Source organism: Melanerpes formicivorus, unplaced genomic scaffold (assembly GCF_026170545.1).
Source record: "Melanerpes formicivorus ecotype bairdi unplaced genomic scaffold, bMelFor1.0.p_v2 SCAF_16, whole genome shotgun sequence".
NCBI lineage: Eukaryota > Metazoa > Chordata > Aves > Piciformes > Picidae > Melanerpes > Melanerpes formicivorus.
The window spans coordinates 8029916-8546501 of record NW_027142368.1 but is presented as its reverse complement, the minus strand read 5'-3'; the positions used below and the strand labels follow the sequence as shown (position 1 = coordinate 8546501).

General features: G+C 39.1%; 10 protein-coding genes and 2 long non-coding RNA genes across 42 annotated transcripts; 5 read left to right on the top strand and 7 right to left on the bottom strand.

The window, feature by feature from the left end:
- The first annotated feature begins 6512 nt into the window (after window positions 1–6512).
- WEE1 (WEE1 G2 checkpoint kinase) lies at window positions 6513–23998 on the top strand. Of its 3 annotated transcripts, XR_010988518.1 has the most exons (13): window positions 6513–7075; window positions 9561–9769; window positions 10256–10322; window positions 10407–10579; window positions 11479–11600; window positions 12226–12372; window positions 12777–12872; window positions 13235–13320; window positions 13558–13728; window positions 13820–13965; window positions 16367–16496; window positions 18077–18167; window positions 19526–23998. XR_010988518.1 is itself a non-coding variant. In XM_068148013.1 (12 exons), the coding sequence occupies exons 1-12, from the start codon at window positions 6518–6520 to the stop codon at window positions 18104–18106; spliced, it is 1935 nt and encodes a 644-aa protein (XP_068004114.1). In that variant the 5' UTR covers window positions 6513–6517; the 3' UTR covers window positions 18107–19509. The 3 variants fall into 3 exon arrangements, 2 of the variants coding, with proteins under 2 accessions (XP_068004114.1, XP_068004115.1); XM_068148013.1 differs by lacking the exon at window positions 19526–23998 and having other exon boundaries at window positions 18077–19509; XM_068148014.1 differs by lacking the exons at window positions 18077–18167; window positions 19526–23998 and having other exon boundaries at window positions 16367–17948.
- Window positions 23999–25314: 1316 nt separating this feature from the next.
- On the top strand, window positions 25315–64456 carry SWAP70 (switching B cell complex subunit SWAP70). The gene is made up of 12 exons (XM_068148016.1): window positions 25315–25486; window positions 34809–34949; window positions 39630–39803; window positions 49393–49620; window positions 51651–51797; window positions 52039–52147; window positions 53452–53633; window positions 57061–57168; window positions 58633–58799; window positions 59885–60083; window positions 61614–61710; window positions 62427–64456. The coding sequence occupies exons 1-12, from the start codon at window positions 25388–25390 to the stop codon at window positions 62537–62539; spliced, it is 1764 nt and encodes a 587-aa protein (XP_068004117.1). The 5' UTR covers window positions 25315–25387; the 3' UTR covers window positions 62540–64456.
- On the bottom strand, window positions 57162–76504 carry LOC137445880 (uncharacterized). Of its 3 annotated transcripts, none has more exons than XR_010988521.1 (9): window positions 76453–76504; window positions 75798–75993; window positions 72501–72651; window positions 67922–68084; window positions 66360–66589; window positions 65395–65513; window positions 62984–63128; window positions 62340–62505; window positions 57162–58052 (listed from the first exon to the last, which is right to left on the bottom strand). It is a non-coding gene; the product is annotated as an uncharacterized lncRNA (long non-coding RNA). The 3 variants fall into 3 exon arrangements; XR_010988523.1 differs by having other exon boundaries at window positions 65395–65501; XR_010988522.1 differs by having other exon boundaries at window positions 65395–65498.
- Window positions 76505–119818: 43314 nt separating this feature from the next.
- LOC137445877 (uncharacterized) lies at window positions 119819–122072 on the bottom strand. The gene has a single exon (XM_068148012.1). It carries the CDS (start codon window positions 121268–121270, stop codon window positions 119819–119821), a length of 1452 nt encoding a protein of 483 aa, XP_068004113.1. The 5' UTR covers window positions 121271–122072.
- A 56-nt stretch (window positions 122073–122128) lies between these two features.
- Window positions 122129–321143, bottom strand: SBF2 (SET binding factor 2). 6 transcript variants are annotated; one of them, XM_068148006.1, is made up of 42 exons: window positions 320967–321143; window positions 286898–286986; window positions 239964–240101; window positions 230054–230167; window positions 228363–228473; window positions 226176–226281; window positions 208248–208380; window positions 206069–206177; window positions 205230–205343; window positions 204348–204425; window positions 202175–202288; window positions 201588–201716; window positions 200865–200963; window positions 200073–200277; window positions 198384–198493; window positions 196784–196933; window positions 181716–181784; window positions 169049–169219; window positions 167489–167751; window positions 166067–166239; window positions 165744–165817; window positions 165147–165342; window positions 163815–163942; window positions 160746–160921; window positions 159591–159736; window positions 155390–155588; window positions 153899–154095; window positions 152604–152741; window positions 152131–152226; window positions 148612–148683; window positions 145585–145769; window positions 144762–144938; window positions 142136–142237; window positions 140450–140635; window positions 137299–137425; window positions 135800–135927; window positions 134418–134651; window positions 129941–130045; window positions 128361–128554; window positions 127854–127941; window positions 127156–127287; window positions 122129–126863 (listed from the first exon to the last, which is right to left on the bottom strand). In XM_068148006.1, exons 1-42 carry the CDS (start codon window positions 321019–321021, stop codon window positions 126765–126767), a joined length of 5709 nt encoding a protein of 1902 aa, XP_068004107.1. In that variant the 5' UTR covers window positions 321022–321143; the 3' UTR covers window positions 122129–126764. The 6 variants fall into 6 exon arrangements, with proteins under 6 accessions (XP_068004107.1, XP_068004108.1, XP_068004109.1 ...); XM_068148007.1 differs by having other exon boundaries at window positions 286898–286983; XM_068148008.1 differs by lacking the exon at window positions 148612–148683.
- A 3732-nt stretch (window positions 321144–324875) lies between these two features.
- On the bottom strand, window positions 324876–372168 carry LOC137445874 (uncharacterized). Of its 4 annotated transcripts, none has more exons than XR_010988517.1 (3): window positions 371172–372168; window positions 359841–359915; window positions 324876–326040 (listed from the first exon to the last, which is right to left on the bottom strand). It is a non-coding gene; the product is annotated as an uncharacterized lncRNA (long non-coding RNA). The 4 variants fall into 4 exon arrangements; XR_010988516.1 differs by lacking the exon at window positions 371172–372168 and adding an exon at window positions 362135–362223; XR_010988515.1 differs by lacking the exon at window positions 371172–372168 and adding an exon at window positions 361813–361938.
- Window positions 326948–330002, top strand: ADM (adrenomedullin). 2 transcript variants are annotated; one of them, XM_068148002.1, is made up of 4 exons: window positions 326948–327067; window positions 327627–327752; window positions 328043–328183; window positions 328687–330002. In XM_068148002.1, exons 2-4 carry the CDS (start codon window positions 327640–327642, stop codon window positions 328991–328993), a joined length of 561 nt encoding a protein of 186 aa, XP_068004103.1. In that variant the 5' UTR covers window positions 326948–327067; window positions 327627–327639; the 3' UTR covers window positions 328994–330002. The 2 variants fall into 2 exon arrangements, with proteins under 2 accessions (XP_068004103.1, XP_068004102.1); XM_068148001.1 differs by having other exon boundaries at window positions 328684–330002.
- On the top strand, window positions 361074–387432 carry AMPD3 (adenosine monophosphate deaminase 3). Of its 4 annotated transcripts, none has more exons than XM_068147998.1 (15): window positions 361074–361152; window positions 364483–364708; window positions 366503–366698; window positions 367190–367355; window positions 369735–369954; window positions 372143–372272; window positions 374413–374607; window positions 374853–374984; window positions 375818–375981; window positions 377160–377286; window positions 378112–378275; window positions 380212–380332; window positions 381524–381697; window positions 382810–382920; window positions 383777–387432. In XM_068147998.1, exons 2-15 carry the CDS (start codon window positions 364488–364490, stop codon window positions 383951–383953), a joined length of 2298 nt encoding a protein of 765 aa, XP_068004099.1. In that variant the 5' UTR covers window positions 361074–361152; window positions 364483–364487; the 3' UTR covers window positions 383954–387432. The 4 variants fall into 4 exon arrangements, with proteins under 4 accessions (XP_068004099.1, XP_068004098.1, XP_068004100.1 ...); XM_068147997.1 differs by lacking the exon at window positions 361074–361152 and adding an exon at window positions 361384–361681; XM_068147999.1 differs by lacking the exon at window positions 361074–361152 and adding an exon at window positions 361855–362040.
- Window positions 387433–388099: 667 nt separating this feature from the next.
- RNF141 (ring finger protein 141) lies at window positions 388100–400427 on the bottom strand. Of its 2 annotated transcripts, none has more exons than XM_068148004.1 (6): window positions 400226–400427; window positions 398321–398523; window positions 396749–396857; window positions 396052–396233; window positions 394742–394849; window positions 388100–392687 (listed from the first exon to the last, which is right to left on the bottom strand). In XM_068148004.1, the coding sequence occupies exons 2-6, from the start codon at window positions 398503–398505 to the stop codon at window positions 392537–392539; spliced, it is 735 nt and encodes a 244-aa protein (XP_068004105.1). In that variant the 5' UTR covers window positions 398506–398523; window positions 400226–400427; the 3' UTR covers window positions 388100–392536. The 2 variants fall into 2 exon arrangements, with proteins under 2 accessions (XP_068004105.1, XP_068004106.1); XM_068148005.1 differs by having other exon boundaries at window positions 398321–398520.
- A 2404-nt stretch (window positions 400428–402831) lies between these two features.
- On the bottom strand, window positions 402832–413225 carry LYVE1 (lymphatic vessel endothelial hyaluronan receptor 1). 2 transcript variants are annotated; one of them, XM_068147995.1, is made up of 7 exons: window positions 411638–413225; window positions 410981–411071; window positions 407647–407806; window positions 407401–407540; window positions 405581–405880; window positions 404750–404828; window positions 402832–403838 (listed from the first exon to the last, which is right to left on the bottom strand). In XM_068147995.1, exons 2-7 carry the CDS (start codon window positions 411060–411062, stop codon window positions 403652–403654), a joined length of 948 nt encoding a protein of 315 aa, XP_068004096.1. In that variant the 5' UTR covers window positions 411063–411071; window positions 411638–413225; the 3' UTR covers window positions 402832–403651. The 2 variants fall into 2 exon arrangements, with proteins under 2 accessions (XP_068004096.1, XP_068004097.1); XM_068147996.1 differs by having other exon boundaries at window positions 412945–413225.
- A 68-nt stretch (window positions 413226–413293) lies between these two features.
- IRAG1 (inositol 1,4,5-triphosphate receptor associated 1) lies at window positions 413294–491061 on the bottom strand. 13 transcript variants are annotated; one of them, XM_068147984.1, is made up of 26 exons: window positions 490892–491061; window positions 489578–489695; window positions 486534–486629; window positions 458106–458222; window positions 443505–443561; window positions 440696–440750; window positions 439809–439997; window positions 435292–435392; window positions 434458–434528; window positions 433651–433824; window positions 432998–433075; window positions 432555–432604; window positions 431932–431973; window positions 430201–430794; window positions 429103–429181; window positions 426509–426629; window positions 424714–424744; window positions 423643–423783; window positions 421220–421351; window positions 420341–420482; window positions 419696–419745; window positions 418349–418456; window positions 417871–417938; window positions 417597–417716; window positions 417298–417429; window positions 413294–416678 (listed from the first exon to the last, which is right to left on the bottom strand). In XM_068147984.1, exons 7-26 carry the CDS (start codon window positions 439875–439877, stop codon window positions 416438–416440), a joined length of 2544 nt encoding a protein of 847 aa, XP_068004085.1. In that variant the 5' UTR covers window positions 439878–439997; window positions 440696–440750; window positions 443505–443561; window positions 458106–458222; window positions 486534–486629; window positions 489578–489695; window positions 490892–491061; the 3' UTR covers window positions 413294–416437. The 13 variants fall into 13 exon arrangements, with proteins under 13 accessions (XP_068004085.1, XP_068004086.1, XP_068004087.1 ...); XM_068147985.1 differs by having other exon boundaries at window positions 486566–486629; XM_068147986.1 differs by having other exon boundaries at window positions 458106–458218; window positions 486566–486629.
- A 142-nt stretch (window positions 491062–491203) lies between these two features.
- On the top strand, window positions 491204–509966 carry CTR9 (CTR9 homolog, Paf1/RNA polymerase II complex component). The gene is made up of 25 exons (XM_068147980.1): window positions 491204–491330; window positions 493031–493129; window positions 493696–493935; window positions 494340–494457; window positions 495032–495121; window positions 496138–496286; window positions 496939–497046; window positions 497265–497372; window positions 497485–497721; window positions 498507–498596; window positions 498700–498828; window positions 498925–499108; window positions 500073–500161; window positions 500390–500575; window positions 500773–500860; window positions 501113–501261; window positions 503207–503323; window positions 503457–503602; window positions 505418–505489; window positions 506471–506606; window positions 507082–507228; window positions 507681–507838; window positions 508113–508209; window positions 508512–508624; window positions 508874–509966. Exons 1-25 carry the CDS (start codon window positions 491286–491288, stop codon window positions 509280–509282), a joined length of 3504 nt encoding a protein of 1167 aa, XP_068004081.1. The 5' UTR covers window positions 491204–491285; the 3' UTR covers window positions 509283–509966.
- The last annotated feature ends 6620 nt before the right edge of the window (window positions 509967–516586 follow it).

Genomic DNA, 516586 nt, shown 5'->3' with positions numbered 1-516586 from the left:
CTTCCCTTCAAACCAGAGGGGGAGGAGCTGTTTCGGTAAACTGGTTAGACGGGCTGAAATCGGGTTAGATAGGAATACTGGTCAAAAAGGATTTCAGGAGGAGGAAAACAGAATATGGCATTTGGCAATAGAAATATCCACAAGTTTCCCATAGATTTTGCTTCTCTTTTTGAAAGTTCTGTCTCAAAGAGAATGTTTTGGTACACTAGAAGGAAATAATTTGTAAAAGAGGCTTCCTATAAAGTAAAATAACTCAGTGTATTGCTTCCTCTTAAAAATTGGCTCCCACATTTCCATCGCTCCCAGTCATAAGTCTTCTATCAGATTTTAATTCTAGGTCTATGCCAACACCTCCCTTAAACAAATAAAAACAAAGCCTCTGCAGTCAACTTCTTATTTTTAAAGGTTTCTACAGTTTTTCACCACCGAGGGCTTTTCTTTACTGTAGATCATTGCCTCCCCGATAGTAAAACGAGAGGCAATTATTTTCAGTGCTCCAGGCTGATGGCCTACTGTGCCAGACACACTACGCATAACAATGGGGCAGATTTTACCTTAAAGAGCTAATGCCAAAGCACACATAAATAGGCTGGGAGCGTGTGTTTTTACAAGAGTAAATCCTGAAGCCTGACAACGAAGCTGTAAACAGCCGTAATCCCGGATGGTATAATTAATCTCAGCAACCGATCATCTGACCGATACCAGAGATCCTCAGGCAGAATGTGGGAGAAAAGGCATGTGGTGTCTGCTGGGCACACAGCAGGAGACAGAGCTGATAGTGCAGATAAACAAAATGTCTGCGCTTAGACGGCAGCTCTTCCTAAACTTTACTCTAGTTCCTAACTCCATAACCTTTCAAATACTGACGGAGTCATTTGTTCGACTGGATACTCTGGTTTCTGTGATCATCATGCTGTACTAGAAAAGAACTGCTCTGCGTGCTTCAGAGTGCAGAGTCGAGCAGGCAGGAAGCTATTTAATCGGAGTTTAGCCGCTAGAAAAAGAGGGTATGGAGTAAAGACGTGCTCGTCAGTCTGAATCTGACAACTGCAGTAGTACAGCTGTTGACGTTAGCTAGATTGTACTCCTTTGGCTGACTGTAGTTTCTACTTATGAAGAAGTTAGCTGTAACAAATCTATTCCTGTGACTCAGTTTGCCAATGAATGAAAATATTTAAATGCTCTGTAAAATTGTGTAATTTTTAAATACAGCACAGATGAATTTTCACTAGTAGTTGTGTGCCAAGCAGACTGCCTTTCTTAAGCAGTAAGGCATTAAGAGACTGGACATGAAGGGTAACTTGTGTCCTGTTCAGCTATGGCTTTACCATTGCGTAGAAGTTTGAAAATGTATTTATTCAGCCTGCATTGTTTTTGTCTTGAAAAAGGAAAAATAACACATGCCTTGTCTTTGCATAAATCCAAACTCCAGATGGTTGTTGATAATAAGGTACTCCTATTTTTTGCAGTAGCTATTTGAATACCAGATAAAAAAAAAACAAACTTTTTTTTCTCCCAGTGAAGCAAAAAACTAAAAAGCTTGGACCATTGTGACAAGATACTAGAAAATCAAGAGTCACTTTCAGTTCTTGTGTCATAAATAGTAAACTACACTTTAAATGAGGCATAAAAACAAGCATTTCCCCCTGTTGTTTTATGTGTATTTTAAAATGTAGCTTAAGTGTTGCCAGCAGTTTGACACCCATTGATGTTTTTCTTTCATTCTGCTAGTGAAGTTCACTTGGCCAAAGGAAGCTAACAATCTAATTAGACCATCACCATTAGCAGTAACATTGCATCACCATTGACACCTAACCCTACCAGGAATGTGATACCAGACGTTTTCAGATGACGTTTATGTTCAAAACAGACTTTAATTATCCCAATAAACACGCAAGCTTATACCAACAAGCAACCATTATTCCTACACAGTCTGCGTATTTATCTCTAATGGAAATGTGACTCCCTTAAATCCCATCTATCTCAGGTTCAGAAGCAGTAAGGGATTTTATTTGGATTATTTTTGTTCTGTTTAGATTATCTGAAGCATTTTACCCAAAGGAATGGAAAAACATTTACACTTTCAGGGCATGAGTGATTTTTGTGGAAATTTTTTTCTAACAAAAGTGGCTTGTGATACTGTCAACCCCCTAGCATTTTTAGCCTTTCCACTATTTATAATCACTCACCAGCCTTTAGGGTGACTAGTTGCTGTCTTTTACTTATTTTTGGGGGGAGGTTCAGACTCTCCATCATGTTACTGCTTGATTTTGTAGTATTTGGCTGTGACACTTCTGAGCAAGTGAGGCAAGATATGGAAAAAAGGATGACTTTCTAACATCTGGCGGATCTGATGGCATAACAGAAAGTACCATGTGGCTGCAGAAAGCTCCTGGAGAAATGACAATGTTTACAAGCTACATCTCCAGTGATCTTTTTGCTTTGGTGTAGAGTTAATTCATATTTGAATATAGGTTGTGGTGGTAACTGAAGTCTGTGGGACAGACAGGATTAGCTGCTTTTTGTTTTTAAACCAACATATTCAAGACACTCAGACAGATTTTTGAAAGTATGGAGGTTCTTGAGGATGATGTTACTGGGGAAAAAGGTGGCTGAGCTTCTTGAAATTCTCAGTAGGCTTTTATCTTTTCATCTGCATCTCAAAAATGTTTGCAGGATGTCTCACAGTAACTTACATGCATAAGAGTATTAAAACTGATAATACTGAGTACCTCTTACAGTTTTGCATGTCCCCCAAAGGAGAAAAATAAAGGTCAGTGATACTGATCTCACTTCTATTCTGATAATTTTACCTTCACTTCAGCACAGGAATGGGGCATTCTAATTGTAGCTGTCTGCAGTCATGGCAATGTTTCTGTCTCTTCAACTCTTAGGATGTTTTGGAGGAATTTTTTAATCTGAATACAACTCTTAGGAAGAGATTATTTTGCCATTTTCTTTGGAAGCAGAGATTTCAAGGCAGGCAAAAAGGGAGTCACTAAAAACTGTTAAGTGTGTTCTCTCAGAGAGAAACATTGACTTGTACATGACTACTTGACAAAACCTGTCCTTTTAAAATATACCTGTAAAGTATAACTTCTGTTTTCAGATCTTAAATTAATTTTCCAGATATTAGGCCTAGAAGCTGCTCCTTACTTTGGGAGGCATCTTAGGTGCTGTCAAATTCTCCATTCTATTCTCCACCTTATTCTCTTGCTTTTATTATTTATATCCTTGAGAAATGCTTTTATCTGCATGCAGGCTAAAAAGAGTAAAAGGACTGCATCATCAACTACAAGCAGAGAATCAGTTCTAGACCTTGTAATGAAAAACATGAGGTTGACAGCTAATAGCAGCTGTTACCATTGCAGCCCCAGATAAAATCTTTTAAGTGTTCACCTTGAAACTGTCAGTGGCCCAGGGACAATATCTCTCAGTTGGCACACTACCATTGATGCCTGTTGGCCCTGTATATGCTGAGCTTTTTGTGAGCACTGGAGCAGGTGACATGCACATCAGCCCCTAGTTACCTGCTGGAAACCCCCAACAGCTGGGAATAGCACAGGTCTGTTCCCCCTCTCTGTTCACCAGCAACAGCTTTGGTGCAGGTAGCAGGAGTGTTTCTGGTTTGCATATAAGCAACTTGACCTTCTTCCTCTTCTGCTTGTTCGCTGCATTTACCATTCTCATAATATGGTATATACATGACATTTTCACACCTGTGCGGGCTGATGTAGAATGGGCTTCATCTAGTTTATAGCAGAACTCTTCTAATTTGATCAAAGTGGTTTTGGGGGACTGCAGATGATCATTTTAAGTGCAGGAAATCCTGACAAGATGGCAGTGTAGCCACTTGTGTGGCAGTTTCCTCTGAGAAATAGACAAATTTGCCATTCTTCCATTTCATTCCCATTCATCATTATTTGGGATCCCCTGCTACCCACAGTAGAAGGAAAAATGGTGTCTCTTGAGCCTGAGCTTGAAAACTCCTAGTTACAACTCCTAGCAGTATGTGTGTTGCCCCAGATAAGTGTTTCTGGTAGCAAAATCTTCAGTGAACCAGACTGATATTTTTAAATTTAAAAGCAAATATTTAAACAAATAACAAAACTCCATCAGAGTTGCAAATATATCCTGAGAACCTGTAAGCCACACAAATCTGTAGGAATATCAGTCAGGCACTGCCTGAACATCAGGTTATGTGCTGTTCAAAGGATCAGGTCTTTAGTTTGCAAGATCTAAAGAGGCTCAAATGTGCAAGTTAATTAGGTTCAGAGAATTTGGGATAAATTTGGCTTGCCATGTATTGTGCAATGGAAGTCAGCAGAGACCTTCCCTGCTCACCCACCTTCTGTGATGATGCCCGTTGCTTATGTGCTCTCTAGGGTAATTGTATCTGCAATGCTTTTTAGCTAGGCTGTTTAGAGGCCTCCTCATGCTAGTTACAGTGGTGTCATGGTGGATAGCATAGCAGCGTTGCCACATTCAGTCTATGGAAAAAATCATCTTTTTAACGCAACCATTTATAGTCCTGTCAAACTACAGCAAAAGAAGAACTGATGCAAATTCAGCACAGCACATGTGTAAAGCTGACGAACACAGCCTTTATATAGCAACTATGCATTTTGTTATAGTTACATTTTTATTCAGTATTTCCATTTCTTTCTTGGTCTCTGTGTGAGAAATACTCAGAGATGTGATATTTAAGCAGAGCTGTTGCTGTGTAGGCCTTGTAAAAGAAAAGGGTAGCAACCCACACATCTTGAGGCGATGAAGCTCCCAGCAAAGCTGTTTCACAGCACATGCATGAGGAGTTTGTGAGAGTAAAGTTAGCCTAATTAAAAATGCTCTTAGGTTCATTAAATGCTGCTGGCAGAGGCGGTTGCCTCTTCATCTGCTGCAGGTTTAATACTCGCAGGGTACTAGTGAGAGATGTATGGGGTGGTTGTGCCACCCTGTGTGGTACCTTTTCACAAAGAAATGGGTATTTTCAGGCAGAAGAGGTTAAAAAAGGAGGAATCATTAACATAAGTGGAGTAGGGGATACTAGCATCTCTGGTGATGTTTCTTACATCCCAAAAGTATGCAGACTTAGTGGAAGCTGTATGAATAGCACTAGTGTGAAAAGGGAAGAAAAAAGTATTCCAGTGTTTTTCATTTGCACCTCAATAGAAAATCTGTTTAAAAATAACTACCTGTTACAGTTACAGGTGTCTCGTTTCAGCAGGCAGCTCAGCCCTACTGTTGGAACATCTACACCCCAACTGTGGCTACAGGTGCTGGAACTGTGAAGGTGCTTTTGAGGCTTCTACCCACGGACATAAGGGCCCAGCAGCAGGATAGCAGCAAACACCAGAAACACGGTTAAGTACAAAGTTCTGTTTTCTAATGACTGGGCCTTAGGTGTTTTAAGAGAAGTGGTAGGCTTTTGGGAAGGGGACATGGGCTCTGCTGCAGTCTGACCACCTATCCACCTGCCCACAGTTACCACAGAAGCAAATCCCGGGCATTGCCTGCACACCCAGGGGATGGTGCCTACCTGGGGAAGCACACAAGAATACACACCTGGCTTTCTTTGCATTTGGAGACCCTGCAGCCAGGGAATAATGCATTTTGTTACCCAAGGGCTTAGTTTTAAAGTGATTTGTGACAGGAGCGGGAAGGGCAGGTTTATTTCTCTGGTTACCAAGGAGGCACAAGATGTAAAATTAAGCCACGCAGCAAAATTGGGGCATCTATAGAGAGATGGTCTGTCTAGTAAACGCTATCTGCTGTGTATCACCTTTGCCATGCTGAGACTTTGATTCGTGTTCTTTCTAATACCATGTGGTGAGGTATTTGAAAACATTTATTCATAGCACATTGAATAGTTATTTAGTAAGTATTTATTTTTTGGTTTAGCTAAAAAGCCGCCTTTAACTGCTTTAAAAGGAGTTGTTACTACTCTCTGGGCCTACGAAACGAGGATTTGTGCCCACTTCTCTATCTACCAAGCGGGAACAGAACCACCTTGTGAGGCTGGCAGCTGCGTCCTGGGCACGGCAGTCCGCTGTCTCCGCCTGTCCCACGCCCGCACCCCGGGCGGTACCAGCCCAGCCCCGCCGACCCGCGGGCTGCGCTGGGCGTGGCTGAGCCCCGGGCTAAGATGGCGCCTGGCCCGCGCCTGACCGGGCAGCTGCGTACGTGTGGTCGCCGGGGGGCGAGCCAAGCCCCACCCCCTCCGCATGCATCGCTCGCGGCGTTCGCGCCAAAGCGCCCCGTGACGCGCTCGTGTGTAGGCCCGCCCCCGCCCTCCGTGTTTTCAAACCGAGTGGGTGGGCGTGATTGGCTGGCGTGCGCGCCACGTGACTAACGGTCGCGGGAAAGCCGCGGAGTCCGAACAGCGCGAGGCGAGCCGTGGTCAGGAGCAGCGCCGACCGGAGCCGTGGTCGCAGCCAGAAAAGTATCATAGCGAGAGGACGCGAGGGCAGCGCAGCAGCAGTGGTTCGGCCGTGAGCGGGGCTCGCTACGAGCCGCTATGAGCTTCCTCAGCTTGCAGCAGACGGCGCCGCCACGGCGGGTTTCGGCCCGGAGGGCGGCCGCCCCGATCCGGCAGAAGCTGCTGTTTCTGGGCGGCCACAGTGACTGCGAAGAGGAGGAGGAGGACGAGGAGGAGGAAGGTGGCAGCAGCGGCAACAGCACCGGTGAAGACTCAGCCTTCCAGGAGGCAGACTCGCCGCTCTCATCGACTCGGACTCCGGCGCGGGGCGACCCGCCCCTACTGGAGGAGGAGGAGGAGGAGATGGAGCCCATGGCGGCGACGGCGCTGCCGGACGAGGGAGACTCTTGGGAGGAGGAGGGATTCGGCTCCTCACCGGTGAAGTCGCCTGGAACTTACTTTATGGCCGGCTCGCCCTCGCCGCTGCCCCCTCACAAAGGTCGCCGCTACTGCGGGCACTCTCCACCACACCCGGCAGGTAGCGGTTACCGAGCACGGAGCGAGGAGCCAAGTTCGCCGCTCCCCGACTACCCTGGCACCCCGCCTCACAAGACTTTCCGCAAGCTGCGCCTCTTCGACACGCCGCATACCCCCAAGGTGAGGCATCCGCCCCACGCCGGAGCGCTCCGCGGATCGGCCTCTCCGGCCTGAAGGCGGAGTGGGGGGGGCTGGGCCGGGCGGGGCGGGGTCGGTAGAGCCGCTGGAGGCGCTGCGCTGGCGGTTGAAACTCGGGGTCAGGGGATGGTAGGGGCCCGGTGCCGGCGGGGCAGCCCCCTGCCCCACCCCACTAGTGCATAACGGAAAGTTGTTGGCTCGTGCCCGGAGACCTGCCCACGGTCTGTCCGTTACGGTTATGTAACCCGCGGCGGGCGACGCTCCGCCCGCGCCGCTGCCGGCTGGGCCCCGCGCGCCGGTCGGCCTGGCGGGGGAAAAGGGGCGGGCGGTGGCGGGTGCCGCCTCCGGGTGACTGCCGGAGCCGACCGCGGGGCCGAGGTGGGCGCCGTTGGGTTTATCCCGGCAGCCCTGGGTGCTGCGCTGTCTGATGTCGGTCCGGGAGGACGGGGAAGGGAAAGTAGTATCGCGCTCCCCGAACCGTGCTTTGTCCCGTACTGGGGACTGTAAGTGTGGGCGTGGAATAGCCCCGCCTTAAACCTGTACAATGGGTATTTGGAAAGTGTTTTTCTTCTTTTGCATTTCTATAAACATATTTATATATACAAATACTCCACTTTCACTGTATTTTGTGGGAAATGTTTTTTAAAAGGCGAAAGTAGAATATTAAACTCATAAAATAAATACTTTAGTGTTGTGTGGGCATTTGTACCTTTGTTAACCAGAAAGTTACAGCGTGACTTGGAATTCGCTCCTGTGTCTGTCAGTCGGTGTGACTGAGTACTGCGTGTGCTGGTGCGAGTTCCATATTTGCGCTATTTTGCATCCAGTGCCAAAGGCTCTTTTGAATAGCCCATACTGTTATCCGATGGATTTGGAATCTCAAAGGAGTAGGTAGCTCTTAACTCTGACAATGGCAGACTTCTGGAAGGCCTTTAAACTTTTGAACTCGACACTCACGTAAAACACTGCCTAGTGAATTTAAACCTAATGATAGTGGGTTTGCTTTCTTTGTTGCTTTCCGTATGGCACTTCAGAAGTAATCCAAGGATAATCCCTGGGGGTAATCTCCCAGTGGTCTGTAGATTGAGAACAACTCATTTAAGGTGTGAGGAAGGCAAACTTTTTAATTGGTTTTCTACAGATTTCATTTCAAATGAGGTTTCACTGGTAGAAATTAGTGGAACATGTTTGGAAATAGTAAAACTGGTGTTGATATACCCCGTCCTTGGAAACGTTCCAGATCAGGCTGGATAGGGCACTGAGATATCTTATCTGGTTGAAGATGGCCCTGCTCACTGCTGGGGAGTTGGACTAGATGACCGTTAAAGGTCCCTTCAAACCCAAACAATTGTATGGCCTTGTACCCAGTTACAAGCAGATGCTTTAGAGATGCAAGAATATTCTGGATTGTGACACTAAACCCAAAGTCTTAACACTGTAGTTCAGTGGCATTTTTAGGTGAGGTGCCCAAATTCTGTGTGGGTTATCTTGGAAAGCTTATCTTTGAAATCTGTTGGCAAAGATGTCCATGTGTTGAGATGCACGGTGACTTAAAGGTCTTCGTCTACTACAAATTTGGGGAGAGCAATTTTGATTCTCGAGTACAGAGCCGCCTTCCCTACAGTGGTTTAAGCTTAAGTTATGTTAGGTCTTTATTTTGGAGAGTATTTCAAGGATAAGGCAATGCTCCTCTTTGTGATCCAAATAGATCTGTCGTTGGCATCCTCAGCAGGATGTAGGAGACTCAGGTGCAACCTTCCTTACCCAGCTGGGAGAAGTTTCATTGTGTGCTTGGCAGACACCTGGGTTGATAAGTTACTGGCCAAAAGATCTGTTTTGGTTGTTGAAATGATGTTGCAAGAGTGCTGTCAATTCTTGAGCAATTTTTGATAGGCTCATGAAGAGGCATCTGTGCATCAGTATTAAATCTTCCTTGTTACATATTTTAGTTTGCCATCTAAATTTGTGGTCACTGAAGATAATTTCCTGTGTCTGATACAATTTCCATATCTGATATGTGAAAACCGTAATGATAAAGCACAGGATGGTCCATAAGTTTCATCTGTTCATTTCATGGCTAAAGAATTGTCCCAGAAGTATGCGTTATATGATCAAGGACCAAAAGACACAGAGCTCAGTCTTTCCTGTCTTTTGAAAAATATTTTAACATTCAGCGATTTCATTACCTATTTTTGTGTGGAGTATAATGCCTAATAGTTTATTTGGAGTTCTTTTTGATAGAATTGAAGATATTTAACCAATTCATGCTGACTTTGACAATGTTGTAATGGCTTTCAAGCATGACATGTCTGCACGTCTAAAGAAATTCTGAGACTATAATTCTCTTTTGCATGTCTTTTGTGTGTTTCTATTGGTTTTGGTGTGGGTTTTTGTTTTAATGTGTTGTGTTTGTGGTTTTTGTTGTCTTGTTTTTTTTGTGTGTGTGTTGTTTTTTTAATAAATACAGAGTTTGCTTTCTAAAGCACAAGGAATAGGCTCCAGCTCAGTCAAACTTCGAGGGGGCTCTCTGTTTATGAATGTTGGGAAATCGGAGAAGCAAGAAGAAGATATTAGACAAACGCCTCATGTGAACATCAATCCCTTCACTCCTGATTCCATGTTCCTTCACAACTCTGATGGAAAATGTCGTAGGAGGAAGCGAATGCACTGGAATGAGTGAGGAACCTCTCTTATCTGTCTTCCTTTGTTAAGTTTCTCTTTAGAACTACTTTTAGCTGCTAAAGTGTCATTTAAAGTAGTTTTTATGATAGTATTTTTCTTTGCAGACTTATTCATGGCATATAATATAGGTCTTAAAGTATCAGCTTTGAGTTGTATGATGTTTTGAAAAAACTATTTAGCACTCTGTTTTGATTAGTATATCGAGAGGATAGTCTGGGCCATGTCCTCCGCATCTTGCCAAACTAAATAATCTTTCCACACAATCTTTTCTCAAGGAGGGAAAAATATGTTGAAGACTAGTGTGAAACATGAAGAGATGACAAAAATACCGGCATGTGCTTATGAATGTCTAGTGTTTAAGTAAACTAAACTTAGGTAGAATGGGATAAATAGATCTCAGAAATTAACAACTGCTAAACTTCAGTCTTATGCTTACTTAAACCATACTACTTCTGCAAAAGTAACTGGTGTGAATTTCAGCTCTTGTGGTGAGGACATGGAAGCAAGTGATGGAGAGCCTGAGGATGAAACTATCAGACCGGCTAAGGTAATTACTGTTCTTCAGAACTCAATACTAAGTTAGGTAGTTTGTATCTGCATATCTGAGTGTTTTCCTTTTTTATCTTTACAGAGGATAACAATAACAGAAAGTAATATGAAGTCACGGTATGCAACTGAATTTCATGAATTGGAAAAGATTGGATCTGGTGAATTCGGTTCTGTGTTTAAATGTGTGAAGAGGCTTGATGGCTGTATTTACGCAATAAAGCGGTCCAAGAAACCCTTGGCTGGCTCTGTGGATGAGTGAGTATTTGCTTCTTATTAAGAGTGAAGTCACCCTCTTATCTTAGCCCTTTTACTTCCCCTGTCTCTTTGGACTGATGTCTAGAGAAGGCATTTAAGAGAAAAGTATAAACATGTATGGATTAAATGTAAAAAAGGTACGATTTTGAAGTCTTTTTCTGAATATGGTGCAGTTCTGGGGAGGAAAGGTTACTTGGTCTTTCTCCTAGCAGGCATTTATCTAATATTCTGTGTGGAAACAGACTGTTTTCCAAAAAGCAAGAATAATAGTTACTTGAATTAATGGCAGGAGAGACTATGAATAAACGCAGCAATGATCCTTTGAGATAGGAAAGGAAAGCAGTGCTCTGAAGAAGGTTCTTGCCCTTGTCAACTTGTGGTATGCGTATTAGTCAAGTCAGTTTTGGGATATTTTTTGGCATTTGTGAACGAGCCTGCAATTCATGACTTCTTCCCCTCACTGTTTTAACACTTAATATAAAATGCCAGAAGTCTATATTGCTCAAAATTGCATTCCGGACTTGCATACAAGAAGTTAGGAATGTTGAATTCAGTCATGCTCCTGGCTTTTACGGTCATTAGTTTTTCCCTTAAACTTCAGCAATGCTCCTCAAAGCTTGCTGCTGATATGTGATAGAAGTAGCTGCTGCCTCAAGAATTACCTGCAACAGAACATGGGTTTTGGTGTTCCACACACTTAACTCTTTTAATACAGTGTAAATTTTTTTAGCTATTTATATATGAATACAAATTCATGTTAATATGCCACAGAACTGAATGTAAAAATTTTTGTTAGAAACATGAGCTGGCAGAAGAATGTGATACAAACATTTCTATCAAGGTGAAATTGCACTAATTTAATATTCTTGTGTGCTGTTATTTTTTTGTGTCTGTAACAGACAAAATGCTTTAAGGGAGGTCTATGCACATGCAGTGCTAGGACAGCATTCTCACGTAGTAAGATACTACTCTGCATGGGCAGAAGATGATCATATGCTTATACAGAATGAATACTGCAATGGTAAGTAAGGTTTATCACTTGCTTTCAAATTCTTGAAGATACACGGGTATCTCTACAAATCCCTAGTACTGGTTAGGAATCGATTGCCCTGCACATAGCTCATACCGTTGTTGTCTCAAATGTCTGATGTTCCTTTCTATTGGAAAAGGTGTATTAAGTGTGTGAAGTAAAAACCAGGAAATTGTAGAGACCCAATATTATTGAACATTTTGGAAGTACAGTGAGGTATTTATAAACAGCAAAACTGTTCATTCTTCTATATAATAATACAAACTGGAATAGAGAAAATTACCAGCTTCCTTTAAAAAGGGAAGTGGATCTGATGTCTGTGGGGTTTTTCCTGTGGTTGATACTCTGGGAGAGATTTAGAAAGGGGAAAGAAATCTTTTTCCCTTGTGTTGGTTTTGCAGTTAATTTGTACAACTACTGCTGCAGAAAAATATTACATTACATGACTGTAAAGAGGGGAACATAGCACTAGATTTTACACTTCCTGTGTATCTTGGTCATACATTCTCTGTTAATTTGGGGAGCTGGTTGCACCTGATTTTGGAAACAAGTTGTCATTACTGTGTCAACTGTTTGATGTAAAATAATTAGTTGTTTTCTTTTGCTGTTGTCTCAGGTGGCAGTTTAGCAGATGCCATAAGTGAAAATTACAGGAACATGCGTTACTTTACGGAACCAGAACTGAAGGACTTGCTACTTCAGGTAGCTCGAGGCTTAAAGTACATTCATTCAATGTCACTGGTACACATGGATATCAAACCTAGTAAGTTTGTAAACTGCTTTGCTCTGTATTGACAACTTCCTCAGTTAATTTAATCTGATGCAGAAAAACAGTTAGCCACACCTTATTAACTGTAAATTCTTCCCTGAAGTTCTAAACGGCAGTATAAAGATGTCAGTTATAAAGCTGGCTAGCAAACTTAAACTGTAAGTTTATCTTGGGTTCTTTTTGTGTAATTGACTCTACTTGAATAACACTTGGCTCCCCTCCCAGCCCAGAGGCCAGAGAAACTTAAAGTTTCTTGCTCTACATACTGGGTATGTATACAATTAAAACTTCTGTGTGGCTAAAGCAAACTGTAGTGAAACTCAGTGAAGTAGGAATTGGACAGCAAAATTGTGTGTTTTGTGGTGTGGTTTTTTTTTAACAATTATACTCTTTTTCAGGTAATATTTTCATATCTAGGACATCAGTCCCAAGTGCAACATCAGAGGAAGGTGATGATGATGACTGGTCATCTGATAGAGTCATATTTAAAATAGGTGAGAAGCAGAATGCTTGTGTGCAAAAGAATTGTATTGTCTTATTTATCTCAGGTAGTGATAGGACTAGGGGGGATGGAATGAAGCTGGAGGTGGGGAGATTCAGGCTGGATGTGAGGAGGAGGTTCTTCACCATGAGAGTGGTGAGACCCTGGAATGGGTTGTCCAGGGAGGTGGTCGAGGCCCTGTCCCTGGGGGTGTTTAAGAGCAGGCTGGATGAGGCTCTGTCCAGCCTGATCTAGTGTGTGGTGTCCCTGCCCATGGCAGGGGGGTTGGAACTAGATGATCCTTGTGGTCCCTTCCAACCCTGAATGAAACTATGAAACTATCTTCTGAAATGTAACTAACTTTGCTTTTTGCAGGTGACCTTGGTCATGTAACTCGAGTATCTAGTCCCCAAGTGGAAGAAGGTGATAGCCGTTTTCTTGCAAATGAAGTCCTACAAGAGGTAACTGTTCTGTTTGTGGAAAATAGTGGTGTCTGCATGCTGTTCTCTTTGAAGTAACGAGTTGCTATCTGCCCCTTCTTTGCTGGAGAAGGAGAAACTTCCTAAATGATAACCCCTTTTAACAGCAGTGGTATTTAAAGGGGAATGTAATACTGTGGATGTGTTCAGTTGCACCGCCAGATTTCTGCTTGCACTGAGTTGGTGGTATGTGTAATAAGTTTATGTTTGTTTTTCAAGAACTACACTCATTTGCCGAAAGCAGATATTTTTGCTCTTGCTCTGACCGTTGTCTGTGCTGCCGGGGCTGAACCACTTCCAACCAATGGAGACCAATGGCATGAAATTCGACAAGGAAAACTACCCAGAATACCACAAGTGCTTTCTCAAGAATTACTAGATTTACTAAAAGTAAGAACTCTTGTACTAGTGGCTCACAGATTAGTGGAATTTACTGTTTTATTTGCCTTAACTAGAATGACTTTTTTCCTTTTTTTCCAAGGTTATGATTAATCCTGATCCAGAGAAAAGGCCTTCAGCTGTGGCACTAGTCAAGCATTCAGTGCTTCTCTCTGCTGCAAAAAAGAGTGCAGAGCAGCTCCGAATAGAGCTGAATGCTGAAAAATTCAAAAACTCTCTCTTGCAGAAGTAAGTACTTCCTTGGGGTCCTTAAATATAAATTAATGATAGTAAAATACAAACTTATGATAGTCAATTGATGATAAAAGAGGACTAAAACCTCCTTGTTTCCTGCAGGAGGTCCACAAATCTGTATACCTGTACACACCTAAGAGTACAAAGTGGGTTATGTAACTTTGCAAGGAACTTTATCTGTAGAAGGAACATCTTGAGCACTCTGAGGCAGTCTCAACTACACTATTAGTATTGAAGGCATACAGAGACTACCATTCTAAAAACATCTTTCAAGCATAACGCACGCTTTGTAGAGTGCATTATGTGAGTCTGTTTTCCAAGGGCATTTGTATGCTGAAACATGTTGGAAAATGTGACTTGCATGAACTGTTTTGAACTTCAATGAAATGGCACATCAGGAATGCTTCTGAACTAACTTGCCTTGTACATAACAGTATTAGGCTACCAGAGAACTGTTTTTATTAGAAGGTCATCTTGTCCTACCCCTTGCTCAAAGCTTTAGTCCAGAGTTGAGTGTTTGAAGAAGAGGTTCCTTCTAAGAAAGTCTTGATTTCTGCTTAAGTTTCAGAGAGAGTAAGTTATGAATCATAAAATGCTTTGGGTTGGAAGGAACTTCTAAAAGTCATCTAGTCCAACCCCCCTGCAGTGAGCAGGGACAAACATGTGCTACACTTAACAGGCAGGCTTTTATGATTACTTTCTGACTGGCTGGTTTTGAGTGAAGATGTTACATTTGCATTTGTCCATTTCTGTCTGCTTTACTTGCCATTGCTACAGTTTGAGCCTAGCTCAGCCTGCAATTTTATATCATAATCTTATGAATTACACCGTTGGCAGAAAGAATAATTTGGCAGTTTGTGCAGGCTATTCAAGGACAGATTTGGTAAGATCACTTGCTTGTATAAAGACAACATATTGTATGAAAGGGGAAGTTAGCAAAGCTAACATTTTGTGAAGATGACTTCTGGCCTGGCAACAAGTAGTTAACAGTTACAAAATAACTGCAAATGCAATAATTATTTTAAAAAGAACACTTACCCATAGTAATTTGTAATACCTTGTGGGTGGGGTAGTGTTCCATAAAATAGTTAGGTAGCTGTTTTGGTTTGGTTTGCCTTTTTAACGCTTCTGCATTTGACCCATTTAAGGCACCACTTGTGTATTTAAATCGTCATCAGTGAAAGGAATCTTTGTAAAGAAACTCAGCTTTTCTACTGTGTTTTCTTCAGAGCAAGGAAGAATTCAAGATTAGACATCTAGGGAAGAAGGGGAATACATTGTGAAACTTATTTTCTTGGTAATGGTGGGTGGATGTGCACATGTGTATACATTTGTAAGTCAATATTAGAACTTTAGAGATATTAAAACTTTAGAGAACATGACTAAAAAAATGCATTCTCTTTCAGTGAACTGACAGAGTGGGGAGTATTAGATGCAGCATAGATGTTAATGTTTTGGTTTACAAGAATGGGAGTAGCTTATTGAATGGAAACATTTAATTTGCACCTACACCATCATGCAGCCAGTCTGTAAAATTTTCTTTGGCGATCAGCTGTGAAGAGAGATTACAAATACTAGGTCTTACAGTGGAGAAAACTCCTTTGAAGGATAGTTTGGGGTAGGGAAATCCTTGAACTTAGGCATGAGTCAGCATTTGAGGAAAAAAGAGGTGCATGGGGAAGCCCTTGATAAAGATAACTTTGCTCTTTCGTCAGACTATTTTATAGTTTTATTCTGAGTTTTGTTTAACTATGTCCTCAAAATGAGTATTGGTAATTGTCTGAAACAGTAGTTGAGAGAATGCTGCACAGTGACAATGACCTGAGCTACCTTCAGTGACTCAGTTTTGCAGTTTTAGGCTCAAATTTTTATGTAAGGCAGAAAGAGATTTAGGTAGTGATAAGCTTTTGATGTGGGTACGCAAAAAGCTGCTTCCCAACTTACTTCTTGCCAGTTATATTCATCTCAGTGTGTCTGACTGTTTGAACCTTTCACAGAAGTTCAGTTGTGGCTGAATGCTTCATCTGGGCAAACCTCAGTAACCAGTTCTTCAGTGATTACCAGAAAGTAAACAGTGTCCTGCTGTGTTCTAGTAATGCAAGTGTAGAGCTGCTTATATAAGGGTGGATCCCAAGATCAGGGTTGTGTGAATTTGTCATTTCTTTCCCTTATTCTTCAAGAGAAGGAACGTGAACTACTGAACCTCCCACTTCTGTCCAGTTAGTTGTAAACAGATTGATGCAGATGATAATGGTCTTAGTATGAGCTATGTAGGTGGCAGGTCTTAAGTTCTAAACTGCTGTAACTCATTTCAAATGCTCTTGGCTCTGATGTGCCTGTAGTTGTTGCTGATACTGTTGCTTAAGCATGACTCAACTTTCTCAATGTCTTGCAGAGAGCTGAAGAAGGCACAGATGGCAAAGGCTGCAGCTGAGGAGCGAGCACTGTTCACTGACAGAATGGCAACTAGATCTACGACACAAAACAGACCATCTCGACTCATTGGAAAGAAAATGAACCGCTCAGTTAGTCTTACTATATACTAACTATGAAGTCTAAAAGAACTGCTGAGAATGGCTGTAGCATCTTTGCCAGACTGAAGCCTCTAAGGAATTGAAGGAGGCATTCAATTCCTGGTCTCTTGTCCTGTCTTTGATTGGTGTCACTTCTTTTGCAGGCATTGCTTCTGGATTTTTCACTTGTACAATATGGCTGATGAGCTGTTTTAACCATTTGAGTTAATGGACTCAGTTGCTGTCTTGTCTGTAGAGGATCCTGGATGTTGATCCATAAGCCTTTCAGTTACACTGTTAGATGTTACATCATCCCAGGGTTAACCACTATAGTGGTGTGCTGCTTTGTAGTGTTACGGCATTGTAATAAGAAGTCATATCCCTAATGATCTTTAAGAGGGAGGGAGGGGGCCTTGCTTTGATAGTTACTGATTTTCTTCTTTTTCTTTCTTTTTTTCCTTTTTTTCCCCCCTTTTTTTCCCCTTTTTTCTTTTCTTTTTTCCCCTTTTTTTTCTCCTTTTTTTCCCCCCTTTTTTTTTTGTTTTTGGAGCAGAGGGGAATAAATTTTGAAAGACAGGCTTTAAAGCCACCTACACTCAATGTACCTGATACCAGGTAGACTTTTATTGTGAATTTTATTTGTATATTCAACTGGGAGCACTTTGTAGGCATTGCATAAACCACAGCTTAGAAACCTGTGGAATTCGAGTGCCATGTGGAACTGCTGCTATTTTTAGTTTGTTGTCCTTGCTGTAAACTGTAGCATTAAAACAATCATTATTGTGTTAAGAGGCTTCTTGTAAAAATAATTACGTGAAACAGATCTAAGCTGCATTTTAGTGAAGGCAGCATTTTTCTCTCAAAGCTAGTGCATTGTGAAATAATGCACCAATGTATTATTTGGACTCTGTATTAGTGTAGTGCAATTGTTAATGTCTTGGCTATTGATGTTCTGTAATTCTTCCTAATAAGGTTCTCTAAATGTTGGTATTCTCTTCAGTTGTCCATTCTTAAGGCTATTGTATTTTATTTTTTTTTAATGTTGGAGTACTTGTAAATAATTTTAGTGTAAGTGTTTGAGTCATGCTTCATTGTTCATGTACATAAGTTTTGATTGTGCTTATAGTATACTATACTGAAACTGCAGTCTGAGATGTCAACAGACAAAGCTTAACTATTCAGTTTTGAGCTCCAAGATGAACAGAATGTGGCTATTATAACCTGTACTGATGTTGGACCTAGGCTGACAGATGTTGCTAAAAGATAGAACTGTTCTAATTACTGGCTTGTCTCTTCATAAATTTTAGTTTAAACGTTTCCCAGTAGTGCTTTATTTGTTCTTGCTAGTGTTGAGTTTGACCATTAAAGTTAAAAGTTTGTTTAATGCTGTCTAATACTTATTTAACGCTGTAGTTCTGGAAATAAAAAACTGAGTCAGGAATATATGATGGCATGTCCCAATTAGATCTGCTTCCTGCTTCTGTGTGATGCTTGTGGCTCCCTTATGAGACTGACATAACTTGCTGCTGTTTACTTCAGCAGAGAAGCACCACAGTCTGTGTGTAAATATTTACAGCAGTCTGTTCCTACAGGAGTGGTACTGCCTGTTGGAAAGACCCTAGAAGATTTGAAGTGGAGCCCGTAATTGTGAAGATGAAGGACTAGAATAAACCTGGTTCTGAGGTAAGGAGAGAGACTAGTATTGCTGATAATGGGAAGAGAAGTGCTTGTTTAGAAGTTGGGAAGAGCAGGAGAAATTGGAATAACCTAGGGAACCCAATAACAGCATGTTCTGTGGCATGCAAAACATGCTTTAGAAGAGAGGTAGTGAAATGAATAAAGCCTTCACAGTTAGTCTGCTGGGGTGTACTAGAGTTAAAGGTGAGAAGCTCCATGTGAATGGAATGGACTTAATGGCTTTGTAATGAGCAAGTGAAAACTGTGCAGTACCTTTATTTGTGGGAGGAGTTGGAGCTACTCATATATGACAGTGAAATTCAGAGGCTTGGCTTAGATACCTGAATTCTCTTGAGTATGCAGTTCTCATCAGTAAAAGTTCATGGGATGGAACGCACTTAAATTGTGATGTATGATAGTCCTTTGATGTTTGTGAGAGAGCTTAGAATATCTCATGGTTTTGTTGCAGCATGGGTCACAACAACCCCGTGCAGCACCACAGGCTGGGGTCAGAGTGGCTGGAGAGCAGCCAGACAGAAAGGGACCTAGAGGTAGTGATTGACAGCTGGCTGAACATGCGGCAGCAGTGTGCTCAGGTGGCCAAGGCAGCCAATGGCATCCTGGCCTACATCAAGAATAGTGTGGCCAGCAGGAGCAGGGAAGTCATTGTGCCCCTGTATTCTGCATTGGTTAGGCCACACCTTGAGTCCTGTGTCCAGTTCTGGGCCCCTCAGTTTAAGAAGGACATTGAGACTCTTGAACTTGTCCAGAGAAGGGCAATGAGGTATTGAAGAGTACTGAAGTGCTTGAAGGTAGGGAGGCTCTATGGAGGGATCTGGACAGGCTGTATTGATGGCCTGAGCCAAATGGTATGAGGTTCAAGGCACAGTGCCTAGTTGCACTTGTTGAACTGGAGCCTGCCAAAATCTGACCAGCTTGACCTCATCTTCAGTGTGTTTTGTAGTCTCCAGCAACACCTGCTGGACAAAACAGTCTAATGTACACTATTACTTTTTGTCTCTTTGAGTTTTTGTGTGCTAGTATGATACTCAAACCAGAATTGTTAGAAATCCTTACCTTGTGCAGTAGTGATTGAGCATTCTTGCCAGCAGTAGCTCAGGTTAAGCATTGGCATTTTTCTTACCTGCACATGCGTCCTCAGTTTTGTAGGCTTGGAAAAGATTCTTTGTTATGTCACCATATAATTGATTTGGTATCTGATGTATGCACATTTAATAAAGCCCTGCATGTGTGCTACCTATGAATATTGCTGCTATAGCTGTGCTTGAGAACTCGAGCCTAAAGCAGTGGCTGGCAAGAGTCAAAGCAGGGCTGTTCCCTCCCTGAACCTTACCTTCTTTCAGAGAACCACGGAAACATCTGAGAGCTGCGAGCTCCCTTGGTTGGAGACTTCTCTTCTGGACCATAAGTTCTAGTCTGCAGAAACACCGCAGAGAAAGCAGAAAGAAGCAGTGGGCAGGACAGCACAGACAGGAAATTAAGGTCTTGTTTTGTTTAAACAGTTGGAATTGGATGAAGATGCTATCTTCCCTAAGCATAATGGGACTGGGATAGGGGAAAGGGAGGTGCCCCATGGAGTGAATATTGCTGTGCTTAATTAAACAGGAAGCAAATTATTAGTCTTTAACATGTTGCTCAAAGATCTGATATGCACACTTAAAAATTTACTAAGATTCTGGATAGTCTTGAAAAATCTGAAGAACTGGTTTCAAAGATCTTCCTTTTGTTCATTTGACTCTTTTCTAATAATGCAGCATCGATATTTGGTGAGGCATCTGAATAATCATGCTGGTCTAAAATGTTTCTGTGTTTGACTCAACACAAAAGCAGAATAACTGGCCTAATTCTAATTAATGACCTATGCATCCCTAGGGTTACTGCCAGGTAAGTGGGCTAATGGACATGAAAACTGCTGCTGTTCCTGAATTACCATCTATGCACAGGAAAAGATTCTGCATGTTCAGTCTGCATCCTGATGGAGAAGATCATGTTCATCTATCAATGCACCTCTAGTGGAAGTATTTTAGGCAAGGTGTGGTGTAGGGAAGGCATGAGTGGGACAGAAGTACCTCCTGTTCCCAACCTATAATAGTCTGACCAACCAATGTTCTTGGATGATCGTCCTGCTTCTGCAGCTCTTTTCCTCTTGCCTCTTCAGTCTCAGCCACTGAAGTGCTGAGGTGTTTAGGGTGGAATCTCCCCATATATTTGTTCCATGCCTCAGCAAATGGGATTTCAGTCTCCTTTTGGTCTTGTAAACAGTCAGTATTGACTGATAGTCTTCTACACAAATTCTGCTTAAATGGCTTTTTCCACTGACCATTTCTCTATTTTCCATCCCAAAGCATGGTATCAGATGGTTACTGCAGTAAATGCCTAGGATTTAATTTTCTCTTCCTTTCTGCAAGCTATTTGTGGTACAGGGAGTTGTGTAACTTGGTGAGAAAAATGTGTGTTACCAGGGAGGAACTGAAAGGTGACTTAATGCTGTGTTTTGCCTCTTTATTATGTTGTGTCAAGTTTGAATAGAAATCCATGTGTTGTGCATAAAATAGCAGAACACTACAGTAGAGCAGGTGTGCTCTGCTGGAATCACTTAAAAGAGTGCTCTAGAAGTCTTAGATGTGAATGGAAAATAACTTTTTCTGTAGGAGAGACTGAGTTGCCATTCTGATTCAGCATCTAATGCTGCTTCCTATTTCAACTAAAATTGTAGTGTCTAATTTATGCATAGTTTCAATGAGAATGTTTTTGAGGCATGTGTACAAGGCCAGAGATAAAACATTAGAAAGTAATTTAAAATAATAGAAAAACCAAGATCCTCAAGTGGCTTGAGGACAGGATTATGGTATAATGTCAAATACACTTACTGGTTTTCTATGCTGTCCCACAGTGTTTCCTTGAGATGTTTTATGGTGGCACTGATCTGTTCAGAAAATACAAAGCATTGATCATGAACATTAGCATTTGCCTTCCCCCCCCCCCCCTCCCCCCCCCCCACTGAAATGTCGCTGTGAAGTGGCAAATACTGGAAACACTCTTTGCTACAAAGTTGGCTTAATGGTCTTCAATTTCTGTTTGCTTCAATTTGTTTTTTCTGTGGAGAATGAGAATGCCCAGGCCTAGCCACAGTTCAGGAAGATTTGGGGGTGTGGGGGCTAACAAAGCAGAAAACTTGAGTGTCTGAATTCCTTCCTTGATGGTGTTTTAACTGACTTAGAGGCATAAAACAAATTTAGTAACAGTTCAAATGCGTAATCTTTCCTCTGGTTAGGACCTCCCTGACAAACACTTATTATTTGGTTAACAAAGCATAATTAAGCTTCTGTAGGGAGGAGGAAGAGAAAAGTGATTGACTTTGTGAGGCTGAGCCTCTGCAGGGTCTAACTAGAGCGTCTTCCTGAAAGTGAGTCACTCTCTGAGACTGTGAGCCAGTTTTCCCTCCCTGATCTCCTCACCACCCTCTAATCACGTTTTTATCTGTGGGGAGCAAACAAGATCAGAATCAGCACAAATGTAAACTAAACTTGTTGAGATCTTAGACAACTTTCAAACAAAAAAAAAAAGAGAAAAAAGGCAGAAGTATGTTGTGTCAGAACCTGCTTTTGTACTATGCAAGCAATTTAGTGTTTATGTAGTGCTACTAAGGACTTCATGGTTAATTGTGATCATTGTTAGTTAATATTCTGTGGATTGTATGTCAATCTTATCTTCAGAGTTTTAAAATGTAAAGCCTTTGATAAGCAAAGGTCCAGACTAGCGCATTCAAACAGAAGAGTTGCTTAAAATAGCTTACACTTTGGGCGTGGGTGCAGTTAGCCCTGCAATTTTGTTAAAGCTATTTTAGGTGAGTGGGAACAACAACAACAAAAAAAAAGGCACAAAGGTTTTGTTCAACAGCAAATTTATATCTGCATGAGAACTTCAGTTTAACTGGACTTGCTCAGTTAGTTCCATAGTATAAAAAACCTATTTTAAATACATCTGTATAAAATCCTGCACTAGTTTGATGCAGAGCTATGCATAAAAACATCCTTTTCATTAACCTACCAAAAGCTGGAGCAGCTGAGGCTTATGTGAACTATTAATTTTAATGAAACATTTAAGCATGGACTGTTAACCTGTTGACCTGAATGGGAGGTGTTCTTGGTGGAAAACAAATCCTGTTCTGGCAAAGGATTTCAGCATGTCATGTAAATCAGGAGCAACAGAAGCCTGCAAAAAGAATGAAAAGATGGGCACATTTTTTTTCTCCACAATTACTTTGTGGGACACTTTGGTTTAATTTCATTTTCCTGCTCTATTATTTTTATGAAAATAAGCTGCTAAAAATCACTGAACCCTGCTCAAAACAGAAATTAAGCCCCTGCCATGAGGAGATTCGTGTATGAGCAGTATGAACTGCTTTTTCTCAGTGACATTTCACAGACCCTAACTATACTTTTAATGCACTTCAATAGGTATGTTTGGTACTTCCTGGTGGCCTTGTGATTGCTCAGCTACCAAATAAAATTGTTAGGTTATCTTCATATACAAAAGATGTCTCTTTCCTCCTTAAAGTGAAACAGCTGTGGTCAAATTCAAGAATTGCTAATAGATTTCAAGGTGATAGATATTCTGGCTAATATTAAAAGCTATCATGTTAGGAAACCATGTTCATTAGGACATTTATTTCAATTAATCTTTAATCATATAGGTCTCACTATCCATCTTGAGGAAATAGCATAAATAACTGTGTATTCCAAAGTCCTGGATAAATGAAGGAGGAAAGAGATTAAGAAAAATTAGGAGAAAAAAAGTGGCTAGGAAACACCTATGAATAAGGTAAGTTGTCTCTGACTCTGTGCTACTGTCCACAACATCTCTACATTGCTACAGTATTTTTGTTGCTGGCTGTAAGCCAGAGAAGGCATTAAAGAATAAAAATTATTCTTAATGTGTGGATGATTCTAGTCTCAATAAAAATATGTGAATTATTCTAGTCTCAAACTTCCCATAATGGAAAACTAATTTTATGAATTATAGAATTAAAAGTACTTACTGCATTGGACTTGTCTTGCTCATCTGTAGTGATCCTGACCAGACTAGATTAGTGATCTAAGGCCTGTGCTTACTCAGCTTGTGCTGTACTGTGCTGGCCTGTAGTCTGGTCTCCAGATCCATGTGGAACTCTCTGCCCCAGGGCCAGCAGAAAAACTTACCTGGCTGATTGTGCCAGAGAAGCCTGTGGACCACTGTGGCTTGGCACCTGTGATTATACCCCCTGCATGGCCTGCATTTTGTCTGAAAATGCAGCAAAAGGTTGTTCTGCTAACATCCCTTCTGTTTGGGAAAGAAAACTGTGCATAGCATTGTTTCCTTGTTCCTTCATTTTGGCTGAAGTAGACTTAATTTTCATCATAGTAGCTAGTATTGAGCTATGTTTTATGTGGAGTTGAAGCCTTTTCTCCTCCTCCCCTCTCTTAAGCGAGGAGACTGGGGGGGTGCTCAACAATTTGGGAGTGAACACATACCAAATCATAGAATCAATAAGGTTGGAAAAGACCTCAAAGATCATCAAGTCCAACCTGGCACCCAGGACCTCATGGGACAGCTGACCAAAGGGATACTCCATACCACAGCACATCATGCTTAGCATATACAGCTGGGGAGAAGAAGGAAGTGGTGGATGTTTGGAGTGGTGGTGGTTTGCCTTCCCAAGTAACCGCTATATGTGATGCAGCCTGGCTTCTCTGGAGATGGCTGAGAACACATGCCTGACACTGTGAAATAGTGAATTAATTCCTTATTTTCTTTTGCTTGTATGTGTGGTTTTTGCTTTACCTATTAAACTGATTTTATCTTGTCTCAAGTTTTCTCTTTAAAATCTCTTCCCCATCCCACCAGGGGGAAGTGAGTGAATGGCCATATGAGGCTTAGCTACTGTCTGGGGTTAAACTGCACCTTTGGAGGAAAATCCTGTGTGTAACGCCCTCAGGCAGGATCTGCATGATGTACTGCACTTTAATCACAGATTTGGTTGATGCTGTGTAGCTCAGGGATCCCAGCACCTCAAGGAAAGACAAATTTTAGTGTCCATTATAGTGTTAGCTCTAATAAATTGCGCAAGTGCTACTTTGAGTGCCTTTCTTACTGGGATAACAATGAACCAGCAACACCTGGTGCAAAACACTCACCTTGTACCTACCAGAGCTATTGTACGTGCAGAATGCTAATTTTGATGATTGAAAACAGCTGAGTGAAAACAACCTCGAAATGTTTTTGTGAGGCTTTTTTGGTGTTTTTTCTGTTTTTTGGGGGGTGGGGTGGTTTTGTTGGGTTTTTGTTTTCTTTCATGCTTGGTAGATGCCTTAAATTTTAGATCTTAATCATTATCCTTAAAGCCCATGAAAATTAAACCTTGCCTTATGCATGAGCGGTGAATTATCTGAGATGCAGTATTCAAAGCACTGCATGTTGCGGCATTACCTTCCTGCCACTTCTAATCAAGTTAGGAAAGAAACGCCACGGAGGGATCTGCTAGAAGGCAGGAGTATGGAGCCAGCTGAAGCTCTGGCACAGTAGTGGGCGAGTGTGAACCCTTAGCATTTGAGAGGATTGCACAATAACCAAACCAAAACAAAAATTACCTTCAAGAAACTCCCTCCAGCGAAACTTCTTTCTGTTGGTATTTGGTACCACTCTTGCTTTGGAAGTATCGGTGAAGTAGTTTGGAGTTTTGTTTTTAGCCTTACCCCTGTTTTTGATTGAACATACTTCACTCCACCTGTGCACAGCCTTCGTTGCAAGCTGCTTTTCGTAATTCTTGGGGCTGAAATAGCCTACACCGAAAGTAGCTTGTTCAGTGCCGCGGCGTGGCGCCGGCGCTGCTGGGGCGGGGGCCGCACCTGCCCAGCGGGAGCTCGCCAGTGCCTCGCGGGGCACGCGCTCCCCTCAGCCCTCGCCGCCCTCAGCCCTCGCCGCCCTCAGCCCTCGCCGCCCTCAGCCCTCGCCGCCCTCAGCCCTCGCCGCCCTCAGCCCTCGCCGCCCTCAGCCCTCGCCGCCCTCAGCCCTCGCCTCTGAGGCGGGCCGCGCACGGCTCCCGGGGCGGCGCCAGCGGAGCCGGGCAGGGGCGGGCATCCGCCCCCGGGCGGGTGCGGCGGGGCCCGGCGAGGTGAAGAGAGAGCAGCGGCGGTAGTAGGGCAGCGGCAGCCGGCGGGCCGGCCATGGTGGGCCTCAAGGAGGAGCTGCTGAAGTCCATCTGGCACGCCTTCACCGCACTTGATCTCGACCGCAGCGGGAAAGTCTCCAAGTCTCAGCTGAAGGCAAGTGGGGCGGCATGGCCCGGGTACGGGCAGCGAGAAGAGAAATGGCGAGCCCGGAGGACGCAGTGTGGGGCTGGGGCATGAGGAGGGGGTGAGGGGCTGCCGCCAGGGATGTTAGAGGCCGTGACACGGGCCTGGGCTGACCCCACTGGTCGCCTCCTGAGTGGACGTGGGGGTGCCGGGCCTGAAGCTTGTCTGATGTGTTCATATGCAGGGCTGGACGAGGGGCCACAGCTGCCCGCTTTCAAAGCTTGGTTAGGGACCTTGAACTGCGTTTTCACCTTTGAGGGTGTCGTTCATCGTAGGGCATTTCTAGTCGCTGTGACTCGTGGTCATCTCTGGTCTGTGGGAAGCTGGAGAGGGCTTTTCCTCGTGCCTGAGGAGGCTTCTTTGCATTCTGTCTAGGCAAGCATTTTGTTCTCTCTGAGATACCAATACATAAACCCTTGTTGTACTTTTGGTTTCCTTTAAACTGCATGTCCTTGGTACACTTTCTGGCCAAAATCTTTTGTGGGGTAGCCACAAGGTCCCATCTATAGGGGTTGGCTGCATCCAAGTGAAATTCATAGCTTGCCAAGGGGAAAGCAAGGTTCCACAGTGCTCTCTTTTTTTGGATATAAACAGCAGAATTAGTCAAGAGGCTCCAACTGTGCCATTATTTCCATAGCTTATATGCTGAAGTAATGTTTGTGTGCTTAAAAGACCTCTCAGGCAGCTTGCTGAATCCAGTCCCGTCTTGGCCCTGCTTTATGGGACTGTCTTGGCCTGGGAATAATAGCAGAAATCTGGCAAAATAAATATTTTGAATAAGAACGCAACACCTGTTGACATTTGAAACTGTGGGAGCCTTGTAATGTGTTGTCTGCAACAATTAGCTGAATTTTGTGCCCTTTGTGAGATTAGCTTCATGAATGAGAGTGGGTGTGCAGTAAGCATTATTTCCAAGTGTGGTCAGTAGCTGATAGAATTTGTTTTCAATGTTTTGTAAGAGGTTAATGTACAGTAAACAGGTTAACCTGCGTGTCGTGTGTCCCCCGTTCCCCCCTCCCCCAACACAGAAGTTCCTCTTTTCTTTTTCTTCCCTTAGGGTGATCAGGCTGTGAGATATAGCCCAGCTCAGTCAGAAGTGACTGTAGGGCAGGAGTCAGGCAAGAAGTCTGACCTGACTGTGATCTGAAGCTGAAAACGTGTGTAGGTCCCAGATCTTTTACGGGTGGCATCATGAAAGTCAGTACTTGTGTTGCAGGACTGAAGTAGGTTGCAGAGAGGTGGTCTTCATGGATCTGTGAAGTTCTGTCTGTACAGACTGAGGAAAGACTTCTGAGGGAAGTGTTAGCTGTGGGAATTGGGGTTGCAGAAACAAGTCTGAAATGACGTTATTGCCTTATCCTGTGGCCACCAAGAATGAATTTTTAGGAAACATGAGAAAGGGTAGTGACTGTTGTTCTGCAGGCTCTTTGTGGCAAGTGATGAATGAGTTGTCAAACTGATAGTCCTGCTAGGGAGGAAAGGTGCACGTTGTGGCAGTGACTCCCCATGGATGCAGCAGAAGGGGCAGACAGGACAGCAAAACAGAAGTTCTTGTCTGGTTGATTTAGGGCTGTTTCACACTAAGAAAGTATTCCACATTAAAGTATTTCTCATCCATGTTACCATGGGGAAGATACAGCACCCCTATAAAGTGGAGATATGAGGTTTGGAGGTAAACAGGTTAGTAGAGATCTGTGGCATTAGAAAAATACATGTCATATAAAGCTCCTGTTATTAAAAACAAATTTTAAAAAATTGGTAAAAATATATTTGTTTTCTGAGAACAGCATGCACTGTCATAACTTGTGGAATTCTTCCCTCCTCAGTAAAAACTTACTGACGACAGATCTTTGAGTTGTATAATCCAGTATGAAGTATTACCATCGCACTGCACAGAAGGTCTTAAGTATAACGTGTTGGTTGTTAAAGAGATCTAATTCTAGATTCTTGTTCTAGAAGTGGTTTTGGAGTCTTCCATAAAAACAAATAATTTTCATTATGTGTAGTATGTACGGATATAGTATATATACTAAGAGAAAAAATAATGTGTGTTCTGTAGCTAAGGCCCTACTAAGGGTTTACATCACACATTGTTTTAAAATAAATCTAGAGCAAAGGGGTGGAGGTGAGTGAGTTGGGTCTGTTTTGCAGTCTGGAGAAACAGTGAAAGCATGAAGGCAAAATCAGGACTTGCTTGGAATAGTAAGGATTTCATAAGATGTCTTTTATCCATTGGTATCTTTTATCTTTGTTATCTTTGGTCTGAGCTGTTGAGAGAAGAGATAGTCAAGTCAGTCCTCTGTCTAACTTTCAATATTATTGTCTTCCAATATCCACTGACTGTTTTTGTGTGTGTTGGCCTAATTAGTAATGTTCAGAATTTCTACTGTTATGTTTGCTATATATTTTTACCTGTTTTTCTGCATCAGCAGGAATGTTTGTGTATTCTAGTCTTAAATTACACCTTTTAAATATGGATACAACCATGATTTTGTCAGTGTGTTTTAGTAGTTTCAGAGGCTTCTATAACAAGGCTAAAGTGTGAGTTTTGTGTGTGTGGTTATAGCTGCTGCTGTTGTTTGAGCACAAGCAATGTGCACTTGCTTTTGGATATTTAAATCCAAGTTAATTTTTCTGACAAACTACAGTTTTCAAATTGACATGTTTTAAAAGTTTCTGTATTGTACTGACATTCAGTTGGCTTTTCACCCAGATCTTGAAACACTAGTTTTAAATGTAGTTACGCTTAGCAGCCGCAGTGCTTCTTGTAATATGTGTGTTACTGGTTCTTGGAAGTAATATGTACCACTTAGTTTTTACACTCTCTCTGGAATCTCTTCCTACATGGTTTTGTGACTTGTTTTTGCATTGACAGTGGGATATTTGGCTGGTTTTGTTCACTTTTGTGTGCTACCACTGGTACCTGAAGGACATGCATAGTGATCACTTTGTGAAAATATAGTTTCATTCAGGCCCTTAATATGTAGATGACCAAAGTTACTAGTCAAGCTTAGAAAATTTAAACTATTTCTTTATCATATCTAGGATGTTGTAGGATTATTATGCCTCTTCATTTTACCCTTCTACAAAATGGGAAGTCAGTGGCCAGTAGGAAGAGGAAGAATGGTGTAATTGGGGCAAGAAGGGTGATCGGAATGGAGAGGAAGACCTCAAACAATGTGGCAAGGCACTGGAAAGGTTGAGAGCCTGTGACAAGTGGGCAGGATCCTAGCTGGACAATTGACTTTGTACAACATTGAAGGAAATTAGTCATGATGACTCACTATGAGATAGTTGTATTCTGACATTATTAATGGGGCTCAGAATTGATTGGGACAGCCATGAAGAATCATCTTTAAGGTGTGAGAGGAGGGATGCCCCTCTTCCAGAAGAGCTGGGAAACCAAGGCAGCTTGTAGGCTAGAAGTGTGTGTGTGTGGGCATTGGGAAGCAACAGAGCCATGATTCTGTTGTCCCAGTTCTGGGTTCTTTACCTGGTGTGCAGAAACCAATTAGCAGACAGTGTCAAGATACTTGTTTTATTCATGTTATTCACAGAGGAGGGTGCCAGGTGGTTATTCCCCAAAGCTAGTATACTGCTTGGAATTCCCAGCAGATATTTATACGATAAAGTATATTAGCTATGCCTAATGCTAGCGCCCAGTAATTAGCCATTGGGTAGTTTCTTTCTTGAATCATCTTAAAGATACAGCTCCTTTTAAATTCACTATGCATGTTCAGAGGGTTAAGGGGCCTGTGTGGGTAGGGGGCTTTTTATAGCTAGGAGGTGTGGTTTTTCATATTATAATGATATTATAATGAGCTGAAGGCAACTAAAAGTTACATCTGGTTTTATCATCTATCAGTATGTCCGTGATCACTCTTGCATTCTGTTAAAGTTGCTACCCAAATTTCCTAAGAACAATGCCCACAGTTGATGCCAGCAGTGGTTAACTTAGAGACTAATTATAGCACTCAGCTCTCAGGGACTCTGCATCCTGGTTATCTTGGTTTCAAAGCAGACTCTTCATGGCTGCCTGACTTTTTAATTCTGTGATTACCTGGTTTTGATAATTTGAACTTTTTCTCTGCATCAGTGCTGTGCTTGAGAGAAGCAGCTGCCAGAGAATCAGTAATCCCTTCAACATTTGTCCTTGAGGTTTTGTTGACTGGTTTTGCAGCAGATGTAGAGGGGATAAGTACAGTAGATGGAGTGCATTTACTGGGAGCTCTTCCTAGTGACTGAAGGCTGCAGGGCAGAAAGGCAATTCCTTGGGCAACTGGACAGATGCAAGCTGGCAATCAGTATGTGATTGGGGGCTAATAGGAATCTGCTGATAATGAAGTCAAGAGGAAGAGTGAGATGTCAAAAATGATAATAAAGGATTTGTGAGTGCTGAAGGGAGAAAGTGAAGGAGAGGGGAGGTGATGTGAGCAATGGGTGCTAATGTTAGGAACCTGAGCTGGTGGAGGTTGAGCTTGAATATGCTTGTCCACCTGGGAAAGAGGTTGCTTCACTGAACCTGATGTTAAGCAATGAGACTCTGAATGGAGTGTTTGCTACCTGAATAGAGAATGAAGCCGTACCTTGGAGACACAGTGATGCAAGGAACTTTATGCTTAGATGTACCATGGTTGAAAAGGTTTTGTGCCTGTAACAAGGGGCATATACAATGCTGGCTTCCACACTAGTCAAAAAATGAAAAGGAAACGTACTGGTGAGTAGCCTTATTTTGGCTGGCTAGCTGCTGACATGGATGTCAGGGAGGGATGAGCCAAAAATGTCTTGGAATGAATTCACATGAAGCCAGTGAATGGAGCTGTCTGGATGTGCCATGCCAACCTTTTAAAATCTTAAAAAGGGATGGGGGAGGGAGAACACTCTCCTGAAAGGCGGAAAAGAAAGAGAAAAAAGTACTAAAGAAACTGACAATATCCATTGTAGGCTGAGTCTGCCCTGTTAATCCTCCTGCTATCATCTGGCCAAATTTTTGTTGCTGAGCACTGAGTAGTCTAGCAGATCTTCCTTTCTCCTTTAGAAACCCAGATCACTTTTATGGACAAGGTTAAATGGAACTATTCAGATGGTAACAATTCAACATGCTGTGGATGTAGTCTACCTGGACTTCAGCAATGCCTTTAATACTGTCCCCCACAGCAAACTCCTGGTCAAGCTGGCAGCTTGTGGCTTGGACAGCAGCACTCTGTGCTGGGTTAAGAACTGGCTGTAGGGCCGAGCCCAGAGAGGGGTGGTGAATGGTGCCACATCCAGCTGGCAGCCAGTCACTAGTGGTGTTCCCCAGGGATCAGTGCTGGGCCCCATCCTGTTCAATATCTTTATTGATGATCTGGATGAGGGTATTGAGTCCATCATCAGTAAATTTGCAGATGGCAGCAAGCTGGGGGCAGGTGTTGATCTGTTAGAGGATAGGGGAGCTCTGCAGAGGGACCTTGATAGGCTACAGGTGGGCAGAGTCCAATGGCATGAGATTAAGTGCTAGGTTCTACACATTGGCCACAACAACCCCATGCAGTGCTACCGGCTGGGGTCAGAGTGTTGGAGAGCAGCCAGGCGGAAAGGGACCTGGGGGTACTGGTTGATAGTAGGCTGAACATGAGCCAGCAGTGTGCCCAAGAAGGAGCAGGGAAGTCATTGTGCCCCTGTACTCAGCACTGGTTAGGCCACACCTTGAGTCCTGTGTCCAGTTCTGGGCCCCTCAATTTAGGAAAGATGTTGAGTTGCTGGAATGTGTCCAGAGAAGGGCAACAAAGCTGGGGAGGGTTTTGGAGCACAAGCCCTATGAGGAGAGGCTGAGGGAACTGGGGTTGCTTAGCCTAGAGAAGGCTCACGGGAGACCTTATTGCTGTCTACAACTATCTGAAGGGAGGTTGTAGCCAGGTGGATGTTGTTCTCTTCTCCCAGGCAACCAGCAACAGAACAAGAGGACACAGGCTCAAGCTGTGCCAGGGGAGGTTTAGGTTAGATGTTAGGAAGAAGTTCTTCACAGAAAGAGTGATTTGCCATTGGAATGAGCTGCCCATGGAGGTGGTGGAGTTGCCATCACTGGAGGTGCTTAGGAAGAGACTGGATGAGGTGCTTGGTGACAAGGTTTAATGGTTTAGTTGATTAGATGGTGCTGGGTGATGGGTTGGACTTGATGATCCTCAAGGTCTTTTCCAACCTGATTGGTCTTATTCTATTCTTATTCTATTCTTATTCTATTCTTATTCTATTCTTATTCTATTCTTATTCTATTCTATAGGAAGATCAATGTTTTGGAAAATGGGAGCTCAGAGTGGAGCAGCTGTGGCAGGGTAGAACTGGGTAGCATGATGTCAGAGAAGGCAGCATGAGACTGGCCACAAATAAAGTAAATCCAAAGTCCATAATGGCCTTTAATAAAGTTCAGCATGCTAGTTTCACCCAATTATTTATATTTAGAGCAGAACATCTCCAGTATTTCCTGGGCACCTTTCTGACAAGACTTTTCATTGAAAATGAAAAATGCACTGGCTCTGTGGACCCTTTGCAAACTGCTTGCACTGTCTCATGGACTACAGTTTGGTGACCACCACTGTACCTATTGATTGCAGCACAGAGATGAGTCCCTGGGATAGGGTAGGAGTTGGCTCTGGCATGAAGGTAGATTGTTAAACGTGGCATCTAGAGCATAATGAGTGTTGAAAGAAAAAGCTGCCTAGCAACCCTGGGGGCATGGTGGGGAATAATCCTTAGTGGTGCAAAACTTCCTCATGGTTGACATAGCTTCTGCAGGGCAAGGCGATTTTTTGTTCCCCAGTTAGCATAGTACTTGGCTAGATTTTATTTTTTTTTACACTGATCACTAAAACAGAGTATGTCATGGTCCAGCTAATGTGATTTGAGAGAACAAAACAAAACGAGACCTCAGTGTAGAATTTTTCAGGCTTACCCTGCAAGTGAAGAATTCAGCTGGCACTTGGCTGTGTTAGAGAATAGCAGGCTTTGGCAGGCACCAAGGAATTTCCTGAGTTATGAAAAGAGAGCTCTGGCACAGGAGAGATCCCAGATAAGGCAGATCTTATAAAATGATTCAAAGTGGAATTCTTTCCTGGCAAATTGGTTGGTTGATGCAGAAAACCACCTAGGTTTCTGACCAACCAAGCACAGCAAGAAGGCTGAAAAAGGAAAAAGAGAAAGATGTAGAAAGGACATGATGAGAAAGTGTCTGCTGAAACTTTTGTTTTGGTAATAAATGTAGATCAGTTGTGCTTTTAGAATATTTTTATTATCTGAGTATTTTTTTTTAGTTACAGCAGTAACAACTACAGTCTGGTTGGAAAACTGAGGTCATCATCTCTCAAATTGAAGAATCCCTCAGTTTTCTATAAGTAACAACAGAAGCCTTAAATAGAAGGGGAAACACACATGATAGTACAGTGGTTTTTCTCCCATATGTAAATCACATGGACACAAAAATGATGGTTAGAAATAAGGATAGATTGAAGGGAAATGTACTTTTATTAGAGGGTAGTGTGAAATGGGGTCACTACTTACTACTGTTTTGCTACTTTGGGCAATACAGCTTTTGTTGTAGTATGACTGATGCTGCTGGTTTTCTGTTTTTAAAGTTTTGCACCTGGTTAGCTGAATTGGCTTAGTAGTAGCCTATGGTAATGAAAAGGTGTATTTCTCCTGGAAAAGTGTGCTTTTGTAAAAGAAAGTGTCACTTGGAGGTATGTTGTGAAGAACTCTCCTCTGAATTGAACTTGCATCTTGGGCCATCTTTGTAGGATTTGTTGCTAACGAGTGCTTAGGCTCTGCATGTCTTATCATACATAAGCAAAGTAAATGTACATTATTTTTTAGGAGTAGGAGGGAAGCCCAGACATTTTAAGTGTGTGGCAAGGGTTTGATTTCCTAGGCTTCGATGACTTCAGACTTTCACTTCATGTTTTGTAGCTACCCCATCTCAACTTCTTTATGTCTACTTACCTAAATAGACCTGCTTTAAAATTTTCTGCACACTTTTTTACTGCATATTTTTTTTAGAATTCTGCACAGTGAAAAAGTAAAATGTGCCAAAATCCAGTTGCAGTCTGTGCCATTTAGTTGTTGTTTTAATAAAAAAAACCCCAAAATACAGCCACATGCCTTTCCAGAAGATGCAAACTGTTTTAAGTCTGACAAATACTGTTTTACCTGTATTTTTGACATTGGTTCTTGGTTACATTTTTTCACTGCAGACCATTCCTGGGCATGTGAAGTTAAATCCTTAGCCCAGTTTGCGTGGCTGGTCCATGGTCTTCAGAGGCTTAACTCTGCATCATGCCAAGGGTAGAGGCCTCTTGAGTGACAGTGTGTTTAAGACCCAGTGGGCAATGTTTTATGGTACTGACCTGACTTGAGACAGTGTGAACAACAAAAGAGATGGTGCTTAGCCTTTCCTGGGAAAGGGCTGGTGGTACAGGAGTCGCTACTGCCTGGGCTTTGCCTTCCTGTTGTTGAGACCAAGGCCTTGATTTGGGCATGCAAAACTTAACCTAAGATGAAGAGGCTGAGATAAGTTGGCTAGCAGTTATTTTTCAGCAATGTAGTACTTCCTTAAAACTAATGAAGCGTGTAGCCGCCTCTTGAAGGTAATTTCTCATAAATGCTGGTGGGTGTTAAACTGTTGACATAATTCATGCAAATACCATTTTAAAATAAAAATTTAAGAAGCACACCTAAAGCCTTCCCCTTTCTATAACATTAGTTTTCCTTTGCTAACTGAAGCATAAAGTGAATGCTGAAAAGCAACCCAAAAGAAACAAGATGAGGGAAATCGCGCTTTAATTTGAGTGGTCAATTCTTTGTAAACTAGAGGTACATAGTGAGTTGTTTTCTTTGTTCCTAGTTTTCACTAGGTAGTAAGCATTTATAATTTCAAAGGCTAGGTGTTTGTTGTTGCTTTCCATAGCTGTCTAATCTCCCTCTGTAAATATGACTTTGGTGTTTCTGTGGGTCTCTTCTGGTTTTCAAATGCATAAGTCTATGTGTACAAAAGGTAGCCTTTGAAGCTGTGTTTGCGCTTCTGTCAGGATGGACCTGCCTGTGATTGTTGTGTTGCTTCTCTAAACCTGCCGTTGTCTGAAGCTGTTGAATCCTTGGAGTTAACTATTTTAGTTACATTTTGTTTTTTATCAAAAGACCAAAGGACAGAACTTGTGCTGACACAAAGGGGTTAGTTTGTGTAAGTCACAGGTCTGAACTGGAGGGCACACAGCATGGTGAAGGCTGACAGCAATTTCACTGATTTTTCCTCTGTCCTTAGGTCCTTTCTCACAACTTGTGCACAGTATTAAATGTTCCCCACGATCCAGTGGCCTTGGAAGAGCACTTTAGGGATGATGATGAAGGACCAGTTTCCAATCAGGGTTACATGCCTTATCTAAATAAATTCATCTTGGAAAAGGTAAGTTTTGAATTCTCATGTCCATTTTTTCTCTTTATCACGTTTTGTACTAGAGCATCTTTACTTTGATGTGGGAAGCATACTGGTGTGAAGACACTCTGGTTGTGAGTGTGGTTGTGATGGGGTGGGTGCTTTGAAGAGCCTGTGCCTTAACGTGGAAAGGTTGTCTACTTTTTTCTCTCCTTGGTTTCAGATTCCTGTGAAATCTGGTCATCATCTAAGCTGTGTTCATCTTAATAAAGCACCTCAGCTTGAATTTATTTGGAAATGTCTTGAAGCTACAAATTGTCTCACGTTATACAGCAGCTGTAAGAGACTATTGACATAGTCTCCTTTGCAAAGAGGAAGGGCACTTTACATTAGTGCCAAAAGAGAGCATGAATTGGGATGAAATCACTGGTTCATAGTATGTCTCCTTTGTTAAAAACAAACAAACAAAGGCAAACAAGACCCCCCTTCTTTTTTTTTCATTCTTCCAAGGCGTAATCTGTTCTTTGAGATAGGGCAATTGTAGAACAAATGCTATTAATTTATGCAAAGCTACTAAATAAGGATTGGTGCTTTATACCCCCAAATACAGAGCAAGTTCTCTTAATTTCCAGTCATACATCTTCTGGTGAATTAATTGGTTGGAACAAGGGCAGCCTACTTGAGAGGTTTATTTGACCTCAAGATACTTTGCTTGAAAATGGAGGGGAAATAATTAAAGAATGAGTCCTTAGATTTGCTTTAAAACCTATGTAACTGATTTACAATTGTGAGAAGACTTTGTAACCTTTTGAGATGCCTTGCATTGTACTCTTAAATGCAGTAGTAACTTTTTATATTTTTTAGTGCTGCCTTGCCCTGTAATAAAAACTCTATGTATAGAACCAAGAAATCATCAAGAAAGGCACAAGTCAGTAGTTTAATGAGGCAAATAATTTTCTTCATCCAAGCAGGGGATTTGAATAAATAGTTTGAATAATCAGTGTTTCCTGACTGATGCTTTCCAGTGTTGTGCTGCTTGTTACTTGGCAGATAGATGTACTGAGGATTTTCTTGCATCTGAAGCAAAATCTGTTCTTGTTCTGTAAGAATCCCTTTCAGTAGGAAGCTGTTGCTTGCCTCTATTATCTTCATAATTTGTTTTACTTGGTTTCATAACCATATTTCAGCATGTTCCATTATTTACAGTGCATGTCTTCTGAGACCACTTGAAAATGTTTCCTTTACAACGAAGGTAATGGTGGTATTTCACAACATGCCTGATTTGTAGCAGGGAAATGTCATAATACAGGGAGACAAAGGAGGACATTGTTCTGAGCCACAGGTTATCTCATCTTCCGGACAGCTCAGTGAATGCTCGTTACACTGCCAATGCCTGTATTTTTGGAACTGATCTGATCACTAGTGCTCCAGACAAATATTTTCTGCTTCTCCTTAGTTTTAGAGTTATTTGGAAAGGTATTGATGATGGTAGGCTACGCTTAGCACATTAGTAGAAATTACAGATCTAGAAAATTGTATAGGTTTTGCTGCTTTTTTCTTTTTTATTATTTTATGAAAATTCTTAGGAAAAGTAGGTGTCTTTTTATGGATGATGTCTTTATCTCTCTGAGTTTAAGCAGTTTTAAGGTTGGAGGGGTCGATTCGTTTGCCTGTATCATCATTTAGCCAGATTCACAAATAAAAGTGAAGGTTGCTGTAGAGTAAGTGTGGAGTGCTGTAGAAGTTTCCAAATGACATGGTGACTTTGAATAATTTGGACAAATTGTATTTAAAAGCATAGTAGTACACGGGTGAAGTATCTTGTACAAAGATTTGTTCATTAAGTAAGCAACAGAATTGTGTTATATTCACACAGGTTGCAAACAGAATGAGTATTCTGGCTGAAAGGAAATTCTGCTTTCTCAGTCGTGCAATAAATCATTTAGTTTCACATCAAGATGTCATTAGTATCATGTTGGTCTGGTAGAGGGTAGAAGGGCTCTGCAGAGGGACCTCGACCAACTGGACAGATGGTCAGAGTCCAACAAGATGACATGTAACAAATCCAAGTGCCGGGTGCTGCACTTTGGCCACAATAATCCCATGCAGAACTACAGGCTGGGGTTGGAGTGGCTGGAGAGCTGCCAAACAGAAAGGGACTTGGGGGTGCTGATTGACTGCTGGCTGAACATGAACCAGCAGTGTGCCCAGGTGGCCAAGAAGGCCAATGGCATCCTGGCCTGCATCAGGAATAGTGTGGCCAGCAGGAGCAGGGAAATCATTGTGCCCCTGTACTCAGCACTGGTTAGGCCACACCTTGAGTCCTGTGTCCAGTTCTGGGCCCCTCAGTTTAAGCAGGTCATTGAGACACTTGAACTTGTCCAGAGAAGGGCAGCAAAGCTGGTGAGGGGTTTGGAGCACAAGCCCTACGAGGAGAGGCTGAGGGAGGTGGGATTGTGTAGCCTGAAGAAGAGGAGGCTCAGGGCAGACCTTATTGCTATCTACAACTCCCTGAAGGGAGGTTGTAGCCAGGAAGGGCTTGGTCTCTTCTCCCAGGCAACTAGCACCAGAACAAGAGGACACAGTCTCAAGCTGCACCAGGGGAAGTTTAGGCTCGAGGTGAGGAGAAAGTTCTTCACTGAGAGAGTTGTTAGCCTTTGGAATGGGCTGCCCAGGGAGGTAGTGGAGTCACCATCCCTGGAGGTGTTCAAGAGGGGACTGGATGTGGGACTTGGTGCCATGGTTTAGTCATGAGGTCTGTGATTACAGGTTGGACTTGATGATCTTTGAGGTCTCTTCCAACCTTGGTGATTCTGTGATTTATAGTAGAGTCGGGCTGCAAATAAAGGTATTTTGAGTAGTTCTCTTTAAACACCAGGATAGTCTTTGATCTAACCTGCTTTTATAAATATCTAGTTTGTTAGTGTCATGACAAAGCAATGTGTATATGGGTTTGTGACTCTTTGGGCTGCTTTTTTTTTTTTTTGCCATCAATTCTTCCTGTTTGAAAAATTTGTATTTTTACAGTTTCTTAACTGTTGGTACTTTTGCAAATAAGTTTCAAGTATATCTTTAGAAACCATTCAAATATTTTAAAATCTGTCATAAATCCAGAGTAATTATTATGTACAGTGGAGTGCTGCCAGTCAGAGGAAGCCAAAGTAACACAGCTGTGACTTCTGTAGTGTGAAGTTGGTTCTACAGCAGTTTGGGTTTAGTCGTGATATTTTCACCTTCCTTCCCTTCCCACCTCATGCAAATGTACTTGTAGAACATGGGTATCAGGAATTGTTGGCATTGCTATGTGAATTTGATGGAAAAGCTCCAGCAAAAATAGCCCAGGAATAAGGTGCTGGCAAATTGAAGGGAGGAAAAGGAAACCTGGCTTCTTGCAAAGGGTGTTTGCTAGGGTTCCAGTTAAGACACATTTCTTGTGTGATCAACCAGGATTCCAACTGTGGGGCTTTAGCAGCTACAGCTCCTACAGTTTCTACCTTCTTCAAAGGACTGTTGTAGCCTGTAGCTGGTATCTTGCATTGTCACATTGGTGGCCTGCTCTAGAAGTATGCAACATCTATGGCTTGCTTTAATTGTCTCACTTTTAGCACTGGAATTGGTACTGTAAAGTGCTTCCTGGTACAGGGTTGTTTTCCTGTTTACTTCTGTCTTTTTTTATTTTCCCCTCCAACCACATCAGTTCATCCACGTTTTTAGTCTGTCTTTGACTTAATGACTGTCTTTGACTTAATGACTCAGCCTTCCCTGTATTTGGCCAATTACCAGACTGAATAAGAGGAAATAATTCAATGGTTTTCTTTTTGCAATGGTTTTCTTGAAGCATCTTATGTTCATGATTTGGCCTATCATAAGAAAATGTTACAGAACATTACTGCTGTCATTACCACAAGAGGTACAAGAACCTTGTTTCCTAGACATGCTTTCTGAAATCTCAAGGGATTTCCATTACAGTGCAGAGCATGCCTGTGTGGAGAAACAGCATTGCTGAGCTGTAGGGAGAGAAATAGATTTCATCTTCAGCATAAATGAGGGTTTAAAAAGAAAAGAGGAAATGAAAGCTTTTGTATATGTAAATAATTCACAGATGGGTATGTATAGTTCCTAGGTATGATAAAGGATAACAAAAACAAGGATTATTTTTATATGTAAGGTGAAGATTTGCAAGTCTAAGAAAAAGGTTTCAAATGGATTAGTATTTGAGAAAATATTTATGAATATCCTACAAGAATTATGTTTGAGTAACATGAAGTGGAAAAACTATTAGAGGTCTTTCCTAGCTAATGTTCCAATATTGCTTTTAGTATATCCACATGTATATTGGGGTTTATTGGGTTCTACATTTGTTATCTCAAATCTCAGTAACTCAGTCCAGCAGAAGAGCCTGTAGGAACTAAGAGAGTTACGAAGATGGTTTAGAAATGCAGAATGTAGTGTAGCCTCCTTTAGATGAAGTCAGGATATTATTTAACTAGACCACAAATTGAAGGTTTTATGTAGATTTTGCTGGAAGAAATTTTTTAGTTGACCCCATGGAGGAAGTCAGACTTGGTTACTGCAGTGCTCCTTTGGGGCATTTCTTACAAAATAGAATTTTCTCAGTGCTTTTTGTAGGACTTAGCCTGTTAAACTTGCTCTGTCATTCTATGTCATTCATGCATACTCAATTTTTTTGGTTCAATTTCTTCACTTTAGGTTCAAGGAAACTTTGACAAAGTTGAATTCAACAGGATGTGCTGGACTCTCTGTGCTAAAAAGAACCTTTCTAAAAGTCCTTCACTGCTAAGTGATGAAGATGCATTTAAAGTGTGGGTTATTTTTAACTTCTTATCAGAGGACAAATACCCTTTAATCATTGTTCCTGAGGAGGTAAGAAACAAAAACTTAAGCTCTTCAGTACTGTTTTACTTAATGTCCCAAATGAACTATGGTAATGTTTGCTGTTTTCCAGAGGTTTAAGATAAAATAATTGTTTAATATCAAAATTGTACTCCCCTCTTTTAAGGGGAATACAAATAAGGCCTCCAGTGTTTTGTTTTTTCCCCCCCAATGTACATATGCCAGGATTCCAACAAGATACTTTAGATACTGATGGCTATACTTGCCTGTCATTTAAACAGCCTGGACTATACTGGACATACTGCTTGCTCCCCAGTAAACAGTGTATTTTCCTTTTAGGGAGGACTGGTGGTACTAGGAGACTAGCTCCAATACTAGCACTAGGACCTGTTGAGATTCTTGTTTCACTCATGAGTAGTGCATGTATGTGATCTTCAATCACTCTGTCTGCTTATATCTGATGAAAATTGTACCCAGTTAGTACATCAGTGTGATTCTGAAAAAAATAGTCTACTCTTTGCTCTGTTATTGTGACTTGCTAGATGAGTCTTCAGTCCTGTGTCACCCTGCTGGTGAAAAGGAATACAGACCTTTCTGATGATGTGCTTCTGATGAAAAGCAGCCACTACCTGAACACTCTTGCTTAAAATGGCTGAAGGAGTAATCCTAGAGAGATCTCATTATACTTTAAGTTCCTGTACAAGTATAGGCAAGGTTCAAATAGGTATTTTAACTCTATAATAGGATTTTGGTATCTCCACTATTTTCCCCTTGGGGCAGGACAAGGGAAGAAGCAGTAGGAACTGTAGGCATGAATAATCTCTTGCAAAACTGCGTGCAGACATCCCAAGGCTTTGCATTTCAGCACTAGCATAGCAATTAATAAATATCTGAAAATGATTGAACAGTCAGGGACCAAACCAAAATTATTTATGTGCAACTAAAACATAACTGTTGGAATCCAAGCTGCTGTGCCAAACCATAAAGTAGATAACTCCCCTATCAAAAGCAACTGCTTGGATTTTGCCTTACCACTCACTTTTTTTAGCAGGAGACTTTTCACTCTCTGCAACGTTTCTGGTTTTGCCAGATGGGTGATGACAGGGCCCTACCTGTCATGCTGTATTTCCATGAAATATGGCCTTCTTTTTGCCTGCTTTCCTGTTTTTTCAGTCATCTCTGGCAGACAGGGATCATGGTTATAAAAGCTAAGACAGCTCCTTTTTTGGTGCCAGAATTAGCTTTGGTAGAAAGTCAGAGCCGCTAATAAATGTCAAAACTGAGACTCAAATCCATGTCTGTGATTTGTTACCGTGTTCCCCCTGCACAGCCTGCCTTACCTGAGGGTAGATAGTTCACAGCCATGTATTGGCGTGGTTAGCAGCTGCAGGCTTGCCAGCTCTGGGTGTCAGCGTTGCTCAGTTGCTCCCTCTTCACCAAGCATGCCCCCCACATTCATGCTGCCTTCTGTGGCTGATGCCAGGTGATGGCAGTGTGTCTTTCTTGGCAGTTGGCTTTGACCCAAAAAAGTTTTTCTATACTTCATAGCTACTGCTGTTTGCTTTTCCTCCCATCTGTAATGTCCAGGATTAACCAGTATTACTCTTTTACTTGGATTATTGCTAAAATGCTTAGGGTGGATCTGTGTCTGCATCTCTTTGATTACAGAAAGATCTAAATTATGCAATACTGTTTAAAGAAAGCTTATAGAGCCTAGCAAAGAAAGGCTGCTCTGTTCTTATCATATACAATGCCTGTATTCACTCTAACCTTTTGCCTTAGACCACACAGGTAATGAAATCAGCCAGTGGAGGAATGCTGTCTGTTGAGCACACTCCTTTCTGGTTTGCACTGATCCTCCTTGGGTTCTCTGTGCTTCTGGAAAAATCCACATTTACTCATTTACCCTTTTACACAAATTTCATAAGTGATGATGCAAAACCTCAATTTTAGTCAGTTTTTCTTTTTCTCTATGTGATCTTTCATATTTTCCTTCTGTGCTCTTATGTGTTGGGGGGGTTATGTTAAATCAAAACTTCAGATTTGCAAAGCATTTTCTTTGTGGGAATTTGTTGTCTTAGTGCTGAGAATTTCTACCTAAAAATGACTCTTTTCAATAGTATTCAAAATGACCCTGGTGCCTCTTGAGTTCATAACAAAACTTGATTGTGTATTTGGTCTTCACCACATTATGTTACATCCTTTCACTCAATTACAAAATGGCTTGCACGTGTGTATGAAATGAGTGGGCTACTGCCGAGCGAAGAGCAGAAGAGAAGGGTGATGAAAGTATCACTGTTCTGTGGTGTTTGGTTTTGTGAGAACCATGTAAACTTCTCTCGGATGATTGTATCTTCCCAGCCAAGGAACAGACTTCCCTTCCCTCTCTGTCTGGTGCTTTGATTGATGGCTCAGAATATTGCAACACCCAATTTTCTGTCGTTTCTGGCTTGGGGTTCTTTGTGTGGGATCCAGCTGTTTCACCTCCTCCTTCCCTCCAACCTCGCATGCTCTTGGATTTCAGAGACTTTATTTCCCGTTTATAAGTAACAAGGAAATTTGCCTCATACTTTCAGGTTGGAAGGGTGATCCCTTGAAGATTTTGGCATCCCATCTTGTGAATGGGATGATTGTAACAGAACTCCTTAGGTCTCCAGAGATTGTGTCAATATAGCTTCATGTGGCTATGAGGATGCCTTCTTTTCATCCTCTTCGGAAGAGCTGCTTTTTTAGACCTGCTTGGGAGTCTGATTTTTCTTTTAGGTTTTTTTTCACCCCTTTTTTTTCCCTTTGTTTTTTAATTGGTTTCTGGACTCACTTGAACAATTTCACGTGGAAAATTCTGCTTGAGTGCAGTTTCATCTTCTTTGCACTGCACTGACTGAAGGTGGACAGTGCTGTCCCTCCACTCTGGCCCACTTTGAGTACTTCTGCATTAGAAGAACTGTGCTAGGCCTTTCACCTTAGCTAATTCTGGTGGGGCTGCAAAGAGGAAAGTCTTGATTCCATGAGCAGGTGTACAAAAGGTGGCAAATTAGGAGAATCTGCAGCTCAACCTGAGAAAGAAAACAGGCCACTTTGGAAAGATTTCAGAGACATGGGCCAAAGAAAGCTTTAGAAGAGCAAAGTGAGGAAAGCAGTTAGAAATAGGGAATTTAGAAGCAGTGGAGGGGTGTCACAGGCTAAAAATTGTTCATGTAGCAGGGGCCAAACAAAGTCAAAAGCAACATCTGTTCTGTGTTCCTCACCTACTGTGGAAGGAGAGATGGCAGCCTTGCACTTGAGAGAAGTGAGGTTAGTAACATCCAGTATGGAGAAGGACCTGGGTTGGGGTGTGCAGTTTTGGTATGTGGCTTCAAGCTTGATGGGATCCTTCTATGTTATTAGGAGAAGTCAGATAGAGGGAGATAGGAGCTAGTGGTGGCTGCACAGGGCACTGGCCCCAGCTGGTAATGGCCTTGGGTTCCAGTGCTGCTTCTGCTGGCAACTGGTTGGTTGCTGAGAGCAGTTAGGAGAGTTGGAAAGGAACAGAGAGCCATGAATCCTGCTTTTGTAAAGGTGCAAAAGCAGAGGTGCATTTTCCCAGAGGAATGAAAGAGGAGGGAGCTTTCAGATTTGATACCATTTTGCAAGTGAGTTGTTTTGGTATGCACAAGGTAAAACACTTCTATGAACTGGGTAAATGTGTATTTCAAACAGACACCGATAGAGAGTGGAAGGGGGAAAAAAGCTTTATTTTGTTCACTGTAGTTAATATTAGACTTGATGGACAGCTTTCAGAATTAACACAGTTCTTTGCTAACAGCAGAACTGCCCCCTGGCACAGTGGGCAGAGCTTTGCCAAGCAGCTGCACCACTATAATGTGCCTAGAACATGGGGGAATGTGTGGGAGCTCCTTCCCTTTCCTACAGGTGATCTTTTCTACTAGGTTATCTGAGATGGAGACATCTAAGTGTGTGTTTCCTTCAGGTCTTGCAGGCACTACTGCCTTTCCCATGAGGATGAAACAGAGGTAGAGAGAACTGTAGCCTTGAGAGGAGAAATAATTCTAGTCTGTTATGAGCTTTCCTTCAGCTCATCTCAGTCGTTGCAGACTCATCTGGGCGCCTTGGCATTGTTTAACCAGACGTTTTCTGGTTTATAAAAAGGTTTCCAAACACTTCCTCTTTCTTGTTTCTGGACACGTGACTGCAGCCCTGGGAATGCTTTGCTGCCTGAAAGCTGTTGTGTGTGGTTAGCTTTGTTTCTGAGCCATTCTTAATGGTGAAACTTGTAGATAAGTACACTGCAAGCTGCATATTTGTGTGTTGTAATCTAGTGTTCACATACCTTGTTTTTAAAATATGTTTAAATATTTGCTGCCTTTGCTTTTTAAGCCTGGCTTCTTGAGAAAGGAAGATTTGTACAGTTATTTTCAACTGTATTAGTGTGGCATTTTTAATCCTCCTGGTTAGGAAAAGAGACTCCAAACCTTGTATGGCTTTCTGTGCATTTGAAAATGAGGTGATGTTTTTAGACTGAAGTGGTGATTCATCTGGAGGCTGCTGAAAAAGCTTTTTTTATGATCATATTTGCTTCCTTGTTTTGTGTTCTAGTATCAGAAACTGATACAGTGAATGAAATACTGGGAATTGAACCTTGGCCATTCAGAAATAAAGGCAAAATTGATACCACTAGGATGAAAGCTGCTTGTGTGGGCCTTTAATTGACCCATGATCTCTACAAGTTGATACTGATGGTTAGAAAGTTGTGGGGTTTTTTTTGTTTGGTTTGTTTTGGTTTTTATTCAGGATTTGCATTAGTTCTTCCTATTTAATTACTCTCTTCCTTGATTGCTGTAAAAAGCAAAACAGTTTTCAGCTTAATGCAGCAAGTTGCCCTTAGGATAATGCAGCAAGTTGCCCTTAGGATAATGCAGCAAGGTGTCCTTAAGATGTACATGTTTACATTTTACACTGCTTTTCAAGATTCCTTTATTTTGCTACTTAATTTATTTTAATTCTAATTTCATTTATACAAAGAGAAGGTAATGGCTTCCACTGGATAATTAACACAGTTTTGTTGGTGGAAAGGGTGAAACAAATACTTGATTTAAAAGTAAGTGATGTTCTGAAGGGATTAAAGTCTTGATGATGATTGTGAAAGGGGATATGATTGAATTTGCCCAGAAACATACGCGTCTACAGAATTCTGTACAACGTGAATAGACCTTTCACATCTGCTCTGTTAATATCAGAGTCCTTATTTGAATATGAACCAGGATGGCATGTCTGCTGGGCATGAAGCCCTCCTTGACATTATTTTTCAGTTTTCCTCTTCTTTGAAGACTCACTTGTATACCACAAAAATACGTGAAATGTCTTGCCCATGAAGGATAGTACCAGGGCTACTTGGAGAACAAAACAAAAACCAAACTACACCCCCCCACGCTTCCCTCTCTCCCCCCCCCCCCCCCCCAAAAAAAAAATAGTCCACAAAGCCAGCCAACCAACAAATAGGTACTGAACCATGGAAAAGAAAGTGCCCTCTGAAAGAAGATACCAAGCAGGATGCATAGCTCATGTTTAAGAGCTTCTATTCTATTTTATTTTGTTGCTTTGTTTTTTCACTTGGCAAAAGTCGCTGTTGATTTGAGATGGAAACTGTTTTTCACAGTGGTGAGCCAGCTGGTGTGTACTGGCCTATGCAGCAACCCCCTGGTGTTTTTATGTCTGTATCTGAAAGTAAGGTCCAGTCACAACAGCAGCAAACAGTGCTTCGTGTTTGCTTTTTGCCACTCTTTTTGGCTACATGAATAGGTTGTGTTTGAACCAGTAGACTTGATTTGTCAGTTATTTGCTGAGTTGACATGTCTCTTTGTGGAGGAGGGGACATGTGGCTTGCTCTCAGAGGTTCCTCATTTGAGCACATAGTGAATGGTCTCTTATTTGCTTCCAACTGACTTTATACTTACCTCACCCTCTTCCATATTTCAAGTTCCCCCCTCCCTCCCCAACACTCACTGTTGCTGTAGACAGGTTAGATAATTGTTTTCTGGGGACTTTGGTTAGCCAAATACTTTTCTGAATGCACGACACAGCTTGAATTCCTGTGTTTGGTTTAGAAATTAAACTCCAATGGGCACAGGTCCTTTTTCAGTTAGAAGAATGGATTTATAGGATATTTGCTGTCATGCTGTCGACTTGTAGATGGAGGAGCAACAAACTTACATGTTTTAATCTGTTCTAATAAAAAATAGGGCAACATATATACAAGTTAAGGGAAAGTATATGTTGACTGATTATTTTTAATGCATTGCATGATAATGTGTACTAGCTAAGGGTTTTGCATTGCTTCTTTTCTAGACCATTAGTTTGATACACATTTTATTCACAGGACTTGTGCAATCAGTGAAAAAAAGTCTATTCAGTGTGATTTGTGTGTGTGTGTCACTTTGTCTTCAGTTGGGTCCTAGTGCTTTGAGATCATTAACCCAAGGAATGCGAGAGCTGCATGCCTCAAGCAGTGCAGTATGTTGTGAAATCTTGGAACCATACATTTTGAAGTTAATGCTCATTAAGTTTTAATGATTTTTAAAAAATTATTATTTTTCTCATTACTATGTAGCATTTTGGCAGGGATATCAACCTAATCAAGCCTCAGTTATTTTAGCTTTCAGCTAAAGTACAGGACTGTATTTCACAAAAGATGCTGCTCTGAGGACTGAGCTGCGTAGCAGAATGTGTTTTCAAAGTGTATTGATGCCAGAGCTCATTTCAGCTCATGAAAATTTTAGGAGGCTTGTTTTGAAACAGGTTCTCAGTGCTGCTGTTCTTTCCTGCTGTGGAGGGAGTTTTGGGGTTGGTTGGTTTGGTTTTTGTTTTTTCTATAAACTTGACTGGAGTAGGAAGTAAGCTGCTTCCTGCCTTTAACTGAATGCTGAGGATTTATGGCAGCTGATGCTCAGAAGCCTTAGATTATTTTTTAACTTAAGAGTTTTGTAGAGTGAAAATCAGCAAAGCATATTTTAAATATTTTTAAGGGAAATGGTTACTGAATTTCACAGGAATGCTGTAAAAGATACATGCAGCTGGTTGGCTAAAATTCCCTTGCTGTTGTGTGACACTTCACTTCAGCGGTTCAGAGCCATGCATGGAATCACTGCAGAGCACCACTTTTGGACTTGTTCTGGTGAACAGTGGGAGTTGAGCAATGGTGAATACAACACAGCAGAGTCCTGGCACTGCAGCAGCAGGGGCCCATGCTGCCCTCCCCAGCCTGCCCGACACAGCCTGTGCAGCAGGGCGAAGCGGGCGCACAGGTGTGCCTTTCCTGGGGGTGCTTTCCCCACATGGCAGAGCTGAAACTTGTTTTTGCAGATTACCATAAACTTGGTGCCTCTTGTCTACAATTTGAATGCCATTTTTGGCAGAGGCCTCTGTTCAGATCCTCTCTCCAGTAAAAAATGCCTGAGGGGCTAAAAATACTTAAATGCTTTACTCGGTGAAGCTGAGATGAAAAGCAGTTCTGTCTGAAACTTCTGTACCCACCCTGGAGGTGTGTTCTGTACCCGGTTAGCCATCTTCTCCTAATATTTTATGAGGATACGACAGCCACATCTTGGAGAGATAACATGCTTCCTGCTCATTCAGCAGAGTGGGGACTTTGCTCTAAACAGTGTGGCAACTTTCAGTAGCTTCTCCATTTTGCTGTAGCATTAGTCCACGTGCTACTACGGTAGGGGCTGTTAGACCAAGAGCAGTTACTGAGCTGAAATTGCGGGAAAAGCCCACCTATTTATAGTGCAAATTTGGTAATTTACTATTTTGCCATATGAGTGTGTTCTGCTACCCATTTGTATGTTTCTTGATCATAGATAGGAGGGAAAGGAAGGGATTTACTTGTACCAGAAGCAAGAGAGAGAAGCAGCAGCCACAAAATTAGCATATGTGATGCATCAAAACCCTGAGGCCCATGACTCTTTGTAGTGGAGTGTAGGAAAAAACACTCCTTTATTTCTTTATATTCAAATATCTCTTGTAGAGACTTCCTGGGTACTAACAAGATAGGTTGAAAAGTGAGTCTGAGCTGTAGCTGTAAAATTCATTTATTCTGTGGTGAAACATTGCATGGTGAAGCATCCTCTGGCTCCCTCAGCTGGGATTTTTCTTACCTGTAGGAGAAATTGCATTATTCTCAGCAGTGCTGAGCAGCAGAGGCCAACCAGCCCTGGTCATTAGAATAAAGGCCTGGAAATCTTCTGTTTCACCACTTTTAAATGAGAAGTGTTTAGGCTGTACACATTAGTAATGTTTTATAATGGAATTCAGACTCTGGAGTCACTTAGTGTTTCCAAAACTACACCTAAATTAGGTAAACTGAAAGTGGATCAGAATGTCCTGAAGGACTGACCCTCAGAAAAGCAGCACTTAAGGAAATCTGTGTTATTTCCACATCCACATAGAGAACTCCCTTAGCAGGGGTTGATGCTGCTTTGTCCATGACTGCGTGGAGTGGTACTGGATGGTGCTCTCATGTGGGGCTCAGCAACCTCTACCCAAGCTTCCACCTTAGTGAGGACACAGGCAGCCTTCCTGTCTGCTTGGGCCAGCTGTTGAAGCAGTCAGGTTCCCTACAAAGCTGGTAAGGAAACACAGTGAGCCCTTACCCACAGCAGCAGAAGGCTACATTAGCTTGGTCTGTCTTCAGAAGTGGTTTAAATCCTGCAAATGGTGTTCTGCAACTTCAGTCAGAGACACTTAGAAATGGGGCTTTTACTTTGTTGTGTAAGAGGTCTTTGTAGGAAGGCTTTCCCCGTTTTATTATTTAAAGAGTCATTAAAAGCACTTTACGTGTGCTCAAAGGTGTAGATAGGCTGAGTTTAAAATACACTCGGTTAGAGAGTGAGCAGTGAGAGTTTAAAACCAACATGAAAGAAACAGGTAAAAGAAGAAACCTGGCCTTCTTTCCCTTTTGTATTTTTTTCAGTCTTATGTTTATTTTGACTAATGTTATTACCATGTGCATGGTAATGCTTACTGGATGAGGAGAGATTAAAGGAAAAGGAGAGTTTCTTTTGGAAACAATAAAAGCAGACATGAAAAATTGATTCTTTTACTGCTCTACATACATCTCTCAAGAATGTACTCCATTGCTGGAGTACTTGAGAGCTGGAGACAGGGGTCAGGTGAAGACTAAAATATGTGATCATACCTGGGCCAGTTATTCATTCCACTTCTTGTCAAGACTGCCACCTTTTCTTATTTTTTCTAATTTGTTTGCTTTTTGTCTTGCAAGAGTACTTTTTGGAATTTGGTGCTTTCTCACACTTCAGTCATCACACTTTGGAAGCTGTTGCAGGGAAGGTCCCATGCCTTCTGTAGAAATATGAAACATGAAAAGAGACTGTCGGGTTCAATGCTTTGTTTCTTTGTAGCTGCAGGATGGGCTTGGCAGTTCAATTGAAACAGGAGCCTAACATCTCTGCTAGTTAAACCACACCTACATTTAGGGGCCTACAAGTGAACATAGGAATCTAGCTGTAATGATAGTCTCTAGAGAAGCTTAATTTACAGCTCTGAAACACTTGAGTTACATGCCTGCTGAAAGTGATTAATTTCTGTTTGTATTTCTGTACAGATTGAATATTTACTTAAAAAACTCACCGAAGCAATGGGAGCAGGCTGGCAGCAAGAGCAGTTTGACCATTATAAGATTGCTCTTAACACCAGTCGAGAAGGTCTTTCTGCGTGGGAGCTGATTGATCTCATTGGAAGTGGGCAGTTTAGTAAAGGGATGGACCAACAGACTGTGTCCATGGCAATCAATGAAGTTTTCAATGAGCTCATATTAGATGTACTCAAACAGGTAAGAACCACAGAGGACTAGTGTTTTAAAGTAGATAGAACAATTTATTGGATAATGAGAAAATGTTCAATTTCTACCTAATGGCTAATGAGCAGGGCAAATAAGGTAAATGACTTGTAAGGCTTCTTTAATAGGAGCTGGTTTTTATAAAAGCTGTTGGTTACTTGTTACAGTGTTATGAATGAGTTGCTTGTTGGCAGTTTGTTTTTAGAAGGTAGCAGCACGCTCTGACTTTACATACAGCCTCTTTTATACTAGTATCAACAGCTGACAGAGTAAGTTGCATTGAAAATGCTTTTTTCTCGTTGCAGTTTTATTGTAGCTAATGTAAGTTGTGCTAATTAGAACCTTCGTATTCAAACAAGAGGGTCTGAACAAAGCAATTGCTCCAGATGAAAGGCCTCCTTCCAAGCTGCACCACTTCAACAGGGCAAACAGGTGTAGAAGAGCTCCAAACCTCTCTCCTTTCCTGTTCTGTATAGCAGACTGCATGACTGACAACCTACCTGTACTTAAACATATGAAGTCATGCTGGCTTTTATATTCTTGGCAAACTTCTGTCAATTTACATCTTCAGATGTCCAATGACTGGATTATAAGTTTAGGAATGGCTTCTAAGACTGCTTTTCTTCCATGGGAAGTATAAATATCATGGGAACCTGAGAGGTCACAGCAGAGCTTACCTAGAGAGCCATTTAAAATTGACTTTTACCTGACAGAAATGTTTTCATCTTTGATTTCATGGCTTCTTAGGAAATTAAACAAAGACTTTCTTGGCAGGCTTTCCTGAGCTGTTTTGAAGAAATCATCAAAAGGTCTAAGCACAGGAAATTATTTTGGAATATCCACAGAACAATGCAAAATTCTATTTTTGGTGACTGCTGGTTGCAGTTTGAGGTGAGGGCTGGGAAACACACACAGAGTCAGTTGAGAGCAAAATTCAGCTGTTTAATACCATGAAAGTAAGGTAACCAGTGTCAGGTCCGTTTACTTGAAACTTGTGAGGAAATCAGATTTCAATCTCTATCCCTCCACTCTGATTTGGGCCCCTGTCTCTTGGACAGTCTCTGGCCTAATGGAGAGTGGAGTTCCTCATATGACTTACAGACATCACAGTTTGGGCTGCAGCTTATACCATGACACCTTGTTGATTCACACCATTGCCCTCTTTATCGCAGCAAATTATTATCTTAGGGTATAAATTAATGAGATACTGTTTTGTAGCTAAGTCTCATTTCACAGTTACCTGGGTCTTTTATCTTGCACTTGCCAAGTGCAAAGTCTGGCAGCACGGCTGGGGCAAGCCCTGGTATCAAGAGAGTCTGGGGAATGAAGGGATTGAGAGTAGGCCTGTGATGAAATTTGTGACACTTAGCTTTCTGAAATGTGTCCTTCATGCGATAGTTGATGTGCAAAGATCCCCAAGGGCAGTCAGTGAGGTCTTGGAAGATGAGAGCCAACTGATGCCCAGAAAAAATAATTATATCAAGGTTTTGCAGAAATTTGAGGGGAAAGTATCAGCCTGACTGGGCTTTGAAAGCAAATGTAGCATGTCAGGAAGGAACGAAACAACTGATTATGACTGCAACTGCGCAAGGCATGAAAGTGAAGTTTCAGGAGTCCTACACACACCCTTGTGACCACCCAGACCTCAGACTTCAGTACAAAGGCAGCAAACAAAGCTGTTTCTTTGTGCATTCCTGGTGTGGGGTGGGTTAGCACAGGGGAATAGGCACGGCCTTGGTTCTGGCCATGTCCAACTGGCTAGAAAAGCTGAGCACAAATTAGCTGCATGTGTAGGGTGGGTTTTCTTTTAATCTTTTTTTCCCTTCTTTTTTTTTTTTTCTTGTTTTGATTTTTAAACAAAAGAGCTACTCCAACTGTCCTGGATACTTTTTTCCCCCCTTAGACCTGTAGAGAAGTGTGTAGGCGAAGTATTTAGGGTCTTGAGCTAGCTTTTCTGTGGGCCTTTAAGACCAGGAGGTTCAACAGACGCTAGGCCTTTCAGCTGATCTGCTGTTCTTCTACAGGGTTATATGCTGAAAAAAGGTCACAAAAGGAAAAACTGGACAGAACGATGGTTTGTGCTAAAACCCAATATTATTTCCTACTATGTAAGTGAAGATTTAAAGGACAAGAAGGGAGACATCATACTGGATGGCAACTGCTGTGTAGAGGTAAAAAAAGCCCCGCTGCCAAAACCTATTAATCTCTCTACATAGGAATGAATCATTTTCTGCATGCAGATATCTTTTGCTGATGGAGTTATTTTGTTACTTCATATAAAACCAGTTTGTGAACAGTCTTTTTATAAGGGTTCTTAGTATTGGTGTTTGTAGCTCTATAACATACGCAAGGCTTGACAATACAACTTACATTTCAGTGTCTGTAAAGCTGATCTTTTGTTATCCATTCTAGGCCTTGCCTGACAAAGACGGAAAGAAATGCCTCTTTCTCATAAAATGTTTTGATAAAAGCTTTGAGATCAGTGCCTCTGATAAAAAGAAGAAGCAGGAGTGGATTCAAGGTGAGGTTTCAAAGATCTTAGCTATGTGAAAGTTAAAGGTAAGCTGAAGTCTTGCACCTGTGCTTTAGTCACATTTGAAGTTCTTGGTCTTCTGGTTTTTGGGGTGTCTGTTTTGGGCACATAGGATCTTTAAGGATCCCTGTAAGGGAATAGCTTTCTGTCATTTAGGTGCTTCAGTTTAAGTAGCTGTAACAAAATGAAATGGATACCGTTGTTTGCTGTACTTCTAGGGATGGGGAGGAGAATACTTCATGAATTGTTACTTTTGCAGACAAAGGGAAAGGTCGTTCACTTTGGCATCATAAAATACTGGCTTTGCTTTTAGTTTTCCTTGAGGTAGTATAGTGAGACGCAAGGCGGGGAACTGGGGCTTCCTTTTCTCTTCCCACAGTGAAGGTACTCCCTGTGTGGACCTGCCCAGATAGGTGCTGAATGGTAGTTGTATGCATCTTTTGCAGAGTGAGGTAGAAGCCCTTGCAAACCCGCTGTTTGCAGTGCCATTGAAGTATGTGCAGCATTTAAATATTTGGAGATGTGTGCTTTCAGTTGCACTTCCCTCTTTACCTAAAGCATGCCAGTAATCACACTGAAGTCTGAGGTATGATGACCAATTACTTAGTTCATAGGATCACAGGATGTTAAGGGTTAAAAGGGACCTCCAAATGTCATCAAGTCCAACCCCCCTGCCAGGGCAGGACAGGTCACACAGGAACACATCCAGAGGGATCTTGAAACTCTCTAGAGAAGGAGACTCCACAAGGAGATTTCCAAAAGGAAATATTTTTTTGCAGTTGTAGTCAGTGAATAAAAAACCAAAATCATCTGCTACTCCTCAGCTTTGCTGTCTGAATATTTCCTCACTGAACAGAAGTTAATGAGAGCTATTATCTTACTGGGAGAAATTTTTCTCTGGGACTATCAGTAGGAATAAAGGGTTTAAGGTTAGTCTTAGGTATGTGTGTGAGGTGTTGGGTTGGTTAGGGTTTTGCTGCTAGGCATAGGAATGATTTGTATGTCTGTGGCCTGCTAAAAATCAGTATTGGAATTGACATTGAAGCTGCCCAACCTTATCCTTGTGGCACACAGCCAATACTGAAAGCCAAGTCTTTCACTGTGGGTTTGTGTTGACAGCTAGCCTGATGAGAACTGACAACAGCTACTTCTGATTTAAAAATACATTTAAAAAACCCCAACACAACAAACACCACCACAAGTATTCACTCACTAAGGGTATCCAGAAAGTTTAACGTTTCCCTTCACTGGTGTTCTCTTCCTTTCCCCTTGTCTTGTATGCTCCTCTCCAGCCATACAGACCACTGTAAGCCTGCTGAGGGCAGGGAGCCCTCCGCCCCACAAAGCAGCACGGCAGAAACGAAAAGAACTGCGCCAGAAGCTGTTAGCTGAGCAAGAAGAGCTGGAGAGACAGATGAAAGAGCTGCAAACGGCCAACGAGAACAAGCAGAAGGAACTGGAGACTGTGCGAAAGGTGGGAATGAGAGCTGCTGACCTTCAAGCTTTGAGTTCAGTTGTGGAGGCTGAGCTGGGCTTCTTTCAGGCAGCAGTCTCCTATTCAGGTTTTCAGACACATTGAACAAACTCCTCTAGGGAAGGTGAGATTGTGTTGGAGTCAACCACCTAAGCAAGCAGACCTGATGGTTGAGCCTGCAGTAAACCTTCAGCACTGATGGCAGCACCTTCTGGGGACTGCACAGTAGACTTAGGATATATACCCTGTCTCCCTGCTTGTGAGGGTATCATGAAAAAAAGCCAACAAGCCAGCTGTGTGGATGGTGTTTGGGCACTGGCGAGCGCAGAGCTTTCAGTCAGTTGTGGGTGGGGGGTTGTTTTTCTGTTCTCTTAGCTATGTCAAACTTGGGGCTTTTCATTCAGGTTTCTTTTTTTATACACGGTTTTCCAAAGTCACGTTCTGTGAGTTGTGTGTGGGAACTCTTCCCACAAATGTACCTTCCAGAGATAAAAATGAAATTTGCAAAGATTCCTAAGATAGGAAGTGATTTTGTGAGCAAGCGTGAGAATGGCTTTATTATAGAAGTTTGGAGAGATGAGTAGAGCTGAGACACCTAGCGATAACCACTTATAAACAGTTAAAAATCTATGTTCCTTGTAAATGCTGAATTGACTTCTAAAAGCCTGAGAACTGGACTAGAAATTTCTGAGTATTAGCAGACTTGCTGAATTCGAGCTTGTTAGTTGAAATGAAATGCCTGGCAGGAGACACCAGGGCACCTTTGCTGTGGCTGCCCACTCTTAACAGTAGACTGATCATGGTGATGGATCTTTGAAACAACTGGTACCTCTGCAACAGTTCTCCACAGAGCACTGATGTACTTCCTGTCTGCATCATTGCTAGAGGTTTTCATAAATGAAAAAGCACTAATTTCAGCCCTTCAGAAAACACCTTAGTGATCTTTGTGGCAAGAGGTGGGGGTGTGGGAAGCTATAAATAAATCTGAGTCTAGAAAGCAACTGAACCAATCCCAAACACGTCTTTTTAAAAGTCTTGTCATTAAGTCACAATTTGTGGCAAGGAAAAATGTGCCTCCTTTTAAATTAACCTTCCACTGACAGTACTGGTGTGGGTATTATTTTCTTTGCCTTAATGGAGTCTGACAATAGAAAATACATTAATTTAATTTTAGCACCTATTATTTGCTACGTGTTTGAGATTCAGAGTGCAAATTCTGCTTTAAAGGCTAGCCTTTGTTACCTGCAAGTAATATGCCTGTTAACAGAAATCATAAGGCTGGATTTTGGTGTTGAGTTTACTTTCTTGAGAGGCAGATAAGGGGAAGGTAACATGAGAGCATCCCCAGAGGAGCAGTGGGCTGTTGACAGGCTCCAGGGACTTTTTGTAGAAATTTCAACAGGTAAAATAGAGCTGCAGCAAGAAACACCTTTTGGAGTGGGCTGGATTAAAATGACTTCTGGGAGTAGTTTAGTCACTGACATGAACTACTGCACTTTGACTAAGCGGGAGGAACTTTGACTGTGTTGGAGGAACTTAAAAGTTTTTTGATTAGTTAGAAAAACGTTCATCAGGGAAAAGGCTTTGTACAGGATTCAGAAAACTGAATTGTTCTGGACAGTGTAGAGTTCGATTTGCTCTGAGTGGCAGTGAGCCATCACTTACACAGCAGCTGCCAAAGTGCACTCTCAGAATTGTTTCTACTTTGATAGCTCCTGTAGTAGAATATTTCAGAATAATAAAAGCCTTTGTCTAAAATAGATTTTTTTTCCATTTTGAGATGCACACACTGAATAGACTTGAAAGGTAAGTTTTTCTTAGCAAGAGAGCATGCACAAGACTCTGTCGGTTTGAGGTCTTGCATGGAGTTCGGAGACTGCTAACTAACCTCTGCTGGAATGGTGTATTCCTGTGATTTCCCCTCCCTCCCTGCTCCAAACTTTTGGGACTTCTTCCTAAACTGCCAAGATGTTGCCTACCTGCCAGGAAATGATGTTCTCTGAAGTGATTTAAGCAGGAAGTTGCTGATAAAGAGTGGACAAACTCTATTATCTTGTTGAACACTCTAGCAAAAGCTTGCCACCCACCCTTGCCTGTGACTCTGCCTGTTTTCCCTCTCATCTCACTATTGGCAATGGTTGTTTAATTTCAAAAGCAGGGAAGGAAATCAAAAGAAAATGTCACTTAAATAGGCATCTTGGATTTGACTACAATTACATGCTTTTGTATATTCTGGCAGAGGAGGAATGCTACTTCTAAAAGACTGGCATCATTTAAGCTTTTCAAAGGACAGCAATTCTGTACCATCTTCTACAGCCCTAAAACAACCTAGAAGCCTTCTCCTTCCCTTCTTCCCATCTATTTCAGACTAGAGTCTGAAATAAGAGCAAGCACTTAAAGGAATCAAAGTTCTGGCTTGGCAGTTTTAATTGTTTAAGCATCTCATTAGTTCACCTAGGATGTGTGATAGTTTCAAATGGGGTACCCTTCCAAAAATACGTAAGAAATAGATGTCTTGTTCTGACTGCAGGCCTGTGGAAAGACTTTCTCTAGCACAGTGTTGCAAATGATGGGTGCTTGCTTTCTGTTTCCTCTGAAGAATCAGATAAGTTTCCTAGGGAAATGTTGTGAAAAATTTTGTTTTCAATATTGGTAAAGTTTTATCTGGTACTTGTATGTTTCCAACCACATGTGCATTCTGAAAATACATACTATTGAAATCCTGATGAAAGGGAAAACTGCAACTGCTATTTATATGTGGAATCACGATGCAAACCAAGTTTAGTTGCAAAAACATGTGAAGGTAGCAGCAGCTGTTTGCCAGGCTTTAGTTCTGACTAGACTGATTTTCCCCAGAATACCAAGGGATGATTACTAACTAGAATTTTATTTACCTTACATGGCAATTTAGGGGATGTTGAAGGGATGTGATTCACAATAGCACAATTATTATAGTTGAAGCCTGTGGCACTTCTGCTTTCCCATGGCAATTTAGTGCTTCTCAATTTATGTTTCTGTATGAACTCTATGCATGCTGGCATGTTTTCACTGCTGGAACTCCTGTGCAGTCCTGCCTGCCATGTGGTTTTCCAGAATAGCTTTCTGTATTAGATTGAAGTCACTGTCTTTCCTTCTCTACTGGTTGAGCAAAGCAGGACTTAGAGCAAAGTCAGAGGAAGTCTGATAATTGACTTCTCATTGGTAAGGGTAAAATTGTCTTGCAAATGAGACTGGAAATTTTATGTAGAGATTGAGAACAGGCTGAGACATCAAGAAGCTGGCGCTTGTTAATGCTTTAGGTTTCTTCCGTTTTTTTGTAAAAAGCCAGACATTTGTGAATGAAACTTCATTCCCTCCAAGTATCTTAGTTTTGACAAATTATTTCTCCCTTCTTTTCTTACCCCTATCTTGCACCTTTCTTTTCCAGCAACTGGAAGCAGCAGCTGCTCGTGCCGCTGAGGAAGAGAAGAAAAGACTACAGACTCAGGTGGAATTACAAGACCGCTTTAGTTTGGAGCTGGAGAGAGAAAAAATGGTGAGTAGTTCATATGGGGTTTTGCTGCAGTCAGACATAAGAAGCAGCTAGGTCAGCAGCAGTGATTTACCTCAGGTGGTCACAGAAAGGGTTCTGCAGATGTTGCAGGAGTGTTGCATTTGCTAGAGACATAGCATACAATATTTTTCTAGTGAATTCAAATACTGGAACAGCTCAACTGCAATTTGTGTTAAAAACTGGGAAAATTTTCCACTGTTAAAAGAAGAAATGCAGATTGAAATTCTCCTTGCAGTCTTCCAAGATGGAGAACCTGAGGCCAGTATGTACTCTGTGAACATGCAAAAATGAACAGGCATAATCCAAATGCATTTTATTCCTAATACTATTGCTTTTTGAAAAGCTGTGTTTTACATTTACACAAACACAAAAAACAAAATTGTAGCTTTACATCATTGCTACTATAATCCACATTAAGAATTCCAAAAGAACTGATTTTCAGTCTTCAAGGGCTTTGCCAGGCCTAGCAGGCTTTTCTGTTAACTGGAGAAATGGAAATAGTGAGGCTGATGTGATGGAACGCCTGGGAACATAATTGCACACAGTGCTGCTTTCTGGGCCGAGTGTGAATTCCTGAATACCATCACTTTCTGGGTCAGTGGGATTTCAGTTAGCTGAGGGAAAGCAGACTGCAGATCAATGGAGCAGGACATGCCATCCCAGCACACTTGACAGCCAATCTTTCTTGCTGAGCTCAGGAGCTGTGCTTACCTTCTGTGAAGTACACGCTCTGTATTGCTGAACGCTGAGGTTTTGGTGCTTTATCCCAACTCAGTTCAAAGCCAGCTGACTGCTGCTGTCCACAGTACAGTGAGGGGCTGGGTGGGAAAATGGCTCTGCTGCTGCTGTGCCCCTGGTTTTCTACTCTGGTCGGTGGAAAGAGGGGGCAATAAGGATGAGAGACTGAGTGACTGTGAGTATGCAGCATCTGCCCACCTTCCTCTGTCTTTTACCATTGGGTTTTGTATAGTTCCTCTTCTAGCAAAGACAACCACCTTAGCCAATTTCTGCTCCCTTATCCATCCCATGGCAACATCCAGATACAAGTATGTGGAATACATTGTTAAAGGACTTGTGCCTGAGAAAAGGAGTGGAAAAAGTGTAACAAACCCAGCCTGACCTTTGTGTCTGGTCACACTACAAGTTTTCCTGCAGTTTAGCATCTATCTGTAAATTAAGTGACAAGATCAAACAGATTGAAGTTAGGTATGAACCCCTGTAAAATCCTGTGCTGCACAAAGTAGGGCAATGTAAGTAATTATTATTTTAATGCTCTTAGTTACACATCTACAAATTCAGACTCCGCTTTTTTATCACTTTTGCTCTATAGGCAGCAGGAAAAGGTTTGTTGCTGAAAACTATCTGGGAGAAACCTGGCAATTCCTCTAAAATTTGGGAATGCGAGTTGAATGGTAGCTTATAGATGTCCTCAATTTATGTTGATAGGTAAGACAAAAAATGGAAGAACAGGTTGCACAGAAATCATCTGAACTGGAACAGTATTTACAGAGAGTACGTGAACTGGAAGAAATGTACAAACAGCTACAGGAAGCTTTGGAGGATGAGAAGCAGGCACGCCAAGATGAAGAGACTGTAAGGAAACTTCAGGCCAGGTATGCCTTTGACCTAGTAGCGATGTATTTCAACTCCCCACTCCCCCTTAAAATAAGAAATAACTTTGCCGTAATATTAAAGATTGTTTGCATCTTGGACATGCTGCTAGACGTAGACTGGCTTCAAGTCCAAACACAGGATAGATTATTTTTTTTCTTCCTTTAAGCTATGAAAGGTAGAATCATGGAACTGTTTTGGTTGTAAAAGACCTTCAAGGTCCTTGAGTCCAGTTGTTATCTGACTGTACCAAGTCTGGTACTAAACCATATCCCTTAGCACCACATCTCTGCATCTTGTCAACATCTCCAGGGATAGGATTCAACCACGTCCCTGAAGATCCTGGTCCAGAGAGAACCTTTTGAAAAGTGAAGAAATTTCTAATACCCAACCTAAACCTCCCCTGGTGCAACTTGCAGGCATTTCTACTGGTCCTATTGCTTGTTACTAGGGAGATGAGACCAACCCCCACCTTGCTACAACTTCTGAAATTCAGGTACCTGTAGGGAGTAAGAAGGTCTCCTCTCAGTATAGCTGGCATTTGTGATTTTTAGCAGGGGGAGTCTTCAGCAGTCAGAAGAGTTTTCATCAGGTGTTAGACAAGTCAACATTTCAAAACCTGAGGTCACTCTCCACAGAACTTTCAGCTGCGTATTTTGTAAAGCAGCAAATGTAAACATAACTTTCTGTTGTATTTTATCACAGGTTTAATTGCAATTGATAAGAGGTTAAGTTTCTTCTTACTCACATGGGCTTTGTTCAGTGTGGTTTGCTTCTTCACATGCTCAGTTATCCCAAGGCAACAGAGATAGCTTATGCATGCTTATTGCCTCTGTGGTTTTCCGTCTATTTGCATTATTGAGTAAAGTTTCTGAATAGCCCTTTGTAGCAGTCAGACTGCTTGCACTGCTGGCATGATTTTCATCTTTACACTGAAGAAAAGCCAGCAAGCAATAATTATTCCCCTGCTTCCCAAGTATTAAAAAAAAAAAAAGGAGGGGAAAGAAAATAACTCCCTTGGCTTCCTCACACCACACATAATGAATACAGCTTTACAGTGCAGCTAACATTGTGATCCCCACTGCAGATTACTGGAAGAGGAGTCAGCAAAGAGAGCTGAATTGGAAAAATGGCACTTGGAGCAGCAACAGACCATTCAGATGACAGAAGCAGAGAAGCAAGAGCTAGAAAACCAGAGAATGATAAAGGAACAGGCTCTTCAAGTTGCTATGCAGCAACTAGAACAACTTGAACTGGAAAGGAAGGAGGCCCTTGAGCAATATGAGGTCAGTTGCTCTGTTCATCAGTCTCTCATACTTAACCAGGTATTGAGCAGTTCAACTGAATTTGAAGTTCATCAGTGTAATTTTTCTTTAAGGATTAGTATGGCACAAGAAATATAGTAACAGGTAGGACAGCTGTGCTGGGTTTTTTTTGGCCTAACTCTGTAGATTTGAGGGAGAGGACATGTTTCAGACATACCACCTCCTTTATTCTTTTGTCCCAATGTAGCATGCAAACCAGCTCGGTCATACCTGGAAACTACTCTGTATAAATTTGTCTTCTATTGCAGACTAACTTCTTATGCAATCTCATTGTGGTCATAACCAAACACCTTGTGCTTTTGGATTAGTTTCCCTGCAGTGGTTTGATTATGTCATTGGACAAAATTGTTTTCTAGAGATGAAAAGTCAGTGCGCTACTGACTTTGCTCCTCAACAAGGTGTTTGAGCACTAAACTGATGTCAAGGATAGCTAGGAATCGTCTCAAATTGTCAACATATAGCAGCACCTTGTGTCCTGCTCTTGGCTCTGCTGAGTGGTTCCAATGAAGGCCAGTAGTTGTAATTCATGGAAGAAATAAGAATTGTAATCCAACAGGTAAAGTCTGAGGTGCTGCATGCTTTTTAGGGATAGGGAGGAGTTGATCCTGTGTATTTAGGTGAGGGAAAAAAAACAGGACTGGATTCTTGTTTAACTAGGAAGTGTGTTTATGCTGTTGCTGTGCCCTTGAGGTTAGCTCTGTGAAGGATGAGCTAGTGAGCTGTCTCAACTGGCACAGAACACAAATGCTGTGGTGACTGCAAGGAAGGGCCCAGGTGCGACAGTTGTAAACATTTTACAACTAACTGTGTTGGAATTGCATCTCACACTATGACTGGATTGCTTATGGCTAGCACTTGTTTTTGTTTTACATGGCATCTTGGGGTTTTTGTATATGAAACATAATTTATTACTCCAAAGGAACTGCTGAGTACAGTAGCCATAAAACCCCCCCAACAAAACCAACTAAACAAATTCCCCACTACGAACAAATGCTGCAGTAGCTCACTGCCCTGGGTGACTTGTTATTCTAGAAATAAGTAAACTGGTTTAGCCTTATGCACCCCTGTTTCTTCTGTGGGTATAATAGCAGTGGCCCTTTTCCTAGCTTATATTTTGTGATTTCTGATAGTGAGAGATGCCCATTAGCTGGTCTTAGGTTGGAACAGAACATGCATCTTTTTGTTTTGAAGCTACAGTTTATGTAGTTTCTGTCAGTCTTTATGAAGACTGGCCCTGTGGGCTTATGCAACTACAGAATCTTGCAAAACCTGGTTCTTTCTGGATTCAGTTTTGACAGCTTACTTTTTATACAGCTAGTAATGACTAGATTCTTAGGATGGTTAAAAATTAGGTTCTCCTGTCTGCAGTAGATGGGAGCGCTGCCTGAATTAGTGTGGTTCTATCTTTATATAAAAAGAAAAAACACCCTTTCAAATCTTAAAACACAGTTGAGTTGTTCTTGTTTTTAAATGGGCTGTACCTTCTTTTAGGAGGTTAAGAAGAAGTTGGAAATGGCAGCTAATAACACCAAGAGTTGGAAAGATAAAGTAGCTCATCATGAGGGATTAATTCGACTAATAGAGCCAGGTAAGTTATCAATAAAGGGGTTACAAAAAAACCAAGTATTCATTCTGCCTCATTTACTGAGATGATCAATACATCATCTCTGCCTTTTCCTGTAGCATACTGCTTTCCCAGCAGCCTGTAAATGCCTCGTTTGTGAGAACTGCTGATGGTAACTTTCAAGTTTTTACCTCTGTTTGCTCTATTGTAACAATCATTTATTTGAAACAAAGCAAGGATCACCCTACCATTGCATGCTTTGGGTGTTCAGTGCAGTTTGCATAAATGTTAATTGCCTAAAATATGAAGTAAATATAGCTGAATTACTTGATTTTAAGGAAAAGGTCAATTTTTTTTAGCTTAATTAATAGCATGCCAACCCAGAAGAAAGTGGCTTTGTAATGCAGTGTTGGAGAGATCCTTTTCCTTTAAGGACATCTCTAGGGCAAGAAGAGGAGGGGTTTATTAAGATACAGCTAGTTGGGTTGAGAAGGAAGTCAAGAGATGAGGATGTAAAAGATTGCAGCAGCTGACAGCTTCTCTCTCATAAGCACCTTCACTCTATGTGTCCCAGGCATTATTCTCTCCTGGGTTAGGCAGGTCCTTGGGTCACCTTCAAAAAGGTTCCCAGTTAAAGAAGACATGGCACTTACCAAGTTGTGACATGGCCTGTCCCACCAACGAGTGAGTGATGTCTCTGTCAGAAATGCCTGTCTCAAGTACTGTGCTTTGTCTTCCAGGCTCCAAGAATCCTCACTTAATCACAAACTGGGGCCCGGCCTCCTTCACTGAAGCTGAACTTGAGCAAAGACAAAAGAGCTGGAAAGGGGGGAAAAAGGCCGCTTCTGAGTAACAGCAGTAGCTGATGGATCGCTCCTGAGAAGCCCACCTTCATTCACTCTGCTTTGCACAGAGCAGCTTCTTGCTTCTAAAGATTAGTTTGCTCAGCAGGTTGGGCCTTTCCACAAAGCAAATACTGTTTGTCACATAGGAGTGCCTGCTCAGAGCTCAATAATTATAATGTATGGTGTCTGAGAATAATTATTGTCCCTCACATTTCTAGAAATTCTGTTCTTTTATACAAAACTTTTCAACTGAATATTTTTATTTAAATGTATGTAGGGAGAGAGCTGTTTCTGTACTAGCCTGTCACAGTCTCACCACAGCTAACCAATCAAGCAGTGTCACCCTCATTCCAAAAAGGGAAACAATTCTGTCATTTGTGCAGTTAGTGTAATTTAAACCCAGGAGGAAAGCAGTCCTGGAGGTTCTGTCCAACACTGAGACAGAGCATTACCTTTTCTTCCACTGAGTCTCCCTTTTTCTGTTATTTTTTTTCCATCTGTTGTTCTTTGCACAGTGCTTAGCACTCGGATATGTTCTTCCTTAGCGAGGGCAGACTGACATCGCTGGGTCCCTACTGGCTGGGCTGATGTTGGGTCCTGTATGTGGAAATCCAAACAAAAGAACTGGAAATAGGCATGTGCAAAAGCTGTTGAAAAGTGTTTGGAAAAAGGAGTCATGCAAGAGTGTTCCTGTGCTGTTTCATACTTGAGAAGTGAACACCACCCCCCTGCTCCAAGAGTTCTCTGTAGTTTCAAAGATGCACAGTTATCATGTGCAGGTTTCTAGAGCAGCTGAATGGAGGATGATGGCACAAACAGGCCCAATACCAGCTGCAGCAAGGCTGTTTGTGCAAGAAACTTGGCTACAGTATTCCACTGGTTTAGATGCAGCACTCACCTTAATTTGAGCCAGATTAACAAAAGGAAGAAGGAAAGCCAGAGGAAAACTAAAATTGACATTTTAATTGTAGACAAAAACTATCAATGTGTAGCAACAAGGCTTTAGAAGAAAATTGTCAGTAAACTATTTCCAGCATTTCCCATAAAAAGGCTTCCCAAAGACCCTCCTGCTTTGCTTCAAAATTCTCTCCATGGACAAAGGCAAAAGGCACAGGTGTGTGCTATTTCCTTTGCAGATCTCCCACACCAGAGAAGGCAGCAGTAAACCAGTACAGGACAGAACTAAGTCCCCCCTGCTGAAGAGCAGGTGCCTGGTGGAGTGGCTTATTAGTCAGCTTTGACCTTTGCATGCACACTGAACACAGACACCCATCTCTCAGCACCTGCTTTTAAGTTCAGCTAAATGTTAAATTATTTTTAGTAGCTAGCTAGGAAGTGAGTTTTTCAGATGGATGACCAGTGCATTTGTGTACAGCACTGATCCTTGGATCTAAGAGCAGAAGTTGTGTAGACATGATCTTCAGATGTGGAAGTCAATAGCTTTTTTTTGCCTATTAACAAAGACTCACTCAGATACTGAGTCCCCTCAGACATTTATTCTCTGGTTACCTTGTTATACTAACTGAAACCTTTAATGTTTCAGTAAACGGAATACTGATTAGAATGGCAGGAGCATCCAGGACCTTCCTTTTTGGATTTACTGTACAGGAAAGCAAAAGCTGCTTAGGCTTGCTAACAAGGCATTTTTAAAATTGATCATGTTTACAGAAGAAATGTGAAAAAGTCTGTAACAGAAATACTAATGTATGCATGGGGAATCCTCACGAAAGGAAAGGCTGCGGTATTTATAGCTACCAAATATCTTTCATTTGGAGAGCAGAAGGTGTATTGGGGCTAAACTTGTTTAATTTTTCTAACAGTCTTTATTTTGGACAAATGTTTTTTTTAAGAACACCAAATGATGCATGTTTCCATGTTTTGTACTGTTCTTTAGGACTGGCTATTTAATAAAGTAATACAAAATATTTTACAGCTCTTTTCACAGGGCTTTCTTTTGAGTTACTGAGTTCAGAATCCAGTAGCTCTTGTAAGTACTGAAGTATTACTGTGGTGGAAGAAATACACTCTTAAGGGCCTGAGGAGTGGAATCTGGTTTAAAGCAATGATAAAGGCAATAGTCACACACTGTGAAGCCAAATGCCTTAACACTGCTTCCCTTCCAGCTGCTATTCGGTACACCTTGAGACAGTGTGGCAATGCTCAGCTATTACCAACAGCATTGCTCCCTAACAGTATGTTGAGCTGCATTCTGGCCAGTTCCTGAAACAGTTGGGAAATTAATTAATAAAACAGCTGCCACCTGCACAGCAAGGCTTAGGTTGCTGGCCTAGAACAAGGGTAGACCTGCTCTTAAGAGCTAATGAGGGGAAAACATCTGCAACATGAGGGTATTTTGGCACACACGTACACCTGCCTCTGAAGGCAAAATAGCCCTTCATTATGTTGGCATCTGCATCTGTCTGTCTTGAGTTAGTTATTTCTTAGTCACTATTAGAAGAGGAAATGAAACAAGTCCCATTTTTGTGCTCTTGTGCCTGTGTGCTCTGACAAGCTAAGAAAGCTTTGTGTGAGGTGTTGCCCAGTGAGAGAAGGTTGCCTTAAAAATTAACCAATAGCATTTTGAGAAAAAATAGCAATTTAGACTAAGTCCATTAAAACAGCAGTCAAGGAGAGGGGAGAGCTGTCAGCCAGAGTCGCTATAGCCATGAAAGAGCGCAGCATAGAAAACTGCACCTCTGGGGCAGTTTTGGTTCTGGTATACCTCTTACTCCAAGAAACCAACAGGACTGTGAAGGGTGAGGAGATCCTCACTGAAATGTGAAGCCATGGACATTTCTGTTCTGCACCAAGAAGCCTTGCCATAGTACTATGCCTTACATACATGCCAAACTCAGTTACTTACGCAGAGGCTGCTGGAAAAGTTGCATCTCCGCTTCTTGGATGCGCAGTAGGATATACTGGGAGGGTTGTTCTGCTTGTTTTGTCTGACAAGTTCAGGTTGACCTGCTGCTGGTGGAAAGTCTGGCAAATCAATTGCAGAGTATCATGCCTGCTTTCTCCTAACACATAGCTTTTTTGTGTGTCCTGTAACCATTTTACTGAACTAATTTATGAGACAGACTTACATCCTTGTTCATGCATTCCTGATCCTAACAGGCTGGTTTCCAGCAACTCATTACTTCTGTTTTAACACTCCTGCATGAACAGCCACAAAAGCAAAGCCTATAGGGGAAAGCAACATCATTCTAGGACAGTATTGGTATCCCTGGGCAAAGCCCCTAGCAAAGCAACTGTTCAGTCATGCAGGCCTTCTGGCACAGTGACTGCACCATCCAGTTCAGTAAAAGTGAACTGAAAACAACTTTTGATTTTTTTTTTGGTAAATCTCAGATATGTGCAACAGTTAACAATTTTTGAGCAAACTGGTGTGTGGTCAGGAAAAGGGATAGCCAGAAGGTCATTTAGCTGCCACTTAGGAGGGAGGGTCATTATTTGCTGGGCACAGCAAAGAGGAAGTCTAATGTACTATAAAGCTGTGGTGTCTAGTGTCTGCCATGACACTAAGGATTTTATTTCCCTGCTCATCAGCTGGGGAACTCCCAGCTCTGCCTGTGATGTGCTCGTTATTTGCTACTGGTGGCTCTCTTTGGGGGGTTCTATACCTTTTTGAGGCATGGTGGAAACCCTGGCCGCTCCCGCCTGGCTGCACCCACCTAGGCCTTGGACTCTGTGGCTGGGGCGTCAGGCAAGAATAAAAGCGATGCCTTGGGGCCAGTCTCGTCCCTGGGCTCCAGCTGCCATCTGGTGGCGGCTCAGCCCCTAAGCACCCGGCTGCCCCAACTCGGGGGGTTAACAGGATTAACTCACCCTGTGGTCCTGCCCAAGACAACAAAAACCACTGCTCAGCTTCATTCCCCTTCTACAACTGCAGCAGCCGCTTCCAGTGGTTTACGAAGGCTGGAATAATGCAGGCTTCCCTCTGCATTACAGTTACCTCCCAGTTGTTGCGGCATGTTGTTGCTGTTGAGTTCATGAGCCAGCTGCATTCTTCTGTTGTCTCAGCTCAGTGTATCTGATCCCAAAGATGGCCCATGAGCCTATGAAAAAGGATTTCACAACATGAGTGTTACCACTGGCCTTGGATAAATTTACACTCAAGACTTGTAAGGACTCAGGCATATAAAAAAAAAAACAAAACAAACCCAAACACTTCACCATGGAAGGACATGTACAGTGGGATACATCTAGCAAGGCCCCAGCTGCAGCACAAAGCTTGTGCTGCTACATGGCTTGCTTAACAGGGGCAAAGCAGAGCAAGACGACACATGTAAGGGAGGTTGCCCACCTGTAAATAGTGTTTCCCGAGGTGCCTTGTGTACATACCTTGTCCTGCACTCCCATCCTTTATTAGAATAAACCTTTATTAGAATAAACCAAACCAGGTTGGAAGAGACCTTCAAGATCATCGTGTCCAACCCATCAACCAATCCAACCCACCCAAACAACTAACCCATGGCACCAAGCACCCCATCAAGTGTCCTTCTGAACACCTTCAATGACGGCGACTCCACCACCTCCCCGGGCAGCCCATTCCATAGCGCAATCACTCTTTCTGTATAGAACTTCTTCCTAACATCCAACCTGAACCTCCCCTGGCGCAGCCTGAGACTGTGTCCTCTTGTTCTGGTACTGGCTGCCTGGGAGAAGAGACCATCATCCGCCTGTCTACAACCTCCCTTCAGGTAGTTGTAGAGAGTGATAAGGTCACCCCTGAGTCTCCTCTTCTCCAGGCTGAGCAACCCCAGCTCCCTCAGCCTCTCCTCATAGGGCTTGTGTTCCAAACCCCTCACCAACTTTGTTGCTCTTCTCTGGACTCGTTCCAGCAAGTCAACATCCTTCCTAAACTGAGTGGCCCAGAACTGGACACAGTACTCGAGGTGTGGCCTAACCAGCGCAGTGTACAGGGGCAGAATGACCTCCCTGCTCCTGCTGGCCACACTGTTCCTGATGCAGGCCAGGATGCCATTGGCCCTCTTGGCTGCCTGGGCACACTGCAGGCTCATGTTCAGCCTACCATCAACCAGCACCCCCAGGTCCCTCTCTGCCTGGCTGCTCTCCAGCCACTCTGACCCCAGCCTGTAGCACTGCATGGGGTTGTTGTGGCCAATGTGCAGAACCCAGCACTTGGATGTGTTAAATCTCATGCCGTTGGATTCTGCCCATCTGTCCAGCTTGTCGAGGTCCCTCTGCAGAGCCTCTCTACCCTCCAGCAGATCAACTCTTGCCCCCAGCTTGGTGTCGTCAGTCCTCCCTCCTCCTCTTGAGCAGTACTCATTGACTTGCAGGATAAAAAAGTCCCAAGGCTGCAGGAATGAGGCTGAAAGAAAGATGTACAATGTTCCACTTTTGAGAGCAAGACCCAGACTCACCCTTTCAGTGGCAAGGCAGGGCAAGAGGTGAGGCAGGGTGGGGAATCATAATAAAAAAAACCGAAGAGATCAGCCTGTGGTCTGAAACAGCTGGAGCAGGGTGAGCAGCCACACAGACACCATGTCTTGAGGTCTCCTATTACTGCTAGTGTGGCCCTGAGCTCTGAAATAAAACACAAAGTTTATGACACTAGCTGAATTGTGACTTTCGTACACAGTCTCACCATGAACCTCTAACAACTTGGAAATGCCAGGGAGAAATGGTGGAGAAATGCACCGTTTTACAAACTGACTTTATGGGTAAGTCAAAAGTACACATCCTTCAAAAAATGGAAAGGCCAGTGGTTAACAAAGATGGAAAAAAGATTTGGAAAAAGGTAGCTGCTTCTCACCTCCAAAATTAATACTGGGATAGTGTGATGCAAAACAAAAGATAAAAACATCCTGAAAAGCTTTGAGAGGGAGATTTACTGAGTAGGTTTTTAACACCTACAAGCACAACACCAGAAAACCTGCCTGACAAGAACCCCTAATTCCCCCTTCTTTTTTTATTTTAGCCTGATTGACAGAGGTAATGTTGTAAAAGGATAAGAGCAGTTGACCCATGGAAAGCCTATGACAGACTGGGCAGAATCTTGATAAAAAAGAATAATCATAAAGCCCAGCACAACTGCACTCACATTTCCCCAGTGGCAATTATTTTAAATGCCTTACTAAAGAGAAGCTCCCAAAATAACCCCTTCTACATCAGTCAGTGTGCTGATTGCTCATATCACTTGCTCTTTGCCTATGAAAGAAACTCGCTTTAGCACTAATTTTACATGCTGTTATTAATTGCTAATTAATAGAGCTACTTATAATGGCTTCAGCATACAGCTTTTACAGAATCTGAGCCTACATCTTTGTGCAAAGGCTCACCTGTTGTCACCTCTGTCTGAGCACTCAGAGTCATTTGCTCAGGCAATGCAGGTTTCACCACAGAGGCCCTAACAAGGTGTTTGTGAGTATGTTAGAGCATGATTTGTGCAGCTCTGTGCTGGCTTTTCTCACCTACAGTTGCACAAGGCACCCATGTCCTTTCACCTAATTTTACAGACCAAGTCTCATGTGAACACATTTGTATCTTAGATGAGATTAAAAACTCAAGCATTGTCATGAGAGTTTCAAAAGCAGTCTGGGCTTCCTCGATGCTGGCATTTATTAGCTGTTTCAATGCCTACACACAGTGATTTCTCTTCCCACTCCAAAGAGACTTGTATGCTTATCCTCAGCACAGTGCTGGGGAGGCCCAGGCCCTCTGGGCTCTTGGTCCTTCAGTTCTGACTAAAAATGAGAAAAACCCCAACACTTCAAAGTCTACTTAGACCAGACTCTGTTTAGATGCCTTTAGAAAGTCCCACTCACAGCCTGAAGTTGTGTTTTCACAAGTGTTTCCTATGTCACAGATACATTGGATCATTTTGCTCTTTCATGCTGTGAAGTTGACCATTGGCTGCCCGTGATGGAGAAGCACACCCCATTTCTCAGTGAAGCTTTCTCCCTGCCTGGAAGATTGCTAGCACTGGACTGCTTCTTCCCAGAGAAGGTGGGAAATGATGGGGTGGAGTGCAGCCTGCTCACACACAGATCCCCTCACGAAGCTGACAGGTGCTGCAACGGAGCCTAAGCACTCAGCATGGGGCTGCTTTCTGTGGGGATGCAGGTGGCATCTTCTGCATTTGCTGTTTTACTTTAGCCTGTAAGAGCTGCATGATGCCCCAAGGGATCCTGAGGAGATAGCTGTCCACAAAAAAAGAATCCCAAAGCTCGGACTTGCAGCGTAGCCATATGTAGTACCCCTTGCAAAATCAACTTGCCTGCCTGTGCTCCTGCACGCTCACTTTGCTGTCACCATTACAGATGGAAAAGCCAAACCCACAACCCAGGGCAGTGTGCACCAAACCATTGCCCCCAGCCGTGGCACTGCCACTCGCTGTGCTTCCAGCTTTCCGTTCTGCTCTTTTTGATGTCGACTCTCCCGCCTGGCCCGGCTCCCTGCATGCCGGAGCCGAGCGAGCTGTCTGACGCGCTTTTTCCAAGGCCCCCGGCTAGCGCTGGGGCCACAGCACAGGCCTCCTCCGCCGGCTCTGGCCCCAGCAGGCCGGCCGGGCCGCGGCAGCTGCTCCCCCAGAGACGGAGAGAACAATACCAAATACCAGCCCCGCCGCAGGAACGCGGGAGATACCGCTGCGGGGGGCCGGGGCAGTACAGGCAGGGTTTGCTCACGACTTGGACGTGGCCCAGGGGCGGCCACTCGCCCGCCCTGCCGCGGGCCGGGGTGAGGCGGGCCCGCGCCGGCCGGGCCCCGACGGCAGGTGGCAGCCGGACACCGCCACTCGGCCCCAGCAGCGACTGGCGGCAGCGGCACGTCCTTAGTCACGTCTGCCTAGCCCGTTCGGAGCGGCAGCCTCGCACACGTCTGCGGTGAGGCACACGGGTGCTCAGGGCTGAGCTGGTAGGGCGCCCGGCGCCGCCTCATTGCGTACGTGCAGCAATGCACTGCTACTGCAATAGGAAAACCCCGCGCCTCTTGTGAAGGAAAGCACACGCACCACCACGGCGAGACCTCTTCTAGGGCCAGGATCACTCGTCTCACCAAAGAAGAGCAAGGAGGCGGAGGACCAAGCTGATTAAGAAGGTCAAGGCTATCAGCATTCCCAGCCATCGCAGCTTGGTGGGCTCCCATCTAACTGCGGAGGCTCCGAGCAGCAACGCACCTCACCGCCCCCGCCTGGGCTCTGGGCACGCTGATTACCCCGACTGCTTCAGCTGACAGAAACCGGGGTCTGCACCCACAGCTGCAAAGGCCCGACACTAATCAGTTTCTCTGTTGGGTAACATCTTCCCTCAACGACTTACGAACTTTAATCCCGTTTTGAAATGTAAGGGAGACTAAATTCAATTACATTGCATCAGCTACTCATGTCAAACCCTTGAGAAGTGGGACTGAAGGCTTTTTCCTCCAGAAACCTTTTGCTGGCCCACAAAAGACACATTTTTTTCCTCAGCTCAGACACCAAAAGGGGGAGTTTTTAGCTTCCAAAAATAACTCAGACACCATGATGCCTGCAGGGTATTTGTTTCTCCATAGGAACTGAACCTGGTGGCTTAGTTTAAGAGAGACTAAGCTAACTCTCACATTTTCTAAATTCCTCCTCTTCCTGATAGATGAAGATCGACAGGTTTGAACTGTTGTTTTAACGAATATCTACTACTCCTGAGAGGGTTTCCTGTTTTAGAAAGATTGTATTTCAGAGCTACAAAATTCCATATAATTTAAGTTGCTATCACCTTCGTCAGGTCCCTTGACCTCCTTGTGCCTCAGCTGCCCATTGATGAAACCTGAATGATACTTATGTATTTAAAAAAAAAATATATCAAAAGACACAATCTAATCACCATCTGCAAAATACCCATCTGTCCCTAAAAAGCCAGGTCTTAATGTGATACCATAACAAATTAAAGATATGTCACAAGGTGTAAACCAGAGATTTCTACATGAGGACTTAGAAAGGGCCATGTATACTAGGGCTACCCCTGCATGCCTAGAGCCCCTGGCACCATCCCCTGTCAGCCCCTCAAAGGGGCACATCCAGCTCTTCCACCTTTACACACAATCTTTGGTCATCAGAAAACCTTCTGGTTAACCCCAAACCCAAGCAGCCTTTAGCTGTCTAATTAAGTAAAGCTAAAGCACCACATAGCTACCACTACCCCCGAAGTGTCAGGAAAACGAAGGCAGTAGTCATAAAGTCACGCTACACTCCAGCCAAGCCTTCTTTCATCATCTGTAAATTAGGTTGCTGAATCAATCTCAGGTAGATTTTCCCCTCCCTTGTGCATGCAAATAAACATCCTAAGGTAAATCTACACGATTGACCTGGACATTGCATCTCTTGAGAGTTTACAGAGCCTAAGCTCTGCAACTCAGAGCAACAAGTTTTGCAGGTGAGCGCAAATCACTTGTTGAAGGCTCTAGTATTTGTGTTAAACTTGTAAGTACAAGTTTCTGGTCTTGGAAACCAGTCCTCAGCTCATCAGTTTTTTTAATTCTGCAATCCAAAATGTTTTCTTCACTGTACTTTTCTTGTCTAAAAGACAATTAGGATTTTCAACTGTTTTAACAATTCTGAAGCTCTGATTTGTAAGAAACACTTTCTTGCAATGAAAGTTTCTCTGCATTGTAAAATACATTACAAAGAGGAGGGAGCCAGTCCCTTGTACACTGCTTGGGTCACTTTCCTGGCAGAAAATGAGCACTGGCATTGCAAGGCATGGAAAAAAGACTTAGTGCCCAGATCCTTGATACACAGAGCTGACTTAGCTGGGCAAATCAGCACTGATTTCTCAGCACAAGTCCCTGGAGGTGCAGGTCTGCTGATGTGACATTGGCTGTCATTACCACAGGGATCACAGCACTTAAAACCTTTTATCTGCAAGCTCTAATCCAGCCCACTGCACAGAAAGGCTCTTCAAATGCTTCTGATAGGGACAGCTGGTACATGAGAATGTTAAGTGCTCTTGACGCCTTCCCACTCACCTGCTCCAACTGCATACCCAAATGCTTTACGGCTGAAATACGCTCTCCATGCGCTCTCCTGTTTGACTCAGAAGTATTCCTGGAACATTGTTGCTTCCTGTCTGAACTCCTCTTTTAAAGCCAGGTTTTCTTCCTGCTATGCCAAAAGCATCTATAGAAAAGGAAAAGGCAGCAAAGTTCAGGAAAGCAGTTACTGATATGCAGAAGTTCACAGGTGCAACACAGGAATGTACAATGCTCAGGACTACCTGACCATTAGGAAAGTAGGAAAGCTACTACTGACATTCAAAGCTAGACTCTCACTTGCCATTTCTATCTGGCTACTACTTCTAGGAGACTCAAAGATTCCTTTTTCCAGGGAATGCTTCCCAGTAACTTCTTAAAAACCAGCACTGCTTTTATCCCTTTGCATTTCAGGTAGATGAAGCACGTAATAAGAAGTGCTCACTAAGTGCTGCTCAAGGGCAGGAGTAATTACAGGTTTTCTGGGAATGGGGGCAGTTTGAGACAGAGCAACTTGCTGGAAGAGCTGGAGCAGAACCAGCAGTCAAGACAAACCAGCCCTGCAGTGGGGTGTGCTGGTGGTGGGACAGCACATTGCTGCCCTGGAGAGCTGCTGATAAGCTGCTTTGCCTTGCGGTGCTGCATGCGAGTTTATTTTCTGTTTCCCCCTGTTCTGCAATGCAGACATCCCCCAGGGTCCTAGAGTTGTGGGATGAAAAACTCATCCTTCCTTTTGGCCTGGATCCTGCACAGACATGTGCACACGCTTAGTGCTGAGCATGTGAGTAGCAACACTGATCTCCAGGGAGCAATCCACATGCTTGAGCCTTTGCACATTTGGTAGTGGGGAAGACAAGACAGTTGGTTCTTTGGTTGCCTGTTTCACATACCACTAGAGGAGCACCCACCCAAGGGAGAGCTGCACAGCAGGATGGTGCTGAACTGTATAGCTATTTTTATTTCCATCACTTGTGGCCTTTCTGAGACGTGTTACGAGTTATCTGGGATATTACACCCCAGATGAGCCGAAACAACAGGTCTTGCTGCAGACTGTGTTTAGTGGGATGATTTAGTTACTGCTTTCCCCCCACTCCATCTTCTTCATTATTCCCATTAGTGACACGTTGGCTGCAGAGAAAAGTTATTCATGCTCTAGAAATGTAATATTTACTCAAAACAATTTTTATTTGGCTTGGCTTCTTCCCAGTGCCATAAAGTGATAGCCAACCCCAAGTGCTTACATAGACAACATGTGCATCTGAGTCATATTTATGATCCCAGTTATAAAAAGCACACAATCTTGTTGTTTGGTGCAATAGGATGGGACTGAAGGCATGAGCACGTCTTGAGCATGGCCTCTCTCTGGAATCGTCAGAAATTTGCCATGCTCCAAATTTAGAACTTGTGGGTGGAAGCTCAGACAGGAGCCAACTTTTTATACCATTACATCACAGAGACTGAGGGCTTGGTGCCAAAGGATCCAAGGAAATTAATAAAGAACAGGGGCTGGCCAGCTGTTTGAATTTAAAGTCATGGCAGAGAGGTAATTATTAATAAAAGTGGCTTTATTCAGAACATTGTAATCTCATTGCTTAAATTGAACATATCCCCCCTCTTTACTGCAGCTTACTATGCTGTTGGAACTTGTAAAGATAATAGTAAGGAATTAACATCTGTAAGAGAGAGGCCCAGTGAAGCTGAGACTGTTCTCAATAGAGGACATGCTTCAGTGCTAACTTTCCAGCTAAGTAATGCTCAGCAAGCACACATATTGCCAGTGGCATCACTGCTTCCCAGGCCAGAGGAGGTGGCTGGAACGTGCCGTGCATTTTTCCAGCTCAAACACACAAGATCTCAAATGGACAGCTAATATGAAGAGCAATTCAATTTGTTTGACCTCTCTGTGCTGGGGCAGCCAGTGTAAGCTCAAATGTCAGAGCCTCCTGGGAGGCGATGGTAAAGCATCAGAGGCTGTTAGCAAGAGGCACGGGATGACCCAGCTACCCTTCCAGTCTATTTAGGAGGCACTGAGTGTGCCTACAGCCCCAGTGGTGAATAGCCCTGTGTGCAGAGTGTGGATGTGGCTTGGGTAAGGACAGTGCCAATGCTGAGAGGAGACCATTGCTTGTGCTTATTAAGGCTGTGCTCTGATAGACTCTGGATCCCAGGTCAGGTTAGATGCTGCTTTCTGTGCCTCAAAAGCACAGCACACAGGATAGGCACCTTCTTAGCTCCAGCACCCCCACAAGACAGACTTCACGGATCAAATAACCTGTGTCTGCACACAGAAAGGGATCAAGGGTTTTGGTGCTGAGATTCTGCACGCCAAAGGCTGAGCACATGCTTGCCACAAAACGTGGCCAGGAGAACACTGCAATGTCTTTGGAAAAGGATCTCAACTAATGTTAAAACTACAGAAATGGTGGCATGAAGCTTCAGATATATGTAGCTTATATCCTCCTCAAGGGTATGCAAAAGCTATGAATAACTGAAAATTTAGCTCTGGGTTCTCTAGGAAGTACCCTATTCCCATTCTGCAGATAAACAAATCTGAGGTGGGAAATGACTAAAAGCTTCTTCACTGGAGCAGTATCATCAGCAAACCTAACATTAAAGTTCCCAGAAGAGATGTTCCTGCACCCACAGACGTCATGTCATGCTGGCACATGTATTTCTTGCAGCAGCACATACCAAACAGCTTTAAGCATCCATACCTCACCAAGAGCCAACAGAGCAAAGACTGGGAGCTGCAGCTCCCAACATCCCTTGCTTTGGTCTAGGCACCCACACACATAAAATAATCCTTTTCTCCAGGAAGAGATGAAGAAAACTGAAAAAATCAACCCCATGTCCAGAGGGACAGTTTCCACAACAGGAAAAAGACAGCTACTGGTAGGGAAAAGTAAGGGATCAAGAGCAGAAATCAAGTCATTCTCCTTCTCTTACACATGGTGTTTCCACCCACAACACAGGCATGTGCGTGCAGGGCATCTTACAAGACTTGAGGTTGCTCTGGGTTCAACAGCCTCTATTATGAGATAAACTTCTTGTATTTTACCTAACAAGACACAGTGCTAACCGTTCATTCCTGCCAGAGAAGACAGTGAGATCCTGGCCTTGCTGAAGTACACACCACCACCTCAGTGCTATGTAATTTTTTTCCTAGCATGCAGCTGATCATGCTAGACTGTGTATTTTGTTTTTTGTTAATAGCTGTAAACATCTAAAGATTAAACCCCCTCAGGTTCATTAAACTTCCCCTTTATGGTTAAGAGATGCCCTCTTGTGACTCACAGAGGTAAGCCAAGGTGTTGCAGTAGGTGAGGAGAGTCCTTCAGCTGCTGCTTCACACTGTGATGCGAGACAGCTTTCTGTGAACCTGGAGCTGGACTGGCCTGAGATTGGCTTGTTCACGTGGTTGCAAGCTGAAAGCATCTGACATAGCTCTGAAGCATTTCTCCACTTCAGCAAGGAACAGCATGAAGAGGCACTGAGGAGAGACAACAAAAGGTTTACTTTGACTGATAAAAAATACCTCCAATACAGGACTTGAAAGGAGGAACTGACTTCAGTAATTGGATACACTGAAGAGAAAATTATTTAAAAAAAAGATTACTGGGAACAAAGCACCCCAAAACCTATCACTAGATATTTGCTACAGTAAAAATACAAAAGACTCCTTATTTCCTACTTGAGTGCCTCAAGGTAGGTTCAGTTTGAGGATCGAAGTAGCCATTTAACCTGCAGTCGCATACTTCTACTCCACAGGTTTCCAGTGCATGCTCCATCTTGCACTACAGAGAGGCTGTAACTGCATGCCCACTGCCCCATTGTCATGGATAGAAGGTGGAAGGAAAAAAGTCAGCAAAATGAGCAGTCTTAAAGATACCATAATGCACCCCAGAAGCTGGGAATGCCTACTTGTCAGAGCCAGATAGCAGATACTTACTGTCCTCAGTCCTTCCTTTCAGATGTCACAAGACAGTAACCTTACTTCCTGGAGCACTGCACTAGACAAAACATTGTAATAAGCAAGTGATTCTATGGAAATAGATGAAACACTTCAAACTATAACTCCTCAAGTCTCTAACCCATGGCTAATTTCCAACTCTTCCCGCTGAAGTCAGAGGCAATCCCTCCCACCCCCTCTACAGTCATGAGAAATGCAGCAAGCATTTTTAAATGTGGAGACCTTGCCCGTTCTTACAACTGGGCAAGAATCAGGTTTCCAAAATGCTATTTATGCTGCATAGAAACTTCCTACCCAGAAGTCCCTTTGTCTCCAGCACTCATTTCACTACTAATTTAGATGATCTCTTACTTCACTACTAGTTTAGATGCAGCCAACCATCATCCCATTTAATGTCATTCCCTCGGCCATCATCTTCTGACAATGGTAGCAATAAGTATATTTGATCTTATAATTTACCTTCTGCAATCACAAAGCTAGACTAACAACCCATTCTGTCTTCTGGCACGTAGCTTGTAAAACCAACTCAAACTAGTAGCACATAAATTAATATTGATATATAAAATATGCAGAAGGATTTTATGAGAAGGTGAATTTGTGGCATCTTGTTTTGGTATTTTTTTTCAAGCAGACTCTTAGAAGTCTCAAACCAGGAAATTAAGGAACTTTGGTGGTGACTTATTCCTCATCAGTTTCTTAAAAAGCTGAGTCATTCAGAAAGCATGGAAAGTATTAGGGTTATGGCTTTAATGTCATTAACAGAAATTTGGGATGGATTTGAAAGAAATGTGGAAAGTGCTGTTACTTCCTTTTGGAATGGCAGTTTGACATGACTGGTGCTGTTATTCAAGAGTGACCAAATGGCAGTGCAGACACTAACCCAGCAGCAGGCCGAGGAACTCGTCCTCTTAATTGAGTTTATAGCTGGATGCTAACAGGCTCAGCACAGAAACACTCATGCTTATTATAACAGAATGTACCACAGAGCACATGACTCACTTTTCCATAGGACGCCATTGTCTATTCTCTGGGTTTGAATGATGAAATATTGCACCTCTCACTTGCTATTTCTTTCACAAAGTTTTAATGAGTGCATCCCGACGAGCTGTAGCCCTGCCACATAAAAACTGATTCATTTGCCTTGTGAAAATAAGTGTGCCTTTTGACAGGATACCCTGCACTAGGCCCTACTAAATCAGCCCGAGAGGCTAGTCTTGCTCACAGGTGGTTTTAGTCTTGAGTGCTTTTTGAAAATGAAAATATGCAGTCAGCTTCAGCAGCATGTCGGCCCTTTTCCCCTGGGTGACAGGCTGTCCTGCTGCCTCCAAAATACCCCTCCTCCTCCTCCTCCCCCGTACAGAGTCTGTCTTTTAAACTGGGGCTTTAATATCAGTGCTCTCTGCATGAAAAGGGTTTGTTTTAAAGCAGAGTTTGGGAGGAAAAACACATTAAGAAATTATTACATTTTTATTTCAAAACATGCAGTAACAAAAAAAAAAGCTGCCTATTAACTCACAGGAAATTCTGACCAAAGTAGGTGTCCTTACAAAACCCTCCTGCAAGAAATTCAAATGAAGGGAAAGATTTTTAAGTAAACAAGTAAGAAGAGCCAGGGAAAACAACAGCAATGTGCAGAGTCTCAGGTGGCCAACTTGGCGGAGTGGGGCATGAAGGAAGGAAGAGGCTGTGGGACGGTGAAGTAGTTGAGTCATCTCCAGAGTTTGTGACTTAAACCACAAGCTGCTTAACAATACTGCAAGCTCCTTTTCTATCACATCCAGCCCCAGTCATGTGAATAAATCGCTCATTAAGTCAAGAGGCTGGACACAGGTGCAGGGGTGGTGGTGTGGATGATGCTGTTTGAGAGAGGAGGACCAGCAGAGGGGGTGTTTCACTGCCCCTTGAAATTACAACAGTCGTGAGAAGACAACTCCTGACTCAGGTCTCAGTCCTTGAATGGGAGATGATTGGTGAGTAACCAGTTAGGGACTGAGGGACTGTCATGTGGTATAGACAGGACCAGTCGTGCCTAGAAGGACTTTTTTATTCCATCCCCCACCCTGCAGTCTGGCTTTTAAGTGCCAGAAGAGAATGATGAGATGGGGGAAATCATGCCTTTGTCACTTACCAGCGGTGGATACAGGAGAGCAAAGAATCCACTGGCAAAGATGTGGATGTAAGCTATCACTTCAGAAATCATTTTGTTGTTTTGTCTTTCTACCAGGCATAGCAGCAGCTGTGAAACACTTGATTTTTCTTTGTGGTGATTAACCCTGGCTAAGACTCTGAGTTAGAAAAACATTTCAAGTTAAGAAATTAAATATTCCCCAGGTTAATGATTGCTCAGGTTATGTCTTACCTCTATGGGAAATTTTAGTATGGATCTGCAAATGCATTGTTTAAAAGTTATTTGAGTACCCTTTTGCAGTCTGAAACACTAGTTGCAATAATGGAGAAACTAACTGAGTAACAGAAAAGCAAACCCTAAAATAGTTACCATTAACTCTAGGAAGGCTGGGGGTGTCTTATCCTGTGGCTTTCTGCGCTCGGTAGCGATGTGTCATTGTAAAGAGAACATTTAACAGCTGAACAATGCCCTGCATGGTGTCACCTTCCCAAGGGCTAACTGTGCAACAGCTTCTCCAAACTGCTGAATTTCCACTGCTGAAGTAGTTCATTAAAAAAGAATCCTTATACAGCTGGGAATTATAAAACTCTGCAAGAGCCTGTGATGCCAAGGACCTTCATTTGGAGGCACACCTATATTTCTAGTGCACTGGAAGCTGTTCTTTTCCAAAAATCTTTCTATAGATGCTAAAGCAAGGATGAATCTGGCCACAGTCCATTCACCATGAGTGATTGTATCTTAAAGAGACATTCCCTCTCTTGAAAAATTCTAATTCTTCACATGTTTCTGGTTAAAAAAAAACCAACTCAACACACACAAAAGAACCAACCCTTGTGCCTATGTCAGTGTCTTAGGTGTATACATTTAAACATTCCACTGCAAGCTAAGATTATCTTGCCTCTTGCCCACTGAGACATGTGGATTTGGCTTTATAAGACTCCATAATGAGCCTGCTTGAACCATGTCCAGCAAGTTTTCATCTAAATTGATTAGGACTTGGAACATATTTTCTTGGACAAATTGTGTTCTAATGAATAGAACACTCCCTCACAGCTGTCCTGCCAGAAAGCCAAGATTTTTTCTGTCTAGAAATCATCCCAAAGTGACCCTTAGATAAAGTTCAGAATCCATTTTCATTTTTTAATTAAGAAAAGGTTTGCTTAATTCCATTCCATACATTTCAGTGGTAGGCAGCTGACACGATTCCCCCTAAACATTTTAATTTAAAGAATTTGGTTGTGATGTCAGATCTGCCACAGACAATACATTTCTAAACACACTGTTTACACTAAATGCAAAGCATAAAGACAAGCTTCAGCAGGAGCAGTCTCTCTTACCCTAACAACTGTGGCATATAGAGAACTCAAGGTTGGCTCTGTTCTTCAGACAGGACATTTAAACAATGAAGACAAACAGGGGACATGGCTCTAAAGCCTCACCTAGGCGCCAGGGATTTTCAAGATGCCTTTCCCAGGGACATGGTTCTCCAGCAACCCCCTTCCTCCAATCCAGTAGGTAGCTTCATAAGATCACATTCAAGTCCATGAGTGGATTGGCTGGGAAATCTTATCATTACTTAGTATGGCCAAATGAAGTGGGCATTTCCCCTCAATAAGAGGTTTTGGCTACTCCTGAGGTAAGAGTCTTCCCCAGGCAGGACTAACACGCCTTTTCTTTTTAGCATTTTGTTCCATAGTTGCTCATCCAGATGTCTCAGCTTGAAACTTTGGTAAGTACTTGTGTTATGATTAGCCCACCTGGAATTTTTATTCTGTGACGATTCCTGAGGTACTCAAGGAGGATTTCCTTCAGCAAGAGTGTTTCTAGGAACCAGGAGTACAATTTGAGACAAGTTCAGATCCTTTCTAGTTTTGCAAAAGATGGTTCTGACCCATGCACCTATGTGGCACATGGCACTCAGAAATTAAAGATGTTTGTTGGTTTATGGGAACTCAAAAGAACAGGTCCTTCAAAGAACATGGCTTCCCATTCATCATCAGCTGTATCTTTAACAAGACAGGAAAACGAGGCAAAGTCACTTACCATCGTGAATGGAATTTGCTCCCTTCAGCCACTAACTATGCTTATAAGAGAAATGTAAATCAACAAATTTCTCTGCTACAAAAGTAATTAGTGTTATGGTATTACTTGTGGAAAACAGGTCCTAAGAAGACAAGAAGAATGGGAAGCTTCCTCTGCTATCAACAGACTCTGGTTGCTCATACTTGCAGATACACTGAGACGCAGGATTTCACCTGAAATGACACAGAGAAAAGATGCTAGCTGCTGCAGTTATTCTCCGATGCCTTTATTGAAAGCTGGTCCAGCCAAATCAATATGATTAGTCAATCTGCATGATTAGATAAAAAAAGGTCTTGCTTAAGCTTATAATGCTTTGGCAAGACAGATTCAGATGGAAAGATATCACATCTTGGCTAGAGACAATGTCATCAAAACTGGTTACATTTCCAGCCATTGCTTTGACACACCACTGCCACCCCCTTCCCTTTTTTGTTTCTTTTTTTTCCTAAGTGTTCTTAAACCAGCTCATTGGAACCTTAACATAATGACAGGGAACGAACAAGATTTGCTAACATTTTATCACGCTGCGTTCTGCAGCCTGCTATTGTCTGGAAATGTGGTTGTAATAGAGAGATTATACCATATTAAACCCTCCTAAAAGCGTACCCAGAAATTGTGATATAATCATGCTCAGAGCAGTTATCTTTAAACACAAGCATTGGTCTGGCACCCAGTGAAGAGTGGCAAGCAAAGCTATGTGCCCAAGGCAATGCAATGACCAGCTGCCAAGAAACATCCTCATCGGTGTTTGTTAGAGTTCGTATTTTTAAAGTCATTGTGCAGTTTAATTAAGTTGGTGACATGCAAATGAGAAATTGGAAAAAAATGTGAAGACATAGGGAGAAGAAATGCTAAGGCACTGAAAGATGTCACCTCTTCTGTGAAATGCTTACATTGTGAAATGAAGAACGAGTCATTGCAGGATATGTACAGAATGAGAGATAAGACCAGAAGATTACAATCTTCTGGTATTCCTCCACAAAACCCCTTTGCTTGCATTCTACATCATGCTGGCTGATTCTGAGCACACATCAACAGGGCACTAAATGCAGAACAGTCAAAAAGAACTGCAATCTAAGAAATGGGATTTCAGGACATGGTGGCACTTTTGAGACCCTGACAACTTGATCCATGTGTGCCCTGAAGATTCTAAGAACATTTACTCATAAAAGCTAAAGGTCTGATCAAACCTAAGTCATCACAGGGTTATTAACTCAGAGATTGAGGATTTAAGTGGGATAACAAAGCAGAAGAGTGCAGAAATCAAGTCAACCCTTGTGACCACTCTGGTGGTCCCTGTGTGCTACCAAGTTGACCACAGGGTTTAAGTGGTTTTGGATTACAGCTTATTACACACACTCAGCTCCTCTCCCTGTTTATCTGCTTTGCAGTGCTGGGTGAGTGAGTAGTTTTGTGAACTTTTATATAAAGCTTTTAAGCAGACAAAAATGTTTAGATAGAGACAGGCAAACTATTTCTTCAGTTGAAGAAGAGACTTCAGACTAGACCCCAACTAGCACATCCAGGTTAAGATCCCCTTGCACGATTTCAAGAAAAAGAAAGGACTTCATCTTTGGAAGCAGCTGGGAATTTCCATTTCCTGAGGGGGCTCATGTGTGGCATCAGGCCAGACTAAGCCAAATTTGTGCTGTTTGCTCCTCACTGAGAAAGCAGGTGCCCCCTAGCTATCTGGAAACAGGAAGGGATAACCAGTTCAGTGCTGTAGTCCCCTGGGTAGGAGCCCAGCAGACTGGAGTTGTAAAAATCATGAGCATTTCCTGCCTTCACCTCAGCTGACAGCTGCTTTGGTGGATCTCAAATTGCAGGTATTGAAACCAGAGACAGAAGTGAGATACTGCCAGGGGACCTGCCAGAATTCTTGCCCCTCATCTGCAGAAGACAGAGGACTTTGCCCTAGCTTGTGCTCTTTCGCATGTGTGGTTGCCCCTGTCTTGCTGCATGACTCAAAGGCTGGCATGCAAGCAGTCCCTTTGTGCATGGCAGACAGGTTGGAGACTCTGACAGTAAGAACAGACATTACATTAGCTTTAACTCTTACGTGCCCAGTAATTAATCAGCACATTTCACAGAAGTCAGGTGGATTGCCAACATGCTGAAGAGCACCTGGCTCAGCATTCTACTTACTTGCATACTGAATTTCCACTGTGCTTAAATTACAGTTCTGCCTAAGGACTTGGTCTCAAACAAAAGCAGCACCCCCCTCCCCCCAAAAAAACCAAAACAAAACCCAAAACCAAACACCAAAACAAAACCACTGCAAAAAAAAAAAAAAAACACCACAAAACCCACAAACAAACCTGAAAGCTGAGCACCACATACAAGCTCTTGGTAGACAGCACTTTGCAGGATCTATCCTTGTCAAAGAACTGTAGCTTTGTACCCTCTGCCATTAAATAAAAGCACAGAAGGGTTACAGGAAAGGCACATTTGAACTTCTCTATACCCAACATAGAGCATTGCAGGGAATGAGCCAAAATGCCAACGCTTGGGAAGCAAAACAGAACCAAAGAAAGAGGGGAGTGGAGTAGAAAGCTCAGAATTACTGACAAATTGATGAACCAACAGTACTGGAAACGGGAACAAGCTGTCAGAACTTCATCTCTTGCAAGGGACAAAGAAAAAAAAAACCCACCATAATTTCTAATGCTTTTGATGGAAACAGAGTTATGCAAGACTGATATTGTTCACACTGATTTAATCAAGACTCTGTCAGCACTGTCAAGCTTAATTGCCCCGGTATTTAATGTTTATAGAAATCAGTTACAAAAACGTGCTCTGCACTAAAATCAGCATTCTATAAATGGTCCCAGTCCTAGAAGGGTCGTCTTTTTGGTGCAGCAGGCTCTTGAGAGCATCCCACTTATGTGCTAAGATATCTCTAGCTGCAAAGATTACAAGCTCATGCCACATTCCTTGCCCACACAGTCCTCCTCATAGGTTTGGGGAATATGGGGCACGCAGCACCCCATCACAGACCTTATTTCATGATTAATCCCTACTTCTGACACTCCTTGTCATATTACATTCAAATCGCTGCATTTGCTGAGCTGTAATGAGTGTGGGAAGGCAATGGACTTGTGCCACGTGTGAACATTTTGGTTTCTGATCTGATTAGTGACAGAAGCAGTTTTCTGTGCAGAGAAAGAAGCTTGTCTGGATGTCAGCAACAGCCCATGGGTAGAGTATGCCACAAACTTTGGTTACTGTCATGTATAGCCTTATTCATCAGAGCTATAGCACTTCTAGCTCTAACTCCTACAGCTGTGGGATATGCCTTTGTTCTTAACTTAGCAGGCAGCAAGTATACACCATCCTGGAGTCACCAATGAAATCAGTTAGTTCTCTACTGGGTTGCCTCAGGGAGTATTATAGGTAAGATTCAAATAGAGGCAGAAAAATTAATATCAATGAGAACAAACAACCATCACTCCCAAAAAATCCCATGTTCTGTAATTGTTATTGCTTCACTAGAGACAGGAAAGAGCAGTGTTTTAAAATAGAAGTTCACTTAATTGAATTTCCCTTAAGGCACAGAAAATAAGCTTCCATGAAGTGGTATCAATTGTTCAACAATAACATGCTCTCCTGACTGAAAACTGGGTTAGGAATTTGCATTGTATTTTCAGCAAACCTAATTCCTAACCCAGTTTCCTCCTCCTCCATGAGATAACCAGGCAGATTCTCCCTCAATGACTATAGAGTTAGACTTGTGGGGGTTGGTTGGCACACAAAGCCATTTATATGAGTTGGTTGCTTAAGTGCCTTTGTAGATACACATCCTCTGTGCTGGGGCTGAAGGTTCAAAACTCCATCAGCCCAAGAGAGGTCAGCTGTACACAGCTCTCACATCCTTGTCCCATCTGGGTAACAAGGCAGGCAGAAATATAAATCTCAGGGACTGGAAAAAGGGGGGAAAAAAGAACACTCAAGACCCAAAGGACAACAAGGACCCATACTGCTTTCTGTTAATACAGCAAGTGTTAAGAACCAACAGTCACGGATTTTCACGTGAAATATTATCTTTCTGAAAGCTTGTCATAAATGTGGCTCACACCACAGAGAGGGCCACACTTTCCAAGTCTGTGCAGCAAGAAGAGTATGTCCTAGGGAATAAGGTAAAAATATTAGTATTCAACTGAATCAGTATGGGCCAAATTAATGAAGTTACTATTCCATCACAGACTTCCATACGTGAAATTTGAGAAAGCGGTTGTATCAACAGCACATCAATCCATGGCACTGGTCAGAGGAACAAAGTGCCTAACCTTCAGTTTCAAAGCTCCATTCAGCTTTGGCACTGAAAGGTTAACTTGTTTAAATAATGCTTCTGAAGAGATAACGTTAATTAAATGTTTGCATTCAAAGCTTATTACACAGTGCAATAAGTTTGTATAGAAAACAAACACTGCATGTCTGGTACAGAACAGAAAGCTGGGGGGCAGACACTAATGAGTAATAGTTCAATCCCATGGGCTTTTTAAAAACTAGAAGCAACAAGAGGGGAATGTTTGCCATCTCCAGACTCTGTGTGTGTCCGCTTCTAAGCTTCTGCTCATTCTCCAAGGATTTGCAAAATTGTGTGTTTCAATATTAATTTTCCTTCCACTCTAATGCTGCTAAAAACTCATTTTTTCAAGCCCCAAAATGATGCAAATTATATTCAGTAAAAACAGAATCTTGTAGCAGCACTGGGTAAGTCAAATGCCAAGTTAGCCCCGATGTGAAGCAAAGTAGCTAAGTCATCCGTCCTGATGGGAAATGTTGACAGTCCCTTAACTGTAGCAGTTCCAGTTGCAATATAGAGAGGTGTGCAATTTGGCTTTGTTAAGCAGACATCATGGAACTATTTATTCTGTCTGCAAGTCGAACAGGAAGTTTATTAAACTTGGATACTGCTGGACATATCACCTGGCTGCTGTGCTTCATATTGGAATGCAAAATTGGATGGTCCATTTCTGTACTGACGTAATGCACTGCCATGCGCAGGATTTCTCTTCCAGCCTGAGACCTAATTCTCTGACCCCAGGAGCGTGTGGATGTTATGCATCCAATTTGTGACAGGAATGCTTCATTTTGCTCTTGAGCAACCACTTCTGAGCAAGCCAGGAGCAGAGGCCAGCTCTTCTTGGCTGGAAGCATTGGGATGTCCCAAAATGGGGCTTTTTAACAGATGAGTGAAAAAGCAGAGAGCCCAAAGGACCATCCCTCTCCAAAGAAAATCATACAAATCAACAAGGAAAATTTTTTCTTCCTAAGTTAGACTTTCTTTCTGTGATGGTAGAACAGCTGTTGAGCTTAGCTCTCTGCTCCAGCATACCCCTCAATATGCATCTAGCTGTCTCAGCAATACTCCAGGGGACAAAGCGAGGCTTCTGGGTCTGCCTTTGGCAGATGCTGAACCAAGCAGACTTTAAACATGCCCTAGATTTCTTGTGGGAGATGGTCTTGGTCAGACAACTCCTTGGAGATCTTCCTGTCACCCCAGCACACCATCACTCTCTCTCCCTGTGGGCTGGATGCTTCCCTTCCATCGGGCTTGGCTGGCCTGTGGCTTCCCCTCCTGCCAAAGCAGTGAGTTGCTGCCAGCACGGCTGCTGGGAACACGCTTGCTGCTGCCACTAGCTCTGGCAGGCTGGAAAGGTGCAGATGTGGTGCTGCTTCTCATGCAGAAGAGCTCTTACATCTCTCAGGATGGGAGTCCTGGCCTGGAATGTTAGTGAGATGCAGGACGATGGTTGGAAGCAAAGCATTTTATCCACCCGAAGGCCTCAGAGAACAAAACGGGTGTGATGATCAAGCTTTTCAGACTTTACTTGCTGAACCACCAAGCTCTCCTGCAAATGCAGCAGAGCAGACAAGGAAGTTCTGAATAATTTTTGTATTTTCTCTGTGCAGTGAGGTGCTAAGCATGACCATCCCTTACTTACCAATATAACTTACAGGGCAGAATTGATTTTTCCTCAGTTTATTTGCCCTCCAGAAACAATAATTCAGTATCAACCCCAAATAATTTCTCTTCACCCTGATGAAAGTTTACTCTAACAGCAAATAGTGTTGTTTTCAGACTTCTCTTAATACCCCCCAACTTACATGTCAAATGCTGAATTTAGCCAGTGAACATCCTTTCCAAGTGGACAGTTCAAAAGATTGCTTGTTTTCAGCTAAAACAGTACAAACTACACTAGATGTTGTGTCCAAAGAATCTCTCCCAGATTTACAGCAGGCCAACTGGATTCATAAACTGCTCAGAGAGTAATCAAGATATAAAATAGGAAACATTTCCTGCTGTATTCATGCTCTTTTGTTTTTCAAAACCAGACAACAGATACCACATCACCATGATGTATCATTTTACAAATACATAAAGGCCCTTCCCTGACATTATTCTCTTCATAACAGCCTGCAGAAAGTAATTTTAGATGCAGGCATATTTTAAAATATGGACAGACACACACTCATCCAAAGCACACCAATCCTCTTAGCCTTGTTCTAAACAGAAAATTTAACTTCTATAAACATTTTAAGCAGGTTGGGTATCTCTTGAGATGGAAATTACATACATCTTTTCACTTCTACCTTAATACAGTAGGTACAGGCATATGAATCCAAGTGCCATCCCTCCACACCCTTTCCTGACCTAATGCCATTGTAAGGATTCATTCTGTTTCTGCACCTTGCCTGATTGCTGGACTTTGCTTGCTACTGAACCTCAGTGTCACCTCCATAAACAACTGTAAAGCTCCACAAAACAAGGGTTGGCAGGGACCCCTGGATGTTACTCAGCCCAATGTCTTGCACAAAGCAGAGCTATCACTAATGCCAGAGCATATTCACAGGTTCAGCTGCTGTTGCACTCAGAGGGAAATTTCAGCATAAAACCTGTACCAATATTCAAACTACACCCATACTTGAACTGGTGACCATTCCAGGAACCATTTTGAGTCTTTGCAATAGTCAGGGATTACCTCTTGTGAAGACTACAGTGAAGAATGAAGGTCCTCAGCTACACAGGAATTAGTATTGCTTCACCAAGACTGACAACATGATGAATTTTTACAAACTGCAAAAGCTACTAGATTCCAGGCTCTGAGGTGGGGAGAAAAGCTAGCCATAGATTATAATTACATCTTCTTTAGACTTACCTATCTGTGAGAGTGGGGTTGAAAACAGTACAAAGCAGAGAGAAACATAAAGCACTCTCCCTTATTTAAACCAGCTTCCAGCATTCTTGTTCAAACTAAATGCACAACAAATACAAAGTTTTAGTGTAATAGGAATTCTTTGTTGTTTTTCTATAATGCTTTTTAAGTTGCTATACTGTCTATTCCCTTTCCAGAGAATTAACTTTCATCTGCATGTGAATTATGCTTAAAGGACAGGGACTAGTAGGGTAAGACTGCATAGGACACTGCTCCTGAAGTGTTCATCCAGTCTCTGAGATTCCTCATGGAAGAGCAAGCAGAACTGGTATCTGCTGTATTATCACTTCTGACACGGTCCTTGTGCAATCAAAGAGGCCAGACAAAGAGGATGCCCCTGAGCAGCCTTCTGGGCAGGCCAGGTGCTAAGCAACAAACCTTGACTTTATGACATTCTCAATCTGCTCTAAATGTTTTGCCATTAGTCATAAAGCCCTACGCATTCCATTCACTTGCACGGTGACAAGGATTTTACGGCAAAAATTCAGACATTTTCTGCAAGTTTGTCAAAGTTCAGTAAGCTGTTTTTTCTCATTCCTAGGAACACGTCTACTTGAATTGGAAAACTTCCTGGCTAAGTGCAGGTCTAGAAAGGACTCAGTACTTGTCAGACTCAGTGGAAAAGCTTGAAAGCTCCCTTCTCAGCAAGACTTACACCTTCCTCATGACTCCCATGGCTTTGCAGATGCCTGCAACTACACGCCCCAGAACCATACACAGGTTTAAAAAGGCAGAAGATACTTTTTTTCTGAGTTTGAACTTTGACTTTGTTTTGAAACCTTCCCACTTTTTCCTGACTAATGCAGCTCTTGAAGGAACACCTCCCTCAGGCCAAAAGCATGGAAGATGCTTGTGATGATCTGCCAAGATTTTAACAAGGGTGTCCTCAGCACCTTGAAGCTGCACATGAGTGGAATGTGGCCTGTATTGTAATATTTCAACTTCTCTCAACACGCTCAGAGACAGCCTTGATGCCAACCCACAGAGTCCTGAGGGCAGAATGACAGCATCCACACAGGCTATTAACCTGAAAGACAAACGTTTGCATTTTTTGCTAATCCCCTACAGTACTTAGAATATTTTGGAATCTCTTTCCTCATAGTCACACTCACAAGACCATGGAATTACTTATTTTAGTCTGAAAGAAGCCAGTCACATGCTGGCATTAATTATAAGAACTGGCATTTGTTTATTACAATAACACTATTGGTATACAGCAAACATAAAATTTACAAATGAAGAGCTTTGTTCAGGAAATTATTCAGACACATGCAAAACCTCTCTAAGAAAGTATTTTTGGGGGGATGTAGGGGTGAATCATTCAGTGAGGATTCCTATGCACATCCAGGAATTAGCCCAGTAGGTGTGAACTTTGCCACTCCACCTTATCCCTGTTGTAGAGTAAGTCAAGGAGCAGGGAGGACCACTGCAGCACTTCACCCAGTGCTGCAAAGGTATCAGCTGCATAAAAAAGAGGTACTAACATTCAAGCTGCAGTAGTGCAGACATTGCGGAAACTGGGCAAGTCTCACAATCTTTTCTACAAGAGAAACCACTATGAGAGCAAAAGAGATCGAGAGTGTCTTGATTTGGACATATACCTTTGAATTACCCAATCAAAAATAATATTATGAGCAACAGGGATTTAAAACAATCACATAACCAAGCCAGTTTTATACTGGTTTTATCGGAAGATGTCGCAACAAGACACTTTGTGCGTTGTTCATATTGCCAGCATTATGAAACCAGGGGACACAACACAAGACACAAACTCCAGGCTGCTTCATATAGTTTCTACAGGTCAGAAAAATCAAAGTCACTACAAAATCCTAAAACTTCCCCAATCATCTACTCTCAAGAGAGGAGATTCTTAAGTGCTGCTAAAGGACTAACTTTCAACATTACTTCCTAATCTCAGTTTTGCTAAGAGAACACAGTGGTAACCCTCCTTGTGTCTGAAGAAAGCGGACATAGGAAGGTGAAGAAAATACTAGCAATACTAAGAGCAGAAAAATGCAAGTTTAGTATTTCAGACTTGTTGCCAAGTGGAGGCAGATCTTTCCTTGTTGATATGACACAGGCTTTACTCTTAGGATAGGTGTGCTGTACAAGAAAGAGCTGGGATCCCCCCCAGCTGCTCAATTGGTCTTGGTCTGGATAATCTCTACCAGAAACACACTTGCCAACCCTCTCCCTTTTCTGACCATTAGAAGTATCAAGATTAAAGATCAAAATCTGAAAACAAAACATGCTGAAAGACTTGTCTTCTCTGAAAGTGAGAAGAAAGCTTGTCTAACTATTAAGACTGCATGCTTTTCAGTATGGGCATGCTAGATTATCAGAGTTTACATGATAGCTTTCATCAGAGGATCACAAAACATACTGCAAACCAGTTACATATTAACCCTGTAAGGCAGGGATAAATCAAGATTTTATGTATTTAACTGAGCAGAAAACTAAAAATCTAAGACAGGGATTTGTGCAGGGTCACACAGAAGCAGCAGAGTTGTGTAGGGAGCCTCTGACCAAAGCAACAGAGATGAACAGGAAAAAAATCCAAACTCCACGTTTGTCAAATTCTCATGGGATCACAGGCCCCAAGATTTCACCAGGTCAAGTAAGTCATGGTCTGCTCAAAGATATACATTCCTCTTTTATCATGTAACCACTATGTGACCCTGACAAAAAGTTCAAAGGTTTCTTTTCTCCAAGACAGACTCTTAGTGCCTTATTAAGGGGAGGAGGGGAAAGGGGGGGAGGAAAAAAAAAAAAGAAAAAAAAAAAAAAAGAGAGAGCTCCAGGTGAGCATACAACAACAAAACAGTCACTGCTGCCTCACTTCATTTCACTTGCAAACAGTATCAGTAATTTTCTGTTACACATACTTTTCTGGAATAATGATAACCTGTGTCCTGGGCACAGCACAAGCAAGAATGTCTGTCTTATTAGAAGATAATTATCTTGCTACAGCAATGCATTGAAAACTAGTTAGTGCTAGTATTGCACCTAGGAAAAGGAAAGCACACCCGAGTTGAAGACACCATGGGGCAGACCGTCCAGTTACAGAATGACCTTTAGTCACCATTACCATGCACGCCTGTTACCACAGAGCTGTGCATCCCCAAGAACAGCAGCAGCAGCATTACACTTTCTTTTCTAGGCCATAAAGGGAGCGGGGAGGGGGGGATGCATGAGCAGGTCTTGTTGGTTCTAGGAATACAGGAAGATAAAACCCATTTTTGTTCTCCACTGCTACACAGACATAAGCTCAGCGTCCCACAGTCATCCAACATGCCCATTAACACTCCTGGTAAGCGACGGATTCTACCTTTTGCTGCCACCCCATCAGTAAATGTTATTAATTTAGCGATTCAACATTTCAGTGAAGTGTAAACAAATTATAGTCTCTGCAAGGAACAAATGGTCATGAAATCTGAACTCAGAGATACTTTCCATAACTCAGAACTTGACAAGGTGTGCTTACAGATCCATCAGGGAACTTCCATCAAGCTTATGGGAACTCTCATTTGCAGCAGACATACTTCTTGGGAGATTAATTCTTACACAAAAATAATTTTAACCATTTAAAATGTACATTTTCAAAACAAGCAAGAATTCTGACATTGTGTGTGGAAAACTAGATTCTCATTTCCCAGTAGGCTTGAAGATTGCAGCCAAGAGCATACAGATGCCAAAGAGATGCCTCCCACAGTCTTGTAAGAACCCTCATTGCTTTTTTAAACCTAAGAAGACCTTTAGTCCCAAGTTTTGCAGCATGGAGTTCCCAGAAATGTGAACATGTAAAAGAAATAAACTAATCCCTGGAGAGCCAACCTTTTTAATAACCTGCTTCTCCCTATATAGAGTTGGTTCAGATAGATACTCTGACTCTCAGTCCTAGGAAATTATGACTATGAAAGTGTAACACCCAAATAGGTATGGCAAAGATCCCAGTGATTTCACACAGTCAGTTCTCAAGTTACAGAAGTTGGAACTGGATTTAGAAGTGCCATCAACCAAACATTCAAGTCCAAGTACTGAGGTATCTTCAAAGTCTAGACCCAAATCTTACACTTCTGCCATTAACACGTGAATACTTAAAGGATGAAATGTTGCTTTCAGTCCACTTGGGTGACAACATGCACACAGGCTAGAAAGGTCAAGAGACTCAGAGTTCATTCTGTGCTTTTATCAAACCTAGGAGACATGGGTGGACGGAGAACTAACTGCTGCCAATAGAAACATTGTTTCTTATTCATGGGGACATGCAGCAGCAACACCAAAATTACTCCAAACAAATAGTACTGAAATAAGTCAGGTCAAGGACAGTGGAGCCAAGAACACCCAAGAAGGGAGGGACACAGGTACGTTACATCATCTTGACATTTTTAAGGGACGTTTTAGGGTTTCACTCTCCTGGTCTCATGAAGAGAGTCAGAAGTGTGAGAAAAATCTCTCCTTTTTCTCCTCAAACTTCTTGGGACAGTCATCTCTCTGATTACAGAGGGGCTTTTCCTGCTGAGGAGGGCTCCAGAAAATAGCCTTGTGTGCAAGGAGAGCTGCTGAGAGCAGTTGCAAGCGCAACCATTGCACCGACTTAGGAGGTTTCACTCACCCATTAAAGCACTAAAATAATTGGACTTTTCAGTTTTGGGCAGCCATTAAATGTGAGAGCCACGGATGTTGAAGCAAACCACAGCAGACTCTTGAATCTGTCCAGTCATAGCTTTGACTGTTACTGAGAGTGCAGCTGGAACAATGTACATACAGAGCCTGTAGAGGCAGGCAAGAGTGTTTCAAACTACCATCCTCAACAATGACACTCCAGTTTCTGGCCAGGTTTTACAGGCTGCTAGCACAGGTACAGGAGGCAGTGTTACAAACAGGATTAAGTCTCCTACTATGGCAGCAAATAATCTGTCAGATTACACAACCACATCCGAATTCACCTCTGCTAAACCCAGTTATGGAGGAAGTGAGCTACATTATGCCTGGTCAAACACTCTTCTCCCACCATAGCTCCTTGGATCGCCCAGGGCCCTAAGGAACCGTAACAGGGTACCTCTTTGTACCTTCAGCCCACTGCATTTCTTATGCCTTTAAACTGAGGCACTGGCAAATCCATTTCCAGCATGGTACCAGCACAAATAACTTCATGTGACAACAGGTCAGGGAGCAGCTAGCCTCTCTCCAGCACTGGTGGTTTGTACTCAGTGAACATCCAGCTTGGCAAGTGCAGCTACCTGTCTGCTCCTGAGGGTTTCCTGCAAAGCATACACAAAGCCAGCTAGCTCACAATCCCAGATTAGAAAGTGCCACCAGTGAATATCACCTGATGGCATTGTTTAGCTAAGGGTTTTTTGGTTTTGTTTTTTTTTAAAGACATGTTTATAACAGTTGTTTTGATAGAATAATCACAGCACTTAGTGCTGGCTTTCATCTCCCTCATGTGACTCACTTCTTCCATTTTCTAGTGCTCAGCTGTGATTGCTGTAGTGGTTCAGCTATCTGCACTAGTGCTGGAAACAGGTTTGTGCCACCAAGCTCAGACATGGATCAAAAGTGGTAGAAGTCTACGGGAGTTTTTAATCACTCTGCTGCAGGGAGACTGACTCTTATCTTTGCAGCTGGCCCTGCTGTGTGTCTGCTGGCTGAAAAGGGACAAGGGCAATCTGGGCTTTAAGAAGTAGATTTGACTTTAGTTTCATCTCTGAATATGGATGTTTAGAGGTTATCTTTATTTTACAGATACATATACTCTAAACATACATATATTAAGTGGTAACTTGATTCATGGAAAACCACACAAGGTCTTGAAAACTCATTTTGAAAGCTGTCCCTCTCAGTGTGGGGAAAACCTTGTCCTGAAACTACGAAAAACTCTCACAGGAGTCTGAAAGAAGCCCCTCAGCCTTCCCACCCTGAAAGTACTCACAGAGCCATGGAGAAGATATTCCCAGGCACCAGGGACCGGTGGTGCAGCCCAGAAGCAACCACAGCCCTGCCAGCTGCAACACCCCAGGCCTAGCCCTGGCATGAAGAAACCCAGGGGTACTGACAAAGGGGCTGTGCCTCCTGGCCCCAAGACGAGGTGGTTAGCACAGCAGCTGCATTGAGCAGCATAAAGATGGTGGAGGAAATAACTTCAGTTTTCCTGTAGTGTTTCATCATTTTACATATTTTTGCATGAGCCAGTATAAAACCTCCTGGCTTCTGCCAGCAGCTTTAAAAGTATAGCTAAACACAGGGATTTCCAGAAGCACTCCTGGAGTTTGCTTTCTTGTCAGTTTTCAAGAAAAACTGCCCGTAAGTGATTTGCCAATTTCGATGCAATTTTGGCTCAGATAGTTTCACTGCTGAATACAGATCAAATTTATTATCACCATCAGTGGAAAATATTATCTCCATAGATTGCCTTGTATTGTAAGCAGGAATATAATTAATTTATGCTGCAGTTATACAAGTATGTAAATCCATTACAAATACAGCATTGCATGCATTTTCTCAAATTCCTGTGCTGCTTGCAGCTTTGTTTCTGGCAGCGCCAATATCCTTCTGCTGATGATCAGATTGCCCTTCAGCCCTAAAATAGTTTCTGGAATAAAACTATTGATTAATGCTTCTATGACATATTAACTCATATGGCAATAGGGAACTATTTGTACTGCTCAAGGCTATTTGTCCCTTACATGTGCACACGTTTTGATTTCACATTTGATGCATCTCACAAGCTGTCCTACAGTTTGGTGCTATCCATCATCCCACTGCAGCTCCAATATTCCAGCTACAAGAAATTCCATCAAGCACCAGGGGTCAGTCAACTGTATCAGAAACACAATGAAATTTACTAAAATATACATTTAATGAGGCTTCAGAAAGGGAAAGGATCACATGCAAGAATTAGTTTTAGGAATAAGACGTAAACCTAGAGTGCATAAAGTCTAAACTATGATCCATCTGTGACAAATCCTCAGCATAATCCTAGGCCTAAATTCTATCAGCAGACAGCATGATCTACCCTGTATCATCTTCTAGGACTTATCTGTAGCTGTAATTTACCACACATTGATCAGAAAGATTTTCCTCTTAAGCAAAAACAACATAATAAACATAATGAATACTCCAAACTCCCCAAAGCTGCTTGTGACTTCAAATTTTGTTGCTGCCACTTACGAGTTTTTTAGCAGTTGTGTATGAAAAAGATAGGAGTTCAGTTCTCTTCCAGTGAAGCCAGAGGCTGGTCCCACCTCACATCTCCTTGGTTTCCCAGCAGCCTCTGTAGTTCTTGCCAAGTCTGTCACAGTCCTCCCTACTCCAGCCAGCACTCACCTCACAAGATAGTGCTGATGGGCATCTGGGACCTTCATCTGCAGAATCAGTCACAAGGCTCTCCCCAGTGCTATGTGGCATTCTCCGTTGTGTCTGCCAGGGCAAGCATTCAGGGCTCAGTGCAGTGCCTAGGCCTTTGGCTTCCTTGGTTTGGGGAGAGGTGGGCAGCAGCACACACGTGAGCTGCAGCCCCTGTGAGGAACAAACACACAAAAGCAGTTATCCAGATGATAGTGCCAACAGGATGGAAGAGAGCCGAGTGCTTGCAGAAACCCAAATTTTACTGCTTGCTGAAACCAGGATTAGAACTGTCCCCACCTTCTTTTTGAACAAAAGGCAGTATATCTCTCATTCACTCCAAGTAGAGGCAGTGCTGGAAAAAGTACAGGCTCTCTGGATTTCCCTCAGTGACAGATGAGAATGACCACTTTACCTGCTCAGTCCTTGCCATGGAACCATCTGGTTGCTTACACCATCTTCCTTTTAACACTCTCTTCCCCTCCACCCTTCATGGTCACATAAATTAAGGCTTTAGCAGTGCACTAATTAATAGACATACAAGCTCTAAATGTAGTGGCAAGGAAACATCTGAGGATTAATAAAAGCAGCCAGAGATTGCAAAAATACAGATGATTCAAGGCACGACTAAGGTTTTGCATACTTCTTTCTGGACTGTTGGGTCACTTAACTGTTGTGTAACTCATGCTGACTGCAGTTGTTGGGAAAGGTAAGAGAAACAAAAAATAAGAGCAACCTTAAGAAAATGTAATTTAGGGAAGAGCATTGCAGAGCAGTGGAGTTCTCTCAAAGTGACTCATAACAGATGGCACCGTTCAGCCAGTGGTGTCATTCCACTCCAGTGTGACAGCACTGTTTGTCAGACACCATTTGGAAAAGGGATACTTGCTTCAGTAAGGACAGCCAGTACCAGCCTGAAAACAAACACCACCTTGCCTCTGCATGCATTATTGTTTTCCCCGTGCCACAACATGCTCTGTAAGAACAGATGCAGACATTAGCCTCACTTGCACTGAATTTTTCTAAACTCCTCAAGGTAGACTGATGCCCTCCATTCTGCAGAAACAAAATATTTTGAAAATGTCTTGCTGTCTCCAAGACAGGGAAGAACCAGAAAGCTAAAACAAAGGGTGAAGGGGGAGCAACCCAAGCTCTTTGTTCCAGTTGGCATGAAAGCATCATTCTTACAACAGCTCGTTTTCTCCTTCCCCCCAACAGCTGACAACTCATGGCAACTAAGGACAGGGCTGCTATTGTCATTAAGCAAATTCTTGTCCAATCTACGTAGGAAAATGAGCTCCAGAGATGACGACATGTTCCGAATGCTCACTAGGCCATCCCAGGAGGCGAATAAAGAGACAGGGCAATGGAGAAAAGGGTTCCTGAAGTGCAAACAAGGGACAAACTTAGTGGCCTCACAAATGCAGCTGCTGCAGAGGCTGCAAATGCAGCTGCTACAAAGGCTGAAGAATCAGCCTGCTTCACCTGGCTCAGGACTTTAGACTCTAAGAGCCTACCACAGATTGCAGACTGTAGCTAAGGCATCCTCTGCAAGCTTCTGCAGTTGTCTTCTTTGGGGCGGGGGGGCACGCTGCCACCTGGCCTGCAGTTAGGCATTTCTGCATGAAATGATAGCAAAGATAATTCCTGGCATTGGGAGTGCCTTTAACGCTAATTCTTACCAGTAGGACAGTTTATCTCTGGCGTTCAATGACCAGTGTGCACTGAGGACACATACTTATGATCTTTCACAAGTGATTTCTTTAGAAAAAGCCATAAACAACCAAGCAAACAAACAACTCCCCACACGCCCACACAAAATGTGTTTATTATTAGAAATATTCTCTTTCTGTACAACACGTGAACCCTCCTCTATATAAAACATTTCTGCATGTTCCCCACTCCAGCCACACACTTAAGGGGAAGAAAGAAGCTATACATCACAACATTAACATGTGGGATGAGTTCCAAACAAAGCACAACACACATTTTTCTGTGAGCAGTCCTAATCCTCAAACCAGGAGCATGAGTGGTGAGTGGCTATAGTCCAGTCATGGCAGCATTCATTTAGTGCTTTGAATTGCTCTAGAATAAATATGCCTTCAAGGTCTACCAGCCTCCTATCCCCATCCACAGCCTCCTATCCCCATCCACTGCATAAGGCTGCAGCCCTTTTGTTACAGCTCACGCAGTCACCATGAAGCTTGGTGGTGACACACCTGACATGGAGACAACAGGCAACATAGTCTCTGCAATGGCTGTGAAGGACCTTATTGCCTTGGAAACTTTGCAGGCCTTCAGACATGTTTGCAACAGCCTGTTTTTAGATTCATCACCATGAACATGATAGGTAGGTTGCAAAAAATGAGACAGATGTAAGATAAGTCATGAGAATTTAAATTTCACTTCAAGCCTCAAAATTCCATCATCTTGCAGTTGAATGCCACAATACACAGTATGTAAAATCCCAGAATCTTATGCAGCAGAGGCAATGCATCTTGGGAAGCCTGGCTAGAAAGCCCAGCACTTGTTTGGAAACACTGCAACTCTGGCCAGTTGTTGATACATAGCTGAAACTACTTTGGCTGTGGAATGACAGCATTCACTACACAGTGTTTATGGATATACAATCCAACTACATAAAACCACTGTATGTAACTTGTTACTAGCCTCACGCAAACCCTTAAGCAAACCATTTGCTTCACACATTTGGCTCTGCCAGCAATGAAGTTGGGCATATAGCACCCTAAAACAGCACAGCTAGAGAAAACTGCTATTTTGTATGCTGGCCCTTAGCAATGCTTTCACAGAAAGAAAAGAAAACCCAGCTTCTATTCATAGATTCCTTCCCAGAACATTGTGCTTCAGTTCTCTTATCAATTTGAAAACTCTACTGAAGAGTTTTCAGCATCTCAGATTGTGAAATACCTAAGAAGCCACAGAAGACAGGCACTATGCAGATAAACAATCTCAGTACAACAGCAGCTGCAGAAAGGCAGTAAACATGCATTTTGGCTTTCTGCAGCTAAACATTTTAAGACAAAAACAAGAAAGCATCCATGATTAGGGCAATTTATAGCCTAAAATAAACCTGAAGATTGATGAAGAACACAAGACTAAAAGAAACTATTCCTTCCATTTCACCAGTTTTGTAATCACTTTGGAACGAGAAGGGAGAATTTAAGAGATTAGGGGAAAGTCATTCTTCATTCCTCATGAGTCTGATCAAGAGCTTATTGAAGTCAGTGAGATGAATCCCTCTGCAGCTCCACTTGATTTTTTCGATCAGGCCAGAACAGATGATTTCTAAAGTGGCTGTGCAAGAAGGATCAAGTTTGGTTCAGAAAAAATACATTTAATCAGCATTTGTCTTTAAGGTAATCAACAGACCCCCACGAGGCAGCAAAAGCTCAATGCATCTAATCTCAGCACTTAAGGATGATTTGCTATGAATAGCACCAATTTAAGAAAATAACATTTGGTTTCAACATTTCTTTTTCCACCCAGTTGCTGTTAGCATTCCCAGGATGACTTGAGATGATAATAGCAAATAGTGGAGGTGTGCTCCGTCTCACCACCCCGGTGAACTTGTACATTTGATAACACTTTGTGCAGAATCAAGCTTATTGCTTCTTCTGAGTTTTGTGTAACTCTTCAGCAGTAAGAACATTTAAATGTAAAAATCTGATAGCATATTAGAAAAACAGGACAATCCACATGCAGATTTGACTTACACTGCTCTTAATTCATCATTTACATTTGTTTGGCTTGCAAGTCAAGAATGACTCTTTTAGTTGGAGTTTCCTCTGAAATTCTGCCTTTACAAGCAAGTTTTTTCAGGCCTATGTCCAGAAGGAGAAAATTAATGTCTTGTGGAATCATTCTTATCTTTTGGGTCACTTCTTTTCTTTTCTTCCTTCCCCCCCCGCCATGAACTTTCTGAGACAAAGGTTCAGTCAAGAACAGTACTGGTTTCTCAGCTTCCACTGCAGTAACATGGAGTGTTAAGAAAACAAAGCCATGAAAACATAAGCAAAAGAATCCCCCAAAGCCATACCATATGCAGTGAAGCGATGTTCAGTGGTTGCATCAAGGTGTCTTCACTGGGTCATAGTTGTCTGTGCTTTGAAGATCCACTACAGTATTTCTTATCTTTAACCTTTCCAAGGCAAGTTTCCTTTTTGATATTTCTTTCATCAGTATACTTTGCTAATGTACCTAAAAATTTAAGGAAGTCACCCAGCCAAGAGAATGTTTAAAGCTGCTGTTCTCAGCTCTTTACAATACAGTGGAGCAACTGAACAATCACAAAAAATTTGCTAATTATGTTCACTTGGGCAGAGAGGGAAAGCTATGGAGCCGACTTACTTCCAGGGCAATGCCCACAGGAGAACACCATTACACCAGCAACGTGCTGATGCAGGTAAAGCTCTAAGCAGAATTGCAGCCCCTGCAATAGGCAGGTAAGGCCTCTGAAGAGCTACTGCTCTCTCCTTTCTGTGAGCTACTTTTGAAAGTTACCCATTTTATGGTTTTGGACATACCGATATAGAAGTGAAAAATATTTGTGGCCCCTGCCACATAGATGTTTTGGTGAAGTGATAAGGAAGGCTGACCACCACTTTGCTAAGGATTTAGGAGTCTCTTGATTCTCATACTTTGACCTCAAGTTTATGAATGCCCCCAGCAACGCCATAGCAAATTTACAGTGGGTCCAAAGGAACAGTGTATTGCATCCTTGTCTCACCTAGTCACCATTAACCAAGAATGAGGCTATTGTTACTTTTGCCACTATATTTCTGCTGTAAATAAAATTAGTGAGATGCGGTTTTCTGTCTCTTTCTATCTTCTCCCTCTACCACTGAATTGGTTGTCCTCCAGTTGCTTCATTCTTAGTGTGCTTGAGACAAGCTTCAGTCTTGTCAACATCATACTTCACCATGAGTCTATCTACAGATGAATACAAGTTCACATTCATTTCTTTATAACCTAAACTGCTTATAACAAATATGGAACAGGCAACACCTCTCATTTCCATATTCAAAACAGGTCTTAAAAATAGTGATGTTTATGGAAGGAGATCTTTTAGTAAGGCCTATTTCAGCAAAGCATCCTTCAGCAAGTTAAAAACAACCACCCAACTTCTAATTCTAAAGCTAATACTGACTCCTGCTGCTAATGTTGGTCCCATGTTTTATCTCCTCGAGAAAAAAAAAATTAACATAGCTGGTTTCTTGAGGCATGTCATGTACATTCTTACTTCACTATCAGGGAACCTAATCCTCAGCCACACTGCCCCAAAGTTTCTCATCTTCCACACACTAAATGCAGCTCTCCTGACACACTGTTGTTACATCACAGAAAAAGACAGGACAGAAGCTCATAAACATCTAGAATTCAGTGATTCTTAGTGCCCATGTGTCCTCTACTCTGAAGATTGAGTTATGGCATGAAAGTGAGTGCTTAGGTCCCATGTGGATTTGAGTTCCCATCGTATACTGCTGGAAGTCTGGAGGTTTTATCTGAGGGATCACATAGGACTTCAGCCTTATCTGGTAGCAAGAAGGTGCACAGAACATTCTTTTGAAGAAGCTTGTTCACTGTTGTGAAGTTCCCAAGGACTCTGAATGGAAACCATGCAGTGTGTTACAGCTCCTCCATCAACAGCAAGGGAATTGGTTCTGTTTTTGTGGAAGGATGCACTTGCAAAAAGCCCAGACTGTTGGAACATTGACAGTGTTTATTCTTGCTTTTACATAGTGGATTTCTCCCTCTTCCTCCCATCTCCCCTGTCCCACACTTACATAGAAAACCCTGACTATCCTGCAAGGAAGAGGTTCTGAGAAGGTGGTAAGCTTCATCTTCTTCAACTGGCTTTGGCATTACCCATGCTGTTGATGACCTGTTCCACTTACACATACAGCCATCATTACACTAAAAAGTAATAGAACAGGTTTGCTACATTCCCTTTCTTCTTTGATTTAAATGTGAACTCTTAAGATGGAAGCAGCTTCTCTCAAATAGTACAACAAAGGACAGGCAGCAGAACTTTTAGGAGCCCTTAAAGAAGACAAGGGGATCAGAAACATTTCAAGTCAAGGGTCTTGTTATTAATTCCTGGCTTTTCCATTCTATAGGGTGGTGTACATAGCGCTGAAGCAAAAAGGTAAATCTTAGTTTTGCTCACTGTTCATCAAGTCTGGTAACTGGGGGTTACTATTCAGTTCTGCATTTATAATAGACTAGCCTGCATAGTATTTTTTAAACTGTGGCAGGAACCACAAATTATTATGGCTGAAGTAGTTGTTATCCATGAACGATAGGTATTTTGAGTTTGCAAGCCCGTTTCAGTTGTTGTTCAAGATTTCTGGAAGACTTTTCACCAGTTAAATTAATAAGCCAAAATTAAGGGTACATTTATGTGTTCCATGTGTCTGGTTTTTGTCAGTGTATTTGCACACATTTCGTTTTCCAGGACACACTGATTCTGGACAGACAGCAGATATTTGAGAAGGCTGAACTGAAGTGCAAATTGACCAGCAGAAGCTGCAGATGAGCCAAATTCTGACAGAAGAATATGTGAAAAGAAAAAGATGCTTAAAAAAAAAAAGAAGTGATATACCCAGTCTTACAGATTTTGCGTCATTTAAATTTGATCTCAACTATTCTTGAAAAAACACCTCAACTTATTGAGCAGAAGGAATAAGGGAGGAAAAGCAAGAATCCTGGTTTTGAAATAGAGGCTCCATGCAAGGATTATTCTCTAGACATGCCCCTCTACAAGATAACATACAAAAGTGCTGAACTTTCCCTCTCCAGAAGCTGTAGCACTGCCAAACAGGTGATCAAGGGTATTTAGGTTGTAAGTTTTTAGTTGCAGTATTCCTGACAGTGTAGCTCTGTTCCTGGGATTCCACACTACCCTGATCTGGTCTGCCTTGCTCTGATATTTTTATTTGGAAAGCAATTCCTAAATCAGAAACATGGTGAAGAAAGAGGAACATGCCATCAGTCTCCATGGCCTATCTGAACTTTGTACTAGTCTGAACAACACCGACTTGCCAATAGGATTCCAAGAAAGTATGGAGGCTACTTTATTTTTAAATTTGCTTGGGAATATACTTCTCAGCTGCTACACAGGAAACAGCTAGCCCATCCAGTAAAATTGCTTTCCTGAGACCAGATTTCAGGTATTTTATGAAGTCTACCACTAATTATGCAAGATGAGGAACGTATCTGGTTTTCCCTGAGATCCCACAGATGGGCATATAAAGGACAAACAAAGTAAGTGCTGCAAAAGACAAACATAAACATGCCTGCAAACACAATTGTTCACTCTGCCTTGAATTACAAAACAGCATTTTTCACATGGCTAGAGTCTTAGGTCATAACAAGTGTCAGTGGAGAAGAATTCAGAGAGGCGAGGATGCAATATGCTAGCAATACGTCTGGTAGGACCTGGCTTTGGAAGTAACTCTTCTCAGAGAAAAGGCTTTAATAATAAGCAAGTGTATCAGATTTCTGCAAACACACTGTTAAGGTCGGCAGAGCAGCTGGCAGCAAGGAGAGTTCTGTGACCTGCTCCTGAACCCTTCAAACTCATTTCCTGTCAAACATCATACCCAAGAGGACAAGTAAAAAGCTGTTAAGCTCTTTTCTAGAAGAGTCTGAGATTAGAATTCCAGTAATGGCTCACATTCCTTTCCAGTTGTCCTGAACTGGCCACTTCCAGCGCTGAGGATTGCTATGCTGTATGGCAGCTTTGTCCTCCTCTGGGGGAAGGAGGAATGGGGGTGGAAGGAGAAGTGAGGCCATGGAAAATAGGATCCAGCTTTTCAGATGGCAAACAGAAGAGTCAGATGTGCTGTTAATTTAAATACATTAGGGCTACTTCCAGTAGATCAAAACAGTTGGTGAGAATTACTTAGCTTGTCCCAGAGAGCAAAGGTAAGCCTGGGTGCAAGTTGTCTCTGCAGTCCTCTTCTGGAACTATGCATCAGAAGGCCAAGTGAAGGCTGGCCTCTCTGAAAGTCAACAGGCAGGAGCTGGCAACATAGCCAGACAGCCCAGTGCACAGCAAGGGAGAGGAAGAAAGTTAGAGGAAAAGAAGCATCACTGCTCGTTTCAGATGTTTGGAGAAAGCTGCTGCTCATTTCCACACCAGCAACTGTGAAAGCACAGCAGTGGGCAGATCAAACAAGATGTTACAAACTGGGCATTTTTCCAAAGGGAAGCAGCACCCATCAGTCAACATCATTATTCCAGTATAGAAAATATACAACTGCAAAAGTTTTGTGGGAGTAACTAGTAAGATCTTAAGTAGTAACACTTTATATCTTCCTCAGTTTCTGCCCCAAGCTGGATCCAACACTTATATGGGGGGGGGGGGAGGAGGGGGAGGGAAGAAAGAGAGAGAAGAGTAGCAAGGAATATTTATCTGATTGCTTCTGTACAGAGGATTCCCAGTTTTCCTGCAGGAGTTCTGCAAGACAGTCCAAGGAGTCACAACACCAGAACAAACTTCTCAAATCCTCCTTTGGTTTATTTAGCAAGACGACTCTGGAGCCAAACACTTCCATTCTGTACCGTATCTGTGGACAGAGAGGTATAGTACAACAGCAGGAGTGATCTTTCATTCTATTTTAAGAAATCACAACTATTGCTCTCTCCTTTTTAATGTTCCAAGTTCACTCTGCCATCATCAACCTTTCTGTCAGCACCATCATCTCTATGATAAGGAACACAAAATTATCATGAAATGTTGATTTTCTACCTTTCATAATTAAAAGGAAATAGGGATCTGAAAACAAATTTGATGAACTTTAAGTCATTGTATCTCAGTAGCTATCTTCAATTTAATCTTTCTTTCCAATTATATTGTTATATAAAAAAAAATTAATCTAAATATATAGCAGACTAGTTGTATTAAGATGCAAATCCAATAATCAAGAAAAATGTTAAGGAAAACAAGAGAAGTAAACTTGCAGCACATTAATCAAAACATTTGCTTTCAATGTGGATAGAAATATCAGCATGTCATTATGGACAGACACGATTTTGTTTTTGTTTCTCTGTCTATTATTGGCCAGAGGCTTATATTCACCTCTGGAAATGAGCCAGCTTCCGATAAAAAACACTTCTACAGCAGGTGTATAAACTGAACAAATTCTACCGTCAACAAGAAGTTAATATTTGGCAGGAATTTTGGATTTTGGGTCTGTTTCCTCTAGTCAGTTCATTAATATAAAGTTTAACTGCTTTCCTTCCCTAACCCAGAAATAGCAAACAAACTCTCTTCCTTACCCCCAAATCACACAGCTCCTAATCACTGGTTTGTGTCCCAGAGACTCCATTGCTGCACACAAATCACAATGACCACCACATGATCCTCAATGTCAGAAAAGCTGAAGAACGTTTCAGTGGGATTAGATGTATTTTCCAGATACACTGATGGAAATCCTGGGAAGCCTAGGGATGAACGGCAATCTAACATTTTAGTTCAGCTTAGTGACTCTTTGAATTGGCCAGTACAGCTGCTGGCTGAGCAACTATTGACCTGCAGCCAGAACGTAAAAATGCAGGGCTAAACAAAGGACAAATAAATAAGAAATGCCACCCTCAGAGTACAAGGCTTGAGCTCCTCCAGACAAACCACAGTGCAATGAGATCAGCTCCCTTATCAAGGGCACAGTCAAACTGTACTTTCTGTTGACTATGACTTGGGCCTGCTCCTGTGGAAAGCAAGGCATGTGCTAGAACACCTGTAAGTATTAAAAGATAGAAAATCAGGACTGCTTCCCCCCACCCAGCTTTCTTTCCTGAAAGCAATGGTCTCGCAAATCAAGGCAGGATTCATGCATTTTAATACAGTCTGATGAACAACTACAGTGAACTTCAAAAGCCTCTAAGTGGATAGCCCTTCTCCACAGTATTTATTATAGGGCTTACAACTTGTGTCTGCTCTTTCCAAACATCTGAGTCTGAATTAAAGTTTCACAGTCCTGTCTTCTTGAAGCCACAGATGTGTTCAGGAGTGTATTCCTGAACTTCAAAAAAAGCTTGGATGCAACTGAGGCACACTACTAACACTCATTTGAATGAAATAAAAACTAAATGAAGTTGTAGTCTCTCTCTCACATATAAAGTACTCATAAGCAATAATTTTTACCAATCAGGCTAATTTGAAGAAATGTACAAGGACAGAGATTTACAAGTAATCCTTTAGATACTGAGAACTACAATCTCAAGATACTAACCATAAAACATCAAGAGACCTAGGACTCAAACCACAACAGTTTTTCCTTTGACCTAAATAAGTAATTTTGTGGCAAACAAACTAACCATGACAGGGCCAGGTCTTACTGACCTCACTACAGGACAACAATAAATACATGTCTACCATAATCAAGTTGTATTTCAGTTAACAAAAACATACGTACTGCTGTTTCAAAAAAGAACATTTGCATTTCCATCTTTCTTTACAATTAGGACCCTGTGAAAATCTAAAAACAATTACAAATTCATTATCAAAGAAGAACACGCACTTCCCTGTACTGATACAGTAAAGGCACCCATGCCTAAAAAATGCAGGATGCTATCTGAGGTTTACCTTGAATAAAACTCTGTACTACAGCTGCACCTCAGATTGTCATTGTTAATGTTCTTAAAAACCACCATGCTATTTTAGGTAAGATTTTTTAGATGTCATCACATACACTGTTATAAAGCTGGTAACTTTTCAGACTTAATAATACCTGTTACAGGTGAGCCCCAAATGAATGGCACGGCTGAAGACAGGAGCACAAATAGCTCAGGAAATCTGGATGGAACTGTGCACTGATCAAAAGCAACCAAGATGGAACACCTGAAGACTTCACATAGGTTTCCTTCTGCTGCCTAGGTATTGCTGTATCAATGTGATTCATTTCTCAACAACCTTTTTTCCCCACTTACTAGCCTTCAAAGAAAAGTACTGCTCGGGTAGACACAGTCAGACATGTCAAACTTGGGTTTAATAGTAAGCAGCAGAGTATTGTGCAGGAACAGCTTCGTAACTTCTGGGTGACTCTGGAAAGCTCACCTGGAATAAGTTCTCCCCTACCGCCATAATAAAGAACCACACAGAGCTAAGTAAAAATAGGCACATACAGAGTGACTGGAATGTAAAGGTTGTTGCCCTGGCAAAAGTATAAAAGACAGTAAAGCATGGCTGTGCTACTGTCCTTTCTGGTTTAGGGCAGAGTAGGTGTCAGCTGCCCATAGAGCTGAGAGGACGCTGGGCTGCAGGTGGAGGTTGTGAACTAAGACTGCTTCCATCACCAACACAGAGAGAATAAGAGGAAGCTACAGCTAATCACATATTCCAGTATGCAAGATTGTTAAAATGAGGTTACTAAGAGCCAAACAGAGGACAAGGTTATAACACTGTAAAAGCCAATGACTGTTTCACATTGAGGAGTTTATAATAATAGGTCCTGAACAAATTAAAAACAAGAAACTGAATTATGTTCAGATGGTCTGCTCCCAACTAAACCACACTGTGGAAATTTCACAAGGCATTGCTGAAGCATAAATATCCATATCCAGTATAACATTGCATTTAGTCTGTGGGAGTGGAAGATGGACTAAGTTTCTGGGAGGTGGAGGGGTGGAGCACGTGCCTAGACAAGGTTAGATCAGCATTATTCAGTACCAGGGAAAACTAAACTCTGTATTTATTACCAAAGGCTAATGCAGTATGACCTCAGGTATGCCCTATGCCCTAAGTGTGTGAAGTCTTTTCGAAACAAACCACATTCCTGCAGTCACTCTTGTGCTGCTTCCCCTTGCCCCAAATCTGATATTGGTGGAACTTGATCAAGTTAAATAGGAATTGTGTTGAGTCCTCATAAAATCTATTTTCTTTAAGAATTATGAAGTTAGAAACTAAGATTGGTTGTTTTTATCAAACAGTATGCAGTGGATTTCACTTGCTAGTGTGAAAGGCGTATTGTGTTGGAAGATACTGCAAACGTTTCTGAAGAACACTGTCTAACAATCTGAAGTCCAATCTAGGAATAGTCTCAAAAGCATTAACAAGTATTCTGTATAGTCCTAGGATTTGCTTAGGAAGACATTCCTAAAAATCTCCTTTTAAATATTTTTGGTTTAGACTTTCCATCCAAATAGTGTTGGTTACACTCAAGGACAGGGTAACAAAACAAAAACTTCCATCAGTAGTCAGATAGAATCAGAATAAAATAGAATTAACCAGGCTGGAAAAGACCTTTGAGATCATCAAGCCCAACCCATCACCCAACACCATCTAATCAACTAAACCATGGCACCAAGTGCCTCATCCAGTCTCTATAAATGAAACAGTTCACCTTCCAAACCGTAAGTTTGGTTGCAATCCAAATACTGCAGGACTCTCATAAATGCTCTGTAGCTATTATTAACCAGCATTTTAGTCCAAGAGTGTCTCTCATGCAAGACTTCTAATGAGGAAAAAAAAAACACCAAAACATCCGAACAGCAATGAAAACAAGCAAAAATGACACCCAACCCAACTTCACCAAACACTCAAGTCCTACAATGCACAAGGTCATATTTGCAGACTAAAAACTGTCACATTAAGAAAGGAAAAAAGCCTAAAGAAAAAAAAAAAGATAAAAAGAAAAAGAAATGACAAACCAAAAGCAGAAGTCACCTTTGTTGTAAATTAGTAGGTCATTTGGATAACATGTAGAACATCTGGATAACAAAGAAAAAAAAATAGGAGTGAACTATCACATCGGATGACTGAAAGCCTGACCCCAGTGCAGCAAGATACTTCATAAGACCTAAAAAAATTGGAAATACCCACTGGTATTACCAACAACAGTATTTTGTTATGGAACAGACAGATCAGAAAGTTCAGATTTGCCCATATAAACACCAGGCTTAGAATGCTTTCTATTGAGATTTCTCTTCATGAGCAACTACATGCCTTCATACAATGTTCCTCATTTTGAAGCACCCACTGTACTGTTTCAGCTTCTTCAGATCTAATGTTGGGATACAGATATGGTTGGTTTCAGTTTCTCCTGAAGCTCTTAAAATAAGAAGCAAAGGATAGTCAAGTACAATTCTCTGTTGCTTCTGCTTCTTGATTCTAGTTTGTTGGTTTTTTTTTTAATTCTACTACAGAACACTGTTTTTAGTTAGCATGCCCAGATTTAGTTCCATTTTTCATGTGTTAAAAACATGAATACTTTTGTATTCAGTTTGAGGCCATGTGGGCATGAGCAAATTCCTTAACAGAAATCTAACACTGTATTGTTTTGCTATATGTCTATGCTTGCTTTGGTGGTTTTTTTGTTGTTTGTTTGAAATCATGAAGCTGACCTCATGATGCCTCTGAATTTGTGTCTTGGGGAAAATGAAGGAAATATCAAAGCCACCTGGTCTATTTCTTCTCACCAATTTATCTTTTTAACAGAATTTAACACCCAAGAAAGTATCTGCATTTTTTTGTAGGGGCAGAGGCACTTAGTGCTTTAACACACTGTAGTATCAAGGTCCAGTGTTAACTAGTAGGGCTCATATGCACTAGGAATATCCTTTTTCCATTATACATCAGCAGAGGGGGCAAAGCCGTCAGAGGAAAAACCCCAAACACCTGACTCACAACAAAAAACAAACCAAGAATGCCATCCCTCTCACTGCACCCACCTTGCCACTACATCACCCTTCACAGGTCCGACTGCAGCTGATTTAACTCCAGCTCATGCAGCCTTTAAAAAAGATAGCAGGCTCTTTTGCTGTATAAAAAAAATAGCTGCTTTGTGCACAAAAAAAACTCTGCAAAATTATTTCCAATGAACTTGTTGAAAGCAATGTTTTTAACTTTATCAAACCAGAGTAAATGCTACTGTTTCTCCATTACAAATAACAGATATTCAAAAGGAAAAAAAATGTAAATTAGGTAAATTATTCCAGCATGCAGAACACAGAGAAGCATTTTTGTGATGTCTTACAGGATTTTATCTGTGTCACACTGTAAGGGTAGACTAGAAAACATAAGTGGGACCCTAGGACTGACCAATTCAAAGCCACACCCATATACAGAGTAATGCAGGATATGCATTGTAGACCATATGAAATGCAAGCCATATGAATTATTTTCATTTGAAAGGTCTGAAGTAGGTAAATACTGACAAAGCTGAGTTTCAAGGTATTGTGTGTCGTGTTCCCAAAGTAAAATCATCACTGGCAAACCATGTTGGCAACCAAGCTAGAACAGGACACACATCACATTGCACAGCCTGTCAAACTTATACAAACACTAAATAGCTTCCTAAAATAGTTTGAATTTGGACTTATTTATTTATCTACTCCCAAACCAGTTTAAGTTATATGACATGGCCTAGTTGATTAGTCAGGGTTGGGTGATCAGCTGGACCTGATAATCTTGGAGGTCTCTTCCAATGTGGTTGATTCAGTGACATCGCATCACTAGAATTGAGCCTGAATCACAACAGATCTGAATTTTCTCTGCTTTTAAAGAATTCCTTGGATTCAAACTGCATCACTGGTCTGTAACTTGACTGGAAGGATGCATCAAATCCAGCCCTGCACTGAATCATGACACAGGGGAATATTCCTGAACTGCAATACTTATCCAGGTGGATGTCTCACAGCACAGGCTTTATGAAGAGCAAACATAGCTCTCCTTAAGTTTCTTTTTAGTTATGAATAATTATGCTCACTCTGAGAAGCTATACTAGAACCAAGGAGCTGCCCTGCACATCATTTCAGGAATAGGGTCCTATTGTACGTGCTGGGTCAAATTCACTGACACCAAGAGCAATACAAACATACTATGGTGCTTTTCATGGGAAGTCAACATACCTGGGTCCCTCCTTGAAGTGTCTGTGCACCCCCAAAGCTTGAGAAACAAAGAGAAAGAATTAGAGGTCTGCAAGCAGTTGCAGGGCTACAATCTCATTGGCATCAGGAAGATGTGGTGGGATACGTCACAGAACTGGAGTGTCCTAATGGACAGTTGTAGGCTCTTTGGGGATGACACACCAGGAACATGGAGAGGAGTTGCCCTTTGTGTAAGAGAGCAACAGGAGTGGAGGGGGCTCTGCCTTGAAACCTACAATGAACCATTTCACCACCTATGGGTCAGAATTAGACAGCAGACCAGCACAGGCAGTGTTGTGGTGTATTTCTGCTACAGACCACATGATCAAGTTCAAGTAGATGATGCCTTCTTCAGAAAACTGGAATAAACTTCACATTCACAGTCTGTAGTACTCATAGGGCACTTCAACCACCCCTGTATTTGTTGCTCCTTCATCAAATCTGCCATATAGGAATACACGCTTCACTTATAAATAGTTCAAGATAACTGGGAAAAATTCTGCAGCCTGTATTATAAACTATGATTCAACATAGTTTGTTTTGAGCTATGTTTCTGTCAGTAAAGGTTGAAGGATTGAGTCTCATTCAATGTAGTAAGCATAACCCACCTGGTAACACTGAAACAGGTTGCCCAGGCAGGCAGTCGAGCCCCCATCCTTGGAGATATTAAGGTTGGGCTTAACAGGGCTTTGGGCAACCTATCTAATGGAGGATGTCCCTGCTCACTGCATGGGGGGTGTGTGGGGTGTGTGCATGCTGGACTAGTAGACATTTGGAGGTCCCTTCCAACCCAAACCATTCTATGATTCTTTAAGATCTTGGGGTCACTCCTTTGGATGTGTATTCAAAATGCTGAATACTTTGACATAAAAGCTTTACATGTATTTTACAGATAACCAGAACACACTGCATATGAAGTACAAAGTAATTTCTGTGTTTGCTGTATTAGCGAGGAACTACAATCAAAGTAGCTGACTCTGCAAGAAAACAATTACTGCATCACATATTCATCTTGATTACTACTTGTAACAAACGCTATCTTATAATTTCTTTCGTGAAATCATAAATCCACAGAACTAAAAGGAATTTATGGTGTCACTTTCAGACCCAGATGAAGTTTCCCTTCATCCTGTGGTTATTAACATGTATTATTTTTGTTCTTTTCCCAAAATGCAGTGTTTTGGAAACTATCATGGTAAACCCAGAGATGACAGAAACATGGTTCCAGAGTACAATACTAAAAGGAAAGCAACTTTAATAATAACAGCAAGTATTGGCTTCCATGTGACTAAAGCTCAAACTCAATTTGACATATGATAACCTTCACGAGAAAAGAACTCTCTGCTTTGCTCAACTTAGGGCAAGCTTTGCCAAAGAGTTAAGCAGGCAATAATTTCACCCCCCAGAAAGAATTCAGGACCAAAAGTGAAAAACCAAAAGAACTAAAAGCAGCCCCTTTCCTGCTCCAATACATATGATGACTGTTCAGCCGCATGTTTTCCTGGATTTGCTACTTATGATATCAAAGAAACAGACCTGCCAAATAACATGCTGAGAGAGTGGGTAATTCGAAGTATTTTTGACAATATCATTCAGGAAGTTAAGTATAAGTCAAACTAAGTACTATATAGCCAACATATGCTGTTTATATCCACATAATCACAGAGAAATGATGTGGTTAGCTACAGTATCACTGAAGAACAGAGAAACTGATCCCTTCTGAAAGTCATCTACATCTAAAAGCACTGCAGCAAAGCAAAGAAAGATCCACTGGTTTAAGATGGCAGGGTTATCAAAAAATATTGCTATTATTACAATACAGTAACTTAGGGGGTCTTTGGAAAGTGGTTCAAAACAATGTACACATCCTGTCACAGTGAGAGGACTAACTGCAGGTTCCATCCTACTCCATGTCTCCCCCATCAGCCACCCAGCCAGAATTCACCCATAGCCTTCACCTTCAATTATAGGAAATTTCTTCAACTAGTTGCATCCTAAGTCATATCCTGGTTTCTAGTATGGCACATTTGAGTAGGCAACAACATGTAAAAAGATTCTGCCACAACTGGAATGTCATATCAATGACATATCAATGACATATAATGCCCAAAATGCAAAGCACGCAAGCATACAATTTCTTTGATCAAAACAGAGAGGCACACCTTATCCCTTCTGAGCAAGATACCTCTTTTCTAAAACGACAAAACACAAGACACTTTCCAGATAGACCATAAAACACAGTTAACAGGGAAAAGCAGAGTACCTATCCGTGCTTTATAACACAGAGTAATGCAAAATGGGTCAGGAATCCCTAGTTGGGAGACAAACGCCTGCACCTGTGCACAATTTGACTTCAGCGCCTCACGCAGCAATTACTTACACATGCTCTTGAAGCAAATTAGAACATCGGAATATTCTCCATCACATGAACACAATGTCCCAACTTTCTTTCCTTCTACGCAGCTTCAACACGTTCAGCATCTGTGCAGATTTGGTATTTTATGTTTCTGTGGAAGAACTCCACTGCCATGATTAGGCTCAGAGGTATTTCTGATCTACACTGAATTCTTCGGGGTAAAAGCTCTATTGAAATGGAGAAATTAGATGCTGAAGGTGGGTTAGCTGTACTTACTTTCTCAAATTTGTGTTGTTTTTGCTTATTCTGAAGTATTTCTTCCCCGGAGAAGCACATATGGAATCACAGCGAGTAATAATGTAGTAAGAACAGCTGCAGCCACCTTCTGGCTCACTTCTATTTCTATAGCATCTTTACCAAAGAGTCAACAACAGAAAACAGCAGCAGTAATCTTACCACCACCAGGCAATGCTTCCAATTCATAAATGTGCAAATTCTGACATGTCTCCGTTTAAGTTTCCAGGACACAAACTCCTGTGACAGAACGTGGACTACCCCCCCTTCCTCTCTCCCCCCGCTCCTCCAGGGAAAAGAAAGGCAGAGAAGGTAAAGAGGTAAATAAAAGGACTTGCACAGAATTGGAAGACAGTAATTTTTACACACACAACCCTCCCTAAAAACAAAGCAAAAAAAAAGGTATTTAGGTAAAAGCGATGTACAGAGGTATTGAGGAAAGGGATACATACAGATTTACACAAAAGCAGATCACGGATGGCAATGGATTCCCTGGATGGAGGCCTCAGCACGCGGAGGTGGCGGGCCTCACCACGCGCTTCACCAAGCGGGCCTCACCACGAGGCGGCGGCGGGCCTCACCACGCGCTTCACCAGGCGGGCCTCCCACGAGGCGGCGGCGGGCCTCATCACGCGCCTCACCAGGCGGGAAGGCGAAAGGCACGAGAGAGACCTCGCTCAGCTCCTGCCCCTTAGAGGCAGCAAGGGGGAGGGAGTAACATGATCCAGTAACTCCCATCTGGGGTCGGGTTCCACGTTAGGGTCCATCTATTAACCCTTAACCCACAACATGACACAAAAGCAAAATCTGAAAGGAAAGGAAGACTCTTTAACGATAGGGGGTAAATGAAACTGGACAACATGTAATTTCCCATTAGATGTTGACCACAAGCAGTATTTTAGAGAAATTGAGATGGCAACAGAGTACACTACCTTAAAATACAAGACTATTTTGGCAAGATACCCCTAGCAGTCTGAAATTACAATTCAGCTCCCACTTGCACATCTCCCTGTTGTAGAGCCTGCATAGAGATCAAGGTGTAAACAAATAAATAATGATGGAGAGTATGTGTTTAAAACACAAGCTTTTACCTTTTGTTGCAAGAGTGGGGTTTGAGAACTTTATAGGAGTAATTTATGGAGTCCACATATGGAATCAAGTATCTCAATTCAAGAAAGACTCTTAGTCTTCTCAGGAACGGCTCAGATAAGCATTCTGACAATTTCAAACCATTAAAAGATGTATCTATTTCATATTTGCTTGTTAAACAAGAAATGACACCAATATTCAGTCCTTTCAGTTCTTGATAGGCAATCTTGTGATGACAAAGAAACTTCCACAACTGTGTCAAGGTCCGGAGACATTAGATGTCTCGGTCCGGAGACACAGTTCTTTTAAATATTCCCGTGTTGTGAAATTAAAGGCACAAACGAGGCCAAAGTATCAACAGCTAGACTATTTATTAGATAAAGTGGACATAAGAAGGGAGAGGGAGAAAATGGAGAGAGAGAGAGAGAGAGAGAGAGGAGGGAAGGAATTAGAAGGAGAAAGTCAGAAAGAGATTATATTACCAACGGTCAGGGGTGGTGAGAGTCCAAGATGCATTGCGTTGCCCCGTGATGTTATGGTGCCGTCTTCTCTCTTCCTCCTTGACAGTGTCACTCAGGTCTTTTATACAGTTTTTTAGTCCTCAGGCAGGTGTTGGTATGTCAGGTATTCCAGAGGCAAGGAAATAATCCAGGTATCTGTTCCCCCGGAAATCTTTCTGTGTATTGCTGTGTATGTGGGCAAGATTTTTGGATGGAGACGAGGGGGGCCTCCGTCCCCCCCCCTCCATTCAGACAAGTCTTCCCACATTCCATTACACAGGTGGTGGAAACCATCGTATCACCCTGCCCAAGGTACTTGATGGGCGGGAACCGCCCTGTCCAAAAAGCGTGATGGCTGGGTCGTTAGGTCCATTGTTGTAGTCCGACGTTATCATGATGCAATCACAAGCTGATTTGCATCCAGGATTGGTGGACAGGATTAGTCCGATGTGGTAGACAGGATTCTTTCCAGTGGCTCTGCTATCAGTTTATCTTTGTTGATTTACATTAAGAGAGACAAACTTCTCGTCTTCCACACCACCCCGTCAATCAAAGATAAAAGTGAGAAAGTGGACATAGAGAAAGAAAAGAAAGGAAAGGAAAGGATTTTTAAACAATTTTTACAATACATTTTGATCGCCTAATGGCACGAATCTGTTTTACATCGTCATTAGTTACAAATTGCATATTAGATACTACATGTTGAATCAAATGTATAAAACAGGGAATAATACAGGGTAAAAGGAGTAACAAGGCCAAAACACATAACAAATAATACAACAATTGTTTCATCCACGGTCCTCCTGGGAGCCAGGAGAGCCAGCTCATATCCCATCCCTCCCAAGTTTGGACAGGGACATGTGTTAGCTTCCTCAGTCCAGATGATATTTTCTTTACTACTTTTCCATTGTCATCAATTTGTAGACAGCAGTTAGAATCATTTAATTTCCCACAGACCCCTCCTTCTTCTGCTAACAAATAATCGAGAACCATCCTATGTTGTAGAATGGCTGTTCGCATCTGTGTAGCTTGATCTGCTAATAAATCTAGGGCATGAGCTGTCTCATTGCTGATTACTTCTAAGAGGGCTTGCAGCCTTATGATACGGTTTAAGTTATAGATTGGTTCTCGAGCACCACTAATCCTTTCATAGGGGTTCCAGGTGGCAGGACCATAATATTCAATAATCCTTTGGGGGGGTCCATTCACCCTTTCCCCATTGTTGACCACTACCCCTGGTCAAGTGAGTGGAGATGGACCTCTTCCTTTTTCCCAGGTTATCATATACTTTGATCCCCAGGGCATTTCCTTCTCCACCTGGGAGTAAGAAAAACAATGGGTGGATTAGTCCAACATAGCATATCCCGGTCCAATTCCGTGGTAATTTTTTATAGGCCCGGTGCCCGCATATCCAATAATGGCCTTTCAGTGCAGTAGTTCCATTTTCAAACAGGCCTGTGGGGGTTGTAGGCATCTGGAAATATGTAGAATTTGTCATGCCCAATGGATTAGGGAAAAGGACATGGTTCCATCTCCCCTCAGGGTGAGCATGACCCACCATTGTACAATACCAAGCACCCGAATCATTTTTCCACTCACACGATTGGTAGAGGAGTGGACCAAATCTTTCTCTGAAATCATATATACGAGACACATTTTCTCTTGACCAAAACCCCTCAAAGTCCTTAACTCCCCCAGTTTTATTAACCCACATCCACCCAGATGTGTGCCTAAAACTGGGTCTTTTCTTTTGGTTTTGTAATCTCAGATTACGATATGTAAATGTCCATTGACATGTACTTCTACCTACAAAAACACCACCAGGTTGTGTGCGGTTTAGACAATAGATTCCTTGGCCTGGATACTGGACTGGCCATGGGGCTGTATCTTCTTCAGTCCAAAAGGTGTTTTTGTCCACTTCACTAAGGGAGCTTACAAGCCATTTGGGAGCTACTGGAGTCGAAACCCAAGGCCATGCTTCGAATCCCTGCGGCCCACCACACACCCAACAGTTCGTAAGGTTGTACACAGAGGACACTTCTTCTGCCAGCTGCATGAATAGATTGGTTACAAGAAACCCCTCATTAGGGTCTGAGGGGGCAGATGCAGAAATATCAAGGGTTAATGCTCCAAGGGTACACCAAAATAGAAAGACAAACATCTTGTTCATATCATAGGGAATATCACATGGATAAAGCAGTTTCCCAGAAGGTCATGCAGATGATCAACAGCTCCACAGGTTCTCTAAGGCAGACCTTGGGTCTTTCACCTAGAAGAAAAAAAAAGAAAACGGACTCGGTCCATTGTAGGGAACCGGTAGATAGTTATTATTAGAAAGATGGAATAATCCACCTTGTATTAATCTTGAATTCTTTTCCATGAGCATCTTTTGCCCTCCAGGTATATTTATTAATTGGAGTTTCGAGTACCAGGGGTATTGTTCCCACAGTGGGGAGTTCAACCAAAACTGGTTGGCCTGGAGAGTATGAGGGAGATTTGGAATGCTCAAGTATGGTTGGTATGCTTTCTGGGGCTTTGGGGCAAAAGGCTGTAATTTTTGGGCATCCGTTTACCCCCCAACGGCAATTAACACTGGTCAATGCTTCCCTTAGCCGCTCAGCCCATCCTGGCATATGAGGTTTAAGAAAGCGTTTTAACAGACCGTTGGTTCGTTCCACGATTCCATTTGCTTGTGGGTAATAGGGGGTATGATATACCCAAGTAATTCCTTCCTGGGTTGCCCACTCTTGAACTGTTTTGGCAGTGAAGTGGGAACCATTGTCTGATTGGATGGACTGTGGGTTAGGGAATGTACCAAACCACCCCTTCAGTGCCTTTACTGTGTTTTCCCCAGTTGCTCTGGCAAATGCCTCAGCCGAGACCAATCCTGACACTATTTCTACCCCGACCAACACATATTGCTTCCCTTCTGATTTTCGGAAAGGGCCAATATAGTCCACTTGCCAAGCTTCCCACAGCCCTTTCCCCTCTCTTAGGTGCAGGGGGTCATTTTCCAGAGGGTGTCTTTCCAAACGGGTGCGGCATTGGTCACAAGCAGAGACACAAGTCTTGCACTTTTCTCTGCTAACTGGCCAACCCCTTGCTTGGGCCTCACAATACAGATCTTTTATTCCAGAGTGTTTTCTTTTCACATGCAGCCATTCTAGCAACCGTTCCCAATTTTCTGTTATTTGGGTGTTTTGCAGGGGAGCCAATCTGGCTAGTTCATCTGCTCTGCCATTCCATTGGCTAGCAGAGGAACCATCCTCTTGGTGGGAGGCCACCCATCCCACTGCGAATTTTCCCTTTTTAGCAATGGCCAGAATATCTTGCCATTTCTCCTTTTGCCATACAGGTATTCTATTAACTTCCCAGTCATTCTCCTCCCAGAAGAGTATCCATTCAGTACAGCCCTTAAATACAGCATAGGAGTCAGTATAGATGTGGACAGGAGAAGTAGATTCAGCCTCATGCTGAAAAACACTCCAGACTGCAATCAACTCCCCCACTTGAGCACTACCTTCCCCTTCAGTAATTATCTGTTCATTGGTATCCACACTGAGTGCCACAGATCTGTACTTCCAGGTCTTCCCTTCCCGCTTAGAGGAGGCATCTGTGAACCATGCATTCAGTATCTGTCCAGAGAATGTAGGTGCTATTTGTATTACGGAGGACGGTTTGTTAGCCTCCCAGTCTGGACCCATTTCCTCCTGGAAGGTCAACATTTTGGTGGTTCCCTCAGATACTGAAAAGATGTCACAGTAGTGCTCTATCTGGGCATACCATTTCCTCACAGAGGCTCTTTGGGCCACCCCTTCAGGTGGTGGTGTTCCTGCCAGAATTGTCTTAATTACTTTGAATGGGCCTCTAAGCACTATTTGTTGCTGTTTAATGGTCTTCTCAGCTTCCCGCAGGGCTAAACTAACCACAAACAAACCCTTTTCCCACACCGTGTATCTTTTTTCTGCATCCTTAAAACTACGACTGTAAAATGAAATTGGTCTGACAGGGGCTTCTGGACCCTTTTGCCATAAGTGTACTGATAAGCCAGACTTAGCAAATCCCCATTCAATGTGCACAGGGTCAGTAGGGTGAATAGGACCAAGAGCTTGGTGGGCAGTGGCTTCAAATATTAGCAGCTGTAATGCTTCTTCGTGGGGCTCTTCCCACTGCCACTGAACGCCTTTGCGTAACAAATCATATAGGGGTCTTGCAATAATTGAAAAATCAGGAATATGTTTCCTCCAAAACACAAGTAATCCTAGTGCATGTTGCAAATCCTTTTTGGATTCTGGCATTTTGATCTGGTCCAGGGAGGAAAGGGTGTCTGGTGGAATACAGGTCATTCCCCCCTTCCACCAGATTCCCAAAAACTTCACTTCACTTGAGGGCGTCTGTACTTTCTCAGGTGGTATTCTCAGCCCCAAATTTTCTAGATGTGAAATTATATTATCCTGGGTTATTCGTACCCCTTCAATATCTTCTCCTGCTACCAGAATGTCATCAATATATTGGTAAACACTGACCCCTGGCTCTAGTTGGACCTTTTCCAGTTCCTGTGCCAGTGCATGGTGGGCAAAAGTGGGTGAGTGCTTAAATCCCTGTGGGAGACGTGTGAATGTGAATTGTTGACCACCCCATGTAAAAGCAAAGCGGTCTTGGTCCTCAGGTTGCAGCGGGACCATAAAAAACATATCTTTCACATCCACTGTACCCATAATCGAGTGTGCTTTCTCCTGTATTGTAGCTATGAGTTCAGCAATATTTGGCACTGCAGCTGTTAGTGGTTCAGTATTGGCATTAAGCCTGCGGTAATCAATGGTCAGCCTCCATGTCCCATTAGGCTTTCGTACAGGCCAAACTGGGGAATTGAAAGCAGAGTGGGTGGGAACCACAATGCCCTGTTTTTTTAAGTCCTCCAGTACAGGCACTATTCCTTCTTTAGCTCCCAGAGGTATAGGATAAGGTTTAACATTTGTCAGCTTTGAGTGAGGTAGGAGAGGTACGGCTTTCAGCAGCCGAATGCTCATTATGGGAGACCCAAAAGACCATTTTCGCCCTTTGTTGTCTGACCAGGTTTTCCCTTTTAAAACGTCAAGCCCTAGGAGGTTAGTTGGAAACTCCCCTACGACCATTGACACCTTAGTGTCCTTATCTTCCCCCGGCAAGCGTAACCGGATGGTTGCTAATGCCTGTGCATGGGTTTGACCCAGGGCGTCTGCTACCAGCAATTTTTGTTTGGAGGGCACCACTCCACAATCAGTAGCATCCTTCGTTTTAATAGCTGAGATCTGAGCCCCGGTGTCTACTAAAAATGTAATAGGAATTTGTTTTGGTCCTACAATGCCAGTGATTAGTAAATCGCCCTGGCCATTTTCGGTGAGCTGACGAATATACATCCACCCTTCACCCCTCCGCCCACCATTGGGGGGTGAAGACTTCAGTTTCCCTGAGGCTGAAAAGAAGGCATGCCTTTATTCTCCTCAGACAGGTCTATTAAGGGGGGTGCAGTGGGCTCAATTTTCTGATTGGGCTCAGGCCAGTTCTTCACAATCACTTCTAATTGTTTTGTGTTTAGCCCATCTATCACTTCTTTGGGGATATTTTTCTTTAGACCTAAGTTCCACCAATATTGCCGGGTATTTGTGTGTTCCCTGCCCCCTGTTCCAAGCCGGCTGGGGGCACGGTTAAACCCCTGGGGACTTGAGGGCAAGTGGTTCAGTTTTACATGCCTCAAGCCCCTAGGGTCAGTTTTTTTAATTTCTTCAGGGATACTATATTGCCTGGCATAGTCTAATAACTCCCTTCCGACCTCCTCCCACGTCCATGGTTTCAAGTCAGGCTGGCTGCCTCCGTGTGCTAAATTATCTCTTAGAGCAGCCTGCATCCTGGAGGAAATTGGGGTATCAGCTATTTCTTTTTGGAGCTGGATGCCTCTTATTTTAAGCGAGTCAGGGAGGCCCCTAACCAGGGCAGTCATTCTGTTTGCGTCTACCAGGAGAGAAAGAGGGGATTCAAAATGATGTTTTAGTTCCCTTTCATATATCATCTGCAGGCATGCAGCCTTTTGCACATTCTCCATTATCTGATTCATCCCTCCCCGCAGAATTAGGGGTTCACCCCTCTCTTTTGGATCAAACCCCCCTGCCCAATAGGCAGCCCTTTGCGTAAGACTCCAGGGTCCACTTCTGTTTTTTGTAGTTAGAAAAACATTATCACCCCAATAGCCCATGGCTTCAGCTTCTGTTAACAGAATCTGATCACCTCCAGTTTTTGAAACTCGCCAGACATATTCCACCTCAGATTCCCCAGCAGAGCGTGCAAATTCTTTACGAATTTTGGCCAATTCAGTTGAGGAGAAAGGTGTTTCTTTGGTTGTGATAGTGGGGGTAACCTCCCCATCCTCATATAAAACTTCAGTTTTAATGAGAGGTCTGATATGCGCAGCAGCTTCCTTAGCCGCTGTCAATTCTGCCCGAGGATATATGGGGGCAGGCTCCAAGTAATTCACACCCTCTTTTGAGCCCAAATACGAATTTTGCCTCCTCTCCTTTTCCAATTGAATTTTAAGATCTGCCACTACGTCTTTCAAAGTGGCAACATGGCTTTGTAGTGACGAAACTAAGTCCTGCAAAGAGGAAATAGTTATATTTTCCTGTTCATGCCATTCCTCTTTCTCCTTCACTGAGGCGGCTAAACAGGCACCTAAAACCGCACAAATAAAACCTTTGCCTTTCCCGGCTTTTGCTCGTGCATCTTTCTGCAGGGCCACAATTCTATCAGCCACACTCTGGAAATTATGCCAATTTTCACGGGCCCAGTCAAGTACCTGTACAGAGGGGCGGGCACCGTGAACTTCTAAAAGGTTGAAAAGCCTCTCACTCCGGGCCATCTCTTTTGTTTCACAAAGCACTTCTTAATAGGGCACTAAGTTTCACGGGGAAGTCAGATCAAAACACTGTTTGTACCAGCAAAATCTTCCCTGGAAAAACGTACACTTTTAAAAGGCTTACTACAAAATAATCTTCTCCAGGAAAAATGCACAATAGATTTCTCAGGAGAGAACACACACCAGCAGAAGTTTCTCAACTTTTGCTTCAATACTGGGCTTCTCGGGAAAGCCACACTTTACAAATATCACCAACACTGGGTTTCCTAAAAGAGGGTACTGAGAATTCTCGGGGAGGTCACACTATAAAGTCAACAGTTGTACCCCAGATAATCTTCCCCGGGAAAGCACGCACATTTAAAGCAGGGTACAGAGGATTCTCGAGGAGGTCACACTATAAAACCAACAGTTGTACCCCGGATAATCTTCCCCGAGAAAGCACACACATTTAAAGCAGGGTACAGAGGATTCTCGAGGAGGTCACACTATAAAACCAACAGTTGTACCCCGGATAATCTTCCCCGAGAAAGCACACACATTTAAAGCTTTTGAGAACTCCCACACAGTCTCTCTGAAAATTTCGCTTCGTCCTTCTCCGGCCACTTCCCTCGCGGGCGAGTGGAAACGCGAATCTGGACTCCACTCTCGCTTCGTACTAAAAGTACGTCTCAGGCACACACACACATTTCGGGGTTCTCAGAAATGCAATAATTTTGCTGTGATACTTTTCACTGCACGGGAATCCTGCCGACTACGCCATTAAAATGTCAAGGTCCGGAGACATTAGATGTCTCGGTCCGGAGACACAGTTCTTTTAAATATTCCCGTGTTGTGAAATTAAAGGCACAAACGAGGCCAAAGTATCAACAGCTAGACTATTTATTAGATAAAGTGGACATAAGAAGGGAGAGGGAGAAAATGGAGAGAGAGAGAGAGAGAGAGAGAGGAGGGAAGGAATTAGAAGGAGAAAGTCAGAAAGAGATTATATTACCAACGGTCAGGGGTGGTGAGAGTCCAAGATGCATTGCGTTGCCCCGTGATGTTATGGTGCCGTCTTCTCTCTTCCTCCTTGACAGTGTCACTCAGGTCTTTTATACAGTTTTTTAGTCCTCAGGCAGGTGTTGGTATGTCAGGTATTCCAGAGGCAAGGAAATAATCCAGGTATCTGTTCCCCCGGAAATCTTTCTGTGTATTGCTGTGTATGTGGGCAAGATTTTTGGATGGAGACGAGGGGGGCCTCCGTCCCCCCCCCTCCATTCAGACAAGTCTTCCCACATTCCATTACACAGGTGGTGGAAACCATCGTATCACCCTGCCCAAGGTACTTGATGGGCGGGAACCGCCCTGTCCAAAAAGCGTGATGGCTGGGTCGTTAGGTCCATTGTTGTAGTCCGACGTTATCATGATGCAATCACAAGCTGATTTGCATCCAGGATTGGTGGACAGGATTAGTCCGATGTGGTAGACAGGATTCTTTCCAGTGGCTCTGCTATCAGTTTATCTTTGTTGATTTACATTAAGAGAGACAAACTTCTCGTCTTCCACAAACTGTCAATGGAGTGTGCTTACACCTGAAGATGGTAGCCATAGCTGATTGCATTTGACTGATCTGCTACTCCTTTGAATTTCATTGATGAAAGACTGTAAATTGATGAATCTTTTTGGGTAAAAAGGTCATATCACCTTCAACTGGAATGGAAAGGTCTACAGCAGGAAACAAACAAATTTAAACAATAGTAAAATTTGTCTTTAGACTTTTTCTGTGATGCCAAAACTCCACAAAGCCAATTTTTATCAGCAGTATTTATATTACTAATCCATTCCTTTGAGAATCTATCTGAACTAGTAAGTAAAGAAAGGAAACGGTAGTGAACTTGAAGCATCCTTATTTGATAGTCAATTAAGAAAAAGTTGTATCTGAAAAAACTCAAAGATTTAAGTTTCATAAATGAGGATGTGGATGCTAACACTGCCCTTGGGCTTGCACAGTAGCCAAGCCTTGGGGAGAAACTGATTGAATACAGATGAAATCCAGAAAGTAGGTGCAACAGTGATATTCAGCATGAACTTTAGCCTAACAGGGAAACTGGTAGATTAATTTCAGTTTTCTGACTCCCCAAAGCAACCACAAGATAATCACCAACAGACAAAAATATTTGGATGATCATAAATACGAAAAATGAGAAATGTGGTACAGCCACTTAGACGTATTCCCAAGAATACTGCAGGACAAAAAGGCAAAATGACAATATTTGGACAAGATCACCACATTTTTGTTATGTCTGCAATTCATAAAATATCAGATACAAATAATGTCTGTGGGATGTGATAAAAATTTTGAACATTTGTCCCTGGGTCTGTTAGCTGTTTGTGTATTATTACATAACCAGTGACCCATGCATGTGGCATGCTAAGTATTTTATTATTTAGTACACCAACTCAAAGTTTCCATCAAAAGTAAGGACTTTCATAGAAAATAATTGCCTATCAGACAGGAAAGAGATACCCGTAAGAACTCTTCCAAACAAACTCAGTTCATCCCATCACCTATTTTTAGAGTATTTTGTTGCGGAGCACAGAGAAGGACAAACAATCCTCTTGCCTTATGTAAAGGCCCTGACAATTCTCTTTTCTGAAGTAGGAATGTTATGATACACAGTATGAAAGTAACAATACAACACACCAGTGGGAGCACACATTTACCTCATCCCAAACTCCCAGAGGGGTTCCTTTTTCTGGAAAATTTTCATAGAAAAAGAAGATGGATCCCTTTTAACACAGATTTGTTCCTAAGCAAATGTTCTGTTTCTAATTCTCTATTTCTGCCACAACTCAAACACATTGACAAATCCTGTGGCTTATGTTATGCTAACTTCTACACATTTTCTTTAAGTCTCTGTTTGAAATTTCATTTTGTATAGAAGAGACTCTCAGGGACACTGCAAATTTTAGTGCCTTCATGTCAAGAACCTATGCCTAACCACTCCTTTATATATTCCTTATATAAACACGACAAGTATCATATATCTCATTTCAGCTTTTATTTGGGTATTTTTAAGTTAAGTTGCTCATGTCCATTTTTGATCAATACAGACACTAAAAATTAAGATCAACATTTAAGGCAACATTAGCATCCATGGCAAGCTCAATATGCAAAACCTTATCATCAACTAAGCAGCAAAGCACTGCAGCATCCAAGAATTGTCACAGGTCCCCTACCTCCATCACACATTCCCTTTCCATTCTAACTCTGCTATCCCACACTACAATCAGTAATTCAATTCAGATGCAAATTCTCAAGTAAGACCTTGTCATTTTTTTTGTCTATTTTATTTCTTATGAACTAGGTAGTTCTTGCATAAGGTGATAAAAATCAGTCAGATTTCAGGGTGAAAGTATGCAGCTGATTTTTGTTGTGATACCATACAGGATTGTTAAAAAAAAAAATTAAAAAATTACATATTTAACATCATTATTTGATGACTTAGTATGAACATTGTATGTATTTAGCCTTATAGTAAAGGCTATGCATGGAGAGTTGTTAGAATGATAATTTTGCTTTAAATTCTGATTTCTTTAGTCTTTAGTGTTACTGTCAAGAAGTGTTTAAGGATGCTCAAGTGCAACTTTTATGTAAGAATATTTACAAGTATACAAAAGACCACAGTTTTTAATACACCCACTAGTCTTAATACAGAGTAAATAATGATTTGTCTTGTGCCCGTGGAAATAAGTCAGTGAGTTGGTCTTGCTTTTTCTCTTTTACAGTAAAAGGAAGGGTTTTACTTTTCCTTAAGAGGTGTATTTATTACAAGATGGTTAGCATACATATATCACATAACATACAAGAGTTAAAATTAACTAGTTAAAAAATAAGCACTGGTATGTATATTCTCATATAACCTAAGACAAGGATCAGTATTTTACAAAGTACATATAAAAGTACTTAATATACAAAGAAAAATACAAATGTGCAAACACCATTGTCACAGGTGGAGATTTGTCAGTTGAAAAATGCTAGAAAAATCCTTCATATTTTGTTTTGAAAAACAGCTGCATTTCCTATTGCATGTGGTGAGAAATTTCTGTTCACTTCTGACAAAATACATTAGTTATAAAAAAAGCACGTAACAATTTAATAACTGAAAAATCTTATGTGTAGTCGGTTTGGTTAGGCTGACATTAAATACAAGCAGAATGTCTGGAAAAATGAGAAAATAGTGAATCATATGTACAAATCTTTTGCAATATTAGTGTGCTATTTAACATATTAACATTTCAAAATAAAAACAAAGGCATAGTTACCTACGTGTTCTACTCAATGTGATCACCATTTGTAGATTGCAGTTTCTGTTAATTTGGGGCTATTAAAAAGGTTCTGCCAGGACTTTAAGCTGAACAAACACAATTTTATCAAATGTAAAAATCTATAAACAGTCTTCCAATTCGTGTGCAAAAGATGTTTAAAAAGTATCAAATCACAACACATCAAACCTGATTATGTACATATTTAATATCTGTAAATGTTAACTAGCTAGCATTGTTCTGCTATAAATAACCTACCTCTGTCCTGCAAAATGTCTGCATTTTAAAGGTTTCAGTGCAAGTGCTTGCTTCATTGTTTAGTGCATTGTCATGTTTGTTATTTATTTTACAGTGAGCAGAACGGCATATAAATTAACATATACAACTCACATATAATACATCTTTCTTCCACTGAATTCCTAGTTTGTTGTTTTGTTTCTCCTGGATAGCATCGGCAAGTTTTCTTTCATTTATCCCATTGTAACTTCAAATGGAGCCTAAAATAAAAGTGCTATGATCTTCAGATAAGCCCTAGAATTTGAAATTCTGTTACAACATTGCAGAAGCACTCAGCAGAGCACAAGATTAGAGAACAACCTGCAAAATGAGAAGACACTTGAAAGTCTGGTATCAGGCAGTTTCACTTTTTGGTCTTTAAAAATATTAACTGTCTATAAACATTGGCAATTTGATAAATAGGTCGTTTGACTCACAAGCATCACTTATTTATTCTTAGGAATTGTAGACATCTTCCCTCTTATACACAACTAGCCTGGATATAAGAACATTCTGCTTAAAAATATAAATAAAGTGAAAATACACTTCCTGTTGGGAGGGAAAATGTCTACAATTTCCTTTGGACAGGTTTCCTAACAGAAGAGCTCTGAAACGAGAAAACCAGGATTAGATGATAGTGCAAATACAGCCCACTTTTATAGCTAGGAATTGTACTGAAGAAAGTGGAAAAATCAGGATAAATGGGATTATTATTTTTCTAAGTCCTCCCTGCTGAAAAAAAAATTGCAGTTACAGTGGTTATAATTATTAAACAGAAAAGGAACATTAGCATAAGATGAACTTTTACAGCTGAAATGTAAGGAAGGCTGGTTGTCTGTCAGTAACCTTTCAGAACTTAGCTTCTCACAGGAAGAGGTGCTTTAAACATGTCTTTATTGTGGAACGTTTTTCTTTTCTATGCATCTGAAATGCAACTCTGGATCCTATCCATCCATTGTTGAGCACTCTGTGCATCTTGGGCACAAAAATTGTACACACGTTTATTTGTCTTCAGCTGTAAGGGAAAAATAAGAACAGGAAGACAGGCAAGTCAACACATAAAACAGTAGAAGAAACTTGCAAACTTTAAACTATAATACTCAATGTACTAATTTGGTCTGAACACAACATTTTTTTTTTTAACTTCTGCTGTTGACAGATGCTAGCTGTGTAAAAGCTTTTTGTCTTGAGTTGGCGTGACAGCTCCTTCCCAGCTCACACTTTCAAACAGGACCGACAAAAGTAGGTTAATCACGCCAAAAAAGAAAGATGCACATAAAGATCAAGTAAAGATCAGATATACTTACATCAAAAAATGCTTTTTCACTTGCATGTTTTGGGGCTCCAATTGATGGAGAAGCAGGAATCACAGTTTCTACTTCTGCAAGATCTATGTGTCCCTTGCAGCTTGTATCTTCACCAGAATCATAGTATCTCAGCTAGACAACAAGAGACAAAAAAACTCAAATATGCTATTTAGATGAACCTTTCATCATTTATCTCCTTTTCCTTAGCAGACAAATACTAAAAAGTCAAGTGAGGTAAACAGAGTTTTCTGCTGTAGCAATTCAGATTATGATTTTCCAGCATATATAGTGCCCTTTCATTTGGCAAAGAAAAATGTTCAAGGCAAAGATGCTGTAAAAATAACATTCAATATGAATCACAGAATCAAACTTGCTATCAGTTACTGTATTAGCTCTCAGCATCCTAGCTGCACTCTAGGAAATATCTCTTAAGATTTGCACTCTCAAGATCAAAAAGAGTTTTTAAGAGTTTTGTGATAATGTGCTCCACAGCTATGACTGTTTAAAAACTACTAAAAATCCTCTGTCCATTCAAAATGCTGTATCAGCTACAAGATACCTATGATAAAAGTAGATATGTAGTCAATAATGAAGTGACACAAACATAACATCTGAAAATAATCAGTATTATTTCTAAAACAAATCTGTACAAAGGCAGCAAAATAGTCACAAAAAATCCATTACCCAAAAGGTTTTACCTGGTGTTTTGTCACATCCAGCACAAACCAACGAGGTTTCCAACCTTTTAGTAAAGCTCCTCTTTTGTATAGCGTACCTTCAAACGACCTGAAGGATACAGAAAATACCAATGGCAGATGATTCCATTATATGAATACTAGCCATAAATAAAAGCCCCAAATGACTGCCAACACTTCTGTTACTACAGTAAACCAAAATGAGTTTAAACCAATAGGTTAGTTATTGGCAACTGTCATACAGAAATAAACACTATTTCAGTACTTTGGACGCATTAAATGTGAAGCTACAATATGCTTGTGCACACATCAAGACAAAAATACTGCTAGAGGGTGTAGGGGCCCATCCATCGGGACAACTAGATGTAATCAAAACCACAAAGAAGAAATAAAGTAGTCACAAAGCATTTTGTGCATACAAAAATGTTTTCTTTTTTAATTTCTCTAAGGCAGAGACTTGTACCAATTTAATACAAGGTTCATAAATACTCAAGAGATTATTCAGTTTACCTATTTTCATCAGTCTTTGATGTGAAATGATTGTATAGCGTAGTTGTTCTTCTATCTACTCCATTAGAAGGAGAGACACTTGTACTCTGTTCCTCACCCTGCCCACTGTCAGGTATTTCCAATAAGGACCTCTTTTGATAGGAATGGAGATTAGCTGACATCATCCCTGAGGAGCCAGAAGGATGTCTCTGGAGCTAAAAAAGATTGTAATAATAAAAAGGAACACAATGTGTCATGCATTGTGAGGCTGGCTGAACATTACATTGATAATATGTGACACAACATGCAAGTAGTGACTTATAAAATTAAAACGATCATTATAATACAAGTTGGTGCAGCTTCAGAAAAAAAGTCAGAAGGGTGGCAATTCAGCACATCTTTTACTCAGAAGGATTCACATGGTGTGAGAAATCAGTGTTTCAGAAAAGCCTTGTATCCTCCAGTGACAAAATCTTGAAGGATTCCCTTGCTTTCTCAGAAGCAACTAGAACTAATCAAGATATTTGGATACAACGGATTTCCCTAATTTCACAAGGAAGTAATAGAGGCAAGGGAGGGAAGGAAAAAAAACCCAATTTCCAAGAGCTACTTCATAGATTCAAATAATTTTAGTAGAATCTCAATAACCTGGAAGAGGAGGGATGCTGAATTTGATCTTAATCTAAATGACAGCATCCTAGAGATAAGAGACTTTGTGGCTGACCCTTAGATATTGCATTCATCTGAGAATCCTTAAATAACAGCTAGGACAGGAGATTGATATCAGGAGTTATATTTATACTTGAATTTTTTTTTCCCTGTTTCCAATTTAATTAAAAAATCCTCTGCTTTGCTAGGATAAACCTTTGTTCATCTTGAATTAATCTAGCTTATGAAATGCACATGAATGACAAAGTATATTGCTTTGCTGGAAGCAATGGACAAATAACAAAGTAGTGCTGCCAACTAACCATTACATGGAAGCTGGTAAATTTGAGAAGCATTAGGGTACTGTCTTGAGCTGGTAACTCACTGTGCCAGGTTTATAGGGAAAGCTCACAAGAAGCAGTATCTAACATTTTTTTCTAGTACATGTAGATGGCAGAGGCAGCCTTTACTTAGAAAAATATGTATATTGTCAGCTATTTCTTTCACCACAGTCAAGAACTGGAAATACAAGCATGAACACCTCCTACCCTTCCTAGAATCTACAATTCAGAAATTCCATTTAGACATGGAAATATTTTTACTCATCTCTGAAACTCTCTGGTGTCCTTTTGGCTGCTTTCAGAAACTGAGATTTTTGTACTTAAAGAATCTTTTAAATACATAAAAGCATATATTTGGGTATTAGTAAAATGCTCATGTTCATTTTGTCTGTATACCTTAATATACTCTGGAAAAGCAATTAAATAGCACAAGTATAAGTATGTTTTCCTACATGCAGAAGTACAGAGCCAGTATCATGAGTTAGAACAACACATACAGTTTTTCAAAAGCAGTGCTTTACTCCAAGAAATACAGTCATTTTGTCAGTGCCCCAGGTAGCCTATATAGGAGGAACTGAATTACTCTAATAGATGAACTCTTTTACTACTTACATTGTCTTGCCTGGTGTCATCCTTTAGATTAATTTTGACCCTTTCCCACAAAAGCTGCCACCTTTCTGGGCTCTGATTTAATTTACTTTCCAACCTTTCGATTTCCTGAAACAAATAACAAGGCTTTTCTTAAGGATAAACATTTCTAACTGATCACTTTCTGCTAATCATTTTTATACAACCATTATCTAGTCAATATTTCTACACAGGGAACCTTTAGGCCATGTTGCTCAGTAAAGTAAAAAACCTTCTGTCAAACCAACTATGAACTGAAACCAACTACACTTAGGAATGAAAAGCAACCAAACAGAGCATCAGCCACATCATTCTTCTCTGAGAGGTTGGAGGAGCCATTATGCTTTCAAGTCTCTGCCAGATCTGAACGCACAAAATTCCACACCAACTGCTAGAATAGAAACGTGACAATGATAAGGATGGGCTGATATTTTATAAAAATATTTACAAAGAACAAATTCTGTGCTGTGATACCAACATTGTACACTGCCAATATTAACATTTGCCCTGGTTTATAACATGTGATACAAAGCTGCAATAAAAGGAGGAAATGAAACAGAAAGATTTATTCAATCTGCATGCCAAACTGTAACAACATGTTCTTGTTGTGGAACTTGAGCATATGACCTACGCTGATAACCCCCAGTTAGGGTTATTTCCTGTTAATATGACAGTGCATGCAAAGTTCAGTGAAAAAAAGGCAGTTTCGTTAGTTTCTGTTTACTTGTGCACACTTACTGACACATTGCTCGTTACTTTGATCTGTCCTCTATACTTCTTGCCATGCTTCCTTTCCATATTTTTACTTTCAGCAACTATATTATGAAAATTTGATTCTTAATGAAATCAATAAAAAAACCCTCAGTTGTGCAAATCCAATTAAGATGGAACAAAAATGGCCAAAGACAGAATTACCATGCTGTATGAAAGTCAACTAAACATTTATCTTTGAAGTAGAGACAGTAAGTCTGACTTTATTTACTCCTACCATACCAAATGATTAAAGCTGAGTTTGTAATATTCTCCAACTCTTTTTGGTCTTCTAGAATGACAGTTTAAAGAAATTGTTACCAATTCAAAGACTGACAGAAAAATGCTGGTATTTTTTTAGGTAAGAAAACATTTTGACCCAAAAATTAACTCCTGAACGAAATGTTGAACTCTTAAGTGGAAATAAAACAGCCACTGACAGCATAATAGCAACAAAATATTTCTACAAACTGTTCTGTGCTGAAGGTAAATTTGAGAAATTTTGCTTTACAGAAGAAGTTTTAAATCCTAAAGATAGCTCAAAGCCACATTATCCATTAATTAACATGGGACACTCTTTCTGCCAAGAAATAAAACCAGAGTGGTTTTGTCTGGAGAATCTTTACAGGTGGACACAGAAACAAGGCATAACAAACACAAGACAGACTAAAGGCTTCTCTAGATTTTCTTTGACTCTTCTGAAGAGCTGAGTATAAAACACTTCCTGATGGGGGAGATGCAACTGAATCAACTTACCACAGGTTTTGTTGTTTGTTGGTTTTTTTTAATGGAAAAGGCTTTCTAAATTGCTGCAAAAGGATACAAGCTCTTTCAGTGCTAGAAATTAGTCAGGTTTTAATCTAATCATTCTCTTTCTGCCCTAATCTTGACTTCTGAATCCTTCTCTGCAGAATCTGGAAGTAACTGAAACTTGTTACTTAGCAACTGGGTCACATTCCTTTGTTTTTGGCTCCACAATGAGGAGTGGTTCCAGAACTTAAAATGAAAAGCTCTCAACAATTTCCTATATATAACTTGAAAAGCTAGGACTAAATTCTCCTTTAATAAACCCCATGTAAAAAACTTACATGGTGATAAATCACTAAGATTTACTCTTGCCCCTTCAGTTTTAAATTTTACTGAAGAAGCTGGATTTCTTTTTGTTTCTGTGTGTGAAATGGACTATGAATAGCTGCATTTCCTTGAAAGAAAAAAGTCCTTAAATACATCTTTCTGCCTCATCTCCTGTTGCTGAGACTTATGGGCGCAGAAGTCAATATGCATTAACAAAAACCCAAAATAAAACAAAGGTTATAACATGAGTATCCATTTCCTGACATAGTTAATTACAAGCCATTAGCTTTATTGTGCCTTTCAGAAGACGTATCTACACAGTAATCTGATTCGTAATATCTGAATGGTACAGACAGGAGTTAACTTGTGCAAGGGAGTCCAGCACTCAGCATGGTACTCCAGGTTTGGCCTTAGCAGGGCTGAACTAATCCAACTCAGAATACCACTAGCTGTTGTTGCAAGGGCAGTTGTGGGCTCATAGTTGCTGCTTCCTAGGAGCCCCAGGACCTTTTTAATGCAAAGCTGTTTTCCAGCTAGACATGCCCAGCACAGACTGGTGTATGGGGTTGTTCCTCCCCAGACACAGGGCTTTGCACTTCCCTTTGACCACTCAGACAAGTTAGCTCATTTATAATGTATCATAACATACTCATATCAAAGGATCACTTGAAGAGCAAGTCTATATGAGAAACATTTATAAGATCTGACAACCTAGCCCATACTTGTTGGCTCCATCTGATGTGGTAGAAGTTTATCAAGCCTTATACAGAAATCTGTACTGTGAAATGCATTTATCATCTGCAGTCTTTAAAAGGCTTCATTTAGGACTAAAATGAAATCTGCAGATTGGTTAACTTCCTAAAACTCATAACCATTAAGATTTATGGAAACCACAGAGCTATCACACACATCTGATTAGAGGTGGATTGTTATGAACCCAACCCATATTAGAATATTTATTGCTAAAAAAAGTACATGTTTTGCTCTAAATACAAGAGCACCACATTCTATTAAGGAAAATTCTGAATTAGGATACTCAGTAACTTCTGTTTCACCTTTACATCCTGAGGAGTTTTAAACTGAAAAATACCTTTAGAACAAACAAATTCAGGGTTATCATTATAAACTAAGGGAGAATCAATCTTCCCTAGTAATTTAGTATTGCTAAATATGGTCTCAGTTCAAATATTTTTTGGATACCAACACATTCTCAATGGATTTATGATTAGAGACAGGTCTTTCTCCTACATCAGCAATAGCCCTAAATTAACAGCTTGTTTTAAAAGAAAGTTCACTTTGCTTTTAAAACTCAGAAGAATATTTTTATAACCTTTATACAACCTCTTCAAAGTTTTCCACATGTCCTTCCCCATTGCTATCTTTTATTACTATAATCTAATTCACAAATAACATTTAAACTTCATAAAACTTGACCAACATATCTTTAGAATATAATATGGCTAATTTTCCTGTTATATAGCAGTTTCACACAGTTGTGAATGTGCACAGTTTGGCATCTACCTCAGGAAGAATATGGTTGCTATATTCTGGATGTAATTCTGGCCTCTACTTACTTGATAGTAAAACTCTGGTTTTTGGCTAATGAATCCCTGGTATTACCTCTGCTGAGAAACTTATCTTTCTTTGCATTTGTGAAGTTGTAAGCTCTGAGAAGTTCCAGCTACCTTGACTCAAGAGGAGTTTTAAAAGTGGATTGGGGTGGATTTTTTAGTTTGTGGAGTTTCTGTGTGTGTGGTTGGTTGGGGTGTTTTTTCTTACTTTGTTTAAATTAGCTATCATTTCTATGTTTCCTCAGTTACAATTCAAAGGAATGGACCCCCCCTAAAATTGGGGGAATGTGCCAGAGGCAAGTCTATTTTCAAGGACACAAATCCATTCAGAAACATCCTGCCTTAAGACGTTGCTAAAAATCATTCACAGGAGCCTGGGGACACAGAAGTTTGGGGACACAGAGCATGCTGCAATTTCCCAAGCACTGCAACATCAGGCTTCATAACCCCAGCTCTGATGTAAAGTAGTCTGCAATTAGTTTTCAAAATATAAAAAGTGTGTATAATGATACATATCTAAATATGTGGCTTTAAACAATAGCTCAAATTAGGACTGTTAATTATTTATAATCAACCAACAAACACTGAATAAAATGCAGATGTTAAATCACTCTAAATAACTACACCAATTATCACAATAATGAGATCCCTTTTCATCTTTTAATGAAGAAAGAACAAAACCTAAGCAGCTTACATGAAGCTAGACAAGGAAAAGCCAAAATCAAGCATCCCCAAATATTCTAAAGGATCTAAATTTACCAGTTTAGTCTCAGTAAATACAAATATCAACTAAGAGCAATCATGGAAAGCTTCTTAGAGAAATTTTGGCCAAGACGTTCAGTTTTCATTTGGGTATCTGCCTCCCACTTGTTAAAATCAACAAGTGTCAGATCCTGGCTTTTGGCCTATCTGTAAATCTGGGTTTTTGTCATTTTTACTAAAAGTTGTTTTAACATCTAGCATGTTATTTTTCATAACAGTGTATCTACAAGGCAATAACTTAAAAAATAAATATGACTATCATAAACATATGAGAACTTACTGGTCTGTGTAACATGTATACTTACATTTAAAAGGCTGCTGATGGCATCAGGTTGTATTTTTTTAACATCATCATAACATGGCCATACTATTTTCCTCTTAGTCTGAGATAGTGAACCATCTGTTTGGTCAGCTTCCTCTGAAACACTGCATTTTGCAGTTACCATAGTCCAGTCATAGGAAGGGCCTGTAGCCAAAATCTCTTCTACATAATAATCCCACTTTTTGAGGCTGGACATATTTACATTTGGTTTCAATGCCTGTTCAAAACAAAGTTTTATTAGAACAACAGAAGGGAATTTGAGTTTGAAATTTGTAACACAGTATCTGTATTTTCTACATTTTGCTAAATTGAACAGTACCTTGCCCTGGGTGAATGGTACTGCAGTCTGATAATTTCAAAAGCAAGATCTTGGCTCAGGAAGATGAAAACCTAAAGCTAATACTAGCTTTGAGAGTATACTGCTCATTTTTATCCTTCTATCTACTAAATCAGGAGCCTACCAAGAACTCTAATTCAGCCTATGTAGTATAGCATCCCCACAATCTTCGTATCTCCTGGTAAAGATACAAAAGGCACTCGATAACAATCACCCTTCAATTTTCCTCAGCATAAATTCCAAGATTCTTTACCGTGGGAAAAAAGGAGGCAGGCTGTATAACATAGGTGGAGAAACCACTTGGAAAAACCCCACAGCAATATAAAGTAGAGAGACAGAGACTGTAGACCTTTCAGAGCAGATTACGCTGTGGTTGGGGTTTTTGTGACTTTTAAAAATAAGGTTAAGACTTTCAAGTTTCTGTGCATCTTACTCAAAGAGATTTATCGTCTCAGGTAAATGCAGGGAGAGAGCAGCACAGGAATTAACAGCTATGGGGGCAGTGGATGGCAGGAACATCTTAAAACAGACTTCTATCCAGTACTACAGTAAGAACAGCAAGAATATTTTTACTGCTTCTTCCCCAGCTATTGCAGAATTCTATCCTGGTAAGTGTGTTGTGCATTTTATGTAATTATTCAAAAGACAGTCCAACCTAGTGGACAGTGAGACAGTGAGATAGATGTGATTCAGATCATTAGGAAATGTATCCTATTATGACTCTAAACTCATTTCCCCATAACTGTGGTTTGCAGTGTGCATTGTTTTGTTTAAAAAAATCAACCAAAGATCCTCATTTAACTCAGTAGGATGCATAAATAGAGGCTCCGGAATCTGGCCCCTAACTAAGGTGGCTGACAGTGTAAGCCCATCGGACAGTGCTCAAATCAACCAATGCAGGGCAACTTTATCTGTCAAATTCTTAATCCAGTTAAAAACAATTAAGATCCCAAAATGTATCAAGGAATCACTCAGAACAGCAAACCACCTGTTTGTTGTTTTATTCTGTGTGTTTGAAATATTCATACCTCTGTTTCAGCAGGGGCATAGAGGTAATTGAAGAAAATGGGGCTCCTTTTGTGCATCTTTTCAATGCACTCCCAAATACAAATTCCTTTTTTGGCATGTTTATCTCCTTTATCTTCAAACAATGTCCCTATGGAAAACAAAAGCAGCAAAAAGATAGCTTTTTGATAATGCGTAACAAGCACTAAAGCATAGCCAAAAGGAATTTCACAGACTAAACTTACAGTAAGATCTACTATCAAATGCCATTGCAACTAGAGATTGTATTTGATGAAACAACTCCTCTGCTTTGTAACTGCAATTATTCCATAACATATTTATAAACCTGTTCTGCAGTTTACTGAAACACCTGAGTGTATTAGTGAATGTCCCCCTTCTGCCTGCAGCTATCCTGACTCAGCAGACTGCCAAGCCCTGATTACTGATTCTTCCCCCACTACTGGAGGTTATCGGCCCTTCCAATCTGCTGCACCAGCTACACCTGAAATTACTAACTCATTTCAGGGAAAACAAATCAGGCTAGTGCAAATAATTAGCCATGGATTTGTGCTATCTAAAGTGACTTTGGAAGTACATATATTTTATCTGAAGACTACTGAAAGCAGGATTTTATATTGTATTGAATGGTTTCTGAAAGGAAACCACCCAAATAAACAACACTGCCCCATCAAATTGTAAAACCATGTTGAAACTTTTAACTCTCATTCCATTTCTACACCCCTTGATAGAGTCCCTCCCCATCTTTCCTGTAGGCCCTCTTTAACTACTGAAAAAGGCCACTGTAAGGCATTCCCAGAGCCTTTTCTTTTCCATACCCAACAACTCCATCTCTCTCAGACTGTCCTCACAAGGGACGTGCTCCAGCCACCAATCATCTTTGTGGCCTGAAATTAACTACAGTTTTTAAGAAAAGCATTTGGATTGACCCTATGTCATAATAAACACCCCACAAAGCTGTGAAATTCAGAGCACGTGTTTGGCTTAATGAACAACTTCCAATAACTACCTCAACTGCGGCTGAGAAGACTTAAGAGGTCCTGAGGGTAGTTAAGGCCAGTAAAGTCACACACAACAGACAGAATAAAAAGGAAATATAAAAGGAAAGAAATACTGAAAAGAATGCAAGAGAAAGAAGTGAGAGATAGATGGAAAGGCTTTCTTTTCCTCTAGGGTATTGCACTCTCTGAAGGAGTTCCCCAAGAACTCTGTTAAAATCAGGTATTTAGTAGGGGAAACTGAAGCACATGAATGAAATCCCTGAGGCATGGCACTAATTTCTCCTACTTTCTTAGTCCCACCAGTGGCATGGCTCAGTAATCCTTTGTTCAGAAAATTCTGCATGTTCATCACCTTTGCTTTGCTTAATAGTCCTGAAATGGAATTCATTGTATCATCTATGTAATTACTGGACCATCTAGGCAAATTTTTGTAGGTTGACTGTTGATGAGAAAAATACTGACAACTACAAAACCAATATGCAATAAACCATCATCACACGTACCATGTTCTAGTCTTTCATAGTCAGAATCCAGAAGAAATGTTTTAAATCTATTTGATATATGATGAAAAGCCAAAAACTTCAGATAATACTGATTGAACTCAAACTCTGTTGGGTATTGGTTATGAATCTAAAAGGAAAGGGGGAAAAAGAGGATATTAAAAGTACAACACCAACAGATAATGTAAGAAATAACAATATGAAATATGACCATAAAATAATTCACCTGTAAATGTTGACAACAAATAAATCCATAGGCAACTGTCTTGTCTGTGCACACAAATCCTTCTACATTTTGTCTAAAAGTATTTAAAGCTAATTAAAATAATGTACTGTTTATCCTGCAGAAATGGAAAAGATGCCACAGCTAGGAGAAGTGACTACTGTTATTGATGATTTGTTCTGCTGCAGTGCAGTCTGCAAAATTTAAAACACAGCTCAGCCATCAGGGAGAAATGCTTCTGATAAAACAGGACTCCAACACAGGAGAAGATAACTGCCAAATTCAAACAATTAAAGAGAGATTTGTATTACTAGATGCAACATAATCACTTAAGACTGTGGTTAAATATAGCTGGTTTCTCCCTGATAACTTTTTGGTGCCATTTCAGTTAATTAATTGATTGATTCACTGATAGACTGAAAATTTACATGTAAGTTAGAAGCAATGTTTTATACTTTAAAATTTCAATACATGACACCTAAAAAGAGAAGTCTACAGGGCCACATTAGCTTTGAAATGTAGAATTGCGTTATCTTTTAACATGCTTAATCTCCATAATAGATGAATATTTAAAACCAGAGCAAATATAACATTAGAGAAACTCAGTATTTTAGAATTCTTTCTTTATTTCCTAAAGGTATTTAATGTTCTTACATTTCTATCAGCCTTCCAATACATTTTAGTTTTGTAATCCTGTTATATTATCAGTATTTACTTAGTTTAAATAAGAAATATAGTACTCCAAACTTCCCTGTGCTAGCAGCCACCAAGAGGCTACTTTTGCAAACACTGGCATAACTGAATACATCTACCATGGGAGTACCACACTCACCTCCTCTCATACAGGGTGCTGTAACAGAGCTCCTTATTGAGCTTAAAAGAAGTCAGTTCTAGAAAATAATTCCAGTTTAATTATATTTAACAAATTACCAAATAGATACAGAAGAAAAAAAAAAAGATAAAACTTCCTGCACTGACATAGTTTTTATAAACTCAGTCTTAGAAGCAGAAAGAGTATCTGCCAGATGCTGCTATTGTGAAAGAATGGTTTTGCATTAATAATTCAGCTGACACCTGGAGATATTGGCATAAACAATGACTTTTTACAAGATGATGCAGTTCTAATTTAGGAATCACTGCTTCATTTGTTTTCTCTGTATCTTTAGTTTAACCCGCACCATTTAATGCACATACTGGCTCTAAGGTGACCTTCTTACTGCACCTAGGATGTTGAGACTACAATGGTTAAAAGTATTTGGAAGAGGCCAAATGTTTATTTCCAGTGAATGGGCAAATTTCAAAACCTGATCATAATAAATTACACTTCATGGTCAAGTTGCAATCTAACTGGATTCTGTAGTTGTCTACTAAGATGCACAGAAACCAGCGAAACTTAACATTTGTACTGAACATTTTAATTTAGTAAAGCTATTTTCATAATAAGTTCCTATGAAGCTTCAACTGTTAATCTGACCTCAAAAATAATTTGCCTAGAGTTTACAGCCATACTGTTAGAATTTGGTAAATCAATACTATGCCATCATGACTTATAAAACTAATCTTAAGTCTATTTCTAGGAAATTTACTCACAGTTGCATTCTAATTAGGACTGTAAATCATTTAGCTTAAACATTTTTTTTCTCCTAACAGACAAGTCTATATTAGGTATATTACAATGATTATGCAGTAAAGCTGTGTGCCTATGCCCCTTCTTGGCTGAAGATAATGCTGGCTGAAAAGAGAACCCCTAGACAGCCCTATCTTTCCTCACGATAAGTACTGCCTCCTTTAGATTGACCTGCTGAACTGTTTCTAAATCCACATTCAGCAAAACAAGATGGTCTTTTCTAACAATTTTTTTCCATGATTTTGACTGGAAAAGGCAAACAGGTTCACATGAACCTGTAGCTAACAGCCTGGAAGGGTAGTATCTCCAGATACTCTTATTAATAGCTCCAGCTACTCTGGAAGGAGATAATCTTTCTGCTACTACATGCCAGGGCTTGTGGACACAGCTTAAGACCAAAACCCAGAAAATGCATGTTTTTCTGTAAAATGTATCTGTTAATAACTTGTATGCTTTATATTGCCTCTTGAAGGCAGAGGATAGTCAGATACCTAGTGACATGCATCAAAGCTGCTGAGATGACAATGTCAGCGTTCCCTTACTTACTTGCTGTATTCATGTGTAGTAACAATGTTTGAGGCATCCTGCAGCTTGAGGCAAAAATCACACCTGAGTTTTTAGTAACAGATATTTATCTTACCTTACATTTCATTCTAACTTTTAAAGCAAGGAGGATTAAAATCTATTATTCCATGTTCTTAGAACTGCAGATTGTACTAAACATAACCTGAAGAAAAATCAGTAATTTTGCCATGAAGTAAGCATGGCACATTTTGTTTTATGGCAATAAACCCAAATTCTTGAATTTATTTTTTATCTTGTTCTAGATAACCCATTTTGTTTCCAAAGTTAGTATCACCTCTGGTCTCAGGAGAAAAATACTCTTCAGGTATGTGTGGATTATTTCCTTGCTGTGCCAACTTTCTAAGATTTATTCCAGGGTCAGAAGCAGAATGGGGGTTATGTCTACACTAGCAAGTAATTCAGAGCAAAAGGAGTAGACAAACAGACTGAAGCCAGCTTAAAAAACTTCTATTTGAAATCTCTGCATAAATGACCTTAAAAGATCATAACTGTCAATCTTCCTCGTCTGTTTTGTGTAGGTGGAGGTTTTTTTTTGTGTAGGTTGCCTCTAGGCAACCATTCCAAGTTTTCTGGAGGTGAAATCCATTCACTTCAATAAAACCTAGACAAGGAGGTTATTACTTTTTTTCTCAAACCATTATCTTTAACATCTGAAATAGTGGCACCTACACACTTATTTATGAATTTTTCTTGCAAATGGAAATGAGAGATTGACTTACCTGATGGACACAGTCTAAGAACTGTAAGAAAACAGGAGCAAATCCACTACCCTGACAATTAAGACTCAGATTACTACGTTGACTGAATTTATGACCAAACGAGAGCCATTCTTTTTCTACCAGCATTCGGAAGCCTTCAAGTGTCCTATAGAAGGGGTCACTGAGTAACTGCACCAGAGATACTACCTAAATCACAAGACAAGACATACTGTGTTAAAAGTGACAGAAGTTAGGAGAACACTTCAGCTAATGAATACAGATATTCTATAATCTGTTTAATAAAACAAAGGCCCTTCATATAAACTTGATTTTAAGTATTTTAACACATATATTAATAAGATTTGTCATTTTATACATCCAATAGTATCTCATAGGACAAAGCTTCAATTAAGTTGAGACTTTAAAGTATCTGTAAAAATTCCAACATGAGCAACTTAAAAGACTTTGGAAATCATAATGCTTACCATATTTAGGTAACAGATGAAATAAAACTGTTTTCTTAATAAAATAAGGATAATAAATATTTGTGGAATAGTATCATCAAGCTCAGCAAAGAAAGTGTTAAAGAATATGTCCTGAAGGTGACTTCAGAATTTCTGCAGCGGTGTCATGCCAAATTCAGCCTGTTTTTATAGACAGCATTTCTGGACACTTTAAAAAAAAGCAGCAGAGACTTCTTTTACTGCCAGTTAGGTATGTCTCCTCCTCTATTCTTCATTGTTTGGTGATGAGTCCAGTAATTATCTTAACATTCTTTTGTGGGTTTGTTTACCTGGGCTTAGGATGCTGGCTACACATGAAGGTTTTATGTACTACAATTACAGATATTTGTGTTTATCTTCTAAATGATGAAGCAACTACATGGCCACAATGCATCTATTAAATAAGGTAGCAGTTCTTCACTCACTAATTTATAGTTTGTTTCAGATAGTTATCTGTTGTGGTGGTCTGTCCTTGCAGCAGGTGTTACAATCACTTTGGCACAAATTTAGTTTTCTCCCTGTGTGTGGTCTCTTAATTTCATTTTTGGAAAGCGAATTGCCAAGAGAGAGAATTCCTCTCCTTTCCTCCCGTGATTAAAGTGTACTACACTTACAAAGACAAATTAACAGTTGTGGCAACTTTTAGCTTTCACCCTTCAATATATTCAGGTGCTAGAGGACCCTTATGAGGAGAATTGCACTGCTTCACCTTGTGCTAACAAATAAAGAAGGTCAGGGATGTGAAGGCAGGGGTTTCACTTGAACTTATGGAGACATTTCTTTATTTTGAGTGTGGCAGAGCACTGGAACAGGCTGCCCAAAGAGGTGGTGGAGTCTCCCTCTCTGGAGGCTTTCAAAACCTGCCTGGGTGTGTTCCTGTGCAATCTGATCTAGGTGTACCTGCCTTGGCAGGGGGGGTGGTCTAGACAATCTTCAGAGGTTCCTTCCAACCCCTAGCAGTCTATAATTCTCTAATTCTAATGCAGATTTTATATGTAAGCCTTAGAACTGTAAGCCCATCAGGACCTTTGAATGAGTTCATGCTAAGGAACTCTTTCACAGCAAAAATATGCTCTAGTTTCTTTGCTGCCACGACATAAATTTATTAATGGTTTACCAAATTATCAGTAACTTGAAAAAAAGAATTCTGCTTGATATTTCTGTTGAAATACCTAGCTATGTCAAGATTTTACTAGCAGCTTACTTGTGCAGTAATATCCCAGCCATCTTCCAAACAAACCATAACCGAAGAACCATTTTCCAGGAGCTCAGAGATGATCACACCTAATTGCATTATCCTGTGAAGCTATAAAGCATTACAAGTAAATAAGATACTCAAGTATAACTTTTTTTTAAGACATAATAAATAGAACATTTTAATACTAAAATGTATATAGGAATAAACATGTAGCATGGAGAAGTGCACTGATGCAAAAGATTACAAAGCTCTAACATGTAACAGTCTCAAGATTTCCATCTCAACTACAATAAAACTAAGCAAAGATTTGAAGATAGGAACTTAAACTATTAAAACCAGTGTATACTGCAATAAAATAGCTGTCATAAAAAGGAAAATGGGAACAACACAGTTGACAGATTTACTGTAGAAAAATTCCATCCTAGGTTTAACACTAAAATAAATTCCTGTGAAATGTTAAAAGTTTCATTAAGTCACTAAGTACTGTGATGGAAGAACCCATGTAAGAGATTTACATGATAATATTTCCAATACTAAAATTCCTTGAGCATGTGGGAAGGTTATTAACTTGGAATGAGATTGATTCAAACATGACAGGTCTAAGTAGGTTAAAAGTGATTTTGCAGAAGGCTACCTTATTGTGAGACTTCACACTGCTATTACTAAAAGGAAAACCTATATGATGTTTCTACTATTTTGGTCATACTATGATAGCATTCTTGGAAAACAACACAACAGCCAATCTGTAAACAATTCAGTTTTTTACAGTAGAATGAAATAGCACTTTGCAGAGCACTGAACAGAATCCAACCAACAGTACCAGTAGGAAAGAGAAAGCCTAAGAAAGAAGAGAGAGCAGTATGGGAAAACAAATTAAAAAAAAAAAAAAAGTCAAGAATGACCCAAGATCATTTATGGGAAGAAAAGCACATTCACAGAGTGTAGGAAAGTGACTTAGGGAGGACAAAATTTAACCAAGGAAAATAAGAGAAAAAAGAACAACCAAACAACAGTTACATCCTAGGAAATTCATCCTTGTTTAGGGCAGTCTGATTTTTTTCCTCTTACCCGCTACTGCCTATAAATATTACCATGGAAACTGTGATGGGAAACACTTAACTCTTTTGAACATTCGCATAGCCATTACTTAGAAAATAAAAGAAACTAATTCCCCTACAATTTTTAGTAGGAAAAGATTGAAAAAGCACCGCTTTTAAGACCAAGCAGTTTGTTTATTGTTCTGTACTGTCTTAGGCAGTAGAGTAGAAGAAAGGCTGGGTTTTGCTGTCCTTAATGAAGTAACTGAGATACAGTCTGGTTATACAGATGCAACAAAAATAAGGCAGAACAGTATTTTTATCATTTATATTCAGAAGACATGGTAGCACTCCAGACTTCTTTTAATGCATTCACATCCTTATAAAGAAATGTTCAGCCTGTATAGTGTTAAAAACAACACTGTCTAACTTCTATTGCCCAGGAGAGAAAAACTTAATACAATAAAAACACATTTCCAAGATGACAGATCTGTGTTCTTTCACAGGAATAGAAGAAAATGTGTCAAATCAGTCATAAATTAACTTTATCACAGAAGTCACATACAACAGGACTTAAACCACAGAAACATGGTTTACATGTCACATAGCTAGTGTGTGACATTATGATCTAATTGTGAGCAAGGAGTGATATACTATTACTTTTCCTCTTAGCTATGCTAAAAGAGAGTAACTCTCGTGTTATAATCTCGTTATCTGTTATTAGGACATGTCTATTTCACTGAAGTGACATTCAATTAATTTACCTACACTTATCAACTTGCCAGCTACTCTGTGTTTGAAGATGTTCCCATGATAAAGGACTCAAGGCTTTATGCTCTTTCTACTTCTCCCCTTCCTGAAGAGCATGATGACCAACACAGCAATGGCCAGCTCCTATAGTCTCTAAGGGAAGAAGTGAAGCCATTCCTTGTAGTTTTTCAACAAGTACATTCACTCCAGTTAGAATGGGTTTACATTTACAAAGAGCTGACTTTCCTACATAGTTATTATTTTCAACCTTACAAAGTGACTTCCAGTCTTGCCTTTCTATAAGGGAATATAGGATAGAGAAGCAAAGAAAAAAGTTGAGAGAGAATAGATGAATATACACACAGAGTCCTCTCTCCCTAGTAAACACTTCCCCACATCCCACAACAGATAACAGATGCTAGCTTGTTTGTTAAATACTTGTGCACATGGAAATTCAGGGTGGGAACACATACAAAAAGTAGAATATCAGTTTTAAAATCAAAAGGCTCATTTATTATTGTTGTATACCCTTTTCCTGATTTTCAAAATAGGTAAAATACTAAGCCCCATAAATTTATACAGGCCAGCTCTACTTGTGTATATGTTCCATGTTATAACTATACATTATATTATAAAAAGTGCCTCCCACATTTGTAAATGTTGTGACTGTATTAAAATAATAATGCCTATGTAATGGGAGAATTGATAGCATGCAGAACAATTACAATGAACAGAGAAGAACAGGTGGTTAGAAAATAATAGCTCTGTATCAGAAGAGCATGAAATTTATTTTGTGTGAACAGTACTGCATATAGATTATTAGAAGTACCTGTCATATAAATTACCTGTGGGAACCACTCTGACTCCCCAAGTGCTTTAAGGAATGTTGCCTCAGAATCTGTAGGAATTGTGCTGGGAACACAAGCTCTCATCAGCTTTTTAAAGCTTGCCTTTGTCTGTCGTATGTCACTGAATTCAACAGGAACAAATTCACAATTCAAAGCAAAATCAAGTTTGAATCCCTGTAGGAAAAGGACAACAGCAGATGCAATTTAAAAGTGAGGCATATTTTTCCCTGACAGTCTCATTAAATTTCAAAGTCCTGTTTGCTTTATTGCTAAATATTTCAGCTCCTTATTAAAAATCTGTTCAGTTGAACACCTGACCAAGATAATAAAAATTCTTACAATACTTGCAAAATGTACCATAATGAAGTACTCATCTACTACTTGTAACAGCAGAATGTACTGCACAGCAGTCATATTTTTTGTAGTAACAACAATAAAAATAATAACCACAGTAGTAAAAAACCCCAAAGTTGAGTGATGAATCTATTGAGTTCTTTATACATAACATAGTGTGCTTCCTTCAGGATTTTTAAATCAAGTTACTAAATAACGGAATATCTGTATGGATGATGTACCAGTATTGCAGGATAGTCTATAGAGCAGTTCAATAAAGCAGGAAAAAAAGTAGCTCCCAAATCTAATACTGAGTAATACAGCATTCATTGTTCCACATAAAGGAATAATGCTCATAAGCATATACACCTTCTGCATAGTTATCAGTTGGCCTTATCTAGAGTATTGTTAACTGCTTTGTAAAAACACCGTTATTAAACCCAAGCCAAACAGAAACTATGTTAACATTAAGAGAAAAGGCCATTACCCGTAATTGAGATTTTTCTCCAAATATATAGAGGGCTGCTTGCCGCCTCAACAGCTGACTCTGCAGAAAAGAGCTGCTGCTGTAGGAAGTGCTGTTATCTTTCCCTGCAAGTCTTGCACCAACGTCAATGAATGGAGCCTGAGTGTTGATGAATCGGTTGCTTGAACGAAGACTCGCCCACACGCCTTCATAAAGATGAAAAATGTTTTAAAAATCTCCCTGTGTGAGGTGCTGGAGGTCATAACTATCAAGTCATATACTAAAAGATAATTTGGAAAGTAGCCTGCTTAAGATGTCATTTGCATCCCTAAGGACATAATTAACAGCACATATTGGAAATACACCTTTTCATTAACAGAAATGACTGTCAAAAGCATCCTACTGCACTGTCATTTGACCTAAGATACTAATTAAACACTCCACAGCACTTTCTACTGTAGAGAAAATGGTTGCAAAGATATCAGTAATACAATGAGAAAATAGAATCATAGAATCATATAATCAACAAGGTTGGAAAAGACCTCAAGGATCAAGTCCAACCTGTCACCCAAGACCTCATGACTACTAAACCATGGCACCAAGTGCCACATCCAGTCCCCTCTCAAACACCTCCAGGGATGGTGACTCAACCACCCCCCTGGGCAGCCCCTTCCAATGGCTAATAACCCTCCCTGTGAATAACTTTCTCCTCACCTCGAGACTAAACTTGCCCTGGCACAGTTTGAGACTGTGGCCTCTTGTTCTGGTGCTGATTGCCTGGGAGAAGAGATCAACCCCCTCCTGGCTACAACCTCCCTTCAGGTAGTTGCAGACAGCAATAAGGTCTCCTGAGTCTCCTCTTCTCCAGGCTAAACAACCCCAGCTCCCTTAGCCTCTCCTCACAGGGCTTGTGCTCGAGGCCTCTCACCAGCCTCGTTGCCCTTCTCTGGACACATTAAAAAATTAATCACAACTTCCAAGTAATTAATATCATTGAAGCATATGGAAATGAAATTGCTAGTATTTATTCTTTTCAGAAACAGGGACTAAAATCTGATATATTTCCTTGTTAAAAACATTTTTTGTAAGTCTAACTAGTAAGAATATAATATAATTAATTATTTCAAAATCAGAAACAGGGTAACTTAAAATCTCCCTGTTACCTGGAATTTTTGTGTTCCTTTAGCCCTACAAAAATATAAAAGTATAAGCTACACTGTATTACAAAGAAAATGTATATAGGGATGATCAATTCAAATACTACACTTTAGGATAAACTATTGAAGTATTCCATATTTACTCTTGAAATGCCATGACTAAAATGGAGAAGATCACATTTTTAATTCTCCATATCTAATGGACAATTACAAAAGAAAATGTATTTAAGGAAATTATTTTTAAAAATCCTGTTTCATGATTATATTCTAGCAGGTGTGACTATGGTACAGTTGTGTTAGCAGAGAGAAAGATGCCTAGAAGATCACAGTTTTACAGTTTTAATCTGGCATAAGATCACCATTAGTCTGGCAGCTGGGCATGCATGGTACAGAAATCCCAGAGCCAGCAACAACATGAGCCTGACACAGTGCAATGTGATATGGAACCACAGACTTGCATCTGAAAGGTAGCACAGCAATATAGTCAAATGGCATTGTACCAGCCCAACAACCTCTGTCACTCAAAAGCGTTTTTGATTTGCATGCTGTGCCTTGCTGATGCAGCCATATTGTTATTTCCAGAGGAGGAAATTCCTACAGCACACAGATGTGCTCTGATCTGACCACACTTAAGTTCAGTGATTTCAACGTAAGATAAAGTAGTGATAAACCAGATTGGAAGTAGTGATAAACCAGATTGCCAGGGCCTGTTTAGCACTAGCAGGAAAAAAAGGGCAAGTGGTAAGTATTTCTGTTTCATTTGAGACTGTTTTTGTGTGTCCAGTGTGAGATATGTGAAAACTAGATTTTTAGAATATAAATAGCACTACCTGAAAATCAAATCCCTTAAAGTATACTAAATTTGGTATTTAAGTGGTACTGTGAAATTGTCTAACCCAGTATGCTGTAAATCAGATTATCAAAAGAGACTCTTGCCCATAAATCTGTGAAGCAAGACATCCACAAGAGGCACCAGAAATATCTCATAACAGAAGAAATTTAGATAGCAGCCCCTTGAGGAAAATCCAATAAAATGCATAGTTAACATTACTTGCATAGAAGAAAAAAAGCTGCAGATAACCGTAAAGTTCCACTGACACAGCTCAACCAGCAAAACAATTTGATTCTATTTTTAGAAGCAAGATTATGCTTCTATTAAAGAACAAATCTGTACAGTAATCCTCAACAGGGACTTGTCTGTACAGTTTAGCTTTACTGACTGCCTGTTAGTCTTAGATGTCAGCAAATAAAGAGTAACTCATAATGGTTGGCTCTGAACTTATGAATCGGTAACAGTTCTAAATAATTACAACTTCAAAGAGAGCCAGTTTTGTAAAATACCTCACACAGTTAAGTAGTATGTTTAGTACACATCTCTACTACTACAGATGAAACAATGAAGACTTTAACAAGCAGAAATCACAGCAGACATTTAGTAAGAGAAAAAACTTCTTGGTCATTTGGAATGAAAACAATACTATTTCCAGGCAATCACTAACGCCTGTAGTACATCAACAGGAACAAAACAGGTTACAAATATATATGATGAACATGTTTGTTAGTGATGGGTAACAGTGATTACAAGACATCATTATATTTCTTTTAAGTCTGCCTGTTTAAAATTTTCAGAGGAAATTTTCTACATATCACTCTGCATTGGATAATAAAATTATTAAAGATTAACATGGTGACGTGACTAATCAGTATCACTGATGATGTCATACATTCAGTGATCGAAGAACTCCAAACCGAATCACAACACTGAACCCCAAAATTTTGTTAATGCAGAATCAAGACTTTCTGCCAAGACCACTTTAGCATGGATTAAGATATTGTAGCAGTTACGGAGATGGTAGAAAAGAACGTGCTTTCAGGACACAGAATACAGTACCTTGATGGACTCTTCCCTTAGTTGCTGATTTGGAATTTGAATGAGTGAAACACTTATCTCTGTGCCCAAGCACTGGTAGATAACAGTTAAGACAGAAGGAGGAGGAATGGAATGCACATTGCAGCGAGACACATTGCAGGAGAAAAGAGAAGGGTTACTTATTAATTTTCAAAGATCCAGTATATATTGAATTTCTTTATAACACATGATTTATCAGACAGCACACAGCTCGGTCATCACAAGACAAAACATTGATCAAGCCAGAAAACCAATATAAAATGGGAAGGAAGTACCCATTTATCAAAAAGGAATAATTTTCATTGTCATTGCAGTAGTTTCAAACAAGTAGAATAGCTATCAACAGCTACCAAAACAAAGTGGACCAACTCATTCTGCTGAATACTTTACTGAAAGTATCTGTGCAAATCAAAGTTAGCCTAGTAAAAAATACAGTTTAAAACCCCTGTTTTAGCCTATTTAAAATATGTAATTTGATACAGATCTCAAAATCAGTGGGCAAGAATTCAGTGCTATACATATACAGACATTTTTGAAAGACTGTGTAGAAATATGTAATTTAGGAAAGATGTCCTATCTGTCACACAAAGAGATTTCTTTCACTCTTGGAAAAAAAACCCAACTCCTTTCCACTAGGAGAGCCTTATATGCTTATCAGAAGGTATATTTTTCGCTCAAAAGCCACATTAGCACAAGCAACCTCTTTTAACACAAATATTCTATTAAAACATATTCCAATTAAAACATATTCAAAATGTTAAGGTCTCCTGCTTTTAAAATAAATGTTTGAGTTGAGTTTGTATTAATTATAAATATCCTACTATTTTTCCAAAAGCAAAAAAAAAACCAAAACCCTGTGAAAAATTTTATTCTAGTGAATTACACAACAATGCCAGGTAAGAAGTGCTGTTCTGCAGAACTACACTAGACTTAAAAAGTAACACAAGAAGTGTATTACTTTATTATTGAGTGACCTTACAACTCTCATGAAAGTTATCAACCAAGGCACTACCAAAATAAAAAGGGTCCAGGAATGAAAATATATTATGAAACAGAAGTATTTGGCCAAATATTTCAGAATCAGAAACAACTTAACTAGGCTTTAGGCAAATACTTTGTTACAGTGTTCCAGATGAAGTAATAAACCACACCTGACACAGATAGAAATATTCAGGACAATTGATGAGTCCTGAGAACAATGATCACTTTATAAAATGATAAATAGTACTCAAGCAATGGCACATACCTTTTAACTTATTTTTTTAGGGATGTATATTTAAAAAATACATTGTCTGGCACAAGAACCAGAAAATGTCATTTTCAATTGGTGCATCATAGCTGAACCTGACTTTTGAGCTCTGGTATGTGTAAGAATGAAAACAAGGAAAGACAGAATCCAGAATCAAAACCACAAAAATACTGCTATTGTATTTGGTTTAGTTCAGTGCATAATGCATAGCTGCTTGCTTTCACAAAGTTGTCTTTTTATTTATTTTTGTAACACTGCTTCACACATGAAATAGAAGTAGTTGTGAAAAAGTAGTAAAAACCTTTGCAGTAATAAATCACATGAATCAATGTGAGAACAAGTTTCACAGATTCTATATAATTTGTGTTTTAGAATTTCTTCTGAAAGAATTGTGTTAGCTAATCTAAAAACTACAGTATTTACTTCTCTACAGGGATATATTCCCTTTCTCTATTCTCTTTTACCCTGTCAACTTCTCACCTTCACTAGGGCTCCCACTGTGCTTGTCAAACATTCTTACGTTTCAGCAAAGCCCTTGTGTATCCTGCTGAACTGTGAACAGACTGCAGATACTGGCCTGTAATTACATCTTTCAGATACATAGAGCAGGTGTGGCATCAAGACACAAGATAACTTCACTGCCCTCTTCCTGATTACTGTTGAAATTTAGCCAAGAAATTTCCAACAAAACACATCTGTGATATAATACTGCCTTGAGACTCCTTTTTCTCTTCACTAAGTAGCAACAAGCTCATCCTATCACACCTTCCACAAACTCTAATCTCCAAAACCAGCAGCAGTTATTTCAGTAATCCTTTTATCTTCAAAAGAAAATTTCCATATAGTCAACCAGCAAGTTTATCCTCACTTATCTGGAACACCTTCACTGCTTCTCAGCACCACTTTGCTGTTGACACTTTTGTCCCAGCATGAGGGAATGGAGTCAACTGAATAGAGTCTTCTGTCAGGTACCCAGGATTTTCACTCTTGTGATACAAAGTCAAACTGGGCACAGCCACCAATTTATCTACGATTCTAGACACTTAAGTCCTGTTCTCTTAGGTCCCTATCCATTTTACATATACAATTAAAATCACCAACTTTTTTCATCTCTGTGCATTACAGTAACATGACATAAATAGAACTTTTAGATTCGAAATATGCATATAGAATGATTAACAAAAATGCACAGAATTTTCTGGCTTTTGGTGATCACCATTTAGCTGCTTGTTTTCTCTTCCCCTCTGCTCTGATTCTCATCAAACTTCTCTATATAGCTCTGAGTATTTTCTTTTCGTCTTTCCCTCCTCTCTCTCCCTCCTGCCTTCTTCCTCCTTTCATTCCTCTAATCCTGTCCATCTATTTTGGAAATTTGTAACCAACATTCTTCCCCATACGAAGTGACAGGTTTTTATTACACAATAAAGTAGGTTGAAATTGACCTCAGCAGGTCACAGTTGGGTGTAATTAATTTTAGCTGATGTATAAAAAGGAAAGAAAAGAAACTTAGATGCTGAGAAATTATTGCAAGAGAAGTCTTCAGGACTGAAAGGTAATAAACAATATATGAAGTGTCCCCTTTTGCAAAAAGATTCATCCCTATTCTAACAAGCATATAAGGAATTTGATGCACTAATGTTATGCATATACTATGCATTAAAAATAAAATCATAATAATTTCCTCAGCCTAGAAGAACAAAAGTATTTGAAATCCACTTCACAGAAGGAAAGCTTTTTGTGGAAGTGACACTGATGAACTCTTGTATCTAAGAAGAACTGTTTCTGAAGAATACACTGTATCCCCTTACTTATGATGACTGGCCACACAGCTCCTTCCTTTACTTGAAGTAAAATTATTCAGACAGATTATATGCAATTTTATGAAGCATGAGCTAATCTTCAGTGAAATGCTGGAACAATCTGTAACTGGAAATTCTGAAGTTCATTCAATTCTAACAAATGTTCAGGCTATCTTTTGGATAAATTTAAAATATGTGTGAATCATAGTGTTTAGAAATCTAATTCCTAATTGAGTGCTAACTTTCCAGTAATTTCCAACATGAAACATACTTTCTTTCAATGGCAAGTAAAGGACTTACACAGAAATGTTATAGACAGACTAATCTGTAATTTTTCTTCTGTTGTTTCACAGAGTAATGAATCAGTAAGCAGTGTAATTATTTTTATTTCACTAACATTTTGTTACCATTTTTAATTTCAAATAACAGACTTTGAGAGCTAGTCTTACTAACCTCCTCGAGCAAAGCTATTGGACAGATTTACATCCAAATGTCCTGGCACTACCTGCTTAAACACAGTGGACATTCTTGAAGCCCTTCTTTCAGTGCCTAAAGTCAGCCAGAAAAAAGAATACAAGATTAAAAACTACAGTCTTACTCAGACTACCACTTAATGTAACTGATAAAATCCTCTTTTTCACACAATACAGATAATTCTTGCCCATTTTGTACTGCAGATTTATTTTTTAAGACAGATGCATATACTGGCAACAGTATGGCAAAGTTAGATAAAGCTAAGCAGTATTGTACAATACATGAAGCAAAGCATGCACACTTAGAGAATGGTGTTATTTTACAAGAAAAGGCATGTTTGACTAGAGTAGGCCAGTTACCATCGACTGAATAAGACAAGACAGACACAATCTCAAGTCTTGTACTTCTCTCTAAGACATTGGGAAAAGCACTCTATATAAACAAAGTTTTACCTGGAGACAGAGCAATTGTTGGTCTAACAGTGAGAGTATTACTACCATTCATTTTGCAGTGGACGGATATCACATTCAGGAAGGCTTGAAGGTATTTTTCCTGTTCTATACTGCTTGAGGATTCTAAAGAAGCAGGAGCTAGAGTCACAAGAAGAACATAGTACATTAAAATGTCAGGATATTTGTAAGTACATACAATACTAAAACAAAAAAGCTCAGGTATAGAAAAGCACTGAAAATGCTATGGTTTGTTTATTGAAGGCTCAACAATCCATTCTGGTCCTGGGCCAGATCATGACAAAAAAGTGCCAAGTCTTGATGAGTCAGATTTTTTTCTCAAGTTGAAAAGAAAATTTTTTGAATTCTAGCTCATTGCAGCCATCTCCAGACTTGCTATAGGATGACAATGTAATAGCTGCTTAAATCAGGGTTTGGTATCCTTACCATCAGAGTCAAGATTTGGAACAAGAGGTAAGAGAGCCAAAGAACTAATTAAGCATATTTTAACAAACCACAGCAGTAACTTTTAAGTAGTTTTCCCCAGTGATGATCCTATCACATTCTATGCTGGAGACTAATAATCTAATTAGTTGGAGATGGCAAAAGAAATTTCATGGTAGCCCTGTTAAAATTAGTATCTAAATAGCCCTGATAAAATGAGTGTCTTGAATTTGAAGCACAATTAGGAGGTGATTAGAAAATGTATATGCAGGAACACACTGTTTTTGTCTGACAAAGCTTGAAGAAAAACATTCTCTCCTCAGCTCTAAAGAAAGGTTCACACAACCAGAAATCCACCTGAACAATCTCTGGGTCTCTTAGTCCTTGAAGCAATGCTGCAAAAAGTCAATTTATGTCTTAATAATCTAGTTAACAAAAGGAAACGAAATGTCTAAATGCAAGCATAATGTCCTTACCACTTGAACTTTTATTTTGTGAAGAGTATTGTGTGTGGTTTAGGAAAGACAGATTCAGGAGATGACCAGCTTGACTTACATGAAAGTCTGTTATTGAACTGAGCAGATATTTGAATTAAAGATGGTGGGTAGTAACATCCTGAGGAAAGTCTCCATTTTCTTCACAGTTTAAATAAACTGTAACTTCAGAAGCTAATGTCTGACAGATAGTTACTGTAAAACAGATTATTTACTGCCTAATATATGGCTGGAAGTATGACAATAGCAACATAAAAGACATTCATATCCTGAAGCTTCTGATTGAATCATGTCACTGCTTTCTCCTACTAAACAAGTATTTCACAAAAATACTTTAAAATCCCAGCTGCAGCACCTCACCTGTAGTATGTGTGTTTTGTGATTTGAAGAGGCCAACCACACCTTTTCCATGAAAGCCTCCAGATCTTAGCAGGAGAGTACCGTTTTTAGTATTCTTCCAACAGACAACTGGTAGGCGATTGTGACGGTAACAGCGAGCAACTCTCTGCAGACTGCTGTCTTGAACAGACTGAGGCACTACCAGAAGTCCAGGGTAACTTGCATTGTCATAAGGGTGAAAGAATTGAAAAACAACACATTTTAAACAGCAACAACAAAAAAAGAGTCCTAAAATTACAAGCTGGATATACATCTGAATGATATACACCTCAACGGTTAGAATTATTTTTTACTTAGTAGTTCTCATTTTTGGTCCAATCCTAGCAAATACATTAATTTGTACAGAAAACTGCATTTTAAACTCAACTTTAATTAAAAAAAGTATTAAGAATATCACTAGTAGCTTCTTTTCACTGAAGGTTATATTTTGGTAGTATTTTCCTCCTCAGCATACCTTTTATTTGCCACTATAACGAAACTGTATTTTTCAGCATGACAAGAGAGAATTTTGAGGTATGCAGATGATGCAGTAGTTTTGTTTGACACTTGTATATGAAATACAAGAATTGAAAGGAAAGAATGTTAATTGCCTCAAGTAACACAACTAAAACAATACTTTTTTGTGCATGTCAAAATACATTTAAATTTTAGTCAGATTACTTGGAACAGCATGTTTGAAATGGTACTTTAAAAAACACTACACTGAGAGATTAGGAAATTTACTGATACCTTTAAATAAGAAATAAATACCTTAAAAAGGAAATATAAAACCCAGAAAGATGGTAGTGAAAGAAGGATTCAACCAATTCTTTTCTATTCCAAAAAAATATTCAAGTGCCAATTTGATATTAAGAAGAAAATTAAGACGAGGAGCGTGGCAAAACTATGCTTACTGAACAGCTTTGTTCCTCTACCACATATGCTGTGCCTGTATATTTGGATGTTTGACTGCCCTTATACAAAATCAGTGTACATAAAATTCACCATCTACTGCTTAAAACACAGTAACCAAACTATTATGGCACTAGATAGGAATTTAAATACTGAGATTTGTAATCCACTCAATCTTTAATTATCTACCATTGCTACAGAATATTAAAACCTGGTGGTTTTAGATGAAGAAAGAGTTGTCTGCATAATGTTCAAAGCAAGCAAAAAATGTACAGATTTAGTGCCTTTATCTGCATTATACTGAATTATTAGTCTGTTACTCCAGATAAGTCACAATCATCTTTCTGGACCTTCTCTGGACCTTCTCTGGGTTTTCTCCAGCCTGTCCACATCTTTTGACAAATCTGAATGGAATACAAGTAAGTTTAAGATCACTGGTTGAACACTCCTACTGTAGATAAAAATCTTCTCAGACCAAGTTGCTTAAATGGATGCATCACGTGGTATGTGTGTGTTAGGTCATCTTCATTTTCAACTACTAGATTGAATGGGTAAACTCACCTCCTGCAAAGTGAATACATCCTGTTCAGTGCAGTTATTCTTAAGTATTCTGTTTTTGAGCGAGAAGAGTTACTACTGATGGTCCCTAGTCCCAAACGTTGATAGTCTCTGAAACAGGCTCTTTCCACCAATTGCTCCATTGTTGATTTTTCTGATGCTTTCAGGGTACCACTTGTGTGCAGCTCGCTGTCATCTGAAACTGAAGTTCAAAATCTTAAAGACTTTGCTATTGGGTAGGTCAGCAGTTACACAGGAAATGATGCCATTTTCTTCTTACAGTTACCTACTGCACTTGTAGCTGGCATAGCTGACAACTCTCTCACCAAAATACTGGGAAAAATTTATCTCAAATATTCAATTTAACTGAGGCAAAGGCAGTTCATCTTTATTTCAAGAATTTATGAACACCTCTTAAACTTAAAACTGCTACACAAAGATGTACACAAGACACACCAACGAAAATTATACATTATCAATTCGTTAAACATCCAAGGTTAAGTGGACCTTGCAATTCTTTTGAACTTCAAAAGATGCGACCATCTTTTTAAGGCTTGGTTCCAATTAAAAAATGTTTGTGTGTCATAATTTCACAACAGATAACTGTTGGTTTCTTAATGCCTCAGTTTCAATGTCAAACAGCAACTTTCTTCAGCTGTGCACATCAGCTGCTCTTTCCAAAGCAAAACAAAAAAAATCTTTAACCATGAGAGATAAAAACTGTATCACAAGTTCAAACTACAATGAAATTCAAGTCAAGCAAGTTCTTTGTACAAAACCTGCCACCCGCTTGTTATTGACACTTCCAACTATTTCCAAATACCTCTGAAAGCAGATTTACTGCTCTCAGCATGTATCAGTTACTTGTTAACACCTTAAGCATTGAAATATATGCACAAAGGAAGTACTGCTTCATGTATGAGGCACTGAAAATAAAGATGTAAATTTCAGACAAATTACTAAAATTGGAAATTAGAACTCTTTAAGAAAAAAGATACTATTACTATTTTACTGGCAGAAGACAACATTCAGAATTTACAGGAGTAGAACCCATACACATTTTCATTAGTGCACCTTAGCATAAAAGCAATATGAATAATTTTCATGCCCCTGCACCTCAAATGAAACCAACAGTTGCCTATATTTAGAACAGAATTTGATGCTCCTTTCCCCCCCCTTTTTTCCCCCCTTTTTTCATATTTATTATTATAAGAGAGAAGATGGAACACGTTCACAAACAAGAAGTGCCCTAATGAGAAACAAGTTGAAACAAATGAGATTGAATTGATTTTATATTGGGGCCTGGATAAACTTCGAACGGAGAGCTGTAAGTGACTCGCATTAAGATGAGGGTGCATTTTTCAAAATATTTTGTCTAAAGCTTTTTTTTCTCATGAAAGCAATATACTGGTGATCAGAATAAAAAGGTAAGAGATTATAAAAGCTCACATAAATGTCATCATACAATCCTAGGATGGCTTAACCTGAAGATGAAAATGTTTTGCTGCCTGAAGTTTAGAATAATTTTTTAAACTGTTGATTTTGAATAGAGGAGGATTTTGCCCCTATTTCATTCCTCCTGAGATATGACTGTTCGTACATGTGGGGTTTACAACCTCCTGCTTCATAGGGCACACCACTGTGACCACCGAGAAGAATTTAGTAGTCATGAGATTCTAAATTCTGAAATTAAAAGATGGGTGGGAAATGGAGGGAAATTAGATGTTCATTAGCCACAATCAGAGTACTGTGCCCAGTTTTGGAAATCACATTTCAAGTTACATATGAACCAAATAAAGAGGACTTGAGAAAACCATAACAAAAATGAGTAGAAATATATCAAGACTGAAAGAACTTTAGATGTTTGATATCCAGAAAAGAACAGAGTAATGAAATACTACAGTTCCCCATAAACATATTAAACATTGCAATCGGAATGATGGGAATCTTCTCTTCTACATTTGTATAGTGGCAGAATAAGTGGTGAAGGCCTTAAAGTGTGGCAAGAAAATATTTAGGTGTGAATATCAGAAAGCAGCCTGTTTTTCTCCAGCTTTAAGGATGGTTAAAGCATTAGTACAAATTGCCTAGAGTTGTGGAACATTCATCTTGGAAAGCTTCTAAGAAAAAGTTAGGTAAACAACATGGAAGAGATTAAATATGTTGATTTTGCCTTGGGGCAGAGAGATAGAGTAGATGATCTCCTGAAATCTCTTCCAACCCTATCATTAACATTTCTTTTTAAGATACTGCATCGCCTGCTAAGGATAGTTCCTGTTTGCTCCATTGCTGGTAAAGCTGCATAGTTCCCCATACTACAGTTTTTGAGACTTGCAAACAAAAAGCCATTCAAAGCAGCCAATACTGCAGTGATGAAATACCAAATTTCCTGCAGTTATTTTACTCCAAAGCAGAATTACAGTTGTTGTCAGTTGACTGTACCTGGTGGCACAGTGTCAGTGAGGGAAGAAAAGAAAATGTCAAGGTTCTGAACACCACACATATTTCCAGTCAAAGTATCTCAAAAGTATCAGGTAGAAGAGGCTGGTGAGAGGCCTCAAGCACAAGCCCTATGAGGAGAGGCTGAAGGAGCTGGGATTGTTTAGCCTGGAGAAGAGGAGGCTCAGGGGAGACCTTCTTGCTGTCTACAACTACCTGAAGGGAGGTTGTAGCCAGAAGGGCTATCAGGCAATCAGAACCAGAACAAGAGCCCACAGTCTCAAACTGTGGCAGGGGAAGTTTAGACTTGAGGTGAGGAGAAAGTTCTTCACAGAGAGAGTCATTAGGCATTAGAATGGGCTGCCCAGGGAGATGGTGGAGTCACCGTCCCTGGAGGTGTTCAAGAGGGGATTGGACGTGGCACTTGATGCCATGGTCTAGTAGCCATGAGGTCTTGGGTGACAGGTTGGACTTGATGATCCTTGAGGTCTTTTCCAACCTTATTGATTCTATGATTCTATGACAAGTCTCACAATTCAATTCTTCACACTTCTGTTAGAGAATGAAACAAATTATTACTGCTAATGTAACACCTGTGTTCATGGAAGAATGTAGTTGTTGTACATCAACAATGCAAAAACTCACTCTTCACTGTCATGGGAAGTGGGAATACACAAGTAGAATTGTACTTGGTGTCTTTAGATGAAGGAGATGCAACCACGCAGGTACTACTAGCAGAATCGCTTCTGACCCAAAGAATCTGCAGCATCAGAAGACATACTAATTCTGCACTTGAGGAATTTGCTGGACATTCAATTAAGAACATTATTTTTCAGCGCTGTAAAGGCATTCTGTATTTTGTAATCCTTTCTTTTTTGCCTTTTAAAATCCACTTTTATATGGAACAGAAGATGACAATCAGTGGTTTTTAGCTTTCCTGGAATGGCCTTCTTCCATTTTGGTGACAACAGAGACAGAACAGTAACATAAAAGTGCAACTTTCATACATCTTCTCCTAAGTTACGTAAATTGTCCTGCTCACTGAACAAATAGTCCAAAAGGAGAAACCGGCTTGACGTTTTGAAGGAATTAGTGTTTGAGAAACATTTTGTTATCTGAAATGAAAGAATGGTATGACAAAACAATACCTGTTTATGTAGAGGAGAATCTGGTTCCCTCTAGTGGTTAATTATAAATTAGCACTGGTCCAGATAAGGCTATATTGACAGCAGCACATGGTAGGAAAAGCAGTGTTTGGAAGAAATTCACACTCCACAGGAAATTTCTACCTTATGTATGCAAATACTTTCAACCAAAATTTGCAATATGGTATTTTCAGCAGCAATGACATCTGCTGCTTTCAGATTTCACTCGTCTCCTCCACATGTGCAGGAGTCTCCCCCATGGTATTTGCCTGTTCTTGAATGTCACCAATTACTCATTCTCAATGCAGACTAATTGCAGATGTCATGATGGCTAAAGAAACAGAAGTTACATTATGCTTCTGTGCTGTCCCATCCACACTATTACGATGTAAAAAATTATTAAAAAGATACTCTATGTAAGTAGTTTGATAAATTACAAGATAATAATCTAGTATTTTGCTTTATCACTGAATTAAGTCAACTTCCTCTTTTGGCTTCTCCTCTTTCCTGCCTAGGAAGACTGCAATTTCTTTTTGAAGACATTTCTTATTTGATATGTTGCGATGCCAGCAAAACAGGAGAGACATCAACCAACATGAAAAAAATTGCTTTATTCTTACCAGAGATATCATCATCTTCATTCCAGCCTGGGCGATTCCCTCTTTCTTCTACTATTGTGCTTGTTTTCTTCTTCAGCAAATACTGGCGTCCAATTGTCATCTTACCAGCACGCTTTGCTCCTTTCACAATACTTTTGGAGAAGGTACTATAAATTCATGGCAATAAAAATATTTAGAAAGATGCCTATGATTCTCTGTGATAGCACGTACACATATTTATGATGAACCCACTTACCCAAATAAAATGTATTCACAATTTTCCATTTAACATGTCAAAAATTATTACCCCCAGAAAAATATACTTATCCATTATTATTTTTTAAACAAGAATTTTATAAGTTTCAGCTTAATATCAACTGGGCTAAGAAACACCAGGGTTTCTATTTGCTAGTGACTTCACTAGGCAAGCAAATGAACTTTTCACAAGGATCTGGACAAAGTGCCACTCATATAATATTTTGAGCTGTGCTGTCACAGATTTGTGTCTATCCTGTCTAATGGTAATGAATAATAAGCAGCCATTGTCTTTTTTAGCTATTTGTATATTCAGGAAAGATAGTAATTACTTAAAAGTTTAGGATTCCATGAGTAGTTTCATGTGCTACTTTCCTGTGCCAACAATGCAATAATCAACAGAGAATCATAGGAACTACCATTCTGGAACAAACTAATAAGCCATCTAGTCTAGTAAAAATTAACATATAAAAATCTTCAAAAGAGGACACAAAGCTCAAACTCTAAATGAAAAAACACTAAGGAACTGTACAGACTGTACCAAGAGTAAAATTAATTCTAACCCACAAGCAGTTATTAACCCTAAAAAGTCTCACACGAGAAATCTGGTTTTTATGTCGGCACAGTTTGCACACATGAAGGCTCTACTTAGTTGTGAGCATTTCAAAATGTAATGAAATGTTTGTTCAAATTTACTGAAGCCAGAAATTGTGATAAATCATATGTTCCTATAGCAAATGGACTATGTCTTGATCATACTAATCTACCTCTTACTCAGTAAATATAAAAAGATGCAACAGTAATCATTTACTTTGACTTTCCTGAAAGCTGCTCGATAGATTTGCATTTCCAGTCAGATTGTTCCATGCATTTGACTAATACTAAACGAGAACATCAGTAAGAAAAGAAGAACTACTGTACCGGAATGAAGTGTTCTTTTCTTTTTGTTTTGGTAAAATGATCTGTGGTGCTGTTTGCCCAGCTGCAAATGCAAACGTGCTGAAGATGGACTGAGGATAACGGAACTTCATTAACTGTTTCTTAAATATTTCCACCACTTCAGGACTTACTTCTTCATCAAATGCCACTTTAATTAACTGCATATTAAAGACATGACATGTTAGAGAATTAAAATAATTGTAGAATTAAAGACATAAAAAGATACTAAAATATATTAGCAAAATTCCTATACTTACGCAATACTATGCACGCCAGAAAACAGAAATATGTATTATAGATCTTCTTGATTTTAAGGAGCAGTATACAGCTTATTAAATTCTTATGCATTTTTTAGAATAGACTAGAATAAACCAGGTTGGAAGAGACCTTCAAGATCATCGTGTCCAACCTATCACCCAACACCACCTAATCAACTAACCCATGTAACCAAGCACCCTGTCAAGTCTCCTCCTGAACACCTCCAGTGATGGCGACTCCACCACCTCCCCGCGCAGTCCATTCCAGTGGGCAATCACTCTCTCTGTGTAAAACTTCCTCCTGACCTCCAGCCTGAACTTCCCCTGGCGCAGCCTGAGACTGTGTCCTCTTGTTCTGGTGCTGGCTGCCTGGGAGAAGAGACCAACCTCTGCCTGTTTACAACCCCCTTTCAGGTAGCTGTAGAGAGCAATAAGGTCACCCCTGAGTCTCCTCCTCTCCAGGCTAAGCAGCCCCAGCTCCCTCAGTCTCTCCTCACAGGGCTGTGCTCCAAGCCCCTCACTAACTTCGTTGCCCTTCTCTGGACTCGTTCCAGCAAGTCAACATCCTTCCTAAACTGAGGGGCCCAGAACTGGACACAGTACTCAAGGTGTGGCCTAACCAGTGCAGTGTACAGGGGCAGAATGACCTCCCTGCTCCTGCTGGCCACACTGTTCTTAATGCAGGCCAGGATGCCATTGGCCCTCCTGGCCACCTGGGCACACTGCAGGCTCATCTTCATCCTACCATCAACCAGCACCCCCAGGTCCCTCTCTGCCTGGCTGCTCTCCAGCCACTCTGACCCCAGCCTGTAGCACTGCATGGGGTTGTTGTGGGGTTGTTTTACTTAATACTAAGGTATTTTCAATAAGAAGCATCTGCAATTCTCGTAATACCAAGCAGAAAACACTTTGGTAAATCCAAGTAGTAGTGTTGGCATTAAGATTTCTACAATAATTCAAGTATTAGTCACATGTGACAGCTTAGCCTGGAAATACTCTGCCAGCTCTGCCCACATAATGGGAACTAAGGCTGGTAAGGCACTTCAAAGACTCTCATCAAACCAGTAATTTCAGCATTAATATGTCACAACAATTATACTTCCATTACTTTGCCTCACCTTGCGAAGCATAGAGAACACCAAAAATGTAATAGTGATGTCCTATCCTTAAAAGGGAACTAACCTATTCAACACTGATTCTTCCATCCCACTAAAAATGTCTTTAAAAAAAATAAAGCTCATCATCCTTGGCCGAAAGGGTAACAGTCAGCATTTCATGGAAACAAGCAAGCAAAGAAAACACCACCACCACCACTACTAAATACAACAAAGTAAAAAACAGAGATAGAAAATCTGGAATTCATAAGAGAGCCCAAAAGAAGTTTATGAATGTGGAAAAAAGCAATCAAATAAGTATCCTAGAGTTTTATTTCTGGGTGCATACCTCCACACCTTTCAAATGTCTTTTGTTTGCTCTAGAAGGTAGATTTCATCTGTGCTTTTTAAATATCACTTGTTTTGTACCTTCCCAATGACTAATAACTCTGTTCTTCTAAGATCTCCTTGAAAACAGCTCTTCACACTTAAGGGGTTACACTGATAGAAAGTTTTAAAGACATTAAATAACTTTGCTGTTACCAAAACCTTCTGAAAGTTATAATTAATAAACAAAGAGAAGGGGCTATTTCATACTGCATTGAACTCTAGCTGTTACAGACAGAACAGAAAGTAAACTGTTTGCTGATGGGTTTTGTTCTCACAACTTAATACAAAACTATGCTAAACAAAAAACCCAAAAATTCTGTCTGACAAGGGTCCAGCACTGAGCTGCGCCTGTATTTAGCACATTATTGAAGCATGCTAACTATTCTGGTAAAAAAATGTTTGGAAAATAGAAGTCATTATGAGGTCCCCTCCAAAGTTCACAAGAACAACTCTTTTTCAGTTGTTTCACTCACTTGTATTCTTAATCTTATGCTTTTGAATAGGATATTGAAGAATGATGTCCTACAACCAACTAGTAAGATGCTGATGATCTACTTTATGTTTTTAAATGTCAGAATTATTGTTCTCAAAGAAAATATACTTCTGCAGTTAGCTAACACAACAACATACTTCTTAAGTATCATAACCTATTTTCAGTACATAATATAAAATTCTTTGCCTTCAACTTCCCATCACTACCAAGAAGAAACATTTAGGGAAGACTTTGGAGACTGTATGATGCCAAAGTCTCCCATGTGCATTTCTGTTGATTACCCTGCGTATATGCTTCTGTGGAACACACCGAGGGTGATTCTACAGACAGGAAACTACTAGGATCTGTGCAAGTCATATGGTGTTCTGGTCAATGCTGGCTATCCTAAAGATTCCTGGAAGTGCAACTTTCATGTCAGACAGACCATGACTTTCTACCATGGATTTTTAAAGAGAGCTGACAAAGTGGCAAGTCTTGAGAAAGGGGGAATACATATAGCTGTTCCATATTCACTGCACATAGCTAGAGTAGAGAGAAAGCATGCTTCCAGTGCTCTACTCACTAACAGTAAAAGATTTTGGATCCAAACTACTTTTACTGGATCCAGAACTGAAAGTGAGGAAAGGAGAGAAAGAAATAAAACACGAAAATGGTAACCCTTTTAAAATATCAACTGGGCTAAGAAACACCAGGGTTTCTATTTGCTAGTGACTCCACTAGGCAAGCAAATGAACTTTTCACAAGGATCTGGACAAAGTGCCACTCATATAATATTTTGAGCTGTGCTGTCACAGATTTTTACAAAACTTCCTTTTACCTGAAAGGTAGCTGAAGTGATCTGCAGTCCTTCTTGCATACTCTGCTGTAACTGGTTCTGTATTGTGATTTTCTTCTCTTTTGTCACAGATGCAATAGGAAAGCTCCGGATCACTGTCTGCTCTCCAACTGAGGACCATTCAAATGGCATTTACAGACACTTGTTAGATCACAGAATCAAGTCTGGTTTGATCACATTGTATTTTGAATAGGTAGGAATGAGTAAGTGCAAATTCAGATGAAAATAACAGTACAGCATAAATTTCAGGCAAAATACCTGAAAAGCTGGTGGGTTCCTAAGGTATTGTTTGAACTCTACATTTCTGATTCATTTTATTTGGGATGACTACAAAAATATTTTCCTTCCTTCTGAGCCTTTGTATATTACAAAAAAGCATTCCCCCAAGATCTAGGTTGGTGGGAGGTAAAGAAAAACTTTCAAGTGTATTCAAATTTCCTACTGCAGTAAACAATTTATAAACAAAGGACAGATTCACATCTTTACATATGACCATGAACTTTCCACAATAAATTTCCATTTCTGAATGACAATCTGCTTAAAAACAACAAATGTCAAAATAGGAAAATTTATCACTCAGGAGAGACATTTTCACTAGATATTAAAAAAGAATGCTGAATTTATTAGTAATAATTTTAAGGAGAATACTAACACATGATCATTTGTCATTGAAACACTTCCAGTAGTTGAAAAGAAGTGTTTAATGCAAAGTGAATAATGAAAAACTAGGGGCAGTGGAAGCTGCATTGCTCACACAGTATGGATGTTCTTTCTCACTGGTAAAGAAGCTTACAAACATTTTCTTCTGTAAAAGCAGCATTATTAGACCAACTTTACAGATGGAACTAAGATACAAAGATCCTAAGCATTTTGTCCATTCAGAATTCTATGGACATGATCCAAGTATGGCCAGAAATGTCCTTATTTTGGGTCTCCAAAGTTAGGCCCAAAATACCATGTGACAGTTTACTGAAGTTTCCTCTAAGACAAGTACATATTATGGTTTTACATTATGTAAGTTGCTGAAGACAGCACTCTAAACATCCACCAACATGCGGGGAGAAACAAACATTTAGTATCTAATGCCTCATCTGAAGAAAAAAACCCTTCTAGTTCAGTTACATGGGAAATCAAAATCAATCACTGGCATATCTGGTGATAAAATCCTATGTTAAAAGATGAATCTTATAATATGACACACAAAAAAATACTTTGTGAGGTATGGACATTTTGATGCTGATGCTTGAATAGGTAGATAGGCCAGCTCAAAAACCTGCCTGTCTGAAGGACCACAATTGGTGTAATTTTTCTTACCCAGCTGATCATGAGGAGTGCCCTTAAATATAATTCTGTAAGTGGTAAGGAACAACGCTCCTTCAGCAGGAAGGATGTGAGGACCTCCAAGTAGTCCTCCTGTAGCTTCCTCTCTACCATCAGGATCTAGCAGCACACGGAGACCTTCACATACAAATTCTTCTCCTGGCAGTAAAGTTGGTCGTAGAATTTTGGGCTGATGCAAATAAATTAAAGCGTAAATGTAATGGTGATACCACTGTCATACCTCAATCCTGGTTAATTCTATCCTATTCTATCCCGTTTTAACAGCTTCAAAGCAAAATTGTTACAAGCATGAGTCCAAAGAAGGGAAATGGAGTTTTCACTCAAGTAAGAGAAATGGGTCTTGAAAAAACAGTGGGCATGCAACAGCTTGTTTATGCTCAAAAGTTTGGCTCTATTAGCTCCTAAGTTCATATTTCACAAGACCAAAGCCAAGCATTTTATTTATCACTGGTGGAAATTTTCTTTCAGTGTTTTGATGTTTCCTCCTAACATTATAAGGGAGAAAAAAGATGACTAAATTGCATGATTGTAATACTTGTAAAGAATACAAATACATTTCATAATACTTGCCTTCTGTATTGGTGGAAGCCGCCTACTCTCACGATGGACAGCCTCCAGGGTCTCTATGTGCATTGCTACAATGCCTGGAAAGCAGTAATACCATAAATGAACCCTCACATAATATGAAAGCTGTAATCTAATTAAAACTCTGATAGTCAGAAATTCCGAAACGTAAACATCAAGTGAATTATTATTTTAAATTCAACAACAACTACAGACTAGGAAAGAAATCTAACTTCTAATTTCACTGCAAGTAACTAAAAGTACATTTCTTTCTCTAGAAATAAAAAGAAAAGACAGCCTTCAAAACACTTTTTGTTTACAATTCTTACCTGGTATCATGCAATGAAGACCTTTGATGTGATCCTGCGTCACTCCACTCTCTGTGCAAACCTTGTCAATAAATCTGGTGATGAAGCGTACAACCGCATTTGCAACATCATTGTTCTCAGAGTCCTCAAACCCACTTTCTGTGTCATAACTCTCTGCAACACTGCCTGCAATACTACAAAGAAATAAAAAACATTTCAAGTGTGAAAAATTTAACTGGCAATGCACATATGATACTGGACTAAACAGAGACAAGCCGTGGGTTGATTTTTCTAGTTAAAGTACATAAATCTTGCTAAATTACATTCTATTTTCATTGTTATTAACGCTGTCAGAACTGCATTGACAATGACCCAGGAGAACCTTCCCCCCCCAAGTCTAGTGCAGACATGCAAACATGAAAAAAAACTGTACTTGGGAGAGAGCTCTGTCTTCTCCCCATAGAGTTAAGCCCCGGTAAACAAATACCCAGTTACATAGGGAAAGATCCATTAAATGCAGAGCAAACCATTCAAAAACTAAAAGGAGCTTTTGAAAAAGAAAAAAAATGTTTGTGCATCAGACTGAATATGCAAGTGAGTCAGTGGGAGATGTACTTTGAACAGCTAAAAATGCCTCCCAGAATAATATTAAGGTCCAGATTCATACATTGCAACATACACCACAAGCTGTGTTCTGAGCATGTCCTAATGCCTGAGTTTAGAGGTGTTTAGTCAGCAGGAGTAGCCATGGGGAGTTTGATACTGATAGCCTGCCTGCTTTTACTGGATGTTAGTGTTCTCACGTAGTGTTCTAGAATTTTATCAGGTGGGAATTCTGACAGACATAGGTGATAATGAAGACTATAAATAGAGAGGGAGGAAGGTTTGTTATGAAACATCCTGGACTTGCATGCTAGGGAATGCTGGTGCTATACTCCTCCTGCCTCCTCAGTAACTTAACCTTTGCCACAGTGGTTTAACCCTCTTGTTTTCTGTGACCTCAGCACCTTTCTCCCTTGCAGCTGTTACACAGAAATTTTGATTTTACAGATGCTATACAAACTCTTTCTTGACTTTAAATTCATACACTGGAGGTTTTTAAGTTATATGAAAACAAATTTAGTACTTTTTAGGCCATTGTTTTCTTTTGCATCATACTCTGTTTGTCTTTAACATTTGCATTACCAGGGTAAAAATTCTTACTATAGCAAAAAAAAAAAAACAACCACAAAAAAAGGTTCTTTTAAACAGTGGTAAACATCTTTGAGGAAATTCTGTTATATTAGGAAGAATCATGTGAAGACTTTTGCTGTCCTTCAATGTACTTGGGGAAAGAGAAAAAAAAAGATACTGAAACAATCAGCATTTTGAGTAAGTCCTGAAAACAACAAAACTTTGGAAAACTGTGGCTCATCCTGCCTACCACTAAACTTGTGTACCCACCTGTTCGTGACAATACTGTTGCTTCCACTCTCCCAGTCACCAGTAGCTGATGTTCTCAATAATTTGTTCTTACTTGTATCCAGTGGTACTAACAGGTAGACCATGAGGTTAGCAAAATGAATTGCCTGACTGAAAACTGTGCTTTCCTCATTCTGGACTAGCTCCTGCTGTGTTTGTTTGTTAAGAGTTGGCCACAAGCGCAACTGCTCAGCAGCTAGGTCCATTGCTGTCTTATCTTGGTCTGGACCTACAGAATTTTTCTCCTGGAAGACATACAGAAAAGAAATAAAAAAAAATACAGAAGCAATGAAGCAGCTATAATTTAAAAAAAAAAAAAAAAAAAAAGTTTAGTCAAAACTTTATTTATCAAATTGTTTATTAAACTTATTCAGTTATTTAAATTATGCATTCATTTCAAAACCCAGAAGAAATAAATTATACTCACCAGGGTTTAAAGAGAACTATGATTATAGCAACTGAGCTGAGAAGGCAGCTTACTGAAATATGCAAGTAGCACAATGTGGATAGATCTAAGTATCATTTCTAGATCTTTTTTTATGTTATACGATCTTCCATGTTACTTCACAGTGGTTTGCTGGTTTTAATATAGGTGCTTTCCTTAGCTTGTCCACTTAGCTCACATAAGAAAACGCATAAATCAGATTGAGAAATAATCTACAGCTCATTGCTTGATGTAGGTGATAATTCTCCAAATTCCTGGGATGCTCACGAGGCAAACTTTTATATAAATAGTTTCCAGACCAGCTGAAACACTCATGTTTGAACACGTCCAATTCTAGCATCTGCTTGAAGCAAACTACGTAGATGGCATATATGTTAGCGCCTGAGGAAGTCAGAGTAAAGGCATCTAGCAGGCACTATTAGTGACCTAATGCCTAATGTTGAGTTAAAAGACTAGGTACCTTGTAAATGTTTTTTCCTTATGTTCTTTATATCTTTCTTTACAGAGTGCCAGATTGGAAGGAGCTGCCTGTACACAGTCCCAGAGTCCAACCCTACTCTATCTGACATGCCTTACCAGTTCATTCTGACTACCGCTCTGGGTCTTTCTCTACTTCACTTGCCCTCTCTACAAAGCTGTATGACTTTGACTAGCATATGTTTTCAGTCACACAGTCGATAACAGATTTTCATATCATTTTAGTAAAACAGACTAAGTGCCACCCTAGGATTTGGCAATAATCTAACACTGGACACCAGAACCACTGCTAGCTTAAGTTGTTCATAGAACAGAACTGTTGCTAGTTTATAACATTCTACACAATAAATTACTACTCTCTGGAAAAACATCTACCTTAAAGTGTGACAAACTATACAAAAACTGACTGTTTCAAAAATCATCAGAACAACATCAAGTTACAATGCTTTACAGAGAAATCCTAATTTTGGTTATTTTTTATGTTATTGTATGCTGCTTAATATGGGAAGAATGTAAGAAAGAGCTGAAATTGGAGAAATCGTAACTTGGCTCTCTATAACTTAGGAGACACTTAGAATGTGGTTTAAAATACTACCTTGATATTTAAAATATTGTCTTACCTTTTGTCTCAACTGTGCTGCATGGTTGTCATCTTTGGCTGTAAGGTAGAGGGAGCGAACTTGATTTTGCACATTGCTATAAAAAGTTGTTTCCCAAAACTGCTGGTTAGTCCAAATAGGATGGTCCTGTACACAGGTGTAAGCAAACTGACTGACTCCAGGTGCTAATTTCTGAAAGCAACAGACATAAAACTGGCAATTAGTCCTATTATTTTATTTCCTTTAAAGGCTATGTCTTGAATATTGGGGGAAAAAATTTTATATAGATATGTAACCCATCAGTTATACAGACTGAAATAGGCAATATATAGCATGTTTTGTGCTACAGTTACAGAAACTAAATACAGGAAGCCTGAATACAAGTCAAATGGCACAGCTTTCTTGATTCACAGCAGATATTAATCTCTGATGACAGTACAAAACACATTTCTAATATAAGATACTATCTTTGCCAACAAAACACTGTATTTTAATAATCAGGTCCTACAACACAGAAATCAGTATTTATCATTTTCTTTAAAAGTCAGAACTAGAGTAATGAAACTGAAAATAATTTTATGGTGGCAACTGAGTCATTCCAATATGCTGCATTTGTTGCAACAGCAGATAAACTCTTTTCTTTATTGGTAGGTACTGCATGGTGTCACCCAAATCTAACTCCTGAAGATTATTAAATTGGGTATGCTCTTTGATCAGTCACAAGGGTCTGGATCCCTAGAAGTTCTCAAACAAGACCAGAATGGTTACAGAATTACTCTTTGGGAATGCTCTACTTTTTTTCAAGTGGATCTGTTTATTTGGGTAGCACTAATCTCCCACTGAGTTGTTTAATATTCTCAATAACCCGTACAATGAAAGGAAAAGTATTTTTATTACCTGAATCATGAAGAATGAAATTTTACATCAAACATTCATACTTAAACAAAGAAAGCCACAAAACTTCGTTTTGTAGACTGCACGTAGCAAAGAAGCAGTAAACCTAATTACCTTCTTATGATTGTTCCTGCAGTAGAAGTGAAAAATAAAGGATACTACTAGGTACCACATTAGTGGCTTTCATTCAGAATATTAACTATATCTCAAAAATACACACTATATCTAGAAATTAAGATTTTACTTTAATGATTAGGTTGTAAAACACTTTCCTGCAGAGGACGAATACTACCCATTTAGCATTTATAACTGCACAGCTATACCCAACAGCCAAAACATATAATAGTTCCGTAGCAGGCATGCAGACATTCAAGTCTAAGGCTAGGAAATTGTAACTGAAATTTTTTAAAGTCTGCTTTACAGATTTCTGGTTTTGCAATTCTTTGAACTGTGTTTTCCACACTATGTTCTTCCAAGTACATCAGGAACTAATAGTCCTGATCATGTGCCATGTATTCAGGCTCTATCAAAGACAGGGTCATTTGAAATCAGATGTTTGAGGAAATGGTATGTGCCCTACTTCTAAAATTTACACAACTGAAACACCATCTCATGATTAACCACCAAAACACGAGAAATAACATTTTATATAATCATGCAGATCATCATCAAATCTATCATTAACCTGTTACGAAATCTAACTGTGGGGAAGATTGAAATGACATTAAATGCGACTTTTTCTTCCACACAGACTGGAACAGAAGGTTTCAGTTGGTTTGTGTAACAGATTTCCAAGTTTCAGTCATGATTCAGTTTATGATAGCTCACAGGAAATGACAACTGATGGCACAGCAGTGGTTCCCATGCTTGATCTAGCTGTTAAATCACATCTCAATTCAGTGTCCTACTGATCTTTGTATTGACTGCTGAGAAAAAAACCTCAGGTATACAAAATATATGCTAACTTATGACTGTCAAGCCTGTTAATTAGCAGGAGAACTAACTGTATATGCATTTGAGTATTTTAATTGTTAAAAATGAGACTGTGTTAGAACAAAAATTATACAGGAAGAATACCTGTATCTTCCTGTAAAGCTCCCTCCTTTACAATAGTCTTTATTCTTTCAGAGCTTACTTAAAATGTCTTCACTAGTTTAACACAGGGCCCACAAAATGGATCTGGTCCATCATTCACCTAACTCGAAATCCAGATGCACAAAACTTTCAGGCAAATTACGGAATATAAATATGAACAACATATCTTGAAAGCAATAGTTACCACTAAAGCCTATCATGACTTTCACTTTTTTCTTCCCCACTGGCAGTAATTCCCAGTCACATCACAAAAGGTAGTATGATACCAGATAAAGGGAAAGCATCCGTTCAAACCTATCCAAACCTCATGCCAATTTCTGCACTGAATGTCACACAAAGGGGAGATTTGACTTGTTCAGGTGCCTTTGATGCCTCAGTCTGAATCAGTCCAAACTGTGTAAACTAGCTAAACAGGAGGTGATCTTTGGCACAGGTAAGAAAGCTTAAACTCACAACCCTGGGTCCATAAGTAATAGTGTTTCAGAAATAAAAATGAATTTTCTCATAGGGACAAACATGACAAGAAAGCTGAGGGGGTTTGAGATACTGCTCTTGTGATCATAATTTAAAACCATGAACAGCTATGAACAAACTATGATTTTTCCATGTTTTTGAGATTTATGTCCAAATATAATGACATAAATCAACACTGACTATAATTTCAAGGCAAAGTAAAAATAGTTGTTTACAAAAGAATTAAAGAAAATACATCAAAAAGCTAAGTGATCATAAACATTATTCTTCTTATCATCTGCATGTGTTGAAACAAATGCAAAACCTGATAGTGGCCAGAGCACAGAATCAAAGTCAGGACTTCTTGTTTCAGGCTCGGTTCTCCCCATTTTTTAAGGCAAAATAACTTAGGATTCTCAGCTTGTTTTGGTTAGTGTCTTTGTAAAAAAGCAATATGAATACCAACCTTAAGAAGCCATGGACTAAAAATATTCTTGGTACAATATAAGCATTCCATGAAGTTTCCAACATCTATATACTCTACCCTGGGAGTGCTTAGACATCCTGTTTGACGAAAATGCGAACTCAACTCAATACATCAAAAGGACCCCGATGCTTACTGTTGTATCTAAAGAATTTGCTCAGGATTTCTCCACTTTAAATGGAACAGTAGTTCAGTGTTTTTCATCAAGTAATGATACATACAGAAAACAAATCTTCACCTATCTTTCCACAGGACAGCTAAGCTGTGCTGATATTTATATGCTTTCTCCCTGTCCCAATAATTCATTTCTGTAAGACAGAATGAATGTAGGAGGCAGCACAAGAATTTCCTACTTACAAGGGAGGATTTAGGGGCTGACAGCTTAAAAAGGACCCCAGAAGAAAACAATGAAAATAGTTATGAACTGACTGAAGTCCTTATCCTAAAGCTATTGTATGACAGTTAAAAATAGTATTGAGGTGTAAATTATAATAAGCAGGAAATTAATTAACTTCTGCAAAGGTCCCAGAGTCCTTGGAATAAACTAATGGCACTTAAAAGAAACCCCAAACACTGCTTTCTCAAATTACAGATGAAACAGCTATTGAACATATCAAAATGATGAACTACATTCTACAGTTTGTGAAAACAGAGAAGGTAGATTTGGGACTTGCTGTGTGTGACTATATGCAATTTCCTGAATTCAAGAACTTTCCATTATTTCCACCTTACTGAGTGGCACTAGAATTTTTTTCTTTATTCCCTGACACTGGATGCTTCTGACTCTGAAAATGCTACTTGCAGCTCAGTAAGATATGTGCACTGACTCCCAAACTTACCGTGACAGGTGCAGGTCCCCAAAGAGCTTCTCTGTGACTTTACATTATATAGATTGCTTGTTTCTGTAAAAACATGATCTGTCCTGACCACTCATCAGTCACTAACCTTTATACTATAAAAGCTTAAAATGGAAAAGAAGCTTCTTCAAGCAGAGCAACACAGAGAGCTATTGATTGTGAAACTGGAAAAACACTTAGAAACCAAAAGCAAAAACCAGAATATAAATATACCTGAGACTGCTTTTTTTTCTCACAGGGATTTGCTGAATGTATCCTGGCTACGGAAATAAAAGGGCAAACTCAACAGAAGACAAATTAACTTGAGATGTGCAGTGCATTTCTGTCTCAAACCTCTACCCTGTGTACTCTACTCTAACTTCCAGTTAGAAGAAAGGAAAAGAGCTGAAAAAGAGATTGCTTCCCCCTCAGCTCCTTGAGGAATCACTTTGCTATGGGTTATCTACTTGACATCTGTGAGAAGGCTACTGCAACACCTGTGAAATGACCCAGCAATTTTTGCATACCACAGGAGGGCAAAGCACTTCCTCTTCTCCATTTGTTAAGGTTCTCCCTGGAAGTCCCCAAGTGTAAGCTTATAGATCATGTGGAACATGGCAACACCACTACTCTAAAAGGTTATTCCCCATCTAGAAGCTCTTTATGTAGACATTCAGTCAATTACCACCTGTTGTATCATGTACCACTTACTGTAGGCAACACACTGCTCATCCCCAAGGTGATGTAAGCCAGGTTCTGCAGATGAGCATATTGTGAGTCAGTCCTGCATTCAGATCTATGTTATACCCACATAGGTACCTTGTAAACTCAAAATTACTTCAATGAAGTCCTACAGGACCAACCTACATAGACTGATCTACAGGTGTGAGGCTTACCTATGTATTACTTGCAGACAACACTGCATCACACCATGCATACATACCACATGACATATATACTCAAACAAGTGTATACGAATTTGTTTTCAATTCTGACTGACTGCTGCATGGATCATATCAGTGAAAAAAATAAATTCAATCATTGGTTTATCCTTTTGGTTTATAATACAAAAATATACCCACATCTAGTGCACACACAAATGTGGGGAAAGGTCATAAAAGCATAAAGTAAGAACTCTGAAGCTTCTGTTACTGTTAATTTTTGGTTTGAATTTTTTAATACTTTAAAAGAAACCCCATGAAATGAAGTTGCTTCTCCAATCTGAAAACCTCAACAATAAAGAAGAAAATTTGTCACCTCTCTTACCTTCAGAAAGCCAAACAAGACCGGACTAAAGATTGACTTGTATTCCAAAAATATAGTGTGAGTAGCAAAGTGGTTCATTACACTGTTTATGTTCCATTATTTTGCCACAAAAAAGAAAAGAAAGGCCATTTCTCTTGTTATGAAGTGATACCATATCTCAGACAGGTACATAAAACCAGCAGAGGGCAATAGAATTCTAGAATTTTGCAGAATTGGGATGTAATTCTGGATAGAACTTTCCTTATTGTATGCATTTTCTGGCAAAAGTGATTTCAACATGCAATTACTCATGATCTTTAATCGCAGATTTCTGAGGATCACATATAATTTGTTATCCATTACTTAAAGCCATACAGAGCATCTCAGATTACCACACAGACACAAGACAACAGACAGACATATGCTAATACGAAGATCTATGTAACATTATATCATGTGCAGTAACATACTTTGTCTTTTCCCAAAGGAAAGGGAAAAGCTAAGGAAGCTAAAATCACCTAGAATAAAGAATGTCCAGAATCCTTAAAAAAGAAGCAGAACTTCACAGTTCTAAAAACAGTTAAGTTCCCAGAAGGGGGTAAAAAACATGCTATTTTTTTTTTTCCCTGTCTGCAGTACATTAAAGTGGGGTTTTGAAAAGAAAAGGAAAAAATCTAATTACGTTAGCATGACTCTGTTTGCCACGGTTTAAATTCATTACTTGAGTTACAGATTTCATAAATTCTCAGTTGCAGTGTTGAGTCCATCTGAAGTGTTTCTGAAATTGTGTCACAGCTGTTTTGAAAATCTTCTAAAATCTCAGCTTATTCCTTTGGCATTAAGTGGCTCAGCAGTGTGCATGTGTGACTGCACTGGAATGGTGGTACTGGCTTCATACAGATAATGGTTCTTAGAATCACCGATGACCTGCTTTTGAAACTAAAGCCCAGTTAACAAAGCACCTAAGTAATCTCAAAAACGGTTAAGAAAGAAATTATAAACCTCTGTGTCATACCCTTCTAGTGTTTCTTTAATTACTAATTCCCTTCTCCTATGGCAACCTCCACTATCTTCAGTGGTAGAACTTTCTTTGAAGTTCTTTCAATATACAGCATGGAACTATTAAAACAAAACAGTCCTCAAGAAGCAAAATAGTCAAAAAGGTGTAGTTGCAAAAGCAGCAGATCACATCTTTGTGATGGAAATTATATGTACTACCTGATCCAGAACATGAAAACAGATGGAGAGCATGGGCAGAAACAGGAACAGCAATATTATGATGAATTCTGAAAATAAGGATAAGAAACCTGAATTTACTGCACTCTAAGAAAAGTCATTTGAGAGATTAAACAATCCAGTCTGACCAACAAGCACAGAAAATTACTGTGTAGGTTCTGGATGCAAGTGCTTTACAGAGCAGGATGCTGTGAGGAACTTGACTGCTAAATTGTAAGGTCCAGACATGGCAAGAGTAGTGCATGAGGAAGAGGAGACTTCCATTTGCCTAGTAAACTCCTAATGGCAGGAGTGTTTTAAGCAACAAAGACCCGACAAGGTATTCACAACTTCAGAAAGCCCATGATGAGTAAGAGGAAGCACCCTACAAGAACTTCAACTGTAGGAACTCTTACAAAGGATAAAGAAGCAGCAAGTGGATGAAAAGCAGGGATGTGAATGAAATTATTTCAGTTTCACACTTCACTTTTTTCTTAAATCACAAGTTTGTATTCACCCTAAATTTATTAGAAAAACCCCTAAACAAACTGAAAGATGACCTGTGTAAGTGTTCTGTACTGTATTCTAAAGTTTTAAGTAAAATGATTAACCAAAATTTGGTAATCTTTTACAAACACTAAATAGAGCAATTATCCTATTTTATTTAATTACATTTCCTTCTCCATAAAGAAAGGTATAGGCATATGGAATACAAATAATAAATGGGCAGACATACAGATGAACAGTTAGCCCCAGTCTTCAAATTATTTATGTTTCAGTGCAAGTTCTAGAATAAAATTAATGTCAGTATCCAACTTCTATTAAAAAATCTGGTGGCTTACAAACATTAAAATAGAATTTATTCCCCCCCCCCCGACAAAAATTATCAATCCTTCCCTCCATCCCTCCCAAGAATTACATAATTTAGTCACATAACAATGATGAAGCAGTCTCCAAAACACCTCACTGTGCTATGCTCTGTAATGTAAAACATCCAACCTGTGAGACAGTTTACTGCATTTGGGTTATTTTTGCTGAAACTAGATCAGCAGTATGCAAGTGTACATAAAGCCATTAAAAACAAAACTGACTCAGAAATGCCAATTAAATACTTGTGATTCTGAAAAATAATACTGCTTTGGCTAATGCAATGGTAAGAAATGCATAAATTACAGAAGTCAACTCAATTTGTACACACAACAAACTTCACTTTCAGAATAGTATATTATGTCACTTCCTTTATTCCAACACTGTTGATCAAACTGTCACTTCTGAATGCCAAGTAAGAATTACACAGTGGTACAACCTACTATGTAATGCAGAAGACTATCCTTAGGTAGGTATGGAAACACAGATGACTATACACAAGTTAAGTGCAGAATTTTGATATAAAATTTGGGAGGGAGCGGGGGGAATCCCTGAAAGCGAGAAAATTGTACCAGAATCTGCACCTTCAGGTTTTGCAATGATTGAGAGATGCAAGAGAGACTGTTTCACTGGACTGCCAAACATTATCTTAGCTGAAAAGGGAAGATAGAGAAATGGATTGTCTGTGGCTTGGCCTAGAATAGCAGAGAGGATGAGAGAGCTTCTCCTCCCTGTGTATGTTGTCCAGTGGTGTGGTAGTTTTAGGCTATGCCTTTAAAACTCTTTGCAGATCTTGAGCAGAAAAGTAATAAAATGTAAATAAATCACTATTGGCTGTAAAAAGGTAAAAAAATAATTCTAAATAATCCCAGTGGAGAGATACCTATATAAGATTTAGTTCCCAAAACAATTTCACCTCTTCTCGCTTCTTCGCTCTGGGAGAAAGACTAACTTGCTTCTGCTTGACCTTGGCTGCATTGTTTTGGCTAAGTCTAACTTCTCTGCTCCTTTCTCTTGTCTTTTTTTCTTTTACAGGGAGGTAAGGGGGAGGCAAACAGGGTGAAGCTAGTAGCTGGTTATTAATTGTGAATATCTGTAAATATTGTATATTTGTATACATTCATTGCATTCCATCACAGATTGCAGTTTTGCTTGTAAATACAGCTTTCATTTGCTTCCAACTGAACTGGTCTGGCAAATTTAATGTTGGGGGGGAATTTTCAGCACACCACAAGTGGACAGGCTGAAACTAGTGTCCGCATTTAGATCATCATTCTTGCTGCATACTAAAGCTTCAAGAAGAGCAGTGTAGCCTACACAACATCTTGCCATCCTGGCAGAGACATAATCCTGTGAGTTTGACAATGCCAATTCACAATCATCAAACTGTCTTCCTTGGTAAGTTAATAAAAATAGGATTAAAATATGTCCTTTTCATCTTACCCTTTCTTCCTACACGTAGAAAAAGACTTCCTTTCCACAACACCAGGGAATACTACATTTCTATTCTATACACAGAAAAAATGAGTGTATACCAAATAAGCCTGGGTCATCTGAAGCGAAAACACATGGAAAAATTCTTTTATCTTCATGAATGGATGCATTTTATTTATATTGTTTCAATTTAAAACAAAATTCCAACAGTGTTACTAATGGTAAACTAAAACCTTTTTCTAACCCAAAAGCAAACGATGTGTTTGTTTTTGTGACATTAAGAGTATACACCAAAGGCCACTGTCACTGGTGAGTCACATTTTGCTAACAGATCACGTCCAATCTTTAAAATTTTTAAAAAGCATTGTAACTATTTTTTTCTTAAAAAAAAAAAATTAACAAAAACCCAAAATCAATTATTTCCCCAGGCCACAAGTATGCAACCAGTACTGACTTCCCGTCTATGAATTTAATCCCACCAGCTATGAGTTAGAGTGCGATCAGATCCTGCCTGGTCAAGTTTCAGAAGACATCACTCACCAGACTTTAGGAGTCGGGATTCTGAAGTTTCTGCAGCCATCCCAAGAGTTGCTAGCACGCTGTACGCAGGGTAGTGTTTCTTCTTATTTAAATTACATATATGTGGAAATACCCTGGACTAATCTTTATGTAAGCAAAGACATTAGGACAAGACAGAGCTTTTAGATCATGCAAGTTTGCTCCTTTTGATACTTTTATTTACTGATTTCCCAAGAATATTTAAAAACAACTCAAGGGTAGAGCATTGACTACTTCAAGAGAAGACCATTCCATAGTCTTACAAACATCACTTCTAGGAGCATGTTTCTCTTAATACTCAGTTTATTGGGGTTTGTCTGCTGGACTCAACATGAAAACTATCTTTCTGATTATTTATATATCTAAAAAACTTGGTGTCTTCACTGTGTGTGGACACGTACTGTAAAGCTATTTAGGAAGAATACATAATTGCTTCATTAATACTCTGCATTATGCAGGTAAAAGAAATTAAACATTTCATATACAACGCAGTCCTTTTCGAAAGGAACTGTGATGCAGGGTAACTTTTTATGGTATCATTTGAAGCAACAGGAATTGCATATACAAGCTTGTGATAGGGAATTCTATCGTAATTTCCCATCAATATGCTATAGCACATATCAATGGTACCATGTGTATTTGACTGATAGACCTCTGCAACATTTACTTCAGGCTTTCCCACTGGTAAGTGGCTTTGGAATTATCATTTGTGCAGTAATAGCAGCACACACCACACACAAATGAAAACCTGTATCACTATTAGATTCATGATTCTTGTCTATTTCTGTCTACCAAGAACACAGCACAGTTTCAAGAGAGCTAGGTGAAGTAACACTTAGCATGCTGCTCACATTAAATATGGCAACCTGGTAACAGAAACATCGATAAATAAAAGTACGTAGTGCCAAGTACTGCTTCACCATTTTTGGAAAGCAGAAACACAATCCCACTTATTGCAGAGGTAAGCCAGTCCTGCATACTGAAACAACAGACTGGAATACCTGTGCTCTGCCTACAGAAAAATGAAATTTAGCTTGAAGTATGTGTGAGTGTGTATGTGTATATAAACTACACTGTGCATGGTAATTAAATAACACTGACAAACAACTCAGCAGAAAAGGCCACGACATAGTCTGACAGTGCAAACATACCAGTTCTCCTGAAGGTATTTTAATAAAAAACAAATAATTCCCCTGATGACCTTAATTTTAGTTTGTACATTCCTCTGGACTTATTGGAGACAGAACAGCAATATGCTGTGTCAAGCAACAAAATTTTAACCATTCTACTTAAGATTTTGGTAAAGGGAAACCCAGTGAAAAGAGAACTGAAAAGCTGTTATACAAGAAAGCAGAAAGCTCAAGAAGGAGAAGTAAAGCAGCAGGATTTGATGTGGCTTCTCCCCAAATCTAGGAAAGAACTTTAGTCTGACTCCAAAGCAGGAATCCCTCCAAAGGGTTATAGAGATGTCAACAGAGAGGAAAAATTACACCCATTTTACTTAATTTAAGAATACTCATACAGAACATTGCCCTACACAGCTTCATGCCAGGTAGAACATACTCATTCCAGTCTAGCATACAGTTTTGAAAACCTCTAAAGAAGCCAGAAAATTCCCCCAAAAGATTCATTTTGACAGAAATTCCAAACAAAACCTTAAACTGTTAACTAGTCACTGCAAAGCTAGTCTACTGATCTTATGTTCAGAACAACACATCAGTTTGTGTTTAGTAAGAATAGTTTTATACCAAAATAAGTGCTTTTGCCAAAGAATTGCATCTAATGGGACATACCAAAGGGGGCCATCACTGAACCTGAGGATTAGATCTGGGAAAAACAAAATTCTTTTTCTATTATGCATTAGCAGCTGGCTTTTGCAAGTTAACAGTCAGGTTACTTAAACTTTTCAATTCAGGTCTGGAACATTAAAAAAATAGGGAAAAGAAAAGAAAAAGAAAATTCCTGCTTCTTACATTCAGGGATTCAGAGTTTCCTGAGTGGACAACTTTAGACTTAAAGAATAAATATGGGACTATATTATTACACAGATAATTTTTTTGTGAGAGGAACAGTGTGGGATCTTGATACTCCTATGAAAAGGAGTATAGAAGAAAGCACTCTAAGATAGTCTACATTCAATCCAGCTTTTTGTTCTCCTTAGATGTGAAATTAAAATTTACTTAATTTTATTTCAGAACTCACTGTACTCCAAGCAAAAGAAATGTGTTTTTCACTGCTCCCTACTTCATCAAACTTCACCAAATGAGGAATCTAACCAAACTCCTACAACTCCCCAGAATACTCTCTGAACCTCTAAAGGTAAAGAGATATGTGGCCTCTCTTGGCCATTTTTATTACAGGAACAAAAAAAAAAATCCCAAAACAGAAAAAATAAAGCTAAAAAGTCTTGATTTTTTTTTTCTTCAGAGCACAGGATTAATGCAGTAGCAAGAATAAAATGAGGAAATGGAAAAATCTCCGTAGCTCATTAGCTCTTTCTCTACATTAAGTTCTAGTGGCAGCAAGAACTGACAACTTGCATTCTGCTATTCAAGGACTCAATGAGAGGAAACAGAAGAAAAGATGAACTTGTAATTAAAGATGGGTGAAAATTCATTAGCTGGGATTGAAAAATTTAATGTCTCACCAAGCTAGCTTATCTAAGAGAATGGAAACACTCTGCAAAGTCTTTCCAGAAAGCAATTTAGGAGCACTATGCACAGCTCTGGAAAAAAGTCAACTTAAATAAAACAATTTCACAATTCAATCAATTGTAATAGATAAAATCTAACACTTTATGCTCTATGTATATAATAAATACTGGTTTAAATACAAGATTTCAATACATTTGCTATGCATATAGCTTTGACAAAAATCACTTGTCTTCATTAGTTGTTTCTGTGTTCTATGACTTGTGAAGTTCACATTTATTTTAGTAACTACAGGTTTTAGACAATAACATCAGAAATTGTTCTTTTCACTTATTTGAGTGAACGGTTATAATTAAATGAAAATTCTCACACCCATCATGTAAGTCTGCATTTAGTTCTGGGTAAATTTATCATAATCATCACCCAACACCAGCAAGTATAATTCTGGAGCAATCTTCATAGCGGCCTATTAGAAGATTTCCACTGACATCAATCAATTTGTGACCTAATTGTCGCCTTCCAGTATCTGAAAGGGGCCTACAGGAAGGCTGGGGAAGGACTTCTCAGGATATCAGGTAGTGATAGGACTAGGGGGAATGGAATGAAGCTGGAGGTGGGGAGATTCAGGCTAGATGTGAGGAGGAGGTTCTTCACCATGAGAGTGGTGAAACCCTGGAATGTGTTGTCCAGGGAGGTGGTCGAGGCCCCGTCCCTGGGGGTGTTTAAGACCAGGCTGGATGAGGCTCTGTCCAGCCTGATCTAGTGTGGGGTGTCCCTGCCCATGGCAGGGGGGTTGGAACTAGATGATCCTTGTGGTCCCTTCCAACCCTGAATGAAACTATGAAACTATGAATTTCAGAATAAACTTTCCTACCTGCCATGTATCTCCTGTCACTTCAACAATGTATGTAATGTAAGAAAATACAAAGCTGGAGTGGTTTTCAATGAAAACTTACCCTATAAAAAGCAGTCATCAGGGGTAGCAACGCTGCAGCAATGCTGTATTCTTCTGAAGATGAACAGTCCTTCAAGAAAAAAAATATGAAGGCAATAAGCAAAACAATTTTCAGTGTTATGCATTGTAATTTCACTTTTACCTTATGGAGTCCCTCTGATATCCTTCCCATAGACAAGGTAACTTTCATCACTTGCCATCATGTAAGAACACTGCAAGCATGTGTACATACACATACCTCCTCACAACTTCTACTAGACAAGTATTGCTATGATTCTTCCTATTTCAGGAATTTACTAGCAGCTTTCTCACTCCCATGTTTGAAACATCTTTTCACCAACATAATAGACATAAAAAAGAAAGTATTCCTTGTCCAGGAAACAATAAAAAGGTAACTTGCTTCCATTTGGATCAACAGCTAATCTGACTAAACCAGAATTGATGTTATGACCAAAGAACCTATTTTCAACGAGTTTGCACAAAGAATTGACATTTATTTGATATGAAATTATCTCCTCCACAGCCTGTACAAAAGTTTGGAACAAGGTTAACTTTAAAAGAGGAAACCCCACTGTCTTCACTGTCTCAGAATGCCTTATTCAACAGTCAAGTGTGTCACTTGTATCTGTCTAGGCTGAAAAGAGTATGCCAAAGTAAATCAACTAGTAATTGCATGACGAAAATACTGATTTTATTATGGAAGACTTTTAAAAGAAACCAGAATTGGAATGTAACTTAATATTTAAAAAACAAACTACTTGAAATTTTAAGACTTTTTTTTTAGGTGACTGGATTATTTTCATTAGCTTTTTTTTTTGTCAACACTGAAGAACGCAATAATGCCCATAGTTCTGCTAGACAAACACCAAGACATTTCCATGTGAACAATTAATTTCGATACTTTTAATATTCATTCTCATTCTTACAATTCCACCAACTCAAACCACATTCTTACTAACTGTAACATCTAACCTAACTCCAAAATCGATGTATCTATGCCAGACTTTTCATTGATACCCTCATCTCATACCAGAGCTCTCCAAAACACAGCACTGGCCAACTGTGACAGCAGAAATAGAAAACCTGCATTACAAGAACAATTATATTAAGGATCATTAATTAGGATGTTTATATTCATCTCAGCTCTTTCTTAAATGGCTGGTGAATGATCATGGAGCAAGTTTAAAACAATAGACAAAAACAACTCATCACAATACTACTTTGCTTCTCATTACTTTACAAGTCAATATCATCCTTTGTGATTTTCCAATAGCAATTACTTGATCATCTTTTACTTTAATCGAGCTCATGGTCCTGCTCTGGCAGGGGCACTCAAAGATCTCCAGAGGTTCCTTCCAACCCCTAACATTTTCTGATCCTGTGATCTAAACAGAATAACAATGTCCATACACAGTAATATAGTTACATTTAGAAAACTACTTACAGGTCTATTTTGAAAAGGTACACAAGTTCACAGGTGCAGAGGTTTATTTCTGCACGGCTCCTGAAGGTTTTAAACATGTCTAACTCTGCGTGACTATGTGTATGCTAACTGTGCATGGAAAACAAAAGGGAGGCAAGTACTCATACTTTATAACACATTTCAGTTTGGTACACACTAAGAAAAGTGGACACTGAGAAACTCTATACAAGTTTCAATGAAGCCTTTCAGTACTGTGACACTTATATAAAAATCCCAAATTGGTTTGCAAGATGTCAGAACAGTAAAGGCTAAAGGACATAGCCTCAGCTGCTTTTCATTTTCGGAATTATTTCCTATTGTTATCCATGTCCTTAAGCTCCATTTGGAATTTCACACATGTATTTGTTGTTAAATATAAAGATATGATAAATACTGTTAGTACTTTTTCACTTATTCAGAAAACTTCCCATTTAAAATGAGACTTCACAACTTCTAGGAATGTTCCATGGTTTTCAAAGAAATACTTATTTCTGCACGTGCTTATTTTTGCCCTGGTGTAAAATGATCCGTCTTCGTTGTTTCAAGTTATCTATTTAATCCCTTAGCTCAAATTATTTGTAAGATTTTTGGCTTTTGTCCAAAATATACATAAAAATATCTTTATGAAAACTGAGCAATGTATCTTCACCTAGAGAGCATTCAATATTCCAAGAGCTAACATATGTCTCAAAGATATATATCATCACCACATAAACAACACAGTAGATTATTTTTCCATTCCTTCTTGCAAGTATGAAATTCTCCACATATTCTTTGTCAGCAGTAACCCGTGGACTTGTAGTATGGAAGTATTATCTATATACCTATTTTTCCTTCTCCACCCTATGACAAGAAATATAAAATTATCTCAGTTCGGAATAAAATGCAACACTGCTGGTTTAACTAAATTAACTAACCATTTCACTGCTTTGTAGCTGCAAGACAGAATGCCATAATTAGGTAAGAATTGTATGCAATTAATTTAGGGATGAAGCAATCCAGCTGCCTTACATATAATAATGTCTTTATGCATTGTGAAAAATTTATCCTACTACTCCTATAGATATAGACAACAAATACCATAAAATATTTAAAGCTATTCTCCCTAATTTGCAGAAAATGAAGGTGAAACATATATGGGGAAAACAAAAATTACTCTCAGAAAATTAATTTCCTAAAAACAGTGGGTTGTGTCAGTGCAATACAGACTTCCACCATACCATGTGCAGTGTGCTGCTTTGAATCCATGACTATAGATTTGCCATACAATCATATATTCAGATAGCTGCTGAAGTCTCTAGCAGATTTTAAGTATTACAGAAATTCATGCACATTTAAAATAGATTTCCTATGCTGAATTGACAAGGCAATAACAAAATGAGAATATTTTTCCTTATATTACTTATTTTGACAACACATGAAATTTACATTCTGCTCAGTTTAAATATGCAGCAAAACTGCTGGGTAGGTCTTGTCATTACAGTGCAGAACTCACAGCTAGGAAGTTAAATATTTTGACCACCTGGATAGACACACAGGACTGTTTAAGTGTGGTGAGGCACCTATGGCTTTTGGACTTGACTCCAGAACAAACATTGACCTAAAGCTTTGTTTGGAAAACAAGGTATTGTATTGTATGTCTTCATTAAGTTGAGATGCCCCCCACATTCTGGTCCTAGTGACGAACAGCTAAAAAAAGCTACCCTGGGCAAAGATTCCTCTTGATCTGCTACTGAAGGTTCTTTACACCGAAACATTCAAAAAGGGAGCACATTTTCTCTATGCAGTTCCACTGTACTTCTGATCTCACCACCAGCCAAAAGAAGAAACATTTTACTGAGAGAGCTGTTGAGTCTCATGTGTGTGTTGTGTCCACCCCTGGCCCCCCCCAAGCTCCCCCCCACAGCTTCTTTCTCAATAAATACATTTCCGTCTAGCCTTGAGATTAGTCATTTCCTCCTTCTCCTAACAAATCATGTTTAGGAAACCAGGAACCTAAATTTTTACATAAGTTACACATTCTCCATTGTATTTTTACTGCACCCCAAAAGCATCCAAACATGTACCTTTTTCTGTGAGGTATTGATAAATGTAAGAATGCCATCCCTTTCGTCTAAGCACATCTGAGTTTCTTTAACAGAAATGCCATGCATGTTTCTGAATACTGTCATGAGGCCCATGGCAATAAAGTTCAACATACTCAGGCTGTAATCTTCTCCCAAGGAAATGGTTGGGATGCCAAGATGCCTTTTGACTTTTATTTCACAGCAGGGCTTCATTCACAGTGACTCTGTCCAAACCTTAAACTACACCAGCTGTGATACAAGGTCCTGCACAGTAATTTGTAAAACGTATTTGACAAGCAATGTTCAAATGATAGGATACACTGAAATCAATCACAAAACAATGATCGATATCCATTATCTACTTAGCTGGAAAAGGGCAATTAATTCATAATATACCAACAAACTGCAGTGCATTCTAAAGCCCTCGCAGATCAAAGTACTTAGGCAGGGACTGCAAAACATAAATAAGGATACTTTGTAAACCACTTTACAGCCAGCCTGCCAATTGAGGAAAGAAACAACAGAAAATGCTCAAATATTAGAAGGAATACTAAAATATGTACAGTATTCCAGTATAGTTCGGTTATCTATTAGCTAATCAGTTTGCAAGTCCACAGCACACATTCTTATGCATTCTAGCATCCATTTGGTGCACAGCAGTGTCTCTTCTCAATTACAAGCAAAAATCACTAACTTTCAAACACGTAAGAATACATTCAGCTGGCTTAATGGCTTAATTAAAATTCTTTTCTTCAAGTTTCATGCGATTTTCTAATTTCATAAACTTTTAATAAGGATGTATCACATCATCAGTGCACATTCTATACAATTTTTACAACTTAACAGGAATTAACACCTTTAAAAAAATAAATCAGATTTCTATGGGTATGTAAAGCCATTCACTGAAAAGAGTTTTTCACTTTAGAAAAACATTGTTTATATAGAAGGAGAATTTTACATCTATCTTATGAAATGCAGAATGGACGCTCAGATAAATCCATTGCCAAAAGACTCTGGGTCTAGTTCATTATGAAGAAATTGAACAAACAATGGCTTATGAAATACAACTTGGAAGTAAAGCTCACTGAAAATTTTCCATTTAACAGCACGTGATAGAGAAGTAAGATTTTATTTATGCTAAAAATCCTTGAGGACATCATCCTAGAAAAAGAAAATGTCTAAATCCCAAAGTTTTCCCCTTGGGAGGTTTAGTCTCTTTACAAGTACCTTTTCAATTAGAACTGATTTTCTGGAGAAACAGAAATAAAACCTTGGGCAAGACCTCAAAGAAGGCATGGAACTAGTTGAGGGGATCTACAGGATAGATTGTAGGGAGCAAGTCCTCATAGAAGGAATTTCCAGACACATGAAGAACAAAAAGTTAATGTGAACAGAAAGCACAGACTGATCAATGCAAAATGGATCAAACTCTACAACAGATTGAGATCTGTAGATGAGGAGGTCACCTCATTCACCTTGGCCTTAACCGGGCCTTCAACCCACCAAACCAGGCTTCTGACACAGGCATCTTTGGTATCCTTGTAAGCAAGCTAGGGAGATATGGTCTAGAAGAAAGAGTGGAAAACAGATTGCCAAATCAGACTCAAAACAGTGGTCAATGGTTCCAAGTTTAACAGGCAGGTGATTATGAGTTAGGTTTTCATGGGCTGATACTGTGGCAAACACCACCCAGTAGCAATAGCAACCTGGAAAATGGCATGAAACGCACCTTCAACAAATTTCTGGACAACACCAAATTCAGGGGAGTGGTAAATACATTGGAGGGCAGGACTGCTACTAACTGGTACCACAGTCTGTCAGAAACAGACTGACAAGAACTGCCTGAACTTGAATAAAGACAAATGCAAAGTCCTGCACTAAGGACAGAGTAACTCCATGCAAAAACATAAGCTGCTTATGGCCAGCACCTGGAAGCACGTGCTGTGTTATACCTGTCAAACCAAGACAGTGCCCAAAAATATACAAAATTAATTATGTTGTTTGGTGGTTGTTTGCAGATAGCAGCAAAATCTGGACAGCATAGGAAGCTCCAAGGAACTGGTAAAAAAGATAAACTGCAATTGCATCAAATAGGCACTCAACATGAGAGGATATCAAAATATTATTAAATACCTTGACGTTAAGGGGGATAAAAGGCACTGTAAGAACAGGGACAGACAAAAGTGAACAGGCTTACACTAAGTTTCTCAAAAAAAATGTGAGATAGAGTAAAAAAAAAAAAAATTTGGAAATAATGCATAAGAATGATGGGAGATGGGTAAGGATATCTTGTACCAAGTCAAAAATGCCAAAGTCTCACCAAGAGATATGCTAATAGCAGGGGCAAATGACCAAAACAGAGTTTAAGGATCTCATCCAAGAGATGGAAACTGTCAGGAGAGTGCAGAACTAAAAGAAGCTCAGAGGAACTATGTAAGGATAGGAAGGGAAAACACCATGCTCAACCAGCACAGACAAAAAGTATTGGAGAGAAAGCTCAAGCAAATTTAAAATTATTTATAGAAGACAAGATTATATAGACCAAGTGCATCCACAGGTGCCCCTGGGAACCTACATACATATTTTTGGTAGATATAACACTGCCTCTAGAAACACACTTTTCGCAAACTGCCAGAAGTGGAGTCTCCTTTCCAGTATGTATTTGACATCTTGTTGCCAGACAGCTTCAGTTTTTCTGCACCAACCTTGATAGAGCAGCTTTGCTACAGTTTTGGCAGAAGCACCAGTTAGTCTGTGTACAGCTGCACCAAAGGACAAGAACGACGATGACCAGCTGCTTCTGAAAGAAGTTTTCTTGGATCAACTTTGTTCATGCAGCTCCATTTCTGGATTCATGAAACAAGTGTCAGCTGCTGGAAGAGGATATTTCTCAGATGACCTGCAATAGCTGCAGAATTTCAAGGATGACAAGGAGGAGTTTTGTTTGGGTTTTGAGGTAATTTTCCTTATTACAAGGTTGTGAATCTTTAATTCAGGCAGCAAGGGCTTTTCCATACTTAAGCACAAATAACACATTGTATTAGTTGCACTGGTAAATTTGATGGCACCTAAATCCCTTGTTGCCAACGCTGCTGCTAGACCTCTCAGTTCCTTAACAGAGTCTAGAATGTAAATTCTGTTATGTTTCAAAGCAGCTTGAACAACTTACAGGTTGTTTAATCCAAAACCCAACCTTTTAACTCACCAAAATAGGCTCATTCCACACCATGAAAGAATCACACTACTAAAGCCATTATCAGAAAGATCCCATTTTTATGGGAGAAAAAACTCCCAGTAAATGTAAGGCTTTATAAACTTGGCTGATAGGTATTTTAAAGGATAAATGTTTCATAGCAAAGAATACTTAAAGCAAACTGAAGAAATTGAAGGACACGTGTGTGATTTGGTATGAAGTTGCAGAGCTGTGTCCATCTTGATTAACACATCAAAATTCTGCATTCAAGAAAGGTATATATCCAATAGTTAGATACAGCTGCTGTCTCAAAGTATGCTAAACTCGATAAATTACATGAAAACAAGCATAAAAAGGTCTTTCTGTTTGGTGATAAAATTTATCAAGTATCTGGTATGCAATTCCAAAACTATTTTTCCCAAATTTTCAAAATAATTCATCATTGCCTTCATAGCACATTTGTTGTTTTCTGAGTGACCTTAAAAAGGACAGAAAAGTACCAGCAAAAATTCACCACTGTTGAAACAGTAACATGAAGGTGCTGCACATCTGATTTTGATGAAAATCTCTAGGAAATACCTTATCATTAAATAATGGACCCAAATCCTTTATCTTCATCCCAAATGATTAAGTACAGATATATCATGTACGGCAGATTAATTTTGTTAACAATTAATAATGCCATCATCACTGCAGCCAATACACAATCAGATAAGAATTATCCCCTCGTAATAGTAATGAAATTGATCAACACATTAGTTGAAGCTTTTGTATACCCAAAACAGTACAATCATTTCATCTTGGCACAGAGTTGACAGAAACAACACACTTAAAGATACAGTATTCTGAAAAGTATTATTATCTGTCAAGTAGCATACAAGTCCCATAAGGACAGCTAAGGTCAGCTGCTATATACTGACCACAAAACCGAGCTACATACTTGTTCGTTTTGTAAGTACGTAATTGTGCTTAACATTTTGAAAATTAAATAGGCATAGATGTGGGAATTTTTCAATTTTTGTTAAGATGGAAAATATGGGACATTTTCCCTCTTCTATGGGTTAACAGGGAAATGTGGCATTCCCTCTCTCTTAACAAGCATCTATCTTTCTTTCTCTTCATGCTCCCTAGAGAGTGTACTATCAGTTACTGCAGCAAAAAAATTTCAAATTGTCACTGAAATAATCCACACTGAGAAAAGATGTCAACCTACATTTTCAAGAATTACTTGGTTCAAGAGGACTTAGGAAAAAAAAGTCATTTTTCCCCCCCAGAAATCCTAATTCCCTTCTCCAAAAACAGTATTTATGGAGAACCTTAAAACCTGAATGGACAACATTTAACCTCAAAAATGTTTGTGGAATATTCAGAAAATTTCTGGCTGCAGAAACAATCTTTAATGTGCTCTTCTGGAAAACTATATCCAAGAATCTGCAATTCTCCCTATGGTTCTGATTACTCCTAGGTGATCTCAGATGAAGTGAATTTCAAATAGGCTATTGAAGGCAGTGATCATTTGTATAAAAGAGATCATCAGAATGCTGACATTTTAGTACACCTGTATTTACTTGTAAGCACAGATTTGAAGCGAGGAATGAAAACTGCTAATGGCCCGTTTGAGTAGACTTCAGGTGAGATCTTATCAGCTGAGAGGTGGGTGTGAAGATGAAGGTGCCAGTCTCTTTTTGGTGGTGCCCAGTGATAGGCCAAGGAACAACAGGGAGTAGTTGGAATAAGGTAGGTTCTACAGCATGGGGCGACACTTCTTTACAGTGAGGGTGACAAAGTGCTGGAACAAGCTGCCCAGAATGGTCATAGAGTCTCCTTTTCTGGAGACTTTCAACACCTGCCTGGATGTGTTCCAGTGCAGCCTGCCCTAGGTAATCTGGTTTTGGCAGGGGGCGCTGGACTCCATCTCTGGAAGTCTCTTCCAACTGCTAACATTCTGTGATTCACCCATGAATCCATATTTCATTAATAGATAATTATGCTTTGGAGCAGTTAATTACAGTTTGCTGGATGTATTTTAAGTTAATTAGTTCTGATTCCTACTGTTTTCATATGCAAGCTGCTATATGGTTGTATGGAACTTTTAAACCAAATTATCCTGAAGTAGTTCTTTGCAATGGGCAGGTGTAAAATGCATGGGGCAGTCCAAGTCTCTAAGTACAGCTGAAGTATGGGTAATCAAGGAAGCACACTGGTTTGGATTTTCTCTGCAGTTATGGTTTCCATGTTTTGCTCCAAGAAACACTGCTGAAAAAATCCAAGCCTACTGTCAGTTAAGTTTTCTTCATAAAAAAACAGCAACTAGCCCTGTAAGGCTAAATGGAGAGGGAATTGGGAAGGTAACAGCCATGTGTCATAGTCAAGTTAGGATAGCACTCTATGACTTTTTTACACATGTGATTCAGAGGCTGAGGAACAAATTGTGTTAACATAACTGCAGTTGTGGCCTGTGGCTTTTACACAGCACTACATATGGTTAGTATTTCAGCTATTCCCAAATGACATAGGCAAGGCTCCAAAATAGTCCATTAAAATAAATATTTTCCTTCACCTTTTTTTTTCCTTCTTCTTTTCACAAAAGCAATTATACCATTTAACCTCATAAATATAACAGGCTAAATCCCAATGAAATCTATAGTCTAGAATCTCAAATTTGGTCTGAAAATAAATTAGAGGCCACTTTAGTCCACTGACTTTGCTTGCATTAACATGTTTTTCCCTTCTTATGAAGAGAAACCAACAATTCTGTTTTGTCTCTGTTCTAATATGAAAATAAAATAAAATAATTCAGCAAAGACTTGACTTGGTTTAAGGCTGTGAACCTCAGCTTCTGCTGGCACACAGGTAAAATAAGAAACATGTTGTGGGTAGCATCCTATTTTGTACCATATTTTCCTTTAAAATCCTTCTAAAATGCCACATTAATTCACTATTTTTTGTTTGCCATATTAATGCATTTGTTAGAAGTTTACAGAAAAAAACTAAAAAAATCCATAACTGGCCTGTGTTTTATGGTATTGATCTCAACACCACACTTCAGTTTTGAATATAAGCTGCCAAAATTTCAATTGTTTAAACTAAAGGTTATACAAATATTATGGCAACCAGATCATTAGAAGACTTTGAATTTATTTCCATATTCTTTCTCTTTTAGAAATTACTATATAGGAAAAATGAGATCTAATGATCTTGCAGCCACCCATTGGCATGTTTTATGCTAATTCCTTCAAAACAAAACATTTCTAAGCACACAAGTCCACAAAATTCCTTGTAGAAGCAACAAACCAGTATTTTACCTGGAATGTTTATTCTAGTAAGTTAAATACCACCAATGATGAAGGGAGCACACACCCTCCTCACAGAGCAGAGCAGCATTGCACTTCAGCTGCTCTGCATCTCAGTTTAACAGTTATTTGAAGGGTGAATCACAGCATGGGAAGACCAAAGGCCAATTATTGCAGACAGGCAAGGTCTACTCATTCATTCTAGTAATAAAGCTAAATACACATGTTCTTATGGGTGGCCACAGAGATGCATTCAATTAATAGGCACAGTACATCAATATGGACATATATTTAACAGGCCTACATGTAATTAGGTACCTCTCCTGAAATGTACATTATATACATACATAAAATTTAAAATAAGACACAATTCCATAGGGTTCTTCCATATTTCTATTACATACAGACCTTGTAAAAACAGAAGTCACTGATTTCACATAACTTACTCCATTAGCAAAATGCCTATTATTTCCAACATCAAAAACTATTTTTTCCCCTTTATTTTTCTCTTTTTACCCTACCTTTCATCAGTCCAGCACTTTCACAGGCAGGCTGGAGAGCAACTACACAGCAGTATAACACAATTCCTAACCCAGACTTGCTCTATTTACAGCAGTGAGTAGCGTACAAGCACGTCTGCTTTTCATCAAAAAGACCAAAAATATTTAGAACACAGAGTTATTAGGAACAGTTGGCAACCACAAGGCCACAATTAACAGTAATGAATACTTATGAGCAGTCAGAGCCTACCATGTCAATGCTCCAAGAAGCTGCCGGGTCTCAGTAAGATACCTATGTATGAGCAAACAGCCATAAGTATGCCCTGCATTAACAGCAAAGGCAGGAGCACAACGCAGGCCATGTCAGGAGACATCCATTAAGTGTAAAGATTGTTCTGACTGACCAATGTCCCAGAGATGCAAGATCATAGCTCCAACATACCCATTTTTGTTGCTGGTTTCTTGCAAAGGCCTGGATTTCAGTTGTGTTGTATCCTGTGAGGGTGTGAGGGAGGCTGTGGGCAGCAGGGGGCTGTGGGGCAGCCTGGGCTGGTTACAGTTGGTCGCAGCCAGTTCCAGCCAGTCACAGCCACGACTGGAATCCTATCATGAGCCCCAAAGCTGTAACCAGCCTGAGAAGCTCGTGGCACAGCATCTGCTTCTTCTTGTATTAAAACAAATCCCCCACTACTACTTGATATTTGTAACAATACATTAGGCAGAGACCCTTTTCAAACAGGGCTGAATCTTGCTCAGAGAAATGCACAGAAATGTAACGAAGGTACAGTCAGTCCCCATGCCCTGGAGTTTAGAAAACAAGTACATCTATGATAAGCTATATTAACAGAAAAGAGGACATGATAAAAGGACATGATAAAATTTTTATTCTGGCATTTCCGATCACACTTCACATTAGCAGCAAGAGACCTGGGACAAACTGGGGAATTTAAGGGCAACAAAGCTGGTGAGGGGTTTGGAGCACAAGCCCTCTGAGGAGAGGCTGAAGGAGCTGGAGAAGAGGAGGCTCAGGGGAGACTTTATTGTTCTCTGCAACGACTTGAAGGGAGGTTGTAGCTAGGTGGGGGTTGGTCACTTCTCCCAGGCAACCAGCACCAGAACAAGAGGACAGTCTCAAGCTGCTCCAGGGGAGGTTTAGGCTGGATGTTAGGAAGAAGTTCTTCACAGAAAGAGTGATTGGCCATTGGAATGGGCTGCCCGGGGAGGTAGTGGAGTTGCCATCACTGGAGGTGTTCAGGAAGGGACTGGATGAGGTACTTGGTGCCATGGTTTAGTTCATTAGATAGTGTTGGATGATAGGTTGGACTTGATCTCAAAGGTCTCTTCCTACCTGGTTTATTCTATTCTATTCTCTGCAATCTCAAGCAGTATGGTAGCAGACATTTCACACCAGGTATGACAACACCAGCAACAGTATACGTGGTGGGATTTTTACTAGCATTTGTTAATATTCTGCTCTTAATCTACAAAGTTAATATACAGAACTCTGAAAAAACACCTGAGCTTTGTTTTCATGGACTCCAGTAAAACGAGAGAATACATTCTTTTTAGAAGACAAACCTCACATTCATGAATCTGTTGGAACACTAACAGAGGGATCTGCAATAAACCTGCAGAATGAAACCTTCCTAGTTTTGTAATATGTGGTACTGTTCCCAGCAAGACAAAGAGTTCAGTACATGTCAGTAAGAGTTTCTTGTTCAGAGGACACTTTCCAGAAATGGCCAACATATATCTTGAAACACACATGGTTTGCAGCAATTCCCATTATCAGTAGCAGAGATTTGGTGGCTGGGGAGTATCAGATTTCTTATCTACATGAGTAAATCAGCCATTTGAGACTGGTATTTCCCAGAGAAAGCCATCAGGCTGGCACGTGCTACACACCAGTCCCAGCTCAACCCAGCATGTACATTAGAGAGCCAGGGCTTTGCCCAATTCTATTGACTATGCCTGCCTGCAGGCCTTTTCTCCCTCTCACAGCTTTTTTTCAATCAGCTACTACATGCCTTCTGGCTACAGCAATATTTTAGTTGTATCTTACAGAAGTCAACTTAAATATTAAATAATATTAACAGAAAAATGTGACAAGACTTTTGGTGGTATGATTCCAACTCCAGTAGTTTAGTGAGGTCTTAAAGCAATACTGCAATCTAACTCTCCCCCAGAAACTCCACATTAATGTGGTATTTCCCTAAAGACTGGAGATCTCTCCAGTTAAGACCACATTTCTTAGTTTAGATTTGTGCACCTTTATAACAGACATTTTTTAAATTGCTTGGTCTTATGACCTACAGCTAACAGAATTCAAGTCCCCAGAGCAAAATGCTGACTTGCTCAAGGGTGAACTTAACCAAGTTCTCAATAATGTATTTTTCTCTTGAAGTGATGCAGGAAAGCTCTAGAATGTCACACTTCACTTTGTTCCAAATGACAGTCAAAAAAAGTATACAGTCAAATTATAAATCATGCTTTTATCTTAAAATCACCTTAAATAATTTCTGAGATGGAGAGCCTCTAGATAGTAAGCAAGTAAGCTGCATGCTTTAGGTTTGTAATCAGAGGTGACAGATGAACTAACACATATACAATATTTAGTGCACTTACTCAATTTTCAAGTGTATTATTACTTACACATTGCAACAGTGTATTCCATTTTATCTGTGAAAACCTGCAGTAGTGGCATATCAGTTCTGTCAGTTCAATTTGGCTTTTAGGTTACAGGGGTTAAAATACCAGTCTCAATCAAATTCCTAATTTGATACAATAACTTAGGGACAACAAGAGGCAAATTATAACTAAATATGATCCCATTACAAATTAAATATTCAATTACAAATATATATACACACAAATATTACATTCTCAAATAAAGTAGAATAGAATTAACCAGGTAGGAAGAGACGTTTGAGATCGAGTCCAACCTATCATCCAACACTATCTAATGAACTAAACCATGGCACCAAGTGCCTCATCCAGTCCCTTCCTAAACACCTCCAGTGATGGTGACTCCACCACCTCCCCGGGCAGCACATTCCAATGGCCAATCACTCTTTCTGTGAAGAACTTCTTCCTAACATCCAGCCTAAACCTCCCCTGGAGCAGCTTGAGACTGTGTCCTCTTGTTCTGGTGCTGGTTGCCTGGGAAAAGAGACCAACCCCCACCTGGCTACAATCTCCCTTCAGGTAGTTGCAGACAGCAGTAAGGTCTCCCCTGAGCCTCCTCTTCTTCAGGCTAAGCAACCCCAGCTCCCTCAGCCTCTCCTCAGAGGGCTTGTGCTCCAAACCCCTCACTAGCTTTGTTGCCTTTCTCTGGACACATTCCAGCAACTCAACATCTTTCCTAAACTGAGGGGCCCAGAACTGGACACAGTACTCAAGGTGTGGCCTAACCAGTGCTGAGTACAGGGCAGAATGACTTCACTGCTCCTGTTGCCCACACTATTCCTGATACTGGCCAGGATGCCACTGGCCTTCTTGGACACCTGGGCACACTACTGGCTCATGTTCAGCCTAGTATCGACTAGTACCACCCCCCCAGGTCCCTTTCTGTCTGGCCGCTCTCCAGCCACTCTGACCCCAGCCTGTAGCACTGCATGGGGTTGTTGTGGCCAATGTGCAGAACCTGTCACTTAAATGTGCTAAATCTCATGCCGCTGGACTCTGCCCATGTGTCCAGCCTGTCAAGGTCCCTCTGCACAGCTCTCCAACCCTCTAACAGATCAACAGCTTTCCCCAGCTTGGTGTCATCTGCAAATTTACTGATGGACTCAATCCCCTCATCCAGATCATCAATAAAGACACTGAACAGGATGGGGGAATATCATACTGAGTACCATACTGAAGACCCTCATGTCTATAAAATATTTCTGACAATGAATTGCCAACAGTAAAGCTGAAACAGAACAATTAGTCAAATGAAAGTCAAAAGAAGTCATCCACATGTTGTGCTCTCCTGGGTAGCTACCACCATACGTTGATGTTCATTCAGTGCAAAGAATATTTAAATTACAATTGAATAACACCTTCTGTGAGCTCCTGACAAACTGAGATGACAAATGTGAAAAGTCAAACTACCATCATGAACCATGGAAGCAGAAAAGTATGCTTTCTTCTTGAAAGTATATTCACACTTATGATGTCAAAGATGACAAATGGGGCTTTTTACTGAGCACTGAGTTACACACATTTTAGGAACTCAGAGTTGAAAAAGACCTGCAAAAGATAACACTCATTCATTACAACTAACATCCATTCAATATTTACCAAAAAAAATTATATCCAAATTATTAATAATGGGAACAGTTTTAGTTCTGTTTTTCCTATCAGGCAGATCTGTATAGACCTGAACACTTTGTTCTTTATCCTTTCAACAACAAACACCTTAAATCCACCATCAGGTAGTACCTGCTACATCACTACGGTACATGCTACCATCATCTAATTGTTTTGATCCTCCACATCACTCTCAACAATTTTTACTTATCACAGTAACCAAACAAAGCCAGTCAAAGAACAAAACCTTCACACACTGTACCTGCAAAGCACAGTTCATCATTCGCACAATGTAGTCAAACTGCTGATGGTCCAGTATAGCTCGATTTTGTTTCACATGCAGGCCTAATTCTTGTGTCAGGCAGTGTCGAGCTGCCTTTCCTTTTAGGGCTCTCAGAGCTGCAGGCAGGGTCTGGAGAGAAGCAAAATCTAACATCACAAAAGTGAAACTAAAGGCACTATTCATAATCAATATCATAAATTCTTTATTAAGAAACTCCAAGTGACAGTATAGTAAATAACAGCTTTGGAAACTACCCATTAGCTTGAATATAAAACTTTTATTAATGGTTGATTTAGCTTGAGTCATTAAGTACTACCAACTTTTCTCATTTAAGAAAAAATGCATTAAAAAACATTTCTCACCTACACTGTAACCAGAAATTATTGAACATGGACAGGCATTGAATAGATAAGAATTCAGAAATGGATTATTGTGCATGAAAGCAAATGTACCGTCCAGGCCAGGCTATGTGTTAGCATATCAAGGGTAACCCCAGCAGGTTTTTTGATAAGCAGTGAATGACAAACGGCTTTAGAAGCAGCACACCTCTCACAGTAGTTAGGCCAGAAGACTGTCAAGCAGTTAGCTTAAAACAGTGCCAACAGACTATTTATGCCAATGTTTTGAAGATGCAGCAAGTGCTGTGGTTATCAGCTGTGGCCTTTTAGACTACATTTAATGGGTGGTAACAGTTAAATTAAAAAAAAAGTAGTCTATTGTCCAAGGACAAATTTACCATGAAACTAGTGAAATTTTCCAATTGCCTCTAAGTTAAAACAGGTTGAAAACTACTGTTACACACACATCAAAACTCTTTAAATGGCTTTAAGACTTTTCCCATGTGCGTTTCCGTAACTTGTAAATCAAGGAATGTACATATCTTGAACACAGCCTCAGAGATACGCAGGTGACACTTTCCTGAGACATAAAAGTTTTTGTTGAAATCAATTCAGTCATTTTCGTATGTAGAATTAGAATGGAGTGTAAGTTTGAGTTGTGCTACGATCAGTAACTGAAAACTCTATGGATAGGATCTACAAAACCTGTCAGCTTCTTAATGTGGAGGGGAAAAAACCCAAAGAACGTCAAGCATGACAACTCACTCGTACTTTTTAATGAGGACAGACGCCAAATACTCAAATACTTACATTCACCTCCAAATTCTATGAAATTGTTGATTTTTAAACTCAGCACAGTTGACAGTACTGAAAGTTTCAAAAGAGCCCTGACAGACACTGAAACACTTCTGTATGCCTTTTGTTCACATCTGATACCGTTAGACTCGCGCACACATCCATATAAAAAAACATGATGTGGGCCACACAATTTATAATGGTAACATAAATTATGGAAAAGGCATCAACACATGGACTAATGCAAACAGGACTTCAAATCCATTAGCTTCATATTACATATAGAATTGCATTTAGATGACTAGTTTGATTGCCATTTCATTCATTTAAATGGTTAATCATTGGTAGTTGAAACAAGACTTCAAAATGTACTTTGTGACAAAGCCAATTTCTTCTCACTCATTAACAGAACAGAGGCTTATTTGAGAAAGTTACAATTTTATTACCTTTTCAGTTTCCAAAAATTTGTTTTCAAAAATGAATGAGATGCAGTTTCTAACAACTTCCAGTCTTTGTGCACTGTTGAAAATTGTACTTCCTTTTTCCATTATGGAAACTGATGAAGAGAAAGAAGAATATACATCTGTGAAAAGTCTTTGGCATGAACCACAAAGAGTATCAGAAAGTTCTTTTAAACACACAAGCAAGTATTTGGAATGTGTTCTCTCTTCTGTTCTGTTAACTAAATATCATTAGTAAGTGTTTACAGATGGGAACAGAATCCTAAATCTTTGGGTTTTCTATACTACCTGAAGAAAAGAGTGCTCAAATTTTAACTAGGGTAGTTGATTCTCTTTACTGCTTGTTCAATTTGTCTCACACAGGCACAAAGACATTCCAACATCTAACATATTAATGAAATAGATAAGTGCCTATAGATTAATTTTAAACATGTGTGTGTGCTGCAGTGAACTACATATCCTTGCATATTTTGTAGCAGTGGATAACTGTTTTTTCCTAAAGAATTCATTGGCCATACCAAGAACTCTGTGACATGGAACACAATTTGACAAACCTGTTCTCTTATGCCCATTCCAATTTGCTGAGATTGAAAGATTATTTTCTTAATACAGTGTTTCACTCTGAATTTTCAGGAAAATTCAGAATGGAAGAATGAACATACTCTTTTTTTCTCTTTAGTATCAAGTAAACAGTCTATAAATACAGAATATGCCCTTCTTGTAGATAATAATAAGCTCCTAGTATCCAAGGATTTCAACACGCTGGACAGGAGGGACTATGACTGTGAAAGCTTCTCCCTGGGGTGGGGGGGAACAAACAACAAAGGAAAAAACAAAAGCAACCCTTGGGAAAACTCTGACATAAAAAGAAACTTAAGAATGAAAGCCTTCTCTTGTCTCTAGCCTTTTAAAGGAAGACAACAGAACACAAGCACACACCCTTTAATTTTTCCCTAAGAGATTCAGTGATACAGTACTGAACAGTAAAGACAGCTGAATAGAGCTTATTCTCTTCTCACATAAACCCAAAGAGGCCAGAAGGAGCCTCAAGAGGCCATCTAGTCCATCATGCTGTCCCTAGACAGGATCAACTCTATCTTTTTTCTCATGTCTGTCTAACATGTTCCCAAAGTTATGTGATAACACAGATTCCATGGCTTCACCACAAATCCATTTGACTCCCTCACACTCCTCATTTCCCAGGTTTTTCCTGACAAGTACTCTAATCTTGTGTTGCAATTAAACCCATCATTTCTTAACATCACAGATCATTGCATCTCTCTTTAACGGCCTCTTGTGTAATGGAAGACTGCTATTATGTGTTCCTTCAGTCTTCTGTTTTTCAGTCTAAACAACTCTCCATCTTTCCTGGTAGGTCACATTCTCCAGACCACTGATCATTCTTGTTGATTTCTTCTGGACTCTCTCCGACAGAACCAAAAATGGTCTGCTGCTCAGACTGTGGATGTTTGATTTCTTAGTCAAGGCTGATGCAAAAGGACTTTTAAAAGTGCAAGGGTCAACAGGCAAGTCTATGTACTAAAGGTTCCTGATATCACTAAAAAAATTGTTCTAGCATTAAAATGAGAAAAGCACATTGCAGTCATGCTAATTATATATTCAAGTTATGAGGTGGGATGACAAATAGGTAAGTCAGGGAACAAGTAAACATACCAACAGGGGGACCTGCTGGAACAACACACTTCTTGTCTCCTCGGGTGGCAGCAGGGGCACCCTGACTCCTTGCAAGGCCTTCCTGGAGGAGCTCCTGCACCCGGCACTCATTGATCCGGGGGAAAGGGAGGATGTGAACGCGCAAGTGGGAGCCCTCTGTGGGCCGTGGCACCTTCTGGAATGCTATGTGGGGATTAGGATTCTCCTGAGGGTCAAAAGCAAAAGGTTAAACACTAATATGCTATGTAGCATTGTCATATGTCTCATCCCATTTTATTGCTATTTTGTGTAACTGCCATACCCAAAAGGTTAAGAAGCCAAGTATCTAACATGTTCATATGACCCTCGATTCATTTTCTGTAACACTTACAGTACTGTTAAAGGCTGGGAAAAATGGAGGGTAGGTTGGCACAACAGAAAGTATTTGCTGAAAATATGCCATATTGGATGTACTGTTTTCATACAGAAAACTGTCGCAAGGCAAGAAAAATAATGTATTTGGCACAGACAGGTTGCAGCAAATAAAGTAACAGTTTATATAGCATATGTGAATACACACTAAGAACACAGAATGCCATGTAGCAGTAGTTAATAGGTAAATCACCAGTGGTACATTAAACTACTTTCATATTCAGAATTGTTGACAGTTAAAGTTCCAGTCTTTTGCCATAACGCAGGTGACTACCACAAGCAGTCAGTTCCATTTTCAGATACTGGATCAATCTCAGAAATGTGAATTTTCCATGTTACTATCTCTCAACTCTAGAAGTGCAGCAGGCATAAGGAACTCACATTTTTGAAGAGCTGTTCTGCAAGTTCTCTAACATGCTTTATCATTTTTGGTGGATTACCTTCCTCAGCTTTAATTCTTTCCACTTCAAAGGCTACCAACTTAAAAAACAAAACAAACAAAAAGGGAAAACATTTATTATTCAACTAAAAATAATTACTTACCTATTTAAATTATGGAATGCCAATCTTAAATTGAAACTGAGCAATTAAACCCAAATACTGACATCTTCTTTCTATCTACAACAACGTCCTACATACCTAAAGTATTCCTTTAACATTTCTAAAACAATAATCCATATTTCTCATGTATTCTACTAATACAGAGAACACAAACCTCTATTTGTACTCTAGATTCATAATTTTTAAAATAAAATTGCCCAGTTTATCTTGTTTAGTGCATAATTTAATATTTATGAATCATTTTCTCATTGCTTCTAATAACACAGTTAAATTTCTATCACATGTTGTGTATCATGAAGTTCCAAATTTGACAGAAGGAACAGCATTGCCGTGATTTGTTCAGCAGTTTAACCTCAATCATATGAGCAGGGCATGATTTTACCAAAGTAAATGTGAAATGCATGCTTAGCAGAAAATGAGGATTGAGAAGTTTAGTATAAACTTAAATTAATAAACAGCGACGATTCACTTCAATAGTTTTTCACATCTTGAAATGCCGTAAGTATGTTTTCATTTCCTTGAGAACACAGAAACAGTTTTTACCTCATCAAAAAGATCACAGACTCTAAAAGGAGGACCCCTCTCTGACACAAAACCAGCAAATGCCATCCCATTGAGAACTTTGGTTAGAAAGTCATTCTCAATTAAGCCTCGCTGCCCCAAGAAGGCTGCCTGCAATAAAGACAGAAAAAAAGTGCATGTATTTTATCAGCAAAGCTGCAGCCAAGAATTTATGTACTAGCAGTTCAACATTGTCACCGGCTTATAGTAATGCACAGTGCTTTCTAATTAAATCTTTTCTATCACCTAGTAGCTTTCTATACCTAAATCCAGGAGTGATGTAACATCTGATGAAGACATTTTATAAATCTCACAAGTAACAAAGTAGGACAATTCCTCAAATTATTTTTTTCTAATTAAGTTTTGATGTTAACTTCGTTTCATCTCTCATCACTATTCCTACAATTAGTTCAACTAAAATGCATTTATACAAAGGTAAGTCAAAAAGGCATGCTTATCATACATAGGTAATTTCATTCTTTAAAATGTTAACACTTTTCATAAGGCAAGCTGATGCGAGTAACATGACACAAACACACACTAAATGTATGTAACTGTTCCTCTTTTACCTTATGGAAATGAATTACTGGTTCAGCATGAATTCTGATCAGCTGAAGACAGGAGCGGTACCCTTGGAAAAGCTGCGCAAATAGCCTAAGGAAGATTGCTCGCACCTCTTTATCCTGTAGGGAGCAATGGAAAATGCTGTCAAAAGTTTTTGGTATTCTTAACTTTTCCACCCTTTGCATAAAGCTATCTGAGAAATAACTACAAACTCACGAACCAATGCAGCAGTGTAGCACAGAAGTGGAGGTATTTGTATACCTATGAAGCCATCTCATACGAGGCTACAGTTTTACTGGCCTGTTTGCAGAGGGCAATGACAGATTTAGTACATATTCATTTGTTCTCTCCTATTGCTCTTTTCTACACTTGCCCCACAGGCCCTGGGCAATGCAAATGCAACTGTTGGAGTGGTCATGTGGTGAACCACATGAAGGGAGAGAAAACTCACACTAAATAAAGAAAAGAGGGTGGTTTAGTCTGGATTTATTTCCTAAAATAAGTGTGGCACTGCAGCACTACACAACCAATGTCATTACTGTGCGCAGGGGCAGCAGGGAACTATAGGAGCCTAAGCTGACACTGCTGCTGCTGTGGGAACAAGGCATGACCAGAGCGATCCTGTGGCTCTGTCAGCTCCAGAGATGGCTTTAAGTTTGCTCAGATAATTGTCTAGGACTCTTCCAAGTTGGGTCTTCATCTGCAATCTACTGCAGCCAAAATAACCCAGGGTTAGTTTAAAAATTTTAAACTGGTAGGTATTTGAAGTCCTGAGTTATTTTTAAGTAAATATGAGAGTGCTTACAGAAAGACTGATGGGCTAATGGAAATGTTGTGAAAAATTTGGAGCAGACTTTGGGCACTCACAGCTTCAGCTGTCTTGGATACAACTAAAGACTGATCAAATCCTGCATCACCCCTGTTATTTCATGTTAGCTCAGGTACTTAGACTGCAGCGATGTTTAAAACTTGAGGTGCTAAAAACTAGTTTACAGCCTCAGATTTCATGTCTCAAAGGACTTTTAAAACAAATTAACTTTAAAAATTACAAGCATTAGAGATTATCTAATCAGGTACATTTATTCTCCACTGGAACATGATCGATGTTATTCTATTTTTAACATAGTTTTGTAAGTGCTCACTTTACTGTGAGGTACTCTCACTACCTTTGTGCTCAGGCTGCTCTGTAGGATTTTAATAGGTACATTTATGCCCTAACTTTTGGGACTACTTGAAAATCTTACAGAAACAACTACGTTTAATAAAAAATTAATTTATAACTTCACTGTTCAAAGTGAGCTCTTAGCTGATAGTTAAAGTGAAATCTGGATGACATTTCCCATCTTTGGTAACAAAAAAATCTCAGAGAAGTAAGAACAATTAATGTTTTACATCTAATACACCTATGCAGAAATTCAATGTGCCTTCTTAAACTGACCAGCACACATTCAGTTCTAGACACTCATCTACAAGTTAACACCAGCATCTTTACCAAGTTGCATTACAACTATTTTAAATCTCAACAACTAGATTTTAGTAGAAAACTTTCTACAGTTTTGTTTGTTTTGTTTTTTTTTACAACTGACAATCACACATAGCATTATTCAGGTTGTGGTTCGTTAAAGCCATTAAACCGTGTATGGTTAAAAATCATCTAACTCCTTTCCCAATACATCCAAATAAACTGTGTATAATAATGGTCATTATTATTGTAAAATCAGTGATTTACGCTTGGCTGAGGCAGCTACCACTCCTATCCTTATTCCTACTTACTCTAAAAATCTAGGTTTGGAATGACATTTTTAATGTTTCTGAATATTTTGCCTGAGTGCTTTTTGTTTGGGACAAGGAGAGAGAACTTAATTTTAATGCAATTTGTCCACTCATGTAAAATGATGCAGTCTAAGAAACAGAGGAGGCACAGATTTAACTCAACAGACAGCACTATTGAAAGAAAACAAGGTACTTCTATATTAATACAGATACGTTCATAAAGGCTTCTAACCTATTAGAATGCTATTAAGAGGGCAGAATGAAAAATCCAAAGGTATTTCTCCACACCACCAGTGCTACTATAAAGAACGTGGATATGGAAAATAAAACAAAGTAGAAGTTCTTAAAACAAAGTTAGTCTAAAATTTCAGCATAAAAAACTCAGACATAACACAGAAATCTTACCAGCATTTTTGAGTGTGATAAAGCTGTTCGTGGGGGAGGGAATGCATAATCTGCTGTTTCCAAATCTGGATGCAAAACCTGGAGAATTTTTTAAACAAAATTTTTTTTCCCTCATTTTGCTGAGGAAAGGAGAAATTACTTTTTTCTTCTTTCTCAAATTAATATTCACTCATAGTAAGAACCTCAAATAATAGATTGAGTTAAATTATGAACACTATGGAAATAAAGGTGGGGTTGATTTCTCGACTTCAGGTTTCTATAAGTCAGCTAGTTATCCAAAACTCCTATTACAGTCAATGAAGCTTGTCAATACAATTAGGGATTTTAGAGTTGATTCATCTGAAGCAAAGTAACAGACAGAAAATTCTTCTCTTTAAGATAAGAGTTGTTCAGATGCCTCCAAGCGAGGTGATTTCTAACTTATGACCATGACAGTAAAGTTCTTTTGGTAGAATCATTATTGAATAGTGGTATATGGGCACAGTACAAATAAAATTCAAAGACTATCTGGTTATTCATTTGTTAAACTTCAAGACAATGTACAGTTGAAATGAGTATAAAAACAGCAAGGAAGCTAAAGGGAATAGTTACAATGTTGCTCAAATACTGAGGTTGAATTCTTATTAAAAAAACCCAACCAAACATTATTAGGAAGGAAATACATTTTAGAATTATGTCATATACATTTTAGAATTAAGTCACTGATGATATCAGCTCTAACTTCACATAGCAAATGCTTCTAAAATCAGGAATATTGACAGGAATCATAGTTTTAATTCTTGTACTTCCAGTGTGTTCAAAAGCATTTTAATACTGAAATTCATTTTTCCTTCTTTAAAAACAGGTGAGAGGGCTGAAAATGGGGTTTGTATCAAAACATACTAGAGAAAGTGCCATTTGAGTTTGATGTAGCAGAGGCTCTGGCAGCTGAGAAAGATGAATACATTCAGGTATTTTAATTGTGCCTCCATCCAGGTCTGCTATGATTACATCTAACTGTAAGGGACAAACAAAAATATTATCAGTAGTAAATACTGTGAGCACAGTTCACAAACTCAACAGTTGCAATTTCAAGATCTGTACATAACTCAAAATAAACAGAACAGTACCAACTTTAATGTATGGTACACTTTTGATAAAGGCAATACTCCAAATAATTCCTATTACTGAATCTAGCCATGAAAAATTAACACAACCCAAAGAAAGTGAAATTAGACCAGACTTTCAAAAGTTGACTTGTGTTTCTGGATGTTCCGGGTATGTGCTAAATGATTCCAGATATTCAATGGGTTGATTGCAAACAAATACAGTAAGGACTACTACAGGTAAAATTACGTGTTTCTAGACCCCTCTGTAACCTTGGGTAAATTTCTCCAAGCACATTCTTAAAAAAACAAGGATAAAATAAAACAACTGAGGACAGATTTGAAAATCCTAAGCAAATTGTTCTAACTCATGACAAATACATAACAATGATGGAGACTGATCCATTCCTTCCCATCCTGCACTAGAACCAAATAATATCCCTCCTATACTTGGTAGTCTCAATGTTTCCACAAAAGAATTGATGCCTACCCCGATTTTCTCCTCCTTGCTTTCTACAAATGTATTTTAAACATGTATGAATTGTTCTTATGAACACCTGTGTTGCAGAGAAAATATCTGCAGCTGAACATCACAAGCTACTTGTGACTATGAGTACACTGAGCAGACATACTTACAAGCTCATGAATGTCATTGCGAAAGACAGAATGGACGCCAATTATGAAAGGAGTTGGTGAGCTGAGAACTTCCAATAGCTGTGCAGGAAGAATTGGGATATAGGGATAACTGTGAAAAGAATAAATAAAATTAAACAAAAGCTTCTGACTATCCTTCCACATAGGACAGCTTTTCTATTAAAAATAAATAAAAATTCTGCCTGCTCTGTATTACATTTACTGAAAATCCCTTCATTTTTAAAACACAAAAGATGAAAGTATTAGTTAAAGAAGTCTCTGTGAAGTGCCATGCTGTTAAATGTACTCATGTAAAAGAGTAAATCTTGTCTCTCTTGATGTGAATCAACAAAGATAAAAGCATCTTTTGCTCCTTGTTCAGACAATAGCTGCCAAGGGAGGGGATGGTGAAAAGACCCTCTGGCATAGACAAGATCATCTCTACACATCAGCTACCTCAGAAAGGGAGGATGGTGAAAAGGACAATGGATTCACCACCGGGACACATAGCTAAAAAACCCTGTGACTAAAAATCGGTATAAAAGACCTGAGCAATGCCTGCTCAGGAAAAGAAAGGTAAGAAAATAAAAGGAGAGAAAAGGACAGACACAGGAGAAAAGACATCACCATGTAGCCTGGAAGCAGCAGGCCAGGAGGAAGCCTCTCTCCATGACCTAAGTTCTGCCTGCTGCAACTCATGGAGCTGAAGAGGCTGCTCAGAGAAGGACTTGGACTTTGGGACCTCTCCCTCCCATCCTCCAGTAGAGGACAGCACAGCCAATAAGGATGACATCTCCAAGCCAAAGTGGCAGCACCCTTCCTCCACCGACCCAAACCATCCTGGGGTGGGGGGGTATGGTAATATAATTCCTTTCCTCTTCTCTCTCCCTCTCTATTTTTTCCCTGTCTCTCTCCCTTCTTCTGTTCTGTCCACTTTATTCTGTTAATAATTAGCCTCACTCTTGATATTTTGGCCTTGTTTGTGCCTCTGATTTCATAACATGGGAATATTCAGAAGAACTGAGTCTCCTTCCCCTCTCCAGACCAAGACAACTGTCATGTAAGCTTCAGAAATAATTGTATTATATGGTGCTCCATTTAGTGTATTTTGTGTAATTTTGCAAAATTTTATTAGTGTATAATTTGTATTAGTGTATTTTGCAAAATAAGAGAAGCTTGTATGTCATACATCTGTAATATTCATAGTCATGTTACATTGACATGGTATTTGTCCACAACTTTCAGGTAACCAGGAAGAGTAAATTTATGGGCAATACATTCATTTTAAAGACATGACTAGTTTTTGGCCAGGGAAATACAATTAAACCTTTTGTGAAACATCATTACGTTAGAAATCCTTAAAATAAACACTTTTGTTTTGATATTGAAATGACCACTAACCCTTATGTAGGGAACACTGTATTTCAGATACTGTTTACTTGATTTTACCACATAAAAAAACAAATAAATTACTGTTTCCATCAGAGCAACATGAAAATCTGATTCTAAATTGATCAATAGACTTAAACATCAAAATGAAGGTTAATAAAAAATTATAGCCATTGTTATTTTAGCATTAAGAAACATATTCCAGAACTCACTTCCAATTTTTTTTTCCCTTTCGTATTCTGTATTAAAATGAAATCTAGATCTGGAATATTTTAAATAAAAACATGCTATTAAAATACAAGCATCTACTGAGACCTGTGACCAAAATTAGATGTCACCTTCCTACAAAGAACCAAATAGCTTGACACTACATTTTCCATTTCAAAATACTAGATTCAGATGTTGCTTTTTAGAGAGGATTAATTTGTTCAGTCTCTGGTGACATTTGTCAGCAACCTAAAAGTGTGACAAACTAATGTAGGTGTTATAGCTGCATGGTCTTTCAGGTTGTAAAGGGCCTTAAGGAGGTCATTTAGTCCAAGGTAATGCTCAAGATCAAGTTGTCCTGGGTTCTGTCCAGGTGGTTCCTGAAATCCAACAACCCATTCTGTGATTCATGATGCAATTAGATTTTTTTTATTAAACATGTACAGACTCAGACTTGTATTTGCATTCTTAAAAACCTTTGCTTATTTGAGCGAAATCAGCACAACTCCTTTTGTTAAGGAAAAGAAAATGTAAGTTATAAAATTGGTTGTAAATTTAGTCAGAGTTCAAAGAAAACTCAACTCACCTGTATTTGAGGGGAAACATCAGAGACTCCAGCGCCCTACAGGCATCACTGAGCCTCTGAAAACTTGCTGAATGAAAGAGAACCTTATTTTCTGTAAGCACGGCACAGAATAAGCTGAGGACATTTTGGATTCCTTAAAAGCAAAACAAAATAAAAAAAAACCTGTGACAATGTCCTAGAAGAAGGATCAAAATGACAAAATGCAGCATTTTCAGGAGGAGTTTTCAGAAAGCATACGATAAACACATAGTTTGTCAAACCCTAAGTTTTTCTACCTTTTACTTAACAAGGTCATCTTCCTTCCTATTTTTCAGGTTGCTAACATACTATCTGAATGCATTTCAAATACATCATATCACAGCTCTCTTTCAATACCACTTTCAAGGATTTCCTCTTCTCAGCACAAATTCCAGCAACGTTTAATAATGACTTCAAAAAGTACTATGTGTATTTTCTGCATAGCCTTCTGTCTATCTAGAATTCATTTCCAGTCACTGATCCAGACTTAACGTCTAAACATTTATATACTTGCACCAGGAAACCCCCATACAATCATACCATTGAGCTGAAAAGAAAATGACGAAGGCTTCCTAGTAAATGCATACACACTTAATCCATGGAGAGCATTCTAGGAGTCACAAGCTTAAAGAAATGCAGTAACAGTGTGCATGCCATTGAAAAGATACACTGAAGAGCTGACTGTTTAAACAAGCCCTACTAGATTTAGGGTAAGACTCATGAATCAGATGGTGGTTCATGACAAAGACAATATAATTTACCTAGGGGAGAGCCATGTGCTTTCAGGGAAAACCAAAAATACACTTCCTTTGAAACAAAGTCCCATCCTGAGGAGCAGACATGTCTGAGATATGCAAGATATGCTGAAATTTATGAAATTTCCTGAAATATGCTGGAATGTATGATGTTTCCCTGAGGGCATAGCTTGTGTTATCAGTGAGACAGCCGGCATTACCTTTAGAAAGCTACTGCTTATCTTGAAATAATCTTCCCAATAAGACGTGTGACTACTGAGTGCCTCCATATTCGTAAAATGATTAACACTTTGTTTTGCTCAAGTAATTTTTGTTATATGTTTTGACAATACACTTTTTTCTGTGATGTTGTATGAAAATTCACTTTGATGGATGGAGCTTGGTTCACGAATATAAGGGGAAGAGAACTTGGAGAGGGTTGTTGAGAAAAGACTTAAATTTTATGATGAACAAGTCAAACAGTAACCTAACAGCTTGTGCATCTCAAATTCCATTCTCCAAGAACCCTAAGGACAGACTCATAAAATCAAAGACTCAAGAGGACTCAAGGACATCAGGCTTTGTTATAATGCTGAGTTACTGTTGCAAGTATTTGCTATTGTTTTCAGTGGCACAATTAATATTGTCCTAGGCTAAAACAAACTGCTTTGCAATACACAATGTAAGGACAATGTTTAAAAGAAAATAATTGAACTAGATTTCTCATGTGCATGAAATAGCACTCAGCAGTGAATGTTTAGAAGCTAATTTGAAATACTGTCCTGTCTTGTGTATGTACAATGGCATGCATGTATTTAAACACAAAGTTAGAAACTTCTGCTTGTTTAAAAACCAAACTTAGTAAGAAATTAGAAACCAAATTTCTCCTTTCTTATCCAAAATTGCCTTTTCTATGCAAAATTGTCCTTGGTCCTTTCCCAGATTTTAAAGCTTGACTTGGAGTATAGATTTTGTTCTCAAACTAAGTGGGCTTTGTACACCATTTTATTCCATACTGAAAGTCTTACTAAGAAAGTTAGGAATGTTGTTTGTTTGTCTCAAATCATCAACACTTTTCCCCTATAGTCTTATACAAACAGTCTCAAATAATCCTCTATAATGCTATAAAATTCTGGCAGGTATTACTGAAGAGAATAATATCTTTAAAAAATTACAACTATTCACAACATTTGGCACAACTGAATTCTCTAAGGAAACTCCTATTATGATCAAAATATCTGTAACTAAAGATTCCTGAAAGAGATGGCTTTCTGTTCAGCACATTTTAAAACTGTGACCTAGGCTGAGAGGTAACAGTTCTAAAATATCTTCTGGATATTACTGACATTGAACTCTGAATTAAACCAGTTCTTTACTGAAAGTATTCAATTGAAATCAAGCTATGTAAAAACCCACACCTTCCTAAAGACATGACAGTCTCCTGCTGTAGGTTACGATGCTTCAAGAATCTAGGAGGAGTATCTTCATTCTAATATCTTTAAAAGTCCTAAAACTTATCCAGTATCAGCATTTTTCGCTTGAAATACCTTCTGAATACAGACTTCCTCATCAGATATCAAAATAATACACTATCCTCAATAGTACATAATAAATGAGTAGTAGTCATGAGGTCTTGAATGACAGGTTGGACTTGATGATCTTTGAAGTCTTTTCCAACCTTATTGATTCTATGATGATTCTATGAACACCCCATAAAAATTGTAATAAAACATATGAATGAAGTGGAAACCAAGATTCTTGCTGATGTGTAAGGAGGACACTGTCATTCTAAACAGCTGTTCATAAACCACTCTTTCTAGTATTGTATGTGCCCATGAAGCCAAGACAAAATATAAATTGATTTCTTGGTTCTGTTAAAAAAATTTAGAACACAGTGGCTGCAAAGCACAAGACCACAGTCCCCTGGGGACTATTAAAATGATACACAAGTGTACAGTTAGAGGTAATGATCATGTTCATATATAGCATTAACCTGTATGTCTGTCTGATTTTTACCTTCACCACTGTAAGATCTTTCTAAAACTCAAGGGGGAAAAAAAAGGCACAACAACAGGTTTATCACCTGAAATCAACTACAGAAGCACGTGGTTCGCAAGCTCTACTTTCCTCCCATGGTTTTATTAAGAGAACAAAGGGACTACTCAGTTTGCCCTCCACAAAAACATTTCTCTTTGTAGCTTACTCAGCATCAATATAGTTCAATATTTAAGACGACTATCTTTAGCAGCTATCGCCCATATATGAACTTGATGCCATATAGAAGAATATCGATTGAAACAGAATTTTATTACATTCCACTACTCAGTGTTTTAGATGTTCACTGCATTTCCACTGAGTGAAGCACCCCAGACAGCTTCTTTGGCACCAGTTGCTTTCCTTCTCTCTCTCTCCTTCTTCCTTTTTTGACATTTAATATTCTGTATCACAGTATCACAGTATCATTTAGGTTGGAAAGGACCTCAAGGATCATCGAGTCCAACCTATCAACACAGACCCCATGACTAGACCATGGCACCAAGTGCCACGTCCAATCTCCCCTTGAACGCCTCCAGGGTCGACAACTCAACCACCTCCCTGGGCAACCCGTTCCAATGACGAATGACTCGCTCGGTGAAGAACTTCCTCCTCACCTCGAGTCTAAACCTCCCCTGGCACAGCTTGAGACTGTGTCCCCTTGTTCTGGTGCTGGTTGCCTGGGAGAAGAGGCCAACCCCTTCCTGGCTACAACCACCTTTCAGGTAGTTGTAGAGGGCAATGAGGTCATCCCTGAGCCTCCTCTTGTATACAATACAAGAATATAAACCAAATAAAATTAAGTGCATAATAAAGACAACTACTCTATAATTTTCTTATGTCCAAGATGATAGTCACTAACTCAATGCAAAATTATTGCTGCACACATATTTGAAATATATGTGTCCAGGAATATTGGCAATATAATGACTGTGATTACTCTCCTTTTGTAAACCACTCATGAAACTGACTAAGCCACCAAGGTGTTGTTTCAAGGTCTTGAATGTTTCTTACTGAAAAAACCCCAACCCCCCAAAAACACCAATTCCAAATAATAGCCTGAGCACAGTTTCCTCATGCTACACAACACAATCGTGTCTGTCTGTAACCTTGAACCATGCACAGGTCTTCAGACTCCACACTACATCCGATGCTAATTTGTCAGGGCATAAATAGACAACATGAAAAACAACAAACAAGTTGATTTTTACAGATTACTCTTTTGCCATCTACAGACAGACATCCTGTAAAATATTATACATATGCTGGAAATTTTTGAATGGAGGCTTCCTGACCTTCACTGTTTTCAAGTATTTAAAGAACCTGTAATTTGTACTAAATTATCTGACATCCTACATCAACAAATGTATCATTCTCCTGCTTCCTGTTGTTCTAGAATTTAAGTATTTATTTAGGCATGATTAAAAAAACCCCAAACACAATGTGTACTTGACAAATTATTAACTGTCCTCTATACTGCATGAAAACAAAGTATTATCACTAACTTCTTCAGACCTTTGCAAAGAGTTATAAACACAGATTTGGAAACTCAACTAGTTGAATACATTATTATGCCAATATGCCATTCTCCAATTACTGGACACAAGAAAAAGCTTAAGAGACAAAATAATCCATAATTTAGCCAGAGTAATCCAGGAAATGGGTCAACAAAGACTGAAAAGCCTTTCTGAAAAGCTACTAGGGAGCACACAGTACAAGTTCTGTGCCAGGCAGTATCAAGCTCTAAAGATAACCAGGGGGAAAAAACAGAGAAAAACAAAACTCTTTTCATTTTTATTTTTAGATGTAGCTGCACAGCGCTGTTAATGAACAAAATACATCTTAACTAAAGAATAAGAGGCAACAAATGTACTTGGATACTGACACAGGTAATCCTTGCCAAATTGCATTTGTTTATCAAAAAATTATACAACGTCTCCAGTAAACTGCACACAGTTAAACCCTCAGAGGTGCTCTTACTCAGTTCTGGATCAATTCACCCTTAGTAAATATGCAGTTCTGTTACTAGAGTAGGACTGCACTGCACACTACATGATCAAACCATAGCCAAACTTGCTCACAAATAGGGAACAACTGAGCTGTGCCAGCAGAGAGTTTTGTAAGGGTTAATTTAACCTGTTTTCTGTCTGAGTAACAGAGAATATGAGTCAGGTAAGTATCCCAAGAGATTAACTTATTTGGTCTTTGTGTCAGACTAAGGAGGAAGCACAGAGCCCTCATCTAAGACTCCCTCAAACAACTGAACATTTCATAAAGCGGTTGTGCTAATTTATGGGCACACAGAAGCAAACATGGGTATTACACAGAGTACTGAAATCAAAATACATTGTTAGAGATAAACTTTGTTTTAGAACTGAAGGAAGGGCAGTTTCTCCACAAACCAGCCTTTGGGGAGGGGTGAGAAGAGATAAAGAATACCTTAAGAGCCAACTAATTAAATAACATATCAAAGAGACTGTGAAAATGAGTATATATATATAAAAGATCTCTTCAGTGGATGGATAAACATTCCTACCACTATTGCCCCCCCAAAGCTTAACAGTATCAACTGTGTTCTGTCAAGGCTGAGTGAAGCAGATGGTTGTTATCCAAACCCCAAATTACACAGGCACAAGGAAACAGGGATTAAGCACTGTATATGATTTATTTAGGAAGACAAACAGTGATGTCTGTCATTTGCATGTTGTTAACACTTCATCATTACCAATTTCATTAAATCCCTCTGCAGACCTACTGAAAGGAGCAGCATGAGCTCTCTGAATTTATTGAGCCTTCAAACACAACTCTGCCAATACACTGGATAAACATCATCAGCAATTACTTTTTTTTTTTTCCTCCAAGAGTCAATGATACATCTAAAGAAAATTAATAGTAAAATATTTAGACAATAAGGTTTCCATCCCTGAAAAGGTAAGTGCAATACTGTTTCATATACACAGTTTTAAAGCTATACATATACAAAAGTGAGACTGATATGCTCAGGATTTATATGAGTGAGTTTTCTCAGTAAAGCAGACAACCAGTGGCTTCATATATAGAAAGTACTCACATGGCAGGAAGGTAAAACTAAACTGACATGAAATTAAGGACTTCAAATTATATAAACTTCACATGTATTACCAATTGTAGGTTTGCAAGCAAGTTTTTATGTCTGACTCATACAGATGTGCTTAATAAGGGCTACTAAAAGTGCATTTAGTTACTTATTTTAAATGTTGGATTTTGGTTGGGCTTTGTGTTTTGTTTTTCTGAACATGCACCAAAACCAAATTCCAGTAAAAAATAAATGCCAAGCAAATGTCAAAGTAGGTTTTACACATAAAATTAAATTCAGAGCTGTTATGGGGACTACAATCTTCAATGAATCAAATGAGTGATTACTTTTTTTCCTCCTACAGGGAGGGCAGTTAGCACTGTTCTTAATATTGAACTGTTAACTATCAGATGAAAACAGAAGTTTTGGTTCTCTTACTGTCTTTATACATACATAGGCACCAACATTTGAGTAATAGTCTGTTCTGCTGAAATATGATTTATTTTCACATCTCAACTTCTACTTGGTTAGCTAGTAAGATACCTAGAATAAGAAGCTATTTGACCTGAATATTTATCCCATAAGTATGCAGTATTCCAGCAACAGACTGTACAAAATTAGTACAGAATTTCTGTACTCATGGGTCCATACTAACCAAAACTCAAGAATTTTTGGTGAACTGATGAACTGAAATGCTGCCTATGTAGGGCTGGAGACGTTTTTATAGGTAAGTGCCCTTCTTTGGAACTGCCTTGTTAAGAAACATTGATTTATTTTTCTGCAAAACCACCTCTCCCACATATACCAGAAGGTACAGTGGAAAAATAAGCACATGTATTTACAGCAGCTTGATTAGCCAAAATTACCTTTCTTTATTGTAATAGCAAAACTAAAATCATAATTTGATGTGAAGAAGAAATTATTTGCAATTGGTGACTTAAGTAATAAAAAATAGATACTGCAATGTGCCAACTCTGCAAATCAATTCATGCATGGCAAATGATCTGAAAGTAGAGAAGGATTTCTGTTCCACCACCACAAAGCACTTTAAACTTCAAAAAGAGCATTAAAGATTTTTCAAACAACCCAACTGTTTTTTACAATTTCACATTAGAACCCAGGAAAACTGTTACAACAAAGTACTCCATTTTCTAAGCACAGACTCAACACCGTGGCAGGATGAATAGAAAGCAAAGTCCTAACTGTGGCTTCTTAGAGACTATTGTTAATTAGCTTCGATGTAGATTTCCAAAGTATCCAATCTAATAGGAAGTGGCACTTCAAAATGCAATCACTGTATTTATCTCATCATTCTAAACCTCAACAATCCATTAACTGTCTGGGAATAAAGCCTGAACAACATTTACACACTAATGGCAGCCTTTTTATGGGACTTAAACATCAAACTCAGGTAGCACCAGAAACCTGGTACAGCGATGTCCACTCACAGACACCAGCATATCACAGAACCTCATCTTGACACCTTAATCTTTATTTACTTACAGCCACCATGTGAAAACCATAAATACTGAAGGCATGAAGTCAGTTCATTCCACTTTGACCAACACAAGAAGCACATAAAAATGACTTTTTACCTTGATAGTGGATATTTTTACCATCTTTGTGGCTACAAACAGAAAAGCAAGTCTCACGTGATTTGAATCAAGCTACAATGACAACTATTAGATAAATACATAGCTTATTAATTTACATCAAATTTTAAAAGCAATTATTTTACTCAGCTAAAAATAAAGCTGACAGGCAAAACGGAGAATTAAACACTCAAAACTATGAGTAGCTGCAATATGACAAAGACATATGGAAAAGACTGCCATGTGCAATGGATTGCAAAATATTCTTAGCAGAAATAATGCAAATTAAATCCTGATGGAGCAAATGGATTCTCGTAATTTGACTGGATTCACTTAAAGTAGAAAAATGTCTTTCAAGAAAACAATGCAGAGCGACAGTAATACCATAATGCTCCTTAGAAAGAAAATATTTAAGAATGAGAAGAGTATTGTCATTCTTGAAGTGTACACAGGAAAAACGGTCAAGGATACAGGAGAAACTGCAAACGTATCTGTTTCCTGTCTAAGGACTACAGAGGCTTTCTCAAGGAACTTAACTACAGAAGCATTATATTAATGTGATCAAATAAATGCAAAGACAAGAAGAGAGATGACTGATCAGGACATTCTGCTAAGAGCTATCCTCAGCCACTGTTGGTTGACATTCATGGAGCATAAACACACAAATATTCAACTGAGAAAACTGAAACACTGTAGACTTGAAAGAATTTTACACTATGCTTTATTTTCCTAAAGGACTGTACTTGGATCCTCTGCAAAACACTTAGCAATCTTTAAAAATTAGTTCTTTGTGAGATAGTCTGAGATTTTCCTGATCTCCTGAGATAGTCATACCTCATCTAAATAGATGCACTGCAACTAAATAAAATTATAGAATGGCTTGCATGGGAAGAGACCTCCAAAGGTCACCTAGTCCAAACCCCGTAGCAGTGAGCAGGGACATCCTCCACAAAAGCAGGTTGCTCAGAGCATTGTTGACCCTCACTTGATGATATCCAGGGATATGGCCTCAACTACTTCCCTGGGCAACCTGTTCCAAATATTCCACCATCCCCATGGTAAAGAACTTGTGCCTAACATCCAATCTAAATCTACTCTTCTCTAATTTAAAATCATTTGGCCCTCATCTTGTCACTACAGGCCTTTGGAAACTGTTCATCTTTAGCTTTATTGTAGGTCCCCTTCAGGTACTCAAGGCTGCTATTGGGTCTCCCCAGAGCATTTTCTTCTTCAGGCTGAACAACCCTACTTCCCTCAGCCTGTCCTCATAGGAGAGCTCCAGCCCTCTGATCATTTTTGTGGCCCTCTGGACCTATTCCATGAGGTCCACGTCCTTCCTGTGTTAAGGGCCTGAGAGCTCGACACAGTACTCCAGATGAAGTCTTACCAGAGCAAAGTGGCAGAATCACTTCCTTTGACCTGCTGGCCATACTGCTTTTAATGCAGCCTAGGATGTTATTTGCCTTCTGGGCTGCAAGTGCACATGGTTGGTTCATGTCCAGCTCCTCATTCACCAGAACTCCCAAGTCCTTTTCTGCAGGGCTGCTCAATTTTATCATCCTCCAGCTTGTACTGATATCTAGGATTACCACAACCTAGGTGCAGGACCTTACACTTTGCCTAATCAAACCTAATGAGAAGTAAGACTTTAAACACGATTTTACAAGGATAAATATATGGAAAGAAATTTCTACAGAATTGTTTTTCTTTTCTTCTCAGCACAAGTATTAACACTGAAGGCTTGCAAGGTCTTATGATTTAACTGTTACCAAGTTTGTTTCAGAATTACGAGAAAAGTTATTTCTGCATTCACAGGAAAAGTAGAGAGCAAAGTAATCTGTTCTGATCAGGATCTGCTTCAGTATTTCCTATAAGCAAAGATAAGCTGTTGCCATTTTGAAATTTGTTTGTTAGACATTTGCTTTTTGGAGTTTACATTTTGCTCATCTCTGGAAAACCGCAATTTCTTTTTGCTCTCCTTAGAGGTGTTTTCTGAAGTCCTACTACAAACAGAAAATGAGTTTCGAGTATCCCAAAGACATGGTCACTTAGTGTAAATATAAAATTCACCTCACTGTTATACAGCCAACAGTAAGATAAAATCTTACTATTTTTTAATCTTATTTGAAAAGTTTCTTTTAAAAAACATTAACTCATTCACTACAGCAGCTTAAAAAATACACAGCTTCAAGTTTCTTTAACAGCAATATGTCAGACAATGTTAAGAAAATTCTGTATCTCAGAAAGAAAAGTTAACTACTGCATATTGTCTCCTTAAAAGAAGCGTTAGTAACACATGGTCAGGCTGGATAAAAAGCAAATATCTCATTTTGTGTGCTGCATTACTCTGCAAAAGAGTGAAGAGTGCAAGAAATACTGTTCAGTGACTCCCACCACCTCTCAGAATTCTGTCCACTGATACCACAGCATCAGCATGACACCAGTAGATGACTAAGTGCTCAACATATCCACACATGCTGAACAGATGCAAGCCAACTGAGCAGCATGTACTGCAGGAAGTCTGACATGACCCAACTGTAAGCTGCTCCAGTGGTTGCTATTGAAAGAGATGGCCTTATCCCACCCAACTGCTGCTTCTTTCTCTACAACTGCATTAAAGCTCACAAGAGCTAGTTAAGGCTGGAAGAGGTACAGATCTGTTCTCACGGTAGCATTTGGCTATTGAACTGATTCAACCGCAGCATCAAAACACAACCTGAGACTGCTGACAGAAAAATTGACTTTCCCCCCTAACACCCTCAAAAATTTTCTGTTAACTTGGTGAGATAAAAATAGCTCAGCATGTGTCCCTGCTCAGCCAAGCACCACTCCTGAACAGATGGGGCAGGACTGTGAAACTGGAAACGGACATTCGCAAATGGGATCAACTCCCTGATAGTTTATGCTGCTGGGAAAACAAAGCCTCAGTGACTGTCCACTAAGTTCAGTTACTTGGGAGTGCAGAAGTGTTCCCATGCAAAATTCACCATTGCAATATCCCTTTATTTCCAGCAGCATTTAAAAGAGTATTTATTTTTTGTTCTGCTGTCGCAGCAGTAAGGGCCCCTTAGCCCTAAATGCCATACCAAATCCCTTGGTAATCTATTTGTTCTCTGACAGACTACACAAATCTACTTGGAAAGCTTAAATGGCAAATTCTCTTTTGCTGGGTTATGGAGCTAATCACAGCTCAGTGGCCACTGAGATTTAAACTGAAAGTACAATATAAGCCAGCAGCATCCCCTCATGCAACATGTGGTGCCAGGTTCCATAGGCTGGAGAATACACAGTTTATTAAGATCAAAGAGTGATTAGAAGTATCTTGACTATATACTACAATAAATCTATTTAATTTAGTGACACATGCTGCTACATTCCAACAAAGGGTATCCCATCACACAATACATGACATCTCATGGTAAGAAAAGAAACTGAGTTGGATAAGAATGTTGTAGACAACCTGACAGATGTAAACAATGTTCAGGTTGATATCACCGAAGTCTCATAACAAACATGAGCTGTGGAAAGAACACTGCAGTGATGCTTAGTATCTGTCCCAGTTACAGGTATTACTATATTGAAAATACTGTATTGGGTCTCTTCTTAAGTAGTGCAGATTGTTATTTCTTATTGCTTGGCTGCCCTTGCTATATTTCTGAACATAATGAAACATTAAAATATAGACAGTCCTTGCTCTGTGTTGAAGGCACTAGGATTTTCTTAGTCAACAAGTTGAAGCCAGATCCCTTACTGACTGTGCAGTGACCCTTTCATAATGTTTCCCAGCCATACAAATACACATATATATTTATCAGGAATGTCTTTTCCCATTTACACAGTAATTCAATATAGTCATTTGCTGGCATGAAGTGCATTACATGAGAAGCTGAACATTGTATCTCCTCTAAACCAGAATTAAAATGAGAAACTATTACATTACAGAAAACATTCCTCAAAGTGTCAAATGTAGTCAAACACAAAAATTCTGGGTATTTTATTATATCCTGGATTTAAAAACATGGGACTGAATGGTCTATAAACAGTGGAAGAGTCCAGATTGTTGTCATCATGACTATATCAGACAATCCCAATTTGATCAAGTTTCATCTTAAATATAATGACACTTCTTGTCACTACTACTCAAAACAGAAGGTGTTTCAGAATATTTCTCCTCCTATGGTAAAAAAAATAAATCTTTTAACTTCAATGACTTGTGATCTTTTTATATGAGCTTGTTCTTTACGCTTCATTTTCTGTAGCTTAATCAGAAACTCCTCTGAACAATACAGACAAAAAGCAGCAAATGGTAATACATATGGTCTATGATATGGAGCAAAACAAAAGGATAAAACATAGCAGAAAACCCTAACACTGTTCAGAAAGCATGCCTATTTTACTGGAAAAACAAACTAGAGGCAAGTGCTATTCCTGTATCACTAGCCAATGAGTATCCCTTAACAATTAAGTCAGTGTTGATTTAGCATATGTTGAACTTTACTGTCTTCTGAAACTGAAGGATTATTTGAGTATCCAAGTAGTTCCATTAATAGTACTAAAAGTGAAACACTTTTAACACTGTTGGGCCCTGTCTCAAACAACACTGTGTAGTCCCCCTGTCCATAATACTCTGCTTGACTTACTAAAAGCTAAAAACCAACAAGAGCAAAAGTTTAAATAAAGACTGTCTCTGAAGGAGCAAGAAGGTAGTTTATGCTAGCTCAACCATATGAAAGTCAAATTCCAGGGTCACTGAGAACAGACATTGAAACCTGCATAGGCAAGCACAAGACTGAAAAAAGTGAGTTGTGTTTCCAGAAAAGGCAAAATACTTGCAACCTGCAAGTATTCTGGAAAACATCACCTTGCTACTTCAGCCCTCCCTTACACTGGAAGAAGAAAATAAGTTAAAAACTTATGATGAAGGGCACTTACAGCAGTGTCTTATGATCTTGCATGAGTGTGTGCTTGTTTCCAAATATTTAAGCGCTCTTGCTCTTAATCTACATGTAATACTCCACTAAACTTTTCAGTCTCTCCTCTGCATAGGGTAACTGCCTTGTAAATTAGTCACCTTTGACAGTTCTGATAATATTGCATACTTTGGGTCTATATGTCTCCACCAATTTTCACCCTAAATTGTGACAGTCAGTTGATTACAAGATCTTCCTCCTCTTCAGCAACATGAAATATCTCACACTTGAGCTTTTCTACTACCTACTGGTGTTGAGGTCTGACTCAGCACAGTGATGTTATTTTTTTTAACATAGAACTGAAACAAAAAGTAATAGATGATCTCCACCAGACCATTTCTCTGCATTCTCCATAGGTCAACAGTTACTGAACTGTGGGATCTTTATCTTTATGATAGATAAACAATTGTGCTCCAGTAGTTCACATCATAATTTCTGAGGCAGTGTGTTGGGAAGCAGTAAAATGTTGGAAACATTAACAGATTAAGCCAGCTGTAGTGCAGCACGCTAGGAGCCTGACCACTGTGTATATTTTAAGATCAAGAAAGATCTCTTCCTCAGGATCAAACTATACCAAGCAGGTAGTGGTGGATGGCTGCATATCCTGTAGGATTTGCAGAGTTCAATTTTTAGCAACAAAGAACTAATACCAAAAACGTATTTCTCAAGACTTTTAAAAGGTAAATTGAAAATTGAAGAGCCACCAGCTGCCAGGGACCAAAAATGGCACACTGTTCCAAACAAAAGGCAAGGCAGGTGTCTGAGCTTAAGTGAAGCACCCAAGTGATAAGGTCAACAAGCTCCTCCTTGCAATCTTTCATACATCTCTTTCCTCAAGAGTCTGAGCCATGGTTGCACAACTGTGCCACATGAATGCTGACCTTGAGTACAGGAATCTCAGCCCTGCAAGGAAAAGTTTGGGGGCCTGTTGACGTGATCAGGGCCCTGAAATCAGCTCTCAAAGGAAACACAAGTAAGAACCAAGGACAGAGCCTGCTGAACTCATCTGCCTAAGCAGAGACTTCAAGTCTCCCAAGAACAAAATGTACACTGAACATTACTGGCAAAACTATATAACCATTTTAAAAATGTGGGTGCTAATGAGCTAATCAAAATTGTAAAGTGCAAGTCTGTCAGTTTAAAAATCCCTCTGCATGCACAAGTATCTGCTCCCAAACAGTGATGGAGTAGCATACCTTCATTAGAAAATAAATTACAACAGCATTATTTAAATAAGTAAGATTTCCCCTCCAATTTAATTTTTAACACACAAAACAAGTTTAAACTATGTTAAAAAATAGTGTGTGGGGGTGTGTATATACATATATATATATTTAAAGACCCATCTTTTTAATTTATTCTTAACAAATCAAATGACTGAAAAATGAGAAATCACAAAATTTCTTTTATTTCTGTACTCTTTGATAGTCCACCCTCCAAAAAAAATCATGAACATGTATGACACTATATATATGATCCCATCTTTTTGTTATGAATGGACCTATCACTGTGTAACAGCAATGGGTTTTGGCTCCATGACTGCTTAAACCAATAAAAATCATCACTGTCATTGTTCACCATGGAAAATCATTCACTTGAATTTGCTTGCTTGTGTTAAGTTAATTTTAAGCAGCTCTCTGAAGTACCTGAGAGTATCTGCTCCAGTGCAAAAGAAAGTTAGGAACATGTGAGCAGGCAGAAAGAACAGATAGTACTCTGAACTTCCCAGTCTCAAGCCACAGTCTTTAATGTTGGACTTGAATAACCACATTTAAAAAAATACCTGTCACCAGTACTACTAATGCTAGAGTGGAGCATTTGAAACTGCTTGTACTCTGTACTTGTTTTACAGGCTTCATATACTGCCTAACAGTATATACACACATGCTAGATTGAAAGGATTTCAAGAGATGTTGAAAGGTTGAAGGATAAAGACAGTTAACTCTTTTGTATAACTTCTGTCATAGGTTGGGCAAACGAAGACAAGCTTGCCAAGCAACCAACTCAACTTAGCATTACCGTTCATCTTCATCCTGTTTCAGCTATTTAATCTTTATTCTACCCAGCCCTGAATTCAAAAGTACTCTTACCTTATGTCTTCATCCAGAAGATTCAAAGGTTTCAATTTTGCCACTGGAAAAATTACTTTCTTTGTAACACCAAAAGTCAGCCTGAGTTCTACTGCAAATATTTGAGCAATGAACCAAAGATATAAGGAGGAAAGAAGCATAGACAAATGAAATAGTACAGAGGAAATAAGGGGATAGAAAAACAGTCGAGACAAGAGACTAAACAAGCAAAAGAGGAAGGAAAACATGTATTTGATTATGTTTGGAAAGCAGGGCAAAACATTAATTCTTCAAGAAAACCTATTTCCATCATTGTTGTGTGAACCTTAGCAGTGTGATTCATGCTACCTGTTCTTGAAACATCCAAACATTAAAAGTCATAGTTCTTACTTTGGTACTCAGGTCCCTAATATAATTTTTTTGTCTTAGGTTCTTTGATAATAATATGCTCATTGGGGAGATGTAGGTTTATGTCTCAGATACAAATGACTCAATATGGCAGTTCTGTATAACCATACTGCCAGCAGATTGAGCAAGTTGAGTAGGGTTGTGGTATGTAGAAATTAAAAGAGCTTAAGGCAGAAACACAAGAATGGACTGTTACCAAAGTGATGGAGTAGTGAAATACAACCAAAATCTCCTGAGTCTGAAGAAAGCTACTGTGTTTGGAAGCTGTTACACATACCCACCAACCCACCAACTTACTAATAGACAATGAGAAACAGAAATGTATCTGAAGTCTTCTAGCTACCACAGATCATTTTTAGAAGTAACTTTACAGCTATTATTTTTCCAGCTAAATCTAGTTGATGATATAATTTGTAGGTGGTGTGATCCAGCCACAGGTCTGATTTTTAATCACATTATTCCCATATTATTAATTTTTAAATAAATCAAAATAAAGAAAAGTATGACTTAAAATGTCAAACTGCTTATTATTAAGCTTAAAACCTTTGGGGATGTTTTTCCCAACTGTAGTTTAATACTTAAGTAAAAATAAGGTCTATTTCCAGATATGCTGTGAACTTGGTAATACAGGGAGGGTCATCTGCTGACACAGTATTATGCTGCCAAGTAGAAAAAGCATGATGAGACTGCTATTTCACAATGTTTCTCAAAATAAAATGTTGAAATTACTTTTGTATCTATTCATAATGATAAATTTTGTCCTGCTGCCCATCTTCCTCAAAGAAAGAGCTATTTTTAAAAAGGTGATTTGTACAGTTTCTTAATATTTCACTGGCTACTCTTCCATTTTCTATTAATAATTTAGATCACTTGTACCAGAAGAGAAATAACTGAACACGTCGTTACTTGACAAAGTGCCTAGTCAATATTTGTGTCCTAAACACAAGCATTTGATGAGAGAACTGTCAAAGTCACTATCATACTAGACAACAGAAGCAAAATGTTTTTGCCCAGGCTGATGGAGACAAGTCTGCATCAAGCTCCTGTTCAAATGGAACTAAAGAAACAGAGCAAGTGTCAATATTGTTACAAAAAGGACAAAAATCTTCTGACTAGCTCAACTAGGATCTCCAGGGGAAAGCATTAGGCTTTATCTTAGGAATATAAACTTTTAACAAAGGGATAAGTTAATAGGTGTTACCACATCTGTCTGGACTCACTGCCCTAACAAGAATAAATGGTAATTTATTTCAAAAGGTCTGTTCATATTTCCAGGTCCTTTTGTTATATTCAGGACCATTACAAACAGATATATGTAGCTGTATTAACAACACAAGCTAGTAAATGCAGACAGCAATTTTGCATTTTGAAACAGTGGCCTTAAGATGATGATAACATTTTCCACCTCCCTGTGAAAGGAACCATGTGCTACTTTGTAAAGTGAAACTAGGAAAATACAAGCATTTTTGTGTCCTTATTGGTACAAGGTCATTCTCCCTTTGTGCTGTATCTCTATATACTAGGACAGAAACACTTTGAAAGGGACACCAGCTCGGAATTGAGGCACATTTGCAAACAAAACAAAACAAACCCAAACAAACCCAAAACCAAACCCAAAACAAATAGAGTCATTAGAAATAAGAGGTGGAAGAAGTAAGTCTCTTCTGTGAAGGGTTCAACTTGGTGCTTTAAGAAAACCATTAATTAAAAATCTACCTGCCAACTTGTTTGCCCATTCCTCAACTCAGCTCAGGCCAGTTCTCAAGTAACTGCTACTGTATGCATCACACCAAAGAGGAGAGAGACAGGAAGAACATCTACACAAGACCATTAGCCAAGCTCTTCCCAAGTTTTGACAGTCTTGGAAAAGAAAATTATGCCACAACCGAAAAGAAGCATTAAGACAAAAGTTTGTGTTTTGTTTGGTTGGGTTTTTTCTTTCTTTCTATGAAGCTCTATGATCTCTTCAGGGAAACAGGATGGAAACCTGTAGCTTCTCTTTGTGAACATCTGTCAGGTTTTACAATCATGTTATTTCCCTCAGTCTCTCCCTTCTTCAGGCCAGCTGAAGTGTTACTAACCAGAATTGTGAGCTATGGGTAAGCTTTCCTTTGGCATCTCCTTTTCTCTCTCTCCTTCTGTGCACCATAACTGGAAATGGCACCTGGCAAGCAGGGGCTGACTTCTACTTCTTACAAGCCATCAGGAAGTCAGAAAGACTGGACCTCCAAATATTTAGTGGAACTCAGGGGGAAAAATGAAACCTGAAGAGCAGTGAAACCACAAAACAGAGTGTTTACAACAAGAAGGCTAAAAGAGAATGGGAAAAGGAATATGAGGTGGCAGAGAGAGTAAATCAGGGTAGAGACGCTGAAAAGCATATAGGAGCTAAAAGGCATTACACAATTTCAAAATACAAAAGGTATGTTGAGAAGTATCACTGACTGCTAGCACAACAATTCAGGAGTCCAGGCTACACTCCAAACTCTCCAGTAGTATGCTGCAGTATGTTCAGGAAGTTTCTTGGCATCCACCTTTATACATATACCCATTAATAAAATGTGTTTAATAATGCTAACTTAAATCTTAGATATATGAAAGCAATTTTCAGTTCTCAAGTGGAAGTGTCATAATTCGGTTTCACAAACCATGAATGGAATTTTGTAAAGCTCACTCTGCAAACAGACTCTTACTAAGAATCCAAGAGGAAAAGACAATCCTTAGCTTTTAGTCTGTGCACTACCCAAGGAGTGGGCAATTTTTTTAGATGAATGTTTTTGTAATGAAACACAGTACAGTTACACAGGAATTGCTCACAGTACACTTACAGACACTAGATAATATTGGCGATATCACAGGCAGGATGTACAAAGATAAGAAGAACATCTGATTAGGGGATGAAAGCATTATTAGTCATTCTTTCATTCTAAAGAAATTAATATGTACCATGTAGCATTCTTGGCATGTGATTTGAACTGAATAAGAACAGAAAATACCTCATTCCGTAATTTTAAACAAGAATTTTTGTCAAAGCAGACCTAGACATACCCAGCTGCTGAAAGAGAAGAGCCACACTGGTGCCTGTAACAGGAAGGCTGTCATGTAGAGGAGTCTGTATCAGTTGTCGGTCTCCAGCTCCCAAAGAAAACAATTTCTGTAGAAAGATATTTTCTTAATTGAGTACAAATTTTATTTATACCAAACAAACAAACTCTTGTCATATGCATAAGGGATTCGTCCTGCAAAATCTGTATCATGTATGGAAGTTTCAAGTCACTAAGAATAACTGAACTGACCAAGAGAAATCTGAAATATATTTGAGGGCAATAGGTCTCCTTGAATATACAGCATGATAGTGCCTTTGACTGAATTACCTACATAGTTACAGTTTTGAATGCATTCAACATTACATTTTTAATAACACTTTTAAAAATCTTCTAGGAAAACAAAAAAAGTCTAAAACTTTCTAACTGAAGTACTGTTTCCATCCATGTTTTAATTATGAACATACTTGTGATATAAGGGTATCAAAGAGGACACTTGTACTATTCCTATGTTCCTGCTCTGCATATTAAAGTAGAATTAAAAGTTTGGTTACCTTTCCAGCACAAGACCATACCTCCCTTGAGGAAGGCAGGAAATGGGAGTGAAAGGAATGCATTTGTGTATCACATCCCAAAAAGCATTTTAACTGCAAAGTAATCTTGCTTTGCTCTGCGTAAATCCACATGACATTCAAGCAGAGGGGGATTTCAAGCAGTTACCTCTAATCACTAACTGCGGAATGGGGAACACTTCTCTACACGTAGCAAGTGTGATACAATTCCACTCTGTATGGCAGCAAAGATGTTGAAAATACAGGGGTGTCAAGCTCCAGAGGATGAATAGATGCTTGAAACCAAAATGCTCCATAGAAAATGATAAAATGGTAAGTTTGACATTAGCAAAGTATGCTGGAACTGAAAGAACATTTTATTTAAAGAAAGCAAGGAGAAAAAGAAGAACAGTCAGAGAGAGAAGCATGACTTTTCCTCCCTTTTCTAGTGGAGGAAACAGCCACTGAAGAAAGGCATATTTATGAACTGGGTAGGGGGATAGGGAGGGAAAAGAGAGAGAAAGAAAATAAAATAGAGAACAGAAGATGAGCCAGAAAATCCAAGTGGATAACCAAAATCTGTAATACAAGGTTCAAACACCACTGGTAAAGAGGACTTCTGATGAGAAGATACAATTTAATTTACTGATTTCCAAAACCAAAGGTCTGAGATGCAAATAAACGTGGTTGCCTGGAGAGGAAGAAGGCAGATCTTGACTAAGCAGAGAGGACATAAAATGACTTATTGCACCAGGAAGAATTCCAAAGCATTCAGGGCTATGGGAAAAACAAAGCAATTAAGGATTTGTAGGATTTCCAGGTTGATATCCACAGTTTTGGTGGAAAGCATGAGATTTTAAAATACTACCACTTTGTATGCTTACTTTCCAGAGATGTCTCACAATAGACACTACAATTTCCCAGCAGTGTCACAGCATAAACTGAAGGCAAATCAAGTAAGATCCTAGTGGCTTGTCAGAAACACACAAATGTATAGGAGTAATTTAAAATTCATCAACAAACCTGACCTTCTGCTTACAGAAAACAGGTAAAAAACGGAAAGCACCGTATTTGCTGGAAAGTTTTTGTCTTATTGCTATGCTTGGTCTACATGGAATATTTAATTATAGCTGAGAAAGCCACATCCAAGTCATTTTTTTAGCATTTTTTAAAAAAAAAATTATGACAATGGGCATTTAAAAATAGTTACCAAAGAACAGACAAGTGGAATTCTGAACTGCATCAAGGAAAAGACAGGAGTAAATGAACTGAAGCGAAGGTCACGTCAAAAATGGTGACAAATAATCCTTTTTTTTTTTTAAAAAATGAAATCTGTAGCAAGCAGAAATATTCCTGAACATACATTACCATTGCAAACTAAACTTACACAAACTGCTTGATTTGTTACTGTGCCTTGTAAAAAGCCAACTCAGTGACAAAATTAACCCTTTGACCCTATCCTGGAATGGAATTTTTGCTGTCTTTAGAAGACAGGCCACTGGGAAAGCACTTACAGGCCACAGGGAAAGCACTCAGCTGAACTATGATCTTTTATTCTTCAAAAATATTTCAAGAATTTATTTTTTGTTTTCTTCATAAATTAAATTAACTGGAAAAATACCCTTTTTTCCCCCATTTACCTGAGACCCTCCAGAGGCAGGGACAAGGCATGAACACAGATTTGCAATGAGAGTTTCTAGTGACACATTCAGGCTGTCCACATACACGGTGTAGATTAGGCCAAGGCAAGCCTAGAAAGGTAGATAAAATATATTAGCATGTTCTACCTGGATGGCAGATGTCAAATTACTTCAAGATTGTATTTCTTTTAACTACATGTCTCTTAACAATCATTAATGCACTTCCCAACTGAAGACAAAGTAATCAGCTACAGAAGCAGTTGTTCATTTATAAAAATTAGCTTGGCTATGTATGTGTTGACAGGTGTAGACATACTCTTCTTTAAAGGAGATTCAGTGTTGAATATTTGTGCTTTGTTCATTACACAAAAATTGGTTTACTACAATTTAATTTTTGAAATGATAAAATCAGTAACTTCTTCTATACTTTGAATTCTATGGAACTGAACCTGACTCTTTTCCAGGGTATAACAGTGATGACCCAATGAACTTTTGAGGGTCAGTTTAAGACTTGCATCAAGGATCAACAATTCCATATATTCTTTAACTTATACTATTTATTTCTTTCAGTATAAATATATTCTAAAATAAGCAGTATATTAGCACATCAGGATTTATTTCTTTTCCTCCTTTTTTTTTTAATGGATCCAGTTTTAACTGAGAAATTAGCTTTATCCTTTTTGCTAATGATTCAACGTAAGATGATTCAATATTATGTTCTAAGAATCCTCGGGGGGAAGGAAGAAACAACTCTGCTCCACAGCGTTTTTTGGTGTCTTAACTGCTGTAGTTTCAATAAATTGGCAAATATTTTAGGAATTCTCTGCTTTGAAATAATTCCAACAGAAACTTTTCATATAACACATAGTTAAGCTGTGAAACTCCCTGCCATGGGTTGTTGTAAAATCTGAGCACTAAGAAATCAGACAAACTATATGAAAAAAATCCACTCAGCTGACACCTCTGGTTCAGAATGTCATTTAACTATAATTTACCCTGAATTAAGAAAGTATTTTGTGGAATCGTTTCCACAGCCTGCACTACTCTTAAATACTCTGCTTTGCATTTGTATGGACCACAATCAAGCAAAATACACAGACATTAATCTCACTTGGTACAGTCATTCTTAATGTCTAATATCACCCTAACTGTTGAATGATTTCCTCCTTTGATCTGTAAACTGAACTATATTTGTTTCACAAATTTAAGCTTTCCATTTATCACAGGTCAGTCATAATTCTTTATCAGGTAATCCAGGATTCTAATTCTGTCATGCATCTTAGTTTCATCTGGAAGAGGCTTTGACATTTTGCCATTCATATGGAAGAAAAATGAAGATTTCACTAATAATGTACCAATATATATTAAGTCAAATATTATTAATGTCTTGGTTTTACCTAAGCAAATCTGGGTTTGTCCTAATGATTCCCTTTATTATACAATAAATTGATGCCAGAAAAATCTGTTTCATCTTCTATGTAGATTTAAAACTGCTTGAAGGATAAAAGAAAAAAAGCACTATGGGGGCCACTCACTGTCACAGGTCCTGAATTTGATCTAAGCCTACTTTGGTTTTAAAATTCCCAAATCAATCCTGAGATGTTTTAAATCAAAAGTACTGTCACTGCTACTCATTAAAACCAGGTTTGTCTCCTTACACATATTATGAATGACAACCACAAGTTCTTTACCCTGAAAATTTCTGGATAATCTAGTCTGGACACCAACACCAGGCTTTTAGGAGCAAATACTTCTGCAGGTGGAATTAAACCAGATTCCTCTTCGCCTTCGATTTCTTTTGTTCCCTTGAAAATAGAAATGCTTAAATTAATAGGCAGAAAGAAGCTTCAAACTAAAGAGTTAGCATTCTTACAAAAAAAAGTTAACATTTTTCAGAGCTTTAGAAAAGAAAATACATTATCTGAAAGTGGTAACGAAGGTAACTAACAGGAACACATGCCCATGGTTGCTCAAATTCCTAAAGACTCTAGATAGAGTTCAACCTGTAAAAGCTCACCTAGGAAATCATGCATTAATATACCTAAAAGAAAGTTCTGAGACAACAGTCAGGACAGCGCTCACTGTTTCGCATTTCAGACAATGGATTATAGAACAAATTCTCTCACTTCAGTGTTAGCTGATTTACAATCAAACACAGTAATAATTATGTCATAAAAGAATGTTTGGTTGTTCCACTCCTATCATTCAATTTTCTTACAGAATTTCCACTAACATTTCAGCTAAAATAATCTACAAAGCCATCTTTGGCCTGACCCAGCGAATTTGGAATCTAAAGGAATTTCTTCACAAGAAAACAAGTTCAGATTTCTCAAAAAAAATCTCTTAAACTTACAAACCATTAAGTTTCTGGTTAAAAAAAAAAAATATCAGAGAAGGGTACAACACAGACAGATAAACTTGCAGTTGTTCATGGGATTGTGCAATGAGCTATAACCTCCTTGCCAGCGTGTGCTATTGAATCACAAATATTTTATTATTCATGGCCTAAACTAAAGATGTCACCGAGTATTTTCATTTCTAGAATTCCACACATCTTTGACAAATCTATTAACTAAGTTTTCCAATGACAGAAAGTCCATGCTTTCCAATTCTTGCATGTAATTCCCTCCACCCCCGCATCATCCCCCAAATTTCCAAATCATTTCATTTGTTCTCTGACCATGCATTCTTCTATGCAAAAATCACTATATTAATTAGGAATACAAGAAAAAATTACTTCCATTTTCATATGACAACATGGAATGTTTGCCTTAATTTCTGTCATGCTGCTAGTCATCATTCCAGTTTATTTAATTTCTTTATTACTTTTTTAAAATCAAACATCACTTTTCTATTAAATAGAAGAAACCTGATAGACATGCTCTTAAAGGCCAGGAATGCTGTGAGCTCATGAGCTTTATTTCACAACCTCGGTTCAGAATGGAGTTTCTTTAAGCAAACACATGGATCCAAATAAAAGCAGTTCAAACAAAGAGAGCAGAAGTCCTTTAAAAGATTACTTAATAAATGCTTGCAATTATAAAAAAATGTTTAGTTATAATAGACTTCATGTAGGATTCTGACTGATAGGGCTGCATGGGCAAAAGTTTGGAAACCATCACCCTACAGTATAATTGTTCATCTAGTTGTAAACTAAATAGGTTCCTTCCAAAGCACTTGTTTTATCTCATGTAAATTACTTTCCACTTACACAAAATACTTAACTGCAGTCCTATTCTATTCAGTCTTGTCTGCCTGGGTCAGCAACAAATGATGGCAGCTTAAGACATGAGCAGGAATCATCATCACAATCATCTGTATACCACTTAATTGGTTTTTCCTCCACACCAAGACCTGTGCTTTATTGTGTAAATGTTCTTCTCAGTTGTAGCACCAAACTGAAAAGGTACCTTTGAAAAGGCGCAGTAGCTGGGTTATCATTTACAAGTTGGGCTGACAGCTACATGGTAATAAAGCACTACTTCCTAACCTGAGCCACAGCTGAAGACATCTTCTTAGAGTCTTTACCCACTGTTCTTCCACCATGCTGTCACAGCTGGCCTTTCAGGCTTTAATCCTGACCATGGGCATGTGTCTCTTGGAAGCTGTTCATGCACATTCAGGTTCTGTCAACCTATGCTAAAGCACTTCTCACACAAGTCCCCCTAAAGATAGATAGATACCTGTGCACACATGCAACTTGGTACTCTATTTTCATACCTACATAGAGAAAAAAGTACCTGTAACTATTGAGCTTTTTATAAACAAACTAAGTGAGATTCTGGGCTAAAAGTTAAGTAGTATTTACATATGCTGTAACATCCTTTGTCTAAGCATGGTCTCCCCAACACCCAAAAAAACCCCACAACTGGACACATGGCAAGGGTGACAGAGCACTGGAACAGGCTGCCCAGAGGGGTTGTGGACTCTCCTTCTCTGGAGTCTTTCAAAGTCCACCTAGATGCATTCCTGTGTAGCCCTCCCTGGGTAATCCTGATTTGGCAGTGGGGTTGGACTCTATGATCTCTGTAGATCACCTTCCAACCCCTGACATTCTTTGATTCTGCGATATAAGCATCTACTTCAGAAAAAAAGGTTCATCTATAGCTTAGTACCCTATATTGGTAACAAGGGGCCCCCTGAACCAAGGGCAAGTTTAGCACTGCCATTCCTCCAGTGCATTCTCCTTGTCTCCAGCAATCTGCAGCTGAGCAACTTCCTGATCTGGAGAGAGCCTACTATCTGAAAAGAATGGTTTAAAAGGAGAGTACTTAGGTTTGTATTAACCAAGTTATTTTAATTGAAAGATATGCATGCTATTTTCATGCATACGACAAGTCACAACAGTATATATATACACATGGGTATATACTCGCCTTTGTGCATTAATTCTTAGCTAAACAGCAGCCAATACAGATGTAGTGCACATGCTTAATCTAGTTTGCATCTTATTTCTAGGCAAAAATTGTGATTCACAAATTAATAAAGAAACACAGTAACTCAACCTTCACGTGTTCATTTATTTCCAGACATTACAATGTTGTTAAGGAAACCTTGTACATTACAGTTCCCTCCTCCTGCCCACCTTGGAAAGGTGTCAGCCTTTCTAAAGGGCAATAGTGAATTCTAGCAATAAAGGCAACAGATTCTGGCTGACTGATTATGGACCCTGACAGCATTAGGAGAGAAATTAAAACAATTAAATGCAGAGTACTGCATTTCTTAAGGCAAGGGCATATGGAAGCTTCTGTATGTTCACATGGTACTCAAATAATGAGCATTCTGAGTGCATGGACAGGAAGAAGGTTTCCATAAAAGGCCATTTTTACAAAATCCACTCAACTTCAGATCAAGTCATGAATTAATTCATAATGAGATTCCATTTAAAACCTTCAAGTGCATAATAGCAGCACAATATTGAACCAGTTACACTATAAAAACACTCTCTTACTTTAGAAAGACTTAGTGAAAAATATAGTGTGACTAGTCATGTTTCTTCCACTGCTAAAGGTTCTGACAGGCACGCAGGCACATTATTAGGACTCAGCAGACTAAGTAGATAATTAATTTAAAACACATGACTTTTAACCTACTTTTCAAGGAAAGTATTCACAGCATAACCATTCTGTAGCAATAACTAAATACTAAGTGGTAAACCCGCAAACTTAATTCTTTCTATTTACACTTTTGCTCAGACATATGCACATTTGGGGGGGTGTTGTGATAAAAATCAAGTAAGTGACCACAGATCTATTTTTAATTCCCTTCTTTCTTTTTTAATTGAACAAACTTCTGGGACACACGAAAATAACCTGATTTATTTTCACTCCTGGTTTCAGACTCAACCTCAGGTTATGTGGAATAGACAAAATCCCCATAAGGAGCAAACAGCTTAATGGAGCTATGAATTAATTTCATTTACTCTAGATTTACATCTAAGTTAAAAACATTTGTGGATCACCTGATGCCTGATAAGGGTTGATCTCACACTCCAAGTTTTCTATCATGTGGCAAGGGACCATGAAACATCCTCCTGCTTCACACTCACTGACTTTCATAGAGAACAAATGTACTGTCAGTCATGTTTGTCTGATGAGGGATCTGGTTTAAATGCTGCACATGGAAAAGCAGCATATAAACAGGCATTTTGATCTAAACTTCAATTTCAGCTTCAGAAATTATGTTAAAACTCTTAGTAGAAAAAGGTGACTGATTTTGTACTACTGCTGAAAAACTGCAACTCGTTTAAAGGCAAAAGATGTGGCAGGCAAGAGAACAAGTGCCAGCAGCCAGTTTTACACTGATTAATCTTTTTTTGTTTAATAAAGATATTCATTGCTCTGATCTAGCCCTTACATTTTAAGGTTTCCTCTTGAACTTTTATAAAGCTAACTTTGCCACAACAATCATACTATTCTGTCAGCTCTGTTTCTAAACATTGACAACTTCAAAACAACAATCTAGGCAACAATTACATTAGGAAGTGAATATAATTTTTAAACATGAAAGTGACCTATCAATATAGTCAAAAAAGTCTACTGAATGTAGACTCACACTGCTTGAGAACACACTAGGATTTTCTCTATCAATGTGGAGCTGAATTACAGCACACATGAATCATAGCTATCCTTCCTCTCCTCTCTTTCCAAACTCATCTTCAGATTTCTCTGAAGTCTGAACTGTTACCCAAGAATCTCTCTGATGGACTATCAGCTGTTCACCCAGTCTTCACTTACGTTGGCTCTGAGTCTCCACAGATGGACCACAACATTCTTCTGGATCTTAAAACCAACTCTGTGGCAGACAGTTCTGTGATTTGCCTTTTTTTAGAGATGCCACCCATTTTCATGAGAAAATCCAGGCACTCTGGCCATACATTTCCACTCCAGAAGCATATGCTACTGCAGTCAGCACATTTAGTTCTGATTAATGTTGAGCACAGGAAAAAACAGATTTATCTTCATATCAGAAAGATGAAAACAAATTTTAACTGAGGTACTAATAGAAAAGTTAGAAAAAGACAAAGCATTACACATAGTTTTACCATTCTGAAGGCAAAAGCTGACAGGGATTATTTCAAATTCAAAAGAAATCAAGTGCAAACAAAAAGTTAAATTAGAATTGTACTTTTATTAATTCACCAACTCCTAGAGAGAGGATGAACATTTCTTATTACAAAACTTTCACTCTAGTACTTCATTACAACTGTCAAAACTGGTTTGCCCTATGTAAAACTTTGCACTGAAACTGTGCCAAGTTCAGCAAGCCTGTTGTTTTGCTACTAACTGCCCAGCAAAGAAGATTTAGAGACCATGCATAATTTCCTATTTTAAGGAAAATTATTTTAAGTTAACTTTGGTGCCAATTGCTCATTTGGGACAGATCCTACTCTCTCCACGTGACTTAGCCTCTGCTGGTCTTATTTGCAGCCAAGTACACTCTCAGCTGTTTTATTAACAATCAATGGCCAAAAAACATTCAGCATCAATTAATTTTATTTACTTTTTAGTTTACACAAATGCATGTATCCAATAAATTCTAGCACATGTATGAAAGTTAAAATAAACTAGCTGACAGCTTCCAGAAGACAAATCTGCATCTTGCTTACAATCTGCTGAACTAAGCCCACAGGTGAATAGATCTACTTTGCAGCTTATCCACATGCACACAATCGTAACACTACTACTAACCTTGTAATGGAATAATTTTTTACCAGCATAGAAGCCATTATCATGACTTAACTGCTAAACAGGATAACCCCCCCACCTAGAGGAACTACCTAGAGTAGTTCCTGTGTGAACTACTCTAGGTGATCCTACTCTGGCAAGGGGGTTAGACTTGATGATCTTTTGAGGTTACTTCCCACCTCTAACACTCTGTGATAAATTATAGTAATGCACAGTAGGGATTCTATCAACTGAAAAAAGGCCAAAGATAGAAAATCACGTGAAGATCAAATGTCAAATAAAGCAACCTCAAGTGTAACAGGCCAGCTCATTGGCACCTTAAATCCTACTGACACTTCAGAGCATTCAGATAGGACAGAGTTTGCATCGCACCTTCCAGTATTGCACAAAATTTACACCACCACCATCTATTACATGTTTACATTTAGTGCACCTCACCTCGAGAACCCCAGGAAGTGCTTATGTGTGTTACTATCTAATACACTGAAAGAACTCTGGAATAAATGTAACTTCAGACTCATACTTTCCATCTCTCAATACCAGCCTGCACAGCCATACAGTGACGGGCGTCTCTGGAGTAGGCTGTTGGCTATGAATACCTTGGAGATGTGGGCAGTCCAAGGTAATGCCACTGCAGCTGCCCTACATATGCTGAGATTCCACGGGGCAATAATCAATAGCATGAACTAACTGCTTTCAATGCATGAACCACAGCATTGAGTAATGTTAAAAAAATATACAGTAACAAGTCTTCAGAAAGAACTATGAACATGCAAATAGCCATTCCAAAGATTAGTGTTTATTGTATCTTTCTGAATTTTCCCACAGGAGTAAAGAGAAACAGGAGACCTTTACCCAAAACAAGCTTTTTCACCCTGCAGCAGCATGAATTCCAACTGGGGATGTGTGTGCCAAAGCACGAGCCAGGGGATAAACAGGACAGGAGAAACCACTGCCAAAGTTATTATTAGGAGGATGAAAATATGCCTTCTTCTGTACAACTGTTCTCACCTTACCTTTAAACTCTGGTCTAGATAGGATCTCAATATTTAAATGGACATTAAAAACACAAGTCCATTTCTTATCATATAGAACATCAGCTGCAACATTCTCCTTACATAGGCACTGAAGGGAAATAAGGCATTACTTTAATCTCTATGCTACCATACCATCCATTTTCAGCAGGTTTTACAATATGATGATGTAATATACTAAACGTTATTCTAAAAATTGGGAGGATTTTTCCAGACAATGTGGTTTGGGACACTGACCATAGGAAGTCACTTTCAGAATACATTCAACATTTGGGATAAAACTCACTAACATAATATCTAAAGGGGGATCAGATTACATACTTCAAACTGTGTTCTCATCCTCTGCTAAAAACGAAACGTCAGTGACTCATCAAGTGGCATGTGCTTTAACACAGTAGGATCACCAACTCTCCAGTCCAAGCACAAAAATTAGAGCTTTATGAAGCACAAAGTAATCTTTTTGGCAGTTTTTCCACTGGACTCAGGAAATATTTGTGAATGTTGTGAATCTGCCATTTTATGGTTTGGGATTTTTACAATTTCTTTTTCCTCTTTTTGCAGGGGGACAGAGAGAGGAAGAGAATGTGAATGGCAGGAAATGGGAGACTTGTGAATTATTATTTATGTGCCTTTTCCAGAGTGATATATTTAAGCTTACCAACTTTGGGGTTGCAAGGCTGTAATGTACATAAGACAACACAAAAGAATTAGACATTCTTGTAGTAAGATTGTTCTAAACAAATGTTTGAGATTCTGTGCTGATGTCATTAAGCAGATTTTCTGTAATGCAAGGCTCAGCTACTGGCATAAATCATTCTCTAATTTGTTGATGGTGGGACTGGGGAGAGAGGATTAACTTCTCCCAAAGGGCAAGGCAACATACAATTTGACCATTAGAATCCCAAATGATGCGAGACAACATTTTCTAAGAATATTCTATTTATGGTGCTCTTCCAAGCACTGTTAGTATAAATTCGAACCGTGAAATTGGTAAGAAGCACAGTTGAGGTCAGCAGATGTTTCTGCTGAGTCAAAAGTATTACATGAAGTCTTTGTGTCCTAAGTGGAAATATCCAGAAATTGCTATTAGAAATAAGAACTGAATTTTAACAAACAGGGTATACACCACACAGAAACATACGTGTGGGGGGGGTACACATATATATATATATGCACATTTTTCTGAGGGCTAATAAAGTTACATACAGAGTAACTGAGTTTCATGGGTGAATTCTCTATATCATTGCAGTTTAATTAACCACAGACACTTCCAAGTAGTTGATTCCAGGATTTTGTGAAGACCATTCTGCCAAGCCAAACATCTAAACAGCTCTAGCTGAATTCTGCCCAGTCTCCTGTATCAGCAAGATTTACCAGCTGATGGCTACTGTAAAGAAATTAACTCATCTTTTTTGGAAATAAAAATCTTACTTTCAACTAGTAAGTTATAGCATTTGGTCAAAAAAACCCTGAACTGTATTTAGCAGTGAAATGCATGATCCAGATTTCATTTCACGTCCTGGACACTGTTTCTTGGACTGTTTGTTTAGTGAGGCATCCATCTGAACAGTTAAGTCAATATTCCTTTCATAGTCCAATACTTCATAAGCTTATGTTTCATTACAGATTGTACATGTGCTGAATTCTTGTCTAATGACCATGCAACAGGGCACGTTCAATTATTCTCTTTGGGTTTTAGAAAGAAACAGGAAGTTTGGCTATAAACAATGCAGTCATAGAATAAATATCACCACAGCAAGTTCATCTGAAAAATATGCATTCTTTACAACACAGCCAGGAATGGCATCACGAGAACCAACATCCTGCAGTTGTTGTGGAGTTTTTGGGGGTATTTTTACTTTTTATACTTTGAATTAATACTTGGGCAGTATGAGGAAAAAAAAACCTTCCAGTTTAATACTGGATGTTTTGTGATGAGCATTACTTAAAAGATGTGCATAGTAAATCAAAAGCAGCTGCTAGAAACCACAGGATAAACAACAAGTTTGCTAAATTTAGTTTATGTTATGAACTACATAGAGTGGAGGAAGAGTTAGCCATTGAAAATTTTTATCAGCCAAGAAAGAATTACTATAAAATATTTCCCTCTACTTGTAAAGGAAAGATGACAGGTAATTTGAAAAGACAGCATTTTTAATAGGAAGATCATTTAATCTACATTAAAATTTAAGACTAAAACATATCTAATTTGTTGTTACATTTCTGCTTTTATATCCTCTTAATAATCAACTACAATATTCACCTAAACTGCATCATTAATGAAATAAGAACAACTATTACTCTTGTGGCTTCCAACTATGCTCAGAAAAAGCACCACATTATTCTTCCAACACTGCATATTCTAATTTTGCTACAAATAGAGCAACATTTCAACTCCAGCATAAAACAGAGTACACCAGGAATATTAAAAGCATTTGCTTAAAATAAACAATAATGTTACTGTTCTTCACCAGAAGAGCAGAAAAATTGCTTTACTTAGCCAGCTAATTAGTATTAACTCATTTTAATATACTTAATGCCAAGGTTTTACTTCTTTTTTTAAATTTTCATATGGGAAATAAAAATATTTCAAAACATAACAATAACAGTTCACAATTATATGTTGGATGTTTTCCCTAGGTTATAGCTTCTAAAGATTCCAAGTATTATGTCACAGCAGAGATTCTGTGAAGTACTTTTCCTCAGCTGGGAAACAAAACGTCTATTTTTGAAAGACTGAGGTTGCCCAAAAATAATTAACTACATGTTTAAAAACAAACACTGCCAAGCAGCTGACACCCAAACTCTGACCTGCCTAAAGACTGAAGAATTACTCTCTTAGTTCTAAAGTCTTGCCATTTACACCCACGCAAATCTTGCCAATAAATGCACTTACAGAAACATGCATACACTTTACAGCACAGTTACACACATTGGTCCTCTACTGGCCTGATGGAATTGCCAGCAGAGGGAGCTAAAGTGAGTAAACCGTTTCCTAGAACAAAGATGAAAATCATTCACTCTACTGTCAAACACGGAAGTACAGGAGAGGAACACTCTATTGCCTGCCCCATTAGGGAAAAAACCAAACAACAAAACAAAACCACCAACAACAACACATAATGGAGAATAAGAAATTCTATGAAATGGTTTTGGCTGTTGTTTTGTTGGGTTTTTTTCTTGTTTATCAAAGAAGGTAAAACCAGACTCATTAGTACTAACTAATTAGTAGATTAAGCTTACCTTAGCACATGTGTGACATAAAAAAACATCCTTACCATAGACAGGAAAATATTTTCTTAAGCTGTCTTCTACAACATGAATCTACTGTTTCTAGGAACTTTTTTCTGTATTTTTGCTCCTTATTATAAAGTTTTTACCTGTAGGTTAATCTCTGCTTCGTAGAAAGTTAAGCAGGAACAGTAGTGCCTCTCTGAGTCTATATCAGTCAAAACCACCACAAAGAACGTTGGCTGTTTTCTCTCTTTCGAAAGCTGCCATCCTCCAGGCTGGCAAAACTAATGAGAAAAAAAAGAAACAAATTACAGGAGGCATTTAGTTAGGCAGTTCTATAGATTCTTGCAAGAAGTGGGGAAAAAATATTTTTAAACAATGCAACAGATAATGCTCTATCTGCAACAAGAAGGTAATTTCATTTAAAGTGAACATATGCAGGGTAGTAAGATTTAGAGAAAATGGGCAAAATTCAGGTTGGAGTTGGTCTGACTAATACAGATACAACTCTACAGATACAGATAATCAACTCTATGAATGGAAGACATCTTTGAATTCATTATTTGCATGATTACCTTTGCAGGGTTTAACAGACAACAAGAAGAATGAAAAGACACATTATTCAGGTTTCACTAGGATAACATGATAGAATTTCTAGCTAAAATTGTGTCTTGGAATGCATTTACAGTTTCAATTTCTTCACTTATTTCTCTGTTAATTCATCTAATCAAACATAGATACTTCATTGATACCTAGCTGCAAAATTATTCACTATTTACTCCTAAAAGAGATTATTTATAAAACAGTATTTTTCAGTCATTTATTATCTCTATAAACATCATTATGAGCATTTGATTCTTTATAAGCAGTTGTATCATAGCAGCACTATGTATTTTTAGCACCCCTGTGAAAAGTATGTTCGAGTTTCATGACTTCATGAGTCTAAGGGACAAAGAAAGTGACTTGCTTCTCAGAATCAAAGAGGTTGCAGATCTCCATATACTTTTTATATACTTTGAATGCAACATTTCAAAGCTCTTTCAGCAAGGAGCAATAGTTAAGAGTACACATCCAAAAAGCCTAAGTCCTTTCAGTATTTGTTCCTTCAAGCTGACGAGGGCAAAGGCAGTGCAAGTCACTGGAAGCAAAGATGGCAATTCTAATTTCAGAAGAGATGCATACACATCACAAAGGCAATGTGCACGGTTTTTCTTCTTTTTTAAATGATTGGAGCACGACCTCAGTTAACAACCTGTGCCCAATACTGGAAGAGCATTGCTGAAACTCAGAGATCAGGTTGCTGAAGATTCTTGACATATCCTGTATGGAATTTCATAGTCACTGTTTCTCTTTCTTTAGAATGAAGGCACACGTAGGAAAAATTCACAAGTACCTTATTATCAGCAAAACTATAAACCTAGAATTTACATGAAGTGAAGGTAATAGTTTCTGTTTGTATCAGGAATATGTAAAAAAGAAAAAAACAAAAAAATTCAACAAAACATTTCTGGAATTGTTAAACAAGGCAGATACCAAAGGAACCAGAGATAGAGCTGAAGATGTTGTGCTTCCAGCAATCGCTTCTTTCCCCTGAACAGCTGCTAAAAGCTGAAAGAACATGAAGATTAACATATAAACAAACATTTACTACAGATTCCTCTTTAGAATCTCTACAATAAAACCTGGGTAGTCAGTCTTAGGTGAACAGCAGTTAAAACTCTGCCTTTGATATACAGTTTATTTTATGATCCTGGGGGGGGGGTGGAAATCTTCAAAACCAAATTTTTCTTGTGTTACATTCTTCAAATTCTAGATAGTCAGCTTAACACTTCTGAGTCTGTATCCTTAGATGTGCTAAGCAACCCCTCCTTCATCTGAGAATAACTGTTCAGAACATCAAACAGTACTCTGAGAAAAGACATCCTAATCATTCCAAGCTAAGCATCCAGTATTAGTCCATGATTTTGATAATACTGGCCTAATCTTCCTTTGTTTTTCCTCCCATGTCAGTTAAAAATAAGATACCACTCATAATCTTGCAGGACTGCTATAAAGATAAGGTAATATGGTAAATATATACAGACATTATAACAAAAGTGTAATTAAAAAGTCTGATAATAAAAGCATTAGAGTTCTGTGTGTATTGCAGAGTTTTGGTTGGTGTGTAGTAAATAAAGCTTGGAATGTGTAGCTCAACTACAATAAAATCTCCAAAACTCTGATTAGCTATTTGTTTGATGAGTACGAGTCAAAACGCAAAGAATGCAGTGGGATTCTGTCAATAAATAAAACCTTTCCACAGTACACTATTAAACCAGAATCATCCATACAAAGTAGGTCAAATTAAGGTTGCTCCTGCACTACTATGTCTGGCACTTCTTAAGTACCAAAGTTTACAATCTTAACACTCTTTCCGTTCTGCCAAATCTGCTCGTTCTGACAGGAGATCCTTGCTGGTACCATTGCTCTTTAGCTTCACAGGGAATTTCCCATCTCACACCTATAAACCACAATCTATCAGATTTCTAAGTGGCTGGAAAGGCTAGACAAAAGACCATTCTGCACACACCAAACACCATCTTTCTAAAGCTACAGATTTGGTATACTCAAATTATCCACAAACAGGATATTCTGCACCCAAATGACTAATACATGAGCTCAGGATGTGTGGCTTACACACAGCTGATTTTCATACTGTATATGCAGAACCTACTAATCTTGAACTGTAAAGTATTTGTAAGTTCACGTTAAATACAGTTTTTTTTTTTTAAATAAAAAACATTTAAATTAAATCTTTTTATTGTAATAATCCATTATTAACAGGTCTACTGCATAAAATCCATACCAACATCTACCCTAAAGTGGAAAATTCAAAGGGCAAACTGACAGTTCAATTTTGAACTATGAGAAGCAATGTGGACAGGCTGCTCACAGTAGCAATCTCTCAGTCTTTCTGCACATCTAAACGCTACCCAGGTGAGTGAGAATTCTCCCCAGTTTTACATGATCTTGTGTATAGCATATGCTTTCTAGTGTTAGCTAGTTTACCAGGTAACACCAACTAGTGATTGCTAAGGAAAAGAGCTGGAGTACACCCAGTAGTTACACAGAGAATTTGTGCTTTCAAATAAACTGGAAGGAATTTGTAAATACAGAGATCAAGGATAAAGACAACATGCTCCTCCAAGAGATTAAACAATGAATGATTCTCTCAAGTCTCCTTAAAATAAGGTAAAAAATATTAGTGCAGTATTTCAAATGCAAACAACATTGAGGAGAACTTTCCAAATTAGTATAAATACAAGCTACTATCCAGTATGATTACCAAGAACAGGAAAATGTTTCCTCACCAAACCAGATGCTATACCAAAACAGACAAAAACACCACTATGAATGTAATTCAAAGGTCATGTGCTTCTTCAGTAAACAAGAAAAAACCAGGAGTTTAAAAATGCATGTGCTCCCATATTGTTTCACTTATTTGCCAGAATCTCTGGAACCAGAATGTAGCTTCTATAGAAGACACTGAAATTTAGAAAGAATCAGACTGTCTAACTCACTATTCATAGAAATAAGCCTCTAATAGCAGCAAGTGCTTCACATCAACTGATTTCTAAAATCGGGTGCAAAAATCCAGAAGCTGCACTGAAGAGTAAGTTACAGATTTTATTCAAGGTACTGAAATGACATTTCAAGCATTGTTTAAAAACACAGGTTCTTTGAAGCAAAGAACCTTCTCTTAATTATTTTCACAAATGTCTTCAAAGTAAACAAGAAACCAGACAGACTTTAAAATGTCAGTGTTTTAAAATAGCATAGCTGGATTTGTTACTTCAAAACATTTTGTACATCATCACCACAACCCTTCTCTTTCTAAAGCCTAGATGTGATTGATGTTTAAAAGTGACACTTGTTTATTTTTTGTAACCCCAAACCATTATCTCTGCTTGATTCATACATTTGTTTCTTCTTTCCTACCTAGAGCCATAGCTCTATGTCTTGCCCTGTCCCTCTCTATTACCATTAATCACTTGCATAAACCAGCTTGTATCTCAAATACACTGCATACAGCTTTGGTGTCTAGAATCACACACCATTCTGAACTGGAAGGGACCAATGAGGATTGAGCCCAACCACTGACTCCACACTGGGCAGCAAGTTAAGTGATATATCTTAGAAGTGCTGTTCAAATGCTTCTTTAACACCAACAGGCTTTCAGCCATGACCACTTCCCTGGCAGACACTCTAAAACCTGTTGAAAAACTGAGAAAAAATGCAAAAATAGTCACAGCTTCTGTTAGAGCACTGGAGAAATTAGGATGCAGGAAGAAAGCTTACTGGATACTGTGGAAGTAAACACTAAATACCGTTATTATACTGAACAACAATTATATAGCATTCAAAGTTCATTAGAGAAAAATTTCAGTCACCCTATCTTTACGAAGGCAGAACTATATTATTTGCCCTCCATGTCTGTTGATCAGAAATTACTCATTGCTGAATTCATGTTAGAACTTTGTCATTTACCTCTGGGCTTGCACCCCAAGCACAACCAAGTCCATAGCAAAAACTAGAACCAATATTCTAGTAGTTGGCTCTGTGCAGCTATGGACAGGAAGACTGCTCTCTCTGTACTTTACATTGTTTTCTCTATCAACAATCTGGTCAGCTTTCCATTAGGAATCCACTATCTATGACAGCACTATCAATGTAGAAAGAGGAAAATGCTTGTTCTCAAAATTTATGACATGATACATTCTTTGCAAGTCATCTGTTCAAAGCAGTTTTTGAGGAGTTTATACAGAAGACAAGGTTTGCAATACCATTACAGACCCCTGCACATAAAGAGCTTATTATATTTCTAATATATTCTTCCAGTATGTGTTTTCTTCAAAATGTATTTGTGCACTTCCTACTTGTTAAAAAAAAATCCAAAGCTCTGTGAGTATACATAAAATAGAAAACATTTTAACTGTATTGACAAGATCGGAATTAAAGGACCCCAACATTACTTTAGAATTTAAAACATCTGGCAGAGATATCCACCTTCCTTTTTAGTCTAACTCTATGACCAAATTAGTTGAGCCTCCCTTGGATCACGCCAAGCATAAAGTTTTATTTTATTAATTCTGCTTCTGTAGGCTTTTTTGTTGTTGTTTTACTTTTCAAATAACTGTGCTTTGTTTTTAATGTGTATCATCAACATCCTTTCTACAAACCTCCATGAAAATAAAGAACTGTGTTCTGGACATTATGTGACGGAAGTTTGCTCCATCTGGACTTGCATGACCTAGCACCAGCTGCTGAGTATTTCACCATTTCACCATTCACTTATGTATGGAATTTTGGCAACGGGAATTTTCTTTTTCAAATGCATACCTCTACTTGAAACTAAACAAATTAAAACCAAAACAATTACAATGCTCCCTGGCATAATAAAAAGGCAGTGTTATGAAGCTGTAAATCTGAGGAAACGCTTGAAGCTTTCAGGAGATCTCTGAATATAAACAGAATACAAAATATACAATTCATTTTCTCACACTTTCATGCCCCTTTCAACATCCTGTGTCTAAGAAACTATTTTATCTAAAATAAAACTAGTGCACTTAAAGTATATGCCCAACTTATTTCCAGATAGAAGCTTGTTTCAAGCATTGTAGAAGATTCTGACCACCAAATATAAACAATGCAACCCACTCAAAGTAAAAAGTAGCTTTTAATCATTAAAGAAATATAAAAGCCTTTTGCAGCCTGGAATACACTGAAATACAGAACTCTCCAGCATGAACTTTTACACAGGCACCTTGTGACACCCATGAACTGCATGAACCTGCTGCCAGGTGTATGCAAACCAGTTTCCCACCTCTCCTTCCCAATCCAGCCAGAGACTGGCAGGGTGTTGAAGCCAGAAAAGTTTCAAAAAGCCAACATTGACATATTTAATGAATGCCAGGCTTCCTAACCTATGACAGTAACAAAACAAAGGCAAAAGAAGCATGAATATGCAGTGTTCATTTGAAATCAAGGAAGTATTTTCTCCCCTTAACAAATAAAAAAACCCCACACTTAGGTGACTGCACATGCTGGAGATCCTGGACACTACCTGCCCCGCAGCCTCTCACACCTGAAATTTGTTTAAAAACTTTGAGGAGTCACATTAGATATAGCAAGAAATTGCTCTGTAACTGCAGGTGACATTACTGTCCAAAAAGAGCTACAGGTGAATAATCTTTCCCCTCCTTCTCTGGGATGGCCTCTTCCCAGTTACTGTGTAGATTTCTACCTCAGGAAATTTCTACCTCTAGCCAGCTCCTCAGTGAAAAGTACAAAACAGGTCACTAAGAAACACCTCCTCTCAGATCGAAGATCCTCACCCACATTCTTGGGCTTCCTACAGTTGAAAGCTGCTGAAAGATCTCACAATGGCACTAAGCCTGCACAAATACCAGACAAGGTATTCTCTAATTTGAGCTACAGATTAAACTAAACCTCAATAATCACACACTGAAGCTTATTGCAAAGATCCCACAGTAAAAGTCCAACAACAGAAAAGTTGAAATCGATGGGAACATCTCAACTGAAGTCAGCCAATTTATCCTCCAAAGTCATAGTCTTTTACTGAAACACATCAAGAACTAGGCTAATCTTCCCCACATATCAGAAAATATATAAGCCTAGGTTTACTTCTACATGTGTACATGAAACTGGTTTCAAGTTCACTGCTTTGCTTTTTCAAAATCTAACCCTGTGTAACTTTAAAGACCTTGTCACAATGAACTGCTATGAAGAAAAACTGAACTTGTAAGATTCTTTATACAGGGCCTGTATTCATAGTTTGTCTTCTGAAAAAAGCACTTGAACTGTTTTTTAGAAATTAAGCTACCCCCAGTAGGAAACTAATTTCTTTCTCTTTCAGAACACAGTATCTCCATCCCAGTGCCTTATTAAAAAACAACACAAACAGTAAACAATCTTCTGACTATTTCTGAATGAAACCAACCTAGACTACAGATGTAGTGATTTACAAATAGCCACTGTACACTACTGTCTTTCTTACAGAACTAGCATGGAAGTTTTACATTCTGAATAGAGTTTTTGTCTCAAAATGAGCTTCCAACACCTCTAATCAAGTTTAGTAAGAAAGCGAAAACAGTGTGCTTATGCAAATAAGGAACACTTTGGACTTGCATTAATTTATTTAGGCTGCACTCCCTATGCTTGTTTTCAGCATCAAGATAACTACACGGCAGTTTAAAAATTCTTGAGACCCAGGGACACAGAATCTTTTTTCACCACCACCACCAATAAAAAACATCACACTCACCATACTCTGGTCTATTTCAGGCAATGAGAGTGAGGCAGCTGTGGACAGTAATCAGAAATCTTAGATGCATATCAGCATCTCAAATTAATACCAATATGGTAAGTGTCTGAAACAGGCATTTTATATCAGAGAACCTCTTTTTAAAAGGCAACACAAACCCCATTAATTTTCAACTTCAACAAACACTTTAAAAATCAAAATTAAACTCTCAGGACGTGCAGGTGAAATTCAGAAAATGTCTCTTCCTAGGAAATGCTTGGTAGTCAGCAATAATAGCTGCCAATGATACTGTCAGTCAAAACAGTACAAAGTCTGGATACTAAATATTCAGCATGAAAGCAGAAAAGACAATTTCAATGCAGCAATAAATTCAAGTGAGGCATGACATCAGTAAATTATACTTCATTCTGAAAAGTGCAGGTCCATAGCAAATGCATTGTGCTTGGTTACAAGACAAAAAAGGCAGTATGGGTGGAAAACATCTGATTTAGAATATTCCTGAAGCAACACTGAATGGACACTGGAAAAATCCAGTATTGTTACCAAAGCAATTGATGCTCCACATTAAATGTCTGTGATTTAATTTTCAGCACAAAATGAATAAAGAAGCATCCTTGTGCTTCTTAACCTATTCAATAACCACTGCTCAGGAGTGGTTTCTAAACGGTACTGTGACACTAACACAATGGGTAATTTGTTTGGAAGATTTTTTGTTATTCTTGCTGATCTGATATGCATTTGAGGAGACTGGTAGTCATCTGAGGTATACGAGCCTAGAAAGACAGTATGCATCTGGAAACATAAATGAGCATTTTATATGTATTTTATTTATTAGTCAAGCATGAAATAGTAGCCTTACCTAATGCATACTCCCTCCTTGCCTTCTTGGATTTTTTCCTTTCTCTTTTGACAATGGTAGCATTGTTACAACCACTGCCATAAATGTTTTAATGTCTTTACTAGCAGCCCAACACATTTTCTAGATGATGTTATAAACTGTCCTTTTAAAGACATATAGCATGTATGAGTATAATTATTGCATTGGTACAGCAGAGTACTTAATGTACATCACTCAACAACTGCAACCAGCCTATGGTAAGCTGTTTATATGATTGTAAATTCTGATTTGACACTTAAGTACTTAAATAATCCTCCAGAGTAACTGGGCAATGTAATCTAAAATACTACTGTAATACACAAAGTCCTCATTATCTTACTTTCCTAGCTTACACCTGTACAACCCAACATTAAACAACACTGTCAATAGCATCTCCAGCCTTGCTGCTATGTTTGGTAGCAGCATCTGGCAGTGACATCGTGTTACTCACTAGCAACTGTGAAAAATAAGTGCAGGCAGACTTGCGTCAAGATTCTTGCATTAATGATCTTATAACTCTTCATATCTGTCAGAGAAGGGTTTGCAAACAACACACTTAGAGGAAAAGTGCATGGGTGCAGGGGGGTGTATGTAGGTGGCAACACAGTGCCCACTAAAAAGAACACTGCTCTGAACTGGTAGAGGCCTAGTGACTGGAAGGCCTGTAACTGCTGCTGCAAAGAGATGACAAAAAACAGAACAGGAAATATGCAAATTAATTAGTCAATTTGCTCTTAAAATAGCAGAAATCAGACTAGAATAAACCACAAAAAAGGTAACATATTTTTAAATTCCTGCAAACAAACTGATAATCCATTTCTATTTGAAATGTACCCCTGCATAAAATGCAACTCCCAAACTCACTTTGAGTTCAAAAGTGCCTGGGAGGAGCAGAAGAGTAAAGTGACAGGACACCAGAGCAATACAAGCAGCAAGCTGCAAGCTAGCAAATGTAATACAGGGAAGGGATACTGCTTCTAGATCTGTCTCTCAGGAAGTTTGCTCCACAGCTCCCCCGTTTTACACAAAACCTACATGTTTTGAGGTAGGTCACACTCAAACCTGCACAGGATTCAGCCCCCTTCATGGACTGGAACAAATAGGTTTCCTGAGGACGGATCTAAGTGGTTTAACCACTCTCAAGAAATAATGCCAGCAAGGAGTTGCAAGGGGCACAGATAACTACAACAGCTCACTACATGAAAAGTTTTATTCAGATAAGAAAAAAATTAAAAATAAGCAAAGGTAGGATATTTCTGGTCTGTTCATTTGGGGAATTTAACCATTACTACTTACATGCCCTGTGTTAACATTTCCCACTCACAGTCACAATCAATTTCCCCTCTTGCAGGTGTGAGAGTCCACAAAGAAACAGAAGAGAAAGCACATCAACAGAGGAAAATGACATGTGGTTTAAAAGAAAAATCTCAAAGAAACATCACCTCTTGTCAGTGAAAGCCTAGAATAGGACCTGAAATTAAAAAAACTACTCTGGAATGTGGTATGAATGTATGCCATTAATGAAGTGCTGTACCCTGGCTGCTACAACTGAATGTTACATTTCCACAACATTAATTAAGAAAAATATGTAATGCATTTCCTGTCAGCAACCTCACCATGAACAGAGTAAAATAAGTAACATGAAAGACTGCTGAGAAGTTTGGTGCTTTCCACTGAGTTTTAGTTTCCTGTGCAGATAATTTGGAATCAACCCTATCATATGTAGAGTCCTTTTCTCCCAAACTGAGGCCTGTATTATAACCAATGGGCATTACTACTGGCCTACATTACAGGATGGCTTTAACAGTGGATTAAGAGAGTCTGTCTGGCAAGAGCTCCAGTATAAACAAAAAGGCTTTGTGCCACAGCTGATGCTTTCCTGTGCACTGTTAGCATGCTAGTAAACAGCTATTTTGATGAAGAGCCTGTATTTCCTCCAGGAAGGTTTGCAGAATTTAGCAGCTTCTGGACTAAGAGGGTAATAAGAGATTCCAAAACTTGTCAAAATGAAACTTCAGAAATGTTTGGCACTGAGAAAGTTTGTCCTTCTAAGTTCCTATCTAATCATGGTAACCTGCTTTTCCTCTCTTGGCATTTTTCCAGTACACTCCAAGAACTGCTAAGAAAATCACTTTAGAACATGGTGTGGAGAATGCAGAAAAGAGTTTTCCAAGACCAAAACAAAAAACAACCTGCATCTGGAAAACAAGTGTCATATCATAAGCTTAAAAGAGCTTTTTTTAGTTTACTGAATAGAGAGCTGAGATGCACTTTATAGTGTAGATAAGGTAGATAAGGTGTTTGCTAATAACAGGGTTTCATTTAGGAGTGTTCCAGAACCCTCTCTAGTCAGTGAAAAGGACAGGAACACTTGAACTAGTTATCAGCATAACCATTAGGCTGCCCTCAGCTGGTGTTGGGGCCCTTCAAGTAAAACTGAATACATTTTGGAGGGGAAAAACAACAAAACATTCAGTCTATGCATGTCGGCACAAGTCAGCCCAGATAGGTATGGGAGCTACATATTGGCATATGAAAACTCCCGTTCTTTCCTTTGCTCATAACACTTGAGGCTCTACATTATGATAAGATTATAATCAGATCTCGCACTTCAGAGCTTCAACTACTCAAGCATAAAGATTTAGAGAGAACTTCCACCTGAAAACCTAAATGGACATGCAAGTTTTTGCAAGAGAGCCAGTGGCAGCAGTCCAGAACATTACAGGGCTGGCAGGTACTACAATTAAGTTTGGGTGGCCTGTCTTAATTATGTGACCCAGTGTCATATAGATGTTATTACTATACACTTGTAACATTATTATCAAACAAGCTTTGCATGATATAAGCTATTGAATATTAGGAATTAATACATGGAAAATTACATTGTAAATATCACAATCTCTTTGAAAACATTAGATAACTAGCACATTTCTTTCCCTGAATCAATCTAATGTTAGTGGTACTCCTATATACAAAAATAGAAACACTAGTCAACTGTGGGGGGTTCCCTTCTACTGTCCCATAAGCATACAGAGGAAATAGAAATATTTCAAGGCATCTGTAATGTCTTGCATACTTTGAATAAAATACAGAGCCAAAACACTTAACAGTACTGAATTTTATTCCAAATTATACCCAAGAGGAAGCCATCTGCAGGAAAAATAAAAACTAAAACAAAAAAGAACAACACACTTTTGACTTAGACATCACTTGTGCAATGCAGCTATCCAAAAGGACAGCATGTTCTTCTAAAAGAATGACTACTTATTCTTTCCTGATACAAGCAACATGAAAAAAATCACCTGAAAAATTTCAGACTTTTCACTGCTAAGAATAAATTACAGTACTCCAGTGAAAACACTGAACTAGTTTTGGTTCTTTTCCCCCTCATCTACCATACAGTATTACTATATTGGCATAAGCTCTCTCTAAGAGACACTAAAACTGATTGAAGTTATACCCACAGCCAAACAAATCACTGCTGCTATGGTCAAGTTTGAAAGGAGAGACTGAAACCTAAGGTTTAAAACACATCAGTAATCCAGCACTGACACCTACAAGGCCATGAAAGTTTGAAGGCACTGCTTTAGATAACAGAAAACACCAGGTAACATTTCAACAGAGACACAGTAACATGCACCTTAACTACGCACTCACAATAAAACTAAAACTCAGTATACCAGGAAGACATTTATAAAAGGCTACTACGAGACACAATCTATGTCGGCAAGAGGATGACTGTGTTGTAACTGCTGGAGATGTCAACATCTCAGACATGATGGTCTTGTCTGAGCAGCAAGGACTGCAAAGCTGCCTACAAATATACCAGCGTATTCATCATTGTGTCTCAGGAGTAATGATACAAGATGAGCAGAAATACTCCACTGCATGCAGCATTTCCTGACGCATCAATGTTTCCTACATTCCTAAATCTCAAAAATATGAAAACAGATCACACGGAGGAAAAATAACATGAAAAATATTTGCTGTAAACTCCAAACAAATTAAGTGAAAATTTGAAAGTAACTATGCAGTACTGGACAAACATTAAAAGAATAATACATGAGCTTTGACAACATGTGTATGGGTTATATTAAAAAAAAAATAGTACTGAAGAAGAAGCAAAAAACCCCTTTCAACAGCTGCATACCAGGAAACATGTGTTGACCCACAACATTTAAATAGCTAACAATACTGTCCTACAGTCAATCTACAACAGCACAAAAGAAAACCAATTTTTCAGAGTGTCTGGGGATTGGAGGAGTATGAGACATTACAGAATTTTTCTGTTCTTCCCATATTTGCTAGTCAACACCATGTCATTTAAGAAACAACTTCTTTTTCTTACAGAAAGGCATGGCAGGCAGTAGATACCACCTTACAGTTTCAGCCTTCATAGATAAACTCAGAGCAGGTGACCAAAACGATTTTTCAGTTATGCACAGATTTGTACCAAAATACAAGTCAATGGACTGTTTTCCAATAAATAGTATCCCTCACATCCTTCCCCCTCCAGATTTTCATAATAGTAACTACCTTCTTAAAGAAAATTAAGCCTCAGCAACTTGAGAACACTGGTTATGTAGAGACCAAGTCACAAACAGAGGCCTACACATTTCTGCAGGCAGTCAGAAAGTTACTGTAGTCTATTTCATCAAGAACAAAAAGAACTCTCCATTGTGAAGCCAGAACTATGTTCTAATTCCTTCTTAACTGAGCTGAAAGTTTGAAAACATGAACATAATTCTCAAAGTCAAACATCCTAATGAATTTCATCTTCTGCAAAATTTTGCCTAGGGCTAAGAAATAAATATAGAAGAACCACCAGCTCCTCTGTATTACTGTGAAGAAATTCAGGCTGGCACTGCTGGTTTGAAATACTAGAGCTTATATTGTCAGAGACCATCCATACTGAAATAACAGAAAGCTTTATGTGTATACTGGAAATGCCAGACAGATGGCACCAGTATTAGTGCTATACTGATGTACTACTTTGTTAATACTTAACCTGGACCCAAACAGCTTAGGTCCAAGAATTCTCCTAGATTTAGATTTAAGTAAGTTCTTGTCAAGTTCAGAAAAGGCAAATGCAAAGTCCTGCATCTGGGGAGGAATTTCTCAAAAGAAAACCACACAAGTGCATCGACTTGTTAGCATACAGTGATTCTTTCTTAAAGACCTAATTTACCTTTCTGTCCCCCTGTACATATGGAAAGCAATCTACTAGAGCAAACATATAGGCTGACATACAAGCCTACTGATAACGTCTGTAGCTTCCCCAAGCAATTCCCTCAATCTGATCAAACATCAATGTTTTAACTCTCTTCTCCCAACTTAAACACTCAAACTTAAACCAGAAACATTTTCATTTGTATTACCATGGAACAACTCATGCAGTTGAAAAATATTCCTCCACCTGCCCCTTAAATGAAAAAAAGTGAAATAAACAAGTGAATGTAAAAGAGAAGTTACTTAAGTAGATGAGCAGTTGATACGAGAAAGTAAAACATACCACAATACCAGGTCAAAATTAAGGAGAGGGAATGGAAAGAACAGTTCTGCCAGAGTCTACACAATGTTATCTGAAAGTACAGGTTATGAGAGAGCTCACAGACTGCTGTTTGTAATTTGTAAATCACAGTTGAACAGGATGTCCAAGTCACAGCAGATGCTGTCAAGTACCCATGTTATAGCTAAGCTGTCAAACACCCCCCATCACACTGCCAGTAACAGAATTGATATCCCCATATGCCTGCAATTCACCAACTGATTGAGATGGTTTACAGTTCAAACCAGTGAGAATATCACACTAAAAGATCAACAAAAAGATGTCATTTCTTTAGTTACCGTTAAGTCAAAAGACATTAGCAATATACAAAGACATATCAGCACTTCAAAGCAAGAGCTGAAAATATAAACATACAGACTGAGTGACAGACCAAAACTTTGATTATTATCCACAAAGTCTGTTCTGGTTTGTCTTCCCACCAGCATCCATGGCTGACCACATGCTTTTCCTGTCACTCAGTAACTGGCACTTTTTTGACCTGTTCTTTGCACACTTCTGACTCTGACCTTCCTTTACCTTACAGTTTCTGCTATAACTATGGCACATGGTTTGCCCTACCACATCCCTTGATCACTATACTGAAGAACTACAGCACTGTAACTTCAACTGGTATTTTAAATTCCTGATGAGAAACTGTTCTTTCCTTGCTTCAACTACACCAGCTCCTTTGCAGAACCCTTTTTTTGGATTCTTTCTTACACACTGCAAAATTCAGCTTAACTTTTAACAGTGATCACTTTGATCATACACTTTGGTGACGTTCCATTCATCAAAAGTAAGGTGCTCTTTTTGAACCTTTTCATTTAATCTGGAAATGTTAAAGCTGGACACAATGCACTTGATCACAGAAAAGCTGTGAAGAGAAACAAAGGCAGAATGTCATTACTCAAGATAGTTTAAAGAAGAAAAAAAAAAGTGGGTAACATTTCTACTTTTGTATGAACAGCTTTTTAGTGCTAGACTCTAACAGCAGACTTCAGTTTTACACTGGAAGCTGCCCATTCCAAAAAAAATTCTCTCCAAACCACAAAGAGACAGCAATTCTGTAGCCATGATTCAGTCCTGACAGAATGATTTGCTTTTCCCTGCACCAGTGTGAATTCTATTTGATGATGCTTTGCATGTGTGGAGTATCCTACCTGAGTCTCAAGATTAACAATTCCTAGCAAGAATTCACATCTTGTAAAAATGAAACTTTAGGCTACAGATAGAAAAATCTCAGATCCCTGAACACAAAAATCACAGCAATAAGAAATAGATAGTACTATTTTGTCCCTCAAGAAGTAGATTACAGGACAAAGATTTTCCTGCACATACTATTAATATCAAAGTTATGTGCCATTTAATCTGATGTAACTGAACTGCCTAACGCTGTCTATTTGTAAATCCATCTTCATAAAACTGGCAGTGCAGTAAGTTACTTGTTGGCCTCTTCCCTGAAGCACTGACCCCACCTTCTACCATACTAACAGTGACCACAATTACTAGAATGATGTGGCAGGACTTGAATGAGTGGGCACTTCTCCACTTCTGTGTTGAATGTACATTCATCAAGGTGTAATTGTGCTTAGCTAAATGCATATTTTTAGGAACACTTGTTTAATATTCTTACTCAGATCTTCACTAACATCTCTAATTTCAGTTAACACTTTTCCTTACTTCTCTAATTGACTCAATGATAAAACCATATCAAAACAACAAAGAAACTCCCCAACACTGAGAATGTTGCATATTCAATCGGGTTTATTCATAGCTACCAGTGCAACGTGAGCAGGTTGTGTGTTAAAATATACATGAGAAAAAACACAGCTCTTCTTCCTCCAAACCAAAATGGACATACTTCAGCATAATTTAATGTAAATCCCAAGATACTATGATGTTTAATAGCATATTAGCCAGTAAGTGTGGTTACAATTAAAACTAGTGCTATTCTCCCTATCATAGTGATCTTTAGGTCCATTTGCTCCTCAAAACTATCATTCTATTGTCTGTCTTCTCTTTCACTCTCCAAATGTTCAATACTAGACACAGACAAGCCTAGGCAGTAAAAAAAAGAGCTATACTTGCAGGGTAAAGTAAAAAGTACAGCATAGAACAAAGGTCAAGAACCGTGTCTTGCTTATAACACAGTAAATGAAAAGCAAATTGTGCAAGTAAATAATTTGATTTTCAAAAGATTTAAATTTGCTATGAAAAAAAGTTGGGAATCAACACTGATACTCTTGATCAGTTTCTGAAGGTTTACATTCTGTCTTTCATGATGTAGAAACTACAGCTGAGGAAAAAAAATTATTAAATGGTCCATATTTTGGCACTATGAGTTTTATGTGCCTTGTAAAGTACGCATCCAGCTATGAATGAGAGCTTTCAGCTACCATCTTACAACACAAGTTACTAGAAGGGAAAGAAAGAGAAAGCCCAAATCACATCCTTGTTTCTATAAAACCCGTAACTTGCTAACAGTTGTGTAATTACCAGATGCATTTCATGAAGGAAATGCACATTTAATGATGCACTTTCTGTGATTTTATGCCAATATCTCAGAATTGAAAAGCTATAAATCTTCAAATAACATTGAATGCATCCTCAAGAGGCATTTAAAAGTTGCGGCAATTATAATATTTACACCTTACTTAACATTTTTGCTCATCATCTTTGCATGCAAAGTGTCACTGACCTATTGTACTACTTATATGGAATGAGACTTTTGTTTCCATTGGTTTCTCCTAAAACTATTACGGAATCATAAAATATCCTTTTTTCCTTTCTACATTTCAAAACCACTGTTCGAAACATGTCTAAGGGGACAAGACAATGCTCGACTACTTACTTTGCATCTTTCAGCACATCACAGAGCTGTCCAAAACTAGAGAATTATTTCAAATCCAGTATTTCCACACTGATTTGGAAACTGTTCCGAGTTCCAGAAAGTTGGATATGGACTGAGATTCGTACTTCCCAGTAGCAGAAACCTGGGAATGCGAAGTTACTCATCTCCCCGAACAACTGACTACAGCCACTTGTTAATGAGTTCACTAAAAACATTTTATTGAAATTAACAAATTCAGATGGAATATAAAGATAATGTCCCAATTCCTTGTAGCACAGCAAACCAATTTTACTAGCAAATTAATCACGTGTAAATGTGTCACCTCTAAGTGTGCAAAAGCAACCTCAGAAAAGTAAAGCAGCAGGGAAAAGCTGTGCACATAATCCATTACAAGAAGTGGAGTTCCTACTGACAGTTGATGTGGATGCTTATGTGCAGCACAGACCACTGAAGGATGCATTGCACTTACAACCTATGTAACAAAACAGAGACTGCCTACAGCTAATCCTATAAAACAAAGGCTGTCATGAAAGAAACAGGGAAATGGCCACTCTCTCACACAACAACACACAATCAGATTCAAAATAAAACAAAAACCAAAGACAAGAAAAGAAAAACAAATCCACATTTCATAAAAGAATCCTTGTTCTAAAAACATTTGTCAGCTACTTGTAAGATAAGGAAATTAAAATAACTACTCTGTATTTGACATTGCTGAAATTTAAAAGTGGTTTCTTAGTTCCAGTGTTCCAAGGAACACACATTGCTTCTGTGTGGCACAGAACTCTTGCAACAGGTGGGCAATCATAAGCAGGAAAGAAATCAAGGAATGCATTTGTGCAGTAAAACAACATGTTTGATCAGTCACACAGGTCACCAATTGCTATTTTAGCAAGTAGCACAATACCTTGTGCCTCTACCACTAATTTTCCATGTGATGTTGAAAAGCCAGGTTTTTACAGGTATTCCCCAATTCCACACGTGTAGAAAATTTTTACCACATGGACTTGGTCATGAATCTAGAGCACCACCATTCCATTGGTATCTTTGTGAAATTCAACAATCTACTGAATCACTGAAGCAGCTCTGTCTCTAGACTGCCATACTGTACCAACTATCTCAGAAAGGATTTTCTCTTCTGACAAAGCCAATCAAAGAAGACAGCTTTTTAGATAAATGCCTCCTACAACAATTTTGTATAATGTAGATGGAGGACTTGAGGAAAAGGCTCCAGGAATCTTATAGTAAACGTCCTCAAGTCCTCCTTCTAAAAAAACATTTATAAATGACACCAGAAGTTTTTCTTGAACTTGGTCTCCAGATTCCTGGTCCACAGATGTTTTGCAACAAGTTGTTGACAACATCCAAGTTCCTGCTGAAATCAAAGATGTTGAAGTTTGAAAAAAAAACCAAAATGTTGTTGTCAGGGCTCTTCAGAACATTAACTCCCAATTTAAAGTTTTATCCTCCTCTTCAGCCAGCATAAACAACACATCTTCAATCAACCAATTCAAATCTCAAGTATGATCACATCATCATTTTATGTGGCTGCCACCCGCATGACAATTATTGAAACGAGTAACTAAGTACTTAGGTAGTGTATGTATCCCACTCTTACACAAACTTTACATGTAAGAAGAAAGAATTGTGTGTTTAGTTAAATATAGACACCTATGATATTACTTATCAACCTGAAGGCTCAAATGTTTGCATTTTAATATGGAATAACACAGACAAACTAGCCTGCCTGAGTGACATAGTGGAAAGGGTCAAACAACTTTAGGCTACTGCATAAGCACACAGATAGGCCACAAATTCCCTAAAAGCTTACACTTTAGAAACAACAGATAACTAAACAAAGCACAGGGAAATCTAAAGCTGGGTGCTAGTCTGAATTAATTTCAGTTACGGAAAATATTCTGAAACAGAGACAATCAAGGAAAGTTTAATGGGAGATTCCTTTTTCTGAACTTCCCAGAATATAGTACACTTAAGAAATATATATGAATAAAGACACAGAGAGATGCCAGAAATGAGTCAGTAATGTAGCATCAAAATTGCTGAAAACTCCCAAGTTTTGCAATGCTGGACACTCAAAAAATCCAGAGCAATTTACACAAAAGATCTAAGTAGTTTGCAATTTATCAATTCAAATACAAAAGAGGGGATTCATAAAGTTTTGAGAGGAAAGACATTTTTAGCTGGCAAGGACTTTTTACAGGCTAACCCATTTTTGCTTTATCTTGCTCATGAGACCTCTTTCGCATACAAATACATTTGTTAACCATTATTATGAAGAAAACAAGGCAAGAGCGAGATAGCGTGTTTGTCATCTTTTAAAACCAAGCGTGCACATTCATACACTCAAGATTCTTTTTTATGATTTGCAAATTCCACTCTCATTAATAAGCAGCTTATTCTGATAAGTTGATTCAGACTAACTTGGCGATGTCTTTAGATGAGCCCTTTGTCATGAAGAATGCCAATGAATTTGTGTGCGTTTCTGCAGCTCGTGAGCACATGACAAAGTCCCAAGACATAACATGAAATATAAAACATTTTTAAAATTAGAACGTAGACAATGAATTGCCAAAATTAGAACATGAACAAATACCTATGAGAAAACTGATTTGTCCACTGCTTGAAAACACAATACTTCAAATTCCATTCAAAATCCTGAAAACCCATAAACGCTTACTCTAATCTTCACAATGAATTTGGAGTTTCTCCATGAAGAAAATCAGCCAACCAGATGTGAATTCAATTGAGTACGTTCCTTTCTAAGCCCAGAAACAAAGAAGGAAAAAAAAAAAAGTGGAAAAAATAGAAAATAACATATAAAACCCAACCCTCCTCCAACTACACTCTGTTTTTTGCTGTTCGTTTACAAACTGATAACAAAAACTTTTATAGATCAATAACTCTAAGTTACATAAACTGCCATTTGGAAAGGACTTCTAAACTCTCTTCAGGGTGGAAGTTACTATTTTTAGCTCAAGATTGACCATGATGACCCCAATTCTAGAAAGTCTGCCTGAATGTGAGCATTGGGAAATGAATATTGCCCAAACAGTCTCATAGGGATTGAGCTCATATCTGAAGCTAACAAACCCAATGAGACTCCAGCTGACAATGCAGAAACCATTGAGATAAATTTCTTCATTGCATTTGCTACTGCTCCAGCTCTTGAAATACAATGCACAGACTACCCAGAAGATTCTAGGCAGGCCCCAGGCCAGTATTACGTCCCCTCCACACAGGCAGAAACTCTACCTAGAGTAACCAGAATTAGAATCTCTTCTGATGAGAATTAAAAAAGTAAACATAAGACAGACACCTGTGAGGACACCAGTCTGGTCCCTTTAGTACACTTGTTTTATGGAACATAAAATAAAATTGTCAAGCCTTCCTGTTCAGACCTCCAGCAAGGCTTAAAGCTGCAATTCCCCTACACACCGCATTTCTGTAACTCAAATCACAATTCTAGAAGGCCATCTATCTTTGGCAATGGAACAGCTTAGTGTAGCACTAACACTGACAACAGGCTTCATGATGACCCTGCAATCACATAGGTAGTCTCCAAGCTCACACATCAGGAAATATACCAAGAACACCCTAGTACCTGGACTTCCAAAAAACAACTGACCTCAGGAGTGAACACACTCCATCACAGCCCCAATGCGTTAGAAAACAGAGGAAAGCTGACTAGCATGACAGAAGGATCATTCCAACAGGGTCCTATTTCCCAAAATCATCCAGCTCTGCCACCTTCTCAAGCGATCCTAGACACACCACTGTACAGCCCTCTAAGAAACAGCCCCTCTCAAGAATTCTCCTCTCTCTTAAAATTGAGAAAATGCCTATAGAAAAATAATCCTGTAAACCATGCATAGTTTAAAGTCTGCCAAAATGGCTAAAGCCATGATATGCCTTCCCCAGTGAAGTGCCTTCAGTGCTCTACAGGGGGTAGCCCACAGATGAATCCTGGATGTGGTGGGTTGAAGTTTCCCCCAGCATTAACTTTTAGCCAGTGGCTAAACTGGCAGTGATGGGAAAACTTCCTGTTAAGATTTAAAAAGCACCAGACCTGACAACAGAGAGATTATCCAGTTTGCTCTGGAATTTCTCCTAAGCTGGAGAAACACGCATTCTTATAACTGGAGTTGTGGCTCAGAGGCAGCTGGGCTTGCAAACAGCTCTGAAACACATCTACCCTGTGTGTACTGATGGAGAAAGCAATTTTTATTGAGTCCAGCAAATACATAGACAAGCACCGAAAAGGAGAGCAATCTTTCTACATAAAGAGCTACATTTTTTTTTGCCAAGCAGTTATCATAAGCAGATAAATTTGAAACAGTATGAATCTAAATAAAACTCAAGATGGAGTATGTTGCTATGATTATAAACATTGTTTGGATAAGTATAATGAAAATTCTCTTTGGATGGCTGCTGAAGGTTTAGCAGACTTTACTAAAGCATAAAACCATCATGATGCATATTCATACTGACTAAGCACATCATAGTCTTGCTGTAATCTTTACTACATTTTGTAATTTTCGAGCAACTTTTAGTACAGAAAGAAAGAAAATTATACTACCACTATAAACTCTGCATATCAGACAGTTAAGTCTGTCCAACCCAGCAGAAACAGAAGTCCTTCAGTTTAATGGGAACCATTCATAGCTACAGCATTAACAGAGTCTTCAGTACATAAACATCTTCTGTGCCTCTATCAGTAATGGAGCACACAACACCAGACATGCTGGCCAGTGGTCCCCAGGCTCCTGACATGAAAGGATAAACTCAAACCCAACAGAGGGAAAGGAGAAATTGAGTCTCTATGAAGAAGTACACAGGAAAGCAGCATGCTTACCAGATGATAGTTTCTAAGAGTAGAAAGGTCAAAGAAACCTAAGAGTTTGTACCTTTAGTTGTTTGTCCTTTCTTTGGGAGCTGCTAATCAGCAAAGCATGGCTGTTTTGAAAAAGGACAGCAACTTGGCAGGACAATTTCACTGGTTTCCAAACCCCAGAAGAGAGAAGTCCTAAAAAATTCAAATATCATGAACTAGGTGTGAAAATGTAACATAGCAGGACTCTGGACATGAGTGGTAGTTTCATTTAGCTCTATAAGCTCATAGAGATGGAATTGACCAGTACAGAAGTTTTTATACCTGTTCTTGCTGTATTTCCTGAGGTTCCCATCAGTTCATTCCTCCAGCTTGTTGGAAGTTCATCTGAGTGACATCTGCTCCTGAGTGCAAACTGCACCCCTCAGTTTGACATCATCTGCAAATCTGATTATGCTGCAGTTTGCCTCCTCCAGACACTGGTTTCAATGGACACAATACATCGTTCTCCAGTTAACAGGGATCTTCCCTGACAAGTTTCAGCATCAAAAATAGAGAGACGTGGTATAATTCACCATATTTTCAAAAGCATAGTTCTAACATTTGTCTGTGTATCTTTAGTTTCTCCTCTTTCAGAGGGACAAATAATTGTGTTATACTTACAAAATAAATAAATTGAAAACAAAAGCCGAACTTCACCACCATACATTCCTCTGACTAAAACACACAATGCATAAGCAGTTGCATAAGTAGTACAGAGACAAATAGGCAATGTGATACTAGAGACTACATTCCAAAAGTTGAAGTTTGTTTGTTTGTTTTATGAAAAGTTCCATCATATAAGGAACACTTAATCCTCCAAGCAATATATATGCTTAAAATTATGCTACTAGCACGCATATGTTAATATTACTACCTCAGTGCCAATCACCGGTCTGTACAAGATAATGTACTGTAGGCATTTAAACAGAGATTTTCTTTTTAATTAGCAGACTGCTTTTAGCAGTGGTCATTCTTGCCTGAAATAAATACAACACAGGAAGAATTAATGGTGGGGTTTATGTAACTATAACACTTTTAAAAACCCACATGTATTAGCATTAGGAAGGGTTAGTAAGATTCACATATTCTGAATCTGTCAACTGAATCAAAGCTAGCATGAGATACTTTCATTTGAACATGACTCAAAAAACAAGTTCTTGATGATGGAACTGAAATTCATACATTCACAACAGCAAAAAGACATTAACCAGCTATGCAGGAAAAAAATATCATCTTCTAATGAAGACTGAAAACTTTACCATGTAATTAAATACAATTCATACAAGAATTTAAGATCTCTGAATGTAACCAGTCAGTATTCTTAGAAGAATACGCATCTTTTGCCTACTTTTTTTGCCAAAGAAAATGCAGCCTGAGTATATGTAACTCCAGACAACCTTAGATTTCCTCTAACTAAAACCAGGTGGCAATTCAGAAAGGCTGATCATTTCTGCATGACTTAAACATACATAAGCATATATAGATGGAATTCAGCTTTCTAAGCAAGAGAGTTTCTTATCACACAAACATACATAGCTCTTTGTACAGTCTTAGCCATATGCATATAAACTGATACCAAAATTCAGGAGACCACACGACTGCACAAACCTGCTACTTGTACCTTGCCAATGCTTTTGTAGTGCCCAGTGGAAGTGCCAACGGTCAGTATCTCACACAATCTGCACAAACAAGTTACCGGTTTGGCATGTGCATTACATATATGCCCTTAAGTCCACTTACTGTTGCCAAGGCTAACAAAGCTTAAAAAGTCTTGTGGATTTTTAAGGACTTACAGGCTGATGATAGCTTTTCTGTTCTGTTCCATTTTTTAGCTTGTAGCCTCTGGGACAGTTTCAAGCTGCCATAATTTCCTCTCTCCCAAGAGGAAAACTTCCCTTATTACAGCTACTACCAGCACTAAAAAGGATTGATACATTTGAGCCAATTGACTTTAAGCACAAAGACACAAGGACCAAATATCATCTTCAGAAAATTAATGATGACCTAAGTTGGGGAAGCCATCTAATGATGAGCACAGGAAGCTGCTCAGAGGAGTTGCTTCCCTGAAGCACAAAGTGTCCACACAAATAGAGAATGAAAAGCTGAGGCAACTGATGAGAGCACTCAGGCAGCTCAAGGAAAGTCCACAGCTCTTGAAAAATGAAAGTGATATACTGTATTAGCTGAGCACTCTCTGTACACAACCGTGAGCATTAAACCCTAAGTGTAAATCTCTGCACTTGCTAATATGTTTGTGCTTTTTCTCCAGGAGAAGTAGGGCTTTGGGTTTTTTCTTTTCAAAAAAAAAAAAGAGAGAGAGAGAGAGAGAGAGAGAGAGAGAGTTCTAGACATGTCAGTAGGCTGTATGTTAATCCATGCTGTGGAATGCAGGAAAGAGGTTTTGAAATGCAACCTGCCTTTGAGGGTATCAAATGTAGCTGTACAACACTGAACAGAGAGCTTCATCAAGCATGAGAACTGGAATAATCTTATTCATTAAATAGCACCCTCCCTGGGGTAAACTGCATCCTGGACGTCTTAGGATAACATCAGAATAATGGAACTAGAACAACTCCTCCATGATGAGGACAGCAGAACTACAGCAAATACTCTCTTCTTTCATGGCCAGAATGTCTTGTACAACAAACCCTCCAACATCTAACTACATTCACTTGCCAAATACAGAGCTCTAGGATCTGGGTAACAAATGAAATCATCTGATTATCCACAGAGGTCTCTTGATGTGTTCCTTCTTGCTCCTTTTCTCGACTCCAGAACAGAAAGGGCTACAACACCTCGGTCCGTATTTTAGAATTATCTTTTCACTCCAGTCAGTTTTATGCGAGGCTGTTGCTGCATTGACAACTGGAAAAACTGAAGTGGCCACTCTGCTATTTGAATACCCATTCATTATATTACAAAAGGATTTGAACAGCAAAGATCATTCTTAAGTAGCAACTGTACATGAGCTACCTCCCAACCCCCATCAATTCCAGCCTCTTTAGATGAGACACACACAGCAATGTTAGCATAATGAAAATTGTAATTAATTATCAGTGAAACACACTAGATAAAAAACCAAACCACATTTAGAAAGTAAAGCCAGCAAACGTTACATTAACCGCTGATCAAAATCAAGCAGCCGCAACAGCTTTCCCAAGCTTTTATTTACTACTTAGACCTTCAAGCATAAGAATGTCACCAACACACAAGAAATACAAAGAGTTTCCATTTATGATACAGATTTTTAGAAACCCAAATAGTGAAACTCTGTATTGGCTAGAAATATATGAAGAATGTTTAACTTTAAATGAGAAATTATTCTTCAAGAGTGCTCCATTAGTGGTTATCCAATGTAGCATAGAGTCACATCAATTCTGCATTCATTTCCTGCAGTCACAGCTGTAAAGCCAGTTTTCTCCTTCAAAAGATGCAATGCAATTACTAAAAACCAAACCAATACTTAGTCTATCTCATAAAAATATGTACAACAGAACCATCAGTTAGTTACCTCAGTATTACCTACTTGATTTACAAGCATTTGCATTCTTTAGCAAAGCAAGACAGCATCAAACTGCATCTTTGTGATGATTTAATTTTTTTTAGCACTGTTGCCAAACAGGGAGTTTGTAGTGGAAAGTATGCTATAGCCATTGCAGTTCACTTAATTTTTTGTAACATCTGTTCTCAAAGGTGAGAAGGCAAATGAAAAATATGTTAGGAGAAATTTGGTTGAGCCAGAAAGTCTTTTTAAAATAGTTTTTCTCTGATACCCAGAAATGAAACTAAGGTATCTAACTGCATTTTGTTGTTTCCTAAAATTCACCATTAAGACCAAACTTAGTTTTATGCACCTACAAAGCTTGTTCAGTATTACAGGGGATTTAAACCAGAAGCACTGCATCCATTAATTAGCACTATAATTTTTAATATGACATCTGCTTCACTTGTTTCAAGCAGGAAGAACATTTATTAATCATATGAGATGCTCAGACCTAATTTCTCTAATGAACTGTAACATAAATTAAAAGGCCACCACCAGTCTCTTAAGCACAAAGATGAGTAATGAAGAAGCAAGTGAGGAGGTAGATAGGTTAACAGTATTTGTACACAATACCCACCTCCAGCCTCAGTAACACATAGGTAGTGTATTCAAAATATGCACAGCAGTACAGAAGTACAGCACCTGATGGTAATTAATTGCCAGTACTATAGACAATCATCATCAAATCATGAGGACAACAAATTGTTTCCCAAGCAATCATATTAGTTATTATTAGAATTGATAAGACTCGGTATTTTGTGCATTTATGTATGAAAAATATTTCATTGTGGCACTGATTAGTATCTGTTGAAATAAAGTACTCACTTCAGAGCTCTGACAGAACTGGGCAGGTGGTTCTGATTTTTGGTGTCTTTGTATTACAGGAGAGCTTCCCAATCAAAACTTTATGTCTCTCAAACTTCCAAGAGCCACTTCAAGGGAAAACAGTCCAGTGTTCGGATTCTTGCACACACACTCCCTTCTACAAGCTTTTTATCCACCTTGTCATTCTAGTAATCACTCCCAATTTTCTTCTTTCTGTGATTCCAGCCAACACTTGAACTACTGGATTATGTGTTTTATTTCCATAATGCTATTCTTAACACTAATTAGCTTTCACTTTGACAACTGTTGCTGTCCAAAATGTTCCTCAGATGTCTTCCAAATTTGTGAAATTTATTCATAACACAGTAAAGCTTAACCACAGTTCAAATTACTTCCTTCACTATGCATGTTCTTGCATTCATCAGCATTGAATTTCATCTGCCATCCTACTATTCATCCATCTAATTGCCTCTCCCAAATTTCCCCAAGGGTTTTCTTCTGTCATGCTAACTACAATAATTCTAGTATCTGTAATTTTGCTAATTCTATTCCTGATATTTATTGCATATAAATATTTTCATCTCTAACATAGAACACCTCTGCTGTGGTGAAAGCTAATGGCAATCTTTTGCTTCTTTTCAAACTCTCTGGGTCACCACCTGATTCCTTGTAATTTCCCCTTGCCTTGTAATTTCCTCAACCTCTTTTGAAGGTGTTTGCAAAGGACTTGGAATCTTGAAATGAATTATGGCAGTGACTTCAGACGCATCCACTGTTTGATTTATGCACTCTGAGAATATTAATAGATTATTGAGACACTGTTTTCTTTTGTGGAATCAAGAGAATTTTATTCAGTTAGATTTTTTTTGTTAACCTGCGTATTTTAATTATTAGTCTAAAAAATGAAACCACTTCTGAGAATATAACTGAAGTTACTTTGCAAATTCTTAAATACTGCAGTTCCCCTCCACCCATTTTTATTTTATTTTACACAACTGTTAAAAACTTAATATCCCTTGTGTTTGACAGTCAAGGTGAAGAGCACGTCAGTTCCTGGCAAAGGAAGAGTGTGTCAGCAGGATGCATCCTTCTTTCGCATATGCTGTTTCTGGGGTTTCCCTAAATAACCAGGGCCGACAAAAATCCAAGAACAAAAACCAAAACTTCTTACGGTGAGGCGACAGGAATGGAAGGATTTACTGAAATGGAATGCAGGAGAAAGAAATGAAACCCTTATCCAACGTGTCACACACTCTAGGTCACAAGATAAAGAGATCGGGTGCATGGACTGAGCAGCCTCTACATCTGCAGTACAGCTGGAACCAGTTCCAAATGCGCACTCAAACATGAGTAGATTCATGGGGCATAGTTTTCTTTTGTGGAGAAAATAACTTCTTCTTCTTTGATATGTTGCTCCTCTTGTTTAAAAAACCAAAACAAACAGATATTTAATTTGGTGTTCTGTTAAGTTCTACCATCTTTTCAGTGCATGCAACTCAAAAGACTTGATGCTACTTTCCGTGTTATTAATACAAAAGGAATGTGTCAGATGGGCTCTAAAGAAAGTGTTGATTTCACTCTCCATGCAGAGTTGTAGTCACCTGTGCAATTAAGGCCCAACATGTACAATACTTTGCAAATCTGTGCATTTTTATTTAAGAATTCTTTCCTACAAGAATTTGTGTTCCCAATTATTAGAACTATGTAAGCGATAACTGTATTACTAAAGTTATGTAAGCAGCTAGCACGCATAGACATAAATTTTTGTGTCATGAAAACATTGCTACTCAGTACAAGACATCAGTACTTAATTTACCACCAGCAAAGTACAGCAAGGAACTGCAGTAAATTCTAACTCTCACATGTCAGTAAAACAGTTCAAAAAATCCCTCAAGATGCAAAAGAAATAGTAATTACCTCCTTTCACATGAGAGGTCTGAAGAAGTGGAGAAACTGCAAATTATTTTTAAAACTTAACTACAACGTGAACAAGTATTAGGACTACAAGTAGTATATAGTGCAGTAACTAAAACCAGATGCAAACACTGAATTTCACAACAGTACATAAACAAAGCAACTCTTCTGATTATAATCACACCAGCCTCTTACACAAAGATGTTAAACTGTAATTTCAGAAATTCTGGATTCTCTTGCTCCAAGATGAGCTTACTAAGTAGTAACATGATGCTTCTGGTAAAAAGTGCTTTCTGGAATATGCTGTAAATGAAGGGAATCTTGGCAGGCCAGTATCTCACTAGAACGTGCAATTCTGCATGTCATTGCCTCTTGCTTATTCACTGAAACAACAGATTTCATTACAAAACAAGTAAGAGAAACAAACACAGCCTCCTGCAGTTCCTGCTTTATGAGCACCATTCACCTTTCCTTTCCTTTATCATAACACCCATTGCCAAGACCACGTTTCCCCGCAGGACAGGAAAACAAAAGAATTAAAGAATTGCTAAGCTGAGTTCAGTTACCCTTAGTCACCAGCTGATGATACTCCTATTTAGGCATTTTTAAAAGCAGTGTTGGAGTACTTCCCGGAAGCTCGTGCTGCATTCCACATTACAGCTGGGACTGCTTTGTAACAATGAAAAGAGTTTAAAGAGTCAAGCAGTCTCTGTCAGATAAATACCTCCACGCATAACTATCTGGTGAAGCCCCAGTCAGGTTTAACCTGCAAACCTCCCATGAAATAAAGCACAGAACCATGTAAGAAGTCAAAAAAATACTTACATGACCTACAGACCAAGATGCCTTTATACCACGTTCTTTTTTGGGGGTTGGAGTGGGAAGTGCATGTGTTTAAGTTTCATTCTCATTTTCCTCATGAAACTTATTAATGGAAATTACTGAAACACAAAATTGCAGTGGAAGACAATCTCAGCCTAGAACTATGAGCACTTCCTTTCTGGATTAAAATAAATCTTCCAGTACTAATAAATGGAGCATGAACTTTTCAGTATTTTCCCTTTCCTTTTCAATAACACTCTTTCAGGATGGCACATTAAAAAGCCATTTATTTTCAACTGGAGGAAGAACATCAATTTAATTATGTTCTATCTGAAAGAGGCTCTAAGAACACAATCTGCATCTTTAAGGTATCTTTCAAAGCGATTCCCACAAAACTTTTAATAAGCATTTTGTAAACACAAAACACGGTGACATTAAGGATTAAAAGAGAGAGCATTTAATATTTTTATAGAGAAAAATATCATTGCCCCAACACAGTTATTTTAATTTTCGAAGCATTTACAGTAAATAGTTACTTAAATGTTGAACATTCATTTAGTAACATGAAAAATTAGTTATTAACAATAAATGTGCATTATATGGATGATAACTATTAGAATAAACCTTTATTAGAATAAACCAAACCAGGTTGGAAGAGACCTTCAAGATCATCGTGTCCAACCCATCAACCAATCCAACCCACCCAAACAGCTAACCCATGGCACCAAGCACCCCATCAAGTCTCCTTCTGAACACCTTCAATGACGGCGACTCCACCACCTCCTTGGGCAGCCCATTCCAATGGGCAATCACTCTCTCTGTGTAGAACTTCTTCCTCACATCCAACCTGAACCTCCCCTGGCGCAGCCTGAGACTGTGTCCTCTTGTTCTGGTACTGGGTGCCGGGGAGAAGAGACCATCATCTGCCTGTCTACAACCTCCCTTCAGGTAGTTGTAGAGAGTGATAAGGTCACCCCTGAGTCTCCTCTTCTCCAGGCTAAGCAGCCCCAGCTCCCTCAGCCTCTCCTCATAGGGCTTGTGTTCCAAACCCCTCACCAACTTTGTTGCTCTTCTCTGGACTCGTTCCAGCAAGTCAACATCCTTCCTAAACTGAGGGGCCCAGAACTGGACACAGTACTCGAGGTGTGGCCTAACCAGTGCAGTGTACAGGGGCAGAATGACCTCCCTGCTCCTGCTGGCCACACTGTTCTTGATGCAGGTCAGGATGCCATTGGCCCTCTTGGCTGCCTGGGCACACTGCAGGCTCATGTTAAGCCTACCATCAACCAGCACCCCCAGGTCCCTCTCTGCCTGGCTGCTCTCCAGCCACTCTGACCCCAGCCTGTAGCACTGCATGGGGTTGTTGTGGCCAATGTGCAGAACCCGGCACTTGGATGTGTTAAATCTCATGCCGTTGGATTCTGCCCATCTGTCCAGCCTGTCGAGGTCTCTCTGCAGAGCCTCTCTACCCTCCAGCAGATCTACTCTTGCTCCCAGCTTCATCTGTCATATCTTTTCCTTGAAGTTAAAAAAAAAATTATATACAAATAATGCTGTGTAGTAAAAAAAAGAGTTAAAATTTCAACCTATGATTAAAAATGACTCTTAAAAAAATGAAAAGGCAAAATGAAGACCACATTGTTATGCCCACTAGGCTTGCTGAGGAGTTGTAATTTTAGTTTTCATTTCTTAATTAGAAAGAAAAGAAAGATTTGCCTATTATCCACAACTAGGCATTTGTCATAGAAGTAAGAAAATGAGTAAGTTGATACAGTGGCAATTACACAATTTCTGCTTAGGAGTTTCTTTTCCTGAAAATACAATGGTTATGTTATAAAGTAGGTGAATTTATTTCTCCAGCTTTTGCAGCTTTGTTTCTCACATTCTAAGTGCCATATCTACCAGCAGCACCTGTGTTTTAAAGAGAAAGACCACAATCAACAACAGTCTTCCTTACCTCCCATGGAAGACATATACTCCTTCTGGATCAAACTCAGTTTATTAAGCTTGCCATTTTTACCATCACTGCATTTTCAGTAGACACCCATCCTCACCCACAAACTCTTAACAAACACACAATCTACCAACTCATCAGAATCATTTATGTTAAGAGCAGCCACCTTGAGTTAATGAGGCACATACTCTTGTTTCTACATAGGGATGATAGTAGATGAATAGGGAAGAACTTCCAGACCTCTAAAAACTTTCTGCCAAGATTTGGTAAGCTAGAAGTGGTCTCTTCTTCTGCCTTCTACAGGTTTCTAGGAACACTGCAAATCACTATAAAACATGCTGTTGACTAGCACCATAAACCAAGGCACAGCAATTACTACAACCAAAACATTGCACACCTGGTTCTACAAGTGAAAAAGAAACCAGGTGACTGAATGTATTACTGAAAACAAATGCAAACAGACCATTAATAACTTAAATATTTAAAAGGGAAAATGCATTTTTAAACTTATGGCTTTCTCTTCCATCATTTTTAATGCAGGTTTGCGCAACAGGCCACCAGTTACATGACATTTGAGATCTTGCAGCAATTAATAAAAAGGCCTACTTCCTACATTACACTTCAGTATGTTGACAATATGGGGTTTTTTTTAAATGTACTTATTTCCAAAAAGATCCTTTAAAAGGCATTTCTGAAATGTACACTTCGGGTTTGCTAACAGGTCACAGCAGTAATTGCAGGAGTTGTTTGTTTTGTGCAGCTGAAGGAATTCTGGCTGTTACCAACAGCCAGAACTCGTTTCCAGACTAAGTACCCTTTAGATGTTAGGCAGGGAGAACAAGAGCTGGAAAACAATTCTGCACTGTTGCTTACAAGAAACTAACTTCACAGTTACTCATGTGACGAGTGTGACCTATCTAGTCATTCAATGAGCTACATGCTGAGATTCATCTCTGCCCTTCTTGCTCAGTAGCTGGGCCATTCTGCAAGCCTACGATGTACTTCTAAATTACTGTTTTCAGATTCTTTGGTATTTTCACATCATGGAGGAAAAACTGGAGTGGAAAAAAAAATAAATCACAAAGAGCAGATACAAAACTAGATGAAAAGTGATATTGTTCGTGAGAAAAACACCTGAATGACTAACTTTTCCTGCAAGATAATTCATGGAATGAAACTAAAGACAAGACATTCATACCAGGAATGCTAAGATATACAGGCAGAAGTATAATGACATTTTAAAAGCTCACAATTGCAACCAAATGTTTTACCCATAATCACTTGCATTTCTCAAATCTTAAGAGAATGCAAGAACAGTATTTGTATGTGCAGTGAAAAGAATATTGAAATATAGACGAGACTGCAAATATTCACATTTCTGAATAAATCTTTTGATACTATCTTCTTTGTAATTTTACTTTATGTTTCTCTTTCAGTAAGCCATCTGACACTCGGGCATAGTTGCATCAAAATGCAGATGATACCAGTTGGGGTGGGGAGGGAGCGGCTGACAGATGAGCAAATAGGACTGTTATTGCAGGAGACCTGTTTAGCTTGCAGAGAGGCTGGGTCAGGAACCTCAGCATGTTCAACAAAGGCAAATGCAGGCCCTGCGGGACTCCATGCCTCAACGAGAAAATATTTCCCAGGGTCAGTGGAATAGTTTTATCCTGTTCTATACAAGTTCTTTCTAGACTACCAAAACTGCTGTGTCACTTTTTACGCAAACACAGCCCCACTTACTCACTGTGCTATGTGAAACTGCAAGTTGCAGAGTAACCTTGCAAATAGTTTTACTGAGTTAAGCTACTTCAAAAAACACTTCAGATCTATAAACATACTAAAACAAATATGTAGACATCCCATTTACTCCAAAGACAGCTTCGCTATAGTTCACACAAGGACCTCCTGACAAACCAGCTAAATTACAAGCCACATGCCACTAAAATTCCAAGGTTAAACATATTATCATAAAATAAGTCACTGAGTATTATGCAGAAGGAACATGATATCCACGGAAAGAATGTTTTATAAAATTAAGTATGTTTATTTCTGTACCAGGAATTACATCATCATTTTATTTTATTCAGAATAGGAAAACAAAAAACCCAAAGAGTTTCAAAGGCTTTAGTATGGAGATTCACTATGTTTAACTGTAAAGTAACTCAAGTCCTTGGAAAAAAAAAAACCTATGTTTTTGCTCTCTGCAGAAATAACTGCTGATATTTTCTTATTTCTACTGCTCTAGACTTCACACTCAAGGTGAAAATTTGCAATATGCATCAGTAATACATGATAGGAAAATGCTAATAAATCAAAAGAAACTCAAGATATTTGAATGCAAATAAATTCACTGTATGGCAAACTTAAAGTACTTTAAACTCAGATCAGACAGTGATTTCCACAATACTTTTTATTTACCCATTATTTAAACCAATATTCCTCTCACCTCAAAGTTTTTTTTCCCCCAAGACAGGTAGAAATGTGAAAGTACATTGTGCCTTGCAAGAATGGGAAGAACTTGGAAGAAGAAGATGGGCTAGTTTTTTCACTACTGACTGACTCCTCAGCAAGGATTTTCTTCTCTTTCTACCAATGGTCTGTAACTCAGTAGAAGTGTCACAAGGTGGAATGCAGAAATGCTCTCCAGCCAGACAGTCTCCAAATTGAAACACTACAAGTGGTTCCTCCCTCCCAAGCACAAATCTTGGCATTTGTCCTTGATTAATTTTACAATACCTCCACTGGCTCATTCCTCCAGCCTATACAGGCTCCTCTGGATGGCAGCCCTGCCTTTGAGTGTATCAATTTATGTATCTTCTAGTATGAGATTCCAGTATCTGCTGGAAGCCACATACTTGTGGTTTCTTCAAGTAACTAATGCTAACCAACTTCCACTGCTTAACAGAAGAGTTCTTAAATGTTCTAATGCCTCATCTCAAATAACTGTTTCCAGAGACAGCAGGTTTTTGTTTTATAATATAATTGCAGAATTCTTAGTAAAGGAAAATCCTAAAAAACTCTTAGAAGAAATATTGCCACCTAAATAGGAAAAAAAAAGTTCTAAGAAAAATATTCTGCCTAGTCATTTGCAATGAATCCACAGGAAAGAATTCAAAGACTTGTGGAAACCTCCATCAATATTTAAAAACCTTTAATAAGCTTCTCCCTTTGGCCCCAAAGTATTACATAAATTTTTAACTTAAACAGACTTTAAGAACAGGACTACTTTGCTTCAAAATGGAAGGTTAGCTACTGCATTACCAAAAAGTTTATATACTATACTAAAGCCACAGTAAAAATGGAATAAAAAGGGCCACTTCCAACATTGTGACTCTACTGAATCGTTTGTGTGTACAAAGTAAGATGATGTACCTTTTGGATCTAAGACAGAAGGAAAATCCTACTGGATGAAAGACCAATATTAGAATCTGCCAACAAAGAACTATTGAGTTCTTTGAACATACTCCACATATCAACACTTAACATGGAGCTAAGTAATACAGATTCAAGTATTTTGTAAATTAAACTAGACCAACACTTCCAGATTTCAACTGCTCTTCTTACTGGGAATTACTTAGTGCTAGGATTCATAGTAAGCATAAATCATACAGCTACTGTATCAGTTCCTACTAGTACCTAATAGTATAATAATAAACCTATCACTAAAAATAAAACTACAGCAAATCAATACACAAGCCTTCTGACATGATCTGCTAGTTTAAAGTATGGTAGTATGGCTGGCCTGCTGTTTAAAGAGATGATGAAAGGATTACAGGCAGACTAGGCTGTGACCACTTCTAATGGTACAGCTACACCCCAAAGAGGATGTATGAACAAGTCCTAAAGACAAGCACTCAAATTTAGCAGGACCATGCACACTTGTACCACTTTGGTATGAAAACACCTTCAATATTTATTTATTGAAAAAAATTAGGTTGACAAGGTATGTTTTCTGCCACACTTAAAACTGATAATCTGAAGAGACAAGAGTCATTAGGCTTCCTTCTTTGAACACACTTCAGAAACCACTAGTAAATTCAATCCCTAATTTAATTAAGGTTTCCACTGTAGTAGTGCTTTTGCAACCATAAGGTATCATCCATAATAGGTAAAATAATGTACATAAATATACTGCTACCTAACTCATCACAGTAAATTAATACTTTAAAAGGAAAGCTCATAAGCAGGATCATATTTAAGCAGTAAGACATAAGAGGGTGTGCATATGCCGTAATAACGACACACCTTAATACTACAAGAAGTATGTCATTATTATCCCATACTACACACCCTAAAAAGCTTCAGTATAGATCACATCTATGTATTTAACAAGTGAAATTAGGATACTTGAAAGAGATGTCTTTCTATTTTAACAATGCAGGAAGCGGTCTAATAAAACCAATCCACTCTGTTATCTCTATTAATTCACACTCAAGGACAGAGGAGTTAAGAAGTATTCCACAATAACACTATTCTATTTGCAGTCTAAAGCCAAAATCAGCATAAAAATCCAACATTATATTTTCCTCAATGATATCATTGTTCACCTTGCAAGTAAACTGACTCATTTTGAAAAGCTTATCACTGAACACTTCAGCGAACACTAGCTGCCTAGCCTTTGCCATGCAAAACACAAACAAAATGTTTACGGCAGCTGAAATAACTGAAATTTAACACTGGTATGTCTTCATCCTAAACCCAACTGAAATGTATTTAAATATTCATTAATCACTTATGATTCCACAAAATTTATTCCTGCAATACACTTCCTCAGGCACGTGCAAAATATCTCAATTACTTGCCTTCTTCAGCTGAGGCTTACTCTTGCAAAAACCCTAATATCAACAATCTTTCGGGCCTGATCAAACTGGACAAAATGATTTTTATTTAATGGATTTCCATTAATTTAATATTTCTATGGGTACATAAATTGGAAAGTGTTCCCCAATTCACATGTTTTCACAGCAGTATTACTCAAGAACAAAGAAAACTGCAGACATTCATTCATTGCGATATTCCCAGTTTTCCATTTACACAGTTGGAAATGCTGTTAATCTTTTAGATGAAAGACTCTCAGATGCAAAATGACCAAAACACATCCTTTTAAGTAACAGTATTGATCAAATTGGAATGAGACACAAATCTTGAATTTCAAAATGGAAAACTTTGAAGGTATGCTTTTATAAAATGATACAGCCATAGCCAAAATCAGCATGCACTTTTTCCAAGGACTTCTTGTTACTCAATGCAAACTTGATAACTTGCTATGGATACAGAAAAGCTTCTCATAGAGAAGTTGCTGCTTCTTTTGCTAACCTATTAGCAGAGTATCTAAATTGAGGACTGGGGGGGACTGGGGAGAAAGTGTACTCTCCACCCGGTTTTTGAGACATCTTGCCAATTCCTCTTGTTATTTGGGAGAAAGAGATCAAATTCAATATACAAGACATGAAACAGATATGAACATGATCCAACAACAAATCTTAAAGATTGCAAATGCCAACAAGTCTCTACAAGTGTATTACTGGGCCAGAATGAAGGAAAATCATTGTGAAATAAGCTTTTCTGGTATGCAGTTATAGCAAATAATCATGAGGTGATGCCGAGAACTAGACAAATCTGGTATTCAAAGAATGTTAAAAACACTGGGGTCACAAATGCACACTGTAACTTTAGTACCCACTTCTTATCCCACTATTTTGGTATTAAATCTAATTAATTCCTCATTCTAAGCTTATAAACCATGAGTTTAATGAACATCTATCTCTCTTGTTCACATGCTGTAACATGTGGTTATGGAAACAATACAGCTAAAAATGAAGTGAGGTTGATTTTGTGTGTGCCATGTACAGGAGGAGAATATTGCTTGGTTTTAAAAGACTACATTATAATGTTGATCTTTTCAGTAAATGACAAAAGCAGGTATTCTCTCTTGAACCAGAAACTGTAATTTATTGCTATTTTTTTCAGAACAAAAAATTTCTTGCACTGCTAGTTCATTGAGATAAAGCCCCACAATCACAACTGCATTGGGCATTTTTAATACTAAATGCATACTTATTTTATTATAATCCAGCATAATACACTGCATCAATCTACACAAAGTAATTCCATAATCTGATCCTGTCCCACAACTTTAAGAGTCACACTAATTTGGGTTTAATTGCTTTTATTTAGGTGAAGAGTTAAAACTGTATGTTCTGATGACCTGGATGGCAGGGAGGGAAGAGCAAGTTAAAAACTAGCTCTTATATCAAATTTCCAACAATTTATTGCAGAACGACAATAAGAATATCAGCAGCTCAGTAAAACAGATCGTTTAGTTTGGAGGTAGAGAGTGTTATTACACATTATTACCTTGAAATTAATTTATTCCTAATTTTATGTACATGATGGTTGTTTTAGTTCAAATAACTTGGCAGAGATTCAAGTCAGAATACATATACTTAAAAAAAATAAAAAAGACACTTTTGAGGATAACTGAACAGCTGTTCAGATACTGAATGTGAACTATTTGTTGCACCTCCTTTTGGTGACAGACATAAAAATATTTTCTCATGATGGCAATGGGACCAGTCAGTGCAAGGAAAAGACCTGCACGCAGTATGGGGACATGTGCAAGGCAAAATCTGGATGGAAAAGTCTCTTCAAAAACATCCATCATACCTTAGATACACAAATGGGAAAAGAAAACCACAAAAACAAGCAACTTCACCTCAGTACCATGACATAATGAACAAAATTACGCTTTTAATATGCGGGGGAAGTTGTTTGGGGGTTAGTTTGTTTATGTTTTTTTTTTCCTTCAAGCAAAATGTAGACAAGTACTGCAAGATTTTTGTGTCAGGGAAGAATGTAGAACAGTAGACATTTCAAAGACTATTTGTGTTTTCCTTTGGAGGTAAAGAAAAAATAATAGCTACAAGACAAGCAAAAGAAATGCAGAAACAAAGAAATCTGATAACATTAAGAGTCATATCAAAATAAAGACAGTTGGGATGTGGGCACTTGTACAGAAGGTGATGTGATGGGAAACATCATGTCTTATCTCCTCAAGCTGCATGATTTGTGATATGTGGTCAGGGAAGCTTTTGAAAGTAAGTTCTAAAAGACATTCAAAAAAAGGGTTCAGTATCAGTGCTCACTCTGCAGCTCAGATATACTGAGTTTCAGGCTGAAGAAGAACTACAAATCATTATACAAGCAGCATTAACCACAGCTAAAACCTGAACTGACTTACCTCCAAATCTGCCCAAGTTGGAGCTTCAGAGAGCCATACTAGAGGCCAGTTTACTGTCATCAAAAAATGAACTCCATAAAATTAATACTTAGAATAGAATTAACTAGATTGGAAAAGACCTTTGAGATCATCGAGTCCAACCCATCCGCCAACACCATCTAATCAACTAAACCATGGCACCAGCTGCCCCATCCAGTCTCTTCCTGAACACCTCCAGGGATGGGGACTCCACGACCTCCCTGGGCAACACATTCCAATGGCCAATCTTTCTGGGAAGAATTTCTTCCTAACATCCAGGCTAAACATCCCCCAGCGCAGCTTGAGACTGTGTCCTCTTGTTCTGTCACAGGTTGCCTGGGAGAAGAGACCCCACCTGGCTACAACCTCCCTTCAGGTAGCTGTAGAGAGCAATAACATCTCCCCTGCGTCCCCTCCAGGTTAAGCAACCCCAGCTCCCTCAGCCTCTCCTCATAGGGCTTGTGCTCCAAACCCCTCACCATCTTTGTTGCCCTTCTCTGGACACTTTCAAGGAACTCAACATCTTTCCTGAACTGAGGGGCCCAGAAGTGGACACAGGACTCTAGGTGTGGCCTAACCAGTGCTGAGTACAGGGCAGAATGACTTCACTGCTCCTACTGGCCACACTATTCCTGATGCAGGCCAAGATGCCATTGGCCTTCAATTGACTTAAAATAAGGCTTATTAAAACTCTTATAGCCATTTGCCAAACCCTTACTAAAAATTGAGGTATCAGAACCATATCAGAAATTAAGGATACTACCATGGAAGAATGATACAGGAGAAAAATGGCAACCTAAACAGCCTACCACCCTTTTGTATCTTCTAACTTGCAAGTTCATTCATAAACTTCTTTTTCCATCTACAAACACCAGTGTTTGTACAGAATAAAACAGTATGCTATGAGAGTCTAAATCAGCTGTACAATAAAAACTGAAATACCTGAAAGTAGTTTCACCTGTTCCAAGCAACTAGTCAAAAGACAGTATCAATGTGCTGTGCTGAAACAACATTAAGTAATCTTTGCTTTATAAACAAACCGACATCCCAACCTCAGGATTTATAAATTCAGCTCCTTTTGACAGTTAAGTTTGTGATGGTGCTTGAGGTCAACATGCTGCTTTGGAAAAAAATAAATAAAAAATAAATCAGAAATAAGCCTCCACATCCTTTCCCTAGGACTCTGCCACCAGAGACTCAGGGATACTAAATGACTGAAATCAGCCTCTCTCCCCCCAGACCTGCAGAGGTGTTCATGCCAGGTGTATGTTCAGGGCACAACCCTGTCCACAGTCAGAGAAACAGAAAGGAAAACCAGAAGTTATACAAGTTTGAAACAATTAATAGTCTGGCTTCTGATTGGATAATAAATGGCTGATACAACAGACTGTGGCACACAGAATCTGCAAAAATGTGAAGGGTCATGGTAATATGCAGAATTGTTCCCTGGGTTTTTTTTTCCCTTTTTTAAATTAACACAACTAGAATATACCTTTTATAACAAACAACTACCTCAACTCTATAAAGGCATCACAAAGGTTTAAAGTTTAAGAAGTCAACCTTTAAAACCACTGAGAATTTAAATCTGTAGAAGAAGTCTGCATTAAACCTAATGAAATTTATATCATAGTATCATTCAGGGTTGGAAGGGACCACAAGGATCATCTAGTTCCAACCCCCCTGACATGGGCAGGGACACCCCACACTAGATCAGGCTGGACAGAGCCTCAGCCAGCCTGGGCTTAAGCACCTCCAGGGACAGGGCCTCGACCACCTCCCTGGACAACCCATTCCAGGGTCTCACCACTCTCATGGTGAAGAACCTCCTCCTCACATCTAGCCTGAATCTCCCCACCTCCAGCTTCATTCCATTCCCCCTAGTCCTATCACTACCTGAGATCCTGAGAAGTCCTTCCCCAGCCTTCCTGTAGGCCCCCTTCAGATACTGGATATAAAGATACTGGATATAAAGAGCATGAAGTCAAAAGCTGGCCAAAGTTGGGGGTTGAGGGAATAAAATGATTTGCTGGTAGTACTGACTAGAAATTCTTAGCACAAGGACTATCAGCTTCAACAAAACACAGAGCATTCAAAATTTTGATCAGAAAACCGTAAAATAGCCTCTATTTTCCATTACTCTGTTTCTTGAACTATTAGAAAACATTCCATACTGATTTATAGTCATAGGAATCAACTTCACAGATAAATTATTTCTGGATTCCCAGAACACGTTCAGTGACCCAGTTCAAATTTCACAATCTTGTATTCAGCCCAATAGACTGTGTTTGATTAGATGCACATTATCTGCATTTCTGCTTCCTCACACAACCCTAGAAAGGACAGCATTGTGACAACTGGATATATAGTCATAAATTCAACACACAACAGACTTGCTTTCTGGCTCTCCTCAAAACCACACCAATTCTCACCTCCCTGCACAAATAGACAGAAAAAACCAAAACAAAGTTTAAAAAAAACAAAAATCACAATTTGTCTACATTACATTACAGCACTTCAAACATACAAAGCATTTCCTAGTCCTTACAGAAGGAAACAAAACATGAGCATTTTAAACAACAAATTGGTAACAGGTTCTGAGCTACTTCATTTCCATGCATTACTGGGCTGTTACATTTGTCCAAGTTTTATTTTGTCTCTTAACCTTTTAGGAGATCAATTCAACAGGGATGTAAAATCTTTAAAGAAAAAGTGTGCTGTACTTAACAGCAAGGAGAAACACCTGTCAACCACATGTAAAAACCAGATCTCATCTCTCAGTAATCCATGGAGATGTCTTCATTCAGCACCATTCTGATGTCTGTTTTTGTCTTCCCAATGAGTTACTATCTTGTCTCTCACTCCTCATAGGTATCTGGCTAACACTGAAAACAAGTAGTACTGCTCAAAAAATGTCATTCTAAGCAACGTAAGCTCCATCTTTTCACACATTTCTTACTGTTTACCCCAATAGTCCACAAAATCCAGGAGCTAAAAACCACTCAGTAAAAGCAATAGGATTCTAAAACCAGAATATAACTATTTTACAGCACAGCAGAGACATTACTGTAAAATACAACATTTATAGCACTCTAAGATTTCCACTGGAGGCTAATATAGGCAAGTCAAAGGAATATAACTGAGTTCATAATGTAACCCCAATAAAAAAACAAAATTGCCATACTTTTGCTATCATCTGTTTTCTACTAACTGTTCAAAATTACCTGTACTGCAATATAATGGGAGTGACAGAAGAACATAACACATTTAGAAGTACCACACTGAGCTCTGTCACGCAGTTGCTCATTAAATATCAGGTAATGATACTTCAGAGATAAAAAAAACCACGTTTGAAAGAGGAAAAAACCTTCAAAAAATTAAAACCTCTACAGCTGATTAAATACACTGAAGGTTAAATGGATGCTGTAGACAACCCTTTATTCAGGTCCTTAAAAGCACCAATGTTGCAGAAAAATTGGCTTACAGATCAGCTAGCTAAGACCAAAGCATTTAAAGATTAACCCCTTTAAAACTTTAATCACTTCAGGCCTTAACTGGCTAATCTGCAACCCAGTTTGTCTCTCAGGTCTTATTTTAAGTAAGTGGTAAAATGTTCAAGTACCTGATTTTTTTCCTCGAAAAGATGCCTTACACTAAAAGCAGTAGAAGAAAAATAGCACTAAGTTATTGGCATTTGAATTTAAAAAGTATTACTTTTGACAGCATATGTAATGATCTTCAGTGGCTCTGCACTGGAAAAAACTCCCAAAAGTTTAGGAGTTCACTATTTGAAAACCTGCCTTACCTTCAAATATCTTCAAGCGAACAACAGAATTTCTATTTTTTTCAATGCAACTCTAAAGACAAATTAGTTGATCATTTAATCTTCTTTTTTTCCTATCTCAGGTTTCAGATTAGTTGAAATTTGAACAATGAATCCACAACCTCAAACAAAACATACTTCTCATTTAAGAGATTGTATCTGAAGCTATTCAAAGGTGCAGAAGTTCTAAGATCCACAGCAAAGATAAGGCCCTACACAAAGGTAAAATATACTAATTCCAACACCACCAACTCCTCCTCCTCCTGTAGGAGGAAGCAGGATCCTACTTGATCTCCAAGGTATACATATAGCCTTTCTTCAGAGGCATTTCTCTTTGCATCATAACACATGTAAGCTGTCTTCAAAGGATTTCATTAAATAGATTTTACAATTTACAAACACATTTAAGTAATTATTTGGATAGCTGATTAGCTTGTCAAAGAACCTTATCTTCATTTCCATTCTTGCACATACTTGAAATAAAAATTACTAATTCATGGCACCATTACTACCACCCCTGGTTATAGTGGGAGATTTTCTTCCCTGCTACTCATAATGCAGAAACATATTATATCTAGTTTAAACTTCAGGTATCTGTTTCAAGGTACGCCTTTCATTGGCCTAATTAGCATTAGCCTCCCACCACTGAGTAATTCAGATGACAGTTTAGCTAATTTGGCCCTGGGACAAAGATGAGTTTATAGTGTAACATTACATACCAAAGCTTTCTCCCTTTGATGTATAACTATGATGTCTAGAAACATACATAGGAGAACTAAAACTGGATTATAAATCAAAAAAAAAAAGCAGAAACACAAAGCTAAGTCATTCAACCAACATACTCCCTCAATGACTCTTCCTACAAGTGAGAACAAGAAGTATGATTATCCTAATTTAAAACTACACCATATATCTCAGCTGATTTTAGAGGGTTATTTTTAAACCTAAACTGCATCTGTGTGAAGCTGAAATAACTTCCCTGTAACAGACTATGGAGAAAAAAATCGTGGGGGGCAGCTATCAGATTGGTATGTTCCAACTGCATTCTTTTGCAAACAGGACAACTTAAATGCTTTTCTGAGCCAAATACTTTATTAACTTCAAGAATGACTATGAATCTCCCTTTATTCCTTAAACTCAGCTTACATCCACTAAACTTGAAGAAACTCACTTCCACATGTATTTGTCAGCAGGCTGCAGATGGAATGTTATTTGTCAGTAAACGGAAGATGCTCAGATTTTAAGATGACATTATAAAACAGTGCTTCCTATATTTCTCTTAACACACAAAAGGTGCTAGCAAATCGAGGAAGAGCTTCCTACAGTTTTTGGAGTAACAGTCAATACTGCTGAACAGATACCACACTTCACTCTGAGTTACATCACATGACTCAACAAACCTTTAAAAAGTATTAAGGCATTATTAAGCTGTCATAATTATCAATAACCCATTACAAAAACCTTCACATATGTCTCCACAATCTGCAGGTAGTTCACTTACCAAATTTTCTGCATTCAGTTAGAATGAAGTTAAAAGCTATTAAACCATTAGAGAAATAACAATCGCAGAGTGTAAGATGAAGGAAAATCTCTTTAGGTAATTTGATGAGATGCAGACAAGCAGAAGCTCGAAGAAGATATGGTGACTGAGACCTACTGACACTATCTTTCCCTCATGGCTTCGCTCACCACAACCAGAAGACACACAATTTATTGAGTAAGATAAATTAAAACACTTCAATAAAATGTCATACAATATATTTCTGTTGAACTTTCAACAGTGTATATGCCATAACTCATGTTTGTCAAACGAGGCCAGCACAGAGTAACATGTTGCACACATAAAAGTAGAAACCATTTAAATAACTCTTAATCCTTTAATACACAATATACACTCACCAAATGTTACACTCTTCAGTAAAGTTCAGACTGCAAGTACATTTGATAAAAACCCAGTTTTCTACATATTTGTGTCCAATTAACAAAACTACAAACACAGCCAAGGCTAGAAGTTGAAACAGGGTCACCATCTTCCTTAGATAAGATATTCCCAGAACAATGCCTTCTCACTCAGCCAGGGGCAGGTCCATTGGGCACAGTCTTCCCAGTTTTCACCCAATTTTCACAAGTGAGCTCAACAATGGAAAATAATATTTAAGAATTACCTGCACAACTCCACTTGCTACATTGTCTTAATTTAGATCTCAGAAATCTGATCATCTGAATTTGAGCCCAGAAGGGTGAAGGTACCACAGTACATTGTTGGAAGGGACCTCCAGACATCCTTGGGTCCCAATCCCCCACCAAAGCAGGATCACCTAGGGTAGTCTGCACAGAAATGCATCCAAGTGGGTTTTAAAAGTCTCCAGAGGAGACTCCACAACCTCTCTAGGCAGCCTGTTCCAGTATTCCATCACCCTCTCTGTAAAGTCTCTCCTCATGTTGAGGTGAAGTCTTCTATGTTCACGCTTGTACCTGTTGTTTCTTATTATTGCACACCACCAAAAGAGATTGGGTCCCTCCACGTAACACCCACCCCTCAGATATTTATACACACTGAAGAGTTCCCATCTCAGTCTTCTCAAGATTAAAGAACCACAGATGTCTCATTCTCTCTTTATAGAGGAGATGCTCAAGTCCCTCAAGTCTGGTTAAACATAAGAGTCCTCCATAAAAGTCTGAGAGGATTTTGTCTAAGATGTCAAAGGGTCCAAATAGGCATTTTCCATATTAAAATATTAATGCCTGGGGGCATGGGGTTGGTCTTTTCCATCACTTCTCCCCCAGCCTTGGTTTGTAAGATGTCATTAACACAATGAATGGGAAATAGCTATTAGACCATACCACAGAATCACAGAATGTTAGTGGTAGGAAGGGGCTTTGAAAGATCATCTAGTCCAACACCCCTGCCAGAGCAGGATCAACTAGAGTAAATCACACAGGAATGTATCCAGATGGGTTTTGAGTATCTCCACAGAAGAAGATATTCCATTAGATACCAAGACAAATTACCTAATTCAATCTGTATTATTTGGGAGGGAGGAAATTAAAAAAAAAAAGAATCCAAGGGTCCAAATTTGCAGGCAAATAATTTGTTTTTTAAAAAGGCAGCAAAACCTTCACCAATAATTAACTGAAGAGCCCCACAATTTATGGCAGAAGAACTAACTTTGACAGAAGACAAGGGTCAAAATTCCAATCTCCCTTCAAGCCTATTGCTAGGCTTGAAAAGCTTTGGCCTTTTTTCCCTTCATGCAAATACAGTAGAGAGTGTAACATGTTTTTCAGACACAAGCCATGGCACTTTTTTCCATATCAGAGAAACCATAGATTTTCACAAAGATCCTTCACTCAGGAGAGGAAATACACTTAAGCCTTACTGGTTTGCCTAATGAATCATTTGCTAATGGATTCAGAAAAAAGGTTTTGTTCAAGCAAGAAAATAAAGAAATTTCTGCAGGAAAGATTTGGTTTATTTGGAGTGCTAACACCTTACAATTAAACTTAAATGGGAAAAAAATATTTGAGTGCCTTAAGAGAAGCTATGCTTATTTATTTCAAAGCATCACTGGAAATCCAACATGTTACTTTCTCAGAAATAAGGAGATTTGTGTAACAAATACAAATCTTAGTAAGACTCAAAAATCCTGCAATTGTTTAAGCAAGGTCAATCCTGTTTAAAAAAAATAAAACACCCCTAAGCCTTGGCATCAGAGTTTATTTCTCTTCTAATGAACTACAACTGTGTGTATGATAGGAAAAAGAAATATAATAGAATAGAATTAACCAGGTTGGAAAAGACCTTTGAGATCATCAAGTCCAACCTATCACCCAACACAATCAATTAAACCATGGCAACAAGTGCTTCCCAGTCTCTTAAACACTTCCAGTGATGGTGACCCCACCACCTCCCTGGGCAGCCCATTCCAACGGGCAATCACTCTCTCTGTGTAGAGCTTCTTCCTAACCTCCAGCCTAAACCTCCCCTGGCGCAGCTTGAGACTGTGTCCTCTTGTTCTGTTGCTGGTTGCCTGGGAGAAGAGACCAACCCCCATCTGGCAATGACCTCCCTTCAGCCACTTATCTGAACTCAGTCAGCAGTCATCAAGCACATGCTGGCTAGGCACGCATTAAGTAGAGAATTACCAGCTAGAGCAAACAGCAGTTGCTATACAGAGTGGTATAATGTTGTAACAGTAGTAGGAACGCTTCAGAGAAAGCGGGAGCTTCCATGGTTTCAGCAGAGCACTACATTGCCAAATGTATTATTATGCAACTGTACCACAAGCACTGTAACCATCCGTCACGTGCATGAGAAGTACTGCTTACACCAGTAATTAATGTATGACATCCCCCGAAACAGAAGGTTTAGGTTTGACTATGAAGAAATGAAAACCACACTGTTGAAGAAAACGAGCAACCAGTCGCGTACACCAGCAGAGCGAGTAACTTCAAACTGCTACACCACAGAGCAGCCATAAACACCAAGATCCCCTCCCCGCTCCTGAACTGGAAAAGACAGCACATGGCTAACGGCATGTCATAAAAAAGCAAGTGAGCCAAGCACTGGTTGAAAGGTATCACGCTGGTAAAAGGTTTCTATGTTTGCTGTATCTGTGTAATAAATTCAGTGAAGAGAGTCAGTGTGCTTGTCTCTGCAGCTGATTCTGTCACATAGTACAAAGCTTTGTATTGCAACATTTCCTACAGGTCTCCTTCTATAGCTCACCCTGTCCCAGAAGTTCATAAGTTCACAGCAGTTAAGTTTCACTCTAACTTCTCAGAAACCTAATTTACAGAGTACAACCAGAGCATTTCACTTCTTTGCAGGATTTTTAGTGCCATGTGTTTAATGAATCTGTGATTCAGATGAGCAAGATCTAACTTTCCATTGCATTTCACAATATGAGACCAAGAAAGGGAAAGAAGCAGCACTTAGTGAATTTTCAGAGGGCATTTGGGACAGATCACTGTACACCAGCCTTGTTCCATGTGCTGTTTTTGTGCACACCCATTATGCCATCTGTCCATGACAAAGTGCTGGGTAAAGACTGATCATTTTAACCAAGCCACTTGATTGGGATATGATTTTTTTATTTTATTTTAATCTACAATATACAAACACATATTTATATATATTTGAGTATGAGAACGAAAAACCATCTTCCTGCTAAAGGATGCTTCTAAAAACACAGTCAATAATGACTTTATTGACACAAGTATCTATTTTAAATTCAGTGAATATAATACAAAAGTATCTGAGGCAGACTTTTCTGTTTGCTAGAAATATCCCATTAGTGCTACAGAACAGACTAAATTATTATTATCAATGCTATTATCTATCCCCTCTACTCATAATTTCTACCCATCCCCTGTCAGCTTAGATAATACTGATAATTGCATGAGGGCAGATGCCTCTTCCAACCATATGAATAAGGAGCAAACTTACCAACTCTATTCCCTGTGGAAAAGGAGTATCGTCCCAGTCCTTCTGAGGAAATCTTTGTATTATTTTTCCCAAGCCTTCTGTTGGACCTGCTAAAAAAATAAAATTGCATTACTTAAAGGCAAACTCATGGAATTTAAGTTGTGCTAAATTTGATACTATTTTCAGAATATACCCATTATTCAGAAATGTTTGGCCACAAGAGGCAGAACGGGCTCCTCAAATGTGTCTTACGTGTCTAGCAACACCAGGAGTCACTACATGAAACCAAGCTGCAAGCTGCATTCAGCCTATGCCTGTCATGAATGCTTTCAAAACGACAGATGATTACCAGTAATTCTCTCTCTACAAACAACATTAAAAACTAACATAATGAATAATGTTGTATTTTAAAAATTAAATCCAAGCATTTGTCAACAAATAGTCTTCAAAAAGGAGTCTACATTTTAAAAATACCGGTTATTTATCTAGGAACTATCAAACTAGTTCCATGCTAGTATTTCTAGTTGGTTTCCACGGACAAGTCATCAGTGATTTTCTACACAGAAAGGTACACAGAAAACCTGTATGTTTCTGGTAACTTTGCTGACAAAATTGTCTTTTTCTTTTATCCACACAGTGCTACAGGTAGGAAACCCTTCAGATTATTATTTTCTTACATAAATTCTCTGTTTTATCTTACAAATACGCTGATTTCTGACAGCAACTGCCTTAACATGGCCAAGCATTTCACACACACAAAGGCCTAACATGCCATACATAGTAAACAAAAGGAAAAAAGTTTCTGTGATAACTGTCAGTCTTCACTTGACCAATTTCTGCCTCTTTCCTAGTATTTAACATGGAGTTGTCGCCTTCCAGTATCTGAAGGGGGCCTACAGGAAGGCTGGGGAAGGACTTCTCAGGATATCAGGTAGTGATAGGAGTAGGGGGAATGGAATGAAGCTGGAGGTGGGGAGATTCAGGCTGGATGTGAGGAGGAGGTTCTTCACCATGAGAGTGGTGAAACCCTGGAATGGGTTGTCCAGGGAGGTGGTCGAGGCCCCGTCCCTGGGGGTGTTTAAGAGCAGGCTGGATGAGGCTCTGTCCAGCCTGATCTAGTGTGGGGTGTCCCTGCCCATGGCAGGGGGGTTGGAACTAGATGATCCTTGTGGTCCCTTCCAACCCTGAATGAAACTATGAAACTATGAGTTCCAGCATAAGCAGAGAAAACACATGTTTCAATCCATGGGTTGAGACAAGATGCCAAAACTCCTTTTCTTTCCTCTACTTCAAAGAAAAGGAAAAAGCAGCAGAGCTAACAGTGACCTCCTCTTCTTTAAGACAGTACCCAGCCCAGCGATCAGTAGTTACATTTAGACCAAGCAGAGCACACACAGCTCATGACTACTTTATTTACATTCACTCAACCAGTAAATGGATCATAGGAGAAAAAGGGTAGATAAGGAGGCGATTTGCTATCACTGAGAGCATAGATAAAAACTTTACTTAAAACAAGAACAGATATCTAGGAACACAGCTTTCATTAAACTATACATAAGCTTCCTAGATGGCAAAGTTGAAATTCGCAACCACTAAAAATATCTTTTAATAGTTTTCATCATCTATGCCGACCCATCACATTCCATTGGATCACCCTTTCTCTGAAGTCATATTACAAAACTAAGATTAAACATTGTAATTTTAAAATATTTTCTTGTGAAATTATTGCAGCATTATAAAAGAGTACAACACACTGCATTAGTAGTAGCAGTCCGTACGTGTTGCTTCCTCTGCAGACACAAGCGGCAGCAGTGAATACATTATTTCCTGGCTTCACCATCGGTCTGGCAGTGGCTCAAGTCTGCTAGTGTAAAGCAATTCATAAACCAATGTCATGGTGAGGCAAAAAAAAAAAAAGCAGCTTCCTTTTCTGCTTATTTAGTTTGATTTTGCTTCCATCTTAAAATGCACAATGAATTTGACAAGGTGTTTAGGTAGAACAGGTCTAACAATTTACTCTGAAGTATTTTCTGCAGTTTATATATTTTTTGTTGTACTATGAATTTTCTCTTCAAAATACTTTAGGAACAGATATTCTTGGTACAATGGGTGTATAAACACAGAGTAAACTTAGCCCAAGACAACACATACTGACTATGATTCCCAAGCATGCTAAAACTGCTATCAGAGTGGGTTAGTTGAGATATAAGTAGCAGTAAGAGATCTATAATCAGCAAATTAAAAGCCAAAAGAGACACCATATTTAGAAAGAAGCTGCAAAGGTGCTGAGAAAGCAGAGTTAGGATGTGCCAGAGACCAAGTAACAAATACAGACATGGCTACAGCTGCAGTTTTTGTGAGGAAAGAGAGCTTCATATCTATCAGACTAAGAATTGAATAGTGAGCAGTCACCAGTTTCACTGGCTTAAGCACAAGTGCTGCCTCATGTACTCTCCTACACAGCCTCTTCTCCTGAGCTTTCCCTTACCTTCCCTCAACTATTTCAGCTCAAGTTTCTTCAAAAATCAGAGTGCTTCACCATTCCCTCCCTAAACAGGTCTCTGAAGAGCAGGCACATACCTTCCCTCCATTCATCCTTTCCTTTGTTGACCTCCAGTCCCTATGCCCTTCCTCTATGTGAAAAAAACAACAGCTACTTTTTCAACTAGATACAGCAGGAATTTGTATGTATTTTGGTGCTAGCAGGCAATAAACAGCCTTTAGCCTTCTTTGCTCCCCTCCTACCCTTCAGGTTTGGTATCCCACTTGGAGAAATCATCTCTCCTCTCATTCCTTTATGCAGTCACCTACTCAATAGCCTCTATCTACTATTCACTGTGCAAGGGCTGTTCCTGCACTGAGTCGGTATCAGAACTTCTGCCCTTGTAATGACTCAGGTGACCATGTTATGTGCTTTCTATTAGTCACATTTTTGTCAAATCTCTTCTTCCTCTCATTGATCTAGCACTGGTAGCTGTAACTGGCACTGGGTAGTTCCTAACTTCCACTCATGCTACTTGCCCCCTGCTCCCAAAACTCAGAAATTTATGCCCAGCATTCCCAACTATTCCATCCTAGAAGCCACTATCGGGAAACCACTCTTGAAGCACTTTATATCTACCTCTAGTTCAAGTGCAACTGGTTGGCTATCCAAGCTTTTTTTAAAAAGTTAGAAAAGGATCCTTTTCAGAAAAGCTCACAGAAGTCTCAAAAACATTCCAGATGTTAAACAGTCAAAGCCAAGGCCCTCAGCAGTTAAGATGAATCTTCAAAAAAATGTCTACTTAAATATAAAGGTCAAAGTTGGGCAAAAAAGAGCTTATGGAAGGATGCATGAAGGATACATCACAGACATACAACACTGTAAAGGGGAAAAAAAATAAAAATCAAGTGATTAGATCTGTATCCAAGATATGCACACAAAAAAAGCATGGTTAATCCTTCCACAGAAAAGTCCTGTGATAGAGATTTACAGATCTACTTATAATGCACAAAATCTAACTATTTCACATGGTTTCTTGAACAGTATCAGATGGGAAACAATCTTTCCATTCAAATAGAATTTTATTTATTTTGGGGTAGAATTGGCAACAGGGTGGGCATGGGATGTGAGGGAGTTTTTAATACTCCAGTCACTAAACTGCAAATTGCATTTTTAATGAAAAGTACACACCCAGAAACACTGGGAGTGGGGGAGGGGGGGGACAGAAATCACCATTCTACAGGCATTGAGAACCTGGTTTTGCCACAAGAAGCGGTTTCCTTTGATTGGAAGTGTACACCACACAAATTTACATTTCATCCTTATACAGAAGCAAAAGGATAGAAAAGGTCTCTCCTATAGAATCTACTCTTCACAAATACAAAGTAATTTGCTTAATGCTGCCACACAAGATTAAAATATTCACAAGAGAAGTAGCTGCACTCCCATTTAATAATAAAACCAATTCAATACACTATACTCACCACATTTCTCCAATAACTTACAGTGCAATTATGCCAACAGTGAATGAGCAGTTTTCCAATCCAACTAGCAGTTAAATAACAGTAAAAGCATACTAAGTCCCTAAAATGGTGATGTGAGGTGAGGGTGTGTTGATGCTATCTACCTTCGCTGACATTCATGAAGTCATCATCCTTCAGCAGAACAGTTATGTCTGAAGACATTGGATTATTCAAGTGATGGCTGCAAGTCAATACCCCAGTGCCTTTATAGTCTCAATTGTTTTAGCTCAACAGGCAGAAACCAAACAAACAAACAAAAAAAATCACATACTGGGTTCCAGCAACAGCAATAAGTGGTTTCAACGTATGCCACTGAGAACTACTGACAGCTTTCCAAAATTATCAAGGCCACACACCAAATACTAACCCCTAGTTAAATCAGGTTCCATTCACATCTTTATTCTTTAAGAATTTTTCAGACACAGAGGCTGTTTGGTATTTATTCTGATAAAGTATTTGAAATTTAATCAATAATGCAAAATTCTGGTTCATGTAAAGGAATCTATCAAAACCTCTATTAATGAGCAAATAGGAAAAATTGAACAGAGAGAAAGGGAGAGAACACTGACATGCTTGATTTCGTCCTTACAGTAATGTCTGCACCTTCAGAAAGCATTTAAATGTGTCCAGTGGTCTCCCATTACTATTTTGTATAATGGGTACAGTTATCCTAGTCTACATGAACTGAAGCTCACTCATCAGATAGGCTTCAGAAATACACACAGTGACATTGAGACAGACTGCCATTTCCTATTCCATTAGGCTGCACAGTTCACTAGGGTAACTAGAGCAGAGGATACCTTAGTAGTTTTTACCCCACTCAGGTATCTTCTGCTTTCACTGTAACAGCCTTTGTCCATTTTTCCCCTGATATAACCATGAAGAGAGTAACATCTTCCCACGATTAAATTTTAGATCCTGACCATGTTCCCTCCACTCTGCATTTATCCTTTCCAAAGTCTTCTTCCAAGCCCTTTTATTAATTCTTATTGCTAAAAAGACATTCCTTCAATATCCAACTCAAATTCCCATTAAATCAGCCTAATTAACCAACTGTGACACCATATTAAAAACACACATACTGAACAGCCAATGAACACCAGAACTTCCTTCCTGTTGGTGTCTGTCAGTATCTGCTTTACAGATGCCAGATCCACAAAGATTCCAGAGGTTTTGTTCTTCGTTCCACTCCACTAGGTTATTCCAGTGTTAATGAGTTCAGATAGGCACAGACAAGAAGAATCTTTGTACCATCATTAAAAATTTCAGCCCCAAAAATGCTGAACAAACAGTCTATAACTTAAGCTGTTGAGGAAAAGGCAGCTTTTCTCCCCAGCTAACCTCTTCTGCCCTCTTTTCCCATCGCTTTCTTTAAACAATACAAATAAGCAACATATTAAAATTCTGGCATAATTTGCTGGTTCCTGAACCCTAGTCCCCTAAACTCCCTTCTTATATAAATCTTTCCCCATGAGAGGTCACATGCCATCTCTCACTTGCCCTTGACATTCCAGAAGTGAGCTGTTAATGCAACTTACATTCCAAATTAATGAGAACTGTGATAAACTCTGTCTTTTCACTTACAAACCCCTGATAAAAATACATTTGAGCTCTAAGGATTGTTAATCACACATGCAAAGCTTTGAATATAAGCACTTCAGTGATCAGTTACGAAAGATCCCACTTTCAGGTCTGCACCCATCACATTATGCCTCAGAGAATGAACATCAGCAATTATGCCATATGAAATACTTCAAAACCATTATAGATCATAATTGTAAAGTGGATAAATCAAGTATTCAGAAGTACAAGTTTACAAATTCAGTTAGAAGCCTATTGTCAGTGTGAAAGATACACACAGCCGCAGGTGGCAGAGTACAGCATCACTTACCCTTCTTTTCAGTACACTACCTAGTGCTAAAGATGCCATTAAAATCTGCTGTGAATTAAAATCCTTCTCAGATCCAGGTTCTTCATTTGAAACAGAAGTTTTAAGCTACTGAAAATTCTTGTCACTTTTTAGGAGTTTTGGAAAAGATCTTTATACTTCCATCCAGACAACTCACGTTCCATCTTATGCCTTCATTTGTAAAAGGGAATAGAAATCTTGTATGCCAGAAGACAGAAAATACCTCAAAAGATATCCCCACTTTAACTCAGCTCCAATGCAGAAGCCAGAGCTGCAATCTCTGTGAACAAGAAGCCAATGGAGAACTAACATTAAATACCTAGGAAAAAATATATATCATTTCTTTGATAGCCCTAAAACACATGGTACAAAGTTCTGAAGATACCTGTTAACACCCATTACAGCATATCACAAGCCATGGACACTTTCAAGTCTGAAGTAGTCTGGACATCAGCATTTACATGAAAAGCATTTAACTTTGATGTATTCTAGAGAAAGACTTTATTGCAGCCTCATGGCCACAAAAGGTTAAACAAAATGCTAGTACTTGAAGGAATATGGAGTGAAGACAGGCTTCCCACAATGACCACAGACACTATTTGTACAACTGGCAGAATTCATAGTCAGTTCATCTTAATCAAGTCAAGGAAAGGCATGCAACAATCTTGGGAATTTGAACGACAGACGTTCTGGAGGCTTGCCGTATTATCAGGGACACAGCGAATAATAGGATAAAATGATCCTCAGGGCCTTTTCTTTGTAAACAGGAACAAAATGTGCAATTTATGAAAGAAAAGTAGTATTTCAATCTTCCTCCAGATATACTGGCATGGCTAGTCAGGACTACCTGAAATACCTGGAAGGTACAAATCCCTGAATGGCTCAGTATTTATTTGATTTTTCAGAGCCATTAACCCATCTTATACGCAGGGTAAGGAAGCACGGAGAAAGCAATCTGTGCATCTATTGGAGCATAAGAAATAGGCTCCAGCAATACCACCCAAATCTTAGATAAGCATTCACTTCATCACCCTTCCCACCCCTGTAATTGATACTCTCTGATGTAGGTCAACTATGACCTTCATTATTCCTGGGTATCAGAAATCATTCTTATGCTATGTAAATAAAGGAAGAAAAGAAGTTTCTCTCTCATATTGTAACTAAGTTAAAGCAGTGAGGAGGCATGTGGCATTCCACTAAACCAGCAGGTGTTTCTGCTGAATGAAACCTAGCAATTGCTGCTCAGAAAAATGTCTAAAATAGGTTTGAAAAGCCTGGAGAAAACTCACATTTAAGGATGTGCTTAATCCACTGATGTTGTATCAATGCAAAACAAAGTGAAAACATAAAAATATCATAAGAAGGAAAGCAATGGCAGAATAAAAGGAAGAAGGGTGAATCAGTGAGGATGTTATAATCATCACCATCAGCTGGATCCATTTTTACCTACTGCAATGGTATCCCTTCAGTACGGCTCAGAATTAGGCACAACAGCACTGGCTGACAGTGCCACAACGGTTTGGTGACTCAGGACTCTGTCTGATTCTAACCCCACTGAAGAGCCATATTCCAAATGTTACCAAGTCAGTATCATACCTGAAAAAACGGCAGTCATGTAAAGTGCTGTCTCATTTTGAAAGCCATGCTTAAGACCAAAACCTTAGCCACCAGTGGCAATGACCTCACTGACATTGTTGAAATGTGAGTTCTGTTAAAAAAAATATTTCTTTTTGCTGCTGTCACACCTACTGTTTTACCTGGAGAAGTTAGTGATGCAATTAACCTGTGTTGATTGGCTGTAACAGATGGACCTCAGAATGCTTCCTGACAAACAGATATTTGGGACACAATACACTTCTGGACATATATTTTTGCTGGGTGGACAGCAGCATGAGTTTGCAAAAGTCTTAAAAGGAAGTAACGGACTAGAGAAAGCAACAGTGAATGTCAAAGCATTTTCAAGTTACTCCCTCTCCAACACTTGGCATAATATTCAAGAAACTAGACAAAAACCTGAGGGGCTGGCAAGGAGAAAGTTTCCTGCTCGTGGACAATTCCTCTTCTTGTTTGCAAGCAAATCACTTTTGCCAACTTCTGAATAGGAAGGGAAGATTGATCTTTAAAATAAACATTCTATGCTAAAGAGACATTCTTTTGAACACAGCAAACTGAACAACACTTCCCATATGTCTTGGAAAAATTTTATTTATTTTCAAGGAAGGTATAAAAATTAAGATGACAAAGCTGTATTCAGCTTTGTACTCTGTATCAATGTCTTAGTGCTTCCCAGATTGCTCACACACATACACAAAAAAATAAAACCCGCACCCAAAACACACTGTACAAAACTAGCTTGAGTAAATACTTCCCTTTTACCTTTTTTTATTTTTTACTTTTTGGTTGGTTGGCTTTTTAACCAACTGTGGATTGCAAGGTTAGAATAAGTAAATACATTTACAGTCCAGAGCTGTAAGTAGCTGTCTGTAATCTGATTTTGCTGAGTATAAAGAAGAGCTATTCATACTCTAAAATCCAGCAAAGAAACAACTTCACAAAAGGGCATTCTACATTAACTCTTAAATAAGCCTGCTCAACTGCTGAAAGTTTTTTCTAAATCACTTTACAGGGATATAACAGATAAGGAATAATGCATCTCCTGCAGTTCTTCTGTATCAGTGTGCATTTACAGTATTCCTCAATACTAAGACCCAGACAGGTCTAAATGCAGTAACTAAAACATACCAAATTACATTGAAAAGCTTGTCCTACTTTTTAAGAAGACTTCTTATAAAAATGGTGACTCAAAAGAGCATTCCAAAATGAAAGATAAAGATGCTGCCAAAAAGTGGCGCCAATACAAAGCCAATGGGTTTCTCAGAATGCATGTAAAATCACTTATTTTCCCTCTTAAAGAGATTCCATCCAACTACCACTAAGAGCAACATAAGAACTTTTTTTTTGCTCCAAAAACTAGAATGGTTTGTGCAGCATCATTTAAGACCTACTGTCAGAATTTCAAGCAAATATTCAGCTTGCATGAGGAATTTTTTCCCTACCACAGTCTTTGAAAAAGATAAAATTAGATTACCAGTGTGAATTATCACCTGAAAATTTTGCTGATGAGGAGAACTGTCACCATACGAGACCAAATGTGCCTTCTCAAGTGTTGACTTGTTTCAAAGGCACCAGGGAGTCGGATATATCTAATTAGCAGGGAATGCAATGTTGCAAAAGAGTAAGCAAAACACTTCCCAGAGCTGGCTGATAACTCTAGTTCAATGTAGAGCTCACCAACATACAGACACATGATAAGTGAGCAGACAGCACTTTTTTTTTTTGAGACAGAAATAAGATTCTGCAAAAACTTTCCATCCCATGACATTGAGCAAATAAAGCATTAGAACATAGTTCTAGCTGTACCAACTTCATACACTTCAAGTAAAAGGTTTGGAAGCCATATTTAGTGAAAGTTTAATCAGACACTTGGTTTTGTCCTTTTAAACTGAATACATTCTACCCTTCCTTAATTTTTCATACACTTTCTGAAGTAAAAGGACCTGTGTAAAGAACAGAGGAGCTGTAAGAAAAGAAATATGCAATCAGAAGTTTACATACTGAGGTAAATGCCCATAGCATTTCAAGTTATTTTTGTGCATGTTTTTTAAATATCTTGAAAGCCCAATATTTTGTAGCTATTTGTAACATACAAAAAGCTAATAATTGTAAAAATCAACAAAACATACAAAACTGCTTTACAGCCAAGTCATTTATCATTTCTTAGATATCTATTTTGACATAAATTACCTGAAAGATTACTCACACATCCAAAAATGCTGGCTCTTGCTACAGTTAAGTTATATTAACTAATCTCCTTGAAGATCAGTTTGCTAATGAGACAGACCTGAAAAATCTGGGGTTTAATATCTTTACTGGTTTGATGCAAATAAACTAAGTTTATTATAGCAACAGATAATCAAAGAGCTTCCTCCTAACTCTTCTACCAGGTAGAAAGGTGCTATCTGAGTTACCCAACACAATCATTCTCTTTTTGGTAAACACACTGCACTTCAGTATTCTACATCCACATGAAGATGGCAGTTGGAACATGGTATTACCGTCCTTAAGGGGAGTCAAGAGAAGAAATGCAAGAGCATGTTGTCTTAAATGCAGAAAATGTACAGATTTCATATACAGTGCTTAAGATAATCATAAATATGGAGGAACTACAAGCTAACACCCTTCAGCTTGTATTTTACCCAGATTAGGCTGCTCTTACAGACTTTAACAGGTGCGTGCCATCCTGTTAGTTAAAATGCAGCAGTGCAGGCATACACGAAGCCACCCAAGAGTGATTACTGTCTTTTGTTGAAGAATCAGGTCAGCTTCAGGAACTGCTACTTTATAAAGTAGCTTGTGTACCATCTACTCCTACAGTTTCTGAAAGTTTTATTTCAGAATCTTATCATGACAGTTGCTGTGTTCATTAAACTGCTTCCTTAGTGTGATATAAAATGCAACTCTGAACTTCAGTGCAGAAAATTGGACATAATGCAGCAGTGGCCAGTGATGTGAGAACGTGTCTAGCGTGAAGCTACAGTTACCATGGGTGACTCACAGAGAGGAAAGCTAATGGCCCATCTCCCCTTTTTTCCCTCCGCTACACAATATATCATTATACTGGATCATAACATCTAAAGATAGATAGTTTAGTTCACAAAGATTTTGCCTAGTAATTTCTCTTCAGCCTAACAGCTATACTCAAAGAACATTTTTTTGGATCACATGGCAGAACACAATGCTTCAACTTTTAAAATGGTTTCCATCATGACACTTCTAACACTTTCAATAAAGGAGGTCACTATCTTTGATTACCATGGTGACAGATGATCTGTCAAAACAGGGATATTCCCATTGTATACTTGGTTAAAAATTAATTGCTCAAAACCACAACTAGCAAAGCTGTAGACAAAACACTCATATGGCTATTTTATGTCCAAGTGAAATGTCTCCACCAAAGGGTCTAAGTTCCTGTGTCACCACATAAATTCTTACAGAAGCCATTTTTCTTAAGTAGTACTACTGTGACAAGAACAAATTCTTACTACAACCTCTTCTCAGCTGTGGCCTACTAACAGACATTCTTTAAACTTTAATAATTAATTCTCTTTGGTTCTGTTGTATTCTTATGAAGTCCATGTATAGAACATTTCCTTAATATAACAGTGAGAAGAATTCAATGGTATGAAAAGCACTGAACGGTGATTCTCCATGAGCATTCTTAATTATACAGTAGTTTTGAGGAAAACATCAGACAAAAACCCACTCCTATATGCTTAAAAAGCCCTGCTGGGGCATAAATTAAATGATCTAACTCACAGAAAGGCTTACAGTTCACTCACTTGAAACAGATAAAGGCCAGTTACAGGGATCAAAACTCAACAGGAAACTCCACAGATGGAAAAGAGCTGCAGGAAGTTTACTGACCAAGAACAGGAGTCTGAGCAATGTGGTACTTGGGGAATGCTGAATACCTTGGCACCTGAGACTGGAGAATATATAATGCAGAATAAGAAATGCATTTTCAGTCTTGAAAAGTAAGATGCATATACACATGTGAAAGCCCACAAGGTAAGCAAGGCCTTAAATTTGCTCTATCCTTTTGCACACAAGAAAACCCAAACTTGCAAAAGATCCAAATATCTTTTTTTCTCACCTATATAAAAATAAATGGATTATCAGTGACATACCTTGTGCTACAATGGAATCCAAAAAAAAACCACCCATAAATATGGGCAGACACCCTGATGTAATTCAGAACATACGCAAGAAACTCTGGCTGCAAGTTCATTTAAGGAGAAGAGCTTCCAGTAGAAAGAAAAGCAGAGAGATACCCCACTTTCAACATCATAATTAGAATAGCATGTTTGCTGCTTCTGTTTTAGAAGCAAGACACCTCAAACTTGTGCATCAGAGTTTGAAGCTCCACATGGGTGAACTGCTGGCAGGTGATTTTTTTTATGTACCTTTCCAAAAACATTACTCTGCACCACATTACCTGTCAGTCTAGTAATAGGCAGTGAGGTTGCCCACCGTATCTTAAGCTTCCACTCATTTTGAAGAGTCCAGAGCCCCACAGCACAGATGTAAAATTTCTTTTCTATCCAAGACCATAGTCCTTGCACAATATGAAGATTCAGGGAAGTACAAGTGCTGAACAGTACTATCACAGCAAATTCGAGCAATGTTGACCCAACTCAAAGGAATGCTTGACAGAACTCCTCAGAACAATTCCAGATACTTGAAGTCATCTGAGGTAACATTTGTGCAATGATTCACGTAAGATAAGTAGGTCATGTGTCTTAGGAGGAAGACATACATACTTGGCTAAGCACTAAATCAGTAATGGCAGAACCAAACTTAAAGACCTCTCCTCACTAAGGATTCACAGGTAACTGCAGTTACTCTAGAACTTGCACTGGTACAGTGTTGTGTTTTTGCATAACAGCTAACTCCACAGATCAGTATCACCCAAGTTTCTTTTAATGACTCCTGAAGAAATGTCCTGAAGACAACTTGGAGCAAGAAGTAATTCTGTCTGCTTTCAGTAAGCAGGAAGTCAAAGAAGAACAGCCTGTACACTTCAAGAAAGCAGTGGGAAATAATCTGACAGCCCAAATGCACTGAGGCAAAGCAAACAAACGCCTTTCAGCCTTGTGCTTGCTTTTGAACCGGGAAGGCTTAGCTAAGAAGAAGGATTAAACCAAGTATTCCTAAAAACCTGGTGTTCTCCATTTGCCCTGTGCACAGTGCAATGACAGAATTTGGAGACCCTGAGTACACTGGGTCCAGATGCAAGACAGTTTTTATTCCCTCTTTTTTCCTTCCCCCTTCAGTTACTGAACAGTCTTTAGCTCAAACCACAATTTTTTTTCCTCACATTTGGTCTTCTGATGCTCTCCTTCATCCTGCTGTGGGGGAATGTGCAAATAAATAGGTGAAGGCTTAGCCACTGGCCAGGGTGGACCCACCGCACAGAGGACTCAAGCATTTAATCGTTATTTCCTTAACAGCAAGTTTAATCACTGAAGTTATTTTATTCTTTCCCAAGAAGAAATTAATGGTTCCAACAGAGATTGTCTTTTGGAAATGTTCTGAGGTACTACTTCCATGAATATGAGGAATTTTCACTGGAATTGGAAAATTGAAACTGCTTTACACTACTGTTGTCTGTGACAGCATATAGTAACCAATATACATTGTCTGAATGCCTGAACTGTATTTATTTAGAATAAACCAAACCAGGTTGGAAGAGACCTTCAAGATCATCGCATCCAACCCATCAACCAATCCAACCCACCCAAACAGCTAACCCATGGCACCAAGTACCCCATCAAGTCTCCTCCTGAACACTTCCAATGATGGTGACTCCACCACCTCCTTGGGCAGCCCATTCCAATGGGCAATCACTCTTTCTGTATAGAACTCCTTCCTAACATCCAACCTGAACCTCCCCTGGCACAGCCTGAGACTGTGTCCTCTTGTTCTGGTACTGGCTGCCTGGGAGACGAGACCATCATCCGCCTGTCTACAACCTCCCTTCAGGTAGTTGTAGAGAGTGATAAGGTCACCCCTGAGTCTCCTCTTCTCCAGGCTAAGCAATCCCAGCTCCCTCAGTCTTTCCTCATAGGGCTTGTGTTCCAAACCCCTCATCAACTTCATTGCCCTTCTCTGGACTCTGTAGCCACAGAAAGTGTGGATCTTATGGATGCAAATCTAGAACTCACAGATAAGAAGAACAACTGCTACTGTGATAATTCTGTCATTGTCTCATTTCCCTGGCACAAGTCTTCAAGATATGGGGTCTTGGAGACAAAGCATTTCAAGCATGTATTAACTTTGTCTTCCTGAATTTTACCTAAAGGCCTGATGTTGAATAGCTTGAGGCAATCTTCTCAAAGTGGTCTTGCTTAGACAGCAGTATTCAATGAGTTTATTGACAAAAACTTGCCTGGGACTACAGATGGTACAGACTTCAGGTAATATTAACTTGTGATAACTACATGCCCTCAGATTCAAGGAGACATTCAGTGCCTTTTCAAGAAGGTAAATCTCCCCATGTAAAGATTATGGTTATTTTGTTTTTCATAAAAGAAGATTGGTAGAGCATCTTAACAGTTCCATCTCTGTGGTAATAGTGACACAACAAATGTGGAGTACAAGACAGTTCTCGAGTTGCAAAATAATTCGGAAAGCCAGAATGTCTTGGAAAAGAACAAATATAGAACAACTTCTTTCTGCCACTCTGAAAACAACTCACAGCTATGGAACACTCCATCTCCCCAAGGAAGGGTTGTGCCAGATGCATTCCAGCTCATGCAGCCATGTGTTTTCTCATTCTCCACGCATGAAGCATGAATGTTCCATCCACAGAGTCTGTACAAGGGAAATATTCCCTCAAGTTTTCAAGTGTTAAGTGGTGTATTCATGTGGGCCACAAATTCTGTAGTACTGTAAATTAAAAATGCATAATAGAAGAAATATTGTTAAAGGGCTCACCAAACCTTTCTTCTGTTCATGTTAAAAATCTCTAGAAAAAGTCTGTCAACAGTACCCCCTGGAATACAGGGGTGGGGGGAAAAAGTTCAAGCAGGGGTAACTGTTCTGTACTCGTGTTCCCTGTTCCTTTTGTTCTCGGTTTTGAACCCTGCAAGAATTTCAATAGTGGAACAGAACCAGATGTATCAGAGCAGGTTGTTTCATTCTGGAACATTCAGGCAAAAATCTGCTCTACATGACTAAACCTTAAATATTTCATTTGGGAGAGCTGCCTACCTATCAGTAATAAGCTGCAATCACTTGGAAAGAACACTTTAAAACAAAAACTAAATTAAAAAATACAACAGCAAAATAAATGAGGGAAAACCTTAGTCTAGGAAAGAAAATGAAACCAGCACTCCAACCTTACCCCCCAAAAGAATACTGCATCTGAAGTTCCAAAAGAAAATCACTGAACAGGAGTTCAACTGTGGAAAGGCTATCCTAGAATTATTCCAGAAATAAGCATCACCTGTATATAAGGATCAGTGGCTTAGGCTAAAATTGTCATTGTATTAAGCACTGCTACTTAAAACATGCTGGGGGGGAGGAATCAAGAGTGATAAAAAATAATTGCTTTTGCATATAACCTAGATGAACATACTGCAAATGGTGAAGAACAGTGGCACACCAGATTCCTTACTGTTTAAACTATGCTATCTACAAACACATACATACAAAACTATCATGTTCCAATCTTAGCTAGTAGCTGTGACCCTAGGATGCCCTCTCTAATTTGTATGTCATTTATGAGTGTCTAAAGGTATATGTCAATAATAATTGTAATTAACTAGATTCAGCTTATACCACAATCACAACACTCAATAGAGATGTTAGGTATTCAGGATCACAGACATTAGAGTTTATTCGTCTGTTTTTATTCAGCTATCACGAAGCTTCACTATAGATCCTTAATTAGAAGTGGCACTTTTAGTTTTAAAATGCACAAATCAAAACAAGAGCAAACCACTACAGCATTGTTTCCCAGATTCCAGACCTCAAAGGTTATCGCTCAGGACCCCCTGGGGGATATAGGCACCACCGTCTTTAACATGCAACCTTCAAATGAAAGTCCTATGCTGTTATCCAGGCCCTGCCACTACACACAAAAAGATATTAAAGTGCAAAACCCCTACAAACTTTGAAGTCCTGTGGGACTTGCATGTGTAATACAGTTTGAGTGTCAAATTGCCAAATTACTTCCAACTGTTCTTAAATTTATCCTTCCAGATCATCACAACTACAAAAGAGGAAAGAATTTCTCTCCATGCTGAAAGTAGCGCATAAGATAACCCATCAAACTAGTCCAAGATATCTTTCCTTATTCATGTTGTCATCTTAATTCAGCGTGGAATTTTACAACTTCAGGGTCATCCAAAACCTATCAGATGCTCTGGCAAACAGTACAGCCTTACACGTCAAGTTCAGACAAGATGTTATCTAGCTTTACTTTTAAAACATCACAACTCTTATCTTCTAGGATGTTTTGACCCAAATCAGACCCCAAAAAGAGAGTCAGTTCAGCCTGCACTGGGCACCCAACTGATTCCTCAATGCCTACCATAGAATACACAGCCTTTCAAATCCTCTTGTGAAGTTCCTCATTACCTGCAGCATGGAGGAAAATGTCTCAGATGTGGGAAGAATAAGATCTGGTGATGCAGATAAAGCCTGCTCAGTCAAACACTTGCCAGCAGCCACTGATAATATCATAAATGCACCTACAATGTCTCCCAGAGGGGAGATAACAACTTGCACGGTATTTTTAATCTCAGGATTGTCAGTTGCGTTTCCATCTGAGACGCATGCCTACTGAATTAGCCAAGTGCAGCAGTTTGTACCAGAACCTGAAAGCCAAAAGTATGCTGGATAAATAAAACATTTTGTATTACAGCTATTCAGAATAAATGCATAAACCCAACAGAACAGATAAGTCACCATTTCAGCTAATATATTCATAAAGGTTTCACTATTCACCTAAACTCTGGTACTGTCTTTACATAAGCAATTTTTGTAGCACAAATTTACACCAGTTAAACTTTAATTGTCAAACTGATGGATGATACTTTCCGAAGTAAACATTACTTTTCCCAGAGGTCTGCACTTCAAATACTCTTTGTACTGCACAATGTCATCCAAGTCCTAGCTGTCTTCATTGCATATTATATAACATTCAATTAAACAATTTTCAAACGCTCTCTCCAAACTGTGATTCTATTTGTTATCCAAACCAGAAGCTCTTAAAGATACTGTTACACTATTTAACGGCATACATGCAAAAGCCCACATGACTGTTTTTCCAGGACACACTTCTAATTCCTTCCTTCATGCTCCCACCATCTTCAGATCAATTAAATCCTAGAGAAAGAATTATCAAAGTATTTTTCATACCCTACTACATATATTTACACAGAATTTCCACTCTCAAACCTTTCTATACTGTTTTCCTGATTTTAACCATGTATATATGTATGCAAACATTTTACAAAATGAGAGATTATGCCTTCCTTCAAAGGTACACAAACTGTTATTCTAGCCTGCATCTTATCAGGCTTATCATCTTATGCCTAGATGACCCAAATTACACATTAAAGTTGCTCTTGTACCACTAATAACACAATGGAAGATGATTTTCCTGCTACCTGCCACCCACAAATATGAAAAAGTATATTAGAATTTACTGAACATACAAAATTAGCCTACCACTTAAAATGCAAGAAACTACGAGAAACTATCAGAACTAGCAGGGCAATTTCATGTAGCATTTAACCACCTCTACGTTAATCTAAGTATTGTATTTGAGGCTTTTCTTCTCAGCTCACAGCTAACATTGATATACTTTATGAGGTAGATATTTGTAGGTTAATACAGGTTCTTCTTAGTTTTATAGAAGACCATCATGGTACCTGGATCCCTTTCACCCTGTAAGTTGCCAATGCTGGAAGGGCCAATTTTGTCCTGTCTCTGTCCTGAAATTCACTCAGTTTTCCAAGCACAGAAGCCAGAAAGCACAGCAGGAGAGGGCAGCAGAGGCTGCTGAAAGTCTTGACATTGCCTAGCAAAAGCCAACTTAGGTAACACACCTGTTATGAACCATCAATGGGAAGGGTATGAACATGAAGGAAAGGTACACATCCTGACTGCACATCATTTAGCACATAGGTCTTCAGGGAAACATGCCTGCGCTCCTCTGCGATGGGAATAGAGAAGAAAGCATGAGCAATGTCTATGGTAGCATACCATTTGGCCTCTTTGGATTCCAGCTCATAGTGGAGTTCCATCATGTCTGGTACTGCTGCACTCATAGGTGGAGTTACTTCATTCAGGGCACAGAAGTCAACTGTCAGACATCAGTCTCTATTTTGCTTTCGCAAAGGCCACACTGGACTGTTGAAAGGTAAATGAGTTTTGCTGACAACATTCTGACTTTCCAACTGACGAATCAGGTTTTGAATGGGCACCAAAGAGTCCTGGTTGGTTCTGTATTATCTGTGACGCACAGTTTGAGAAGCAACTGGCAACTTTATATCCTCTCTCTCATGTTGTCCCACAACTACAGATTCATCTGAAAGCTCAGATCTAATAGCTTAAATTTTCCTCCATCAATTTCCCAGTTCTTACTTCATACCAGTTTACACTTAACCTGTTTCCTTCTACCAAGAATCACATATGTTCAGAAAGAGCCAGAGCTGCTAAGCTAACTAGCTATACTCATAACAAAATCTATCTGGGAGGTTTACTGACTGGATCAACACGCTCAGAATCGTATTTTATCAAAGATGTCAAGTGTCCTTAACATCACCTAAGATGCTATCAATAATACTGTTACAACATGGAGATACTAGGGCAATAGTTTGGATAACAAAAGAAAGATCTTGAAGATAACGGAATTTACTGAAAATCAAAACATACCTGCAAGAAAAAGAACAAGACAAGAAACTATTGAAAATTTAACACCTAAACACCTTGAGAGTGTAGACTTACTCCCGGCACTAGCAGTTTTTCTTTACCATGACCTAGAAACTAGTATCTATATTGTCAGCTAATTCCATGCTGTAAAGTTTTGCTTTTAACAGAATTCTAAACATCTACTCAGGTAATTTCACAGTGTTATCAAAACATTTTTACATCTAATCTTACCTGTAAGAAATAGAGCTAGTGTGAGATAGTCAATAGTACACTTTATAGCTAGAGCAGACTCTTATCTACAAAAATGATGGGCTTGGCAAACTATCAGACTAAAGCACTAGAAAAAGAAAATGCATAAGCTATCAGAAGTAGTAAGCTTGGGTTCAAGCTGTCCTCCTAGAGAATGAAATAAATGAGGCAGGGAGGGGAAAAAGAAGCAGCATAGAAGAACAGGATGAGTAGCTCAATGAAATATATGCAGGAATGTAGCATTTGTGATGCAAATTTGATAATAATACACTCCTCATCAAGCTCCATTCAAACCTGCCTTGTGATTCATTGTCGAGCAAATAATTGCAGTGATTCATTAAGAAAAGAATGAATGATCTAATATGGCTTTGAGACAGACAATGTACAATCTAGAGGAAGGTTGTCATATTTTTCAAAACAAGCATTACCTTAAGTGAATTTTTTTTCTTGTGAATTGAAAAAAAGGCCCTAGCTCTAAATAAGTTTTAAATTAAGTTTATTTTAAAAACCACACAAATATACTACTAGTAGTAGTTCCAGAAGATCTGTGATTACTCCACAGTAGCTTAAACTATATATATATATATATATATATATATATATATATTATATTTATTTCAGCCACTTTGTGAATTCTGATGAGCTACCTTAAATATTTCTTTACTGGCTCAATAACAGTTTGGAAGAGGTATGCACATAGTACTTGCACAGTAACTGCAACCAATTCAACTGCAGAAGCCCCTCTGGAGCTCTGCATGGGTAAAAGCATCAGAATTCCTTGCAGCACAAAGCATTTTACAAAACAAACAAGAAAACAAAACCATAAAAGTTGGGCATATAAATATGCTATGTATTTTAAACCAATGCATACCAGCTCAGTTTTATTGTTTTCAGTAGGAGTAAGAAAAGCCCTCAAATCTAAGTCAGGTCTCAAGAGAAACACAGAAATACCTATAAATATCTCTATACATACCAACATTTAATCTTAAAAGCTTAGCTGCATGGGCTAGACATTTAATAAGGAATATTTTGGGGCCATTTATCCTATTTGGCTTCAACTGTAATAATGTTTTATTTCTGGATGAATGATAGATGCTTTGTCTCTGTTAGTATAACAACTTCCAATACCTTACATTCTAGAGAACGGCTAAGGCTGTAGCTCAACATGCCAAAGAGAATGCACCTACAAGCCGGCTTCAAAGGACACAAATTAATATAAACATGAATAAAGGCAGTATTAGGTCCTGATACATCGAAAATAATATTCAAATGGTGCCCACCTTAGTCCTTCACAGAAAGGCAAGGAGACAGAACACTGACCTGTAAACATTCATAGCAGAAAGACTTTAGCCTCGTCACCAAAGGTGTACCATGAGTGAAAAAAACAACAATAAAGTTTAGGGAGGTTTTTTGGCTTTTCAGGGGTGAGTGGTTTGCTGGGTTTTGCTTTGTGGGTTTTCCCCCCCTGCCTCTGGAAGAAGACATTTTAGGTCTAGGAATAGTAGAAATGTACAAAGACAAACTAGTAGGGTAAAATATTCTATCTCAGATGCATAGAATAAACAGAATGATGCAATCTGGGTTTACAAACTTGACTAAAATTCTGTTTTGCTCTTCATCCAAGTTTAAATATTTAAGCAGTGGAAGTAAATTCTTTCGCTGACTACAAAACAGTTTAAGAAATACCTTTCAGAGTCTTTAGAGCATACAATGCCTTTGGGATGTGGAAAGCACAGGGGAGCACACTTTCTAGCAGGGAAAAGATCAGCAAGAATTCAAGAATTCTGTTATATTACACTAACATGTTGGGGTGGGGGGGTTGTCACTTTCTAAATGTAACCTTTTCTATAACATGTACAAATTGTTGCAAATTGCATACATTCTCCACCTTCAAATACTGTGGTTTACTAGCAAGTCTTTTACATTATGTATGCTTGGCCTGGTGCCCCAGAACAGCAGCACACGACCAGAGGGCAAGTGGAAGTTGGTTATAAGCCACCTTTCCACTTCCCTTACCCTTTGCCTGGTAGAAATAAGAGCAAGCCTCAGTATTATGTTGAAAAAGCCTAAGGGCTGTTCTTAAACATGCCCTTCAAGTGGCTGTTACACAAGCTGAAAATTGCCAAGACAGCATGGCAGCACAAAAGTTTCTTTCAGTAACAATTCATCAGCTATAAAATTACTGAGCATCAACATTTCCAGCCCTTTTGATTCCTTAACCTGAAAAATCAAGTACTAAATTTTCCAACCATTATACTACAAACAAATACATCAATATTAATGGCCAGTCTATAATCTCATCTTTTCATGAGTTTACTGAAAGCCAGAGTATTCTAGGTCACATTTATCTCTGATGTAATGTAAAACTCCCAGCTTTATCATTCCATAATAATAGTTATTAACCCTGAAGTTCTCTTCACTGGACCTATGAGACCTTATTTAGCTGTTTTATTAATCAATGAAATTATTTTTACCATCTAAGCAAAAAAGCTCTACTTTCTCAGGTTTATTCTTCCCTCATCCTTCAAACATCCCCTACATCACCACTGGCTACTGAAGGGTTAAAATGTTTTTTTTTACAAAGTAAGAATCCCCACAACACAGAAATTACACAAACTGTATCTCTTCCACTGGAACACATGATACTGAGACCATGAAAGGAGTAAAAAAATAATTAAAAACTTACTATGGCCTATTAAACAAACAACAGTATTTTTAGGCATCACCTCAAAAATACATATATATACAATAAGATCACATAGGTATTTCTAAAATACTTACTATAAATTCTTAGTGTATCTTATTTTAGAGTTAAGAAAGAAACCACTGTAAATTTAAGACTCAAAATTCAGGAAATATGCCATATAAGACATTGCAAACTGTTCCAGCTAGAACTTCTATGAAGGGCATTTTAACACAAAAGACTCCACAGGAACAAGGGATTAACAGATATCCTAGCTGATAAGTTCTGCAAACAATCTATTCAAAGTAAGAAGTTTTATCTTTCTATTATTATAAAAAGTACCAGGACTTTCAAGTCTACTTATCTCATTTTCTGGTTTAGAATGCCAAATAATCAAAATACATATACAGGTAAGAGCATCTGACTCCTTGAACTTCAGAACATTCAAAAGTGAGGAATTTTTTAAAAATCCAAGTGTTTGCATTAACAGGAAAAAAACAGAGTGTTTAGCCATTGATATGCAAACAACAAATCTTATTACAAGTAAATAACCCGATTTTTCTGAGGCAGGTACAAAAATTGCTCGAAGAAATTGAAAAGTTATGAACTTAATGGGACATCTAACTAAGTGGCTGGATTCTGGCTTCTTTTTATAAGCATCTTTCCTCCTCAGGGAGAGGGGAAAAAATTTACAAGAATGGTAATCTCATTCCTAAATATATCTCCAACATAAAAGACTCTTGCCTTACTAATCCTACCAGACCACAACTGTATAGCATCTATTAAAATTTAAAAAGGCAACTTGGCAACTCCTTCATGACTCAAAACAGAGCACAATCAATTTGAACAATTTCTGGAAAAAGTTTAATTACAGCCTTAAATTTAAGCTGAAGAAGGCAAAGCCACTCAAATACATCCACTTAAATTCATCCACTCAAACATAGCCACTTACATTCCCACTAGGACAGAAGATCAGTTCAGCACTGGAAGCTGCATGAGCTCTAGTCTCAGGTCTGTTCTTTCCTCTTTTTTCCAACCTTTCCCACACAACCAGGGGCTACTACCAATTCATAGTATTCATACAATCTCTGACACTACATATACATTCTCACTCCTCTGTACTAAGACAAGTGCTTTAGTAATCTCTAGACTATCTTCACAGAATTCTTCCTCTGTATACTGCTCACCTGCTCTCCAAAAGAATGTTTATAACCTTTCAGCTCCTCATCCAGTGCTCTTTTCATTCCTTACTCTTATTTAAAATACCATTCTTCTGTAATGGTTTCTGCAGTAAGCATTTACAGAGCTACACTCCTTTAGTGAGCACAACTGGAACACAAAGCTCTATGCGCTGGCATCCCAGCATCATTTGTACATACTAGATGTCAAACTTCCCGGTGTCATACTTCATTTAAAAATTGTTCAAAACAATTTTATGACTGGCAGATCATCTCAGCTGTCTACTGGAACTTCATACCAACCGCCACATTCCTGCAGGTAATGAGATGCACACTGAAAATCCATACCGAATTTTAAGCAGCTCCCTCCTCTTCTACACACACACGCATAAACCCTTAGAATTGGTTAAAAGCAGACTACAAAGGCAAAAAACCAAAACAAGTCAACCTGTTTACTCAATCCTTAACATGCATTTTGCACATAGTTATGCATTGATTAGGATGTTTGATAGTGATAGGAATAGGGGAAAAGGAGCAAAACTAGAAGAGGGCAGATTCAGATTGGATGTTAGGAAGAAGTTCTTCACCGTGAGGGTGGTGAGACACTGGAACAGGTTGCCCAGGGAGGTGGTAGAAGCCCCATTCCTGGAAGCTTTTAAGGCCAGGCTGGATGGGGCTCTGAGCAACCTGATCTACTGTGAGGTGTCCCTGCCCATGGCAGTGGGATTGGAACTAAGATAATTCTTGAAGTCCCTTTCAACCCTGACAATTCTATGATTATGAAAATTTTAAAACATTTTTTCTACTCAAAGTGTTAAGTGTGACCAATGCATAAAAGATGAAGGAATGAAGGAGAAATTTTTCTTCTTCCCTCCCCCCCCCCTTTTCCCAGAACTAACCAGCTGCTAAGATTTTTTGGTGTGATTTGGTTTTTGGGGTTTTCTGTGGGTTTGGGTTTTTTTGGGGGGGTTTTTTAAGTCTGAATGCTTTCGCTCATCTACACATGATAAGGAGTGACAAGTCATCTGTGAGTTTCCTACCCTGTGTATTTCCTGTGGTTCAAATTGCCTAAAACAACTAAAGAGTATTTTTGATCTTACTGGAGCATGGTTTTACATAACAGCTGTAAAAACGCAAGTTAACAATAAAATTTCAGAGTGCATTCAACATTCTCCTCATGCAAAACATTTTCAGAAGGCAGATGATAAATGAAGCCTTACAAAGAAGAATGATTCACATATCCTGGTAGGCTAAATATTTTGACTGGACTGACTATAGACTAAAAACAGAGCAAAAACAAAGAGCTTCCAGTAAGCATGAGTATATCTCATGGCCCATATGTATTTAGCAAAAACTAGCTCCTTACCCACCTGCCAGAATGGGATTAATGCCAACATTCAGACTGGTCATTATTTCTACCAGCTAAACCCAACACAAATCTGTGCAAGCCAGCGCTGTGAAGTAGTAAGATGACCTTAAGAGAGTTTGGTGCTGAGTGCTTTAACACATTTTGCTCTGTATTCTCCAGTGCTCCATAGGTACCCTGGGTTATGAGGAGGCTTCTGTCATTTCCAAGAACTAGTGTGTCACCATTCAAACATCCCTGAGTTACCTAAGACAGCCCAATCCAGCCTTAAGAAATGCTCTGTTATCTAAAGATGAGAGGACTTACCTGGAGCACCCTGTAGTAGAACAAACTGCAACAGAAATTGAGTAAGAGTGATTTTCAGGTTAAAAAAAAATAAACCACAATAGCCCAAAACAACAGGATCAAGTAAATATTCACAGAATGTAATTCCATCAGTGCTCACTTGACTTAACCAAAGAGGAAATAAATACATGTCAGTGGTCACGCATACACAAGGGCAAACACAAGCAGATTGCCACAGTAGTCAAAATTATCTCGTGATGACATGTTACTGAACTACTCCATGACAAACTTTGTTCTTCACAGCTGCAGAAATATTCTGAAAAATATGTTTAGCTTCCAAACCAAGAACAAAAAGAATGGGACTACTTCAAAAGGCAATCAAGATTAACACCATTGTTTGAAATATCCACAAATGTCCACAAGTTAAACACTGTTTGTTTGTGCTCTGGCTTTCAAAGGTTAACAGCTTATTTCATTCTCTCCTCCATGAACACAGCTGCCAGTGACTGAAATTAAGTGGGAATCAACACAAAAAATGTAGTCCTTTATAAGAGATGCTGTTGTAACCAAATTTGTGTTAAATCTACACACATGAATTTTGAACTTCAGAAGTGTTACTGCATATTTGTTTCTTCCTACACTAGCAGTCTTTGCTAAAGCTGAACTTAATACAATACGAATTACATTCTGTCCATGTAGCACAGCAGTATTTCACTTGATGTCAAAGCAAGTAAGTGAAAATACTTACATCACTAAAATGAAAACACAAATAGGCCTAAAATAAATATCAATTTGTGATTTCAAACAAGGAGCACGTTATTACAGGGGTTTAGATAATACTTTGAAAACTGTAATGCAAGAACAAAGTATGATTATCCTCTTAGGTGTTATATCACCTATTTCCTTACTGTCATCTCCTGCTCCATAAATAAGCCACACTGCCAAGATTTCACACATCAAATGTGCTTACAGTGTATGCACCATTACCAAGAAAAAAAAAAAGTATTTAATTCTCTATCCATACTTTGCAGTTTTAAGAAACCAAAGGAATTAGTTGCTGGAAATTAGAGCATAACTGAAGAAAGCAAAGCTCAATCCATGTCCTTGCAAACAATTAAATGCCACTTGATTATGAACCCATAATAAACTACTAGAGCAAAAACCTCTCCCCTCTGAGGTTGTGACAGGCCCAGAGTATTAACTAGAGCATACTATAATGTACCTATTACAAAAGAAACCATTCTGAGTGACAGTAAATCATGTCCTTCGCAAGGAAGAATGCTGCTTTCAGACAGGTTTCTTACAAAAGCAAGGTCATGATCAACTGCCTTGAGCCCAATTAAATACTGTCCAGTGAGTTAGGCCTCTAAAATCCTATCTTACTGTAATAAGGAACAATCATTTTTGTTAAGAGGTATGGATGCAAACCATACTGTCTAGAGACTAGACCTTTGAGATTAGACCAGTGAAGCCATGTTCTTGAACTGCTATTAAAAAAAAAAGGACTATATTCTCTTAAAAGAAAAAAAGGGCAAGGGGGGAAGCACATAAGCAACCTTTTTTTTTTTAAATGCAGAAACACCTCACAAGATCAGAAAGGTAGAAAGTGTGTTTTCTCAAGACTGCTCTCTCAGAAAAAAATAAAATGCTTTAGTGGCAGCCTTACCTTTTCCAAAAGATGTCATGTGGCAAAAGAGAACGAAACAATAAAGAGACTCCACGACAATATTTTGTTAAATATGTATGATCTCATCTCCTTTCATAATAAACACCATAAACAAAATATTTGGGAAACACAGTACTGAAACAACAACCTTACAAAAGTATCACAACTTGAATCAACACTGTTTACTCAGCAGCAAACCTAGTATCATTATTTATGCAGATGAATGAAACAGGAAAGAGAATCTTTTGTAAGAAGAGTTTTGAATTCCAAATCACAAACATGTGGCTCTCCATGGTTTTGTTTTCTTTTCAGTTGCCTGTAACTGAAAAAACATGACACTTGCTTCAGCTGTCCTGCTGAATTATAATGCCATCACAGCTGACACACTACGGCTTCAGCACTCTAGTCCTAGTAAGTCATAGCTACGTTTCTATGAAATGCAAAATAAACCCCAAAGTCAAAGACATTGCTCAGGCAGAAGCTCTTCTCTCTTAACAGGGAACTAGGTCCTCAGTTGCAGTCAGCACCATCTATTGCTTAGGTGAAGGTCTCAGACTAAGCTACTTCACAAAAACCAAGTCCTACCTAGAGGCCCACCAGAAGCCAGGCCAGTCACAACACAGGGAACCTCTACAAGGACCCACCACTTTACCAAGTGAGTGGTGACTTACTGAACTTCACAAAAGCTATCACTAGGGTTTATGAGTGCTATGAGTTTTCAAATCTGGGGAAGAACAGGGTATGAAAGGCAAGCCCAGACCCTTCTACTAGACGCTACGAATTCTGTAACAATTTTCAGTCAGATTAGCATTCACTTCCAGCTTTTAGAGGATCACTATTGAAAGCTCACAAGAAGTGAGGAAAAAACATTTTTACAGACTGAATGTCGTAAGAACTCAGAAGCTAAAAGGCAGAAACTGGAAATAGATTAAGTTGCCAATATAATATGGAAGGAAAATGTGGGTTTAAATCTGTTTTAGGAAGGGAAAGTACAGCAAAGTTTCCTTTAAAACCTTTACAAAATTGTAAGTTCCTCAGAAATATGAAACCTACTTCTTTCTTCAGAAAACTGAAATCCCCCCATAACTTCTACTAGAATGACTCGTGGTAAACTTAGTTGAAAAATAGCACATACAATGTAGAACAGTAACAGCTTAGATATTGCACAAGCTTTGTAAAACTACTATACATTTTTCTGGGAAAAGAGACTAATTATGAAGAAAGACCTCTGCAGGAAGTGTGGCCTTTTTTATGCAATTACAATTTGCATTTTCATGAAAAAGCCACCTGTGTAACAGCACTACAAAAACCCCACACACATATTTCCTAGTTCACTTTTATTTAAAAATACAACAGTATCTCAAGAAAAAAGAAGTCCATTACAATTGTATTTATGACAAGATCAAAACTTTGTGCTTTTGAAAAAGTCTCGAATATCTTGTCAGTCATGCTTACTGCCACTGGGGTATTATATTTACAGTTCATAAAACAGTAATAAAACAAACAAGTGTCTAATTCTTTGACTGAAGCACAAACATGTGTTAAGTGTAAAAACTTGAAATGTGAAAAAATGCAGCAATTGAGCTAAAAAGTCTGTTGTGCTACAACTGGTGCAGTTACAAGACACTAAGAAGAAACGTGAGTGCAAAGCTTTTTAGATGCGCAAACAGCTAACAGCCACACGTACTACTAGCTACACTTTAACCTCTTAATCTGTAACTATTTTCAATTATGTCTTACTTAGCCAAACTAACTGTATCAACTTCAGACTCACTGCATAATATATGTCTCTAGATCATTTCTGAAAACTTCACATCAAATACTTTTTCTGTTTCTAAGAAATAGAACTGGGGAAAGGGACAGTTTTGCCTAAATGGAAACCCTAGGAAACACTCTCTTGGGTCCAAAATTGACAGCAGGGGCAAAACTTGATTTCTGTGTTTGTAAGATGAATCAGCATTTATTTTATGATGAAACCCATGTGAAATCAGACTGACTGGACAAAAGGATTTAATCTCAGAAAAACATACAGTAGATAAAAATGGCTAAACAGAGATTGAGAGAGAAGGGAAGGACAAAGACACAAACACCAAGGCCAGAGATTCTTCTGAAGTAAACCTAATAAACCAGAAGACAGAAAGTATTTTAAACCACCAGAATGTGTCAAACAGACTAAGCACGAAGAGTGGCCAGTCTTAGAGTGCAACAGTTCCCAAGCCACATCAAAGCGATACACAGACTATACAGCCTGAAGGGAACACTACCAACTCGTAACACTCAGTATTCCTGGCACTAATATTTATGGCATCTAACAAAAGTAGCTCCATCTTCCAAAGATGTTGCTGTTCCTTTGCATCTGCAAGTAACTGAGAAATCATCTATCACAATGTCTCATCTTCCTACCAGTTACTATTCCAGTAGACCCAATGTCCATCATTTTAAAAAAGGTTTCCAATCTTGATGAAGAGCCAAGTGTCAGTGAATTTTCTGGGGACTGCATTTTTAACTCTCAGGAAACAACATACAAACCACATTAAAATTACATCATTCATAATTTTTTTTTCACCTTGAATTTGAGCAATTGATTTTGTAACCCCAGTAACATTCCTTTGTATCTTTTTATCCACTGAAGTCTCCCAGGGTCTAACTTAGATCTTATGCAGCTGTCCTGAATTTGTATTCGATTTGTAGCCAGAATTACAGCGATATTGTATTTTCTGTATATAGCATTCTTCTACTACAGATAGACAAAACCACAGACTGTACTGTAACCAACTACTAAGAGTCTGTTACCTACGTCTAGTTTAGTGAACATTTTTGCAATTAAGTTACCTTGAGCACAAGTCTACTACAAAGCAAGTGAAGAACTCAATCTGTATCCCATTTCATGTTATACTATTTGTGGAAGACTGAAAACTGAGAACTGTAAACATTAGAGATATGAAATCATGATGCATCTAGTCACTAACAGATAAGCAATGACAAGCACATTCTTGGCTCAATGAGCAGGGATTTAGCTGCCAAATCCCAGTCAACATTAATTGGATTGTCCTTGACTTCAGAATACCACTAACACCAAAGAAATAATTTATTTCAACAAATACATACATCTAGAACACAATTCCCAAAACACCAATCACTAAAGACAGTGTTATTGTTAGAAAGACTTTTGTCACTATTCTGTAAGCAAGGGGCCTGAAAATCTCAAGTTACTGTAAAGGAAAATAAGAGATGAATCAAAATAAGACTTCCTAATCACCAGGGCATTTTTGTAAGATACAACTTTCACTGACTTTTATCAAGGTTGAATAGTGAATCTACAGTTGCATACTTTAAAATTACTCCTAAGTGACTGTGGTTTTCCTTCATTTTTTGCTTTGTACATACCAGTGGCTGGGGAGGTAGCTGGTATTTTAAAATCAAGTCAATGAGCTACCATAGCAGTGTAATTATCTTCCTCAGTGCTATAAAACTTCTATGCTTTGTGAGATTGGAGGACTTGTCATTCTCATTGTCCCCTCCTGAAAAATATGCTTGCAGTTATAGAAGGCCACTGCCTGAACATTATTCATGCTTGCATAACAAACCGTTTTCCATGAACGCACTGCAGGAAAAGTGTCTTTATGTTAGATAATCCACCAAGTTAATCCAGGACAGAAAAGGGGAAAGTAATTTTCTTCACTGCAATTTAGCCTGAAAATATCCCCAAATACATGAAATGCTACTTTCCTCACCAGAATCTGAGTTCTCCCATTTTAGGACAAATTGAGATAGCTTGTAGAAAAATCCCCATTGTATGTTATTTAAAATCCAAAACAAAAAGAATATTCTTTGTGGGCAAAATCTGCCCACAGAGAATAATAATCAAACAACTCCATTTAGGAACTTCCCCCACTTTATCATCAATCACTAGTCTAGGTTTCAAAGGCACCAAGATAGAAAGTTGCATTACATAAGAAAGGCTTTCCTGAAAAGAAGTTGATAAAAATCAGAACAGAAACAACCACAACAGAGCCTACATGTTATATCAGCATTTATCAGTTATGACAACAGCCAAATAAAACTGCTATACTGTTTCAAGCCTTCTGTCTTACACGTTACAACTGCACATTAGCCTGCCTTCATTCAGTGAATGAGTCTCTCAGAAAACATTTCTCTCCATCTCACACCAGCATCCCACAGCAAAGCTGTTCAGGGTGCATGGGCAAATTAATCAAATGCAGTATTTAGTTCTCTCTTCTTTAACCTTTTATTTCTGTTGCTGAGCTAAGACAGTCACAAAACTTGCCTTCCTCTACCTTTTTCAAGTACTACCATATTTAAATTCCAAGGATATATTTATAATTATGCCTTATACCAGCAAAAACAAAACCAAGTGAAACCGAAAAGCATTTTCTCGTGCCCTTCTGTGATCTTCATAAATATCTGTGTTCTTCCTATATTCCATCCACATTCAATTGTACAAACATTAAATGGGGATTTTGGACATTGAGTAGGGTCTTCTGGGATCTTCTCCAGGTTTTAACTCAAGAGTGTCCATGTTTTCTAACACTTTTGTTCCCTTCAGAGACTTTTGTAGACGGTGTTTTGTAGCAAGTTAACAGCTTTATATTGTGCTGATACGTTGGAGAAAAATGTGGTTATCTGCTTTAGTAATGGTTCAGCTAAACGCAAAATAAACATAGTAAAGCAATCAACCTGGATGTATCACTGAAATCCTTCACATTTCCACTATTAGAACAAAAAAAATTTAAAATAAAATAGGTGGGTTATTATATATTGGGGATTTATGAAATGGTTTCTCCAGCTCTGTCAGGACATTGACCATGGACTTCCAACAGCAGCTACTGATGTTCAGTTCTTGGTAGTGGCTCAGCAGCAGTTTTTAAAATACAGAACAGCAATTAAAACTATAGTGTATTTAAACTTACTTGTATGGTGAAAGATACAGACTAAGTAATTTTAAACTAGGAATACAGTCAACTGTACTTGAAACACATAAAAAGCTAGGCGAGTCCTTTACAACATGAAGACGACTTCTTAACTCCTTTTGTGCCTGGAAGTCCACTGACATTTAGGTTATCAATAGTAAACCTCAGCCTCCACTCAGGTAGCATGCATCCATGCATCCTGCCAAGCACAAATGAACTGCCTGCTACCAAACTATTCCAAGGCATCCATTACCTTCCTTGGACTATGCAGGAGCCTAAGGCACCTGACTAACAAATTTGTGACCAAGGTTCTAGGCCACTGACTAATGTAAATTCATGCTGCAGTGATCTGACCTCCTGAATGACCCTGTCCCTCCTTTATGCCGATACTGCCATTCATCTGACATGCTGGAGAGCTAATTCTGCTTGGAAAATTAGCAGAAAAATAATCCAGAAAAAGAATAACACAGCAACACTAGCAAACCACTCAGCAAGAGAGGTCTTTTTGACAGGTCAGCATCCCAAAGCAAGCTGAAAACTACAGGAAGCTTTTATAGATGGGATGACAGCACCAGGACTGCAACATCATCAATTCATACAGGCCTAAACTGGAACAGAAATTAACTTTCATATGTCTGACCTGCGAAAGGATACTTTCTTGGGTTTATTTGAGGACAGTAAAAATGTTCACTTCCCCTGAAGACTGTGTTGGATAAAAACTGGTAGCACTGATAAAGTTTTTCCACAAGAAAAATCTAGACATTTGCTCCTAAGTTGCACAAATGCAGCATTTCAGATCTTTATAGTGAATGTTTTGAAATAAAGCTAATCTGCACTAGAAAGCAATACCTTTACTGTTTTCACTATATTGCATATATTGGCACATGTAAACAAATCCAAGTGACATCAGCGCAGATGATAGCAGCTATACAAAGCAGTGGCAGTAGGGCTCTTCTGTGAGAACAGTCACTGCTATAAACATCCTTTCCTATTAACTCCAAGTGTGCATTATTCAAATTGCTGCTGATGTACAGGTTGGGGAAGAAGGGGAAGGTTACAGGATTTTTGTTTCCTTGTTTACACAAAGATATCCCACAGATTATTCCTGAGGGGAAAAAAAACAACTCTATAAAATATAATTAATACTCAACAATAAAACCAAACATATTCAAACCAAGCCAGAATGTTAAGATTAAAAAACCCCACCGTATTTTAGAATGTTAAACAATAATAAGTCTACAATCCTAGAAATGGTTGCCCCTGATTTTTCACATAAAAAGTGGCATAATAAATGCATCAAAAACCTATGACATTTACAAGAAAAAGAAAGGTCAGTACTGCATGTATTATGGGATTGCATGTAGGGGTAAAGGAATTTGGTAAATAATGCATGCCTAGTCTTCAACAGAATGTTGTTCCTTCAGCATTTTTAGTATGAAACATTAAAGCAGCAACAAGTAATTTAAATAATGAAGTCTAAATAGTTACTTTCTGGGCATGACCTTTTCAAATTAAGGTTCTGGAGTTATTTCTGAATCTGCTCAATTTCATCCACACAAGCAATTTGACTGAATTTAACGAGACAATTTATGTACAGGAAGTTAAACACATACTTAAAACACTACAAATGAAGACATTTTACAAACATAAAGCTTTCCAATGTAATCTGCGACTTTATTTCACATAGTGGCTACATCAGATTGATCATACCCTTTAAAGAAGGCAGCCTGTTTGCTTTGTCTTCTCATTAAAAGCACTCCTTGTTTTTTTGGTGCTTCTTTGTTTTGATTTGGCTTTCTACTGTTGTTGGGGAAACTGTTATGAACAGGAGAAAGGTAAAAGGGAAGGTCTTTATTTTTAACATAAAGTACTATCTCTGTCTTTTAATTTTGCCTCTACAATTTGGACAAATCTACTTCCAAATAACATGGAAGGTAGAACCACAATGGAGTAGAAACATCAGATAGTAAAATTAAGGAGACTCTTGTGAGAATTTTGTAAGCCACTCTGTCTTTAAACACATAGGTATGATTCCTCTGAAAATCAGATTGCTTTAAAAAAAAAAAATTACTTGAAGAGTTTATTTGCTACGCTTTTAGAATGAACAAATACAGACTGCACACAATTGCTACTTCAAAGAATCACAGTAACAAACTTGAGTGTTGTTTGGTTTGTGCATAGTCAAATTAGGGGACATCTGACTGCTTAAAATCTTGTTTATTCCCAAGATACATTTGATCTTTCTGACTATGTAGCACAAACACATACCATCTGACAAACGCTTCATTTCCAAAACAGCTCGTATACTGATTTAAGGTCTCCCCAGCAAGAAATATGGTATTATAACATAAAGTTACATAATATGCACCACTCTGTGTGCCCACAAAACGATAGCAGGTAACACCACTTTGCTTTCACCCAAGCACACAGAAAACATCTCGATTCTCCAAGAAAAGCAGCCATTCCTGAAGAGCCTACCCAGTGCAACAGCACTTTCCCAGGTGTCAGCTACGGCACCTTTTCAACAGGTGGCAAGCCACGAGCCCCCAGCCAAACGGACAAAGAGCCCCACGGCCTTCCGAGCCCATCAGTCTTTGTTTTCTTTCGAGGCCGCGAGCGTACATATCTCAGCTACCAGCACAAAGGTGAGGGGACAGCAGCCAGAAACACTGTTTTCTGTAGAGGCGGCTCGGGAGACAGGAACGCACAAACACCCCCAGCACCCAGCCGGCCTCCGCTGCCTGCACAGCGGGAACAGCTGCTTTGGCTGGCTGTCAGGGCGGGGGTCCGGCGCTATGTACGCCCACTGATGACATTTTAAGCTGCCCCACTCTCTCAAGAGAGCCACTACCCGTTTCAAACGGCCAGGGCAGTGAGGCAAGGCCGCGGGGTACGCCCTGGCCGGTTGCCGCCCGCTGCTCGCCAGGCCCATGTTGTGCCACGCTCACTTGGGCCGAGGCAGTTAGTGTCACTGCCAGGTGGGGTAGTGCCGCCCCACCGGCCGGAGGTGCACGGGCCCTGCCAAGTGAGAGAGCAGCCTCTCCGCTTTCCCGCCAGCCCGCTCCGCCTCAGGAAACGGGGATTAACCCTTCCCTCGCCGCTGCTGACCGCTGCGCCCCTTGGCGGGGATGAAGACGGCCCCGCTGCCCTCAGCCGCCCTTCTCCCCACGGCCGGACACGCGCCCCGTGAGCGCGGCAGTCTCCTCCTCCTGCGGCCTGACCGGAGGCGGGAGGGGGCCGGGGCCGGACAAGAACGAGGGGAGGGGGGAAGAGGCCAGGCACTGCGGGGCAGCCCTGCGCACAGCCACACCTACCTGTCTTCTCGTGGTCATAGCCCACCACGATGAAGTAGTCGGCCAACCTAGCCATGGCTGAGAGGAGCCCGCCTTAGGCCTTACCACCCCTGCTGCGGCGGCGGTGGCAGTTCCCGGGAGGCTCAGCATCCTCCCCTCCGCGCCCGCTGCAAAAGAAGCGGCACCAGCCCAGCCATGTTGGAGGCGCGGGCGCGCTGTGCGCCTGCGCGCCACCGAGACCGCTGCGCCGTGACCCCGCCGGGCTGGGCGTGGGCTGAGGGTTCTGGATTTGCCGGCGGCACGCGGCAGAGGTGGCACGGCACTGCCCGGCCCGGCCCGGCTTGGCTTGGCTTGGCTCGGCTGGGCTGCCGGCCGGCCTTGGAGCTCGCTGGTACAGGTTTCTGGCTCCGCACCAAGCGCGGATGGGGAGGACAGTGTCCTCCCGCGTTGCTCTTTGTCTCCTTACAGCCTCCCTGTGAAGTATTCACTCCGGGGGAGGGGGCTGTGGAACACTTTCTCCCTTAATAAAACCGCGGCAGGTCCAACCGATCTGCGCGCTCGGGAAAGTCGGGTGCCAGAGGCGGGTGCCCTTATGAAATAAGATGCTGGGGATCGGCTCCGCTTAAGCTATGAGAAACCAAAGCCTGGCGGCGAACTAACGCCTCAGCATCGGGAATCGCGACATGCGTTTCCAGGATGTTTCCTGTTTACGTTTTGTCCGGGATGTGCGGAACATGTCGCCGTGGGGGAAGTCGGCCCCGACAGCTATGCAGGCAGACGGGTAACGAGGAAGGCCCGGCCACCCCACACACCGGCAGCAACGAACCCTGACGCTGTCCCCGTCGGTGTTCTGCGGAGGCTGCCCTGACTTGCAATGCTCAGCGCGGTTGCCCCATCCTGCCGGCTGCCGCGTTCTGCCTTTGGCCGGCATGGGTGCCCCTTCCATGAGGGTCACAGAGCCTGGCGGTGGCATTGGCTGCTCACGAGGTTGACGACCGGCAGAGCTTCGAGGTAACCCTTCTGTCCTCCGACGTGATGGTCCGAGCACATGCACCGGCTGCCAAGGCCTCCGCAGGGCAGAGGGGAGAATCCGTGTTGCTATTTATAACATACAGATGAGGCTGACACCTTATGGACTCTCACCCTCGAAAGCCCAGTGGGCTTCAAGCACTGGCAGAGATACTGGTGATAAACAGGGTGTCTGGCTAGCTGGCAGAGCCTGCTAAAGCATTCTGATAAGCTTCCATGTACATCCTGAGTGACAGCACAGAGAAAATAAACAGCAGAGAGGACATTGGTTGCACTACAGTGAGGAGCTGCAGCAGCCATAGGTACTGGCTGCATATGGAAACACAGCAAATTCGCTGGATTTGTGCCTGACGATCCACTATCACAAGGGGCCCAGCAGATGGACATGAGCGGTTTCACAGAGACATTTCTGTTTAAGATACGCAACTCTTAACACCTGCTGCTTATCTGAGATGTACCCATACAATGTCTTGCTGATACTCCGGAAGGAAATTAGTGATAAATGTTCAACAATAAATTACAGTGTTCTTACTTGGGTCTTCTCAGCAGAAGTCAGTGATTGACACCTCTTTGGAGTAATCAACTTCCTGGCATCAGTGTTTTGAAGCAGATGCCAAGTGGAAAGATCTTAATAAAATTACTTGTTAATTATAGGAATAAAGGAAAATGAGTCATATATACATTTAAAAGATTTAAGATGTTTTTTGGGGGAAAAGATGCACTCAATGGAATCGGTCACTTCCTAGAGTAAGTAGGAGCTAGAAGGAATACCCTTCTTAAGTTATGCATAGGCATTTTGGTTCATGATTCTGCATCCACAAAGCTGTTTTAAAAACACTAAGCTTTTTGATTAAAAGCATTTCTGAAGTAGCAAAAAAAGGGACACAAATCTTAATAAAGCCACCACATGAGGTGGGCAAGAATAAAGTTTGTTACCATAGCTCCTAGGGAGGGATGCTGTGGTTGTTGGACAGCATGAAGAACATGCAACAGCTGGGAAAAAAACAAGGGATAACATTATGTACAGCTAAACCAGGAGGGACACTAGGAAGTAATCTGAAGCTGAAATGGAACCTTAGAGTTATAATTTCTGCACTTACAAGTTTCAATATGTAATACAATAAATCTCAGCAGTTAAGTCTTTTAAGCCAGCACCTCTAGCAGGACACCATAACTTAACACTTTCCCCAGAGCATTAACAAATGCTGGATCAAGAGAAAGATGTTACTTATTGATTGCCCAGTACTGCTGGCACCCACCTCACAGCCTTGCTTCTTCCTCCATCCACTCTGATACAGCCAAAGCTTGGTTAATTCATAAAGCATGTCCCAAGAAGTGGCATATCTTAAGTATTCATGTAACAAGAAGGGCACCATTCAACTGAGTTTGAACACATGGGTTACTTGCACAGACAACATAAGGAGTCTGTCACCTGTAATTTACTTCCCTAACTTCCCTTAGGTATAGAGTAATCTTGTGTCCTTATAGGACAAATGAGGAAATAGCAGAGCAGATATTGCTCACATGAAGTCTAATACAAAGTAAATTGAGCTTCAATCCATACCACCAAAAATATAATTCCCTCTGTTGCAGCAAAGTAGCCTGGCTCCTCATGGCAGGTGAAGGGGCTCACAGGGCAGTGTTTCAAAAAGGACTCCAAGGCCTAGGTCTCCAGAAGGACCCAGTAAGCAGCAATATACCTATCCCAGGGGAAGAACTGTGGGGCTGCACCCCTCCAGGAGACTGAAAGTACACAAGGAACCTGTTGCCACACTCAGACTATGTACTAAACACTAACAAAATGTGAAGATTCACAGTACCTTCTATTGTCAGCTCCTCTTTCAGGAAGCATACAGGTCACACTCTGCCTGCAGTCCCTTAATTCAGTGTCACTCCCTCCCATGCAGGGTACATACATACTTGCCTTCCCTACAGGGAAGCAATCATGATCCTGAGCAGGTTTTCCCCTAACAGTATGCATATAAGATACACTCATTTAAGAGGCTTTGTTTGATGTACTCAAACCTGTCAGTTGTAAGGTTCACCGAAAGCATCTTTACTGGGACTACAAAAAATGGAATCGCCCCTTTTCAATGTGCCCTTGGTACAAAAAAAGCTGTGTGAGTTCATGCACTAAAAGCAAGGTTTTTCTATGTGGAGCTTCACTGATGTTTTATAGCCTTCATGTGGTTTAATTGTCCTGTTAGTATCATCTTTCTGATGATTCCATAGAGCCTCAAATACAATAAAGTATTTGTGGCCTACGAATTTGGTAACATTTGTTTAAACCCAAACCAAAACACACAAAGGCACTTCCACTGGCTTAAAACAACTATTTCCTTGCATAATCAGCAGAGAATATCTTCCTCAAACTGATTATCCATGGATACCTACAGATTTTAGACCTTTACTTTTGGAATAAAAATCCAGCCTAAAGAAAATGCTGTACAAAGAGCAACTAATCTTCACAATCTCCCTACCAAAGCAGATATGCATTGTAGAGTCTTTTGTTCATATGACAGCACTAAGAGGTTGAACAACACACCCAAGAGAATCAGTAAACAAGAGCTGGATGTTCGTCCAGGCCAGCTTCCTGGCAATGGATGGGGCATCATCAAAGTAGACCCAAGTGCTTCAGAGAAAGGCTGGTCTTCATGAACTGCATCAGAATGACAGTTTGTGAATGCTATTTTCATGGAACAGTTTGCTTAACTATTTTTCGAAACATAAAAAAATCACTACTTCCAAAATAGATTTGTTCATGTGGCCGCTGACACCTCATAGTACAAACTGAGTGACTATCTCTTATTTCCAAACTGCATGGGAATGCAAGTGCTTAGAAAGAACAAAATGAGCATCTGAATAAAGAACATGATGTCTTGTATTAGATCTGAACCAGCTTTATTTACCTGCTGAAGCTCTTTCAAATAGGATTCTTTCTGCACTGATTGCCAAAGAGTATACAAAATACACTTCCCGTTTATCCAAAGATTTTAATAAGGGATTTTCCAGCAGTTGGGGAAGTCTGTGATTTTCTAAAGCAAAGCTTATCAAACAAAACCCTGCCTCCTCAATCGGGAAAGTTAGATTCGGTTTCAACTTTTGCTGATCGAGGAAACACTTGAACTCGCTCGAGCCTGAGCTGCCTGATGAGGTCTCTGAAACCCAGCCATTGGGGGCTGATAGAGTCGTGCAGCTCTAGTCACGGTGCAGCCCCGTTCGTGACCACTTATTTTCCCATTTCTCCTTCCCCGAGTTTACACCGCAAGCTTTTCGCTCTCTGCATGTCTGCTCCGGAGCACGGTCCGTAGGGAGGGCAGCGAGACCCCAGCTCCACAAAGATGCCAGAGCACGCTGCCCGACGTCTCTCTGCTCCGCCGGAGCCGCCGCCGCGTCCTGCACCGCGCTTCGACTGGGCAGGTGCGGCGGAGAGCGGACCTGGGTTTGCTCCGGCGGCCAGCTCACGGCCGAGAAAACTGCCTTGCCCTGGGGAAACCACGCCGGGGGATCGGGGAAGAACGGCGGCGGGTGCGATGGGGAGGGCTCAGCCTCGCTGCCGGTGGGTGCCGGTCGACAGCGTGTGGGAGACGGAGGAGCGGCAGCCGGGAGGAGTGGCGGCTCCAGGGCCAGCCTGCCCTGTCCAGGTAGATGTTGGAGACAGAAGCTATCAGGTGCCTAGACGCTGCTGGCGAGGGAAGCGGGGAGCACCTCGGACTAGTCATCCGTGCACAGGAAAATTCCCGTCACCCCCTCGCACATACCTCTCCAGGGTGTTGTTACACACCGCGGTTATCTGCAAAGGCAGTCACGAGTACGTACCCACCTGATTTTTTAAACACTTCGCTTGGGGCAAGATGCAAGAAACATCTCGCGCACGCCCGTTCATTCCTTCCTCCTGAGAATCTGTGTCTGGGAAGGGAACCCCGTCGCCCCAGGGCGCAGGTCTCCTGGGCCATTTCCCTCAATTCCGCTGAATTTGCATCTCGACAAGTAGAGAAGCAGTCCATCTGGTGCTTTCAGCACCCCTCTCCATCTCTGAAGCGTCACGGAGCAAAAATGTTGAAGACTGTTAAAAAAAAAAGACCCAAAGGCGGGCAGATTAAGGTTTTGCTGCTGGCCGGCTGGGATTATGTTGTTAAGAGACCCTGATCATGCACTGGATTGGCTTTATAATTGAGGAAGTGCACTCACGTATAGAACTGAGGTCTGGGGATAAAAAGACACAAAGCAACTCTTCTCGGGTGCCCATGTCCCAAGCACTTCAGTGACCCTGTGTCTACCTCAAAGCAACGCCTCTTCCTGGGCTCAAAGGTGCTCTGACCTTCATCTTCCAAACACATTTGAATTGTGATTTATTGAATGGATCAAATAAAGCAAATACATTTTATTAGATAAAAATGCACCCAAGTTGAGTCATAAATATTAATAATCTCTGATTTGTCACCTCTTTACTTATGTCAAGAAGGCTGGCAGTCATTACAGTTACTCATTATAATTCACATTGTCCAAATATGGGTTTATTTTTGAACCTTGGTATTTGATGAGCTTGCACAGATTTTGAAATTGACTGAGTCTACTTTCTATTCCCCTGCTTCCACCCACCTGAAGTTAAGATGTCTCAAAGGAGACATTAGGGCACAAACCGTGTAAACATAATTCTGTATCAGCAGTTTAACAGTCTGTACCCCAGTAGAACAGACTGAGTGGCTTATCAGATTTTGCAAATTATGCCACGACTCAGAATCCACACGTAAAAGTTGTTATAATTAGCAAAATACCAAGGAGGTTGTTTAAGATAATTTTCAGTAATCCTTTTATTTTTACCTTAGTATGGGTTGCCCCCAATCCACGCCAGAATGATTAAGGAGTGCTTGGGATATGGGGGTGGGGGTAAGTGTCAAAGAAAAATCGTCCAGCCACGCCAAGGTCCACCCACTTCCCCCGCGCTTCTCTATAAAAGGGAGCGGTGGAGCGCAGCTCAGCAGTGGTTACTTCAGACACACAAAGAAGGAGTTCTCCCTCCTCAGGAAACCCTGCAAGCTCGGATCGCTACTACAAGAATATTTGTCTCAGTGGATTATCCTCACTGTCAGGTAAGAACTGCATTTTTTTTCTCCCTCAACAACAACAACAACAACAAAAGATGCAGGGGAGGTGAAGTAAAACGCTACTAAATCTGGACAGTTTTGAAGAGGTTGGAGTAGCTCTTGGCATCAGATACAGTTTACAACATAAGATCCAGAACTAGCTGGTTCTGCGTGTGAAGTGGGAAGATGAGCTATCAGGGGATAAACTTCCCGGCAGCAAAACACTTGCTGGAGTTTGGAGATGATGCATCCGATAGCCAGCTCCCTCTAATCTCATGGGTTTGCTAAATCCTAGTGCAAGCCGCTGGGGGTACTCTGGAAATACTGTTTGTAGCTGCCTCTGCAAAGAAAACTCGACAAACGTAAACTTTGGAGGCTTTGTTATTTACCCATTGATAAGGTGCTGAGCAAATATTAGCTTTTGGTTCATACCGCACACAAAGTCCCCGGTAGCCTGGGGGCTCTGAGTGAAGGAGCTCCCTGAAATTACCAGAAATAAAGGACAGACTTTACTTGACTTTTATTAGCAACTATGCTTACAGTTCCTCCCTTTTCCCTTCACCAGGAGCACAGCCGGAATGAAACTAGTTCACGTAGCCCTGCTCTATCTCGGCTCTGTGACCTTCTTCGGGGTGGATGCTGCGAGGGTGGATGCTGCGAGGGTGGATGTAGCGACAGAGTTCAAAAGAAAGTGAGTATGGGAGCGCGTCCTTCTGCCAGCGCCCAGCCCAGTCCGTGCAGCTACGGATCCTCCGAGTCCCATCGCCAGGCTCTGGCCGTGACTAAAGGGACTGGATTCCCTGCGGGAACCGCACAGCTCCTTTAAAGCCTCATGCCCTTTCAGGAAACATTTAAAATAAATACATTTTGAATAAGATCTCGGCGCTGGCAAAGATTGTCGCCCCTCGAATCTATTTGGTTTGGCTGCCGACCTGCAGGCTTGCCCTAACAAGCTGTCCTCTTCCCTTGTGCTCCTTTCAGATGGACGAAATGGGCACTGAGCCGAGCCAAGCGGGACGTGAAGCCTTCGGGCGCGCTCCGAGGACTTGGGGTAGCCGCTGGCGTGCAGTCGCTCATACGGACCCAGGACGTGAAGGAAGATTCCCGAGTCTCGCATCCCAGGTAAATTCCAACCCCTTCTGGGCTCTTGCTTGAGGAGTGGAAAGTTTCAGGGTCCCCTCGCTTCCGGGCGTTTAGGCTTATTCTCGCTCTAGATCCCCCATGCCCCTGAGACAGGTCCCGCCCGGGCTGCACATCGCGCTCATGGCATCCTCCCTCCTCCCCTTCCCCGCGCTCTTGAGCTGGCGGGAGATAGCAGCGCCTTTACTGTGAAAGTCAAATATAAATAGTAACTTGAGCTCTGGATCCATAGATAAAGTAGCAGCCATAAAACGGCGGGGCCTCTTCCCGCATCGACAGCAAGCTCTGGTCTGTGACCAGATCGCCTCTCTCCTGCCGCTCAGCGTAGAGCAGAGACGGGGGGCGGGAGGGGAGTTTTGCACCGTCGGGACAGGCCCGCCTCCAGCCTAGGGGCTCCCTGCCCTCCCCGGGCCCTTCGGTCCCCTCCTCCGGGGCCCCACTGCGCGTTTCTCATGCCTGTTTTCTCTCTTCCTGCCTCGCAGCAGCCGGGAGGATGCTCACATCCGCGTCAAGCGCTACCGTCAGAGCTTCAACAGCTTCCCCCACTTCCAAGGCATCCGCACGGGCTGCCGGTTCGGGACGTGCACGGTGCAGACGCTGGCCCACCAGATCTACCAGCTGACCGACAAGGATAAGGACGACACTGCCCCCCCCAGCAAGATCAGCCCCCAGGGCTACGGCCGCAGACGGCGCTCCTTGTCCGACCGCCGCGGTCCGCTGAGAGCCCCCCGGGCTGGGCGGCGCCCCCGGAGGCGGCGGGCGCAGGCCCTCGACCGCGTCCTCGGAGTGTGAAAGCCGCGCTACACGGCCGAGGCCGTCTCAGATGGATGAACTGAGGCACGGAGGTTTTGGAGGTCCGCAGCCGCTTGGACCCGCCGCTAGGATTCGTCGAGCGCGCCCTTCTTGGCCTAGGGGTGGCGGAGTGGTGGGACGCGCTGCCGGTGCCGCGGATGCCGCCCGCGCCCGGCGCGGGGAAGCTGTGAAGGCTGCGCCCCGCTGGGGTAGCTCCGGGACTGCTCGTCCTCAGCCGCCGTAGCGGCGGAAGGTTAACTGACTCTTTACCCTCCCGGGCGAGGCTCTGCCAGCTCTCGCTCCCGCCGCCTGGGACTGGAAGGCGCCAACAGCGGCGCTACCGCGTCGGCCGCCACGTCGCCCCATGCCCTGCCGCTGTACCGGGCGCAGGCGGACCTTTCATGCTGTCGGGGCTGAACTCACAGCTGCCCCGGCCCTGTCTGCCCCGAGCAGGGGTTGCTCAGGGGACTCCCGCGGCGGGGGGAGGAGACGGGGGTTGCCGGCGGGTGCCAGCCGTTGCGCGGCAGCCCAGGGGCCAAGGCCTCGTCCTTTGCCCAAAGTGTGTGAGGGTGTGCGTTCAGCTCTTGGCAAGAACAGGTCGCCCACATCTGCTCTACCCTCTGCGTTATCTGCACCCGGCAGGGAATCGGACATTCACTAGTCCCTGCGGGGACTGCGATATACTTGAACGTCACAGAGAGGAAAAGTGCAATTGTACGTGGTTTTTGTTAATTTTAAGTGCGGTATGTGTGGATCATGAGATACGTATCTGTATTTAAGACTGTTTTGTGTCATGTCCTGTTTGTATTTTTAAAAATATATTTTATTTTTATACATATTTTATATATATTGTATAAGGGCATTTAAAAACATTGTATCCCCTCTATTTTTCATATTGTGAATGTCAAACGTTAAAACTTTTTCCATACTTTTTTTATCTTGCATTCCAGAGTGGTGAAAGATGTAGAGAATGTATCAGCTGTTCTCCATGGGTAATATGTGAAATAAAATAAACATTATTACATAAAACAGTTCTGTTACATTGTCATTACTGGGGGCAGGTGGTCAGGATGAGCTATCTCTTACTGTGTTTAGACCTACCCTTACTAACTTAGCATGATAGTTCTATGACAGACTAAAACTTTTCAGTTCCAGACTTTGTTAGCAGCCACCTTATCTAGTCAAGTCAAATAACCTCAAACCTAAGGATGCACCTTAAAAAACAGGGCAGATCTGTTGGGAGAACTTTTAGGCCTTTTCTACCCACATGTTATAGCCAGGCCTGAAATGTGTCACAGCTTGGACTGATCATGGAAGTTTATTTTTTTTTGCCCTAATTAATCAGAGAAACAACTGCACACTTCAGCATTGCACAACAAAGTAACAGATTTATTGAGGGAGCATGTTCCAAAAATGGTCATGGCAGCTTCTAAGGTTATTTATGTTGAAGGATTTCCCGGGCCACAGTTCAGGTTAAAGTTAAATAGTGACTGGTTCAGTGCGGGCAGAACATCTTGGATAAAAGCTTAGCAGTAGGGATATTTTTTTTCTCTTAAAAAAACCCAAACAAAACCACAACAAAAACAAAACCCAAACCCCACAACCAAATTCCAACCACAGACCAGAAAACAAATGAGAAACTGAACCTTATTAACGCACCAAGAGCACCATCTATTGGTGTCTGCTTTTTGCACTCCAAGAAAACTTAAAAACTCAAGAGGTGTTACTTGAATGACATCTTGGGTAAAACATACAATTTCTCCTATTTTACAGTACCTTTGAACATAGTTAACGTATCCAGGAGAGAACTGGGGAACAGGAGCACTAAATACAGCTAGAATAAATGGATTATAGCTGCCAGCTGAGAAACAAACAAGTGGCTATTCTCAAATCATGAAAGATCTTTAGAATAAAGTGCTGCCTATAAGTTTTGTGGTGATTACAGTGGGAGAGTATAATGTGTCAGCAAAAGTGTGATCCTACTTAAAGTAGCACAATTGAAATTACTTCAGTGGAACCATACAATTTGACAGCTACAATGTTTTATTTTTGGGCTACACAGCCAAGCACCTTTGTCATCTAAGATTGGGATGCTGGGATGGATCGAACTATAATGTGGTTAAGTATACCCTTGCCAACTAGCTACTTTTGCCTGTATTGCTCTCTTCTTCATTTACTGCCAAAACCCAGTCCCCACTTCAAATGCCCTTTCTCCCCTCCTTTGCCCTTTCACTCACAGGAAAAACTTCACTCAAAACTGAAAGATCCTTGGACTAACCGGACAGGACTAAAAGCAGCAAGCTGGATGGCATAATGAAGTAAATTCTATTTGGAAGGATCAAGAGCACCACCTGCCGTTATGGAAGGGAGAAGCAAAACTCTGTAGCTGGAATCAACAGCCACTACAGGGATTTTTTATTATGATTTATTTCCCTCCAATCTTAAAAATCCCTGAAATCCTGTCTTTTAAAGGGTAAAGACCAACACTGATGAATTAGACATGCCAGGTAGTGAGTAGCCCTATGTGTGGGAAACAGCACATTCTTTGAATATATGGAGCTGAAAAGTAAATCCTGGAAATACTCTGTGCATTTTAGCTAACCTGGTTAGAGGCTAGATTGTCTGGAGGAGAATGACAGCGCAGGCAGGGACCCTTTCCCATTGCATAGTTAAGTACATATCCTAAACTCTGTTACAAGTTTTGGGGAACTGGTCTGTAGAGGCTAAAATTAATAGAATAGAAAGAATAGCATAGCATAGCATAGCATAGCATAGCATAGCATAGCATAGCATAGACCAGACCAGGCTGGAAGAGACCTTCAAGATCATTGCATCCAACCTATCATCCAACACCACCTAATCAACTAAACCATGCAACCAAGCACCCTATCGAGTCTCCTCCTAAACACCTCCAATGATGGTGACTCCACCACCTCCCTGGACAGCCCATTCCAATGGGCAATCACTCTCTCTGTGTAGAATTTCTTCCTAACATCCAACCTGAACCTCCCCTGTCGCAGCTTGAGACTGTGTCCTCTTGTTCTGGTGCTGGTTGCCTGGGAGAAGACACCAGCCCCCACCTGTCTACAACCTCCCTTCAGGTAGTTGTAGAGAGCAGTAAGATCTCCCCTGAGCCTCCTCTTCTCCAGGCTAAGCAACCCCAGCTCCCTCAGCCTCTCCTCATAGGGCTTGTGTTCCAAACCCCTAACCAACTAACCAAATTTGTTGCCCTTCTCTGGGCACATTCCAACAAGTCAACATCCTTCCTAAACTGAGGGGCCCAGAACTGGACACAGTACTCAAGGTGTGGCCTAACCAGTGCAGTGTACAGGGGCAGAATGACCTCCCTGCTCCTGCTCGCCACACTGTTCCTGATACAGGCCAGGATGCCATTGGCCCTCTTGGCAGCCTGAGCACAATATAAAGTCAGAATTCTCCCTTTTCATCCATTCCTGCACCTGCCCCAGGTGAGAGCTGTTCAAATTAAAGCTCTTTCTCCTGATGAAGGAGGGGGACATTACTGAAGAACTTCGTCTAAGCATCTTTTCAATACCAATATTCCACAAAGCAAAATGCTGGGCATGAACTGTATTTGAAATTCATCCATGAGCTAGATTAAACTCTCTGAGAAGTGTGAAGTTTTTGAAACCCCTGTAGTTTCAGAGAGAACAGGGCCATCAAACAGTATCAGCCCACAAAATCACGTATTTTCTTAAAGCCCTAGAAGTTCAGGAAGAACTGTATGCTTAGGTCAAAGCCAGCTAATGCTTTAATATGACAGATAAGATGTCATCAAATACCTCTAAATCAGGAATATCTATTTACTTAACACCTCAGTTAAAGTATTCACTTCTAAGAACAGTCTGGTGTCTTACAGGCTGGCATTTCAAAGGCTGCTTAAAACATGACAATAAGTTCATTTCAAACAAGGTTCTAAATGAAAATTCATCTTTGCAATGCTAAATATGTATCGGAGCAGGAATTCATCCTTGTCCACCAGTCTGTCCAAAAGCAGATGCCAAAGGAGGGGTCACCATTCTCAGCAGAACCTCCACAGTGAAGTGTGAGAGAGTTCAGAGAATATTCTTTATGAGTTAATGTTTTGTTTATACCTACCCTAGAGACATTCTATGTTAAAGTACTTCACTATAGGCATTTTTATTACAAAATAGATTCCAAAGACTATTTTTATCTTAGAAAGATTGTTGTAGCTCCAATATTAGTGCTATACAAAATGCTTGCAAGGAGCCTAAAGTAAGCACTTTCCCATAAAGTTCTAACACAGGTCCCCTAATCTGGAAGAGAAAATCAAGTAATTCTTTTTCTTTGTCCAGCTGGTACCAGAAAACATACTTTAGGCAGCCATAAGAGATGCAAGAAATGGTTGTTCTCCAGTTATATCAGAAAGTGGTCAGAATTTCACCACTGTTACCTAGGAACAACTTCTACTGTATCCAAAAAGTAGAGACACTGGTGTACTTGCAGATGATTATCAAAATCTGCAAAGCATCTTGGTCCATGCTAATAAGAATTGCAGTCAGGTGCCAGATATAAACTTTTTCTGCGAGCAGAATGACAGAAAGGGGAATACTAATGAATACTTTGGCACATATGAAACCTTTTCTGGCTCATTTAGTACCCAAAGGACAGCAAGTCATAATTAAAGCCAATAATGGTAACTCCAGACAGCTATCCAAATAGTTTCCTTGTGCCGTCAATACACCGTTTTATATTATCTCACATCATGTTAAGTAGTGTGAAGCACACAGGCATCAGGAGAAAAAATTCCAGCATAACTGAGTACAAGCAATAACTAGAACAAATTATGCCTAACTAAACTTTGTTTATTGTGTTCAGAAGTATTTGCATTTATTATCCAAATAATTCTTAAAGAACTTTCCTTTCTTTTCTTTCTTTCTTCACCAAATAATTTGTGTCTGCTTTGAAACTGCTCTAACTGTTAAACAATTATTTGGAGCAGGGCCATGAATCCTTCACAAGAAGAAGGAGCTTAATTTGTTCATGAGGTAAAAAACTTCACTATGTAAAAGGCTTTTTACTGCATACTACATACACTAGTCAAAATGCTTGATAACTGTAATGTCTCCAAATGAAAAACAAATGGTTCCATTAAGACTCAGATCAATGTTAATGATTTGATAAGACTGGAGTGTTTTACTTACAAAATTCCCAGCATGAGAAAAGAGGAGACCAAAAGAAATCTTTTGACTTTGTTTGATTCTGTGATAACTTTTACCAAACATTTAACTAGACCTCCTAGAGTCTCTCATCCCACTTACAAAATCCTGGGGTTTTCCAGAGTCAGGAAAGATCTGTCCAACCCAGCTGAAGGCAAATATTTTGTAATAAATTTTGACTCTCAGAATAGGTTTTCAAAATAAATATACTTCCAATAGTTTCAGTCAACTATCACTCCCCAAATCTGTCAGTTTGCACATTACATGAAACTTTCCCAGCAATTATGAAATAGTTCATATTTTCTTCTTACTCTGCTAACATCGTGTAAAAATAAACAAACAAATGTTCAGGTCTTAATCTCTCACGTCCAGTAGTATTGGCAGAAACAGAAGAACAAACATAACAGATCTTTTTTGTTAGTTCAGGAGCAAACTGAGTAGTTCACCAAACAAGCATGATTATTGTCTTTTTAATAGATGCTTACTGTCACAGGAGTCATCATGAAACCCAAACATTGAAGACTAAAAGGCCACCATGTAATTCATCCTACTGCTGTTACAGGAGAGGATGAAAAGGTGTGTGGGCTCCTCATTTCCCCTTACATGACCTGACTCTGTTGTGGCTCTCTGCTAGAAAGCAGTAAAATCTCAGAGGCTATGACACCTCCTTGACTGTGTATGAAGACTCAAGAGCAGATCTGATTCTGCACATTGGAAGAAGACAGCTGCACCTTGTAAGGAAAATTTGTTCCTTTTAGAGACAAGGAAAAATTGATGGATTTCTAAGTCACTTTCTCTAAGTAATTTTTTTTTTCCTGGGGTTGTGCAGCTCAGCATCTCATTCTGCACAAGGAACAAATTCATGTTCTGGACCTGTATTGATAAACAACATGGGAAATGTTCAACTGGCATATATCATTAGTCTCCTTACTGCCTACAGACATCAGACATTCTGATGGTGATGAACTGGTGAGCCAGATAGGAATCTCAACACCAAATCCCAGGCCTGAGACTGATCCCATCTAATTGAAAATAAACTACTGACCTCATCAGGAAAAAAAAAATCTAAGTCCCAGTTTTCTTTAAAAAACTTGTCTATTTTTATATTGAAAGATTGTATTGTATGTTTTGCTTCATACTTCATTTTACTCACAAGTTCTGGTTTTGAAGACTGAAGAAACTACAAAAGGGTAGAAGTAAAGGACAGGAACTCTATCAAATAAAGTCGTAATTCAACTTCAGACTCCCAGATCAATCTGAAATGAGTTTAGTAGTTTATGATCATTGCTACTCCTCTAAAGAGGATGTGGTGCTGCTGGCAAAGACAGCTTCAGCAAACATTTATGTGTCAAGTGCAGCACTAAATGTATTAACGAGTAGGGATCAAATCCCAGAAATTTCCAGTGGTCTTGTCCAAAACCCAGACTTCATTTTTCATTTAATGCAGTAGTGTTTTAAACACTATGACTCTATATAGTACAGTTTCCTTTCTCCTCTTTCTCTTCTCTCTGCTTTTTAAAAAAATCCCGTCACCTATTTTGAAGTTTTGGTAAAGAATGTACCCAGACAACTAACTCAAGTAAGAGAGTGAGTGGTGTGTGTAGTTCACAGAGGGGACTGGCAGTCAAAGCTCCTGTATCAGTCAGGGTACACACACAGACAATCTAGCACTTTGTTATTATATTTGCACAAGGCAATCAGTATCTGTTTAATGAAGGATACAACAAGATTTGCACAAGAAGTGATTCCTGCAGAGACAAAGATGATTTACTGTGTGATAATTCACATCATCTCATCCCAATCTGATTTCATTAACTCCTGGTACTGAAGGAAAAAAACCCCTCACGTTACAAGTGCACGAGGGCCTTTAAACCTGATTTATTGTCTTAACCACACTGCAAGACAGACAGAAACAAATGATACGTTTTTTCCATGGAATGTTGTTAGAATGTGTGTATGAAGATATTTTTCTTCTACTAGTCTGGCGCATCTGTACAACTTTGCTGCCATCTGCTGCCCTCTGAAGAAAAATAAATCACTCTCTTTTAAAATTATTGCTGGATGTCAAAGTGGCACAGTGCTGCTGCCAGCAGGGAGGCCTGAGTTTAAAAGAATTTTTTATCTGGCATGGGCTGGTTACTCAATATGCTGAGTAAGGCAGAGACTCAAATTTTTCATTCCTCCTGGACTTTACTCAGAAAAAGCAGGAAGAGCACAATACCTTTTTGTTTTCTAAGGAGACAGAAAAAGCAAAATAGTCTACTCTTTCTGTTGTTCTGAGCAAGCTTTGCCCAGTGGATGCCTGGATACTTCTATCCTGTGAGCTACCAAGAGAACAGTGAACACAGCAGTATTTTTGGAGAAAGTAATGGTTTCAAAGTATGACACAAAAGCAAACACTGGCTTCTGCATTTTTGCAGGAATTACTTCTTTACCAATGAGTAAAGAAGGTGAAATTAAAAAGACCAGTACTGCCTTTTCAGGAGAACTTATGATTGGAGAGATGTACACATGCTCTTCATTTCTAAACAGAGAGCTTTTTAAAAGGCAGGAGTCAGAACAGTGTGATGAATCAGACTGACCTGTTCCTCTGACCTGTCTAAATAAGCATAAACAATGCACCGCTTCAGTAGCAGTTAGGTGCTGCCCAAATCTGTAAGGCTGCAAATAAGGTAAAGCACTGCAGTTAACTACTGTCAGTTCAGGCAGAGGCATGGGAGGCAAAACTAATCAACAGGCTGAACCACTGCTACCCAGCAGATGAATGCACTCACACAAAATTAGATGATGGAAGCACAAAAATGCATAAATGTAAACAGCTAGCCAGTGAAGCTTACTGTAGGATTGATGGGAAAAGGCTTGAGAAACTTAGACCTGCTGTCACCTGTGCTGTCACACAGGCATGTCATTAGTAATAAACACACAATTGACAGATGTAGAAGAACAGGTATCAAGGTTATTGCCAGCCCTCTTCCATTAAAGGCTGTTTGATATAGATTGCTGGAGACAGGCCCCTGTGTGAACAAGCTCAGTGAGACTCTGAAGAGCAGCAGAGAGCAGGCAGGGTACTCTTGCTACAGTCCTGAAACAAAGGCTTGTGCAACGACTAGGTTAAACAGTCCTTACACTGAACAAGTATCTGCTAAGGGATGCCAGAACTTAGTCAAATTAGTATTTCAAAGTAGAAACATTTATATATATGTATGTTTGAAAAATGCTTCTAAATGATATTTGACATTCTGTTCCAGATCCAGTTTTGGTTTCCTTTTAGGATTCCTTTCTGCTCTCTGATTAAAAACACATCAGTCTAAAGCCACAGGTCACTGAATAAGTTTGGATTTTAATGCTGGCAGCATTCATGTATTCAAAGTACATGTAATTGGAGAAAAAAAAATAAGAATTAAAAATCTGTGATGGAGAAGGGACTGGAAAAGCCCAGTCCTTTTAGAAAGAGAACTGGTGCTGTAGGCTAGATCAGAGATGTTGAGGGGCAGGAAGTGATCCTCTGGCTCAGTTGTCCAGCAGCAGCCAGAAGTCAGTATGTTGGGCATCATCAGGAAGATCACTGAGAATGTGACAGAGGGGTCAGTCTGGAACTATATAAAACCTTGGTGCACCTCCACCCTGAGGTCAGCATACAGTTGCGGTCTCTCCATCACAGGAAAGACAGTGGGTCTACAGAGGGTAAAGGGAAAAGTAATGAAAAGGGTCAAGGAGATGGAGTCACTGCTTTCTGAGGAGAAACTAAAGAGGCTGAAACTCTTCCATTTGGAGTCTAAGGAGCGGTTTAGGTTTACAGAGTCATTGAAGTGGTGGAGAAGGTAAATTGTAGAAATGTCATTCATCAAATTCTGAAATATTACAACTGGGGTGGGAAGGCACTCACTGAAACTAGCAGGGAAGTGGTTTAAAACTGATAAAAGAATACACTTTTCTTAATACAGCAGTTAGTGAGTTCCTGGAATTTCTTGCCCTGAGGTTCTGTGGAAGTAGATGGCATTAGCAACTCAAAAATCCTGAAAAAAATCCCCAACCCAATCCCCCTGATATCTCAGATAACAATATAAAAAAAGATACTACAGGGAATATGTAGAGATGAGCTCTTTCTAATCCAATGATGCTGGCAGAGTATGAGGAGGATACAGGAAGTGGGCCAGGTTCACATTCTGTCCCTAAACAGTATATGCTTTCACTGCAGGAGAGAGTGCAGGCAGGACATTGGCCTAGACAGGCTACTGGTCTAATCCAGTTAGATATTTTTTATGTTATTATGAATAAAGCTTCTGTGACGAGAATCCCTCCGTGCAGGAAAAGCCACTCTATTGTGCTATATTGGGAATGAGAACAGTGCCAGTGCTGATGACTGGAAAACTGGCTGATGAAAACATAGAGATATAGAAATACACATCTGCACAGGAAGAGATACCAACAGTGTTGTTCAACCTATGTGTTCACACACTGTTCAGCAGCAGCTTGAATCTATCTAGGACTGTAGGTTTAGAAGACAGTCAACTGTTCTCTTGGAGGCCTTGCAGTGTAGATAACAGGGAGAGACTCACAAAATCTCTAGACACGAGGCAGAGCAACTTACATTGAAAGGTCAGTAATTGTAACTATCACAAATATTTGGGAGGGTTGTAAAAGCAACTGACCAGTTTACTTCAAGGGTGCTGCAGAGTGCAACAAAATACATCTATGGAACTATTTTAACCACATTCTGCTTTCTCTTAATTGCTGCTTGTTTAGGAACAGTGTTTCAATGCTTTTCTTCTTTTAACTACTGTAGCAAGAGAGAAACCACATCTTTCAACTCCACTTAAGAACAGCAGAGGTCTATGATGTGCTCTGTGAATATAATTAAATTGAACAATATACAATGAAAGACAGAAATGCAGATAGGTAAGAAACTTCTTTGCTTTCATGTGTCTTGCATATTTTTGAAGTCACAAGTTTGGTTGATTAAGGAGTTTTACTTTTACCCTGCTTTCTCACCAGCCTCTCTGCTCTGAAGGATGAATAGGGAAAGTGTTGACCTTTCTCTGTATGTTCCAGTTAATAAATACAAATAACAGTTTCTTGTATCTCTGCCCAGTTTGGATAAAACACAGTCTGATAGATACTGCATCCCAGATGTTAGAGATGATAATTAGGCAGCTTTAAAATGTAACATAGTTGAATGTTATAAAACCTACTAAAACAAAATTAAACCTTCATCCCTGTCATATTTTTCTGCAGGAAAACACAAGTTTTCCTTGAAGAGGGCAGTTTAAAGAAGCAGCATAATGATTTAGAGGAAGGTAACTTTCACTCCTAGCTTGTCTGTATTAAATACTTTGCAATAAACTGTTCATTGATTGCTTATCATAAGCCAAACAGAGAGGGGGTTGCTTCCAGTATGATCCAGAAAATCCAGGCTAGAGGTAATATATGTAATCACATGACTTATTATCTTAAATGGTTTCATATGTGGTATTTGCTCTAGTTATTTGACATGACTCAAGCTGACCTCATTATTTGCATGCTTGAAGGAACAATTATGCAACTACTAAATAGTATGGAATATAGCAACACCATACAAGACTGAAGAGAAAGTAGGAATGTAATGTCTACTCAACTGTCAAAACATCTTTCATGAATCTAATATTTTCCTTGTCCTGTATTACAGAACAATGAAAAAGCTAACACTCATGCTGGTAAATCCAAATTAATAAAGACTTTGTAGTTAATTGGCACTGACAGTTTTTTGTGGTTCTCACATCAGAACCTGGATATTTTCAGATAACACCATATTTGCCAGTATAACAGAAAGAACATCATTAAAGCAGACAATAGTGGCACTAAAAATAGCATGATATGATAACATACATAAATTGATGCATATGTATCTTTGATTATAAAACCCTTGTACATACTTAACATGAGTTTGGCAACATTTTAAGGAGGATGTTGAAGCAAAGAATATCTTCAGTTTTATCAGTGATTTACAAAAAACACTGATGAAATAACGTAGCATTAATTAAAGCTGAACAAGACACAGACACAGTAACTTTCTTCTTGGTACTGACTTCCTTCTTGCAGAACCATTTTTATTAACAAGTTATAAAATGAAGGATGGAAGACTCCTGGAAATTCACTGTTATCTATTTAATCTGAAGTTCTTTGTTTTAGTTTTCCTGGCATCTATTTCAAGTTTTTGTAAAGTGAAAACATGTAATATCCTATGAAACTGCAAGGCATCCTCTGAAAACTATTTTGCTAGATTTCAAATCACCTTGAAGTTGTTACAGAGGATTTTGCTGAGCAGACAGAGGTTACAAGACAAAGACATTCTATTGTTTTGAAGGCTCTGACTCCAGTCTCATCAAATGTCAGTAGCTAGTGAATGACTGAATGGACAACATCCAGCTGAACCAGCACAGCAGGCAGTGTGCTAATGCTTCAGAAGGGTGAGATTTTTTACTGATTCTATAATGAATCAACTTAGCATGAGTGCAGGATGCTGAAGGTACCTGAAGACAACATTAAGCATTAGGCACTCTACCAGTTTCAGTATCCTGACTAAAGCCCACACCTGAGGAATTACATGCTGTATTCTTTAGTTGACTCTTCCTCCTGTTTCAGTGTTTTCTAATCCTCTTTCTACATGTTTCTGGCAATGTTGCACATGTTCAACCAAGTGCTCCACTGAAGTACCCAAGAAAGGAAACTTAAGGGAAAAAAGGTACTGTCTCTGGCTATCACATGAATGTCCAATTGACAATATGTGCTGGTTTGCTACCTAGCATAATAAGCTTTCTTTTTACTACTAGTAGGATTGTTGATGCACATTGAGAGGACAGGGGCCTAGAGGGTATGACAGTGTTCTTTTGGATCATGGAGGCTACTGGTGCCAGCTCTGAGGGAGGCAGAAATTGGTGCCTGAGAATTCATTGAAATTTTCCCTGAATACCTGACAGCATGATCTTGCCTCCAGATACGGTATTCTAATATGTGAATAGGAAGATCATGAATTTAAAGCTGACTGAAGCAAGTACCAACTACTGTCAGTCAGCATGGTCATTACAGCCACTTCAGACACATTGCAATAGAATAATAGTTTCTGTGTTTGTGTGTTAGAAATGGATGGCAAAGGAAAGCAAACATGATTTAGCTCTCAGCCTTGGAATCAAGAAGAGGAGAAAAATATTTTTGCTTACCATGTTATATTCAGTGTCTTGTTCTGTATTTCTTGGCACTTCTCTCAAGCATTTAGTGTCCATGGACATGAGAGAGAAAAGTAAACGGATTGGATAGCTGATCAGATGGGTTTTATCCCCCAAATAGATGGGGTGGAACTGTACCAAACGACAGTTTTCAGGCCATGACATATAACCTTCTGTTCAGCACAATCTGGTAGTAACTGTGCTCAGCTACATCCCTCACAGTTGCTCTATCCCAATCTGAACATTATACTGCATTACCCATGTCACTACTCTGAGATGTTAGAGCCTGACAGTGTTACCCTGAGCCAGAAGGCAGATACAGTCCCAGACATGCTGTCAAGCTTTTCCACTTCAGCAGCAGTCAGCCTTTTAGGGCTCTTTTTCTGCAGCAGCAATGATGGGAGCATCAACATTTCTGCACATCTGTATCACTCATTAGCCCAGGTGTTCCCTCCTAAGTTGAATGCTATGACATGATACATTCCTTGTTGTAGGTTTCAAAATTATTATCCCAAGCAGAATGCCTTGAGAAGGCAATGGTTTTCCTGCATGTCTAGGTCATTCTGACCTAACCCCTTTCCTGTAATATTGTCAGACAACTGGCTAACTGCCAATCTGCTGAACAAATTTAAATGCCATTAGAAAGATTATGGTCTGTGTTCATTTCAGATTTCCTCCCAACTCAAATCATTGTGAAAATGCCTGAAATATTTAAATATTGCCTGTACTCTGCAGAGATAGAGTAGGATTTTTGTTTCTCTTGATTCCTGTCTGAAAAGTTTCTCCAGTCTCGAAGTTATTTTCATCAATGTCAAACATGGAAGATTTTTGAAACAGTATTTAGCTAAAAGGGGAAGCTGACATAAAAGTGTATGCCAGCTTTCCAGATGAGTCCACATGAGTATTGTATGCACTTCTACAGAACAGCAACACAGGTTCCTTGTGCAGTAAAAGTGATCCAGAAAAATAAATTTATATAATAGCATACACTGTGTATTACAGTGCCTAATCCAGGAGATCTAAGAAGTAGATAGGAGACTATATCTCTGGTTAAAGATACCTTTTATTGATAACAAGAATTAACTAAATTTACCTAAGAAGTTGTCTCGGTCTGGAGAGGGAAAGAGACTCAGTTCTTTTGAATATCCCCATGTTATGAAATCACAGGCACAAACGAGGCCAAAATATCAACAGCGAGGCTATTTATTAACAGAATAAAGTAGATGGAATAGAAGAAGGAAGAGAGTGGAAAAAGAGAGAGAGGGAGAAGAGGGAGAGAGAAGAAGAAAGGAATTGTATTACCACACCCCCCAAGATGGTTTGGGTCTGTGGAGGAAGGGTGCTGCCTCTTTGGCTTGGAGGAGATGTCATCCTTGTTGGCTGTGCTGTCCTCCGCTGGAGGAGGGGAGGGAGAGATCTCAAAGTCCAAGTCCAGGTCCTTCTCTGAGCAGTATCTTCAGCTCCAGGAGTTGCAGCAGGTGGAACTTAGGACACGGAGAGAGGGTTCCTCCTGGTCTGCTGCTTCCAGGCTGTGTCGATGTCTTTTCTCCTGTGTCTGTCCTTTTCTCTTCTTGTATTTTCATGTCTGTTTTATGTCTTCTGAGCAGGCATTGCTCAGGTCTTTTATACAGTTTTTTTGATCACAGGTGGGCTTTTTATTGTTTTGGTTTTGTGTGGGTTTTGTTGTTTGTTTTTTTTAAGGTATGTGTCCAGGTATTGTCCCCAGGGAATCTTCCTGTGTATTCCTTGTGTGCTTACAGGGTTCCAGTGGAGCGAGGGCCTCCGCCTCCTCATTCACTTTTTACCTGCACACAATACACATCAGGGGCTAATCCATTGTCCTTTTCACCATCCTCTCTTTCCAGGGTAGCTGATGAGTAGAGATGATCTTGTCTATGCACATTCGAGAGAGTAGTTATCCAGTGGCATCTGCTCACCATCCCCTCCCTAGGCAGCTATTGTCTGGGTGAGGAGCAAAGGTGATTTTATCTTTGTTGATTCACATCAAGAGAGACAAGATTTAGTCTCTTAAGACCCCAAAATATCACAATACTAATATTAAACTTATTTAGGTGCAGACTTCTCTATGAGTTTGTGAAATGTTCAGCTAGAGACATAAATGTCCATCTTCATTTGTTCACTGCCTAAGAACAGTATCTGTGTCCCTAAATGTGTTTCCAAAGCACATAGTTGCTCAGAACTGACCTTTGAAAATTTCAAATGAAATCTGCATGTGTATGCTGGTGTTAAGGTGTTACTCTTTAGCTTCAGAAAAAGCTGGCTGGAAGTTTAAGAAAATGGGAAATGTATCAAGTTAGAGTCTTTTTCCTATTACTTCTCGTAAGAATCTGTGAACTCATGTTTTTCTCCAGCAAATCTGCAAATAATTTTCAAGGAAACCAAAAATGCTGTATAAGGTTCCAAGACTATCTGTTTCTATTGTTTTGGTTATTTTCTCTCTATATACAATTTTTGAAAGTATGTATATATACATGGTTAAAGAGCTTAGTGCCTTTTCCTGCCCCATTTTTCTCTTTTGTTCTTCATGTGGTATTTGATGGATCCTTTGTCTGTCTTTCTGGTTACTAGAAGGCACTGAAAATAATGCAGGTAATAGACAGAAAGAGTTCATGTTCTCATTGCAATATCAAGGCACACTTTAGCCTTGCTCAGCTATGGCAGGGAAGAGGCAAAGCTTTCACTTCACCTTGAGAGCTGTAGTCTCTACTCCCTTTGTCCACTGGAAAAAGTCTGTGGCTGATCTCTTTTCTTCAGGCAGTACTACAGTTCCAGGCTGCATTTTGCCAGGATGGATGTTTTTACTGAAGCCATCAAGGGAAATGCTTAGACTGCAGGCACTTTTCACTGACAGGATTTCAAACACAAAGAAAGTATGAGAAAGGATGGGGGATTTCAGGGGCTGCCCAGCAAGACAAGCCACCTCCTTCCTGTGGCTCTGGTCACATGCTCAGGTTTGGCTTCTGAAAGGTCTGCAGGAAGTGATGAGACAGAAACTAATTTCTTCTGTAACTTTTGGAAATCTAACTTGTATATTACAACAGAGGCTTTGGCTAATATGATGCTTTGAGGGAATCTTTGTGAACACAGACACAAAGCAATCAGTTAACTGTCTTAACACTGGTTGACACACTCTTAGCCACACACTACAAGCCCCCTCTGGGCTCCTGAAGCAGAAGCCAAGCTCTCTCTCTCTCCTTATTCTAGTTGCAGATATGTAGCTTTCCCCTAGTCAGTGCTTCTGGCAAGGAAATTGTTGCTCTTGCAAGAGTGGAAATGGGAAAACCTTCATTTCTCCAAACTTGTCTGGAGACCCAGGAGTCAGGAGGTCTCTTGTAACAGACTGCCAGCTGGACCAAGAATAATGAAGTTCCAAGGTTTAAACAGTGGTCTGCTCTGGCCATTCTTGATGTAAAAGGATACTTTTACTGTCCTCTTCTTCAGTTCATTCCTCTCTTTAATTTTTTTGGTTCCCTTTCTTGGGCTTCTATGGATTAAAACCAGAAAACAAACAGCATCCCTTCCCCCGCTTCAGAAGAACACTTTTTCCTGCTTTTCTTGGCTGAGTGTTCCTTTCAACCTCAGTGGGTATCCTTGGGATATCTCCCAAGGCAGGCTCTGCACGATGGCCCAGCACCAAGAAGTGTGGCTGCCTAGTGCCTTGCAACACTGACATGACCTCAAGTGGCTTAATTCTATAATTGCTGTCTCTTATATAGCATGTGAACTCAACCTGATCTCCAAGACTCATAACCACACCAAAATCTCCTGAAAAGTGCACACACTTTCACTGGCCTCAGATCCCTTTTTGAAGGTTCCAAGATAGAAAGTCCATTTTCTTTGGTTTTCATTCATGCAATAACAGGAAATCCCAGAGAGCAGAACAAGACATTTTGTTGTTTCCCAGAATTGGCAACACCTTGATGGCTAATTTGGTTTAGGGCAAAATTAACTAAAAAACTGAAGAACCAACTAATTCAGCTGTATGGTCTTATTATTAAGCAGCAATTGCAAACTTGCATTGACCTCAATGGAGCCAAGAGTTCATCCCAAACACTCTACCAGTGCAGATGAGTGTCTGTCACTGTGCTGGAGGATCTGTGATCCATGTTCTCAGATTCTAAGAGTTTGAAATCAGAGATCCCTTGCCACAAACACCTTCTGAATAACATCAGTGAGAAACCTCAGTGTTCCAAGGTAATTATCGCCTTCACAGTAACTGATTAAATTCACACTGTAGTTAATTGCTGGATCAGACTAGTAATTTAGATATCTTGGCACTATTTCAAAAGCTTGCAACATGATACCTAAAATAATACAATTCATAAGTATTAGAGGAGTATATTTTGGTATCTCTTCCAACTTCTGACCAGCAACTGAATAGTTTGGCAAACATCCTTCAGTTCTTCAGGCAAGGAGGACAAACACAGAATTTGGACAAGAATACGCTCCCATTTCTCAGCTGTGTCAGGGATAAAAATGCATCCAACTTACATGAAGTTCATCACAACATTTCCACAACATGTGTCCAAAAATGCAGTGGGTTCACTTTGGCTGGCCACCAGGTGCCCATCAAGCTCCTTCTGTCACTTCCTTTCAAATCAGGACAGCAGGAGAGAAAATAAGATGGAAAAGAACTCATGGGTCAGTTTAATAAAGCAAAAGCAAAAGACACTGGCAGAAATGAAGGTAAATAAAAAACCTGATTCTCTACTTCCAATCAGCCAACTGCTATGTGGGAGCACTGCTCAGCAGCAGATAAGATAATGGTGTGTTACCAATACCTTTCTAGCTACAAATACAAAGCACATCAGTATGAGGACTGCAGTGGGGAAAATTAACCCCATCCCAGGCAGATCCAATATAGAAAGGTGTGCTAGTTCTCTTCCTCTTTAAAACTTCAGGGAATATAGCCTTCCTTTTGGTTACCTCTATTAATTTGCTGCAGACAAGTGATTGCCATGATAAATGCTAGCATCTTCCACTGAAGTTTGGTATTTGTCCCCTCTAATACATGAAAATTTGACTCACATAAACAGATTTAACCAAAGGTGCCCTTCATCTCCCTGTCTTTATGACTATTCTTTGCTTCCTGAACTAGGGAAACAGATAATCCTCATGGCCATTTCTAAACTGCTCCACTATAAAATCAGGGCTGGTTCTGGTAATGCCATAGAATGTGGTGATTTGGGAACATTTTTACATGCAGTCCAATTATCCCTATAGTAGATGTAAGATTAAGCTCAATAGAGAAATAAAGAGGACATTTTATGCTCACTTACATCTCCATGTAGTGCCATGATGGTGGATATTAAGGGACAGATACATAACTGACAAACAAACCATCAAGACATCAAGCTGGTTATTAACAGCTGTTGCATGGTTAATATGGCAGTTTGGGCATCAGAACCCACATCTCCCACTGTCCGTCCTCAAGTCCTAAACAGAAGAGTCATCTTAGTCTTCATTTACATAATAAAGGAAATTCTGGATCTCTCTTTAATCAAAATTTAGAACTACATAATTTATCTGGAAATATGAAGAGAACTGGGGGTCTGATTGATCCCATGTTCATACGGGGAGGTACATAACATAAAGCCCCTGCTGAATTCTATTTGTTTCAAGATTAGGTAATTAATAAAAGCCCAGTAAGTTCCCTGCTAGTCATGTAAGAATGATTTAAAAGTACAGCATAAAAGAAATGTCTCTCCATCAAAGAAACTGGACCAGTTCTAAATGCCTTTATATGCTGGCCAGCTAAAACTATTTTGTCTTAGAAATCACAAAACTCCTCTCTCACATTTTGGAATGCATCATTATGTCTTCAGTGAAGTATTTCATTCCCAGTAATTCCATATTAATTAAATGTACTATTAATTTTCATAGTAAAACAGTTTATACTTGGAACTAAACTATAATTACATTGTGTTCTTTAGCATTTAGTTGAAGGTTGACTATTTTATAAGTTTTCATTGTTCATGAGGTTAATTTAGTTTACTTTTCCCATCACATATAGAAGTATCTTTTTTGTTTTTCCTTTTCTTTTTTACTCAGATGTTAAGGTCATGGTAATGAATCTTCCACTGATAACATTCAAATGAGGCTTTACTCCCATTTGCAGTCATAGACAATAAAAGTGATAGTAGCTATTTTCAATTCCATTCCACATGGTCTGGCCCAACCCAGCTATAGGGCTTACAGCTTCAGCAGCAGGAAGGGCTGAATTAAATCTACTCCTTCAGAAGTCTGAAATTGAAAACTAATCGTTTCAAAGATAAAACAAGAAGCAGATCTCACATACACCCACCTGCAGCTGAAGTAGAGAACACTACCTCCATTAAGCACTCTCTGCTTTAGGGACTCTGGACTCCAAGAGAGGAAATGCATGTGAATAGGCTATCTCTTGAAAGTTTTTACAAGCAAGCTGGGGAAATTCAGACAATTGAGAAACACCTGTAAATTAATGTCCCTTTTTGTCACAGCAGGTAAGCACCAGTAATTCAATTTATAGCCCTATCTCCAAGCCTCTAGATGTCTCTTGGTTTCCCACATCTCCAAATTCCTGTCAGCATCAACTTAGAAATATCTCCCTCTAAGCAATGTTATGTGCTCCAGAATATTGATCCAGGCCAAGCTTTTCCTTGCTGAATGGAGCTTGCAAACTCCCACTTAGGACCATGAATCAGATACAACTCACACATTTCAGTATTGTCTTATGCATCAGATACATGCCTCCTGAGTTGCAAGAGCAAAAGGCTAAACTGATCCAATTTTAATGTGGAATTCTCTTTCTAATCTCACTTTCAATAGGTCATATTAAAAAAAGAAATCAAAGTTATAAAGGTGCTATGTAATGGTGTAAGTTTGCTTCCTTCTTCTAAATAGACTTTTAATTTAACTGGAATTAGTTGCATAAAGCAAACTGGATTTAGTTCAAGTTCTCCTTTCTGACTTTTCGGTTTAAATTGGATACTTTGTGATGTTTTCCAGTGAGTCTGAATATGCAAGATGACAAGTAAGAGCTATTGAAGACACTTCAAGAAGATCATTGAGATGGCAGGTAAATACTGGATTGAACAGTAGAACTCGACATGACATGGTAGACTGAGGAGGAATTGTTTCCCAGAGGTCTGAGCAGAGTTATGTTCCTGGGATTTCTAAAAGTATTAGAATAAAATAAAACCTTTATTAGAATAAACCAAACCAGGTTGGAAGAGACCTTCAAGATCATCATGTCCAACCCATCAACCAATCCAACCCACCCAAACAGCTAACCCATGGCACCAAGCACCCCATCAAGTCTCCTTCTGAACACCTTCAATGACGGCAACTCCACCACTTCCCCGGGCAGCCCATTCCATAGCGCAATCACTCTTTCTGTATGGAACTTCTTCCTAACATCCAACCTGAACCTCCCCTGTGCAGGAGCATGAGACTGGATGGATCTCAGCAGTTATACATTTTTTAAAGTTCTAGCATATTCTGCAATTTCTATCAATTTCTATTTGCTTTCTTAGTTTTCAGCTAATTAATTTTATTTAGTAAATGAAATGTTCCATGTTGTTTTGTTTGTTTTGCCACAGTTATGTAATTGATCAGTTTGTTAAAATGGTGCTGTTCAGGTACCAGTGAGATGTGAACTGTATTGTTTCAGATTGCAGGGGTACTCATGATATCTCATGATATGGTTTGTGTTATGAAAAAAAAATTAATTTGAGGGGGTAAGATGACCCAAAAGGCCTCTTCTACTTGTGGGTTGTTTTCAGTTTGTTTGTTTGGGTTTTTTTTGTGTTGTTTGTTTGGTTGGTTGGTTTGGTTTTTGTAATTGACTTTCTCCCACAAATAGATACTTAACTGGATTTGGACCTACATTTAGCATTCATAGACCTTATTCCCTTTACTTCCTCTGCTGTGATTCACAGAGCTACATGGGTATGAAAGCAGTTTGAGAGAGTTGTTCTCTCTCAGGAGCTGGAGGAAGAAAAACACTCAAATTTCTTCAGAACCCTAGCAGAGCTAAGATCCAGCTTTTGGTCCTGATGGAGTTTTTTTGTCCTTTATTCCTTCAGAAAGGAATCTGTGACTTCTAGGTGGAGACATGACCTCTCCTTCACAAACTGGCAATTGCTGGAATTTGGGAAGATACGAAGAGAAAGGGTGACTCAATACTTGCCCTGTTCTTAAGCATTTTAGGTAAGCACCTGTTAGTTTTGCTTTAGTCCCTGTTGTATACTAACTATACAATAATGTTACCTGGTGCTTCTGTGAACAGCTCACTAGTTTTTATGATAACATATTTTGATACTAATCTAAAACCAGAATATAATTCAGTAATCAATATAAAATTCACAGAAGTATTTGCCAGAGGTTAGAAACCAGTGTGAAACCTGTAGACGTAGGACCTTCCCCAAGTGATTTTGCAGGGCAAAGAAAAATCCAGCAGTATTATAGAGCAGTTAATATCTTGCAGATATATCACATGGATCCATACAGACCAGCGGTCATAGTTTTGTGTAGAGTCCCTGTACCTGTGCAGAGCACAGGCCCCAAAACTTGATTTGAACAAGTGTGTATCTGAGGCATGTGATTTGCTCAGCAAATAACAATTGAGATGTTATTTTTAAGAAAGATTTTCACCATATTGAGGATGCTACAGGAGAATCTCAGCTCTGGGCCTATCAGGATTTCTGCAGGGCTGGTAAAGGCTGCACTACTCTCCCACAGAACTGGTTAGTGGAAGGAATCACTGCTTCTGTTGGGCAAAAGAATCACCAGCTATGTAAGTCCTCTGTTCTACCTGCTCTGAGACCATCTCCTTCCTTCACCATTCCCCTCAAATCATTATTTTTCTCTTCAAGGACCGAGTTATGGCACCCTGCCTGTGTCCTTGTTAAGATCTCAGCTAGAAAAATGCTTTTGCTTAAGAAAATAACATCATGGGAAAGGCCATGGCAACGCAAACACTTGTTTTGCCAGAACACATTTATACTGGATGGGTGGGTAGTTCAGATGGCCATGAACACTTAATAAAGCTCATTTTTCTAGTAATTCCCCAAGGCAGTTTCTTCAAAAAAACTATTATAGAGAGACAGGCATTTAAGTGGAAACTGCCAGACTTAAACAAATATGATTACCTTCTTTTCATATTTTTTTTTTCCTGTCACCTTAGCAATCTAGGGAAGGCAATTTCTAGTCTAAATAAATTGGATCATATTATGCCTTTTCAAGCCTTCAGTCTTTTCTGAGTTTTATTTTTGCATCCAGCAGCCTGTAACACATTTACATTCCTACATTCTTCCCTCTGTTTTGTTGGGTACACAGTATTCCTTTTTTTTTTTTTCCCTTCCCCTCTCCCTTTGGTAATATAATCATTCTGCATTTTTCCAGATTTGGACAAACAGAAATGTTTTCAGTCTCCAGTTAGTGTTTAAACAACAACCAAAAAATGCTCCTCTGGCCTTCAGGCATAAATTTAAAATATTGAACTGAATGCAGAAAGAAGCAGTATGAAATCTAGGACGAGGAAGTCAAAGCTCTCTAAGAAATGTCACAGATTCAGAGAATTTAAAGCCAGGATGAACCAACAGATCTCTGACTCCTGCTTGGCAAGGCCATTACATTTTACTCATGTACTAATACACAGGCATAAAACTAGACATAAACATTAGAAAGAAGGAAAAAGTTTCCATTAATTAGATAACATCCCCTCATTTAGCACAACAACAATTACATTTTTTAATCAAGGTAATGATTTATCAGTTCCTGAATTATGAAAATAAAAGAAGCAATACTTTTGTAAAATCACTTCAGCTCCTGATCCTGCAAGGCTGTGCAAAACCTATCCATGAATTATGTGGGAAGCTGACAGTCTAGGGGCACAGCATTGCAGACAGTACCTCAAGGCAGGTCTGATAAGAGATTCTGCCCTATGGGCTCTTGGTGCACAGCGTGAGTCCTTGTAATTTCACCTGTTCAATAGCTCCTGACATATGTGTGGAAATAACACACTTTTCCCTCAATCTACCAGAGCATTTAAGTCTGCTAGAAAGATAGAAGCATCTGCCACAGGGAGGGAAACTAACATTGAGTTGTTTTGTATTGTTCAAAACAGTTAGAAAAACCTGTTCTATAAAAGGTGCTCAGACTGAAATGTCACAGAGTTGACCTTTGACATTTTGTGAGTAAATGAAGCAAGTAAAGAAAAGGTTGACTGAACAAACATGGGCATGCAACGGAGCAAATATTGTTTTGGCATTGGGACCTAAGTGAAGGAAGTGCAAAGATGGCCAAATTCCCTGTTTTACGACTGCTTGTCTAAATTTAGGACTATACGATACACTTAATCTAGAGCAACATGCACGTTGATAGCAGTGGGGTATTGGCATTAAGGGGGTAAACTATCATTTACTATTTCTTTACAGTTTTCCATGTGTTGCAATTCATTCCCTTTCCATTCCCTTTTCCATCTTTTTCTCCTTTCCCTTGGAATCTTCTTCCATGTAATAATTCCTTTCTTCTCATCCTTAAGTTTTATTGCCTCCAGCCAAATGGTTTTCCTAAGCATTCCAAGTCATGCCATTAGATTTGAAAATTAACTGTTCAAAGACAACTAACCATTCAGAATATTATTTGAAGTTGTCTATTTGTAGACTCCTGAAGAAGATACTGCAGAAGTTTACAAGGAGTTCATGTTTAGAATATTGTAATGGATTTTGTTCTCTCCAGGGAAAGTGATGGGTGTAACCACTGTAGCATAAGCTGTTCCACAATAGTTACTCTTAAGTAAGTAGTTGCAGCTTTTAGGATAGATCAGAAATAGTTATGCCATGAGAACTCTATTGGTCAAGTTCCTTGTGCAGACAAAAGCTCTTGAAAACAGGATGGCTTGGAACATGACCTACTTTAATGTAAACTTAAGTTGTGGAGAAACTGGATATACCAGCGGTTTGTGCGGTACATCAGCTGGGGAAAATGGAAACACTCCACAGACTCAGATAGGTCTTACTGTCTCTGTTTTCTGTGAACCACACTGTTGGCTCTTCTCTGTCCCTGGTTGTTGTATTATGATCTTTCTGGACTCCAGCTCTTTGTTCTAATGATTAAACAAGACTAACATTTTTTGAGGTCATAGTGCTAATATGATAGTCCCTTTGAAGGGATTCAGTCAATGGAATACAGCAGTAATGCACTGTGATATTACAAGAACCTTAATTTTGACTTTTGGCAATATTATCACTGAAGAAACTCTGGTTCAAAAAACTTTAAAAACGTACTGGGCAGAAGAATCACCAATAATAAGCAAACCAGCTTTATAAAGCACAAGACTCATTGTCCTTTCTTGAGCACAGTGGGCAATTACTACAAGGAGTACAGTTGTTGAGTCCTTTAAAGACAACATTCTTGCTACACAGTCTCTGCTGTCATCCAAAATAACTAAAGCAAGTCTGCCTCACTTTGAGATCCTTGGTAAGCAACTGATTTTCAGTAGTTACTGCTGGCCATGTGGTATTCAGCTCCTGAGAATTATTGACTCTAGGCACCTGTAGACAACGAAGATAGGAATCAATATGGCTGACCAATATGATCGAGTATTGTTCCTTTATTGTTCCAGTGTTGCAGGCCGATGGTGCAGGCCTGAGGTGCAGGCCTATGGAGCAGGCCTGTAGTGCAAGTATAGCAGAGTAAAGTAAAGAAGAACAGGAGACAGAAAAGGCAGAAGTGCGTAGCAAGGCAACTGCTACAACTTATATAAACTCAGAGTGCCCTGTTGGCATAGCTCCATTGGTTCCCTCTTGAGTGACCACACATTGCACTATTACAGATTATTGGTCCAACTACTAATGACACAACCTGTTGATGCAGGTGCATGTCCTGTTGTCCCAAGATAACTGTCCATGTTTATAGCTACCAGCGTCTTGTTTTAGTTACATGCTGCAGGCACAGCACTATTTTGCTCCACTGCTAGCTGGCTCTGCATATTTGCTGAGCATGGCCTACCACCATGTCAGGCTCTAGGCCTGCACTGCCAGATTGCTCACACTGCTCGTCGCTGGCATTGCCACAGGCACCTATGTGGAGACTAAAAGAAACTATATTTTTCACAGTGCTTGTCTCTTTTTGTGGGCTATAAAGAATCTTAGAACATTCGTGTAGATTTAGACAATCCTCTTTCACACATCTAGAATTAGGTCAGATAAGTTCCCATGGCTCAACTTGTCCTCCCTTTGAATTACACATACGCTAGATTGCTAAATAGAAACTAGAATTTAAATGAACACTGTATGCTGCCTACGAAAACCACGCTATTGGACCAGACTTGAACTTGATGGCTGAGATTGCACTTCGTTCCTGTTCTTGAACAGTGGAGTCCACAGTATACACAAACGTGTACATGTGTAGGTTGAACACTAGGTGGCTCTGCCGGCTCTTTTACGGACAGCACTTCCCGCGCCTGCCCGAGCTTGGAAAAGAAGATGCAACCCAGAGACTTGCTCCCTTGACAGTCATGGTGCATGTAACTTTTTCTAGAAGAGCTTCTGTTGTCACTGATCACAAGGAAACAGAGAAACTATTTAAAAACAAAAAAATATATATTCAACCTTTGAACAACTTGGAACTGATATTCTATGTTTTAATTATCTACACGTTTAGGTTTTAGATTTCTTTGATATTTCTGCTTTGTAACAAAAGGTTGTCAAAATTCAGAAACTAACTGTTAGAGGAGCCAGGCAATGACTTTAACAGCTCTTTTTTCTGCTTTTATCTAGATCTGAGCAGGCTTGCTGTTCCCCTCCTCTCTGCTTATGCCCACTGGATTGAACAGGACATGACAAGTGTAAGTCATTGAAACAGCTGACAAATCTAACAGGTCACCTTTCATGTCATACTTTCTCTTGTCTGCTCCACTTTCTACTGGCTACCTGAGTCTCAAAGAGGTTTGCCCACATTTGAGCTACTCCCTGTGGTAATTAATTAATTAATTTGCCGCTGCATAATCTAGCAGAGTTCATCACCTACATAGACTCTCCCCACAGATCCTTTGTCTTTCCACAGTAGCACAGCCTGTCTGAATGTGGTAATCTATGGCTCAACAGTGCATTGCCGTGACCTGTCCAAGCATCAGTTAGAGGATGCTTTTGCAGGGTAAACATGACCTTGCACTTGTTGGAGTCTTAACCAGCAAAAGTTGAGAGCTCAAAGAGATGTGCTATACCTGGTCATACAATATTTGGATCAAAGCTGGCTAACAGTCCCCTGGCTCAAAGTGCACTATGAGGCTGTAGAATGAGTACAATACCATAGGATGTTGTGAACACCAAAACAGACATGATTGAAAATGAAATTGGACTCATTCTTGGAAGACAGTCACAGATAATTGATAATAATCAATTGGGATAGTCCAGATTCCACCTTCAGTTCATACAGAGGGAACTGAGTGAGGCATCAAGCACAGAAGTCCAAACAGCATCTAGTACTATGTGAAAATATCCCAAATAGGCACCACCTGATGATGTTCTGCCTGCACATAAGGGGACAGGGGAAAGAAACAGGCGCTGCTCTCTCCAGGATCTGTCCTAACATCAGCTAGAGACAGAGTCCTGAACTATGGGGTTCTTTTGTCTAGTCCTGATGGCACTTAAGTGATTTGAAAATCTATCGTTTCACACAGACATTGGAATAAGGTCCTATGATGGTGGCAGTAGCTGAATCTTAAAGCCTGAAATTCACAGAATTTTATTTCCCTTTGTCCATGCTGGATTAAGTTTACTCTCTGCAAAAACTATGAATCAGTAGCCTTTTTCAGACTGCCAGAAAAGGGCATGAATATGGCTTAGGCATGTGTGCCATTTATTGGAGAGAAACTAAATTTCCTCCAGGCTAAGGGAGAGATAAGAGTTTCACCAAATCGCCTGAATGAAAAGTACCACAGCAGCAAACAGGTCACCAAGTCACTTTGGAACCAGAGAGGCTACAGCTTGAACACCAGCGCTGCTCGTCCCTCCTCTTAATGTATACGAACTATCTGACAGCAACGCACGCTTATGTAAGGTGAAATCTGCATCCCTTGCGTAACTGCTGTTTACATAATGCCGGCCGCCTCCAGGCGCGCTCCCGGAGCGGCCCCGTGCCCGCCGCTGCAGCCGCAGCCCGGGCTCTAACCCCGGCCCCGGCGCCTCCCGGGCCGGAGCGCAGCGTGGAGCGCTGCCGGTCAGTGCCAGGAGCGGCTGGCAGCGCGGCCCTCCTGTCAGCCGCGTGGTTTCCTGCGCAGAAGTGCTGAGAGCTGTCAGCAGCTGTGAGTTCCCGTATTGACCAGTTTAGATGAGCGCTGTGGGAGGAAGGCCGAGGCTTCCTCATCCGCTTTGCACACCAGCACAGGCCTGCCTACCGCACTTCTGACTGAGGAGTGTTGAAACAAGTAGTAATGCAATGCCCCCCGGTCAAACTTCCAGTTTCAACATGAGAATAGGCACATTTTGGGTTGTATTTCTAGCCAACCATGCCTACTTAGCTCGGCACAAGCGATACAAGGAGTGTCTATTTGGGTCGTTAATGGCCAGCGGGAAGCCTGTGTACAAGTGAGCTGGCTTTGGAGGTTGCAGTTACACTCACACCTGTAAAAGGAGAAACTTGGAAAGTAGAGCTTTAAAACAAAGATAGGGAATATTTTGGGGTCAGGGAAGACTAAGTTCAGCAACACCCATCCCTGAGTTCAGTTAAGGCTATGTAATGTTTGTGTAAGGTTATGCCTAAACCATATCTTTCATTTTCCAGTTTCTGTGCAGTTATGTGCTCTGCCTGCATCACACAGATAGCTGTTATTTGGAAATGAAACTTCTGACTTGAGGGCCAAATAATCCAGATGCAAACCCTTATCATAGATCATTGTGAAAACCTCAACGGTTATGTCAAAGTAATACAGATGCAGAAATGAGCATTAATTAACAGAGCTATTTGCATTTCAACTGCAAACATAATATAGAAACCAATTCTAAACCTACAGTCTAGATTCCAGTACTGATTTTTGCTGAAATGAAACAGTTCAGAATATGCTTTATTTTAGGGTTTCCAAAACAGACCACAGAGTTCCCCCCTTGTGAGCTGTAATTACACTGTTTTTATCATGCACTAGCACTAATTTATTAGACTGTTGCTTGCTGAATGTTTTATTTTATGTGCATTCTGAGCAAATAGAATTCCTCTTAAAACAAAGCTGAGTAAACCAGCATTGCACATCAGAGTGATTAAAAAATATTTCATCTGCATGTCATGTAACAGATGTGAAATGGAATTTTCAGAAAATTCTCCTTTTTGTAAATCTGATTAAAGGGTTTTCAGCTCGCATTCAGGTTTGTCTAATACAGTCAGATCTCTCCTTGGTAGAATAGCTCCAGCATTTCAGATAAATTATGTATAATGTCAGAGCAAGGCAGCTTTCCATCAGGGATAAATACTTGCAAAGTCTAAGCTAAGTAGGTTTGAGATAAACTGGTTTTAAACCAGCATTTTAACATGGCTGTTGTGACAAAGCAAAGCAGTTAGTAGATGCCAGCAAAGAGTTTGCCAAATGGCTGGGTAGAAAGCCTTCCAAATACCCAAACGAGAGCTTGCAAATCCAAACACACCAAAACGTCCCATCTTGCTTGTAAACCTTTCTTGTACGATAAAGTCTTACAGTACATTCCATTTATAGACTCATGGAAAACTGTTATGTTATTTCAGCCTCAGATTATTAGGAGATACTTTCCTAGTTTATTTTTAAATCAGTGACTGAGCAGTCATGTCCTTTCATAATTTCTATAGTCCCCACTTCCATTTCAGTTTTTAAATAGTCAGATTTCCATTTGCATACTGTGTTTTTTTATTATTTTATGATAATATACTACTGTACAATTATACTTGCAAAAAGGAGAATGTAATTTGACTCAAGAAAACAAGAAACTGTACTCTAGACCTATGGAGTGGCAAGTCATTTTTAAAGCATTTTGCATTAGTTCTATCTTGTATCTACATATACCAAATACCACAACTATCCAAGTTGGAGTTTATAAAACATTGGCCTAACTGAAATTTCTCCACCTTGTTGCCTGTCTCTCATACTTTCTGGACTGACCTTGAGCAGTCTCCAAAACACAAGAAAATTTGCTGCTTGTATTCAGAGTAGGCACTAAACTTTAATGTTTACAAATTCTAGTTTAACCCAATACTGAGAACAACCCTGTCATCTCTATCAAGAGCTCTTAACTGAGTCTAATTAAAATACATGACTGAATAATCATATGCCAAATTTGTCCTGAAAGCTTTTTGAAAAACAGCAGTAAGAAGGATGATGGGGTTTGATTTGATGACTTTGGAAATCAGACAGGTTTTCTTTGCATAATTTCAGTCACTCTGTGGAATAATTTTCTCTGTTCTTGAATTGTTACAATTTTCACCTATTGTTTTGTTTAAACATTGAGTAATTCTTTCTTTCTGTTAGAGAGTATTTGATAATGTAGTTCATATTACTGTGAACTTTTCCCATTTGCTTTCCCTCCAGCTTCAGGGGATTATTTAACTGTGGGTTTTTCTGCTGTTGGAATATCAGTAAGTAAATGCATGTGTGCCAAGCTATCATTAACTGAACTGGCCGCAGATCAGAAAAGCGAGTACTAGGTGCAATATTGCCTGGAGCCCACTAATGGGTATGTTATAGATGAAAATATTTCATTTGAGCCATTAGTTGTTTCATTGTTATCAGTATCACAGTCAGAAATATGAATTTGTTTTTTAAAAAGTGAATTCAAAATCCATTAGCTTTTGAGGCACTGTGCACATAACAAATAATGTTGGAACAATTGAAACCACTGCAAGTGAGAATGAGATACAATTTCTTAATTTTGATGAATATAGATTCCAGATTTAACAGTCAAGATTTGTCTGTTTCTAAAAGCATTAATAATACTTCAGAGTTTTCTTTTATTCCATTCCTCAGCAGATGTTGACATGCAAGCAAATCTTTAATATTTTTGTTGTGTTTCCTTTTATTGAAAGAGACTGACTATGAATAAGCAATCCAAATACCACATATACTGGAATACTCACTAGTTCACTACTGTCACCAGAAGAATAATCTCTCAAGTAGGGTTTAAAACAAGTTGAAAACATAATAGAAATACAGAAATGAAAAAATAATATAGGATCATAGAATCACAGAATGGTTTGGGTTGGAAGGGGCCTCCAATAGTGATCTAGTCCAACCCCCCTGCAGTGAGCAGGGACATCCTCCCACCTTGTCGAGCCTCACCTTGATTGTCTCCACTGAGAGGGCTCAACTAAACTGGCAGAAAGACTCCTTGCAACTGTTTAACATGGTGTTGACTAACAGCACTGGGGTGCTCTAAGTCTGGATGCAAAGTTTAATGCTTTATGTTTTGCATCCACTGATGGAAACATGTAATGCCTGCTGTAGAAAATAGGCTCTTTTCCCTGTTGTCAGCTTAGTCTTACTTTCATTTCCAAAGATACATGTGAATTGTTCATTATAAGAGAAGAGTTGGGACATGGAACTGGACCCAATGTATGTCAAATGTATGTTCTGAACGGTTTGTAAAGTAACTGATCAGAGTAACTGCTTCTGCAAAATGTGAGAGGACTTTAAGTATTTTCTTGTTAATTTATTAACATTACCCTATTCCTACAATCCATCCTGACATTATTACAAATCTTGCCAGACTATTATTAATAAGTTATGATGTATTTGATCTATTCAAATCAATTATGATCTCAGTTTGCCTTTACAAAAGTAAAACTCAGTTAAATGGCCATAGTCACCTAGAACAGGTGTCCTACATCCTTATGGATTTCTACTTCAGTGTTCATAAAAGCTTTCACTATGTTAAGACATTTTTTCTGTCTTCTCTGTGCATTCTCTGGCCTTCATTAAGCATGAACTCACACCACAATGTTTTTTTTCACTTGGGCATACAGACCTGTCTGTTTCCAAGAAAGACAACTGTAGAAACTCAGTTATCTTTGAGACCGTCATTGTGGTTGGCAGAAAGACAGCAACAGCACAAGAGAGAACTCTTCCAGGCTCTTGTGTTCCATAGTTAGAAGAGAGATTAAATCGAGTGTGGAAGCAAGACCTGTTTGCCAAGCTGAGAAATCGAAGAAGCCAAGGGATATCTGTGCCCAGCAGACAAGGCACAATTATGATTAGAGGGCCACTAAGGAGCCCAATCTGCCAGGCAAACTCTGTGGTGGGGAGCAAGCAAGTTTGGGCAAGTTCAGACAGGTAGTTGGGAGAAGGACATGAAGAAGAGGAGAAAGAAATCAAGAACTAACAGATAAGCAATCAATGGGTGTACTGCATGGCCAGCAGCAACAGGTGTTTTATACTTATAGATAATGTGGGCAGGGCAACCGTGAGTCAGACTTACAGACACTTACAGTATGTAGTTTCCTGGGGTGGCAGACAGCTTGTCTGGGTGTAGCCTGGCAGCAGGTGATGAAGACATTCAGTTACTGTGGGAGAAACACACACACAGCATAAGGCCTTTTTCCCAGGCTAAGAAACAACATCTATTTTTTAAAGTAGTATTATTATTTTGAACCAAATTATTTTTTATGATTTTGGATGGCATTTTCAAATGCTCTGGATTGGTGCATGTCTTATACAACTGCTATGCCCATAATTCTTTGCTTTTTTACAAGCACATGAGGTGATTATGTTGACACTAGCATAAGAATTAAAATGCCTGTCCTTCCTTGCAACTCAAACTTTGTATGATCACCTACTTTGTTTTCACATCTGTTTCTTCATCAGCTGTGTGAAGTAAAGGAATTTCTGAAGCCAGATCTCCCTGAGGTTTATGAATGGAACATTTCTTCCTTCACCAAGCTGTGAGCATAGCACACTTGCCACCAAACTATCATCTAATCCCTCACATTTTGGGGCATCTGCTCTCACCCTGCTTGTCTTTACACAAAGGAACTTGTTCTTCAGCCATTCCTAGTGCTTTCCTGCACTGTAAAGATATATGTATGTTTAAATGTCTTCAGCTGAGACTCCAAGTACTGTAATCCAAATTAAGCATAAACGTTCTGTCAGCTTCAGTGCTCAAAATTTCTCAAAACAAGGTGAAGTTATTTTATGTATTCAGATTCCCATTCCTGCTGACTCTTGCTTGTTTTGACCTTGTCATTTGTCTTGGGCTCTTTATCTGTGAACTTTATATTTATTTATTTTTTAAACATATACGAGCAGCTGAGCCGTGTCGCTGTGCTTCAAGACGGGCATTGCTGCAAACACTGCTGATAACTAGACATCGTCAGCGAACTTACTTAGAGTGACACGTCTAGGACGTTCCTCTCGAATCAAAGTTCTCTACATTAAAGCGCTTTTTGAGGAGGAGTTTTGAAATAAGCGCTTGAGAAGGCGGCACTCGTCCCGCAGCTGAGGCGGGCAGGAGTCTGGCCGGGTGGCGCGCAGCGGGGAGCTCCCTCCCACACCGGCCAGAAGACGCGTGACAGTGCGGCTTCGGTCTTGAATCTCCGACGGGGAAGGGGCCGCCGCGGCGCGAGGGAGGAAGGCTTCCCGCAGATCTTCCGTCTCCCCCCGAGGCCCTGGCCCCCTGGGGGAGGCACCATCCCCGTCCCTGCCTCCTCCGCTTTCGTCGCCGCAGGTGCAGCCGCCGGAGGAGCGGCGCCGGACAGCGTCTGCCACGGCCCCGCCGCCCTGAGCGGGCGTCCCCTCACAGAGGTACGGACAGGGCGCGCACCCCGCCCCGTCACCACCACCGCTGACGGCCCCTCGCGCCGCTAGCCCCCCGCGCCGGTGCTGGGCGGGGCGGAGCGGGCGGGGCAGCCTCTTCTTGTCCCGTCGGAGGCTGTTGCCCCTCTACTGGCGTCGTGCCCGGCTGGGGTTGCACCCCACTCCCGCCGTCCTCCTTCCGCCTGCCCGCGGCCCCACCTGCTGCGGAGCCGCCCCGGCCTGTGATGCTGCCGCCCAGGAGGCAGCTGGCCGTCCCTGCTGGGCTGTGGGCGCGGCGAGCTGGCACCTCTGACCGGGGCCCGCGGCGGCCATAAAGGGCCGGGGAAAGGGCGGCACGGCACTGCGGTACTGGGGCGGCTAGCTAGCGGGTGAATGCGGCAGAGAGAAGCGGCGGCATCTGGTGGGGGTAGCTCCTCCCTTTCCCCGCCGCCGGCTTCTGACAGAGCCCTTCCAGCCGGCGAGAGGGCCGGTGGCGGGGCCTGGCCCTGCCCTAGCATGGCTTTCCCTGGGGCGCTAGGTAAGTCCCGAAGCAGGCGATAGTTCTGTCCCGGGGTGGCGGTGACCTTGGCCGCCGCCCCGGCGGGGACGGAGTGCGAGCAGCCATCCCCGTGGCTCCTGCAGCGGGAGCTGGGCCCGGCCCTGCCCCACCTGCTCACGGCGCCGGGATGCGGCTTCCGCGCTACCAGCTGAACGCCCGCGGCAGCTCGAGGCGGCGGCCGGTGCTGTTCTCTTGGCGTGTTGTCAGGCGCGCTAAATTGCTGATCAGTAACTGCTTCTTAAATCATCGTTCCGGCAGTTCATACGCGGCACGTTTCAGGAGAAAAAGCTTTCCTCCGCAAAGGTGCAGAGCTACTGAGTAACCAAAGCAGCCTTTCTGTGAGTGCGATGTTTGGGAAAAGCACATTTGGTGGTGGCTGGATGGCATTCATGCCCCCTCCCCATCCCGTTCACATGTCTAGCTGTCGCTCACCTTGGCTAAAGGGCAGCACTTCTGTAGGAGGATAATGGATAGAAGACACTCATCTTTCTTCCAGTTCAGGATGGCTCAGCTCGCATGAATATTGCATAAAGTGCCTCACGGCTATTTCATGTTTATTAAACTAATTTCAGGGGCACAAGCTAGCAATGATGTAGGTGAGTCTACCTTTCAGAGTATTTTGTGCCTTAGACTTTTATTTGCTTAAGCAGAGAATTAGAGATCAGGCTCTGTAAGAAAGTAAAAAACCGTTTGGCTTCAAGTGAGGATTTTGCTTGTTTCTATAGATTCTGACTCTTTGCTATCTCATTGTAATGATTTAAAACACAGTACGGTTTCTCACTCAAGGTTTTTCCTATTGCATTTCTGTTTCTGTTCACAATTCTCTGAGTTCATTTATACTGGGAAAATGCTTAGCCATTGCTAAATATACAACCAACTGTTTTTTTTTTCCTGTCCTAGTCAGCTAGTACTGAAAAATTGTTAATTTAGCAGAAGTACCAACGGGTTTAGTCCACATTTTGCAACTGTTGCTAGCACTATTACTATAGTTGAGTAACTATCAAGACTGTTCTTGCCTGGCTGAAGAGCCCAGAAGGCCCTTGTTGCTGACAACTGTATGTATGGCAGTTACTGTTGCTGACAGCTGTGCTCATTGAGGTCAGTGGAAAGACTCCCATGACTTCATTGAGGGCTGAAATTAAGAAACTGAATCTAATTAAGTGTATTGTCATCAAATAATTAATCGAAATGTGTATATATGTTTGTGTTTTTTTTTAAATGTAGTTATACATGATTTTTTGACGACTCAGTACTACCTGCAAAACATACTCTCCAGGCAGAAAAACTGCAGAGAGTCAGTTCTTTAAAACCAGCCACATTTTTTCCACTGGGCTGTAAGCTGGTTCTTAGAAAATATACATGCAAAATAGTGTAGGTGATCACTAAATTAATATGTTGAGGTCCAATATATCCCTTGACACCTTTTCATGCTTGATTTGTTCTTAGAATAAAAGCAAAAGTGTTCTCACAGCAACTGTGGAAACAGGACGTTAATTAGAATCTTTTAGGCTGAAAACAAGAGGATCACATATCAAAAGGATCACATATCACCATGTGAAACTTGCAGCATGCTTGCAGAAATACTTTATGAAGGCCCTGATAAGTTATGCCATGAGTAATTAAAACCAGCCATGCTTCATACTGATTTACAGCATACATTGTTATTTAATTGAATACTATCTTGCATATTAGCATTTTTGTAACTAAAATGGATTCTGAAATGCCAGTTTTGAACCTGGACTTCACATGCTGTCAGAGCTTGGATCTGTTTGTTGTGACATGTTCATTGCTATTTTTAACTTATGTAATATGAATTTAATCTTATTTGTTAGAAACGCCATCATACTGAAGGCATTCAAAAAGCTTTACAGCACATAATAAATAATGCTGGTCAGTAGCTTACCAGAACTGTATTCCTCTCCAGAATGCTACCAGATATGTCAAAATTAATATTTTGGGTTGTATGAGAGTGAAATATAAATAAAGCCATGAAACTACAGAAGAAACACTAAAGATTGTATTTTCAGTAGTGCTACTAAACCAAAATGGAAGTATTTTGTGCTGAAGGGCTGCTTAAATAAAAATTTTAAACATTAAGTTTTGGGTTTTTTTGAGAAGTAGTATTTATATGAAAAGTAGAAATTAAAGTACATCTACTGTTTGCTGCCCACACACGATTCAAAGGCAGGATATTAAATACTGAAATCATTTACAAAATAAAAAGACACCGAGTTAACTAGACCATATTTACTTCAATTGTGCAATCATTTTACTTCACAGCAGCTCTGTGACTTTCTTTTCTGGGGACAGAACAGGGTGAGGTAGAAATGGGTAACATTCTTTTCTAATTTGCTCGTCTCTAAAATTGGTTTGATGTCACTGAGCAAGCAAGACGAGAGGCGACTGAGTGAACTGTGATTTCCAAGTTCAGTGCAAGTACATACAGCTAAGAGGCAACAGTCTCTTTACAGTATAATGTGTTGAATGATTATGCAAGTAAGGGGAATCTACTGACAAAGGTGTACTATATAGCTAAAGAATTTTCATGAGTACGACAAGGAGTTCCTCATTGACAAACTGGCATGACTCTGTAAGTAAAGATGCTTAAAGGATACCAGTTCTAAACTGTGGTCCAGTTTAGGTTCTCTGTAGCAGTTTTACTTCATTCTGCTTTTGCTCCCAGCTCTTACTTTTGATAGGTATACCCCCAAAAAAACCATTCCTACTCTCTCATTTATTGTTCTTGTAGTTATAACTTTGTCAACTGTTTTCCTTATTAGCCGAGATGCCCAGACAGTTTCCAAAGCTAAACATCTCTGAGGTTGATGAGCACGTGCGACTTCTAGCAGAGAAGGTATTTGCTAAAGTTCTCCGAGAAGAAGACAGCAAAGATGCCTTGTCACTATTCACTGTGCCTGAAGACTGCCCTATTGGGCAGAAAGAGGCCAAGGAAAGGGAACTGCAGAAGGAACTGGCAGAACAACAGTCTGTGGAATCGGCCAAAAGGTTTGTTCATTGGTTGTTTTCTCAGTGGAAAATTGTTTTTTTAAAGGTTTGATTGAAATACCTTGCAAGTAACATTCTATCTCCTACTACTTCAGGAGAAAAGTCAACATAGGTACCAAGTGCACCTATGTGATGTCTTTCTATGCTATGCATAAGCTGTAGGGATGGGCCTAAGGAACTTGGATTGTAGATGTTCTCGGCTGAGTTTCCAGCAATAGAATAGGTATTACTTATGCAAGTTTAACAAGCAGTATAGCTGGGTAGAAGTGAACAGAACTCTGTTTTTACTTTAATGTAAAAAGCCAGAAAAAGAAACACTGTCATGCCCCCCACCCCTTCCCTTTATTCTAGTTTCATTCAGAGAAATGGAAAATTTTAATGCAGCAAAAAAGGGGAACAGTATGATACTTCTTTTACTCTCTGTGATTAAAAAAAAAAAGGATGAAAGCAAAGACTTGACATTTAACATCAAGGGAGAAGGTGAATAGTGGTATTGGCATAATGAGGTTATTCACAGGTTTCTTTCCCTTGCAGAGATAAAATCTAACTACTATCAGCCATGAAAGTGCACATTCTGAGGTTTATAAAGATGATTTAAAACAAATTACACTCCACCTTTGCTGTACTCATGAAACTAAATTTGATTTGGTTTATGATTCTCTTTTATGAGAGAGACCTTACTCTGGTGTCAGACTGTTCCAGTATCTTAATTTCAGTGGACTGGCTAGACTGTTTCCTAAAATGATGGGAGCTCAGCAGCAGTCTGGCACCAAATGCTGTGGATGTGTACAGACTTCAAAAAGCAAGAAGCCTTTCAGAGCAAAAGCTAAGGTCAGTAAAATGCTGGGCATCATGTCCCTGGAACAGAAGGATACAACGTGCTGATGATACAGGCTGAGACTTCTGGTTTTGAATTGTGCCAGTGCAAGGGTTTCCCATTTGGCATGTTCATAGACATAAACAAGCACAGAAGGAAAAATGAGGCACTTTCATTCAAACTACTGTTTGGTGTATCCTTTCCCCCTAAACTACTGAGTTTCACTTTTAATTTGGGAAATCATCTTATGTTCTGCTGAACTGAACCTTTTCACTATATATGTTACAATTTTTTCACTGAAAAACACAGCATTCTTTTTTAGCTGATTTGTCTCTCAGTTCTGCTCTCAGAAAGGGCAAAAAAAAAAGGGGGTTCACCACTAAAATGCACTGAGGAGAGGAATGGACTTGCCTAACAGAGTCATGCTATGTTATTACTCTGCCAACCGACCCTGGCTTTTTGTTCACATCTCATCAGACGTTGCCTAAGGACTAACTGTGTACTCATCCTTTTCTTACAAGTTTAACTGACTGAAAATACATGAACTTTTGACACTAGTCTTGTGTGACAATTAGATGAGATTTTAAATCCTGGGAAGAAGTGTTTGTAATAGCACAGCAACTGAAAACCATCCCTGACACTTCATGAAATCTGATGTTATCGGTGTCTATGAATCAAGTCCTACTAAAACTAAGCACAGTGATCCCATTTTCCTTCTGTACAGTGACTTGCTGAAACTGAACTTGTAAGAAACAAAACAAAACCAATCTTAGGACATCTTACGGTGATTATACATTATGGTATTTGTGGAGGGTGAATGCCACAGAAGAATAGCTCAAATGACAAATGCTTTGTGGCTAGCGTTTTTCCTGTGGCAAGAGAAATTTAATTTGTAAAAATTCTTAAGGGATGATTTATTTTTTCTGCTATACTTAATCCTTTATGCTTATTTTATGCTTCATACCATGAATTCGTAGGAAGAAAAGTTTCAAGATGATTAGATCCCAGTCTTTGTCATTACAAATTCCATCTCAGGAATGGAAGTCACCTTCAGCCAATCCTATCCTGTCTCCTGCAACACCAGTTCTTCCAAGTGCTTTCATGCCAGTCCAAGTGCCATATGATGTACCTGAGTTTCAGAGGGTTTCTATTAGTGGGGACTACTGTGCAGGGGTAAGAAACTTTGTTTTCCTCTTTTCTTTTTTTGTTGCTTCTTTCTTTTCTTTTCACCCCTTTCTGTATTTAGAGGTGGGGAGAAAACCCCAACCAGAAGCAACTAATGTGTATAAAGTGTGAAATGCCAGTATATTAAGGCTCCTTGAAACAAAGTGTAAACTGCTTTGTAAGCACATTGATTTGCAAAACAGTTAAAGTCAAGGTCAGGTAATTTTAGACTTTTTATAAGAAAAATTGCATTGAATCGCTGAAAATGCATTCAGGCATTAAATAAATGAGTAATATCTGGGGGGGGAGATCTATTTTGCTCATTGTATTTGGACTTTGTTTCAGCCATTGGCTTCCTGACATGTTGGGTAGGATTTTTATGGTCAAGCCACACACATGCACATTTCTAACAACTCAGTCTCCTTGTTACTGGTGAGGATTCACTTTGATGCTAAAACTGGTTTTATTTTCGTCAGTATTTATTTGGGCTTTCCTTTCAGGTTACAGTTGATGATTATGAACAAGCTGCCAAGAGCCTGGTGAAAGCTCTTCTCATTCGAGAGAAGTATTCACGTCTTGCCTACCATCGCTTCCCGAGAATAACATCTCAGTACTTGTGTAGCATGCAAAATGAAAAATGGAAGGTTGAAGATGAAGTGCATCCAGGTGAATATCCTTGTTCTTCTTTTTTAACTAGAGTTAAACCCATGAACTGCTGGAGTAAATGTAAGTTAGTTTATTACTTTTTTGGGGGGGTGATGATCTCTTCTGATGTCTTTTCTACTGAAATTTATTCTGTTAGCAAGTGGTGGAAAATCACTCAAGGACCTAAATTACAAATCCTATGTCTAATCTGAAACTTCAAAGATGTCAAAAGTAAGAGGAAATGAAAAGGATTGAGCTCCTCTATATTGCAAATTGTAGGACAATATAGATCGGGCTTGCTTATTGGCCTAAGTCAGTAATTTCATAGGCACAGTACCCTTACTGGGTCAAGACTGGAAGTTGTATAGTCATACTTTGTTGGGCATTCTGCCTGGGTTAGTAAACTGATCTCTCAGCAAGGCTTACTAGGTTGAATATATTTCCCACCATATATGTCACAAATTATATTTGTCATTTAGATGTGTTGTCTTGAAAACTTTAGTAGGTTAAACTGCACTGCTAGTTTTTGGATTAGCCTGTGAGAGGCAACGTCTAGTCTGCACAGATATGCTACTGTGTATGTATCCATGTTGTTGGCAATGTATTCTCAGCCATGAAGTGACATTTTAAATCAATAACCATGTAGCACAGTGGTTGAAAGAGGGTAAATTAACATGTTTTCAAGCCTTCTTTAGACAGCAAAAGAGTAATATTTGACAGGAAAAATATATTTAGAATATCTGCCAAGGAGCTATTTCCAACCTATTACTAGGTTAGTAACTGCTTTACAATTATGATTTTAAACTTACAACATAAAAGTAAAATACCAGAATCACATAATCAACCAGGTTGGAAGAGACCTCCAAGATTATCAAGTCCAACCAATCACCCAACCCTATCTAATCAACAAAACCATGGCACTAAGTGCCTCATCCAGTCTGTCCTTAAACACCTCCAGGGATGTTGACTCCACTGCCTCGCTGGGCAGCCCATTCTATGGGCAATCACTCTCTGTGAACAACTTTTCTTCTAAGATTAAGCCTAAACTTCCCCTTGCACAGCTTGAGACTGTGTCCTCTTGTTCTGTTGCTGGTTGCCTGGGAGAAGAGACCAATCCCCACCTGGCTACAAGAATTAGAGATAAGAATGGTGTCAGTTTATAACATACATTCAGGTACTCTAGGTGAATAAAAGGACTGGTTAACTACTTTGCTGTCTTGGCTTAATTGAACAGGGAAAAGACATCTCAATGACAAAACTGTGTTGTTCAGTTGACATAAATGTAGTTGAATTATTTTATGCCACTTGCATTTTTAAGATATTGTAAAAGAAGTGACGACCACTCAGATCATGTTTGAGTGTTCACATAAGCTGAACCTCACAGAACTATGTGTGCTTACCTGATACACAGAAAAAAAATAGTAATTTTATAAAGGAATTACAAAACAGTTGTGAACAAATCTCAACTGTGCTTCTGGTACTTTCAGATTCCAATCATGATCAGAAGGCTAAAGGGGAAAACTAGAATTGTGTTGTACTATCTCTGGCTTCTGCATTTAGCCATTTTATTAAAAAAAAAACCCCAAACAAATAAAAAGCAACACCCCCTCCCCCTAGACCACCAGAACCCACCAAATGCAAATCACAAACAAAAAGAGCAAATGAAAAAACATCAATCTAAACATAACAAAACCAAGCAAGCAAACTCCCAGAAAACCTGCAAACCAACCACAGCCTTGGGCAGAGTGAAAGGCACCAAGTTTTTAATGATTTCCTGCTCTTGCATGAGTCAATCATATTCAGTAGTGGTTGAGAGAAGAGGAAACAATCCTAGTGTGTATGCACTAGCCCAGCTCATTGGGCTGTGGGAAGAGCAGAAGTGTAGTAGTAAAGCACAGCCTGTTCTTTCCTGATGTTTTACTATGAGAACAGCAGCATTACTCTGTGCTTAAGTACAACCTTCCAAAATTACTACAGTGAGTCAGAAGGCGAGAAGAAAATGAGAGGGTGAGTGATGTCAACAACTGTTTTGTTGTTCAAAATTTTCAGCTGTACTCTCAGCTCTCCCTAATTTAAATACTTCTGGAAACTTATTTTTAAAATTGTGCCATCATTCATTAATGAAGGATAGTATTAAATCTATTTATACATTGTTTCAGAGAACTCTAATAATATTTGAATTAAGGTAGACCTTTAGCTGAAAGAGGAAATGCAATTAAAGCCTGGCAGAATAAAGCTGTGTTGTAACAGCAGATCTTTTATAGTAACTGAAAATGTGATTTTACTGAAAGTATTAAGATGTTAGAAATGAAACATTATAGAAGCAGAAAGTCCTTTTTGTAATTATCTTGTCTCTTGTCTAAGCTATTTCTTCTAAATGTAATGTAAATTTATTTCCAGATTTCCATTCACCCCCAGAAGAAAATGAAGATCCTTACAATCTCAATGATGCTCCAGATAATTTGGATTATATTATCAAGATAAAAGGTGGCATTCCTTTTGTTTATGATAACAAGGAAATGATGGATCTCAATGAGCCTCACAGTCTGCCATATCCTGACCTGGAGACCTACACCCTTGACCTGAGCCACGTTCTTGCTCTAATTGCAGATGGTCCAACGTATGTTTCTTTATTTGCCCTTTCGGGCTGCTGATTACCTTTAATTTAATACTTCTATTTTTTGTGATATTTAATTCCTCAACATACTTACTCTGCAGTTATGTTTTGTTTTGCTGTTCTCAAACGTTAATGCATCATGGAGTGACTTAAAAGGGAACACCCCTTAATCCCTTCCTCCCCAGCTATATTTAATTTCTTTAGTTTCTTTGTATCAACCATAGCAAAATGAGAAGTAGTTAACTGAAAGGCAAAAAATTAGACAGATGTTCCCATTCCAGTCAAAACTGACCCAAACTTCTTGAGGCATAGGAATTGAAACTTGAGCCTTGTCTTTTTAATTTTTTAAAATTTTATTTTTCCCAGAAACATCAAACTCCTGGGAAGTCTCTAAAAGCCAGAAATAAGCAACTCTGGCATGGTCACTGACACACTCCTGACAAAGCAGTGTCCTTGCCCAGTGCACAATGAAAACATGTGCATCCAGTTTTCTAATTTACTTCCCAGCTGAGGACTGGAAACATCAAGGCTTCTCATGTTTAAACACCAGGAAAATAAATTAATCCTCCCTAGGATGGAAGAAAGTAGAAATGTGGACAGTTGTTCTGAACCATCTGCAATGTCTGTCAGCACTGCATTCCTAGTTGTTCTGCCTTGGAGAGATAACTTCCAATGTGACAAGTTAGTCACGCCTGATGCATTATTTCTCCTTTAAGTATGTGCCTGATACCTGCACCATAATGTCTCCTTGCACACTGAGAGTGGCAAAGCAGATGTGTTGAACTGTCCCGTTCCCTCAGTACATTTGGAAGTGCAAAGCCTACGCTTCTACCAGAGTTACCAACACTTCTGCTCCAAATCAAAGCTAGCTTGACTGTGCTTGTTTATACTATGCAATGGATAAACTCATTTCAATTTCAGTCTGTTATATTCCGAGAGAGATACTGAGAAGATTAAAGGGCATGCAAGAAAAACTTGAAGAAAACTGAAGACCCTTCTTTTCCAGAGCTTCTGTTAAAAGTCTTTTTCAGGAAGCCCTAAGTAAGAAAGGCCTTTGTAGGACATATTTGAATGCACCTTTGCAAATGCAGTAGGAATCACCTGCTGCTTTCACTTCTTCAGGTTAAGTTTTCACAGGCAGATTCACACTCTGATAAATACCAAAAGGAAAAAGTCTTTTCAGTAATCCTGTTGCATAAGACATTAATGAGCATGATTACCTATCAAATGTGGGGCCACTTGGAGATCAAGACTCTATTGTTCTTTAGTCTTTGCTGTTCTTAAACTGGTGAAATGTCACCCTTACTTTTCTGTCTTCAAGTCTCTTGAATAATAGTATAATCCAACAAAGACTTCCTGAAGGGGGCAAATGGGTCTTGATTAGTATCAGGTATAGTGAGACCATGTTTGAATCAGACTTTCAAATACATGATGGGCTATGTGTCCCATTGAGGAGGGATTGCTAATAATAAAGCAGAACAAAGAAGGCTATTACATGAAGAGTGTTACAAAACTATTGTAGATGCATTAGGAATTTGACAGATGGTGAAGAGAAAAACCATGTCATTGGCTAAAAATAGAATGAAAAACAACAGGAGATGAAAGGTAAGACAGGAGTAGGCAAGCAGGAACAACCCCACACAATTTGTCTAAGAAAAGCACAAGAAATTATTTTGGCAAAAATGTATTTGTGCACAAAAGTAGTGGAATTTAAGGTGTAAATCTCCAAAGTACATTTCATCTTATTCTGGCTTCTTAAATTCACATTGAAACAGCAAATAAACTTTGGGGAAAATATTCCCCCCCCAGTGAGTAAATAGAGATTACAGATTTTCTGCTACATGTGAGGCAATTGCTCTATTGGAGGCATAGTTTCAGAGCAGTAGCAAGTTTCATGGTTTCTCTGGTTATCATTACTGGGAGAATTTCGGTTTATGCACAGATACAGTGATAGCTGTACTTGAGCAACTTAAAGAACATAATGCAGTTATGTAGACTTCTATTTGAAGTTTCACTACTAGTTTTGTTCTGAGATCATATTGGATATTGACTTACGTATTTGTTAACCAGTAGGATAAGAAGAATGGATTTGTGTTGGTCTTAATTAGCATGAAAGTTTTCACAGTAAATTGTTTCTGAACCTGAAATATGAATAGTTTTAAGTCACAGTTGTGTTTTGTTTTTTTAACAGGAAAACATATTGTCATCGGAGGCTTAACTTTTTAGAATCTAAGTTTAGTTTACATGAGATGTTAAATGAAATGTCAGAATTTAAAGAACTGAAGAGTAATCCTCATCGAGACTTTTATAATGTGAGAAAGGTAAGTGTGAAAAGGAGTAAAGGCATGACTTTGTTTCTGGTAGGAGTTCCAGCAAATTTGCTCTCCTTGTCTGAGGTGTGGATGGTATGCCTGATGTGGCATGTGCATACCACTCAACTGAATTACATTATTTTAAGCATATTAACATTTTTCTACATAGGAATGTTCCAGGAAAGTTAATTTGAATGTGAGTGTTTTAAATGGATTATGCTAAACTCATCTGTTTACTTATTCAGAATCAAAAGGACTTAGTTGTATGTAGATTGCTTTAAAGGAGTGAAACAGAGTTAATTAAGTTCACTTGGATTAAGAATAAAAATATCCACATGGAGATGTAATTGGTTTTAATTCATTTAAAGACAGTCAAGTGCAGTTTTCTCCTTTGATGTACATAAGTCACACCAGACTGTCTGTAGCAGGAATGGCTGTATAGATTTTGGGATAAAAATTTCACTTCATATTGAAAATAAGTGTTTAAATACATGTTGGAAGGAAAAAAGACCTCCCACAGAAACTGAACTGAGGGTTAATGCTGCCATCACTATTGGGTAAAAATGTCTGTGAAATATGAAGTAAAAAGGTTGTAATTTGACTTACCTGCCTCTGAGATACACTGGGATGTAATTAGGAGATAGGTAGGGGAGTAGGGGAATCAAGGTCATTTCATTTCCTGGCATATTCACACCCAAGGGAGCTGCATTCACTTCAAAGTACAGAAGTAGCAGTGTTATGCTCCATCATTTGTTTCCCTTTCATTACAAATAAGTCATTGGAAAGCTAATGCTTCCATTTGAGAGGTGACTTTTCACAAAGCAGTAATTGTTGCTGGTGGTTTGAACCACTTCAGGTCCATTTTGCCTTGTTTCTATGTGCAACTGGAAGACACTGACCTTGTTTTGTAACTTCAGGTGTTTTAAATCTTTCTTATTGTGTTTTGGCTAGTGCTAGTACATCCAAAAATCATTTGGCTTTTCCCTATAGAGTGCTGGTTACTGAATGTTTGCTACAACTGTGTTAATAAATTGTCAAGTACAAAATCTGCTAAACAAGTGTTTGCTGAATGTATCCCTGTCTATCACAAGGCTAGAAGCAGATGGATTGTTAGGTAAATTGTAATGAATTTCACGCTTTTATCTGTTAAGCATATGGATATGAGGATCTATTAGCTAATTCACTCAAGTAGGCCTCAAGCGGCAATGACACAACTTCTAACTTGACAGTTTTGTGTAACCCTGGACAAGATATTTACTGCAAGCCATATTCAGAGAAAACATCTCACTAACTGACACAAACAAGGAATTGCAATGGATTTGTTTTTCATACCTGCTGGAGGCACCTAAGAAATTGCCCATGCTTAAATCAGCAAACAACCCCCTACATCGCATCAGTTGCTGCTTTGGATTGTGTTCTAACATAGGCTGCTTAAACAGCAGCAAAAGCTTCTGAGCAGAAGAAAAGCAATAAAAGAAAAAAAAAAAAAAAGCCCTGAAGAACTACTCTCTCAGACCTTCTGTGAAGCTTGCACTTCCTTTAGTGTGTGAGGATACATGAAAAAATCTGTCAGCATTATGTGTTGCTGCGTTATAATTAAACTTGGGAAAAACAGTGACAAAATCTCTCAGGTGGACATTTTGCAGTTCTGATGACCTAGGATGTTTCATGTGGCTGAAATAGAAAAATTAATTATGCTTTTGGGAATAGCTGAGAATTCCCTGTCAAGCTCTTGTAGTCAGAGAGGATGGTTGTAACTATAGCCTATGGCTAGAAAGGCATCATTGAATCATGGATGAAATAAAAGGATGTTAAAGGATCAGAGTGCTCTTTAAGGAACTACTGAATTTAATCTGAACCCAGGTTCTGTGGCTGGCATTTATAATGTATTAACCTGTTGGGTATGTTCTTAGATACACAGGAAACTATTAATTGAGGGCTATTTTATATGTAGTTCAGCTTCTTGACTAATTCCTCCAAACTCAAAATCTTAGGGTTCTGAAACATTTTGACTTCCTTAGGCACTAATCCATTTGGTACTTAAGGAATATTTTAGAAGGTTTTATTCATTGTTGTCAGTGACAAAGACAATTTGATAATTTAAGTTCATCAATATGGATGATAAGCATGATTAACCTTTTGATTTCAGGTTGATACTCATATCCATGCTGCTGCTTGCATGAACCAGAAACACTTACTGAGGTTTATTAAGCACACATATCAAACGGAGCCTGACAGGATCGTTGCAGAGAAAAAAGGCAAGAAGATTACTTTAAAGCAAGTTTTTGAAAGCCTTCATATGGATCCTTATGACCTCACTGTAGACTCTTTAGATGTCCATGCAGTAAGTCTATTAAAATGACAAAATAAACACGAAAAAGCTATGTTTTCTAAATGTAAAATTCTGGTTTCTACAGTTTGTGTGCTACATTATTAAATCAGAATTTGACCTCATGCATTACTTGTCATGTTTGAAGTAAGTTAGGATTGGCTTTTTCTTTTCTGTGCCTGTTATGGCTAGGCAATTTAATTTATAAACTCTTGTGTGTGCTTAAACTCATGGTTATTTGGTTTTGGGTCCTCCTTCAGGGTCGTCAAACATTTCATCGATTTGACAAATTCAATTCCAAGTACAATCCAGTTGGTGCCAGTGAGCTGAGGGACTTGTATTTGAAAACTGAGAACTACATTGGTGGTGAATATTTTGCACGTATGGTCAAGGTAAATAAGTTTCAAGCTTTCCCAGCTGTGGAGAAATGAATGTTTATAAAACTTGTGGTCATAATTGTATCTGGAGCTAACACTGTGGGTAAGCAATTCCAACTATTGTGCTTACTTTAGCTATTAGTTGAAGATGGGCCTCTGCTAATTCATCCACTGTTGCTTTCTAAATAGTTTCATGATTTAGAAACTCATACATGTAATCCGTGTGTGAGTTTAAAGCAGCGTTGTGTGTAGTTTCAAATGAATGAAGAGCAGCCAAAGATCAATTCACTGGCATAATATTTTGTTAGGATGTAGTCGGTTAGTGGTAGCTGCCAGGGAAGGAGGAACTAGGGAAGCACCTCTGCTTAAATCTGTTTCTGCACAGGATTCAAATTAATTTTTTGTAACAAAAGAATTAGTACTTAGATCTATAGAAGTGCTTGTCTAAAATTAATAGCCTTAACATTACTTACTGCCATGTATTCTGGGTAAGATTCTCCCTTGGTCTGCGTATTTTATGTAGTCATTTACTACAGTTTAAATACTTTGATTCAGATTCAGCAATTCTGAGCATATGTCTAACAATGTAATAACTGTACAAGAATTTTTCCTCTAAATCTAGGTGTTACAGTTAGTTATATTCAAATGATAACTGAGATGGGTTGCTAGTGGAATATTTAGATGCTTAAAATAAAAGAATAGGTTAATCAGACACAAGAGTCCCTTTATCTTTCAAAAGTGGCAATGCAGCAATGTCTGGTCTGAGGAAAATACAATGATAAATATATTACTAGCTGTAACTGATCTTCAGTATCCATATTAAAGCAAATATATTTATTACTCAATAGGAAGTAGCCCGTGAACTAGAAGAAAGTAAGTACCAGTATACAGAACCTCGCTTATCCATTTATGGACGGTCTCCAGATGAATGGCTGAACTTGGCAAAATGGTTCATTAAGCATAAAGTTTATTCCCCTAATATGCGCTGGATAATTCAGGTTCCCAGAATCTAGTAAGTAATCAGGAGCTCTTGGTAATTTCAAAAGTTTAAAATCATACCAGTGGTTTAATTCCTCATATATTTTAGATGGTTTATGAGCTGTCATGTAGTTCTAATTAAAAGCAATGCCCTGGGAAACTTATTGACCATTGCTGCAGTTTCCCTGACAGTCTGGGGCTGGAAGAGAGGAGATGGGGTTTGAGTCTACTTTTTATGAAGCTATGTAAAATTATTATGAATTATCTATAAGTCTGAAGATATTAAACCCAGAAATTACAAGGGGGTGAAATTAAGCTGCATTCAAGGGCAAGGTAAAATATAATTTAGTAATGAGAATAAATCAACTTTTTTTTCCCATAAAGGAGTAGAAAATGCTCTGTGAAACTGTTATCACCAAGCTTCCTCAAAATCAGTGACTAAATGACAGTGAACTAGAAAATGCAACCCAGATTGTTGATTTGCAAACTTAAGTCAGTCAGTCTTTGTTTTTAAGCAGCCTTTGGGACTTAATTAAATGGTTCTTTCTTTCTAATGCTATATATTGTAAATACAGTCCTACGTAATTCAGATCTGACCTTCATGTTTTGAAATTTCACAGCTGGAATGTGAGTAGGGAAAGGAGCTGTCAGAGTTGTTCATAACCTCAGAGTGTGTTTCTCATTAGGAAAAAAGTATCCCCTTTAATTCCTAACACAGCAATTTTTGCATGGATGGTGGAGTCAATGCTTTCATTAAGCCCTACCTTTAAGGAAGTACTATCACACACTCAAGTACTGTTGCTCTTTTCTGCAAGGCTTGCTAAAGCAGAACATTTTACTCTAATATGGTGCAGTTACAACTTTGAAAATCAGACTTATTTCATAAGGGATAATTCTTTATCTTCTCTATTAGTACTTGGATTGCTGTAAGGCAAAGGGTCACTGTCTTGAGACAATCTACCCCTGCAGGCTGTCTCTATTTTTGGAGCACTTGGGAGCTTCAGCAGAGCCTGGATGAAGCAGAGTGCCAGGCAGTGCAGGAAGTAGGGCACAGAGACAACCTCTACCCTAACATAAACTTAATTTTTGAATCTGGGTGGATCTGAAGTTGTAGAACATAAACAAATAAAACCCCAAACAAACATGGAAGTAGAGGAAAAACATAGGCTGACTAAAGAATGGTCACAACTGTGTGTCTTTTTTCCCTTTCAGTGACATATTTAGATCAAAAAATATTCTGCCTAGTTTTGGGAAGATGTTGGAGAACATATTTGTACCTTTGTTTGAAGCAACAATCAATCCCCAAGACCACAAAGAATTGCACCTTTTCCTGAAATATGTAAGTATGATTAGATTTTCTGTCTCTAAGGAAATTGATCCTCTCCTACTCATAAAGTTTATCTGTCAACAGCTGTTTCCAGACACTAAAAAGCTTCCTCCTCCATAGATTACTTGTATTGTTTTCAAGCCATGACATACATTTTAATAAAAGCCTGGGTGAGGCCCTGTTGTAAATAGTTGCTGTTTATTTCTAGTGAAACAGCTCAACAGCTGTTTATTTGTCCTCTCAGTAATAATTTCTATAAAGATTGGTCAAGAAAATGTTCACATGCTCCTGTGTAGAGGAAACATCAGAATCTAGGGATGTGTACTTTGAACTTGTCCCTGGGACTGGCCTCCGAAATGGAGGCAGCCAAAGGGAAGCATTGTATAGGTCCTCAGGAGAGTGGTGGGGATGTAGCTGCTTGAGGAGTGCTTAAAAGAGACAATTCTGAGTATGCCTCAGATAAGGCCAGAGGCTCCCAGGAAGCCTCAGAGTTCTTCAGTTGCTCTTCAAATAACAAAACAGGTCAATGCAAAGGATTGCAATGGGGATCTGAGGGAATCTTAAAGGCATGTGTCACCCACAGGAATTTGAAGGCTTTTGTGCACCTGGGCCTCCTACTCGTCTCAGAATTTAAACAATGGGTGACACTTCCTTTGAGAACACATTATTCCAGCTGTCTGCACAGCTGTAGGAGGGCAGAGCAGCAGGACTGGTGGCATGAGGAATGTGGAATGAGGACTAGGTGCTTTGTACAAGCAACTCATAAAGTCAGAGTAAGTAACACTAAAGTTTGCTTCTTGAAAGCACTTGATTTCTGTGAATCTCTTCTCCCACCAGGTGACTGGCTTTGACAGTGTTGATGATGAATCCAAACACAGCGGCCACATGTTCTCAGACAAGAGTCTTAACCCTGACCTCTGGACCAGTGAGAAGAATCCCCCATACAGCTATTATTTGTATTATATGTATGTGAATATCATGTTGCTAAACAACCTTAGGAAGTAAGTAGTCATTTTCCTTTCATAAGCTTCCAGAAAGAAAAATCAATAATCTTGGTCTCAGTCTGGGTCAGTGTCTAGATCATGTCTCTTTTGAAGCAAAGATGATTTCAAATTATTTTAGAGTCCAAGAGGAGTACATGAGTTACTCTGAAAATATTAACTGCAAAATTAATTCAAATTAATTACTCAGAATTTGTAAAGTCATCAAATTAATATTCTTGTTAGACTTTAGTATCTTTGTTTTGTGAATGCTGTACACCTGAATACATCAAACAAAACCCTACAGAACTGACTTGTTCATCTTTGCTTGGATTCATGGTAGATTTCCAAACATAATGTACCTGGTAGTAGCTTGTTATCTCCTGGTAATTTAAGAGATACAACATTATGTAGTGAAATAGTGATTTAAGGGCTGCTGCTGTTGTTACTTGTAAACTGCACATCTAGCTACCTTAATTTAGCATGCTTCTTGACTCATTCAGCTTTTACTACTCTTCAAACCAATGTCTAGGCAGGTAATGCAGGGAGTTATGACACTGAACGGGAGATCATGACTGTAAAAGCAGATTTTGTTATGGGGCTCAGTAAAGCATGAAATTCAACTTGAGTTTACATTCCTGACTCACTGAGTGATCTGCACAACTGACTCAAATTGAGGCACAGTGAAGTTGTCCACTGACAATATGGTGTCATCACTTCCCTGGCATGGATTTGGTTCGTTATTTTTTAGAGTAAGATTTTTGAGATTTTCTTGTAGGAGGTGCACAGGTTTGTAATTTTAATAGGTTTTATCCAAGCTAACAATCAAAATTATATTCTCTCCCACAACTACTTCAAGCATTTCTTTTACTATCCTATATAATTGAAACTCATAATAAAAACATCCACCTTAGATTACCCTGTACCTTCAATAAACTGTTATTTTCAGTTCCTTAATGGAACACAGTACAGCAGATATCAAAGTTATTCCAACTCCCAATTTCTTTTCCTTTCCAGTTCTCTGTAGTCCATGATTTTTTCATTTCCAAAGACAGAGTTTCTGTCAGAATTTCATGTTTCTTATTTTACTTTAAGAGCATTTCACTACTATTTGAAAATCTCCCTAATAATTAAATATTTTGTGTCACAATGAATCCATGAAACCCTTCAGCCTGCTAACATACAGATTATTTGAGGCACCACAGCCAGTGCATGACAAGAACATACTTTTGGTAGTATTAGCAAAGTCAGCAAGGACAGATTACATCTTCACATCCACTTTCAGGAGAAACATTACTAAATATACATCCTAGGGCTGCCTTACTCTAGCAGTCCTTGTTGGAGATGTTTAAAACAAAGAATTTCAAGTACTTATGGGACATCTGTTGACACTGAGCAACAGGGTCCATTAGAACCTAAAGCCCACCATACTTGTAAATAAAAATAGTTCTAGAAATTATAGTATGAAGTCTAGTGTAATAACTCACACACTTGCTCACTTCTGTGCCTCTGAAAGTGTGTTTTTATGCTACACTTAACCTGGTGAGAAGGCAGGTTGTCATCAGACTAGATAGTTAGCTAACCCTTGGCAGTATGTTTCATCTCTCCCTTCATTTTGAATCTGGGAATGATGCAGCCACAGGTTGCATGTGTTCACGTAATTTTCCATCTGCTATTTCCCTCAACTGAAATCAGTTCAATAACTGTTCACACAGTACCTAAATAATTGTTAAATGAGGTGTAACTGGGTAAGGAAAGAAGGAAGACACAAATATATCAGGTGGTGGAAGGGGCCTGGGTAGAGGGACATGCCCAGAGCAGCCCATGGACAGGCCTGACTAAATCTCATGTCATACTGTATGAGAATGCGTGACTTTTTAACTGTTCCCATACTAATGATAATTATATATAAACTAGTGCAGTTTTTGTCAGTAGAACTTGCTTTTAATCTCCTCAGGGAAAGAGGCATGTGTACTTTTCTGTTTCGACCTCACTGTGGAGAAGCTGGGTCTATCACACACCTTGTATCAGCCTTTCTGACAGCAGACAACATTTCTCATGGATTGCTCTTGAAGAAGGTAATCTTGCTCATCTAACATAAGCACTATTTGCTTAGACATCAGTAACTCATTCAAATGGCAGTCATCACATTGACATTATCTGGGCAGCCTAAAATTAATTTTCTTAGCCAGGCACAAGTAACTCTTCAATTGGTCAGAAACCCCACCTGGAATACTATGTTTAGCTCTGGGGCTCCCAATGTAAGAAAAACATGGACCTGTTTGAGTGAGGTCAGAGGAGGTACACAAAGATGATCAAAGTTACAAAGAGTAACTGGGGTCACCTGATCAAGAAAATTAATGTAGCTGTATAACACAGCAATGTTTTATGGAGGTTTTTTTATGACAGGACAAACATTAAGTGATAAGCCAGGATAAAATGCATTACTTAAGTCATCCCACAGCCACTGTTTTGTAATTAAAATAATTGGTCAGTGGGTGGCAGGCTTGCACCAAGTTTACAATAAACCTTGGTAAACAGCTCTTTTTAAGTTGAACTTTCTCAATGCTTGAAACATTCTCTTTTTAAAGATATCCAACAAACCCAAAAAATGTTACTTAAAACCCTGTCTGATGTTATGCTCAGAACCAGCAATTCCTAAAATCAGACCAAGACAGAGAAGTACTAAGAGTGTATTGGACTAAAGCATTCTCTTCTCTCTCTCCTGCTGGTGTGGTAACTTGGCACAGCAGATAATAATAATAATAAAGGCCCTTATTAACATTCACAGCTTGGCTAAGCTAGAAATAGTAACAAAGATGAGGTGACCACAGATTATTTACATTAGCAACACAGGAATTCTAATAAATTAAAACTATTTCTGCTCCAAAAATTTACCTATTGGACTGCAGTTTTGAAAATAACGATTTGCTCAGCAGTTCCTACATATCTCTGGCTTTCAGGTTTTGGGGGAAAGTACACAGTGTCTTTAACAGTCATACATAGTTACTAATTTGCCATAATACTGGTCACCATGTTTAGAAAAGAAGATGACATATATGTTGAAGAATGTAACTTTATTAAAATAAGATTAGTAATGTCTAAAATTCAGTCTTCAGAATATTTTCTGAAGAAGTAATTTTAGAGTCAACCTGCCTTTTTTTTTATCTTAGTCCCTCCTCTGCAATGCTGTTTCCATTTTATCCAAGGGAAAACCTTTTTTTCATTATCTCATGGTACTATTAAATACTGATTGTTTTGTTTTGCAGAGCCCTGTCCTCCAGTATCTCTATTATCTTGCACAAATACCCATTGCCATGTCTCCGCTTAGTAACAACAGCCTGTTCCTGGAGTACTCAAAAAATCCACTACGGGAATTTCTACATAAGGGACTTCATGTCTCTCTCTCCACAGATGACCCCATGCAGTTCCATTATACAAAGGTAAGCCTTGCAGCAAACACTCATCTTTCCGTTTGGCAACAGCTCCACACAGGCCCAGAATGACCGGAAAGCTGGTTTATACCATTGTCTAGGATATAAAGTTTCATGTCTTTCAGTCACTTCATTCATTATTCTTCCTCATTTTCAGTCCACTACTCACTGTTAGGTTTCAGAAGGAAATGTCTGATTTCCTAATTATGTTTCTTTTGTACTCTTGCCTCTCCAGTGTTGGCTGTTGGAAGTATAGAATGAAGGATGAGGCTGAAGGGAGGTTTGAGCCTTCATAAACAATCCTCTAGAGAGCCAGGAAAGTCCAGTTTCCTTATTAACAAATCTGGGGAAGTACATTACAAACCCACAACGTGCAATCTCTGATGTATGAGCAGTTTGCTCAGCAAACTGAAACTGATTCTTGCCCTTGAGTGGCCCGGCAGGACAGAAATGCCCAGTCACTCATTTTGATGGTCAAATTTTGAGGTTTACACTGCCTCTGAGACATTCTGTGCCTTAGAAGTGGCCTGTACACTGCTCAATTGTGTTCTGAGGACAAGCTGAGCGCTGGTGTGCTCCACCCACATTTGGTCCTGGACCATGACATGTCTTCTAGAAGAGACAACTTTTTTGTGGGGGTTTTCTGTATGGATGTAATGCAGCAGAAGTGGAGTTACTCAGAGTGTGGTAGACACTCAGTTGTGACAGCCCACTAGAGTCAGACCCAACCTCTTTGTGTGGAAGGTCAGAAGTGAGAAACATCCGTGCTATCTATGTAGGTATTCATTAAATATTTGTGACTAGATCCTCCAAAGTGTTTATATACACTGGGATCTCATTTGAAATAAATTCCTCTAAGGAACTGGATGCAGGTTTCAATCTCTTACAGTAGACACCCAGTGCCTATTAATTATTTAACAGTCATTTTGAGAAATCTGAAAAAAACCCAAACTAAATCAACAATTCTGTTCATTAGTAATTGTGATGTTAAGGTCTTAAACCTCTAATTTTTCACAGCTGTTTACAGATAATATAGAAATTCCTTAATTACTAATGAGTACATATCTCCATTCACATCTGTCTTACATATAATTTAATACTAAACATCTTTGGTGATACAGGAAGCTCTCATGGAAGAATATGCTATTGCAGCCCAGGTGTGGAAACTAAGTACCTGTGACTTGTGTGAAATAGCAAGAAATAGCGTACTACAGAGTGGATTGTCAGATAAGGTAATTATGGCTGAAACCAAGTCTCTCTTCAGGGCAAGTAGAAACTGTCTGTAGTATGAAAATTCCATATTAGCTGCTTATGTGATGTATTTGTGCACATCCCTATCCTGTTTTCCAGAAATATTCACAATCTGCTCTGCAATCTTACATTTAAAAAAAGTATTAGCATTACATTTCTCCTCATTAGCTTTGTTTTGGCATTCCCAAAGCATGTAGAGACACTAAGTGCCTGTTTATGGTCAGTTCTGCCTCCTGTCCCAAACCTTCAATTATCTGGGTGATATCCTTTCACCATCTTGCATTGAGTGAAAAACTAGCTATTGTAAGCAAGACCTGTTTTTCCGTGGGAGTACTACAGAAAATACTCTGGTTTAGATAGGCAGTCAGGTTAGATTAAATTCCCTTCTGACTTCAAAATTCTATACACCATGGCTTTTTCTATGACTTACTTTAGAGCATTTGCTCTTACTTTGTCTCTCTTAAACATTACTCTTCAGGAGCTGGTGTTACTACCAATATTTTCTAGGGACAGCTACTCATTTTCCTCTTATGCAATGTTGACCTACAAAAGAAATCTAAGCCTCCTTTTGAACTTGCATCAAAGATGGAGTAGTGAAGACTGAAGACTAGCACAAAGGGTTTAGCAAACCAGAGTGAGCATATTACAGACAATTTTATATAGAAAACTTTGGCCGTAAAACCTCTAAAGCTGGTTAAGACTCTAAAGTACATTGGTCAGCTGGTTGAAGCTCTTTTCACTTGCACTAGAGTTGTTCAACTAACAAAGACTCAGTTATACAATAAATCAAAGCTGCTGAACTGACTTCTTCCTTCTCATGGTTCATCCCATTCACAGGAAAAGCAGAAATTCTTAGGGGTGAATTACTGTAAAGAAGGGCCTGAGGGAAATGACATTCGAAAGACAAATGTTGCACAGATCCGGATGGCCTTCAGGTATGAGACGCTGTGCAATGAACTTAGTTTCCTGTCTGATGCTATGAAAACAGAAGAGATTTCTACTCTGTCGAAGTAGTTACAGACTCAAAGAAACCAGAACATTTCAATCCTAAGCAGGATAAATTCCTAATTAACACCAAATTGTCTGTCTTTGATGCTACCAAGACAAGTGAACAGTATCCAGGAAAACAGAGAATCTATGGAAGGTAAAGAGAATTTGCTGCTATCTCTTACTGCATTATTCTCATGCAGTAAATTTCAGTTTCTACAAACATAAAGCTTTGTAAGATTGCTGTAAATAAATGCAAACTCAGAATCATGTAATATTTGCATCATACTGTCTTAGCTGTGCACTGTATTTTAGCTTGGAAAACAACGGAGAATATTGATGGTGCATCTGTGAAACACACCTTCTGCAGCTGCTGCCTGTACACATGCACCTGGATTCGTCCTGCTAGTCTCAGCAGCGATCACAGCACTTAGCAATTCCAAGTTAAATTCTTTATTCATTAGCAATTTGTATGAGGTGCATATTTTTGAGGCTACCCTTTCATTCCAGAAGGTGTTCTGACAGAGTTTTTAATCTTTGTGTTTCAGCAGTTACACTGGAAACCAAGAAAAAATGCAATCTGGTAGTCTTGTTTAGTCGCTAATTAATTACTTCCTGTTGTTATGTAGGATGTCTGAAGAACAGCAGATAAATGCTTTTTAATTTAGTAAACAGAAAACATGCTGTCAGGATCATCGCTATTGTACATTTTGAGAGATTCTAATTATATCATGAGAATTTTGCCTTGGAAGTTGAGAGCACTTTTTTTAATGCTTTATAATGGGAATATGTGGACATGCCAGTTCGAATTACTTGGAAATTTATGCAGATAATTTTGGTTGCACGTAAAGAAATTTTTTACTTGAACAAAGGAAGTGTTCTTATCAGTGGTAGAAACTCCAGACCTGGGTTCTGGTCCTACTTCTGACATCTTTTTACACATTTGTTAGTTTGTATTTTAGTCAATTACAGTTGAGTGAGATGTCAAACTGACTATTTATACAGAAGCTAGCCCACTTGAACTATGTCATTTCAAGTCATGTTCAACTTTTTAGTTATGACGGAGTGGCTAGTAAAATACAGCTACTGGAACACTTAGCGCTGTCACTCTTTTTTCCATTTGATTGTTTGTAAGTTGCAGTACTGCTCATTCGGAAAGGATTAAAGATAAAACCAAGATAGCATCTGTGTATTGCAGAAGCTGCATCTAGTTTCACACCAAAAAAAGGGTTTGAGGCTAGGGACAGCAGAGAATGTTGATGTATGTAAGTCCAACATTGCACTACTTCATTTGAAGGCCTAGTCTCTTAGCTAGGATCTTGAGTCCAGGGTCAGAGACCGGGGTATATATGAGAATACCTAAGGAGAATAGGCATCTCAGATCAGTAATTCAGAATTAGTGCATAAAAAGCAAACAGTGAATACTAGCCAGTCAAGCCTCCCTAGACCTAGAACCATGCATGTTTTACTACATCAGATGTCTTGTGCCACCTGTATTTCTAAGGCCAAGCCTGTCTCCCAGGGGGTGGGCACATACATCCTTCCTTTCAAGAGATGATCACTATCACTTCCCTTGTAAATGCAGTCAGATGTAGCAGCATTGACATCACCAGTACCCAACAACTCATTAATGGCATAAATGTATAAACACCCTGAAGGCACACACACTCTCCTCAGGCTGTGACAGTTCAGAGCAATACCTATAAGGACACTTTATTTAATAGTACCTGCTGTCCTGAATGGTGATTGCAGGGAAATAGCACCAAATAAAGGAAGAGGAATTAATTCCCTATTGTCTTTAATAGCTGGGTAGCCCTGTAGGAGACATTAAATCTAAGGACCCTTACGAAGCAGCCTGGCAGTAAGGCTGCTCTGAGAGAGGTCCAGGCACGGGAGCAGAATTTGGGCCATCCAGCCAGCATTACACTAAGTCAGTGTCACACAGGGAGCTGCAGCAACTGCAGACTTCCATTCAAACTAAGGCTGCAGAGAGACAGTGGGAGACTTGACTTTAGCTCTTCTGTGCCCTAGCCTAATGTCTGCAGTGTTCAACTAGTGCTAGATTTTGTATTCCTTGTGTAGCTAAAAATAATGTGAAACAGTGCTGTGCTGCTCAGCTCTATGATAAGAACATTGTCCAAAGTTCTTAGTCAACAATACCTACTGGTCTCACTGTTAAAAACTTTAGCAGCTCACATAAGGCATTAACAGGATTGGCAAGTGTAATTTTCTTAGGATGAAGCCTGAAACCAGTGATTCAAACAGTTTAGCTGCATAAAATGTGGACATCTTGTTGTCATTAGTACAACTCATTAATAAATTATCAACATAACATTATTTACCTGAGGAAAGTGTCTGCATCCAGGTTAAATAATCAACATGCTTGAAGAATTTAAATACTTCTATCTGATAAACACTGCTTTACTTACATTGTTTCACCTGGAGATTGCTGTTGCTTTTGTTGTCATTTAAGGTTTCTTTCTTAGTTTTCTTAATGTTATACAAAATTAATGTATAATACCTTTTTTAGCCTTCCTTTACCTCAAAACATCAGGTTCTAATATATCTGTAGCTTTTATCAAAGAAAAAACAAAAACCAAACAAAATTGGATTTGAATATTCAGCATTCAGCTGATGGATAGATGATTTTGACAATAGCACACCAGTGGCTGAGACCACAAGGTCTGCTTTCTGTGCTTCCCTCTGTGCTGCTTCTAAGGATGAATTAAGCTAATAGTGTTATTTAGGGAAACCAATACCCTTTCAAGCTTCCACTACTACATCTGTTTTGTTAATCTTTTAACTAGGCAAAAGTTACTGATTCTCAAGCTCTGTTCTTATATTTCAGCATCTTTATTACAGTTACACTTTTGTTCTAACGTACAGCTGCTCAAAATAACTTGCAGTCTTAGGATATATGTGCAATGAAGGACAGGCTCAGTGCTGAAGTGTTACTGATACCTGAATTAATGTTGTACATATTAACTCCAATGCAAGACAAAGCAGCTGTTGATTTCCTGCCCCTCTGCCCTCAACAGTGCTGAGATCAGGCCTGGTTATGCCACAGCTTAGAACATCCTTGTAGCTGGTAACTGGAGTGAATGTTGCTTCAGAGCATAATCTCATTGGTGCTAAGGTTCTGACATTATTCAAGTCTTCCTCAAATCTGTTAGCTCAGAGCATTTTACACTTTCACCTAAAATGGTGAATCATGGTTATTTGATTGTTACAACATCTGAACGATTTCTAGTGATGCTCTTCCATTCTGTTATTTAGCAAACTTGAGGCATTTGGTCTGCCACTGGATAATACAATTCCCCCCCCCGCCCTTTATTTGTGGCTAAATCCTTTCTGTTTGCTTAGCTAGAATCTAATTCTGAAAAAGATGGGTGCAGGTAGGGATGTTTGTAAAATTGCTTTTTCTTTCTGTGCCTGGGTTAAATTATGTTTATCTTTTGCCTCTTGTGGAAGCATTAAACATTACACTAATAAATGCACTATAAAAATATGCCTGGGGGGGTTGTGTCTGTATACCTCTCAATAAAACTGTAGCTGGTCAAGGTCTCCAAATGTGAGAAGAACTGAAAACCTATGCCAATTAAACTGTTAGTATAGAAGATTAAACCAAAATTAAGGACAACCACAGCGTGAAAACTGGAAAAAGCAGTGGAGGTAAGGAAGATAATAAACAACATTTAGCTGTTGGATAATACTCTTCCATCAAAGTTCCAGCTATGTTCACCCAACTGGTAGTATTTTTTAATTTCAGTGTTGAATATTTTAAGCTGGAGAGCTTAATTAACATCTTGCCAGCTCAGATACAAAAGTAGAATGTGTTGCCAGGTCCCTCACAGACATAACGTGGTTAGTTAACAGCAAAACACATCATCTGGTGATCATATACTGGAAAAGAAAGCTGACCTACTCAAGTTAATCTCAGCTACATGTAGCAACAGGTAAAGAATGTTTGGTCCTTAAAGAAGATGTTGCCGTATGATAAATTTTAGTCTGTAGAACTGGGCATCTGAATAAATCACACACCCCAAAAAAGCCACTTTTGAACATACTAAATTTTAAGATCTGCGTATGTGAAAGCAGAATTGCATTCACTCAAAACATGTGAGGATAAAACCTTATGGGAAGCTATATTCAAGAATGCTTTAACAACAGAAAACAAAGAAAAGAATTCTTTACTGTAATATTAAGCCACAACATAGTTACTTCCAGAACACAGCCCCTGTATTTAGGGAATACAAAAATAATAAATGCATACACAGTGTCAGGAATTAAGGCCAGACAGGTTAACACATAGCTCCCACGTATGTCAAGCACCTTTAAGGCTCCCCGAGGCGGCTACTGTTCACAATTTAGTGGGACATAAAGCACAGAGGACCCTAGCTAAGATGTTCCCTTCCAAAAATAATGCATTTGGGACATCCAGCCACATAGGGGTGGAATTTAACAGTTCAGTTCAACCATCTATCACAGAGATCTTTTGTTTCCAGAACTGTGAGGAGTATGGAGTAGAAAACCTTTATCATTTTATATAAAATTACCTTCAAAGGAAAGCTCTAGAAGTTGAAAAAGCCATTTCCCACTAAAATAAATATGATGTCTAAATCTGAAACCTAGTAAATATACATTATTTGTCAGTTCCTCAAGTACACCTACCTCCTGCTGTGTCTGTCAACTGGTAAGTTTGCCAATTTTAATTTCCTGATCTGTTAATGAATTCCTCTCCCATTTCTCACTTGACTTCGAAAGGTCCAAACAGACAAACCAAGTAACTAGACAGAGGAGACAGTTACATTAATTACATACTTCAATTATTTTTAAAAAACAGGAAAAAATATGTCAAGAATACTCCAAATTTTCATATTTCAAAGCTTAAGAATGCTGTCAGAAATATGGTGAAGTAACTTGGGAAAAAAGTAAGTCACATTTCTCTGGGAAAAAAACAACAAAAACTTAAAGAAAAAAAAAGGAATCTTTCCCTGAAGAAGCCTACTCCTCAATACTGCCTTTTTAAGGAGCTGCATTTGTTTGTTTGTTTAATTCTTCCATCCCCTGCAGAATGTTCTGCAGAATTTGTTTTGACAGAAGGTACACAGAAGAATCAGAGCATGTACTTGGTCTTTTTTCAGAGCTGCATTTAAGCTACCTTCTTAACAGGGCGCTTCAAATTTCAAGAGACATTTGACTCATAATGGATACTTATAACCACCTGTATAATGTGTTATGTGAAGTGGGGGTAAATTCAGTAAGAGATGAACCCCCTTATGTTCTAGCAGAGTCCTCAGAGATTGGGGGGGGCTAGGAGCAGCTGGATTTATCTCTTAATAGATGCCAATTATGGTGGGTTGTTACAAGTTCAACACCAGATACATAAACAGCCCAGTTTTGCTGTAGGTTTGGTTGCATTTCAGCAGTCAGATGCACTAGTTGCTCTACAGCTGTAAGAAAATGCAACTCATAATTACTGACCTAATTACCCAGGACAAAACACACTGGGTAGCACTGAGGACACACCCTTCTGGGACAAAATTTTGGCCCACACCTTGGGTTCCAAAAGGGCTAGCATTGATACCTTGGGGTTCTATTATGTAAAGTGCAGGGGTGTGACCGTAGCTGTATCACCAAGTGGGCTTTTTGGTTGCACAAACATTTCTTCACCAGCTTTCTAGATTGGTATCTTCTGCAGGGGAAAAAGTCATCCTTGCCTGGAACAGCTAACTGCTCTGATAAGCAAGATGACATTCCAGTACCACACCTAGCCTCAGCCAACATCCCTGTTTTGATCTGATCACCAAATACAGACAGCTGGGCCTTCATTCACTAGTAGTGTTTGGTTCACACTTAGATGCTTGTCAGCAAGTTATGCATTCCTATTTCCAATAATTGTGCTTCCAACACAATGGAAGTGTATTCAGATTAAATTTTTTTCAGAATTTTATGGTATTAAAGCCAAGAGATTTCTTAAGTTTAAAAGAATGTCTGCATTCCTTCCAAAGTAACTTTATTGCACCGTTTATACACAAAGTTTAATATACTGAAATGTCCTTAGCTATTAATACGAATCTAGAATGTTTAAATTACAATTTCACATTAAACCTGTAAGAAATTTTCACCTAACACAACAAAGTTTAGTATTTTATAATGCCCCCCATCAACAGCTATTTGTAGTAATTCACGTTTTCGAGGTCTAGCTTCTGGAATCCGTTGCTATGCCCCTGCCAATGTGATTCCCTTTCCAAAACTGTTTGCTAAAGGTAGCAATTCAGACTAGGCAATACCAAACATCAGCAAATTACTAGCTTTTCATTGTTAATATACCTATTATCCCATATAACATACAGTACATATATTTTACAAGGCACACATTACAGTACCTACAGTGTGAATTACAGCAACTTAATTAAAAAAAGCTGTACAGAATACAAAGTTTACCTTTTCACTATGTCAATAATTTTTGCATTAGTTTATATTGTAATTGCTGCAATTAACAACCTGTTTGAATCATTACAAAATTACACGTTACGAAGTTCATGTAAGTTCACAGCAAAAAGTCAACTTATAAAATCTCAGAAGTATAATTCTTGAAATACTCAAAAAATAAAGTTAGCTTGCAGCTTTAATTTAGATGCTCTTTCTGTTCCAGTGATATAAAAACTCTAAAAAATTCAGAGGTTAGTTTAAAGTTCTGAACATGGACTAATGCAAGCTCAAACAGCAAAAAAGAAATCAAACTGCTCTGTGATCAGGAGTACTTGCAAATAATTTAGTGGAAATGTCCTTAATCTTCAGCCCAAATACCAACAGTCTTTATGCAGCCAAACAGTCCATACATTTTCTAAAGAATACCTCATTGATATCTGAGGGTTAACAAAGGGAAAAATATTAGTTCAAAGCTATATACGTTCATAAGTGGATTTCCTCAACAGATAACTACAGATTTACACAATAAGCTATACTGGCTTTTAGATGATACACCCAAGAATTCTATGTTGCTTATCCCATTTTGATGTCTACAACAAATTGTGTCTTAATCCAAGCTCAAGTGGTTGCCATAGGCTATGCACATTCTTCAAGAAATAGAAGTATAATAGAGCAATTCCCAAGGTGTTTTCCAATGTAATTGAATTATTTTGTATCCAATTAATAAAAATATCCCACATGTGCTAATCTTAAGAGTTCACATGCCTTTCAGTTCTGAACCTCTCTGTAATAAATGGCCTTAGCCTTATGGCATCCTTGAATTTTAACAAGCATGGTAATTAAAAATGCAATCTAATAGTAAGCAAGTTTTGTGCTGATACTCCTTCAAATGCTACACAGGAGTATTTCTCAATAGCCTCAAATTAAAAGGGCAATACTTGTTAATATATATATTAAAAATAATTAACTCTCTACAATAGCAATTGATTTCCATAACACTATTTATGCAAAAGAGGCTTAAGATGGGTTTCCTGAATACTAACAATTTATTTTAGACTGTCTAAACTCAGCTCTTTAAAGATTTTACTCTGCTAAACACAGAAATACACTGTTGAACTTCAGTTGAGACCCCTTTTTCCTCAAGCTGTCACATGCACATCTCACTGCAAGCAACATTTCTGAGTTTCTCTCTGCTACATGAAAGCATATTGCACTTACAGATATAAAGCACAGCACCCTTACTTAGATTATCACTGTATGTAATGCTTAGTATACCTTATAACTGATTTCATCACTTCAAAAACTCAAGAGAAGATAAAACCACAGCATCAGACTAAATGCATGCTTTAACTGCTAATTCAAATAAAGTCATTCTCTTCAGATATGCCTAAATGTTTAAAAATAACTGTGGCTGTTCTTGATCAAAAAACTATAAAGAAAATTACTTACTTTTGTTTAGACCCGTGTATGAAACTGTTAAATGCGTCTAGGCTAAGACAACTATGCCAAATATCATATTTAAAAAACATTCTAAGAAATAATCTTGTTAGAAGAATAAAGGGAAGTGCACAAGTACATTTACAAAGCTGCCTACACTCGCCAAAACAGATTAAAAATAATACTAAAACTCAGATGAGACTGAAATCAGTATCTGTAAACACTAAAAGCAGCAATAACTGGCTACTAAAGTACAGGCAGTGGGACATCTTCAAGTTTCAGTAGTAAAATTAATAATCATTAGTGCTAACTCATCATCTTTATTCACATTTGTCATGAAATTAAAAGGGAGTGGTTTTTAATGGTAAGAACGGTGAGGTCAAGCCAGCCGACATGGTTCATCTTCTGTAGCAGCACACTGTGATGGTCAAACAGCGGTCAGCAGTTGTAGTTGTGCTGTTATAAATTGCTTCATCTAGTAGTTGAATTGTTAATTAGTATCAAAAGTTATTGTTATAATAAACTTTGTTAATGATCAAAGAATTTACTGGAAGCATAGATTAATAATGAAGACTGCACACACATACACTAGCCCAGTCACCCCTTGTTTTAAAAGAGCAGCATAGATTCACAGCAGCCAAGAACAGACAGACTGTGGAAAAATGGCAAGAGGTAAAGAGATGTTCATGGAAAGGAAAGCTTCAGGTGCTTCTGCTACCATCAACTTGTGGGCCAGTGTCAGGGTCTGTGAGGCTGGCCTGCCTCATCTACCATGTTAAGTATGTAAGTAGCAACATCATCTTCTGTAGGTGCATCTGAGACCACCCAAGAATCACTCGCCCCAGTCACTTGCCGACGGCAAACAGGACAGCTTCTGTGACGATCACTCCTGTTAGGAAGTCAAAGAAATGTGTATTTCTCATCGATGGTGTCTTCCTGGCCACAAAATAGCCAAAAGAGCCTTCAAATGAAAAAAACAACCAACCAACCAACAACCCAGTGTGAACTTCAAGAACAATCAGGTTAACTGGATTAAACCACCTAAACGTTTGTCTGCACATTTTTCCTTTGTGAGGAAGAGTGGCAAATGATTTTGAATGTAGATCTATTCTTGGAGTGATACATTTGGAGTAACATTCCCTGTAATGAAGTTTGCTCAGGTTAAACAGAATGCTTCTAGCTACCAGTTCAGAAATTTTAAATAGAAATCCATGGCCTAAGATAATTCTTCCTGTCTTTAGACATTCAGTTGAGGTACTTTAGAAACCACTCCCCATAAGCTTCCTGTACAGAGAGAAAAAGACATCCTTCTCCTGGATCATTCAGCCCACTGAAGTTTCCAGTTGTTGACAGAAGGGGATGGGGTCCTGAGGGACCATCTCAGTGGTCACAATTAGACTTCTGAGCTAAGAGCCTCTATTATGCACCTAGGTTAATAAGAGATGCACTGTAAAAACTGAATACCAAAATAATTTAGTTCAGCTGACAGATTGGCCAAAGTAGAATATAATTTGTTCTCTACCACAGTCACTAAACTAAACCCTGTGTTGCTGATAGATGTTAATATATTTCCCCAGAAAAGTTATTTGTTACACTTAGATCTAGAGCTTTTTACTAAGTTTTTTCCTTGTGGGAGCATTGTGCTTTGAAAGTAAGCTCCTTGGTAAGCCTTTGACAAAGCCACGAAACAAGTTCTTAGTCACAGATTTACATGACTTAAATGTAAAATCATTTTCAGTAACTAGTAAAAAAATAGCCTTAAACTGAGAGTATCTGTATCACCTCATGCTAGACTGCCAGAACAACAGCCTAATCCCTGTAGGTCTTCGAAATGGCCTCCTCCAGAAAGTAATTTTTCTCAGTTTTCCAACAACTGGTGTATCAGACAGTGTAGAAGCTGAAGCCTGTTCAGTCCACTATGAAGCTATTTCAGGATACATGTTATACATAATATGAAGATGTTGCTGTTGAAAAGAAATCTTTTTCCGACAGTCTCATGTCTTTTGATTAGTGAAATGTATGCTGTTTCAAGGGAAAGCATGATGTGTGGGGGAAAAGAAAAACCTCTGATAGTTATTTCCCTAATAAGAGGTATGACAGACCACCTTACCTTCCTATTTCCACAGTCTTACAAACTACTGGGTTTTTTTCCTTTTAAAGAAACAACAGTTTTTAATGGGATTTTCTGAAGAATGACATGCCTGCTCTACCATATACCCTGTCTTCTCTAGTTTTAAAGCAAGAAACAATCATTTCATTTTACAAAGAGCTAAGAAATTACAAAAGAAATGCTAAAAACTACTTTCAAATCTTGTCCTGGATTTGCAGGGACATAATCCTAGGCCATTCATTTGCTGCAAGCCACTTGCAGTTTTTAGTCAGCTAGTGCATCTCTTATCCAAGCTGGTTCACAGGTTCCCAGACCATAAACATCATGGTCAGTATAAAGGTGAAAGCTTACTGGAAGAGGTGGAGGTTTTCTGCTTGGGTTCTTCCCTTCATCTGCTCCTGAGGACTGCATTCCTGTTTATTGTGATCACTATACATTCACTGGGCTGAGTATGACTTGGTATACTTTATATTTGGATTAGTTTGGCTGTTTCATTAAATCTGTTTTCACTTCAGCCTGTGGGTTTTCTCTCCTTTTCCCAGTTCCCCTTTCTAGGGGGCAAAGGGATCATCAGGTGATAGAGCAACTACTATAGGTTAGCCCCAGATATGGGCTAAACACAGACACATCACTTTTTCCAAAGGGAAAATTTTCAGATGTTTTCTCTTCAGCTGCAGTCTGGTTTTACTCAAGCCTATTACGTATCATATGTGCATTAGCTAGCTAGTATCTTCAGACATTAGTATATGGGAACTAAGGAATCTGTCCAAACTGAGGATACCAGGTGACCAGTACATACTACAAAATAAAGAATACAATTTTATATACATTACCATTTATCAATGCATTTCTGGCAGAAACTGTGAGCACATGGCAAGATTAAATCAACACGCCCATCCATGCAGATGCAACATTCCTCTTCATCTGTCAACTGTTTAACCCTGCAGAAGAGAGTATTTTCTCCTTGGTAACTAGTAAGTTTTATAATCCTGCCCTAGTAACTACAGTAGTTACTACTTTTCAATAATTAGTGATGGACAGAAAAAATACCTGTACCTATCTGCAAGGAATGTGCACTACTATGAATGGCCTAGTTACATTATCCCAGCCTAGGTCAGCCTCAAGCTATCAAAAACTAGTGATACACAGTGTCAGGCTGAACTACTCCTTAATGGCCAAATTCCTGTGTATTGGTTTGTCTCCTACATAAAAACATGTATATCAAGATGATCACTACTAGAATGTATGTTCAATAATCTTGTGTGCCAACCATCAAAATGCCAGTGAATGACAACAGAGTGCATCTCTCTCATTTTTACAGCTGGAGTGTGATAGTCTAGAAGACAGTTAACTAGCTCAGCAACTTGTCTTGCTAAAATACCTGGCTACCAGCTCTTCACTGCTTGATATAAAGAGCTACGTATTTACTACTTTTTCTTGTAAAACCTTTCTCTACCTCACTCAAAAATTAACTGGAACTCTGAACTCATTCAGAATGTTAAAACAAAGGAATTAGTGGTAGCAACATTTCCACACAGGGAAGGGGTGACAAGTTTCTTGCTGTTACATTTGGTCTGAGCTGAAGTTATTTTGCAGGTGTTGACCTCAGCCTTGTGCTTTTCCTCTAGTTAAACAAAGCAGGATGTCAACATGTGTGAGGCAGTTCACATTTTTCCAGTCTTACAAGTTAAATTATTACTATAGCAATGAGTTCCTAGTGGCAACAGATGGGAACTTTCACATGCCAAAATGTAAGAGGAAGAGAAAGTTTAAGTGGAACAATAACAAAATCTGTTTAAACAAACACTGTCAACCCCCCTAGATTTGTAGCTGCAATTGATTCCATTTCCTCCCTTTTCCTTATTCAGAAGACTCAACACATACCATGTCTATATAGGAACTGATCATTAAAATTACTGTTCTGATGCTGAATTATGGTAGCACCAACAGTTTCACCCAAGGACACCACAGCTCTCTTGGTACAAGAGAATGTGTGTTATTCATCTCTGTGATGATACAAATTCTGCATCTTGCCAAGAGCATGCAGTTTTGATCCTTAAGTGTTTGTAGTTCAGGTTTTACACATGCCATCCAAAACTTCAATACTGTAACTGTGGTCAGAAGCTAGAGTATACCAAAATACCTTCCCATCCACAAGCTGGCCTGACAAGATGACACAGACATCAAGTTCTCAGCAGGTTCTTCAGAAGTACCACGCTGTGCAAGAACTCCTGATGCTTGACTCGTAATGTCTTTGTATAGTTGAATGAACTGATACAAGTTCAAGATTCTGGAAGCCTCCACGATGCCAGTTGTTTTGTTTATCTTAACACAGAAGAATTGTTTACAATTACATATCAGATTTTTACCTGACATTGCTCAAAACCTCCACATTGAAAGACCAAACTTACTAAGTTTTGTCATAGTCCTCAAATTAAGTTGACATTTAAATTGGTTTTCTAAGGAATCAGAATATTTACACTAGCTCAACTAATAGCACTTGCAATTGGTGGCTAACTTCTACTACTATCAATGTAGTTCCCAGTTTGTTGTACTATTTGATTATCATGACTTGAGCTCAGAAATTATATGAATTTGCAATTAACAGGCTGTAAGTACTCCCCTGAAAGATATCAGTCCCTTAAACGTAGCTATCAAATGTTGTTAAGCTGCTTTTTGCAGAAACTTAGAATATAGACTTTAAGTCAAATAGTACCCTTGAAAAACCACATGTAGCAAAATACACTCAAAATATATGGAGCAAGTATTTAATTTCACCAGCAAAAGCAACAGTCCTCAAATATCTGTACACAACTCCCCCCAATTCTCCACAATCTTACTTTAGTACATATTATCCGAACGACCACCTTCCAGAAAGCAGAAGAATCGGAACCAGGCTGCACTTCAAATAAGAGATGTTTGTCTTGTCCAGAAGCCAACTTTGCAGTACTGAAATAAAGGAATATCAGTTGTACATCATCTGCCAGACATGCAGAGATCAGGAACCTTGGCCAATGTGCTATTATTTACTGCTCACCTCTGTGATCTTTACCCTTAAAGAGATTTTATCAATTTTGCCCAAAGACACGAAATTAAAGGGTAATGACCTTCTTGTCATTAAATTCAAAATCCACAGTCTACTTCAATTTAAATTGCACAGTAGATTTCAGAAAATGATGTGCAAGTCTTTTGATCCAGCATCATCAAGTGTTTTTTCCAGACATTTTCATTTATACATAATTTCACTGTTTATTGCAGTAACCATACAATCTTGTGGTCCAATATAAAAGGGTTATTTCCTTACCATGTATGTAAAAAAAAAGTATGCAAGTACCAGTACATGCAGATGAGGTGGATTTTTGTTAGTATATACTGATAATGAAGCAGTCAGGTGAAAGCTTCAGGTGACACTGAGGGGTTTCTGGCTTTGTATTTGTTTTTTTCAATGTAACACTGACACAAAGGTCTATTCCATACCAGTCAGAAGGATCACAGAATCACAGAATTGTTAGGGCTGGAAGAGACCTCAAGGACCACCTAGTTCCAATCCCCCTACCATGGGCAGGGATGCCTCACACTAGATCAGGTTGCTCAGAGCCACATGCAACCTGGCCTTAAAAACCTCCAGGGATGAGGCCTCCACCACCTCCCTGGGCAACCTGTTCCAGTGTCTCACTATGCTACACTGAGCTTGAAGCAAACACTGTAAAGAAATTTTAAAAAAGCTTTGACCAACAGTATTTTGGAGTTAGTTACACTCCGATACACTTAAGATTCTCAGGTAAAACGAAGTAATGTTCTGCAAAATCTTTTCATGCATCTACCCAGAAGAGAGCTATCTGTTCCTGAAGGTCATTCATAAAAATGTGACACTCTACTGACAATTTCTGAATCAAATACGAATTCACATTAAACACTAGCAAAATCCACACACTACAAAGCCCCTTTTCAGCATTTCCTATTTCACTTCATGTAATTTTGTACCATAAATACCAGGTTAAAATGACAACTTTGCTTTTTCTTCAGTTTTGGTTTACTGTCAATCTAGCAGTCAACAGACATCTAGAAAAAAATATTATTTATGCAGTCTCTTGTTTGGGATTATCTTAATCACTGGTTTCAGATGAGGCACATCTCATTGTTAATACAGAACAGCACTGCACGTCCACAAAGGTCATCTCAAACGGCAATAGCTTCCTAGTGTAGCTATCATCTTTATTGGGCTTGTATTGCTGCCTCTTACCAAAAGTGATGGGCACAAAGGAAGTAGCGTTGCACCTTTACAGAAACTTTAAGAACTGAAGGAATCATTTGAAAACCAGATGACCAGTTCTGGCTTAGCCAGCACAGGAGCATATATTGCATACAAGGTCTGTGTCAAACACGAAAAAAGGAAACAAAGCAAGGCTTACACATCATTAAGTTCAGCTACTCTTCCCAGAAACTCTTCATAGGTTAGGAAACCACTTTCTTGAACCAAAGAGGCATGCTTTGCTACTTTTTCTGGTAACTTGTTAATTACAGTTTGTGTATGATTTGAAATTTGTTGACCCATGGTGAAGTTCTTCACCTCAGTTCCGTAGAAAGAAGTTCTCATTCACTTGGAGAGTCTCTGCTAAAAATATTTTAGAGAGTTACATTTGTATGTCTTAAAATGGCTACTCTCTCAATTTTCTCCTGGCGTAAGAGCTTAGCTACCCAGTAACCAGTCTAATCCTACAGGAACACAACTTGAACAGTCAAACCAGGAACAAAGCAGAACACTTAGAGACTGGAATGTGGCATTCACACCTTATGAAAAAAGGTATTATTTTGCTTACAGCAATACTTGATATTAGAGGTAATTTTTTCAGATTTTTCAGCAGCTCCAACACAGACACATAACCATCAAATGGAATGAAAAATAAAATCTTAGGATGACAATGGTAACTTATATGACAATCCTTGCTTTTTTTCATAAGTATTTGTGCATGTGAAAATCAGAATTCTACAAATAAGCATATCAATGTATGTCTGTACACAGACACTACCATAGGAACTAGCTTTCTTCCATCAGATTGTCAGATCAAAAGAACTCTCACAGCATTCTTTAACTGGCAAGCCAAGGAATCCACATCTGTAAACAGATCCAGCAATCTCCTGATCTGCATAACCCAGTCAACTCCTTCTGATTTTGAGTCTTTATTAATCTCTTCCCCTTGATCCCACTCATTTGACATTCCCTCAAAATTTCCTTTGGCTCAAATTAATTCTGTTTGTTTATTACTGGTACCACAAACCAGCAGTTTTATACTAAGACTTCTAACCCACAGAAGCCTGCAATGGCAAGCTAATTGCAGAATACCACACTTCATTTAAATATGGAATAATCTGATGCCAGGTGCATTACAAACACGCATGTATAGCTGCATTAGAGCACAGCACTGTCCAGGAACATGGTTTACAGCTATCAAAACCTTGCCGTGGTAAACACAGCACACATAAAGTGAGTTCACAGCACAGCATTCTACAAAATGTTTCAGTATTTCACACAAGAGCACGAACTTCCAGTTTAATGTTTGAATTTTTACCAGTTTCAATTCTCAGATGTGTTCCCACTCTAGTCCCTTTTCTCCTTCTGAGTCACCCTCCAATCACCTCCTCTTTCATTCCCTAGACACTGCGTTTGGTAAGCGCACACACCCCGAAGGTAACACTGGAAGCACCACCTCCCAGCGGCGTAACCCTTCACCCCTGTGCCGCGTCAATCTGCGGAACCAGTAACGTCACTCTGTCACACAGAAACCTGACACAAAACTACCCTGCATAGACATATGCAGAAGCGTTTCCTTTTGTATATTCTTCAGGCTCAGAGCCAGGCAAAACTACCCACGGGTAAACGGGACCTGCCACCGGCCTTCTCCCTTGCCAGCCCCTCCAAACGCAGCCAGCGGGGCGCCTCCACTAACCCCTCATGACCAGGCCCCAGCAGCTACTTTCCCTCCACCCTAACACCACCACCACCCGCCGCGCTCGAGCCAGGCCGCGCGCAGCGGCTCGGCTGCGTCACGGCCGCACCGCCCGGCGGGGCGGGGCACAGCCCACTCCCCCGCCCCTGGCCGTGCCCCCGGGGAGCCGCCGCTCGACCCTTCCCTTCCTGATGAACGCTGCATCGAGGCCCGGCGCAGGGCCCCGGGCCGCCGGGCTTGGTTCAAAGCGCCCGCAACCAGAGGCTTGCCCGGTCCCAGGCCTTGCGCTGCCCTCAGGGTGCCCCTACTCCAGGCGGCGTGCCAGCCCTCGCGGGGCCGCGGATGAAGGAATCCCGCCAGCAACCTCACCCCAACGCCCCGACATCCTGCTCCTCGCTTCCCGACGGGGACCGGAGCGAGGCCGCTCCCCCGCGCGCCCCGGCCGTCGGCGAGCGGCGCAGGCGCACGGGCAGTGGCTCTGGCTCCTGGCGCGGCTCGGTGACGCCACGCGCGGGGTCGCGGCGTTGCCGGGACACGGCGGACGCCGGGCCCGGGTCGTAGGGCGCCCTCCGGCACTGTCGCGGCGGGGCGGGACAGACCCGGATGGGCGGTGCTGCTGGGGCCGCTGCCAGCCCTCCACACAGGCACCTTCCGGCGGTTGGCTCGGCCGGGCTGGTTTCTGTTCTGCAGTGGGAGTGAGGTATGGAGTATCTCTAAGAAAACTCCTGTCATAGTTCCGCAGGGCGCCTTGCTGCGCCCTTAGCAGGTGCCCACTCGATACTGCGCCGCTCAGGGTACCCAGCTCCTGAAGAGACACAAGAATACTGTTATTACTGTTACTCTTTTTTATTAGCTATAATAAATAGCCATTTAAACGACACTTAATGGAGCCTGGGTGCCTGCCTTGCTGGGATCATCACAGGTCAGGACCTGGTAGTGCAGAACACCCCATGCCCTGCCACAACGGCCGGGGGTAGAAGAGCGCACCCGGGACTCTGGAGGATGTGGGAGCTGAATGGATGTGGCAAAGGTCAGTGCTCACTGACCTTCTTACCAAAAAAGATCATTGATAACAAGCCATTTAGGAACAGCAATCCTAAAACGTCCTCTAGGTCATCCACACCCTGATGCTTAAAGGATTAATTCTAGAATCTGTGACTTTTTTTTTTTCTTTTTAATTTTAAAGAGAAGAAAAGGAGTAGTACTTCCCCTTCCTGTCCTCTTCTGTTCACACATAGACACACGTACTTCCCACGATAAAGGCACTTCTGTATTTCAGACAGGGATTGGGCTAGACTGGGAACTTTACTGTATTTCCTGCAGGTCAGCCGCCCCTTTTGCCCAAGGTCAGCAAACATCTGTAGCCTCAGTGTGGGAATCTGACTAGTGTTACTGTCAAATGATTAATATAAACTGTGATCTCCTGCTAGGTGGAATGAATTATTTGGTTAAGATACTTGAGCATAATGTAATTTCTGAGACATCAAGGAATGTTTCAGCTGTTGAGAAGGTCTTGCAAAAAATAGAAAAACACTTGAGAAAAGTCAGAAACATAATGATGAATTTCTCTTCAGTCTCTGCTGCTCCTGGTTACTGGGTGTTTTTTTTGACACTTTCTGTCTAGAACTGAAATAAATGTTTCCTGTTTGCTCTGTAGTGGTACGTCCCTTGCAGTTCTATTAAACAATAACATTTTGTACTTTCCAGTTTGAATGTGAGTAGTACTCATTACATACAGACAATATAAAATACAGTACTTGTTGATTAGTACTTATAGCTGCTTTTATTACACAAGACCAGTGTAATAAATGACCAGGCTCCTTTTAGCCCTTATTGTAGAGGCATAAATTGTGCAGTGGAAAGGACGGGCAGATCAAACTCTGCATTGACCAGGTGTCACTGTTAAAGTCAGGATGAAAGCTATCTGAGTTTTTAAGGTACATGATAAGGCATTTATCTTGTAGAGATTTATTTTAGAAAGTAAACACTTGGGGGGGGGGGGGGGAAAAGCACCCTTATTTAGATCTAAACCAAAAGCAACAAAATTTCAGCTAGAATGGAACTAGAAAACAATTCTCCAAATTTCTTTGGGTGTGAATGAGACAAGCTGAGAGAAAAAGAAGTTGATACCTGTGAAAGAGAGACATAGCTGTAGGACAGTAGGAGAAGTGATAGATAGGCAAAGAGTGCTTTCAGTCAGGGTGCCAGGAGAGGCACATGGCATTACTGCAGTATTTTATAAGAGTAATTACTTAACTGAATGGGAAGGCTGTATCTAGTGATTTTCTCTGTTGCACATTTTTTTTCTGCTGAAATTCAGTTGATGGGCATCTGAACTTAGTGCTTTTCAGAGCTGCAGCAGTGTAGATTTAAGGGCAGGGGTGGACTGAATATCAACACATTTCAAACTCTCAGAGACATGAAATACTTCTCTGCTATCAAGGAAAAAGTAAAAAGAAGAAAAAACAACAGAGAGACTCTCTTAAAGTATGCTATTAGCAATACCCTACAACTCCCTATCTGGTGGAATACATAAACAGTGGACAATTTTTAGATTTTTGTCAATCAAAAATATGGAAGTTTGTACCCAGTATCCTACACTGCAAACCCCACAATATAGGTGAGCAGTTCTATTGGTACGTGATTTAACGGCGTGTTTTCCAAGCTGTTTGATCTAAAAAGAAACTTCCTTTGCTGTAGCAACCAGCTTCACATTCAAAAATGAGTTATCCAAACCATTTACTTAAGAAAATGTTTGATAAATTGCTAGTGTTCTTCTTTTATAAACAACTCATTAGTTCTTTAGAATAAAATAGAATAAACCATGTTGGAAGAGGCCTTCAAGATCATCGCGTCCAACCTATCACCCAACAACACCTAATCAACTAACCCATGTAACCAAGCACCCTGTCAAGTCTCCTCCTGAGACTTAAAGGTTACATGAGGTCTTTTTACCCTGAGACAGTTCATGAAAATAAATGTTCCAGACAACTGTGTCTACCATACTTTATTTTTTTAAACAACTTTTAAGGATTTGTAAATGTCCCATACTGCTGGAGATGTTTGTTATGAAAGCCACACTTAAATATACACAAAAGATTTTTAAATATAACTGTTAAGATACAGTTCAAGGGTGGTTTTTTTCCCCCCCTGTCAAATACCTGATGCAGAAGAATGATACAAGGGTTTAATAAATAAAACAATTATGGTAGGATGCAGATATCTAAGAAAATTATCAGTTGCTATATATATATACACACAAATATCAGCATCTCTGTACCCTTCCTTGGGTATCTGAATGACAGTGGATTGATCCTTTGATTTTTTTTTATTCACTTGTAAACAGATTTATTTCTTTTGTTTGTAAACAAACTTTTAAAAACCAGTATACCATTGCTTGATAGAAATAAGGTAATCTACATGAGGAAGAGCTACAGTATCAGCATTTTCTTGTAGACATTAATTTAGCAGACATCCTCCAGCCACGTAAAAAATGACATTTCATTGCATACTGATCTGAATTCTGTGGACATAGTTAACACACTGCATATAATTAATAGCATATTCCTAATTCTTCATTAAAGATGAAAAAGATAATATGGATTTTTCATTATTTCAAGTAAGTAAGATACCATGTTCTTCTGCAAGAGCATTCATAGCTAAAGATGAAATTATTAAATGTAAAGATAGAGAAAATATTAATTCATGAGTATTTACAATCACCCATGTTTAAAAGCATTGCTAAGTTCTGTGTGGTTGTTTTACACTTCTGTCAAGAAGTGTACATTCTTCCCCTTACACTTCTGCTTCTAGACATTTTACTGTGGCCTCAGGCTTGGTTTTAGACTCTTCTACATTTTTTCCATTATTCTTTGTTTCCTTCTCAGGTGTTTTGTCGTTTGAATTAGCCTCTTTGAGAGCAGTCGTTTCAACCACTTCTTTTTGTTGATTCTTCTGTGAAAATGGGAAAGTTCTCTTGTACCTTTAAATAATAAAACAGAAACACTGATATAGTTTGGTAGTATCACTCACATGAAATAAAGTGAAAAATACCTAGAATTAACTTTCTTTGAAATGCTCAAGCAAAAATGTCACAGAGAATAGTGCCATGCTAGATTATAGTATCATAGTATCAGTCAGGGTTGGAAGGGACCACAAGGATCATCTAGTTCCAACCCCCCTGCCATGGGCAGGAACACCCTGCACTAGATCAGGCTGGCCAGAGCCTCATCCAGCCTGGTCTTAAACACCTCCAGGGATGGGGCCTCAACCACCTCCCTGGACAACCCATTCCAGGGCTTTTTCAAGCAGTGTGCTTTTAAAATAAATATTTTTGTGGGATTTTGTTGGTTTTGTTTTTTTTTAAACAGATAATGTATATTCAGGATTTGTGGTACATACTGATAAATCCACCTGGGCTAGGATGTGAGAAAGGCACACAACTTTTTGATTTAATGATACACTTGTTGGAGATCTTTATGCATGACAGATGAGCCCAAAGATTTTTTTTTTTTTCTCCCCTGGACACAATCATAGTCCAGGAATAAAAACATTTATCTTGAGTGTGTCATGACAAAAAAACCAAACAAGAATGAAACTGCACAAACAGGCTTATGCACAAACAGATGCACACTTCAGTGTTGCTATCTTGGCACACTAGGCATGACTGACGTATCAGAAATAGGCAACATTTGGTTTTGGTTCCTTTTCTAAAGCAGGCAATGGCAGCAGCAACAACAAATTTTGTCTGCATAACAATGGGGTTTAGTCATTAATGCTGTTAAGTCATTATCCTTCCTTCTCAGCTCTTTAGCTATATATCTTAATATTCACTAGTTGTACTCTAGGACTTAACGCAGTCTAAGAGAAAAAGCAAAACAAACACAAACTTACTTTTTGATATAGCAGACTGATAGAACAACTGAAATCATGAAGAAGATGACTGCTAGTACAAGAAGTGCAGTGGGAATACCTAGAGAAAAAAGTGATGTGAGCACAGAGTTTTTGTATGTATTTAATTCTGCCTGAAGGCTCATGAGCATAACTCTGGGTTCTTCTAGAAACAGCCTAGTATAAGAGGTACATACACATCAACTGAAGAGCAGAGGCATTATGAATCTCAAAAAGTTAGCTACTTCTGCTGGATTTTTTAGAGAGAGCCTAAACCTGATATTTAGGCAATCCCTGACCTGATCTGCTCATTGGGTAGTTTTTACAGCCTATTTTGTAATTAACTTCCTTACATAAAAATGCTTTTCCTCATGTTTAGTCTATTTCTAAGTTGCTGTGTATTAGGATTCTTTATTCATACCTTGTATCTTTGAACACCTCTGTATTTGGATAACAGCAAATCTCCTTCATGCTTCCTTGGTTTTTGTTTTTAAGAGCCTGATGAACCTTCATCGCTCTGAGCACATGGTGTTAGCTAAGGCTTTCTCACAAAGTTATTACCCCAATCACATTAATCATAATAAACTTCCATCAATTTATATTAAAATACTATCAGAAATTATCAAACAAGATCTTCATTTTACTTTATTTTTAAATCCTCTGCTTTATTATAAGTTTGGCTTTTGCAAAACATAACACTCCTATCCTGCCCCCAGGTTCAGCTATATCAAAATGGATGCTGGAATAGCAAACAAAATAGCAGTAAGCAGTGTTACTACTTATATCTATGTAACTAGCCCTTCCGATTCAATAGCTGACATATGTGGCCTTTACCTCCAAAGACAACAGCATCATTTTTAAAGGCAGCATGGGAAGTGTCGTTAGGAGAGTCAGTCACTGAGTCTTCCTCTGGCATTTCTGTAGTGGTCCCCTCTGTTGGCAATATAGTTTCAGTTACACAGATTACACGAAATTTTTGGTTTCTCTTGGGCTGTTCTGACTCAGTCACATTGGGCACTGCTGTGATGTTCTCAGTCTCATCGGAGCCTGAATGTGTAGTTAAGTCCATTGTTGCACTTGGTGAAGGTAGTATGGTTGTAGTTGGATCTGGTTTACATGAATTAATCTGAACATCTGCAGAAGGGAAAAGAAATATATAAAAGTTGTGTTGGATGTTAGTTTTGTACTTACAGTACACCTGTAGTTATTGAAATTGTTCCTCAGACATTCCCTTTTGGAAATTGTTATTCACAAGAGCCTTACCCTATTTCAAACATGGGGTATCACTCAGATTATACACCTCTGACCATTACACACACAGTTAAACAATTCTTTTCAGCAAGTGTGGCACTCATTTTATAATTGCATACCAAAGACAAGATTCTTTCTGAAATGCATATAGAAACAAAAATGGCCTTCTGCAGAGTAGGAGATTCAACTGCAGATCCAACATTCAAACAGATTTCTGTTATATTATGTATATGTTAAAACATATGCATATAGTGTTGATACTTGAAACACTACTGTGATTTCCTGGAAACGAATGTAGCCCTTAAAACTTGGAGGTAAAGCAGGCACCAGTGTGAGATAAAGAAGTGATACAATTCTAATGGAGGTCAGGGATACTCAGAAATGAAGCCATTTAAATGATGTGAATGTCATCTATATAAAGCCATCACTGCAAGTGAAGTTCTGCATGCAAATGGAAGAGTTAAGTTGTGATTCATGCTCCTGTGAAAATGTGAGAATTCTTCCTTCCAGTGAAATTCTGTATTCTGTAAAGCTATAAAAATGTCACTCGAATAACAAGCAGGTTACAGCCTAAATAACAGGGAAACGACGTGTCTACCACTCTCCAAACGAATCCCCATGGGAAGCCTGATGACGCAGTTACATTCACAGAATAAAAAGCTAAGTGGCAGGAGCTTTACTTTTTCCACTACAGTTTTCAAGTGATTTTTGTATTTCTTTGGCACAAAGCAAATTGTCAGAACAAGCTTTTGCCAAATATTTTTGGTGAGAAATGCATAGAACAGACAACAATTTGACAATGAAAATAAAGAAAGGCAGAATCATCCCAGTGTTAAGTATACATTCCTTCTAGTTATATTTTAAACCATTCGTCAAGCTCAACTTTCTTCACATACTGTCACTATTTTTTTGGGGGGGGTGGGTGTTAAACAAAGCAGGCAATTTGGAAGTATTTGCTAGCTCTATAGCATTAACCACTATATTTCCTATTATCAAAAAAAACATTAGATTTTGCTGAAGTCCCCCACTCTTGGAATTTTGCAAGAAAACACACCACACACAGACACCCTGGTTAAAGATTCAATGCACCATCTTTAAAATTAGCATGCCTAAATAATCAAAACATATAAAGAGCATTGTGCTGACCTTACAGAACAACAAAACCAACTCTCTTTCATATGCTCTCATGGCAGCACCAAATTACGTTGGGCTCTCTGAACTGACTTTTTGTATATCTTGAAAGCTTTTTCCCCCCCAACAAAGTTTAGTTTGACATTTAAAACTGGGGTAGAAAGGGCCAACAAATTATAAGAACTCACTCACTTGTCATGCAGATATTAAAAAAATATCATAAAGCCCAAATCAAAACACACACAAAAAATGTAGTTCTCATGCTTACATACCTGAGGAATTGAAGCAGTAAACCTTAAATGTTTTAAAGGGTTCAGCATACCATTGCACTAGTCCAACGTTGCCCTTACCACATTTCTTATTGGATGTTAGCCTTGGAATGACAACAAATCCATCTTTCACCCATCCATAGCTACAATAAAATGCATCAGTCTTTTAAATATTAGATTTATCACCAGCATCAGGTAAGTGTAAAGGCATACACTAAAGGCAATGAAACATTAACTGACGTCATATACCTGCATGTTTCAAAACCATGATTCAAAGCCTTTTCAACTTGGTCTTTACTCGCCAGTTGGAGATTCAGTTGATTACATGCATTGCTTGCTTCTGAGAAATTCACTTTCTCCTCAAGATAAATTCCTACACCTGTGATCCTGCAAGGTGAAAGAATGGAACCTGTAATTTAGACATAAATATTCAGGGTTAGTGTTTGGATATTAACATTTATTCCTCATGAAGAATTTAAGATCTCATTCAACTGAATTGAATCCTGTTAAAGGTTTCTAGCTTGAGGATAGTAGAAAACTAGTTTTTAGCAGAAAAGACATACTTTAAAAATAGAACATATTTTCTTTACACAATAATTTTGGCTCTTAGACTAAATGTATGTACAGTTGGCATCTCAGTCATTACCTGGAGTCAATTTCTTACTAAAGACACTGTTACTTGTCATACTTGTCATACTTACTCACACAAAATGGGAAGACTAACCAGACAGGGTTTTTAACCTTGTTTTAAATTTAAATGACAAAACTAGCAGTTTTACTCAGGCACTGACTCTGTCAGTACACCACTTTTACCAATATGAGTTCTATCAAAAGTATTATATGCATTTTTTTATGGAAGTAATATTCCAGTAAGGATTTTATCATTATTAATATTCCTTTTTCCTCTTAAACTTCTCTCTTTTTTTCTTAAACTAGCATGATGCTTCCACCCCCAAGCCACTGTCATGTGTTCAATTTACTGAGTGCTTGGCAGGCAGGAGGGTAGGATAGGTTGGGTGAATTTATGACACTTTTCCCCATTCCTCTTCCACAGGCAGTTTATCCAGCTGTTTTAGCTAGCTAGAACTGGCACACTGATCATGATATCTGTGCCAAGAAATTAATAGCTTAGGTCTGAGTACACCTGCTGTACTTCCTTAACCTGTGTTAAGAACATAGGACACAATTCAGAGCCTGGCACAGACAAGAGGAAGGATATTACTCTTTTGCTTCCATATTTCACTGGAAGCATAGACTGGAAAGAATATTCCTTAGTTTTTGAGTTATGTGCAGTAATTGCCACATTAAATGAAGCACTTCAGCATTTCACTACAAACATTTCAGCCAACAGCCTCGGGTGTTACTTCCTTGCTCAGTATGCTTTTCAGATCATGTGCTTCCCAGGTTTGTAACTAATGAATACTTAATCAAAAACTATACATCAGAATGAAGAGAATGCACAAACTCTCAAGGCAGGATGATGCCTGCAGGCCCACTACATGACATCTTAGCAACAGAGGGTAGGTTGAATTTTATGAATGGACAGAGCTAGCAGCCAAATGACTCCTGTGATGAGAAGGGGATAAAACAATGACTAAGCTTGTGTGGAGTGTTAAAAGAAAGGCAGGCTTTTCACTCATTTCCTCACTGGGTGTGGTGGGAAATGGTTTCTGAGAAAAGAGGTATTTCTGCTCTCCTTATATTTAGTTTAACTGGACTTAAATGTTTGGTAGAGCAATCACTGAAATAGGCCCATTTTTCTCAGCAGCACTGGAGGCTGTGACCTGCTATTAGTACTCCCTAGTATGGGCTGAACACAGTCACATAGTGAGTGAGCCACTGAACACTTGAGTGGTCTCCATAGCCAAATTCTATTTGAATTCAGCACTGACCTGAGGATAAGAGAAACCCAAACATATTACAGGAGGATGCATCAAAGTTTTGTTGCTTGGTGAAGGTTATAGAATAATTTCAGTTTGGAAAGACCTTTAAGACCATCAAATCCAACCATTATTTAACTCTGCTAAGTTCCTTAGTACCACCACCATCTGTGTGACTTTTAAACACCTCCAGGGATGGTGATTCAACCACCTCCCTGAGGAGCCTATGCCAGTGTTTGCGATCCCTTTCAGTGAAGAAGTTCCTTCAAACGTCCAATCTAAACTTTCCCTGGTGCAACTTGAGGCCTTTCACAGTGGTGACAGCATCAGGTTTCACTGGCAGTCCCAGGTAGAGCGAGACAATGAGTGAGATACAGAGTTCACACATAAATCAGTTTGGGAAGAGCAGAAGATATACCTATAACACATGCCTGAACTCCATCCTGGAGACAAAGCTACCTACAACCTGAGAACTGAGTCCACCCATGAAGCCCAGTCAGTAAGTCACTGCAGGACATGCTACAACACAACTCAAGACACAGCTGGAGATCAACTCTGAGCTTCACTGGAGTTCTAGGACTAATGGGCAACAAGTGCATGAGTTGGTACTTCAAGGGAGAGGAACTAACAACTAGAAGGAATAGTCTTAAAACTCAAGCTCTCCATTTCCCTAATGAAAATTATTCAGTGGCTGGGATTGCTGGAGGATATTACTGTTGTTAGGTACTCCAGTGCTGTGGAATGTCAATAGACTTGACTATTTAATTTGCTCAGTCTAGGTTTCCTTCATAAACCTTTCAGTAGATAAGAAAATCAGTTATCTGCCACAATGGTGTGTGTTCCTTTACGCAGGTAGAACATGTATCTACTTGCAAATTACAGCAATACACCTGGAAACATCTGATGCGCATTGAGTATCTGCAGATATCCTAGCAGCTACTGCAACTAGAATAACTTGTGTTGATTCTGGAATTTGAAGGAGAAGCCATTTGAATTTCAGTAACACAGAGAAGAAAGGGGTATTATATAACCCTGAGTTAAAAAAATAGGTGGATGTAACAACAGTTGAAGAAGGAAGGGAGAACTGTGTGATAAGGCTGATGTTGGCAGTTCCCTATGCTTTGGTTTTTTTTTCAGATAAGTTTATACAAAAGAGGAACTTTTGTACACTATTTACAAGAGACAGGGATTGCTGCCTGGGAGATGAACTATGAGGTCCCTGCCACACATTTCCTTCAAAGCTGCAAATCAAGACAGCATCAGGGTATTGCCATATCAGAGCAAAACACTTCACATTAAGGACAGCATTTGATGACAGACACACAGAACTGATTTCGTATGTGTATTACACTCTGAAGATTGTACAACGCTGTTCACTCTGGTATTTTAAATAACACAAAATAAAATCACATTTCAACAGATCTTAACTGAATGCTAAATGCAACCCCAAAGCTTTAAACAAACATTCAGACAATACTGCTGTAGTATTTAGACAGTAAGTAGGTTAGACTAACTGTGAAAGTTCCCCTATGTGCTAGAGTAGTTTTCACTGCACTGTATTCCCAAAATCCTGTGGTTCCCTATGCTCGAAACACATTTACACACACTCCCTTACCCCATTGTTTTGGCAGTTCTAGCTAATTTTTCCCAAGTACTTTCTTTCTGTTCATTTAAGAGACTTTTAAAAATGGGACTTTACTTACCTGATATATAGTAATTTTGAGCCATGAATGTCATAACCCAGATGCAAAACACTGCTGAGGTAACTCCACAATAAGATGCCATTGTCACCAACTAGGAAAATTGAGAAATACAAGGTGATTTGTCTCCTGTGCTAAGAAAAGTTGATACTGGATGCTGTCAGGCCACCTTTGAGATGACTTCTTGAAAGCAACTTCAGCTGTCACTGCACAGCTTCATAGAAAGATTGTCAGAGCACATGCATTGACTGTCCCACTCAAAGGTGAGGTCACTGCCTGGAAATCCCTAATCACCCTTTACACTTTCTTTCATGTAGGGCTCGCTGGAAAATTTAACTACTGCTGACTCAGAAAACACAGCTGAGGAAGGGAGATAAGACTGTTAGACTTGTAAGTCAGTAAATACTTTAAAAGAAGTTTTTCTTTTGCTGTTTTTTCCTGTTTTACTGATTAACAGCTCATTACTCATGTTGTCTATTCATCTGGTAAATAAAATGAATTCTCTGCTGTATCACAGCATGCCAGGCAGGGTTTTTCTTTTTCAATTGAAAGGACATACAGCCCCCACTATCCTATTTATCTTGATTTACTACTTTCACATTCCTTTGCCTTGGAGTTCCAAGGCAAAATATGTACCATAACACAGAGATAATACGATACCTATCATAATGGGATTCCCTGTGACACGGGAGGGACAAAGGTGGGAGCCAGTCCCATCACTGCTGCTTTGTGTGGAGTTCCAGCAAACAGCGATTCCAACGGACTGATTCAAAACACAGATGATCTTCATGGCTGTAACTTAGAAAACCTTCATCAAGTCTTAGCAAAGAAACAGTTGGTTTTGCAGAGATTTCAACAAATGCAGAGCAGGAATGGAGTTCAGGAGATCAGCTAGTTCTCTTTACTGTCAGTATGATCACCTGTGTTTATATTATTCTTGACAGATGTTTGTCTAGCCTGTTCTTAAAGGCTTCCAGTGAAAAATTCCTAACATTTCCTCATACACTCTATTCCAAAGCTGCACTGTCCTTTACTGTTCAAAGGTACTCCCTAATCTAAACTGACTTACCTGTACTGTGGTGTAAACCTATCGCTTCTTTTCCTGTTGGAAATGATATTGAAAAGGAACTGCCAAGTATTTCCTACCATGAAAATTTACCAAAGCTGGGCTTCTGACATTTTTAATTGTGCCTATTATCCTCACTTCAGCAAAGTTTCTTGACTCAAATGCCATTCATACTACTGCTGTTTATGAGGGGTTTTAGCTGGAAAAATGAGATAAGCACTTTTGTAACACCAAACAAAAATATAAGCTCTGTCATATGGTTTTGTAAGAGCAAACTACATATTAGGAGACAGAGAAAAATAATTTTATAATGATGAAGTGAGACTGAAATAAAATTTTATTTTTGTCCATTTCTTTGTTTTCCTATTTCAGCTGTTCCAAAACATTGTGGAAAATCACTTAGCTGGACAGTAACAGTACAAAAGGTCTTTAACCTGTTTATGGGTCTTCATCATAACATGTAAAGTGAAAACCCCCCAGCAGCCTTATACTGAATATTTAATTATCATTGGACCCACACCATCTCATGCTAGCATGCTCTAAAATGCTGATGAGGACTGCTGAACAGAAAACTTTTGCTTTGGGAGAAGAGACTTAACTGTTCCCTACAATCATTTGGAAAGAAACCTTGACATCTGAACAAAAGGAGAGGAAACAAGTTTTTTAAAAAGAAGTTTCTGTGGAAAATACTTTTCCTGGTAACAGTAATTCACTTCAAAGTTGTCACTGTCCCAAAGATTTTCTCCTTGACACAGACCATCAGAAATTCAGAAATGGCATGTTCTTTGTGGAAACTGAGGGTTGTCTCCTTCCTGATGGCCTGTCAGTTCATCTCTCCACAGAGCTCAGGTTTCCCAGACCTCCCAAGCCTACCAGAACACAAAAAATAAAGAATCCTAACCTTTCACTTGATCTCCTTTGGTTACTGATTTCCGTTGTGGCTTTCCATGTTCAACCTCCTCAGTGACAGGCTGCCTCCCTCTGAAGCAGGAGTTAAACTCTTGCCAGGATTTGTTTCCTCTCTCATCTTGTTTCTAGTGTATGACTGTGACGACCCTGCTTACACTTTCTCTTTTGAAACATGGGTTTGCTTGCTGCTTCTACATCATTTTCCTGAAGAAGTGAAAGACTAAGAACAAAATCTTTGGTATGTGTAACATGGCACATTAAGCAGTATGTATTTCATAAGACCATAGCCATTTGTATGCAGACAGCATGCAAGTAAAAAACAAACCCTTAAGGTTGCAACATTGAGGACTTTGAAAACGCACTTTTATTTCAAAACTCAAGTATGTGATACTATACAGTACAATACCAGCACACTTGTGCAAAATCTTACAATATTACAAATTTAAATATGATACACAAAAATAGTGCCCTTTAAAAATTCCTTTTACTAGAAACATCTGTGCTGTGCAGGAAAAACAATAACAGTGTCTTCTTAAAGCAGAAAAATAAATATTGCACCTCAAGAAAACTATTTCAGTGTTAATAGCATAAATAATAGATCTATTTCTGGGTATCTGATGTGATCTTTGAACAGAGAAGAGGGTGGGTTGGTTGGTTTGTTTGTTTTTTCCCCAGACAAAGCAAACTTTGCATCCAACAGATACAATTACATTTAGAGTAGCTTCTGAGCTCAGTCTAGTGTCCTATTAAAAAAGGTGTCTTCATCAACTAACTGAAAAATATAAGCAGAAATATTTGATGTGCTGTTAGTCATTGTGGTTCATTATTTTTAGTGAACAGTTTGCTCAAAGTAGTTATAAAAAGAACAACAATTCTTTTAAACAAAACCTCTCTCTTCATCTTTCCATCCCTGTTAAAATGTTTTGCCTGTTTCTTCACAACAATTAATAACTTTATGGCTAAATAGTACTTGTCTGAGATGTGCAAGTAGTTCAGTTCAAATCAGTACAACTATTTGTGGAAATTCACTCTTGTGCACTAAGTTCACAAAAAGTCAGTGTGCTGAATTTCAAGAGGATGGAGTACTTGTTCACTCACTGACCAAAAAACCCCAAAACATAGCACATGAGTAACATTAAGGAGATCAAGAATTCTCTTCATATCAAAAACCCTCTATACATACTTGAAGTGTTGAGCCCACACCGGTGCAGACTCAAATAAGAGCAATTTAATTAGATTATAAGCACTGTTAATCACTTTTCTCACTGCAGCTCAACATTTCCACAATCACATAATCAAATATGTGCTATAATTTTTGGCACAGAGAATTCTGAATTTTAGGCCTATTTCCTTTTGATTTTTATTGCCTCATGAAGTTATCAGCATTAAAGAATATTAAATCAAAGAAGCTGATTTTTAATAAAGTATTCAAAGAAAACTGACAAGCTTCTTCAACCCTGTAAGTACATAAAATGTCCCCCTAGTTCTCCATAATCAGATATTCTAACTGAACCATACACATACCAAGTAATTTGCAAGAAACCTTCTGCTGTCTTATACTTTACCAATTACAATTTTAGACCAAATGACACTTCCCTACTATCCTTTTTGAACTTCCTTAAGCACACTATTCCTCAACAATATATGCTTCAAATTAAGAACAAACCTCACAACTGCTTATAGACCTGCCACTAAGTGGTAGTGGTCAGCTTTTAACATTTAACTTATTGATTTTTAATTTTTATTTTCTTTTCCCATTATCTAAATATCTCTTAAGAAACATGTGTTTAAAGAGGTAACAAACAAAATTCACCAGCAGTATATCTGCTACTAGTGCCAGAAATGCGAAATAAATTTCTGACTGAGTTAGAAACTTTTCTTTCATAGTCAGCTTGAGGTTCAGTGTTTACACCAAAAGAAGAGAATACTAACAGCATCTGAACTGAAATTACAGTACTTCATAACATACTTAGCCCTCAGATGGTAAACAGACCTGTTAGTCAGTCAGAAGTGCCAGAAGAATGCAAGACACAAGTGCAATCAAGTATCACACTGATGTTGGTACTGTGGTTAGAATTTAGCATATAACTATGGAAAGACAAACATAGTTTATCTTCAATCAGAAGTGGCATTCAGTAGGTGCATGTGGTATATCTCAAGTGACATGCATTTTGGTCTCAGCCCTGGGTGGTGTGGATTTTATTACAGATAATGGTTTAACCATTTTGAAAATGTCAGGCTTTTACATTCTTGTCTAAGAACTCCAGCTCCCAAACAGGCACATCTGTTGAAAAACCAGGGCAAAAGATTCATCTGTCATGACCTGATCATTTAGCATTGAAAGCACATCCGAACAATTAGATACATGGCATCAGGTTCTGAAAGTGAACTACTAAAAACATGCAGTGACCTCTCTAAAGCCAACAATGCTTCATGTCCTGATTCATCTAGGCACTGGTGGGGTTTTGGATCTATGAAGAACTGTGTTCCTGGTGCAGATCTCAAAGGATACCTATTTCCTGTGTTAGCAGGAGGGCAGAGTCTGCTTAGTGTGACCAGCTTTATACAGAGACTTGAAGGCTTCTGTTTATTTTTTTCCCCCAATAGATAATTGAAGATTGTTTCTCCTGTCCAAATCTGCTGTAGTTTTATTGCTTGAGCAAGATATCTAAATTTCCACACAGCAACTACTTTTTGCAGTAACCAATACTGACTCTAAGTGGCATACACAAATTTGTTGCAAAGCATGTCCCTTTGATGTAGCAGAAGTTCCCAGATTTATTTGTGATATCAGCTGTGCCATCTCAATGACATTGTAGGATTTGGTGTTTATCCCATTTGAAAAGAGAGTGGTGGTCCCATTTTTAAAGTATATCTTAAAAGATGTTTATGTAGATACTTAGGATTCCATTTAAATAATCTTCCAGATAATTTATCTTATAAAATTACATTATCAGCAAGGTATTTGGTCTGATAATATAATTCTAATCTTCCACAGAAGAGCTTCTATTCCTGCCCAATAATCCTGAATAAAGAAATTGATTGGACTCTTAAAGCCCATATGACCTAAATGCCATTAGTTCTTCAACAATCACCAATAAATTCAGGAGATGCAAAATAAAGCACTAACTGAAACTGTAGGGGTTACAATTTTCTTCAAAACCACAGCAGAGATGTCAATGTTCTGTGCAAATCATTCTTTTAAAAGTCTTGCTGGTTGCTTATTACTGCCCCAACCTTACCATGATTCAATGTTACTTTATTTGCATCAGTCATTTACAAGAGGACAGATGGGATTATTTACCAGTGTGTCATTTTGGGAAGGCATGTTCACAATGTATCCTCAAACCTGATGGTGTGGAGTAATTCACTTGGCTAAGAGATTACATGTAACAGCCTTAAGGATGACTAAGCACTACCTTTGGGAATAGTGTTCTAATATGCATACTTGCTCAGGTACCATAAATACATGGTTGATCCTTTTATTATTCAGCACGTTGCTCTTGTTGAAATCCTGAATTCCACCAGGAATTTTGATGGGCAGCAGAACAGCTGGCCTTCCCTTCAGGTCCTTCTGACTTTTCATCACAGGAGTTGTATGAATGGTAGATTCCCAACACCACAGCAAAAATGATTATTGCAGCCACCACAAGCCATACCACATTCCAGTGTTTATACAGTTTGGGGTACAGTATATGTAAATAATTAATGATGACTTCAAGTCTGCTGTAAAATTAAAAGAAGAATGTTATATATTAATCATATGCAAAAGTATTAAGTTTTTCTGTTTGAGAATGTCATGGATATATGGTTCACCATATCCAGCATAGTGCTGTTCTGCTGCATCTACACAGCTTTCAGATGCCAGTCCAAGTCAGAGCAAGTCCAGCACAGCTGAGAAGCTTGTCTTAATCTGCATTCACCTTGCAGATGCACTGAAAGACTCACCAGTGAAGACCCTTCAGGAATAGCATATGGCACAAATATGGGCATCAGATTCCTGAACTACAACTTCCATGAGACAGTGCATGCCTATCAAGAAATATATTCTGACATCTAAAGAGCTTTTGTGGAATATTTTTTATCTGAAATCACACCCAAGCCCCATCAAGATGAAGCCTCTTGATGTCAACATACAATTTGAGTTGAAATACCAAAATAAAAAGTTTTGTATTTTGTAATGATGTTATCTCAGAATAGGCCTTTCTGTGGAAATACTATTTCAAATGTGCTCCCCTAGACTGAAAGAAAACATATCACCATAATACTGCAAAACACTCAGTTGGGTACCACAAGTAGAAAAAAGCGGTTCCTCTTGCATGGACATATTATACTACTGTCTCACCTGCTTTTCAGGTTTTTTATCTCATCTTCATTATCACTTTCTTCATGTTCATCAGGACTTTCCTTTGGTGTCTCTTCATCTTCTTCCTTCAGTTCCTGAAGTTCTTTGGTTTTCTTCAAGCCTTCCTGATAGCTTTAATGTACAAAACATATTTCTTAGTCCAGCATGCAATATAAGCTTGTTCTTATGTAATGAAAAATTAGCTTTATGTTTTGTTATATATAATAAAACACAGTTCTGCAGTGTTGCAGAACTTGGACAATAGTAAAAAATAGCTAAAACCCATAAATTGTTCCCACCCTTTGTTATATGCTTCCTCTTCTATCTTGGCTTTAGTTTCAGGATTTATCTCTTCCAATCCACTCTGAGTTAGCACAGAAGTAGAGGTTTCACAGTCAGATTCTCCATTAGTCTTTCCACTGCCCAGACAAAAAAAAAAAAAAGACAAACAGAAAATAACACAATTGAAATGTATTATATTTGGAGGAAAAATAGAAGGAAAGATAGAAATGAAACCATTTTCATTTCATACTAGAATTTAATAGGTAATGAGATGACCTAGCAACAACTCACTTTTCTAAAAGTGCTGGCAGAACAGGAGTAGATGTTAGATTGCTCCTTCCATTACTAGGTGATTCAGACTGTAAGAAAAGAAGAGCAAAAAAATGTTACATCCATTCATACATTTCAAAGGATTCTTCAGTAAAATAACAAAGTCAATGAGCTGCTTAGGTTTTCTTCCTGCACCCATGAGCAAGGCATCTTTAATATGGAGCTACTCTGTTTACTTCTTCCAGGAGAGGTCTTTCTTCATCATATATTGATCACTGAACAGCAAAATTACTCTATTGCTTCTCTCCATATTATCTTGGGAACATGAATTTGTTAGCTGAGTTTTCAATGGAAAATTTTAAATTAAAAAAAATTCATAATAAAGTATGGTAAACAAACACACTTGGTTCCTGAAACAGCTGACTCTGAGTACATAGTAACTAAATTGCACAAACAGATTGTCATCTTCTTGTCTACAGAAAGTGTGAGGTTTGCTTACCAGGGATGGCATTGAAGGTATAGGTGAAGCTGTTGGTGACTGACCAGGAATGTTTAAGGAATTAAATTTAGGAACAACAGCAACACTGACTCTCCTCCGAGGCATATTCTGTGAGAAACAAGATTTTTTTTTACTTCTATCATATAGTAAGATAGTCTGAAAAACAACTGTACAGTTTAATAGGTATGGTAAAGATGTAGATTGATGTTGCCTGAAGGAAAGGAGAGTTGGGAGCAAAATCCAAGCACTTACAGCTTCATCTGACAGCTTCATCTTAGTGCATACCCAAAACCTTCTGAGATCCTGCCCTAGGTACATTTAGAGAAGAACAGTGATCTTGGTTCTAGATAAAAGTAACTATAACTAATCATTAATGGCAGAGGTTTATCTAATATGCTCCTGAAAAGCTGTGCTGAGGAGTCTGCAGTCCATTCTAGTGTTTGGGATGGGGTCTTTCTCCCTCACCTTTATTATTTGTACTTGTACTTTTCTGTACTTTTGCTTCAACTTATCTAGTTCTCATTCTGAAATCCAGTCATGCCCTCAGCATGCTCTGTGCTTTAATTCTTTCTATCCAGCACTCAGAAATGACAAGAATAAACTAAACAAAGAACTATGACCCAAGTGAATAAAAATGTGGAAAGAAATAGCAGACTGAATATAATGCCCCTGACCACCAAATTTCATAATGGTCACACAGGGACATGGTTCTCTCAAATCACTTGTCTTACAAAGTTTTTTAGGAAGTTTAAACTTGATCCCCAACACTGGGATTTTTTTTGCAGAAATAGAACTTTAGTCATGTTGAAGTTATTCCTTGGTAAAAGCAAAACAACCTGAGACCATCTCTCACTCTGAATGCTTTGTCAGACCAAAGAAGATATTATGATGGTAAGTGAAAAATGAGTCCCACTTAAGAATAACTATTTACATCTAAGGCACATTCATCATGATACAATTCTTAAGATAATGAGAATGGTATAATGATGGAATTCCAAACCATATAATAAGTTTTGATCCAATGTTCAGCTTCCTCACTAAGGAACTAGAATAAAGCACAGGACCTAAGCCATTCTCTGGAGCACATGTATGAGGCCTGGTATACAAATATTGTTCAATAAATAGGTCCTTTTATTATTTACAGATTCACAGTAAGCACTGCCATTACTCCACAAAATCCTAATCACATGTCCAAAATTACAAAGCATTTACACTAAATTCCATGAACAATACTGAAAATTTGCCAGCACAGTGCTTTGAACACAGCCTACAAAAGTGAGTGTATGTAGACAAAGAAATCTCACTACATAAAATGTTCACTTAATTTTCTTTATGATGTAGAAATACCTTTCCAACAGTAAGAGACATGGATCTAGATGCACGAGGTACTCCATCTTCTGCACAAAAACAGTAAACAAAGAACATTCTTAGATTATATGAGTATCTGTAAATTGTATTAACAGAGCCCTTGCTTGTATTTCAAACACAGATATAGAATCTTTATGCAGTATCTGTAGTGACTGCATATTTATCTGTCATGTACTTCTTGTACCTTTACTATCTTTACTGAGATCAGACAAAACCCTTCTATTTGCCTGCATATACAACATCTTGCAAAAGAAATTAATCATATATCAGTTTCAGAAAGGGTTGAAGAAAACCCCAGTTTAAATAATTCTTTCATCATTTGTCATCTAAGTAGTTGCATTAAAAACTGTGCAAGATACCCATGTGTGCAAGAGGCCAATGAAAATATCATTTGTCTCATCAGAATTAGGTAAATGACAGTGATTTTAAATTACCACACCAGAGCACTAAGTATGACTTACAGGAAATATTTGAACTGTTAGATCTGTAGCTTTTTGGAAGCTACTCCTGCAGATCAGAACTTTGTGAACAGGCTTCACTATACTTCACTTTTTGTTGTTAATAGCATCAACAAATATTTGTACAGAGGCAAGAAACACCCTTAAATATTTATTTTTTTTTTACCAGATGCACCATAGCTCCTGCTAGAATTCTGATTGGCAAGTTTCTTGAACTCCATTAGTTCAGCATGATCCTTTTCATATGTTCTTTTCAGGTTTTCCACATACTGCATCATTACTTCTGTTGCCTTTGACATACGCTTCTCCTAAGGAAGAGGGGAATACTGAGGTAACCTCTACACTTCTCAAACAAATTGTGTGCCTCTATGTGTATCCTCTTGTCAAGGCTAGATATGGAATAGTTTTTCTTCAAGAAACAGTAGTACCTTTGATTCCTAAGCTAGTCAGAACACAAATAGACATGCATCCATATATATCCACAGAGTATTACAATTTTTCATATATTTATACAATATGCCTGTGTGCCTACCTTATTATTTAGATTGTGTAGGAACATTGATTTTCAAACCTCCAAAGGTTTTAGTCACTGTCATGAGTTTACTTTAGTGGGCAGAGGCAACTGCCTTGAAGCTGGGAGATAGTTGCTGTGTTCTCATTTCTACCACCTCTGTTCTTGTTTATAGTTGTCTGACTAAGTTATTGCTACAGGCAGGTGGCTGAACTCAATGAGCTTTGTGACTTAGAAAAGTTTTCTTATTCATGATGCACTGTTGTAAAATAATTTTCATCTGATGCAGCTATAGTTCTGAATAATATATATGCTCCTGCTGTACAGATGTTGAATTGATTCACGGGTAATATTCTATCTGAATTATATTTCCAGGCTGAAATAGTGTCTATTCTGACACTACAACAAATATCTTTAATCTGTCAAAATAGCAAATAAAATTCAGAGGGCTAATACAACCTCTAGCTATGGCTGAAAAAGAGAAAAGAGTGAATGTGTGCAGCCAGGATGTACTCAACATCAGGATGTTCTTACCTGGCGAACAGCTCCAACCATCTCAGCACGACTAGAGAGTCTAGCAGCTAAACGCCGCAGAACAGCAATATCCTCCAATAGCTTCTGGTAAGCTTCTCTGTGCTCATAGTGATGCCATAAATGAGCTGAAGACTGAAGTGAAAATACATAAGCTTTATTGTCATTTCTTGTCACACTTAGTTCAAATGAAGTAGCCTGAGCCATGGAAGTGGGGTAGAAATGTCTAGGCAGAACTACACAGGGATAGAAATATCCCCAGAGGAGTGTCATCGCTATCACCATAGATAACCTAGAAACTGCTCTTACTCTGTTTCAGAATAGAACATCAACTATCACAAGCTTGATAGGAAAACAACATAAAGACTGGTAGAGCTGTTATTGAGCCATATAATGTGTCTGTCCTACAGACATGGAGATAATTTCCCACTGAGATTGGAACGAATCTAGGTCTAATGTGGTACTGATTATGCTTGTGAGTTTATTCCATGGTATAGACTAAAAACTGCCATAAAATGCCAGTTTCCACTTTGTTATAAATTACATGACAAAGCTTGTAAAAGCCAGGCTCTGGTGTGTGAACTGCATGAAGGAGGAAAAAGCTAATCTCATCTGTCCCATGCTGGCAACATGGTCTTTGGTGTATAATTAGAGATAGTTAAGTGAAATATATGTCAAATCTAACAGTTTTAAGAGCCCTTATATGCTAGTTATAAAATTGTGTATGCATGAAAAATGTTAGAATAAATAATATTCTGAGATTTAACAGGTTATTTCTTCTTGCTCTTTAAACAAAGAACAGAGCAAAGAGCAGGTTTGATATTCCAGATGAAAAGATGTAAACACCACAACCTTTTCTTCAGTTGTATCCTTTCTTACTTGATGATTTTCTTGATAAATAGGAGAATCATATGTTCTCTTAAGTATGTCTCAAAAGTATGGCAGCATCTCTGTGCAATATGCAAATTGTGTCTACAGGTATTTAATTTAGCAGCATGGTATCTAAGCATCCTTTCCTTTCTTGCACATAAATATGCACAGTACATAAATTGACACATCTCAGAGATTTGTCATTTCTGTTAGAAAATACAGAAAAAGCTGTCAAGAAGGACTGAAAGCTACTGCTGATAAAAGAACATCAGGGACAGCTGGAATGAAAGTGTATTCAGGTCCATAACCTGATCCTGAGATAGCATCTGTTCCTTAAGTAATCCTTCACAGTATCACAGTATCACTTAGGTTGGAAAGGACCTCGAGGATCATCGAGTCCAACCTATCAACACAGACCCCATGACTAGACCATGGCACCAAGTGCCACGTCCAATCTCCCCATGAACGCCTCCAGGGTCGATGACTCAACCACCTCCCTGGGCAACCCATTCCAATGACGAATGACTCGCTCGGTGAAGAATTTCCTCCTCATCTCAAGTCTAAACCTCCCCTGGCACAGCTTGAGACTGTGTCCTCTTGTTCTGGTGCTGGTTGCCTGGGAGAAGAGGCCAACCCCTTCCTGGCTACAACCACCTTTCAGGTAGTTGTAGAGGGCAATGAGGTCACCCCTGAGCCTCCTCTTCTCCAGGCTAAACAATCCCAGCTCCCTCAGCCTCTCCTCATAGGGCTTGTGTTCAAGGCCTCTCACCAGCCTTGTTGCCCTTCTCTGGACGCGCTCAAGTGTTTCGATGTCCTTCTTAAACTGAGGGGCCCAGAACTGGACACAGTACTCAAGGTGCGGCCTAACCAAAGCAGAGTACAGGGGCACTATGACCTCCCTGCTCCTGCTGGCCACACTATTCCTAATGCAGGCCAGGATGCTATTGGCCCTCCTGGCCACCTGGGCACACTGCTGGCTCATATTCAGGTGGCTGTCAATCAGCACACCCAGGTCCCTCTCTGTTTGGGAGCTCTCCAGCCACTCCGACCCCAGCCTATAGCTCTGCATGGGATTGCCACAGCCAAAGTGCAGCACTCGGCACTTGGTTTCCTGCCTATACCACCTGCCATTTTCTACACTTAAGAAGTCTTTCAAGCCACAACTATCAGAGGACTCAGGCTTCAGCTGATTTCAGTTTCTCACCTAACTGGACAATTCAAATTTATTGCTAAAGCAGCTTGTGCCCAGGAAAGCAAAATTGCCATTATGAATGCGCTCAGCTTTGCCACAGGCTTATTCCAAGGACTGAACAGCAGTACTAGTACTAATTCCTGAAATCTGCTAGACAGTGTAACAACCCCTAGAGATTTCCAGCAATGGTGCCCCACTCTGTTCTCTCATGTAGAGTGGTAGGAGGAGTTTGAGTGGCAGGAAATGAAGTTTTGGGGCTGAATTTACAATAGGTAGTAAGCAGGCACAGCCATATATGCTTCAAACGTGTGTGCACTTTCATGTACCTTATAGCTCAGAAAAAGAATTATGGGTGTTTTCTTACCGTAATGGCTGCTTTAAAGTTGTCCAGTTCCTTTTCAGCATTCTCTTCAGTAGTATTTCTCTCTCTCTCTGCTTGCTTAATTCTAGATTCCAAGGTATAACTATCATTTCTAAAGGCCAAGGAAAGTTGTACAAATACATTCTGTTTGGATTAAAATAAAAAGCATTTTTAACTGTCACAGTAATTAATTTCCAACAGTAACTTAAGAATAAGACGTGCTTAACAAGCTTTGGTACTTAGATATGTATTGAAACAGAAAACTGAAAATATTTTTTAAATGAGATTGTTTCAGAACCCACTTTTCTTTGCTTCCTCTAAAATATGAATGTGTTGCTGCCTCTTTTCCTGAATGTTTTTCTGGGAGATCAGTAGAGCAGAGACACAATGAAGGAAGTAGCCTACCAGAAGTATCAGAATCACAATGGATCTGTTTTCTAGCTGGACTTCCTCCAAGGGTCCCCAAGGTTTTTAAACAGATAGTCTGTGCAGAGGAAGTTCAGAGATGAGCTCACCATTAGCATTGTTTTACCTCAGGGATAAACACCTACCACTGAAGCCAGCAAAAGACTAAGTGCTAATGTTTTTATTCTCTTGCACCCTGCTTTTAAAGACTATAATTTTCTCTACCAGATGCATTATTTCTTAGGATTAATACTCTGCAAAGGACATGGCATCAATGGTTCTGTTAGACTGAAGCTAAGTAAATAAAGACGCTCTTGACTGGTATGTGAAAAAAAGATGCAAAGGCAGCACTGCAAGATATCAAAGTGCTCCAAAGCTCCGACTGGAGCTCTCATTTTTTTAAATTAATACATATTTTATTAAGAAGAATGCACAGAGAATTGTTTTGCTTATTCCCACTAGAAGTCTTTAGAATTTATATTGTCTGAGACAACTGTTTATATTTCATGAGTCTGTCCCTTTGATTGAGCTCAGTATGGTTTTTTCCTGACAAATATTTTTTTTAAAAAATAATAAATCCTATTACCTGGTTCTAAGGCTTCTTAGGCTTACAGTAGCCACTTAAAATTGAGGCATATGCCTAAAATAAGAGTTTAAGGACATACGTACCTCGACTTCTTTTTCAGTAAGTGGAGGGGAGCTAGAAATAAAATATTCACATCGATTACTTTTATCTCAAAACCCAAAGCTATTGTAATATTTAATTGAAAAAACCCACCAAAGCCAAAAGACATCATCCCTTAAATATTTGATGGTTTCTTTTGGTGAAACCAGTATTTAATACATTTGATTGTACTTTTTATAGCTAAACTCCATGGGATTTTTCAAAGTAACAGCACAGTATCACATGAGCATTGGCAAAAACATACCAATGTTTCCTGCAACTATGAATAAATACAGCTATCTGCCCAGTGGGACAAACTGTGAATATAAGAGCAAGATAGAAGCTATCCTTTTGGAGTTGGGTGTGACTTAGTAAGATGCACTTTGGATCATTATCTTTACCCACTTTTTTTCTATTAACAGTTGAAGCCTCATGATTATCACAGATAATCACAGATTGGCAGAATTCAAAAGCTGGCTCTCTGTATACTGAACTATTATGTTTTGGCAGCTATCTTTGTTAAAAGTCAGCTAAGAACAATTCTGACAATGATTCTGTCACTAATTAAATCATATTTGAGTTTTCCACCACAAGAATGATTACTTACTATAGAAAAAACAAAAGTTACACAGAATGCTATAAAAGAAATGAGACAGCCTTACATTGCAAGACCTCACTTTAAGGCACTCTTGCTATGTGTGTCAATTACTCCTTGGAATTATTCTGCTAGAGAAGTATGCAGTTCTGTGCAAAGGAACAGATGTGAGAAACACCTGAAAGAAATTATAGGACCTGTATACGTGAATTTTAGTGGATGCAGTGAAAGGAGTTGTGGTTGGCATAACTACCACCTATTGTGTCAACACAATACCTTCACAAAATTAAAGTATTGTAATATTCATTGCACCATGAATCCCAAGTACCAATATCAATGCAACTGGCATCAATGAGCAGCAAATTACTCTTGTTGGGTAGAATGATATTGATACTTAAGAATATTGGCTAGAAGCAAGGAGGCCAGTATGTCCACTGTGTTGGAAAAGCATTTTGTTCCTAAAGTATTAGTAGTATTGATATTACTTGTTATTTTAGAAGGAAGCTACTACAAGGAATAGTCCTTCTAGAAGCAAATGCAAACCTCTACATGTGATATATAACACAGCAGAGAATGATAAAACAGATGTCTTTCCTTTGGTTTGGAACATTCTGAGAAATTTATGCTAAGAGTGAAAGGTTATGTGCATATTTATTCAACAGATTAAGCCAGCAGATCAAAGAATATTACCTGAAAAGCAGATCTGTACACTCTCTGATCCTCAGTGCCAGTTCAGTACCTATTTTGTACTTTGCTATGAAACTTCCTTTCAGTATTTGATTACGAGCAAAGGTCTTTTAGAAATTCTCCAGATCATGCATTCACTTATGTAAAATGTTGTATATAACAGTTCCTTAACAATAAATACTAAATACTTATTTATCTGCACAGAGTACACTTCTTGACTGCTTCAAATGACTGAAGGCCTCTGTTCTTTATAGCATAATGCCACAAGGGTGAATTTAGGAATAGTTTTGGCCAAATGTAATTGTTTTAATACCTAGTAAGTATTTTTTATATGATCTTGTTTTTCATTCCTCTCAAATAAAAGCTTATGCAGAAAGCCATGTTGCACACTTTAAGATGCGGAAATTTCACTACTTATATGGATCCTCTATGAACGGAATTCTGTAAAAGGACTTCACTGGAAACCATTAGTGTGTCTGCCCTCAGATGATGTCTTCATACTTAGAATGAGCTTTTACCTCCCTGGAAGCGATTTGTGCACTCGTAGTTTTCGCAGCAATACATCAGGAATGCTGGGCATGACATCAGAGCTAGGCTTTGATTCTTCCTCTTCAGTAGGGGAAGGGAGCGGTGAAGGACCTAAAGAAATGTTCACATCAACTTATTTGAAATGTCATCCATCAACTACTAATAGTCAGCATCTCAGAGTCAAATAGCACTTTTCATCCTAACTGCACTTTTTGAAGTCATTGAGGCTTTCACCTCAACTCTACTGGGAGCAAAGGTGAACAAGGGAGGTCCATCCCATGGTGCAGAATGTTACTTCCTTTATTGCTCATCTCTCTTTTATTGCTGATGCAAAGATCCTCTGCCTTCCTTTTGAGCAGTAGCAACAGAAGTAATCAGTACAATGCTTGTTTGCACTGCATGTTCATTGAAACAGGACATGAAGGTCACAGTTACATTCTCTACTTCCGTAACTTTCACAGAGACCAGGATCTGGCTCAAACTTATTTTTTTAAACTTTTTTTTTTAATTTGTGTTTCTTAACTATTTTAATTAAAAAAAACCCCAAACATATGTAATAATCTCCTCATCTCTTCTGTCTTGCCAGAATCTAATGAACAACTCTCCTACAGGAAAGTCAGGTTCCCCATTCTGAATCTGAGACTTGGGAAGATACCTTTGTACAGCTATCCTGTACATCTTGAGATGCAAGACAAATAACATGAAGAAGCTCAAATTTTGTAAATGTGGAGAGTGTTAAGATGAAAGAAAGGAATAGGAGATTCTTTCTAGCTGTCTTTAGTTCTGTTAATTTCCATTATATTTAAACTCTCCTATATTTACTTCAGGACAGTCACGTGTGTCCTCATAAAGAGCCAGCTTGACACCACAATGTCTCCAGATTGAATATATTCCACTTATCTACACTTCTGTAGATGCTAAGCTGTATTTGTTCTGATGATTACAGTAACTTGGCATTGAGAGCAAAGCATAATGGAGCCAGTATATTTGATTCATAACTGTAATAATGAAGTATTTGGCCATTGCTATTATTTAGGCAGAATTACTATTCCAGTTAAAAAGCACAAGGTGCCTTTTATGACAACATGAAAATATATGTCAGTCTCCCTAACAAATCCAATAAAGATTTGAGCCCTCACTTGTTTTCCCCACTGAGGACAAGGAATTGACCCTTCATGTTCTGGCTATCATTTAGAGAAGTTACTAGACTTAAAAAAGCTTGTGATGCTCATGAGATCTTGTTTGAAAAGCTGGATAAAATAATGCTTAGCTTTTCATAATGTTTACCTTGAAAGTTTCTAATCTGCCAAAATCATGGAACAAGCTGGTATAATGGGAAACATTTTACACTTTCAAACTTTCAAACAGAGCCTCCTAAATAGCCTCTGGGAAATGACATATGAGCAGAACAACAGAAATAATATTACCATATCTAAGAATCCAAATATATAATCATTAAATACAGAAAGGGGAGAAGTCCCTTCTAATCTTGTTACATTCAGAATGAAAATTAGCCTGTTTCCAGACATAACATGAAATGTAATATCTCAGCCATCTCTCTGTGTACCAGAAACTTTAAGGCTTTAAGAAACAGTCCTCAAGCAAATATATGAATTAGCAAAATGAACAGTAGTAGGAAAAATGGAAATATTATTTGGATGAAATCTTAATCAATTTCACTTCCTTTCATGTTAACCTTCTCCATATGGCCTTAAAAACAGTCTGAACAGTCTGATTTAAGAACTTCCAAAAAAATATAAAGTTCTGGTTTAAATATTGTCATTTGATAGCTCATCACTATGGCTATTTAGTTCTTCCACTTGTTGAAGGGTTATATCTTACTCATTATTTTTGTTCCCTATCTTTTTAGATGGGGCTTTCAGGCGTCAAATCTCATTTGATTGGCTAGAGTGGAAAAAAAAAAAGGCAAAAACATATTTCTGTTTCCTCATTGATGTAGAGTTTTAAGCCTTTTCCTTATTAAAATCACATAAATTCATTTAAAACACCCCTCCTGTTATTGCAAGGCATATTTCCCCAACTCTTCAATAACATTTGTCTCTTCTGTGGCCTTACTCTTACCTATTCACATTGACCAGTAGAGCTGCAGACCAGAAGTGAATGTGCCATTTCAGTATTTGCCATACACAGACTAAAATAAAAAAGCAGGAATGAAGGATACCATCTCTCATTTGCACTTTCAAGGACCAAATTCACCCTTTGGGCCATACTGTCTTGCAGAGGTTACTTCCATTCAGTCCATCACTGCCGAAACTGCTCTCCAGAATGTCACTGAATGTTGAGACAGTTTTCCATCTAGTAAGTACAAGCCAGACTCTGCTCCAGCTATACATCTTTGCATTTGGTTGTAGTAATGCCTACAGTATCTTCTTGGCTCAGATCAGCAAAACATTCAGCTCTTACTGGTTTCTCTTATTCATCATTTTCTACCCTCCTCCATGATTGCTGCATTACAACTACTACTGCAACTGAAGAAAAAGATTTTTTCCCCCTTTTGTATTGGTCAGTTATAAAAGCAGTGTATAACAAACAAATACTCCTTCTAGCTTTAATGATACTGCACCTTTTTCCTGTTCAGCTGCTTCACTAAGTTCAGGAAGTTTAAGTCCAACCAAATTTTGATTTCTCATCAAAATATGCTCCTGTTAAGAAAAAACAGCAACATTTCTAAGTAACTTAACTTAATGTAAATATCCCTGCCATGTGAACACTAAATACAATGCTTACTTTACTAAATAATCATGGAGATATTTACACTAAATTACAGTCAGCTGCTACAGTACATGGATGCATGTACATTCACATACACACTCTTAAACATTTCAAATTTCATACATGCATTATTAAAAACCAAAATCCTGGCCATGCAAAGTGTGCCCCTGACTCATACAGAAAAATTGAGTTTCAGTAAATGAGAGCAAAAATATAGTAACCATCTCCAAGCTTCAAAGATCTCTGTTTATACACAGGTCTCAGCCCACTCATACATGATCAGTCAACTTGTCAATGTATTGTGAGAGCCTATGGATCTGAAGACAGTTCCAAAGGAGCAGAAAAAGCACATCACAGAGAAGCAGAGGAAGTAAAAGAGCACAAGTGATCCTTTTAAAGAGAATGTTGTTACATCCTGAGGAAGGAAAGATTCTTCAGATCTAAAATTCTCTTTAGAAATCAAAACAGATCACTTAAAGCTGAAGTACATTTTACAAATGACATGATCATTAATCAATTGCTTCCTCTCTATGGGTTACATAAATGAAGGAAAAATGAGATATTGTGTTGTAGCTCACCTTTTTGTCACAATGAGAGCAGTTAGTAATTTCTTGACACCAGTATTACTTTTTTTTTCTGGGGAGCCAAACATGGCTGTACAAGGGCACATGCACAGGCATATGTGTGTATCATAGTGAAGATACCACAGTGCAGCTGATGCATGTTTGAAGAGAACTAAGAAATAAAATTCCATGGAGTTTAGTTACAGGCTGCAATTTACTAAGGTTGCAAAGGAAAAACACAATCAATTCTGTACTGATCTTGCTGAACCTGTTTCCCACTATGTAACTACGTTTCTTGCAGTCAAAATTAATGCTAAGCTAGTTGAAAGTTTGGCAAGAGATTAAAATATTTTTAAACCAGGATGCAGCTGATGACTAGGACTCACCTCTCTGAGCTTTGTCAATTTCTGCATTCGAACTGGTTGAACTTGGATCTGAAGGTCTTTGAATGCTTTTAGTTGATTGCTGGATTTATTACCACCACCAAAGCTTTTATCTTCCTCAGATGTTAATTTTAAAGGTGTTTTATCTTTCTGTCCAGGCTCCAAGCTATCCCATGATACAGCCCTTAGCAGAGGAGGTCTCAATCCACAGAGTTTAAATTCTGGTTTACATGAAACTTTATGGTCCCTTATTTCTGGAACAGGAATTTTTAGATTTGAGTCTATACTTCCTATGCCTGGTCCTGGTAGATGTGATCTTAAAGGAACATCATTTTCCTTTACTTTCTTGAGGAATGATTTTCCAAGTTCATTTTCACAAGCATTCATGCAAGTGTTAAGAGACATTCTACCACCATCACCACCTGAAGGGGAGCATTTAGGTAATGTATCCATATATTTACGAGGATCAAAATTTTCTTTCTGTTCTGATAGCTTCTCTTTGGAGTTTTCAAAACCAGCAGAGCGAGGAACCAACCTTCCCTGAGAAATCTTTCTTTGATCATTCTGTCTTCGATCAATTAATCCTTTTGCAGCATTCTGAAAGTAGAGTGACACATATAAACCAAAGAAACAAATGCATATTTCTCTTTTCCCCTGGCTAAGGACAGATTTTCACTGTAAAAAAATCCATTTCCTTTTCAGTGACACTTGCTTTTAAACATGTTCCTTTGATGAGTCAAATAATTTTTATAAGGTACTTGAAAGAACACTGAATTGGGAATGCCTTATCTGAACTTTTGAGATCACCTTCTCTCATTCCATAGCTCATTACAGCAATCCTCATACAGCCAAGTTTCTCATCATCATAATAGAAGGTTTGTCTGAGTACAAGGCCTTAACCCTGTATTTTATAGCACTGTTTTTTTTTTTTTTATTGTTTTTGGCTAGTTCCTCACCTCCCAAGGGAGAAAAACATGGGCTTGTAAACTAAGTTAAAGCAGATACTGCAATTTCTCTCCTCTTTCTTTGTGTGTAGTACCATAGGTTATAATTTGACTACAACCACCACAGGAAAACTGGTGAAAGAATGTTTGCATATACCTTGGCTACTTTGGTACTGAAACTATGTGGTTTATGGGCACACATGAAAGCAATTTAAAGCAACCAACATACAATCTAACTATGAGCTCTGCCTTAGACAGGTTGCTATTCCTCTCCTTTATAGTTACTGCTCCGAAATTCTGCTGCCATACTGTTTTTTTCTAAGTATTGCCTAATCCAATCACAGAAGAATCTCTTTAAAGGGCCATCTGGTATTACCTGAAACAAATTAGGAAGCATTCTTATAAACTGCTCCACCAATACTTGTATGATGCAATAACATCACATCAGTGGTGAGGAACATGAGGTAGAGTAACCACTTCCACTGAAGCAAAGGGTTTTGAAAGAGGACTCCTGTCTAGAACACTAGCATACATCAAACTGGCTAGAGTAGACATTTTTACTTCTAAAGATATTTGGTATATTGATATTAACTGAGCTGGTGCAGGGTGCATGGTAGGATTTAAAGGCTCAATATAAGGGACTCTCCTCCACTGTGTTTCCAAGTGCTTCACAATTTCTTAGAGCAGTATCATATTTCTTCTCATTGAGTGAACAGACTTTTTTTAGTCACATACAAAACAGTCCTATGTGTGCAGGCAGATTTTGTTGAACACAATGTGAAAGATTTACCTCTGCAGTTTGCCTTTCATCCTCTTTCACAGTTCTGTTACTCTAGCAAAAAAAGAGAAAGAAAAAAAAAGTTGCCATACAAGGCTCTTCTACAGCTTTTACAGCTACAAATATTAGATATTGATGATGATGAACTTCCAATCTCTTCATTTTTACACTGCTTGTCCCATCTATTTATGAAATAATTTAAGAGATTAGTTTTTTCCATAGATTAAGATTATATTGGATATTTTTCCATTTTCTGCACTTAACAGATCTCTATGATCCTTCAGTATTTAGAATAGAAGAGAATAAACCAGGTTGGAAGAGACCTTTGAGATCATCAAGTCCAACCTATCATCCAACACTATCTAATCAACTAAACCATGGCACCAAGCGCCCCATCCAGTCTCTGCTTAAACACCTCCAGTGATGGTGATTTGTTACCTCATGAATTTTTGTCCTCAGAGAAAACATTTATTAGTCCCTCACACTGCAGAAAAAAACCACATCGATAATCCAATATGGTATATAAAATGGTATTCTAAACAGCCCATTTTCCACAGGGGCTAACAAGGCAGCGTAGTGTAATTTATTATGTATAATTAACAGGTTACTTTGCAGACTTTTCAGCTCTTTCTTACCTGCCCTGGAGATACTGACTCAATGCTAGTAGTTGTGCATGCCTCAGACCCTAGAAACATACACACATAATTAGAGCACATTCTGATGTTTTGCTCAAAACATTTACTACCACTATTAGCAAACACACCCAAGCACACTTCCACATAACACATTAGTGATAAAACTTAAATGTGGAAAATACTATTTAACAGAAATATAGTAAGTGATAGAAGCACTAAAGTTTCTCAAAACTCCATTGCTAAGAAAAACAAAATAAAGCATGTAATCTAGGAGCAGAGGAATAAAAATGTAATACTTTTCTTAAAAAGTAAAAATAGATATTGTGGTCGTTCATGAGCTTTGTCCTGTTCAGATTTTGACATATGCTCAAAAATACTTTAAAAAATGACATTTTAAATGAGATTTTGTAAATTAAACTTTGAGCATTTTGAGATCATTTTACCTGATGGGATTGGAAGAGTGAGAGAGTTGCTCTGAGATGCTACTGGTGAAACTTTAGGGCTAAGTGTAGGGGAAACTGCTTCATTAAAACGAAGACAAAAAGACACAAAAAAAGGTAATTTTACTTTCTAGGCTTGTAGTTTCTGAATTCTGAAATCTTATAGTCAACAGGCATGTGCTTGTCCAGAACCTGACAAGCCATTTTAATTGTCCAGTTGTACTGGCAATTAGGGACCTAAAGAAGGCTTTATGTCGTATACCTGCCATAAACTAATACAGTTCTATTGATACTCAGAATGCTTATTTTCCTCAATTTTCTGATACTGTAAGCACTGCAGAGAAGCAGACACAAGAGAAGGATTCACAAGCAATTTAGGGGGAAAGAAATAATTTAAAAATGTATAGTTAAGGGTTTTTTTTTGTTATATTTTTTTTCCCCTCCATAAAGTGTTGAGCTGATTTTAAGATGGGCCTTGGCTTAGAATTGGCATTTCAAAGCTAAATTTTATATGGAATTGTGAGAACAGGCAGAGGGATTCTGACCTTCAAATTAACAAAACATATGCATACAGTAGCAACCTATGCAGTACAGTTTGTGCCTGTGCAGATCTTTGAAGTAGAATAGAAAATCTAGTTTTCAGAATGTGCACCTACCTGTGGGTGACTCCGGAAGGCTGCTTCTTGACTTTCTTCCTCTGCGCATTAGAAACCTCTCGCTCACTTTCTTTGCTTCTTCTAGTAATTCAAGATTCTTCTTTTTCTCTTCCTCTGATATTTTGACATCTGGTAGCTGATCATTTACCAGGTCAATCACATGACCACTGTTGTCTGGATAGAAAATGTCAGAATTAGAGCTGTACCTCCCATCTCCAGATACGCTGTGGCATTTCAGAGTAACAAGTACTGATGGGAGCTTTGCCACTCACTTAACAGGATGTCACTTATTCAAGGTTATAGTACTCAGAAATCCATATCTGCAGTATTAGTTCCCTTGAACAACCATTTCCTCCATAGGTAGCTATCAGAAAACTAACAGAACTAATTATGTAGTAAGTGTAAAAAGCTGAAGAAATGAAGTGAAGATATGACAGCCAGCTAAATAAGTTAAGAGTCTGTTAAGGTCATTGCTAAGAAAAAAAAGTAGTTGTTCGAAAGTAACAAAAAATAGTATTACTGAACAGTATTTTGCATACAACCAGAATTTTAAGCAAGTATATCTCCAGCCTTCTAAAAATCTAGCAATCAACACTCTTCTAACAGCTAACAATATTTCCTTAAATCTGTCTGCATGCAATCCACATAAATTCATGGTCACAATCCAGCATGCTAACAGTATTCCTTGTGCATGCTTTACAGGAAAAAAAGCTATAGTCAGTACAGTCAGACCCTATATTTAGGTCTTCATTGCATGTTACATTTTCTGAGTACACATCCTAGTTTATATAAATAATCACTTCTTACCAACAGAAGTCAATGACCTTGTTGGACTCCTAGTGGTACGGTTAGAATGTCTTCTATGAGGACTACGAGGCCTAGAGGGAAAAGTTAACAAAAAGAGATAAGGGAGAAGTACACTTTAAAAAGCAAATTATAGTACATATTTATGATCAATACTCTCTGATCAGTTTTGTCCCCATATTTTAAGTCTAATGGCAGGTCAGTAAATTAAAAATCCCAAATCAAGAAGTGTACTTTATCAGACAACTGAAAATAATCTTAATTCAACTCAAACCTGAAGTTTTCAAGTTCAAATTTGATTATTTCCATTCAATAGCTTTATTTCACTTGTTCTTAATCTCAAGGTGGTATTCTTGCCTTATCTACTTGAAAGGGCCCAAAAATCTGCTTCCAAACTCACTGTACTATAATATTCATTTGAGCTGTCTAGCTCAGGAAAATTATCTTCTTGAATCTTCAACTGCTACCTATTTTATTTTGCATGATCAGGAATGTGGTCCTATCCCACAAAGCAAAAGGATGGACTTTAAAAGTTACATCTTTTAGTCCAAATTAGGCAAAACTTCACATTTTTGAGTTTCAACGTATGATATTCTGAAAGGTAAGAAAGTTGATGTCAGTTTAAAGTATACTAAGCCAGGTTGACAAGCTTAGTGTTACATGAAACTCAGCTCTTTTAGTATAAATTATATTCCTGTCCCATTCCTTCCCTGCATTCAAAAATCATCATCAGCTTACACAGACAGTATGATCAAATTACAAGTATGAGATACAGCAATATTTTAGAAGCACAGCTCCTGGAATTACTGTACAATTCTGTATAGATTGGTAATGTACCTGTTAACCAGATTTGTATCGATTCCCACATCTGCTGTAACAGCATTCTCTGGAAGAACAATAGAAGGTGTGCTGCATGTTGTCCCTCCAACAGTAGTGTCCTGAATGGTTTGTGACAAATATGGGAAAATGTATTTAAACAGAAATTCACAACACTGAATGTTGATACTCTATGTGGAACATAATGCATATTGTTTAATATATCTAAAGGAGAAAATGACTAGCTAACTGAGAATCAGCTCTTATTTTATAAAACAAATGTGAAATAGAGGCCTATACTTAATTTGCTAAAAAGAGATGAAGAAGACCTGGAACATCCATTTTCTTTACAACTTTTTAATGTACAAAGTCTAAATACAATAAGCATGGAACTAATAAGAAAGCTTTAAAACAGTAAACAAACTGATTTTTCATGCAGTAAAACATTCCTACACTGAAATACAATTTGTGAACTTTGGAGCTGAATGCAAGAGTGAAAAGCAGCTGTAGCAGGGCTAAATTAGGCACACAAAGCCTCCACATGGTACTAGTGTGCAATAGAAGCTTGCACTTGCAGCCTGCAAAGCCAATCAGATCCTGGGCTGCATCAGGAGAAGTGTGGCTAGCAGGTCGAGGGAGGCGATCCTCCCCCTCTACTCAGCCCTGGTGAGACCCCACCTGGAGTACTGTGTCCAGTTCTGGAGCCCCTGTTACAAGAGGGATGTGGAGGTGCTGGAAGGTGTCCAGAGAAGGGCCACAAGGATGATCAGAGGGCTGGAGCACCTCTCCTATGAGGACAGACTGAAGGAGTTGGGGCTGTTCAGTCTGCAGAAGAGAAGGCTCCGAGGTGACCTAATTGTGGCCTTCCAGTATCTGAAGGGGGCCTACAGGAAGGCTGGGGAAGGACTTCTCAGGATCTCAGGTACTGATAGGACTAGGGGGAATGGAATGAAGCTGGAGGTGGGGAGATTCAGGCTAGATGTGAGGAGGAAGTTCTTTACCATGAGAGTGGTGAGAGACTGGCACAGGTTGTCCAGGGAGGTGGTCGAGGCCCCATCCCTGGAGGTGTTTAAGAGCAGGCTGGATGAGGCTCTGTCCAGCCTGATCTAGTGTGGGATGTCCCTGCCCATGGCAGGGGGGTTGGAACTAGATGATCCTTGTGGTCCCTTCCAACCCTGACTGATACTATGATAAATGCAGTATTGAGTATACATGCTACCCAGAAATTAACTGTAAGGTTATCTTGTTAGTGGTCTGCTTAGTTTTCCCTCCCATCAATTGAAAAATTATTTAAAAGTATATACAACTGCAATATTTAATAAAATACAGCCTAGTTTTAAGTGACAAAAGAAACTGCTACCAACTATCAATCTATTTTTGCCTTCTTAAAAATATGAGCACCTGTCCCAAAAACCTAATCCCACACTTCTGCCACAATAGTGCCAATCAGCTCAAGAGAAGGAATCTCTGTTTCCTGCGAGTTATCTCAAAAGGGAGGTGCATCAGGCTGGAATAAGGAATTGCAGATTTCTCATATGTAGTCAATAAATGATTACTCTACCCCATGCACCATAACAAACACAAAAGGCTTTCTGAAGGCTGCATCAACAATCTGGTGTTTACAGTCAGCAAAGAAGGTGAAAAAAAGTGATTCATGTAAAACCATGCAGAGGAAGGAAAGTTTAGGCACCTGTCAGAAATGGCAATTTTTGCTTTTGAGTGCAACAAAGAGATAAGTAAAACGTATCATGGCAGTGTGAGCGTGGAGGGAAAGCCACCCAAACGTGGCAAGGGACTGCCATCCATCAGTTTGGAAAATTTGAATAATAATCTGTACATGTTCAGATCCTAACTGCTTCTGGTAGGCACAGATATGTGCAATCATTTTATTTAGTTATTTGGAGATTAAATTTAAAGTTAAAACATGTTATTAAGGTCATTGTCCAAATGCCTCTTAAATACTGGCACATGCAACACCTCTCTAAGAAATGATTCTTACGGATTTTCCAAAAGGGTATGTTTGGTCTCTGTGCCACACAGTCAGTTAGATTCAACTGTTACAAACATCATTTTACTTTTACTAAAAAAAATAAATATTAAGATTTAAGTTTAGAAAAAATATCCTTGTAATACTGCAAGTGTTAGAATGTAAAGGCATGAGCTATTACAGGATTCAAGTGCACAGCTGGCACTGTATGCTAATTGTTTCAAAGTCCTATTCTTGAAAATGTTGCTAGGTAGCAGTGTATTTGGTCTGCCAGTCAATGACAAACATTCAGGTGACTGCCCTGAATTTGTTGGGCAAAGCAGCTGAGTACACACACACATTGTTTATACTGATCTCATGACTGCTGAAGAGCAAAAGCTTTTGAATGATGTAGCATCTGCCTTAAAGTCACTGAAGTCCATTTTAGGACTCTAAAAACAGCCCAAGGAAAAAAAAAAAAAAGAAGAAGAAGAAGAGAGAGAGAGAGAAAAAGAGAGAGATTAAAAAAAAGGGCAAAAAATAAAAGGGCTGTAGCCAAGGCCAGTTCAGGTCAGACTAATCTTGGTCAGCAGCTTAGCAGTTTGACTTCTACACAGGTGAGAACTCACGTCGCCTACTGCTCAAACCTATTGTGCATTTGTATGGGAGAAAGGCAGGAAGAGCCAGCATGAAGCTTTCTATAGGGCCAGCTGGCCTGAATCAAAAGAAATCTTTTTACTCTGAAGAGTACTCAGGCTGCTACATGCAGATCTGGAAGAGAAGCTTGAACAGGAAGCTCAAGCTGTCTCACAGTTGTACATCTGCACAACGATGATACAGAACTTTTCCACCACCCTCCCATTGCCTGCCAGTAACTGCCCTTTCCATGTTAGCTTCCAGACAAGTCTGCTCTTCAGATGTTCTCAACAGCTGCCTAGTGACTCTACTACTGCCTGCTACCAAGTCTTTGCTTCTTTTTTGATCCAAGCCCTCCTCCCACAAAATGTAGGGTAAAACTCACTCCACCTCTATGGCTCAGGTGGGAACTGAACCACATGCTCTATGAGGATGGTCATGTGCCATTTAGTTTTGCAGGGAGGCTTGTGCAGGGCTTAGAGGGTGGGACATACAGTTTGGTCCACAACAGGAGGCTCAGGGATACTCAGGGTGGACAGGATCTGCAGACATTCAGGCTCTTAATCTGTACCAAACACCCTCTAAGCATATAGAACCTGCATTTTTACATTTTTCACAGTTAACTGATTCTGAACCATCACACAATCACAGTTCATTTAAGAGCTACCTCTAAAAGCTTGGTATAATGTATTTAAAGATTAATTTTTTTTCTTTAAGACTGGTGGGTAGAATTCTTCCTTTCTCCCATTTGATAAGCATGCTTAGGATTGGATTCATTGATATCCACTAGTTTTTTCATAATTTGTACTCAGTGTGTTTATGTTATGTTTTACTCAGCAAGTCTTTTGCACTAAAATGCTCTCATGAGTATCAAATACTTTGTGTGTTAAATAATATCTTCTTGACCTAATGCATATTCCCAGCTAATAGTCTGATGAACTTGCTTCCATCTGGGGTGTTTATCTTAAGCCAGGAAACTAACACTCAGCACAATTTAGATGGAACGCATGACAAACCAGTGCAGGGCTCAGTGCTGACAATGTTTTCCAACAGTATTAAAGTAGCGGATGTTTTCACCCAAAGTGTAGAATACAGTGTCCTCAAATGCAGTGACAGTGATACATTTGCAAATGAGGATGTGCCAGATTATATATCCTCTCTTTTTTTTACACCAGTTTGCATGAAACAGGATAATCTGGACAACCTGTGATTTTGTAATCACAGTAAGGTTCTTTATTTCAGCTAAGCTAGCAATTAACCCCCCACTGTATTAGAAAATCAAATTAACTTTTCATTGGTGGTATAAATTATTCAAGAGGGTGAAATATCACCTCTTGTTGACTTTTTAAAACCTATCTGAATGTAAAACATGTACATGTCACAAATTTAAGTAGTAATATGATGAGTATGTCTAGAGAGCATCCACCTGCTCTCTATCTAGTTCCTGTGTAAGTTCAGCTACTGCTGTGATAAATAATGCACTGAGAAAAAGCAGATTTCCATCTTTCACACAGACATGAATTGCATAGCATCTTCTGTATCTGTAAAGGCAACACTAGATATTTCAAGACTACTGTGAAGTACAAAACATTGTTCTTTCTCAAAGTTTGAAGTTGTTTTTGCAATAACATCACAAAGAATATTTTTGGACAGCTTTGATAGAAATGGTTCAGAACAAACAGACATATAAGCCTCCAGATCCAACTGATAAACAAGGGCTTGAGAAGTTCAGTTCTCATACTTTAGTCTATTAAAAAAATGGAAAAAATCTAAGAATATCAACTGAAAGATCATTCATAGCTGCATCAATTAATCAAAACACACTAATACATAGCAATTCCTAGGTTTTATCTTATAGGCTCCTAAATATACACAAACAGGCTTCAGCCTCAGGTTTCCAAGAAGTGTCAGAAAACACCTATGCAAGAGTGCTTACTTTGGCTGGTGGAGAGCTGTTGTGTTGTGCCTCTTTTGATTGTCCCTTGTCTTCAGGTAAGGTTGGCATGGTGGACAGTGTGAAGCACGTGGAACTGCAGTGTGGACTAACAGGATCATGCACTGCTGAGAGTATCTGTTTCAAGTTAGACAGAAGGCATAAGCGCTGAGAGGCCCTGTGATCTGCAGGCTGTGTTAGATGCCAAAAATACAAATCAAATCTGTTTAAAACTTTATGCTCTGAGATCACTTTACAATAACAAACAGTATTAAGGTTTAAAATTAAAAACGTTGTCTTGTGTTTTGTTAACTAAAGCTTTCAAGGGCAAGTATAACTTGGTAAATGCATTCAAACCAGACAACTTGCTGTTCTCATTGCTATTTACATCTCTTCCATCCATTTTAAAGGCTATTTATTTTTTCTTTACTGTGACTTTTGGCTGTGAACAAACTCCCTAAACATCCTCTAAGAAGGAAACAGCATCCTGGATACCTGTAATATGCCTTTTAGTAACCAGCAAAGTCCTAGTGCTACCAAACGTGATCTCAGATCTCAAAGAAAGGAATAAAGCTGGAAATCCAGATGATAGCACTCTTCCTTTGAGCAAGAGCAAGGCCTAGGTGAGTTGTGCAAAGGCTTGGTGTACATCTGCACAAGACAACACTGGGCAAGGCATTTATGAAGCAAAACAGCAATAATGTCCAAATGGAAAGAAAAGAAAACCACACAGCTCAGAAAATTCTTGTTACTAGTGTCAATAGGAGCTACTGCCTTCACAAGGATACTACCAGCATTAAGGCCTGCATAGTAGTCTGAAGAGGAGAAAAGCTAAGCACTAATCCTTCTAGCTACAGTCCATGTATTACAAGACTTACTGTGACACCTACCGGATAGTTAAGGAACAGACCTCATAAATTAGTCATTCAAATTCCTTGGTGGTGCCTACAGATGACAGACAATGCAGTTATCAGAGACAGTGGGGTACACAGTGTCTCGCTGGACTAGTAAGAGTTAACTGTATTCCCTTTACGGTTAATTCATAGCTGGGTACATAATGCAGATATATAACATGTCGACAGCAGATAAATACACTCAGCAGCAGAGCTGTAATACTAACCTTCTACAGTTTTTTCCTTCCATTTCTGGGAAAGGAAAAGAAATGTGCTCAGGAACATATCCATTTATAGATACTGACAATTAAAATTGTCAAAGTACTTGTGCTGATTAAAATAATAAAAAATGACAAAACCATTCACAGGAAGTCTTGAACCAGCCTCAATAGCAACAAGTTCCTCACCTCAGCTTTCACAGAAAAAATTCTGTCGTAAAGCCTACAGAATGCGTGAAAACTTTGGACTACAGAAGCAGCTAAAACCCATGCTTTTATTAGATTTATTTAATACCATACTGGAAACTTCATTTTCTCTTTTACTAAAAGAGAAATAAAAGGTCACCTCACATGAAATGTAATGCAGAACTAATAATTTGTAAAAAAATTATCTCTAGACAAGTAGTACTCTGTTCAGAAGAAATTATTTCACTGAAGTTGTTCATAAAGACTGTGGAAAAGATGCAGCGCGTATGACATCATTATGAAGACCAAGATAAAGACTATTTTTGAACCGCATTTTTTTGAGCACATTTTTTTTCCAGGGCAGTCTATGCAGTAGGAACAGTATGTTTCAAGGCTTTGTACTTATTTGAACCTGTCATGGGTGAACTTCGAGCTTTACTGCAGTATGCAGAACCTCAGATTTGTATGATGATTTTACCCAACTCAAGTAAGAGTAGAGGAAGCTTTCTATGAATAGAGAGAAGATTTAAAAATGTTTACTAAGCCAAAATAGCTTTAAAGTCTCTGGTATATTGGAAACCACATTTATGATCACACAGAGATTAGGCAGATAGCAATAGCATTAATCATCTCTGTGTTTCAACAGTTCAGTATTTTTGTATTGAACAACAGTCACCAACTATTAATAACACATGAAGATGAGACAGAAATGAGGTAACTAAAAACTGACATGCACTTGCTTTTCATCTCTTTCACAAAATCCTATGCATTTTCTGAGTTTGCAAGAACTCAAACAAAACCAAAGAGAAGATATAAATGTGGCTGTTTATCTAATCCCTCTTAGTGTTTCCTTATGAATTTATAATGGTTTTGTAGGCTCAACTCAACAGAATGCTGGACCTGAAAAATCAGAGATGTTTCAAGTCATGGCCAAAGTATATTAGCAGTCTCACACAGAGCTTTATAAGCTCACCAAAGTGATGCAAAGGTCTTAGCTGAGTTCCTAGTACATACTCAAGTTTAAAAACTAATGCAAGTGATATTGAAACAAGAAAGAATGATTAAGCACATCAAGTTTCAGTTCATTTTTCAGATCTAAAAGGCAACAGACTTTAAACAAAAGAAAAAAACAACCAGCAAGCTTGTCTAAGAATAGAAAAGGACAAATTCTGATCTGTGTTGTCTTAAAGATGCAGCACAGGAAGTACAGCCAAGGAGACCGGAGGGTAGAAAGACAAAATTATGTCACCTTTACAACCCCCAGATTTGGAGTGGACCAAGCACAGTCAGTCTCTGACACAATTAGAACTTTACTCCGACTTCCTTACAGTGCTCTCTTGCAAGAAGGAATAAGCTCCAAATCTTTGTGGTGTGTCATCAGTAGGAAAGTTTCTTCTTCTGACTTTTCATCTTTTCCTAATATCTCTCCAGGAAACCCCAGTGCTGAGGACTATATTGGAGCAGTGAAAGCTCTTTTTGCTCCATGCTGTGCAAGAGGCCATTTTCTGTATCAGTTACTGCCTTCTGAAACTAGTAGGAAAGGTGAAGGTTTAGAAATAATGGAACCTTAAGATATTAGTGAACAATGTTCTTCCATCACTGCTGAAGTGACCTTACTCCTATTTGACTGGCCAATGAGAACAGTCCCAGTAAATATCAATGAGACTCAAAACATAGAAAAAGGGGACTTGGTAAGAACACTTTAATAAGAATTAGAGAAGTTTATCTGCACCTTACAAATGTAGGAAGAAAAGAAATAAATGTCACTGGAAAATTTATTTTCCTGGAAGGTACTTCAGTATTAAGCATTAAGGAGCATAGTCTTGGAACACATGGAAATTCACACCTCTGTCTACAAAAGCAGCTTACAGCCTTACTGAAATAAAGTGCTGAGAGCATGATGATCCTGGTTCTAAGCCTGCCTCATCAGCCTGCTGAACAGGCCTTTGGAATCATCCTGCCATCAACTTTGCCAGCTTTATTTCCTTTCCACAAGCATAAACATGTCTCAGTCAAAGAAGGAAATCATATGTTAACAATATATGAAATACAGTGAGACACCAACTGAAACAACTGTAATTACAGTCCTTGAAGAAACTGAAAGGATAGATAAAAATGTATCTGCACTTTGAAACAACAGCCAAGGCACATGAGCACATTAACAACCTAGTCACTAAGACAATTTCAAGATTCTGTTAATTCTTTTGTTAGGTGTTGATCAAACACTGTCTGGCCTACCTCTATCCTATCACAGGATGTCATGGGGTTATTGTAGCATTTTACCAGAGTAAATGATCCCTCCTACACCAAATTATTATATATATATATATTTTTTTTTTTTTTAAATCAGAAGAGCTTAAAAGATACATTTAAAAATCAAATACTTGTAGAGATTAACTCACATGTCACAGGAAGAGTGGATGTGGGTGAAGATCTTAGTCTGCACAGGCCTTTGGCACCTACAAAATGAGTTAGTAAAAAAAAATAAATAAATTACCTATCCTATTCACCAGATTCTGCTTATTCCCACAGTAAGCTGAGACAATGCAAAGAAAAAAAAACTAAGAAAAAGAAAAAAAGAGAGGATGGAGTGCTTTTTAACATTTTGGTCTGTTATTGTAAACTTACTGCTTAAAATAGTTAGGAAAAAAATGATCCCTTGAGCTCAAATTTGTAGTCAGATATAGATCAGTGAATGCAGAGAACTTTCTTTTACCACTGAGTCGGCTTAGAGTACAATCTCCAGGAAATGGTGATCTGGGAGCACTATTCCATAAAAGGGAAAAGTATTTAGAGGCCCTTGGCTTTCAGTGTGTTCTCTCTGCAACTCGTTTTACCATAGTAGAGAAAACTAAGTATAATCACTTAACTTACCCTTCCTGAATCACAGCTGAGTACTGTGTTGCGGAAGGCTTAGATAAAGGTGCTTTACCTCATCTTCACTGATATCCTGGCAACTGACCTCTAATGCGCTGTCACGTCACAATGTAGATATAAAACACCCCACACACAAACCCCACAACCAACCAAGAAAACAGTTTGGAAAGCATTTTATTAATATTTTCTGACTTCATACTGCTTGCAGTTAAGGCAAGCAGCTCTTAGCTGTCAACAATGGAAACTGCATACTCATGAGTGCCGATGAACTGCACAATTCTGCTTTTTGTAACTTTTTTCTTTGTTGGCCTGCAAAGTGGTTGTGAAATACTACCCTGTTAAAAAGGTATAACTTTGTGCTCCTTTTGTACAGCTGTGAAAGTATGGAATTCATTAAGCATTTTGAATTAAGTTGTGCAGCTCTGGATTTCTTAGACCAATTTCATTCAAACCCAGCATGAGCAAAACAGGGTGTTTTTCTCATGTCTGTACCACAGAATAAGTTTGTAAACACAAAGCATGGTTACAGTACTTATGACACACAAACTTTGTTGGCATAGCCATAAAAAAAAACATTTAGAAAACACCTCAACAAAACAAAGCTAACAAAAGGATGTGGAGGTGCTGGAACGTGTCCAGAGAAGGGCCACAAGGATGATCAGAGGGCTGGAGCACCTCTCCTATGAGGACAGACTGAAGGAGTTGGGACTGTTCAGTCTGCAGAAGAGAAGGCTCCGAGGTGACCTAATTGTGGCCTTCCAGTATCTGAAGAGGGCCTACAGGAAGGCTGGGGAAGGACTTCTCAGGATCTCAGGTAGTGATAGGACTAGGGGGAATGGAATGAAGCTGGAGGTGGCGAGATTCAGGCTGGATGTGAGGAGGAGGTTCTTCACCATGAGAGTGGTGAGACCCTGGAATGGGTTGTCCAGGGAGGTGGTCGAGGCCCCGTCCCTGGGGGTGTTTAAGAGCAGGCTGGATGAGGCTCTGTCCAGCCTGATCTAGTGTGGGGTGTCCCTGCCCATGGCAGGGGGGTTGGAACTAGATGATCCTTGTGGTCCCTTCCAACCCTGAATGAAACTATGAAAACCAGATCTAGAACATCTAAGTAATAAACATTAAATATTTTTCACTATGACTTTGCATTTTTAACAATAATATAAATATTCACTGGAAAAGAAAAACAAAACACAACAAACAAACAAAACCCAACACACCACTAAACAAAAAACGTTTTCTTAACTGCAACACAGAAAATAAGTTTACTGTTTTCTGTTGCACTTAATTTTTACAAGAAGTTTCTCATATTAAATACTTAAGTTTGCATGACATTAAGATACTTCTTCAGACAGTTTACTAAAACACATAATCATAACCCCAGGACTAATATAAAGCACCTCTGTGATAACTGTAACGATCTGAGGTTTGCCCACGTTAATATCCATACAATTGCACAAGGTAAAATGTGGAAGACAAAGTGGTGTTTCTGTTTATAAGATATAGAACAACACCACTGGGGAATGTCGAGTGTGTGCAATTAGTAGGTGAAGTAAGAGCATATGTTTTCACTATAAGAAGTAGTGTGGTTAATTCCTGAACTACATAAATAATACTTCTTAACAGTCAGAACGCTTCCAGGTTGCAATCTCAGAGAAAAGGGAAAAATGTGAATAATCCTGTCACAAAAATATTTTTCATGAAGAAATTAATGAAAACATAAGATGAATATAGCATGTGTCCCCCAGCTTCCAAAAAACTTCTGTCTCTCAAACTCAGTGGATACAGTTTTCCTCAGGAGTACAAGCTACCCATACAGGAGTTACAGACCAGCACAATAGGAAAGAAGCTCCGTTTCTGCTTCCTGTTTTCTTCAAAGCTCAGGAACACTTAAACCTGAGAGTTTTCATTAGTCTGCTTGACTGGAAAGTGTAGTCAGGCAGAAAGCAAAATGTTGACACATGTCCAGACTGGTCTGACTGGGAGCCCTCCATAAAGTATCTCTAGTAATGGCTAGGTATGACTCTGCTGAGACTGAAAACCAAGAGATTTGGGAGTAAGAGGCAATGATGGTGCATTACCAACAGGACCAGCTCCTATAAGTATTTGATTTGGTTATGTATCTAAAAGTTTATATTAGAATTTACAGAAATTTTATAACTCCCACAGAACTTAATGTACTTAACTCCCAGCTTTAGGCTTTTTCCAGATACAGTAACAGAAAAAACAACTGAACCTGATTTCACTCCCAGGCAGTTCATTAAACATAGTTAAACAAATATTTAAGACTTACTAAAAGATCACAACTGTATCAAAAAACATTTTTTTTTCTGTGAAATACTATAATTCTATCATTTGCTTTAGCAATAGAGTTTTTGTTTTGTTACTAGTCAGTGTTTAGGTTTACCTCTCTTGCAGCAAAGCAATCAGGGGAGTGGCTTGCAAGAGTTACTTTGGCCAAGTACTCTAGGTTGAACTTTATGCTGTAGACAATCATCAAACAACTGAAGTATGAATCCTGAGGAGCAGTATTTCAGTAAACTTTTAAAATACTAGACCCAGATAAAGCCAACAAACAAACATGCAAACAAAAACCCACAAAAAACCCAAACAAAACAGCAACCAACAAAAAAGATATTTTTTTTCTTTTAAGGTAAGGGTATTTTAGGCAGTATGGAAGTTTTTTAGGGGCAATTTTAGGAGTTAACATTAAATGAATCAACCTTTTGTAAGTTACTCTGGTTTGAATGTAAAGTTTTTGTTATCAGTTTTCATTTTTATGCAGCACTAAACAGATTTTAGGGGTATTAGTAGAATTACCTCCCTGTGATTTTAAGAATTGTACACAAGTTCACAAAAAATACATTCTGGTTCATTTCTAGTTTTGATTCATTCTCTTGGTTGCTGTTGAGTTTTGTTTGCTTGGTTGGTTTGTGGGTTTTGTTTTGGTTTAACAAATTGTCTTATAACAAAACTCCAGTAACATAATTTTGCCTGGTGAGGTAGGTGCCTAACATACTGAACTCAGTTCTTCTATGGGAAGAACAGTCAAAGGGAGTTCTGTGAAAAGAATTTGCAAGGTTCTTGGAGCCCCCAAATCATGCCATTATGAGTATCTTGCACTCTTCACATCCCATGCTGGAGACAACGGGATGGCTGGGGCAGCAGAACCAAAGTGAGGTGGCACCTCCTCAGGGATTCCAAACCTGAAAGCTTTTACCCATCTGTTCCCCCTCATTCAATGGCTTGGGTCCAGCATGAACTACAGCTACATTAATTTAACTGGCAGTTATTTCCAGAGTCACTTTTACGATATTCTCTCCAGAGTGCAGAATGAATATGGCCAAGGACTCTGCAGCAAAAGAGAAAACAATGCTTAAACTTCCCTTCATTCTTTTGGTTTTGTTATCTACACAGTCTGTTTTGTCCTTTCATTGCTCTCCAATTACTTGTGCATATTTCTTAGCCAAAGGAAAGGAAGCTTCTTCAGAAATTAGAAGAAAATTAAATGAATATGAAGCCATATGTCCAATCTTTCACAACACAATAGTGAAAGCCACCTATACACTTCACTGAGCTTACTAAAGCCTTACACTTAAATCCTTAGAGAAACCTCTCCTACGGTGAATCAGTTAGAGATTTAAAATTTTAATTATGGTAGATCATTTACCTCACAGGAAATGATATTCCAAAGCCACATAACAAACCTTTGCTACACATAAAGAGAAGTGCACAAGCATGCCAGAGGCCAGACTAGATCATGAAACAGTCATAACTGCCTAACTGATCTTATCTCTTTTTTAAAGCTATGCCTTTGGCACTTTAAATTTCAACTAATCATTCCTAAATAAATTTGCTGTTATAATTTCTACAATTCTTTCCCTTGTGTAAAAAAAAAAAGCACACACAAGCAATTCAACTCAATTACAGTTACAGTGACAAGAACATGACAAGAAGCAGCACAGCTCATCCAGATGGCCTATAGGGAACCAGATGGACTGAACTTGGGGTACTTTAATATATATTCTTTTCTTTTTTATTATTTTATTTTTTTGGTGAAAAATATGAGGTATTATGAAAGAGTTATGCCCTGATTCATTTGGCATTATGCACAAGTTAAAGTAGTCAGCCTGCGGTAGTGAAACTGATGAGAAGATTTAAATCTCAAGGCAGAATTGATAACATTTCTTAAATTGAAGACTATTTTTTATAGGCTTTGAGGAAATGCATTTTAAAGGAAGCATGTGAATGTGGAGTGGGTGGATATTTGGCATGGATAATAAGGATTTTTAAGCCTAGGGAACAGCACATAAAGTGTGAAGATGAGTGTGAGAACAACGCATTAAGTGTCATTCAGGAGGGAAGTTCAAAAGGAATCTAGAGCTAGCGTCTGGAGGAAAACCTATTGTCTTACAACATTAAGGCAGTGCCCTTAAAATAGGAGAAAATTCAAAAACTTGAAAAATATATAAACAAGAATGTTGCTGTCTTCCTACTCCTAAACAACTTACTACTTGAAATAAACATGCAAGTTTGTTTAAGAGACAGCATCAATCTTTGTTCCATGGTGCCAAAAGACCCCTCTGATGCAGGACCTGTGCACTGATAAACTGCCCCCAAGAAGTTACTAATGATAGTAGTATTAAGAATAACAAGAGAAAATATTATCACCAAACATGCTTTTTCCTAAATGAGCATCATGTACTTGGTAACACAGACCCTTTTAGGTTTCTCTTTCAGGTTTCTCTTTCTTGTACTCCTGACAGGTTTGGAGGAAGCTAGGTATGTGTCTTCTGTCTGGACTGCATGTATCACACATGCATCACATTCCTAGTTACACATTTATTTCTGTTCGTGATGTAGGCAGAGTTGGGACCTTGGAACAGTATTTTCTCAAATTGCCACTTGACTGTATTCTTAGTTAATGTAAAGAGAACAAGTTTGCCTGGGGGGGGGAGTAAGACAGGTAAGATCAGAGGTGGGGAAAAAAGAACACCAACAAACTGTGTCCTTAAGGTTGCCACATGAAGCAGTATCTTCAGATGCAATTTTTACATATATATTCTATTACACATATATATATTCTAGCAAGTATTTTGTTTTTCAGGAATGCTGGATATCAACTCCATATAAATATGAAGAAGATGACCTTAATTTAGAAACATAAGTAAGTTGAAGAAAATTAGGGCAGAACACTATTGCTTAGTGACCCAGGACTATTGTTGCTAGTTAAGCACAAAATTTTCCAAATTAAGAAATTAAACCAAATTCTTTCTTTCCCAATTACAAAGAGTAATCCCAGAGGACATGCTTTGTTGAACAAACTGACAATAAATGACTTTCTTTGGGAAAATAAGTAGCTATTTTATGCAATAATACACTAATTTGCATTCTTTAGAATGGTCTTTGTTAATGCAGCCATAAAGTCATAAACTGAATCTGGGGAGCTTTGTAAGATGAACCCTTTTTGCAAGCAGCCCACATTATGGCTTTCTCTACTTTATTTAGATTGGAAATCTGAATCTGTGCATGTTCCAAAATCCCAAAGATTAAGGGCAGATGAGTTCTGACTGGAACTTCTAATAGATCAGTGCATCATATTACCATTATAACTAACTAATTAGACAGTTACTTCAACTAATCAGTTAAAAGTAAATTTATGCCTACTGTCTCAAGTTTGAAAATACCACTGTTCCAGAAGGAATACTTAACCTTAGGTAGTACTTACAAACCAAGTATAATCTCTGGCTGTATCTCAATTTGAGGAGTTATATATCATGATTCAGTCCTGCTCTTAGCTGAAAAATTCTACTACTGGCCTGACCTATATGTGCTCTGCTCACGAACAGAAAGTTTACCAGGAGACTTCTCAGTGGCTGCAGTCTATCAATAGTCAAAATTACAGGGAACATAATTTGTCCTTCTTTTACCCTGACTTGACAAACAGGTAGCCTCAGGAAAAAATACCCACCTGAGTTCTTTGCTTTAATCTGGTGTAAAGGGAGAAAGCATACTGCTTCATCACTTCAGAAAGAAGATATTGGCTGACTTGCAGCAAGGATGGTCCGAAAATGAAAGTAAACAGTTTTTGGTGAGAAAAGAAAAGCAAGTTCCCATTTCCTGTGTTCTCAAAGCTCTGTCTTCAGGCTTCCCCAGAATCCAAGATGAGGGACAAGATATTATTGCTAGTACAAAATAATAATAATAACAACGATATTTCAAAGCTGCCTTTGCACTGTGTCTTATCAAAATCTTTACATACAGAAACCCAGGACTGGGAAAACACAGGAAAAAAGTGACAGTTAAACATTTTATTTTGCAGGTATCCTTAAAAGAAGAGCTCTCAGACCATCCATTCCAACAGCAACTCAATCATATATTGCCTGACCTTCAAGGTAATTAATACTGAGGATATAAAGAAGAATTTAACCATCAAGTGCTGGTTTCCTCACTGATGTATACTGGAATATGGACTACATTAGAAGTCAGCATTTTCAAATATGCAACATCAAAGCTAAGCTCCTAAAACCAGATTTAAGTCAATGAAGTATATAATTCCTCTTACTTTTAATTCCTTCTCAGCAGGATTTATAGGTATTCATATGGAAAAAAATGAGGCCCATATAGGTTACTGGCTATAGTTCTAGATGTGGGAGCTTTGTAGTTTGTACTTTAATTTGGAAACTATCATGACTGGTCTGCATCTGCTAGAAAGCATGTTAAGAAAAACAAGTTTTCATTTTCCTTTAGAAAGCTATCAAACACAACATTCTAACCCTTTAAGAAGAGATGCTTTGCTGACCTAATTTTCGTGGTTTTCAACAATTGTCCTCCAAACACCAGAACTAAGAAAGTTAATAATAAAGATCAAAGCTATCAGAACAACAAAGGAATTTTTATGGATCAACTGGCATGTACTGTATCAAAAAGGCACATTTTTCTGAGTTATACAGCTCAGAACAAAGCTTTGAGGCAAACAACAACTCTGGTCTGCTGGAATAGCAGAAGCCTAAATGTAACAAAATGTTCCTCATGTCTAAGTTGTCAAAGTCTTTCTCTGATAAAATTATTTAGCCAACACCATTCCATCACTGATTATATCCAGGAGCTGATCCAAAAACAATGTACCAGCTTTATGCACAATCTCATCTCACCAACATCTAAAAACCCCCACACTAATTTATTATGGTTTTATCAGTGTTGTGCGTAGGGAACCCCTAGCAAAGCAGTGAGATTAAACCAGAGAATTACTTCTGCAAGGAAAGAGAGTTATAGATTTTGTGGGTTACATTTTATATACTAGAGTTTTAAATTTTGGCCTCAAAATCTAAAATTAAAATGGAATAGGTGAGGACAGAGTTCAAGGAGCAGTTACTCGTAGACGAGACTTTAGAAGAAAAACAGGACATATCTGCAATAGAAATATAAGACCCCACACTTCATTTGTTTCTGTGTCTCTTTCAGAGCACACCATCTCTACAGCAACAGCAAATGGGAAAGACATGGACTTATATTTCAGTCATCTCAGTTTACAACCAGCAGTTTAGCTCAAGCTGCTAATGACTGAGATTGTCTGAGATTGTAGCTGCTGAAAGTTTGGTAACTTCTGGCAGAGGGCAAGGTGAAAATGTGAGGGAGAAGCAGGATTCACATGTTGATACTGAGTTAAATCTATCAGAACTCATCTTTCTTAGGCTTGTTTCAAAGCATTTGATAACTGTACTAGAGTTCAACACTGCTTTAATCATTACTGTCTTAAGAAATTGTGGTGTATTGAATTATATTCACTTCATAACTTTATACATAAACCAGAGAAATATGAGATGAGGTTATCAGATCAAAAACCAGCCAAGGCACTTTAAGGAATACTGAACACCTGAATGATAAAATGTCAGGTGAAATACACTGCTGAAAAATGAAAATCAATACAAACAGAGAAAAATAACTATAAAACATTTACCTAAATCCAAGCCCATCATTATGTTTTACCAGTCAGGAAAAAAAACTGAGTAATTTTGGATAGTTCTCTGAAACCAGCATTTGGCAGTAGCCAAAAAGAGGACGTTAAGAACATAGATTATGAGCATATTATGCCCAAATCTTTAAAACAGTTCTAGTGATCTATGAAAGACAATGCAGTGTAAATACAAAGGATACATAGAAGAAAGAATGATCAGAAATTGCAAATGCTTTCTATGTAAAAAACACTAGAGCTCTTCAACTTTGAAAAGAGACCTTTCTGGGCAGAAACACATTAGAAACTTCTTTAGAATCACAAATAGACTGGAGAGGATGGCCTATTATTTGTTCAAAATGCTTCAGAGTACCACAAGGATGAGGGTGTCAAAAGCAGTTATTAGGCAAAGTAGCTGCTTCATGACAGTATGTAACTGAATTGGTGATGACAGAAAGTTGTAAAAGAATTAAAGCAAAAGGGATTAGATGCCTTCAGAGATGTACAGTTGTAGCTACACAGCCTCTGAATCTGGAAAGCCCTAACTTGTACATGGTTGAAAATAGTGAGGGTTAAAGAATGTTGCTGTTTTAGTGTTATGTAAACATGACCCTCGTGTGGTATTAGGTGAATGGTTTGCATGATTTGGATAAGCAGTTCAGTCATTCACTGCTAGAAGTTAAATTTCTGAAAGAAAGTGATTTTGAGAACATGAACAAAAAGAAGCTGCCTTTAAGCCCATTCTGAGTAATTAGCAATGCTGAAGGAAGAGATGGGTAGAACAGACAGAAGAAAACACTGAGAGAAGATGACTTTTTTCTTACATCTTTCTAGTCAATACAAGACAGCGCATGCTAAGATCACATCCAGGATTAAGATCCTGCTGTCACAGGATGGTACTGGACTGGATTCCTATGTAGCCTTCATGAAGAAGTAAACATACCTGTCTGAAGAACGTCTGGCACCTCCCTGCTTTGTCACATTTTAGATTCTTGTATATGAACAAACTTCAAATGTTTTAAGAGGCTATTTGGGTGTGTCCTAGTTTAGAGTGGGACAGATCGCGCTATTGCTCCAAAAGGGGCAAAAGAATAACACTCACACAATTGGACTGGAGCAGGCACTGCTTCTTTGAGCTTCCCCTCACTGCTGCTGGCTCCAGAATCCCGACAGACTCACCACTGCCACTTTGAAACCGCAGGAAGGATTTGATGCCACTTCAGGGTGGCCGGTGGACCCACGGGAAAGGCATCATGCCTCCCCCTCCACCAATCCATCCTGAACACCACAGCTACTCCCACAAAGAGTGTCCCAAGGCATCCCACAAAAATTGGCAGGTATCTCCAGCCTTCTACACACCCAGCTGTCCCCTCGGGACCCATGAAATGCCCATACACTTGCTCTAGTAAAGCCTTAAACCTAAGCACCAAAACCAACAACACCCAGAGTTCCATTTCAACTTTTCCAATTCTGTACTTCTCCAATCCAATCTGTAGGTTCCTGGACCATGCACCAACTGAATCTGTCCTAGTTTAGAGCAGGACAGATTGTTCTCTTGCTCCAAAAAGGGGCAAAAGAATAATGCTTACACAATTGGATTGGATAGTAACAGAAAATTTAAATGGAAAAGCAATTAATAGAATACAAACATAATCAAATTAGAAACAGTCTCCAGATGATATGTAGCAAAGTCCAAGTAGTAGATCAGTCTTCATCCAGGCATCCTTCAGAACAGTCTCTAACTCAGGATCAGGACACAGTTCTTTCCCTCACCTGATGGGATGAAACAAGACCTCTCCAGAGACATAGAGTTCATTCTTGTGCACTGTGAACTCTTCGTAAATCCAATGAACATCCTGGTCTCTGAAAAAAACAACCCTCATAACCTTTCACTAACACAAGGAACTCTATCTCCATCTGCATCATGGACATCATACATCAAAACAACACATTGCCCATTCTCAAAGTGAGATGGCTTTGCAGTTCATGCACCAGCCAGGAATCAAACCTGGGCCTTCCCACATAGGCGTGTCCTACCACTAAACAACAAGTGCACAGACTACTGCTGACTGCAAAGTCTCTCTGGAGCTCCACCTTTACTCATGGACAGCCTGGATCAGTTTCATCAGTCCATGATCAGTTCAAGTGGCATGTTTCCACCCCTGGGGCAATTGAGTCAGAACAGTCAAGTTCACCGACTCCTTCCACCCCTCCAGGAAACAGCACACTGTTTCTGGTCCCTGATTTTCAGCACATACTGGAGAATAGATCCCTCTGTGTCAGACATGCAAAAACCCAATGCTTCCCTTCTTCCCACATGGGGTTCACCAGAAACCCCAGGGCTCTTTCTTCTCCCTGCATTGCTAGGCTGGTTTCAGGCTGGCCAGGCCTGAATTGCTCCCCCTTTTTACCCTGACATTAGGTCTAAACAGGCAAAGCTTGTGTGGGAAAAAAGAGTTACTCAGGCCAAAGAGGCCTGTGATACTCCCCCATCATCACCAGATAAGAGAGCATCTCTCTCCCATGAGAGCAGAGAGGGAAGAAAGAGAAAGACAGTAACTTTGCAGCCAGATTTATAACGGTGCAGGATTTATGGGTAGAAATACACTATTTCCCGTGTCTAGCCACTGGGCTGGACACTATAGACACTGGAGGCCTCAACTCTGTGGCTTCTTTGTTGGAGGCACCCAGCCTAAACGGCCACAGGGTGGCAGGCCACTGAAAGTATTTTGAGTTCTTTAGGATTCATCATACAAGAAGTACTGGATTTCACTGGAAAAACCATGGAGAGACAGTGGTCCAGCACTTCGCAGTGTTATGTATGCATACACACATTTGGTCACACACAGAGTAAATTACATACATAATTTCATAGCTGTATGAAGAAAATTCCATTTAACTGCAATATTATTTAATAAAAGACACACAGACAAACCAGTATAGAATCTTCTTCCAGCCCTTCTTTCTCCAGAAGATCAAGAAAGTGAGACTGGCAAAAAAGGTTTACAAATTCTTCACAAAGGATTATTGCTATTCTCCATCTTTTTTCCTTTTTACTGTCTTATCCTACTGGTTTCTTCCTTTGCCATCCCCTTAGCTATCAGACACACTCAGGTGCACAGTGCTGCCTATGTTCTTTCTCCCAATGCCTCACATGTGGCTGTCAGGTAGAACCATGAAAATAATCTCTTCTCAAAACAGTGGTACAAACTAGGGGAATGCTTTAAGACACTCTTGTAAATCCTGCTGGTTTTCTCCCACTGAATCTATACTGGTAGATTGCAAAGGAATCAATCAAACATTCTGAGACAGACTCCAGAAGTTATTTGATCCACAATGAGATTACTTAAACTTTTCATGTGCTACTGCTCAATTCTACATCATAAACTAACTGTACATAGACAACTAACAGTCCCTGCACAAGATCAAAGCAGGCAAACAATATCTAATTCTTGTCTACAAAACTTTGTAAGCAACCTACTTTCTTCTCCAGTAATGAAAAGCACAATCAAAGCTTTCACTCACTAGAGAACGGTTTAGAAGAGACAGACTATACATTTGGTTAGCCTCTTAATATTGAAGCTTTTTCTGGGCTGCATTGCTGTAAAGCAAAGTTAAATATTATCCTGCCAACTTTAGAGGGCCTCCTGCTGTAAGGCTTGTAGGACATGACTAAGCAAGGAGAGCTTACTAGCAACAAATCCTGAGGGTACAGACAAGCAATGGAACATGATTCCAAGCAGGGAATGACTCTCATTTCTAAAGAGCTATTATACTTCATTTGTTGTCTCTAAATACCTTAATAACCTTCCCCTAGAAGGTGAGGGTCAGAAAGCAGCAAGCTTCTATCTCTTGGGATGAGGGAAATCGAATGTATCTTAATATAAGCACAATAATTTTATACAAAGAAACTCAATCCATAATTCCTAGAATTAATAAAAACAACGAAGCCAGAAGTCTTACCCACACAAGAGCTTTACTTGACTACTTAGGATAAGCAAGAGAAGAAAAAGAGCCTAGGCCTATCCCATTCCATACATCATTTTGAATATAAGAGTTATTCTAATACCGCATGCCAGCAACACATTGAGAGGCATGAGAATATGTATAAAGATGACCTTTCATGGAGACTTGCTTTAAGGCCATTTGTCTCCCAAAGTTTTCTGTTTGTTTGGGTTGGGTTTTTGTTTGTTTTTAAGTCAACTTAAGTTCTTGCCCTAAAATCAGCTACTTAATTTAGGCTCTCTGAATTGCATATGGGAGGAACCACTCTGTTCTCAGCCGATTACAGGGAAATCCAGGGAGACAAACTTCATTAGTCTAAAATTAACTTTTTTATATATATAACCCCCTTTCCTGAAGTGAATTACTTCAGATTACCTTCCAAATAAATTGCTTTGGGTGGGGGCTAAAGAGAGAGATTCTAGCCTTTTTTTATTTCCTTTTTTGTTAAGAAATTAAATTAGTGATAATTAAAATCTTAATTCTCTTTATTAGCCTTCTCTTCTATCCAAATCTCAGAATCTAGCTATTAGGAAACCATCTCCCCAATAGTTTTGCCTCATAAATTGAAGGAAGTACAAAATCTACAACTCAAGTTACTGGGTTTTCTATAAGCACTTAATGTATGTTTTACTAATTTTTTTTTCATATCCTTCCTTTGATTCTTCATTATAATATGCAACATGTGACCATGAGTAAGCAACACTTGTCAAGCAAGCTTAGCAAATAAGATACATGTCTTTGTCTATGGAAATAAAAAAATCTCAAATGAAATTAATAACAATTATACTGTTTAATCTGTGTAAATAAGATGATGCCAAATTGTGTTGAATGTGGTTCTAAGGCATGTAAAGATTTTTTCCAACACAACCTTTTTTGTTGTTGTTAATGTTTCTGAGTCAGAACAATGTTTATTTTAATTTCCATGGCGCTTAATGGCTACCCACAAATTAATTTTCTAAGTGTTCCCTCCAAGTGTTTTGTTTTTTAACCCTCCTAAAGAAAAAAAAAAAAAGGTTTATTTTTACAAAACAAAGGATAAAGTTACTAACAGAACATACCATTCTTGTAGTTTTCTGAAAGGAAACATTTAAATTTAGGGTCAGAGGAGGCTATGTTTTTTTTTCCAAATTCTTATTATCCAATTAATTCAGAAATTATTTTCTGAAGAAACAGCAGAATATAGAAGGTCAGGGCAACTACACTACTTTCCACAACTATTAATTTGCCAACCAGAGTGAAAGGCACCACACTTTTCAACCACACGCATGATAGGAAAATCAGTTCTAAGTGCGTCTTAATTCCAGCCAGTACCTTACAGAGCAATCAATTACACAGTATTAGTGTCATTATTACAAAATTACATTTTCTCTTAAATTTTTATAAGAGTTAAGTAATGAATTTTTGTCATACCCAAACCTTGCTGCGCTTTCAGTTAGCAAGAAAGAAGAGTAACATACTGCGCTCTATGACATAACTTCCATCCACAAACATCCATCTAGGTGGAGCGCTGAACACAGCAAGAAGTATCTTTGATAGCTACAGATAAAAGTATAGCCTTGGGATCTTAGTTAGGCAATCCAACGATTTTTATCTTTTAGTTTATTAACTGCAGTTTCTGATCTCAACTGTGAAAAATTAACATTTCCACAGACAGTAAGGTGTCACTGTTTGCCTTGACAGAAGTGGTGTATGAACACGGAAACCAGTCACATAAACGTTTTCTTAGTGTTATGTATCCTTTAATCTATGATTTGTATACTTCTTTTTATGAACAATTCCATGAAAATTGGGGTTTATGAAAAGCACTTCTTTAGATACTAACAGATGGTCAAGATATATGTTAATCAACCAAACAAGAGACTGAAGTAAATTTAAAAATGTATGTCAGAATAGCAAGGAGCTGACCTATGTAACTCTTATATGCACTAGACTTCTATTACAGAATCACAGAATTAACCAGGTTGGAAAAGACCTTCGAGATCATCAAGTCCAACCTATCACCCACCACCATGTAATCAACTAAACCACGGCACTAAGTGCCTTATTCAGTCTTCTTTTAAACACTTCCAGGGATGGTGACTCCACTGGATGAGACCCGCAAATGAGAAATCAGCCCAACTGTTTCAAGTAACAGAAGTAAAATTCAAAATGCAACCAGAAAGCACAGTATTACCTCTCAGAGGAATTTAAGGTGTGGAACTGTCCTGGTCAGCATAGCGCCCTGTAGCACAGGTGAACGGATATTGAATTCGGCAGGCTGATGGGTTGGAATGCTGTAGGCAGGAGCTTCCTGTTTAAAACATTAAAAGAAACAAATGTAATGTTATCTAGATAGAAAGGATTTTTTTTTGTTTGTTTGTAAAAGCAAAACAAACAGCTCTTTACAAATGCATGATCAAGCAAAGCAAGAAAACAGGATGTTACCACAGGTTACTTTATTTCAAATAATCACAGTAAAACTAATCGGTGACTCACAAAAATAAAGTGTGTGGTCAGTTTGCTTAAGAACAAATGAAATCTTGCTCTGCCATTTTTTACTGAATTTACCTTCAACAGGAAGGCCTCTAGAAATTTCTTAAGTGAGCTGAAATAAGCCAGAATGGGAGTTTTTTAACAGGATCACCATCTTTCTGTGGCTGTGAGCATCCATAACCCCAGTATTTGCATACTTCAAACAATCTTCAGAGAAAAAAATCCTATTTTTTTTTCCCCTTTTAAAGCAAAAGGTAAGTCTACTACAGGTGATGAAAAGGGCACCTAAAACCACAGGTGGAAGTGGGCAGTGCCTATGATGTGGAACACCTGGGTTTTTGGCAACCTTAGAGCTTGCATACTGACCTCACATGCACAAACAAATTGACATCATTAGTGGAGAAACAACTTTAGACATAAGAAAATTCTTAGGGAAATTTTGACCCTCAGCTGCCTTCCTCATATGACCAGAAAGCAGATGAAGAGCTGCTGTCTCTGGATATTACTTTATTCTCCCTGGCTGAGCTTCAAAACATCTGTTGTATAAGGAAGGTCTAATTGGAATAGCTGCCTCCACCTGGATGGCTGACATTTACTTGCCATGGGAAAAACCTGTCACCTAACAACATTCCCATGAGCCTGACTGACCTGCATGAAGAGCAGACTGAGTACAGTCTATAGCCTGTTTCCATTAACTGCAGAAACCTTAAGTCTTTTTCTTCAGGCATTACAGCCTTGATGGAAATATTTGCAAAATGGATAAGGATCTGTTTTACAATCTAACACTGCTTTGGAAAGAAGACAAGCACATGGACTGCCACCAACTATTAGAATTGTGTGTGAAATCACAGAAGAGTTATCAGCATGTAGCTTTCATGATGTTTCACACATATTTGCTAAACTTTTCCAAAATGAAGTTAAGATATTGAGGCGCAGACCTCATAGGTTTTGTAACCTATGTTTCTCTACATTGAGAAAGAAGTTGTTTATAAGCAGCTGAGTGAACAAAACCTGTTCTTTGGGTATTTTATTTGAATGATTTTGTATTTTATCTTCCTCATAACAAGCTCACTTGTCTCTTGGTCTCCTGACAATCTGGAGGGACACATGACAGCATTTTCTGTTCCTAGTTTTAAGCTTCACACATGCCAGGTTGCCAGCTGGCAGATCAAGCAGAATCAGTGATAATTTCAGCTCACAGGGGAGCCTTTCCCCCTTACCAGCCCTAAGCTGGGTCTCTCCTCCCTTACCACACCACTCATTTTCACTCATAAGAATGTAATACTTGTGAGATCCTCTCTTGCCAAATCCAACAAGTTGGAAAAGTTCAAAGGCTACCAGAAGGGAATGAAGGGGGGAAGGAGAGTTGGCTGACAACCAGAATAACAGCATAACTTTTATTCCAAGGAAAACAAGAGCAAAAATAGATTTTGGAAAGAATAAATGCATAGCTAACACTTAAAGAAGGCTAGTATCAATACATAATGAAAAATATGTTTCTAACCAATATCCAATTATAACCAATTATTTTTTTCCTTGAAAAAACCCACCCTTATATAGCCTCATCGTCTATTCAACTCTCCCTCTTTCCTCTGTGCCCACTATTTAAGTGGGTGATCAATTTCCACCAAAGTTGACTCAGGGAATAGCAGCTATCAGGCACTCCTCATTTCCATGGCAATGCAAATTCAGAGATACAGCATCTGAGAGAGAGACTATACAGAATAACTTTGAAATATAGAACAATTGTGCCGAGGATAAGACATGTAGAGAACACAGTTCTGAAGTAAATTGGGTTTCTGTATTTCAAATATTTGACAGTTTCATGATAGATAAAAGCTACAGTTTATAAGCTTCTCATATCTCCTCTTCCTGTTGTTTTCTCCCCATCCCCAATTAGGTTATTCATATAACCACATATTATCAACAGTAAGAGTGACAATGGAAATGAAGCATAAATGTGCTGATTTTACAGGCACACTGTGTGCAACCATGGGAACATCTCCCAAAGCTTGACATAATCACTGGAATTCTAAGAAAAATTCAATAAATAACCATCAATATAAGATTTCTAAATCAAACATTTGGACTCCCCTATGATATCTGCCAAAAATCCAAAACCAAACCAAAACTACCATCAGTACTGTTGACATTTTTGTTTAAGAATAAGCCCATTTGTAAGGTGATTGTCCAGTACCCTATGCAGGAAGAGTTGAGAAGTAAAGTTAAAGTACTCACACAGAGGTTGAGAGACACAGTTCCAGGAACATGGAATTTTGTGCAGCTATAAAGCTACAAAACATCAAATTTATCAACAGCTAAAACCAAAACTGAAATCTTAGAATTAAATCCCAAAGATGCTCACAATTCAATGCTGAACAACACTGTAACGAGGTTACAAATACCAGCTACTTCATAGTGGAAATGAGAGGGCTGCTACTATCTATGTAACATTACAACTCTTATTTAAACTATAAGCCATGTACATCACAGTAGTTTATTCAGACTTCGGGGGGGGGGGAAGAAAAGCCCAAATATCCAAATATACTCACAACTATTAGGGGATCTAGATGCCCTTAAATGAAAGTACCACAGTGCCTCTAAGAATCATGTCACCTGTATATTTACCAGCATAATGACCCTTAAATAAGAGCATTATACACTATTAGCAATTGGGAATAAAGAGAACAGAACAGGTTGCATTTTTTACAAGTCCTTTTTTTTTGGTAACGTTTTCCTCAGTAGAAGAGAGAACAAGACACAGAAAAGTCTAACAATTACATAATGGAATTTATAGTTGCCAATAGAACACGTCTTCCTTCATGGCCAAAAAGGCCAATGGCATCCTGGCCTGTATGTGGCCAGCAGGAGCAGGGAAGTCATTGTGCCCCTGTACTCAGCACAGGTTAGGCCGCACCATGAGTCCTATGTCCAGTTCTGGGCCCCTCAGTTTACGAAAGATGTTGACTTGCTGGAATGTGTCCAGAGAAGAACAACAAAGCTGGTGAGGGGTTTGGAGCACAAGCCCTATGAGGAGAGGCTGAGGGAGCTGGGGTTGCTTAGCCTGGAGAAGAGGAGGCTCAGAGGAAACCTTATTGCTATCTACAACTACCTGAAGGGAGGTTGTAGCCAGGAAGGGGTTGGTCTCTTCTCCCAGGCAACCAGTACCAGAACAAGAGGACACAGTCTCAAGCTGTGCCAGGGGAGGTTTAGGCTGGATGTTAGGAAGAAATTCTTCACAGAAAGAGTAAAAGAGGCCATTAGAATGGGCTGCCCAGGGAGGTGGTGGAGTCACCATCACTGGAGGTGTTTAAGAAGAGACTGGATGAGGCACTTGGTGCCATGGTTTAGTTGATTAGATGGTGTTGGGTGATAGGTTGGACTTGATGATCTCAAAAGTCTTTTCCAACCTAGTTAGTTCTATTCTATTTGCTATGTTTTATGAAGGAAGGTGAATTTCCTGCTCTCTTCAAGAAGCAACTGATTGTTGGAGGTTTTGAGCCCCAGAGAGATGTTAAGGATTCCTCTAGCTGCTATTTAATTTATTTTCTTTTTTACAGCAAGGTTCCCATTGCTGCCTCAGGAGAAAGGGCATTTCAGACTGACTACTGTAATGTTAGAGAGGAAATATACACAGCCCAATGCACTCTGTATATCAATTTTCACACTTGTTATTATGGGACTGAAGGAATTCAGAGAAAGGTCAATATTTTCAACAACTTCTCCTGTGGAGAAGTGGGAAATTACTCCAAGTATTCAAACCTGTCCATGATTAACAAAGAAATAACTGAATGAAATAGGGATCCAACTGTTCCTTTAGGCACAGTCACTTTGGGATTTAGGCCACGTTGTTCACAGATAACAGCACAGGACACCTGGAACTATGTGGCAACATGGGCCCCTAACATTCTGAGCATCTTTGTCATATTCAGTCCCACAATCTCCCTGCCCCAGAAAGGGCTGGTAATGCACTATGGCAACTCGTACATCATTTTGGATATTTTTATTGCTATAGCAACCAAGTGCAGGCATTTAAACATAGCAACAGACTTTTTATAGCACTTTCTTGGATTTTAAAACAGCATGTTGTTGTATTTTCTAAGCAGATGCTCAAAAGATAACTATACAAGATGACTGTACAGTACCTACCTTCAAAAGGAAGAAAAAAATCTCCCAGCTTCACAGCTCTGAACTGCATAAGCAGACAGATAAGTTTAAGGCATATTGTGAATGCAAAGGATTTTGTTCTGATAAAGCCTATCACTAACTACTACCTGAGAACATGATTAGATGAAAAGATTTCTCTTATGAAGAAAGGCTGAGGGATTTGGGACTTTTTAGCTTGGAGAGAAGACTGAGAGGTGAACTTTTCAATGCTTATGAATACTTAAAGAGTGGATCTCAGGAGGATGGCACCAGTCTCTTTTCAGTGGTGTCCAGTGAGAGGACAAGAGGTAATGGGTACAAACTTGAACATAAGAGGTTCCATCTAAACATCAGGATAAATTCTTTTGATTTGAGGGTGGTGGAGCACTGGAATGGGCTGCCCAGAGAGGCAGTGAAGTCTCTGTCTCTGAAGTCCTTCAAAACCTGCCTGAATTTTGTCCTCTGCAATCTGCTCTAGGTGAACCTGCTCTAGCAGAGGGGGTTGGACTAGATAATCTCCAGAAGTCCTTTCCAAACCCTGCCTTTCTGTGATTTTGTGATTTGTGCCCATTTTATGAAAAGATGAACAGTAAATTTACAAGGTTGTCCTCTCAATGGAAACACTTTCCAGGAACAGAAAAAGGGAACCTCTTTATATTAAGTGCAGACAGATTCTCAGGAGGGATCAAAATCCACTGAGACAGACCTTTAGTTCATGCACATGGGCAAAGCTCCATGCCTTTCAAACACAGCAATAGTGATTTACAAAGAGTGAGAGTTTGACCTGATACGTGATTTAAGGAAGTACAATTAATCCTTTTCATAATAAGAAAGACTAATTCTCTCCAGTATAGTATTTTTCCCTGGGTCCTTTAAATTCTGTGGAATTTCTACAAGTGATCAGTGCAAAACACCACTTGGAGTCTAATGCAACTTCTGAACCCATTCCTAGTCATGAAAATACCAAACAGAAGTAGGACAGATTTCCTGAGGGATCTTTAGGTATTATTCACCTTTCTGTTATGGTTATATGTCAGCTTTGTATAGTGTGGGATGATTGATGTTTGCCATTTTAACAATAAAGAAAAAATAAAAATCTTTTAAACAGGAAATGTCAAAGAGTTTAAAAAAAATGAATCCAACAGGAAATGTCAAGAGCTTCTTATAAGGTTACAAGGTTGTTAATATTCCAGTGAGGCTATTCCATTAGCACACTATATAAACTATGGAAGGGATATTTTAATGCTGTGCTTTATGAAGGAGAGATTTCAAAACAGGTCCCAAAAGCTCAACACACAGAGAAAACCTGATTTTGACACTTTGAGGTTTTAGAATATATCATACACATTCTTTCTCCCTGTGCTTCACAGATATTTTCACTTAATGCATTGAGCAAACACGGGTTTCAGGTTTTACTCAGGAATTCTGATAGAGCTGCTTGGCTTTTCTACAGCCTGTTGCACTGACTACTGCACTTACTAAATCCAGCTTTTAGAGCAATGCTGATAATGGTACCTACCAAAGAACTGGAATGATATGGTTACTAAATGCAACAGCCCTCAAGATGATAGGCACAATTATACTTGCATGGGGAACTCAGCACAATATTTATATTTACTTCCAAGATTTTTCCAGTCTCAGATGATGTGCAGAACATCAGCTTGACTTAGCACCTCCTCCTGGGGCAAACTCCATCCTTCACTGCAACTAGGCTCCTAATTATATCATGCTAGTTTCACAAGCCCAGAGGTCAGTCACATTAGTTCATTATTTAAAAAGAAAAGTACGAGAAATTCAGGGGCTGCAATTACGAAGCATGTGTGCATGTTTATAACTGATCAATTATTTCATTCCTCCACAAGCTCTCTTTCAGATCATGGTTGGACACTTCATTTTTTATTAGTTTTTCTGTTCTGCAATTCAGGACACAAGTTTTAAAACATGATATGTCAATTAACATCTCCTATTATAATATTCTACTACTTGCACACATACACCCCCTTCTAAAAATGCCTCTTCAGAGACATTTCAGTAAAACCAAGGAAACAATTGAAAATGAAGTACTGGATTCCTGCTGCTCCCACCCCCCCCACCCCCCTACAACAGTTCTACAGATTTCACTGATTCTACCATTTGCTAGTGCATTTCTCTAAGTCCAAAATAAGAAGGGCAAAAGTAGACTCATCGCTCCTACACAGATTGTCCTAGATTTCAGATGCTTACCTCCTGCTAACACAGCCTTTATCTTTGTGCTAACTGCTAAAGGCCTGAAGTGACATAACAGAAGTCAGTGGAAACTTTGCTGATGATTTCAAGAGACTCAAGGACAAATTCCCCATGTTTAACTTCAGCATTACAAAACATTCTGCAGAACTATATAAACAGCAATAATTTCACTCTGAAGGCAAGCCCCTAGCCCAAATAAATAGCTGTAGTTGACCCAGCAGCACAGAATTTATACCATACATCCATTTCCAGAACATAAAACATTACAATTGGTAAGAAAAAAGAGTGCAACTCCTACACAAAATGCTTCTCCCTTCCCTGCCTTGTTTGTTAGATGAACTTTTCAAGGCCTTTGCCCTTTTCAGAAATTGCATTAACTAGCCCAATGGACCCATTTTATAGTGTGCAATAGCGGTTCTGTTTGGCGACCACCAAGGTAAGTGTATCTGCACATCAATTACAGGACAGCATAGCGTTTCTGAACTATCGTGTCTCAACACATCATATGTATATGCTTCAGCATTAGTTGAGGAAAGGAACTTTCAAGTTTACATGCCTACTTGATGCACATTAGCTGCCAAGTTTGCACATTTCCCTTCCTGTCCCTTTCATCCTCCCCTCTCCAAGCAATCTATATTAGAATAATAATAATGATAAACTTGTACAGTGCTTATTGTCCAAACCCCCAGGTGATCATATCTAAAATATTACAGGTCTCTGCTGATTTGTGATATGTAAAGACTTTGAGGTTTATACATTTTAAGGGCAGGAGCAAGTTTAGCAGATGGTAAGGTATACTTGATTTCAGCTGTTAGCAGGGTTGGAGGGGTGATCATTTTGTTGCTTCAGTCTCTCAGATACTTAATATATCTGGTAATTCCTAACTGAAACTGAACTTCTCAAATTATTTGTCAGATTATGAATTAATGACAGACACATTGAAATAAACAAAATTAAATAAAAACAAAAAATAATAATTTAAAAACCCTATTATATCTACTGATTGAACAGGATTAAATCCAAAGATTCTGTCAGAGCCCAAGTCTTCAACAAAACCTGAGCGTACAAGTCTACTCACTGTAAGTATCAAATCCCTCTCTACTTTTCAGAATTCTTGCAACCTGCTTTCCAGGGAGGGAAACTGAGTTATTATTTCAAAGTGCTACCACTACCCCCAGTCTTCATTCTCTATGACATACAACAACTACATGTGTACATAATCAATAATTCATGTCTTGAGTCACTAGTTTATAAGCTTACAAAGATCCAACATCCACTCCGATTTTCTTTGTCAGTGATAATGAGATCCAAAACATCTCTTTGACCCACTTTTCAAAGGAAGGAAATTCTTCTGCTTAGTTTACAGGAAGACTGCAAGTCAGGACAGAAAAGAAATCTCTCTGTGTCCACAAATCTCCCAGATCTTTAAACAGCCCACAAACCTTGAAGCAGCAAGGATTTTCTTTTCCCTTCCACTCACAAAGTATTTGATGTTTGACTTACACACTTGTCTAAGAACAGCAGATAGATGAGGCAAGAGAATTCCATGACATGTAAGGAACATACACATATGTTCCTTGAAATAGGAATCTTTCACATCTGTGTCTTCTCAGTACCAACTCTCTATACTTTATCCAGCATTTCAAAAAGTGATCTGGCACCTTTGTACCATTATAAACCATCAGAAATCAGACTTGTACCAAGAAGGATGGAAGATGCTGATAAAATTGAAACTATGAACCTGGCTTACAGAAAATTCTTAACTTGCACTGCTTTGGTCCCAGATAAACAGGACTATAGTTACTAAAAATAAATCAAACATATAAAAAGATAGGAGGTAGGGAGGTGTACAAATTTCATGCCCGCAGGCAATTTAGTTTAATCCAGAGGGATGTACAGAAGTTAAATACATCGATAATCCTAAGTGCATCATAGTGCTGATGTTAATGCACTATTTTCACTATGTACAAGTACACAAGATGTTGCAGAAATAAATAAATAGTTGCTGAAATACTACAAGATACATTATAAATATATACTTAGTTCAGATATGGAGGAGTTAGACACAGATTAGTTATTCCAGTCCATGCACAAGTTAAAAATAACTTATTAAAACTTCAATACCATCTAAAGTTGCACAACCTTGCACAAGTTGAAGGGATGCACAAAATGTCGCAAGTAAAGGGACACATTAAAACCCAGCAAATCATGAGAACATTTGGAAGCTAGAAAATACAAGAGTGTTCAAAAGTGAGAACAGTATTCAGTATTTAATATACTGGGCTGTTTCTTAATGCCCACTGTTAGTTCTGATAGACCTAGATTTCTATGGGTTGTATCATTAGATTATTAAGTTCCAAGTTTGGTATGACTGTTGATTTAAAGCACAAAGGTTCACTAATGACAGTCCAGAGAAAAACAAAAGGAAAATTAATTACAAGTTTTGCTACCGGATCTGAAATGGTTTAACAAGTAAGATTCATTTATCACATTCTCTTCAAGGTGGATGAAGTGAACTTCCCTTGAAGTATACACAACACCTACTATATCAAATATAAATGCAGAAACTGTTATCACTTTCAGGAACACTGTCTATGCTCAGAACTCTAAATTCATCCAATCTTTGCAGACCATGAACTAAAAACTATGTCTAATCACTTTGCAAAGATGGCAATTTACTGCTGGTTGCTGAGATTTTTTTCATCAGATGAAACCACACTATATACGATGTGAAAAATCACCAAAGCAACACCAGCTAGTAACAGAAACCTAAGTCTTCAATTTCTTTTTACTGACCTCATTCTTTCATGCTGTTTTTGTTATTAGTTTTTTTTTTTTCCCCCAGAGAGCAGTTTCTAAACAAGAGCTTAACATACACATTAGTAAGAAAAGAGGAGAAAAAAAAAACAGTTGTTAAATTTGCCATAAAATAAAATAGACTGCATTGCAGAGTAGCTGCAAAACAGTGCAGATAAAACTGAAGACTGAAATATCAGGAGACTTAAGTATTGTGATTTTTCATTCTAAAGCACACATGCTTTAGCATTTGGAAGTGGGCTGTTGGCTGGTTGTTTTTTTGGTGTGTTTTTTTTTTTCTGTAAATCATTCCAATTAGGCACAAGTTCATGGTATTACTTTACAGATAATAGGATTAAAACTAAACACATACTGTATATAGAAATGGCTCAGGAAATGCCTTTTTAAAAGACAGGTTCCAGACACAAGTAGGTAATCCATCAAATTGAATAACCCGGCACGGTTAAAAGCAACCATGTGGGAAGGGAAGTAACACAATTTAAAAATAACATAAAATAAAAAAAAAATCAGTGAAATGTATGCTTCCCTATAACATGTATTACTGCTAATAAAGATTCTGTAATGGTAAGCATAATACAGAGAACAGCATCTGTGAATGAGGTTGCCTTGAATTACTGACTACGTACCTTCATTAATCAAGTCTCAGTATAATTAAAACAGCTTTTCCTTTTCATTCTTGTATATTCCCAAACAGCACATAGGAAGAACTAGGTTTTGACAACTGCACTCACTTTTAAAGCAGCTAAAATCTGAAGAAGAGGTAGAATCTGAAGGGGTGGGAGGGAAGAGGTGGAAAGAACCAGCTACTCAGTATCATAATAACAAGATACTGTACCTTTAAGGAGGAAATATGGTTCCGTTCTGTTTCACGGCTGAAAAAGAGCTTATTCTCGGTTATAGAGATTACTTACCTAAAACTTCAGTTATTCCTCTTTTTTTTTTTCCCCTCAGGCCAGCCTCTCTTTCACTCTTGGGAGCTTTTACCATTTAAGGTCAATGTTACATCTGGCTCTAGTAACTAAAGCTGAAGCAATTTTTAACTCAGAGATCCAACAGGCTGTCTAACATTAGAATGTGACTTTAAATTTAAAGTAACTCTTCAGAATGCTTCTTTCTTGCCTTGGAGAATTACAGCATAAAGGTTTTCCTACTCTGGCATAAGTACTTGGAGTACAACACGATGCAGACATCCCATTAACATTCTTCAAGTTCGCTGCATATAAGGCTCTACTTACTCACTTCTGATCAAAATGGGCAAGTAGAAAGAAGAGATGAAATAGTTTACATCATGTTGTTAACCCTTAGAATTTTTTACTAAAACAGCTGCTACTATTTTTCATTCTCCCCCCAGTTTGGTTAGAAAGAGACTAAATTAGAGAGCCAATACAAGGCGTGTGAACTTTAAAAGAACGCTGGCTTCAGTCCAGTCATGGGCTCTGCTCTCCACTTGCAGAGAATGAATAATTCCCATTGAAGTCCACAGAAGTTGCTTGTATCCCATGAGAGAATGCAGCTACAAATGGGTCATGAAGAGGGAAAAGAAACCCAAAGCTATATTCAGGTACCTGCAGAGGTATGCATGTGATTCAGAGATCTTATCTCTGAAACAGACATGCACTTAGCCAGTTCATATTATTTATTTGTAAGAATGACAATTACATCCACAGATCCTGACTTCTGCTAATGCCAGGTGCTGTAAAGTTATTAAATATAAGCAAACTAAACTCTGTCTAAAAAAAGCTTTCACAATTCAAGTAGATATGAGAGAGAGGATGGGAAATGTAAAAATAATCACATCAGAATGTGCATAAAATTATTAGAGAGTAAGTTTGGAGGAGACAATATTAGGGCTGCTTGAAGAGAATGGAACAAATGACAATACTAAATTAACTTCCTTTTGATAACGGCTAATAAAGGGAAAATATGCAATACATTTCCCAACATGTAAGACTCACTCATTCTGCTGAGCACTAAATCCCAATTAGAGCCCAGAATACTTGAACTAAGACATATACTGGCTCAACAGGATCATAGAATCATAGAACTGTTAAGGTTGGAAAGGGACCCCAAGGACCATCTAGTTCCAACCCCCCTGCCATAGGCAGGGACCCCTCACACTAGATCAGGTTGCCCAGAACTACATCCAGCCTGGCCTTAAAAACCTCCAGGGATGAGGCTTCCACCACCTCCCTGGGCAACCTGTGCCAGTCTCACCACCCTCATGGTGAAAAACTTCTTCCTCACATCTACCCATTTCTAGTTTTGCTCCATTCCCCTTAGTCCTATCACTACCTGACACCCTAAAAAGTCCCTCCCCAGCTTTCTTGTAGGCCCCCTTAAGATACTGGAAGGTCACAATCGGGTCTCCTCAGAGCCTTCTCTTATCCAAACTGAATAGCCCCAACTCTCTCAATCTGTCCTCATAGGAGAGATGCTCCAGCCCTCTACTCTTCCTCATGACCCTTCTCTGGACATGCTCCAGATCCTTCCATAATAGGGGCTCCAGAACTGGATGGAGTACTCCAGGTGGGGTCTCACCAGAGAGGAGTAGAGGGGGAGAATCATCTCCCTCGACCTGCTGGTTATGTTTCTCTTGATGCAGCCCAGGATGTGATTGGCTTTCATCCACCAGCACCCCCAGGTCCTTTTCTTCAGGGCTGCTCTCAAGCAAGTCACTGCCCAGCCTATATTGGTGCCTGGGATTGCCCTGACCCAAACGCAAGACCTTGCACTTGGTCTTGTTGAACCTCATGAGGTTGTCATGGGCCCACCTCTACAGCCTGTCAAGGTCCCTCTGGATGGCATCCCTTCCCTCCAGTGTGTCTGCTACACCATACCGCTTGGTGTCATCAGAAAACTTGCTGAGGATGGTATTAGTCACTATTTACTCTGCCAGTCAACTGAGCAGCTAGGCCAGAATATTTAAGCAAAAATATAACAAAACTTTAAGGTACTTTAAAAATTATTATGCAGCAACTTTTCTAGATGATTCTTCTGAAAGGCAGGAGTTTTGCTACCAGACATCTACAGCAAGAAGTGCTCCACATGAATCAGAAAAGTTAAGTTAAAAGAATATGGAATTGCAGAATAAAGTAAGAGCCTGCAGAACAAGATAAGACACGTGCTAAAGCCCAGTCATCTTAATGGAAACACTTACATTGACAACAATGTAAATAATGCTTGCTTTGAGATGACACAGATAATCCTATAAACTAGTCCATGTTACATGGGAAGATTTGAGACTTTAGAGCGTCGTACTCAAAGTACTTGCAAAAACCCTACTAATTAAGCTATGATGAGTCATTTTATTTATAAACCTAACATTTTTTCTCTGTCTCAAAGGAGCCAGCTAATACTCTCTATATGAGAAACAGGCAGAATCCAAGAAACAAAGTGCCAATCTGTTTACTAGTAGTCATTGCCAGATAATCAATAAAATGATCCAAACCAACACACAGACTTTAAATAGCCAAGTCTTTCTGGACATATTACACAACATGTTTGCAGAAACTCTTACATTTTCATTTCCTATACTCATGCCTTCATTATTCTCCTCCCTTTAAGAAAGTGGTTTCAAAAGTGAAGTTCCAATAAAAGCACCATCTTAAGACATTTATAATATTGTCAGTATCACCATATGTATATAACTGTTTGCCTCAAAGAAGCACTGCAAGACAAAAGCTGGGATTAATAGAATCATTTATCCTACTCCTACTCTTTCCTAGCTTCACACAGAAGTTGGGCATAGGACTGGTGCCTCATTCTTAGCCAATGTCTAAAAGGATGCATCTCCAGTGAATTTTTGCCATCTCACCCTTAAAGCACACTGCATTTCTGTCATTCCTCTGGAACTGCCTAAATCACAGGTTTATGACTTGTTGCAAAGACATACCAGTATCAACATGAGACTCCAAAATAACTTTCTCTGCCTGCTCCTTTTGACACTCCCCTTTTCATCTTTTCCTCTGATCTGGACTGTAATTTTTTCACCAATTTTCTCCCTCCAGAAGGGTTGGAATCGAGTGGAAAGAGTTTATCTATTTTCATAATAGAATCAAACAGGGCAGATTGAAAGCCACTCCACTTTTTAACTCCTATCCCACATATATTAAAAAAAAATCTGGGTTTTTACAAGAATGAGAACAGCTTGACATCCAAAGCCCCCTTTTTCCATCCTGAATGGGATTCAAACACAAGCATGTGCTCAAATGCCCGGAATGATAAGCGTAGGACCCATAAAGAAAGTACAGCATATCCTTTAATGTTTTCAGACAGGTTTGTGAGGAAAGATAACCAATCAAAATTAGAAAAATGAAAACAAAGATAGTCCCTAAACCCCAAGTCCTTGTTTGCCTAATTCACAAGCATGAATCCTAATTTCTTACTGAGAAAAAAGCCAGAGAAAATAACTAATGCATAGAGGGAAATATAACCCACTGTTTTTCTTGGCAAAACCAGCCACAAAGTTAACAATCCCTTCTTTTGAAATCTTAGTCCTCTTGGAATACTATACAGTTGCACTTTTGACAGGAAGTCATTATCATTAAAAAAAATAAATAAAATAATAGAATAGAATTAACCAGTTTGGAAAAGACCTTTGAGATCATCGAGTCCACCCTATCACCCAACACCATCTAATCAACTAACCATGGCACCAAGTGCCTCATCCAGTCTCTTCTTAAACACTTTGAGTGATGGTGACTCCACCACCTCCCTGGGCAGTACGTGCCAATGGTCAATTACTCTTTCAGTGAAGAATTTCTTCCTAACATCCAGCCTAAACCTCCCCCGGCACAGCTTGAGACTGTGTCCTCTTGTTCTGGTGCTGGTTGCCTGGGAGAAGAGACGAACCCCTACCTGGCTACAACCTCCTTTCAAGCAGTTGTAGATAGCAATAAGGTCTCCTCTGAGCCTCCTCTTCTCCAGGCTAAGCAACCCCAGGTCCCTCAGCCTCTCCTCATAGGGCTTGTGCTTGAGGCCTCCCCCCAGCTTTGTTGCCCTGCTCCGGACGCGTTCCGGCAACTCAACATCTTTCCGAAACTGAGGGGCCCAGAGCTGGACACATTAAAAGAATAAGACACAGTTAAATCAAGGGTATTATTAGGCACATAAGGTTTTTCCCTCTGTACAACACAGAGCTTAGGTGAAGAAAAGCATGCAAAATACCATGGTTTATCCATCTACCTTTTAGACTGTAGGGACAGTTGTTTATGGACCTGAACTACTGATTTCAGTAAGGCAAAGTTTAGTCAAGAGGACAACAACAAAATGCATACTGAACAAGCACATTAAAATACTCATCTTCAAAGTGCTGTCTGTACACTCTAGTATTTGATCCCTCTTTGGGAGATGCACAGTTGGCTAAAACCTTCTGATAAACCTTTTAAAATGTGCTTTTTGTCCTGCTTAATGCCTCTTGAAAAACACTCAAACAACTGTGCTCATTCTGTTTTATTCAGACTTACACATCCTTTGGATTTCCTACAGCTATTTGCTTCTTTTCTGGTTTTAGTCTCTAACAACCAGCAAGGCTGCTTCAGCCTGTGCTAGATTCTGGTATTTTCTTATCAAGTCCTCAAAGTCTGATCATGTCAGTTCTTATCTGTACATTCCAGAGAAAACTCCTCTCAAATCAAAGTTTGACAGCTAGTTTAAACTGAGTGACCATAACCAATAATCTACACCAATTATAATACATTCTATCACTAGATAACCAAAGTATTTATCCTATACTTTTTATTTTAAGTTGTATCTACAAAGATTGCCACTACTTCTAGGGAGAAAGAAGCACACCATCAAACAGAAGTGGCAGCAACAGACCTTTACACAAGTTGTTTGGTGATTAAACTGTAAAACCACCTGTGATCAGGAGGGGGAAAAAATATGTGCAAAAAGTCACCTTAGTGATTTGAATTTTACATACAAATTTCTTCTGATTTGTGGCAATAAGTCTTCTTACCAGTAGGAATTCAGCTAGAGTGATATGTAAATTGTTCTTGCACCCCTGACCAGAAAAGAGATAAGAAATTAATGGCAAGCTGAAAGGATACTGAGAAAGACTTTCAAAGCTTTTCTGTTATTTTTTTTCAACCACAGACCATGTAGACATATGCAAATTAGGTGGAAGCCAACAGAACATGTAGAGGACTATTATATGTATCAAGGAGGAATAACAGATTATACTCTATTATCACTATGAAAATTAACATATACATAGAGAAGCTTTATTTCTGTTATATACAAACCTACAAATAATGAAAAAGGCTGAAATTTCTCCACTGCTTTGACTGGAAAGTTGAATGTTAAGGACATTGACTAGAGTTAGAAAGAGTGACTACTTTCACCCTTCTCAGGAATAGGGTTTGGGAGTTGCCCTTCCTTAAACAGGAAGAAAAATATAAAAAGGGAAAAAAAGAAAAAGGAGGAGGAGTCACTTAGGAAGGAGTTATGCACTAAGTCCACAGAAACAAAGAGAGTAGCTTCATCTTTGCAAAGCTCAGAAAACAAAAGATGATTGAAAGAAGGCAAGGTAAATAGCAAAAGCCTAGTCAGAATAAAATGTACTAAGTTGGACAGACTTCATGGTTTAGAAGACAATAATGATGACAGAGATCCTGAATAACTTTCATCATCCCTCAGACTGTTTCAGGCAGATGAGAAGACAGAGGCAAAGGAAGAATTTTTGTTCTTGTTGAAACAGCATATTTTCCCTGACATTAAATAAAGCTTCATATTGTTTTGGGATTTCCTCAAAACTGTTGTTTCTTGTATTTCTTCTATCATTTTTGGAAGAGTTGAACTATAGCCCTTGGACCGTATATCTATGGAGCAATGTTAGGAATCTGTGAGTCAGTTACTTGCCCTCAAACAAGACAGAAATCCAAACATTCAGGATGTTTCCAAAACAGTTGGGATTTAGACTCCTACTACCGTGAAGCAGCAGCAGAGAAAAAATGCCAGAGCAAAAGGAGGAAAGCGTGTCAGTGCATACCGAAATCCCTGCAAGTTTACTGCACTCAAGTCCTGTGGTCTCAGCACAGGAGTCTAACAAATGCCTGGAGAAGAACAGTATGACCACACTTGTGGCACAATTTGAGAGCAGATCGTATGTTTAAAGCCTTATAAACAGTAAGTCATGAGGCACCTCATTCAAGTATCTATTGTTTGCCAAAGCATAGAGTGAATCCCAGTTTATTTCTCAGGTTTACCAAGAATGAAAAAGAGCTGAGTTTCAGCATGATTAAAATCAAACAACACTTGCACTACTCTGTTAGAAGAACAACTCTTGCAAAGAACAGGAATAAGGAGCGGGGAAGAAGGGTTGTTTGCATATGCACGGGAGAATAAGGACACGGTATTGAGAAGAAGGAATGTTAAGCAGACATTGTTCCCAGGAAAAGACCTAAGTTATTAGAAATCCTGACCACAAATTAAAGTATTTTAAAATACAATATTATGGAAAGTTTTACTGATGAAACATTGAAGGAAAGAAAGAAAAAAATAAACCAAAAAGCCTTCATTTACATGAGAACTGGTTATGAGCCAGAAGAAGGAAAATCTAAAATTGATGAAATCAGATCCAAGTGTGTAGCCCCTAAACACACACTGTTGAAAAACAGTTCAACATTTTCTACCCTGAAGATGCATTTTTATGCTCTTTTTAATCATGCAGAGATGATTAAATAAATTCCAGTGCTCTACATTCAAATAATCTATTTATGCAAATTTAAGAAAGGGAAGGAAGAAATACACTGACGATGTTCTTCTTAAAGCCTATTAGCTTTTGACCACATGTACTGTCCTATCTACAATGGGATAACTGCATGTTTGTCCCGCAGAAATAACTTTATCCTGTTCCCTACAAACTCAGTGTCATTATTTGACTAAAAAAAGCAGTCACCCTTTGAACTTGTACAGTGCTAATGGTCTAGGCCAAATACAGCTGAGCCGAGTTGAAGTCACATACTGAATGCAATCTGGACACCGCAATAATTTTATTACCTCTGTGCTGCAATTGCTGGACTAGTACTTGAAGTAGTTTGTTTTACTGATTCAGTACCAGTATGTCGTCTTCCAGCCTACAGTTCACAAAAGCCAGCTTTATAAATTCTTGTAAGGCAAGTCATCTGAAGAAGCAGGCTGAATGATCCTACTTCAGTAGAATAATCACGTATCCTGTATTAGTCTGTAAAACTCTGAGATTCAGTGGGGTAGTATGCCCAGTTAATGATATGAATATGTTGCCTTACACAAGTATAAAATCAGGAATTAAGTGAAAATATCCATCTGAAATTTAATTTCTTACCTTGCTGAGGTCTCTCTTGTTTCTTTGATATAAGATGTATCTTCAGATACAGAGTAATTTCTCTGTTCAGGCTAAGAAGCAGAGATAATGCCACACTTCCAAGTATACAGAGATGACTATTACACAGTATTTTTGAGCTGCATGAGAAATGCTCAAACAGAAAACTTTGCAGAGATGTTGTTATCCTTATACTCCGTACAAGCAAGAATATAGCATCTGCATTTGTCTTCTCTATAGCTCGGGCAACAATATCCTGGCAACCACATTCCAGTGGAACAAATCCAGGTAATTAAAGTGACTAGATCTAGCACCCATCTCTTTCATCATCCCACTTGGTAGGCCAGATTTACTCATTTGGGAAGTGACAGTCAAAAATCTGCTACATGCAGTTAAGTAAGACATTATCTGTCTCAAAGCTACAGAGTTTTTGCAGCACTTGACCGTTTAGCTCTTTCACATCACTCTCTGAGAGCTTCAAAAAAGAACTTTACTCAAATGTTATACTTTGTAGACTTAGGCATATTTTGGTGGATTTCATTAATACTTTACTAAAAATCCTGTCAAGATTTGTATTTTAATTATGAAGGCTAAAAGGATTAAATTCACTGCACCAATAAGCCATTTGCTGCATTAAAATCCTGCGTCATCTTCACTCTTTTGAACATTTTACCAGATTTCTAATACCATTAGTCAAAATTTTGGCTTCCATACATCTGCAATTGAACAGCTTAATCCCACTTTTGAAGCCAAACTTCTACTAAATCAAATTATGGAACAGGAGTTCAATAACAGAGCTTTTGAATTCACCTTTTTTCAATGGTCATGCAAACAACTATTTGTATGTTGCCATCTGGACAGCAGTTACAACATTCCCTCTGAAAAGGAAAATGAGGTGAACAGCAACTCTGCAGCAAAAAACAAATGAACTGTGGAGTTCACACCACTCATACTCACTTGATCAAAACAGACTTCAAACTTCCAGTGTTGTACAAAGTAAAAAGAAATCTTGCATTGTGGGTTTTGGATGCATACATTTAGTTGTAGGGATGCGTTTTATCTGGAGATCTAGATTCAAACTCATTATCTATAGGATTCAATTCTCAGCATCAGATCACTGTAGCACACAAGAACTATGTATTACGATTCTTTAACTACATTTAACTGAACCTAACAGCAGCCCCTGCAGCATACAAAAAGAATTACTATTTTTTAATTAACTTTCCAGCTGCTGTTGAAAACCAGGGGAATAGAAACTTCCAGTCTGGGAATGACTGTGTTTCTTAAACATTTCAATATTTACTTTCATTTAAAATATTTTATTAAAACACCTTCTTTCTCCTTAAAATATAGAGCTGAGCCCTCCAAGCATGGATGCTTATTTTACATCTAGAAGGACCCTTTTGCTAACTGACAGTATTTTTCCAATGGCTTATTGTTACATTGTAGGCTTTTTAGACTTAACCCAACAATACTGAATTCCTTACTTCTATAAACTCTAGATATTTGTGCAATTCCCATGCATGAAGAGTCTGTTAAAGACTGAAGCAAATAAATGCCATCTATGTCCCTTAGATAATGCATCTTCATACTTTTAACTATTTAAAATAGCTTTATTTAGCAAAACTGTCTGCTGGGTAAAATTATTTAGGTCAATTTCTCTCAACTTACTCTAACTTGTTTATGCTGCAAGCTCTTCATGACAGGGACAGTATTATTTTACAATGTCAGGAACAACAATTTTAGGATCTTTGAGTCCTACTGGTACTTAAGTAGCTCTTTTGCAGAAGACAGATGGGCAAGTATGATCAAAAGTTAGCACTCTGCCTGCCTCTCCTTCTCCCACCATTATTTATTGAAGTAGTTTCAATTTGTTAAAAAAAAAAAAAAAAGGCAGTTACAGTGAAGTTCTAAATATTTTTTTTCCTGAAAATGACTGAAGAATAAGCTTGCATAGCTTCCCTTTACCTTAAATAGAAGCAAAGATGATGAGAACAAAAAGTTAGTTCTGTTAAAACTTAGACCATGTAACATCATAATGTTACATCATAATGCTGTCCTAACAATAGTCTAAGCAAAAGCATCCTTAGGACTGTATTATATGCCAAAGCAGTAGAGGTTCCTTTTGTCACTACCATTGAAAGTAAATAAACAGTTTTCACTACTACACACTAACTTACAGATTCTATAAAATTAAGGTAATAGAGAAAATTATGTGGAGAGAAGTTCAAATTGTGTAATACCTGCTGTCATGTTTATGGTGTTAATCCTACATTTAAATAGAGTCAATACAAATTCATGCTAGCAATACACCAACTGGATGTAGGTCTTCTGCAGCTGAAGCAGAAGAGGAAGGAAAAAATAATGGTGCTTAGAACTTAGAAATTTAATCACTTATGTTTTTACACGTGAGTAAGACTACTCAGTCTTTACAGGGAAAAATAAAGCAAGCATTATTCTCCTTTACAGAGAAAATGCACAACCTCTGTGAAGTCAGCAGTTCCATAGTTTCATAGTTTCATTCAGGGTTGGAAGGGACCACAAGGATCATCTAGTTCCAACTCCCCTGACATGGGCAGGGACACCCCACACTAGATCAGGCTGGACAGAGCCTCATCCAGCCTGCTCTTAAACACCCCCAGGGATGGGGCCTCGACCACCTCCCTGGACAACCCATTCCAGGGTTTCACCACTCTCATGGTGAAGAACCTCCTCCTCACATCTAGCCTGAATCTCCCCACCTCCAGCTTCATTCCATTCCCCCTAGTCCTATCACTACCTGATATCCTGAGAAGTCCTTCCCCAGCCTTCCTGTAGGCCCCCTTCAGATACTGGAAGGCCACAATTAGGTCTCCTCGGAGCCTTCTCTTCTGCAGACTGTACAGCCCCAACTCCTTCAGTCTGTCCTCATAGGAGAGGTGCTCCAGCCCTCTGATCATCCTTGTGGCCCTTCTCTGGACACGTTCCAGCACCTCCACATCCCTCTTGTAATAGGGGCTCCAGAACTGGACACAGTACTCCAGGTGGGGTCTCACCAGGGCTGAGTAGAGGGGGAGGATCACCTCCCTCGACCTGCTAGCCACACTTCTCCTGATGCAGCCCAGGATCTGATTGGCTTTGCGGGCTGCAAGTGCACACTGAGAGCTCATGTTGAGCTTTTTGTCCACCAGCACCCCCAAGTCTCTCTCCTCAGGGCTACCCTCCAGCCAGTCACTGCCCAGCCTGTATTTGTGCCTGGGATTGCCTCGACCCAGATGCAGGACCCTGCACTTGCTCTTATTGAACTTCATGAGGTTGGCCTGTGCCCACCTCTCCAGCCTGTCAAGGTCCCTCTGGATGGCCTCCCTTCCCTCCAGCGTGTCTGCTGCACCACACAGCTTGGTGTCATCAGCAAACTTGCTGAGGGTGCACTCAATGCCACTGTCCATGTCCCCCACAAAGATGTTGAATAAGACAGGTCCCAGGACTGATCCCTGAGGGACTCCACTTGTCACTGGCCTCCACTGGGACATGGAGCCATTGACAGCCACAATAATCCCATTGATTATAGCAAGAGCTGGATAGAATTTGAAGTCACTGGCTATAGGAAAATTTCTGTCCTGTTCACAGCTTTATGCACAGTTGACTAAAAAAAAGAGGCCTTTCAAGATACTTGTTACAAGAAGCAATGCCAGCATTTCCAGTTAGACATCTCATTCTCACAAGTGTACCAAGGAATGTTGCTATTAAATGTATTATTCTCAACAGCCTCATCCTAAGGCCAGCATGGTACTTTCTGTAATTATTAGCTATTGTGAGGAGCTTTTATTTGTCTTATTCTTCCCCTGCTGTAGCTATGACTCATTTTCTCCTCTCATTAAAAAAAAAAAGAATAGTTAGATGGTGGATACATTTCTCCCTTTGCTGCTTAAGTTGGTTACTATCTATAAAAAAGCCTCCTTTAGAAAAATACAACTTATATGTCATATTAATGAGTGTGTGATAGAACAATTAAAACATAAGCGTGAAAGTGTGGTTTATCAGCCACAAATAAACTGGCTGTAACACAATTAGCAGTGTCATCACTATGGGGTTTTGTTACACTTGCTGTAACATGATTCTATTGCTATAGAAAATGAATCCTGTGACAGTTATGAGCAGGAGAAGCATTAGCCTGTGAAACTGCAAGAAAACAAAGGTATCATTTCCTCTTGTGAAAACAATACCAACAAAAATATAAATGCCAGACAAACAAAACCCAAGTAAACAAACCCCTCTCTTTTCTACAAACAATACCTGATTTCCAAAATCCTACCTAATTATAATTCCTAACTTTCTCTACTGGTTTGATACACAGAAAAAAAAAAACTTACATTGCTTGAATATTCTACAGGTTTTGCAGTTCAACCTCAGGCTTGAAAGAAAGTCACCCCAAAATCCCCCACACAAATAACTTCCCAGAAAAGGACTGTCTCAGGAAAAAAGTGCTTTACTTTAGTAGGCTCTCTTATACATCTGATGCTTCACAGCACTGTGCTATTAGCAGATTGTTGAACTCTTATGGTTCTATGCCTGGGTTTCATTACTGAAACCCAACTGAAGTCAGTGAAAGTGTGCCAAGGCAAAGCTTTTCTGGCTCATTTACTAGTACCCTGCTAAGTGGTAATGTAAAGAAGACTATGCACAGGGATGGGGACTGGGGGAGGGGGAAGATGTTGCAGTGTCAGGGAAGATAGCTAAACATTGAATTAGTAAAATGTGTTTACTTACCCCATCATGATAGACTCCATTTGAAAATACTTTGATTACCGAAACTTAGTTACAACTCTAAACCATGAAAGCTATCTAAAGTGTCATGACAAAAAATAGGCAAAAATTTCTGAACTTAATTTTATTCAAATTATAGCAAAAGGAAGATAGCAATCAATACAACAGTCAGAGGATCAAATTGTATCTTAATTGTATTATGAGTTACTGTTTTTTACTTGAATATTGCAGTGGCTAGCTCATATAATGTTAAGAGAAAATCACAGAACATTGTATTTGGATAAACTGATGATGCCTTTTATGTGCTCTATGGTATCTGGAGAGCAACAGTCTTTGTAATTTCTCAGCTTTAGTTCTACTATTCACGTCTCTACATATTTCACTTAATTACATTGTAAGTTGCTATTGTCATAAATAGCTTACCATCTGAGCATCTGCAGCTTCTTCACTACCAACCGTCTGCAGAAAATGCTGTATCTATGCTGCAAAGTATTTCAGTGTTCAGTTCCATCATCTTAAATACTTGTATGGCAAATACCACATTTAATGAGAATTATGGACTTTTTGCCCCACAGAGAATAGCTCTGCTGGTATTTTGGATTTGTAACTGCTTCAGATACTCTTCAATTTTCTGTACAGGAGATATCTTACTAACCTGATTGATAAGTTAGAGGAAGACAGGTGAGCCTTCGATCACACAAGTATTTCTCTTGGTCTCTAAAAGCCTTCTCTTTTTACACATTGCAGTCCAGTAGAGGATAATTGCTGTAAACACCTTTTTTTGTTTGACTGGCCTTAAGCTTTCATAAAAGCATTACAGTCTTTCACTCTGTATTGTCATATCTTTCTGGTCTTAAAAGTCACACCTCAATGTTTCAAAACAGTTTCATTTATATGGAAACACCTTGAAACCATGAGCTGAACAGACATTATTTTTTCAGTCATAGCAAGACAATATTGATGATGTTGCTCATGAGACACACAGCTTAGTTCAGGTATTTAGTTTCCAGCAGCTGAAGCAAGCTGCTGTACAGCCCATAGCACTTAACTCCCATGCAAGCCCTTTTCTCACTCAGACCGTAATGCATCTTGTGTTCCTAATCTCACCTCCAGAATACTGATCCTTTCCAATAAACAGAATGTTTAGTTACAGAACACGTATTGCATTGAACATACTATGTGCATTAGCAGAAAATATAGTCTAATGCTTTTGCAGGCTTAAGTACTACCTGAGCATGGTCTGATCTTCTTCACAACTAAGCAGGGTTAGCATTGGCCTTTGGAGGTTTGTGGTTTTGAACTGCCAAGTCCAAATACAGCTTACTTGATATATACAACATATTTAAATTGATGTTTTTTCCTGAGTCTTCAAACACAGACACAAGAAAATGATAGAAAAAAGGTAGCAATGGATTTGGCTATCAGTAATCCATAAAAGTCAAGCTTACTGCCATACAGTAAGGTAAAGTAGCCATTGCCTACCACTCCAGTTATGCATCAACTAGACAGGTATCCAACCACTAAAGAATTTAAGGTTGGATTTTTCTTCCTTTTTACAGAATCTCAGGAGTAAGGAAAATAATATAACTTAAAAAAGAGATTACTTAATACCAACTCATCAATTATTCCTCAGTGCTGTACCATCTGCTCAGTACTAAACATCCATTCCTACTTGCAGAAGAAATGTGGCAAAAAATGCCATTGAATATCTGTGAGATGAGTTACTGGTTAAGCTTTCTTCTTTTCTTTACATGGATGCTCTTTCAACATTTCACTAGTAAAGGAACCCACAGAAAATCCACCTTTACAAGTGTCAATCGTTCCAAAACAAACAGAAAATTCCTACCAATTTTATTTCTAAATCAGAGGTAGAGGGCTCACATAAAACTTTTCTTATGAGATATACTGATCTAATTTGCTTGGGTTTATCAAGTTTATTGTAGATAATTAGCTACATGGATTTAGGAAGATGCACTACATACAGTTGTTTCCAATCCCTGGAATTCAAGAAAGATATGTTTACAAGTGCCCCACACATGTTTGCAAGAAATTCCCCTTCCCCACACCTTTTTAAAAAAGATTCAAAATAAATTTTGGGAAAGGAAGTATTTTAAATTCACTCAAAGTTGTTCCTTAATATAAGAAGTATTAAGGCATCCTTACAGTAAATCCCACTGATTTTATTGCAAACAAAAATGTTGGCTCAAAATCCAATTTCCCAAAACAAGACCAGCACCTTGGATATTTGTCATCCTTTTCTGTGTAATAATGAACTTAAACCTTCCTTGAAAACTACTAAGGAAACATATGGATAATTTCACAGAGAACTGTCACAAACCAAAACCCTATAAAGGAAAGTGAAAATAAACAATATCCTCTTCTCTTTACTCAACCCATTAGAATAGTCACAAAATCTAAACTAAGCAAGAGAGCAACTGGTCACCACAAGAGTCACAACTAAACTTTACAATATTAAGATAACAGAAAAGATCCCAAACCTCTCCCTATAATTTGCCATGCAGCTAAAGTAAAGTTTGTCATGTAAAACTAGAGCATACACAATAGAATCTCTTCATGTAAGTACAGAACTGCTTGGCAGCCATTTGTGGACAATATGTTAAGGTCTGGGTAGGGGAAAGGAAGAGGAACAGCAAACACAGTATGTTGCATAAAACATCTATAGTGCTACGTGCTTGAATCTACTCAGAAAACTTTAATCTCACAAGCTCATGACTAAAATACCTTTTTTTTTTTTTTTGGTAGACTTACTACCTACCTCTGAAAGCACGAGGGATATGCTCCCTTTGCAGCCTGCTAGGTGTAATTCAGTTGCCTCCCTGTGTAATTTCACATATCTCACCTTTTTACAGCTACCAGATGATACGACGTGTGACCTTGCATGGCTTTTCACCAAGAACACTCCAAACATTCACTGCAAGGGCTGTCAGCAGAAGTGCTAAATGTCTACTGTTACAATGGTATACACCACAGTACCCTGAGAGTTAAAAGCAATGATTTAAACAAAGGCCATTCATAACTTCTATGTTGGTATGATTTGGTCAGTTCCTCATCATTGTCCTCAATATCCCTTTTGAGATAAAAGCTCACAGTAGAGGCCCTTCCCATATTACCACTACTGGGATGGCCAAGTTGTAAATTTTGTGTTCCTACCCATCACACAGTCCTAGTCAGTACTCAGAAAACCCAGTATTGTCATTGGCAGTTGTCATAAACTGAAAGTACAGAACTACTTTCTCACTTCCCTGCCAACATCTTCCATCACACTCAACTACCACATTACATTCACACTCATGCCTACCTCCATTCTACAGCTAATATTACTCACATGCATGTTTAATATAAAAATCTTTTTTTTCTTTTACTTCAACAATAAAAAGTCCCTGATCTTACTCAAACAAAAAATAAAGAGATCTTCAGCATTTTGAAACACAGAATATTTTAGAGTTTTTTAAAATAACATACTAACTGTGAGTACATCTTCTGCATTTATATTATTCCTGCATGACAAACATTCCCACCTATCAAAGATAAAAGATTCTTAGTGACCAAAAATATATTGTCTACTCATTCGGATCTCCCTCCAACTATCACACTCATAAGATGTTTTAACAGTGGCAGAAGGAGCAGTCTCACACTGCTTCAGGAGCCGGAGACACTGGGAAGCACAGTGCTGATATGGAAGCTAGGCCTACTCAAGCTGTGGAGGCCCTGGCACAGAATAGCTACCCTTAGAAAATATCATACAGCTCCTGCCAAAGTTCTGATCACAACCAAAATACATACAACACTCATGATCTGCTGGATACCAAGGAGAGACCAGTTCAGGCCTAGTCTGCATCCACCTAAGGACCCTGAAGCATTTGACCAAATCTACATCAAGTGGTATTTTCTCTTGCAAGGACAGATACAGAGCAACACTCAAAAATGCACATGGCCATTTGCCTGAGCTACATTAAACTAATTTGTTTGGATAGCTGCCAAGAATCCAAACTGCCGATTAACTAAACCCCACTGCTTACGTTAAAGGAGTAGCTCGCTGTCTGACAAGAGCCAGAACATCAGCTAAACGGCTTTCAAATCTAGTTGAAAGTGCTTTTAAGATGCCAACAATCACTTTATGAGTTGTTCCAGTTTGCCATCAACAATAGGCAAACACTTGTGTTACTGGCAAGAGTGACTTAATATTCTAAGTATTTACTTTTCTAGAAGCAAAAAGTATTTAGAAAACAGATATTCTCCTTTTCAGCAGTGAGATTTAATTCATGGAATCAGAAAGATTTAGTCTGAATAAACATTGTAATAATTGATCAAAAAAAGATTGAAAACTAGACAATGAGATGTAACAACTTTGCCTCTCAGGCTGAAGACAGCAGTAAAACATTTGTCTTAAAGGCAATTACACAAACTATTAGTGCTTTTATGAGAGATGAGTGTCAATGAACTCCCTAATGTAGCATTCTGTTTAGTATTTTATGATATACATTTGTTCCATAGCTTGCAAGTCTGCAGTTTTCTCTCAAATACACTCTTGAAAAGCACTGCAGAATTGGGTAAACTAAGGAACATGCTGTGTCCTACAAAATTCAACAGTTTACCATTTCAGCCAATAAAATATTACCTAATATATGCAAGCAGATTGGAAAGGAGAACTGCAATTAATTCAAGTACTGATGACAGGCTAGGACAATGTTTATATTAAAATAAAAATGAAATCTTTTTTGTAGTAAAACTTACTGATTTGCAGAAGCCTCTGATTTCTATAAATCTGTCCACAAATTCAGTACAGCACATCTTCAAAATAGTTTTTAAACCTTAAAGCAATATTCACTTTCCAAAATCCTTCCTGTCACTATCTCAGCTCTCCAACATAGGTGTAGAAAGAAAAATAATAAAATCTTACTATCCAGTGGAAAATGCCACAGAAACTATACTTAAAAACCCACCCAACCTTTATTTTAGAATAAACCTTTATTTAGAATAAACCAAACCAGGTTGGAAGAGACCTTCAAGACCATCACGTCCAACCCATCAACCAATCCAACCCACCCAAACAACTAACCCATGGCACCAAGTACCCCATCAAGTCTCCTCCTGAACACCTCCAATGACAAGGACTCCACCAACTCCTTGGGCAGCCCATTCCAATGGGCAATTACAATGGGCAATCAACCAACATGAACACATTGTTTCAGTAGAAGCTACATAGATGTAACCATTGTGGTCAACTTTGCCTTCCAGAAATAACAGACAAAATACTATAGGATTAATTTTTTCTTTTTCTTTTTTTTTTAGATGCTTTCCTATTCAAGTTGCTGAGAATGTGTAAGAGCAACTGCTAAAAACCACTGTGTCCTGACCTTGCAAACAATTTTTTTTTCTTTTTACATATTATTTAGACAAAATGACTACACTTTAGTACTTGAGGTGCTTTGCATCCAGTTTCACAACTGCATATAAATGTGATTTGGAGAGAAATATCAGACTGCAGGCTCTTCAAGAACAATGTAGACACATTATAATGCCCATTTTGATTGTATCTTGCTGAATTTGCCTCTCTGAGATGAGAACTGACACTATGTCCTTCGCAGACCATTTTCGCCCTAAACTATTCTGTGATTCTTTCACAGAAAGTACACTTCTTATTCATGTCAGTTTATTACGATTACATTCATACCTCAATACTGCCCTCTGCTGATGTTTAAACTGCTTGATTACTTAGTGGAAAAATTATGAGGATGTCATGTGAATGTTTTAAAATTTGTCCTGCAAAGGAAGGCAGGAAACAACTGAAGAATGTTCTTCCCTAACATTCAAACCAGTACAGCAGGCTGAATCTTTAGGTTTATGGCAGACAACATAAGTGATCAATACCTTTAGCACGTCAGGTTGGAAAGTGTACATACATTCAAGGTCAAAGTAGGTCTTTTCTCCCTCATGCCATCAAGGATTAGGGTACTTCATAGTAACCTATAAGGAGAAGAGAACACAGTAAACTTAGAATCTCTAATGGAGAAAGGATTTTGGTGTAATTCATGGTCACTGACTCTTGGCAGGTCCTACTTAGGACTTGCATTAAAGACACAAATAAAAAGGACATGGGTGAAAAAATTAGCTTGTCTAAACATTTCCCAGCATCATGAGTGAGTATTTTAGTTTCTCAGTTATATGAAAATTAAATTTTATTCAATCTGCTCTAAAGCTTTGCAAAAAGACATTGAAGTTATCCCTTCAAGATTTACAGTCTACTTAAATTTAATTTCTAAGAAAACTTTTTCTTTTCTCCAATGCTTACAGCAATGCCCAGTCACTGAAGTGTTCTGCAGAAGTGTTTCACTAATTGTAAACATGTTATTGTTGCATTCATGCATGAGTTTCGGTTTCCTTTTATATTCCTACAGTCTCAATGGCAAATAAGGATTTATTCCTGAACAATATTTAGTTATTAACTACTTAATAGTGTTTCTCTTAGTTTTGTGTTCCCAGCATATTATAAACTACCATATATACACCTGGAAATTGCAGAATAATCTGCTGAGGTGTAAATGGGAGCCCCTCTTTACCCCACAAGATAATATCCAGAAGGAATTGCATCTTTCTTCATTTAAAATTGTCTGATCTGCATGCATGCATAGTCACTTGACTGACATAAATAAAATTCTACTCATGCTTGCAGAGGCAACATAGTTCTGGGAGTTTCTTCACCGGCCTCTGAATCAACAGAATTCTTGACTAAGTTCCAGCAGCAACTTTATTAGTGGTGATGTGGAAGCCAGAAAGAACACAACTTGACTCTGCATCCCAGTCTAAGATTGCAGATAGAAACACAGTTTTATTTATAAACATACTGCATCATGGATGGCGATTCCAGCAGCAGAGGACTACAAGACAGTAACAGTACCAATCCTGTCCTTTGGTAAATTAAATCGGTTCTGAACTCCAGGCAGACATCCATAAGCAGCTCACTGAGAGGCCAATTTCATTCTCACTACTCCTTGGTGCCATGGTTTAGTTGTTTAGGTGGGTTGGATTGGTTGATGGGTTGGACACGATGATCTTGAAGGTCTCTTCCAACCTGGTTTATTCTATTCTATTCTACTCCATCTTACTCACTTTGAGGATGACTGATATAGTTTGATTAATATGCAAACTCAAGAATTTCCAGGCAGTTTGCAGTTCAGTACCCTGGTGCATGCTACTGTAGACTAAACTACAGTAACATGTATTCATACATTCATAGAATGGTTTAGGTTGGAAGAGACCTTAGAGAATTGAGAATACGAAGTCCAGTATCTAACAGTATACCCATCCTGATGTATCAGACAATACTGATTTTAAAAGATGCCTTCAGAAGGGGAAAGTGATGCCTGGAAGCTGATGACTACATTTGGTTTTCTTTCAAAGTGCTGTTACCTGCTTCTGGGAAGTTACAGTTGAAAAGTACTTGTTCAGCTAAATGACTTTTACATGGATACTCACCACTGCTCCCACACCAGCATTATCCACTTGTCACTTGGCTTTAGTTGAGCAAGACAGTAAGAGCAGTATGTTGAAATAGCTTCCAAATTATCTAGGTGTCCTAGTTTAGCCTAAACTGCCACACTAGTGAACCAGTGCCTAGAATACCTCCTTGCATCTTAAAAGAACATTTACAGCTGGCTGGTAACTGTAACTGATCCTCTTCCAATCAGAGGCCTTAATTCAAGAAAGCTAGGCATAGGCCTAGTCAAGTTAGGAGTCAATGGCTGTAATTGCATGGATCAAGTTAATAGCAAACTTAAGTTACATGCTGATAGGAGTAAGGGATCTACTCCCATTTCTTCTCAAATAACTGAACAAAATGTCCCTAACCTTCTAAGACAGACATGGAAATAAACACAAGTGTTAGACAGCAATAGAACAGATATTTCTTAAATAAATCAGTAGCTAGATACACATTATGCTACTACTGGAGTTTTGAAGCAATCTGATTTATGGCTTTAATCAAAAAAATGTAATATGATAAAAAATAAAATGGTTTCCATTACTAATAGTAATATTAAGACATTCTACAGAATCACTGGCATAAAGGTCAAGTTTTAAAAGTTCAATTTTTCCTTTTGGGATTAAATCAGTTGCAGAAAAGATACCTAATTTACAACTAGTAATTAGATCCAGTAGAATAATAGTTTCCATCTTGAAAGGAAAAAAAAAAAATAAAAAATTACTGGGGGTTTTGCCCATACAAAGATTAATTTTTTTTTCTCCCAGGACCTAAGGTTATTAGTGTGGCAAACAAAAATAAATTACTTCTACTTAAAAAATAATAATAAAAAGATGCTAATGAAACATTAGAGATGGAGGTAGGGGAGGAGGGCACAAAGTTATATGAAAATACATTAGTAAAAAATATGAAATAAACCTTTATAAAGCCCCTACATCTCTGACAATACTGTGGTTAGAAGTAAATACTGTTCAACCTGCATCTATGTATTCTAGCAGTGTTTCTATTAAGGTCAAAGGAAATATCCGTGACATCCATGACAAGTGGACAGACAGGAGAGCTAGGCTACTTAAAGGTTTTTATATTAAATGCACACCCAATGTATTCCTCAGTATAGTAATAATGTATGCATGTGTGTAAGGAAGAAGAAAGTACTTATCCCTGTGATTGTACATACACTTCATTTCAAATTACAAATAGTTATTTATTTTGACATTCTTCATAAAAGAAATTGATCTTGAAAGGTTGTGGAATATGCTTTTCATAGCTTTAAATATTTACTCAGAAAAAAAATGAAAAGACAGGTTTCAAAAGTCAGCAAAGGACTTAAACTGCCAAATTTGGGTCTCCTGTTTACATCACAAATGCTACATATTGAGAGTATCTAGACAAGCAGGAACTCCAAAGCACTTACGAATGAAAGTATGAATCATACCCAGCTTCAGCAACATCCATGACATTCAAACTTGTCCCCATGCAGGCGTGGGATTTTGCTCTCCATGTTTTCAAGTACATTGGAAGTAGGTTTTACATTTTCAGAAGAGTTCTGCATGCTGCAAAACAGATTCACACACACATATATATATGTATATAACTAAATATCTAGGGTGTTTTTAAATACATTGGGGCAGACAGGCTATTGAAGAGATTGTTCAGATCTCATCTGCCAGAAGAAAGCTCTGCCCACAAAAAGCAAAGGTATAGATCTGGTTAGACATTGTCACTTTAAGTGCCTAAATGAAATTGGAAAGGGTTCTGCACAAGGGAAAAAAAGAAAAGAAAAGAAAAAAAAAAGTGAGACACAGAAGAAAAGTAAATTGTCAGAGAGGAGATTGAGGATGTTAGAGACATGAAAATTAATCACTTTTTCTATTTAATTTCTCTGTATAGAAGTCAGTGTATATAGTTTATATTATAAATCACATTAATGAAAGAACATTGAAAACAACCAGCCACCCCCAGGAAACAGAGAAAGATTTGTTGATGTATTTCCCAAAATCTCCTTTATCTTCAGGCCAATTCTCAAGCTTCATCCTTCCTGAGAATTTTCACACAAGCGTTCATTGTTATTTTTGGAGCTGACTTCTTCAATTACATACTTGCTTATATAATGAGCTTTCCTTTCCTTACACTTTCTGTAAAAGACTTGGGTTTTAGAGAGCGTGCTCAGCTTTCAGAATGAAAATAACTGTTTTAAGAATGACACTAAGCAAGGAGGAAATATTTCAAAGAGATGTAGTCCCTCTATTACTTTGAAAACATTTTCAAAAGGGCAATTATACCAGCCAAAGACACTGAGTTTTGTACCCATTCTGTAGTATTTTCTTACCTGCAATTTTCAGAACACATCTGTTATTATGAAAATATTTTATTGCAAACATTTTATGAAAAATTACAGTATTCAGTTATTTTATATATTACATGTAAAAACAATAATTTAGGAAAAAAATAATTTTATCCAAAAGAGTAGAGGATGATGGAGATACTGGATCTTCATATTCTTGAGTTAGCTGCTAATCTCTCTGATAAAACATTAGGTAATTTTGATCTGTGTGTTGAGCAATTTCATTTAAACGAGCATGGTATCAGAACTCAGGCGGCCAGAAGAATGCTTTGGCAAAGAACAATCACCGTACTCTCCATCCTAAACTTTTCTTCTTTCTTTTAAAAAACTTTGGTTCTGTTTAAATGGAAGCTTTTGTAAAACTAATTACCTAAAAACGAGATAGAATGCAAAATGGCAACATACTGGGAATTCATCATGAGGTAAATGTCTCACAGGCGGTCACGCAGCGGCCCAGCCTGGGGCTCAGTCGTATACCGGACTGCCGGCTCCCGCCGCTTAGCCCAGCGCCCAGCCCTCCGTTCCCGCGCCGCTCGCGGAGAGGCGCCCGCGAGGCCGCAGTCACCTCAGCAACAGTCCCTTCCCCCCCTCCATGTTTATCCCTCATCACGCACGGGCGCGAGGCGGTCCTTGAGGCTGGCGCGCCGTTGGGATTGGCTGGTCTCTGCCGGGGCGCGGAGCCAGTCCGCCTCTCGCCCTTTGCCCGAGCACGTCCGGGTCAGTCGGTGTTTGTGAGGGGAAGTGTGGCCGCGGCTGTGGTGTGCTGTTCGGGAGCTCTCCGGACAGCGCTGTCGCCATCATGTCGCGGGGATCTATTGAGATTCCTCTCCGGGACACCGATGAGGCGAGTCGGAGGACAGGGAAACGGTGGCGCGGCCTGATGCTGGGGAGGGGGGGTGCGCTGTGTGATGCGCGCGGGGGCACGGGCGTTTGTCTTTTCCTCTAGTAGTTCGGTCCTGGGTTCTGGGGGAAGTGTGGCTCCTTTCGCTGAGTGCAGTAGGCTGCTGGGGTCACAGGTGTATTGCTTTGCGGAAAGAAACCCGAGCGTGCCTTAGCAGGTGCCACTTACTGAACGATGTTTGCTTTTTGCTAGCCGTAACGGCCCTCCCCTTGCCTAGTTGCTGGCTGGTGAAGGAGAGCCGCTGGGATGGGTCAGGCGGTGTGTGAGAGGTGCTTCGATGTCACACGTCTGTGAAGCCTCTTCACTCACAATATGTACTTTAGGCATATGTAACCTTCAGGAGTGAAGACTTTGCTAGGCACTGAATCTAATTTTCAGTTTGTACTGAATGTACGGTGGCCTCGGCCAGCTAAACTCTCGCCTTAGTTCGTTAGCCAATGATTTTTCTGACTGCACTGTTTTAGGAACTGCAGGGATGTTAAAGTTAGCATTAAAGTTCCAGGATTTTACGAAGTTAAATTATTCCATAGCAGATAAATTGAAGAGTGTTGTTGTTTTTCCTGAACGTATGTATCCATACTCTTAACAAGTTTCCACATGACTGCCATTGAGTCTTTTACTCTTACAAAGGTGCTTTGCTCTTTGCAGGTTATGTGATGGAGGGCTTTTTATCTCTGTGAGGTGTTAACATGAATAATTGATCTTGGTGCTGCTGTTTAAGTTACAGTTAAGACTACTTGGGCTCTGAAGTTCTGAGTTACTAAGGATGATATAAATTATTTTTTTTTACTTCCCTGTTTTACTTCTGTATTTATCTGCTGTGTTGGTAATACCTATTTCTTATTAATAACTATTTCAGATTGTAGTTGAGGTTTGTCCAAACTTAAAAACATCATTTGTCATACACAAGTTATTGTGCAAGACAAACTCAAACTAAGAATAACAATAATAGCAGCAATATTTTTGTTGGTATCCTGAAATTTTATGTAGTCAAAACTATAAGGCCATATAAACCACATTACTGACACTCTTCAGAATTAGAGCAGTTAGGGTACAAACCTGGGTATGAAAACTCTTCCTTGCTGTAGAATTAAATTGTAACACAAATGACTGATACTAAAGGCAGTATGATTGAGTAGCAGGTGAACTAACAGGCAGTTTAAATTGTGTTTCCGAACATCCCACCTTGGGAATATCTGTTTCTTTTCCTCATTTTCCATATCAGAAGAGTATATCAACTTGGGAGAGCAGTACTTCAAAATAATGCTTGTGTGACAAAATATTGTTGATGGCATTTGCTCATGATGATTACAGTTGTTACTATTCAGAAATTGAGTCCATTCTTTATAGTGTTTGCCACCCCCATCATCTCATAATTTGCTTGGGCTGAGTTAAGAGAAGATGAGTTAGCATATCTGTTTATTCTCCCTGACTAGTACCTCAAACCTTTTCTCTCATATTTGTGAGGCCATCAGTTTTATACAGAATATAATAAATCATTACTCATTTTTGTGTCTATAACCTTGTTGAAACACAAATTATTATTGGTGTTGTGCTCCAAAACATCCAGCTTCCTTTGACCTCAATGACAGATAATGTAGTTGATGCTTTGTAAAAATAAGATCTGTATTGTTTGGTTCTAGGTTATTGAGCTCGACTTCGATCAGTTACCTGAGGGTGATGAAGTTATAAGTATACTGAAACAGGAACACACACAACTGCACATATGGATTGCCTTAGCGGTTAGTATCTATATACAAGTTTTGTATTTAAATACTATATTGCATAATTAAATACATTATTCAGATAATTAAATAACAACAGGCACTTCCACAGTTTCCAACAGGCACTTAATGAAGTTATTCAATCACCAATTCAAGGCCAGATATGTTTTGACATATGCATAGTAAGGTTTTAATTTAATCTTTTTTTCATGAAGCAATGCTGCTTCAGACTTGATTCTAAGGTGTTTTGTTTTTTCACAATCTGTGGTTTTTCTGGCTATATATATCATAAAAGAGAGGGGGTAGTGTCTCGATTATACAAAGTATGGTGAAATGTGTGAAAAGTCAAAGTTCAGAGGGTTTTTTCACTTACAAATAGCTGTAAGACTATGTTTTAATGTAAAAATACTAAGTTGGGCTGAGGACAAAAAAATATTAGGTGATCTCAGAAAGCCTTTGTCTGATTACCCCTACATTTATGGCCAATGTATCCCCACATTCTGGAAAAAAAAAAATCTCTGTAACACCCAAATCATCAACCTACGTTACTTCCTAGAGTTGTCAGTTAAAACTGTGTTTTGTAGCTGGAATACTACAAACAAGGAAAAACAGAAGACTTTGTGAAGCTGTTGGAAGCTGCACGCATAGATGGCAACTTGGACTACAGAGACCATGAAAAAGATCAGATGACATGTCTGGATACACTGGCAGCATACTATGTACAGCAGGCTCGAAAAGAAAAGAATAAAGATAACAAGAAGGAGCTCATTACTCAAGCTACTTTGCTGTATACTATGGCTGACAAAATTATCATGTATGATCAGGTAAATCCAAAATGTGCTTAAAAATCTGTATTTGTAAATGATTTCTTGTAAAGAAAACAAGTATTTATTCTCTAAAGGGAAGACAGAAAGTGCTCAGGCTTTAAGTCTGTTAGTGTAATGCGTCTAAGCAAAACTTGAATTTGAAATCTTTGCAGTGCCACCAGGAATAGTTCTCTCTAACTTGTTGCACATGGTAGAACTATCGGAACTTTGGGGGATTGGGAAGAAAGGATTGGTTGTTACTTTCTTGCTTGATAATACCTAAACTTTTGGAAGAGGGTGATGAAGACCCTTTTTGGTTTATTTTTCTTTCTGATGTGAGAGAAATAAATTGTAGAAAGCATTATAGCATAGCCAGTTCATCTGGCTATGTATCACAATTTATTCTTTTTTCCCTTATCCAGAATCACTTGTTGGGAAGAGCCTGCTTTTGTCTGCTTGAAGGTGATAAGATGGATCAAGCTGATGCACAATTCCACTTTGTGCTCAACCAGTCTCCGAATAATATTCCTGCCCTTCTTGGTATGAGTTTGTGGAGTTTTAGAATAAAATCCGTGCTTAAGAAGGGATGCATGTGTGAATAGAGAGAAAGAGCTTGTTCAAGAAGTGTGCACTTTTCACTAGAAACATGTGGGAGAGATTACTTTAAACCTGGGAAGTATATTTAAGTGGAAGAGCTTGTAAAAAGTATAAGGCTCGCTAGCATCTTCTGAGACTTACGGGGTTATATCCATGTCTGCTACTACTAATTTGTTATGATGGCAGTGAAGTTGTATGCTCTGTCAGAGGTGAAGATACTAGCAGTGAGAAGTCAGTAAGGTGTAATACTTGTATTTTAATTGTTTCCTAACAATTGGACCAAGAAAGAACTACATTTCTGCAGAAAACCATGGAAATAAATGTAATGTGTTGTTATGTTTGATTATTTTTTAACATATTTGACATCATTAAGAATAGTATGTTGTGGTTGTCTGATTTGTTTTCTCTGTTCAACTGTAGCTTTTGAAAATCAACGCAGCACAAAGTTACCAAACAATAATGAAGAGCTTCTTATTTACAACTTGCTTTACTTATATTTCTGATTTATCTGAAACAGGTAAAGCATGCATTTCTTTCAACAAGAAAGATTATAGAGGAGCCCTGGCCTACTACAAGAAAGCATTGCGTACCAATCCAGGTTGCCCAGGTAAGACAGAAAGAATTTGCTAGTGGAAGTATTTGCTCTGTTTGCAAACTAACTGAAGTCTTCTGAAATCAAGTGCTTAAGGACTTTTTTGCCTTCATTATAGAGGAGTTCAGGTTTTGTTGACTTCAAGTGTTCCTTAATAGTTAGAGAAGGAGATAGTGTTTAGGAAAATGTTTTGTGTTTTTTTAATTATTACCTTTTAAAAAGCTATTAGAAAATGAGAAGTTGCATGTAAGAGTTGAAAATTGTTTTGGGAGGAGGGGAGCTATTCAAGAGCATACCAGAGCCTGTGAGCTCTTGGAATGTAAATGGTGTATTAGTGTTAATAATAAAACAATGAAAAGTAAAGTACTACCTATGGTACATGATGTGAGTTTTCCTGTGAAATTGGATTTAGGAATGCAAGCCTTACAAGGACATCTTCATTCACTCCCCTTTTTCACAGAGGGGTATTTGAAATGCTGTATGTAAAGATTGTGATATTCTTGGTTTGCAGGCAGTCTGAAGTGGCAATATGATGTGAATTCTCTGTACTTGTTCATCTGTACATGGTCATGGACATTAGGGAATGATGAACAACTTACTGTCAGTGAATCAGTTGATCATTTGAGGAGAAATGACAGCCTAAATTAGTCATCTGTGTTTTCTGAAGGCCTGTTAGTCTCAGGTGAACTTACCTTGCCTCAGAAATTTCCAGCCTTTTCCACTGGCAATTTTTTAGTGGCTTTCTCTGTTATTTTTAATACATTTTCATAGAAGCAATTTTAGTATCAGAATCTTTCAGAGATACAGGCCCACGTTCTGTGGTGTATGAATAAATAAAATCTTATTGATCTGTTAATTTTGCTGCCATGTGTGAGAGGCTGTCTTTAAAAACAGGAAATCATTAGGTGGCTTTACAGGTTTTAAAGAAATGATAAAAATTCTGCTCTCACTTCAGCTGATGTGCAGAATGTGGAAAAAAAGTCATAAAGTTGAAATTTTGGGATTCTGAATGGTTTCATCTTGTTCTCTAGCTGAGGTTCGATTAGGTATGGGCCACTGCTTCGTGAAACTGAACAAGTTGGAAAAAGCTCGCTTAGCATTCAGCAGGGCTCTGGAACTAAATTCAAAATGCGTAGGGGCTTTGGTTGGACTGGCTGTTCTGGAACTCAATAATAAAGAGGTGGGTCTGACTTAAGAAGAATGCATATTCAGTTTACTTTCTTCTTATCTGAAAAAGCAAACTTTTTAACCTTTGAAAGGTAGTCCATTTTTTTAAAAGGAGTTGTAACTTTTGTTGTTTAATCATTTTAAGTCTGTGTCTTACTGAACGATGTTACAGGTGAAGGTAAAAGGCATAGTCCTGGCCAATTACTCCTGGGCTTTAAGGAGTACAAGCTTTCAAATAAGAGTTAAAGCTGTATCCAAGCTGTCTTGGCATGCATGCCACATGGTAAACCAAAGAGGCTGATCCTGCCTCTCAAGATGTTCTATCACTATAAAAGTACATGTACTCTTTGGATTCACAGCATCTGAGATGGTTAATCCTAGCTAAAGAAGTTATCAGTGGGGCAATAGCTATCGGAGTGTGAGTATGAAATGTTAGGACAGCAAGACTTAAGTTTTGTGGTGTTAGGGTTGTTTTTTTTTCCTGGAAAGTCTTGTTTTGCTTTTTTACATCTCTCTGGTGGCTTCATTTCCCATTTTCCATTTGTGTGCTGCAGGGAAAAAAGCTAGTGGCTGAATATACTTTTTTTGCTGTGGCCTAGAAGGAAGAATAATTTTGAAGATGTTAGTAAGTTACAACTGTTGATACTTGTCAATATTTCATTTAGGCTGATTCCATCAAGAATGGTGTTCAACTGCTCTCTAGAGCTTATACAATTGATCCCAGTAATCCTATGGTGTTGAATCACTTGGCTAATCACTTCTTCTTCAAGAAGGTAAGAATTCAGTGGAATTTTACAGTTAAATACTCGGTAACTTCTGAACACCAAGGTTGTTCAGAGTCTGTAGTGTTGGATTCAATCTCATTTTGTCAGGCTAAATGGTGCCTAATACAGAACTATTAATCTAGATGAGCACAGTTTTTTTACTTAAGTTTTGTATAAACTTTTCTCAAGAAAGAGGTACACTTCTTAAAAATTTTCTTTCTTTCCAGGACTATGGGAAAGTGCAACACTTGGCTCTTCATGCTTTCCATAATACAGAAGTTGAAGCAATGCAAGCAGAGAGTTGTTACCAGCTGGCTAGATCTTTTCATGTACAGGTAGGGCATTTTTTAAAAGCCTCCTTTGAGACTGTACATAAAAATGTGTTACAATCATTCACACAAGGTTAACTGTAAAAATGCTACCTGTTATTTGCTTCTTTTTAATTAGGAAGATTATGATCAAGCTTTCCAGTATTATTACCAGGCCACTCAGTTTGCCTCATCTTCTTTTGTACTTCCATTTTTTGGATTGGGTCAAATGTACATTTATCGAGGGGACAAAGAGAATGCATCACAATGCTTTGAAAAAGTTTTGAAAGCTTATCCTAACAATTATGAGACTATGAAAATCCTTGGATCACTTTATGCGGCTTCAGAAGACCAGGAGAAACGGGATATTGCAAAGGTCAGTTTTGCTTCTGCCAGCATCATACTTTTATATACAAGTGCATAACTTGAAAATCAGACTTGAAATCAGCCTATACCTTAAGTTGCATAAAACTCAGGGTTAGTTTGTTGTAGGTACAGAGTATTTAGTATAGGCTGTCATGAGGGATCCTTGTAACTGTGGAGAGTCATAACTCCTAGATAGAACTGAGACTTCTACTCCAGGAGCCCCCTGTGTGACTCTGGCTAAAACAGTCTAGGAATTTAGAACAGCCTAAGCCTCACATTTGTATTTGGTACTATGAAAAGGGGAGAATTCTTTGTATGTTAAAATTCTCTGAAGATGTTAAGTTGGCTAGTGATTTGCAGAAGACAGCAAAGTAGCTAGTGATTTCCAGAAAACACTTGTATTTGCTTATGTGGAAGAACAGTGTTAGCTTTTTTCTTTTTCTCTTTTCTTTTTTTAAATTAAAGTGTTTTTTTAAATAGAATCCAGGGTAAATAAATGCAAAAAACGTTAGACTTCACTTTCTAGCTTCTCATGTTGGTGTAATAGTTTCTGCTTCTCTAAGACTTCAAGCAGGTATTATGTTTTACAGAAATACAATAAAGACGACAGGAAACAAGTGCACTTCTTAGTAACCAAATTGCACAGATGTTTAGGATTTTTTCTTTCGCAGTATGGTACATCTTCCTAGTGTTAAGGTTAATGTCTTCACTCTTTCTTTTGGCTTTATCTTTATTTCTTTTTCAAACAATTTGTGTGTGCACAAAGAGGCATAATTATTTTGTGCTGTTTTTCAGGGACATCTAAAGAAAGTCACAGAACAATATCCTGATGATGTAGAGGCATGGATTGAGCTAGCCCAAATTCTAGAACAGACTGATATTCAGGTATTACTGATATACACTTGGTGAATTAAGTGTGTGCTTTTCATAAGAACACATAGAACTCGTTCTCTGGCTTCTTTCATCCATTTTCTCTTCCTTTGTAAAGGGTGCACTGTCAGCCTATGGTACAGCTACACGCATTCTGCAAGAGAAAGTACAAGCCGATGTCCCACCAGAGATTTTGAATAATGTGGGTGCTCTGCACTTCAGGCTGGGAAACCTAGGAGAAGCCAAGGTATGTAATTACTCAGCTGAGTTTCTTGATCACCCAGAAGTTTTCCTTTAAGTGTGTTCTGGAGTTCTTTATTCCTTTTTTCTTTTTATACTTTAGAAATATTTTTTGGCATCACTGGATCGTGCAAAAGCAGAAGCTGAACACGATGAGCATTATTACAATGCTATCTCGGTAACAACGTCCTATAACCTTGCCAGACTATATGAGGCGATGTGTGAATTTCATGAAGCGGAAAAGCTGTATAAAAACATTTTAAGAGAGCATCCTAATTACGTTGATTGTAAGAAACATTTGGTATTTTGGTTCCACAGTCCTCCTTATAATACCAAAAATCTTCCCATTTACAGTGTCTCCTAACCTACTTTATATCTGTCTTCACTTCTGTTGTTAGTAGTGCTTACTGACCTGCTCTTTTCCTTTTCTTACAGTCCAATCTCCAGCTTTAAGCCATGTAATTATTTGCAAAACATACTGCACTCAAATCTAGCAAAATTATCTTATCTAGACTTGAATGCCTTTGCTCACTTGCTCCCTGCCCACATCAAAGCCTTAGCACCTCAGCACTTGGGTGCAGTCAAGGCCATCCACTTGATAAGCCTGGACTCTGCAACTCTAGCTATGTGGGTAGAAGTAGAGACCCTTTGGGAGAATCACTTGGACCTTGGCCTTCCTCCAGGGAAGCAGAGCTGTTAACAGCATTAGCACAGCTTCTGCTGCACGTGCTGCTTTGTGGCTTCTTTTTTTTTTATCACAGTGCTCTTCCTCTTGCTCCCAAGTAGCTGAGATGATGTTTGCTGCAACAGCAAGGTGGTAGCCCTTGCTCAGACAGCTGCAGCACACAGCATGCCCCAGCCTAATCCTGCTTTTTTCCTACTGTCATCTGCTGATAGTTCTTCCCAAACTTGTGGAGATGGGAGAGCTGTTAAAAGTAGAGGGAGGAGAATTATGTAACTGATACATCCTTCTGCCTTTGGGGTTTTTCAATCATCTTTATGAAACAAATTAAGAATATTTGCATACTAATTGTTGGAAATCTGCAATTTCTGTATCACTATTGTGGATTGATGTTGATCTTCATATGGTGTCTTACTGTGAATAGAGTATGAAAGATGTCTTCATGTTTGCTATCCTTAGCAGATCAAGAGATTGCTTTTGAAATTTATGTATGGCCAATATTCATCTTGTTTGAGATGTCTTAAGCCTGTTTTCCTGATTTTTAATTTATTTTCTGCTTTTATTTTTAGGCTACTTGCGCTTGGGAGCTATGGCTAGGGATAAAGGAAATTTTTATGAGGCTTCTGATTGGTTTAAGGAAGCACTTCAAATAAATCAGGTTTGTAACCCTTTAAGTATTTAAAGTTAAAACATTTGAAATACTAACTTAATTTTATTTTCCTTTGCTTATATTTTTTACTTTGTTTACTAGGGGAAGAAGAGGGAACTACTGTAATCTTCTCTTTGTTGGTTTTATAAAATACTGGATTCCATTTATGGAAAATAGCATTTTATACCTGAAAAGGGAAAATTATGCTCTTGAAACTTACAGTGAATTTCTGTTTAGGACCATCCAGATGCTTGGTCTCTGATTGGCAATCTTCATTTGGCTAAACAAGAGTGGGGTCCAGGGCAGAAGAAATTCGAAAGAATATTGAAACAGCCATCCACACAAAATGATACTTATTCCATGCTGGCTCTTGGCAACGTCTGGTTGCAGACTCTACATCAACCCACAAGAGACAGAGAAAAGGTAATGGACATCTGTCTCCCCTGTGTAGTTTTTGTTTGGGTTTTTTTGGTGTTTGGGGTTTTTTTTGTATGCTCTTAGCTACTTACAGCCTTTTCTTGATGCCTGTTTGGTATCTTATAGGGCATGAAACTTCAGGGTAGGTGTTTTAATACCGAGTTACAGAAATGAGTAATCAACTGGGGTACTTCGTTTTGCAGGAGAAGCGTCATCAAGACCGTGCATTAGCGATCTACAAGCAAGTACTCAGAAATGATCCGAAGAACTTGTATGCTGCTAATGGCATAGGTGAGTATTAGACACTAATTTTCTTTCATTGGTGATGATACTTTTATGTGTCATGCTTTTAATACAGAATTGTTTTTGCAGGGCCTCAATGCTGTGTAGTGGAGCACAGGAAAAAAAATAGTTTTCATATGTCAGCTATGTCACTTAACTTTTAGTGAGGAGCTTTATTCAGTCAGTACTCTGTTTTGTTTGGGAAGAGTATGTAGCACATGAACTGGGAAGCTTATGCTGTACATGTGACTTTCCCTTTAGGAGCTGTCTTGGCGCATAAAGGATATTTCCGTGAAGCTCGTGATGTTTTTGCCCAAGTGAGAGAGGCAACAGCAGATATCAGTGATGTGTGGCTGAATTTGGCACATATCTACGTAGAACAGAAACAGTACATCAGTGCTGTGCAGATGGTAACATCTCTAAATTGAATCTCATAATGTGTTGGGTTAGATAACTTCAGGATGTTTCTCTGCTGTCATAGCAGCTGTGAAAGTTTCTGAATAGTATTTTAAGAAGTCATAGGTCTGTGTGTAGCATACCATTGGCTTTCAAATCTAGATTTCAAAACAGACTTCCAGATATGGGTAACAAAGCACCAACCTTTACACTTAATTTTTTGGTAGCAGAGTTAAAATAGAATTTTGGTCTTGGATTTAATTTTTAGTCAGGGGGGTTTCAGCCATTGAAGTTAGGTGATTCATATTCACATGTTACTGAAGTAAGTAAATACAATTTGTTGGTGAGTTTTTTTAAGAGCAACTCTTCCTATGTTTGTTCTTTCAAATGATTACATAAATAAGTCAGAGCTGTCAGAAAAGCTTGCTGCCATGATTTTGTTCACCACAGTTAGCATCACAAGATAGTTCATGTTGAATGAAAACTATTGGGATTATCTACTTAGTCAACCTGCTCAAACAAGTTAACTTCCACATATCAGTCTATTCAAACTAAGCGATTCAAATAGTTGATCAAAAGCATATGAATAAGCTTCAAAAGGAAAAAATAAGTGTATGTTTGACAGGACAGCAGCTCAGAACAAACCTGGTTCATTAAGGTTGAGTCCACATTGAGGCTCAAAAATACTTAATTTAGAGCTATCCTGAAGTTTATTGTGATAGTTGTAAGGCCTTTCTTACTTGATCAGAACCTCAGTGAACTGTTATTACAAAGCTCTGGTTACACGATCACGTTCATTCTGTTGCACTTGAATGGGGTCTATTGTCTTTTTAATGCCTTGTCTGTTTTTATTGACAAATGCCTAATAAAAACCTAATTTTAGCAATTATTTAAGCAGTGAAGTACATGGGAAACTGGTGTCATTTTCACCTTTTGATTTGTCAGAATAATATTGTTCTCATTTGCCAATATTTAAGCACAGGTGTTAGAAGTGTGTTAGTTTACTGAGGTGTTTTCTTACTACCTGGGTTCTGCTATGCATTCAGTACAAGACACAGTGTGAAATACATCATATTAGACTCGGAGGGCAACAAATTGAATGTAATAGCCTAGCTTACTGCACCCACAACAATTACTCTAGTGAGTTCTCTAACATAAAACATACAAATCCAATGCAGACTTAAGCTAAATATAAGATCTTTTATTCTAAAGCTGAGGGGGAAATTTGGCACTCAGAACACAGTGATCTGAGAGTAGTGACTTCAGGCACTGCAGTTCAGGACAGCTTCTGTGTTTGTGCTAGGAAATAAAGATTATTATGTATTTTATAGTATTGCTTGAGGAAAGAGTATGCCAAACAAACGGCACTCATCACTGAAAAAGTTGTGTTTCCTAAATGAAGCTTTAATTCTAGACTCAAAATCTATAGTAGTAAGTGTTCTTATGCACTTCAGTACAATTAGAGACCCCTTGGCAGGCCAAGTTACGTAGCTAGTTGGACAGAATAAATTTGACATTGAATTATCTGAAAAGTGGATTTATTTATTTTTTTTATTTAACTGCATCAAATGTATGGAATTACTACGTTAAATATGTTCTAGTTTGTACAATGTCTTGAATTAATAAAGAAAAGAGATTCCCTCTCCCAATAACTGTGTTTAGGAATTAAAATGACTCTTAAATTTAGTTGTGTTTATTGGACTTAGTTACACTAGATAGTACTTGCAAAATATTCTGTTGTGTTCTAAGACTTAGAGAGCCTCCTGGAGAAGTAATTTTCTGATCAGTGAAAAGGAGGCATCATTGTGGTGTGACACGCTTCTTAAAAAATCAGAAGGCATATTATTAATGATTTTTAGGAATAGCAACACTTATTTGAGTTGGCTAACCCATGTAGCTAACCATGGTCACCTCTTAATTTGACTGGTCTTGCTTTCTTTTCTTTTTTCTTCATTTCAGTATGAAAACTGCCTCAGAAAGTTCTATAAGCATCAAAATACTGAAGTATTGTTATATTTGGCCCGTGCACTCTTCAAATGTGGCAAATTACAGGAATGCAAGCAAACTTTGTTAAAGGTACAAATATAAGATGTCATATCACACAAGAAGGTGATGCATGTTTTGGACTGGGCTTATTCCCTGTATATCCCACCAATATACTTCTGTATCATGTTGCAGTAAGTCTTACAAAACCACTTTTTCCTTACAGGCCAGGCACGTAGCACCAAGTGATACAGTCCTTATGTTTAATGTGGCTTTAGTGCTGCAAAGACTAGCTACCTCTGTCCTGAAAGATGAAAAAAGCAATCTAAAGGAGGTACTTAATGCTGTGAAAGAACTGGAGCTAGCCCACAGGTACGGATGATTTAATTTCAATCTGGTTTATTTCCTTACAGAAAATTTGCGGTATGAAGTCGCAAATCTGGTTAGAAGAGCAGTTGTCTCCTATGAAACACTGTATGTAATTCTGGAGTTTCAAAACTTGTGCCTGACAAATCCGTGTATTCACACTTTGCTCCATGGCCAAATTTGTTTGGCCAGGTGGCCAGTATGTATTTCCCAAAGGCTTTTGTCCTACTCTGACCAGGATGCACTTCTTCCTGAAAGAGCATAGTAGAAAACAAAAAGCTGAAAATTGGTTTATGAATGTAATACTTTTTTTTTCAGTTATATGTTTCAAAACAACCTATAAGGCTCTCAAGCAAATCTATTTGTATTATATAAGCCTAGTTTAATGACTGATAGTTCTTGAAAACTAATTTTACCCTCCTGTTGGCAAGTAAAGCCAAAGTACTCTTGCAGCATAAGAGCAAAAGCAATTTCAGAAGTGCACTTGAGATCCTTTAGTTCTCATTTTTGAAAAAAAGATAAAACAATTCCAGGCAGAAAACAGTGTGATTAATCAAACCATCACTCTCTTTCTGTTCAAACATTTCAGCCATGTAGTCTGCTCCTCAGTATTGCTGGTATAGTCAGTGTGTGCTTCGTGCATTCATACTTCTGCTCTTGTGTTGAGGATAGATGCTGCCTTTCAGTATCTGAAGGGGGCCTACAGGAAGGCTGGGGAAGGACTTCTCAGGATCTCAGGTAGTGATAGGACTAGGGGGAATGGAATGAAGCTGGAGGTGGGGAGATTCAGGCTAGATGTGAGGAGGAGGTTCTTCACCATGAGAGTGGTGAAACCCTGGAATGGGTTGTCCAGGGAGGTGGTCGAGGCCCCGTCCCTGGGGGTGTTTAAGAGCAGGCTGGCTGAGGCTCTGTCCAGCCTGATCCAGTGTGGGGTGTCCCTGCCCATGTCAGGGGAGTTGGAACTAGATGATCCTTGTGGTCCCTTCCAACCCTGAATGATACTATGATACTATGAATTCTGTCAACTAAAGCAAGCTGATCATAGAGGAGAGCATTTCACAATTCTAGTGCTTTACATAACATAAACATTCAAACACAAATTCTAACTTGAATTCAGGTAGAAGCTTGTTATTTATTACCTTGACAGTTACATGAAATCCTGGATTCATACCCATAAACTGAAAATTCAGATGTCTTTCATGTTTTGGAAAATACTTCTTACAATCCAAAAATTGAGCAAGGATTTTCTTTATATGTACAAGGATCTGAGTTCAGCCTAGCAGAAAAACACTTCAATCAAAACATCTCTGATGGAATGTGGGAAGAAACTGTGGCAACCTTGAAAGTTACAAAGTTGTTTTTTTGTTAAATGAAATGGAGAAACTGTTTTCAAGACAGTGATCATCGTTGTTTGCCAGTCTGCTTGAAGGCTTGTTGTATTCACAAGGGCCTGTCAGCTAGGTTCAGGGAGGCTGCTCTGGAAGGGTTTTTAAAAAACAAGTTTTCCTTTCTCTTCTTATGCTGGTTTCAAGCACTTTATCTGTGGCAGTTGAGGATTAAGTCCACTAGATTCAGCAGTGTGCTTCTTGGTAGGAGCCAGTAAATGAAATCTTAAAACTCTCTTTAGAGATTTTCTGGAGTGGTTTTAGAATCTTGTAAACTTGGAGAACTCTGAATATATTTTTATACTGTGTATTATAAAGGACTGCACAGAGAGAAAAATAGTGAGCTTTCCTTATCTGTTGAGTTTTATAGGATTGTACTCCAGGAGTAAATTCTTTCTTTTAAAGCAAACATTTTTTTGTTGTTGTTTTCCTCCAGGTACTTCAGTTACTTGAGTAAAGTAGGTGATAAGATGAGATTTGACTTGGCACTTGCTGCTACAGAAGCCAGGTAAAAAAACAAAACAACAAACCCCAACTCCTTCTTTCACATACCCAGTGGAATATTTTTGTCTTGTTTTTACATAGTAAAACTGGGTTCTAAATGGCAAATTTTCCATTGATGAGAGTGTAGCGATATTTATTTAAATATTTCTAGCTCTCACTGTTTTGATCTTTAAATGTAATCTAACAGCAGGTTTCCTCTCATGGAGGTAGTCCATAGGTTAGTCATCAAAACAGAGAAAATTTGATTTGCAGAGTATAGTCTATGTTAGTTTTTGCTCGGCATAATGAGCTTGCACAAAAGCCTGTTCAAATGAGTTTACTTGTGAGCTTATTTCTTAGGTGTGCTCTGCACTTCATTTGTTGCACATTGTAAGGTTTATCCTGGTCATATACAAATGACATCAGCTGACTGTCGTGCAGCGTACATCTTAAATAGGTCACACGTACAGGACTTTTTACAGAGAAGAAAATGTTAATTGTAAAAGAAATATTGCTAACATTGGCTAAGGGAATATTAAAAGCACCTTTAATGTTTCATGAGGCTTGAACACTTTGTGCAACCTTAACTCTTCCACAGCTGTATTTTTTTAAGATTTATTTTTTTTAAACTACCTTTCTGTTTAAGTTTGCTAGTATCATGTGATTAAATCCAAGTTCTTACTAACCATATTTCTGAAGCTGTCCCTCGTTAGTTGGAATGATTCCTTTTGTGATCATGTGGAGTGTTTAGTTTTAAATTAATTGGCTAAATTTTAAGTCTGAAGTTATATGTTCTAAAATTGTATAGTGCAAGATAAATCTGCTTATTAGGAAGTGCTTTACTTTACTCAAATTTGTGCTACCCTTCTGTGGTGCTATTTCAAGTAGCTTTTTTTACTTGGTTGGTGATGGGAACATAGCGTTATGATCCATGCCCTTTGTAATGCTGTTTCTTCTTGTAGTATGTCTGCCACCTTTCTTTACTTGAGAATGCTGTATGTTACAGGCAATGCTCTGACTTACTGAGTCAAGCCCAGTATCATGTGGCTCGGGCACGCAAGCAGGATGAAGAAGAGAGGGAGCTGCGTGCAAAGCAAGAGCAAGAAAAGGAGCTGCTTCGCCAAAAACTACTTAAAGAACAGGTTTTATTCTGTTACATTCTGTGTATTATATGTTCAGAAAACTATTTTTAAGAAGTGTGCATCTTGCCAATATATATGCTCCTGTTGCTCTGTGGTGGTACCTGGTATTATTATCTAGCAGCTGTTTATAGTATATATGCATGCTAATGTCTAGTAGCTATTTTCTTTGTTACAGTAAGTGGTAGCAGAAAATTTTATAGCTAACAGGTGATACTGCCTTTTCCCCACGGTGAGGGTCTGATAAAATTTCTGTATTGACAAGCTGGATGAGGAAGCACTAGGTGCAACAGTTCTTTCAGATTTTTGCTATTCTAGCATAGGCTTGTAGAAAACTATTTTGGTTTTTTTTTGGTCACATGGATCTTCTGCTATGAGATAGACTGTTAAAAGTCAACTTTCCCATTTCTTGTTAGCAATTATAATCACTGCAATGCTGCCAATACAGTACTAATGGCTAGTTTTCCCTCTGTTTCAGGAAGAGAAGCGCCTAAGAGAAAAAGAAGAACAGAAAAAACTTCTGGAACAAAGAGCTCAATATGTGGAGAAAACGAAGAATATTCTGATGTTCACTGGTGAAGTAGAAGGATCAAAGGAGAAAAAACGTGGTGGTGGTGGAGGCAGGGTAGAACAGCATTTTTTAATACTTCTTTTTGGTCACTTTTTTTTCCCTTGTTTCATACATGGTCCCTTGCAGCAGCAAAGGTTTTTACTTTAAATATGCTGGCCTTTGCTGAGTGAAATTGCAGCGGTTTTAATACTCAAATATAAAAATTAGAAGCTAATACAAACACAGTGCCATCACCAGAATCTATTCTGTTCAATTGTTTAAATAACAGAAGAAGAGTATTTTATTATATACCTGCATTTTATTATATACATTTTATTATATATATGGAATCAGTTTCTAAATAATATCACTGTAAAGATTATGGGAAAGATAGCACAAGAAGATCTGTATTTTCATGTCTTCAAAAACATGGTCAGATAAAGTTTCTATTTTGAATTGTTTTCTGGTAGCTTTTCAACTGAAGCATGAATAAAAGGCTATATTTGTGGGGCTTTTATTTATTACAGCGGTCCAAAAAAGGAGCAGGGGAATTTGATGAATTTGTCAACGATGACAGTGATGAAGATCTGCCTGTGTCTAGAAAGAAAAAGAAGAGGAAGGGCAGTGGCAGTGAGCAAGATGGGGAAGAAGAGGAGGGTGAGAGAAAGAAGAAGAAGAGGAGGAGGTAACTGATACTTTAGTGTTAGACTTCCCTGAGAGATTGTATGGCTTTTAAGTATACTCTCAAGCATAACAGTTTAAAAAATGAACCAGTCAGGAGGTCACATGATTAATTTTTATTTACACATCCACATTTTAAGACAGCTGCTCTTCAGGAAAAGTATGAGTAACACTTGGTAAACTGGACATTCTTGAAACTGATAATTTTGCATGTGTTAAGGTTGGGGGGTTTTTGTGGTGTTACGCTTTACATCATATAAAATATGTTTCTGTTGAAGACCGCAGAAGGCAGAGGAGGGGACTGATGATGAAGAACATGAAAATGGTCCAAGGCCTAAGAAACGTCGTCCACCCAAAGCAGAGAAAAAGAAGGCTGTAAGTCAAACCCTGAATAACAGCATCACTTTCCAAATACACAGAGTTCACTGTTACTCTAGTCAAAAAACATTTAGTAACATTTCTCCTGTAGCAAACTGCCTTTGAGCTTCTTTTCATCCTCTTTCCCTATTGCTGCTTCAAGGATGAAAAGGATATTTCTGAAGCCATTTAGGATTAAATAATGGAAAATGGAAAAATTTTCTGAAGCATGTCTGGTTTTCTGAATGTGTCTCTGCGTTTGGGCACTGTGCTTTAACCAGTCATGCTAACAAACAACCCTTTGTTTTCCCTCTCTCAAGCCCAAACCAGAACGTCTGCCTCCTTCAATGAAAGGAAAGATCAAATCAAAAGCCATAATTTCATCAAGTGATGATTCTTCTGATGAGGATAAACTTAAAATTGCCGATGATGGGTAAGAATCTTAAGTAACACTGTACTTAAGTTTCAATGTGTGCCTTTAAGAGAAACTGCAGTGTTGATAGTGAGATAGTGAAGATAGTGAGAAGCCTTTCATTGTACTCAGAACGTTACTTTTCATTGCAAATTAATTCCACTCATTCTTCCCATTCAGATGATGATAGCATTACTCAGATCCTGGTGTCTCACTTTTAAGCTAAGGATAGCATCTTCTAAGACTGAGGGTTTTCTCTTCTCCCTACAGACATGCGAGGAACAGCAACAGTGATTCAGATGAAGGAGAACGACAGCACAGTAAACGCATCGTTTCTGATAGTGATTCTGATAACAGAAACAAATCTGGTAGCGAGGCCGGTAGTCCAAGGAGGTCCGGTGTCCACCAGTCTGAGGAGGATTCTGACAGTGACAGGTCAGCTAGGAAGAGGAGGCGGTCAGAGTCAGAGCAGTCTGACAATGAGTCTGTACAGTCAGGGAGAAGTCGTTCTGGTGGTTCGGAAAATGAATCTCGCCCAGCTTCTCGCAGTGCTGACTCTGACAAAGACTCCGAGAGAGGATCTGACAACGAGGGCTCTGGAAGAGGATCTGGTAACGAATCTGAACCAGAAGGATCAAATGATGAGGGGTCTGAAGGTGGCTCAGATGACAGTGATTAGATCTAAATTACAGACCATCTTTTTAAAATGTTCATGTAAATAGGTTTCAGTTCTAGGGAAAAACCTTTTTGTTTTTTATATTTGAAAACTGTGATTTAAAAAAAACCCCAAACCTTCCCACTTTTGTAGACTGTTGTCAGACCTTTCTGTGATTCTATTAGCAATTAATGGATGTTTCTCTAAGTTGGCTTACAGTGTATTCTTAAATTGAAACTTCTGTAGATGAAGAAGAGAATCCCTGTACTATAATCAGCACACCAAGATGGAATGCATGTAGAAACTGTGGAGCATAAATCTCTGTTTAGGTGGTGCCAGTGTGGCTAAAACTCTGTGTTCTGTGCTTATACATGCACAGACAGATCTTAAAATCCTACCAAATGGAACAAAGAGCTGTGGATATTTCTATGTCCTCATTCTGAATAAAGGTTAGTAGGGACGTTTATTTTACTCTCTATTAAAGAATACATTTGCCTTGATGCGGCTCCTTATGTCTCCAAGAGTTTGTTCTTTTGTTCTTGTGTTAAATGGGGTGATAAGATGCAGATAATAATGAAGTTTTATAAAGTAATGATGCACATGTTGGTGAAATATTTAAATTGGTAAAAAAAATTTAAAATTAGAGAACTCCATATTATTTGATAAAGGTAAAGGTGCCAGTGTCACAATAAACTGTTCCTGCTTCTTTGCTTTGAGTGATTTATTTAGCCTCTTAAAAAGTATAAGCAGAAAACCTGAAAATGCTCAATTTGAGGAAGGAATCTGTTTTGAGAAAGTAGTCTTAACACTTTTATCCTTAACACATGGTTTTTGGTCTTTCCATACAATGTGTTCAGGAATGATAATGAAAAGTGGCTGTGCTGTAGGCTAAAGTGAATCTAATTTCTCCTTAAGGTTCTGAAAAAATCAGTATTTTGCACCAGTCCACAAAAATGTTATAACAACTTCTTTGACTGGTCACTGAGTCCCATGTTAAGCACTTGTTAAGAGAAGGTTATGTAGATCTGCACTGTATTGATCACTACTGGTTTTTAATAGATTGTATAGCCTAAACTTTGTTTTCAGAAGGTCTGGGTTGTCACTACTGATAGTTCACTTCAAGTACCAGCTGGAAGTTAAGTTTCCCATGCAGCTATTTCTGGTTCGCTGTGAGCATTAGCTGTTCTCACTGTGTATGTTTTTTCTCATGTGTTTATGGGCTGTTGGTAACCATAGCAGACAAAGCAGAATGTGGAACAGTTGAGATGTCTCTTTCTTATAACTCAGTTTGGTATTGAGTCTCTGTACATGGTCTTACCTAAAACTTACACGTTTGGTAGCATTCAGAGTGGAAGAACAGCTGTAGTGCTCATTGGATTAGAGCAAAACTGATCCTTAATGCATTCTTCTTGTTAATATAGTCACCTAGGTGGAAGATTTGCAACAGCCCAAGAATGGAAGCTAGCTAGCTTTGAAAACATGCACTTCAGGAAAATGTGTGGCCCTTGTAGGAAATTAATCTTTTATCAAGAGAATCGTGATCCTGCTGCTCACCTCTTTCAGAATCACAAGGAAGCAGTGGATAGATGAGGTATGTACTCTTGGTGTCACACTGCTTCACTTAGGAAACTATGAAGAAGTGTACAAAACAAATACAATTAGATAACTGATATTGCAAGGTGAAGCAAACAGAGCACTGGCAAGTGTGAGTAACCAGCTTTTAACAATAGGCAGGAAAAATAGAAAGTGTAGTACTTGCTTATGGGATCTAGAAACTTCTGCCTCAAGTACATCTCCACTGTAATAACCCTCTCCAGCATGTTATTAGTTGTATTGTGCTTATGAAAGATCTGAAGGATTTGGTGTGGTGCTGTATGTAGCAAAATCTGTTTCCTACAGGTAAAAGTTAGGTCAGGATAAAGTGCTGAGTGGGTTTTCAGATCTAGCATCTAGTTGGAGAGAAGTATTTTCAGGAAGTGTTTAAAAAAAAAGATAAATTTCCAGACATCTGTTATATGAGTAGTAAGTGCATTTTTTGAGCTTTCCATAGTCAGAAAGAAGGCGTGTAAGAGGAGGTTATGACTTGAAAAGGCTTGAAATGCATGATGTACAAGAGGCCAATCAGCAGGGAAGACCAGGGGACAGGATGCTTTTGCTTCTCTCCCCTGCTTTTTCTGAGCAAAAAGGAAACAAAATGCAGGGGGTAACTTTTCTTTTTTTCTTCTCTTTGATTGGGAGGGTTAATGAGAGGATTAAGGTTGCTGTAGTTAGAGCTGTGTTTTAGCTTAATTCATATTTTCTAACAGTTGATTTTGAAAGTGCGGTGGTGGAATGATTTTGCTGTCATTCTCTCTTGGCAGTATTCCTTGCTTTTTGAAGTAGGTGGTTGGCTTGTAGCTATTAAATTTCATTATTTATAGCAGTAATCTATTCCAGAATAAAATACAGGGAGTTAGAAGTGCAACAGTGCATTTTGCTGTAGAGGCATTTTATTTCTAATTTGTTACGCATCCACTAGCAAGTTGCATAGCTCTGTGAAAGGACGTTTCCTGTTGAGCTCTGATGCAGCTGAGCATTTTGCTCTCCTTGCATATCAGCATACAGTAGAAAAGGATGGTATAGAATTTGCTGTGAGCATGGAGTTGATTTAAAAAAAAAAAAAGGTTTATTCCTTAAAGTGTGGACCTTCTGACTCTTTAAATGCTTTCAAACCCTTCAGTTAGTAGCAGGTGAATCTGCTTTCTTGCTTCTCTTTAAAGCTGTGCAAATACCATACACTAACTGCAACAGCCAAAGCAGTCTTGGATCTGTTGAGGAGTATCATGGGTCCTCTCTGGTTTTCAGACCTCAGATCACTGGCCTTCAAAGGTGCAGTTTGCTGGTCACACAGTACCCTTAGCAACAGATACAGTCCAGAACATTCTAGCTTAGTACCTAATTTCCAGTGTGTAAGTGACTTGTCATTCAGGTCACAGAACTGGTATTGGAGAACTTGCAGCAGAAGAAAGGAGGCTGTAGTTTAAGAATTTCTTGCAATGCTGTATTCCCTCTGTTTTTTTCCCACAAATCTCTTGGGAGAAAACTGTCTTTAAGGTCTTCTCACCTTTGCATATAGCTGGAACCTTCTGGCTATACAGACACTGCTAAGTCAATAGACTGCTTTAAGCGCGACTCTTTCTGAGGCAGGATACTAATACATACCAGTCTTGATTTTCCTTGCACTGGTGACAGTTTGCTACCAATTTGGAAGATACATCAGAGACTATGAAATATCACATTCAGCCATCTCCACGCTTTGAGGATAACTAACCCTATTTTGTTCCTACTTTCAGTGCAGTTGGAACTGCACTAAAGTGACTCCTCTGAATGTATCTGCTATGCATTGTCTAGCACATGTCTCATTCTCATGGCATTCTGTCTAAACAAAAGGTAACACCTCTTTGGTTTTTTTTTGTCTTCTGGGAAGCTGTCCTGGACCAGCTGGAGAGGAAGAATTATTGTCAGCAGCTATTTTCTAGCACTAAAAAGGAAAGAGGAATTATGAGCACAAATTGTTTCTTACTTGATTATAAAAGGGCAAGCGCTGTTGCTTGATTAATAATAGGATACTGTGTCCAACCTGTACAACAGCCTTTCTTCTCCATAGTAGAAAGTCCAGTGAGAATCATCTGGGTTTGGTTTTGAATGGTTTAATTAAAAAGAGAAGAATGTAAGCATGTAATTTTGCCATTACAAAGGGTGAAGTCCTGGCTGTGATTATGACTTGCAAACAAATTAGGAATGGAATTGTCTTGAATTAAATCTTTATTGCTAAAGGGCTAATCTTCATTGTTGGTCTCCACATTGAAGAGCTAGGTTTTATGCCTTGATTCAATTCCTGTCTGAAGTAAACTGCTACAAAGCTGGTTAGCTTTTACAGAGTACTTTCTGTAGGCAATTAATATCTTCTGTAAAGCTTCAGCATAGGCCATGGTTCTAGTTGCACAATCTCAGAGTGCCAAATAATCACGAGTTTAATTGTGGAAGCTTCCTGTGGTGATGTGGTTTGTAAAAAACAAAACACAAAACCCAACCCAAACAAAACCAAACACCAAAACAGTCAGTGAGGAGGATAAATGTATTTTTATAAAAATTAGTCTTGATTGAATCAACAGGCTGATTCTTTCCAGGGGCAGTTGTGCTGTGCCTTCAGCAGGCTTGGAAACATGGATAGGCCTCCTTGTGGTAGAGCAGTGGGACAGCACACAATTGGTGTACAGTGCAATCATGTGTTAAATTATGGCAAATTTTATTTCAGTGTGACACGGCCAGGTGAGGTAGATGAATTTATCTTCAGACATCTAAAAATTAGCAGTCGAGACGCCTTGTACAGGCCCTTGGACTGACAGCCTCAGAGGGCAAAATACTCTATCCTAAGATAATCATCTAAGGTAGGTGGAGTGAATAATTCTCTGAGGAACCTGTTTCTGTCTGTTGCTTAAGGAGTGTACAGATGTCTAGACACTCAGCATTTGGATAGTCTGATGTAACTAAGAGGAACCCTACCCAGCAAAACAGTAGCTCAGATACCCTCTTTGTTAATTTGAATTAGTTTCCAATTTTAGATGTAATTTATCCCTTCTCTTTCCCCCCAAGAATGATCAAGTGAGGTTAAGTTTATGTGAGCCTCACTCATACTCTAAAAGGGAGATTTCCAAGAACAGGTTTCCATGTAGTTGGTATCCATCTACCAGTTCCCCTCATATTTTGGCTTTTATGGTATGTTTGGCTTTTTTAACATTGGGTTTTTTCCAACTTGTATTTTAGGTCTGCCCTTTCAGCAAATGTCAACACCAACCTTTTTCTTGCAGTTTCAGCTAAACTTAAGAATGGCTTTATGTGCATCTGTGAAAGTATCTGAGAAAAATGAATGAGAAATCGAGGTGGAGCTCCCAGAAGTTTCATGTTAAGTACACAAAGACAGTACAGTCTGTAACTTGCCAGATAGATAGTGTTGCAGTGAGGGGGTGAGTTCCTCTGTGGGTGTACTCACTGGTACCACAGAGGTCTTGTTATAGTATAGTTGTTTTATGCACCCAGAGCAATGCTTTCAGGACAGATGTAAGCAGGCGAAGACGTTTATTACGTTATACAGCAAAGTTACACAGTCTATCAGAAGGCACATGTGTCACATCTCAATTGGTCATTTTCTACTGGCATATGTGTAATTAAGGCATACAATAGGTCAAAATAACAGAACAATATTTTAACACATCCAACCACATTCTGCCCAGTTTCTCTCCTTCAGTTACAAGGTGTTTACATTACTCTCAAAGACAAAACATAGCTTTCTCTAATTCGAGCAAAGGCAACTTACATGTAAGATTTTTAGCTGTTTGATGCCTGCACTAGGTGCTGTGGAAAGCTTGAACTTACTCTAGTGTTTCCAGGGTATAGTGGCAAATTTCTCAGTGGCTGGTTATATATTTTACTGCACAGACTGGTAGATTACCAGGACTCAACTCAATCTTTTTTTAATGTCTTGAATGATCTGTATTTGAGGATCTGTATTTATCTTGTTTGGCTGAGGAGCAGTCTATTTATAAAATTAAGGAGGAAGGGAAGAGTTTGAATCAATGAAATTTCCTCTTACAAACTAGATCAAGTGTGCAGAGAATTCTAGGGGCACATGTAAAATACTAAATTATTTGCATGTTAGCTCTCTTCCCAAATTGAGTTTTTGTTCCTTCATGATGATTACTATGGGGATTTGCACTATCAAGAATTCAGTAACGAATCTGTTATGCTATCAGCTATCCTTAATACTGCTTAAATACTACCTCTGTGTTTTATCAGATACTCCAGCCATTGGATTACTACAGTCAGTACATACTCCTGCTGATTATAGTGGGCCTCCACCATTGAAACTATGAGGCAAGATGGAGGGGTGGGGACTTTTGGCTATACTGAGCTATTTATCTGATTGAATTTATGAATGACTTTTCATTGTATCTGAATACTTCACAGTCTTGAAAGTTAAACAAGTGGGTACTGTCATTGCATCAGTTCTGTAGGTGGAAAACTGGGGGAGTTGCAGGTCACCATGGAAATGAAGCTGATGGATTGAGGTAGTGAGTAATCACAGTAATCTACATCCTCCATAAAGCACAGTACACCGACCCCAGCCCTCGCTCCTTTGTCATGCTTGGCACTTCTGCCAGAACTCTGGTTGGCGTTCTGCTTCAGAACAGTTTCCTGGTGTGAAATTGAGACAGTCCTCTACTTCTCAGACTGGCTCAATGCACTACATGTTTTGAGAATATTTGGGTACAGCTGCCTTTCTAACCATAAGTACAGATCCTGTTGCTTTGTTATGTCAATATTGTGAAAGGGGACTAATACTTTCTTCTATTAATTGGAATCTGAAATAATTATTTTAAGCTTACATTGCTTGCTGAGTTAATTAACCACATGGCATTTATCTATGAGAAATATAAAGAGTATAAATAAGGGGGGATATGTATTAATGTACATATTTATAGAGGATGGTTTGTATAGGTGTGTGTATTTAGGAAAAAAACAGTACCTTAAGTATTTCCCCAGCTTTATGCATCTGGCTGAGAAGGAAGACAGAGCTGGCCTAATGTGCATGCTTGATGCCTTGTTTATTAATTTGTGCAGTAGAGAGCAACTGTTTTCTGAAGGAACAGCTGTGAACTATCTCTCCAGCCTTGTATTTGCATGATGTCATGTTATCACTGAATCATAATGGCAGCACAGTATCACAGGAATCTGCAAAATTCATTTCCTCAGAACTTAACTTGCCAAAACATTAGGCTTTGGGCTTATCATTTGACTAATATATACGAAAAATATTAAGAAACCACCTCCCAGGCAGAGGACAGTACTTGCCCTGGCTAACAGCAGAAACAAAACAAGCCTCTACCACAGTGCACTTAATGGGTTAAACAAAACCACCACAGAAACTAAGACTTCACCCATATGTAACACCCACATTCTTGCTAACTTACCCTTCATCTCTTGAATTCCACTTTGCCTTACCAAAACCAAGACATGTTCTATAACTCCTTTATCCTCTACATACTTTTATCAAACCCATTTAAAATCTCTTCCTTCTACAAAAGTGTTTTGTATAGCTTCTTAGCTAATAAAGTTCTGGGAGCAGTTCACACATCAGATCCCTCAGCCACTTTCACTGCTAACATAGATTGAATGGTAGATTTGTGTTGTTACAAACTTAACAATATTTGAAGATAGAAATCCCACTCAAATGTTTGCTTTCCTCACTCCAGGCACGTATTTATGCCAAGTGTAACTCCGTTGTCATG

What these genes read in the sequence shown, in the direction of transcription:
- ADM (XM_068148001.1), top strand. Translation starts at nt 327,640, where the DNA reads ATGAAACTAGTTCACGTAGCCCTGCTCTATCTCGGCTCTGTGACCTTC. An exon ending in GCGACAGAGTTCAAAAGAAA is followed by an intron (nt 327,753 to 328,042) that starts GTGAGTATGGGA and finishes TGCTCCTTTCAG; the next exon opens with ATGGACGAAATGGGCACTGA. An exon ending in TCCCGAGTCTCGCATCCCAG is followed by an intron (nt 328,184 to 328,683) that starts GTAAATTCCAAC and finishes CCTGCCTCGCAG; the next exon opens with CAGCCGGGAGGATGCTCACA.
- AMPD3 (XM_068147997.1), top strand. Translation starts at nt 361,537, where the DNA reads ATGCGGCAGAGAGAAGCGGCGGCATCTGGTGGGGGTAGCTCCTCCCTT. An exon ending in GTGGGGACTACTGTGCAGGG is followed by an intron (nt 366,699 to 367,189) that starts GTAAGAAACTTT and finishes CTTTCCTTTCAG; the next exon opens with GTTACAGTTGATGATTATGA. An exon ending in AGAGTGGATTGTCAGATAAG is followed by an intron (nt 382,921 to 383,776) that starts GTAATTATGGCT and finishes TCCCATTCACAG; the next exon opens with GAAAAGCAGAAATTCTTAGG.
- RNF141 (XM_068148004.1), bottom strand. Translation starts at nt 398,505, where the DNA reads ATGAGAACTTCTTTCTACGGAACTGAGGTGAAGAACTTCACCATGGGT. An exon ending in TTCGGATAATATGTACTAAA is followed by an intron (nt 396,234 to 396,748) that starts GTAAGATTGTGG and finishes TTCTGTGTTAAG; the next exon opens with ATAAACAAAACAACTGGCAT. An exon ending in GCCAGCTTGTGGATGGGAAG is followed by an intron (nt 394,850 to 396,051) that starts GTATTTTGGTAT and finishes TCTCTTCTGCAG; the next exon opens with GGTTAAACAGTTGACAGATG.
- SBF2 (XM_068148006.1), bottom strand. Translation starts at nt 321,021, where the DNA reads ATGGCTAGGTTGGCCGACTACTTCATCGTGGTGGGCTATGACCACGAG. An exon ending in GCTGGGATATTACTGCACAA is followed by an intron (nt 140,636 to 142,135) that starts GTAAGCTGCTAG and finishes CTTGTGATTTAG; the next exon opens with GTAGTATCTCTGGTGCAGTT. An exon ending in CTATGAAAGACTAGAACATG is followed by an intron (nt 135,928 to 137,298) that starts GTACGTGTGATG and finishes TGTTTTCCATAG; the next exon opens with GGACATTGTTTGAAGATAAA.
- LYVE1 (XM_068147995.1), bottom strand. Translation starts at nt 411,062, where the DNA reads ATGGCATCTTATTGTGGAGTTACCTCAGCAGTGTTTTGCATCTGGGTT. An exon ending in TGATGCTGTTGTCTTTGGAG is followed by an intron (nt 404,829 to 405,580) that starts GTAAAGGCCACA and finishes TTTTTTCTCTAG; the next exon opens with GTATTCCCACTGCACTTCTT. An exon ending in TCAGTCTGCTATATCAAAAA is followed by an intron (nt 403,839 to 404,749) that starts GTAAGTTTGTGT and finishes TATTATTTAAAG; the next exon opens with GTACAAGAGAACTTTCCCAT.
- SWAP70 (XM_068148016.1), top strand. Translation starts at nt 25,388, where the DNA reads ATGGTGGGCCTCAAGGAGGAGCTGCTGAAGTCCATCTGGCACGCCTTC. An exon ending in ATAAATTCATCTTGGAAAAG is followed by an intron (nt 34,950 to 39,629) that starts GTAAGTTTTGAA and finishes TCTTCACTTTAG; the next exon opens with GTTCAAGGAAACTTTGACAA. An exon ending in AATTCGACTAATAGAGCCAG is followed by an intron (nt 61,711 to 62,426) that starts GTAAGTTATCAA and finishes TTTGTCTTCCAG; the next exon opens with GCTCCAAGAATCCTCACTTA.
- IRAG1 (XM_068147982.1), bottom strand. Translation starts at nt 468,580, where the DNA reads ATGGTAAAAGCTCCCAAGAGTGAAAGAGAGGCTGGCCTGAGGGGAAAA. An exon ending in ACAGCTCTCCACCAGCCAAA is followed by an intron (nt 435,393 to 439,808) that starts GTAAGCACTCTT and finishes CAAACCATTCAG; the next exon opens with GACACTACTGTTGGAGGGAC. An exon ending in GATACAAATCTGGTTAACAG is followed by an intron (nt 434,529 to 435,291) that starts GTACATTACCAA and finishes TTTTCCCTCTAG; the next exon opens with GCCTCGTAGTCCTCATAGAA.
- WEE1 (XM_068148013.1), top strand. Translation starts at nt 6,518, where the DNA reads ATGAGCTTCCTCAGCTTGCAGCAGACGGCGCCGCCACGGCGGGTTTCG. An exon ending in ACACATGGATATCAAACCTA is followed by an intron (nt 12,373 to 12,776) that starts GTAAGTTTGTAA and finishes ACTCTTTTTCAG; the next exon opens with GTAATATTTTCATATCTAGG. An exon ending in CAAATGAAGTCCTACAAGAG is followed by an intron (nt 13,321 to 13,557) that starts GTAACTGTTCTG and finishes TTGTTTTTCAAG; the next exon opens with AACTACACTCATTTGCCGAA.
- CTR9 (XM_068147980.1), top strand. Translation starts at nt 491,286, where the DNA reads ATGTCGCGGGGATCTATTGAGATTCCTCTCCGGGACACCGATGAG. An exon ending in TAGAACAGACTGATATTCAG is followed by an intron (nt 498,597 to 498,699) that starts GTATTACTGATA and finishes TCCTTTGTAAAG; the next exon opens with GGTGCACTGTCAGCCTATGG. An exon ending in GCATCCTAATTACGTTGATT is followed by an intron (nt 499,109 to 500,072) that starts GTAAGAAACATT and finishes TTTTATTTTTAG; the next exon opens with GCTACTTGCGCTTGGGAGCT.
- LOC137445877 (XM_068148012.1), bottom strand. Translation starts at nt 121,270, where the DNA reads ATGGCCCGGAGTGAGAGGCTTTTCAACCTTTTAGAAGTTCACGGTGCC.